This window comes from Pongo abelii, chromosome 7 (genome assembly GCF_028885655.2).
Source record: "Pongo abelii isolate AG06213 chromosome 7, NHGRI_mPonAbe1-v2.0_pri, whole genome shotgun sequence".
Classification (NCBI taxonomy): domain Eukaryota; kingdom Metazoa; phylum Chordata; class Mammalia; order Primates; family Hominidae; genus Pongo; species Pongo abelii.
The window spans coordinates 11,259,237-11,835,952 of NC_071992.2; the positions used below are offsets into that span (position 1 = coordinate 11,259,237).

Consider the following 576,716-nt stretch of genomic DNA (forward strand, 5'->3'; position numbering starts at 1 on the left):
TCCCTCATTATACCTTTAACTGCAACCGTCAGACACAAATGAGCCATCCAACTCAAACGCCTTTTGGCTGGGCTAGGAATAACAGTGAGAGTAGGAACGGGAGTTACTGGGCTTGCAACTTCCCTATACTGTTACCAACACTTTCCAAGGATTTTGTGGAAAGCTTGGATGACATTGCCCAAAGTATCATCACAACACAAACTCAAACAGACTCCTTGGCGGCAGTTGCTTTACAAAATAGAAGGGGACTGGATCTCCTAACTGCTGGAAAAGGTGGCTTATGTCTTTTTCTAGAGGAAGAATCCTGTTTTTATGTCAACCAATTAGAATTAGTAAGGGATGCCACCCGGAAATTAGCTGACCAGGCTTCTAAGATACGACAACAGCTGTCCAAGTCATGGTCCTCCTGTTCAAAAATGCTAATTAGGGGTTCATGGGTCCTTCCTCTGGCTGGCTCGTTATTAATGATTATACTTGCCTTGGTTTTTGGACCATATTTGTTAAATCCATTAACCAAATTAATTTCCTTTTGCCTAGAGACCATCAAGCTTCAGATGATCATGCAACAAGGTTTTCAGCCAGTTCCAGGTGAAGACACCACTCCTGGCTATCAAGAAGCTACCCTGTCTCCACTAGACAGAGCAGGGTGAGAGTTCCATGATCCCAAATAGGTAGGCACCGCAGCCCAATCAGCATGAAGCAGTTGCAGAAGAAAGACCATTGGTCCCTCTGCCTCCCATAAAGATTTATGGGGATCATGTCTGACAGTGGGGAAATGAGACAGGAGAATAGGGTCTGGAGGCAGGGAACCTAAGGCCAATTCTCACTGACTTCCTAGAACTGAATCAGAAGGGAAATCCCACCTCTCCACACCAATGTAACAAAAGGATCAGAGGCTACTCTGATCCTTTTGCACTGCACTGCACTGCACTGCACTGCACTGCACTGCACTGCACTGCACTGCACTGCACTGCACTGCACTGCACTGCAAATGAAAAATGGAAAGTACCTCTGATTGGTCCCGTCCCACAACCAATCAGACTGGTTGCAGGCCAAGTCTTCATGTGTAACTTTGTAACTTCCTTCACTTCAGCCTCTGATTGGTCACCTCCCATGCGGTCAGACTTGTGACGGGCCACTCCTTCATTTACATAGGGTGTAACCAAGTAACCAATGGGAAACCTCTAGAAGGTATTTAAACCCCATGCTGCACGATGGCTCACACCTGTAATCCCACCACTTTGGGAGACCGAGGACGGTGGATCACAATGTTAGGAGTTCCAGACTAGCCTGGCCAACCGACATGGTGAAACCCCATCTCTACTAAAATTACAAAAATTAGCCGGGTGTGGTGTGGGCCTGTAATCCCAGCTACTGGGGAGGCTGAAGCAGGAGAATTGCTTGAACCTGGGAGGTGGAGGTTGCAGTGAGCCAAGATTGTGCCACTGCACTCCAGCCTGGGTGACAGAACAAGACTCCGCCTCAAAAAAAAAATTAAACCCCAGAAAATTCTGTAACCAGCGCTCTTGAGCCACTTACTCGAGCTCGCTCCCACTCTGTGGAGTGTACTTTTGTTTCAATACATCTATGCTTTTGTTGCTTCACTTTTTCGTTGCTTTGTCTGTGTTTTGTCCAATTCTTTGTTCAAAATGCCAAGAACCTGGGTGATTTGTAGTCAATAACAATAATAACAATAATATTGTTACACCTGAGAGTCCGGTCTAAAAACAGGAACCAACAGAGTAGGGAAGATGAGGGGGATGATTTACAAAGCTATTTTTTTAAACTGGAGTTTTTTACTTTCTTCGTTTATGTGGATAAGTTATAACAATTACCAGTTGTGGGATGAAGAATTTAATTACAGAGTGAAGAATCAGGGAAGGTTTTATGGAGAAGGTGTCCTTTGAAAACAGGACCTTGAAGGATGAGGGCCACACTCTGAATGGAATGTGGCCGACAGAGATGTCCAATTTAGTGATATCTCCTAGAGGTGGGGATGCATTTTTCAGTAATTCCATTACCTTTTTCTCTTAGTTTGTTTATGTGGGGGGAGGCACATGAAAAGATCATGGTTTCATTAAGTTAAAAATGTTTACTTTTCTATAACACCATGAAATTTTTTTGCCCATGAAAGAAAGTTATCAATATCATGCTGGATTGTTGTTTAACAAAACTATTTAAAAATTACATCTACTTGTATTGAAGCTCAAAGCATAGAAAGCCCTTGAGATCTGAGGAAAACAAAAATTCAGTTGTAAGGAATAGAGCATAGAGGTGAGTTTCGGAGATTGAGAGCACAATTTGTTACTTTATTATACGAACAGTAGATGGCAGTGGAGTTTAACAGTAATGGTAGGCTTCCATTCTATTAAAATAATCAATGAAGCAATTAAAATAATTCAATAATTCTTATCCAAACTGCCTGGACATAAGGATCTGAGAGGATTCTGATAACCCAAAGAAGATAATGGCATTTATAATGCACGTAAAAGACTTACTCAACAACTTACAGATGTTATTATTATAATCAGTCTGTGAGATAACAAATGGCATTGATATGTAATCATCTAGATGTTATTCTCCCAAATAGTCAACCAGCTCTTAGTGCCTATTTGGTCATCAGCACTGTCGGGAATGGAAACAATAGGTTTGACATGGCCATTGCCCTCAAGGAGTAATAGCTGTTTTGGGAAGGCTAACACATGCCACACTAGGGGAGAAAATACAAAAATCACTGTTGAGTTTTGAAGTACAAATTTACTTTCCCGGTTTTGTGTTGCCCTACTAGGCGGTGAGTACTTAGTAGAAATTGAGGCCTTTTGAAGGTGGTTTGGACAAAGCAGGCTGACCATGTCCAAAATTAGCAGGAATATCTGAGACAGAGAAGACATGGCCTGTGTATGCTCCTAATGAACAGCCATTCTCCGTGTACTTAGTTGTTTTGTATTGACAGTCAGCAGCTGAAACCAACCCAATAACCTCATTCCAGGTCTTTCTTATGTCTTCCCTTCCCTTCATCTCCCCCAAGCAAACCAATCACAAAATGGATGATTCTGTCTTTTCATATCTCTTGAATTCCTCCACTTCTCCCCATGCCCAAGGCCACTATGTTAGATCAGACTACCATCATTTCTCATCTACTTAACAGGAAAAATATTTTAATTGGTTTTCTTTCTTCCAGTGGGGTTCTCCTTCAATCCATTTTTCCATTTGGAAGCTCTTTGGTTGTCTTTGGTGCTCTAAATTCTCTCTCTCTCTCTCTCTCTCTTTCTTTCTTTCTTTCCTTCTCTCTCTCTCTCTTTCTTTCTTTGCTTAACTTATAAGGCCCTTTGTGATTTAGCCTTTTAAGCAGAGACCAGCATCACAGGTCTCATCTCTGCTCTTCTTTCCCTGTCCAGCAGTCTCTAATCTCCACCCATATGCAATTTTCATGCCAGCTATATTCAAATAACTTGCCGTTTCCTCCTGAGATTTTGCGCCCAGTTATAACCTTGTTACTACATGGAGGTGTGGAACAGGGACCAGTATCACTGTCATTCCCTGGGATCTTTGTTAGAAATGTCTCACTCTGAACCTGCTGAATCAGAATCTGCATTTTTATAAGATTCTTAGATGATTTATACATACATTAAAGTTTAAGAAAGCAGAACTCTAAATAATTTTTGTGTTCTTTCTGCCTGGTGTATACTTACCTCACTCCCAGCAACTTGTCTCTCGACCTGCTAATGCTACCATCCTTCAGATCTCCTCTCAGAGGTCACTGCCTATGGGAAGCCTTCCCTGATTTTCCCTCACAAATATGAGTTTCACAATACATAGGCTTCATAGCACCGTATAATAATAACTCATACTAATTGAGTGTTTACTCTGTGTTCTAGACATTGGCTAAATGCCTTACATGTAGTCTCATGTACTCCTTCTACAGTGTTCTGAGGTTGATCTTGGGAAGAATTGTGTCTCTCCCTCCTCCAAATTCATGTGTTGATGTCCCAACCCTCAGCACCTCCATAGGCTATTTAGAGCTAGGATCTTTAAAGAGGTAAGTTAAATGAGATGATTAGGATGTCTGCAATCCAATATGACTGGTGTCATTATACTAAGAGGAAGTTTGGACACAGACACATATGAGAGGTGAGGAGAGAGGGTTCAAGAGAACTCAATTGTGCTAACGCTTTGATCTCAGATTTCTGGCTTCCAGAACTGTAAGAGAAATTTCTGTTGTTTAAACCACCCAGGCTTTGATACTTTATTATGGCAGCCCTGGCAAACTAATACGGTTGGTTGTTGTTCTCCTTTTATTGAGGCACAGAGAACTTAGGAACTTTTCCAAGGTCAGATGGGAGTAAATGGTCCAGATCTAGACTCAAGCAGTCAAGTGTAGACCCTATGATCCTTACCACCATGCTACGTTGCCAACCATGCACACTGAGTCCACCTTGGTTACTGATATGGTTTTGCTGTCTCCCCACCCAAATCTCATCTTGAACTGTAGTTGCCATAATCCCCATGTGTTGTGGGAGGGACCCAGTGGGAGGTAATTGAATCATGGGGGCCTTACCTCCATGCTGCTGTTCTTGTGATAGGGGGTGAGTTCTCATGAGACCTGATGGTTTTGTAAGGGGCTTTCCCCCTTTTGCTCAGCACTTCTACTTGCTGCCGCCATGTGAAGAAGGACGTGTTTGCTTCCCCTTCTGCCATGATTGTAAGTTCCCTGAGGACTCCCCAGCCATGCTGAACTGTGAGTCAATTAAACCTCTTCCTTTATAAATTACTCAGTCTCATGTGTGTCTTATTAGCAGCATGATAACAGACTAATACAGTGACTCTCTCTAATTTTACTGATGGTGGACAGGCAAGCCCCTAAATTGGGACTTAGCCCAGGATGGTTCTTGGCTTTGCCCATGAAAGAATTCAAGGGTGAGCTTGTGGTGTTAAACAGTAACTTTTATTGAAACAACAGTGCACAGCAACAGCAGAGGCACTGCTCTTTGCGGAGCAGGGCTACCCCATAGGCAGTGTGCCCAGAGTAGCAACTCAGAGGCAGTTCTGCAGTCATATTTATACCTACGCTTTTTTTTTTTTGAGACAGAGTCTCGCTCTGTCACCCAGACTGGAGTGCGGTGGTGCTGCCTCAGCTTACTGCAACCTCCCCCTCCAGGGTTCAAGCAATTCTCCTGCCTCAGCCTCCCGAGTAGCTGGAATTACAGGTGCACTAACCTGTAATACCAAAGGCTAATTTTGGCATTTTTAGTAGAGACTAAAGGCTAACTTTGGTATTTTTAATAGAGACAGGGTTTCACCATGTTGTCCAGGCTGGTCTCGAACTCCTGACCTCAGGTGATTCGCCCTCCTTGGCCTCCCAAAGTGCTGGGATTACAGGCGTGAGCCACCGTGCCTGGCATATACCTACTTTTAATTACATGCAAATTACGGGGCAGATCATGTAGAAATATCTAGGAAAGGTGGTAACTTCCAAGTTGTTGGGCTGTTGCTGTGAAAAGGGGCAGCAACTTCTGGGCATTGCCATGGCAACGGTAAACTGACATGGCACATTGGTAGGCATGTCTTATGGAAAGCTGCTTCCACTCACTGTTTTAGCTAGTCCTTAATTTGGTCCAGTGTCCGAGCCCAGCCCCTGGAGTTGAGTTCAGCCTCCTACTTCATTACTACTTAATAAACTGTATTACGAGAGCTTTCTGTGTCCATAATGTTCTACTAGACAGTAAGTTCCTCAATGGGAAGGGCCATTTATTGCTTTCAGTATGTCTACAACCTAACTTGGTGCCTGTACATAGTAGCCACTCAGTGTATGTTTGTTGAATAGATACCCATTATTTACTTAACATATTCCATCCTCCCTACACCCCAATCTGAGTGACTTTAGTTATTATTGCACATATTTATAGCAGTGTCTTGATGAGAATAGGGGAAAGGTCATATTATATTGTCCCCACCTTGCAGATGAGGGAATTAAAGCAGATAAATAACTTCTCAGTGACAATAATACTGATAATCTCTTGCGTTTGGTTAGTGTATTACAGCTTACAAAATGTTTTCAACTATGGTATCACATATGACTCTCTCAATACGACCTGGTGAAGTAGACAGGTGAGGTATTGTTCCCAGTTCAGACAGGAAGAATGAAAGCTCAAAGGGACGGTACCATCCTTTCAACGACAAAACCAAGCAGTGAGGCAGAAACCCAAAGGCAATACTTCTAAGTCCAAGGCCCAGGCCCTTGCTGTCACACTAATTTAAATTAGACTTATTTTGCACTGCTTTTGCCTGTTAAGATTCAGAACTGTGGATATTGGGAAAAGATAGTCTTTCTTAACTAGTCGAAGGGGGACTAAGGTTTCCTTGTACAGAGCAACAAAAGCAAAGTTCTGGTGACAATAATATAATCAATGGGTCTGCCTTCAGATATTGCAGTCTAACGATCATATTTCCTATGTCTGAGTTCTGTGTCTTCAATCCCTGAGCCACTTCATTTTTGAGACCAATCAGAAGAATAGGAATCTAGCATCTTACAAGAAAGTGGAGAAGTGAAAAGAGGAGGCCCTGTTGGTATGGCTACATTTAAAAATACCCCAAACAGAGTTGCTCAAAACAACACCCATCAGTGGTGGATGGGAACTGGAATAATGGGGGGCTGGTGGAGAGAGGCTGAAGCCACTAGGGCTGTCCAATCAACTCTCTCTCTCTCTTCCTGTCTCTCTGCAGGCTCAGGGCCTCTCTTCATGGTCTCCTGGGGAGCTGGTTTGGTATTCCTGCTAGCATGCTGACCTCAGGGCAGTGAGGCTGCCTACATAGCAGAATTTGAGGGCAAAGTGAAACCTGGGTCATTTTTTATGACTTAGATGCCACATAATGTCACTTCCACTGTGCTCTGCTGATCTAAACAGTCATGAACACCCACCCAATTTCAAGAAGACATAGGCCCCACTTCTCAATAGGAGCAGTGTCTAACGGCCCCTGTTGAGGGTGGGAAACATGTCTATACAAATTAACTTCCCCTATCCACATTGGCAACTGGAAAGAAGAGTAAAAAGAATATGTGGAAAGTCAGCACACTTTTCTGGCAAAGTGCTTTTCTGCTCGTAGCCATAATGAAATGAGTTAAGAATATGCAATTACATATAATTAGGTATAATTAAAATACAGAGACACATCTAAAATAAAGGCCTAATTAAGAAGTAGGATAACTAGGTGGGAATGTCAACAATGATAATTCAGTGATTACTGTTGGGGTTTATTTTGTTGTCATTGACCCTAAATCAGGGTCAGCGTCCAGTGAAATAGCGAAACAATCTCAGTCTGCTCTCAAGTCTTAGTCACACCTCCCTAGCTTCACATTTCTTATTTCTCCACACTATTTAAGTGAAGCTTTTTATTTTATTTTATTTTGAGACAAGGTCTCACTCTGTTGCCCAGGTTAGAGTGCAATGGCATAACCACGGCTCATTGCAGCTTCAACCTCCTGGGCTCAAGTGATTCTCCCACCTCAGCCCCCTGAGTAGCTGGGATGATGCCACTATGCTGAGCTAATTTTATTTTATTTTATTTATTTTAATTTTTATTTTTTTGTAGAGAGGAGTCTCACTATATTTCCCAAGCTGGGCTCGAACCCTGGGGCTCAAGTGAGCCTCCTGCCTCAGCCTCCCAAAGTGCTGGGATTATAAGTGCGAGCCACTGTGCCAGGCCTATATATAATTATAAATGTGATATATAGTTATATTTTCAATCTTTTTATTTTTTAAATGGACCATGACACACCTTCCACATGCCCTCCCTTACTTACTTTCTCCCCCTTTTGTGTTCTTTTCTTTTCCTCCTCTGCTTTTCTCAGAGATGATCACCTTAAGAGGACAGATCTGCAGCTACCACCCGATCTGTAACTCAGTGATTCCAAAGAGAAGAACATACTTTTCTAATGGAGATGTCTGGTGATCATCACCATAGCCAAGGGATAGCAGTGCAGCACCCGGACGTGCTGAGCTCCATATACAATGACAGTTGCACTTCCCTTGGGAGGCGGTCTTTCCCAGCACCCCTAACTCGAATCTAAGCATGAGGAAGCCATCAGTCAGGTCCACTGGGAGGTGTGTTGCGGGGATACTTTCTATAGGCTGGTGGCCTGGACTCTCCTAATAATCCAATGCCACGTAAAACAAAACAAAAGCAAGAAGGCAGGAGGACCACTCTAGACTAAAAGAGGCTAACGCAATGTAACCACCAAATGTGAGACATGAAACCTGATTAAATCTCCAATCAGGAATAACATGCCACAGAAGGTATTTGGGAGGAAGCATGAACATGGTTGTACAGGAGATGACATTATTGAGTTAAGTTGATATTCTTAGATAGGATAATGGTGACCTGGTTATGGAGGAACATGTCCTTTCTCTCCAGAGTCGTGTGCTGAAACATTTGAAGATTAACTGTTATAATAGCTGCAGGTTACTTTCAATTGTTTATGACAACATGGGTATACATATACATATACATACACACACAGTATGTATGCATGTGTTGTGTATGCATGTGTTGTGTATGTGTATGTATATACACACTGTACTGGTATGTTCTTGCATTGCTATAAATACCTGAGACTGTGGAATTTACAAAGAAAAGAGGTTTAATTGGCTCAGGGTTCTGCAGGCTTTACAGGAAGCATGGTGCTACCATCTCCTTGGTTCCTGGGGAGAATTCAGGAATCTTACAATCGTGATGGAAGGCAAAGGTGGGGACAGGCACATCACATAACAAAAGCAGGAGCAAGAGGGAAAAGGGAGGTGCTACACACTTTTATATGAGAACGAACTCACTATCACGAGCATCAGGGGGATGGTGCTAAACCATTCATGAGAAATCCACCTCTGTGGTCCAATCACCTTCCACCAGGCCCCACCTTCAACACTGGGGATTACAATTCAACATGAGATTTGGGTGGGGACACACATCCAAACCATATCACACACATACACACACACACACACACGAAGAAAAAAAATGTGGCAAATTGTTGACAATTAGTTCATCTGAGTGAAGGGTTTAAACATGTTTATTGTACTGTTGTTTCAACTTTTCTGTAGTCTGAAATCTTTTTCAAAAGTAAGATTTTAAAAAGTGAAATTAAGAAAAAACATATCAAATTTTGACCTGCTACAGTGTAACAGGCATTAATGTGGAGTTCTGGAATTTGACAGCTAAACACCCAATATGAGTGGAGGTTTAGCATCACACGTGGTCTGGAGTGGTGGGGTTGGTGGATCGATTTTAATGGGCCTGACACTGGGAAGCATAGTCATCTACCAGTTTTAGGATGATTGGATCCCTAAGGTCACCAAAAGACTTGGCAACAGCAACTGCTTGCTGTGGACTTGATTGTTCTGTTGTTAAGAGGTTACTTGTACGAGTTCAAATGAGAATTGTTGAATCACACATTCATAATTTAAAGTCTGTGCACTGTCATCTTGTCATCAAGAAGAACTTTTATGCATCTGAAATGTTCAAATCCTGAAATTCCACCTTTTGACTGCGGTTTCCTTTTCCTGAATTTCATTCAAGATAAATCTGCCCTTCTCAGGGAGCCTTCAAGTCTCCATGGTCCTTATTTAACATCACTTCCTTCCCTGCCCAGGCTCCATCTACGGGATAGTAATTTTCATTATGCTCTTTCAAGCACTCATAACTCCTTTACCCGTGTGAAGGCAGGGCTGGGGTTCATTTATCTTTGTAGCTGGTACATAATAAGCATTTGATAAATATACCTGCATGGAGTTGGAGTTGGATCTTCTGATTTAATCAGCTTGTTTTACAGGTGAGGAGACCGAGATTCAGAGATATGAAATGACTCAGCTAAGAGCACACAGCTAGTTAGTGGCAGGACAGAGACTAAAATCCTTTTTTAAAAAATTTAACCCCCAAGTCTTTTTTTACTCTTTTTTTTTTTTTTTTTTACTGCCACTGCGTCCTTCCCCTTTATTTGCTTAGTCTAGCTCAGTTTTTACTTTTCAGTTGGATTTGTGACAAAGATTCATTGCTTGGCGAAGCTTGAGTTAAAGTCTTGAAACTTCTTTTAGGCCCATCTGTGCACTTCCTTGTAAAATCTAGTTTTGGTAAAGAGCCCTGCTAAGTCTGTTTAGTGAGGACCCCCCCACCCCACCCGCATCTTCAATACCTAATCAGATTTCTCTTCCTCCACCATTTAGCAGGTGATGTGTGGTCACTCTTGCCTGCCTTCAGCAGGAATCCTCTTATGTTAGTTCAGCTGAAATCCCTCATATCCCTGATGGTTCCTCTTAGTAATTTTCACCCCACTAACCACTCCCACACCCCACCCACTTGCCCAGGCTCTGTCTGGAGTGGAGCTCAATCTCTCTCCGCCACTGCAAGATGCAACTGCAGCGGTCCTTTCATCTATCACAATGGTCTTGAATAAAGCCTTCCTTACTGTGCTTTAACAAGTGGCATTGCATGGCTTTTTCCTTAAACAGTGAGTGAGGAACAGGGGAAGAATGAAAAATCAGCAAACTGCCCAACACATGTACCCCACAGGCTGGCCTCTGGTCTCTGCTTTCTACAACTTCCCATCCCTGGGCAATGGAGGAGCATGTGACTAGACACCAGGAGAGGAGTTCTTGCTCTGCTGGCTTTCTGCTGCATTTTCAGTCAATTCTTCCCTGGTGAGAAGTCTTTAGTCACTGGAATCACTTTCACATTTTCTCCTTGGTTCAGACGTAACTGTGCATGTGTGTGTATCCGTGTGTACCTGTAGGTTTTCACTTTGAATGAACAATGACAGTCTGTTTCTCATAACTTTGAATTTAGAGCATCTCCTGGCCTAAGGCTTCAGCAGGCATTCTATGAGCATCAGTGTCAAAAACAAGCAAAGCCAGACACCAGTTAAATTGGTCCGGACAAGTCTTAATCAGTAATGTCTATTGCAATAGGCAAAAGAGTCCGGCATGAGCTGAACTCAACTTTGATTTGTACACAGGGAATTTGAAAGGGGGAATGGGGGAGTACCGAGGCCGGCTGGAGGAGGCTCAGTAGATTCCGGGAAGTGAACAATTGCAAAGGCTTAGTGTCAATGCGATTAGATCCTCCGTGTCTGCAGCAGGAGACGGGGCCCTGTCCTTCCTGATTGTTACATTTCTTTTATTTTTAATTTTTAATTTTTTTTGAGACAGAGTTTCGCTTTTGTTGCCCAGGCTGGAGTGCAATGGTACGGTCTTGGCTCACTGCAACCTCCACCTCCCAGGTTCAAGCGATTCTCCTGCCTCAGCCTCCCGAGTAGCTGGAATTACAGGCATGCACCACCATGCCCGGCTAATTTTTGTATTTTTAGTAGAGATGGGGTTTCACCATGTTGGCCAGGCTGGTCTCGAACTCCTGACCTCAGGTGATCGGCCTCCCAAAGTGCTGGGATTACAGGCATGAGCCACCGCGCCTGGCCGATTGTTACATTTCAAGGGAAGCACTTTCAGGTCCTTGAAACTCTTTTGAGTCATATCACACACCTATACCTCTCAAAGATGGAGGAAGATTCACAATTGTAAGCCCCTTTTGGTAAATGCTCTAAGAAAGGGAAGTAAGGGACCTATGTCAGATACTGGATAGAACAAACAGTAAACTCATTTGGCAGTCTTAAATTTTTGGGTGTTTTTTTTTTTTTTCAAGGAGGCACTTTAAGGGGAACTAGGGACATCCTAGGGTTGTGGCCTTGAGCTGTTAGAAGCTGTGTTAGTATTTGCTCAAGTCTTTTGATTTGCCTGTGTCTGAAATGCAGGAGGAAGGGCCTGCAGGTGCGAGGTTGCTTCCCACAGCCTGTTAGACTGCTTTGGCTCCAGAGCCTCCTGATCATCAGCATCCCCTTGGGGTTACCTCAGCAACGACAGCCAATCATTACTGACCCTAGGCAGTGTTTCTTAAACTATGGGGTGAAAGGCATTCACATGAGTATGTCCTGGGTAGGCATAGGGGAACATGCAAATTCCTGGACCCTGACCCCAACCAGCCAATCAGAACCTCTAGGAGCCAGCCGGGTGTGGTGGCTCACACCTGTAATCCTAGCACTTCAGGAGGCCGAGGCAGGCAGATCACTTGAGGTCAGGAGTTTGAGACCAGCCTGGCCAGCATGGTGAAACCCCACCTCTCCAAAAAAAAAAAAAAAGAAAAAACAAATTAACTGGGCATGGTGGTGCATGCCTGTAGTCCCAGCTACTCAGGAGGCTGAATTGGGAGGATTGATTGAGCCTGGGAGGCAGAGCTTGCAGTGAGCTTAGATCATGCCACTGCATTCCAGCCTGGGCAGCAGAGTGAGACCCTGTCTCAAAAAAACAAAGGAAGCTCTGCGAGCCTAAGCTTGTTCTACAAGCTCGCCAGTTGTTCCTGAAGCTGCAACAGTCACCACGCCTCTATACAGTGACAGCTCAACGAATAGTGCCCAGTTCTAAGACCTGCCATCTTTCCACTGCATGAGATTATACCATGGCAACTTTTAGAGAAGCCCCACTAGTCTCAGTCTGTGAGTCTTTCAGGTATCTGAGATGATCACTAAAATGTTTCCATTCCTTGTAATGCCATTCTCAGTTCCATTCCTAGATACAGGTGAGAAGTCTTCAGCTTCAGTTTTTGAGTGGTTTATTCGGAAAGCAAGTATAGACAGATAAGTTGATGTCAGCTCCCTACCAAATTCTTGGAACAGCTTGGGAAAACATAAAATGATTAGCAAACAGCTCTCCCACCCAGGCTGGAGTGTAGGAATGCAGTGGTGCAAACATAGCTCACTGTAGCCTTGAACTCCTAGGCTCAAGCAATACTCCTCCCTTAGCCTCCTGAGTAGCTGAAACTGCAGGCATGCATCACCATGCTCAGCTAATTTTAAAACTTTTTGTTGTAGAGTCAGAGTCTTGCTATGTTGTTCAGGCTGGTCTCAAACTCCTGGGCTCAAGTGATCCTCCTGCCTCAACCTCCCAATGTGCTGGGATTACAGATGCACATCACCACACCCAGCCCAAGCCCCGCCATTCTTCACATAAGAGCAACCATTTAATTAGAGGTTCTATTATGGTCTGACATTGTAAGTAAAAAAGATTATTTGGGGAAAACATCCAGGCATGGGTCTTGAAGACAGCCTCTAAAAGCCTTCTGCTTCTCGTTAGACAATGCCTCTGAAGCTGCTCTGATTCTGTACAGAATCAGGACACGAAGAGGGGGAGGAAATACTGTGATCACAACTGTAAAAGCAATCAGAAGTATACAGTCATTGGAAGGTCTACAAGTTAGGACTAGGGAACCCCCTCCTGAAAATGCTGTATAATTATCAGCAAGATGGCGAGAAATAAACGAGGGAGATTTCATAGGAGAGAAGCAGAATATCATAAAAGAATATCTAGGCTTTGCTGCAGGAAAAAGTAAAAATAGAATATTGGAACTTCTATCACATAGATATAAGTTATTTCTAATATTTGGATGGTAATAAAATACAGTGTCCTCAAAAAGTAGACAGAGCAAACTTTTCTGATCAAAAGGTAGGAAGGGATTAAAAAAAAAAAAGGCTAGCTATTTTAACCTTTAAACAGTGGATAGTTTTCATTTAATGTTCTGTCATTTCTAAAGCAGCTGTCTGGAGCCAGGCTTGGTGGTGCGAACACCTACGGTCCTAGCTACTCAGGAGGCTGAGACAAGAGGATTGTTTGACGTCAGGAGTTCAAGGCTGTACTGTTCTATGATCTCACCTGTGAATAGCCATTGCAGTGCAGCCTGGGCAACATAGCAAGACCCTGTCTCTGAAAGAAAATGTGTTATACTTTAAATCTCTCTATAACAAAGTAGGTTTTGAAATCCTAGCCAACTGCTTACTTATTTAACACATATTTGATACATCAAAGAATTAGGATAGTTCTTTGAAGCTGATTGCAATGGGATTTATCCTGGCATTCTAAGTTTCTTTCTTTAGATGGGATGAGATTTGCTGATCAACTACTCTACCCTTACTCTTATCAGCAGCCCTGGGTTACCTTTATGTGGACCCAGACTCAGTCCAAAATCCTTAAGTCTTCCCATCCTTCTGATCTTTCACTTTTTTTCAGGTCCCACCTTACCTAGAAGAACCGTGAAGATCAAACGGAAGGTCCTTGTGCATGAAGCTCAGCGGGAAAACGCTCGGGTATGAGGCAGGGGAAATGCAGCGAACAAAGCACTGGGAAGAACAGAATAAAAGTCGCTTTGCACCTTTTGTATCAAAAGGAAGCAGGTCTAGGGTGGATAGAAGACATTCATCAAAACTGTGAAAGCCAACTCTTTATTACTTGATCTTTGCTTTTGTGTGTCATTTTGCCCCTAAAGCTGAACTCATGAAAGTGCCTAACAGAACGCCCATTCAGGGCCCATTGTACCTTTCCTTGCACTGTTAGAATGTGCAGAAATGAAATTTAGCCCAACCTCAAACTAACCAGAAAAATAAGTTCCAGATGAGATAGAGCTCTCAGTATGAAAAATCATTATAGCCTTCCACTTTTAGCAATATGGCAGACTTAAGAATCATAATGAGACTTTTGATTTAAAAAAACCCTATAATAGTCTAAATATTTTTTAAACAACCAATTATTAAATATATAGCTGGCCTGGCAAAAAGTAAAAGAGAAATCCTTAAAGACCACAAATAATGGAACATATGAATTCAGAGAGGTAAGCAAGGACATTGAAACAGTTTTGCTTAAGGAATGTCTGCCAGTCTCTGGGGACCTGGAAATTCCCCTTACATGGTTTAGTTCAGGAGAAAAGGAGACAAAATCTGGTGCCCACACTTGACTGATTTTTCTTTACCGTTTGTATTCTCTATTTCATTAATTTCTCAGGTATTAATGAAGGTGGGAAGTCTGACTGTAGACCTTTTTATTTTACGTAAGGCTGAGACCCTGAAAGTCACTCACTGGGTAATATGAAAAAAAAATCTTGCCTTTCTGAAGGAGTTAGTAAGGAAACTTGTCTACCTTGATTTTGCCTCTGAGTGAAGGGGAGAAAAACATGTTTAAGAATTTGTATTTTACCATCACACAAGTTTAGGGACAGAATTTCTACTCTCCAAGAGTTCTGGAAACACCAAACTGATAACATAATTTAAAGACTTCCTGTAGTGGGTGCGGTGGTTCATGCCTGTAATCACAGCACTTTGGGAGGCTGAGGCAGGAGAGACACTTGAACCCAGGAGTTCAAGATCAGTCGGGGCAACCCCATCTCTATAAAAAAATTTTAAAAATTAGCTAGGTGTGGTGGTGTGCAGCTCTAGTCCCAGCTACTCAGGAGGCTGAGGTAGGAGGATTGCTTGAGCCCAGGAATCCATGGTTGCAGTGAGCTATGATTGTGCCACTGCATTCCAGCCTGGATGACAGAGCAAGACCCTGTCTTTAAAACAACAACAAGAACAAGAAAACAAAAACAAAAAAAGATATTCTGGATTGCTAATATATCCAGTACCTGCAAAAGCAACTGTCAATCTTCTCTTGAGGAATGTACCTCAAGTTAAAAAATTATTACCGATTTGTTCCACAGAACAGAATTTCACAACAGCAAGCTATAAGACACAAGAGGAAACCATCATTTGAGCGAGAGTTGGGAGGAAGAAGAAACAGTAGAAATGCATTCCAAAACACTGAGGATATTGGAATGGAAATTGAAATAAAAATTTAAATATGTCTAAAGAAATAAGAGGGACTGTTAGACTTTGGAACAAATATGAATTTTGCAAGCTTTACGAACAGTAACTACCATCTGCCATGATCTCTACTTAACCAATAGCACCCAAACAGAAAACTGTAGAGTACCTGATAACCCGACAACAAAGACACGCTAAGATCTGGCTTCAAAGTCATGCTTCGACAACTGCCAACCCAAATAACACGCAGAGAGGCTCTCTAATAGAAAATGATATTTATTTGGGAATGGACACTGCAATGGGAATATGTGTGTCATAATAAACTATGTGCATATTCAGGAGGTAAAAGAAGACAAAGGTTTTTTGAAGAAAAATGAGGAGGGCTGCATAATTGTTTTAAGATAATCATGTTTGGCTACAAGGAGCAATAATAAGGGTTGTGCCAGCCTGAGGTCAGATAGGCAGCTGCTGGGCAGATGTCCTTGCAGAAGTATATTTGTATGCAAGGTTGTGATTTTTGCAGACTTGTGTGATAATTCCTGTTATCAGGCATTTGCGCATGGGAACCCTCCCTTCATGCCCTTCCCTGGGTCTATTGTTTAGATTTTTAACACAAGCAACTCCGTTTTGATTCTGACAACTTTCGCACAGTGTAATATTATAAAATCATTTTGACAAACAACCTAATTCTGCACTAAAAATCCTTCCTCCAAGATCCTCAGACAATCTGGTATTTGATTGTCTACTATGCATACCATAAAATTTTGACAAGCCTCATGGATCAGTCCATTCTCGCACTGCTAGAAAGAAATGCCTGAGAGCCTGAGACTGCATAATTTATAAAGAAAAGAGTGGCTTCATTGGCTCATGGTTCCAGGCTATACAGGAAGCATAGTGGCTTCTGCTTCTGGGGAGGCCTCAGGAAGCTTTTAATCGTGGCAGAAGGCAAAGGGGGAGCAAGGTATCTCACATGGCCAGAGCAGGAAGAAGAGAGTGAGTGGGGAGGTGCTGCGCACTTTTAAACAACCAGATCTCACCAAAACGCACTCACTATCACAAGAACAGCACCGAGGGAATGGCGCTAACCCACTCGTGAGAACTGCACCCCCACGAGCCAGTCGCCTCCCATCCAGCCCCACCTCCAGCACTGGGGATTACAATTCCACATGAGATTTGGTAGGGACACAGAGCCAAACCATATCAGCTCAACTGTGTTGACTTTTTGTCTTTTACAGTTTTGGAAGTCCAATACTCAGAACTTGTTTTTCACCTCCTAACCAGAGAACACTGTGGCAGCATGCCAAAATGTCTTTTTGCCTTTAAACTTTCTCACCTGAGAGTCCATCGTTGACCAGAGGGTCCGTGTTGTTATAATGCCTGGGAGCCACTGAGCTCTGGCTTGTGGTGAAGATACAACTGGCTGAAAGGTCGTTGAATCTGAGTGCTGAGTACATAAGTGTTTTCCATAAACCGAGTGGCTTAAACAACATACATTTTTTTTTTTTTTTTGAGACTGAGTCTCGCTCTGTTGTTCAGGCTGGAGTGCAGTGGTGTGATCTCGGCTCACTGTAACCTCCGCCTCCCAGGTTCAAGTGATTCTCCTGCCTCAGCCTCCTGGGTAGCTGGGATTACAGGCACCTGCCACCAGGCCCGGCTAATTTTTGTATTTTTAGCAGAGACAGGGTTTTGCCGTGTTGGTCAGGCTGGTCTCAAACTCCTGACCTCAGGTGATCCATCCACCTCAGCCTCCCAAAGTGCTGGGATTACAGGCGAGAGTCACTGCACCTGGCCCAACAGAAATTTATTGTCTCACAGTTTTGGGAGCTGAAAATCTAAGATCAAGGTGTCAGCAGGATTGGTTCCTTCTAAGGGCCAAGAACCTGTTGCATGCCTGTCCCCTGGCTTCTGGTGGTTTGCCAGCAATCTTTGGCATTCGTTGCTTTGTAGATACATCTCCAAAATCTCCACCTTCATCTTCACATGGTGTTCTTCCTGTGTTCATGTCTGTCTGTGTCCAAATTTCTCCCATTTTAAATGACAGCCATCATATTGGATAGGGCCCACCCTACTACCTCATCCTAACTTAATCATGTGCCCCCTCCCCACAAAAACCCTTCGTTCACAGATACTGGGGGCTAGGAATTCAATATTTTGGAGGAGGAACACAATTCAACTCACAATTATTATATTATTATCTCTACTTCTGCAAACATTTGAGATTTTCCTGAGTGAGTTTCAAAAAATCTGCTATAGCTCTAGAACACTCCATCAAACAACAGCGAAATGTATGTTCTTTTCAAGTGAACATGGAATGTTCTCTAGGGTAGGCTTTATGCTAGGTCATAAAACAAACCTCAGTAAATTTAAAAGGATTGAAATGATACATAGTATGTTCTCCAACCACACTGGAATTAAATTAGAAATCAAAAACATAAAGTAATTTGGGGAACCCACAAATATGTGGAAATTGAACAACATACTCCTAAATAGCCAGTAGGTCAAAAGAAAAATCAAACTGAAAATTAGAAAATACTTTGAGCTGAATTAAAATGGAAACCACAACATTCCAAAACTTATGGAATTCAGCTAAAGAAGTGCCTAGGAAAAATTATAGCAGTAAATGCCTATATTAAAAAAGAAAAAAAACTCAAAACAATTACTTCCATCTTAAGACACTGGAAAGAGAAGAGCAAACTAAACCTAATTCAAAAAAGAAAGGAAATAGTAAATATTAGAATGGAAATTAATGAAATAGAGAATACAAAATGGTAAAGAAAAATCAATGAAACCAAAAGCTGGTTCTTTGGAAGGATAAACAAAAATGACAGAATTCAACCAAGACATAAGAAAGAAGACTTAAATTATTAGAATTATAGAATCAATATCAATTTTTCACAAACTTTTCCAAAAAACAGGAGAGAAGGGATGCTTCTCAACTCATTCTATGATGCCATTATTACCCTGATTCCAAAACCAAAGACATCACAAAAGAAGAAAACTACAGATCACTATCTCTTATTACTATGGATACAAAAATCCTCCACAAAATACTGGCAAATCAAATCCAGTGACATATAAAAAGAATCATACACTATGACCAAGTGGGATTTATCCCAGGAAGGCAAGGTTAGCTTAACACCTGTAAATTAATTATTGTAATACACCCTATCAATAGAATAAAAACCAAAAGCCACATGCTCATATTAATAGATGCAGAAAAAGCACTTGACAAAATCCGAAACTCCTTTTTTGATTAAAAACCACAATAAGATACCTCTTAGCACCTACCAGGATGGCTATAATCAAAAAGATAATAAGCTTTGGTGAGGATGTGGAGAAATTAGAACCCTCATACATTTCTGGCGAGAATGTAAAAACGATGCAGTCACTTGGGAAAACAGTGTGGCAGTTTCTCAAAAAAGCTAAACATAGAGTAACCATTTGACCTGCAATTCCACTACTAGGTATACACTCAAGAGAAATGAAAACATATGTCCATATGAAAACTTATACATGAATATTTATAGCAGCATTAGTCATAAAGCAAAAGATGGAAACCCAAATATTTATGAACTGTGAATGGACAAACAAAATGTGATATATCCATAAAATGAAATATTATTTGGCCACAAAAAGAAATGAAGTCCTGATACATGCTACAACATAGATGAAACTTGAAAACATCATAGGAGGTAAACAGTCACAAAAGACCACCCATGACACGATCCATTTACATGAAATGTCCAGAATAAGCAAAATAAAGGGACAGAAAATAGATTGGTAGTTGCTTAGAGCCAGGAGTATGGGGGAATTGGGGAGTGATGACTAAAGCATATGGGAGTCTCTTTTTGAGGTAATGAAAATGTTTACAGTGGATTATGGTGATGGTTGCACAGCTCTGTGAATATACTAAAAACCACTGAATTGTACATTTTACATTGATGAATTGTACAGTATGTAAACTATATCTCAATAAAACAGCCATAAAAAGAAGAGTGAGGAGGAGTGAAGCAGGATAAGGAAGGTTAGGAGGCCATACTGACTTACTGACTTTTCCCCTGGTGTAAAGCCCAGTGGGCTCTGCATCCCTTGCACCCTCTTACGTCAGCACCTGACTCTTTTGCAAGATTAAACAGTCCTGCAGGACACCAGCGACTGCCAGAGGGTTACAAGTTCCTAATAGCTAGTACAGCCCGGGAAAGAGACTTATTCATAATGTAGCTTCCCCAGTACCTAGCCAATCAGCATCCAAAACCCAAGAAGCTATTAGCTGCAAATTCCTGCCTTGGGGCGGGAGCACTGCGGATTTCTCCAGGGTCGCACCTGCGCAGCTAGGCTCAAGGTTTAGCTCACAGTAACCTTTTCTTCATTTTAATAGTAAAAAAACACGTCCCTAGGCGGAGATTTTATATGCTAATGATACATGCATTGCTTGTTAGAGCAGGCAGATGCTGAGCGCATGTGTCAACCGCAGGTCTGTCTTTGCCTACGTGACCTCACCAGTATTTTATGAATATATACGAACAGTTCCCGTAAAAGGAATTCCTCTTAAGGCACTAATTGCTGTCTCTCCCTTTGAGCAGCCCACTCAGCCTCTCAGAGGGTACTTTCGCTTTACAATAAGCTTCTTTGGCTACTCTTACTTTGGAGTCACTCTCAAATTATTTTGTGTGGTGAGATCAAGAACCTACACGTACCTACCGACCACAGGAGGAGGAGGCGGCGGCCTTCGTGGTAGCAAACAGCAGCAGCAGCTACTAAAGGCAGACATACACAGAATCACGGGGTGAATGCCTAACCTGTACTAAGCTGTGTTTCAGAGAGTACGGTCTAAACCAGCACTGCCCAGTAGATATTTCCATGATGTCAATATGGTCACCACTAGCTATACGTGGATCTTGAACACCTGAAATGTATCTAGAGAGCCTGAGGACCTCAATTTTCAAATCTTTTTTATGCGTTTGCATTATGAGTTGTTCTGGTTCTAAGGAAACAAATTTTTTCACCAAGAAATTCCTGGTTTTCACATGTTCATGCATTATAAGAAAGATTCTTAAACTCACTAGACTAGACTAGTGCACTAGTTAACCCAGACTTGCGATGGCTTTCACAGACAGAACTCGATATGATCAAAATTAGACATTTTCAAGAGGCTCTTGAATCTGAGGATGTAAAAATGCCCAATGTCCGATGCTTGCCTACGTCACATCAGGAACCACTGTTCCACCTGCATCGATTCCCATGCCCCTTTTCTACGCTGCTCGAAGGAAATTCCCCCCACCCACTACTGCAATCAGGACAGGAAGTCTGACTCTGATCCAACAACACCCTTTCTCAAATAACTCTTATGGAGATAGGTCTCTGTTGTCAAATCTCACTTCCCCACCTTTAGGAAGAGAACAAGTAGCAACATATAAAAGCTGGTTATAAGCAAGTTGATAGCTATTTTTAAACTAATTAAGAGCCCTTCAATTTCAAAAATAAAAAAGGTTCATATTAATTTGTGAAACCTTTAACACTAGCCAATCCACGCGATACAGATGTGTGAACTAATTACATCCCTAGCACAGCTAACATAATGGTGCAGAAATGCAAGTGGGAATAGTTGGGATAGTCTGTCTCCCAAGGGAATTAGCAAATACAGTTGGAAAGTCTTTCAAATTCAATACAGCTCCTATTTTGATGGTTTCTAGAAGTTAAAAAGAACATTAATGGATAAGATAAAGAATCTCAGACCCCCCAAAGTGAAAAAAAGTTTAAGAAATTATGCCAAAACACAAATACTTTAGACATGTGGCCCTTTAGGAAAGCCTTTCCAGCCAACAGAAATAAAGTGTGAAATTTGCCTTAATGCACCTAGCTGAAAATCTATATATTGTAATGACACGTATGGATATTTTAAATAGTTTAAAGAAATCTGCCTTCTGGAAACTGAAACATCTGATAGTTTCCTTCTTGGAAAAGGAGATTTTCAAATGAGAACAGATTTTTTCAAATTAATTTAATTATTAAGACATTCATCAAAAGTATATATCTTTCAAAACAATGTGAATATACTTAACATCTATAACTATAAACTTCATAATGGTTAAGATGATAAAAATAAAGGTATATATTGCCCTAATTAGCATAAAATTAAAAAAATTTAAACTATGTGTAAACAATTAAGTCATCAGTAGAACTATGAAAAGTGTTCCTGTTTTCTAATATTAAATTACATCTCTCTCTAAAAAGCTTTTGGATCAGAAAAAGGAAAAATGCAAATGTTAGTTTAATAACATGGAGTTCCTACTGTTGAATTACAAGAGAAGAAAGAAATGTAAATAATCATTAAGCCACCAATTAGTAGTCAGATGACGGCTTTACAAAACACGCTTCTGTGTTAAAAATTTAGGTAAAATGTAAAGGATTTCAATATTACTTACTAAAAATAAATACAGAAGAATTGTATAAAAATCCATCATGCATACCTAATGAATTATAGATTTTGGCAAAATAGATAGCTACATATTTTCTCTTTGATTTTATCACAGTGTAAAATATAATATAAATATAACTCTTTATGCATAATTTTGGAATTATCATCTTATCTCAAGCTTAACTAAATAGAATATCCTAAGTTCCTTCTACTTGTCAGATAGGTTATCAGTGCTAACACCATGTATTTAAGACTAGAAATGTAAACCTATGTATTTATTTAATGAGAGCTGTAACAATTGATGTCTTTATATAAAACACTGCTAATTAGGTAAGCCTATAGAATCACTTCACCTTTACTGTGTGGGTTTTAAAGAGTTTTATTTCTAATAATAACAGTGATTATATTTTCTTTAATGTCAAATTAAAATACATTTTCTAAGATGCCTAACTGACTTGAGACTTTTAGCTAATTATCAGCTGAAGTAATTAGAGAATAGTCTTTATGTATCTGGAAATTTTCCAAGGAAAATATTTTAAATTATAAACAAAGAGAAAGAAAGTACATGCTCATGGTTTTGGCTTATGTCTTTCTGCCCATAGAAACATATATATATTTTTGTAACACTCAAATGAAGATAGTACAAATAGATCTAATATGCCTGATAAGATTAGTTCTGTTTATAAAATTCAAATTTCAAAGAGCTGAGTAGTGTTGTCATTTTAACATTGTTTGGTGTGACACATGCCTACACTCACAGGTTTAAATGCACTTAAATGTATCTCTTCCCCTAAGCAGAGTCTGGGATGAAAACTCGCATTCAGGACTTTTTTTGGGAAGTGGTCCTAGGGAGCAGGCATGAGGGGTAGGAGGAGTGACTCAGAGGAAGGTAGAAAGCCAGCCCACAGCAGGGGTCATCAAGGCAGCCACAGCCAGTGCAGTTGCTGCTCAAACTTTCAGGACCTTTGGAAGAGATTCCTGAAATGCATTGCAGATGGCAGGGGAGGCATTTTCCGATCCACTTCACCCCAGTCACTCAGGGGTAACCGCAGTGGCCATCCTGGGCAAGGCATCAAGCAGTCCAAGGGTGTGGGACGTGGGGGTAGCCCATCAGAGCCTGCTGGCAGGGGTGGCCACTGAGGAGGCTCAGACCCTGCGCTGGCACTAGCTAGCAATGTATGGTGGCGCCACCAGGACCCTGACACAGGTGTGAGGTATGAATGAAGGAGAAGGACTGGGCAAAGCCATGCCCACTGTGTCTGGGCCAGCATCTTACATGATTCTCCTCCCTGAGGCATGATTTGTAATTTTTTAGGGTAATTTTGGGCTTAGAGAAGAGTTGATTGGAAAGTATAGAATTCCCACATATCTCTCCCTGCCCAGGCTCCCCCCTCACATTTCCCTATTATTTACATCTTGTATTAGTGTGGTATGTTTGTTATAACTGACAAACCAATTCTGATACCATCTAGTGTTCTATACGAATGATGATACTTAACAATAATATATTGTTTCAAATAGCTGAAGGAAAATATTGAACATTGCCAATGCAAAGAAGTGATGAAATGTTTCAGATGATGGATGCACTAATTACCGTAATCTGATCTCTACACATTATACTTATGAGAACATCACTATATACTCCTTAAATTATTTGTCATATTTGTATAATTATTATTTATCAATTGAAAAAATAGAATTAAATTATACTTCAAAAAGATTTTCACCAACACTATAAAGAAAAAAATTTACAAATTTAAAATTTAAAAAGTTACCAATAAATAAAATAAAAATACCAAAAAAAGATACAGCGTTATTATTAACTAAAGCCTGTACTTTTAGGCTTCACTCTCTGAGTTGTACATTTGGTGGGTTTTGACAAATATATTATGTGTGTCCATTATTATTGTAACATAGGAAATAATTTCACTGACCTAAAATTTCCCTTCTTCTGGATTTTAGTTTACTTTCTGATGCTGTTTCCAAGATCTAGCCCCAAATTCACAACCTGATAGATTTTTTTGAATCTCCACCATCTTTGATTTTTCTAAAACAGCCCCTTGGTGGTGCCTAGACCAACGCACGTGCCCGTTGCTGGGGAGACATGCACACGCTAGAAAGACAAGAATCGGGTCTGGCGCAGTGGCTCACACCTGTAATTCCAGCACTTTGGGAGGCCAAGGTGGGCAGATCACATGAGGCCAAGAGTTTGAGACCAGGCTGGCCAACATGGCAACATCCTGTCTCTACCAAAAATACAAAAATTAGTCGGGCATGATGGTGCACGTCTGCAATCCCAGCACTTTGGGAGGCCAAGAAGGACAAATTGCATGAGGCCAAGAGTTCAGGACTAGCCTGGTCAACATGGCGACACCCTGTCTCTACCAAAAATACAAAAATTAGCTGGGTGTGGTGGTGCAAGTCTGTAATCCCAGCTATTCAGGAGGTTGAGGCACAAGAAATGTTTGAACCAGGAGGCAGAGGTTGCAGTGAGCTGAGATGACACCACTGCACTCCAGCCTGGGTGACAGAGTGAGACTCCGTCTCAAAAAAATAAAATAAAATAAAAATAAAAAGAAGACAAGAATCAGCACCTGGGTACAAAAACACTGGAAAGAAATTTTATTTCATCTTTGTTTATATAACTAACTGTGTCACCTGCAAGCGGCATAACCCTAGAATATCTGTAAACGTGTGGCAAAGGCATCAGTGAGCATGCTGAGTCCAGATGAATTGGATTTCAGACACTTAAGGAATATGTCCTACTGTGTTTTCAGACTGGTGGAGCCCTCTTTTGTTGCAAAGCACCTCTTTATCTTCTTGCAAAGGCAGTCATACAGCTTTTCATTGGTTCCCACCTGGAGAATGCCTTCAACCCATGCCAAGCTCTTGTGGCTATCAGGGGCTACTGAGTCATTTAAAAATGTTACTATCTGTATCTATGTCTGCATTTCCCAAACCTGGAAAATGTAAAACAGATGGACAGAACTGTCAAAACCAAACTGGCTAATCTAGTGGGTGGAATTGGAATTTCTTGGTCCTTTCACTCATCTTTCATACTCATCAAAATTCATTCCCCTGCGCAAGAAAAACACCGAATCCTTATGAAACAGCTCCTGGCAGGCCTGTGCATCTCAACGCCATATCCCCATGAAGGGACTCCACTTGGGGTGACCATACGTCCTAGTTTTCTCAGGGCAGTCCTGTTTGTTTTGCTTTTCTTTTTTTTTTTTTTTAAGGCTTTTTTTTTTTTTATTTTAATGGCTGATCTATGTAATCATGGTGGCCGGGATGTACAGAAAAAGGGGAAGCTTTTTTTCTTGTCTCTTCCTCCTTGGACAAAGTCTTGATGATCTCCTTCTTCTTGGCCTGGAGGCGCTCTTCATGGAGCTTGCATGCTTCCTTGGTCTTAGAGCTGCGGGCGTCAGTCTCGTCAGCCAGGAGCTTCTTGTGGGCCTTGTCTGCCTTCAGCTTGTGGTTGTGTTCCATGAGAATCTGCTTGTTTGTGAACATATTCCCCTGCACCTTCAGGTACAGGCTGTGATACATGTGTCAATCAATCTTCTTAGATTCAGAGTATCTTCCAAGCAACCGGTGCAGAGTCCTCATTCTCCTCATCCAAGTGACCTTCTCTGGCATTTGGAAATTGGCTGTACCCTTGCACTAACCTGTGCCCATGTGCCTGCCCTTCTGGTGGACTAAGGTGTTTTCTGGCATCCAGCCTGGGAATGGACAGTCACAGACTTGTGGATGATCAGCCTAACTTTGATCAGCTTCCAGATCTGCTGATGGGAGTTGGCGTTGACGATATCACTGGTCTCACCAGGGTCCAGCCAGACCTTCTTGCTACAGTGGAGGCATTCGTGGCGAGCCTCTTCTGAAGTCTGAATATCCTCATGGCTTCAGCCACAGCAGTGACAAAGGACAGTGTTGGTTTATGCTTGTGGTCCCAGTGCACCTATTCATACTCATGCTCTCCCGCTTCCCTCACTCTCTAAGGTATTCCAATTGGGTGATAAATTATATGGTCACTCTAAGTTGTCACATTCTGATATTTCCACTTTTGTAAAAAAAAAAATCCAGACTGCATTGTCCACTGTTTTCATCAGCAAGTCACGACTTGCTTGTGCCTGACTCCACTGAAAGCTGGAGCCATTAAGGACAAACCCATGATGAGGAAACCCAGCATTTAAATCCCAGGGGAAGGACTCTTGTTCTGTGTTTTCCTCATCAGCCACTGCAGCGACTCCACTGTAGAACCTGGGGTGCCCCAATTTATACAAAATAATTTGTATTTGGGGATCCAAATTAATTTGGTATCCCAAAAGGAACACTATGGAAGGGTACCACCTACAGGGCTTTTTGTTTGTTTGTTTTTTCTTTTTGTTTTTTGTTTGGAGTCAAGTTCTCTCTCTGTCACCCAGGCTGGAGTGCAATGGTGAGACCATAGCTCACTACAGCCTCCAATTCCTAGGCTCATGTGATCCTCCAGCCTCAGCCTCCTGAGTAGCTCGGACTACAGGCATCCACAGCTATGCCCAGCTAATTTTTAATTTTTTTGTAGGATGGAGTCTTGCTATGGTGCTCAGGCTGGTCTCAAACTCCTGGCCTCAAGTGACCCTCCTGCCTTGGCCTCCCAAGTAGCTGGGACTACAGGCATAAGCCACCACTCCCAGCTTTCAGGTTCTTTAAAAACATTTTTCAAGATGATTTCAGTCATGATGCAAGCATATGATTTACCAAGATCATCCAGAACAGAACTGTTTTAAGTTATAAACAATCTAGCAGAAGAGACACAGGAGTTGTTATTCATTTAGGGCTGTTTCTATTCTAAATATTCTATCTGTTTCTACTATCATGATACTCCATCATTTATATTCACTGTTAGTTCTGATCATATATGTGGCGCCTCAAATTGAGATGCCCATCTATAGATAAACATTTATAAAAAGTGGGCATTAAGTTTCAGTGCTACATTTTGTACAAGATATTGGGACCCTGATAAAGTACATTTCAGTGGCAACTGCAGCAAAGACTATGGATATATATTTTTAAAGGATGACTCTTCAAATTTTCTACAGGGCACAGTACAAGCCTTTGTGTATAACTATAAAATCAAACAGTTATATTTTACCTTTTATGGCACTTGCCTTGACAGTCATACAACTAGAGACTATTAAGGTTAAGAATTCTGCCTGTGTCCTGCAGCTAATAAAAGGCAGAACCAGGATTTGATTCAGTTCTGTCTGGCTCTCAAATCTACTATCTATAGGCTAAACATTCCTTCTATTCTTTTTTTATAGAGTATGATTTTTAATTTTTAATTGTCAATAATTGTACATATTCATGGGATACATAGTGATGTTTCTATACATGTAATGTATAGTGATCAGGTCAGGGTAATTAGCATATCCATCATCTCAAACATTTATCATTTCTTTGTATTGCCAATGTTCAATATCCTCCTTTGTGCTATTTGAAACTATGTATTGTTGAGGATGTAATTTTGAATGCCTTTGCCATCCTGTTCCCTATGGTCAAGATGTATTTGAATAACCTCTGACTGCTTAAGTGCAAAGCTCAGGACTGACAGGGCTGCCCCATGGGGTGTCTCCTGCAGAGCACACCAGCCCCCTGCTCCACCCACCCCATGCAGCCTGAGATCACAGGGTGTTTCTGCAGGCCCATCTATCCCACTGCGAGCTTCCCACCATTTTGTAGCTTCCAAGTGTTTGCTAGTTGTGCAGCTGCTGTGAAGCAACTTCTTCCTCATCCTGTACTCAGTTGTGCTTTTGACCCAAGTGCAGTCTTAGCACCCCTGCTAAGCTTCATCTTAGTCATTTATCCCAGCATACCGACTCTCGAGATCTTGTGGGAGCTTCATTCCATCATCAGTCACCCTCATTTCTACCACCTCTGTCAATTTCACCAACACATCTGTTGCATGGCGTTATCCATTCATTCATTGTTGGACTCCTCTTTCCTGAACTCTGCTATGGGCCACCACTATTCTAGGCCCTGGGGAACACAGCAGTGAGCAAGGCAAAGGCCCTGCCTGCATGGAGCACACACTCCACTGCAGGAGACAAATAATGAACAGATAAATGAGTGGTTAAGATAATCCCAGGCACTGATGAAACTCATGAAGAAAAATAAGGTTTGCTATGGGGTTGGAGGGATGTGCTATTTTAATAGGGAGGCTAAAGGCAGTGAGGATTGAGCAGAGTCCTGAGTTAAATATGGGAATGAGCTGTGCAATGGCCAGAGAGAAGAGCCTGTGAAGGGAACACAGAATGACTGCAAGGGGCCTGGGGCAGAAACATGCTGGGCCAGTGAGAGAGGAGGGGCCGTGTGGCTAGAGAGTGAGGCCCGCTCCACTGAGGAAGGAATTTGGATCGTATCCTGAGTGAGAACTGAGAGCAGATACGTCACATAGTCTCACTGATTTTTCAGAGGTATATGGCAAACACACACATAACATAAAATTTGCGATTTAAACTATTTTTTCAGTGTATGTAGCATTAAGTACAACCACACTGCTGTGCAGCCGCCACTGCCATCATCTCCAGAACTTTTTCATCTTCCCAAACTAAAACTCTGTTTTCATTAAACGCCAACTCCCACTCACCTCTCCCCAGTCCCTGGCAACCCCTGTTCTACTTTCTGTCTCTATGGATTTGACTACTCTGGTGCTGAATGTTAGTGGAATTATACAGTGTTGTCCTTTGGTGTGTGGCTTATTCCACTTAACATAATGTCCTTGAGATTTATCCATGTTGTAGCTTTTGTCAGGATTTTCTTCCTTTTTAAGGCTGAATAATACTCCATTGTATGGACAGACCACATTTTGTACATCCATTCATCCATTGATGGACACCTGGGTTGCTTCCACCTTTTGGCTATTATGGATAATGCTGCTGTGAACACGGGTATGCAAATGTCTCTTTGAGACTCTGCTTTCAGTTCTTTGGGGCATCTCCCCAGTAGCGGAATTGCTGGATTATATGGTAATTCTGTGTTTAATTTTTTGAGGAACCACCATACTGCTTTTCACAGCAGCTGAACCATTCTGCATTCCCACTAACAATGCATAAGGGTTCCAATTTCTCCACATGCTCAACAACGCAAAATATTTCTGTGTTTGGGGTAGTAGGCATCATAATGATATGTGAAGGTGTGAGGTGATAACTGATTTTGATGTGCATTTCCATAATGATTAGTTATATTAAGCATCTTTTAATATGCTTGTCGGTCATTTGAATGTCTTCTTTGGCGAAATGTCTGTTCAAGTCCTTTGTCCATTTTTTAAATGGAATTGTTGGTTTTCTGTTTTTGAGTTGTAAGTATTCTTTATATACACTAAATATTTTTTTTTTTTATGGACATATATTTTTATTTCTCATAAGTAGATTCATTCCTAATAATGGAATTCAGGGGCATAATGTTTAATCTTTAAAACAATTGAGATAGAGCTCACATACCATAAAATTCACTTCAAAAGTATACACTAAATATTAACCCCTTATCAGGTATATGGTTTGCAAATGTGTTCTCCCATCCCATGAGTTGACTTGTTGAGTTTGCTCTGTTGATTGTGTACTTTGATGCAGAAAAGTTTTACATTTTGATGTAGTAAAATTTACTCATTTGGTCTTGTGTTGCTTGACTTTCAGTGTGATCTACCAGAAGTCATTGCCAAGCAATATCATAAAGATATTATTTTGCTGTATGTTTTCTTATAAAAGTTTTATCATTTTAGGTCTTATATTTTGGTCTTTGATCTATTTTGAATTAATTTTTATGTGTGGTATAAGATAACAGTTCAACTTCATTCTTTTCTATATGGATATCCAGTTTTCCCAGCACCATTTCTTGAAAAGACCATCCTTTCCCCATTGAATGGTCTTGGCACCCTTGTCAAATAGTATTTGACCATCTACACAAGTGTTCATTTCTGGGCACTCTATTTTATTCCGTTGGTCTATATGTTTGTCTTTATGCCAGTACCACATTGTTTTGATTGTTGTGGCTTTGTAATAAGCTTTGAAATGAGGAAATGTGAGACCTCCAACTTTGCTCCTCTTTTTTGAGATTGTTTTGGCTATTTAGGGTTCATTGAGATTCTATATGAATTTTAGAATAGATTTTTTTATTTCTGACAAAAACTATGTGGAATTTTGGTAGAGTTTGCATTAAGTCTGTAGGTTGTTGTGGGTAGTATGACATCTTAGCAATATTATGTCTTCCAATCCATGAACAACAAGATGTCTTTCCATTTTTGTGTGTATGCCTTTTCTATGTCTTTCAGCAATATTTTGTAGTTTTCAGTGTACAAGCCTTTTTAGGTTTTATTCCTAAATATTCTTTTCTTTTTGATACTATTACAAATAGGATTGTTGTCTTAATTTCCTTTTTGGATTGTTCACTGTTGGTGTATAGAAACGCACGGATTTTTGTGTGTTGATGTTGTATCATGCAATTTGCTAAATTCATTTACTTGTTCTTTTTTTTTTTTTGAGATGGAGTCTCACTCTGTCGCCCAGGCTGGAGTGCAGTGGTGCGATCTCAGCTCACTGCAAGCTCCGCCTCCCAAGTTCACGCCATTCTCCTGCCTCAGCCTCCCGAGTAGCTGTGACTACAGGTGCCTGCCACCATGCCCAGCTAATTTTTTGTATTTTTAGAGAGATGGGTTTTTACCGTGTTAGCCAGGATGGTCTCGATATCCTGACCTCATGATCTGTCAGCCTCGGCCTCCCAAACTGCTGGGATTACAGGCATGAGCCACCATGCCTGGCCTTCGTTTACTAGTTCTAACAGGTTTGTTGTTGTTGATTTAGGGTTTTTTACATGTAAGATCATATCACCTGTAAACAGGGATAAACTTACTTCCTTTTTTTTTTTTTTTTTTAGACAGAGTCTCACTCTCTCGCCCAGGCTGGAGTGCAGTGGCGTGATCTTGGCTCACTGCAAGCTCCGCCTCCCAGGTTCACGACATTCTCCTGCCTCAGCCTCCCCAGTAGCTGGGACTACAGGTGCCCACCACCACGCTCGGCTAATTTTTTGTATTTTTAGTAGAGACGGGGTTTCACCATGTTAGCCAGGATGGTCTCGATTTCCTGACCTCATGCTCCACCCGCCTCAGCCTCCCAAAGTGCTGGGATTACAGGCATGAGCCACCACGCCCGGCCACTTCCCTGTTTTTTTAATTTGGCTTCTTCTTTTTTTTTTTTTTTTTCTTGCCTAATTGCTGTGGCTACAATTTCCAGTACTGTGTTGAATAGAAGTGGCAAGAGTGGGCATCCTTGTCTCATTCCTGATCTTAGAGGATCTGGTTGACAGTTTATAGGCTGTTTCTGGCTGTCTGTGGAAAACAGTCTGGGAGGTAGCAGGGTTGAGGGGCCTGTACAGGTGAGGGACAGTGGGGCTTGGGCTAGGGTGCCGGTGGTGGAGTGGGCAGAGGTCAGTGGTGGAGTTTATTCTGGGTAAAATAAGGTGTGCTGATGAAATAGATGTAAAGTTTTAAAGTTCTTCCTCTTCTAGGTAGGCTTTCAAGCTTACATTGGTCAACTGGGGAAAAATTCTCTTCTTATTAAGTCCTCTCATAGTGAAGCTGCTCTTCCTCAGGGCTACTCATTTTAATGGCTGAAAATAGGACCAACATGCCAACATAAATAAATAAGGATCTGTTTATGGGGGAGGGGGTATGCCATCTCGCTAGCACCCCTTCTTTGAACACAGGTGCTAGGTAAGGGTCCAGCTCAGTCTCCCATTCAGTGTTTGATAGAAGCTGATGGAGGTGTGCAGGAGGGAGGCTTCCTGCCTTAGCAGCACTGGCCCAATGGGAGAAGAGGGGCTTCCTTAGCAGTGACAGGGAGCACAGGCTGTTCCAGCACAGACTGCATCCCCCCAGCTATGTGCAGCTGAGCAAGAACATCCCAGGTGGGCCTAGTCTGCTGTCCGCTGGCCAAAGTGCAGAGTTCACTTCTCTAGTCACAGGCAAGCTGGAACCCACAGACTGCAGTCGGGACTGAGGGGAGAGGACCAGAGCTGTTTTTGGATGTGGATGAGAGCAGAGGACGAGACCAAGGACAGGGTCACTGCTCTAATCTAAGGGGAGGTGCAGGCTAACCAGCCTGGGATCCAAGCGGTCTCAACACAGAGCCCCCTCGGCCCTTACAAGGAAGAATCTGCAATTTGCTTCAACTTTCTAGGCTACTGTTTCTTGATCTTCTAGATAGGCTCAACAGCAGAAGAGATAACACAGCTCAGTTCTGTGAGGTGTGCCTGAGGCCGCACAGTGATTGACGCCATGACTTCTGCAGCCTGACCACCTGGCTTTGAATCATAGCTGTGCCACCAACCAGCTGTGATCAGGGGAAGTTACTGAATCTCACGATGCCTCCATTCCCTCATCTGAAAAATAGGGATGGTGATAATAATACTATCTGCTTTATACTTAAGATTTGGGAAAGAAGAAGGAGGGAAAATTGGGAGTAATTGTTTAATGGGTACAAAGTTTTAGATTTGTAAGATGAAGAGTTCTGGAGATGGGTGGTGGTGACGGTTGTGCAACAGTGGGAATGTACTGAAGACCATGACACTGTACACTGAGAAATGGTTAAGATGGTAAATGTCACTTTATGTGTAGTTTACCACAATTTTAATTTGAAAATGTAGAACTTAAAAAAGGAGGCCCAGCACTTTGGGAGGCCGAGGCGGGTGGATCACAAGGTCAGGAGATCGAGACCATCCTGGCTAACACGGTGAAACCCCGTCTCTACTAAAAATACAAAAATTAGCCGGGCGTGGTGGTGGGCGCCTGTAGTCCCACCTATTTGGGAGGCTGAGGCAGAAGAATGGCATGAACCCGGGAAACAGAGCTTGCAGTGAGCCAAGATGGCACCACTGCACTCCAGTCTGGATGACAGAGCGAGACTCTATCTCTCCAAAAAAAAAAAAGGATTTAGGGGTTGGGGGAAGAATAAGCTGATTTCTTTCCTTTTCTTTCTTTCTTTTTTTTTTTTTTTAGCCAGAGTCTCACCCTGTTGCCAGGCTGGAGTGCAGTGGTGTGATCTCGGCTCACTGCAACCTCTGACTCCTTGGTTCAAGTGATTCTCCTGCCTCAGCTTCCAGAGTATCTGGGACTACAGGCATGCGCCACCATGCCCAGCTAATTTTTGTATTTTTAGTAGGGATGGGCTTTCACCATCTTGGCCAGGATGGTTCTTGATTTCCTGACCTCATGCTCCGCCCTCCTCGGCCTCCCAAAATGCTGGGATTACAGGCCTGAGCCACCGCGCCCAGCCAAATGAGCTCATTTCTATACATACCTGGAAGAATGCCTGGTGCTCCAAGATACAAAGAGGGCTGGCTCCTTGTATCATTAGCTGGGTGACGTTTTTGCAACTTGCTTGAAGTTACTGCAAGAACTAGAAATAAAGTAGACAGAACAGTGATTTGGTGTGTACTTCTACTCTTAATAAATGGTAAGAATTGTTACTAGCTTGGTAGCTATTGGGGGGATGGAGTTGGCTATGCTGCTAGAAACAAGGACTATGGATAGGAAAGAATGTTGTTGCTTTCTTTCACCCCTCTAACTTGGGGGTGGGAATGTAAAACCCTGCAACAATGCAAAGGAGAAAGGAATAGAAAAGTTGTCAGTTCATTTTGCTGGACAATAACTGACCAAGTTCCATGGGAGGGTAGCTCATGCATTCTTGAAGCATCGGTCTGGGTGTAATAACATGCATATATCATGGTGTGGTCATAGCCAGAACACACTCAAAGCAAGGCTTTCAATGGGGTTTCCCTTGCCTGAGCCTGTGCCTTCATCTAGGATACAGAGATTGAACCTTCCTCCAGCTTGCAGACCAAAGTTGGTATTTGTAAAGTGCTCCGAAATCTTCCCAAATAGGGCCTCCTTAAATGAAAGTTCTCCAAGGGTGCAGGAGTGGAAGAGACAGGACTTGGAGGGCTTAGAAGTCCAGGGGCAGTGTTTATGCTCAGGAGAGCAGCCAATCCCATCCGCCCACGACTAGGATTCTTCTCAGCGCATCACTGGGGGCTCTCCCAGGGCAGTCGGCCTTCCTTTCTTAGATGTGCAAAGCAACTTACTTGGGATTTAAGACAAAAGTAGACCTAGAACAGTTGACACCTGGAGTGGAGAGTTTTTAACACCCTCCCCATACAACAAAATTATTTTTATAATGATAATCATGCAATCAGTAGTAATCATTATTTTCTTGAGTCAGTCTGTAGTTTCTTCATTTTTAAAAAATTGACCAGTTGAACAATCTCTAGTTTCAAAACACAATTTAAAGAAAGAGTGCATTTTAATTTTAATATTATTCAAATTTAGGAACACATCACATATGAACTAAATTTGCACTTTGCCAGTAAAAAATTGACCTCATGATTCTCTGCCTGTTTCGGTTTTAAAGTTTAAACACAAATTTAAAAATTTTATCACATAAAATGACAAAAGTAAAATAACCCAAGGTCTACTCCTTTCATCATTACAATCACAGTTATTATGGTTTGTTTTGAATTTACTCTTTAGACGTAGGGGTTGGAGACAGTTGTGGCTCAAGGTGCAAACTCTGGGCTGGCACTGTGTGTGAACAGGTAAGAACAAAATGTACTTGGCTGAGTCTACTGGGAAGACGCTTCTGTACCACATGGAGTTCTCTGAATTAACTTCCAGATATATTAAAATTATTAATGGTAAGTAAGAAATGTATCAAATTGAAGCTTACATACATATTGCTAAAATGCCATCATATCTGCAGAAATTATTTGGAACTTTGAACAACAAAAGATTTTTTTTTTTTTTTGCAGAACAGAATTTTATCACTGACATTATTTAGAGTTGCTAGCACATGGTGATATCACAAGTGAACTGACTTTTAGTCAGCTGTGTTATTGTGTTTAAATTCTCTACAAACGACACATCCCTCGTTGCCTGCCCCAGGGGCAGGCGGCCCCTGCAGCTCTGTCTTGTGTATGCAGCTGATTTAAAGCCATGGCAACATCACAGTTAACACTGTCTATGCACCTGTAAGAAGTGTTTTAATTTAAACTAACAGTCTTGAAGTTGAGCATCTTTATTTTAGGTGTAGGACTTCTCGGGGTGAAGAGGAAAGCAAGTGGAAAGTCTGCTAAGTCTTTTCCCTGACATCAGTGCTTAGGATCTTGAGAGCATGTTTTACAAAGGGGATGTTTGGGGCGGGGGGAGTCTGGAAAACAGTTTTTCCAAGTTTCAGGCTAGTGTTTGGCACCGTGTAGTGGAAAATTTGAAAAGAGAACGATCCAATACTGTATAAAAAATGAATTGTTTATCATATAGCTTATTAATCCTTTATTAAGTACCATGCACTGAGCTAAGTCCTTTGTGTGCAATATCTAATCCTTACAACTACCTATACATTAGGAATATGAGGTCAGCGTTACTAATTATAGAATAAGCTCAGAGAGGTCAAGTAAATTGACCACAGCCACACAGCAAGGGGCGGAGCTGCTAGTCTTGCCTCTCTCCAGAGACATATGGAGTGAGCATACTTGGCATACGTAGCACAATATTTCAAGCTCCTGACCCCCATGGACACATTACCAGCTCCACACCTCAGAGCCTGGGGGCTTGAGGAGTGCCCACCCTGAACCATACTTCCAGAATTATAGTTACTCACAGAATTCTGATAGTAAGATCTAAAAGTAATTTTTTTTTATTCTTGCCTTAAAGCTTGTGATTTGCTGTCAAAAGTAAATGAGCTTGGCTTGGTTTGCCATATTTCCTTCTTAGATTCATGTCCCTTTGTGTCTTATGTTCTGGTCAGGTCACAGCAATGGCCTACAATAGTAACTCCCAGACTTTAAAGCTCATTGGCAATCTCCTTTATCTGTGACACCCCAGAGATCTTAGAATTGAAGTGAGCTCATTCTGGGAGTGCTTTGGGAGTTATCTGATTTAGTGGTTTGTCAACATGGATCTCTTGAAAATCTTTGAAGGAAGTTTTGGTTGCCATGATGATTGGAGGACACTAATGATGTTTAGTCGGGGGGACACTGGCTATCCTGCAATGCCCAGGAGAGGTCACACAAGGAGAAATTGACCCAGGACTGGTAAGACTTTCCATCATCCTGCCGGACATGCTGAGACAGAATGCAGTCCTCAACCTGTGGCGGGATTTCAAGTGCAGAGATGCATTTGCTGTGATGTGTCATTATTACTGCCACATCCCATGTCGTAACAGCAGCCCCTTTGGGGTAAGCAAGATGTGTTCATCTATTCTCACACTGCTGTAAAGAACTACCTGAGACTGGTAATTTATGAAGAAAACAGGTTTAATTGACTCACAGTTCTGCAGACTTAACAGGAAGCATGGGTAGGATGCCTCAGGAAACTTATAATCATGGTGGAAGGTGAAGGGGAAGCAAACAAGTCTTTTAAACCATCAGATCTCATTAGAACTCACTATCGTGAGAACAGCAAGGGGGAAACCCGCCCCCACGATCCAATCGCCTCCCACCAGGTTCCTACCCTGACATATGGGGATTACAATTTGACGTGAGACTTAGTGGGGATACAGAGCCAAACCGTATCACAAGGCCCAAGTGTCAAAGCGTCGGAATTCCGAAAGTAAAAGACATGGTTAATATACTGCCCAAGTATTCACATACCGAAATACATATTATTGTATTATAACTTACTTTTACTTCAACTTCTGATTTATTTGCATTTTTTTCTTTTAATTTTTGAGACAGGGTCTTGTTCTGTCACCCAGGCTGGAGTGCAGTGTTGCAATTTCAGCTCATTGCACCCTCGACCTCCTGGGTTCAAGTGATCCTCCCACCTCAGCCTCCTGATCTCTGCTTTTTCTATTTGCTGAAGATCCCAACTTCTCCATAAAGGCTTTCCTGATTAACTAGCAGTGAGATCGTCATTCTCTCCAATGTACTTCACCTGGGCCTGTAGATGCCCTCAGCCAGTGCTTCTCAAGTTTCCACAGGCTTGAGAATCCACTGGGGACTCTGTGAAGATGCGGGCTTGGTGTGTCTACAAGTCCCAGGGAGGTGCTGAAGCTACTGGGATGGAGACCATATTCAAAAAGCAAAACTCTCAGACTAAACCGATGGTTCCCAAACCAGGTTTCTCATCACAGGGTCCTGGGCAACTTTTGAAAAATAGCCTCCCGAGCCCCAGGCCAGACCCATCCTATGGGAATCTCTGAAAGCAGAGCCCTAGAATGGGATTTCTAGAAGCACTCCAGACAATTCTGCAGGCACTATCCCAAACACCAGCCTCTGACCTAATGCTTAGGTGCACTGCAAGGTGTTATAATAACTTAATAACTTAATTTGAAATTCGCCCCCAGAAGTAAGCACTTTGCAGACTGTTGCTAACCTAGCCTCATTGTGACATGTTTTCATGCTTAGGCCAGACTCCAGGAACGATGCCTTCTCAATTACAGAACCAAGGCAGATGGGCAAATGATCTACAACAATCTTGTGATGTTAACGTCTTATATATATGTACTTATACATTTCCTAAGATGATCGTAGTAGTTTCCAGAAACCCAAATTAAGACATTTTACTGCAACAAGATTTAAAAACTAGGGCTTCGACGTCTATTTTATGAGAAGTTCGTATTTGCATAATTAGGAGTGTCCTACACTTTCTTGGGCAGCGCGTGTCAGTCAACAGCTGCAAGTCATTCTGGCTCCTTGCCCAATCGAAGAGAGAGCATTGCTTAAAACAGTCTCTGCCCTACCTCCAGAGAATGTGATAGAAAGCGAGTGAGAGACTAACAGCAGAGGCGAATCCCCAAATTAGATGCCCTTCCAAGCTCCAAAAACACTTTAACAATTTTTCCAAAAGATCACAGCAGAGCATCACAGAGATGAGCTGAGCCACCTGCAGACACAGTTTCTCCAATGTGACCAAGAAACGACATCTGGGTCTTCCTGATGGAAGATGCACACAGGCTGCTGAGAAAACTCTCGAGATGCCTCTGATAGGAACAAGAAGTTCCAGAAGGCAGAGTCTTCCCTCCTCCCCAGCCTGCCTCGTGGGCAGAAATGTGCTGTGTCTTCAGGCCCACATGTTCCCCCAAAGAAATGCTCCCCTTATTTGAGAAGACAAGTGAATATTGCTCAGGTTGGGGGCAGGGGTTATGGGCTCAGCTTGACCCTAAGTGCCATCAGGCAGGGCCAGGTGTGTTTGGTTGCCCCCATCTCCCCAGCAGCCCCTACCATGCCTCACTCACAGCACCCACTCAGGGAACACTTGCTGACTGACTGACCAGCTATGTAGTGGGATGCTTTTAAACTCTGGAAGTGCCTTAGCTGATATGCTGCCCAGCTACCTTGGATTAACCAAGAGGGCAGAAGGCTGAGTGATGATGTCGGGCAAGGTGTTTGGTTAGTTTTCCACGTTCTTCTGGAGTTAGGTCTTCACAGTGAGGTGTAGTTTTGGTGTGATGTCATATTAAGCAAGCCTTTTTATTCTGACGCTTGGCCATATTGGGGACTTGCTGATGCTGGAGGGACTGCCCTACCCAGGGTTAGCCAATTCTTAGTGGAAGCAAAGAGCTCTTCTGTGAGCACACCCTTCACATGCGAACCAACCCACCCAGACCCCACCTCCCAACCACCTCCTTTGTGGGGCTTCTGCACTCTGGGCCACCGTCACTGCAGGGCTAGATTCCAGGCAACTAGGAACAGCCCTTATGCCCCAGAGCCCACTGAAAGGATTCACACTAGCCAATCCTGAGTCTGCTCACCTGCCTCATCTGTTCTTTCCTGCAGAAGTCACAGTAAAGGCTATTACCCACACTTCTCCTCTCTACCTTTGCCTCCTGGTCAATCCCAGTGCTTCTCCATGTGTCCCCCACTCCCACCACACGTGGTGTGGCATGCCTTGCCCCTTCTCTTGGGAACTGTGAGTAACAAACTATCTTTTCAATGGCAGTTGTCTTCTGAATCATGTTGAAACCTACATTTCACAATAGACATATTGTCAAGTTCCAGGATACCAGATATTTATGTTTAAGTGTAGGTCCCAGGACCATTTCCATTATCTAGAAGAAATGTTTCCTAGGGATAATAAATAGTGTAGCTTATTGAAATGGTTTAGGTGCCAGTGTCGATCAGAGTTCAATCGGAGAAGCAGAGGCACTAGCATACACATCACACTAAATACACCACCAGGGTACTTGTATGGCAAGCAGCCTTGTCAGAGAGCAATAGTGTTTCCATCAGCAGCAAAGGGTGGGCTTGTTTACTGTCTAAAATGATAAAGATATTGTCTCCCTCCAGAGCAGAGTTCATACAAGCTTACTGCCCAATATAAAAGACTTGGGCTTCCAAAGCTTGAGCTTCTTCTCCAGGAAAGTAACCCACTGCTTCTGCAGATAGCACCTGGCTCTTGTCACATTAGCCTGCAGGAACTGGGACTGGGGAGATGAACTCAAATGCTGACACTTGGTTACTGCTATTGCTATGAGTAATGAAGTCCTTTGTCTCTGCTTCTGTTGTGTATTCTGCCAGCAACCTTGAAAGTGTGGCAGGCTAACTTGTTAGACTGCAAGTAGGGTGAAATCTCAAACCTTTCCCAGCTCTTGATATTTCCTAACCAACACCAGTCTCAGGGGTCAGGAAGGAAAGGGGCTTGTTCCTCTCTCTGACACTGGTCAGTGATAATGGCCTCCTTAAGGGATCACTCTACATCCACCTCTGGAGGGACAGACATCAGGAGTCCAAGGGAGGATGCTCATACAAAGGAAGAGCTATTGATGAATGAGCCATGCAGGTCTCACTATCAGCAAAACCAGGCAAAACATGCAACTCCTTTTGGGAAAGCCCCTGTGTTCATCTGCTGAGGCTGCCATAACAAAATGCTATAGACTGCATAACTTAACAGAAATGTGTTTTCTCAGAGCTCTGGGGGCTGGAAGTTCCACATTAAGGTGCCAGCATATTTGGCTCCTGGTGAGGGCTCTCTTTCTGGCTTACAGACAGCCGCCTTCTTGCTCCATCCTCACATGGCCTTTCCTTTGTGGGTAAGTGGAGAGAGAGCTCTCTCGTATCTTTTACTCTTCTAGTAAGGCCTCCAGCCCCATCAGATTAGAGCCTCACTCTTTTTAAACCTTAAATCACTACTCTAAACCTCCTATCTCCAAACACAGTCACATTAGAGGTTAGAGTTTCAACATATGAATTTGGGAGGGGACACAATTCAGTCCATGGAAGCCCCTATCTGGGGAACTCACTCCCAATATTTCAATGTAGGTTATTTCTATTTTCCATAAGTGTTGGCCAGCTGAGAAATAAAGAGAAAGAGTACAAAGAGGAATTTTACAGCTGGGCCGCCAGGGGTGACATCACATATCGGTAGGACTGTGATGCCCGCCTGAGCCTCAAACCAGCAAGTTTTTCATTAAGGGTTTCAAAAGCGGAGGGGATGTAATAACAGAGAGTACGTACAAAGATCACATGCTTCAAAGGGCAAAAAGCAGAACAAAGATCACATGCTTCTGAGGGAAGAGGACAAAAGGGCAAAAGCAGGACTACTGATAAGAGTCCAACAAAGATCACAAGGCAAAGGGCAAAAGCAGAACCACTGATAAGGATCTATGTTCAGCGGTGCACATATTGTCTTGATAAACATCTTAAGCAACAGAAAACAGGGTTCAAGAGCAGAGAACCGGTCTGACCACAAATTTACCAGGGTGGAATTTTTCCCCACCCTAGTAAGCCTGAGGGTACTGCAGGAGACCAGCGCATATCTCAGTCCTTATCTCAACCGCATAAGACAGACATTCCCAGAGCGGCCATTTACAGACCTCCCCCCAGGAATGCATTCCTTCCCCAGGGTATTAATATTAATATTCCTTGCTAGGAAAAGAATTTAGCGATATCTCTCCTACTTGCACATCCATTTATAGGCTCTCTGCAAGAAGAAAAATATGGCTCTTTTTGCCTGACCCTGCAGGCAGTCAGACCTTATAGTTGTCTTCCGTTGTTCCCTAAAAATCGTGGTTATTCTGTTCTTTTTCAAGGTGCACTGATTTCATATTGTTCAAACACATATGTTTTACAATCAATTTGTACAGTTAACACAATTATCACAGTGGTCCTGAGGTGATGTACATCCTTAGTTAATGAAGATAACAGGATTAAGAGATTAAAGCAAAGACAGGCATAAGAAATTATAAAAGTACTATTTGGGAACTGATAAATGTCCATGAAATCTTCACAATTTATATTCCTCTGCCACGGCTCCAGCCGGTCCCTCCGTTTGGGGTCCCTGACTTCCCCCAAAGAGCTGTGAGTGACTTCAATCCCATTCACACTCAACTTAAAAATGTGATCAAATATCTTCAACCATCTGCTTGAGGGAGGAGGAGCAAAAGGCAAGTTCTGAGGAAGGAAAATGGAGAGAAGGACTTACAAATTGCAAACAGCCCTTTGGCTTCCCAGGCAGGTTTCTCACGATTTTCTCCATGGTCTTTTGCTGCTCAAGTCAACATCTCATGCCATGGTGTCTTCCTGCGGAAAGCCATTGCCCACTTTGTACCTTAGAGGAAGTGTGGGAAGAGCAGGTCATCTAAGCTCCGTTCACGTCATCATATGGAGAAGGTACATAGAGGAAGTGGCCAAGATGGGAGAAGAGCTCCGAGGCAGAGCTGGTGGGAGTCAGAGTTCCAGAAGAAGCTGCTTGGAGTGGAGTATGGGGGTCCTTGTTGACAAGCCAGGGAGTCACGAATGTTTGTGTGGGATGCTGAGCAGGAAAGCAGCATGCTCAGACTTGTGCTCGAGGAAGATTGTGGTAGAAGTACCATGCAGCTGGACCAGAGGGGTGAGGAAAAAGGCAGAGAGAGAAGTTAGGAGTCTAACACAATAGCTCATGTTATGGGCTGCATGGTGTCTCCCCAAATTCCTATGTTGAAGCCTTGACCCCCAGTACCTCAGAATGGGCCTGTATTTGGAAATAGGGGTTTTAAAGGGTAATTTAGTTTAAATGAGGTTATTGGGATGAGCTCTCATCTAATATGACTGGTGTCCTTATAAAAAGAGACTACGGGCTGGGCGCAGTGGCTCACACCTGTAATCCCAGCACTTTGGGAGGCCGAGGTGGGCAGATCACAAGGTCAGGAGATAGAGACCATCCTGGCTAACACAGTGAAACCCCATCTCTACTAAAAATACAAAAAAATTTAGCCGGGTGTGGTGGCAGGCACCTGTAGTCCCAGCTACTCGGGAGGCTGAGGCAGGAGAATGGCATGAACCCAGGAGGCAGAGCTTGCAGTGAGCCGAGATCGCGCCACTGCACTCCAGCCTGGGCGACAGAGCGAGACTCCGTCTCAAAAAAAAAAAAAAAAAAAAAAAAAAAAGAGATTACGATACAGCCTTGCACAGAGGGATGACTGTGTGGGGACACAGAAGAAGACAGCCATCTGCCATCTGCAAGCCAAGGAGAGAGGTCTCGGGAGAAACCAACTCTGCTGATGTCTTGAACTTGGACTTCCAGCCTCCACAACTGTGAGAAAGAAATTTCTCTTGTTGATAAGCTACCCAGACTGTGGTGTTTCATTATAGCAGCCCAAATGGACTAAGACATCATCCCTCTGCCAAAAGAGAAAGTGGAGTGGGTGGATTCCAGGACTGAGGAGAGTCAACTTGGAGAGGTGTCTAAGAGATGCCAGGCAGCCAAAAAAGTACACTGGGGCCTTGTCAGGAAGACTGGTGGACTAGACAGCAGTGGAGCCTGAGAGGCAACAGGTTAGTGCTCCAAAACTTGTGAGAGGGAGGCAGGTGAGAAAAGGAGGACTCGGGATGCAGCATTAACACCAGCAAACACAAGGCTCATGAGACTGGAGAGAACCTCAGACACCATACCGAAATCTTTGGTTAGCTGGCTCCAGTCTTGCTTGGAGATGGGGTCAGCAAGGTCCTTCAAAATTCCAGTGAACACAGGTCTCTAAGTAGCTCCCATCACGGGCTCCAAGTCCTGTAGAAGAGAAGTCAGCAAGGTCAATGCATGAAGCCCCTTGGTGCACATCTGAGATATTTTCTCTACTATGGTAGCAAGGAGGTAATGCATCTGTACTTTCCAGTATATATCTACGACTTTTGGTACATTCGACAGACATCTGTTCAGTGCTCTTAAGCACCTGCCAGCCATGGAGTTTCAGAAGCATTTCTTAGATAAGCGAGCTTCTTTCCCATTGCAAATCACAGAGTAACAAAAGCGCAGATCCTTGCTGGGGCTGCAGGCTGCTGGCAGTGTCACCCGAAGGCTGCTTTCTAAGGAAAACATTCTGCTGGGGTTTTTTTTTGGACAACACGGTTTCATGTGCTCATTTATTTCACACCCATGTTTTAAAAATTATTCTTTTCGGCTGGAAATATATCTTCACCCATGATAATAGATGGAAATTGTGAGCTGGTTACAGTTCCCAAGTGACATTAGCATATGTACTGAGTTTCCTCTTGAGTCCCACCCCTCCTCGCCTTTTTGCTTTTCCATCTTTTTCTGGTTCTTAGGAGGAAAATTTTAAAAGAACACACTGCCTGGATAATATATCTCATACTCACCTTCCTTCTTCCAACCTTCTTACTGGAGAAGGTGGAGAAGCTTCAGACTCCAGTCCTTCAACTTCATTTTCTGCCTGTAGGAGCATCGTATTCACACCTGTGCCCTCCTCCCCCTTTTCCTGACTTTGCCTAGCCAGCCCATATCTTCTCCTGCCTGGACAATTACAATGTCCTTACCTTCTCCAAGAGGCCCTGAAATCTGCAGTGTTTCCTTATAATCCATCATCCACGCTGCAAACAGAGGTATCTCTCTAAAATTGTAAACTGGGTTGTGTTAAATTCTACTTCATGCTTTGGTGATCCTGTTACCTACAGAATACATCCAACCTCCTTACCACCATATTCATCTCTCACCCTCCTGCCATTTTACTCCAATACTGCATGTGATTTCAAGTCATTCTGCTGAGGCACATGGTTCTTTTCTCTTCCCCAAATACTCATTTCTTCCTTATCCGGCTGGCACACCCCCAGTCACTCTTTGGGTCATGGCTCAAGCGTTGCTTACTCTTGGAAACATCTCAGCCCTCCCAAGCTGAACTGATCACTTCATCGGAGGCTCCTAGACAAACCCTGGCATGTGCCCCTGAGTGTCTCCAATGTTTGATGCCTTGATGTCCCCTGCTTGACCAAGTACCTGGCTACAAGGGCTGACATTCCTCTGCTTTGCAACTCCAGCATGAGCCCAGTGTTTGGCTCAAAGTAGATTCTTTTAAAATATATTGAGGCCAGGTGCAGTGGCTCTTATCTGTAATGTCAGCACTTTGGAAGGCTGAGGTGGGAGGATTGCTTGAGTCAAGGAGTTCAAGACAAGCCTGGGCAACATAGTGAAACTTTGTCTCTACAAAAAATAAAAAAAATTAGCCAAGCATGGTGGCACATGCCTGTAGTCCCAGCTACTCAGAAGGCTGAGATGAGATTATTGCGTGAGCCTAGAGTAGTTCATGATTACAGTGAACTATGACCATACCACTGTACTCCAGCCTGTACTCCTGGGTGCCAGAGTGAGACCCTGTCCCCCAAAAAATAAACAAATAAAAATAAAATAAACTATTTGAATGGAAAAGATACATTGAAATGGTTTAGGTGGCTGACGGCAGTGGTAGGTCCTACTCTCTGTGTTTATTGGAAGGGTCACTCCAATTAAACAAATATTGATGGACCACTCATTCTCTGCCAGGTTCTCTCTGAGTTCTGAAGGTACCCAGATGAACAAAACATCATTCCTTCACTGAGTGAGTACACACGTGAGCAGTGAAGACCCGCAAGGAATATCACTAGCACAAAACGATAGCTGCTATACTTATAGGAGCAGAATACCATGCCAAAGGCTCCCGACCATAGCTGCACATCCAAATCTAGGAGTTTTAAAAAAATGTATGTCTTGGTCTGTATTATTTATCTATTACTGCTTCACAAATTACTCCAACACTTAGCAGCTTGAATCACAAACCTTTATTATATCACATAAGTTGTTGTGGGTCTAGACTGTGGCAGCAGTTTTCCTAGGTGGTATTAGTATTGACGCTGGGATTTCTCATGAGATTGCAGTCAAGATGTCAGTAGGGGCTTCTGTTATCTGAAGGCTTGACTGAGGCTGGAGCCTCTCACATAGCTGGCGAGTTGGTGCTGGCTGTTGGCAGGAGACCTCAGTTCCTCAACATGTGCACCTTTCTATAAAGCTTCTTGTATGTCCCCATGATATGGTGGCTTTCCTCAGAGAGAGAGAAAGAGCAAGATAGAAGCCAAAATGCCATATATGGCCTAGATCCAGAAGTCACATTGCATTGTTTCCACAATATCCTACTGGTTACACAGGGCAGCTCTATTTGGTGAGTGAGATGGCTACACAAGATTGTGGATACTAGGAAGTAAAGATCAGAGGGAGCCATTGCAGGCCAGCTACAACCTGGCTCAAACCCCAGGGACTGAATTCAGTGTGCCTGGGTAGGGCCCAAGGTTCTGCTTATTTTGCCTTTTCTTTTCGTTATCTTGGCTTTTTAACTTTTTATTGAAATATAATATACCTATAGAAAAGTATACAAGTCACAAGTGTTATCACAAGGTGCATAATATTTTACAAAAGACACACCCATGGAATCTATACCCAGATCAAGAAACAGAGCATTGGTCAGGTGCAATGGCTCATGCCTGTAATCTCAGCACTTTGGGAGGCTGAGGTAGGAGGATCACTTGAGCCCAGGAGTTCAAGACCAGCCTGGGCAACAAAGTGAGACTGTCTCCACAATTTGTTTTTAAATTAGACAAGTCTGGTGATGTTTGTCTGTAGTCCCAGCTACTCAGCAGGCTGAGGTGGGAGGATTGCTTGTGTCCACGAGGTTGAGGCTGCAGTGAGCCGTGATCACACCATGCACTCCTGTGTGGATGACAGAGTGAGTCCCTGTCTTAAAAAAAGTAAAAGAAAAAGAACATTGCCAGCTACCACCTCTTCAGGAGCCTTCATTACACTCTCTTCCAATCACTAAACTCTCAAGAGTATGTCTTCATGACTTCTAACAACCTAGAATCATTTGTCTATTTCAAAACTTTATATACATGGAATCAAATAATATGTACTTATTTGTATCTGGCTTCTTTTCATTTGACATTATGCTCATAAGAGTTTTCTGTATTGTTATGTGTGGCTGTTTTTATTCATTGTCATTCCTACATAGTAGCCCCTAGCATTAAATACCTATTCTCCTGTGTACAAGTGTTTGGCTCCTATGACTAATGCAGCTACGAATAGTCATTTAAGTGTCTTCTGGTGAATATGTGTACCTTTTTATGTGGTGTATACACCTATGAATAGAAATGCCAGGTCATTATAGCAGGCATATGTTCAGCTTTATGGAGACTGTAGAACAGGTTTTCAAAGTAGTCCTACCAATATACACTCCTATCAACAGTCGATGAGAGTTCCAGATCTCCAATACTTAGTATTTTCTGTCTTTTTGATTTTAGTCATTCTGGCTGGCATAAGGTGATATCTCGTTTTGGTTTTAATTTGCATTTTCCTGATAACAAATGAAGTTAGCACATTTTCCTAGGTTTATTGGCCATTTGGATGTCCTCTTGAAGTGACAGTTCATGTATTTTGCCCATTTTTCTATGGAGTGGCATGTTTTTTTCTTATAGATGTGTAGGAGTTCTTTATATATTCTGCATAAGAGTTTTTGTTAAATATACATATTAAAAACATCTCCTCCCATTCTATGGGTCACCTCTGACTCTCTTAATGGTATGGCTACCACCTCGTGCACCTGGGAGGTGGAGCTTGCAGTGAGCTGAGATTGCACCACTGCACTCCAGCCTGGGCGACAGAGCAAGACTCCATCTCAAAAAAAAAAAAAAAAAAAAAAAATTTGCCAGGAGGCTGAGGTGGGTGGATCATGAGGTCAGGAGATCAAGACCATCCTGGCTAACATGGTGTAACCCTGTCTCTACTAAAAATAAAAATAAAAAAATTAGCCTGGCATGGTGGCAGGTGCCTGTAGTCCCAGCTACTCTGGAGACTGAGGCAGGAGAATGGCATGAACCTGGGAGGCAGATCTTGCAGCGAGCCAAGATCGTGCCACTGCACTCCAGCCTGGGTGACAGAGCAAGACTCCATCTCAAAAAAAAAAAAAAATCTTTGCCTACTTCTAGGTCATGAAAATGTTCTCCCTATTTTTTTTCTAAAATCTGTGTTGTTTTACTTTTGATATTTAGATACACAATCCATTCTGCAATAGTTGTTTTGTTTGGTGTGAGGTAAGGATCATGATTTTTTTTTTCCTTTATATGGAGATCTAATTAATACGAACCCATCTATTGAAAAGATGACTCTTCCCCACTGCACCTCCACATCACCAGTACTGTATTCAGGTGACTACATATGTGTGTGTCTGCTTCTGGGCTCTCCATTCTGTTCCGTTGGTCTACTTGTCTGTCCTTGCACCAGTACCATACTGTCTTAACTATTACAGATGTACATAGGTTTTTATACTGGTGTTATAAGTCCTCCAGTTTTCTTAGAAACCTTTCCCTCCAAATCAGGAATGGTAAGGTTATTCACTGTCATCCGTTCTACTCACCATTGTCCAGACAGTCCTAGGACATGCAGTAAGACAAAAGGAGAAGTGGTATAAGAATTGGAAAGGAAGGAAGAAAACTGTCCATATTTGCAGACAACATGGTTGGATAATAAGTAAATTTAGTGAGGCTATCAGATACAAGGCTAATATACAAAAAGCACATGTATTTCTATATATTAGCAAGACATGGAAAAACAGAAATTTCTAAGTAATACCATTTACAATGGCATCAAAAGCTACCAACTAGATGTGCAATGCCTCCCCTACATTGAATACTACAAAAATTTATTGAGAAATTGTATGGAGGGATATACTATGTTCTTGGACAGAAAGATGTAATATTTAATGTTGTCCTAATCAAAATCCCAGCAAAGTGGGGTGTGTGTGTGTGTGTGTGTGTGTGTGTGTGTATGTGTGTGTGTGTATGTGTGTATTTGAGTCCATCAGAGATAGGAACTCTCCAAGCAGTGGTTAGAATGGAAGCACATCCTTCCCCCTAAAAAAAAGAAAAGAAAAAAGAAAAGTAAGAGCTGGCTCTGGGAGGGCATTCCATAAAAGGGAAAGTGTTGGTGTAACATCATGGATGTTAGCATGTGCACAGCACATCCTAGGAACTTAAATAGCTTAGGCTGAGTGAGGGTGGTATAATGAGAGATGGGGTGGGGAATGCCAACCAACAGCCAGAATGTTAAAGATTTTAAGTGCCAGGGATAATTCAAATTAGAGTATGAGCTTTATCGCTGGTTCCTTGGATTGCCCACACAATCCTTTTAAGCAAGGTAATAACATGCTTTGCACATGTTAATTCATAATCTCCATGACTATCCTGACAGGAGGTGTTATTATTATCATCCCCATTTCACAGATGGAGAATCTAAGGCAAAGAGAGGTTAAGAACTTGCCCAACCCAAGGACACAGCTCATCAGAGGGGAGACTTAGAGTTTGATCTGAGGCAGTCTGGCTCTAGCATCTCTAAATATTTTAGTCCCCACACTTTGCTGCCTCTGACTCTTAAAACTTCATCAGACAGTGAACTTTGGCAACAGTATGAGGGTTGGTTTGAGGCTGTGATGAGAGAAAATATAGGCAGAGAGACTTCTTAGGAAGCAATCAGTGGCAAGTTTCTGAAATCGAGCAATGCCAATGGGAATGGAGAAGCAGAGATAGAGCTGACCAATGTCACTGAGCTGAGATGACAGATTTGCTAATTGGGGGTCAGGGGACAGGAGAAGGGGAAAAGGGAAGTCAATGAATAAACCCTGAATAAAGGTGGTAGTTGGCCGGGTGTCACCACATCTATAATCCCAGTACTTTGGGAGGCTGAGGCAGGCAGATCACTTGAGGCCAGGAGTTCAAGATCAGAATGGGCAACATGGCAAAACCCCATCTCTACTAAAAATACATAAATCAGCCAGGGATGGTGATGTGCGCCTGTAATCCCAGCTACTCGGGAGGCTGAGGCAGGGGAATTGCTTGAATGCAGGAGGCGCATGTTACAGTGAGCTGAGATTGCATCACTGCACTCCAGCCTGGGTGACAGACCAAGATACAGGCGTACTTACACTTAGCATTGTAGATATGGAGGCCCTTGCTGTGGGTGTGGGAAAACAGGGTTTTCTATGACAACAGTGCAATAGCTCAAGTGTATATAGTTCTGTTCCCAAAAAGTCCCTAAGTCGTTTCCAAACCATGGCTTCAGCCTCACTTTCTTTATTGCTCAGGGCTCCATTCCTTCTTTTCTTTGTCTCCGATTCATGTCCCATATAGAACAGTTCAGTAATTTATTTTTTGGTCTTAGCAAGGCTAATCCTTGCCCTCTGGATATCACTGTCCACACCAAGAGGCTTATCCAAGAAAGTTCATCTCCAAGAGGAACTATAGCACCAGGTGTTAGGATAATACATTTGCTGCTCCATTATAGCATGAAGGTCTTTCGTTACTTCCTACATTTAACTTCAAAGGGTCCGCCTTCCACCCTGAAGCCTCCCTCTGGTGTCTTCAACTGTGGGGTGTTATAGTCATGTGTTGACTCTGTGTTTTAATTTGTAAACTGAAACCTTAATACAGCTCTCTTAAATGTTAGAATGAGTGGAAAAATCACTTAGGGAGATTGTAGAAATGCAGGGTCCTGGACTTCCCTCCTAAAAATAGTCCTTTTTACTATGCCTGGAGTAGGATCAAGATAGCTCTCTTTTTGATGATTTTTAAACCCCAGCCTCTGTTCCAGATGGTTTTGCGGAAGGTGGTTCTCACACCACACTGAGAGGCATTGCTGTAGTGGGTGGTGGGGATGATTCCACCTCCTGTGCAGCAAGCCCTTTCCAACCCCCTGAGTAAGGACCTGGATAAGCACTTGACACAGTGGCTCATTCTGCCAGCAACTCTGTGAAATAGATGCTATTATTAGCCCATTTCACAGGGAGCAGAGAGTGGCTCAGAACGATCAACCTGCTCCAGGTTTCACTGCTAGTTCATTGATTCACTCACTCATTTATGCTCCATCATATGCTAGACCCTATCCTGGGGGCCAGTAGGTATCAGAGGAAAGGTATGAACTTAGAACTCCAAGCCTACATTCTTTACCACCATGGCATGTCTTCCTGAAGCATTGTGATGTGGAGGCCTTGTGTGACCGGGCAAAGGATGTAGGAAATAGGGAGGCCTCATCTGGCTGACCTATGCTGGCTCCCAGGGAGGTACTGTGGGGGCCTGTGGACCTGCAGAGGGCATCCAGGGCCAAGCATACACTCTGCAGGTGGAAGGTGTGGGGCCACTGGGACCAAGGAAGGCACCGCGACATCAGAAGAGGCAGAAACAGAATCCGCCCGAGCTGGGGGTGCTGAGATTGAAGGAGAGAGTGGAGGTAATGTTAGAGCCATCTACTTTCCCCCAAATTCCTCTTTCTCTTCCTTCTCTTCCTTCCCGAGTCCTCTCTGCCTCCCTCTATTCATCTTCCTTGTTCCTTCTTCAGCCTCGCCTTCTCACTCTTCCTTCTCTCTTGATCATCTCTTCTCTCACTCTCTGGCTACCTGTCCTGGGAGGTCTGAGTCGCTGTGGTAACAGCTGTATCTCCCAGCCCCTGCAGCTCTCCTGCAACTCCCCTCCCCACTGCTGGGGACATTTTAGGACTCTCTCAGGTCACCCCTGTGTCCCTGGACCAATCATGACAGATGACAATGCCAACCCTCACCTGAGCCCCACTTGTGTTTGAAGGACCAGGCAGGGAGCTAAGAAGTACAGAGGGAAATGAGGTCTGTGTCTCCAATACCCCGTGGACACAAAATGCAGAGGGTGGGGATGGGTCATGGTATAAAGTGGGAAAATGGTATGAGATAGGTACGAAGGATTCCACCCAAATATCCTCATATCCTGCCAGTTTTTCTACATCCTGACTGTCATTGCCTTGGTCCATTGTTCATCTGGACCCTTGTCCACCTGGATTCCTGCAGAGACCTCTTTTAGACCCAAGGTGTGCATCAGTATCCCTGGAGGGCTTATCAAACATAGATTTGCTGGTGCCACCCACAGCATTTCGGATCCAGTAGGTCTGGGGTGGGGCCTGAGAATTCATACTTCTAATAATTCCAGGTGCGGCTGCTGCCCCTGGCCCAAGCACCACACTTAGAGAATCCCTGTTCTAACTGATCTTAGCCCCAGCTGTCACCATCCTAGCCACTACATTATAAGCGGTATGAGTTATTATTATTTTTTACTTCTTTATTTTTTTTTAGACAGGGCCTTGCTCTGTCGCCCAGGCTGGAGTGCAGTGGTGCGATCTCATCTCACTGCAGCCTCGAACTCCTGGGCTCAAGCAATCCTCCCACCTCAGCCTCCTGAATAGGTAGGACAATGCCTGGCTAAGTTTTTAATTTTTTGTAGAGATGGGGTCTCGCTATGTTGCCCAGGATGGTATCGAACTCCTGGTCTCAAGCAATCTTCCTGCCTTGGCCTCTCAAAGTGCTGGGATTACAGGCGTGAGCCACCACATCCAACCAGAGTTATTATTATTTTTTAAATAGAAATCTGATCATCTTTCTCTCCTGCTTAAAACCAGTTAGTGTTTTTACCTTTGTTTGCAGGTTCACCTCAGGCCTTTGAGTCTATCCTGCCAAAAATTCTGGCCCTGTTCCCTGGAACCCACGCAAGCTGCTCACTGACAGGCTCTCCACAGCTGTGCTGCTTTGCTCATGCCGTTCCTTCTCCCTGGGATGCCCATCCCCCTCCTCTGCCTGCTAACTCCTAGCTGTCTTCAGGACCCCCTTGGCTCCTCACTCCTGGAAGCCTTTCTTGCTTTCCCCTTCTCTCCACGCCCCCATGTGTCCTGAGCACCCCTTTCCCACAGGTGTTTGTTTCTACCACACTGGTACATCCTCCTTGCCTTTCTGACCCCCTTCCTCCTCCACACACACACTGGGCGTTCAGCAGTTGATACCTGTGCCCGGATCTCCCGTTCTCTGTCTTATAGTCCCCTCCAGGCTCCCACGGTGCATGCATTCCTGTGTTCATTTGTTTATTCATGACACGGATCACTTACACAGCTGTACACCCACTTCCTTCTGAAGCACCAGCCTCGAGGCACTTCTGTTGGAGTCTCACCAAGACACAGGCTCTGGATCTGAGCCTCTTCCTTGGGGCTCATTTCCCTTCCAGCCTTCTGTCTACTGATCTGCCTTGACCACAGGCCCCTTCTAGGGGATGTGACAGCAGATGCTCTGGAATGTGTGCCTCCTCTTCCATGTTTTCAGCGTTGGTGGTGCCATCTCTAAAAGCAAATTTCCCAGCAGAGTGAGCCCCCGTTATTGGTCCAGGTAAACCCTGCTGGGCTCCCAGCCCTGTGACAGTGGGAATTTCAGCGAAAGCAGGGCAGAGCTATCTATGTAAAAAAGGCAAATATCTGTTCCTTAGCACTTTCAGCAGCACAATAGCAGTAGGCCCTATTTTAAACCCTTGGATAATTTGATCTTAATTATATGGTGTGCAGAGGCACTAATAAGTTTACAAATCTGCCAGCAACACTAAACACATATGTCTTAGAAAATGCTACCCCTTTCTTTGCTTATTGTAGGACTTGGAATGTGGGTAATTGTGAACAATTAAGAGGGAGTGACCAAACGGTGATTCAAGGGAAGCCTCTAGATAGGTTGGTGGAAGCAGCAAGTCTGCAGGGGGATGAAGGGCACCTGGAGGCTAGGGAAGTGGCCCGGAGCCTACAACTGCAGGAATCGCAGTTGAATGGGATCCAGAAAAGCTCGTCAAGAAGGCCAAGACATGTCTGTAATCCCAGCACTTTGGGAGGACAAGGCAGGTGGATCACTTGAGGTCAGGAGTTCGAGACCAGCTTGGCCAACATGGCAAACCCCTGTCTCTACTAAAAATACAAAAATTAGGTGGGCATGGTGGTGGGCACCTGTAATCCCAGCTACTCAGGAGCCTGGGGCAGGAGAACTGCTCGAACCTGGGAGGTGGAGGTTGCAATGAGCTGAGATCGCGCCACTTCACTCCAGCCTGAGCGAAAGAGCGAAAGTCCATCTCAAAAAAAAAAAAAAAAGGCAAACCAAGATATTGTTCTTTCTTACTTCAAATGGGTACCAAGAGGCCCAGTGATAGGTTTGAGGGTTTCAGAAGAAAAAGGCTGTGTAGCAAATCCAAGCTTCTGCTACCAGCCCCTTGTACCATGGTGGAGTAGAATCAGCGTGGGCCTTGGGATCCACAGTTTGCAAGACTCCCAGCTTGGCTCTGCTGCTCGGCAGCTAAATGCCATCGTGCTGGTTACCGTGGCTGTTTCTTGGCTTCTTCATCATAGAAAGGGGGAAATCCCTGCCTCCGGAGAGTCATGGTAGCACTAACAAGCACGTGTGAAGCCTTAAGCAGATGTCTCGGCGCACAGTAGGTACGTGAATCACATTCATTCATTTCATTCTCTGCCTCCTTTCTTTGCAAGCAGATAAAATGCTTTTATCAAGGTCTTCTATGACTGTTACATTTCCAGGCCCATAGGAGGTACTTGATCAATATTTACTCAAGGAAGGAACGAACAATCAATAAATACTGTTTGCTACTAAGTCAAGGAACTCAAGCACAGAGAGGTTAAGTAACTTGACTAAAGCACACAGCAAGTAGATGATAAGCTGGCCTTTAGTCATAGTGGGGGTCCGGATTCAGCACAATTCAAATTCAACATAGGGCAGAACCCAACTACAGCATGGGGCTGGGCTATATTCCCTGATCTTTATCCTGAAATGGCAATATTTTACAAGAACACTTATTTCACAGAGGAAAAAAGGAAACACCCCAAAAGCTGAGGGAGTGTGAACGCCTGATTACAGGCTTCTTTGGATAGAATACAAACTTTGCTTCTGTGATACGTGTGTTTAGGCAGATTAAACTCATGTTTGATTACAACCCCCAGGATAAAAGGAAAATAAATATGTTCATAAAGCCTAGGAATTCTCAAAGGGAGGAAGACAAAAAAATCATCAGTTAATACTCTGATGGCTGCCTCTAGAAGAGTCTAGCATAGATCCCACCGAGGCATCCCTGTGCTCAGAGCCCCCCTGTGTTCCCCATTTCCCCCACACTATTCACTCTTCCAAGCATGGTGTTCATGACCCTCTGGTTCTGTCTGAATCCAGCACATGTTCTGGCTTCATCTCTCCTACTTTCCCCTCCCACAGCAAGCCTAAGCCAAGCATCAGACTGCCTCCTGGGCCCTGAAAACCTGAGCTTTGCTGCCCAAAGGCCTCTGCCCCTCTTCTCCTTAACCTGTTGGGAAATACTAATCAGTCTTTAAAGCCCAATTGAAATGTATAAATTCCCTCAAAGTCCTCTCCTAGCTCCTTGACAGGAAACAATTGTTTCCTCTGCAGTGCTAAAGCACTTGGTAGTTTTCCTGTTCCATTCATCGAAATCTTCCTTTTATTAAAATATTAAATTTATCTGGGCATGTGTCTGATTTACCCCTGAATGTATAAACACACTCTTGTCCCCTACCTTCAGAATCCTGAACACTGAATAAGTGTTCGAAGAATGTGAGTGGATGGAAACCTCTTTAAATGAACAAAATAGAGGCCTAGGTGATTCAGGTATGTCATGCAGTGAGGTTTTATGCAGTCATTTGAAAAGTCATGTGCATATTTAAAGATACAGGCATATAGCTATTAGCCTTTAATTTCTACTGCTCTGGCATGGCCACAGCTACTCACTGACCATTCCATCTGCTTTTATTTTTCCTGTCCCCTTGCAGTGAGTTATGCAGGGTCATGTGAATATTCTAGCCAATGGAACATCAGCACGAACCATTTGCTAAGGCAATGAAAAGTCCTTGTGTGACTCTCTGGGTTTCCTTCTTTTGCTGCAGTGACTGAGACAGCCATAGGGTTCAGATAGTCCAGCTACAAAATGGCAACACCTCCATCACCTGGATACCTGAGTGACCACATGGAGCAGAGGGACATGTAGGCTAATGTGACAATCAAGTGATATTACACTATATACATACAGTGCCTAAAACAGCCCTTGGCTTATTGTAGGTACTTGACAAATGCTAGCTCCCATCTTCCCTTCCATTCTTCCATGTGGCAGACTTAAAACCGTCCATTTGTAAACCCAGTTATTTATCAGAGGGATCCCAGGATAAAGAAGTTGAGATGGAGGATTCAGAAGTCCACAGCATGAGGTATTGCTGTAAGAGTGGGCCAGATAAGCTGTGACGGTGGAAACTCTGGGAGGACCTGCGTGGATGAAGAGACGGGGAGCCTGAGGGTGCCCCTAACTCGGTAGTTTGACATTTGGCTTGCTTGTCCTCTCTTATGTAATGATAGCATTCAGTCCTCGCCCTGGTGGGGCAGAGGATAAGGGAGACAGACAGGAATCTCTGGATGTCCACCATGACAGCAGAAGAGAGATCTAGAGGGTGGTGTGTAGGGATAAAAGGTTATAAAAGGGGTGAGGTTTAGGAGCCTGCAGAGAAAGAAAAGCGTCCCACTTAATCCTGTTTGTCCTATGGGAGTTTTCTAAAGCCAGACAAAGGAAATCCTATCTAACGTCCGGTCTCCACACGCACACTGTCCAGGACAGTCTTTATGTTCTTTTTTAACTCAGCATACACTTGGCTGCACAGATTTTAAGAAGGACAAAAGTTGTTTTAATAGTGTTAATGGGGGGTGATGGGCGAATCATAATCTTATAACCAAAATGGCTCACTCATTTGTGCAGCTATTGAAAGCTAAGGCTCTTTGGTAGGGATAGAAGAAAAGGACTGGGAATAGCTTGCCGCCCACCTACTCTGCAGGAGTGCTGTGTGCATTTGCGAGGGGATACTTGGCGCTGTGAACTCCAGGGAAGGAAGTTGCTTTGCCAATCCCAAATATTATTGTGACTTGCTTAGGCAGAGATGAAGGAGCGATGGGGGTGGGAGCCTGGCTACTGAGTGGGGTGTTTTTCTTTTGGGGCTCCCAAGATACTTCAGAAGCAAAACTCCTGCTGAGAAAGACCCCAAGGAGAATGGAGTATATACTCTGGAATCTTATTCCTGTGAGCCCCTGGTCGAGAAACAGTGCCTTGTTGTAGCTTCATGGCTTCATCTATCCCAGCTGCTGACTTTAAACCTTATTGAAGGAAGGACACATACGGATCTTGCAAATAACTTAAAGATTGTTAGAAAAATGGAATGAAGTACATAACATTAGAGTAATAATGTAATGAAAGTAGAACATGAACATTTTATATCGTCATCCTTGCAAAATAGCTTAAAGTGCTTCTCAGGAAGGACTGCACTGGTATAAAGCTGTGCGTGGAACTACTGAAGTGCAGTTGGGTGGCAGAAAATAATCACAATAATTATCACTGTCTTGCATTTGGAAAGCAGTTTAGAACTTACAAAGCACATTCCATGTGCTTCATCTCCCATTAATCCTATAGCACAGCATTTAGGAGAACACTTGGGATGCTCTCCACTTCAGAGGCAGGAACCGTGAGGCCCACCCAGGTGAAGGGATTAGGCATCACAGCTACTAAAATCCTCCTGCGTCCAATCCATTTCGGTTCCACCAAACAAAAATTCAAAAACAAAATACACCAAGAAAAAGAACAAAGACACATATTCAGTGATTTTAAAAGCAGCTTGTAACATGGTAACGAAAGGCTTTACAGAGAGAGCCTTCCACAGTGATTTCTAAACACGTATTGTTTTGTTCTTTGCTTAAGGAAACCATGCTATGGTTTGGTGGAGGAGAGAGGAAAGTAGGCTTTTTTTTTTTAATATACGTAGAAAAATGGAATTTAGAGAGCTCGAGAGGCAGGAGGGAAGGTGGCATTGCACTGAGCTGAAGAGACAATAGACCCAGGAGGTGGGAAGACAGGGCTCTTAGATAAATTAGTGGAAACGTTAATTTAACTCAAGAAGTAATTAGGCCAGGTACGGTAGCTCACACCTGTAATTCCAGCACTTTGAGAGGCCCAGGCAGGAGGATCAACTGAGCCCAGGAGTCTGAGGCCAGCCTGGGCAACCTAGTGAAACCCCATCTTTACAAAAAAAATACAAAAATTAGCCAGGTGTGGTGGCACACATCTGTAATCCCAGCCACTTAGGAGGCTGAGGTGAGAGGATTGTGTGAGCCTGGGAAGTTGAGGCTGCAGTGAGCTGAGATCACACCACTGCAGTCCAGGCGTCTCAAAAAAAAAAAAAAAAAAAAGCCATTAGAAGCCCATGTAGGTTTCTGAGAAGGGGGACGACAGCAGCAAACCGCTTGAGAGATGATTCTTATGGCACCCCAAAACATGCAAAAGGGGAAATGGGTGTGCAATTGGAGAACATTATGGAGGAAGGAAGGACAGCCAGGACTTTGTGACAGAACCAACTCCAAGGGAGACAGGGAGGAGTCACACCTGACAGAGTCCAGAGCAGTAGGCTGGGGATGGGGCATGCTGGAAGCTGCCAATCAGAGTCACGTAGAAGCTCATCTGCACCACAAGAACTCATCCTCTTCACCCACCTGTGGTCGAACATACCCTTCCAATTCCACATAGACTCTCTGGAGGTTGGGTGTTGATATGGTTTGGGTCTCTGTCCTTGCACAAATCTCATGTTGAATTGTAATCCCCAAGGCTAAAGGAGGGGGCTGGTGGGAGGTGATTGGATCATGGGGGCAGATTCCCGCTTGTTGTTCTTGTGATGGTGAGTCAGTTCTCATGAGATCTGGTTGTTTAAAAGCGTGTAGCATTTCCTCCTTCTCCCTCGTCCTCCTGCTTCAGCCATGTAAGACGTGCCTGCTTCCCCTTCGCCTTCTACCATGATTGTAAGTTTCCTGAGGCCTCCCCAGCCATGCTACCTGTACAGCTTGCAGAACTGTGAACCAATTAAACCTCTTTTCTTTATAAATTACCCAGTCTCAGGCAGTTCTTTATAGCAGTGCAAGAATAAACTAATACAGGTGTATATTGGGAAGAACTCCCCGGGTAATTCTCCCTTGGGATACGAAGGCATGGGATAAAAGGATAAAAATTAAGACCCCAGGGCCAGAAGAGCTTAGGTCTAACACGAGTAGATAGGAAACATGAACTGCAACCGGCAGTGCTATGTGATAGGGTGGGGGTATGTAGGGAAGGCTCTAGGAACTCACGTGACAGGGATGGTTCACCCTACACAGAGAAAGGGAGAGTCAGGAAAAGAGACAGTTGAGCTGTTCTCAATCCTAGCTGACTATTTCAAATAACCAATTAAATCAGGCTGGAGGGCTCCGGGCGTGGGGTGGGGGTGGGGGGGATGGGGCAGGGTTGCCTGGGTAATGAGCTGTTTTAATGCACGTGGTTCTAATGGAACCAGGGTTGAGAACAGCTGTCAGATTTTTTTTGAACAGGGTCTCGCACTGTTACCAAGGCAGGAGTGTGGTGGCATGATCACGGCTCACTGCAGCCTCAACCTCCTGGGATCCAGTGATCCTCCCATCTCAGGCTCCTGAGTAGCTGGGACCACAGGTGCATGCCACAGCACCCAGCTAATTTTTGTATTGTATTTTTTCTTTTTCCTTTTTTTTTTTTTTTTTGAGGCAGAGTCTCACTCTGTTGCCCAGGCTGGAGTGCAGTGGCACGATCTCGGCTCACTGCAAGCTCCGCCTCCTGGGTTCACACCATTCCTCTAACTCAGCCTCCCAAGTAGCTGGGACTACAGGCGCCCGCCACCACGCCCCAGCTAACTTTTTGTGTATTTTTAGTAGAGATGGGGTTTCACCATGTTAGCCAGGATGGACTTGATCTCCTGACCTTGTGATCTGCCCGCCTTGGCCTCCCAAAGTGCTGGGATTACAGGCGTGAGCCGCGGCGCCCAGCCACTTTTTGTAATTTTTTCTAGAGATGAGGTTTCTGTTTTGCCATGTTGCTCAGAGTGGTCTCAAACTCCTAGGCTCAAGTGAACCACCCGCCTCAGCTTCTGAAAGTGTGGGGATTACAGGCGTGAGCCATTGTGCCTGACCCATAAACCATTTTTTAGAAGAGAGCTATGACACAGCTATGTTTTATAACAATTCTGGTGGGGGAGTGATCTGGGGCTTTGTGTTCCCATGTGTGGAGGGAAGGGAGTGATTGGATTATGAGGGTGGTTTCCCATGCTATTCTCACGATAGTGAGTGAATTCTCACGAGATCTGCTGGTTTTATAAATGGTAGTTTTTCCTGCTCTCTCAGACGCTCTTTCTCACCTGTCACCACGTAATACGTGCCTGCTTCACTTTCCACCATGGTTGTAAGTTTCCTGAGGACTCCCCAGCCATGTGGAAGAGTGAGCCAATTAAACCTCTTTCCTTTATGAATTACCTAGTCTCAGGTAGTATCTTTATAGTGATTTGAGAATGGACTAATACACAGAGGATGAGTAAAAAGAGATGCAAGAATTTCCAACATTTGGCTAAGTTTATTCGGGCTATGGGGCCCCCTTTTGCCTGCAGTGGTGATAAGGCAACGGCCAGTGAATCTTAGAAAAATGGTATGTTTGAAAGCCACAAAAATGATTGTCTTACTTCTCCATGAGATTTTTGTTTGTTTAAATAAAATGAAAGGTGATACAGTAGACTTCCCTTCCAAATTCCAACGTGTGGAGTTGCCTCGCCTCTAGCTAATTGAAGGTTATGAAAATAAGTGATTTCAAAAACACCTGTCCTTCCAATTCAGGACATAAAATCCGTCCCATCCTCAATTTTTGTAAGAGTTTCAGGCAGTGTAATCATATTTTAAGTATCAATCCAGGCACTTGGAAAAGCAGTTCTAGTAAATGAGGTAGGTCTTTGCCTTTGGACTAATGTGAGCATGGAGGGTGGCTATTTTCTTCCTTCTCCTGGCCCTGTTCCTGCCTTCCTTAAGAAATCTTTGTATTAAATTGAAGTTTATTTTCATTGTTTATAGTTTTTAATTGAACACCTTTAGTTCTGTTTTGACATTAAAATACGGGTGAATTAAAGTTTATATTTAACCCTTTTACACCTGTAATCCCAGCACTTTGACAGGAAGATCGCTTGATACCTGGGCAACATAGCAAGACCCTGTCTCTACAAAATTTTAAAATTAGCTGGGTGTGATGGCATGCACCTGTGGTCCCAGCTACTCAGGAGGCTGAGGCAGGAGGATTGAGTGAGCCCAGGAGATTGAGGTTACAGCAGCCATTTCTGTGCCACTGCACTCCAGCCTGGGCAACAGAGTGAGACCTTGTCTCAAAACAAACAAACAAACAAAAAAACAGAAAACAACAACAAAAAAACACCCTTTTAAAAACCATTAAATTAAGTTGATTTTTACCTGTATGTTCTTGGATTTTACCCTCCTCTTCTTCTTCTATGAATACAAGATACTCACAGATATCTCTTAGTACAAAGTACACAAACACAGACACTGTTTCCAGATGGTCGTACAAGTTTAATGGTGGGTAGGAGCACTGTAGACCCGAGTTTACAGATGCTTCATTTTATTTTTAGACTCCTCGGATGGATTTCCTTCCTCAGTGTAATCAAGCATTCATTAAATGCCCAGTAGACCAGGCCTGGGGGTGAGGGGCAGAGAGATGTATAAGCTAGGCTTTGCACACTCCTGATCTTCCTACTAAATTTAAGATATAAGTATGGGAATGAGATTATTTTTTCTATTTTAATGTAATGAAATTCACGGCATCGATTGAAGCTTATAGGAGTGCATCCAACAAGACCCTTCTGCCTTGGATCCCATCCAATTGTTCTGTTACATGATGTGTTTCAAGAATGCCTGAGTCAATGGGGAGGTGGCAGTAACTGATCATTTACTTTACTCTTACAGAAAAATTGGCATTTCCATTATGTACTGTTTTTCTGAGCTTTTTAAGCATGGACTGAAAAAAAATGATAGAACCTGCCTGGTAAAGTGCTTATTAAGTGTAGGGAATCAAATATTATACCCTTAACTGTTTCCCATTAGAAAAGACCAAAATGTTTTAATAAAACATTGTAATAAATGTTTTTTAAATGTTCAATATTTTACTTAACATCCTTTTATACTCATTACAGACCATTAAAAAGTATTAATTGAGCCAGGGACTATTAAATTCCATATGATTGGTACTTATGTTTGTAAAATTGTAAGTGTGAGCACTGACAACAGTGCTGACGATTTTACATTTTCACATAACTACCCTAAAACTTTGAAGTTCCTTAACTATTAAACAATAAAACACTAAAATCCTATAATAAATTCTGGCAAAACCCAAACCACTGTTTTATACCTTAAAAAATTCTCAACATATCCTAAAGGAATCCTATAATTGTTTCTTTTTTTTTTTTTTTTTGAGATGGAGTCTCGCTCTGTCACCCAGGCTGGAGTGCAGTGGCGCAATCTCGGCTCACTGCAACCTCTGCCTCCCGGGTTCAAGTGATTCTCCTGCCTCAACCTCCTGAGTAGCTGGGGATACAGGCACCCACCACCATACCTGGCTAATTATTTTTGCATTTTTAGTAGAGATAGGGTTTCGCCATGTTGGCCAGGCTGGTCTTGAACTCCTGATTTCAGGTGATCCACCCGCCTTGGCCTCCCAAAGTGCTGGGATTACAGGCATGAGCCACCGTGCCTGGCCAGAATCCTCTAATTCTTTACGTCTCAACTCACTCTTGAACTTCATTAAGAAAAAAAGGCAACCATAAGTTTCTGAGCTATTAGACACATAAATTGTCATATTGTCCCTTTTTACTTATTTCTTTGTTTTCTTCACGCATGCAATAAATCTTCCTTTTTCTGTTAGATAGTAGAAGTGACTCCTCAAACTTGCTTAAATTAATCTAAGTAAAGTGTAATTCATTAGCTTCATATTTTGTGTTTTCAAAGTTGAAATTTTAGCCACAGCAGTACCAAGGATTCCACCCTATTTCCTACCCCAACCTTGACAGTTTCTCTTATAATTCTACTTCAATTGCTGGGAATACTGGAAATAGCATGAACTTTATATTAAGGTGAGCCTGAATTAAAGTCCCAGCTTCACCACTTTTTGGCTGGGTAACTTGGGCAAATTACTTCTCTGGGTCATGGGCAGATTACTTTCTCTTTCCTCATGGGCAAAATGAGAATACTTTATCTTCAGGAGAGTGGTAAAAATTAAGTAATAATGAGTGTTGAACTCCTAGCCCAGTGCATGGCGCAAGTAAGTTCACTGAGGTGAGTTTTCTTGTCTTTTTCTGGTAAGCAAATAAAGAAACAGACAAACAAAAATGTTCTTACCTAGCACCTCTTTCTTCTAAGTCACAAATCACATTCATAGACTTTTCATCCCAAATCAGACATCTTCAAATGTGCACTCCACAAGAGCTGGCTCTTATCCCTATTCTCCAGAAAACGAGGAGCTTTGTTAACTCTCCTCTCCTTTGGGAAATGCTAGCTTTCACTTCAGAAAGCAGAATCTTAGGAGTTTGAAATAAACATTTTAAAAGCCAGTTTGGTTGCAATTTTAAGTACATTAACAGTATATTTTATTAATTTTCTTTTTTTTGAGAGACTGAGTCTCACTCTATCACCCAGGCTAGAGTGCAGTGGTCAATCTCAGCTCACTGCAACCTCCGCCTCCCAGGTTCAAGCAATTCTCATGCCTCAGCCTCCCAAGTAGTTGGGATTACAGGCATGCGGCACCATGCCCAGCTAAGTTTTGTATTTTTGGTAGAGACAGGATTTCACCGTGTTGGCCAGGCTGGTCTCAAACTCCTGACCTCAAGTGATTCACCCACCTTGGCCTCCCAAAGTGCTGGGATTACAGGCATGAGCCACTGTACCCAGCCAATTTTTTTTTTTTTAATAATAGTGAATATTGAAGATGGATGTTCTTATCAGTGGAGACCCACCAATGGGTGTAAATGGTAAATCTGTTTGTTCTGGATTTTTATGAAATTTCCTGCCCAGAATCCTCCTTCTCTTGGGGGCTGAACCTTCCTGGAGCCTTCCCTGAAATGTTCTGATGAAACTCATCCCCCACTACTCCAACCATAATTAATTGGCCCAAGAGAGGACACCTGGAAGCAGAGCCAATGAGTTCTTTCTCTACAATTTTTGACCTATGGGCAAAACAGGTCAATTAGCATCTGGTATTAAAAACTACAAGATGTGAAATTTGAGAACAATATGGACATACTTCCTACCACCTGGATAAATCTGGCGAAACAAGTAGAGATGAAAGATGGGGAGGGGGCCAGGCATGGTGGCTCGCAGCTGTAATCCCAGCACTTTGGGAGGCTGAGGTGGGCGGATCCCCTGAGGTCAGGAGTTCAAGGCCAGCCTGGCCAACATGGTGAAATCCCATCTTTACTAAAAATACAAAAATTAGCTGGGTGTGGTGGCGGGTGCCTGTAATCCCAGCTACTGGGGAAGCTGAGGCAGGAGAATTGCTTGAATGCAGGAGGTGGAGGTTATGGTGAGCTGAGATCACGCCACTGCACTCCAGCCTGGCCGACTGAATGAGACTCTGTCTCATAAGAAGGAAAGAAGGATGGTAAGTGAATCTTGGGAGTCTCAGTGCCAGTCGCCACATCCTCCCTCTCTCAAGTGAGCTTGTAATTCTCCAGTAGCTGCCAGCCTGGAGGGTTTGCTTTGAGACAGGGTCTCACTCTGTCACCCAGGCTGGAGTGCAGTGGTGCAATCATGGCTGGCTTCAACCTCAGCCTCCTGGGCTCAAGCAATCCTCCTGCCTCAGCTCCCTGAATAGCTGGGACTATAGGTATGTACCACCATGCCTGGCTAATTTTTGTATTTTTTGTAGATTCAGGGTTTTGCCAGGTTGCCCAGGCTGGTCTCAAGTTCCTGGGCTCAAGCGATCCACCCACCTTGGCCTCCCAAAGTGTTGTGATTACAGGCGTGAGCCACTACACCCAGCCAAGGGTTTGCTTTTCTTTCTTCCTGAGGTAAAGCATTTTGAGTGTGAAAGTGGGAGATGGGGAAAAAGAGGGAAACTAAGTTCTCTCTTCTTTAGGAAAATCTTCCAGAGAGGGAGATGGTTTTAAATCAGTCAATCTACCCATAACAGAATCTAGCATCACCACGAGTTACTGGAAAGTTTGCAGATTACAGCCTGCCTTAACTGATTTACTGGGTAATCTACCTTATATATTATTCATGGCTCCTCCTCTTTGCTCACTGGCTCATGACATTGACAGTGTACTCATTTGGGGCAAGGATCAGAAGACTAAAAGTATGTGTTTCAGGACATGTGTAGCACGATATTTCAAAATTAAGTAAAATTACAGCTAATACTTCTTGTGTGCCTGCGATGTTCTATGCACCCTTCCAAAGCTTTCTACATTTCAGCTCATTTCTCTTGTACAACCACCTATGTCTAGGTCATTGTTGTCATCCTTATTTTATGGTTGAAGAAACTGTGGCACAGAGGGGCTAAGTAGCTTGTCCAGGGTCACCTAGGTGATGTGGGGTAGAATCAGAATTCAAATCCAGGCAGCCTTGCTCTTACTGCCCATGGGATATGGTATATGTGGTTTTCCTTTAATGACCAGATACAGGATTTGGTGCTTTATGACAGTACTTCCTGAGCCCTGTGGGATCGCTGGATTCCTCCTGGGGAGAGAAGGTGGTTATAGACCTGCTGCCATTATCTGCCTATGGTGGTTCAAAAGCTCGGGGATTTGTCCAGCCACTGATGACTGAAGTTTGTTGGAATAACGTAAGCTGCGGCCCAAAGAGCATTATTCCAATTATTCTGTATGAAATTCTGTAGAATTCTATAAGAGTTTCCTTATACACAGTAAACATCTACTACCTAATCAATGAATTAAAAATGGAGCAACAACTAGTTATAAAGACTATCTAAATGTAAAATAGGGATTGGACATTGGCCATTGCTGGGTGGTAAGAATACTGATGATTTTTACTTTGTTTTACAAGTTTTTGTTTGTTTGTTTGTTTGAGATGGAGCCTCACTCTGTTGCCCAGGCTGGAGTGATGTGGTGTGATCTCCACTCACTGCAACCTCTGCCTCCTGGGTTCAAAGCAATTCTCCTGCCTCAGCCTCCTGAGTAGCTGGGATTACCGGTGACTGCCACCACGCCCAGCTAATTTTTGTATTTTTAGTAGAGATGTGGTTTCACCATGTTGGCCAGGCTGGTCTTGCATTCCTGACTTCAGGTGATCCACCCGCCTCAGCCTCCCAAAGTGCTGGGATTACAGGCGTGAGCCACCGCACCCAGCCTGTATTTCAAGTTTTTAACCAATTACATGTATCCTTATTTTCAAATCAGAAAAAAAGTAGGTTTTTAAAAGAAGACATTTACATGCAATAATTATCTTGTGTCAGTTTTTGTTTCATTTTTGTGTTTTATACTCCAAAATAAATGTTTTACTTTGCATGTTGCATGTCCTAAGTGTAAAGTTTTATGTAAATAGTCAATAAATACCTGTTGTCATATTTGTTAATATATTCCATTTTCATAAGACCCTGTCATTCTTGATTTTTAAAAAATCCTAAAATTTAAAAATACACTAATAGATGAAACTCTTAGAATAATGGAATTACATATACGCATTAATCATATGTAACTAGTAGTTTAAGACCCTAATTTTTCTTACATTTTTTGTTTCTTTAAATTCAAGCAAATGCTTCATCACCCCAGGGAAGCTTTCTGCAGGCAGGAAGCAGGAAGAGTCTACCAGCTTTCCAGGCCTTTGTTTAGAAATGGCTTCATTAAGAACTATAGGGTGTGAAGAGCAAGGGTCTTTCCGAAACAAAGAAGACCTTCGAATATGGATGACAGAAGTGAAGACTGGGGGTGTTAGAATAGCAGAGGCCTCTGTTACTCCCCTTGGGGTGCAGGGAGATGTGGTGGTATCTTGCATGGGGTGTGGTGTAATTGGAATGTGGGGCCCTGGGTACTAGAGGGTCCTGGTCTTATGAATGAGTCCTGATAGCCCAACACTGCTTAAAAACAGCAGAGAGCAGTAGGTCTGCAGGACCTGGCACCGGTGGTCAGAGATGAGGCTCTTATCTCTGTGTGGATGACTGGCTCATAGCCAGAAGGAGCAGCCCCGTACCAGCCTGTTATAGATTGAGATGTGTTAAAACCTGAGATGTGTTAAAACCTGAGATGTTATAGATTGAGATGTGTTAAAACGTGTTGAATGTGACTGTGTTTGGAGATCAGGTCTTTAAACAGACGTTTAAATTAAAAGGAGATCACATGAGTGGTCCTTCAGCCAATAAAATTGGTATCCCTATAAACAGAGGAGATTCAGACACAGAAGCACATAGAGGGATGACCAGATGAGGACACAGGGAGAAGACGACATCTACAAGCCAAGGAGAGAGACCTTAGGAGAAACCAACCCCACTGACACCCTGATCTTTGACTTCCAGCCTCTGGAACGGTGTGAAAATAAGTTTCTGTTACTTAAGTCACCCAATCTGTGCTAATCTGTTACGGCAGCCTTAGCAGACTAATGCACGGGCATTGGTCCTATGTGAGACCCCAGAACTCTCACATCCTCAGATGGACAACCCCAGGATGACTGAGGTGGAGAGCTTGCCACTCTTGTAGCATTAGGGCTGGTATAGCAACTCAATTGTTTAATTAAAAATAAAACAATGCCTTATTTCTTCCACATCTAAATTTTCACCCTATGATTCAAACTTATTACCCATGTTCTTTTGTTGCATGTTGATTTTGCTGTACTATATTTTGAGGAATCTGTTTTTATTTATACTATGTTATTTTTTTAATGTATCTCTCTTAGAACTCATTATTTTTTTACCCATTATAAGGTTATTCAAAATCACCTAATACATTTCTTACTTTTCTAGGAAGATTGGCTATACTGATTTTTGTCTTAAGTGTTCAAAACTGCATACACATACTCATATGCATGCACACACGTGCACACACACACACACATTTTCTTTTATAGGAAGTCTTCAGAGGGAAGTTTCACTATAGAGGAGAGACTTAGGAGAAAGAACTGGAAGCCAGATCTCCCAGTTTTCAGCTGATTCAGCTGATAGGAGGCAGAACAAACCAACAATAAACAGGAAAAGCATTGAAAAGGACTTTGAGACTTCTGTGATTTTTATCAGCAGATGGCAAGTGTAATTTAATCTAGACAAACTAATAATTAATTGGGGAACAAGAAGGTTGGTCCAGTGATGTGGGCAGAAAATAATCCTCCAGCACACAGATCAAGAAAAGGATTTAGGGATTATTCTTGAAAAATCATTAAAACTATCAGTCTAGAGCATAGTTCTGGGAACAAAGGCAAACAGCATTAGCAGAGAGAAAGCATAGAAAACTGGGGGTGGTACCGGTTATTTTGAAAAGAACTTGTTTGATCTAGTCAAGAATATCATCATGGTGGCAATTGTTATGTAAGAAAGTACTATAAGAATGACAAAACCCAAGAATCAAATGCATCCACTTACACAGGGGACTGCAAACTCCAGTGCCTTCAAGGACCAAGCACGTAGGTGAATGTGTGAAGTGACCATGGGAATGGTGACTTTTAGGAATGGTGGGAACTGAGTTAGAATGGAGGGTGCTTAAAGGTTTTCAGGTTTTTGCACACACACCCACACATGCATCCACCCACCCATCCACCCACACATTGTATTTGCCAAACAAAACCTGTCTGCCTGCTCAGTTCAGCTCTTGGCTGCCAGTGTAGATCTGGGACTAAGAGTTTTGTTTGGTGCCTCTCTTCTGCCTCCTCCCTACTTGGAGGGTCCCTGGAGGGCAAAGCTGTGTCTTAACCTTATATCCTGCCTGCACTGCATCTCCCTTGTTACTTTGCCCAATGAACACTGGTTGCAAGTGCTGAAATGAAGAAGGTGCTCCCTGCTACGTGTAGCAGAAAATGGCTGCTGACAATTGCTGTACCTGTTATTCAGTGGCCATGACCTCTGAAGTTGCACATCAAAAACAGCCCATGTGTGGGCCAAAAATGCCAATTCTGTGCTTGACTCAGCCTCCCTAAACCTACTTTGCATGTGATGTATAAATTATTTTTGTCTATATTCCATATAATGCTGCACTTTTTTTTTTCTCTTCAGTCTGTTCCTCCCACCAAGCTTGACCTTTCTTCATCCTGATCTTTCCCTTCCTGTCTTTAGCATTATAAAAGGGAATTTCTCTGTTGCTTTTTCCTTTTCTGCCCTCTCGTCTTGGTTCCTCTTGCTCTTTATCCTTTCTTTTTTCTCACATTTATGTTGCAACCTCAATGAATGGTATTGTCAGAGAGCATGATCTTCTGGTTAGTAGAGTTTGTGTTGTTTAACTGACATGCTACTCTTTCAAACAGTGCAACCTTTTTCTGGTGGGTAATGTTTCTGGAATAGATAGGTAGTGAAGAAGTACTTTAGGTTGATCTTTATTTATCTGTTTAAATTCTGTACTATGAGATCTACATAAAAGAATCTACATGGCATATATGTAATAAATATGTAAATGATATATATATATAAATTATAAAGCATAATAAAATGAATACCTCTGAACCCACCTTCCATCTTAAGAAGTAGAACTTTGAAAATCCTGTTGACATCTTGTATTTTACTCAGTGTTTCTTTGATGCCTGCCAATCCTGCCTTAGGGTCACCATTATAAGCATCAATTATGACTGTACAATATGATGGATGCAAAATGTAATGCTTTAGTCAAAATATAAAATAAGCCTCTGAGTTGCTTCTTGCATCTGCCACCTCTTCTCCTTCCCAGATGTCACTGTTGTGGCATGGGCCTTGAGGAGTTCATCTACACCATGACAAGAGCACCCTCATTTGTCTCTCGGTCTCCTTTTTCACCCAAGGTTGAACCAGGAGCTGGATACAGAGGCAGGCCTCTAGGGGGTATGAGTAGGGGAGGATTCAGTCCATACAGACAAGAAAATATGTGTATCAATTAGAAATATGCTATTAGTTCAGTTTTCATACAACTCCAAATAACTAGCAAAATATGAATTGATTCTATTTACATGCCACACTAGTTTCCAATTGTTCTGTGACAAATTACTACAAATTAAGCATCTTAAAACAATGCACATTTATTATCTCATAGTTTGTGTTGGGCAGGATTTCAAGGCAAAGCTTGGCTGCATCCTCTGCTCAGCCTCTCATATGGCTGCAGTAAAGGCATTGGCTGGGATTGCACTCTCATCTGGAGGCTCAACTGGGGAGGAATCCACTTCCAAGCTTATTCGGGTTGTTGGCAGAATTGATTTCCTTGTGGTTATATCACTGAGGGTCTCACTTTTTTTGCTGGCTAATGGCTGGAGGCTGATCCTGAGTTCTCGGGGTCACCTGCAGTTTTTCTTGCCACATGGGCTTCTCCAACATGGCTGCTTGCTTCATTGCTGCAGGGAGAGTCTCTGGCTTCTGTCTGCTAAGGTGAAGTCTTATGTGATGTAACATAATCCAGGAGAGTGACATCCCATCACCTTTGTCATATTCTGTGGGTCACAGGTCCTGCCTACACTCAAGGGGAGGGGATGACACAGTGGCATAAACACCAGAAGGGGAATCATTGGGGGTCATCTTAGCAGTCTATCTACTACATATACCTAAGTGGACAGTGCTTTGGAGCAGGAAAAAAAATCCTCATCAGGCAGATGTATTTTGTTGGGGTTTCTTCCCAAAGATTGTGTGATTATAATTAACTGAAAGTTGGCGTTCTACTGAAATTTTAAAACCAAATGATGCATTATGTAGTGCTGAGTATTTGGAAGGAGAGACTTATTTTATTATTTAAATTTTAAACCCTAAATATACTCCCCAAAGTGCTTTAGTTAAAAAAATTATAAAGTAGATCCGATGAGAGAAAAAGTATATAGTAGAGGGAACTATTTTTCCAATTTTAGAAAAGACAATTGATTCTGTTTGGGCTAGGAAAAATTAATCTGGTCCTGAATATGATTTTTTCAAAAGAAAATTCATTTCTCCCTGTTTACATTAAATAAGTGTTGAACCACAAAAATACTGGTTTATGGGGATACAAGTTAATTAGTCAGCCCAGCATACTTGTCAACTTTTGCCCTAACTTCCACACTGTCATTAAAGCTATCTGTCTAAAACATAAACTTGGTTTTGTCACCTTTCTGATAAAAGCCTCTGATAATTTCCCATTGCCCATAGGATCAACTTTGTCTTTTTTTTTGAGACAGAGTTGTGCTCTGGCACCCAGGCTGTAGTGCAGTTGGGCAATCATAGCTCACGGCAGCTTCAAACTCCTGGACTAAAGCAATCTTTCCACCTTCGCCTCCCAAAGCTCTGGGATTACAGGCAGGAGCTACTGAGCCTGGTCTTAAATCTTAAGCCTGATATTTATGAATCTTCAAAAATTGGCTCCCTTCTACACTTACCATCTTCCTCTCCTTTCATGCCCCTTGCTCCATCCAATGCTGTGAACAAACCACACAGTTTCATAAACCCCATTGCTCCTTTTTCTTGTCCCTGCCTCTGCACAGGTTATGCCCTCTACTTGGTGTGTATCTACTCACTCTTTGTGAGTTCCAGAGACTTTGCTTCTAGTCCCCAAGGAGAGATGTATCTATTTCTCTTACCAATAGATTCCTTGGGGATGGTGCCTGACACACAGTAAGTACTCAAGTATTGCCTGAATACGTAAATCTCAGATTTATCTTATTTAAAATGAGGGATTAGATGAAATGATGGTTCCTTATAGCTCTAAATTTTAAAAAATCATCACATGGATTAAGAGAATGTAAGACTGCATATAAATAAACTGTGTGGAACAGATTCTAAATGCTACAGGGTTTCAGAGGAAGAAAGTATTATTCTGTGCTGGAATAGTCAAGAACATTTTTTGCTAAAGGAGGTGGAATTTGAAATACATATTGAAAGATGAGAGGGAGTTTGAGCCCTTGCTAACATGACACCTTCTTTATAGTAGGCCCTCATTAAGTTTACTGATTTGAATTGAAATGTAGACAAAGAGGGAGGAGGAAAGACTTTGCAAATGAATTAAAGCAAGACCAGGAGCTCCAGTGCAGGAATGAGCACTGGTAAATGTGGACCAGGAGGACATTTTCCTGAGCAAAGTGTGTTCTGGCCAATAGTGAAAACTAATAGTGGCTCTGTAGGTTGAAGTGAGATTATGGAAGATCTGAAAATGGAGTGCAGTTTGGATTGGTATGGTAGGCAATAGTGAGCCATGACATCTCCTCTAAATAGGATGATATTATAGTATTTTAGGTTTATTAGTCCGATGCTGGTAAGCAGGCTAGATGAGCAAAGAAGAGGATAGTCAGGGAGATTAGGCAGGAGGCCTTAACTTGGATAAAAATAGTTCCTTATATTTTTACACCTCTATGATTTAGAAGATACCCACTAAGCCTACAAGAGAGGTTACCACAAGCCTTGTAGGAAGGTAGAGGAGATATTAATATTTTAGGAGATATTAATATTCTTATTTTACATGAGAACTGTGATTCAATCTGAATTAGCCCAAGGTCATATAGCTGGTAAATGGTATATGGTAAACGGTGTCACTGGAACTCATACCTACTTTTTTTCTTAACTTCTGTGGATGATTACTTTTATGTGTCAATCTGACTGGACTAAGGAATGCCCAGATGGCTGGTAAAATATTATTTCTGGATGTATCTGTGGGGATGTCTCTGCACAAGATTAACATTTGAATCTGTAGAGTGAGTAAAGAGGATCACCCTCATCAATACATGTGGGCATCACCCAATCTTCTGAGGGTCTGAATAGAACAAAAGGGCAGAGGAAGGGCAAATGTGCTTCTGTTTCAGCTGGGACATCCATCTTCTCCTGCCGCTGTGGTTCTCAAGCCTTCAGACTCAGACTGGGAGACTGGGATTTACATCACTGCCCGCCTTCCCTCAGTTCTCAAGAAAGAACAGATTAAACCACTGGCTTTCCTGCAGTGATAGGTCTCTCTTTCTCTCTCTCTCTCTCAAGAAAGAACTGATTAAACCACTGGCTTTCCTGCAGTGATAGGTCTCTCTCTCTCTCTGTCTCTCATTCTGTTTCTCGGAAGAACCCTAACTAATACAACTTCTAAGCCCAGTATTCCTGCCATTAAGAAAAAGAGATTTCGAACATTAAAACTGAGGAAGCTATGCAACTTTATAAGATATGTGAATCAGCATAATGTAGTAGAAAGAGCCCTGGCCCAGATATCAGGAATTTAAATCCTAGTCCCCAGGCTAAGGCAACCAGTGTGGCCTTCAATAGAAACATTTTTCTGTGGTCGCTTCCTTTTCCTCATCTGTCACAGGGCAGTTGTGCTCAAGTTCATTCTGGCTCACTCATCTTGGAATTTATGTGTCATCAGCTAGAAGGTTCAATGACCAGTGAAGCTGGCATCATGGCAGTACAAACAAAAAACAACAAAAAACTGGAGGAGATGGTTCATTTTAGGGCCAAGGGTGATGAGTTCAGGTTTGCACATTAGGAAAAAGCTAAAGGGCGTGATAGACAGAATCATGGCCCCTTAAAGATGACCACAACCTCGTCCCCCAAATCTGGGACTATGTCGCCTTAATGTGGCAAAAGAAACTTTGTAGATGTGGTTGATTTAAGGATTTTGAGATGGGGAGATTATCCTAAATTATATTATGGGTGGGTCCTCATAAGAAAAAATAGAAAGGCAAGTCAGAGTTAGAAAAGGAGATGCAGAGGCAGAAGCAGAGGTTGGGTGAAGTGATTCTCCTCTTTGAAGACGGAAGTGGGGCAGAAGCCAAGGAATGTGGACTATAAAACCTAGAAAAGACAGGAAAATGGATTTCTCTCCTAGAGCCTCCAGAAGGAACACAGCTCTGCTGGCACCTTGGTTTTATTTTATTTAGTTTTTGAGACATCTCACTCTGTCACCCAGGCTGGAGTGTAGTAGTGTGATCATAGCTCACTGCAGCCTTGAACTCCTGGGCTCAAGAGATCCTCCCACCTCAGCCTCCCTAGTAGCAGGGACTACCGTTTTTGTAGAGACAGGGTCTTGCTGTATTTGCCAGGGTTGGTCTCTAACTCCTGGGCTCAAGAGATCCTCCTGCCTCAGCCTCCCAAAGTGTTAGGAATATGGGCGTGAGCCACTGTGCCCAGCCAACACCTTGATTTTAGCTCCGTAAGACCCCTCTTGGAGTTCTGGTCCTCCAAGACCGTCAGATGAACTTGTAATGTTCTGAGCCACCAAGTTTGTGGTACTTCATTACAGCAGTCATAGAAAGCAAATAGCGGAAGTGACTAGGGAGGGGGGACGAATATTTTTTGAGCCCTTTGTGTGCATCAGGCATTGAAGTCACAATAAACTGGTGGGGGGAACGGTGTGCTCATCATTTCATATATTAGGAAAATAAACCTAAGAGCAGAAGTAACTTGCCCAAAGTGACATAGTCAGGAATTGAGACTGGGGGCTGTGTGCGTGCTTATGCATCATGCATATGCTGTGCTGAAAGGCAAAAGCCCACAAGAAGCCTACACAGCGACATCATCACACAATGCTGGAAAACCAGGAAAAAATGTGTATTTGTAAAAATCAATGGACCAGGGAGTTGGCAACGGGGAAGACCTTCAAGTGAATGGCCAAGACCAACTGTGTATCAGTAGCAGGTGATTTTTACACCTGCTATTTCATGAAACACTCACAAAACACCCTGCAAGGTAAATTTTATTCTCCTTATTCTTATGGTTAACAAAGGGAGGCTTCAATTAAGAAAGTACCTTGCCCCAAATACTATAGCTAGTTAATGCCAGAGCTAAGATTTAAATATAGAGCCTGCCTCCTGTGATTAAGAAAAACAAAACATTTTTATTTTAAAAAAGGAAGACCCAGAGAAGGGCATAATTTAACCATCACTTGGCTGTATATGACCCCACCACACAGAAAGGATCAAAGTTAGCTTCGTGGCATGAATGTTTATAAAATTATTTGTTCTCTAGGTGTTTAGCACAGTCCTGGGTGTATTATAGGCACCCAATGTATACTTGTGTAGTGAAATCTGACAGTGGGACAGAGGCGCTTCTGTGTAAGGTTAACTAAAAAGGCTGAAACCCTTAAAGTCTAGATGATGAAGGCTGAGATCTGATGGGGCTCAAGTATAACAAAGTCCATTCTCCCTTTGAAGCATTTCAGCAGGATGAATGAATCACCAGTCTCCTCCCTTTCTCCCCTTCCTGACTGCCCAAAGCACATACCCTTAACACCAAGCCCTTGGGCCCTTAGCACTTTACTTCACCCTGCTGTCTTGACTGTAGGGGCTCCCACTGCCTCCAGCATCAAGCCTAACTTTCTAGGGCACTCTAGCCTTCTCCCTACCTGCATCTTCCCTCTCTAGCCTCATCCCTTGTCCATGCAAATCCTTGTCTCTGGTCAGCCTGACACCCTGATGGGAGCCCATGGAATCCTTATCTCACACCCATCCCTCCCCTTACCTACATCTCTGTCCAGAGCTCCAGCATTTTGGTGAACTTGCCGCACACCCCGTAATGCCTTCTTTAACTCTTTCTGCTCCTCTCCCTAATTATTTTGTTACTATTGCCAGTGCCACTCCATTTGCACTTAGAATAAAATAAAAATTCCTTAGCACAATTGGAACGCTTCTTTCTTCCATTTCAGTCTCCCTTGGATCCCCTCTCCTTTTTGCCTATGACGTCACATACTGGCCTCCCTCAGGTCCAGGAACTCACAGCTCAGGCCCTGACACGGATATTTTTCTGCATTTGGACCCTGCCATCACCAAAAATAGTCCCTCCTGTTTCAATTACAGCTTAAATGTCACCTTAGAGTTGGCTTCCTGATTCCTCATGTTTCAGTAGATCCCATTTTGTTTAAACCTCTTGGTTTTTAAAAAACCTTTTATAAATGCTTTCTTGTTTTCATCTTTAAAATCATTCATTTGTATGTTTAGTTGATCACTACCTGCCACTTCCCCTAGAGTCAGCTCCATGTACAATGTGTTTTGTTTTCAGCACCTAGCATGATGCCTGACATGTAGTAGGTGCTTACATACTTGTTCACAAATGAATCTCTTATGTTAAACTCTCTAATCACTAATTGTCCTGTAAATCTGAGCATCACTTCATGACTTATCTATAATGCTATTTTGTTGACTCATGTTGGTGGGTGTCTATTTCCTGTCTTCAATAGGACTGTACATTGCAGAAATGATCTCTTATATTTCTTTGTACCAAAAGTTAGATGCAAAGAGTCAATGAAGTTAGACTTAATTTGGTGTCTGTCACATTCTGAAATACTATAACCAGGATACGTGTCTAAACTTGAAGGAGACATCACAGTGGGGTTTCACGTTACTTAGGGTCCTGGTAGTATTTGTTGGGATCTAAGGTCTGCACTGAGCCTAAGAACTGTGTATACCCCAAATTTTCTTTGCACTGGAGACATCATATCACTTGGCCAAAAGGCCAACTGAGCCAGCATCAGATACAATCTTGTATCTTTGGTTGAGGACCAGAGAAAAGACTTGGCTTGAATTGGGAGGGCATGTGGGAGGACAAACACAAGCCTTTAAGTCCTAGAATCCCACTTTGTCTGGGAAGACAATCATATTAGGAACTAAGGAACAGAGGTCTACAGTGTTCCATTTCCCATCTCACACTCAATCTGGGGACATGTGCTCTATGCTCATTCTCAGAAGTGGCCTGTATGATTTGATTTGTTATTGCTTGATCTTCATTTTCTTTCTTTCTTTTCTTTTTGAGACAAGGTTTCACTCTGTTGTCCAGGCTGGAGTGCAGTGGTGCAATCACAGATCACTAAAGCCTCGACCTCCTGGGCTCAAGTGATCCTCCCACCTCAGCCCCCCAAGTAGCTGGGACTATGAGTGCACACCACCACGCCAGGCTAATTTTAAAATTTGTTTTTTCAAAGACAGAGTCTTGCTATGTTGCCCAGGCTAGTTTCCAACTCCTGGTTTCAAGAGATCCTTCCGCCTTGGCCTCCCAAAGTGTTGGGATTACAGGCGTGAACCACTGCACCTGGCGATCCTTATTTTCTTTTGGTTGGGCATGATTAGTTGACCCACATACGGTTAAGTGTATGTATGATAAAGTTACACTGTACTCTGCTCTTTGGGGAGTAAATACATGAAGCTTGTTATCCTTACTTCGACAATACAGTGGATAAAAATATAAAGAAGCTCAAGAAGGGTTTAAATCAATTCACAGATGTCAGAGTTATAACTAGTACTTAAGAGACAAAAAACTTCACAAAATACTTCTCAGTGATGTTGCTGTTAGAGAATACAGATGTACCTACCCCCGCCGATTCTTACCGATCTCTGTGACGCTACATATGTGTGCATATTCCCTGCGACCTCCCCAAACTTCCCCCCAAACATTTATTATCTTTCTCCCATCCTTGTCCCTACTCACACCATTTCTCTTCACCATTACCACCATGCTACAGGTAATCACTTTGTTTCTTAGGTATCTTTCCAGAGTTGCTTTATGCAAATACAAACAAATAAGAAAAGATAATCTTATCTCTTCCCCTTTCTGACAGAAAATGCAGCATGTTCTATTGTTTTGCGCTTTGAGTTTTGTGTCACAAAGCATCCTGCAACTCTTTGTATATCATTAAAAAGAAAACTATCATTTTTCAACATCACTGCACCATATTCTGTTGTGTGGATGTACCATAATTTATTTAACTAGTTCCCCTTTGGGTGGACATATGGGTTTTTTCCTTCCATTCTTTCTCTCAATTGTAAGCAATGCTACACGAATAACCTTGTACACATGTACTTTCTGACATCTATGTACTTATCTATAAGATAAAGTCCCATAAAAGGGATGTCTGTCTCAAAGGGTACCTGCATTTGAAATTTTGGTAAGTAGTGCCAAATTCCCTTTCATAAAGATTGTACCGTTTTGTACCACCAGCAACAAAGTATGAGAGTGCTTGCTAACACTTCAATTCTTAACGTCGAATATAGAAATGTAGCTTCTAGGGATAATGGGTTCTATGAGCTTACTCCTCAGCACTCAAAGAAGTCCTATTTCTATAGAAGTCAATAAGATACAAGGCACAGAATTGATGAGGATGACATCCACCCACTCTTTTGAAGCTTTATGTAGGCTCAAACTAGGAAAATCTTATGAAAAATGTATAAGACAGCCTCTGTAATGTTTTTGCTGAGGCCTATCCCCATATTGGAATTGAGGTGTTCTGTTTCCTAGCTGCATACCAGCATTGTAATAGGGTCCCTACTCTGACTAACACAGTAACACTAATTTCATTTGGAAGTGCCAGTAGCTGCCTGGCCCAGGACAATGGCAGGGTAAGTAGCAGACTTTGGAATTACACCTGCCTGGATTCTGATCTATGGCTCCCCTCACCCATGTGACTCTGGGTAACTCATTTGGCAGACCCGAGTCTGTTTTCTAGACCATTAAAATGGGAATATTCATCCTCACGCCTTTTTGGACTGCCATATAATTAAAAGGAGTCACGTATGGGAGACTGTTTAGTACATAATAGCATCCAACACTAACTTTCCTTTGTGCCTTTCTGAAAATAGAGAATTGGGAAGAAAAACCCCAAAGGGCTTCTAAACATTTAAAATTTATGTCACAATTGCTGTATGTTAAAGCTTCTTTACTCATAGAAGAGGCTCTAAAAATCTATTTAGTATTATTTTACATGTAACTCCAACATGCTTTGTTGTTTGGCTTCTCTGTCTATATTAAAGTGTAAATACAGGGGCCAAAGTTGTTAATTGATTGAATAAATAAAAAAAGCAGAGATTAAAAAATATTGTTAGAAAAAACCACCACTGCTACCACCACCACCACCAACCTCAACAACAGTGGTGCTTAGCAGGCTGGCGCAGGCACATAAATAGTTAGAGCCTTTTAGCATAAGGCCACTTCAAGGTCAAGTTGTCAAGAAAAGGTCAACTTTCTGCCTGATGTGCAGAGAGCAAGCCAATGGGCAATGCATTGCTTTCACATTCCCCCCACTTTAAAATTTTGAGGTATCTCTGTAATGATTGAATTTTATGGAGATTTACATCATAAAATGTAAAATACAATTTTTTTGGCACTTAAAGGTGAAATTTCAGTTATCTGGAAAATTAATTTGCACTAATTTAATCAATACTTATTGAGTGCCCACTATGTGTTCAGCATTGTGCTAAGTGCTGGCTTACTTGGAACAAAAATCGCCCCCAAAATTCTAGGTAAAATTGTGCCATCCAAAGCACAGTCCAGATTTATGTTAACTTTTCAGTGAGTCTTCATGAGAGGTTTATTATCATTGTAACTGATTTTAATTTTAGAGCCTTCTGGGTTCCATAATGTATCCTTCTTCCAAAGAAAGTAGAAGGATAAAATTGTTGAAACAGCAAATGTAAAGTTGAAATCACTTGACAGTCTGAGAATCTTATATATCTACTTGAAACTTCAATTGTAATAAACACTTTTGACTCATACACTCATTTGTCAGCCTCATATAGTGAGTGTAATTTACTTAGCTAATTTCACTAGATTATGTTCTTTCAGGGCACAGAGAAATAGGAGTCATAAATATGCCATTACTGCCTGCTTTTGTATCTCATTTCACAGCCTCATAGCTTAAATAGAGAAAATATATTTGAAAGGACAAATTAATTGCACCTATTTTCTAGAAGTATTTCAAAATGCTTTCTTTTATTAGAGATACCAAATACACTCAGCAATAGAATTTAAGTAGAAACATGTCGGTATTATGCAAACATAATAATAACAACAGTAATAATAATAGCAGTTACTCTCTAGTGCTTAGCTGCCTATCAGGTATCATATTGAGATCCTTGAAAGGATTACCACCTTTACTCTGCCCAGCAACTTTTCAGAAAAGTCACTGTTGTTATTTCTATTATACAAAGGTGAAAACTGAGATTTGAAGAGGTAATCTTGCTCACATTATTCATGTTACTATTTTAGTGAAATTGGGGTTCATACCTGGGCAATCCTACTCTATATTTATGCCATGTAAGGTGTTATTCATTCAAATTCAGCAAAAAAACAGAAACCCATCTATATGCAGAAATAATCTTTACCTGCTGGCCTTAAGTTTTACTACCATAGGGAGTATGAGGCTTACCTATGAGTATGAGTTTTACATACCATAGGGAGTATGAGGCTTAAATCATAGCACGAAATACATGGATACAGTTATATGGCTTGTTTCTAAAAGTCGATTTTGGAATCACTCCCCTCTTCCCAATGTATGGGAGTAAAAATTCACTATTAGTACTTTTTCTAAAGTCTTCAGAGATTTCACACTGGCATATATACTCATGAAAAGCTGTGTCCTAAAATGTAGTATCCCCATCTACCCTGCCACTCCCAAAACTCATAGGTGCCATAGTATTCAATAGTATCAAAGTAACTATTGAAGTTGTCAAAGGCACCTTTCTTCCATAAAACCTCCAGCCATACAAATATTACCTAATTTGTACTCTTAACATTCTAAAGACAGTTATTGGCATTATTAGAAGACTTTATTGAAGGGAGAAGTAGACAGAATCACAAAAATGTGTTCAAAAATCTAGGGAGGTCAATGAGAAAATCCAGGGATTTTTTTTTCCCCCTCATTCTTTTTTTAACTTTAAAATGTTCATTTCATCTGATCAGGAACAACTGTAACCATGCAGCTTGCCCTATTTTGGCTATCTGGCTTCAAAAATACTTTCACTGGAAGATCATTGTAATTCAAATCCATTCAGCGCTGTTTCACTTTTGTAATTTGTTAGCTAAGTTTAAGTAGTGTATCCTGCACCTACTTTAATGATATAGCACATTGATAACATTTTTTCCTTATTTAAAGCAATGTTTACCCACAGCACCTTAGCACCAAAAAAATTCTAAAAGGCACTCCTTACACATTTAAATAACCTGAACAAATAACTGATACAGGTTAAGCCTTGGCTAGTCCTGCATTTTCCAAATTAAGATCACAGAATTTAAAAATTGCATATTAAAAAAAAGTTGGTAGAATATATTTCCATAGGGCAGAAAATTTATTCAAGGTCACAATATGCCCATTCATTCCTTGCTCCAACATGTAAGACCCAACCAGGCTGATTTCCAATTGAATTTTGCCTGAAGCTTTCTTAAGGGAATGATGGAAACTTTATTACAAAAGATGGTAAAGTTGTCAGTGACAGGAAAATCAGGAGGTCAACAGAGGTAAGAGGAGAGGTGTCTAAATGGAAGTGAGAATCAGTAGCTTGCTTGTGAAAATCTAACTGACTTATGTAATTTTTAAAGACCCTCAAAATAAGAATGAGAAATTTAAAAGAAAATAGAAACAACCAAAGAGGTGAGACATACACATTTTGATTGGGGAGGGGGGGTTGTCTAACTACACAATGAGGTCATCCCATCTCCCGGAAGTGACACGTAATCACCTGCTTTGCACTAGCTCCGCCCCTTCCCTCAGAGGTCCCGCCCCTCCACCAGCAGCCGGGAGGGTGTTAGGGGGCGTTTCTCCAGGAGGAAAGCTGTGAGCTGCGACGCTGAGGAAGGGGACCCCAAAACGTCTGGCACTGCCCCCTCCAGGGATCACTTTGGACCGCCTCACTCGGCCCAGCCGGATTCTGAAACGCCGAGGGGTCAACCTGATGGGTTTCGGGGTCAACGGAAGAGGGGAAGGGGAGCCCTGGCGGGGAGAACCCCCCGGTCCCCCGCCCAGCAGCTGAGGCACAGGAGGGCGGCCATCTTGGCCGGGAGGGTAGGGCTGGGGAGCTGCGGGCGCCGTGCGATTGGGGGGCTCGCCCGGAAGTGACGCCAACTACCCGGAAGCGGAGGGGGTTCCCTGGCCCACTCCCCCCTCGTTCGTTTGCTCCCCCGCTTCCTCCCCGCCCCCCTTCCTCTCCATTCGTTTCCCCCCCTCCCCGTTCCCTGCCTTCTTCCCCCCCCCGCCGTCCCTCCCCCCCAACCTCCGGAGCTGGGAAGAGAGTCAAGATGGCGGCGAAATCCGATGGCGGTGGCGTGGGGGTGGGCTTCGCTCAGCTGCACAACCTGGACGAGGCGGTGGGCAGCGGCGGCGAGGAGGACGGGGAGCCCGGGGGAGGCGGCTGCGGCGGCGGCGGCGACGGCAACGAGCCCGGCGAGAGCAGCTCGCTGCACATCTGCCACTGCTGCAACACCTCCTCGTGCTACTGGGGCTGCCGCTCCGCCTGCCTGCGCTCCCTCCTGGGCAGGAAGCCGCGCCGCAGCGCCGCCGCCGACGGGGGGGACCAGCCGCTGCAGCCTCCCGCGGCCCCCGGCGCCGGCCAACCCCCGACGCCCTCGGCCGCGCGGCCGGAGCCGCCGCCGCCGCAGGTGGAGCGGCCGTGGCTCGACTGCCTGTGGATCGTGCTGGCGCTGCTGGTGTTCTTCGGGGACGTGGGCACCGACCTGTGGCTGGCCCTCGACTACTACAGCAAGGGGGACTACGTCTACTTCGGGCTGACCCTCTTCTTCGTGCTGGTGCCGTCTCTGCTGGTGCAGAGCCTGAGCTTCCGCTGGTTCGTGCAGGACTACACGGGCGGCGGGCTGGGCGCCGTGGAGGGGCTCACCAGCCGGGGCCCCCCCATGATGGGGGCCGGCTACGGCTACGGCGCGGCCCGCGGTGCCCCAGGCGTGGGGGTCCCCGCCACGCCGGGGGCGCAGCGCCTGTGCCGCCTCTCCGTGTGGATCTGGCAGTCGGTCATCCACCTGCTGCAGATGGGGCAGGTGTGGAGGTAAGAGCACTGCGGGGTGGGGGCGGGCCGGCCCTGCGGAGGCCCCCTCCGCCCTCCCGGTGCTTCGCGGGGCGGCCCCTCGGACGGGCCCAGCGCGGGGGGCTCGAAGGAGGGACCGGCCGCGCGCCGCCCCTGGCGTTTCCAAAAGACCAGCGTTTGATCTGGATCCCTGGCCACGCCTTTGGCCCGGGGAGGCCGAGACCTGCCGTTGGCCCGTCCTCGTCCCCGCTTCGCACTCGGCGCGGTCCTTGCCCCAGCCCGCCCTCCCCGTCCCCTCTGCAGACCTCCGTTTCCAGGCGCCCCTTTCCCCTGCCTCCCGAGGTAACCAGCTGCGGGCGCCCTGGGCTGCACCCCAGCTCGCGGCCCGGGGGAGCCTTCCCTCCTCCAGCCGCTGCATTCGGGTTTGTTCCCAGGTGAGACATCCTCTTCTCTTCCCCCGTTCTCCCTCTGCAGTGGCCTGCGTGGGGCCCTGTGGAAAAACCCTTGCTGCCGCCTCCGAGCACTCCTGGATTCCACGCCCCTTCCCCCTCCTGCACTCCCAGCCCCTGTGAATGACTCCAAACCACTGCTCTCCCAGAAGGAAAAAAGACTTTTTTTTTTGGTTTGCTGGATTAGACGTGTCCTTTTCTTAGCGACAGGTAAAAATGGGATAAAATGTGATGGGCGCGAGCGTTTGGTGTTAACTCTCACCTCCAGAAAACCAATTAAAGCCACCTGGATACCTATTCTGGGGGAACGATGTTTTTGGTAGCCAGGCCAGTGTGTAAGTGATGTATATTTACCCAAGACCCAAGCTTGGCTTTGCGGCCCTTTCTTGTTTTGTAAATTTTCCGTGTGCCAGTTCAGTCCCTCACAAACCACTTCCAGGTGTTCTTTCTGCCGTGGCCTTCACTCAGTGCCTCACTGGCTAAACAGGAAATGAACCCATTCACACCTGGGTACATCTGTGCCCTCTTACTTAAATTAGCTTGTGTGTATTCTGGAAACAGTGAGTTGTAGGTGAGAATATTTGCAAGAGAAGAAAATCTTACTGAAGATGAATTACACAGGGACAAGCTCTTCAAGTGCATGGCTTCTGTGAGAAGACATTTTGCCTAGGCTGCCCTGACTCCAAGCTTAGTAGATTTTAGGCATTTAGTAGTTCAGGTAACAGATATACCCAGGTTAGCTGAAATAAAGTCTGCTGTCTTTTTAATGGTTTGTCCAGATCTCTATTCGGAATTTATTTAAGTAAAAACGTTTCAGAAAACATGGGATTGAATTAAGTCAAATCATGAGAGTAGATGCAAGAACTTTGTCTTGCTGGGTTTACGTGCAAATTCAGGCTAGGGGAAGTGAGGGTCGTTCCGTAGGCACTGCACCACCCAGAGTTGTTTACTGGCCTTTCTAGGCTGAACCAAACAGCTTTTTCTCTAGCTACATTTGTCTGCAGATAATTTGTTTCCTGCTGATAAGTTTGTAAGAAGTGAGAGAATAAAATAGGAAAAGTGCTGATTAACTTTTAGCTGTTATAAGCATAGCTTGGGGTCAAATAAAATTCTGAACTGTGTTCTAAATTTGAAATCTAAATTCCCAAGAACCCACACACTCAAAGTCATATCGAATCAAAGGTACTGTGTTTGGTATTGGAGATACCTTTTTTTTTGGGGGGGGGGCGGGGGCTGGGGGGTGTTTTCTGGTTAAGATGCCAGGCATGAAGCAGGGGAGGGACAAAAAGTATGGGGAAGAGAGATTTTAATATACCAGTAGAATTTAGCAGCATGTACTGGTAGGCTTCTGCTGAACAAGCCGAAGTCAGCTATCTCCATGTGGTAAACTTCTAAGTGTGGGCAATAAAAATGTTGGTGTCAGGTTAAAATTCCTGAGAGAACTGTTTCTGATGGAATCTGTCCTGGACACTTACTAGTAGTAAGCTTTGAGACAGAGTGAAATTGGAGTAGAATAAAATCCCACCTCCATTCACCTAAATGTTAATTGTTTCTGGGCAAAGTGGAAGTCCAGATTTTAGGACAAACTGAAAAGTACATTTAAAATGTCAATTTAGCTTTTGTAGTTGTATGTAGGGTAGTATTTTTTTTTTCTGATCTTAACTTTCCTCTGCAGTGATATAAAGTGCCTGTGACTTTACTGTCTAGTTTTTTTTACATCTTGTTTCAAGATTAGAATATATCTCTAAATATTTCCTAAAGTTAAGTTATTAAAAGACATGCTAATTTTGGTAAGTTATTTCTTCTAACATAGCTATACTTCAGAAGCAGTATTTACTGAGGAAGGATTTTATTTAAAAAAATTTTTTTCCCAGTTAGATGGTTTTGCTTGAAATACTGCAGGAACAAGGTCTGCTGTTTTAATACCTGCTAGCCATGTTGTTTGCGTTGAAATCATTCATATGTAAAAGCTTTAGAGGAATTCTTGTTTTAATCTTTTGGCAAACAATTGCTTGTCAATGTGTATGAACGTACATCATCTCGGTTTTTATTGAAGATCTTTTGGGGTTATAGTTGTTTCCTTAAACATATTTGCTGTGGAAACTTTGCTGTTTCTTATGGTCACATAACATAAAGGTTAAGATCTAATATTTCTATCATTTGGTTTGGGCCGCATCTCTAAGAAAAGATGTCAGTGAAGTTGTACATTGTCAAAACTGATTCTATTAAACCATGAATACTTGTCTCTTTACATTTTTTAATGTAAAATTATTTGATTATAGCTTGGACAAAGCACAACACCTATTTAATAAAACTTAGTTTCCCTTGATATTAAGGTGGGGCACTTCTGTGCATCTTGCCATTCCTGTGAAGATGGCAAATACTTGACGTCTTTTATCAAATAACTTTACAGAATGTAAGAAAATATTTTTGGCCGGGCTGAAATTGGAGCATGGAAGAATGGTTGTCTGTAGAATGATGTGGCCCCATGAACCTGCTTTGCAGAGCACTAGTGTGTGATTAAGGTCTTTTTCATGCATGCCTTACTCCCGCTAATGACTAAACATGTAACAGCCTCTGTACAGCTTGATGTGCTTTATTTTTCAGGTGCTTTTTGTGGGGATAACAGGCATGTGAATCACTTATTCCAGGAGCATGAGTCACATTGGGCTTCACTTTTGTACAATGTGTTGTTAATAAAGAGTGAGAGCATTTTCTTGGAGAGTTTGGCTTTAGGAACAGTGTGATTTAGTTTGCCTATTGCATTGATGTATGCAAGTTTTCCCTTCAGCTATTGTCCTTTCTCTGCTTTTGTGTTACTTTTAGAGGTTGCTTAGTGCATTGTCAGTTCTCTTCAGTCAAGAAGCAACAGTTCTTTGACCAAAATGTCATGGCCACATCATTAATCTCCCATTTAAAGAATGTAGTTTTATGTGTGTGTTTGCACCCTTCTATTTCAGAGTAAAAGGAATTTACTTAACTTCTTTATACGACTTTCCATATTTAAGAGGATGGTCAGTGATTCTTTATCTTGTGAGATGGAATGTGGTAGAGGGTTGTCTTCAGGAGAGTAAAAAGGAAAAGGCATTTTGCATTTTATAATGGCACCATCCAGCTGAGCAGTCTACAGTTCTGTTTTAGCATTGTTTTCTGATTTGAGACTGGTGGAATTTGGATATGCAGCTCTCTACACAATCAGCAGTGAATGTTGCTGGGCTGGTGAAGATGCTTTATTATTTTTTTAATCACTCCCTTGCCCTCCTGTCTGCTTCTCTGTGTAGGGATACTTAGTTTATTATGGGTCTTTGTTCATGTTGACTATTTTAGGATAGTGGTTCTTAGTTCTGGCTGAGAATAGAATCTGTTGCAGCCCTTAAATAGAAAGGCTGAGGCACTGCTGGACCTACTGAAGAAGACTCCCTGGGGAGGACACAAGAAGTTATAGTTTTAGAAGACCCACAGGTGATCACGTGGGAACCCCATGCTTGAGAACTGGATTTCAGGCTTATTCCACTTGGAGAGGAATATTAGATTTGTGTTCTTAATAAATATGATGGCAGAATTGGGAAAGGAATGATGTGGTACCTTGAAGTTTGGCCCCCAGATAATACTGTAACAAAACGACTTTACCTTGGAAGCATGAATGTCTAAAAGTACCTCAGGCTTACTCAAGGGTATGCACTAATGGTACTCCATGTTTTCTGTTTTGTTGTTGTTGTTTTTTTTTTTTTGAGCTCAGGTATTAATCTCATTCTGAAAGAATTTGCAAATTCAAAGCAGTCTTCAATAAATGTAGCCCACTTCTCTTTGCCTTTTATGGGATACAAATAATGTTTATGTTGCGTGTGAAAGGTATAATAATTCTGTTTAATTCTGAAATGATTCTATTAAATAGGCTTGAGGAAACATAACTGGGATTATGAGTGGTGTTGGGATAAGTGAACTGTAATGTCCCTCTAATGCTAAGATTTCGTGGTTTAAAAATGGTAATATTCAATATTTAGATACCTACAAATGAGGAGATTCATTTTTGTGGGGCCAGGGTACCATTGTAGACACATTAATAGATTGTATACTTGTATTTGTGGGGTGTGTGGGTGTGTGGGTAGGGAGAGAGTGTACTTTATATGCTTATTAATGGGTGCGAATCTTATTGTAAAAATAGCTTTTTTTTCTTTTTTCATTTTATCCATAAACTTAATGGAATTCTGGTTAAAAAGAAACTCAGTGGGTGGCCAAGGCAGGCGGATCATGAGGTCAGGAGATGGAGACCATCCTGGCTAACATGGTGAAACCCCGTCTGTACTAAAAAATACAAAAAAAAATTAGCCGGGCGTGATGGCGGGCACCTGTAGTCCCAGCTACTCAGGAGGCCGAGGCAGGAGAATGGTGTGAAACCGGGAGGTGGAGCTTGCAGTGAGCCAAGTTCGTGCCGCTGCACTCCAGCCTGGGCGACAGAGCGAGACTCCATCTCAAAAAAAAAAAAAAAAAAAAAAAGAAACTCAATGGGATTTTTCTGAGGGGAAAGTTGAGTAAAATTGATCTGAGAAAAGTATAAATGTGTTTGAGTAGTCAAAAAAACTTTGAAGAATGTTGAGGCTTAACCCGATCAGGAGGTGGATGTGCTATATAATGTGTCGGTAATTAGACCAATGTGTAGAGAAATTAAGCAGATAGTTTGCGAAGGAGAATAAAGAGTCTGTACGTATATTGATATGTTAGTGAGAATTTAGTACGTAGTAAAGGTGGCATTGCTAATCAGTGGATAGAAAAAGAATTATTTGACAAATGATATTAGCAGTTGACTATCCAGTTGGAAAAAAAAATGAATCTCTACCTTAGGTAAACAGAAATGCTAAAAGAATGAAAGGCGTAAACATAAAATGTTAAACTGTAAAGACACTAGGATGATTATTTTTTATAATGTTTCAGTGGGCAAGACCCTTTGGTACCATCAAGGAAAAGAAGGAGCAGATTTAACCACATGGAGTTGCCTCACCTGGTTTCTTCCCTTCTCCCACCTCCCATCTGAAAAATCCAGAAATACATGCTTAGCTGTGAGGGTAAGTGGGTTAAATTGAGACAGAGATACTTCCTCCAGGAGAATGAATAAGAAGAGAACATCTCTGAAGATTTATTTCTTGTTTTTGAGTGAACAGTAACCCTAAAAACTTGACATTTATGGTAAATTTTCAAGGGAAGGGGATGAAAAAATGGCATGCTTTGGAGCGAAATTGCAGCTGGTGATGCAGCATAGTATTTCCAGAAGGATCCAGAAACAAAATATCAAAATCTGTATTGTAAGAAGGCTGGTGCTCCTGAAATCTAGCAGGCAGATGCTTACTAGAAGTCACAAGTTGTTCATTTCTGTTTTCAACATCATTTGATACTATAGACTTATTCATAAGGTCAATTGCCTAGTCAGGCTTATGCAGTGGATAGATTCTGGAATGTTGGAAAGATTCTGTGGGATGCAAAAAGAAACTGTGTCTCTGATGTTGCCATTTTCACCCCAGGATGATTTGCTTTACAACATGCTGTCTGCAAATAAGTTGGTGGTTAAAGTTTTAGTTTACTCCCCATGATGTGCTGTTCATCTAGTTTCTTCTCATCAGAAATTCTGGATTTCTTATTTGCCTCTTAAAAAGTAAAACTTTAAAAAAAATTTATGAAAATATAGCCTCATTTAACAAGTTCATTGACTTTTGACTAATTGCCTAAAGACAATCCACTGCTTACCACTATTGGAGATATTTAAGAAAAGCACAGGACATAGCCTGGTATGAAGGGAATGACTGTTGGAATTAAGAAGTCAGGTTTATCACTCTGCAAGTTACAAACAACCACTGGCCTCAGTTTCCTCATATTTATCAAACAAGGAGTTAAATGGATTGATCTTTAATGTCCCTTCAATGTAAAAAAGTTCATTATGCTACAGGTATTTGTGCTTTGAAAATAGCTTTAAAGAGGGAATTTCAGATTCTGGTTTGATCAGTTAAACTATTTTTAAAGCAAGTGTATATGTCTCCTAGGTGCTGATTCGGAGTAGAGTTCTAAGTCCTGCCATGGATTGTTTTGACTTATTAAACAAATTCTCATTTTGAGTCACCTACCTATAGGGACATTTTGGAGATCTCATTAGTTAATGTTAAAATTTATGGCAGACTAAACCTACTGAGAAACTTGTGCTGACTTTATCAGCTAATTTTGTGAATTTGCAATTTCAGCTAAAATTAGACTATATTTTTCAGTAGTCTTTTTTTGTAATCTGTTTTAAATTTTTAGTGGTAGATTAAGCTAAAGCAATATATGCATATCTGTTTAAGCCATGTATTTTGGAGGTTTTTCTTAATTGTTTACCAAGGTTAATTTCTTTTGGGGGGGGGGTCAGAACCTTAAAATTACCTGCTATAATTTGTTGTTTGAGATGTGTTCTTTAACTTTGAAAAGTTAGTGTTTGTAAAAAAAAATTTTTTTTAGTGATACCATCATGTCACTTGAGCTCTTTTAGGAAATAATTCTGTTAAGTGAATTTTTTTGTTTGTTTAGATTAAGGTATAAGTTCTCTTTTGGCACTAGTCGAATTTTTAGGAAAGATGAAATTTGCTAAGAGAATTCAGTGGATATTGTTACAGTGACATTAATATAGTTCTACATAAAATTCAATATTAGATTTTTCATTTCCGTATTTCTAATGTGGGTAGATCTTGGTATATTGTATTATTTTAATATAGCTCAAAACATACTACAGCACAGATTTTATGGTGTGGTACAGATTGCTAACAAAAAATTTCTTCTCATTGATCTCTTTTACCTTGAAATATTAAACAAGTGGTTTAAAAAATTTTTGTTTTGAATGGAGTGTTTTTGTCTTCTTAGTTTAAATGAGGAAGCAATTTCTGTTTTATCTTGGTCACTGATTTAGAGCATGGACTGAGCTCATCATTCATTTCTAGGAAGAAATTAGAATATTCATTTCACAGAGAGCTACATATTGTTTTCTTCACAACCTTCTTGGAGGAAAGGTAGGGTTGATAATTATGGTTTGCCCTGGCCACATGCTTTCACTCATGGGTAGGTGAGCTGAAACATTCATATCACCATGATGCTTCCTTTTCTTTCCGTCTTAAATACACAGGACAAATGAAAGGCAGCAGATTTGAGGAAGGCGCCAAACCCATGGCTTGGGAAGCTTGCCAGAAAAGTTGAGCAGGCAGGGCAATCCAGAACTCAGGCCCCTCCAGAGGGCAGGTGCCTGACTTTCTTACTTCAGCTGTGTTTCTTCAAGTGTGGTAGAGACTCCTGTGTTAGGAGAGCCCACGGGGCCATTAACATGCGGATTCCAGGCCTTACTACAGACTCCAGGATCAGAGCCTCAGGGAGTTGGGCCAGGGAGTGTGTATTTTTGCTCAGTTTTTATTATTGAAGCTTTGAAGCACACAGGAAAATAGAGCAGTATAATGAACACCTGTTACCATTCACTTGGCTTCAGTAATTTTTTTTTTAAGAAACAGATTCTCACTGTCTTTCCCAGGCTGGAGTGCAGTGGCGTGAGCATAGCTCCCTGCAGCCTTGAACTTCTAGGCTCAAGCAGTTCCCTTGCCTCTGCCTCCTGAGTAGCTGGGGCTTAAGGTGTGTGCCACCACACCTTGCTCGGTCAGAAAGATTTTTGTAGGCCAGGCGCTGTGGCTCACGTCTGTAATCCCAGCACTTTGGGAGGCTGAGGTGGATGGATCATGAGGTCAGGAGATCGAGACCATCCTGGCTAGCATGGTGTCTCTATTAAAAATACAAAAATTAGCCAGGCGTGGTGGCACGCGCCTGTAGTCCCAGCTACTCAGGAGGCTGAGGCAGCAGAATCGCTTGAACCCGGGGGGCGGAGGTTGCAGTGAGCCCAGATCGTGCCACTGCACTGCAGCCTCAATGACAGAGCGAGACTCATCTCACAAAAAAAAAAAAATTTTTTTTTGTAGAGATGGGGTCTTGCTATATTGCCCAGGCTGGTTTTGAACTCTTGGCCTCGATCAGTCCTCCTGCCTTGTCCTCCCAAGGATTATAGGCGTGAGTCGCTGTGCCCGGCCAGTGGTTAATATAGATATATTTATCTGTACATGTGTGTATTTAACACATATCCTATCCTGATGTTGCACCTCTAAATACTTCACCTCAAATATGAAATGTTTAGAATAATTCTACAAAGCTACAATATCATCATTGCACCTAAGAAAATTAAGAGTATTTCCATAATTATCTTTAATTCTGTAAAGTCATCTAATAGCTGCTTTGTACTCAGATTTGCCTAGTTGTTGTCCCCAGCAAATTTGCTTGTGGGACTTAATAAAACAGGGACTTAATAAAAATTTATGAATTACATTGCTGTTTCTTTAGAATAGTCCCTCTCTGTTTTTTTTTTTTTTCTCATGACATTGACTTTTTTCCAGGGTCCAGTCCAGTTCTCTTGTCTGCTCATATTTTGCGTTGCCTGAGTGTTTCTTGCACGTGTTGTTTGCACTCTGTATTTCTAGTAAACTTGAAGTTGCATCTAGGGGCTTAATTACATTCAGGCACAAATTTTTGTCAGAAGTACTGCTTTCTTCATTTTGGCATCATATCAGTAGGCGCCCCATACCTGTTTTGTCCCACTATTAGTGATGCTAAGTTTTATCCCTTGGTTAAGGTTGCAACTGCCAGATTTCTTTATATAAAGGTAGTTTTTCCCTTTGCAATCGGTAGGTAACTTGTGGGGTCATATGTTAGCAAAGTGTCAGTGTCTTTTTTCCTAAATACCCTTTACCTTACGGTTTTAGCGTCTGTTGAGAATCCTTGCTGGAATCAATTATTAAGTAGTTATTGGTGGTGGGGATATGTGTTTTAAACAGGCTCCCTGGTAATTCTAACCTTTAAGGTTTGAGAGCCACTACTGTCCTTTTAATAGACTAGGAGCTGAGTTATCAGGTCTGTTGAGTGGGTTGCCAGTAAACAGTTAATGAGTTTACGCTTCGTGTTCATTTTAGAGAAACTAAGATAAATAAAGTGCCTCCTAAGGCCCCCTATGTCCTAGTTTAGTTGTTGGAAAGGACATGTGGGTGATACTTGCAGTAAACTTGAGGTGAGCCCTGCTAGTGTGTTACAATGTATGACAAAGATTCAAGGAGAGTGGCGGAGGCATAGGGAAATTACTAAGGACGAAAGGAAACTATATTGAATATTCTGTTTATATATATATATATTGTCTCACTTAATTTTCACAAGCATTTTGTGCCCATTTTACAGACGAAGAAGTGAGCTTAAAGTGATAAAGTAACCTGTGGCACTGGTGGAGGAAACTTTTGAAGCCAGAGCTCACCGAGCTGTGGGCAGGACAGAATTAGTTTGCTTTACTTCTGGGACGTTGTTGTCTGGCTTATTGAAGATGGAGGAATGATATTCTTCAACCCCTGGGGCCTCTTGGTATATAAGCTGAGGTTCTTTGAGACCTCTGATGTCTAGTCTAATGTATTAATATTAAACTCTGCAGAGCTTAGGGTAGGCTTGGAACTCTTGTAGTTGATTGTAACTGCTGATGAATCAAACAGCTGAGTAATATTAATACCTCTGGGTCTGTGTCTTAGGACATAGTGTTCAGTACCTCACTCCATTCTCTTTCTCAGGGTAGATGTACCTTACAACACCATGACTTCCACATTACAGAAAGGAATATGTAGGTTTGGCATACCCCACAGGTCCCATGTAAATACTGCACTCAAATATGTTGGTTCTCTGTTGACCTGTTGGAAACATTGAGAACAGCAGTTGTATCCCAAGGTTATAAAGAAGCTGTTTTCTTTTCTTTATTTTTTTCTTTCTTTCTTTTCTTTTCTTTTTTTTGGGGGGACAGTTTCACTCTTGTTGCCCAGGCTGGAGTGCAATGGCACGATCTCGGCTCACTGCAGCCTCTGCCTCCTGGGTTCAAGTGATTCTTCTGCCTCAGCCTCCCAAGTAGCTGGGATTACAGGCATGAGCCACCATACCTGGCTAATTTTTGTACTTTTAGTAGAGACAGGGTTTCACCATGTTGGTCAGGCTGGTCTCGAACTGCTGACCTCAGGTCATCTGCCCTCCTCGGCCTCCCAAAGTGCTGGGATTAGAGGCGTGAGCCACTGCACCTGTCCAAAGCAGCTATTTTCAAACCTTGGCTGTGCATCAGAATCACTTGAGGAGCCAAATATTTGGGATCTACCATAAGAGACTGTAATCCAAGAGATTTGGGATGGGCCTAAGAATCTATATATTTAAAAAATCTAGGTTTTCAGAAAGTTCCCTAAGCAGTACACAGACAGGGATAAGAAGCATAGTTATACAGGCTGATTTCTACCAATATCTACGAGTTAGTTATCAAGGAGAAGGAGCATACGTTAGAATCTCTTGGGAATTTTTTTTTTTTTTGCTTTTGTTAAACTTTTTAGCACTAGGCATCTTAGATTTAGAGGGGTGGAGTGGGTAAAAGAAGGTCCGCAGGTGGTTCTAATGTATTACCAGTATTTAAACAATCTGAATGGACCTTTTAGCTGGAGTGTCTTGGCAAAAAGTCTGTATTAACCAAAGAGTTGCTGTTGCCATATACTATGCCTGGATTTAGAATGCCATATACTATGCCTGGATTTAGAATGCAGGAAAGACATTTAACATTAAAATTATGACATATAATTGAGGATTCCTTTGATCCAAAAGCTTCCTTCTTTGGAAGTTTGAAGTATTTCAAGGTCATTATTATGAACACAGATGATCCCCATTGGTGCTCAGAAGTGCCAGGTTAGAGGCATTTTATTATGCTTGGAAATTGATATTTCAATCCAGTAAATTTTGTGTCTCAAATTTTCAGAAATGTTATATTTGTTGTAATCAGTGCCAAGGATAAGATTCCTAAAAAGAAACTGGTGAGTGAAAGAGGAGACATGACCTAATAGATATTGAGTGTCATTAGAGACAGGAAAGAAGGGAGCAGAGAAGAAAAATGACCTACCTGCATTTTGCTTGACAGATTCATGGGGAGAACAGCCAGGGGAGGGAATTAGGGGGAGTTGGATGGTGTTTGCTGGTAAGATACTAGTGCGGCACATTAGCAAGCATCCCTGCATCTATGCACACTCAAATACCTTCCCTTTGCACTCCACCTAGAAATGTACATGGGAATGGTGCGAAAATCCGAGAACCTTGTAATGGAGAAGCTCAGGGCCAGAAATCCTTAGAGAGGCTAGGCTGGCAGAGGTGGGGCCTGGAGTCTGTGGACTTGCACAGGGCAGGGAGGGTTAGATGCTCTGCTCTTTAGTGATTCCGCATCAAAATGAGCAGAACTCCAAATGTGTCATTTTGTTTGGTCATAAGGAAGACAGCTTTTGAGTAGTAAACTGAAGAGTTATAAATCACCCTACACTGTACATTTAAAAGATGCCACTTTGCCTTCAAAGCTGAAGAAAACTCTGAAGGAAAAGATGATGTCTTCCAAAAAGGATTTCTGTGTTCAAAGTTTAAGCAATCAAGTGGTTTTGGTTGGGCCTAGAGGGTGATGGTATATATGGCTGTGGGTTGGAAGGAAAGAGAAAGTACAATAAAGGACCCATTACTCAGTTTGCAGATGAAACAAAAGTTGTCAAAACGAAGCTGAAGTTAGAGACAATCACATGATGAGTTTGTAAAAACAGAATTTGCATGTGTTTGTAGCATTTGTGGACTGTGTTTGGGGCGTCCACTATTTGATAGGAACTGCATACTAATTTTTAGGTAGTTTCTGAGCTGTAATGTGGGAAAGGGTTGATGTGTACCCTAGCAGGCCTTTATGATTAAATGTGATATGTGTCAGGCTTGTTACCTGATTTTGGATGGGGCCTGATGAGGTTGGAGTGTATTTTTTTGCTTATTGCTTGGCATTTCAGCGCACTATCTCAATTAGTGATGGGCTCATATCTACTGTAATGTGATACACACATTCCTGAAAAACCTCTCATTCTGCAAAATCATACACTAAAAATAACAGGGCTGTAGAAAAAAAAATAGGATTAAGGCCAGACTACTTAAAACTATGTAACTTTGTAAGTGGAACTTTAACAAAAGCAACGACAGTTGAAGTAAAAATACAGGGAGGCTTAACTCTTCCTAGACACTTGCACTCAGCATTATACCCAGATGATTGTAGGCCTTATTTTATCCTGGGACATGTTTATCCTGGGTTATGTAGATTCATTCTTGGAGATGTTAGTTTATTCTGGAGGCCAGTTTCGCCAGAATTAAAGCTCTGCTTCAGAGTGTAGCCTTCATGTGCCCCCACACCATCATTGGGTGATGGAGAGCCCAGCAGATACTGAGGTACTAAACCAGCCACCCCCATGCCCACTGCTTGCACAAAAGGAAGATGCTTTGATATGATTGATTTTTCTTAGGGTTGTTTTCTTTTTTGTTTTTTTCTAAGTCTTTCTCATTATTTGTGAAAAAATCTTGGCCCTCAATAGCTTCAAAACATTAACATGCTGGGAAGAATCGCCCATGAACCAACACTCCTTCTCCATGATACTGTTGTCATTCTCATTTTGCCAGTCATGTGGGAAGGAATCCATGTCCCAGAGACATGTGTTGCGGCAGTTCCGACATGTTTTCGAATCAGCGATGGTGTCAAGATGCAGCTTTTGAGAATGTCAAGTTTCAGTTGCATTGGGAAGTTCTTGTTTGGGAGATATCCTATAGTGTTTCAAGGTTAAGTGACATTTCTTAACCTTTCTTATGCTTTGTTGGCCCTTGTCTACAATAAAGAACTGAAGTGGAGCTATTTTTGTCCACTTTTACATTCTGCCTCTAAAACCTAGCCATAGGCTGGGATGCTATAATTTCTCAATGCAGCATTGGTATTTGAACAACACACATGAAGCAGGAATGGTTTTACATTTTGATTCATTTGAAATGTGGTTATAGTGAGGTTTTAAATAAATCATCTGAGCTACAGTAAACAAAAAAAGAGCAACAGTAGCCAGTTGTCAAGGAAAAGACTGATGGGCAGAATAAACAGACTGCTTTCTGCAGTCTAAACAATCTGTTTTCATGATTTTTTTTTCTCTTTCTTTTTGAAGGGTGATTGGGAGAACTTCCAAATTAAGTAGAAGTTAGTTAAATATGAGAGGCAGTAAATCCACAATGCATATGTTAGTGATTATTACAGCGTGTTTTCTCAATAGCTCTAATAACAAAAATGTCAGTGACTGAACACAATAGAACAGTATTGTTTATCATGGGGTGGTATGGCTGGTGGTGGCTTCGACATCCTCAGGGCTCAACACCTCAGCATTCAGTCAGAGAAAGGAAAGAAACTATAGAGAAAGTACAACTGTTTCTTAAAAACTCTAGCTTGGGCCAGACGTGGTGTCTCATGCCTGTAATCTCACCACTTTGGAAGGCCAAGGTGGGAGGATCACTTGAGCCCAGGAGTTTGAGACCAACCTGGGCAATGTAGGCAGACCCTGTCTCTACAAAAATTAAAAATAGATAAGCTGGATGTGGTGTGGCACACCTGTGGTTCCCAGCTAGTTGGGAGGCTGAGATGGGAAGACTACTTGAGCCCAGGAGGTTGAGGCTGCAGGGGGCTGTGATTGTGCCACTGCAGTATGGATAACAGAGCAAGACTCTCTCTCTCTCTCTGTCTCTCAAAGCCCTGGTTTGAAGTGAAGTGGAACACATCACTTCCACTCACGTGCCATTGTGAAGAACTAGCCGTGGACCATACCTAGATCAAGGGCGGCTGGCCAACACCTTTACATCACAGGAGAGGGAGCCTGCATTTTGGTGGATAGAGACTCAAAGAATTCTGTGTAGATCAGGTGCCCTCCAGATTAAAGTGGGATGGGGATGGGGGGGCATGAATGTGTCTATGTGTGTATATATATAAAAAAATGCTATTGATTGCAGAGTACAAGAGACAATTTCCCTTTAAAACTTTGATTTCTGTTTTGATCTGGGAGTTGGCAAGCTTCCTCTGTAGAGAAGTATTTTAAGATGTGTAGCCACAGAAGGCCTCTGATGCACAGTCCCCTTGAAAAATATAAAAAGCATTCTTAGTCTGAGGGTCGTACAGAAATAGCCTGAGCCCTGTTTCATTGATCAGCTCAAACAGGTGACTATTTAAATTAGCTTTTAAAAATACTTGTGAAGTTTAATGAAGAGTGAGTCATACTAACTACACTAAACTGTCTTGAAACTATACAACTGGAGTTTTAAATAATTTTTCTTTAGATGAGATTTCCTTCAGGTAAAAATGGCCTTCATGGACTCAATGAAAAGTATTGTAGCCCTGTGCCCAAGACTCATCAATGTTTCAGGTCTTAAGGAAAAGTTCATCTGGTTGAGGAAAGATTGGATCTTGGTTTGTGAGCACAGCTTACGTACTCTTACAAAATCATGTCCCATCGTTGGAGACTTTATTGGGTGCCATCTCCCAGGAAACTATCCCCAAAAGTGACTACTTGTTGTCATCTGTTGAATATATAGACCACCATATAGATACCTAAAAAATGTGCAAAATTGTACCTACATTTAGAAATTTACTCTAAAACCCTATACAGTAAATCTTCAGCGTCATCAATGAGTTCTTAGAAACTGCAATTTTAAGCGAAACTACGTATATGGAAACCAGTTTTCCCATAGGCTAATTGATAAAAACAAGATTAAGTTTCTGTGGCATATTTCTGTTGACAAAAACACCACCAAACTTTTAAGTAAAGACCAAAACACTTCTAGCATTAAACATTGAAATAAATGTGAGCCATACCTATATTTAGGAAAGATTAATATGATGTGAGATAATTCTTACCCACTTATGCCACCTGGTCACAGGTGGTCAGAGCCTATCCCAGGAGCTCAGGGCACAAAGCGGGCACCAGCCCTGGATAGGGTGCCATCCCATCACAGGGCACACTCACACTCACACCCCCACCCATGTCCTTAGACTGGGACCAGGTAAATGCATTAATAAACCTAATGTGCCCAGCTTTGTCTGGGAGGAAACCGGAGTACCCAGAGAGAAAAGCCACCAGACAGTGGCCCGGGTTGGGAATGGATTTTTCTTATCAACTGTGTAACTAAATGATGGTCAATGAAACGATGTTATTTGAGGATGTGCTGTATACTAAAATATATGGAATTCTGTTTGGTTTGTGCGTTAGTAACCCCTGGGGATGGATTCAGACGATCTAAAAATTCCTTATTGAGGCTGTGCATGGTGGCGCACGCCTGTGTTCCCAGCACTTTGGGAGGCTGAGGCGGGTTGATTGCGTGAGCCCAGGAGTTTGAGACCAGCCTGGACAACATGGTGAATTCCCGTATCTACAAAAGTGAAAAAAATATATAAAAATTCCTTATAAAGGTGTTAAATATCTAAATATGACTTAAATGTAAAACCAAACCGGAAATGTTTTCATCAAAACAGGTCAGTATGTTTTGTAAGTTCTTATAGAAAACCATAAAATATGTAAAAAACAGAAATCTACCATTCCAGCATTGAAGTTTCTAACAGTCAGCTGTCTTAAAATACCTGTTCAGTTAGTTCCAAGTGTTAAGTTACATTTTCTGACATTCTTAATGGGCTTTTAAAAATTAGGTTACTAATAAATGTAATATAAGTGTGTGTGTGTGTGTGTATATATATATAAAATATGTATTTATTTAGAGGCTATTTAATAATTTAAAAGTTCCTTTCCATAGTATCTCCACCAGTTGAGACTGTACCAGGGGTCTGCATGAGGGCTCTTGTTTCTCCTTAAAAAGCCGAAATCTGTGACCTGTGTGGCTAATAAGTAATTATTATCTTCTCAGACTATTGTACTTGAGAGATTAAACTGCAAATTATAATTAGAATAAAACTATACTCTGAAACCTTTAACAGACTCTGGTGGTAGAGGTCAAACATACACTATGTATGAGATGATTTTTTTGTCTAGCTGATCTTATTAATAGAGTTTTAACACTTCTCATTATATTTGCTTATATTATCTGGTGCCGGCTCAGTCTTGCCCTTACACTGGAATCATCTGTTATAGCCAGGGGATATTATTGCCCAGACTACAGACAGTCCTGACTTGTTGTCATTGTATAAAGCCGTGTCTGAGCATGCTCCAGATAGACACTATTATGTACATTGCTTCCAAAAGTTCATACTACTGCAAATGTTATAACCCTTATCCTGTGTTTAGACCCTTATTCCTGAGCCTTTCCACTTCATGAGCCCACTTGGGCAGACTTTCCAAAAACCGTACTTAGGGGCCTTATAGTAATATTAATCAACACAGATCTTAGGACCTCTTTTCAAGATCAAATAAAAAATGAATTGGTTAACCTCACATTGTAGTTTATTTTGACTAGCATAGGTGTAATCTTAAATAATTTTTAAAAATCCAGAAAATAAGCCAGGTGTGCTGGCTCATACCTGTAATCCTGGCACTTTGGGATGCTGAGGTGGGAGGATCACTTGAGGCCGGGAGTTGAAGACCAGCTTGAGCCCAGCGTGGCGGGACCCTATGTCTTCAAAAAGTTTAAAAAAAAAACAAAACTAGCCAGGTGTGGTGGCACATGCCTTTAGTCCCATCTACTTGAGAGGCTAAGGAAGAGAATCACTTGAGCCCAGGACTTTGAGGCTGCAGTGAGCTACACAAGACAATAAGTGCTAACAGGTATGTGGAGAAATTGGAACCCCTGTGCACTGATGATAGGAATATGGAATGGGGCAGCTGCTGTGGAAAGCAATATAATGATTCCTCAAAAAATTAAACATGGAATTACCACATGATCCAGCAATTTCAATTCTGGCTATATATCCAAAAGAAAGGAGGGTCTCAAGGAGATATTTGTACAGCCACGTTCATAGCAGCACTATTCACAGTAACCAAAAGCGGAAGCAACCTAAGCCTTCATCAACACGAGTGAATAAACAAAATGGATACAAGACACATATAAAGGAATATTTCAGCCTCAAAAAAAAGGCAATTCTAACACATGCTGCAGCATGGATGAACCTGGAGGACATTCTGCAAAGTGAAATAAGGCCACCACAAAAGGACAAGCACTATGTGATTCCACTTACAAAAGGGCCCTAGAGGAGTCAAGTTCATAGAGACAGAGAGTAGAAAGGGGGCTGCCAGGGGCTGGGGCGAGGGGAGATGTGGAGTTACTGTTAATATGGCACAGAGTTCCAGTTTTACAAGATAAAAAATTGCAGAAATGACTGATGATGCATTGTGAATATATTTAATGCCACTGAACTGTACGCTTGAAAATGGCTAAGATGGTAAATTTTGTTGTATATACTTTGCCACAATTAAACAAATTTTTACAAATACTCTAGATGTTTTTATTTCTTTCTAGCTCTACTACAACTTGAAACACACAAATGAACGAACAAACAAAATCTTTTTCTCTTCCTCACTTAGGACTGTTGCCCAACTTAAAAAACAAAACCACTGCTAGTGTATCCACACAACCGACCCATCTGAGCTCAAGGTATGCCTCTTATCAGTGTCCTGGCCACACTGACCAGCTGAGGACCAGTCTCAGATGTCACCTAAAAATACTTTAAAACTGATTACTTGCACTTCTACAGCACAGTGTGACCATGAGCAGGTAAAAAGTCCTGGTGTTAATGCACCACAGTGATACCTGTAATAACAGGGTTTAAAAAGACAACCCCAGTCTCATTAAGGCTGAAATTATTCCAATAAAGGACCTGTGTGGTATATTAAGTCAGAAGAGTGCTCTTTCAAATTCCCCGTCCTATGACTTCACCTGTGGTCGTGGGGCTCACCACCACCTTATAGCAAGGTCAACAGCCTGATCCTCACTTTTGGAGCCCAAGTCCCTAGCCCTGCCGTGGACCAGTTAACTTGGGCAAGGTATTTACTCTAAAACCCTATACTGTAAATAGTGTTTATTTTGGTTAGAAAGATTAGGAACAAACTGGGCGCGGTGGCTCATGCCTGTAATCCCAGCACTTTGGGAAGTGGGCGGATCGCTTGAGTCTGGGAGTTCAAGACCAGACTGGGCAACATGGTGAGACAGATTGAGATGGGAGTGTGGCTTGAGCTTGGAAGGCGGAGATTGCAGGGAGCTGAGATCTCGCCACTGCACTCCAACCTGGGCAACAGAGCCAGACCCTGTCTCCAAGAAGAAAAAAAAAAAATCAGGAACAGCTTTGTGGAAGAAGATACTATATCATGGGGTTGTTTTGAGTTAAGAATTAATACATGCCAAGTCTCAGAATAGTGCTTGATGCATATAGTTAAGTACGTACTGAATGTTAGATATTAACAGCTTTTTCTACCTGGCTCACTACCTGGCCCACAGTGTTGAAGATTTGACTTGGCATTGATGAGGTTCTTCCTCACCAAATTTTCCTCCTTTATATACCTTATCTATTCCTCTTTCCACATATATAAATATACAAAACAAACCTTGCTTATGTGTTCAAAATATTAATAAATTATCCAAATAAAGGTCTAACAATGTTAAAGCAAGTTACAAATATGTCCCTGTTAAATGTTCTCATTGTGAGTGGAATCAGGAGAAAACTATAGTCACTTTGTAATCTAGTTATAGGTTGATATATGCTTGTGTAAAAAGGCTATCCATATTCAAGAATAAAATTAGGCAAGCATGTCATCTGAAATACAGTCTGTCTAAAAGTCAAAACATTGTCTAGCACCAAAGAAATCTAAAAATGCTTATATAAGTTTTTAAGAAAAAATTTCATTATGAAATGTCATACATATGTAAGCTTTTGACTGAAAAATGTTCACCACTCTTCCGTTGATGAAGAAAATATTGAGTATAAATTGTTTATACAACAACCCTTTAAAATCCCCTCACCAAAGACGGACATTAACCAGCCATTTCTCATCTTTTCCAAACAACATTACCAACAAGTCTTAGTGCACTTGTTACTACTGTCAGGTCAAAGACCTTTTTTGGTTCCTCTTCATTCATAGAATACATCCCAAACTTTTAAACAAAAAGTATGAAGCCATGTGGTTCCAGAAGACTTCTAACCCTGTATGTCATTACTGTATTGTGTTTTAGCCCTGACTTTCATAATGAATTGTTACAGCATTTTATTATTTTTATATTTTAGAGACAAGGTCTTGCTCAGTTGCTCAGGCTGTATTGCAGTAACACGATCATAACGCACTGCAGCCTTGAACTCCTGGGCTGATGTGCTCCTCCTCCTTCAGCCTCCCGAGAAGCTGGGACTACAGGTGCAGGCCACCACACCTGGCTAATTTTTGCATTTTTTTTTTTTTGTGGAGATGGGGTCTCGCTGTGTTGCCCAGGCTGGGCTTGAACTCCTGGGCCCAAGCATTCCTCCCACCTGGGCTTTGCAAAGCGCTGGGATTGCAGGTATGAGCCACTGTGCTGGCCAGTCGTGACACCTTTGTATTTCAACCAAATCCTTCTCCTGCCCTGTACTGTTTGTCTCCCTGCTTTTGCACATGCTGTTTCCTTTACTTGTTCTCAACCAGGGATGATTTTGCTTCCTCCACCCTTGCAGGGTATGTGGCATGTCTAGAGACTGGTTGTCACAGCTGGAGGGGTGCTACTGGCATCTAGTTGGTAGAGGCCAAGGGTGGTACTAAACTTACTGTGATACAAGGAGAGGCCCTCACCACAAAGAATTTTTTAGTCCAAACATTCCTTGTGTCATGGTTAAGAAACCTGACCTGGACAGTCCTTTCCCCTGTTCTTTGTTCTGGTTCCAGCCATTCTTTATGCTCTCTTGTTACCTCTTCTGTGAAAGCTGGTTCTGATCATTCCATCCAGATAGTCACTTTTGACTTTGAATTTTCCCAGACAAAGCACTTTTGTTACTTAATACCTTTTATTATTTTTATTTTTATTTTTTTTCGAGACAGGGTCTCACTCTGTCGCCCATGCTGGAGTGCAGTGGTGCTTATCATAGCTCACTGCAACCTCAACCTCCCAGGCTCAAACAATTCTCCCACCTCAGCCTCCCAAGTAGCTGGGACTACAGGTGTGTGCCACCATGCCCAGCTGTTTTTTATTTTTTTATTTTTTGTGAAGATGGGGTCTCGCCATGCTGCCTAGGCTGGTCTTGAACTCCTGGGCTTGAGCAATTCCCCTACCTCGGCCTCCCAAAGTGCTGAGATTACTGGCATGAGCCAGTGTGCTGGGCTACTTTTTAAAAAATCCTGTTTATAATCTGTTTTCTCCCTTGGTAAACTCCTTTAAGGTAGGCTCCGTATTGATTCATCTTTGTCTCCTGCACAGTAATTAATTTGTATATAGTGGAGAGCATTATCTTTCTGGATGAACAAACACAGCATGAAAGTCCTGCAGTGTTGACACCGGGCAGTTGGGCCAAGAGCAACTGAATGATGGTTGGTGAGGACATTGGAAGGTGGAGGAGTCCCCTGATGAAACCTGAGTTGGGCTTCCGATGAGGGGTGGGACTGAAACACTAGTGTTTTGAGGGAGGAGAAACAAGGCTATGTTATGTAACTATAAAGAAATGTACATGTGCACACACACACACGCATATCAGGGAAGTATTTAATTCTGATAGTACCTTGAGAATAGTCTCAGCCAACCTGGAGGGATTGGTGGCTCAGATGGTGGTTTTAATCTCTTGACTTTGAAATGTTAGGTGGACTGAAAGTATGTAGAGGTTTATTTTAATCTGTCTTTTCTGTATGGTGGCTAAAGTCTAGTATTACCCACTAGAAAATGGTCAGTTGACAGTTACCTAAAGGAAGCTACGTGTATGACAGCTGTCCACCTTGCAATGGGTCTTCTAGCTAGATGCTTGTTCTTTTTGGGTGACTATACTCCTTTAGTGCTCAGACAGAACCAAAACCAATCAGAAAATGGATTGAAAGAAGAGGGCTTGGTGCCATGACTCACACTTGTAATACCAGCACTTTGGGAGGCTGATGCGGGAGGATTGCTTGAGGCTGAGAGTTTGAGACCAGCCTGGTAACATGGGAGACCCTAGCTCTCCAAAAAAAAAAAAAAAAAAAAAAAGGAAAATTAGCCAGGTGTGGTGGTATATGCCTGTAGTCCTAGCTACTCGGGAGACTGAGGCGGGAAGATTATTTGAGCTTGGGAGACCGAGGCTGCAGTGAGCTGTGATTGTGCCATTGCACTCTACCCTCCAGCCTGGGGGCCTGAATGAGACCCTGTCTCTAAAAAAAAAAGAAAAAAGGGAAGAAGAGTTCACTTGATATTTTAGCAGCTAAGTCCTTTGTCATTGCTGTTGTGAGTTGTATATAGAGCCACCATTACCTACCATATGTAAAATTAGAAACTTCCTGTTTGATCCAAGCTTTCTTCCATCCCCCCGACGTACATATATATGTGTGTGTGTGTATATATATATATTTGTGTGTGTATATATATATATTTGTGTGTGTGTGTGTGTGTGTGTGTATATATATATATATTTACCTCTCAGATATTTGGACTTAAAAATTTGGTGTGGTTTTATTAGTGATTTCTCCATGGTTAGGACATTTGGTATCCTTTATTTTGAACCTTGATGTGCATGTACAAAAAGTTCTTTCTGGTTGGAATTCAGGTGGTGCTCTTTCATAGCTGCTTGATGACCAAAGTCACATAAGACTAATGAGATAATTCATTTTTTATACCTTATGTTTTTTGGCCCATTTGTAGTTTTTAAAGTTTCTTACTATTATTGATCCTTGAGGTTGCTACAGGTCCATCCGGAGCTGATTGTCTAGAGTAGACAGATTTGTTGTTGAGAGTGCAAAATGACCAGTTTGACCAGAATGCATATTTGCAGCCAGTTTTCAGTAATTTTACCCTTAGTAGTTTTCATTAAGATAAGCTGTTTCTCCATGGTATGGTTTCTTGCCTCTTCTGCCTGGAGTTTGGAAGTCCTGGCTCCCACCTGGTCACTAGGCCCTGCACTCTTGCTTTCTGTGCTGCGGCAATCTCCTGCCTCTAGTTAGTAAACCAGGCGCGATGGGATCCGTTTTTTTGGTTGCAGTGGAGAAGGACCTCAGACTTCAGGCTTTCCATCTCAGAAAGGGGCTCAGGTGGAGCAGGACATTAGCTCACTGTGTGAGTTTTCTCCTGGGACTACCATCACAAAGTAATCGCAGGAACTGGGTGGCGTTAAACAACAGAAATGTATTCTCTCAGAGCCTGAGGCTAGAAGTCTGCAGTCAAGGTGTGAGCAGGGCAGTGCTCCCCTGAGATTCTGAGCAGGACCCTTCCATGCCCCTTCCTAGCTTCTGGGGTGGCAGTCAACCCTTGCCATTCCTGGCTTGCAGCCGTCTAACCTCAGTATCTACCTCTGCAGTCACTGGTGTTTTCCCTCTGCGTGTATGTCCAAATTTTCCTATCCTTATAAGGAAACCAGTCATGTTGGATTAAGGGCCTTGCCTATTCCATTATGACCTCACCTAAAGTTATTACATCTGCAGTGACCCTATTTCCAAATTCGGTCATGTTCTGAATTTTTGGAGGAGGGGGTTAGGACTTCCATCTATCTTTTTGGGAGGGAGAATTGAGCCCATAACACTCATGGTCTTTTCTTAGCATAATGGGTTTTGAAACTCTTTTGTAGTTGACCCAGTGTCAGTATGACTAATAAAAAATGAAGGCAGTTTGTTTCCTTGAAGTTTGAGTATAGGTAACCCTTAAGATAAGGACATTTTGTGTTTATGAAAATATACTGTAATGCAGGTCATAACATTGGCAAATCTACAGCTTCGCTATAGGAGAGCAGGAAAGAGTCTTTGTAGCTGTGGGAGGTTACACAGCCTATTGCACCTACCTGCGTGCCAAAGCCCGTAGAAGTGTGGTGTGCCCTCATTTTCCATCACTTCAACCTGGCACATGGTGCTTTTCCTCCATTTCCATAGTGCCATGGTCCCAGGCTTTGGAACAAGTTCTCAGATCCTTAGCTTCTCTATCTTTAGAGTGGACACTCTACCTCCCTAGCACAAGGTTTGGATGAGATGACATTGGCGTCCTGTCACCGGTGCATGCATGTTTGCCCCCTCCTCCCCACCTTCTCTTAGCGTTGGCCACGCTGAAAGTGGTTGTCAGTGGCACTGCTGGATTCTGTTGTTCTGCTAGCAGGGGCATCTTGATGCCAGGGTGCCAGACTTTGCCCAGCGTCCAACTACCTAAAAATCACCAGGAAGACAGCCAGAGGAGGTCTCCTGCTTGGATTTGGTGGCTTTGCGGGGTGGGGGTTTTCTTTGAGGAAGATACTGCAGATCTAGGGAGATGTCCTAACTGCTGATGGGGCCTAAGAGTCCTCGAGGCTGTGGCACCATGACACCCAGAGTGGCTGGGGCCGACTTCATCTGCCTCCCACCCTGTGCTTGAGTAGTCTTAAAATTTTGGGGGATGAGGAATGCTGTGGAGCAGTATCTTAATATTTAGGAAAAGAATTTGATGTAAAATCTGGCTTGACATGATTTCTTTAAAAATGTATACATACACTGCATAAAGGAATATTTTAATAAAAACACCAGTTAACTAGTATATTTGAAACCATTTTTTCCCAAGTATTGGTGTCATGCTTAAGTTTTCTTTTAGGTGACTTTATTTTTGACATAGTACACGTAACAGATCTTCATTTACCATTTATTATATGAGACATGTCACTTTACTCAGCTAAACCTCAGTTTCTGATTCTATAAATTGGAAATAAGAGTAACCATTTTATTAATCTTAGAAATGGTTATAAAGATCAAAACAAAGGATTTATGCATATGTTGGCCAATTGGAGGAAATAATTTCCTAGGGTTATTTCAGTTGTGAGATTTTTCAGGTTTCAAAATGGGATAATTTGTACAGGTGTTTTAAAGATGCTAAGCACAGGTCAGTGATGATCATGTCAGTTTGGAAACATTCATTATACAAGGTGGGAACCTTGTAAAATGAGTTTCACAAGGTCATTTGCTTTACATCCACAGAGTAGTGTGTATTGCAGCTGATCACATTCTTAGGGGTCAGAAATTAATATTAATTTGTCAGGCTTTAAATGTAAATCAGCGTTTCCCTGTTTTTCTTTTGAGAAGACCAAAGTTGCTAACCTGTATTCTTGTTCTTGGGTTATGCTGTTTGTACAATAAAAAAGATGGATCATGACGAATGCTGATTAGCACCTTGGGGACTGTTGACGGACGGATGTGTAGTGTATTTTGGAAGGTATGGTGACCACGTTGAGGTATCATTGGGCTAGTGGGAGAAGGAAGCATAGTGTATAGGGTTTAAAAATCATATACTGCCTTCAAAGTGAAGTAATTATCTTCAAGTAAATAATCAGAAATTAATTTTTTTTTGAGGATTTACAGCAGAGAGACCTGAGGAGTAGATTTTGCAAACAGATTCTTTACTTTTCTTAACTTTTGATTGCATTTATTTTATGCTGAATTTTTTCCTGTGCCATAAGTTTTTATTTCTTCAGTTTCTTCTCAGATATCTTTTTCTTCGGTGCAACCTCTTCTTCTGATTTAGGAACAATTTGTTCCTTTTCAGTAAGGATCATCTCGATGTGGCTGGGAGAGCCCATGTATGGGTTAGTCCAGCCATGAGCTCTGTAAGTCCGATGGTGCGTCTTAGGTGCTTTATTTACCTCAAAATGCTCAATGGCCAGAGAATCTACATGGAAACCCTTAAATTCAGCGTGACTTTCACCATTTTTAAGCATGTGCAGCAAAAATTCACCTGTGTCCAGCCCCCCTGTTTGGCCTGGGCACACCTACCGACTCTACCATTGTAACATCAGAATGATACCATTTCTGTAAAGTGACATCTTTCAGTTACCTGGTGGCTTTTCATATATGCAACCTTGATGGCCTGGGTAATTTCACAAGTGTTTGTAGAGTGAACGTGAAGATTTAAACCCCTTGATTTCATGATTGTGCAGGGTTTTCTGGGTCAGGTGAGTAGTGAACCATTTTCACAGGTCACCTCAGGCCACTTAGGGGAAGAGCAACAAATTCTTTCAGTTTCCTCTCCCCTGTAATTTTATAAAGTAAATTTTCGTGTATCGGTCCTAGAAAGAGGAAAAGGGAACCTAGTAATTCTAAATTACTGTGGAACTTTGATTAAATACTGTCTTGTCCAGAAGGCAGACTTGGAGCATTTGAGAAGGTGAAGGGGTCCGTTGATCATCTGTTCTCTTGTGCTTCTCTGGTGCGTGGGTGAGATATTAAGAAGCCCTCTACTGTGTGCTCCAGAGACTCCAGGTGAGAGCTGGACTTGGAAAGTGCAAAGGGCAGGGCCTCTGTCCTGTAACTGAGCGTGACCTCTGGATGGTTAGTAAGTAACCAGAGGAAGACACTTGGTGCTCTTCGTAATAGTCACAGCCACTTTGTTCCTTGCCTCACAGGAAAGAACAGAATGTCTAATTATAATAATCTTCTAATAATTACAATATTTTGCATTCATTTTCTTTTACAAATCTATTTGAGTAACTACTAGCCTTCAGAAGATGCTGGAAAATAGTATTTAGGCAGCAGCTGGCAGCTCCCAGTGTTGGAGTCGATGTGGTGCTCGGCTCGTAAAGATTTCATTAGCCGGACATACGCTCTGATTTCCTTCTTGCTGCACAAGTACATTCTCTTGAGCAGCTGTTTTGGAAAGGGATGTACAATAAACACTTCTGCACTTGTTTTAAATACGTGGGTTTTGTTGCAGTGTCGCTTGCCATCTGGAAGAGAGAGGAATGAGTGACTTACTCCTTGAGAGGAAGGGTTTGGAATCTCCACGTGTATTCCTAGTGCAGTTTGAGGTTCCCTCTCATTTTCATTGCAGCTGTAGTCATTTTGTTTTGTCAGAGCCTTAGCCAGTGCATTGCATGGATTAATAGGATTAATAGAAATTAATCGAGTTGGACCTGATCAGTGGTGGTTTTATTTTTTAAAGCAAATGTACAAATGAAGTACACGATGTTGTCAACGAGTCAGAGAAAAATACAGATATGCATAGAATAAATTGTGAAAGTCCTCCCCTCATCCCAGAGCACCCGAGGGTAACCCCATCAGCAGTAAGTTGTCATGTTCTTCCCTCTTTTTTTTCCGCTGTGTCCCGTCTAATAACTAGCTGTCTAAGTGATCTGTGAGCACAATTCTTTATTCTAGTAGTGACTTGTGGGTGGGTACATACTGGCAGTCACACACTGGTTCTCTTGAGGCGGCAGTGGCATCAGGGAACTGATGGGTGGGGTTTGAGCAGAAGAAAACCCTTCTTAAACAGGACAACTGGCCAAAAAGGCTCGCTGTCCAGGTGTAATTGGAATCACAGTAACAACTGCTCCCTCACAGTGGGAGTTTCCCATGTACAGGACACTCAATGCTGTGCATGTGTGTCACTCACTGAACTCTCATGGTAACCCTGGGAGGTACGCACTGTGACCCCCATCTTACAGATGTGGAAACCCAAGCCCACAGAAGTCAGCAGCTTGTCCAGCATCCTGCAGCGTAATAAAGAGATTCCAGTTTAGTCAGTCTGGCTCTAGAATCATGTTCTGACAATGCTGTGCCATCTTGTAGGAGCACAACTCTGTTCTCTGGGAGCTGTTTTATAAATATATATAATATATGTATTTTTTTTTTTAAGAGAGAGTCTCGCTCTGTTGCCCAGGCTGGAGTGCAGTGGCACGATCTCAGCTCACTGCAAGCTCTGCCTCCTGGGTTCACACGTTCTCCTGCCTCAGCCTCCTGAGTAGCTGGGACTACAGGCGCCTGCCACCACGCCTGGCTAATTTTTTTTTTTTTTTTTTTTTTGTATTTTATAGTGGAGACGGGGTTTCACCGTGTTAGCCAGGATGGTCTCGATCTCCTGACCTCGTGATCCACCCGCCTCAGCCTCCCAAAGTGCTGGGATTACAGGCATGAGCCACCGCGCCCGGCCGGAAGCTGTTATATTTTTAAGTCATACCTTTTTGGCCCCCAAATCAGGTAAATGGAAATTATAGATCTGTTAATGGCTTAAATACCAGATAATAGATTTTGTACAATTGACTGAATGTATAACTTGAAACAGTGTCGCCGCTGCCAGCCTGCCTGCAAGAATCCTTCTTGTGGTTTTGCTTTGTAAAAGTAAATGTTTTCCCCGTGAATCTTCTGTAGTGTTTTATTCTTGGTGTCTTTCTTTGGGGCCTGCATGCTTTCTGGCTTTTGCTCCTGCTGAGTAGGCAGACATATCTGGAGAAAGCCACGGAGTAAAGGAAAAGCTTTGGAATTTAAAATTGATTTGTGTGGAAGCTTTTTCTGTGGTTGAAGAAAAGTAAAGAAAAGCCCTGCTTTCTACATTACCAATTCCCGGCAACAGTAAGCCAAACCTGTTGTATTTGGGAGCAGGCCTGGGTGCATGGAAACTGCTCAGAACAGGGAGGTTAATGCCATTATGATAATCCAGTGACTTCCATGGGAAGCCATCTTTGAGAAAGGGTACTTGTGCAGATCTAAAATTTGGAACAAAACACCCTGAAGATGGCCAAACTGATAAAACGTATGTACCTTGGTGGAGTGTCTTGGTCTGTTTGTGTTGCTTTAAAGAAATACTAGAGACTGGGTAATTTTGTTTATTTATTTTTGAGACAGGGTCTGTCGCCCAGGCTGAAGTGCTGTGGCTTGATCACGGCTTGCTGCAGCCTCGACCTCCCAGGCTCAGGTGATCCTTCTACCTCAGCCTCCCGAGTAGCTGGGATTACAGGCATGCACAATAACGCCACGCTAATTTTTGTATTTTTTGTAGAGATGGGTGTTCGCCATGTTCCCCAGGCTAGTCTCAAACTCTTGGGCTCAAGCAATCTGCTGGCCTCAGGCTCCCAAAGTGCTGGGATTATAGGTGTGAGCCACTGTATCTGGTCTGAGACTGGGCAACTTTTTTTTTTTTTCCTTATTTTTTGACGTGGGATCTTGCTCTGTCACCCAGTCTGGAGTGGAATGGCATGATGTTGGCTCACTGCAACCTGTGCCTCCCGGGTTCAAGGGATTCTTTTGCCTCAGCCTCCTGAGTAGCAGGGATTACAGGCACCTGCCACCACGGCTGGCTAAGTTTTGTATTTTTGGTAGAGATGGGATTTCACCATGTTGGCCACGCTGGTGTTGAACTCCTGACCTCAAATGATCCGCCTGCCTCGGCCTCCCAAAGTGCTGGGATTACAGGCGCGAGTCACGGTAACTGGCCTAAGACTGGGTAACTTTTAAAGGAGAAAAGTTCATTTGGTTCATGATTTTGCAGGCTGTACAAGAAGCACGGCATTGGCATCTGTTTCCAGTGAGGGCCTCAGGCTGCTTCCACTCATGGCAGAAAGCTAAGAGGACTTGTGTGTGCAGAGATCACACGGCAAGAAGGAAAGCAGGAGAGAGCCAGAAGGGCCAGCCTCCTTTTAACAACCAGCTCCCGTGGGGACTAAGAGTGAGAATTCACTCCCTATCCCCAAGGGAATGAATCTATTCATGAGGGATCTGCCCCCATGACCCAAACACCTCCCGTCAGGCCCCAGTACTGGAGATGAAATTTCAACATGAGATTTGGAGGGGAAAAATATCCAAACTCTATAGCATGGAGTAATGGCATTTTGAGAGCTGCAGCTCTCAATCTCTGGTAATTAGTGGTTAAATAGACGATAAGATATTTTTCCTTGGGCATCTTTTGAACTCTGTGTGTGTGTGTGCACTCACACATGCATGGGTGTGCACTTAATGATAAAACCGGCAACATTTGTAATGGCAGTTCATGTTACAGAGTGCCTCATATACAGGTCGGCTGTGTGGTTGACCACACTTTAGCAGATCCTTTCTTTCTTAGCGGTTCTGTCCTCCTACCCAACCAGGCAGTTGACATTTGTGAAAACACAGACTTTAGGATTTCAAGAACAAAGTATATAAAGATGGTGAAACATTTTCTCAGTTCTTTTTCATGATTTCTAAACTAGGAAGAGTCAAGAATTCAAGATTGCTAATCTAAATTCTTATGTTGAAGTAGTCATTTGTGAAGGGTGATAGAGCAGAGTATCATTCTTAGTTACAACAGCAAAGGTTAATTACCTAGTTACCTAGTTCCTCTGTAAATTATTTAAATCTCAGAATATTCTCCAACATTACAAAGACTTAAAAAGCAAAGGAGAATTTTGAGAATGTACTCCATGCACAGATGCTATTGTTGCGCCCCCTGAGATTTTGCTTCAGCACTTGAGATGTGTATCAGAATGTTGAAGGGCAGCAATGATGTGTAACAGTTTTATTAAGATATAATTAACGTACTACAAAATTTACCCACTTAGATTGTGCGATTCTGTGTTTTTTGTATCTTCACAGAGTTGTGCAACGATTGCCACAAATGTGCTAATTTTAGCACATTTTTAATCCTACAAAAAAGAAACCCTGCATCCATTGTAGTCACTTCTCATTTTCCCTTTCCCAGCCACTGGGAACTGCTAACCTATAGTCTGTGTCTGTAGAGTTGCCTAGTCTGGACATTTCATTAATGAGTTATAGAATGTGGTCTTTTGTGATTAACTTCTTTTACTTTCACATAATGTTACCAGGTTCATCCATGGTATAGCCTGAATCAATACTTCATTCTTTTTTATGACTGACTAATATTCCATTGGATGGATCTACCACATTTTGTTCATCCTTTTAGTATTTGAGGAACATTGGGTTGTTCCCACTATTTGACTTTTATGAATATAATAAGGCTGCTAGAATTCCTGTAACAAGGCTTTGTGTGGATGTGAGTCTTAATTTTTGTTGGATATATACCTAGGAGTGGAGCTGCTGGGTCTTATGATAATTCTGTGTTTAACTTTTTGAGGAGCTGCAAAGGGCAGCAATTTAGCGCTCTAATTTATTCTTTTTTTCACTACAAGACATTATCTAATAACCAGAAACTTGTTCAACTTAGATCTAATGTCAGATCCAGCTAGAAGTTGCAGACTTCCATTTTCAAGTCTCTCCAAGAGAAATTTTGTTATGTATGTCTATGAGATTACAATGACTGTCCCATCTCTCTCTCTTTTCCCCACTTTTTTATATTAAAAATTTATTGTAAAATATACTAACACAAAATATACCATTTTAATCATTTAAATTTTTATTGTGATAAAATATATATAGCATAAAATTTATCATTTTTACCATTTTTGCACTTGATCTTAGCCAAAAGGCAAAGAAACAGTTTAATCATTTTAAAGTGTACAGTTCACTGGCATGAGGTAGATTGACAGTGTTGTGCAGTTATCAGCACTGTCCATTTCCAGAACTTTTTCATCATCCCAAGCAGAAACTCTGTACCCATTAAATACTAACTTCCCATTTTCTCCTTTCTCCAGCCTCTGATAAACTGTGTGCTAATTTCTCTCTGACTTTGCCTGTTTTAAGTGCCTCATGTAAGTGGAATTGTATGATGTTTGTCTTTCTGTATCTGGCTTATTTAACTTAGCATAATGTTTTCAAGGTATCCATGGTCTAACATATATCAGAGTTTTGTTCCCTTTTTTTAAGACCAAATAATATTCCATCCTATAGATATATACTACATTTTGTTTGTTGATTTCTAGCTTCAGTGCATCATGGTGGCAAAATATACTGTTAGAGTCTCACCAATGCACCACAATGTAGCAGTCTCTCATTGTGAGGTAGCACCTGAAGTTCTTTGTCTCATGACTAAGAAAATTAAGGAGCATGGACACAAAGGGTGAGCTTGGAACAAAAGTTTAAAAGTTTAATAAGCAGAAGAAGAAAGCTCTCTGCCTCAGAGAGGGTGCCTGGAAGAGGGTTGCCAACTATGAGGCTGGATTTGGGGTTTTTATAGACTGGGCAGGGAAGGAATGTGCTGACTGGTCTTGGAGAAAGCCTACTCAGCTTGGCCTGGGACCACTCAGCAGCTGAAGTGAAAGTTTGGCCCAGGACCTTGGCCTGGGACCTTGTCCTGGGACCAGTCAGAGGCTGAAGCGATGATTCATAGAGGCTCGTCTAACAGTCCAAATCATGTCCAAAAAAGGAAAGCAAAGTACCCACAGGAACCCAACAGAGCCCACTGCGTACATGCCCACAGAAGGAAAAGAGACTATTTCCTGGAAGCCCACTGGTTATACAAAGAACAAAGGCATTTCTGGGTTGGGCCTTGTTCCTGTATCTGAGTGGGCTGGAGGTTTGTGCAAGTTTTCTTATCTGTGCCTGCAGCCTGATTTTTCAGGCTGTTTCTCTGTTTAAAGGAGTTTTGCCAAGGACCTACCCTAACTACTTAACTTCCTCTATCAATACTTTGTATGATTTCAGTCTTTTTAAATTCATTGAGACTTGCTTTGTGGACAAACATAGTCTCTTCTGGAGAGTATTCCATGTACACTTTAGAAGAATGTGTGTTCTGCTTTGTTTGAAAAAATGTTCTTTATATGTCTGTTAGATCTAGTTGGTTTATGTGTTGTACAAATTCTCTGTTTCCTTATTTATCTTCTGTCAAGTTCTTCTATCTGTTATTGATTAGGATGTATTGAAGTCTATTATTCTAGAGCTTTCTACTTCTCACTTCAGTTGTGTCAGTGCTTGCTTCCTATATTTTGGGACTCTATGTTTGGTGCATTTATGTTTATAATTATTATATCTCTGATTGAATTTATTCTTTAATCAAATATAGTATCCTTCTTCTCAACTTCAACAACATATTGATATTAAGCATATTTTAGAAAGTTGCTTTGTAAAGTCTGTATAGTAAGTACAATGTCTGGCCTTCTCAGGGACATGTTCTGTCAGTGAATTTCGTTCCTTTGAATGGGCTATACTTTTTCCTTATATGCCTTAGGATTTTGTTGCTGTTGAAAATGGGGTGTTTGAAAATTACAGTGTTGTGTCTCTGGAAATCAGAGTCTCCTCTTTCACCGAGATTTGCTTTTTTTGTTGTTTTTGGTTTTATGTATCTCTTTTTTTGGTCAAGTGACTTTTCCCAACTATTTTTGTAGGGATTATATTCCTTGTCTTGTGTGGTCACTGAAGTCTCTGTTTCTTACTTAATGTTCTGGTACTGTTTTTTCTTTGTGTGTGTGTTTTTTTTTTTTTTTTTTTTTTTTTAAGAAATGGGGTCTTACTCTGTCAGCCAGGCTTGGCAGGAGCCACTGTGCCTAGCCTGGTAGTGTTTTGACAGAGATTTCCTTGAATGCCAGGAGCTAAAACAAATGAACAAAAATACTTTTTCCAGTTTTTGCAGATTGGCTCTTTGCTGGGGCCCTCCTTCAATAGTTAGCCAGACTTGTGTCTAGGCTAGTATTTAGCCTAAGGTGAAAAAGCTTAAGGTCTTCTTGGGTTTTATTCTGAGCATGTGTGTGGCTTTCTAATTTCACCCATATATATGGATGCTTTTGATTGCCCTAATTTCCTAAAGTAACTTTCTTCACATCTTTTCTTCCCAGACTTCAGGTGATCTATTGCATGTCTCATTTGTACTCTTTGACCCCAGGTGTCTGGATTGTTTTTGAGCAATGCCAACCACTTTTCCAGCCTGGATGAGTTTTGAGTTTTAAGCATGAACCTTGTGTCAGTTCTTCAAGTATCCCTGACAGGTTGGAATGGAGTTACTATAAATTTATGAATATGTTCTACTTGTTCCTTTTGGAACCAGGGACCAGGGTCCCATTCTTGGAATATGGGCTGCCATCACACTGGGAGGAGGTAGGGCAAAGGCAAATAAGAATGCCATAAAGCTTTCCTATGCTTTGAAGTTCTTGATTCAGTGTTCAGTTGGTTGCTGTAAGCATTTGACTGTTTTCCAGAGTTCTGACAAAGTTAGTTCTGACAGTTGGTGCTTGTTTTTTGATGTTTTAGGTGCAGGGCGGTGTATGGGCACTTGGAATTGCCTACTCTGACATTTTTTCGACATCTCCCAGTCAGTCTTGTTCTCTTGCAGTAGTCCGTTTAAAAACCCACAGAAGCCTTTCCTTCTACCACCACCACACACGCTGCAGACAAGAGATGCCACCTTACTTGTCAGACCCTCTTCCTGTATCTCCCTGGCAATCACCTCAATTTCTGTTGTATTTTTGGTATAGTTATTAGCTGAATACTAGTGTTAATATTTTCCCTATTAAATGTTAGGTTAAGCCGGGTGCGGTGGCTCACGCCTGTAATCTCAGCAATTTTTGAGAGGTCGAGGCGGGTGGATCACCTGAGGTCACGAGTTCCAGACCAGCCTGGCCAAGAGGGTGAAACCCCGTCTCTGCTAAAAACACAAAAATTAGCTTGGTGTGGTGGTGGGCACCTGTAATCCCAGCTACTTGGGAGGCTGAGGCAGGAGAATCGCTTGAACCTAGGAGGCAGAGGTTGCAGTGAGCCAAGATCACGCCATTGCACTCCAGCCTGAGCGACAAGAGTGAAACTCCGTCTCAAAAATAAATAAATAAATAAATATTAGGTTAAATAAACATTAAATTAAGTACACTAAATATTAGATTTCTAAAGAAGCTTTTGTGATGTCTTAGTCCATCGGGGCTGCTATAACAAAATCCCACCATAGACTAGGTTGTCTATAAGCAATGGCCCTTTATCTCTCACAGTTCTTGGGGGTTTGGTTTTAATGCAAGAATTTAGCCAGGAAACAAACTTTCAGACCATAGCAGATGCCTTGTGATCTTCATGACACCTTGAGGCCACATTTTAGGATTTTTCCCCCACTGTGAACACGCACTCCTGAAATGACCCAAAGCAGTGATAAATATGATTTGGTTTATATACAACTTTATAGTAACATCTTCACTGGAAAACTGAAGGATAGTTCAATGGTCTTTTTCCTCTTCGGTGAATAGTATGGCTGGCCAGCATGGCGAAACTCCATCTCTGCCACAAACACAAAAATTAGCTGGGCATGGTGGCACGCGCCTGTAAATCCCAGCTACTCGGGAGGCTGAGGCAGGAGATTTGCTTGAACCCAGGAGGTGGAGGTTGCAGTGAGCTGAAGATCACACGACTGCACTCCAGTCTGGGTGACAGAGTGAGACTCCATCTCAAAAAAAAAAAAAAAAACCCCAAAAAACTATATATATATACATATATATATCTCAGTGTATCCATCAAACAGTGGTCATTGCACGTGGCTTTTTCAGAACTTACAGTTCCTTCATGTAACATGAGATGTAGTATAAGACACAGTATATCCAGGAGAAGACAAGTTCTACCATTGTACATGAGCTAGAAATGATCATCTCAACAAGAGTTTCAGGTTCTTTGATGCAAGAACGTATGGTGTCTTTCTGGTGTTCCTTGGCCACTTCTGTCTTTGATGAATCATTTTGATACTGGATTGGGATTCACTGTTAATTTTTCAGGAGTACAAACTAAGAGTTAATACACTGCATTTATTTTGAAGACTGAGTAGGGGAAAACTAGAAAAAGAGTTGCTAGTAAATTATAATTATGGTTTCTGCTAATCAAATAAGGATGCCGATGCCCAAGAGAGCATGCCATCTTCTTCATCATCCCTCATTGCCCTCACCTTGTGTGTCCAGATTTAAACTGGAAATATCATTTGGTTAAAATTCTCCCTAAAACTAAAGAAAGTACACCTGCAGTTCTTTGCTTAAAATAGCGATAGCCAGCTGGGCACTGTGGCTCATGCCCGTAATCCTAGCACTTTGGGAAGCTGAGGTGGGCAGATCATGAGGTCAGGAGTTCAAGACCAGCCTGGCCAACATGGTGAAACCCCATCTCTATTAAAAATACAAAAATTAGCTAGGTGTGGTGGTGCACACTTGTAATTCCAGCTACATGGGAGGCTGAGGCAGGAGAATCATTTGAACCTGGGAGGCGGAGGTTGCAGTGAGCCAAGATCGTGCCATTGCACTCCAGCCTGGGTGACAAAGTGAGACTCTGTCTCAAAAAAAAAAAAAAAAGTGATAGCCAAGGGAATTGTTGTGTTACTTGGTATTGACATGCTGCTTCAGGGGATTTTCTTGGATTCAAGGCGTATCTTAACCCTGTTGGTACCTCTGGTTCTTTGGTGTACTTAAGCACATATCTCCTTTGAACCTCCTATTAGTAAGGTGAAGCGGGAAGGTAGGCAGGTGGATGACCTTTGTTTCACAGATTTGTAAGCAAAGCTTTAGTGCCATTGTTTCTTAATTGAGTGATGGTGTTGGTATGGGAGACAGGTCTCAGGTATACAAGGCTAGGAGTGGTCTTGAGAATATTTCACATGTGACAAATGGATATTGAGAAATAGTTACATGGTTAGAGAAGAACAGTGTAGTTAGGAATTAATGGATGGAAAAGAAAAGGGGGATCCTGAGAATCAAAGACCCTCTCTATTTGTGGCATGTACGTTTGTGTGTATTTAGTTGTATCTGTCTGCGTGTGTTCGTTTATTGATTGTGTTTTGGCCACATACCTTATAATGTAATGCTTGGTTTTTGAAAGTGACAAAACCATATATCTTTTAAAATAGGGACTTAAGAACCTCTTGAATTTTTACTTTATCTCATTCTTTTCTGCTTTTTTCCCTTTCAGATCTTTTATTTTCCCCACAGGAACCCATAGGGGAGAAGACTTAGAATAACATAAATGCAGGGGCAATGAAACTGAGGGGAAAGGGCTAATGACAGCCCTGAGTAAGTGCTGGGAAAAGAGCCTGGATCCCAGGGGTGGAGAAAAGGAAAAAGTCTAGCGAGTACCTAAGTAATTGACCTCGTTCCTAGCATGGCTGCTATGCCACACAATTACAGAGTGTGATGTTGTAAAGGATCAGAGAACTGTGGGCTCTGCTTGAGGCACTTTCAAACCTCACTGCTCTACCTGAATTGAAGCTGAAGCCTGTGGGTTGATTGACTTCTGACTTTCTGGCAGTGAATAGGCAGACCCAGAAGGGAAGTGGGTAGGAAGTAGTGCTGGCCTGGCCCTGTTTATCTTCCCCACTGTAGGCAGGGGTATTGTATGCTTGAAATCAGCATAAAAGTGGCCCCCCAAAACATGCTCACATTACTATTTGGAAGCATGTGTCTGGAAGTTAGCTACATAGCTGGGTTTGAGGGATGGTTGTCTTTGTGATGTCTCTTTCTACTTTTGGCCTGCGTGTATTTTCCAATGAGGGCTGGGGCAGGGACCACAGAGAAGATTTAGAACAAAGTTAAGTTCCAGCCCTTCATTTAGCCCTGTGACCTAGGTAGGACAAGCTACTCTACTCTGTTTGCCACAGTTCCTCAACTGTAAAATGTGATAACAATGATACATTTACCTCAGAGGAAGAATAAATGAGTTTATGTGCTGAGGCAGTGCCTAGCGCAGTCAGTGCGGTAGAAATGTGGTCTGGGGTAGCAGACCACGCAAACAACAAAGCGATGCATTCTATTCCTCCTGAGTGCCTCGACCACATTCAGTGCATATTTTGTTACTCATTATTAGTTTTCTAAATTTTTGCCCTTAGACTTTGTTGTAGGACTTCATTTTGTCATAGTTACCTATCTCCAGCAGATGCAGGGAAATAGTTACAGATGTGACCAAAGAAAGACATGGTATATGCAGATTTGGGTGGATTTTGTGAGCTTTTTAATTCTAGGTGAGGACTTGGGAAATGATAATGGTGACAAGAGATAAAGTCTCTGATGTGCCAGTCACATTTTCCCTGCAACAGTAATCATTTGTTAGAACGCAATGCAAATAGAAATATACTTGATAATACATTCTTCTGGGTAATATAAGCTGTGCAATGCTTATACTTTATACAAAACTATATGTTTAAAATCTGCTTGTTTAAAATAATGGTGATTATGACGACTGGCCCTCACAGAGCATGGTTTAATATTTTCTAACAATTTTTATTATTAAATTTGTTGATTTTGTGATCATTTTAAATGGCACTTATTTTATTCAAAAATAATTTTAGGTTTAATATGGTATTATTTTATTAAAGGGTTCTAGTTTCCTTGTTTTCCTGTACAAGCGGAACCAATTGGATAAAATAACCTGTTTCTCTTTAAAGAAGAGCTGTTTTCTTTTTCTGTAAGTGACATTTTTGCAGGCTCATGGTCCAAAATGATTAGCTAGACTGAGAATAAGGTAAGTGATGAATTTGCAAAAATTTCTGTGAACTCCTAAAACACTCTCACCTTGTAGCTATGCTAGGATAGGAATATTGGAGGTGACATCACTGTTAGTGGTAATGGATTAAATTGAAACACTTCGGCTTCTTACAAAGTTCTTTTTCTGGCTCCCAAGTGTCAGCCTGACAGACCATCTTAAAACCTGGAGGTTCAGTGCCTTACTGGGTTAACCAATAGGCCTTTTGTAAGAATGTTTAAAAATTTTTAGAAAGTCAGAAGTTGGACTGTTTTAAATAATCAAAATAACTAGTGAAGTTTCTCCTTTGTAATTTATGGAGAAGGAAATATGTTTTGTAATTTTCACCTGCCATATTATTGAAATTTTCACTTTGCAATTTAGCTGCTTTTAAATGAAATTTGAAACAAAACTACCTGGTACTTGATTATAATAAAAAAAGAGGGTTTTTTGTTTGTTTTGTTTTGTTTTCCCTTCCACAATTGATCACGATTACTCTACTTTAGGTTGTGACCTTGGTGAATCTGATATCACCATTTGGAAAATTAAGGCCCTAAAGCTGGAGTGAGTTTGGGAGGCTGGAGTGTAGCTCTTCAGGGCCACGGGGGAGAAGGCGGCTTTTCCTGGGTTTACTCTGTGGTGAGCAGATGAGTCCTCATTTCATTTAAACAGCCCACGGGCAGCAGCCACTTCTCCTCAACTTTCCCAGCTTTCTCTACTCTGTAACTCTTGGATTATAGTTTCTTTGCTAATTCTTTTTAAAACATTTGGCTTCCTTTTACAATTAGGTGGGTCCCTGTGTAAGCAAATAAAAAGCTTTTTATCTTGGGCATATGACTTTATTTCTCTGGGTCACTTTTTTTACATATAAAATATGATGAAGTTGGATTGCTTTCTAGATATAGAACTCTGTGAAGTGGGATAAGATGAGAAAAGGTCCTCTGGTGGGCCTTCCTCTTGTTTTCTTTTTCTTTTTCATTTTGCTCAGTTCCTTGTATTCACTACAACCTGGGTAAGTAAGTAAAATTTATCTTTAGAAAGGCAAGCTGACCCTTCTTTTGTTTCCGTCTTTTTCAGTGAAGCCAACCAGAATTTTGAGTTGCAGGTACCTGATGATATACCTCAGTAAATATTTTATAATTTTACAAATATATTAAATATTAAAGTACCAATAATGAGAAAGTTTCTGTGATAGCTTCCAAAGTGATTGACTGACTAATCAGTAAGATTTACTAAGGACTTAAAATGCTCCCAACATAGTAAAGAACTATAGGAGCCACTGAAAGTGTTTACAGTATATAAGAAAGATGAAAACATCTGAAAGAAAGAACTGCCAGGCACTAAATCATGCTCTGCTGAGTGAATGTGCCCCAGCATGGGGATGATGTGTGCATTATGGTCATTGTTAGCACCTACTGAGTTTAGTTGTAGTTCAGTTGTAGTTTGTGAGATGCAAGTTATGGGTGAGTGAAAAGAGTTAAAGACAATCTAGGTTTTTAGGGACATCATGAGCAAAGGCACTAGACAGGAATTAGGCTGGTTCAGGTGAGGAGAGGAGAGGAATGAGGGGAGGGTATGGATAGCTTTGTGATATGGACACTGAGTAGGCACTTAAGGAGTAGAAGACTTACCAAGGTAGGTACTGGTGGTGGCAAGATAACTCTAGACCCCAGTCAGAGGAGTTTAGATTGGAGGGAGGGAGGTACTCGGAAGCGTTTGTGAGGTTCCTTGAATTGCATCCTGTATCTTTGATTTCTTGAATTTAATTTCCACCAGGTACTCTGCCTAGATCAGTTCCTGTTGGCAGTTTTGATTTGATTGGATGTTTTAACAAGTCCTCTTAACTTTGCTTTATTCTAATCTGGTTATAATATTATGGAATCTTAAAAATCTTAAGGTTAGAAGGGCCCGTCTTCACAACCAGTACAGGAGCCACACCCTTAATTTTTGAAGTAGTTATTCTGAGTGTGTGAACCTTTTTTTTTTTCTTTTTTTTGAGATGGAGTCTCGTTCTGTCGCCCAGGCTGGAGTGCAGTGGTGTGATCTCGGCTCACTGCAGCCTCCGCCTCCTGGGTTCAAGGGATTCTCCTGGCTTAGCCTCCCGAGTAGCTGGGACTACAGGCAAGTGCCACCATGCCCAGCTAATTTTTGTATTTTTAGTAGAGATGGAGTTTCAGCATGTTGGCCAGGCTGGTCTCGATCTCTTGACCTCGTGATCCACCCGCCTCGGCCTTGCAAAGTGCTGGGTTTACAGACGTGAGCCACCATGCCCAGCCTGTGAACCATTTTTTAAGGCATCACTACATTGGTAGATTTCGTTCAGAGGTTAAAGTCTGCCTTTCCTCACTTTAGCTGGAGCTATACAAAGTCTGCCTTTTCAGTATTGGAGTCCCTCAGATAGTGGAGGACAGTTATGATGCCTCCTTCTAAACTTTATTTATTTTCTTTGTCTTAATATTTCACTGTCTCTTCCTTTTATTTCAGAATTCCCCACCATTATTCCTTTTTTTTCCCCGTAAAGGCCATCTCAGCTTCAGACTCACCGTTATTCCTGTCCATCATCTGTATATGCTGCATCTTATTGAGTACTCAGAATTGAACATAATATCCTTTTAAAAAAATAAATTGTGATGTTTTTAGCAGCAAACAACAGAAAACCCTACTCATCTGGCTGAAACAATAAGGAATTTACTTTTTTTTGTTTCTGACATGTACGTTTTCTTCATAGGTGATTATTTCTGAAATTGAGACACGTGGTCCATTTAAATGCATGGTGTGTCAATTTGTTTGACAACATTTTTTCCTCATGACGATTAACAAAATAATGATGCATCTTAACCACTGATGAGTCTTACATTTGATGAAACGTGATAATATCTCACATATCAGGAGCTCCTATAGGTAGTGCTGATTCCTGGTTGGTTATTTTATCGGCTTGATTCCATTAAGGACCCAGCATGGTGGATCTGCTTTTGGCTTGCCCTTGGGGTCATGAGATAGCTGCAGCGGGTCTAAGCATCAAATCTCTAATCAACAACATTCTAAAGGCCAGAAGAGATAAGGTCCGTCCTTTGTGTTCATTTTTAAGAGTAAGCAAAATTTCTAGAAGTTGCCCCTCCTTGGCTAGAATTGTTGTATACCCCATTTCTAAACTTAGAGATACGGAGTTGCCATTATTAGTTCAGTGGTTCATGGTCAGTGGTTTTCAAACTGGTCTGCATCAGAATGACTTGGAGAACTTATCAAAACACAGATTGCCGGGCCCCACCTGAAGAGTTTCTGCTCTAGGTTGGATTGGGGACTGACAATTTGTGTTTTTCACAAGTTCCTGGTTGAAGCTGATGCTGCTGATGTAGGGAATGGGGATGGGTCCAGCCTGCCTGAAAGCACATGGCAAACTGAAGGCCAAACAGAAGCAGGGTCTGTCAGCAGGAAGTGAGGTGGGGCAGCTGTGAGGACAGCAGCTGTCCTTTTCTCTCGCGATCTAGGTCAGTATTTGCCATAGCTGTTGTAACAGACTGCATTGTGGTCATTACTTGGGGGTTGTACAGACTGTGTTATTAGTAAATTAAGTTTTGAGAATGACTTACTTAAATTATATGCAGCAGTGGATCAAGTAGATTGAAGATAATGTTTGTTATTCTCTGATGACCTGCTTTCTAGAGGGTGAAGGAAAAGGTGGCTTGTCATTGAGACGCCAGAGAATTGGGTACCCCTGTGGGAATAGATAGTGGATGTTAGTAACAGCTGATGTGTATTAACTCATTGAAACAGCCAACTAAATTCATGAGCTAGTACTGTTAATGACCACGTGTTGCAAGGAGGAAACTGTGGCTTAAAGAAGGTAAGTAATTTGCCTAATGTCGTACAGCTTGTAAATGGTAGAACCAGGTTTCAGAACCATGCAGTTTGGCCTCACAAGCCACACTTTTAATCACGTGTCCTACTGAGTGCCGGCCAGCGGGTCCTCTATTGCAGGAAGGGTAAGACTGAGAGGTTCATTTTATGTTTTTGGCTTATATGCAGTATGGTGGGATTAGTGTTCTGGTAGTTATTCCCTTTCTCCTAGGCTTATCTCTGCCTATATTTGTGCATTTGATGTACTTGAACCTAAGTGGAGAACTTAAAAAATTGTCTTAGCTGTGTCTGTCCGTTTCGTCATCTTTGCATTTAGAAGCCCGCCATTCCTGTCTGTGCACACGCTGGAGGGAAATACGATTGTATAAATAGAATTGAGCACAGAGACCTGTGTTTAAACATTTTGTTTTGTTTTGTTTTTTGCTGTTGATGGAGGTGGATTCTTTTCATAAGAGGGATTGTGTTGGTCAGGGTCTTAATGGCGACTAATGAATTAAACACAAAGGTTTTTAGTTGCTCCAGAATTGTTGGGAAAGCTAAAGAAACTCAAGGCCAAGTTTCTAGGCACAGTTCCTGAAACAGACTGAAAATCTGGTTGTCTGATATCTTGCCAGGCCCTGCCTAGCACTTTCAGCTGTAGCCATCCTGAACAACTGGTCATGTTCTCTCGCTTGTAGTCTTTGTGGATGCTGTTTTCTTTCTCTGGTACACTCAGTCTTCCTCTTTTCTTGGCTAATGCTTCTCATTACCTAAAGCAAGGCATCATATTAATGCAAAGCTGTATCTCATCCTTCAGGCCCTATTCTAAGTGTTACTTTTAAATTTTTCCTGGTCCTTCCATCATAATCTCGCTCAGACCGTTAGATGCTTCTGCTCTCTGCTTCCATTGCACCCTGTATTTCCCCTGTCATTATGGCTAACAATTGATTATTGCCTTTCCCCACTCCTCACTGCGTCCCAGTGCCTGGCACAACACCATGTTTGAATGTAGCAAGTTGGGTGGTTCAGAATTGAAAAGTCACTGATTACACATTTGAAGCTTCGTCATCAAGAAATAGATACCAATCACCAACTTTTAAGTTGTAATTTATAATTTTCATAATTGCAATTGACTCAACAGATTTTTGCTTTGGTTTGAGTGTAACACCCTTTATAACATATCTAATGCTGCTTAATGGAGATTGGATAACTGGCCTGTTTGCTAATAATTCTTTGAAGTTTGGAAACTGGGAATCTGAGAGATTTGTAACTAGATAAAAGAGACTCTAAAAGATAAACCCTTTGGCCAGGCATGGTGGCTCACGCCTGTAATCCCAGCACTTTGGGAGGTCAAGATGGGAGGATTGCTTGAGACCAGGAGATTGAGCCCAGCAACATGGTGAGACCTTCATCTCTACCAAAAAAACTCCAAAGAATTAGCTATGTATGGTGGCATGCACCTATAGCCCTAGCTAATCGAGAGTCTGAGGTGGGAGGATCCCTTGGGTCCAGGAGTTGGAGGCTGCAGTGAGCTATGATCATGCCACTGCACACCAGCCTGGGCAACAGAGAGAGACTGCATCTCTAAAAATAATACATGCATGCATGCATACATACATACATACATACCTTTTATTTAAAAATAATTTTAGGTTTTTTGTGTTTACAGGAAAGCTTAAAGATAGCACAGAGTATCCATATACACCTCACCAGCTTCCCCCACTGTTAAAATTGTTTGTGACCATGGTACATTTGTCCAAACTAAGAAACCATCATTGGTATGTTAGTGTTATACCCCAGGCTTTATTTGGTTTTCTCCAGTTTTTCCATTTGTGTCTTCCTTCAGTTCCAAGGTTCAGCCTAGTGGACCATCTTGCGTTTTGTTGTCATGTCTCCGTCTCCTCTGGGCTGCAACAATTTCTTGGTCTTTCCTTGCTTTTCATCACCCTGACAGTTTGGAGGAGTGCTGGTCAGGCATTTTGTAGGATGTTCATCAATTTGGGTTAGTCTGACATTTTTCTTATTAGACTGGGCTATGGATTTTTGGAAACAATACCCCAGAGGTGAAGTGCCCTCTCATGACCTCATATTAGAGTGTGTATGATAGTCACATGACATCATGGCTGAGGTTCATCTCCGTCACTTAGTTAAAATCCTGTTTGCCAGGTTTCCTACTGTAAAGTTACTCTCTTCGCCTTTGCCCCCATCTTCCTTGGAAGCAAGTTCCTAAGTGTAGCCTACCCTGAAGGACTCTGTGTGTGTGTGCATGTGTGTGTGTGTGCATCTGTGTCTGTGGTGGGTGGGGTGTTAGGCTTCACCTCCTGGATTGGGGAGTATTTACCTGTGTCATTTAGAATTCTTCTATAAGCAAGATTTTGTCTTTCCCTTTCCCACCCCGAAATAGATATTTTGATTTACCACTGTGTAGTCACTTTGTAGTATTTTGATGACAATTGAATAGATAGTTGGTGGGTGTCTACTATATGTTAGATACTGTGCTAATTTTGGGGGCAATAATTTTTAACTTCTTTGGGGTCACATGCATCTTTGACAAACTGATATTTGCTATAGACTTTTTCTCCAAAAACATTAAGATGCACAAAATACTGCCTGCAATTTTAGGGGTTTCACAGATCTTTGAAACTCTTATGATTTCAGTTAATGTAATGTCTGCCCTCCAGGAATTCAGCCCAGCTGAAGAGGCAGGCAGGTGGGGAGATAGAATAGGATGTGCTGCATGCTCTCAGGCATAGTTTTACATTGGATGAGATGGTAGGGAAAGCTGCAGAGAGGAGATATTATTTGAATTTCGCCTTCAAGAATGAGGAAGAGTTAAATCAACAAAGGTTGGAAAAGCATTCAGAACAGAGGGAGAAAGACCGACAAAGGCCTATGCAAAGAAGCATGATGCACTTCGGAACTGGTGCAGATTCTGACCTTGTCACAGTAAAAGGTGAAGAGGGAAGGGAAGGGGCTGGAAGTAAAATTAGAGAGGCAGGAGAAGGCATAGCGTGGAAAGAGAATTGGATAAGTTTCTCAATTTATGAATTTTAAGATGTTTAAATGACTGTTTATAATTTTGTATGTAAATTCTTTTCATCTTGAGTTTTATGGCTTAGCGATTTACTGCTTCACTTGCATAGTGCCTGTATGAGTTCAGGAGTGAGTAGGAGGTGAAGAGATGTGGGCTGCTATTTGAAGAAGTTTGGGTGTGAAGGGCTTGGGCAGTGAGAGAGGTAGTTGAGGGGCTCAAAGAAGTGTTTTGTTGTAAGTTGGGAGAGACTTGAATGTGTTTAAATGGAAGGAAAACACTAGTAGAGAAGGAAAGCAGGTAATTGAAATAGCTCCTGCAAAGGTGGAAGGGTTGAGTTCACACAGAATAGGCGCTTCCTTCATTGCATCAGGAGAGAAGGAGGACATGATCTCATTTGCACTACATTGCTTGTGTGGATTGTATTTAGAATGATCAGCTTACACAAAACTTACGGTTGGCTTATGGGTAAGTTCAGCTCTGGCCTGAACTTCCATCTTGCTGTTATATATTCAGTGTGCTTATTTAATTCCCTCTTAGTGTATTTAAGGTCTTTGCTAAGTTCTGGTGATAGAGGTGTCAGAGCATCCATGTCCTTGATAAACTTAGTTGAGATGATTAAGGTTACAGAATAGGTATATAAAAGGATAAAAAAAATATGTAATGAAAGAAATTCGGCAGCTCTTTCTCATGCTTTGGGCTGCAGGCTTTGACCAGAGCAGCCCTTCTGCTTCCTGCTTTTCTTAGGGTGCTGAGGGAAATGAAGCTAGGGTCTGTGGTAGTTTATTTTGTCCTAGATAGTTTATTATTTAAAAATGAATTCAGTTGGTTCTTTACAGTGTGATTTGTTAATTTCTAATCTGATAGATACTATTTATAAAGAAATTGAACGTTTTATAAGGAAATTGTTCCTGAATAAAACATTAAAATTTTGCTCATATTTGAACATAGGGTGGACGCTATGCTTAACAAAAAGAGGTTTTTGTTTGTTGTAAAGCCCTTTGGGCATGATATTAATTGACTTTGGAAATTAATTTAAAACAGAACTTCATTAGGCAGCCATTACTTTTGCATTTATATTCTTTCTGCTCTAAATTCCTGGTGAAGACATATGTGCTTCACTCCAGACACTCAAGAACTGATACTGAAGTTTTATTGTTGAAAAACTGTGTAGTATCATAATTACAAACAACCCACTTCAAAGAAAGATGTTCCTTTTGCAATGGATTTTTGCAAAGAACTGTTAATAAAATTATGTGATTTGAACTAGTAATAGACTCAAAACCTTTAGAGTCAGTACATTTTCTGCTTCTGGACTCATTCATTCAACAAATCTGTGCAAAGCATTATGGGTGTAGCAGGAAGAAAGACATGGTTTCTGCTCTTGAGCTTCTGGTCTAGTGAGAAGACATATTGGACTAGAGTGGTTCATGTTGGAAAGGGAAGCTGTCAGAGGGAGTAGACGTGGGAGTGACCTTGTTTGTGAGAAGCTATCATCCTTTCTAGTATGGTGGGATCTGCACCTTGAGGGGTAAGGAGGACCTGGAGGAACATGGGGGAAGAATTTTTGAGGCCGAGGGGACAGTGTGAGAGATTGCTGGGTGAGGGGAGAGAGATACCTTGTGATGAGGGCAACGTGGTGCGAGGTCTTGTAAAGATTTTGACTTTATCCTGAAAATGCAGGAGAGCCATTGATGACAGTAGATCATGTTTGCATTTCGAGTAAGATCACTTTGACTGCAGTGGAATGGAGTGGGACAAAGTGGAGAAATAGATGAGTGGGAGGTTTGAGTAAGGTAGGGAGGCCAGTGAGACTTCTGTAGTGCCAGTGTCTCTGCAAGTGATGAGGATGGTGCTTTGTAAGGACCTGTTAAACTCTGTGTGCTGAGATACTGCTGAAATTGTCCAGAGAAAACTGTGTCTGTATATAAAACAAACAGCAGTTGCCTCTTGTAGGAAGAGTAAAGCTATATTTGTGTGCATATAGTTCTTGAATCCCATGTCAGGATCTTGAATTCCATTAAGGCTCCTTATCCTGAAGATAATGCACAACTATTGTGAAGTCTTTATTAATTTTTTTCTCTTGAGAGGGGTCCCTTGTTTACTTTATAAAATGAGATTTTAAAATATTCACATTATAAAGTCTTTGGTCATACTGGTTTAAAAACAAATTTTTCCCTTCAGTTTTAAACATATCAGACTACCAGTTTGGAATACTTGACCCCTAATTAACTAATAAGGCAAGGAATCCAATCTGCCCAAATGTTAAATAGTGCCATTTAAAATTTGGAAGCCTGAAGCAAGACAATAAGGCTTTGGTAACCATGGCCAAGCCAACTGGAATCTTTCTGAGTGATAAAATGAGCTTGTAAAATGAGCACAATTGTGGGAATATGCAGTATCAAGACTGGTGAAGCAGGTGCCAGTGGTTGGGGGCCTCAGGATGAAACCATGGTTCTGGCCAAAATATTGCTGTTTGTTTTAATCTCTAATGCAGCTCAGATAATATGAAGCTGTGCTGCTTGAAAACATTTTATATTTCTTGATTTGTCTTTCCCTTCCAGGAGGAGTAGACATGTTATCAGCAGATTTATGAGAATATGATAGAATTTTAGAATTAAAATTTGAGTCCCTTAAGAAGTGTAGACTACTGGGAAGATTTGAAGAGGGTAGAGGCAGTCAATGGAAAGAAAAGAGGACAGAAGACAAGGTACTTTTGTTTTCTCTTAAAAAAGTTGAAGGGTAGACCCTATTTATAGGCAGAGAAGGAACCAACAGAAAAGGAGGATTACATGTATTCTAGAAACTCTTACCTAATTTTCAAGAAAACTGTAAAAAATACACTGACTGATACCTTCCCAGCATTAGCCAAACTGTGAGTTTGGAGGTGTGATTTCCAAGACTACTCTCACTTCTCACACCAACTGCAAGTTTGGGGTGTTTCCAAAACCACCTTCAGGTCTGACAATTTGCTGGAAGGACTCATAGAACTCACTGAAAGCTGTTACACTTATTGTTATGGTTTATTAAAGGGAAAAGATACAGATCGAAGTAAGCCAAAGGAAGCCATGGGGCAGAGTCTGGGAAGGTTCTAATGTGAATCTTCCGTTCTCCTCTCCCATGGAGACTGGGCAGTGTTACCCTCCTGGTGCTGATGTGTGACCGTACACATGGAGTGTTGCCAACCAAGGAATCTCTTCTGATTTTCGGTGTCTAGAGTTTTATTAGAGCTTCCTGAGATAGCATGTTTGATTGATTGATTGCCCACAAAGTTGAACTCCATCACCATGTCTACTGATATCGTGTGAGCCAGAGCTCCCACCCTAAATCACATGATTGGTCCTTCTCATATGGCCAACCCTACCCTAAGATCCAGTGTGGCCAACCCCCACCCTAAACAAGGACACTTCTATTAGATATGACACAGATTACCTCCCACTAGCCGAGGGCAAAGGCCAGATGTCTCTTTTGGGCAAGGCCAGCTTCTTTCCTACCCACCTAGGCTTTTAAAAGGATTGCCTTGAGTTTTATGTTGGGAATGGTCTTGAAGGGCAGGGGTGGAAACGGAGAGACCAATTAGGAAGAATACTTGCAGTAGTCCAGAGGGAATATTCATTTGCTTCACCCCTGGTAATGGTGGTAGGGATGATAAGTAGTTGGAGTCTGGAAATATTTGGGAGGAAAGGAGCATGAGGATCTGTTGATGGGTTGGATGCAAATATGCAAGAGAGAGGAAGGAGTCCAAGATACCTCTTAAGCCTTTTGGCTTGAGCAGATAAAAGAATGGAGATCTCATTACTGAGATATTCAAAAGTCAGTTGTCCATCCTAAGAATTAGATGGTTAGCACTGCTACCACCAATTAAGAGGAAATCACAGAAACCAGCCCTATACTGGTGGGTATGTTGCAACTCATTTAAAGAAAATTATTCCTTGTATTTCAGATATTTGAAAAAAGAAATCTGTTGTGGCTTATAATCCCCATGTCAGGAGTTCAGATGAGCAAAAGACCAGTTTATATGATATTAGTACTTTTATATTGACTTTATCAAAGTTTCTAAACTGTATTGAGATATTTTTAATTATTTCCAAAAAGCAGTAGTAGTAGTTTTTGGGGCTAAAGTTATGCAACCTATTGAAACTGGTCACATTTTCAGAAATGCTTGTTCTGTATGTTATACATGCTACATGCACAAGTAATTCCGTATTTCCTCATTTCTAACAGAGGCCTTAGTTCCTTCATGCTCTCTCTTGACCCAGTAAATTGGTTTATTTGGGTCAATTGAGAGTGGTTATCTGAAGGAACCGTTAAGATTGAGTTCAGTTGTTCATGTAGCTTTTCTTCTGCTTCGGTGGCGGTTATTTTTATATAGGCTCAGTTTCTTCATTGGATTAAACTGTGAATGTTGGCACCTATAATAATTCACTGGGTAATGTGGAATAATCTAATTGTATTCTAATTGTAGTTCAAAAATTAATAATTCTTTCAAATAGCAAGGTTTTGTTAGTATTACTCTGTGATCATAGTCAGAAGCAAACCAAACCGTGGCATTCTGTGAGCTAGTGCAGATCTGTGGGCTACAGCTTGGGCCATTTTAAAGCCCTAGTAATCCAGTAATATTTTTGCTGAACTATGGAAAGTAAAACTAGTATGCTTAGGACTGCATAGGAAACTTCTCATCATTCGGAATTTTGATTGGATAATTATATTTGTTTATATCAGTGGCTGAAAGGAATGACCAGAAAAGAAACACTTTGTCCACAAGCTAGTTGAGGATCAACATGTCATTTCTTGGCATGGCACTTTAGTTCTCTGGGTTACTTAGTTCTGTTCGCTTGTTTTACAAAAACAAACAGATGAGTGAAATAAAGCAAACTAGGTGTTATCGAAGTTACAATGAGAGTCTTCGTTCAAAATTTGTATTTATTAGGACAAATGTTCAGGGAAAGTTCTTCAGGGGCAAGACATCTCATCCTGATAGGAACAGATTACACTTATGTGGTGAGGTGATTTACTTTTCCTTTCTCCCTTCCTTCTTCTTTCCTTCCTTCAGACTCTTCCTCTATCTTACCCATGATTTATTATGTATCTAGATTTTTAAAAATCCCACTAAATATATTCGCTTAGCTTTAAAAATGCGTTCAACCTTGACTGGCGTAGATAAGGCCAGCAACATGCCCAGATGTTTTCTGGAATCAGAGGCCTGAGGGCCTTCTGAGTGTTTCAAGAAGGACAACTGTAGAGAAGCAAAGAGCCCTTAAATGCTTCAGAGAAGTTTGGGTCATAAACTTCCCCACAGCCTGTATCTCACAGCTGATAGCACTAAAGTCCTTAGCATTCAGGCCCTAAGATTCCCAAGAGTGTCACTTTTTACTGCTGGGAAAATTTTCTTAAGATTCTTATTTGAATTCTGTATACTTTAGCAAGATCCTGGGTACCTTAATGTAAATTGAGAAAAAAGGGACCACTTTGTTTTTATAGTAATTTGTTAGTAAGTTTGGGGATTACTATTGTTTGCCTTTTTCTTATGCTCTTCTTGACTCTAAGTAGTATTCAGTCTTCAGTTTAATACCCTTTTGAACGAGAATTGTTTTTTTCCTTCCCAACAAGTACTAAGAATGATCCCATTTGCTTTTACATAGCCAAAATTGTAGTGTTAGTACAGGTTTATTAATTGTTCTTCCCCTTGCTGATGGGAGCTACTGGGAACATGTAAAGGCTGATTTGTAATGGCATTTTAAGAGGCGGGGTGGGGGGATGTAAGGCAGAAGGGAATGTGGATGGATATATTGAACAAGCTTGAGAAAATTAAAAAAAAAAAAAACTTGTTGAAAGATTGACAAATGGATCATGGGTCTGAATTTTCTGAACTGAGACTCTAGGTTCATCTGATCTGAATCCACGGTGCTTCCAGACTGTGCCATTGCTTCTGCTGTCAGTGCTGCGTGGTTTAGCATGAGCTTTTAGGGAAATGTCACATCTTGTTCACATGGGTAGGATTATATTACATCTGCTCTTACTGAGCATGAACCAAGATTAAAATCTTGCCATTCTCAACAGAACAAATAATAGAAAATTACAGCAAATGATGTGCGTGTTCTTTGCTCTTAATCAGTTTTCTGCAGTCCTACAAAATACTTTTGCAAAGTAAATGTAAATATTTTCTTTATATACACCTAGCAAATGCACAGTGTATGATTATATTTTTATTAGTATACATGAACTTGGGTTAAAGTTCAATAAATACGGTTTAAAATTGGGAAGGAAAAATTAAATAATTTCAAGGTTGCATACTTTCACTAATAGAAGTTCTCTACTTTTGGGACAAAAATTATTATTTTCCAAATATCCAATGAATATGTCACTTGTGGGGGAGAAAGAGGAACTGGAAGAATATCCTGAAGAGGTTAGGGAATGTGGTAAAAGGGGCACATTTTAAGGGCTACTCACAAAAGAGTCTTATATGAAGCATATAAGTTTGGGTTTATTTTTTCTTGGGAGGAATTCTAACATAATTTTAAGTTAAGGAAAGATAGCACAAATTGCATTCAGTGAATAAAGTGAACAACACACATCTTTATTATGGTTGGAGGAGATAGAAGAAAAGAGGAGAAAAAAATAACTGATCTCAAGATTGGAAGGAATTTTTTTTTTTTTTTGGAGATGGAGCCTCGCTCTGTCACCCAGGCTGGAGTGCAGTGGCTTGATCTTGGTTCACTGTGACTTCTGCCTCCTGGCCTCACGTGGCTCTTCTGCCTCAGCCTCCTGAGTAGCTGGGATTATAGGCACCTGCCACCACACCCAGCTAATTTTTGTATTTTTAGTAGAGACGGGGTTTCACCATGTTGGCCAGGCTGCTCTCAAACTCCTGACCTCAGGTGATCCACCCGCCTTGGCCTCCGAAAGTGCTGGGATTACAAGTATGAGCCACCATGCCCAGCCTGGAAGGAATTTTAAGAGATCATTCTGTCCAGCTCCTCTTTTCCAGATAGTTAGATATTCCAGTTTAAGAAATGGGATGGAATCAGAGAAGTTTCCAGAACCTTGGGGGGAAGGGGACTTACATAATCAAATTTACTTTCACTTTGTTTTCTACAAATGGCTTATGCATAAAGGATAAAACAACAGTGGGTTTTAAAAATTGATACATGATATTTTACATATTCATGGGGTCCATGTGGTATTTTGTTACATGGATAGAATGTATAATGATCTAGTTGGGTTATTTGGGGTATCCATGACATTGAGTACTTATCATTTCTGTGTTTGGGGAACATTTTCAGTTCTCTTGTAGCTACTTTGAAATACACAAAACATTGTTGTTAACTATAGTCCTCCCACTCTGCTATCAAACATTGGAACTTACGCCTTCTAACTGTGTGTTTGTATCCATAAGCCATGCTGTATTCATCCATTGAGCAGCCCTCTCCCCCACCCAACTCTTCCCAGCCTCTGGTATCTCTCATTCTACTCTCTACCTCCATGAGATCATTTTTTTAGCTCCCACATGTGAGTACATGCAATATTTGTCTTTCTTTGCCTGGCTTATTTCACTTAACATAATAACCTTCAGTTTCATCCATGGCACTGCAAACGACATGATTTTATTCTTTTCTATGACTGAATAGTATTTCATCATGTATATATACCACACTTTCTTTTTCCATTTGTCTGTTGGCAGACACTTAGGCTGAGTCCACATCTTTGCTATTGTGAATAGTCTGCGAGATTTCTTTTTGATGTGCCGATTTCTTTTCCTTTGGGCAAGTACCCAGTAATGGGATTGCTGGATCATATACAGAGGTTCTGTTTTTGGTTTTGTGAGAAATCTTCATACTGTTTTCTGTAGTGGCTGTACTAATTGCCATTCTCAGCAACAGTAACAGTGGTCTTTTTTTTTTTTAACGTGAAGCATATGCATTCTTGAAATATTTTCATCTCATTAACTTTTAATTTTTTTTCATATTACAAAAGTATGATGCAGTATGATTTTAAATATGGAACCATTCTGAACATGAGATGTAGAGAACATGTAAAGTATCAAATCTGATGTTTTGAATTAGAGTCATGTGCATAATGACATTTTGGCGTACAGCAGAACACATATACGACGGTGGTCACATAAAATTATAATACTGTATTTTTACTGTACTTTTTTTCTATGTGTAAACAAATACTCATTTGTTTATACTATATTGGTACTTATACAAATATACATTTTGTTATAGTTGCCTACAGTATTCAGTATGGTAGCCTGCCATGCAGGTTTATAGCCTAGGAGCAATAGGCTGTATATAGAGTCGAGGTGTGTCGTAGGCAATGCCATCTAGGCGTGTGTAAGTGCGCTGTAATGATGCATTTCTCAGAATGTTTTCCCATCTTAAGTGACACATGACTGTACCTCCCAAGGGCTCCTGATTCCATCACATTAGGGGTTAGGCTTTCAACATCTGAATTTTGGGGGTACACAAACATTCAGGTCCTGAGACCCCCACAGTTTCCTCATGTGCCTTTGTAATCCCCTCCCTGTCATCCCTCATTTCCAGGCAACCACTGATACTTCTTTCATCATACATTAGTTTGCCATTTGTGGAATCTTACGTTGATGGAATTACACACTGTCTTCTTTTCTGTTTAGCTTCTTTTACTCAGCATAATTATTTTCAGATTCATTCATGCTGTTGTGTGGTATTAATAGTTCATTCCTTTTTATTGGTCAGAAGTATTGCATCGTATGGAAACACCAGTTTGTCCATTCATCTGCTAATGGATACTTGGGTTGTCTGCAGTTTAGGGCCATTACAAATAAACATGATATGAACATTTGTGTACAAGTCTTTGCATGGACATGTTTTTATTTCTCCTCGATAAATACCTAGGAGTGGAATAGCTGGATCATATGATAGGTATATGTTTAAGGTTTTAAAAAACTGCCAAACTGTTTTCCAGAGTAGTTGAACCATTTTACATTCCCATCAGCAGTCTGAGAATTGCAGTTGCTTCATATCCTTTCTGTGTTTGTTTGCTAGCACGACCATAACAAACAACCACAAACTGGGGGGCTTAAACAATAGAATGTATTTCTTCAGAGTTCTGGAGTCTCGAAGTCCAAGATCAAGGTGCCAGGAGTGTTGGTTTCCTCTGAGGCCCCTCTTCTTGGCCTACAGACGGCTGCCCTCCACCTGCCTTGTTACACGGGCTTTGCTCTGAGCATGCACATCTGGTGTCACTTTCTGTGTCCAAATTTCCTATTATTATAAGGACACTAGTCAGATCGGATTAGGGTCTACCATGATAGCCTCAGTTTAGTTTTTTTTTGTTTGTTTGTCTGTTTGTTTTTGAGACAGGGTCTTTCTCTGTCACCCAGGCTGGAGTACAGTGGTGCGATCTTGACTCACTGCAACCTCAGCCTCCTGAGTTCAAGCGATTCTCCTGCCTCAGCTTCCCAAGTAGCTGGGACTACAGGTGTGCGCCACCACGCCCAGCTAATTTTTGTATTTTTAGTAGAGATAGGGTTTCACCATGTTGGTCAGGCTGATCTCCAACTCCTGACCTCAAGTGATCCGCCTGCCTTGGCCTCCCAAAGTGCTGGGATTACAGGTGTAAGCCACTGCACCCGGCCCTCATTTTAGCTTAATCACCTCTTTAAAGACCTCCTCTCCAAATACAGCCACATTCTGAGATACTGGGAGTTAGGCCTTCCTATGAATTTTAGGAGGGGTCAGTTCGGCCTGTAATACTTGCCAGCACTTAGTAAGATCAACTGTTGTGATTCCAGCCTTTCTATTAGGTGTGTAATGGCATCTCTTTAATTTGCTTCTCCCTAATGGCTTGTGATGTTGAGCACATTTTCATATGCTTATTTGCCATCCATATATCTTGTTTTTTTTTTTTTTTTTTTGAGACAGAGTCTTGCTCTGTCACAAGGCTGGAGTGCAGTGGCACAATCTTGGCTCACTGCAACCTCCGCCTCCCAGGTTCAAGTGATTCTCCTGTCTCACCCTCCTGAGTAGCTGGGACTATAGGCGCGTGCCACTACGCCCAGCTAATTTTTGTATTTTTAGTAGAGACGGGGTTTCACCATGTTGGCCAGGATGGTCTTGATCTCTTGACCTTATGATCTGCCCGCCTCAGCCTCCCAAAGTGCTGGGATTACAGGCATGAGCCACCGTGCCCGGCCGCCATCCATGTATCTTCTTTAGTGAAATGTCTGTTGAGATTTCATGCCCATGTTTTGAGTTGTTTGGTTTCTTATTATTGATTTTTGAGGAATCTTTATTCTAGGTACAAGTTCTTTTTTAAATGATTGACACATAAAAAGCTGTACATATTTAATTTATACAACTTGATAAGTTTGGGGATAAGTTCATGCCCTTGGAACCAGTAACACCATCAAGGGCATAAACATATCCATTACCACCCCAAGTTTCCTTTCACCCCCTTTATTTTTTATTATCATTATTATTAATTTTGTGGTAAGAACACCTAACATGAGATCTACCTTCTTAGCAGATTTTAAGTATACCACACAGTATTGTTAGCTTCAGGCTGTATTTTTTCCCTTTGACAATCACCTCCCCATTTTCCTCTTCCCCAGCTTGTGGCAACTACCATTCTACTCTCTGTTTCTATGAGTCTGACTATTTTAGATTCCACATATAAGTGAGATTATGTGGTATTTGTTTTTCTGTGTCTGGCTTACTTCATTTAACATAATGCCCTCCAGGTCCATCTATGTAGTCACAAATGGCAGGATTTCCTTCCTTTTTAAGAACAAATGTTTTTTCATTGTGTGTGTTTACCACACTTTCTTTATTTGTTCATCTGACTGACAATGGACATTGAGATTATTTCCATATCATCCTCTTAATAATATCTTGTCATGAGTGGAAGTTTTCCATTTTGATGAAGCCCATTTTGTTAGGTTTTTTTTTTGTTTGTTTTTTTGTTTTTTTTTTTTTTTTTGACAGGGTCTCACTCTACACAGGCAGGAGTGCAGTGGCATGATATTGACTCACTGCAACCTCTGCCTCCTAGGCTTAGGTAATTCCCCCAACTCAGCTTTCCACATAGCTGGGACTACAGGCACATGCCACCATGCTCATCTAATTTTTTAAAATCTTTCTGTAGAGATGGGGTTTCGCCACGTTGCCCAGGCTGGTATTGAACTCCTGGCTTCATGCAGACCGACTGCCCCAGCCTCCCAAAGTGTTGGGATTACAGGCATGAGCCACCACACTTGGCCAGTTTTTTCTTTAACAGGTTGTGCTTTTTGGTATCATATTTTAGAAATCTTTGTCAAGCCCAAGGGCACAAAGATTTTCTCCTATAATATTTTTCTAGCAGTTTTATAAAGTTTAATATCTAGTTCTGTGATCCATTTTACATTACTTTTTGTATATGGTATGAAGTGTGGATCAGAGTGCTGGTTTTGCTTTATTTTGTTTTCTAAACAATATGAATATTCAGTTGTTCTATTACTATTTGTTGAAAGCCTATTCTTTCTTTACTGAATTGCCCTTGCCCCTTTATCAAAAGTCAGTTGACCATAAATATGTATTTCCGAGCTTGATTCTGTTCCAGTGATCTTTTTGTGTATCTCGATGCCCACACCACACTGTCTTTATTACTAGGTTTTTAATTATAGAGTCTTGAAGTCCTGTAAGTCCTCAAACATTATTCTTCCTTTCCAAAATCATTTTGACTATTGTGGGTCCTTTGCATTTTTATGTGAATTTGGAATTAGTTTGTTAATTTCTACAAAAACAGTATGCTAGGATTTTGATCGTGTTGAGTTAGTAGATCAGTTTTGGAAGAATTGAAATCATGACAATATTAAACCTTCTGACCCAAGAATATGGTATGTCTCTCCATTTATTTAGATCTTCTTTAATTTCTCTTAGCAATTATGTAGTTCTTAGTGTAAAGTTTCTGTGTACCTTTTGTCAGATTTATCTCTGTTTCCTTGTTGATGCTATTAATGTCATTGTCCTATTAATTTCTATTTTTGATAGTTTATTTTTATAGAAATACAATTGATGTTTTTATCTTCGCGTATCCTGCAATCTTGCTAAGTCTTAGTTCCAGAAACTTTTTTTTGGTAGCGGCTATGGGAATTTCTGTGTAGATGATCATGTCATCTACAAATAAGTTTTATAACAATGTACTTTGATGTGGATCTCTTCACTTTTTGTTCTGGTTCTTGGCCTTTTCAGCAAAGAAAATTATTATCTTTAGTTGTGGGACACTTGGAGACTTTTCTGGTGCAGACTGAGTATTCCTTATCTGAAACATTTGGAACCAGAAGTGTTTTGGATTTTGGATTTTTTGGATTTTGGGAGTATTTGCATCATGCTTACCAGTTGAGCATGATGCAGATATCTGAAAATCTAATCCAAAAATCTGAAATCCAAAATGCTCCAGTGAGCATTTCCTTTGAGTATCATGTTGTTGCTCAAAATGTTTTGGATTTTGGAGCATTTTAGGTTTTGGATTTTCAGATTTAGAGATACTCAGGTTGTTTCCTTCCTTCCTTCCTTCCTTCCTTCCTTCCTTCCTTCCTTCCTTCCTTCCTCCCTCCCTCCTTCCCTCCCTACCTTCCTCCCTCCCTCCCTCCCTTCTCTCCCTTCCTCCCTCCCTCCCTCCTCCCCCTTCCTCCCTCCCTCCCTTCTCTCCCTTCCTCCCTTCCTCCCTTCTCTCCCTCCTTCCCTCCCTACCTTCCTCCCTCCCTCCCTCCCTTCTCTCCCTTCCTTCCTCCCTCCCTCCCTCCCTTCTCTCCCTTCCTTCCTCCCTCCCTCCCTCCCTTCTCTCCCTTCCTTCCTCCTCTCCCTTCCTTCCTCCCTTCTCTCCCCCTTTCCCTTCTCTCCCTTCCCCTTCCCCTCCCTTCCCCTTCCCTCCCCTCCCTTCCCCTCCCTACCCCTCCCTTCCCTTCTCTTCCTCCAGATTGAGCTGTCTTTGTTTAGGATGTGAACAAGGCAGGGCTCTGGAAATGAGGACTTTTATTTAATTATCTTATGGAGTCAAAATGGAAGGTAGTTTTTGAATGTTTCAGGCAGGGCTTTGAGGAAAGAAGGAAGGAGCTTGGCGGCTTGCTACTTTGCCCTCACCCTATACTTGGGTCTATACCTGGAGAGGAGATATCGAGGTATCTGCCTGAGAGAGGACAGTTACCCACAGGTAACTGCTGCAGGAAAGCATCTGGGACTCAAACTGCTCATTAGTCAAAATCATTACCAGCCGAGCTCTAGCGCCATCCTGTGCCCTGGTCTCCAGATTACCTGGACCTTTCATTTCCTGAACTTCCTAGGGTTCTGAGTTTTGGGTCTACTTCCTGTTTCTCGACTTTGCTCCAGCAGACCCCTCTGTCTCCTTTCCACTTTCTCAAATGTGACCATCTCTTATCTAGTGTCATCACTTCTCACTTCTGTCTTTCCTTCTGGGGTTATACCCACTTGTTCCTTTATTTCAGGAGAGTTTCAGGAGCGAGCAGAGAAGACCTGTAAAGCCTGCTTTAGATACACACACACACACATACACATTTTTATTGTAAAACAAAACTACATCAAATAAATATTTACAGTGTTTATGGACTGAATTGTGCATCCCTCAAGTCCCCTCAGCAAATTCATATGTGAAGCCCTAACCCCCAGCGTGACTATTTTTGGACCTTGAAAGAGGTAACTAGGGTTAAACGAGGTCACTAGCGGGGGGTCTTAATCCAGTCTGGCTGGCAACTTCTTAAAAGAAGAGGAAGAGACCCCAGGGATACACATGCACAGAGGAAAGGCCCTGTGAGGACACAGGGAGAAGGTAGCTGTTTGTGAGCCAAGGAAAGAGACTTCAGGAGAAAACAACCCATTTGAGACCTAGGTCTTGCACTTCCAGCCTCCAGAACTGTGGGAAAATCAATTTCTGTTGTTGAAGTCACCCAGTCTGCAGTACTTTGTTATGGTAGCCCTCAGAGTCGAATGAAGTAGCTTAGCAGATTATTGTAAAGTGAATCCCCTTTAGCCACCATCCAGGACTGCAGCAGGAAATTAGAAACTCCTGTATGTGTCCCATCCTAATCACAATCCTTTCCCTTCCTCCAAAGTAACCACTCTTCTGATCTTCCTAGTAGTTGCTTCTTTACGTTTCTTTATAGTTCCTTCACCCCATCATACATTTCTAGACACTAAATAATTTAGTTTTGGTAATGTTTTTAGACTGTGTCTTTTAAGTCTCCTAATCTGTAGGTATCTCTCCAGCTATTTAATGTCGTTTCTCAGTCTGCGCTCTGCTGGTGTAATACAACATGTTCCTCTGTCCTCTTGTGTTTTCTGCAGATTGGCAGCAGAATGCAATTACCTTGTTGGATTAGGATTTAATCCCTTCAGCAAAATTATATGTTGTAGTGTGTTTTTCTTTTTTGTGTGTTTTAAATAAGAGACTTGGTCTTGCCATGTCACCCAGGCTGGACTGCAGAGGCTATTCACAGGCACAGTCCTACTGCTGATCTTCATGAGAGTTTTGAGTAGTGTTTGTTTTTTATCAGAATGTGTATAGTCTGGTTTTCACTTTCTTTCTTTCTTTCTCTTTCTTTCTTTATGTTAGCTATTGATGCTCAGTGCCTAGATTTATTAATTTATTAAGGATTGTAAAATGGTGGTATTTGATTTTGTCATTCTGTTTTCATTTATTAACTGGAATAATTGTATAAGAAGATGCTTCTCCTCATCTATTTGGTTGTTGAGTTTATTTAGGAAAGTCAAGATGAATATTTGATTCTTTCCTTTTATTTACACAGCTTTCAAAATAACGAATTGATTTCCTGTCATCCTTAGAAGGTGACCAGTTCATTTCTTTTCTTTTCTAAAAAAATCATTGTGATCTCAGAGCTTTCAGCATAGTCAACAAGTTACAATTCATTGTCATTCTCATCCTCATTGAAGCTCACATTGTTCCATCATTGATGTATTAGGCTGCTCTTGTGTTGCTATAAAGGAATACCTGAGATGGGGTATTTATAAAGAAAAGAGGTTTAATTGGCTCATGGTTCTGCAGGCTGTATAAGAAGCATGGCACCAGCATCTGCTTCTGGTGAGGGCCTCAGGAATCTTCCAGTCATAGTGGAAGGCGAAGGGGGAGAAGGCATCTCACATGGCAAGAGCTGGAGCAAGGAGCAGGGGTGCCACACACTTGTAAGCAATCAGATCTCGTGTGAACTCAGAGCAATAACTCACTCATCACCAAGGAGATGGTGCTAAGCCATTCATGAGGGATCTGCTCCCATGATCCAAACACCTCCCGCCAGGCTGCACCTCCAACACTGGTGATTACATTTCAACATGAGATTTTGAGGGTTAAACATCCAAACTGTATCAGTTGGCCAAAGGGAGCCTCCTTAAATTGACTCCTGAGTCCTTTTGATCAGCCCTTACAAGCCGTTATAGCTTTCTTGCTGTCTGGTATGTCAAGATGTTTCAGGTTCATTGTCTACATTTCTTGCCTAGGCCTAGAATCAGCCATTTTCAAAGAAGTCCTAGTTTTATTTAATTGGAAATGATGCTTCAAGACCTCAGTATAGATGCTGGATGCAGATTGTTACTGGGTTTATCATTGCTTCTGTGCCTTCCCAGTAGACAGGGCTGAAATGTATGTGTGTGTATAAAAATAAAACATCTTGAGTTCATACTGATATTTTTACTTCAAATTCAGAACAGCTTGTCTTGGTGTCTCCTTTTTTCCTTTTTTTTTTTTGGAATATAGTATATAAACAGAAAAAAATGCACAAATCTTATGTGTCCAGCTTGGAGAATTTTCAGAGTGACAATTTGGTGACATCCCTATAACCAGTTACCAGATCAAGAAACAAAACATCACCAGCACCCTAGACCCGTCCCCACTCACTCCCCACTCCACCAAAGATAATTACTGTCCTGCCTTCTAGTAGCATAGATTGGTTATGCTCCTGGACCTTTTCCCTCTCAGTTGTCATCCTTTTGAGAGTGTGGCTAGGGTCACCTGTCAAGGGCTAAGGAGAGAGGTAGGCCCCCATCAGGAGCTGCCGTTCCACTCCTGATACTGGGCACACGATCACTCGTATTGGGGGAGAGCTGTGGAGCCGTCAGTGACGTAACCAGCTGGAGCCTGGTTGCTGAGCCAAGAGCACCGGTCTGGGAGTCCTCAGAGCTGGGGTCCACATCAATAGTACGCGTCTGACTTGTTTCTCTTTGCAAGCCACCTATCCTCTAAGGACTGCAGGTCGTTTGCATCATCTCTTATGTATTACAGCTCTATTTTCTTTTGTCTACACTGAGAATCCTGGCTTCCGGCTTCACATGGTGCCTTAGTTAAGGCTGCTTGTGAAGCCATGAATCCTATCATGGGGGGTCTACCCTCATGACCTCATCTAAACCTAATTACTTCCCAAGGATCCTGCCTCCCAGTGCGATGGTGTTGGGGATTAGTGTTTCAACATAGGAATTTTGGAGTGCATAACACGTGATGATAGACTATTACAGAATTACTTATTTGCTTTGTCCCACAACACACGTAGGAAGTCTCTGAATAACAGTACTAGTACTAACAACTTCCGTTATGACTACTGAATACAGTTAAAGTCTTTTGCATCTGTTCTCCCCATTCTCCTATGTGTCTAATTGTTGTACTATGTTGACTTACCATTTAGCCATTACGTGTTATAATCTCTGCCTCTTAACTCTCATTTTAACTTGGTTCTGCAAGTAACTGTGTAATCAGTTTATACTCATAGCAGTCTTTCATATATGTCTTTGGAGTGATGTTGATTTTCTGAAGCTTATTGTCTAGGAGGTTTCTCAGGAAGGGTTTTTTTTTTTTTTTTTTTTTTTTTGAGATGGGGTCTCGCTCTGTCGCCCAGGCTGGAGTCCAATGGTGTGATCTTGGCTCACTGCAAGTTCTTCCTCCCGGGTTCATGCCATTCTCCTGCCTCAGCCTCCCAAGTAGCTGGGACTACAGGCGCCCGCCACCACACCCGGCTTATTTTTTTGTATTTTTAGTAGAGACCGAGTTTCACCGTGTTAGCCAGGATGGTCTTTATCTCCTGACCTTGTGACCTGCCCGCCTCGGCTTCCCAAAGTGCTGGGATTACAGGCGTGAGCCACCATGCCTGGCCAGGAAGGGTTCTTAAGAACAACATATCTTGAATCCTTGTATAGTGATAACTGTCCCCTTGATACTTCAAGGTCACTTTACTTAGAGATAAAATTATTGCCTTGCATTTTCTTTCCTTAAGTATCTTAAATCAGTTTCTCTGTTTCCTTCTGGCATAAACTGTTGCTGGAAATGTGCAGTGATATTTCCCTCTGTAAGTCATGTGGTCTTTTTGCCTCGACACCCAAAGGACTTTTTCTTAATCTGGAGTTAGCCATTTGTGGTTGATAGTCTTAGATAGGTGGTATGTTCTCTCAGTGTATAGCTTCAGATCGTTTTTCATTCGGAAAATGTTTCTTGGATTGTAGTCTTCAGTATTTGTCCTGTTCCATTGCTTCATTGTTGCTTTTATAGTCAGAGACTCCTATTATCTGTTTCAGGTCTTCTTTGCCTGTCTTTAGTATTCATTTCTTCTCTTGCATTCTTTTTATCTCTTCTTTTTTTTAATTAAAAAATTTTCTTCTTTGAGCCGCCTGTTTCTCTTAAAGCATTTTTGTGTTTACGTGTTCTTGTCTTCCATATAATCTTTATGTATAAAATGAGTTTCTCCTTTATTTGTACTTGCTAGAGATTTGCCTGCTTTTTGAACTTTAAAAAGGAAATCATTCTGGCTTACCTTTGTTCGTGGCTTGTATCATTTTCACATGCTGTAGCTCAGTTTGAATTGTGTTTTCTTCAGTGTGCTTTCTTTGTCTGTGGGGATTTTGCTGCTTAAATCTTTCTCTTGTAGGTTTGTGTGGGGTCTGACCTCAGTGCTTTTGGTGCTTGTTTGTATGTGATGCTAGTTTTCCTCAACTCATGGAAGGAGGCTTGAGAGATACGCTGCCCTGTTAGAGCCCCTTCGGCTGTGGCTTTTGTGCAGGTTTCCTGCTTCCCCTCTCCCAATTTTACTTGCCTTTTCTTTGTCCATGTCCCTGTTTTGCTCCTTTTTGAATCCACTCCCAGCACTTTCTCCTCAGTGTGAGGCGTTGGCTTGGAGCGGGAGCCCTGGAGCATCTGTTTTCCGAGTTCTGGGAGGTGAGGCTTATCTAGTCCCTCGGGCCGCACTCCTTGTCTCTGTGGAGTGGCCAGATCCCTCCTAGTAGCAGCTGCTGGTGAGAAATCGGTCTTTGTGCTTTTCAGTGAGTGCCCCAGGCTGTTGGGGTGTTCTCCCTTCCCGAGAGCCCATGCCTCCTCTAGTGGCTGCTGCAGGGGCAGTGACTGCTGGGGCCTGGTCACTGCCTCCCTACCTGCCTGTGCCTTGGAGTTGACAGGATTCTTTATGTCAGAAAGGATTTCTATGAGTTTGGGTTTTGCTACTTATTCTGCTTTTATATTTCATTTAGAGAAAATTATAATTTTGTACAGAAAAGTGAAGAATTTTATCTTATTTCATGGAGGAAAGAATCTTTTATAAAATAACACCCTTGTCATGGAGGCCAAGAGAGTAAAATTGCCTGTTAAAGCTTTGTAATTTGCATTTACTATTAAAGGTTAATGGTTTTATTGTGAAATTGCCATAGAGTGGGTTAGAGAACTAATTGCTTTTATTAATCATTAACAAGTAACTGAAAATTATCCAGAATGTGGCAACTAGCTAACTATATATTAGTGAAATGAATGTTATTGAAAATTTCATCTTGAGGTCAGGTTTTTTTTTTTTTTTAATCTGCTAATGAAATGGCCCAAATACTTCATCGTAAAAATATTCTGGCTTTGGAACATAAGTTATTTGTTTTATATAGTTTGCCTGTTTAGAGAATATAGAACATTTCAAATAAAATTAGTCATTTTGTGAAAATTCAGAGGACTGGGGATTTAACTGTCCTTCTGGCTGTAGGAATCATAATCTCCCCATTTTCATCAACCTGAAGACAACTTGGTTGTAAGAATATTTGGGTTTTTTGATGTTTTAAAAAACTGATTATTTTAAAAAACTGATGCAACCTTTGTTGCATGGAGTTGAGGAAGGCCCAGGAGGGAGGATTAAAATTAAATAAGAGACAGTTTTGCTTCTTAACACTTTCTCCACTTAATTATTTTAGTAAGAATCTGAAATCAAATATAGAATGGAAAACTAATGTAGCCAAACCATCTGAGAGCCAATAGTAGAGAGAGACATCAAATCACAGCACTTGTTCACTAGCAGTTTGGGTACCTACAGTATGCTATATTGAATGATAATTGTTAACAGCTAGAAACTTGCTCATAAAATGTGGTGATGTTTCTTTATGTTAGATGCCTGACCAGTGTCCTCTTCCCTCAGTAAGATGGTTCTAACTCATAGTTGTTCATACTAATGGGAGAAGATGGTGGGAGAGTCTTATCATCTGCTAACATTTCAACATGAGACACCACACATGTGTGTCCTAAGTAGGTGATGCATTGTTGAAGTACCTGCAGGATTTTCATATGATCTTTGCATTTATACTGTCTTTCTGGAATGGGTCTTAAAGTCAGGTTTGAGCAGGTGCTTATGGCATGTAGTCAGATTCCATGGTAGAGGCAAGCATTCTTCCTAAGGATGTTGTTTACATTGAAGACAGCAATGGAGGAGCCCACCCTTCTGCTCTGATGTCTTCAGAGGTAGAAGGGGTTGCTGACAGCTTCATCAGGGCATCAGGGAGAATGAGCCTGGCGGGTTTACTGTGGTCACGGTCGAGTTGTGTCACAAAATAGGATTTTGGACTCAAGTCTTATTCTTTAGTTTATTTAATATATCAGTCTTCTTCCATTATTTCCTCATTTGCCTTAATTGAAGATCCTAGAATTATGGTGCAGTTTAGAAAGCCTGAAGTTTAAGGGGAAATGGTAAAGAGAAAAAGGACCGGAGCAGGATTCGATTCAGAGCCAACTGGTTTTCTTCTTTCCTATTTCAGGGGAGTAGCTTCTTCAGCAGACTCTCCGCTGCTTGTGCTCCACATTGCATCGCTCACACCATGGAATGGTGTTTCCATTCATTGTTCTTGAGTTCATTTGGTGTAGAAGAGCTGGTTCTAAAGAGAACTTCTCCCTGCTGTCTTTTTCTTCCAGAACACTGGGGTGATGGGTATACCGCAACAGTTGCCTGGCGCTCTCCTAGGTTAGTGTAGCAGAGATTCTTTTCTCAGATAAGACTTCCATAAAGGCTCAAGATGTGAGGGACTGTCCACGTTTGAGAGAGAAGTTCTTCTCACTATTCTAGCTAGAATATGTGAACGAAGAAAGATTTCTATTATCCTGGACTCCTTTGTATTCTTTACAATTGCTTTCTTTTTCTCACTTATGCTCTGATATGTATTGGTTTCTTGAAGGAATTAAAACTTGAAGCACTGCTTTAGTAGACATTTCTGGAATTCTTGTCTCCCACTTTCCTCACCACATACAGCTCCTCTCCACTGCCTACAGCTGTTATGTTTTAGCATGATGATGGATGGATGGACTGGAGCTAGAGCAAGGTTAACCACATATGCTGTGGTTTCAGAAACGTCAGAGAGGAAGGTGGTGACATTTATAAGTATTCATCTTTTATTTACAAATTTCACGCACATTTGTAGCCTACTGTAAGCAACATGGTGTCTTCTACCATCTTTTTCCTCTTACGGGTCAACACTACTATTCTATTTCATATTTACCATGTTTTTCTTTTAACCCAATGTGATGGTACTTAGAGGTAGGGCCTTTAGAAGGTTATTAATTAGGTCATGTGGATGGAGCCCTCGTGAGTAGGATTAGTACCCTATCAGTAGAGACAAGAGAGATGATCTCTTTACCAAGTGAAGACAGCAAGAACGCATTCCCTCTGCCAACCAGGAAGAGGTCTTCACCAGGACCAACTCGGATGGCACCTGAATCCTGGACTTCCCAGACTTCAGAACTATAAGGAATACATTTACATTGTTTAAGCCACCCAGGCCATGATATTTCTGTTATAAAAGCCCAAACTAAGATACCCACACCAAGACACCTACACAGTGTGGTTACAGGCTGCATCATTTCTTTTTCTTTTTGCATATTTGCATATTGTCTAAATTTTATACAATGACCCACCACATGGATTCTTTTAACGTAGGAATTTTTTTTTTTTTTTTTTTTTTTGAGACAGAGTTTCGCTTTTGTTGCCCAGGCTGGAGTGCAATGGGGCGATCTTGGCTCACCACAACCTCTGCCCCCCAGGTTCAAGTGATTTTCCTGCCTCAACCTTCCGAGTAGCTGGGATTACGGGCACCCGCCACCACACCCAGCTAATTTTTGTATTTTTAGTAGAGACAGGGTCTTGCCATGTTGGTCAGGCTGGTCTTGAACTGACCTCAAATGATCTGCCCACCTCAGCCTCCCAGAGTGCTGGGATCACAGGCGTGAGCCACCACGCCAGGCCAGGAATTTTTGAAAGACATAAACATTCAGTCCATAGTAATGGAGGAAACCAGCATGTAAGTCCCATACATAAAGTCCCATAAAGCTTTTCATCCTCTTTTATTGGCTCGCAGATATTTCCAGTGGTGGGATGCACTAGTTTTTATGTTCTAAGAAAGAAAAAAAATGGCAATAATTTATAAGGTGCCATCTATTGTAAGAAATATCTCAATTCCATAGATAAAAGAATGCCTCTTAGAATTGTTGAAACACTGGTAACTTTGAGTTATATAAACAATGTATTAATCTTTTCCTTTAAAATGTTATCAGCCTTTTTAAGTGGTTTTTGCATTTTGGGAGAAATATTTTCTGCTTTTAAAAATGTACTTTTCTGTATTTTTATCTTGTTTAGTCTTCTTTCCTTCCTTCCTTCCTTTTATTCTTTTTTAAGTATTTAGATCTTGAATTCATATGAAATTTTTTTCTGTATGGTGGTTTTTTCGCTTTTTTCTCCTTTTCCTCCTTTAATTTTTTTCTCCTTTTATTTGAAATTCTACCTCAGAAATTACACATGTACATGTTTTCAGACATTTTTTCATGAATTCACCCATTTTCTGTTCCTCTGTTCATACCACACTATTTTAGTTAATGTAATTTTAGAATATAGTTTGATATCTGATAACAGCAAGAATTAGAAAAGGCCTACATGACCGATAATAGGTCAACTATTTAAACTATAGTAAAAGTCATCCTTCTTTGGATCTTTCAGTCCTAATTGTTACAATGATATTTAAAGATAGCAATATTAAACTGTAAATAAATCATGATTAACTTTTGGTAACTTTATGCTATCTATCATGGGGGAGATTCTAAATTACAGGATGGCAGAAACTCGATATTTTTGTCAATTAAAAAATTTAGTGCTTTTTGGCTGGGCGCGGTGGCTCACGCCTGTAATCCTAGCACTTTGGGAGGCTGAGACGGGCGGATCACGAGGTCAGGAGATCAAGACCATCCTGGCTAACACGGTGAAACCCCATCTCTACTAAAAATACAAAAAATTAGCCAGGCATGTTGGTGGGCGCCTGTAGTCCCAGCTACTGGGGAGGCTGAGGCAGAATGGCGTGAACCCGGGAGGCGGAGCTTGCAGTGAGCCGAGATCATGCCACTGCACTTCAGCCTGGGTGACAGAGACTCTGCCTCACTTCAGCCTGGGAGACTCCGCCTCAAAAAAAAAAAAAAAAATAGTGCTTTTTCTATGCATTTTTGACATATATATACTTAAACAAACAAATACAATCAAAATTTGTAGCCAGCCTTTTTACTTTAGCAGAGTGTAATGGAAATATCTTTCTGTATTATTAAATCTCATTCTATGACATAATTTTGTATGGTTGTATAGCATTTTATTGTGGTTGTACTATAGTTTGATTAGTTGATCTATTATTGGTCATTTAGGCCTTTTCTAATTCTTGCTGTTATATATAACACCACAGAATACATTTTTGTGAATATAGTATTGTCCATGATTATTTCGCTGGTAGGTTAATTTGTGTTGGGGCTGTGTGTGTGTGTGTGTGCGTGTGTGTGTGTTTGTGTATTCAAATAGCCTTCATAAATGGTTGTACCAGTTTACATTCCCACTCACAGTAAAAAGGACCATCCAATCTTTTTTCGAAAAAAATAAAAATGTACGAAATGCAAGTCTTCTGTGTTTCAGTTCCCTAAAAATCTAACAAATGCCACACATTCATATGGCACCCATTGAATGCCTGCCATTGTGCCTAGGAGACAGAAATTAGTGCATAGAATTGTAACTTGTACAGTGTTTCCACTTGGAGTAGTCAGTGCCAAGTTGTCCAACAGTGTACGATGCTACCCTTTTCTCTGTATCCTTGCTAACACTTATTAGTTTCAGATACTTTAATTTTTGCTAATCTTGGCCAAAGATACATAAGACAGAAGTGTTTGTTTTCCACGCCCTTAAGGCATTGGGATAGGGTATGGAAAGGGAGGTAATCCAGATGGACAGCAGTAACGCACGCCATGATCAGTGCTGTGAAAGAGGTGGGAGAGGGTTACTTGGGGACATAGAGGAGAAGGTAAGGGTGGGCAAGGACGGTGTCATGAAGGAAGGGAAGCTTGGCTGTTTTCAATGTAGAGTGTGAGAGTTCTCCAAATGAACCAGGAACCAGGTTGTGGTGATGAAAGCCATTTATATAGAACAGCAGCACGTTCTGAGGCTCAGGGCTGTGGACCTGAAGGATGCTTTAGGGGAAGTGCAAGTAATTGCAGGATGAGGCTATTTGATAGAAGATCAGGTCAAAAAAGATAAGAGACCAGCTCATGAATAGCACCATAGACAAAGTCGTGGGGTTTAGACTTTATTCCATAAATGAGAGGAAGTCTTGCTGGGTTGTAGTAGGAGATGACATGATCTGAATAGGTCTATGATATAATGGAAAGCATAGAGTTAATTATGTTTTGGGTGTGGGGTGGTTGTAAGACCTGACATTTCTTAGGGAAGTAACATTGGTCTTAAAAGGAATCAGGCTATTGAGGACATGGAGGATTTTCGACATAGGGTATTTCAGCCACCTCCCTATTTCCAAAGGAGGAGGTATCGCCCTGCCAGCATGCTTTTCCCAGCAAAGGTTAGTCTATTCTTAGACACACAATTCTTTGCTGAGTCCTAGCCTGTACTGTGTTAGCATTTATTCCTTTTTCAGTCTCCCCGGAGAGTGTGTACTCCGAGAGAAACACCATTCCCGCCAGTTCAAGGTCCATACTCCGAAAGGTCTTGGACATTCCTAAGGAGAGCTTGGTCTTCTCCTAGTTTTTGCCCTCTCTCCAGGAGGCACATCTTAAGGGTGTTGTTCACATGCTGTGCCCCAGGGTCCTCTGAGTTAGGTCCAGCTCAGAGGCCCTAATCATTACAGAGGAATGATTATCGCCACAGTGCACTTCCACTTTGCCTCTCACAAAGGAGGGCCTGATGTGAAGCTGACGCCATATTTTTGTAGATCTGTCAACCTGTGATTCTAGCTGGTTACAAACAGAGCAATGATCATATTTTGATACCTTACTTCTGATGACTGAAAGCAATAAGCTTTTCATAAATGTGCGTTTAAATTTCAATTCCTAGTACCCACACCCTCTCCCTTGTACACTTGTATTTAAAGCCAACTGTATTCATATGTTTGCTTTGCAGTACAACTTGAAACTCACTGTCTCCTCACTATAACATTAGATGTCAAATGAATTACTTTTTGCCATTTTTCTTACAAGGTTTTTGATCTCAAAAATATGTAAATTTATTTTTAACTCTTCTTTTTTACTTGTATCTTTTTAGTCTAAATTGAAAAGCAACTTTTGTCCTTAGAGCATTTATTTCTGGCGTCTCCATTGGAAGTTTTTTTTTTTTTTTTTTTTGCACATCATACAAAGCATTACAGGTGAAAAGAAACATAACTAATAAAATAAAGTCTTCCAAGAAAAAAAATGTGTGTGTGTGTGTGTGTGTGTGTGTTTGTGTGTGTGTGTGTGTGTGAATGAAGGGACAAAGCCAGTATGAAGAAAGTAAAAGTTGAAGATTAGGCCATTACCGGGTATGACAGAGAACTTTAAGAAAGTTGACCAGACGTGGTGGCTCATGCCTGTCATCCCAGCACTGTGGGAGATCGAGGTGGGTGGATCACTTGAGGCCAGGAGTTCAAGACCAGCCTGGCCAATGTAGTGAAACCCCATCTCTACTAAAAATACAAAAATTAGCCTGGCGTGGTGGTGGGCACCTGTAATCCCAGCTGCTCGGGAGGCTGAGCAGGAGAATCGCTTGAGCCTGGGAGGCGGAGGTTGCAGTGAAGCGAGCCGAGTTTGTGCCACCACACTCCAGCCTGGGTGACAGAGCAAGATTCCGTCTGAAAAAAAAAAAAAAAGAAAAAGAAAAAGAAAGAAAGTAAGTTATTTAGAGTAAGTTAAGAGGAAACTAGTACAGACTGCAGAGTAGTGTTGTTTAGACAGTAGCTCTGTAAGTACGATCTGTGACTGTGATGCATTCACTTTGATCTTGAGGATAACTTGTCTCAAAGACAATTGATGACTTGATTTTATTAGATCAGGCTTTTCAAAGTATGGGCCTGGCATACCTGGGAGCTTGTTAGGAATGCAAATTTTAGGGCACTACACCGGACCTACTGCATCAGAATCTCGGGACAGTGGAGTGCAGCAGTGCTGAAGTTTGAGACCCACTGTATCAGAGCACAGAATGCAGAGAAGATATGGCTCTTTGGGCCAGCAGCACTAGGGGAAAAACATACACAGTCATGTATCACTTAACAATAATGTTCTGAGAAATGCATAGGCAGTCGTGCCAACATCATGGAGTGACCACAAACCTAGATGGTGTAGTCTACTGCAAACCTACACTGTCTGGTATAGCCTGTTGCTCTGAGGCTTCAAGCCTGTACAGCACGTTACTATACTGAATAGTGTAGGCAGTTGTAATGCAAAGGTAAGTATTTGTGTATCTACCCTGTCTAAACATAGAAAAGGTATAGTAAAAATACGGTGTGAATAATCATCTGGGACCACCATTAGATATGTGGTCCATCATTGACCAGAATGTTGTGAATGTGTTGCATGACTGTAAAAGGAGAGCTAGACAACACTGACTACTTCAGGGGAAGAGAACTGGCGGCTAATGGCAAGGATGAAAGGAAAACTTTTTATTGTGTATCTTTGTTTACTTTTTGAGTTTTATGCTTTTAAGCCATTCAGAAATATTTTTTTAAAAATTAGCTTTATTTACATCATGAAGTTTAAGTATGTTTCTCAGGAATTTTCTTCTTTAACATCATAAATAAAGAAAAACTCAAAAAAAAATGATTTCATCGTGCCTTCTATGTTAATTACTCTTTCTTTATCTTACATCTTTCCAGTAAATTTCAGTTCCTAAATTCACACACATTTCCACATAGGAAGCTAAAGAAGCATAATCCAGATTAAGAACCAAAAAAGAAACAGAAATAGGATACAGTTGAATCATCTGTGTAACAAATAAAGAAAAAGCTTGGGAACTATAAAGCTATGGAAAATGAAAGAGGCTCACTGAGATGAACCAGAGTGTACAAATGCTGAATTCAATACAATGCCAAGTATTTAGAGTGTTTTTTTTCATTGAGGTTATTACAGCTGTGAACAAGGACTACCATCCACAGCTAGAAGAGAAATCCCCCTGGGACAGAATCTCTAAAACAGGGTCCTCAGTTACATAACTAGCGATTTATGAAATGTGCTTATATTGTATGTGATGTCATGACATCATTTCTTGGTCTTCTGCTCAGAATTAGGTAGTTTGACTATAAAATCTACTATTTGGGGACACATTTGCTGCTCTACAAGGTTACTGTTACCATTGCTGCAGTCAAGTGGCATATACTTAAGGGACTGGGGTCCTGAAGGTCTGTGTTGATTCTGGGAGGCGTGCACATATGTGGGTCCAGTGTTCTTTACAAAGGCCCCCTGTGCGGCATCTGTGGTACTTCTTATTTGGTCAGCATATCCCTTGGCTTGTGATGGAAGATCCACAATCTGTACCTTTGTCTGAAGGAGATACCAGCTCCTGAGTGGCCTTTTACATCATCCTTAGGTAGGGATAGTTACTTAAAAAAAAACCAAAAAAACAAAAACAAAAACAAAAAAACAGGCGAGGGAGAAAAGGCCAAGTCTTAGCCATAGTAGGCAGCCCCTAGCCCTTTAGCCTAAGGAAGTCTACAGAGACCACAGCACTTGGGTGCAGACTTTTAATGAACCCTTCTTTTGTTGTTTTTGTCCATTGCACTGTCTGTGTGTAACATACATGTCCCAGTTCTCGCCCCTGATCCTGATGGTTCCAAGGAGAGTGGATGGATACTTTAAAGACCAACCACACTACTATGTGGCTTAGTGTAGATATGGTGATAAAACACTTGTGCTTTGGAAAACGTAAAAATCCTGAACTTAGATCTTGACCAGTAAGTGCAGAGGAACTGAATTTTAACTATTTGCTGAAAAATCTATCATTCTGGAAGCATTAAAAAAAATTAAACTGTAAACTGAGTGCACACATCTTAATAACCCTAAATACATACACACATACACACAACCAGCCACAAAATAGTGTTACTTCCTTAAATGCTAAACACTGTCTAGTTCTAGAAGTGAAAAGGACCTACTTGTCTTTTCAGAAGTGTGTGTTTTGAATATGTAATGAGATTACCTTTCTGTGGCTTTGGAGAATTAATTTCAGTGCTTTATTGTCAGATCTTTTCTGTAAGAAATGTAGGGATTTCCCATTCAATCTGGAACTAAGAATTCAGATTGACACTTGAGCTTTGTACCTCAGATATTGTTTTTCCTCATCTCCTGTTATATATCAAGCAGCTGAGATTGGTTTTTTAAAAAGTGAAGATTGAATTGTCTTCACACATTTATTGTGAACTTGCAGAAAATGGAAAGGATTATGCTTTAAAGAGAGTTGGCTTGGCTGGATAGAAAAGATCCCTCTGTCCTGTTTCCCTGTCCTCCTTCCCACATTGATTTGAAAAATTAGATGCAAATGCAAAATCCTTAAATTATAGATTTATGATGAATTTAAATTCTGGTAGAATCAAGGTTTTATAACGTATAAAGTGTCTGACACTAAGTGTATATAATCTTTTAAGAAACGTCTTCTTAACAGCGCATGGTATTCTGTGACTGTTCGTGTGCCATGAATATTCTCATTGGGTTCTAGAGTTAGTTACTGACTCTTGAAGATGTGCATCTAGTGGTCCTCCTGTGGAAGTGGAGAGCAGCTCTCCACTGTTTGATAACATTTAAAGCCAAGGGTGAACCACTCAAGAAACATGTGGTGGTTATAATATTTTTTTGTTGTTGTTAAGTACCATCAGTAAAACTGAAAAATCACTTAAGTACCTGACTCCTGCAATGATACAACTGCAGTGATAAACCTCTTAGCTTTTTACATCAGGGGTATTTTCTCACAGAAATAGAGAGCCTTTTGAGGTGAAATTCACATAACATACAATTAACCGTTGTAAAATGAACAATTCCGTGGCATGTAAGAGTATGTTTACAATGTTGAGCAACCATCACCTCTGTCTAGTTGCAAAATGTTTTCATCACTCTGAAAGAAACTCCTTTATTCATCATAGACCAAAGTTGGAAGTATTTTCTTGATTGGGCTCTTGATTACATGGATGCATCTGAGTCATTAAATTGAAGCCTAAGATCTGCTTAATTTCACTGTATGTAAGTTTCATCTCAGTTAACAAGAGAGAACAGAACAAACCAAAAATCTTAATTCTTTTGAAAAAAAGACTTTCTGGCTGCTGTATTAAACAAGCCAGGGGAACAAGGGTAAAAGGAAATCAGTTAGCAGTGACCAAGGCAAGAGATGATGGTGGCTTGGCTGAAGATGGTAACCGTGGAGGTGGTAAGGTGATCAGATTCTGGATATATTTTGAAGGTTGAGCTAATTTGGTCAGCTGATGGGCATAGTGGATATGAGGGAAAGAAAGTTGGAAACGATGATGCGAAGATTTTTAATGGGATGGAATAGCTATTTAATGAATAGCCATTTAACGACATCAGGGTAATTTCATCTTGTGTATCATTCTCTACAACAGGGTTATACTCTAGGACAGTAGAGTACTAAGGGTACTCTAGGTGGTACTTGGATAAACATCATTAAAACTGCCTCACTTTCATGACTAAACAACTCCTTTCCTGCAGTCCCACTTAATGAGGTGTACTACTAGAACTGGTCATTCGGAAGATCAGGAATTTGGTTTTGAATATGCAGATACCTGTGTAACATCTGAGATGGGCTATCAAGTAGGCAGTTGTGATGAAGGAGACGGGAGTTCAGAGGTCTGATTGAGACCTATAAAATCTGGAGCGTCAGCACAGATAGTAAAGCCCTGAGATTGAATGACTTTTCCGCAGGAGTGAGTGTAGACAGGAAGGCCTGGGAACTGAACCTGGGAGCACTGGGGCTTTAGAGGTCAGGGAGAGGAGAAGAATCCAGCAAAGGGGAGTGCGAAGGTCTGGCCAGTGGGGTAAGGTGAAAACCAGAGCAGTGTGGTTTCCTGTTTCTAATAGGAAAAGCTCAACCAAACATTCAGATTGTCCTTTACATATTAACTTCATTCTAGCTAATTTGTTGTTTAATTAGTCCCATATTAATTGGTAAAGCCGTAAAGACTTTGATGGCTTAACTCTTCTATTTTTTCCCCTCCACTGATAAATCAAATGCGTGTCGTTTTATGTGAAAACTGAAATAGAAAAATGCAGTCTAATTTTAGTGTGAACTATGCATTGAAATAGCCATGTCCTCCTTAGGTAACAGTATTCAAAATTTTAAGATAAAATTATATTGCTTCATTAAATTTCAACTGGTTAACATCAAATCAGTGTTAAAACTATACTGTAATAGCCCTGGGGTAGACACATTAATGGCGCCCCCCGCAGTGTCCACATTCCAATCCCCAGACCTATAAATATGTAACCGCACATTGGAAAGGAGACTTTACAGAGGTGATTAAGGATTTGGGGATGAAGCAGTTATCCAGGATTATCTGGGTAAGGTGGGCCTGATGTAGCCACAAGGGGCCTCCTAAGTAAAAGAGAGAGGCAGGGTGGTCAGAACTAGAAGAGAGATATGAAGATGTTACACCACTAGCTTTTGAAGGCAGAGGAAGGGGCCACAAGCCAATGAATATATGTGGTTCCTAGAAGGTGGAAAAGGCCAGGGAGTGGATTCTCCTCTAGAGTCTCCAGAAGAAATGTGGCCCTTCCGACACATTCATTTAGTCCACAGAACTATAATTTATGTTAGTATAAGCCACTGATAATTGTAATTTGTTACATCTGCTATAGTGAAACTAATACTGAAATTTAGAAAAGATGGGTAACTTATTATGTGTTGAAGTTTAAAAAAGATAAGTAACTCGTTGAAGATCACATAATTAGAAAAGAAAGCAGTAGAGCTTGGCTAGCTGAATCTGACCACAGCCTGGTGGAATTCTAGTACATCTTGTTAAGAAGTGGGATTGCAGGAGGGGAGTTGGTTAGTCATGAAAGTGACGCAATTTTCAATGATGTTTATCCAAGTACCACCTAGAGTACCCTCAGTACTCTGCTGTCCTAGAGTGTAACCCTGTTGTAAAGAATGATACACAAGACAAACTTACCCTGATGTTGTTAAATATATGTTAGATGACCAATTGCTTTGCTTTCTTTGCTCACTAAACATTGGATTACAGCTTGGTTTCCTGTGTGGCGTGCCTACATAGAGGGAACACACTGAGCCAATGATTTCGTCATCTGGGTCCCTTTGGTTTATATCAGTTTCCAGCATGACTTGTTTGTGGGGCTTGTGGGAGGGGCACATACATTGGCCCCAGGATTCTAACATCTCCTGGTCTCTGCGGTTATAATTTTCACTTAACATTGTCGAGTCGGCATTTTGGTTTTAGTCCAATGGTTCAGTTCTTTGAAAGTGACTCCAGAGGTGGCTCTGTTCATTAATAGATTGTTTTGTTGACCCTGTGAGGATTAGTCTCTGGATCTTGGAAATTTGGCAGGTGACTACAATTCTAGAAGGCCTCTTGTGAGATATAAGGTGTTTTCCTTAAGTGACATGGCCCTGCGTTGCAAAGCTGAGAAGTAATATGAAGGAGCGTTTTGTAAGTTTGAATCTCTATAATCGAAAACCAGACGAATGACACATTGGCTTTTAGAACTAAAAAAAAAAATTCAAGAACTGAGTAGTAGGCCAAAAACAAGATAAAATGTAGCATAACAAAATGTAGAGTTTTGTACTTTATCAGTTAAAAAACACCAAAGTAGGCCGGGCACGGTGGCTCACGCCTGTAATCCCAGCATTTTGGGAGGCCAAGGTGGGCGGATCACGAGGTCAGGAGTTCAAGACCAGCCTGACCAATATGGTGAAACCCCGTCTTTACTAAAAATACAAAAATTAGCCGGGCGTGGTGGTGCACGCCTGTAATCCTAGCTACTCAGGAGGCTGAGGCAGGAGAATCACTTGAACCTGGGAGGCGGAGGTTGCAGTGAGCCGAGATCATGCCACTGCACTTCAGTCTGAGCGACAGAGCGAGACTCTGTCTCAAAAACAACAACAACAACAACAACAAAAACTGCCAAAGTATAGGTCGTAGAAGAGCAGACCTACTTGGTATTTGCGAGAAAGACAAAGAGATTTAGAGCTTCCATCAAGTTTGTTGTGAGTTACTAGGAGGTAGTGCCAGAGAAGCAACATGGCATTAGGCTGCATGGGTAGAAGTATAGTACTCAGAACACGGGAGAGCATCGGTTTTGTTGTTCTTGGTACTAAACGTTCTAAGAGGGTCCTGGACGTTTTATGAGAGGCTTTGGTAAACTGAAGAGTGATGTAGGTACAGATGCATAGATGTAGAACAGTGGACAGAAATGGAAACATTTAACCTGGCGAGGAATTTAGGATGGAGGAAGGGAGCACAGTTATTTTTAGTTTTTTGCAGGTATGGAATTTGTACTGCAATTAAGGAACAGGGAAAAGTCCTCTCTGTCCTTCGCACGGCTCTTCATTAGGTATTTCAGTTAGAGTGTATAGGTCTCAGGAAGCCATGAGGATCTTCCCTGGGTGGTGACAGGCTTCAGATCATCTCCGTTATGGCCCTGCAACAAAACTTCACAATTCTGTATGTTTCCTGCCTAGTAAGCTCCCACTTGTTCTGTGGTAATTAATCTCATACTCAACCATGGAGTTGTGTTTCTAGATCTTGGTGTGTTGTCCTCCCTCCCCTTTGCCTAAAAACAATAACCTGAGCATGCCTAAAGGCGTCTTTGGGCCTCGATGTGCCCTGTAAATTGTGCGGGGTGCTAGGGTCTCTGTACCTAAGGAGATGGTGTGCATTTGCCTGGCCCCTCTTGCAGGAAGAGCAGCAGCGGTTGCCTCGCCTCCGGTCCTCAGCTTGGTCCTTAGCAGGGTGAGCAGGGCCAGAGTCATGGGCACATGACCTGTGCACTCCCTCATGGTCCCACGCTTGCTTTCACATTTACTACTGGCATCAGTACTTTTTTTTTCTTTCTTTTTTTTTTTTTGAGACGGAGTCTTGCTCTGTTGCCCAGGCTGGAGTGCAGTGGTGTGATTTCGGCTCACTGCAAGCTCCGCCTCCTGGGTTTTCTCCTGCCTCAGCCTCCCGAGTAGCTGGGACTATAGGTGCCCGCCACCACGCCTGGCTAATTTTTTTTTTTTTTTAGTAGTGACAGGGTTTCACTGTGTTAGCCAGGATGGTCTCAATCTCCTGACCTCATGATTCACCCGCCTCGGCCTCCCAAAGTTGATGCCCGGCCCAGCATCAATACTTTTTTTAAAAAGTGCCCTGTATTTTCATCATGCCCTGGAAATAATGGAGCCATCTTTTACTCACTGCCCACTTCTCATCTCTGTCTGCTCCTGCTTCCTCTTGTGGGCTTCCTATGCCTCCCCCCAAACTTCTCCTACCCCCCTGCAGTGTTTTAAACTCTCTTTTCTTCTTCTTAATTTCTGTTCACCTCAACCAACCCTAAAGTGCTCCTGTACTCACAGTTAGGCTTTTATAATTGCTTGATCAGTTTACCAGTCAATTTCAGTATTTTGTTGAGCTTTGACAAAGATTTTTATTCTAATTCTATGGAGCCCATGTAATAATTGTTTTTTCAGCTTCTGCCTGTGACTTCTCTACTTCAAAAAATGTATGTGCTTGTTTCTGCCAGTTACATCCCGTGTTTCACTGGATGTGTGTCCTGTGTTCACATCGAGTTGGCCCCACAGCTGAGTGAGTTATTGATGATCTCAAGAGTCCATTAGAAATGAAGGGTAGAAACTTAGCCACATCCTGGTTTGTGTTTTGCCAAACAGAGGGGTTTCACTTTCCTCTTCGGTAAGATGAATATGCTTGATAATAGAATAGCATTACGGTTGGCTTTTTTCTCCCTTGAATGATTAAACTATAGTTTCATATGTAAATGCCAGTAAATTAGAATCATTCTAGTAGGGAAGATAAAGTAAATAAGTAAAAATATAGTATGTTAGTAGGAAATCGTGCTAGAAAGAGAGCTCAAGCAGGACAGGAGGGGGCTAGAGATTGCTTGAGATGGGATGAAGAGACAGGACTGTTTTAGGGAGGCTGCTCAGTGCGGTCCCTCTGAGCAGGTAGCACTGGAGCCAGTCCTCTGCTGAGATGAGGTGGCAAGCTAAGAACATCATGAGGGAGGGAAGGGCAGTCCCAGAAGAGAGAGCACAGTGCAGGTGCCAGGTGGGGAGCACGGGACTCTGGAACTGCCTTGGTGTGTTTATTTCCAAATAGTGTCTGGCATTACACTGAGATGAGGAGACTTTTTTGTTTTTCGTTTTTTTTTTTTTTTTCCCGGGGTGGGGGTGCGTATTGGATTTCTTCAGGAGATCCAACCTCTTGAAAAATGTGAAATACAGACATATATATACATAAAGATATATTTGAGTATTTTAAACTTTATATAGTCAAGTATCTTAAACTCTGCACACTTGAATTTTTAATCCTCATGTATGTCCATTATGATTATTTCTATTAGTTCCGGTTTGAGGTTGGTGATGATATTGTCATAGAAGCTTTGTCAGGCTTCACATTGTAGCAGATTATCTTGAAGGTGGGGCATATCCTTGTGCAATGTGACTACTTGTGCAATGTGACTACTTTAGTTGCCTGTCCAATATGAAGTAGAAAAGCAGATTTCTGGATTACAGTATTTGTCAACAAAGAATTCGCTGATTTAAAAAAAAAAAAACAGAAAACCTTTAGTTTTATGTTTATAATGACAAGGTCCATAATCAGATTGTTGTTGGCAACTTAAAGCAAGTTGTCAAGAGAAATATTGTAAATGGTTTTGTTTGTGTGTAGGGCATGGGCTTTTTTTTTTCTTCTAGACAGAGTCGCTCTGCCACCCAGGCTGGAGTGCAGTGGCGCAGTCTCGGCTCACTGCGACTTCCACCTCCCAGGTTCAAGCCATTCTCCTGCCTCAGCCTCCCGAGTAGCTGGGATTGCAGGTGTGTGCCACCACACCTGGCTATTTTTTGTATTTTTAGTAGAGACGAGGTTTCACCATGTTGGCCGGGCCGGCCTGGAACTCCTGACTTCAGGTGATCCACCCGCCTCGGCCTCCCAAAGTGCTCGGATTACAGGCATGAGCCACCGTGCCCAGCAGAGGCATGGGCTTTTTAATCACTTAAATTTTAACTTATTGTGTTAGTGAGCTTGTTTATTCCATTGCTAGATAATGAATTGTGTGTTACTTTTTCCTGCCTAGTTTTCCCCTGGAAAACAGAATCAACCATACCAAATATTAGTGAGGGTCCAAGTCAGATTAAATAGTGTGAGTCAATCTGCACTCAAAATAAATATGAACTAAAATGAGATGCTAACAGATTGACAGTGATTACCAATGGTAAACAGACCATTAGGAGAGGTTTAAGCTGTCACTAACTTTTTGAAGAACAATTACATTATTTACCAGTTATAGTGGCCTGATATCTAAAGAATTGGCCTGATATCTAAAGAATATCATTTTCTAAATAAGAGTGCCAATGGAAAAATGTCAAAGTCTTATACCTGCCACTGCTTACGCACCCATTGGCTAGTAGTCAGCAGTGAAACTAATTGTGAGACTCCTGTCATTTTGGGCGGGTGGAGGGGCCTGTGAGGGCCAATAGCTAGTCATGCTGGCGTGATTATGCCTCCTATCGTCCTGCTGAATGGTTCAGCTATATAACTAAAGAATTCTGTCTCTGGTTAGTGTTGATTTGGGGCAAATATGACATTTGTAAAGTAAAATGGACAAATAATAGTTTCATAGCACATTCTGCTTTGCCTCCTGCCTAGAGACTGATCTTCAGTGATGTTTTACCAGGCAGCCTGACTGGTTTCATGTGTTCTGTCTGTAATAGTGGGTGTCCCATAAAAAGGCAAGACCGTATTTTCAAAGGAGCTGGGTTTGGAGTCTGAAGATCACTGAAAGAGTTTGTGGCAACAGCAGTTCACCTTGATTGGCCTTGTCTCTGGGATGGAAGACATGAAAAACAATTGATTATCACTCACTTTGTGGCACACTCTGTGCTATTGAATATTGAATATCCCATTAAGTCCTTAAGAGCAAACACCAGACCTTGAGGCTTGCCCCTCATTTATAGGAGTCAGGAGTGAACATGCACTTTGCATGCAAGTATACTTTGCAAGACGGTATGCAGATAAGCAAGCCTTGGAGAGGTAAGCAGTGGCCATGTGAGAGAAACACAGAGCTCACACCGACTGGCAGTTACCACCCAGTGGGCTATCCCAGCACCTCTGCTTCTGGCCACAAATGAATTCCAGCGTTCACAAAGTGACTCCTGATAGGCCTGATTCATGGCTCTCAATCTCTTTCCATTTTGAGAAATTCAATCCATAGAATTTTGAAATGCTGAAATAGCAGAGCATCCTTGAAAAACATTTTTGTTATCAAAAGAGTAATTGTTCATGTTAGAGAAATTATGTAGACAGATAAAGTGACAAGCAAAAAGCTCTTTCCCCCATTCTTCTGTGCCTAGCAGGCTCTTGGGTAACCCTCCTGTGTTCCCTCACTCCTCTCTCTTGCTCTTGTCTCTTAAACTCGTTTTTAAGAAATAGTACTTTTGAAATGAATGGCATTGTATATCTGTTCAGCAGCATCATTTATGCACTTAATAATATATCTAGGACACTTTTCCCTGGCTACGTGAAAGGTAACAATTTTTTTTTTAATTTTATTATTATACTTTAAGTTTTAGGGTACATGTGCACAACGTGCAGGTTTGTTACATATGTATACATGTGCCATGTTGGTGTGCTGCACCCATTAACTTGTCATTTAGCATTACGTATATCTCCTAATGATGTCCCTCCCCTCTACCCCCGCCCCATAACAGGTCCTGGTGTGTGATGTTCCCCTTCCTGTATCCAAGTGTTCTTATTGTTCAATTCCAACCTATGAGTGAGAACATGTGGTGTTTGGTTTTTTGTCCTTGCAACAGTTTGCTGAGAATGATGGTTTCCCGCTTCATCCATGTCCCTACAAAGGACACGAACTCATCCTTTTTTATGGCTGCATAGTATTCCATGGTGTATATGTGCCACATTTTCTTAATCCAGTCTATCATTGTTGGACATTCGGGTTGGTTCCAAGTCTTTGCTATTGTGAATAGTGCTGCAATAAACATACGTGTGCATGTGTATTTATAGCAGCATGATTTATAATCCTTTGGGTATATACCCAGTAATGGGATGGCAGGGTCAAATGGTATTTCTAGTTCTAGATCCCTGAAGAATCGCCACACTGACTTTCACAATGGTTGAAGTAGTTTGCAGTCCCACCAGCGGTGTAAAAGTGTCCCTATTTCTCCACATCCTCTCCAGCACCTGTTGTTTCCTGACATTTTAATGATCGCCATTCTAACTGGTGTGAGATGGTATCTCATTGTGGTTTTGGTTTGCATTTCTCTGATGGCCAGTGATGATGAGCATTTTTTCATGTGTTTTTTGGCTGCATAAATGTCTTCTTTTGAGAAGTGTCTGTTCATATCCTTCACCCACTTTTTGATGGGGTTGTTTGTTTTTTTCTTGTAAATTTGTTTGAGTTCATTGTAGATTCTGGATATCAGCCCTTTGTCAGATGAGTAGGTTGCAAAAATTTTCTCCCATTCTGTAGGTTGCCTGTTCACTCTGATGGTAGTTTCTTTTGCTGTGCAGAAGCTCTTTAGTTTAATTAGATCCCATTTGTCAATTTTGGCTTTTGTTGCCATTGCTTTTGGTGTTTTAGACATGAAGTCCTTGCCCATCCTATGTCCTGAATGGTATTGTCTAGGTTTTCTTCTAGGGTTTTTATGGTGTTATGTCTAACATTTAAGTCTTTAATCCATCTTGAATTAATTTTTGTATAAGGTGTGAGGAAGGGATCCAGTTTCAGCTTTCTCCATATGGCTAGCCAGTTTTCCCAGCACCATTTATTAAACAGGGAATCCTTTCCCCATTGCTTGTTTTTGTCAGGTTTGTCCAAGATCAGATGGTTGTAGATATGCGGCATTATTTCTGAGGGCTCTGATCTGTTCCATTGGTCTATATCTCTGTTTTGGTACCAGTACCATGCTGTTTTGGTTGCTGTAGCCTTGTAGTATAGTTTGAAGTCAGGTAGCGTGATGCCTCCAGCTTTGTTCTTTTTGCTTAGGATTGACTTGGCAATGTGGGCTCTTTTTTGGTTCCATATGAACTTTAAAGTAGTTTTTTCCAATTCTGTGAAGAAAGTCATTGGTAGCTTGATGAGGATGGCATTGAATCTGTAAATTACCTTGGGAAATATGGCCATTTTCATGATATTGATTCTTCCTAGCCATGAGCATGGAATGTTCTTCCATTTGTTTGTATCCTCTTTTATTTCATTGGGCAGTGGTTTGTAGTTCTCCTTGAAGAGCTCCTTCACATCTCTTGTAAGTTGGATTGCTAGGCATTTTGTTCTCTTTGAAGCAATTGTGAATGGGAGTTCACTCATGATTTGGCTCTCTGTTTGTCTGTTATTGGTGTATAAGAATGCTTGTGATTTTTGTACATTGATTGTGTATCCTGAGACTTTGCTGAAGTTGCTTATCAGCTTAAGGAGATTTTGGGCTGAGATGATGGGGTTTTCTAGATATACAATCATGTCATCTGCAAACAGGGACAATTTGACTTCCTCTTTTCCTAATTGAATGCCCTTTATTTCCTTCTCCTGCCTGATTGCCCTGGCCAGAACTTCCAACACTATGTTGAATTGGAGTGGTGAGAGAGGGCATCCCTGTCTTGTGCCCGTTTTCAAAGGGAATGCTTCCAGTTTTTGTCCATTCAGTATGATATTGGCTGTGGGTTTGTCATAGATAGCTCTTATTATGTTGAGATACGTCCCATGAATACCTAATTTATTGAGAGTTTTTAGCATGAAGGGTTGTTGAATTTTGTCAAAGGCCTTTTCTGCATCTATTGAGATAATCATGTGGTTTTTGTCTTTGGTTCTGTTTATATGCTGGATTACATTTATTGGTTTTCATATGTTGAACCAGCCTTGCATCCCAGGGATGAAGCCCACTTTATCATGGTGGATAAGCTTTTTGATGTGTTGCTGGATTCGGTTTGCCAGTATTTTATTGAGGATTTTTGCATCAATGTTCATCAAGGATATTGGTCTAAAATTCTCAGTATGGTGTATTCAGGAAACCCATCTCATGTGCAGAGAAACACATAGGCTCAAAATAAAGGGATGGAGGAAGATCTACCCAGCAAATGGAAAACAAAAAAAGGCAGGGGTTGCAATCCTAGTCTTGGATAAAACAGACTTTAAACCAACAAAGATCAAAAGAGACAAAGAAGGCCATTACATAATGGTAAAGGGATCAGTTCAACAAGAAGAGCTAAGTATCCTAAATATATATGCACCCAATATAGGAGCACCCAGATTCATAAAGGAAGTCCTTAGTGACCTACAAAGAGACTTAGACTCCCACACAATAATAATGGGAGACTTTAACACCCTACTGTCAACATTAGACCGATCAACGAGACAGAAAGTTAACAAGGATATCCAGGAATTGAACTCAACTCTGCACCAAGTGGACCTAATAGACATCTACAGAACTCTCCACCCCAAATCAACAGAATATACATTCTTTTCAGCACCACACCATACCTATTCCAAAACTGACCACATAGTTGGAAGTAAAGCACTCCTCAGCAAATATAAAAGAAGAGAAATTATAACAAATTGTCTCTCAGACCACAGTGCCATCAAACTAGAACTCAGGATTAAGAAACTCACTCAAAACCGCTCAACTACATGGAAACTGAACAACCTGCTCCTGAATGACTACTGGGTACTTAACGAAATGAAGGCAGAAATAAAGATGTTCTTTGAAACCAACGAGAACAAAGACACAACATACCAGAATCTCTGGGACACATTCAAAGCAGTGTGTAGAGGGAAATTTATAGCACTAAATGCCCACAAGAGAAAGCAGGAAAGATCTAAAATTGACACCCTAACATCACAATTAAAAGATCTAGAGAAGCAAGAGCAAACACATTCAAAAGCTAGCAGAAGGCAAGAAATAACTAAGATCAGAGCAGAACTGAAGGAGCTAGAGACACAAAAAACCCTTCAAAAAATCAATGAATCCAGGAGCTGGTTTTTTGAAAAGATCAACAAAATTGATAGACTGCTAGGAAGACTAATAAAGAAGAAAAGAGAGAAGAATCAAATAGACACAATAAAAAATGATAAAGGGGATATCACCACTGATCCCACAGAAATACAAACTACCATCAGAGAATACTATAAACACCTCTATGCAAATAAAGTAGAAAATCTAGAAGAAATGGATAAATTCCTCGACACTTACACCCTCCCAAGACTAAACCAGGAAGACGTTGAATTTCTGAATAGACCAATAACAGGCTCTGAAATTGAGGCAAAAATTAATAGCTTACCAACCAAAAAAAGTCCAGGACCAGATGGATTCACAGCCGAATTCTACCAGAGATACAAGGAGGAGCTGGTACCATTCCTTCTGAAATTATTCCAATCAATAGAAAAAGAGGGAATCCTCCCTAACTCATTTTATAAGGCCAGCGTCACCCTGATACCAAAGCCAGGCAGAGACACAACAAAAAAAAAGAAAGGTAACATTTTTTTAAACCAGCTTCATTGACAGACATTGGGCTTGTTTTGCAGATTTTTTCTTGCATTTTTTATATATTAAGAGTACTACTGTATTGTAGTTATAAACAGTCTCCTCGTACAAATATTTTTGCTTACATGTGAGAAGAAATAAGAATCTGGTCCCAGAAGTTAAATTTCTGGTTCAAAAGCATGCAGATTTTAACATTTTGGTAAATAACGTCATTATTCTTCAAAAAGTTAGTGCTGGTGTGTACCTCTCCTAATGGTCTGTTTGGATGCCTGGTCCCCCACACTCTTGGTATTCCCTGTCATTCTGTTAGCATCTCATTTGGGTTTATATTGCTTTTGAGTGGGTTTGAAGGTATTTTTCTGTATTTATTGGTCTTGTTTTCCTTGATGAATTGTCTGTAATTGTTGCACAGTTTTCATTTTCTTGGGAATTTATAAGAACTTTATTCATATTAATACTTACTTGAATTTTTTCTCAGTTTATGTTGTTTGTTTATAAGTGGTTTTTTGGCCACTTTTTAATCAGTTGTGTTCTTTTTTGGCTCCTAGGGTTTATGTCATAATTAAAGTTCTTCGTGTGCCTTAAAATGTATTTTTAAAAATTTCAGCTATATTTTCTTTGAACATTTTTATGGTTTCACATTTTTATGGTTTCACATTTTCATTTTAAATGTGACATTTCTGGAATTTATTTTGGCTTAAGGAATGAAGATAGAGATGCAGCCTTAAGTTTCCCAAATGGCCAGCCGCTGTCTCCATGCTGTCATTCAGACATTCTGTTTTCTTCCTGTGGAATCCTTCAGTTTGGGATTTTCTGACTGATAAATGTATTGTGTTTAGGGTACAAGCTGCATATGTGAAGTTGCAGGACTCCCACAGAAATTAAGAATGCTGTTGGTTTTTGCTGGGTTAGGAGACAAGAGGCGTATGTGTCAGACAGGAAATCTTAGAATCTGTCAAGTGCTGGGAGCAGAAAGAAAACTTCTAAGAGGGGACTACAGTGTTCAGGTTGCAGATTCACCCCTCGTGTATCATGGGGCTTAACCCTTTCTGCAAAAAAGATTCAGTCTAAAGTAAAGAAACAGTTGTTCATGAAAATATCTTTGACGTTGAATGTTCTTAAATAAATAGCATTTGTTTTTATAGAAGTTTGACTCTATAGTTTGTCTGAATTTGTAACTAACTCACTAGAATTCATCAATCCTATTAAATGGGAGACAGTGTAATATTACTGAAGTGGTGAATGGAGTTTTATGAGTAGTAAAACTTAAGACTGAGTGTATAGTTAGTAAGCTGAAATATACCTCTGAGGATTCAGCCTCCTTATTTTATCATCAAAGGCCTAAAGTGGAGGTAGTGAAAGTTGTCGACTGTAACCTGCATTACAAAACATCAAGTGGTTGAAGCAAAAAGGGGGAAATGGCAGCTGTGACTGTGGCATGGATGAGGTTGTGAGATGTAAGGGGGACATCTGAGTTCGGGAGGTGAATTAATCCTCTCAGCTGCTTTTAGTTCCTGCCAAAGAATGGTAGCAGATAGGCCTGGTGTCGTGGCTCACGCCTGTCATCCCAGCACTTTGGGAGGCTGAGACAGGTGGATCACCTGAGGTCAGGAGTGCGAGACCAGCCTGGCCAACATGGAGAAACCCCGTCTCTACTAAAAATACAAAAATTAGCCAGGTGTGGTGATGGGCCCCTATAATCCCAGCTACTTGGGAGGCTGAGGCGGGAGAATCGCTTGAACTCAGGAGGTGGAGGTTGCAGTGAGCCAAGATTGTGTCACTGCACTCCAGCCTGGGTAACAGAGGAAGACTTTGTCTCAAAAAAAGAGAGAAAAATCAAGTAAAAGTTGAGCTGTGGGTAGCCGACAGGTTCTCTCTGTTGACACAGGACAAATTTGGGATGCATAGGTGAGCATGTTTAAGACTTAGAGTAGAAAAGGGGTATCTATGAATTAGTTATGTTTTCTCTGAAGCTTCCTATGAACTGAAAAGAACAGGGCCCTCTGACATACATGGGAAAGGAGGAAGGGTTTCACTGCTTGCACATAAGACCAGCATACAGTTTTCCATGTTTAAAATTTGAATGCAGCAAAATCTAAAACTTAAGAATCATCTTACGAACATCCGTGGGAAATGTACTTTCAAAGCTTATTGATTTGCTTAAAACCCAGATATGACTCCCAATAGTTCTTGTCTTCTTTTTTCTAAGTATTTAAGCATAAACTGCAGTATATTACTTTAAAGTATTTTCTGAGGCCTATGAACTTCAGAGTTAGAACATTTCACTTGGTAGTATTTGTCAAGATATTAAATTTAGTTGGACTCCATGAAAAATTATAGAAGATAAGCCAACTCAGAAATGTATTTATTCTTCTGGTTTTAACCCATTTATGCTGGAGGTTGCAAATTTTTTTTGTGAAAAATCAGGCCTTGGTGATGATCTTGAGCAGTAGGATACAAATAACTCCCACAAGCTTAGCATTGCAGTAATGGAACAGTAGGCATAAATGGGTTAAGATGAACATGGAGCTTAATTTGAATCAGGTGCATATATTTTGACATTTTTTTTGGTAACGTATCATATTCCCACACAATTAAAAAATGTCATTGGTATATGTAGAACGATCAGAGAAATGCAAAACATTGAACGATAATGTTAGTGTAGACTATATGTGATAATTTATGAATAATATTTAATGGGCATAGATGAATGGTGTAAAACATTCTGTAACATATTTGTCTTCATTACAGTATAGCTAGTATACAGTATAGAATTGAATTCTCAATTCTTTAAGTATAACTTTAACAGCAGAATTTCTGAATTTTAAATTATGGCTTCAGTTGAATGAAGTACTCTTAAAATAAATGGTTTTTGAAGGTACTTGGCAGATTTAACCTTTCAAAATAGCCTGAGGCATTATGTTTGGGACCAAAACCACCAGCATTCTCCAAATGAGAGAGAATTAATTTCCAGGATTAAAGTAGGATTTTGAAAACATAAGCTTCACACTGAAGAGACAGACACATGATGAGTTGAGGTCATTGACAGCGACAGCAGAGAGATTCAGGGTTCTCAGTGGATTTTGTTTCAAATCCTGCAGCCTCATTCTGTTGTCACTTAATACATACTGCCCTCCTACCTCTTGTGAATCTCCTTAGCATCATAGCCCACACTTGAGACCCCAAATTAGGAAATATTTGGCTATTTCCTAATATTTGGCTAATAGATGACTGAGGACTCCAGACTCGCTGATGAGGTTTAGAACTCGTTCTGTCATACCAAGTGCTTAATTTCGGTGCTTAGAAACATTCGGTATTTGTTGAATGAGTGAGTGCCTTATTTTGGTTAGAGAAACAGTTTAGTTTTCATGTTCTACGAGTACTGCTATTGGAACCGAGAGTTGTGAATACACAAAAATATATTTCTGAGGGCCAGGCTATTGTTACGGTTTAGCATTACACTGACCTTTCTTGCCCTGGCACATATATATATATATATGTGACCTCAGTGGCTGACTTCATTAAAATATTGTTAAATTTAACTCTATAAAAAATAAATGTTTGGCCGGGTGCGGTGGCTCACTCCCGTAATCCCAGCACTTTGGGAGGCCGAGGTGGGTGGATCACCTGAGGTCAGGAGTTCAAGACCAGCCCAGCCAACATGGTGAAACCCTGTCTCTACTAAAAATACAAAAATTAGCAGACATGGTGGTGGGCGCCTGTAATCTCAGCTACTTGGGAGGCTGAGGCAGGAGAATTGCTTGAACCCGGGAAGCAGAGGCTGCAGTGAGCTGAGATCCACGCTGCTGCACTCCAGCCTGGGTGATAGAGTGAGACTCTGTCTCAAATAAATAAATAAGTAAATAAATCAATGTTTTATAATCTCAGGAAATGAATCGAATATGACTTTAGCTTTGTAGAACCAACTTGGATTTCAATTGTTACGATACCCAGCGGCTAACAGGATAAGACGGGCACCACTCCATTCAAAATAGGATTGTGATTCTCTGTGTAGAAATGTGTACATTTTCATTTTTCTGTGATAAAAATGGCTTCTAATATTTTATATTTTAGTGTCATGTTAGAGATTTCATTCCATGCTCATTTGTTCATTCACATGTATTTTTATTTTTAGCTCTAAGCGAAAGACATGAGGCCTCAGCCTGAAATGAGGTTGTTTTGAGGTCATCTGATTTCTGACTAGAAGGTGAGCGATCGCCTCGTCCTGAAACCACTTCAGCCCGAATGGTAAATGGCAAAGCCAGCGAGAGGGAGGCCTTCATGTGTTTCCGTGTCTGTGCTGCCCCAGTTCCTTCCTCTTCAAGATTAAAAACATTTTAAAGTTGTAAACCAAAGGTATTAAACAACATACTGACATATCTTACCTAAATTAGCTCAAATGTTTTACAAAAGGGCTTACATCGTAAATGCTAATTAAACCTTTTAGAGCTGTTTTAACATGGCTTTTTAAAGTGAGCTCTTGTGAGCTACCTAATCAGCAACAAAATATTTATTATATGAAAAAACCTGAGCCATTAGGAGTTGGAGATTGAAATATTTTTTTTAAAACAATAGGGTTTGCTCTTAAACAAAAGGGAATCCAGACTTACAGTTTTTAGACTAGAAAGTAAGGATTCTTGCCACAACATTTTTTTCTATGTTAAAGAATTTTAATGTTTTATGTATATGTGTGTGTTTGTTTATTTTACTTTTTAAAATATGAAGTGCCTATGGAGAATGTTAGTTGCATCAGTTAGCTTTAAGCTATTACATGTTCAAATATATTTTTTAGTTGAAGATAATACAGTGGCTTCTTTTTACATTTTAGTAAAACTTTTTTGGGTGGAGGGGAGTGTTACTTAATTATTAAATGTATTCTGATGGACCATGTCCTTTTAAATATGTTGAGGTAGTGGTGCTTATAAGGCAGTTACTATGTTTAACTCTCCTAAAAATAGAATTCCAATAAGGTTTTTGCTTGGAGTTCAGATTCACACTAAGCCATTATTTCAAATAAGTGGTTCTTTATGCTACTTCATTTCTTTTACTACAGGTAACAGCATTAATAACAAATATAGTATCACAGATTTACTTATGTTTAGCCTAAATTGTGCAGTCATTTAATTGATGAGATGGTGAGAAAATTAAATTTCATCTCATTCTGGAGGGTGCTACAGAAGGCAAATTGTAAGGAACTGAAAACATCATCGTTTTTTAAAAGTCATCTTTATTTTCATGTTCCTCTTCTAGAGGCTCAGTTGTCATGTAATTCTGTGTTACTTAATTTCCCTACAAACAGTATTTTCTTACTGCTTAATCTCAGATGTTGAGAGTGATTTAACATTTATAAAATGTGTTCTTTTTCTTCATGTATGTGGCTTTCTGTAATGATAGGGAGAATTATTCACATACACTAAGAAAACATTACTCACAAGCTGGCCATGGAAATCTGGGCCCCGTTAGGTTGACTGGGAGAGCAGTGATTTTATGTGTGTGGGCTCTTAATAATTTCTGCTTCCCCAGGCCAGCTTCGCCTTGTTCTTAAAGAAAAACCAGTGTGCACTCCGTGGTTCTTTGTTTTACCATATCTCCTGATGTGTTGTTTTATGCTTTTGGAAATATGAACTGAACTCTTGATTTTCTACGGAATAATTAAATAAGCTGGTCTAAGTAGCATGGTCTTTAAGCCTATAGTAAACGTTTTGTTTATACAGCTCACTTTTGTATATTAATATTTTTAATGAGAGATAATACTGATGTTTTTATTTTTGGAAATTTTGATGTCTTTTGCCAAAAAAATTGTTTTTTTTTTCTTTTTCAAAAAAGGCCTACCTCTTTGTGGTTAGAACAGCTTTGAAGAGCCTCTTTCTTAGTTCATGTGCTAAAAGTTAATGTAATAGAAGCACAAAGACTTTAACCACTATTACTCGACTAAAAAAATAGTTTCTAAAAGTATGAGTTGCATAAGCACAAAATCTATAATTTTATTTATGCATCTGAATGTCTGTCACCACGATGACAACTTTTAAAAGAAAATAAAGACAGAACTAATGCCACTTTAAAGGCTCAAATTATAAATGGGGAGATATCTTGACCCAGTAAATACTCTACAATTAAACAGGTGGTGTGGATGAGTATTGTGTAATATTTATTTTGCTTTATGAAAACTGCCTTGTTTTTAAATAAAACTTTAATATTAGACTTAAGAGCTTATAACGGTAAGATGATAAAAAGTATTAACTTAAAGTGTTTTGAAAATTATAAAAGTAATTATTGACCATTTCTAAGAAAGTCTTTCCTTTGACATTGTTTAATTTGTTTCCTTTTTGTTTTTTAGGTTTGCAATTTTTTTTGGTGATGGCATGTTCAGAATCTTGGATCCCTAAGTTCAATATATTGGACATATTTAGGAACTCTGGAAATTATGTTGTTTTCACATATCTAGTAACTTACTAGATGAATCAGTAGATTTCATTAAAGTATATCTAATAACAGATAATTATGATGTTGTACTTCTGGGTTGACATGCATGTCTCACATTATCAGCTATCAGTATTAGTGTCATGCTTTGGAGACAGTTATCTTTTGAAGGTTTTGGGGTTCTTTTTTTTTTTAATGAACCTCAGTTTTCCCAGGCAATTTATGTGATTCCTCCTGTGCCTATTCTTGTCTTTTCTATCTACTTGCAGTGTAAGTTACTTAGATCAGAGGCAGTTATTTTTCAGGAAGAAAGAAATCATCAAGTGACAGTCCTAAAGGCAGTAATGACAAAATTTCAATCTGGAACCGGTCTCAGAATGGCCTGTATTCGAATATGCAAAGTCCACCCAAATTATATCCGAATATACTTGTGGCACAGTGCTACCAGTTTTCAAAATGAGACGTTATTATGTAGGGCAGAAGTGCCAATGAGGAGAGAGAAGGAGTTGTTCAGTTTGCCCTCTAACCACCACCTCCTTCTATTATTGGCTGAATGAATTAGAGCAAAATTAGTAGCCAAAAGGCAGACAGTGTGAATGAAAGGGAGGAGAAGGAAAGAAACTTTAATCTCCGGGAAAGATTATTTATCCTTTAAAAAATGGAAAGTTGGCCGGGTGCAGTGGCTCACGCCTGTAATCCCAGCACTTTGGGAGGCCGAGGCGGGCAGATCACGAGGTCAGGAGATCGAGACCATCCTGGCTAACACAGTGAAACCCTGTCTCTACTAAAAAAAAAAAAAAAAAAAAAAAAAAATACAAAAAATTAGCCGGGCGTGGTGGCAGGCGCCTGTAGTCCCAGCTACTCGGGAGGCTGAGGCAGGAGAATGGCGTGAACATGGGAGGCGGAGCTTGCAGTGAGCCCAGATCGTGCCACTGCACTCCAGCCTGGGCAACAGAGCCAGACTCCATCTCAAAAAAGAAAAAAAAAAGGAAAGTTGAGTGTATTCCGTGTACCTGAACATACTATTTAAAACTGTGGGCTACTTTCAGAATGTAGACTAATGTGTTTTCGACCATTGGAATGAATGAGAATTTGTATTTGATAGGAGAGTCAGAAAGTCCTTGAGCGGTTACCTTTCTCTCTTACCTGTTCCTGGGATTAAGAAACTTGAGAAACATTCTGGGGCAGATACGTATGATGGTCGAGTAATTGACCAAAACAGGGGAAGACTGACTTTTAAGATGACATTCAGAGCAACTTGGAAATGGATCAAGGGGAAAGGATGAAGAGAATGCACGGAACTATAGAGACTGAGTAGAAGCTCAGTGGAATGTTCATGTATTGGTTTATTGAAAGTTTCATTGTTGGTGGATTATCCAGTATTTCTGAAACTAGTGTATAGCAGTTTTCATAACGTTTCTATTAGATGGCTTTTGGAAGCTGAATAGTCTACCCCAATACCCCTGGCTCCTTTTTGCTTTGCTTGTTTGAAGAGAAATTGGCTGGTAATGTATTTAATATAAAGCACAGTGAAAACATTAGGTAGGTTTTAAGGCCAGGCACAGTGGCTCACGCCTATAATCTCAGCACTTTGGGAGGCCAAGGTGGGCTGAGCACTTGAGGTCAGGAGTTCAAGACCAGCTTGGCCAACATGGTAAAACCCCGTCTCTACTAAACATACAAAAATTAGCTGGATGTGGTGGCGGGCACCTGTAATCCCAGCTACTCAGGAGGCTAAGGCAGGAAAATTGCTTGAACCTGGGAGGTGGAGGCTGCAGTAAGCCGAGATCGTGTCACTGCACTCCAGCCTGGGAGACAGAGTAAGACTCCATCTCAAAGACAAACAAAAACAAAAAAGCCACATTAAGTGGGTTTTTAAAAGTCATGTTAAATTTTAATCTGAACCTCTATTGGCTGTTTAGCCACTTTCTTATTACGACAGGCTTTTAGAAACTTTTATTTTGTGATACTTTCGTCAATAGAGGTGTTTCCTCTTAGCCAATTCTAGCCACAATATTGACTGGGCCCAGGCATTTGGTACACTCAGAAGGAATTAACCAGGCATGAGAAAACTTGGTCCCTACTGGAATGAATAGTTTAAAGACCATCTTAGATTCTGAAAACTGTGAGCACAAATGAAAGATACCCAAACGGGAAAAACTTCAGAGCCTAAGAATAAAAAATGGTGGTGGGGTTGGGGGATAAACTCGCCCAGAGCTGACTTAAAGTGCTGTCAGGGAAGGAAGTGCCTTTACTGGGGAGGATGAGATGGTGCGTGCAGGGTCTGGAGCTGTGGGCGTTCTGATGTTGGATAGCTCACACTAGCGGGCTGCAGTGTCTTAAGGGTAGTGGCATGAGATCTTTGGAAGTATTGATACATTTCCTAACAGTGAGTTTGATTTTGTTCTGGTACGTTCTGAATGGATATGTGGCTCAAAGATTAACTTAGCTAAAAATAAGTATATTAGATATTAGGGAAATATTGTTAATAAAGGTCTTCTGTCCCTGTTGGATAACTTTAGAAAATAATGTAGACAACTGAACGTAGTGGAGATGATGGCATGAATACAGTCAGGGTTTGATGCTTGCTTCCTAGAAACTTCCTAGAAATAGAACAGATCTAGACATAGGGAAATAAGGTTCCAAATAAAACCTTACACTTTTATTCAGATTTTGTGTTGGCCTCAGTTGTACTAGAAGAGCATTTCAGTATGTGTCTCTTGGGGAGTCTGCACTTTCTGGGTCACTGCACTTCACAGCCCGGCATATCACTGAGAATTCAGAAATCTGACTCTTTCCCCAGGGACGAACACATCGTTATGAGTTCAGGTGCACTAAATACATAGGAACACCCAGAGAAAATGAGCCCAAAACAATGGTTCTTTTTATTTTGGAAGTTTCAGACAAACTCTTTGGAAAATTGAAGAAATCTATGGATCCTTTTCCTGGGGAGACTGTACAGACATACGTATTCGTGTGGTTTCTGTGGGTGTAGGGACTGGCCCTGGTCCCGTGTCAGGAAGCCCCAGTCCAGAAGATCGTCTTCATTTTACCTTGGCCAGTGATCTGACTCTGTTCTCGCGCCCATCCGTGATTGATTCTCTGTCGCCTTGGAATGGAGCGTCAGATCTTGAAGGTCGCTTACTGCTTTTCCACGCATAAAACTGAGCCACACGGCAAGAGCTTCCTAATGAAATGGATGGAAACTATCTGCAAAGGGCTGCCCCAGAAGCACAGGTGATAGAAATAGAGTCCAAGGCACTAAGGCTGCTGAGCCACCGTCCTCCTAGGCGATGCCTCCTGCTGGCTTAGTGGGTTTATTTCGTAAGTTGAGTACTAATGTCCTGTTTTTTAAATGAACATATTTCTTCTAACATTTCTAACAATTATGAAGGTTTTCTCCCTAAGTGTGACTTTTTCTTGTGTCTTGGGGTACCAGATTTACAGCATAACATGTGTACTTCAAATTATAGTAGTGACTGGAAATTTAGGATTCTGTTGTTTCATAACACTTAAATCTGCAGCACATTTTCAGGAAAATGGTCAAGATTCACAGATAATTCCTTCCTTATTCCTTTCAGATTTTACAATTGTATGGTTATTTTTGAATTTGGTTGATTTGTTTATAAGTGTAGTGGACATTTAACAGAACAGATGCACCTGATTATCTGATTAGAAACGTGTTTCAACACAGGGATCCCTTTGCGTGGTTGCAATCTCTGTTTTGGGATCTGGGATTCTCCACCTGTTACATCGTTCACTGGAACTTTCCTGCAAAATACAGACTCGCTGAGAGGCCCATCGTGGAAGAACGAAGCAGTCTGAAGAAACTCTAATATTGGGACCGAGTGGAGAGATGGAAGAGCACCATCAGAGTGGTGCCGCCACACATGCGGGAGGCATCCCAGGCAGCGTTGCTCTTTGTACATGAGACAGGATACCACTGTCTTTTATGCATTGGACCGGTGACCAGATAAAATAGCGTTGTAAAACAGATCTTTTATGTAAGAAAAATACAACTCACCGCGCAAACATTCCTGTCTGTTGCGGATGAACCCAGCAGCAGGAGAGGAGCCAGGGTCAGTCCACTTGGCCTGAAACTTAACGTCATATATTCAGATGTCAAAGGGTTTCTGTGCATGCTTTTGAAGTATTGTGTTTGGGCTTTTACAACATGTGCCTCACTGTTTCGCATCTACAGAGAGTGCTGCTGAGAGAGGAGCCCGAGTGGATTCGTGCCCAGATCTGCATTCTCTGTCCTCACTACTTCTCCCTGCTGGTTGATATAAATGTGGGGATAATGTCGAGCACAAAGGAGTCTAAAATTGATCAGGGCTGGGTGTGGTGGCTCACGCCTATAATCCTAGCACTTTGGGAGGCCGAGGCAGGAGGACTGCCCAAGGCCAGGGGCTAAAGACTAGCCTGGTCAACATAGCAAGACCCCGTCTCTACAAAAAATAAAAAAATCAGCTGGGCATGGTGGTGTGCACTTGTAGTCTCAGCTGTATGAGAGGCTGAGGCAGGAGGATCTCTTGAGCCCAGGAGTTTGAGCATGCAGTGAGCTGTGATCATGCCACTGCACTTCACCCCAGGCGAAGGAGTGAGACCCCATCTCTTACTTAAAAAAAAAAAAAATCGAATCCTGTTTATCCGTGTTGCTTTTCTTTGCCAAATAATCATAGTACAATTCCTGTCTAGCCCTTTGAAATGTTGCCCATTTTTAGCCCTTTTGTCATCAGTCAAGATAGATAAGACAGTTTGTTCCATCTTCTTTCCTCCCATTGTCATGTTTCACTCTGGGGATGGGAGGTTTTCAGTTGCCTTAAAGAGTTCACTTTCTGCCCTTGATTTCTGTCTCCCTTCCTGCAGGTTCTTGTGGGGAAGTAGAATAGACGTGGGCTTAAGGGTCTGAGTTGTCTAAGGTTTGCCTGTAAACATTTTGTAACGTTGTATCTTTTTTATTCTTTTTTTTTTGAGATGAGGTCTCACTCTCTCGCCCAGGCTGGAGTACAAGTGGCATGATCTCAGCTCACTGCAACCTCCATCTCCTGGGTTCAAGTGATTCTCCTGCCTCAACCTCCTGAGTAGCTGGGACCACAGGTGCCCACCACCATGCCCAGCTAATTTTTTGTATTTTTAGTAGAGACAGGGTTTCACCATGTTGGCCAGGCTGGTCTTGAACTCCTGACCTCAAGTGATCCGCCCACCTCAGCCTCCCAAAGTGCTGGGATTACAGGCATGAGCCACCGCGCCCGGCCAGCATTGTATCTTAAAGGTAGCCTTTTAGTTGTGTGGATGACAGTTGTCTCCACTGGACATCTGCTTCATGCCAGGCCCTCTGCTGGGTGTTGGTGTGTCCACTCTTCCCTCCAACCACCATATTCCCTTGAGGCCAGGAATGGACCTCAGGGTGCTTCAGGTATGGGAAGACCCGACACCGACCTCTCTGGAGCTCGCTGGCTTCTGGAGTTCTGAGTTAAGGAGGTAGTTGAAGAGACCCATGTATGACCCCCAGATGCCAGTAAAACCAATCATGTGCAGAGAAAGTGGTCACGTCAATAAGATTTTGAAAGCAAGATTCATCAAAAAATAGGCCAGATTTGCAGTCCCACATGAACCTGCATTGAACCCTCATTGACTATCCAGGTAAGTATTACTTTAAAAAAATAAAAACTAACATAATCTTAAAACATATTAGCAAATTACCATGACATACTGAAAATAGGATATTATTCTAAAATTTTTCTTTTATGTATGTGGCTTTTTAGAAACCCTACAAATGTGTTTTGTGTAAAAGGATGTAGTCTGCAATCATTTTCTGACTCTTGCTGTAATAAAAATTAAGTGGCCTAATTATTTAAAAGCTGGTCGTTTGAAATTATTTTTTGAGAAACATTTTAAAGCATGATACTATTTTTGCTTTTCATGTAATGTTCAAGTATTCTCAGAAGCTGCTTGTATATGTTTGTGTTCCACGTATGAAAATGTTGTAAACAGGGTCCATGTATTTCTCCAGTGAGAGTTTCTGATCTTTTGGCTGTAATTACCAAGTGCTTGAGGTTGGGGTGGCTGGAAATGAATATCAAGCTTTTCGGTGCCTGGAGCCAACTTTGTCCAAATAAAATAGCTTTGTACTGTGAAGGAATTTTACTAAGTAAATTTTGTTTTAAAAATTTACTTAATTAAATTAAATGAATTAAAGGAAAGGAAATGAAGAAGAAGATCGTATAAATACGATGGTCTAAATCAGTGTTCTGCAACTTTTCTACCCAGTTACCAGTGGGAGTGAGTCAGTAGGAATGTGGGGAAGGGAGTGAGGGGAGACCCCCATCTTGACTCAGCAGTGGTGACGGTCAGTGTGTCCTGCAGACCTGAAGCCAAGGTCAAGGGAGCTTGAGCACCAGGAGGCCCCACAGTTCCTGAATGACCAGCGGAGGGCAGGTGCCAGCCTGTGGCAAAATAGGAAAGAAAAGGACAGGATGGGGACTTCACCATTTTTTTCAGCCTTAAATTGTTCCTTAAACCGTCACATCCTTCTCTCTAATGTATGTTCTTATTTGGTAAAATAAAAAAGTTTGTAACCCTGAGTTCTCTAAAGATACACATTTTTTTTTATTGGTTTGTGAAGTCAGAAGGATGAGAGCTGCTATTTCTTGGAACTGTGCAATAAATATTAGCATATTCCGTCTCAGTTCTGCCTAGAGGACCTATTTGCTTTTCTTTATCTCATAACCCATAACTCACAGGACATTAACCAGGGTGTCCAAGAACAGTCTGGGAAAGTTTAGATAATTACTTCAGCATTGCTGAGTGATGGGAGACATTGTTTTAAAAACTGAATGTGGTAGAGGTTAAAAGGACAGCTGTTATCATCCTGTTTCAACCAATGCTTGACCGAGAATTCTTTCTGGAAATCTCTTGAACAGACTTCCAAAAGTTGTATGTGAAAAAGCACTGAAACCTCACATAACGCAAAGATCCACTGCAATACAGGCATTTAGGAAATCATTTACACTACCTTGCTGATCACTTTTCACACTTGATCTTAGCCAAAAGGCCAAGAAGCGATGTGGATAACTTTTCAACCTGTCAAATAGCCACCAATCTGCAAAAAAACTAATTGAACACTAATAAATGACCAAAATTGATGCAATGGTTATAACTTGTATTTTTATTTCTGATCATCTACAATATCAAGTTTAAGACTGACTGTATATGTCATAGTTTTGTGTGATTAGACTACTTTTATTAATTGTCTTTAAAGAACTGGACAAAAGGGCCCTGAAGGAAGAGAAACCAAGGATGAATCCATGAGGTATTCCGGCTGTGTGGCGATTGCCTTCATTTTCCCAGTGGAAGGACATTTTCCAGAAAAATTTAGGCTGAATACCCATTTTTATATCTCGCCCAATTGAGTGCCAACCACAGTGCCAAGTGCTGTATATATACTGTGTGAAGGAGAAAATTTCCAAGAAAGATACTGAGATTTCTTCCTTGGCCTGTTTAAAATTGGGGTTGATACCCTTCCTCAATGGATGCCGGCAGGCAGGAAGTTCAGAAGAAGTCAGTGATCTCCAGTCAGATTCACAATTCTCCAAAGTGTGTCCTTTTATCTCCCAGGATCTTGCAAAACTCGTGCTGAATTGCTCATTAGGGAAAGCTTGCCATACGCTACATGAAGTGTTTCCCTTAGAGACTTTTTCTTAGGAGGCCCAACATTGAATTATTAAACCCTGGGCTATGATTAGTGAGGCAGACACCTGCTTTCTGTATTCTGTGGGACTTGAAAGCAAGAATGAAATTACTGAATAAAATGAAATTGGTACGAGGGATATTTTGGACTTCATTTGCAGTATTACTCCGCATCTCCTCCCGTGGGTACGACAGCTGTCAGCAAGGGCTTTTAAATTCCACAACAGTGGAAGGCATTACTTTGCCATTAAAATTTTGAATTGAATTTATTTTGAACATTCCTAATTTTGCAGCAGAGAAAAGATGCTAAATCAATACTTATTGAAATGATTTTGCCTAAAATATGACATGACCAAAAATTGTGTAGATTTGCAGTTTTGTATTTTGAAGAGAAAGCACAAGTTTTTGACTGGGTCCCTTGATGACACAGAAGCAGGGAGTTTATCTCAGTCTCCCTCCAAAGCAAGCTCCATTTTTAGTTAAATAATATCTCAGAAGTTCTCCCTTAGGAATTAGGATTTTCTTTACCTCTTGAATGGTTCTCAGTGACCCTTTACAGCCCCATTTTGACCTTAGAAACCCATATCACAGAATGGATTAGCATGCCATTTTAAAAGCCCCATTTGTGGAATCTAGAAAATATTGAGATCATTGTCAGGTAGTTTTCCCACTTTCAGAAATAAAGAATTACCTTTCCAAATGCGAGCAACTGTGTGGCTCTGGGACAGCTCAGACTGTCTCCCTGAGTTCTTGTGGGGCCTGATTCAGCTGGTCTCTGGCTGGGTGGCTTGATTGAACTCCTGAATGTTTGGATCTCTTGATAATTTTAGGAAGTTTAAGGCAGGTGTTGGAGCATTGCTTTTCACATGACCAGCATAAGCAATTCCTGTGTTGTTTTTGTTCATCTCTCTAGGAAGTCATTGTAACAAATTGTAGTTTCTGTCTTCTCCCTGGATTTTATTTTTTAGATTTATCTATTTAAATTGAGATTAAGTAGGATTAATTCAGTAGCTGCCATTTCTTCTAAAATTAAAAAAAAAACTGCCATCAGCAGCTGATCTAAAACTCCATCTTACACTAGTGTTATATATAATATATCAATCCTAAATTCTGGCAAAAAAAATGAGAATTTGGTGTGAGTGGAGTAAAAGACTCCATAAAAGCCGTTTCTCTAATCTTTGTGTGCCTGGTGTTTGCCTCCAACCTTCCTGGCTGTCTTTCGTCATGAGGTTGATGATCACCTTATAGGTTTGAAACTCAGAGCTAAGAAGGCAGTGATGGAAGGGAAGTGCCCAGGGATGGGGTGAAAATCCTCCAAGTGCAGCCAATTCTGAGCTAGGGACAGGCAGTGTTGGTTTCTCTCTAGGTTTTCATGAGTGCTGAGCACTGCACATTAACTCTTCCCTTGTCAGCTCTGTCCCTCCTCATCTTCCTCTTGCCTGATGGAAACTTTGAGTGCTAAAGTAGGCTTTCAGTGGCACAAAATAACTGTTTTAGCACACTTACACTGGTGCCTCGGTGGACTTCCGGTTGTGAGTGGGCAGAATTTTCCATAGACTTAGGTTCTGCTGAATTATTGAAAAGATCACATTTCTCAACAATTGGAGTTTGTCCCTTTCCATTCTTGCTTCCTGTCTCTCCCCACCTTTTTCAGAATGAGAGTACAGCAGAATTGTCTTCTCAGAGAGCTGTTCGGTAGGGGAACTTGAGAAGCACAGTGCAGCTGGACATAATGTTGAAGTAAATTCTTTATTTTTGCACATTGATGATGCTTACTAGACTTCAGGCACTGTTCTGGGCTCTTGGGAAGCAAAAGACACAAAGCATGGAGTTGCCATTCTAGCAGCGGTAAACTAACGGCATGGGTGAATTCGAATATGGGAGAGCTCGTGGGAAAGAGCAGGCAAGTCCTTGGGATGCTGGGCTGGGATGGAGGGCAGGTCTCAGTATTCCAAGACGAACTCACAGGGAAAAAGATGTGAAAAAGACGATGTTTATGTCAGTTGGGATTGACCTACAGGTTTGTCTTAAGGAAGAAAAGAACTGTTGAAATTTCTCCAGCCAGTGACTGCTTTTCCAGCCACTCCTGGACCCATCTAGAAGCCCTCGCTGTTTCTAAATGCTGCTGGGCACATCCTCCTTGTTTCTCCTGCTGTCATTCCTCTTACCCAGATTTTTTTTTCCCCAGAGCCTAGCCCAGATGGCATCTCATTGACATTATTTATGGAGGTGGGCATGATTGTAACAAACTAGACTGCAAGACACAACACTAAAATTGTGGCGGTTCTGCTAAGGGAAGGAGAGCGTTTCTAGATGGGGCCTTAAAGGGTGAGCCACATCCCTAAAGGGCCTAGGAGGACACTCCAGGCCAAGATAAACCCACAAACTAAACAGCATGAGGAATGGTGAGCAGGGTCAAATCCAAGGGTGCTTAAAATGCAGATCAGGGAGGGCTGCAGACTTGATGCTAAGGAGTGGGAGTTGCACAGGAGAGGCCACTTCCATCTTCCAGGACTTCTCTTCTGTGAGAGTTTCCACCAAGGAGGGGGAAAATTCATTGCCTCTTGTGGATTCCCAGTTTTTAATCTCTGGCAGGTGAGGAACAGAAGAGAAGGTGGTTAGTAAAAATTTCCTGTCTTCTATCTCTCCATCCTTGTTTTTCCAAAATTCAGATAATTTTTTAATCATAAAAATGACATAATTTGTAAATAATTTTAAGTAGTGCATAAAAATAAACAGAACAAAATTCACTAGGTCACTACTGCTAATACTCCATTCATTGTCATTTCAGATTCCTTTGTTCTCAGCCATGTGCAGTGTACTTTATCTAATCACGGCATCTTTTTCAAGGCCGCTCTGCATGAATGTAACCAACTCCCTTTTGCTGGAAATCAAGCAGTTTACAATTCTTGTTATTCAGGTTCTTTCCAATTTTTGACTCTTATAAACTCAGTTTCAATGACTCTCCTGTATAATTTCTGCACTTACCCAAATATGTCTTGCTATAAATTATGGACACTTTCAAAAATTGGGATATCTGTAGCTCAGGTGCACAGTACTAGAATTCTGTACTGCAAATACTACCTGTGAGCATTGTGTGTGTGCACGCGTGGGTGATTGCATGCATGCGTGCATGCTTTTCAAAGCGTTTTAGTGACAGCCTCTTTCCTCAGATGTGCATGGTACCACTGCAGGGTGGGTAAGGGAGATGGAGGTCTCTTCAGCAGGTGGGTGAGGAAACTGTCTCCTAACCACTTCCCCAGTGCATGCTGCCGGCACCACCTGCCCATAAAGCACATTTGCAGCCAGCTTTCAAAGCACTGACTCGGAGGCCAACGCCAATAAAAGCTTTTGTAGTATAAAATGATTGGGACAAATCATAGCCAAACTAAAAACAGAACTTTCTACCTTCCTCCCCAGAAACTGCTTTGATTCCTAGTTCAATTAGCCCAATTAGGCAGATCAAAGAGAGAACACATTTTTCTGAGAAGTTGAAAATCATACCGCAAAATTCTGTTGTGTTTCTCAATGTAGGAAGTTGTTACAAGGGTTAAGTGTGAATGCTGTCTTAGTTGTAGGGGAAAGCACCTTCTGGAAGTGGTCTGATTGGACTTGCACACTTACAGTTGCTCAGTGGTGGCCTTCTATCTGTGCCATCCTCCTGGCCACTTTGTGGTCATAAGATATCGCGATAGTTAGTAGACTAAATGTTGTGTACTAAACACAATGAGTGGAACACAAAGTCTTAATTAAGGACTCCGTGTCCCATTAGGTGGAAGGCTTGGATTAGGTGGAAATCATGAATTCTATTCTTTTTTAAAAATGAGGCCAAGTGGAGTGGCTCACACTTGTAATCCCAGCACTTTGGGAGGCCGAAGTGGGTAGATTGCTTGAGCCCAAGAATTTCGAGACCAGCCTGGGCAACGTGGCAAGACCTCTGTCTCTACAAAAAATACAGAAAATTAGCTGGGCATGACGGCTTATGTCTGTAGTCCCAGCTACTTGGGAGGCTGAAGTGGAAGGATCGCCTGAGTCTGGGGAGGTCGAGACTGCAGTGAGCTGAGATTGTGCTACTGCACTCCACCCTGGGCGACAGAGTTAGACCCTGCCTCAAAACAAAACAAAATGAAAAGAAAAAAAGTGAGCCCAACTTAAACTGGCTGCACCCCCTCTCCCTCCCAGCGCCCAACCCGCTAGGGTGCCCTACTCCCCTGTGCCTCAGGGCCCTTGCACTTGCTGCTCGCTTTGTCTAGGATGCTCCTCCCCATGTGCTTATGGCTCCATCTCTGCTAAATTGTCTCCTCCGCAGAGAGGGCTCTGCCCAGCCTGTCTAGAGTGGCACCTCTGCCATGGTCTCCCTTACTTCCTCATCACCTCCATTGTGACCTCACATTATAGTTTTGTCTCCTTTGCTAAATATAAGCTCAGGGAGGGCAGGGGCTTTGTTCTTTTGGTGGCTGTTTTTTCAAGACCTAGAACAATGCCTGAGATACATTAGAAATTCAATAACTATATAATATTTGAGCAAGTGAATGAGTAAAATCCTTCATTGCCCTTGCCTAAGGAGTTGCAAGGAAACTTGGAGATTTTAAAGAATCTGGATTTAGAAGTAAAGAAAGTAAAGGAGTTACGAAAAAAATCCAGTGACTGCAAGAGAGGAGCTAATCTCAGAGCTTGCTCTCCAGGCAGGGCTGCCCTGCCCAGCAGTGCCATTCCTGCCTCCAGCCCCTTCTCTCCCAGAGTTTTCGCTTGAAGCCAGAGCCTAAAATTCCCCCAGTTGGAGGTTGACTTGTGCTAATGATAAGCATCATCTTTTAAAAATGTTTTAGTAGATTCATCCATTTAACAGGTATTTATTGGGCAGGAGCAATGGTGCGGCTATTGTGTTAGAGGCCAGGGTGACAAAAGTCAGCTGGACAGCCTTGCCAAGCTTACAGATTTTCGGTGTGACTTTGGTTGGACGATTGCCCTCCTGCTGTACCCAGCTAAGAGAAGAGCTCTGAAGAGAGGAAATGTGGTTCAGTGGAGCGGGAGCTGTAATAGGGTGCTTGGCTCTTCCCAGGGAGGCAGCAGCTGCTGCTCTTTGGACAGAGGAGGGCGAAAATGGACAGCATGCCTACCTGGTGGGGCGTGGAGGGTGCCCAGGGGCTAGGGAAGGGGGAAGAAGCTCGTTATTCTCCTAGACTATATCAGTAAAGAAAATTCTTATTAATACCTCTTTCTATGTTACACCTACATGAGCTCAATTCAGAATCTAATAATCATTTTTTTCCCCATGGGGGAATATTCCAGAAGTTTCCAAGACTCAAAGTCTATTTAAAACCAACTTTTGAAACAGAACAATTTGTATTTCTCCCTCCTATCCCCACTTAAGATTCAAAAGAAAGTAAAGCTTTTTATTCCTCCAAGAATGTGAATAGACTAATAGTTAAGGGAGCAAGATTTCTAAGAGGTTCTTATCACTTGTGCAAGAAATAAATAAATTATTCAAAAATAAACTTTTCACATACTCTAAAAGAGGTACCTTGAACCTTTCTGTAAGGGATATTTAATTGGAAACAGGAACATAATTCAAACATGCATGACCACGTAGTCATCCTAGCCTATGGAGAAAGCTTTTCGGCATAGCTCTGATGAGACAAGAGTTCCTGTCCCAGCTGTGAAATTACCAAGATACAGTTCCAAATTGTGCTTTCTGACACCTCGTATTCCGTGAGAGAGAAGTACACACAGCATTAGTAGCATCAGGAAAAACTAAAGACTGCTAAAAATAGGACCTCAAGTTCACCTGGTCCACTGGGTCCTCTTGCTCACGTACCAGCTCTTAGACATAATGCTACCAGGATTGACAGGCCTCCAGCTCAGTCCTCAAACTGAGTGTGTGTGTGTGTGTGTGTGTGTGTGTGTGTGTGTGTGTGCGCGCGCACGCGCGCGCACGCATCCATGTGCACGCATGTGCGTGTGTGCCTGTGTGTCGTGCATGTGTGTGTGCATGTGTGTGTGTTGTGCGTGTATGAGTGCGTGTGTGTGTGTGTGTGTGTCACCTGGGGATCTAGTTCAATTGCAGATTCCAATTCAGTATTTCTGGAGTGGGTCTTGGAATTCTGTCTTCCTAACAAGCTGAAAGGTGAAGCCAGTGCTGCTGGTGTGTAAACTGCAGAGCCTAGCAAGGCTCTAGCTTGCCAAGAACTTTCACAACAGTGTATGCTGGGGGAGCCCCATGCAAAATTGCACCGGTTCCCAGAAATCACCAATCTCACCAGTTGATGTTATGTATTTGATGGGCACATGATTATTTTTTACTTCCATGTGAATTCTCATCTTGCCTTAGATGTTACTAACACTATAGCAAATAGCTTTTTTTTAAAAAAAAAAAAATAAACTGTAGAATTTATGATGTATTTAGTAATACTTTATATTTGTATAATTTTTTTTTTTTGAGATGGAGTCTCGCTCTTGTCCCCCAGGCTGGAGTGCAGTGGCATGATCTTGGCTCACTGCAGCCTCCGCCTCCTGGATTCAAGTGATTCTCCTGCCTCAGCCTCCCAAGTAGCTGGGACCACAGGTGTGCACCACCACGCCTGGCTAATTTTGTATTTTTAGTAGAGATGGGGTTTCACCATGTTGACCAGGCTAGTCTTGAACTCCTGACCTTGGTTGATACGCCTACCTCGGCCTCCCAAAGTGCTGGGATTACAGGTGTGAGACACCGCACCTGGCCTGTATAATTTTTTTAACCAAGATTTATTGCCTTTTTTTTTTTTAAAAAAAATATTGCCCTGTGTGTTCAGCAGTGCTGGTATTATCTACTTTTACACATAAGAAAATACGTTCAAAGTGGCATATTGCTCAAGTTTATGCTGGAACCCAAGTTTTCTAACTTCTCATGGAATGTTTGCATTGTACCAACTCTGGCTGCGGTATTGCATCCTGAATGTAGAAGTGGTGAGTGGGAGGGTGTGACGAAAATGACATTTCTGGAAACCCAATAGGGAAAATACACAAATACTTTTATTATCACGGTGTGTCTCTTGAGGGCTTATGAGTGGGACTGAGTGGGCTAAGGAGACAGAAAGTCTATATGAGAGTTCTCAGCCTTGCCATGTCAGATGGCAAGTGTCCTGTTGCTGATGACAAACTTACTTGACTGTCTCTGAGGAAATCGGATTTAACTTGACTCTAGGCAACCTTCCATCTTCTGGATGGAACTGAAACTTGAGAACTCAGTGGCATTGATTGATGGAGCACACCGTTCTCATCAGATGGTATAAAGGATGTGCAAATCATATGCAAGTGGGCGAAATATCTCAGAATCTGCCATCCGGAAACCAAATGTCTTCATTCCAGCTAGATTTTCATTTGGTGTTTGGGTGACATTCAGTGAGGTCTTGAGTATGCATATTCTTCATATGGTATTTGTTGAAAAACAGCTAAAAACTGCAAAACAGAGATAAGACACCAGCATGGAAGTCAGTTGTAGGCTTTGTCGGCTGGAGCCCCAGGACCCAGCTGTTGGCAGGAGGCCTGCCTGTCCTAGGTTGATGGGATGTGGGGCAAAGTGAACCTCATGGGGGCCTTTGACTCTCATGGTTACTTTTTCCAGGAAAAGGCTGCTTGACTAACGTCGGTCCATCTTCCTTTTCCAAGCATTTGCCACTGAGGAGTGCAATGGTAGCATGGAAAGCTTTGATCCGTTTGATACCTTATTCAGTTCAGATACACCAATGCCTTCCTTCTGCAGTGTTCTAATGGTGTTTTGTTAAAAACATAATACATGTTCACTGCAAAAAATTGGAAATTAAAGGAAAGTGTAAAATTCTTTTTATTATTAAAGTTTTGTAACCTACTCTTCTATGTAAAACTATTTGAATGTTTCACCAAATTTTGAAATATGATTTAAAAGTATTTGTTGGCTAGTTGGCATTCCATCAGATGGATGCATGCCAGCTTATCCAGTCATCTGTTATTGATGAACATTTAGGCTGTTTCTTATTATGTAATAGGTTATGCTGCAAGGAAGTATCCTTGTACTGAATCTTTGTATACATCTCTGCTTATTCCCTTGGGGTAAATACTGAGAAGTGGAATTACCAATTCAAAAGATATTTTAAAAATATTTGTTGGATGAATTATTAACTTTTGTCACTGGTACACGTATTTTCCCTCATTTATTGTTTAGCTTTGTTGATAGCATTTTTGACATTCAGAAAAGTTTACTTTTATCTAGTCAACTTTGTCAAGTTTTTATTTTATGCTTTCTTCTGCTCTTGTGGTTAAAAATGTCTTCCCAATCCAAAAATAAAATGACAATTGAAGTTAGTTTTAATCATAGACTTAATTGGAAAACAGTGGAATTACTAATTGCCAGCAAGTGTTTTGAGGAACATACAACCATGAATTAAATATGGTCTAGTCTTAACCAGATGTATGCATCAGAATCACCTGTTTGAGCTTTTAAATGTTACCAGTGCCTGGGTCATATCCCAGATCCACTGAATCAGAAAATGTTTTTGAAAAAGACCTTCCATAAGCCCACAAACTTACAAAGGAGGAGAGCCAAGTTGCACATGATATATACATATATATTTTGGCTTGAGTTACTTATTAGATTTATTGGCATGGCGGGTGCGTTTTGTCACAGTCAGTACATCTGTTCACTAGGAGAATCAGGCTGCCATTCTAGCTTCCAAAAGAAACGAGATTCAGAACAGTGTGTGCTGGGGGAGCCCCTGCAAAGTTGCACTGGGGCCCGAAAGCACCAATCTCACAAGTCAGTGTTACCTATTTGACTGGCATGTGATCATTTCTGACTTCCATGCCAATTCTCATGCTTGCCTTAGGTGTTACTAACACTACAGCAAGTAGCTTTTTTAAAAAAAAAAAAAACTTAGAAGATACAATATATTTAATAATACCTTACATTCATATAATTCTTAAAAGCAAGATTCATTGCTGTTTGATGTATAGCAGAATCTCATTTGAGTTGGAGGGTTGACCTTACAGATAATATTTGCAGTTTGGGGAAAGAAAGTCAACCAAAAATGGCCACTTATGTATTTGCACAAACTTGAACTCTACTCATGAGTTAATATTGAAAATGCATCCCTGTTTCTCTAGCCTGGAGCTGCAGCCTTTCTCGTTAAAGATTTTATAAGGAAATTTGCCTATGTATCAGCCTACTTTTTTTCTTTCCAACTTTTACTTTAAGTTCAGAGGTACATGTGCAGGATGTGCAGGTTTCTTACATAGGTAAGCATGTGCCATGGTGGTTTGCTTCACAGACCATCCCATCACTCAGGTATTAAGCCCAGCACCCACTAGCTACTCTTCCTGATGCTCTCTCCCTCCTTCAACCTATTTTTTGTGGCATTCTGTGTTTTAAAGAAGCAGCAGTCAGCCTGCAGGAGGGGAGAGGGAAGGTGCAGGCAGGCCTGGGCTTTGGGCAAGTAACTTGGGAGTCTCGGAGCCTCAGAAATGATGATGCTGATGATGACATTGACAGTGCTGACGTTGATGCCACCCCAGAGGGCTGTGAGGATGAGTAGGTGTGGTCATCTGCCTAGTGTCTGGCTGCTAGTAACCACTCCATTGATGTCGGTCCCACCAGCCCCCACTCTGTGTGCTGCAGTGGATGATTTGAAGTGGGGTATTTGGGAGACAGAGGGCTCCCAGGAGAGGTCCCTTTCTGTTTTTGAGGTCCTCTGATCCATTTGAGAGGGAAATTACAAATGCCCCAAAATAAAAAGTAGATAATGGCCGGGTGTGGTGGCTCCAGCCTGTAATCCCAGCACTTTGGGAGGTTGAAGGGGGAGGATCACTTGAGGCCAGGAGTTTCAGACCAGCCTGGTCAACATACTGAAATCACGTATCTACCAAAAATACAAAACATTGGCTGGGCATGGTGGTGCACACCTGTAATCCTTGGTACTCATGAGGCTGCAGCAGGAGAATCGCTTGAACCCTGGAGACAGAGGTTGCAGTGAGCTGAGATACATACATATATATGTATATATCATGTGCAACTTGGTTCTGCTCCTTTGTAAGTTTGTGGGCTTATGGAAGGTCTTTTTCAAAAACATTTTCTGGTTCAGTGAATCTGGGATATGACCATAGCACTCCAGCCTGGGCGACACAGCAAGACTGTCAAAAAAAAAAAAAAAAAAAAAAGGCCGGGCACGGTGGCTCACGCCTGTAATCCCAGCACTTTGGGAGGCCGAGGCATGTGGATCATGAGGTCAGGAGATCGAGACCATCCTGGCTAACACGGTGAAACCCCCATCTCTACTAAAAATACAAAAAATTAGCCGGGCGTGGTGGCGGGCACCTGTAGTCCTAGCTACTTGGGAGGCTGAGGCAGGAGAATGGCGTGAACCCGGGAGGTGGAACTTGCAGTGAGCCGAGATCGTGCCACTGCACTCCAGCCTGGGCGACAGAGCGAGACTCCATCTCAAAAAAAAAAAGTACATAACGTAAAGACCCTGAAGTATAAAGTGTAAATTTTGAATTATAGAGAGTACATTTATTTCTTATAAGAAATGAAAAAAGGGAAAGATAGGCGTGACTTGAAGTAGTTATTACACTATTTTTTATGTCCTTTCCCAATATTTAAGTATAAAATACTTAAACTAAATTTGAAGGCATTTTAGAGAATTTCAAGAAGAAGAAAAGGACCATATTGCCAAAAACATCTGACTGTTACAACTAAGAGACTAAGGATGTGGCCGGGCACTAAGTGCTGCTGGCACAAGAGGCCACCCACAGTGGAGTGCAGGGAGCGGGGAGGCACCAGAACTGCTTGCAGAGAAGTTTTTCTTGCATAACCGTCTTTGTGCTAAGAGCAGTGGGTGAGGCTTTGACTTGAGATAAAAGCTGGACTAGAAAGCTGGGGAGGATCTGGGTGTGGTGGCTCACACCTGAAATCCCAGCACTTTGGGAGGCCGAGGCGGGCGGATCACCCGAAGTCAGGAGTTGGAGACTAGCCTGGTCAACATGGTGAAACCCTGTCTCTACTAAAAATACAAAATCAGCCGGGCATGGTGGCACACGCCTGTAATCCCAGCTAATTGAGAGGCTGAGGCAGGAGAATCGCTTGAACCTGGGAGGTGGAGGTTGCAGTGAGCCGAGATCACACCATTGCACTCCAGCCTGATTGACAAGAGTGAAACTCCATCTAAAGGAAAGAAAGAAAAGAAAAAGAAAGGAAAGAAAGAAAGAGAAAGAAAGAAAGGAAAGAAAGAAAAGAAAGAAAGAAAAAAGAAAAAAGAAAGAAAAGCAAGCAAGCTGGGGAGGGAGGGAAGAGCAGCAGGGTTGACGACTGTGGGTAGTCAAGGGCTGCATGGTGGGCAGGAGGCCCTCAGCAGGGGTCCTGGGCCAGTTGCTCCAGGTCTCCTTGGCCCTCATGGCCTCCTGTAAGATGAGGCGGACTGACTGGTTGGGTGGTTTGGTCTGTCAGGCCCCTTTCTGCTCCAATCTTCCATGGCGAGAAACCTATTTATTGGTTATTGCAGGCCAGAAAAATTGAAAGAGGTTGAAAGGGATTCTGAGTTCTTTTCTGGCCAAGGTTCCTCCAGAAGCCGGCCAGAATGAGCTTCTTGATCATCATCCAGGGGGAAGAGTTTCTCTTTGGGCTTTACTCAGCCTTTCTTGCAGTCTCCCGGCTCTTGTTTGCAGGGCAGGACCATGGCCAGCTCCCTACGAACGTGAGATCAGCAGTTTCTCTTTCTAACTTTTATCACCCAGGATACCCCCTGTCCCCACTGCAGAGCTTTCACATCATGGCTTCCAGAGCATCAGATCTTTCCAGCCAGGATCCTCACCTACCCCCCTAAACCTAGAGGGGAGTCTCAGGTCAAAGTGTTCCATTTGGGCTGCAAACTCCATATAATGGGTTGCAACCAGAATTCTGAAACTGAGTAAAATAAAACGTACCAAAGTGCTTCCAAGGTTGTAAGGATATGTATTATTTGCTAAAACATTTGCTAACTTTTACATTCATAAGTGCGTGTGTGTGTGTGCGTGCACAATGAGTTGCAGTGAAAAATACATTTCTTACTCTTGAGTTGTCAGAAGAATTTTAAAAGCAATGAGTTCACAGTCCCTTATCGCAAACCTGAAAGTTTTATCTTATGTTTGGCATGAGGTCATTTGGCAGCAAAACACAACCTCATGTGATTTAAGATTATTTATACTCTTCGTTTATCTCACTTGCTATGAATATTTGTATGCTTAACTGCAGAATGGAGTTGTACCTTTGACCCCTGTGGGTGTGTTACACTTGATTACTTTTCTAAGGGCCAAAAAATTCTAAACCACAGGGTTTTTACATAAGAGATTGTGGTGGATCTGTATAAGAAATATAACGCTTTTCATTCATTCAGCAAATATTTATTGAATGCTTATGATGACCTTGGCATTGTGCTGGGTGTCAGATAAAGGAGGAAAAGTGAGTGTGAGAGCAGGTCTTGGGGGACTTGAACAGTCCTATGGGCGGGATGGATTTGGGGCCACCAGAGCTGGACTTCAGTTTCTTCAGTTTCACATGCAGGTAACTCACCCAGCCCCGCAGCTGCAGGGCATCACTGCAAATGGCTTCCAAATGTCCTGCTCCACATTTCTAACTCCTCTGTAAGACTTAACACCGGCACATCAGGGCAGCACATGTAAAACCAACTCCCACTGCCTCCTCCCCTATTCCTGCATCTTTAATGGTACCATTGGACCCCCTAGCCTGGACACAGCCTTATCTTTGTCCTTGCTACTGGCATCCAGTCATCAGTCAATTCCTCTTGATTTTTCTTTTCTTTTTTCTTTATCTTTTTATTTATTTTTATTTTTTTTTTTGAGTCAGGGTCTCATTCTGTTGCCCAGACTGGAGTGCAGGGTGCAATCTTGGCTCACTGCAGCCTCCACCTCCCAGGCTCAAGTGATCCTCGTACCTCAGCCTTCCAAGTAGCTGGGACTGTGGGCATGCACCACCACACCTGGCTAATTTATAAATAATTTGTTTTTTGTAGAGATGGGGTCTCTGTGTTAGCCAGGCTTGTCTCAAACTTCTGGGCTCAAGCGATCCTCCCACCTTGGCCTCTCCCAAGTGCTGGGATTACAGGTATGAACCACCACTCCAGGCCTTTGTCTTGCTTTTTCTCTAGCAATAGCCCTTGCTTGGTTCCTTTCATGCCATTCCTGGTGCTACCTGCTGGTACAGACGTGCATTCCTACCTCTCACCTAAGAGATAGGATGGCCTAGAAGAGAACTTGGAGGAAGCAAAGGTTATAGAGACCTGGGCTTGAGTTGTGCCTCTTTTCCATTATAGCTGGGTTAACGTAGCACACAGGATCAGTTTTCTTATCTATCAAATGGGGTTGATTGCAAGTATTTCATGAGTTATAGTTAGGAATAAAACTATATCCAGGACACACGAACACGAAAAACAATCTTAAAAGATAAGCCCCAGATGGTGGGCAGGTATTTGCAGGACATAGAACAAACAAAAGATTGGTGTTCAGAATTTATAAAGAACCTCCTTCAACCCAATAAGGAAAAAAAGACCCAATTTATAAAAGTGGGCAAAAAATATGAACAGGCAATTTCTGAAGAGGAAATCAAAAGATTGATATATATAAAAAGATGTTCAGCCTTATTAGCAATCCAGAAAAATGCAATTAAAACAATAACATACGTTTCATATCTATCATATGGCGTAAAATGCAGGCAAGTGTGTCAAGCACTAATAATGCATACTGCTGCTGAATGTGTAAACTGGTTTACTCTCTTTGAGACACCTACCATCGCTGGTGTCATTGCCAGGACTATCCATTGCAACATTGCTTTTAGTGGCAAAAATGCTGGAAATAAAAAAAAATCCATTAAAAAGAGACAGGAGGTGGGTGCAGTGGCTCACGCCTGTAATCCCAACACTTTGGGAGGCTGAGAGGGGAGGATCACTTGAGTCCAGGAATCTGAGACCAGCCTGGACAACATAGTGAGACCTCATGTCTACAAAAAATAAACTTAAAACTCAGCAGGGCCTGGTGGTGCACACCTCTAGTCTCAGCTACGTGAGAGGCTGAGGTGGGAGGATCGCTTGAGCCCAGGAGTTTGAGACTGCAGTGAGCTATAATTTGCACCACTGCACTCCAGCCTGGGTGACTGAGCAAGACTCTGTGTGGGAAAATAAAAAGGAGACTGGATAAATTGCAAATATTCATTTAATAGAATACTATAATACTGTACAACTGTTAAAGCCACATTTCTATCGTCATGGATAAATGTGAAAAAAAAGTTGAGTGAACAAAACAACATAGAACATCTACAGTACAAAACCATTTAAATAAAATTTTAAAACAAACTATTATATGTGTGTATGTGTGTGCATATGAATAAGTATCTAGTAAGAATAGTAGAATATGCATGGGATTGATTAACAAAAAATTCAGTATAGCGGTTCCTCCAGAAAGGGGAAGATGATGGAGAAGACAGGTTTTAGCTGCACATTAAGTGATTTATTTCTTGAAAATGGAACTAGGCAAAATGCTAAATTTTGACAAAGCTGAGTGGGTATACATGTGCTCCTTGTAATATTATTACCTTTTACTTATATTCTTGAAATATTTCATTTTTATTTTATTTAGAGACAGGATCTCACTCTGTCACCTAGGCAAAAGTGCAGTAGAATAGTCATAGCTCACTGCAGCCTCGAGCTCCTAGATTTAAGAAATCCTCCTGCCTCAACCTCCCTAGTAGCTGGGACTGTAAGCATGCATCAATACACCCTGCTATTTTTTTAAAAAAGTTTTTTTGTAGAGGTGGGGTCTTGCTGTATTGTCCAGCCTGGTCTCAAACTCCTAGGCTCAAGCAATACTCCCATTTCGGCCTACTAAAACACTAGGATTACAGGCGTGAGCCACTGGCCCAGCCTACTTCATTTTTAAAAAGCACTCAACCCCAGCCTGGCGTGAGTGTGTGATAAATATTGCTTTCATCCCATGCAGTAGGTTTCTAAGGTTTCCTTTTAGCTGACTTGTCGAGTTGCAGTCCCTACATCTGGCACTCTAGATCAGACAAGGTCTGGACACACTGGTGGGCCACTTGTGGCCCTCCACTCCCTGGTTTCATTCTAGCTTTATGCTCCAGTGGACCTGATGTTCCAGCCATAGGGTCCCAGGTCACATCCTATGCTTTCCTGCCCCTTTGCTTTGGGTTGTGTGGTTTTGTTGGCTGGAATCTCCTGTCCCTTACTCTGACTATATGACACCCCTTTCAAAGCCTACAAAATGTCACCCCATCAATCCATCCATCATGCATTTATTGGGCATCTTCTATGTGCAAGGCACATACAGCCTACCCTGATTTACCCTGCCACAAGTAATCACATCTTTCACAAAATCACATATTGCCTTATACCTATAACATGGAATTGATCACATTAAAGTTCACTTAATCTTGCTAGGCTAGGCACTGTAGGGCAGATACCATTCTATTCTATTTTAATGCCTTGCACTTACAGGAGCTCATTAAATATTGGCTGAAGAAATAAATGAGTCTCAGATTGTATGTCTAGAACGTTGAAATCAGTGTTAAGATTACAGTTTAATCCTCATCACTTGAATCTAAATATTTAGTGTCTTTAGCTCATTGATTTTAATAGGAGTACCATGCACTCCCTCCTGTCTTTGTCACCTAAGGAAGGAAGGAAAGATGTTAGGTCCTACTCTGGCCATTCAGCCCTTTGATTTACTGAGAGCCTAGATTCCAGCGTGTACTTCAGGTATGACTTTGCCTCTCTAGGGACATTGCGCTTAGTTGGAGAGGGAAGACAGTGCCACAAAAAATGAGGAACATGACAAAGCAGTGTGAGATGTGGACCAAATAAATAATGCTGGCATCATGATCTGAAATTGTCCGTAATGAAACAGTTTGCTTTATGCTTGACTGTGTAAGACCATAAGGGGATCTGGGTCAGAATTATCATTTTATGTCAGATTGGGTTTCTGTGAAATCCTTTTTTTGGGAAGGGCTCAGGTAGATATTTAACAATATCTCTTTTACATGTAAGCTGATACACAGGTGTGGATTTGAAGATGTCTTCTGATATTACAGTGTTACAAGGTGTGAGCCTGAAATATCTTTCTGACCTGACACTGAATAGAATTTTCTTAGCATTTTTTCAAACAGCCATCTGAATTCTTAAAGCTACTAATCTTGTTTGCATCCCTTTCTTCCTACTACATTCCTGGAAAACAATTTTCAATCTGACAGTGGCAATACTTTATGTTTTCAACAAATCAGTTGCAAATTGTTTGTTTTAATGGTTTTTCCTTATCCAGGTAGGCTCTTTGGAAACTTTGGGTGGATGAGGTCTTTATGCAGACTTCACCCTTTTCAGGACAGAAGTCTCTGCTCTCTGCCTCCTCCCTCTGCTCGAGCATTTCTAGTGATGGAAACTCACTCCTTATCATTGGAGATGACCTTTGCGTGTGAGATCAGATGTTCACAGACTGTCTGAAGAATGAGTTGGGCTCTCCCCAGGAGGTTGTTGGATATGTGACTCTAGGATTAGCTAATTCAGTAGCTCAGAGATGACATTGGAAGTCCAGGTTCCCTCCATCTTTTTGCTCTGCCGTCTTCAGAATGTTAGGCTGGTTCCCTTGGTGGTTGCAAGATGCTTTCATTGTTCCTGGTCATCATTTTGAGACCTGACCATGTCCAGAGGAAGGAGAGGAGGTCTCTTCCTGTATCTCTAAGAAGGAGGAAACCTTGTCCATAAGCCTCCCAGCCTTCCCCATGTCTCCTTGGCCAAACTTCATCACGTTGCTGTGCTGAAAGTTAATCCCTGGCCAGAGGAATGGGACTGTTGAGATTGACATGAGCAAATTGGAATTCATCCTGAGCCTGAGGTCAGTGCCCTTCCCCGAGGGGAGGAAAAGAATCAGGATCAGGGTCCTGTTAGCAAGGAAGAAAGGGAGAAGAGCATGTGGACAGTTCACCAACAGTGGAGGTCAAGTGGGATCTTTGCTGGGACAATGGGTGAATGCCTCCTCCAAGGGCAGACTTAGCGATATTTTAACACCAAAGTCTCACACTATGGTGTTACAGGATTGGAGAGGAGGAAAAGAGGTGAGCTATAGAGGAAGACTTGTAGAGTGTACAAGCGTTTAGACCCAGAAACAGAGTAGAGTGAGGGCAGGACCAGGGAGCGAGTGCAGAGGGGAGCTCGGGGTTAATTGGTTCTACTTGCCCACACGTCAGCCCTGGAAGTAAAGGCAGAGTTCTCTGGGGCCCATCTCAGCTTCTGAGAGACCATGGAGCGGCTGCCTGGAGATCGCTAAGAAGGCGGGACTGATCCCTGCGGGACAGGACTGGCCGGGTGACCTCCGACGCCTCTGTTCTGTTTCGAATATTTCTAGTGTTAAATCTTTTCAGAGGATGCTGGCAGCAGCCGTGCCACTGCCTCTATTAGCAGCAGAACAAGCTACTGTGCTTACTTTTCATTTGAAGTCTCCCCTTTCACTGGAGAGGCAGCGGGATCTAGAAAAGAGATAGGATCAGAGTGGGACACTGGAGACTTGGATTATATTCCTCCCACTGTTGGGGGTTTACTTTGTAGCTGAGGTAAGTCACTTAACCTCACCGCATCTTTCTAGTGTGTGCAACTAGACTTATTGTCATTGAAAGCTTTTTATTCTATCTGACGTTTTACACTTGTCGGTCTAGGGTTGCCTTCATGTGGGCTGGGCAGGGTGTAGCGTGTTCCTCCCATTAGGAATGACTTTCCATGACTGTGATGATAAAATGACAAGGTGTGAGGCTGATGAGCGTCTCCGTGTTGAAAGCCCACCTCTGCTGAAGGCTGCCATTTATGGATAACAGCGAATAGCACCCACTGTGTGCCGGGCACATCCTCAGCCTGGGCTTTGGGCTGGTTCTCATGAGTCCTTTAATATCCAGAACGTTCTGCAGGTCAGGCCAAGTACAAGCTCTGTGTTTGCCTGTAATGTGATTTTCTTTCTCAAATAACTAATTTACATTTAAGCAACTGTTCCTAAACCAGTGAGTTGATGCATTAGCAAGAGTCTGGATCAGAATTATGAATTATACTTGTTTTTTTTTAAAAAAAAATATATAATATATATATATATTTTTAAAAACTCAGTAGACTTCTGGTCCTATTCTTCCATGAGGGAAAGTGGGCAGCTGGCGGGACCGTGAGAGTGTCCTCCGGGGCACTCGGGCTCCCTGCCAAGGAGGAGACTTTGATTAAGAAGCTTAGAGCTTAAGTGAGTGATTCTCAAATTCTAGTGAGCACAACAGTCATCTGGGAAGTTGGTGGAAATGCAGATTCCTGGGTCCCACCTGCAGACATTCTGACCCAGTAGATTTTCAGCGTTCTCAGACTCCCTGAGTGATGCGAGGTAGGGCATCTGCAGGCCCTTCCTCCGGCAACAGTGGCTTCGAGTAGGGTATGAGGAGGACGGGGAGAGACTGGCGGAACCAGACCGTTGCTGTCCCAGGGCCATGCTGACGGTCTGAAATTGGACACCTCAGAGGAGAGGACTGTGGGAAGCCTGCCCGATGCTGACCAAGGCAGGGCAGAAGGGAAGCCTCATGGGAGACCATCCTATGGCAGGCATTTTTTCCTGGGCACCCCAATGAATAATCTCCTGCTCTGGTGCCCTCCTCGTCCACCAGTGCCCACTCCCCATTCTCCTGCCTCTGAACAAGATCACTTAGGAGATTGGTATGAGGATTAATGCAGCCCACGCACGCACACACACAGACATGCACACACACATGCACATACACACACACACGCACATACACCCACACACACATACACCTCTTTCACCTCTGACAAGCATACACTTGGCACTCTCCATGGGCTAGGTCCCCTGCAGGGGTATGTGGGCTCCTTGAGAGCAGCAACTGCACCCCACAGCATGTGGCAACCAGAGCAGGCACTCCAAGGACCTTGTGAGTGAGAGCACGTGCTTCGCCTGTTGCCACAGTTAGACAATGAGGTTCCCACCTAGCATGGGGGCTGCAGAGGTGGACCCAAGAGGGTGATGGGAGGAGGTCTGTGTGATGCCCACAGAGATCTGTGCCAACTGCTCTTGGGTGACAAGAAGGGGAGGTAGTGCCTGGGAGGCCAGGGAGTGCTGTAAAGGAGACCCTGGAAGGAGGAGGCGGAGGAGGAAGCCAAGGAGACGAAGGAAGGCTGGCAAAGGCTGGATGGAGGGATGAGCTGGCAGATGGGAAACTGTGCAGGTGCACCTGGATGCAGGTGGTTGTAGGGCATTTACCCTGGAGATGGTGGTGCGCCTTGGATGCTGTTCTTTAGTAGATTTCTTTTTGTAGGAATAAGCCACTGTTTTCATAGGAGCTGACCAACTGCAAATATGTGAGGAAGACCATGGACAGTAGAGCTCTTTCCTATCGAGTGTGAGTAACCTTTCCCTTCCCTCCAAGCTGGCAGCAGTCCCACCTCCGACATAGAAAAGTATGGAGAACCTTCTCTGAGCCTTGGGAAATAGCTAAAATGTTACTGGCAAGTGCTTCTTTCTAGAAGGGAAAAAATAGCTCCCACACATTAACTCTGAAAGCTGAAGTCTGGTAACTTATCTCAAACAGACTTGGACTGAATAAGAAATACACCAGGCTGGTGGGTGGAGCTCTAAATTTACACCTTAATCTCATCATTAAGATCGGATAAGATGTTTCATTAGCGGTAGGTGCTATGTAAATATGAAGTGCTTTCTGAATAAATATTTTCCTTTTTTTTCCTTCCAAAATTAGGAAATGCTCTATGGTAAATAGTGCAATTCTTAGACACAGGAGAGTTTTATTTTAAAATGACGGTATAAATCATATCTGAATTCTGGGAAGTGCTAAGTGATTCAGCCTTAAAGCAATATAGTAGTTTCTATTTGTGCCCTGGAAAGTCAAGCATGGCTGAAGTCGTATGTGGCAAATTGCTCAGAATTACCGGGAGCAGTGTATGCAGATGGCGTTCTGACCAGATTTCCAACTCTCTTGGTTTGGTAAATATCAGTGGTTGAAGTCATAGCCTAATTAGGTCAGTAAGCACTGTTTGTGGATGAACCAAACTGTGGGAAGTCCGATCTGGAAGATACCCAGGCAATCACACAGTGGAACTTAGTGTATCATTGTGGAAACTGAGGCTTAGAGGAAAGTATCCAAAGCTGTGTGGTTGTGGATGGGGCAGAGACAGGGCTGGAAGCCAGGACTTAGGGATTCCCATTTAGGGTTCCTTTTTCTCCAGATTCCTAATGTTTTTCTTTTAATGTTAATTATTATAAAAATAATATAGTATTAAAGGAGTTTTTTCTTAATGAAACAGCAAACTCACAATCTATCTCAAGAACTTTATTCATTTCTGCATTTCCTTGCAAAAATTTAAAACGTAATCATAGTGGGCATACAGTTCCATGTTCTCTTTCTTAATATATTCAAATCACTTCCTGGTATGGTGGTGTGCTTTTCACAGTTACTTTTACAGCAGCTTTCCAGAGCTCTTATTGATACTAAGCATTCCCTTCCTATTGGACACTTAGATCGCTTTCAGATTTTTTTACTTTTACGTATAATTCTGAGATAAATATCTTTATGCATTTGGCTTTTTCTCTATGAACTCGTTCCTGTCCTCTCTCCTCACTGAAGCATCCCCAGGCCCCCAAGGGGAAACCCAGCCCAGCGCTGAAGTTTTGCATTCTGGAAATGCAAAACTTGAAGCCAGGGAATAGCTCAATGGGGGGTGTAATAAAAAGAGAACCCGGTCCCACATGAGGATGCAGCCACCTGTCAAGTCCCAGGGGCGATCGGCGCGAGGGCGCAGTGGTGACATTCCCTGACAGGTGGCTCCCAGCTGCCTTTCAGGTTGTGTGTCCCCAGAGCTTTCCTTGTAATCTGGGGAAAATTGCACCGTGGGTCGGTGTATGGGGAGGTAGGGGGAACAGGAGGCATTCCCATTCCTTCCTGACTCCTGTAAGGCACTTCCAGGGAGTCACTGAACTCCAAGTGGTGCGACTGGGCGAATGTGCTAAGCCATGCGTGTGGTGGATAATGGCAGTGTGCAGAGGAGCCCCACGGGCACTTTGAAGTGCTGGGCTCCCGCTGGCTGCTGAGACTTGGAGAGGGAGGCTTGGAGAGTGGCCTAGTTCTGCAGCAGCCCCCGAGTTCCAGGGGAGACTCACAGGATCAGAAACCTCAGGGCAGGAGGATTCTAAAGCACACGGAGTCCTGCCTGCTGCCTGTGCAGAAAGGGCTGGGAGGTGAGGCAGGGAGGAAGCTACCTGGCCGCAGCAGCTATAAAGACGAGAAATAAATACAGAAATAGAAATAATAGAAATACTTGAGGCCACTGCCTGGGACTTCACTTTCCTGCTCTTGGGCTCGTCTTCAGTTCTGGAACCATGAGACATCAGAGCTTTAACATCACTCAGTCTCCTGTTCAGGAAAGTGTTCAAGGAAGGTCCAAAGGCCCAGCCCAGTGGCCAGGCTCTGTCAAACCTGAGCTGTGTCCCAGTCAAAAGGAACTGAGGAAAGCCAGGGTCCTAAGGCAGAAGGGTGACTTTGGGGACTGCTGTTGGGACAGAGGACTCTCGTTTGACTTTCTCCCAGGCTGCAGGTTGAATCCCCCATTATTTCAGCTCTGAGGTTTACCAGATGTCTTAGCTAAGCCCTTCCAAAATTGACCAACTCTTGCTCCCACATTCGTAACGGGGTGCAAAGTGATTGCACATGATATTGAGCCCCACATAGACTTTGGGAGATGTTCCAGACTCCTGGTTCTTAGCAAGATGGCAGAGAGTGGAGCTGGGCTTCAGAGATGCCCCCTGAACAAGCAGGAGAGGACCACCTTTTCTATATACAGAGCAGAAATTTGCTCCTTGAATTTCCTCTGCTCAGGTCACGGCTCCTCACCCGACGGCGGCATATTCTTGCAGTGGAAGGAGGTGAGTCTCTGTCTGCAAAGGCTACGCCGCCCTGGTCTGACTGCTAGCTCCCCTCCAACTGGCACCCTTGGCCATGCACTTCCTTCCAGGTCTTAGGTGAGAGGGTAGGCAGACAAGAGCATCCTCCAGTGGGAACAGAACCGTGAACCACCCACTGCCTCTCGGGCTGGTTGGCATCCAGTGCCACCTCGAGGGGCAAGGACCATTTTCCTTTGTTGTCTTTGACACAGGCCAAGAGGCAGCAGCCCAAGTGACACCAGGGAAACAGTGGAAATTCCACTGATTCCTAATGAACACTTGCAGAATAAGCCCCTGACTGACTAGTGCACATTAAAGCTTCTCTCTCTTTCTCCTCTGAACTGACAGAGACTATTCTTGTTTACATCTCCTTTGATTGTAAGTTTCCCTTTCAACTTGATGATCAGAACTTGGAGTCAGAGCCGTGGGGAAAGGAGGAAGAATTCAGGCTGAGTGAAGTTACTGCCGAGGACTTGTCCAGACCTGCTGGTGTGGGAATTTCCTGAGATGGAAGAGCCCCAGGAGAGGAAGCCAGGCAGATGCATTTAATTTCTTGATTAAAATGAATTAAATGTCCACATTTTGATGTGTGATCAAATCACATTTGAAACACACTGGGCCAAATATATTTGTGATGAACTGCTGTGCAGATAATGAAAATCATTTCAATAAAATTCTCATCCGTTGCTAAGACCTTAATCAAGGGATAACCTATTTGACATTGGATAACAGATAACTGTGTGATTCTACCCCTGCAGGAACAGATTCATTCCATTTGAGTGATTAATGCATTAAGAAGCCGAGGTCAAGCTAAAGTCCATCTGCTGGATTTTCCTGGTACCTTCTAGTTTTCTGTGGAAGCAACAGTTTTCAGAGCGGGATTTTAATGCTTTTCTTAAGTATTCTTTTCTCAGAATCTGGCTTTAGCAAAATCATGCAATTTTGAGGTAGACTGCTTCTTGCAGTCCCTAGAACAGTGTGTTGCTGCTACCTAAAGTTAATGGTTTCACCTTTATTGAAAGTTTTGCAGTGGAGGTCTTTGTCCCAAATAACTACAGACCTTTGAGTTTTCTTCTTGATTATTTGCCATTGATATGTCCTGTGAATTTTCTCTCCTTGTCATACAGATCTTCTTTTGTGATCCACAGTTTTCACATGTGTACAGTGGAGGTGATAATAACTCTATTCTCCTCTCCAAAGAGGTTGACAGCTTCTACGGGCAAACAGTGCCCAGAGAGGCCTGCATAAGCCACAGAGTGGCTAGACCCAGCTTGTCTCTGGTGTTCTTGCATTGTCTCTGAGGGTAGTGTCCTTCTGACTAGGTTACATGCTTCTTTGAGGTGGGGGACCACCTGGCTCCTCCTCCTCCAAATTATTTCCTAGCATAATAAGCCAGTGCTCAACAAAGATTTCTTGGCCTACTGGCTAGACAGAAGTAGGCTGTGAAGGTGGCTTTGGAGACCACCTGGGGGGCCTGCCTAGACCGTCACTGTGATGATGAACTGGGGGCAGACTCACAGCAGTGGCAAGTGAGTCTTTGGAGTGACTTTACATCTCCAAAGTTTTGATTATCACTGTCTGCTGTTCAGAGAACAAGAAATAGGTAAATAATTAAATTTCTAAAATGAGCCCAATAATCAGGTCAGAGGAATTGCAGAAGATATCTCTTTTGACGTGTACTGGTCTCTTTTTTTTTCTCCTTCCCCACCCTGTTTCTAAAGCCTGTCCTTTCTCATAAAAAGACACCTCCCTGATTTGGCATAGGCTGTAGCTTGGACAAATTGTGTGAGAAGAGATCTCTCTGTGTTCATTTGCTTGAAGCTCTCTGATTATGGGGACTTAATGACTGGGGGAGCCCAGGGTTTTCTATTAAGGCAAAGGACCAAAAAGTCTGTGTCATCTAAGAAAATTCAAGTGGGCGTTTTTTTTTTCTTGCTTTCTGAGGTGGGTCTCTGCAAAGAGTTTAGGGAATTGCTCACTCGAAAAATGGACTGCTCTCAAGCATGCACCCTTGTTTAGAGGTGTTTGGGGACCTTTTATGATTATTTTATTTTTCAACATTATTTCATTTATTTATTTATTTATTTTTTGAGATGAGGTCTCACTCTGTTGCCCAAGTTGGAGTGCAGTGGTACAATCATGGCTTACTTGCAGCCTCGAACTCCTGGGCTCAAGTGATCCCCCTGCCTCAGCCTTCTGAGTGGCTGGGTCTACAGGTGCACGCCACCATGCCCAGCTAATTTTTTAAAACTTTTTTGTAGAGATGACATGGGGTCTCTTTATATTGCCCAGTCTGGTCTCAAACTCCTGGCCTTAAGCAATCTTGCCACATTGGCCTCCCAAAGTGCTAGAATAAGAGGCATGAGCCACCATGCCTGGTCCCTTATTGGTTTATCGCAACAATGTTACCTGGTCTTTCTAACACAATTTCAAGAGGTATATAAAGTAAAACCAATATTCTTCCTTCCTTGCCCCTTTTTCTGATTCCATTTCCTTCTTCCCCTTCCAGAGGCGACAGCTACTAACAATTGGTGCAGTGTAGACTTCCAGACGATCTTATATGGATGCTTCATCAAAACCATATGCAGATAGACAGATTTTCTTTTACAAAAATGGAATAATAGTCACTATATTGTTCTGCAACTTGCTTTATCCACTGTGGACAGTTCTTAAGTCAGAAATAGAATTCTGCTTCTTTATTTTTAAAAGCTGCACTTACTCTATTGTTCAGCATACTTTAATGCGCCAAAATGTGTTCATTTATTCCCCAATTGATACAGTTAGGTCATCCCTCATTCCCTGCCTCTGACACACACACTTTCTCTTGCCATTGCAGACAAGCCAGGAGACACACACACAGAGCTGTGCCCTCTGATATCTTCTGCCCAGAGGGATTTTTTCATGGGAAGAAGGAGGTGTTTCCTCCCTGGGAGCAGATGGCTAGGGATCTGCACTGTGTCCTCCCGCACAGCCTTCTGCCTAGGAGGGGCAGAATTCAGGCTGCAGAAGGGTTGGGGTTCTTATGGCCCTGCAGCGCCCTGTTCCTCTGGTCTTGCTCCTTCTTCCTCACCCCAGAGTGGTCCTGATGTGACCCAGGTCCCCTTTGCCTTGGCCATTGGAAGTTGTATTTGGCCATCAGCCTAAGTTGGCTGAAATTGACAGCTCATGAGGAGGGGGCCTCCAGCCCCCCTTGGGAGGCCTTGCTTGCCATGGGAGGGGATGTCCACTCTGCTCCTACGGTGCTGAGACTGGAGGCCTGTGGGGCTGGATGGGTTGGCATCACTGTCCTCTCTCGTCATTCTGGGCCTACCCAGAATTTCCTAATGGGCCCTCAAGGCCAACTGCTAGCACCTTCCTGGACTGCTGCTGAGCCTAGCCTTCGTGCTGTCATGAGGGGCCTCCATCAAGCACCCTCTTGAGACTCGCAGGAAGGGAGCCACAACCCTCAGGTCCTGTCAAGGCTGCCACTCTCACACCCCATTGCACTTCCTTCCCCAAATCCTCCCTTCCTTAGGACTCAAGGATTCACCAGTGACCTCAAGGTTCCTGGCAGATGGGAAGAAGCCTTCCCTCACGTGGGGTCAGCAGCACGTGGAATAGTGGGGAACACACAGGCAGAATGGCAGAAGGCACCTGGTGGATCCCAGCACCAGTATTTAAAAGCTGTGTTTCAGCATGAATATTTAAAAGCTGTGTGTTCTTGGACAAGTGGCAGGAGCTCTCTGGGTCTCATTTCTCTGTAAGACAACATCCCTTAGACTCATGGTGCCGATTGAAGTTGACGATGTCGATAAAGTCTCGGGGCACACAGTGAGAAATTCAATAAGTGTCAGTTCTTCTTTCCCTCTGGAGTTCCTTCCCCTACTTTATCCTTCCAAATGAAATCTTAAAAATAGGTTTGTCTTCTCAGTAGACTCCATGAGACTGAATAAATCCTAGAGTCAGGCACCAAGAGAGGCTGCAGAGTATGTTTTCCCAGAGGGCTTTAACAGCGCCACTGTCTGAAGTGGTTTGGGGTCAGGCTCAAGGTCAGCATTGAGGTCCTTCCACAGAGGGTCAGTGCTTGTCAGGTCTGCCCACCCAGAACCTCCCCTGCCCAGCAAGGCCAGCCCGGCAGCCAGTGCAGGTAGATACCGGAAGGCTGCTCCCAGATTGAGCCTCTCTTCTGTGGATCCCCTGGGTCCCCGGTCTGATGAGCGTGCCAGGGTCCCCCTCTTGTGACTGCAGCAGCAGCAGACTCCATTTGTGCTGACACAGATTGGAGCGGTTGCCATGGGGACCAGAATCTGTGCCCAGATGCATTCTTGCAGCTGGGAAAACAGGATGGGACTCCTCCCGGAGAGGCTGGAGGGTTCCCACTTAATAAGAGGGAGCTGGGTGGGGAAACAGCCACAGGCTCCTTCCTCAGCTGTTCAGCAGCTTCAGCCAAAGGAGACCAAAGGGAGTCCAGGCCTCGAGGGTCACCTCCTCCTGGAGATTTACAGGGCCCAGTCTGGTGCACAGTGAAGCATCAGGCCTTTGCCTGACCCTGAGCCACCAGCTTTCTCCCACGCCCTCCTCCTTGAGTGAGCTGCATGTAGAGAGGAACTGTTCACTGAGGGCCACAGTCTCATACTCAAAGCGCTTGAGACTCCACGTAAGGGAGATGACCTCACAGAGTGCCCCAGTGTGCAGGCCCTGGGAGCCCAGGACCCCCTGTGACCCTGCAGCCACTCCCAGGAGGGGCCATGAGTGTCCACACTTCCTGGATGGTGCTTGAAGAAATGAAATGAGTCTCCCAAGGCCATACAGGGAAAGAGGCCACGCTGAGGCTTTGGACCCCAAAGCCACTGCACGCTGCTGCTTGGGCTTCCCGGCAGCTGGACACAATGCTCTATGCTTGTGGGTTTTCTTAGAGACGGGATCTTGCTCTGTTGCCCAGGCTAGAGGGCAGTGGTGTGATCATAGCTCACTGTAGCCTCAAACTCCTGAGGCTCAAGTGATCCTCCTGCCTCAGCCTCTTGAGTAGTTGGGACTACAGGCATGTGTCACCATGCCCAGCTAATTTTAATTTTTTTGTAGAGATGGGGTCTCACTGTGTTTCCTAGGCTTATCTCAAACACCTGGGCTCAAGCAATCCTCATGCCTCAGCCCCCAAAGTGCTGGGATTACACGCATGAGCCACCGCGCTCAGCCAGCTCTCCATGCTTTGAATGGACGAAGGAATCAAACTATTACTTGTAAAGGCCCAAACTTTCTTGTCCTTGGGATTCAAGGTAGCAGTGGGCACGGGACTGCCTGTCCTCTGCGGGCCCAGAGTTGGCCAGGCCACGCCAAGGAGGCTGCCATCGCTGCCTGTGCTGGCTGAGGCCCCGGATCCTGGCTGGTCTTGGCTGGACCCTTCCTTACTGTCTCCTGTGGCTTTCTTCGGGGCCTGCCCTGTGCTGGGGGCCCTTTGCTGTTGTGTCATGATTAGGTATTGGCATCAATTTATAGGTTAGAAAATTGAAATTTAGAGAGATGAAGGAGGCTGAGGTTGCACAGCTCCCGAGACTCTCACCTAGTCCCTGGCCTGACTCCAGGCCGTGGGTTCTTCTAGTGTCTCATGGCGTCACTGCTCCTCTGCTGATGGGGTAAGGGGCAGGCTGGGACCCAATAGGCAGGAAATATGGATTCAAGTCATGATCGTAAAATATGGTAAAATATGCATAATATAAAATCCACAAGCCTAACCAATTTTAAGTGTATGGTTGAGTCGTGTTAAGAACATTCACTTTGTTGCGCAACCATCACCACCGTCCATCTCCAGAACTTTATCATTGTGTAAAACTAAAAATCCACACCCATTAAACAGCACCTCCCCATTCCCCTTTCCCTCAGCCCCTGGCGACCCCCATTCTACTTTCTGCCTCTATGAATCCGACTCCTCTAGGGATCTCATATAAGAAGAATCATATAGTATTTGTCATTTTGCGATGGGCTCGTTTCTTTTAGCGTAATATCATCAAGGTTCGCCCGTGTTGTAGTGTGTGCCAGAATTTCCTTCCTTTTTGTGGCTGAATAATATTCCAGTGTATGGATGGACCATGTTGGGTTTCTCCATTCACGTGTCAAGTGACACTGGGGCTGCTTCCATCTTTTGGCTATTGAGAATCATGCTGCTGTGAGCACAGAGTACAAATATCTCCTCAAGATCAAATTACTTTTTTTGGGTGGGGGGGACAGAGTCTCACTATGTTGTCCAGGCTGGAGTGCAATGGTGTGATCTCAGCTCACTGCAACCTCTGCCCCCCAGGTTCAAGTGATTCTCCTGCCTCAGCTTCACGAGTAGCTGGGCCTACAGGTGTTCACCACCACACCCAGCTAATTTTTGTATTTTTAGTAGAGGCGGGGTTGACCAGGCTGGTCTCAAACTCCTGACCTCATGATCTACCCACCTCAGCCTCCCAAAGTGCTGGGATTACAGATGTGAGCCACTGAGCCTGGCCAAGTTACTTTTTTGAGTCAGTAAATTGAGAACAGTAGTACCTACTCCATCCACCTGCCAGACTGCTGTGAGGATTGAGTTGGGAATGTGGCTGGAGGTGCTTTGTGCTTAGGGTAGGGGTCATGACAGTCTTTCCTGTCATCAACCTGGGCTGGGAAGAGTCAGCTTTTGCCAAGAGGAATCAAGCACCTACTGGGTGTTTCTGGGAACACTTTCCTCAACCCCCAACCCTGGAAGGAGCTTCACTGGCAGAAGAGAAACTGACTTGGACATAGTAAAGGGATTGCTTGGAGGGCAGAGTGAGCAAAGCCCAGGCTCTTTGTCGGTGCCCCATCTGCTTACTTCCTGAGTAGGACCAATCAAGGGGACTAGGCTCAGATTTCTCACTGAGGGACTGTGGCACCTTGTAGACAACCACCCTTTTTCTCCCCAGAGTTCAAGCCATAGTAGGGTTCCTGTGCTCCCCACATGATGGGCTACTTATGGGAGCCCCAAACATGATGGGCTCCTTATGGGAGCCTCTGCAGGGCGGGGGCAGCATCCTCTTCCCTCCCCACCTGTACTAGTGCCCTAGCCTCCAGGGAGGGTGCCACCAGCCAAGTCCTGTGGGCCATTCAGAGCCTCTCCTCTCCCCAGGCTCTGCTCTGAGTCCTGAGCTGGTATGCTGCCCCTTGGGGACACTGCAGAGGTTTCCACTGCCCTAGAGAAGCTTTTCCCAGGGCTCTGCCACTCTGCTTCCCTCGTCCTGGGTCTCAGTGCTGTTTTGCTCATCCTGCTCCCAGAGGGCAGCTGCCCACAGATGCTCCAGCATGAGAACTTCATTCAGCGACAGTTTGTGATCCTGTCACAGAGGTCTGGTGTGTAGCCTCTACTTTGGAACCTCAAAGCACTTGGGCCCACCTCACTGGTAGCACATTCCACTTCGCCATCTCTCTGCCTGTCTCCCACCCTGGACTGTGTGCTTCCTGGGGCAGGGATGATGTCTCCAGTGCCTGGCTTTGCTCTGGTACATACCAAGTGCTCAGAGAATGTTGATGGAATGAAGGACTCCCCTAGTAGACATATGCTCGAGGGATGGACCTCCATAATCACCTTCATTTCTTTCTTCATCGCCACATCCGGCATAGTGTCTGGTGTCTGGCCAGTGCCCAGGAAATGATTGATTGAATAAATGAATGAAACATGAGGCCAGAGCCTCCATCAGCTCTGGGCAGGGCTGAGCAGTCTTGCAGGGCGGATCTTGCTGGTGCATCGTCAGTGTCACTAACTCAACTCTTACCACAGTGACCTGGCAGTGGCCATGGGGCCATGAGGGGGCTCCCAAGACAGAGGAGACCCAAGGCCAGGAAACGGCATACAAGACAGAGGGAGCGCAGCTTCTGCAGTTCCCTGTGGCCTGGCTCCTTCCTTTCTGCTCCTGCTGGAGCAGACAGAGCAGCCCCACCGCTGGGGCCATGAACTTCGGAGAAATACTCAGATTCCCTGTTGCTCTAAGAATAGGCTCAAAGCTGCTTCTTTGAAGATCTTAGCTTTCTGCTCAAAAGCGTTCAGCAACTAAAAGTCTCCAATTCCTAGTCTTCCGTGATGTCTCCCAAATCTCTCTCTGTGCTTTTTTTTCTTTTTTCAATTCTCTTCTTCAAACCAGCCGAACAGACTGCTGGGTGTGCTCTGTGTGTCTGGCTCATTTCCTGGCAGCATTCTGGATTCCACTGCCTGGACTCCCAGCCCACTGAGTGGGTAGGGAAGCCCTGGGTCACCTGCCCAGATTGAATAGTCGGCCTCAAGGGCTTTCATTTTATTCTGGAATGGGTCCCTGTCTGTCTGTTTGTTTTTCGCTGGCCCCTCTCTGTCTGCCAAAGGCCAGCAGAACAAGCTTCTTGGCAAGGCTTCCTACTTCTTAATCCATTTTCACAACCTGTGATTGAACTATGTGCAGTGCAGGTATCAGAATTTAGTGACATCTTTTAATTCTCTATTATTGATGAAAAGTTTTGGTCTGGAAAGGAAAACTGGCTTTGGGATTGATTTTCATCAGTTTAATTCATCTTCAGTATTGATCAGTGCATATGTTACAGTGAAAGACTAAATCTGGGCTGTTTCAGAGGAACAGGGAATGTTATTACCAGAGTGTCCAGGTTTGGGGCATTGTCCCAGGACAGTTGGCACCTTAGGCATGTCTCACTCTGCCTTGTATGCCAGTCCTTCATATACAGGTCTTCTCCTCCAAAGACTGTGAGGTCTTTGGAGGCAGGATGCATCTCTGAAATAAACTAACCCCCAAAGACCCAATGCAGTTCCTAGCACATAGGGGATGCTCTGCCAGTGTTTGCTTAAGCGTGGTCTCCAGAGTTCATTACAGCCCTTAATTATTGTGCATCAGGAGGGATCCCAATACTCAAATCATACAAGGACACATGGATTCCACAGGGACTTGGATTTTGGGAAAGGTGACAATATCAATCAGACAAGCTAATGAATGATTGCCTTTCTCAGGAAAATATAGACAGGACCCTAAGTCTGGAATGTGCTAATCACAGGGTCCTTTAGCATGTGGGGGCAACTTTTTGTTTGTTTTCGAGATGGAGTCTCGCTCTGTTGCTGAGGCTAGAGTACAGAGGCGCGATCTTGGCTCACTGCACCCTGCGCCTCCCAGGTTCAAGCAATTCTCCTGCCTCAGCCTCGTGAGTAGCTGGGATTACAGGGGCCCGCCACCATGCCTAGCTAATTTTTGTATTTTTAGTAGAGATGGGGTTTCACCATGTTGGCCAGGCTCGTCTCAAACCCCTGACCTTAAGTGATCCACCCGCCTTGGTCTCCCAAGTGCTGCGATTATAGGCTTGAGCTACCTTGCCTGGCCTAGCATGTGGGGGCAACTTTGGCAGGCAGCCTCAGGCACAGTTCAGACACTCTGGCCACATCTGTTTTGCCTTCTGACCACCAGTGTACCCCCACTCTGACACATATGTTGTTGCCTGGTAGGGGGGATGGCCCCCACCTTCTCTACCCAGAGTCCCAGGAGCATGGAGTTCTCTCCCTTCTCTCTCCACTCAACATGAGACCTGTGGACTTGTGGCTTCACCAGTGCAAGATGTGTGACCTTGGGCAAGTCTCATAACCTTCTGTAAGCCTGCACATCCCCTTGTGCAATGTGGATGTTGAGAGAAGCTCTGCTGCCTCTCCAACAGACCTTACCAAAACAGAGTGGGGGTGGAGCCCTGCTGTCTCTCCAGCAGACCTTACCAAAACAGAGAGGGGGTGGAGCCCTGCTGTCTCTCCAGCAGACCTTACCAAAACAGAGAGGGGGTGGAGCCCTGCTGCCTCTCCAGCAGACCTTACCAAAACAGAGTGGGGGTGGAGCCCTGCTGTCTCTCCAGCAGACCTTACCAAAACAGAGAGGGGGTGGAGCCCTGCTGTCTCTCCAGCAGACCTTACCAAAACAGAGAGGGGGTGGAGCCCTGCTGCCTCTCCAACAGACCTTACCAAAACAGAGAGGGGGTGGAGCCCTGCTGCCTCTCCAACAGACCTTACCAAAACAGAGAGGGGGTGGAGGTGAGAGGACGGTATTGGCTGTACAGGTGATTTCTCATCACTGATGTGGGTTGACTGTTGGGTGCCAGAGGGTTAGCTAGAGATGCAGTCACCACAGAGAGCTTGCTCCTTTGGGAAACAGTCAACCCACACACTGGCTTTTGGACACATTGTGTTAAAAAAATTGGGCGTTTTCTATGTATTTATCTTGACTGTGTGTTTGTATATTATTCTGGACTTCTAGCTCTTCGGAGGTCTATATATGATCTGATTTTCTTGGTGTAGTGCATATATTCAGAGGACACCGTGTTAGGAAAGGAAGGGTGAATGCCCTGTGATGTGAACAGAGAGGACTTTCACTTGGTTTATTGCCCAGTGGGGAGAGGGTGCTGGGCCACCTTAAATCACCTTCTTGGGTCCCAGCCTGACCTTGGGCCTCGTATTCATTTGCTAAGACCATCATAACAAACATCATAGACTGGGAGCTCATAGACTCGGGGCTCATGGACTTGAGGCTCATAGACTCGGGGCTCATAGACTCGGGGCTCATAGACTCAAGGCTCATAGACTCGGGGCTCATAGACTGGGGGCTCATAGACTCGGGGCTCATAGACTCGAGGCTCATAGACTCGGGGCTCATAGACTCAAGGCTCATAGACTCGGGGCTCATAGACTAGGGGCTCATAGACTCGGGGTTCATAGACTCGGGGCTCATAGACTGGGGGCTCATAGACTCAAGGCTCATAGACTCGGGGCTCATACACTCGGGGTTCATAGACTCGGGGCTCATAGACTCAAGGCTCATAGACTCGGGGCTCATAGACTCGGGGTTCATAGACTCGGGGCTCATAGACTCAAGGCTCATAGACTCGGGGCTCATAGACTCGGGGCTCATAGGCTGGGGGCTCATAGACTGAAGGCTCATAGACTCGGAGCTCATAGACTCAGGGTTCATAGACTCGGGGCTCATAGACTCAAGACTTATAGACTCGGGGCTCATAAACTTGGGGTTCATAGACTCGGGGCTCATTGACTCTCGGCTTCCACAGCAGACATTTACTGTCTCACAGTTCCCAAGAGTGGAAGTCCTAAGTCCAGGTGCCAGCAGGTTTCCTCGAAGCTTCTCTACTTGGCTTGCAGACACCTGCCTTCTCCCCATGTCCTCACATAAGTCATCCCTCTGTGAGTCTGTGTCCTAATCTCCTCTCCAAGAGAACACTAGTTATATTGGATCAGGGCCCACCCATATGACCTCATTTTACACCTTTAAGGCCCCATCTCCAAATACAGTCACATTCTCGGGTACTGGGAGTAAGACTTCCACTCTGAATTCAGGGAGGACCAAATTCTGCTCACAACAGGCCTCATCCTCATCATATTAATATTTCTTCAGTGGCCGGGTGCAGTGGCTCACATCTGTAATCCCAGCACTTTGGGAGGCCGAGACAGGTGGGTCACTTGAGGTCAGGAGTTGGAGAGCAGCCTGGCCAATATGGTGAAACCCCATCTCTACTGAAAGTACAAAAAACTAGACAGGCATGGTGGCACGTGCCTGTAGTCCTAGCTACTTGGGAGGCTGAGGCACGAGAATCGCTTGAACCCGGGAGGTGGAGGTTGCAGTGAGCCGAGATCATGCCATTGCACTCCAGCCTGGGCAACAATAGCGAAACTTCATCTCAAAAAAGTCTTCGGTACCTCCAGGGCCCTAAATGCTGAGCAATGACCACACGCCCATGAGGAAGCTGCGCCTAGGCTCTGAGACCTCACACCACCTCGCTGCTTTGCCCACCCAGGGCCCAGCTTTGAGAATGTGATATGAGTATCCATTAACAAACATTTGCTTTGTTCATGACCCTGTTCCAGTGAATGAGATGAACTGGCCAGGAGGAGATGGCCAGCCCTCTGTGTCACCACAGCCATACCCCCTGTGTGCCAGTGACTATGTAACTTCTTGGGATAGTGCCCCAATGATGGTTGGTTGATTTGTTCATTCATTCCTTGATATTCTTACCTACCATGTACTCTTGGTCTGGTGGGTTCAGCAGGAGGAATGAGGGGCAGCAGGCAGGAAGGCAGAAGGCCTCCGTCTTGATCCTTGGTTTTCCAATAAGCTGGGAGATCTTGGGCAAGTCACCTAATTATTGATTCACGATCTCTAAATTAGGAAGCCTTTTCTACTTTGCCTCCTATGTAAGGATTTTATGAAGCTCAAATGGAATCATGTGTATAAAAGTGTTTTATAAACTGTGAAGTGCTATGTAAATGTGAGGAATCGTTACATTCACATTTTTATCCCATTTGACCTCCTGCTGTTTTGCCCATTGGGATCTACTAGTGAGGCACTGGCATATTTCAGGATGGAACCAGCCTAAAGACTAGCTTTGGGGAGAGCCTGCTCACTCATTACCTGGTTTTCTGTTTCTTTATTTTGCTTTGCTTTTTAACCACCACCACCCCAACTTGCCCCTCTCTGATCTTCTCCTCCTACCCAAAAATAGGTCCTAAACCCTCAAAGTTTCTGGTTCTTGACTACATATGTGAAATCTAGCAAAAATGTTCCTTTAGAGTCACTAAGGAAATATTTTTTTCAGTGAAGTGTACTGGTACAAACCCAGCCTCCCTCTTTTACCTAAACCTCTCAGCAGGGATTGATGAGGCGTGGATGAATAACATCCCATGTTCTACAAAAACATAAACCAAGACGCAGGGCGAATACATGAGTGGTGACAGTCCTGGAGACTACGGGGACCCCAGACTAAAGACTCTTGTCCTCCAGCACTGCCCTGAGGGTCTTCTTTCTATTTCTCCCACATCTGTGTTGCCAGGACTCCCATGTCCAGAACCCGGAAGCCAAAGCTGTGGGACCAGGGGAAGGAAGAGTTCTGCTTAATTCATGGCTCAACTTCAGAAGATCCCTTTAGGAAACACCGCTTGGGAAACACCTGCAGAAGGGCGGAAGTCATGAAGCAGCCTGGCCTCTATTGACTAATCCTTGGGTCAATATCAAGGCCCTCCTGAGAACATTAAAATACCCAAGGTTGAATTAGATAGTTTTTCCCTGATGTGTTCCTAGAAGCTTTCCTGTCACAAAGCTTAGCCTACCAGTGAGTCTGGGCCACACCGCATACTACATCCCCTTCTTGGAAATTCAGTTGCACAATAGTGCATTGAAGCCTCTGGAGGCTCTGCAGTAAAGAAATCTTGAGCCCTGAACTCTCTTGCACCTATGTTCCCCTCTCCCCCTTTATTCTGTTTGCTTATTGATCCTCTGTGGAGTCCTCTTCTGGAAATGTTAGTGGGCTGATGGCACTCTAGGGCGCTTTCTTTTATGCTCAGCTTGGGGGCAGGGGAAGATGGCACTTGGGGTTAGGGGTATGGCTCTTAGATGACCCATCATGAGGGTCATCAGAGGAAGTGGAGGAGGAGAGCAGACAGGGGGTACAGCCGTGTGAGCTGAAGCCTGTATGACCCCGAAGTCTGGCAACACCAGCCCTGGCCAGGCTCCAGGGAGGGCCTTGCAGGAGAGATACTGCGGGTGGAGTCAGGGGAGACTGGGAGAGCTGGCATCCTCTGGTGGGGGATGGACTGGGGGGCTGCTTCTGCTTCAGACTGAGAAAGAACCCCAGGGCTCCTGGGAGGCAGAGGGCCAGAGTGGGTCCCTCCAAATGTAGATTTTTTTTTTTTTTGGCATATCCTTTCAGGTCAGAGAGTGGAACCTGCCTGCCTCATCAAAGACAGTGGGGCCTCTACTCTTTATCCCATTAAGGAGGATCTTAGGGCCATGTTTCCGGGCTGAGCTGCCCCACTTGGTGGCAGTGATTGTGGTGTTGGTCTCAGCTCTGCTGATGGGGCAAGACTGGGGGAAGGGAAAACATGGAAGGCCCGGTAATCACTCTTGTAAGTTAGCCACAATCAGGACCCTGAGGTTGGGCTGGCCATGGAGCAGTGGGAAAACTGCCCCATAGAAAAGGAGCAGCCTGGGGAGGGGCAGATGGGGGAATGTAGGTACAGGAGTGGAGTTGGATCAAGGGAGGAGATTCTGCCTGACAGGTGCCTTTCTGAAGGAAGAAATCAGTTATGACCAGTTTAGCAGGCACCGAGGGGGCAGGGCCCACATTGGCCAGGGGTGGGCTGTTTGCTGGTGGGAGCCCATGTGGGTGTCACACCATCGGTATCCAGCTGGCTGGGTTGGCTGCAGCTCCTGTAGGAGCCTGTGTTCCTGGGAAGCCTCACTCTGGGGAAAGGCAGGGTGGGCAGGCTGTGTGCAGAGGAGAAGCCCACGCTGCCCATGTCCACACAGCTGTGTGGGCACCAGGACCTGCAGAGATGCCATCCCAGGCTGCCTGAAGCAGCAGCTTTCTGCAGAAGAGACAGGGAGGAGAAAGCATTGTGCAGGCAGGGAGCAGGCAGGGAAAAGAAGGGATTTTAGTAGATGGCAGGGCAAAGAGGGCAAGAAAAAAAATGGGAAATGGCTCAGGAAGTGTCAGGGTCCCAAACATCTGTGTCAGGACACTAATGGCATTTGGGCAGGACAGTTCTTCATTGAGGGGACCATTGCTCACTGAGAGATGTTCAGCCTGCCCAGCCCCCACCCACTGTATCCCAGGGATGCCCTTACTCAGTCATCAAGATGACCATAGCCGCCCCCAGGCTGCCTCTAGAGGAGGTAGTCACCAAGGCCCCCTTATCTCTGACGGTCTGAGATGATGGAGCTGGGAGGGGCCCTGGGAGGGTGAGGACAACCACTGGGCACTCAGCCTCCAACTCTAGGGCCACAAAGAGCAGATGGGCTGGGAGAGGCTGTTGAAGGTGCGTTTTTCCCTTAATCCACAAACCACTATTGCGTCAGGTGCTGAGGCCGGCCCTGGAGACAGGAGGAAAAGTCATATGTGACCCTGAACCCCAGGGAGCTCAGAATCCAGCAGGAGAGGTGGACGAGCAACAGCAACCACCCCACGTTCACTCACTATGCAGACTGATGAGGGCATCCTGTCACTGCATTACCCAGTGAGCATGGGTGCGGCTGCAGTCATGGGGAGACCCCCAGGCTCAGTGGTGCAACCCCAGAGGAGTCCTGTGTTCCAATTGGCAGATGGGGCAAAAAGTGGGAGGCACATCCACCTCTGAAATGCCTGCTCTTGGAAGTGTGGAGACTCCTCTCCCCATTCTCTGGACCTGCCATGTGGCCACATCCAGCTTCAGGGAGTTTGGGGAGGGGAACCGGAAAGAAGAGGAAACTGGCTGTGGGCACACACCAACCACCTGTCTCGACTCCCCTCAGCTGGTAACAGGAAGAGAAGCAGCACGGTGGGTGGATTTTTCACCTGGAGAGTCTTTACCTTTCAAGAAATGTCTATTATCGTTTGGCCCATGTCTAAGATAAATAATGTTTCACTGTCAGACATAGTCAATAACCACCAAAATATTTTACTAATTTAGAATCCTAGAAGGTTAAGGCTCAAAAAGACCTCAGGGATGGTCCAGTTCAACCCTTTTGATGTTCAAATGGGACTCTGATGCTCAGAGGAGAAGTGCCTGGGTCGAGATCACCCAGGTGGTTGGCTCTGCCCAGGCTGCCACAGTGGCTGCTCCAGGTGTCCGGGAGGCAAGGGAATGCACAGAGGATGCAAGCTCAAGCCAAATGTGCAGGTTTATTTTAGGACGTCAAGCTGCCGCCCCAGGCTCTTGCCCTTGCCCCTGCTGGGAGACTCAGAGCCGCCTCCTCCTCCTCAGTCAGAATGACTCAGATGCCCGCGTCAGACATTCTCCCCTCCCTGCCAGCCTGGGTGACGTCTCTCCGAAACTGTCTGCTCCCTAAGCCACAGCTTACAGGCAAGATGAAGCAGTGTCGCACAGCCCTGTCGCCTCACTCATCCTGCCCTCAGGTCTTGTTTCTGCCTCTTCACAGCACCACCCCAATGAAGCTTCCACATGCACCTCTGCAGACCCAACTCGCACTATGCAGTGGGAGCGAGCCCTTGTGATGAGGTGACAATGGCCCACTTATCCCTCAGTGTGGGGGGATGGGAGTGTGGGTTCTGGGGACCACTGTGCAGACACCTGTAGCTCAGGTGGGCCTCTTGAGTGTTCCCCCAGCCTGTTGCAGGTGGGGAGTATAAGATCTGGTTTTTGAGGACTTGGATGCACGTCCTGGGTGAGCTGCTTGAGCCTCAGCTGCCTCATCTAGAAAATGGCCACAATGATTGTAATGCCTCAAAGAACAGTGTATGAGAATGTGATTTGTAAACTCTAAAGTGCTGTCAACGTGCTTTGGAGGAAAAGCTTTCCTCAGGACTGGCCTCATGAGCTCGTCAAGCAGACCGTGGGATTGGGGCTGTCTTGATTGATTGCTAACTTTGAGTCAGCCGTCTCTGTTGGATAACTTTGGGTGCCGTCTCTATTGGATAAATGTGAAAACCAAGGCTCAGAGTGGTTAAGCCACGTCCACAAAGGTGCAGAGCCTGCCAGGAGGCAGAACCACAACTAGAATGGAGCAGCTTTGTCATTGTACAGTCCAGGACTTGGTGGCTTATGTCCAAAATCAAGAACAGACTAAATGTTTCACCAGGGACAGAAACGTCAGTGTATTCCTGAAGATGCAATAGAAATGGTGGGAGGCAGAAAAATTGAGCAGACAGAAATGAAGGCTAAAAATAGTCTGTTTCGAACAGGCAGAGACCAGATCAGTTTGACAGGAGAGAGGGGGTGAGAAGGTTGTCCAGGACTCTGGGATGTGCCTGCCTTGGGCAGAGGCAAGGCACAGGGAGGGCTGTCTTAGAGATAAGAAGGGCTGCTGATTGCTAAAGAACCCATGGGTGCAATTCCCTGGAAGGAAAACTGAAGCAACAGAAAACGCCAAAGTCAGGGTGCATTTGGGGGACACCAAAGAAGGTGGGACTTCGAGATGGCAGGGACTTCAGAGAATACAGAGCCCCCTCTTCCCCAACCCCTTTGCCATTTTATGGCTGGCTAAACTGAAGCTTGAAGAGTGACTTACCCAGGAACCCAGGTACTGTGGGCACACATCCATTCCTTAGCCCTGCCACATTGCCATGTTTATGGGGCACCTACGATGTGCTCAGTTGCTAGGGAAAAATGTCACTGCCTGTTTGAGGACAGCTGCTGTGTAGTAGGAAGGCAGGAGCCAGCCCTGGGCTCAGCGGAGGATATCCCACCTCCCAGGCTGAGTTATCAGGAAAGGCTCCACGGAAGAGACAGGACTTTAGCCGGGCTTGGAGGGAAAGATGGAGTTCACGTGGAATGCGAGGAAGGAGTAAGTTGTTCACAAGCCAAGAAATAATACAAACGTTCTTGAGGCTGTCTCCCAAAGCAGGGATTTCCCAGGATAAAAAAAAACTTATTAAGTAAAAATGCAAATAGAGTGAAAGAAAAAAAATAAGTAGATGAGACTGCAGTTGGTGTGGCTGATATGACGCTCATCATGGCCACAGAACCTAAATGCCTGGGAAACGTTGCATCCAAGGATAAAGTAATGTCCTCAGTGCAGGCAGACAGCTGGGTCATATGATGAAGCCACTGAATGGTGGAGCTGGCCAAGGATTTTGAAGATTACATGATAGAACCCCTGGAGAGTTTTTCTAAAGAATAAGGGAACTGACAAGACCCATAAGACAACTTCCTCTCATAGTTCATAGTTATGAAGTGACTGTCTTGTAACTGTGGTTAGAAAAAATTCAGCTCTATAATCTTGTGTTTCCTTCTTTGCCATGGGTGCTGGGGAGCTCAGAGCTAAAGTCTGTACTCAATTGTGTTCGTTACCATGAGTCTAGCCTTTTAAAAGAAAGTTATAATCAGTCTTCCTTCCACACACATATCCCATTTAGCATGTCCTGTCTTTATTTTTACAATAATGATTTTTTAAATTTTATGCTTTATGTGTCATATCCTTTTAGCAAATAGGCAGGATGTAAAGAAATATTTTTAAAGTAGTTCAAAGACTTTCTACAAGAGTAACAAAGAGTACAGACATGTACAGTATGCTTTCTAGTTTTAACCATTGAGGTCTTTGTCACTTCTTCTGTTTTCCTTTTTGCTTGTCTTTAACACTATTTGCACTTAGCTCAGGGTTCAATTTTGTGCCCAGTGACAATAAGTATCCTTAACCTGGGATACATAGATTCATGGACCTTGCCATTTCCTACAGTGGCTCACATTCTTTCACGTTACAAATTATTTTTATTATTTGTGTGCCTTCTGTTGTGAACGATCACAATTCTTTTTGGAAGTGGAAGAATTATAAATGCCTGGAGGGAAAAGAGAATGAAAGAATAGAGTATGCAAGTATTTGAAATGTCTAAGGAAACTTGACAGAAGTTGATTTATATTTGACAGATGGCAGAAAGTGAAAAGTTTAATGAGGGAAAAGCTGAGAACAAGTCAGTGACAATTCTTGCGGTATGCTTTTGACTAAGCACTTTATTTCTTTCTATAAATTATTCTGCTTCCTTTCTTTTAAGATGTTGGGGGCTTTCTTCCCTCTTGGCATGATAACAGATTAGGAACTATGTGATCAGATGATGGCCCATGACCACGAGGGGTAGAAGAGTCAGGATGAAACAGCTAGTTAAACAGTTTTAGTTTGTTATTCACAAGGCTCTAATTAACTAAGGCAGAGATGGACAGGAATGGAAAGGAAAGCTTTAGCCTCTCTTTCCTAGCTGAAAGATTAATGGGGAGGGAGTGTGTCTCAGAAAATAAGTGGGGTTGTGGTTGGAGCACTGGGAAGGGAGGAAATGCATGAAAGATGAAGGAAACCATTTATTCGAAAAGAAACAGGAAATGGGGCAGAGCAGAGTGAGACTGGTGGACGCAGGAAAGCAACACGGGGAAGTGAGGCATAAAAGAGAACCCAAACGCCGTAGAAAGGTAAGGATTGATGGATGTTGATATAGAAGAGAACTTCAGAAGGTTGTATGAAATAGAGGTGGAACAAGGCACTCAATGAGCTTTTTGTCAGACCCGATGGCAAGTTCAGAAGATTAAGGGAAATTATTAGCTTGAGGAAAAAGTTCAAAGAGAAAGAGATGCATTCTGGGGCCATCAGTTAAATCCCAGTGTCGAGTAGCCACTATGGGGAGACTTGATGAACAGCAAATGGAGAGTACCTGTGGCCAGGTGCAAGTTGCAGGTGGGAAAGAGAATGGGGGGATTCCAAAAAATTTTACTGAGCCAAGCATATCAGGAATTCTCAGAACTCCTCATCTCCGTGGATGTTCCTGGCATCGGCCTCTCCCCATATATTAAAATTTAACCCTTACCGGTACCTGCCCTACCCAAGCCAGGCTTGCCAGCCATGTTATGCATATAAGTGTTTCTGCTGGACCAATGCTGGGTGCTGTAATAATAGATCGATGCCATAACATAATCTCAGTAGCATAATAGGACTTCTTTTTTTTTTTTTGTGACAGGGCCTTGCTCTGTCACCTGGGGAGCTGGGGAGGAATAATGCAGAGGTGAGACGGTGAGATCGTAGCTCAGTGCAGCCTCCAACTCCTGGATGCAAGCAATCCTCTCACCTCAGCCTCCCAAGTAGCTAGGACTACAGTTTCACACCGCCACACCTGGCTAATTTTGTTTTGTGGGATTTTTTTTTTAACTTTCCTTTTTGTTCTTTCTTTGCATTTTTTTAACTTTGATTTATTTTTCTTTATTAGTTCTGTCCCTCTGAAGACCAGATAATCTTATTTTATGTTTATTTATTTATTTAGGTAGAGATGGGGTCTCACTTATGTTGTCCAGGCTGGTTTTGAACTTCTGGCCTCAAGTGATCTTCCTGCTTTGGTCTCCTATGGCACTAGGATTACAGCCATGAGCCACTGCACCCAGCCTTAATAGGATTTAAATTTATTCCTTGTCCATATAGGAGTCCAAATGCCAATTTGTGGCTGGCATTCCATGTGAGGATTCAAGAATCCAGGCTCCTCCATCCTCCATCTCCAGGGTCTCTGGAGTCCTTCACTTCTAGCCAATGCATGAGGAAAGAGAATAGAGAATTACCTGTGGGAGAATTTCAGTATGAGGTCTGGAAGGGACACCCACTTCCACTCACTTCCCATTGGCTAGAACTCAGGCGCACGGCCACGCTGATTGCCAAGGAGGCTGGGAGGTGGGGCTGGCTCTGTGCCCAGGGAAAAGAGAGAACAGTTTCCCTAAGTATGTAGCTGTTTATGTCAAAGTATTTAAAAAAGAGTTTGTTCCATAAAATAGATGAAACTCCAACTAAAAACCAGATCACATTAAAGAGTAATTATGTTTACTATTGTGGGATTCTTTGCTTTTAAAAGATCTAGATAAATTGTTTTAACTAGAAGCTCTCCCTCGCTAGTGCATTTAATCAGCCAATCAGCCCCCATTTTGCCTGGGTCTTTGCTGGACCAGGCACATAGAGGAGAGATGGTGTTAATGAAATACCTCCTGGCCTCATGGAGCTGGATGTATTGGTGTGTGTGCATTTGATTTATAAGATCTTACTAGGGGGTAAGGACAGTTGGGGCTAAATGAAGGAACATACAAATAAAGGCATCAACCTAGGAAGAGATCTGATTCCATTTATAAATATTCGGCTTACAGATCATATGTCACAGTTGGCCCCCTGGGTCTTTTGAGAAGCCTGCAGCTCCTCCCCACCCTCTGGCCTTGGCTCCCAGGCCTCCTGGCACGTGATAGTTTGTGTTGCTCTCCATGGTCCACTTCCCCCAGTGCCTGGGCACGGACTAGCCCGGGGCAGGATGGGCCGATGTGTGCAGCTTCTCCTCTTGTCCTGTCATACTTCCGGAGAGGATATTATTTGCTGTCTGCTGTCAGGTCTGGTTTCTCCGAGCATCCTGGTTTTCCCGTCCTGTCTGTCCCATGGAATGCGGTGCTTTCAGATCATTTTCCCCTGGATGTATGAGCCAGTCACTGTCCTGGTTTCACCCTGTTAGAATTCTTGCCTTCTTTTTGGAGGGAGGAGCAGGGCCAGCCGAGGGACACAGGCAGGGAAGCTAAGAGCAGCAGCAGCTGATGCTGGCCGCGTCCTTGCCTGACCCAAGCACACAGACTCATTTTAACAGCTTCCAGTGATGTCCTCGCACCATCACCGATGGCTGCCCTCCTGCCTCTTCTTCTGCCCAGCCCCCTTCCTTCTTCTCCTTCTTTGGGCCAAGTAGGTTTAATGGGCTGGCCTCGCCCTGGGCTTCTGCTCCTGGAAGAGGGGAATGGATGTTTAATTCTCTTTCCTCTGTACTTCCACAGCCCCCAGGACATACCCTCCCACCAGGCCAGGGCAGTCTTTCAGGGCATGTTGAATGAATGAATGAATTAACGGATGTGCATGAGGGAGACTCACCCAGACAGGCCTGTGCTTCTGCCAAATGGGATTGTCAGATGGTGGCTCCTTGTCACAGTGTCTGTTCCCATTTTTACTGGTTGAGAAATTTTTTTTTTTTTTTTTTTTTTTTGAGACAGGGTCTCACTCCGTCACCCTGACTGGCATGCAGTGGTATGATCACAACTCACTGCATCCTCAGCGTCCCCAGGTTCAGGTGATCCTCCCACCTCAGCCTCCACAGTAGCTGGGACTACAGGTGCACACCATCACGCCTGGCTAATTTTTGTATCTTTTCGTAGAGATGGGGTTTTGCCATGTTGCCCAGGCTGGTCTCAAACTCCTGGGGCTCAAGAAATCCTCTCACCTGGGCCTCCTAACGTGCCAAGATTACAGGTGTGAGCCACCACGCCCAGCTGATTCAGAATTTTGAAAACAGCACTCTCCAAGTGGACATCTATTCTGCTTTAGCCCCAGCAAGGAACCTTTGCCATTCATGGTGCTGTGTCCCAGCTGTTTCATCCAGAGCTGGCAGATGGGCCATCTCCAACCCTCATCCCTAGGTGGATGTTGCCTTCAGAATACAGGCTTTAGACCTGGCTCCAAACCCTGCCTTGGAGATCTTGGGCAAGTTGTTTCTCCTTGTTGAGCCATTATCTGTAAAATGGGGATAAGAATATTTACCCTTCATCAGGGTTTGTATCAGGATTAAAAGAGGTATTTCCCGTATGGCACACATGCTGTCACTGGAATTATTTTGTCTCTCCTCATCTGCGAGACTTGTTCTCTGCTGCATCCACAGAGCCCAGTGCAGGGCAGGATGTAATAAGTATTTATTGGATGAATTGCCAGAGAAACACCAAACTCAGCACTTGGCGCATAGTAGGCAGGCATTGAATAGCGGTGATTCCTGTCCACTTTCTCTTCCCTGTCTTCCCCTTCTAGATTGCGAGCTCCTTTGTGTGCGGGAAGTGTAACCTCCTCTTTGTCAGAACTTTGTAACCTCTTAGTCCCTTGTATGCAGGAGAAAAACCCAAACAGACCAATAATCATGTAGAAACGAGTCCCTGGGCATCCGAGGATCAGGTCAGAGTCTCCCACAACTGTCCCTCTGGGAGTACAGGGAGCACCCCTAGTTCCTGGCAGGTGGCACCATCAAGGCACTGCGCGGCTGTGGAGGAGGCAGGGGCTCTAGGTTTAGCATGGTCTAGGGAAGGTCTGCAGTGCAGACTGGAGGCGGGGAGGCCTGGAGAGGTGGAGGCATGGAGGCAGGGAGGCGGGAGGAGGGGAAAGCCCTGCTGCTGGCTGTCTCCTCCCCACACTAGCTGTCTCACCAAAGTCTGGCTATTAGTTACTGTCCAGATGTCACTTCCCTTTACCTGCTAGCACCCCTAAGCCCAGAACTTGGGGTTCTCTTTATCTCCGCCTGCCACCCTCCCCAAGCTCTGATCCAACCCTGAGCTTGTGGCTGCTGTGGGGAGTGGCGGTAAAAATGGTAACACCACAAGTGCACTTAAATCAGAATGCTTTTAAAAAATGGAATTATTATTCCCTGGAATGAATTTTAAACCAGACCTTATTGCCTGTATCTGGCCACTGTCAAAAAGGGGAATCCCCTGAGTTGGGCGAGCTATTGGACTTAGAGATTTTGTGAAATGCCTAACACCCATCCTGTCACCTTCAGGGACACTGCAGGAGCGTTGTTTTTTAGGTGCCACCCTGCGCGCCACCTCCCTTCATCCTGAACACTCCTGGATCCTGGAAATGCTCTTGTCCCCGTGGACCGCGCTCCAGCGGGGACGCGCAGAGGGTTAGAGGGGGTGAGAGGGCGCCGCGGGGCGGGGTCCGGGGGGCGCGGGCCGGGGAGCCGGGGAACAGAGCCACGCCTGTCCCGCCCCGCGTCCCCCGCGCCTGTCCCGCCCCGCGCCCCCCGCGCCCCCAGCGCCCCGCTCCTCCTCCACTGGCACCGCCGCGCGCCTGGAAGAGGAGCCGAGCTCTTGTCGCTCGCCGGGCCGGGTTGTAAACAAACACTGGAGCGGCGCCGCCCGCGCAGCAGATGGCTCCGCAGCTGCCTGTCGGGCGGGGCCTCCCTCTCGGCGCCGGCGAGGGGACGCGGAGCTGCGCGGTGCCCTCGGCCGGGGACTCCCTTCGGGCGCCAGCCCGGCTCCGGTTCGCTGGGGGCTGGAGAGGGAAAACGCGAGCCAGAGCCTCCGGGGCGCTCATTCCGTTTACTGCCGTCATTCGTTCCATCATTCATTCGCTCAACAAAGATTTCTGAGGCGCCAGGACCGCGCTGGGCCCGGCCTACACGACGCTGGCCCGCGCGGGGGGTCGCAGCTTGGGGAGCGCAGGGGCAGAGCGCCCAAACCGCGGGAGCCCTCGAAACCCTGGCCGCCACGCCGTGGATCCAGGCTCTGGGATGCTGGGCCTGAAAAGCTCTTGGTCTGGATAGGAGGGCTTGGGCTTGGATTCAGGCACAGCTGGGTGAGAGCCTGGTCCTGCCCCGCTTACTGGCCCAAGGGCTTGGGACGCTACTTCAGCTCTCTGAGCTTCAGTTTCCTCTTCTGTAAAGCGGGGATAATTCCACCCCCCTGGCCGCGAAGTTGTACAGATTAAGAACAATGTGCATTTGTGTTTTCTTCCGTACACCTTCGCGTTTTCTAAATATGCCACAGTGACTATACATTCCCTTCTTTTTAAAAAAATTTTACTTTAAGTTCTGGGATATATGTGCAGAACATGCAGGTTTGTTACACAGGTATACATGTGCCGCGGTGGTTTGCTGCACCTATCAACCCACCATCTAGGTTTCAAGCCCCGCATGCATTAGGTATTTGTCCTAATGCTCTACCTCGCCTTGCCCCCCAGCCCACGACAGGCTCCGGTGTGTGATGTTCCCCTCCCGGTGTCCATGTGTTCTCATTGTTCAGCTCCCACTTATGAGTGAGAACAGGCGGTGTTTGGTTTTCTGTTCCTGTGTTAGTTTGCTGAGAATGATGGCTTCCGGCTTCACCCATGTCCCTGCAAAGAACATGAACTCATTCTTTTTTATGGCTGCATAGTATTCCATGGTATATATGTGCCACATTTTCTTTATCCAGTCTATCACTGATGGGCATTTGGGTTGGTTCATTTACATAGCAAATAGCCTTTGCTATTGTAAATAGTGCTGCAATAAACATATGTGTGCATGTGTCTTTATAGTAGAATGATCTATAATCCTTTGGGTACATACCCAGTAATGGGATTGCTGGGTCAAATGGTATTTCTGGTACTAGATCCTTGAGGAATCGCCACACTGTCTTCCACAATTACATTCCTTTCAAAATGAGAAAAAATGTTGCAGGAGATTCACTCTCCCTCCCTACTTAAAAATTCACCCATTCCGACTTAAAGATACCGCCCCCTCCCACATGGGTCACGCTGGGTGCTGGCAGAACACAACTCAAATGGGGGAGACACAGTCCGATATTTACTCCTCGAATATTCTAGAATAGTTCCTGGGAATAAAATAAGTCGGGGATGAAGGCGGTCATTTAGAGTTAAAGGCAACACATGTGCCACAGACATATGACAAGACACAGACACAATGATTTTCAAGCTATTTTCTTTCTCTTCCTTCATTTAACAAGCACTCATTACATCTTCAATGTTTGTAAGATGCGGCAGGTGCTCAGCACTGTGATTCATGTCTGTGCATTGTGTCCTCAGGAACTCTTCATTTAGTAGTAGGAGGTAGGTGTGAATGTAATAAAAGGTTAAAAAAAAAAGCCCAAGGCCCCACTGAAGGGGTCAGGAAGAGCACTGTGGAGGAGGTGAGCTTTGACAGGTGGGCATTGAAGGTGAGGACAGGAACAGACGGTGATGTCAGACCAAGCTTGGACACAGTCGCCAATGGAGCCTGGGTCCTTCCTTCATTCCAGCTAACGCAGGGACTCCTGCTGAACAAAAACTACACCTGCCCAGCCTCTGTGACCTCGGGAATTCATGGGACTTCCTCACATGTGTGAAACGAGGGCAGAGCACTTACCTCAGGGTGTTGTCGTGAGGATGAGCCAAGATGATGCATGTGACGAGGGCAGAACACTGGAACCACTGGACAAATGTCACTTCTCGTCCATTTGTTCATTCATTCATTCGAAAGGTGGTTTTTGAGCCTTTCCTTTGTGCCAGGCCCTGTTTGTTTCAGAGCAGTGAACAAAACAGACAAAAAGCCCTCTCATACAAGCTCACATTCTAGCAGGGGAGGGAGACAGAGAATACCGGAAATAAATAAGGTATCTAGTGAGTTAGACAGTGACAAGTGTGACAAAGACAAATAAAGCAGGCAGTGTGGAGTAGGGGGGCTCCTTATAGAGTAATCGATGTTATTCCTTGTTCTTTAGTTTGGGTGACAAATAAGATCCATGAAGAGAGGGAGAGAAATAGGAAAATGTTTTGTGCTTAGATTGGGTCTAGGGGTGTCAAGAATGGCTTTTGAGTAAGGATGTGATTTGGGCTGTGCTTCAAGATGGTGACATGGCTGCAGGTTGTACGCAGATTGGAGGGAGTGCAGCCAGGCAGGAGGGAGCACCCTGGCAGTGAGAAAGGGCACAGTGGGCTCCAGGCAGCCAAGGACAAGGCGTCAGACCCGGGCTGGTGGGCACCAACTTGGGAGTAGAATCCACCTTGCCTGCAGGTTTCTTAGCCTGGACTGGGGGAAGTGAGACTAGAGGCCTGAAAGGGGCAAAGAGAGTTGCATCCTCCCAGCTGATCCCCTGGCTGGAGCCTGAGAAGACGGGAGGGGCTGGAAGGCAGATGCACCCAAGACTGCAAGACATGGAAAAGGGTTCATGGCTCCCTCTCCCATTGAAGAAAAGGTGGTGGGGTCGCAAAGAGTACGAGCACCCTTCAGACTTCACGTAAATCAATGGCGACATTAATTGCTGCACTTGTGTGGCTGCCTCCGTAGACCACTCAGGTTCCAGAACACAGTGGCCCCAGTGACCTGCCCTTCCCCAGTTCCAGGGAAGCTGGGGTCAGACAGCCAGAGGTGCCTTTATGGGGATGGTGCTCTTCCAGGAGTTGCGTTTGGGGTAGCTGAACATCTCCAAACCAAGTGCCAAGAGCCTGCTGTGTGCACAGAAATGTCTGCCCACCCTTTCGACACTTTCCGGGTGAACACAGGGGATGTTTACCCAGGAGTCCTCAGAAGAGCCTGTGCGCTGCCGGCATTCGGGAGCAACTGGGGAACCCACGTTTAGCAATGTGGAGAAGGGAAGGAGATGGGAAAGGAAGGCACTTGTGGGAAATGTAAATTACAGCAATGTAAATAAAGAGCTTCCCAGTAAACGCATAAATAAAAAGCAGGCAGCAATCCCCTGGGAATAGTAATCAGGCTCAGCTTGCTTCTACCTCCCAGAGTCTGAGGAGCACGGCAGGACGCCTCCAGAAGGCTCTCTTCTAGCGCTCCTAGAGGAGGAAGCTCCCCAGCCCCAGCAGCAATGGGTCCAGGAGGAGTTGGGACGTCATCCACGGCCTCATATGGGGCATCCAGCAGGGGGCGCCGGTGAGAAGTGGGGTGGGAGAGGAATCCTGAGTCGGGACCCAAGGGCTGCACAGGCCCGGAAGCAGGGGGAGGGGGCCTTCAGACAGGCTTCCTGTTGTTGCTACTTGAGGTTAGTTTGCCTGGAATACAAAGTGTATGGAGCGGGGGTATGAAGGAAATCAGGTTTTACGAGGAGGTTGTATGACCAGAACTGTGATCCAGGGTCCCCAGGCCAGGGCTTCTTGCCCACACCCCACTCCATGGCTTTCCTTCCTGCACAGTGGACTTCAGGGCCCGCTGTGCTGCCTCTACCAGGGGAGGTCACCATAAAGCTCTGCAGGTCATTCTGGAAAGTCCCATGTGTGCTGTGCAAGCAAAGCCCTAGGTGAATCCAAGAGGCCCCTGTCCATGCAGTCGCCTCCAGCTCCAAACCTGTTATTTGTCAGACAGAGCTGTCCAGGGACGTGGATTGGGGGGCAGCGGCCAGACTCCCCAGAGGGGCTGCTGTGCTGTGAGGTAGGGCGGGTGGAACCCAATGCCTCTCCCTGCAGGGCTGAGGGAGGCCTGCGGCTCTCCTAGACCCAGGAGCCTCCTCAAAGACACCCCTTGACCTGCCTCTAGGCAGGCTCCCCTGAGCCCTCAAGGCCCCGACCTTGGGCTCTGGCCTTGGCCTGCTTACTCCAGTTTTAGCAAGAATCCTGCTGGGTCAGGATTTTAGTGAAAATCCCCCACCCTCGATATCTGATCAGATGCCTCCTCCCCCACCCTAGGGATCTTATTGCCTTGGCCTGCCTGCAGCAAGGGCCCCCCAGCCTCCACGTTTCCTCTTAGTGATATCCCTCCATCCACCCCACGCTGCTTCTGGGCTGTGAATCTCTACTTGTCTTTGTTGTCGTCAGAGTTGAGCCCAATCTCTCTTACTTCGTGGAAAACCCCAGGGTAGTAGTCCCTATACCTGGGTGGCAGTCCCTCTGAATAAAGTCAGCCTTACCATTTTAATAAGTGTCAGGAATAATTTTTTCTTTAATACCTTCTCCCACAAACATCCAAGCAAAGCCTCTGGGTGTGGCCATCTGCTTGTCTACAGCCCCCTCTGGCTGTGTTTTGACATTCCCCTTCTACAGAGAAGAGAGGATTGGCCCCAGCCCAGGCCTCCACTAGCCCACAGGGCCTTTGCATGAATTAGGAAAGGGCCTCTTCCTTGGGTGGCTCACCTTAGTGTGACCTGGACACCTGTATGAGGTGGGCTGGCCCTCCTCCTCCCGGGAGCTCCCAGGGCCCCAGTGAGCACCACCCTGGCAGCCCCCACCCTCGGACCCTCACACACACCAGTGATATCACACCCCGTCCACCCACACTTCCTTGCTCCTTCCCACCCACCACCAAGGATAGGCAACTGTTCTGGGTTGTTCCCTCAATGGGGGCAGGAACTGGGTTTCCTAAAGGGCTGGCAGGAAGAAGTGACTGCAGGTCCCTCCCAGAGCATGGCTGGGATAGGGCCCCATGAGGCAGGCATGCGTGTGTGCTTATAACATTGCCAGGTGGATTTATGTAGCTCTTCACTGCTACTGCAGGACTCTGTACCCACCCATGCACTCTCAGATAAGTTGATCTACAATGTAAACGGCACGCCTCCCCAGGACATTGCATATTTGGGCAGTGTGCAACTTGAACAACGGTACATGGGCGGATTTCTTGTCCAGGGCACATAGTCTGTGAGTCAGGCTTCAGGCCTTGCAGCTTCTAGTGGTCATCAGAGGAGGGTTAGTAGTTAGGACAAATTTACTGTGTGCTCTCTCCTTCCGCCTCTGGTCCTGCTCAGCACTTGCTGCCCAGACGTGGCTTGCTTTGGAACAATGGCCATGTCCAGAAGAGGGAGGGGGATATGGCTCCCCTTGCATGCAGTTCTCTCAAACCTCTAACTTCATTTAACAACCCGCAATGACACCTGCCAGCAACCATGACAGTGCATGCTTGGAACTTTCACCCTTTGATTCCCCCCCCAGCATTCCTACCATATTTTATTTCGCACAAAACAGTGTTATCACATAATGTTAGAGGAAATATAAAGAAGGAAAACATCCACTCCAGTTCTGTCTTTGTAGCACATTGGTTCAGCAGTTCTTTGCATTTTCCCATGTTCCCTCCAGAAAGCATGTTTGTGCATGGCTGAAAACTCCGTATACACATGTTAAAATCATTAAATTCTAGAGTGCGGAAAGACCTAGGTAATATCTCCCCCTCTCTTCCCTGCTTAGGTGGCATGGGGGGATGTTTGCTGGAGAGAAGGAATGGCAAAAAGTGAAGTCGTGTGGACTGGGGATGTTTTTATTTTTATCCACAAGACAGCACAAGTGAATCTTGGTCCCTGTGGGAATTCTCAGGAACAGAGGGCTAGAAACAGATTTGATCAATGAAAGCTGGTTCCGGAGAGAACAAGCCATTGATAAATTCCAGCACTGCCAGTCAATCAGAGCTCATCTGTTTCTGGGAGCCTGAGTCAGGAAGGGGGTGCAGGAGGGGCAGCACCTGCTGGAAGCCAGTGACCAAGACCTGCAGGAACGCTGCCCACCCTCCTGCCATGAATCATTCATTATCTCCTCTGTCTGGGAATGGGGAAGAGATGCAGCTCCCTGGGAGCCAGCTTTCTTTCTAATTAGCACCAGGAGGACCTGGGATTGATCTCTGCTGTGGTTGATGGGTTTACCCTGGTGGCAGGGGAGTCAGGCCACTCATGGGAGAGGGTTAAGCGTGCTGGGCCGGAGACCTTGGGGTTGCTTAATGCAGAGACTTTAGAGACGTTGGAAATAAAATAAGCCTTTTGCCCCTAGCCCTTGCCGTCTGTGTTTTTTAAGTAGCAAGATGCCTGAGGCCTGGATGAGAAAGTGATTCCTCCACGATGGCACATGGCAGCCTAGTAGCGGATCCCAGGCTGCTGTTGCTGTGCAGTGTCTGCAGGGGCTCAGAAGGAAGCCTGCGGTCCCTTGGGAGGCATTGGCTCCACCCTAGGTGCACAGTGTGGCTCGTGGGGGGGTCAGCTGGGCTTCAGCCCCTCCCGCCTAGGCTGGGCCCTGTGCAGTGCCCTCTGGCACCCCTGACTGAGCCCCTCAGCACTGTGACCAAACACCCCAGACGCGCAGCACAGGCTGGGGCTTCAGCGATGCAGGTGCCCGACAGCCCAGAAGCCTTTCTGCAGGTGGCCAGGAAGCCTAGGAGAGTTTAGCCCCTGCTAGGGGTGCGGGAGTGAGAGGAGGGTGGGCAGCAGAGGAATCCTGATGAGCCCTCCAGAGGTCCCCAAGTTTTCCCGGAGTGTGCTGCTCTGGGCTCACTCCCGGTGGGCAAGGCCATTCCAACCAGAAACAGGGGTCGGGGCGGGGGTGGGGAAGAGAGGAGAGGACACCAGCTTTAACTCAAGGTGCGGGCAATGGGGAGAGAAAACCAGTGGGAGAGAGAACTGGGCTCTGGGCTCCCCCACAGGCCAGACAGCCAGAGTCTCAGGTCCAGGAATGGGGCTGAAGGAGATGCCCCCACCCTCAGCACAACCATCCCTTCATCAACTCACCCATTCAACAGAGCCTTACCTCGCGTCATCTGCATGCCAGATGCCAGCCAGTGTCAGTCCTGGAGACTCCACAGGGAACTGGACACAGAAATTTCCTATCTTCGAGTTTGCATTTTCATGGGGAAGGCCATAAACAAACGAAAGAGACATTTTCATTTCAGATGACAAGTGCTCTGGGAAACAAGAGCTGGGGGACAGATAGTGCCTTATGGGATGGGGGTGTTGTTTTAGATTCGGGAGTCAAGAGAGGCCACTCTGAGCTGCTATCCTTGAGAGACCTTGGTAGTGGGAAGGAGCACATCAGATCCAAGAAGCCTTCCAGGCAGGAGACCGCAAGCGCAGCTCGCCAGGGGTGGGAACCTGCTTGGAGAGTGGAAGGAGCAGCAGGGAAGCCAGTTTGGTTGGAGCAGAGTGGGTGAGGGGTCTGGGGAAGGGGACAGAGAGGCAGGCGGTGGAAAGAACATTGGATTGTATGCTGAAGTATAAGACTAAGCTGTTGAAGGGAGGGAACTTAGAGGACAAATCAACAGGTGCAGCAAACGACCATGGCACACGCGTACCCGTGCAACACACCACCGTGGCAGACACATACCCATGCAACACACCACCGTGGCACATGCGTACCCGTGCAACACACCACCGTGGCACACGTACACCTATGTAACACACCACCGTGGCACACACATACCCGTGCAACACACCACCGTGGCACACGCCTACCCGTGCAACACACCACCGTGGCACACGCATACCTGTGCAACACACCACCGTGGCACATGTATACCTATGTAACAAACCTGCACGTTCTGCACATGTATCCCGTTTGTTTGTTTGTTTTTAGAAGAAACAAAGAAAAAAAGGCTAAGCTATTGGAGGGCTTTCAGCACTGGAGGGCTGCAGTCTTATTTCAACCTCAAATCCTTCATTCTGGCTGCTGTGTAGGGTGGAGGCAGTGGGGAAAAGCTGCTCGTGAATTGAGACAGGTAGTAGCAGCCAAGGAGATGAGAAGGGAGAAGTTGGGGGGTGCAGACATACGTTCTGCAGGTGGGGCAAGAAGGATCAGGCATGGGGCGTGAGGAAAAGAGGAGCCAAAGATTTGCCTTATTTTTTTGGCTTGAGCAACCAGATAATGTGATGGTGTCCTTTACTCCGCTGGGGAAGCCCGAAGGAAGAACAGGCATGGAGGGGAAAACTTAGGAGTTCAATTTTGAATTTGGATAGTTGGAGGTGCCTGCAAAACACCCTTGGGGAAGTGTAGGGCTTGGAGATGTCAGTTTGGGAGTCATGTGTCTAGATAATGTTAAAAGCCATGGTTGGGAGGAGAGGACCGAGGGGGAGACTGGAGAGACAGGCAGCTGCAGAGGTCTGAGCTTGCCGCACCTGGAGGACAGGAGATGGGGGAGCCAGCAGGGTGATCGGGGGACAGTGAGCTAGAAGCAAACCAGGAAGAAGAAGTGTCTGGAACCCAAGGGAAGAAAAGAGTCCAGCACAGGGGGGGTGATCCACTGAATTAAATGCTACAACAAGGCCAAGGGAGAGGGCTGCTGAGAGCTGGACATCAGACTTGGGAGGACTAAGGGCTTTGGTGACTTTTTGGCAAGAGTGAGAGACTGGCAGGGGCTGCTGGTGAATACTGGTAGTTTCTTTGAGACATTCTGCTCCAAGGAGAAACAGAGAATTAAGGGCCATAGCTGGAGGAGATGGGAGGTCAGAGGATGTTTTCATTTTTGAAATATCTGGGCTGTTATTCTGAGGATGACGGTGACCAGCAGAGAGAATAGTGGGTGGTGCAAGGAGGAGTGGGGAGCAGCATTGGGGAATGGGGGATAGGTGTTGAGGAATGGGGCCAGTGGTTCTAGGGACATGGTCATCCGTCTGTGGGGACATGAGGGAAGAACAGGCAGGGGGTATGTGAGCAAGTGGCTGGTGGATGTGGTGGTAGAAAAGGGAAGCCATTCTCTACCAAACAGCTCTTCTCTTTGAAAGAAAAATATCCACAAGCGTTCTTTTCCTCCCCAGGAGCTTCTTTTCTCTTTCTTCATAGCTTTTCTGGGATATCAAGTCAGGTTCCCTTTTTTTTTTTTTTTTTTTTAATAAAATGAAAGCTCTTTCTCTCTTCTGTTTCCCTCTTTTTTCTCCCTTTTCTGTCCCTTGGATTTGGCTGGGGACCTAAAAATGTTTCCGTCAACAAACTTGTCTTTTTCTCATTGTTCTTCGTAGAGTTGTAGACTGTCGGAGCTGGAAGGGATCTCCGAGACCATCATCCAGGCCCACCCCCTTATTTTACACTGATGAGGAGATCGTGGCTTGGAGGGACGAAGTGACTCGCCCCAACCAGGACTTAATGTGGACGCCACGATTGCTGAGATCAGCCGCGATCTCAACGATAGCTGATGTTGGCCATATTTTTGAATCCTGTCACAGTTACATCGCCCTTCCCTGTATCTGGCACGCTTCGCTGAATCTGCCTGTCTCATAGAGTACATGGTAGACGTGTGCTAGCCACAAAAGCACCAGCCCTGGGAGTAGGAGGGGAATCCATTCCTGATATTCCCTTGTAAATGTTTCTGTTTTGCAAGTGAAAACCCCGAGGACCGGAGCGTGTTGCTCAAGGCCAGGGAGCAGCTCCTAGTGGAAATGCGAGATCTCTGTGGTTGCAGCAATAGGATTTCCTCACGAGGGGCCCAGGAAAGGCAATGGACGCTATATTTTGCAATGGTAAATTGAGGCACAGAAGGGGGAAATGTCCTTCTAGCCTCTCTGTAGCAGACACAGGCTTTCTCTCCTGGCCGTGTGTATGTGCTGTTTGCCCCTCGGTGACTCTTGAAGGCCTTTTAAAGCTAAGTAGGAAAAGACTAGAAAAATTCTGCCCAATGGATTTGGTTAACTTTTTTTTCTTCTTCTTTCTCACCCATCATTGAGAGAATGTTTTTGGTTTTTATCAACCAGGTGTTTCCAGTGTTAACACTGGCGCCTCTCCTGCCAGCCCATGGGGAGGTGGGCACCTCAGCCGGCCTTGGCAGCCCTCCTTGCAGGATGGGTCTCGCTGCCAAGCCTGCTCCAGGGCCTTGATCCATTTCCGTCTCTCTGGCTCCCCAGTAAAGAATCCCTCGTGGTGGTGTCGGTAGGGTCTTCAGGTCTTAGTAGGTCTTCACGTACAGCCGCCCCTGGAGGAGGCTAATTCCCGCAGCCCCCTGCAGAGAGGCACAGGGAGCAGCCAGTCCCGGGTCAGGGGCTGTGTTCCATCAGGCATCCACCTGTTCTCAAACAGACTCAAATAAAGTCCCAGCCTGGAAGGGCTCTGAACCCTCCTGCCGGGTCATGTCCTGAGAAAAGGGGGAACAGATAGAGGTTTTGGCTACTCTCCAAACAAGAATTAAAAGAGGCAGCAGAGATGCCAAGAGCAGGTTTCATTAAGCCAGTGGGTGCCTTCCAGCCATTAGAACCCCAGGTGTCTTTTCCAAGAATAAGCTGCTCTGCAATGCAAAGGCAAACAAAGCATCCATTCCAGTGGGCTCCTGAGCAACCCAGAACCCAGAGCCCTTTCCTCCCCAGAAAAGCTTCTTGCCACCAAGGCCAGCCACTTCAGCAGGGTGACCTCTGGAATACCGGCTAGGGCATAGTCACGGGATCTTGTCCCGACTCGTCTTCAGCAGACATCCTGTTGATCTCATTGTTAAGAGCCTGCAGCCACCTCGGCCACTGTGCACCTGGGCAGCCAGCCAAGCCTGCTTCATTCACAGACAGGCGGGGCTGGCTGGAGTGAGTGGGCAGGACAGTGCCATGGGGCAGGGGTAAGGAGGGGGAGGCCAGCGAGAGGACAGAGCAGAGTCTGTATGCCTGGCCCGGAACCACACAGAGCTGGGGCAGCACCAGGCATCAGCCAACGGGAGGTCTAGGGCTTCATGGGACAGGGGGTAGCACAAACGCTGCAGTCCAGAGGCCTGCAGAATCCAGAGTCACTCAGGAAGGGGACTCAGCCTCTAGGGCTCCCTTCATTTGTAGAGACCCCTGGGCTAGCTCTTCTCCAACCTCACTGCTCATCCGAATCCTCAGGGGGCTTTAAAAATACAGATCTCCAGGTTTCGCTGAGACAGACACGTAGGAGTTGGTCCCAGGAACCTGTATTTTTAACACATGCTCAGGTGTCCTTGCTGTCTGGCATTGCTATACATATTAAGAGACCCCAATATGGGTTTCTGCAAGTCTGAAACCATTTCATCAAAGGAGCACAGGGACTCTGGTGGGCGGGGCGGGGAGAGAAGGCAAGGCCTCCAGAAAGCAGTAGTTTCCCTCCCCGTGCAGAGAAGACCTAAACTTCCTTCCTGAGTCATCTGCCCTAAACAGCCTGATGTTTCAGAACTGCAGGCAAAGAATGTTGAGAAACAAGCGCTGAATTCCACTTGCTAATGGTGTGAGGTGACCTGCCAGTGAGATACGGAAGTTCAGCCCCATAGTGTCTAGGCGCTAGGCTTCCCCAGGGCTGAGTGTTACCAGCTCAACAGGTGGCTTTCTGGCTGCTGCAATGACTGAGCGTGGGGGGTGTGTGATCGAGGGATACAGAGAGTCCCCTTGTCATCACTCTGGGCTGCCAAAGAGGTGGAGCTATTCAGGGTTGCAGTCAGGAGAACACAGGCGCTGGAGTCTGACATGTCTGTGTTTGAGAATTTTCTTGGCAAAGCAGGTAACTCCTCTAAGTTTAGCGTCCCCATCTGTAAAACTGGGACTTTCAACACCAATCAGAAGGTTGTAAAGATTAACTGAAAGAAGTGTCATCCACTGAGCCCGTTCCTGGGATCATGTAGTGAGATTCAGTAATCGCATGTTCACTGTTGTTAAGGCCAACTTTTTGTGGTAAAATACATATATTAAATTTACCATTTTAGCTGTTTGTAAACATATCGTTCGGTGGCATTAAGTACACTCACACTGTTGTGCAACCATCACCACTATCCATCTCCAGAACTCTTGCATCTTCCATGCTCGCTTTTCCCAGCCCCTGGCAACCCTCATTCTACTTTCCGTCTCTGTGAATCTGGCTCCTCTAGGGACCTCACAGATGTGGAATCATGTGGAATTGTCTTTTTGTGACTGGTTTCTTTTTCATGGAAAATGGGCCAATGACGTATTTGAAATGTAGTTCTATATTTGCATTAAAGCAAAAAATGTACACAGTAGTGGAATCACCATCCTACTCCTGAAACCCATGAAAGCCATGTGGTGTCCATGATGAAAAATCGAAAAATAAAATATTCTTAACATATCTTTTGTGTTACAACCGGTTTGATGAACTCTGCTTCCCCTCCCAGCTTTACTGAGGTATAGTTGACAAAGAGAAACTATGTATTAATGGTGTACTGTGTGATGTTTTGATGCACTGTGTATACATTGTGAAATGATTACTGCAAGTAAGCTAATTAATGTAGCTTCCCCTTGCATAGTTATTTTTTTCTTGCTGTGAGAATATTTAAGATCTATTCTCTTAGTAAATTTCAAGTAGACAATATGTTATTAACTGTAGTCACCATGCTATGCGTTAGAGCTCCAGAACTCTTTCATCCTGCCGAATTGAAACTTTGTACCCTTTGACCAACACCCGCCCCCCATTTCCCTTCTCCCCAGCCCCTGGCACTCACTGTCCTCCTCTCTGCTTCTATGAGTTTGAGTAGTTTAGATTCCACACATAAGCGAGATCATGCAGTATTTGTCTTTCTGTGCCTGGTTTATTTCACTTAGCATAATGTCCTCCAGGTTCATCCATGTTGTTGCAAATCACAGGATTTAAATATCTTTTAAGGATGAATAAGACTCTATTAAACATTTATCTGTGTATCTATATCTTTATCTGTCTCAGATTTTCTTTTGTCTATTCATCCATGGATGGCCACTTAAGTTGATTCCTTATCTTGGCTATTGTTAATAAACAGCTGGCTTATTTCACTTAGCACAACATCTTCAAGGTTTATCATGTTGTAGCATGTGTCAGAATTTCCTTATTTTTTATAACTGAAAAATATTCTGCTCTATGTAATAACCACATTTTCTCTATCCATTCATCCACCGGTGAACACTTGAGTTACTTTTACCTTTTGGCTACTGTGAATAATGTTGCTAGGAACATTATAATGTTCATATAAAGGGTACAAATACCTCTTTGGGTCCCTGCTTTCTTCTTTTCTTTTCCTCTCTTTCCTTTTCTTTTTCTTCTTTTGAGACAGAGTCCCACTGTGTTGCCCAGGCTGGGGTGCAGTGGTACAACCTCGGCTTATTGCAACCTCTGTCTCCCAGATTCAGGTGATTCTCCTGCCTCAGCTTCCTGAGTAGCTGGGATTACAGGCACGTGCCACCATGCCCAGCTAATTTTTGTATTTTTAGTAGAGATGGGGGGTTCACCATATTGATCAGGCTGGTCTCAAACTCCTGGCCCCAAGCAATCTGCCCACCTCGACCTCCCAAAGTGCTGGGATTACAGGTGTGAGCCACCGTGACCAGCCTGAATCCCTGCTTTAAATTCTTTTGGGTATATACCCGGAAGTGGGATTGGATTATATGGTAATTCTCTGTGTAACTTTTTTGAGGGACTGCATACTGTTTTCTACAGCAGCTGCACCATTTTACGTTCTCTCAACAACAGCGCACAAGGGTTCCAGTTTCTCTGCATCCTTGACAACACTTGAGATTTTCTGTTATTTTGATAACAGCCATCCTACTATGGCTGTGGCTATTGTTTCTTTTCTTTTTCTTCTTCTTTTTTTTTTTAACTTACAAGTGTTGAGACACGGTAAACGTTTACTTTCTTCCATTTTCCTTGTGGTAACCCCCAAGTCACACCAGTGCACTGCCTCTGTGGTGGAGACTGTGGAAATTCAATAAGGAAGGGAGCAGGAAAAAGATAGGAACAGGAGAAAGACCTGATGTGCTTGGTGTTGTGGAGTTTTCATGATGATGGCTAGACTCAAGCATCTTCTCTGAGCTGTCCACAACACTAAGCACTACACACACATTATTTAATTTAACCCTTCCGACAATTCTAGGAAGTCAGTAGTAGTATTATCTCTGTTTTATAGAAGAGGAAATGGAACATTAAAAGAGAAAATAGTTTTATAACTAGTCACCCAGACCCTAAGAAGTAGGAGCCAGGATGGTGATAGCTGCTCATCCTCCCCTTTGGCATTATTGGGACAATCAAAATCAGATTGATATATTTAATATATTTAAGAGTGATTTGAGGCCATGCACAGTGGCTCACACCTATAATCCCAGCACTCTGGGAGGCCGAGGTGGGTAGGTCACTTGAGGTTAGGAGTTTGAGATTAGCCTGGTCAACATGGTGAAACCCTGTCTCCACCAAAAAATACAAAAATTAGCCAGGTCTGGTGGCGTGCACCTGTGGTCTCCAGCTACTCAGGAGGCTGAGGCAGGAGAATCACTTGAACCCACAGGCAGAGGTTGTAATGAGCGGAGATCATGCCACTGCACTCTGGCCTGGGCAACAGAGTGACACTTCCTCTAAAAAAAAAAAAAGAATGATCTGAGGGTGGAAATGGTAACACAAAGAGCAAATAAGGGAATGTTACAAGTAAGCAAAGATCACTGGAGTTGAGCTTAGAAAGATAATGTTGTCTTTCAGCCTGCTACCTATCTTCTCTAAGCCTTCATTTTCTCATCTGTAAAATGAGAAAATTGGCGGGGTGCAGTGGCTCACGCCTGTAATCCCAGCACTTTGGGAGGCCAAGTTGGGTGGATCACAAGGTCAGGAGTTCAAGACCAGCCTACTCAACATGGTGAAACCCCGTCTCTACTAAAAATACAAAAAATTAGCCCAGAGTGGTGGCATGCACCTGTAATCCCAGCTACTTGGGAGGCTGAGGCAGGAGAATCACTTGAACCCGGGAGGCAGAGGTTGCAGTGAGCCGAGATCGTGCTATTGCACTCCAGCCTGGGCGACAGAGCAAGAAAAAAAAATGAGAAAATCATCACCCTGCCTGCTTATAAGACAGGGTTTTTGGGAGGATGATCTGAGGGAACATTTGTAGATGTGTTTGCCATAAAGTACACTTCAGGCTATGCTCACCTTGGCGATGGAAGGGGCCACAGGTGTGTCAGCTGAAAAATCACACAATTGATGAATTTAGAAAGGAGAGCTTTATTTCTTAAGAAGGAGATCGCAAACTGCAGGCGGGAAATGCAACCACTGGTTGAAAACCAAAAGCAAGCACCACTTTTTTGCTGAAGGAGTTGGCTGAGAATACATATTCAACAGGTTCTGGGAGGAGCTATGAATATTCATGAAGGGAGAATGCATGCACGCATAGTAAGCAAACATGCACATTATGTTCAATGTTCATTTTAGGGTGGAGACTTAACATTTAAATGCATTACAGTTATGTCCTGTATATTAAAACGTGAGGCAAGGACATGAAGGCACTCAGTGCTCAGCCTCTGTAAACCAGCCAGAACCAGTCCACGGTCAGTGGTCTTATCAGGAGAAAGTTACTGAAATCAGTCTCTTGTCCAATCAAAGCTGTAGTTATGGCTGGTGGAACAGGGGTTTGGTTAGTCACTGTCTGGTGGAGCTGCAAGTGTTTTAGTATTGCTTATCTTGAGGCCGGTGTTGTTTAGCTGCTGGAGAAAAAGAAAAGCCTTGTGGCAGTTAGAGCTTAGTTGATTCTTTAAGTGTAGGGGTGCCTGACTTCACCATTGTCTGCACGGCCTTAGGTCCTGTTTATAATTGGGTATCTTATCACCACAGAGTCTGTTCTGTCAGTCTTATGATCTCTACTTTAGCATTAATGCTGGTCAGTTGTGTCTACTGTTTAAATGGAAAAGGGAGTATGTATAATGAGATGCAACCGACCTCCTGTCCTGTCATGGGCGGGAACTTAGTTTTTAAGGTTTCTCTGGGGTTCCCTTGGCCAAGAGGTGGGTGGGTCCATTCAGTGGTTTCGGAGGCTTAGGATTTTATTTTTAGTTCTCAGGTGGGAACACTCATTCATTCAGTAGAGACTTCCTGGACTGACTCTGCCCAGGAGAAGTGCAAGACCCAGTGCCTGCCCTCCAGGGGCTCTGCAGCTGCTGGGGCAGAGACTGAGGCACAGGGGACCTAAAACAAATTCCTCAAGGCCAAACGTGAAGGAGGGACTTCCAGAGAGTCCTGGTTAGGTAAAGGAGGAAGAGATCAGGGTCGGCTCCCTGAAAGAGCAGGAAGAGGAGGCTGGGTGGCCCAGGAGGAGATGGACTATTTCCTAGACTTGCAGGCATCCAGCCACTTAGGTCCAAGCATGTGAGCTGAGTTCCTGCTGTAGGGGAGACTCGCTCACAACACCCCACCTTGCATCCTCGCCGATGCTCGAGTACTCATGCTAAGAGTGCTCATCTTTTTTTTTTCCTCCTCTTCAGTAAAGACGCAATGGGCATATATTATTTATGATAATTAAGTTAATATTTTATATTGTATAGGTTTAAATATTTTATCCTCCCATAATGCATGGAGTTTCTAGGGAGCCCTGCGTGCTCTGAGTACTCCATGGAGGCCTCCAACCAGGACCCCTCTGGGTGGGCCCCAGCCCCCCAGGGCTGGCAAGAGCACTACAGCAGGACAAACCTGGGCACCACCACTGCCCTGGGCTGGTGGGGCTGGCCAATCTCAAGTCTCCTGCACCCTGCCTCACTGAGTTCCAGAGGCCTGGCAGGAAGAGGAGTGCAGGGAAGCCTCTTCTGGGCCTAAGTGCTAGGGAGGCCCAGGGAGCTGCCTCCCCCATTTCTGCCAAGGAGGGGCCATGGAAGGGCCCACTGCTGGGATCCAAGTGTTAGTCCAGGTGGCACATCTCAGATCTGGGAAAATCCGAAATCCAAATGCTCCAAAATCCGAAACTTTTTGAGCACCCACATGATGCTCAAAGGATATGTTTATTGGAACATTTCAGATTTCAGATTTGGGATTTTTGGATTTGGGATATTGTACTAATCCATTTTCATATTGCCGTGAAGAAATACCCAAGACTGGGTAATTTATAAGGAAAAAGAGGTTTAATGGACTCACAGTTCCACCTGGCTGGGAAGCTTCACAATCATGGCAGAAGGCAAAGAAGAAGCAAAGTCATGTCTTACATGGCGGCAGACAAGAGAGTGTGTGCAGGGGAACTGCCCTTTATAAAACCAGCAGATCTCATGAGAACTCAATCACTATCTCAAGAACAGCACGGGAAAAATCTGCCCCCATGGTTCAGTTACCTCCCACCGGTTCCCTCCCACGACATGTGAGGATTATGGGAGCTACAATTCAAGATGAGATTTGGGTGGGGACACAGTCAAACTGTATCAGATACTCAGCCAGTATAATGCAAATATTTCAAAATAAAAAAAAAATAGCAATCCCAAACACTTCTGGTCCCAAGCATTTTGGATAAGGGAGACTCAACCTGTGATAAACTGCCACAGTCCTGCTGTGATGTGAAGAATGAAGAAGGCAGAACAGTATGTTTAGAATGCCTCCTATTGGTAAAAACCGGGAAAATCAGACAGGTGCATGTGTACTTGCTTATTTAATCATAAAGGACCACTGCAAAATTACAGTATGGTGTTTACCTTTGGGAGGCCAAGTGGGGTGGGAAGAGGACTTTATACACACACTTATATATATACAGTACAATGAGTGTGGGTGTGTATACATGTGTGTGGTTTACATTTGCATTTGTGTGTGTTGTGTTTATATATGTATGTGTGTGTGTATATGTGTTGGTGCAGAGAGAAAACTTCCTGAACTATATCAATGTATTAGACCATTTTTAATGTCTTATTCCACCAGTAGTGTAAGGTCCCAGGATCTTCCCTATCCTGGCCTGGGCCAGATGGCAGAGGGGTTTCTTTCAAGCCTCTTTGAGTCCCCAGTGCCCTGGGCACCTCTCCTCTTCTCCCTCCAGTCCCATCTAAGATGACCCACACCCCCACTACCCATGTACCAGCAGTTGTTAACTTTTTTGGCTCCTCCCTTTGCATCTGCATCATCGACATCATTCCCAAAACCTGTTGATTTTTTTAAATTTTTTTTTGAGACGAAGTCTTGCTCTGTCACCAAGGCTGGAGAGCAGTGGCAAGATCTCGACTCACTGCAACCCCTGCCTCCCATGTTCAAGCAATTCTCCTGCCTCAGCCTCCCGAGTAGCTGGGATTACAGGCACGCGCCACCACGCCCAGCTAGTTTTTGTATTTTTAGTAGAGATGGGGTTTCACCATGTTGGCCAGACTGATCTCAAACTCCTGACCTTGTGATCCATCCACCTTGGTCTCCCAAAGTGCTGGGATTACAGGCGTGAGCCACTGCGCCAGGCCTGATGTCATGCTCTTTGCACAATGTTTTGTTCTGCTTGTTTTCCCTTAATGCTCTGTTAAAAGCATCCTCCAAGTTTTTATAAACTCCTCATGAATAACATTTCTAAAATGCGTTTCAGGGATGTGCAGTACACTGAGCTGTCCCTAATGTCTCAGTGGCATCTCTCCTCTGATCCTGGTGGGGGTGGCAGCCACTTCCACCAATGCTGGTTGAGAGGCTGGAATGGGCCATTGTCCATAAGGTCCACGATGCCCCTAGGTCCCCGCAGCCCCCACCTAGCACGGAGGAGATGCTCAAAGCATTTGCTTCAGCACCTGCCCGATGTACATAGATACCTGCTTCTGGGAGTCTTCTTCAGGCCCCCAAACTGAGATTTGGTTTTCCCTGAGTTGTCCCTGTGAGAGAGACGCTACAAGCAATGATTCTATTTTACAGGAGGCCATTAGCTACAGCCAGAGTGTTCATGTCCCCCAAATGCATGTGTTGACATCCTAACCCCATGTGCTGGTCTTAGGAGGTGGGGGCTTGGGGGGCAGTTAGTCATGAGGGTGCAGCCCAGTGATGGGGTTAGTGCCCTGATGAGGAGGGCTTGTTCACAGTGAGAAGGCATCATCTACAAATCAGGAGAGCCCTCACCAGACACCAAGTCTGCCTTTATCTTGGACTCCCAAGCCTTCAGAACTGAGAAATGAATTTCTGTTGTTTGTAAGCCTCCCAGGCTGTGGTAGGTTTTGTTTTGTTTTCTTGAGACAGGATTTCACAGTCATCCAGGCTGGAGTACAGTGGTGCAATCATGGCTCACTGCAGCCTCGACCCCCTGGGCTCAAGTGATCCGCCTGCTTCAGCCTCCTGAGTAGCTGGGTCTACAGGTGGGTGCCACCATGTTTGGCTAATTTTTTTGGTGTTTTTAGCAGAGATGAGGTCTCCTTATGTTGCCCAGGCTGGTCTCAAATTCCTGGGCTCAAGCAATCCTCCTGCTTCGGCCTCTCGAAGTGCTGGGATTCCAGGCATGAGGCTGTGGTAGTTTTGAGGGACTGAGGCAGGGCTGGAGCCCTGGGCAGGAAGGGGCCTGTTCCTGCAGGAGTGGAAAGTAGGGCATCATGGACCTTATGGACAAGGGAGTGGAAAGTAGGTCCCTCCGGCCTGGGTCCTTACTGCAAGGTCTCACCCTTCCCAATGAACTGCCTGGGCCTCCGTTTTCTTCTTGCTTCCTCACCTCCCAACAGTGAGGGAGGCAGAGGGTGACGGGATGGGGATAGGAAAGTGAGCAGTTGCTGGAAGGTGGGAAACCCCAGCCGAGTGGCATAAATAATTCAGCACCTCAGCAGTTAACGAGTTATGCTTTTAAGGCATGGACAGGAAGCTTGTTCCGCTAACAGGCTGATGTCCTTTTGCTCTTTGGAGAGCAGCTGTCCCCGGCGTTCGCAGAGCTGTGCTTGGGCTGCCTCCCTGTGCTTGTCAGGTGGGGGCTGTATGCCCAGGTAGGGCCTGGATATGCACTTATTCATTCGCAGGTGCGTATTCAAGGCCGTGTGGTCTCAGCTGCCATCCTTGGGAAGGGGCGAGTACAGATGGGAATTGGTGGGAGTCCTTGTGGAGGGCGTGGGCCACCGGGCTGGGACTGTTACTGCTGGGCTCTCCCCTCTTGCACTGGAAGGTCTTGTTTGATTCATCCTGGACGTTGGGGCCAGCGCGTGTTGTGTCTGTTCCAAAATCTTTGGTGGCCCCAGCCATGAGTCCATCAAGGCCCACTGTCCTCATCTTGGAAGAGAAAAGGCACACAGAAGTTACTTATGGGCAGTGCATGTCCCTCATGCACACACAGCATGTCCAGTAAGCAGGGAGAGGCTGGCCTTGGCCTAACCACGGCTGTTGCAGGCCCGTCCGAGGCTGCAGAGCCTTCTGTTCCAGGGCTTCATTGCCCAGCCACTCTTTGTAGCTTTCCCAGGCCCTCAATCCCCCCTCTGGTGTTGCTTCCTCCTGCCTTTTGGATCTGCACTCTCCCTCTTCTGTTTCACACCATGAGTGAGATCTGGAATAGATTTTATGACTTCAGTACATTGGCTGGTGGCCTCCCCTTAGCTTTGCGTTTCTAGGGCAGCTGAGTGGGGCGGCATGTGCGTCCCTTCTTGTCCTCGGCAGTGTGATGACACTACAGGCTTCTTCCTGCCAAAGTCCCCTGAGGTCTCCCTGGTTCTCACTGGGCCTGCGCCACTCTCTGGAGACCATGAGCTCTGAGTGGCAGGGTCTCAGTGCCCACCCTCTCTGCAGCTGGGGGTGGCATCGACAACTGAGTTGGGCGGTAAGCAGCCCTAGTGGGAAATGAGTGCGTGTAAGCAGGTAGCTAAAGCCGCAGAAGCCCACCTAGCTGCCTCTGGCCAAACTGAGCCAATCTAAATCACTTAAGTTTATTACATGCCTAAAGTCAGCCAGGCGCAGTGGCTCATGCCTGTAATCCCAGCACTTTGGGAGGCTGAGGTGGAAGGATCACTTGAGCCTAGAAGTCCTTGACCAGCCTGGACAACATAGGGAGGCATCGGCTCTACAAAAATAAAAAATAAAAAAATTAGCCAGGCGTGGTGGTGAGCACTTGTGGTCCCAACTACTCAGGAGGCTGAGGCAGGAGGATCACCTGAGCCTGGTAGTTTGAGGCTGCAGTGAGCTGTGATCATATAACTACACTCCAGCCTGGGCGACAGAGCGAGACCCTGCCTCAAACACACACACACACACACACACACACACACACACACACACACAATGACTACAATTACCTCTCTGAGTCCATGAAATGTACTCTTCCCTTTTCCCCACAATTAGTGCCCCTTCACACAATGTGTCCCTGCTGTCTGATTTAATTATACTTAAAACACCTGCGTGACCTCAAGTGACTCACATGACGTCATAAGGACTCAGACTTCTTAACTATAAAACGAGAGGGGTGTCCTAAATTAGTAATTTTCTAACATTTAAAAAGCAGAGACACTTTTTTCTAAAATTAAATCCTACACAAGCTCCCTGCTAAACAAGTTAGATACAAGTAACATTTTTCATATAAAGGTTCCCACAGGTTAAAACTTAGAATGTCACTTGCTATTAAACTTGCAAATGAGAAAAACAGGCCGCTTTCGATGACACACAAATTTGAAATCAGGGATCAGGGGTGGTAGTTAATAGTTTGTCTTAGACATTAGTCTTAGCATTCAATCTTTTTTTTTTTTTTTGAGACAGATCTGACTCTGTTGCCCAGGCTGGACTGCAGTGGCATGATCTCGGCTCACTACAACCTCTGCCTCCTGGGTTCAAGCGATTCTCCTGCCTCAGCCTCCCGAGTAGCTGGGACTGTAGGTGTGTGCCACCACACCCGGCTAATTTTTTTTTTTTTTCTTTTGTGAAACTGAGTCTCGCTCTGTCATCCAGGCTGGAGTGCAGTGGCATGATCTCGGTTCACTGCAAGCTCTGCCTTCTGGGTTCAAACGAATCTCCTGCCTCAGCCTCCCAAGTAGCTGGGATTACAGGCGCATGCCACCACGCCCAGCTAATTTTTGTATTTTTAGTAGAGACAGGGTTTCACCATGTTGGCCAGGATGGTCTCGATTTCTTGATCTCGTGATCCACCCGCCTCAGCCTCCCAAAGTGCTGGGATTACAGACATGAGCCACTGTGCCCGGCCCATTTAATCATTTTTACATGTGTGTAACACAGTATTGAGAAATACAGCATTGAGGCTGGGTGCAGTGGCTCATGCCTGTAATCCCAATACTTTTGGAGCCTGAGGTGGGTGGATCAATAGATCCCAGGAATTGGAGACCAGCTTGGGCAACATGGCACAGCCAAGTCTCTACAAAAATACAAAGATTAGCCAGTGGTGGTGGTGTGCACCTGTAGTCTCAGCTACTCAGAAGGCCGAGGCAGGAGGATGGCTTGAGCCTGGGAGGTGAAGGTTGCAGTGAGCCGAGATTGTACCACTGCACTCCAGCCTAGGTGACAGAGTGAGACCCTGTCTTAACAAAAAGAAAAAAAGTATTAAAATTCTTGATCAACTCATATAATCACGTAAGTGGTGGTTGTGGATGGTTAAAAATGTTTTTTTAACAGCTCAACTTATAATTGTTGGGTGAAACAGATGCAGAAATTTGACAAGTGTTGTGTTATTTCTGTGTCACGTAGAATCACTAAATGATATCCACGCCTCGTCATAAGTATAAGTAGGATCATAATAAATACAAAAACCTGCAGAAGGCACCGACATTTTCAGCTGGCTTTCATACCCAATCTAGGGGGCATCTCAAGCAGGGGAGAGCTAACTAAGAGAGCTCGCCAGAGCGGTTCTAGCTCAAGCCAGTGTGCACTGCCCAGGATGGGGCACGCCCCACCCTGTGCTCACAGAATAACACACACAGCCACCTTCCAGGGAGTTCAGACATGAAAATGTGACCTAAGTCTGTGGCCCAAGGTGGCCTCCCAGTTGTTAAAATTTGGTATATAACTTAGGATTTAAGGGCGTTTTTAAATTGTGGTTTAAAAACCCAGTTACGTCAACATAGTGAAAATGTGCCTTAAACTTCTGTTGAACCCTCCAAAGAACCCTCACCCCCAAATCTTGAGAGCAGTGTTTTTCAGATTTTAGCATGCATCAGACTAAGCATGCTAAATTCTCAAAATTTACTGTGCAGCCACCTGGCTAATTTGTTAAAATGCAGATTCCTGGACCCCACCCAGAGATGCTGATGTAGCAAGTCTGGGGTGGGGGCTGAGAATGTGCATTCCTAACAAGCTCCCATTGATGCTGATGCTGCTGGTAGCAAGATTCGCATTCAACAGTCTGGAAACTCTTTGACCAGAGAAGATCTCTTTGGGGTTATTCTTACTTTAAATAGGGGCACAGTGGCTTCCTCTAGGTCTCCGTCCTCTCATCTGAGACATGAAGAGATTGGATTAGAAACTTTCCTAGAATCCTATAAGCTTGGAAGTGCTTCTCTCTCTGCCTGGTAAGAAGGAACTTCCAGGCTGGGTGTGATGGCTCATGCCTGTGATCTTAGCACTTTGGGAAACTGAGGCAGGAGGATCACTTGAGCCCAGGAGTTAGAGACCAACCTAGGCAACATAGTGAGACCCCATCTCCACAAAAAATAAGAATAACAATTAGCCTGGTATGGTGGTGGGTGCCTGTGGTCCCAGTTACTCAAGAGGCTGAGGCAGGAGGATTGCTTGAGCCCAGGAGGTCAGGGCTGCAGTAAGTTGTGACTGCACCACTGCACTCCTGCCTAGGTGACGGAGCAAGATCCTGTCTCAAAAAAAAAAAAAAAACTTCCACAGGTAACTCAACTCAGACTTCTCACATGCATCTGGTCAGATACACAAAGAGGAGCCCTAGATGTAGGCAGAATCAGACCTGCCTTTTTCAGGGAAAAAAATCAGACCTGTGGCATTTCAGGGAAACCACTTACCTCCCTCTCCTCAGTTTCCCCATCTATCACATCAACTCACTAATCTCCTCCCCGCCTCCTCACAGGGATGATGGATCTGAAAATGTTTGAGAAATGACACACCACTCTCTGTACACATGTAAGGAGCTGTTGTAATCAATATCTTTGAAATGCTTATTCATGCAGAACAGGATATTTCAGGTCTTCAAATTCTTCAGCGAGAACTTCAAGATGCAGCTGGGTTCTTGAAGTTCAGGTGCAGAGCAGAACTTGCTCTTAGGCCACTGGGGTTCCTCCCCACACCCTGGGGCTTCCTCCTCCCTTTATATAGATCTGATGAGTCCCAGATTACCCCACTTCTTGGATCCTGTTCGGGTGCAGAGATTTGGCCTTAATCTTCTCTCTTTCCTGGAGCTGCACTTTGCCTGAAGTGCAAAGAGCCCCATTCATGATTTGATCTCCTGGCTCCTGCATAGCCAACGGGGGCCTGAGCTGCCACAACACAGAAGATGGCTTGATGATGCTGCTGATGCTGGCGGTGATCCCGATGGTGTGAGCTGGAAATGGGGTGCTACGTCATCGTTGTCATCGTCATCATCATCATCCGAGCAGCCACCAGATAGCTTGCACCCACGCTGGGCTGGGCATGAGACAGGCTGTTTGTCATAGTTTGTCTTTCGACCTCATGGCAGCCCTTTAAGGTAAGTATCATCATCCCCATTTTACAGGTGAGGAAACCGAAGCTCAGAAAGAATCAGTAACTGGCCCAGGGTCACACTACTACTAAATGTGTATGCATATGAAACGCAGAGTCTTCAGGGCACTGGCTGGCGGTCTGCCGGTCCCACATCCCTCACCCACCATATGTGGCCTCTCAGGATTTGGCTAGTACATTAGCATCACACCGCAGGAGAAGCCCAGCTTATGCATCACTGTGAGGGAACAGGCAAGGCTGGCCGGTATGGGTGGAGATGGGTGTGCTGGGTGGGGACGGAGCACAGAGCATCCCTGGCCATGGTAAGTGTTGCACACACCCACTTCCAACCCATCGCCCCTTCCACATCAGAGGCAGGAGGGAGGTAAGAGGTTGGGCCGGCCTAGGGAAGGGCAGCTGTCCCAGCAGGGACCTGACAGTCATGTGCTGGTATCTTCAGGGGACTGAGCTTAGGGACAAAGTTGTCTCCCATTCCATCTAGTTTTAAGCTGCTGTCAGGCTGACCTGTCTAAGATGCATGTCACTCCCTTCCTGGAAAGCCTGCCATGGCTCTCTGTTGCCCATAGAGTAAAAGCCAATCTTACCTGCCTAGCATCAGGTACCCATGTTCTCTGGCTCCCTCATCCTTGTGCTTCATGTGGTGCATTTCGCCTGGAGCTCTAGACACATGCAGCTTCTTCCCCTTCCCCATAAATGTCCTGGACATTTTGACTTGTACCTTTACTCATGATGCTGTCTCGGCCTGTAGCACCCTTCTTGTTATTTTGTTTGGCTAAACTGTGCTCGTCCTTCAAAGCTGCAGCTGAAGTGCTGGCGCCTCTATGCTGTCTTCCTGGATCTTTGAGATCCTCCAGCCTCTCATTTCCCACACTGTGCAGCTTTTCCTGTTGAACTCCCTCAGCCTCTCTCTCTTCCCCTTGTCTGGCACTTACCATTCCCCATTATTCTTTTATCTCCTACACAGGCCATGTCTCCTTGAGGCGTGCATTTTATGTGATTTGTTTTTTTTCTGATTTAGTTTGGTCATGGACTGTGCTTTGCAGACAGTTGGCACTTAACACATAACTGTTGACTAAACAGGCCATGCCAGAGCAACAAGGGACTGCTCTTGAAATTTGAGGATGTGGTTATAGTCCTGGCTCTGCCATTCCTGGCTGGCCAACCTGCTTCTCTACAGGTCTCTGTTTCCTCATTTGTAAAATGAGAGAGCTGGATTCTATGGGTGGCTCTCCATGTCTAGTATACGGAAGAACTACTTGGGGAGCTTGTTTAAAATGTGTATTTCTGGACCCCTAGGAGTCATAATCTGAAGGTATGAGTGGACCTGGGTATCTGCATAATTCACACCCACCCAGAGGCTTTCTCATTCAGTTGGTTCTCAGACTACCCTTTGAGCGACTCTGTTTCAGGTCGACTTTGGGGAAAGGCCTTTCTAATTCTAAGGGGCTGGTAGAGCAATGAAGGGAAGCAGAGGTTATGGGGCAGTGCTCATAATGAGTGGGGCAGGGGCCATTAACAGTATCATCACCATCACCGTAATCATCATTGTCATCGTGATCATCTTCTTCATTTAGTTTTTCTTCATTGTCATCATCATCATCATTACCATAATCATTACCACCATCATCATCATCACCATCATTACCATCATCATCATTACCACCATCATCATCACCATCATCACCATCACTATCGTCATCATCACCATCATCATCATCATTAGCATCACCACCGTCACCACCACCATCACCATCATAACCATCCTTACCACCACCATCCTCATCACCATCATCCTCACCACCGTTACCATCATCATCAACCCCATCATCATCATTACCATCATGATAATCTTCATCATCCTCTTCATCATCGTCATTATCACCATTACCATCGTCACCACATTACCATCATCATCATCTTCATCATTACGATCATCATCCTTATATTCCTGATCATCATTTTCATCATCATAACCATCACCATTATCACCACTACAATCACCATGGGTACCATCATCATCGTTGTCATCTTTTTATCTTCATGGTCACAATCACTGTCACCATCTCCACCACCAGCAAATCCACTACTGCTCCTCAGTGCTCATGAGGGGAGGGCCAGTGCCAACACCTTTGTGGGCATTACCTCCTTTAGTCTTCTCAGGAGCCTTGTGAGGTACGTCCTGAGAGGGCAGGAGGCAGGGCTTGGAGGGGTGCCTGACCGTGCCCTGGAGCAGACCCCTAGCTGCAGTCTGCAATGGCCCCAGCTCCCAAGCCATCCTGCTGTTGGAGTGAGCCTGTACCTTCTCTGGCGAGCCTGGGGAGGGCAAACAGTCTTGCCCTCAACTTCCCTCCCTTCATTCAACACATCTCTATTACAGCCCTGCCTTGTGCCAGACACCAGGTTTGAATTTGATCCAGGCAAACATTTTTTTTCATGTTCACAAAACAAAGATTTTATTTTTTCTTATCCCCAACCTCTTCCTCCCTAATCTAAACTCATGTGAAAATAGCATGCGTAGCTGAGCCTCGGGCCAATTTGTGTCTTTGTACTCAGCACACACACTCTATCTTTCACACCACAAACAGCTTTGCTCAGGAAAATATGTTTTCTCTCTGCAAAACTGCCATTTTCGGGCAACACATAGAAGGCAAAAAGAAACTATTTCACTTTTTCTTCCCCTGGAAAAACCCACCAAGATGTTGTTTTCCTTTGCTTTTTCTGGAGGGGAGATATTTTTGACAGCTTTCTTCCCTAATCTGGCGCTCAGCCCTGCGTCTGGTGCCAATTTGTAAAAGAAGCAGAAGAAAAACTAGATGAGCAAAGGCAAGATTCTCTCAGAGAGGCAGTAGCACCCTAGAATTCAGGAGTAGTAAGGGACCTCTGTGGCAAACCTGTTGCCTGACCCACTGGGGAGCCCTGTCTCAGAAGCCCTGAATGGGGACACGCACACTTGCTTGGAAACAGCTGTCGCTAGGCAGAGGCTGCTTGCTGGGGGGATCTCCCTGTGCACTCATTCAACAGGCATCCTTCCACACTTCCTTAGGATAGGCTGGGGACTGGGCTGGGTGCTTTGGGGTGCAAAAATAAATCAGACATGGATTCTGCATCAGTACTTTCCATTCCAGTATAGGAATGAAGATATGGGCAGGGCCATGTGAATAAAGTCCTAGTTTCACTGTGACGTTTATTTTAGCTGGAGTTAGGAGAGGTTTGGAGGAGGTGGTGACACTTGTGCTTCCTAGCAAATGTCTTCTTCTAGAATGCTGCAATCAGGCCTCATGTGAAATCTGCATGAAACCCATTTGCTCTCCATTCCTTCCCTAGCCCAGCTCAGAGAACAGCCCCTTCTCAGCAGCACAGTCCTGGGATGCTGGCAGATCCCTGCTGAGTGTCCCTGACTCTCCAGCCTTACTGTTCTATTCCCATGGCCTGTCTCCTGGAGTGGTTCTTTCTGCTCTGGGTCCCAAATTCCTGCAGCCAGGAACCCCTGTGGGCTACACTTGTCTTTGCACCTCCAGTGCCTTACTCAGACCTGCCTCAGACCTTATTGCTTTCTCTCCTAGTTGAAGAGAACCCACTGGGCTGGCATAAGCCCCAAGGAGGGATCTCAGGAGACCCAAGGCAAGGGTGCAGCTGAGCCACTGGGTCATTGTGGATGAGGAGATGGAAGTCTAAAATATCCCTCGTGCTCTCGCGTTCTTGCACACACTCTCTCTCTTTCTCTATCGCTCTTGCTCTTTCTCTGTCACGGCATTTTCTCTCCCAATACCAAATTCTGATTGGCCCAGCGTGGATCAGGAGCCCACCTCTGGTTTAATCAGTAGCAGCCAGTGAACAGGGTCGTCTCAAACAAGACCACCATGGTTCACCTCTGTGAGTGAAGGGAGCAGTTAGATGGAATGGGCTTGCCGTGAGCCAGGAGAGAGCCAGTAGGTGTGCACTCTACCAACTCTGCCTTATCCTAGCTGTGCCACTTCTCAGAGCCTCAGTTTTCTAATATTTAAAATGGTCATAAGAGTACCTACTTCATAGGACACTTGTAACAAATACCACATTTATTGAATGGTAGTGACATAGGTGGTCAATGAGGAGCCTGAGAGGGCATTTCCCTCCTCATTTTGGGGCTTTCAGATGAGGGCATTGGAGTAGGGAGGTTTCACTTCATACCATTCCCACCCTCCATGCCTAGGAGAGACTGGCTGGCTGGCTGGCAGAGGCGAGGAACTACCACCCATTAGGGGGATGCGGTCCTAGGGGAACCTGCTGCTGTCTACAGGGGATTAACTGAGTCCCTCCCCTCATATCACCCCCAGGAATGTCCCTCTCACCTGTGGGACCTGAGGTGGTAAGGGACCCTTGCAGGGATCATTGCTGGTGGGTTGGCACTCGGGCACATGCTAGATTTCTCAAGAGGGAGACTGTTTTGCTGGGGGTTGTCACTAGGCTTACTTTTTACTTTGACATTGATCAAGGATCAAGGGTATGCAATCTGAGGATTGCTGGGCACCTCCTCACTGGAGGGCATCCTGTTGGTGAGCAAGAGACACCAGCTACCAAGAGAGGCCTGTTGTTTGATGGCATCTGCAGAGAAACAATGGCAGCATGTACATTCTCAATCTGGGCAGTTTAGAATGACCCACAAATTCTGTGGCTGGCCTTGGGACCATTCTGGAAGGCCTGTTGTCACCCAGATGGAAAGGGAAAGAGGATGAGGGCAGTCCAGGCCAGGGGACTGTATGTGGAGCCACTCAGAGGTGGAAATGAGCCCAACTCGGGCAGGCAACAGAGAGGGGGTGGACTGAGCCAAAGCAGGGATCTGTGCAGAGTGAGCTGGGACAGCTGCAGCTAGGGGTGAGACTCCTGCAGACTGGCAATACTAGAACAGAGTGCACTTTATCCAAGCAGCAGTAGGGAGCCATAGCAGGTTGTGGAGTGATCTACACGGTTTGGGTGGTATTGCTGTTGCAGATTTGTGTGTATGATGAAGGGAGATTGGAGGTATGGACACCACATAGACTGTTAGAGTTCTTCTGTTATGGATGGAAAATGGCTTGAGCCAAGATCGTGGAGCAGGGATGGAAAGGAAAGAACCCAAGACAGATTTTGAAGGGGAAATTAAGAATTGAAAATTAGAGTAAGAGAGAAAAGTTAGAGTGTCCTGGGTTCCAGGGGACTGGCTAAAGGGCAAGTGGAAATGGCACTGAGGTGAGGAAATGCGGGGACTGGTAAGGAGGGACAATGAGGTCCTCTTCTGTGATTGCAAATGTCAGTCAACTGGGCTGCTGTGAAGAAAGCCAGAGACTGGTGGCTCACACAGCAGACACTGATTTCTCTTGGTTCTGGAGGCTGAAGTTTGGGACCAGTGTGCCAACCGTGGCCAAGTTCTTGGTGAGGACGGGAGGGCACCACCTCTTCCTGGTGGTATGCTCACATGTCCTTCATTGGTTCGTGCACTTCTGTTTATAAGGACACAAATCCCATCATGGGGGCTACATCCTCATGACCTCATCTAAACCTAATCACCCCCAAAGACCCCATTTCCTAATATCATCACATTAAGGGTTGGAGATTTAACATATGGATCTGGGGAAACACAGTCAGTCCCTACCGGTGAATATGAGGGGTCTGTAAGGGTCTCCTAAAGGGACAACTGATGACAGCATTCAGAGACAAAAGGAAATGGAGATCTTTGCACAAGACCAGGTTGGGTGTGGGATTTGGGGGTCAACAGCCCAGAAGGAAAATTGGGGCTATGAGAGTGAAGGGGCCTGGGAGGGATGATAGAGACAGGGCTGGGTTCTTGGAGACAGCTCACATGAAAGAGCAGAGCCTACGACACAGGACTGGGAGGGTCGTTGAGGACTCAGCCAGCATCACTGGTGTCCTAACAGGTGAGGCACCAGGCACAGGGTGGGGGTGACTTCCAGGCGAATGAGGTATTGTCCTGGTCCTTAAAGAGCTCATAGCTAAGTAAGATGGAGAGACAGGTACCAGGGAGCAGCCTAGTCCAGGGGGCCACCTGCAGAGAGTTCAAATCCCACCCTGCCACCTGCCAGCAGTGTGACCTTGAACAAGCCACTGAGCACATCTGAGACCAGTTGTCCTGTGTGTAAATGTGGACTGTCATAGCGCCTGGCCCACAGGGTTGCTGTGAGGGTCAATGGGACAAGATATGGAAAGACCTCTGCCCAGTTCCCAGCTCATATTAAGTGCTTGCCATGAGCCGTAATTATTAGTAAGCGGCAAAGGTACAGCCACCAAGTGCCAAATGCTACCTGTAGGAACACCAGTGAGATTGGATGGCTGGGGTCTGGCCAGAAAGGTAGAGCTCCTACAAACAAGAATAACATGGCAATGAGCTCATCAAAGTAGCATGCCTCTCATTCATTGCTGGTGGGAGCTCAAAATAGTACAGCTATTGGTGGTTTTGTACAAAACTAAGCATACTCTTATACAATCAAGCATCGTGTTCCTTGGCGTTTACCCAAAGGAACTGAAAATTATGTCCACAAAAATCTGCATACAGATGCATATAGCAGCTTTATTCATACTTACTGAAACTTGGAAACAAGCAAGGTGTCCGTTAGCAGGTGAATGGGTAAACTGTGATCCATGCCAACGATGGGATATCACTCCGTGCTAAAAAAGAAATGAGCTACCAAGCTATGAAAAAACATGGAAGAACCTATTCCTAAGTGAAGGACGCCACCCTGAAAAGGCTACTTCATGTATGATTCCAACTAGACAACATCCTGGAAAGGCAAAACTATAGAGAGAGTAAAAAGCTCAGTGGTTGCCGGGATTGGAGGGAGGCAGGGATGAACAGGCCAAGCACAGAGGATTTTTAGGGTGGTGAAACTGCTCTGTATGATAATAATGTAATGGTGGGTACAGATCATTATACGTTCGCCAAAACTCACAGAATGTTCAACACCAAGTATGAACCCTGATGTAACCTATGGACTCTGGGTGATGACGATGTGTCAATGTAGATTCATCGATTGCAACAAATGCACCACTCTGGCGGGGTGGGAAGTTGATAATGGGGGAGGAAAGGGGCTTCTAGCCCGGCCTCAAAGGCTGTAACTGTGGGCCTTGTAGGTAGGAGGTGCCAGGTGGAGCGGATATTTTTAAGATGTGTGATACAATGATGACCGCCATCACTTGTTGAACACACGGAGTACCTACTCTCCTTCTGTTCTTACCCACAAGTAATGGAGCAAATAACTGGCCCCAGGCCACACCGCCAGTAGACGTGGTTGTCTTGGCCTTCATCTTGCTGCAAGGCCTTGAGCCACTGGCCCAAGATAGTTATCAGCTCAAGTGAGTTGCTGAAGCCTAATGTGATGTGACTTGGAGTAATTTACTACTTCTCTGAGCCTCAATTAGCTTGACTGTAAAATGGGGGTGAATGCCTACTTTGTAGCATGGTGGTGAGAATTAAATGATGAAATGAATATGAATGCTCTAGGTCTGCACTGGCCAATAGGAATATAAGGTGGACCATAAATGTGAATCACATTTGGGGTTTTAAATTTTCCAGTGGCTACAATAAAACAAAAAAAAGTAAAAAGAAGTACGATGAAATTAATTTTAATTCTATAACATATTTTATTTAACCCAATATACATAGTCACATGCCACATAATAACACTTCAGTCAATGGTGGACTGCATATATGAGGATGGTCCGATAAGATGATAATACCATATTTTATTGTACCTTTTCTATGTTTAAATATGTTTAGATTCACAAATACTTACCACTGTGTTACAACTGCCTACTGTATTCAGTACAGTAATGTACTGTGCAGGTTTGTAGCCTAGGAGCAACAGGCTATGCCGTATAGCCTAGGTGTGTGGTAGGCAACTCCATCTACGTGTGTAGTAGGCCAGACCATTTAGGTGTGTAGTAGGCAACACTATCTAAATATGTAGTAGGCTAGACCATCTAGGTGTGTAGTAGGCAACACCATCTAAGTGTGTAGTAGGCTAGACTATCTAGGTGTGTAGTAGGCTAGACCATCTAGGTGTGTAGTAGGCAACGCCATCTAAGTGTGTAGTAGGCTAGACCATCTAGGTGTGTAGTAGGCTAGACCATCTAAGTGTGTAGCGGGCTAGACCATCTAGGTGTGTAGTAGGCTAGACCATCTAGGTGTGTGGTAGGTGTGTAGTAGGCGACACCATCTAGGCATGTGTAACTCACTCTGTGATGCTCGCACAATGATGAAATCGCCTAACGACACATTTCTCAGAATGTATCCCTGTTGTTAATTGGTGCATGACAGTATAAGATATTATTGTTTAAACATGTAATCAGTATAAAATGTATTCATGAGCTGTTTTAATCTCTTGTACTGATTCTTTGATATCTGGTCTTTGATATCTCATGTGTATTTAACAGCAAATTTCAGTTTGGACCGGCCACATTTCAAGTGCTCAGTAGCCACGTGTGCCTGGTGGCTGCCATACTGGAGGCATGGCTGTATATAAACATAGGCAGTTCTCTGCCTCCCTCCACAAGCGGGGCTAATGTCACACCCCAGAGCTTCACTAATTACTCTTCCAGCTCACGCTCTATCTGGCGTGTATTAGTATTATTAGATCAAGAGCTTTATTTCATGCACCATGATGTATATTAACAAATCCTAACTCATGAATTTGCAAACCTGAAATCAGAGGCCCGTGCAAACACAGGAATTAGGCTTTTGTTCCTGAAGCAATTTGTGTTCACTTCTTTCCATGTACTTACCAAGCCTGGCATTAGTTGTGTGAATTTCCATCTCCCCCAGGCCGCCCCCTCTCTAAGCTTCTTGGAGGGAAAGGATGTGTCTCCGGCTTCCTCTATCCCATTGGCAACCCCTCCCTGCATCCCAAGTGTCTGGCTTTCAGCAGGCCCTAGCAGGTATTCAATAGGTATTTTTTGAATAGACTCCATTAACCAAAGGCATCGGCTCCTCTTAGAAAGGAAGCATATTATAAAGAAAAGGCTCTAAAGTCAGATTATGTAAAAATGTGTTGAAAGGCACAGGGACATCAAAGGTAACCACTGAATTGAAGTTTTTATTCGAGTAGACATGAATCTGGTGGAGGTGAGTACAGGGTTCCTGCAGATGGGTGTGTGTTTGGGAGAAGAGGCAGGAACAGAAGTGTCTGGAAATCTGTCACAGGCATTTGAACCTATGATGAAATAAGTCCTGCTCACCTCTCTGTGACATGCTCCAGTCGGCCCCAAGGCCTCGTAGAAAGATGGGGGGACCCCTTGTTCCCATCACTGCTCACTTCCTGGAGTGATCTGACTGCACCACCCTCCTGTGGACCCCTTGTTCCCATCACTGCTCACTTCCTGGAGTGATCTGACTGCACCACCCTCCTGTGGACCCCTTGTTCCCATCACTGCTCACTTCCTGGAGTGATCTGACTGCACCACCCTCCTGTGGACCCCTTGTTCCCATCACTGCTCACTTCCTGGAGTGATCTGACTGCACCACCCTCCTGTGGACCCCTTGTTCCCATCACTGCTCACTTCCTGGAGTGATCTGACTGCACCACCCTCCTGTGGACCCCTTGTTCCCATCACTGCTCACTTCCTGGAGTGATCTGACTGCACCACCCTCCTGTGGACCCCTTGTTCCCATCACTGCTCACTTCCTGGAGTGATCTGACTGCACCACCCTCCTGTGGACCCCTTGTTCCCATCACTGCTCACTTCCTGGAGTGATCTGACTGCACCACCCTCCTGTGGACTTTGGTTACTGGGAACCACAGGGCCTGAGGCAGCCACTGTAGAGAGCAGGTCTTGACCACCTAGTGGTGAGTGTGCGGCCAGGCCAGTCACAGGTGCTGCCTCAACTTGGGATGTGTGTGTAACTCTGGGAGGAGGAGGGATGGATGGTCCACTTCTGGAAGTTCCCAGGGCCCCAACACCCAGGTTTTGCAGCCGTTTGCTAGTCTGCACTGTCTTTAAGAGGGATCAGTTCTAGATTCTCTTCCCCATCCCATCTGTGACTTGGCCCTCTTGGGCCTCCCTGGGGGTCAATAGAGGAAATACCTTCAACAGATGGTGGAAATGTGGGAGCAAGGTTGCCTCAAAATAGTCAGGGTGATTTGGCCTCATGGGCATAGTTCTGACAGTGCCAGCATAGGACAGATGAAGTCTTGGAGAGGCCAAGCCCTGAGGACAGTCAGACACTTGGTAGTTTGCAATATTTGAGTTTATTAATAAGAAAGTAATGGCTACCACTGACTGAATGCTTATTAGGTGCCAGACAATTGACTAGGCGTTTTACCTGGATTACTTTATTTGAATCTTAGAGCATCCCTACATCATGGGTTCTGTCATAGCTCCATTTCACTAATAAGGAGACAGATGTGGAGGTTGGGGAGTTGGTCCCAGGTCGCCCAACTGGGGAGGGCAGAGGTTGGGGAGGGATGGGAGTCAACAACCCAAAGTCATGAAATGAGAAAGGGGGTAAACACTTGGATGGAGAATCACACACACACACACACACACACACCCCTCCTAACAGGTATGTTGTCTGCAACAAGGCAAAAATAATTCATTAATATCTCATTTAAACTTGAGGGCGAGGGAATTCCTGAACCACCTCTCTGGAGCAAAGAATGGAAATTGGGAATTGATTGTCGATTACCTTTGATGAAGACTTCGGGATGTGCGCCATGTCTTTGGTATAGGGCTACGTGTTGTTGTAATGCATGTGAAGAATACATCTAAGGACTTTCCTAAGCTCATCTGCAGCCACAATTCCCCCACCCTATTCTTCTCATAGGGTTTTAAGTTTGCTGTCTGCAAATGTTCCTTATTCCGGAGTCTTTGGGAACCAATCCACCTAGCTGGAGAAGGACATTGTACCCTGGTAATGAAGACAGGCATAGAGAGGCACAGAGTTCAGGAGGGGACAGTCAGCAGCGCAGGTAGCTCCGAGGCAGGGGAGAAATGATCTGCAGGAGGTCTTCATGGAGCCAGTGGAAAGAATCTTCTCCCAGACATGCTGAAGGCAGAGTTAGCAGTCCCTTGCTGTGGGGTTCCTCAACCCTAAATAAAGGGGGACAGGCCAGACCCTTATGCCACCTCTCACCAGCCCCTCCTCAAGTGGCCACCACAGATTCTAAGACAGAAAATCTCTTTAGAAAGCAGTCCCAGGTGGCATTACAGGTGGCTCACACCTGTAATGCCAGCACTTTGGGAAGCTGAGGAAGGAGGATCGCTTGAGCCCCGGAGTTTGAGACCAGCCTGGGCAACGCAGCCAGACTCCATCTCTACAAAAAATAAAATTAGTCGGGTGTGGTGGCGCTGCCTAGAGTTCCAGCTACTCAGAAGGCTGAGGTCGGAGGATTTCTTGCTGTGATCATGCCACTGCACTCCAGCCCCCAGCCTCAGATGACTTCGGGGGCCTGTGAGGTGCCTCACTGCTTCCAGGGCAGAGCAGGGTCTGGGATCTGCAGAGGGTTCTACTGCCTGCTCTGGGAGCAGCCCTGGGTGCAGAAAATGCAGGGGCCAGCACAGTCTAGGAAATGGGGACATGGAGGGAGGGCCCTCCCCAGCTTTCCACCTGCGCATTTTCTCACCGCCAGCTGACTCAGTGATTGAGACGAGTTCCTGTCTCTGGTTTTGTTCGGCACATCAGAGTCTGAGACTGAGCCTTTGGTCTGGAGTTTGAGCAAATTGGAGCTGAAATTGCCTCGGCGGGTACCTTAGAGCGCTGACACCGCAGCACCAGCCCTGCTGCGGCCGGGAAGGGAGGGAGGGAACTGCCTTTCCTGTGTGTCTGTGGGTCACGGCCTTGAGTTAGAGCCCCGGGCCTCCTGCCCTGGGACATGCAGGACTTTACACAGGTGCCTGAGGAACTAAATATTGATCAATGAAATATTTATAACAAAAAAGTGGAAAAGATGTCTCTGCTTTTGTAGTCTGAATGGTATAGTTGAAAAGACCCAGCTTTAAAAATAAAAAGCTTGGGTCTTGGTTCTACCACTTACTAATTGCGGGGCCTTGGGCAAGATAACCTCTCTGAGCCTCAGTGTTTGCATCTGTAAAAGGGGAATAATGTCACCCTTCTGTGGGTTGTAAGGATGGAAAAAGATGACACTGGAGGAAGCGCATGCATTCTCCTCTGCTCCTGCCGCCCGCTTCACCCATTGACTGGTGACTGAGTTTGGGATTTTGACACTTAGTCTTTGTCCCATTCATGTGTCTAAGACCTAATTTCTGGTGTTTATGTAAGGTCATTTTGTGGTCTCCCACTTGGAGTGGGCCCTCTGCCTTGGACCCAGGGGGACTGCTTGGACATGTTTGAACAGCAAGAGAGTTTTAGGTCGCTGCAGGCAGAGCATAAGTATCTGTGTCCACATGTAGATTTGCTCTCCCCTAGCAATGGCCGTGATCACCCAGGTGGAACAACGGGGCTTGGTTACAGCCCATGCATCTTTCCCAGGGATGCTAAGGCAACACCACTCTGCAGCATCTTTCTCTGAACTGTTTGTGCTACTGGCACCTACTGTTTTGTGCCATAGTTACATGAATGAGAAGGGTTGGACCTCTTTAAGAGAGGGCCCCTTTCTATCTAGGATGCACTGTCTGTGGACTGAAAGCTCTCCAGGGCAGGGGCTTCTTTGGTTATATTTCTGAAAAAGCTCCCCAGTGGGCCATGAACTCCTTCAGGCCAGTGCCTTTGTTTCTTCCTCTTTGTTTTCTGCAGTGTGCAGTCCAGTGCTCAGCTGGAGACAGAGGCTAAGGAAATGCAACTAGAAACACAGAATTCAGCAGCTGGTACCAGCCAGCAATGATGGTGGGAGGAAGGTAGGCAGGAGGAAAAAGGTTTATATGGAACAAGGCCAAGTTCAAGAAGCCAAGGTCAGAGAGACAGGCTTATCCTGAAGTTCCGAGGGCAGGGATTGTGTCTTATCACGTTAGTATTTCAGGAGGCTAAGTCAGTCTTAGCATAGTTGAATGAAGCAGGAAAGTGAAGAGAGAGCATTTGAGACTCTGAATGGATGAAAAGAAGCACCAAGAATATATAGCAGTCATGATCTCTGATGTGCTTGACAACAAAGTCTCTATGGACTCTGGAGCTTTTGGGATCCCGTGTGCTTTGGGCTCCTGGGTCCTGAGCAGACCCAGCCACTGCTCTCTGAGCTGGGTCTGTTTTCTGCTTGAAAGGGACAAAAGGCTAGAAGCTACTAATGAATTGTGCTGGGCCCTGAAGAAAGAAATGACTATCCGTTTATATTTGTCTTATGAATGTAAACCATTACTTAAACAAGGCAGTGTCTCTGTCCATGGGTTTATACATTATACACTAAGCTCATCCGTAATCCGATGGAACTTAATGGAATCCAGCAGCAGCTAGAAACTCTCCGCAGTCCATCACTTTAGCTGTACCCCTTGTTCTACTCCAAGTGCAAGAAAAATCTAAGCTTTTTACCCACATGGGTGTAGGAAGAGGGAAGACAGGGTTCTGTATAACTCTTCCTCTCCCTGTGAGACCTTGTAGGAAGGTCTCACAGGGAAAGGTAGGAAGGAAGACCTTGTAGAAATGATTGTAGGAAGAGGGAAGACAGGGTTCTGTATAACTCTTCCTCTCCCTGTGAGACCTGCAGTGCCTTCCTATAAGAGGCTGCAGTGTCTTAGGACACAGAGTTTCTGGTCTGAGACTCTGAGAGAAGCCCAAGATTCCTTCCTAGGACAGCTGTTGTATGGAGATGGTTTAAAATCTGAGGAGACTAAGGCTTGCTGTATCTTAAAGCCAGAAGCATTTGTCTCATAGGACCCCCTAGGGTCCCTTTGTAAAAGCTGAGCCTGAACCCCCATTTTCCAGGGGCAGATTGCATCATCTCCACAAGTAGCTCACCCTTAGATAGTATGTACTCTGTGCCAGCCACTATGCTAAGCAATTCACATATATTGACTCTCTGATCATCACAACAGCCCTAAGAGATAGTTACTCATGTCATTGCCATTTTACAGTGGAGGAAACTGTTGCACAGAGAGGTCACCTGGCCTGCCCAAGTGCACACAGCAAGTTTAGAGGGAAGCATACTTCAGTAAGGATCTCAAAAATTACATTCTAGACCTCATATTAGGAAAAAGGCATAAGAGTTCAAAGCTGACCTGAAAAGCCATAGCTCATGAATGCCAATCAAGGGCTCCTTGGCTGAGATTTTGAGGACCAAAGGAGGGCAAGGAAGCTTTCTTAGGGGCTGGGGTGTTCCCTTCTTGGAAGCACCCAAAGGCTTCTCTCTGTCAAAGCCACAACTCACCGATACATGTGTGACACTTCCCAGGCTGCAAGCACATTTCCTTCCTCGATGGATTCTCACAAGCACCCTATGAAGGACGGGGAGAAGCAGCACCGTTTACAGGTGAGGTCACAAGGAACTTAGCACAGGGCTTGCCACATCATTGGGACTCAGTTCTTATTTGTCAAATGAATTACTGAATGACTAGATATTTGGATGGATGGATGGATGCGTTTCTGGAGGGATGGCTGAGTGACAGGAGAGTGGACTTGTGCTTCCACGTCGGGGTGCACAGACGGTGTCGTCTTCCTACATTGAAATCATATGAACTCTGGCCAAGCCCTGGCTCCATCGAGAGCCTGAACTCAACTCCCAAGACCTTTATTTGAAGTCCCCTCATCCTGTACCTGCCCTGTAAGTCCCCATGCTTCACGGAGTCAGGGCAGAGGCAAACCCTTTGCAGACAGGGAAACGGGACTGGGCCTTGGGTGGGTGGGGATGAGGCCACCATCTCCTGTCCTCTGCTCTGACAGGCCCTGCTGTTCCTTGGAGAGGCCTGCCATTCCTGCCTGGGGGAAGAGGGCCCTATCCCTCCTCTCCAGTGGATTATCAGTGGCGGTTCCTCCACTATTTATAGCCCGCTGCCTCTCTGCTGCACTCTGGCCCGGCTGGGAAGTGAGCACCACAACCTCTGATCGGATTTCTCTTTTCTGGGTTTGAGCTTACACGGAAATACAGCATCCTCAGAGGCCACAGGTTCTGAGCCTCACGGGTGCCTGATCAATGCTCCTACTTTTAGCTGAAGGTTGGAACCAATTAACCGTGTTAGCCTCTGCCTCTGAGGGCTGTGTCTGCAGGTGTGGCTGGGGCCTGCCAGGGTTACGGCCCTGCAGCTTCGGCTCACCATGTCTTGGCAGCCAGAGCCAGCTGCCACACTGCTCACACCACCTCTAGGTGGAAACTGGGGCCCACACCTTGGCCTGGGTACAGCTGGAATGTCACCTGCACATTCTAGCAGCCTGTTCCTGAGTCCTGTCTCCCATGCCTGTAGCCAGGCTGCCCTGTCTGCATCCCCAGAGGAGGCAGCCCAGCAGCCCACCTCCCTCCAGCCAGTCACAGCTCTGAAGAGCTGGGATGGAGGAAGAATAGTTACAATGGGTGGTCCCGAAGTCCAGAGGCAAAGGGTTCAGCTCCCCTGTTCTTGTGTCTTTACCAGGGGATGGAGGCTTCCCTAGGTGAATGTGAAGTGTCTGCCCATTCACAGTCTCCTCCCTCATCTTTGGTGAAGATCTTAGAAAGCAAGTCAGAGAGGAGAGGGAGGGTGGGTCAGTGCCAAGCAATTCACATTGGCTTTTGGCCCCATGCTAGATCCTCTGAGGGGTGAAGGGATAGGAAAGTGAGTGAAACATGTTGGTCTTTTAGGGTCCCCGGGCCATGGAGATGACAGACACATTTAGGTCTCAGTGGTGAATGGCAGACTCTATTCTCTAACAGGACTCCAAAAGTGCCACCAGGAAGAAGGAGTGAAATTTTAACTGAGGGGTGGGAGTGGGTGAGGGGGCCTGAGGATTGAGGCTGAGCTTGAGGAAGTGAACACGGAGCTAGGGTGCCCCAGGCAGAGGGTCAGCTCCAGACGAGCATGGTGGCAGGAGAGACAGAGCGCCTTTGGGAAGCAGGAAGTGGTCTGCTGAGGGTATGGCATGCAGAGTGGGACAGGAGTTCTTAGGGGCAGCAAGGCAGGTCGCTAGGTAGAAAGGAGGCTGAGGCCAGGGAAAGGAGTTTGGGTCTTCTTTTTTGGCAATGGGGAGCTATTGATGGTTTGGGGCAGGAGCTTAATGGACCATGTTTCAGGAAGAATCTTTTGGTGTTCTGAGTGTTCATGTGTGTGTGTAGAACTTTGTTGAGAAAGACAACATTTCACAAATAAGGATCCATCCCTCCCAAGTGCATTCTCAAAGATGGCCTAGAAGAATGGAAAATCTTGGTATTACCTGTAGTTTCTCCTGGGGACACCAAACTTCTTTGGCAGTTTTCAGCTCTTGCCTTCATGTCCCTTGTCCCCCTCTCCCTGGGGACCCCCATATTATGGAGGGAAGTGCTAGCCTGGAGGCCTGGTGGTGGAGGTATCTGTCATCTGGCCTCCCTCTCTTGCCATCGCTCCCTTCCTGAGTTTGTGCAGGGGAGGAAGGCGCTGGGATGCTGCCTGTCAAATATCCCTGCAGGTGAGGAGCTGTGCACAGCGTTCATCTCAGGAGCAATTTAGACATCCAGTTCTCATCAGGAAGGAGGGGTATGAACCGGGCTTCTTGAGGTTGCTATGGTAACCAGTTACAGTCTTAGCTGATGGCAGGGAGGGAGTTGGGAGCCAGGGGCTGAGTCACCCTGAGGGGGAGGCTGTCCCTGGGTGGGTGGGGGGATTCAGGTCAGACAGAGGGAGGGGCTGCTGACAGCAGCGTAACCCTTTGACATCCAGAGCTGCTCCTGAAGGAGGGCTGTCTAACTCGGGGATTGTCACGTGTATAGGTTTGAAGTCCGGGCCCAGAGGACTGGGGCGGGGGGGGGGGGGTGCACCTTTGTCATTTCAGGTGCCTGGGGACAGGTATAACAGAGGAGATGGGAACAGGAGAAATAGATGGGCTCTCAGAACCCCTCTCAACCTGGCCTCAGCCAGCTTTCCTCCTCTCTGAGCACAAGCTACACCCCAGCACCCACTGTCATCTCAGGATCTGGGGATCCAGCCCCACCAAACTGCTTCCTGGCCCAGGAGGAACCAGGCCTTCTATTCCTATGGGAGCCTACTGGTGCCTGGTTTTTCTTCTTCTGAGAACCTCAGCCCGTCCTCAGGACCCAGGTCAAATGCCTGCCCCTCTTGTGTTTCCCAGCACCCCTCCCTGCCCTCTCCCAGGGCTGCCACATGGATCAAGTGAGGCTCTGTGTGGGTGTCTCTGATGCCCACCATAATGTCAGCCCCTCTCGAGCAGGCCCAGGGTCTCTGAGTGCCAGAACCCAGCCACAGGCAGCTGCAACAGGCTCAGCAGATGCTTGAAAGAATGAACAAATGTCTGGTGTTACTTGCAGGCAAGGCTGCAGCCCTGCAGCCGCGCTCAAACTGCCTGCAGCCAGCACTTGAGTTTCCAGGCTAAGCTGCCGTTGTGGTTAGTTCCAGGGATTTAAAGCACTTTACAGTTTGCCCGGCGTAAGCAGCTGAAAACCTGCAGCTTCATGTCTATTGAGGAAGTTGCCAAAGCCTGGGTACTGTCCTGGCCAGCCTGGGGTCCGGGTTGTCCCTTCAGGACATATACCTATATCTATATGCATATCCATCCATCTACCTCCTATCTACCTACTGCCTACCTATCTGTGGCCTATCTATACGTGTTACAATGTTATATATCATCTCTATCTATCTCTGTCATCTATATGTATCTATCATCTATGCCTTTTTATCATCTATAACTATCGTCCTTATCCAACCATCTATCATCCACATCGTATCAATCTATCATCCATCTATCTATGATCTATCCATATGTATCTATCCATATGTATGCAAATCTCTACCATCTACATCTTTCATCTTATCAGTCTATCTAATCTATCCATCTAATCTCTAATCTCTCTAATCTATCTCTATCCTGTCTATCTAAAGGAAAGGTGACTTGGCTCGCTGAAGATCTGGGTGGTGGAGGGTCTCCGAGGAGGTGAAATTGAGGAGGGAACTGGAAAAACAGAAGAAGAGGAGAGGCCTTTTGGGCTCGGCTGGCCCGAGAGAGAAGAGTGGTGGGAGAGCAAGGACGCGCCGGCTTAGAGCGGGACAAGGAGTTGGTGAGCAAGCGCAGGCCAGGACGCTCCCCAATGCTGGCCGCTGAGGCAGAGGCGAGGGCGGGGCCGGGGGCCGGGGGCCGGGGGCCTGGGGTGACGTCATCCGTGGCAGTGACGAGGAGGCGGGACCTTGGAACGCCCCCTACCGAGGGCCCGGGCTGCAGCCGGCCGGAGAGCGGCGCTGTCGGGGCGCGGACGGGGACTTCCGGGTGGCAGCCAGGCAGGGATGGCGGGAGGGAAGGCGTGGGCGAAGGCGCTTACCGCTTAGAAGCAGGGGGCTCAGGAGCGAGCTTGTTGTCGGCGCCTCGAGAGACCCCGCCCCCAGACCTGCGCTACTCCCCCTGCGTCCGGTGGCACTAGGACCCCGAGTGCCGGGCGTCCCAGCGCACACTCCCTCAGGGTCCTCAGCACCGCACGCCAAGTCGCCCGCAGCCGTAGCGCTGTCTCGCGGCGCAGCGCCCAGACCCTCCTCATCCAGGGCGCGGGGCAGAGGGACGCAGGGGCCCCCGGCAAACCGCCGCGTCAGGGTGCGGGGAGGAAGGTCCCGCCCGGGGACGGGGCTTTTAGTCCAGCTGGCCGCCCTCTCCCACCGTCGGGCTGTGCCAGGGGAGCTGCACCCCCACGGTGGGATGCGAGGGGGCCACAGAGCGGAGCGCCGGGGGGAAGGACGGGGGAGCTCGGGGCTTGTGGGGGCGCAGTGGAAGAGGGCAGGGAGCGCCGACGGTGCGGGGCGTTACCGGGGGGTCTGCTGACCAAACCAAGCCGGATCGTCTGAGCCCTGCTGCCCAACCTCATGGACCCCGCCCTGCAGCCGCGTCCGCAGGAGTCGGGACTTGGAGAGAGGCGTGGGTCTGAGCTGGCACCGCCGCCCACCGTTGGGGCGTCCGGCGAGCCTCAGCGTCCTCCGCGGACTGCTCTAGATACGCCGAGCCCACCCTCAATTCCTCTCGGTTTCCTTCCTCCTCCCACTTCTCACCTTCATCTCACTCCCTTCCTCTCTTACCCCGAGCCCGCCCACGGCTTTCTCTGCTCCCTCGCTCCTTCTGGTTCTGAGCTCAACCAGTCTTTGGAGGGCCTGGGGGGCGCTGGGTCCCGACCGCAGCCAGCCTCGCTGCTTGCCTGAGGCCGGAGAAGCCCAGAGGCCCCTGGCTTCAGACACTCATCCCCTTGGTCAGACCCGGCCGACTTTCTCTGCCAGCGTCCCCCTCTCCTCCCTCTTCCCCTAACTCTCTTCAGGGTCCCTCCCCGTGGTGGGGGTGGGGGGGGGTGGTTTCTAGCAGATGTGGGAGTTCCGGGCAAAGAAGCCTCCAGTGCGTTTAGACACGTCCTTGTTTCTATAAATATTCTCCTTCCCCTAAACCTTTCCTAAATAATCTCAAAAATCTGGACCGAAAAAAAAATTAATCCCTCTTTCCAGAGAGTTGGGCATCCCGGATGTGCTCAGAAGAGTAAAAATAAAAGTGCAGCATGAGAGGATTTCAGAGCAATGCTAAGGAAGTTGAAATTGGAACTAAAAGAATTTGGGTTACTTAAAAAAAAAAAAAAAAGTGCAGCTCACAGCATTTCCCGAGAGAACACGGCCAGATGCAGGGCACCCATATCACGCGATCAGAGGCGCCCCCAAGCGCCTCCTCCCAAGCCAGGCCCCGGCTTCCCTGGTGGTAGATGAGTTTTGTCTGTTCTGGGGATCTGAGGGAACAGAATCATCAGTCCCTGCCCTCTCACGGCTGCTGCTTCGGCTCAACATCGTGTTGGCAAGGACCATCTGCGTTTTGCCTGTGGCTGAAGATGGTTTGGAATTTGGATAACCTTCTGATGAAGACATAGCTTTTCTCTCTGAGACAGTGGAGGGGCAGCAGTGTGGGTCCATCTTGTCTTGGATTCATGTTTTTCATTATTAATTTTGGATTCAGGGGTTACGCGTGCAGGTTTGTTACATGGGTATGTTGTGGGAGGCTGAGGTTTGGGGTCCCGGAGGTCCCAAAAGGGCTTTTTCTCACGGTCTTCTGGGTCTTATGACTACGAGAGGATCCACGCTGTTACCCATGAGGCAAAGGCTTTGCCCCATATCAGTGCTGAGTGATCCTCAATCATGGGACCTACATTTTGTTAGCAAATTGCCTTTCCTTTCCCCCAGGGAAGACTTTGAGCTGAGACTAAACCTGGGAAGGTGCTGCTGAAAAGCTCTTGGGGGAATCTGCCTGCACCTCCTGGGCTCCAGGAGGGAACCCATAGGAGAGGGGAGGCTCCAACCTTACTGGAAGTGTTTGCAGGGCCTGTTGTGTAATTAGTGTCCTTGGGAGCCCACAGGGGGTTTTCTTGCCTTTACAGAAAGATGATTCATAGGCCTGCACAGGTTAATAGTTTTCATTTAGATACTTTCCTTTTGTGGTTGGTCCTGTGCCTGCTTTTGAAAATGTGGTCATTTTTAAAACAGTTTTTCCAGAAGGGGAGCGAAGGGCCACTACACTCCTTTGGAGTATTTTCTTCCTCACACATAATAAAGATTGAGATTACATAGGGAGGACGAATGCTTAGGGGCTCTGAAAATATGGATTATGCAAATGAGCTATTTAAGGACCTTTAAAAATGCTGACCCAGTACCAGAGTATTTACTGGCTGTTAGAAAATGTGGATTGTCTAAATGAGCATTTGGGGACCTTTAAACACAGATTATGATGGATCTAGAGAGCCTAACAAATCCCTTCTGGCCCGTTAGGCCTGTCTGCCATGCGAGTAAAGGCACGTTTGGACAAAGCTGACTTTTTAACGCAGTGACTGGGAATGGATTTGGGTCTGTCCTGCAGGCCTGGATGTTGGTAGCTTCACAGGACTCTCCCATGAGTGGTTCGGGTACAGGTGGGCTGGAAGGCAGGGCCATGGTCATGACGACTCAAGAGGTCCCAGGACTTCAGATAGCAAATTCCTTCTGTGTAAGGAACCCTGCTGAAGTAGGTTTTGACTTTTGTTTAATTCATTCTGCAAAGCATGGGTGGGGAACTGGTATAAACGTGAAGGTGCTGGTTTCCATACCAGTTGAGGGAGGCCCTCCCATCCCTGCTAATTCTAGGAGCACTCGATTAATGGATGGGGACATTCCCACCAGCAACACAGATCCAGGGCCAGATCTAGGCGCTGCAATTTTAAAAAAGGGGGCGTATTATATTATGTGTCTTAATGAATCTGTGGCAACAAATTGCTGGTACAAAGACAGTTAAGTCCTTTGCCATCTGGAACCCACTGCTGCCAGGCTGACCCAGAAAGAGCCCCTAGAGGCAGCTGGGGAAACCTAACATGTATCTCAAATAAACACGAGAGCCGGCTTCCGGAAGCTTCACATCTGTGGCCCTCAGGGTACATGTTCTTAGATCTCACTTTGTGATGGGCTAAAGTAAACCTTCCTCCTTTCTCTCCTCTCCTGTTCTTGATGGAGAAACCTTTAGAAAACCACATGGTGGTTAAGGTCAGCCTCCTCAGCCTCATCTTAGAGACCATGGGCAAGTCCTTTAAGCTCTCCAAGCCATGGTGCCCTTATCTGTAAAATGAAGGTATAGATGGTATCTGCTGTTAGGGTCAGTATGAGGATTCAATGCCTCATGGTGTTAAGGGCTTAATACATGTTAGCTTGGAAACTCCTGTTCTCATTTGAGCTTGGCACCCAACCTGCTGTGTGACCTTGGGAAATTCACTTCCCCTCCCTGGGCCTCGTTTCATCTTCAAGCTGAGGGATAAGGCATGTCTACAGACAAATATCTTGTTAGAGCTCTCATGGCTCTTACATGCTAAGATACTACAACTTGGCAAGATACCACCTTTTCCTAGGGGTATCTGGGATGTCAGCAAGGCGTTGGATGAAAGGTGTCCTGAAAGTGCAGAAGCTTGTTACAATGGAGTTGCATTTATTATGGCCATTGATTAGACATGGCCTGACATGGGATAAAATGTGTTAGTTTGTGGCAGTTAATGAGCTGTTAATGTACCTCTGGATGTGTTACATCGGGGCCAGGATGAATCCAAAGAAAAGATTAAAACAAGATTAACCTAGAAAAAAGGAGGGGATGCAGATTGGAGGAAAAGGAGAGGGCAGTGGAGGGGGCCTGCAAGCTAGGGGGAGATGTGGGGGGCGCTTTTTCTATAGTTTACATTTCCCAGCTCTTTTTCCTCCCCCATGGTACTGGAAGTCTCTGGGTAGACTAAGGATGTAGGTAGGGACTGCTGTCGATGGTGATGGTGATGATAATAGCAGCAGTAACAACTACACTCATAATGATAGATACTAACAGTTATTGAACTCCTGCTACATGCAAATGGTGTTATGAACACTTTACGTGTATTAACTCATTCAGTTTTTCTTAACATATAGGTGCTATCATTATCCCCACTTTACAGATAAGAAATGGAGAACCAGAAAGGTTAGGTAACTTGCCAGGTTAAATTTATCTGCATAGCAGTTCCCTAGCAGCTGAGGTCCCAAAGGGGCTTGGGGGTTCATTACTGTCCCTTCTGTCCCCATGCTGGCTGTCAGGGCTGGGGAGTGGGGTGGGGTCCTGTGGCCTGAATGACAGATCAGTGGTAGCTTCTGCAGTGCCAGCCATGGGCACAGTTGAGGTAGGCGGACTCTTCCATCTGCTTTGATGGGGACTGCAAGGCCCTGCCTGCTGTGTCCCAAATTCTCCTCTTCAGAGTCCTTAGTGGGGCTGAGAATAGCTCAGGGCTCCTGTCACAGACATGTGGACATCCCACCTGTGGAAGCATTTTGGCTCATTTGTTCCCTGCCGCCTCCTGCACCATCCCCAAGCTTGTGGCTTCCAGCAAGTGCACACCTGAGCTGCCACACTGCACTGGCCTCCCTCCCTCATGCTACCCTCCTAGTGCCATGTGCTGCCCTGCAGTGGACCCAGAAGCAAGTCCCAGCTCTTATCTCAGTGTCTTCTGCCTGGAATATTCTTCTCCTGTCACTCCCACAACCGGTTCCCTTCCTCCTTCAGCTCTTTACTCAAACATCTTTTGAGGCCTTCTTGCATCGCAGCCTCTGTCCCCAGGCGTTCTCTGTCCCTTTCCCTGCTCTATCCTTCTCTGCAACACTTACTGCCATCTCTATTACTTACCTATTTGTTTACTGTCTCTTTCATGTTAGATTTAGTTCCACATAGCCAGAGGTTTTTGTCCTGTTTCTTCTCTGCTATTTTCTTAGTGCCTGGAATAGACCTGGCACTTAGAAGAAACTCTGTAAATATTTGTTGAATGAATGAATGAACAAATAAAAGAATGAAGGAAAATGTTCAGGACCCTCCTCAGCCTGGTGCTCACCTGTTTTCCAGCTTCATCCGCTGTGTACCTGTGCCCTTCTGGTGACAGCCTATCCACTGTGTGGCTGCAGAGCAGGATGCCACCTCCCCCAGGAAGCCTTGCTGGCCACCCCAAGAAGGGCTTCCTTTCTGGTGGTTCCTGTGCCTCTCCTGTGTGCTGTGTGATGGCACTGATGTCACAGTATTGTTGAAATGCTTGTTTCTGTGCTAGTCCATTCCTGTAGGTGGGGACTCCTTGAAGCAGGGACAGTGGTGTAGGGAAAGGAGCATGAGTTTGGAGCCAAGTTCAAATCCCAGCTCTGCTGATGACTGCTGTAGGACTTCAGGCAAGTTACTGAGGTGGCCCAAGCCTCAGTTTTCTCATCTGTTAAACAGGGATAATAATAATCTTGACTGATTGGGTTGCTGAGAGATGTGGAGACAATGTATACAGTGTGTTCAGCAAAATGCCTGGCATAGGGAAGGTGGTCCTGGCCCTGGGCACAGTTGACATAACCAGCGATCACATGAGTGAAAAGGGGACACGTCACTCAAGCCAGTCTTCAGCCCCACTTGTACCACAGCTGTGGTGGGGAGCTGTGTTCTTTGCCTCTTGTGACTACCTGGTTTAACTTTGTGTCAATGTCATGACAGGAAAAAAAAAGGTGGGGAGGGGGCATTGTTTTAGAAAAAAAGACAATAAAGAAGCGTGACAATGAAATGGAAAGCAGGAATCTTGGAATTGGGGGAAAAATTGTTTTAAAGCTATAAAAATCATTTTGGGGAAAATTAAGAAATTTTGAATATTGACTGGTTGTTATTTGTTATTATAATAAATCAAAGATACATTTCTTGGTTGGGATTTTAAAAACAAATGTCTGGTGAGTGTCAGTTGTGTGCTAGGCATTGTGCTAGGGCATTTTGCATGTGTTGCATTATTCAGTAGTCACACCACCGCATGAGGCAGATACTGTTGTCTCATTTTATAAACAAGAAACTGAGGCTTAGAGAAGGGAAGTCATTTGCCCAAAGTCATACCACTAATAAGTGCCTGGGACCAGTTTTTACTATTACTATTATTATTGGTATGGTTTGGATTTGTGTTCCTGCCCAATTCTCATGTCAAATTGTAATTCCCAATGTTGGAAGAGGGGCCTGGTGGGAGGTTATTGGATCATGGGGGCGGACTTCCCCCTTGCCAGTCTTGTGATAGCAAGTGAGTTCTCATGAGATCTGGTTGTTTGAAAGTGTGCAGCACCTCCTGCTTCTCTCTCTTCTTCCTGTTATGGCCATATAAGAGATGACTCCTTCCTTTCACCTTTCACCTTCCACCATGATTGTAAGTTTCGTGAGGGGTCCTCAGCCTTGCTTCCTGTGCAGTCTGCAGAACCAAGAGCCAATTAAACCTCTCTTCTTTGTAAATTACCCAGTCTCAGGTAGTTCTTTATAGCAATTTGAGAGCAGACTAATACAATTATTTTATTTTTGATAAACACTTTAATTTAGAACAGTTTTAGATTTATAGAATTGTTACAAAGGTGTTACAGAGAATTCCTCTACACTCCATACCATTTCCACTCTTAACACCTTACATTAGTGGGGAACATTTGTCAATGATTAATGAAGTAATATTGATACATTAGTGTTAATTAAAGTCCATGCTTTATTCAGATTTCCTTAGTTTTCCCTCATGTCATTTCTTCTGTGCCAGAACACCTTCCAGGATGCCACATTGCATTTAGCCATCATGTCTCCACAGACTCCTCTAGACTCTGGTAATTTCTCAGACTTTTCTTGTTTTTGATAACCTTGATAGTTTTGAGTGCTGGTTAGACATTTTATAGAAGGTCTGGGACCAGTTTTGAACCCAAATTTGTCTTAGTTCTAATCTCATGCTATCACCATCAAACCTATAACTATTTTTTGTTTGTGTTTTGCCTTTTTTTTGAGGCAGGATCTCACTCTCTCACCAAGGCTGGAGTACAATGGTATGATCTCTTCTCTCTGCAGCCTCAACTTCCCCAGGCTCAGGTGATCCTCCCACCTCAGCCTCCCAAGTACCTGGGACTACAGGCACACAGCACCATGTCTGACTAATTTTTGTATTTTTTGTAGAGACAGGGTCTCTCCATGTTACCCAGGCTGGTCTTGAACTCCTGGACTCAAGCAATCTGCTCAACTTGGCCTCCAAAATTGCTGGGATTACAGGTGTGAGTCACCATGCCTGGCCAAACCCTATACCTTTTCAATGAGAGGGTGAAAGAGACGTACACCACTTACACACACGGAACTTGATTGATTGATTGATTGACTATGGAATGATTAGCTAAAGATCAAGAAGCTCCAGAACAGGACCTTCCACCCCCAACACACACCGCTGCTGACTACCCAGGAGAGGTGTAATTTGGGGCCTGGCTTTTTGTCTGTGGTAACAACACCCCTATATGCCACTTTAGACAACAATCTAAAAGGAAAGGATCCTTCAGGTCCCTGCTCTTTCTGAGTTGGAAGACCTTTGTGCATGTCAAGAGATTTCCCTCAGCCTTGGTAGAGACTGATGGGACCCAGGCTGTTAGAGCCCTAGCAAGCTACAGTGGTTGCAGGGCCTCATGCTCCCTGGGCGGTGCCTGCAACCAATGGCATTCAGTGATATGAGCGCTTGGCCCTGGCTCCATCAGGGCTCCTGGAAGCACTCAGCCCAGACATGTGTCCACCGGTGAACTCTTTGGAAAGTCTGGGGAGGCCGGGGTGATGGTTCACACCTGTAATCCCAGCACTTTGGGAGGGCGAGGCAGGTGGATCATTTGAACCCAGGAGTTTGAGACCAACCTGGGTAATGGGATCATCTCTACTAAAAAAAGAAAAAATTACCCAGGCATGGTGGCATGCACCTGTGGTCCCAGCTACTTAGGAGCCTGAAGTGGGAGGATGGCTTAAGCCCAGGAGTTGCAGGTTGCAGTGAGCAAAGATTGTGCCACTGCATTCCAGGCTGGGTGACAAAGCGAGACCCTGTCAAAAAAAAAAAAAAAAAAAAAAGCCTGGGGAGCCCCCTTTAGGGGATGTGTCCAGCCTGAGGAAGAGGGGAACAAAGAAGGAAAGAAGGCCTGGCTGTAGTTTGTGGACTTTTCGTGGACTGCCTGCCTGCCTCAGTGTCCGGGTGCTCAGGCCACCCTTGGGCCTTTTTGCATCATGTTGGAGCCAAGTGGCCAGTGAGGCTGGTGGGGTGGGATGGATTGTGGAAGACAAGCTAGAGAGATTGGGCTTCATTCTGTAGACAGCAGAAGCCACCGAGGGTATTTGAGCAGGACAGGGCATCATGAGTGTAAAAGGAAAGAGTAAACGTGGCAGCCTTCCCCCAGGTGCACAGGTGAGGTCCTTCACTGCCCTGCCCCTGTGTGAACGCCTGAATGCTACAGTCAGAAAAAAGCAAACGCCTGCTTCCCTATCTTCTCTCCCAGGGAGCACCCACACATCCAGGGCTTGCCCCACGCTGCTTTGCTCTGCTCTGCCCTGCCCTCCCCCCACCCCGCCCCTGCCATCTGCTTCCAGGGGCTCAAGCTCCCTGCCTGCTGGTTGTGCACTCCCGAATTTTACCTCTCCTACTGCTAGGAAAAGGTACAAGCCCAGAGAGGAGAAGGGGAGCTGCAGGAAGCCAGGGGACACCAGAGATAGACTGCAGGCACCTTGCCCTGCTGCCTCTGTTCCCCCCGCCCCCATCCCTTACAGCAACCAGGAGTAGGTAAAATCTGGGTAGATTCCGTTTTGCTTTTTTTGTTTGTTTGTTTCCTGCCTCTTCCACTGAGTGTGCTTTGTTTTGAGAGGGAAAAGCTGACTCCACCAGTCTGTCTTCCTCTGTGGGTCAGGCATAATCTGTGCTGCACCTGACTCATCAGTATTGATGGCGATGATGAGGAGAGCTGAATGGAAACGACATTACTGGCTGTGTTTCTTCGTCCATGCGAGAGGCCGCAGCAGAGGTCTGTTGCTGTAGGCATGATTTTGGCTTTTAGATATCAGATGATCCTTGAGACCCGGATTTTGCTGCTGAGCGACAGAAGCTTGCACATTAGCCCCTAGTCTTGAGGCAGGGATGTTGCTTAAGATGCACTTGGCTGCAAGGAACTGAATACTGAAGAGAGGCTCAAAAACAAAGGCATTTAACTATCATACATGACAAGACACTGGAGATGGGCAATGCCAAGAATGGTCTAGCCGTTCCAAAGTGTTTGGATGTTGAATCCCTATCTCTATGACTGTCCTGGCCTGTCCCTCATGGTCATACATTGGCTGCCACAGCTCCAAGCATCAGAACAGCATCCCAGGCTGGAGGCAAGAAGATAGATAAAACAAGCCTTTTTTGTAGTAGCTCTTTCCTCTTATTCAGGCATTAAATCCTCGTCAGAAGCCAACTAGTAGGGTTCCTCTTAGGGTCCATTACCCAGAATTTGGTCTTATGTCTGTCCGTACACTAATCGTTAGTAAAAGGAAACAGGATGAACTGCTTGACTTGGACCAATCATATTCATGTCCTGAGGCTAGGGAAAGAGTCTACACTCTGTTGCAGCTAGAATAGAGATGGGCTTCTATAAACGAAGAGAGAGGAGGCAGCTGGTAGCTGGGAGGGTAACCTGCAGCGGCAGCCACAAGGAACTCCATATCCAGCTAGAGAGAGCCATCTGGCTTGGTCTGTAAGGTCTCCAAGGACAGAAGTCCTGCAAATTCTGTTTGTAATGGCCCACTAAGCTCTCTGGGTCCTCTGAGCCTTTGCACATGCTATTCCCTCTGCTTGGAACACCAAGCCTCACTGTCCTGGGCCCAGCCTGCATGTCTGCAGACACCAGCAGTGCAGGGACATTGTCTTCACTCTGTGTGTACCCACAACCCTGTTCATCCACAGATGCGTTACTCCATTCCACTTGGTGGTTTACTTTTCTGTCTCTCATCAATAGAATATACATCCTCACAGGACAGAAAAAGTATGTTGGTCATTGGTGTCTCCAATGACTGGCATGTCTCAGACATGCAACATACGGTAAGGGATGGATAATGACAATTGTGACCATAGGGGCAGCACACTCTTCCCTCCACCCTAATAATACCCAGGGAGAAGGCCTCCTCTCAGTGCCACATTGTCCACAGTAGGCGCTGAATGAAGGAATCAGTGTCCTACTCAGAGGCCACTAACTGGCTCTTCTGCTTCCATTTGTTCTCTCCCCAGCCCATTTCTCACCCTACTCTCTAGTGAATCAATCACCAATTAATCTCTTATTTTTCTTTCTCTCCTCTTTAATTGAAAAATTTTTAGTCAGTCACAGTGGCTCACGCCTGTAATCCCAGCACTTTGGGAGGCCGAGGCGGGCGGATCACTTGAGGTCAGGAGTTCGAGACCAGCCTGGCCACCGTGGTGAAACCCCATCTCTACTAAAAGTACAAAAATTATCCAGGCGTGGTAGCGGGCACCTGTAATCCCAGCTACTCGGGAGGCTGAGGCACGAGAATTGTTTGCACCCAGAAGGCAGACTGTGCAGTGAGCCGAGAATGTGCCACTACGCACTAGCCTGGGCAACAGAGGGAGACTCCATCTCAAAAAAAAAAAAAGAAAAAAAAGGAAAGAAAGAAAATATTTTTATTATATATGTCTATCATACAAACCTTGAAAACTGTGATATGAAAAAGAGGGAAATAAAATATAATCTCAGAATTCAGAAATAGCCACTGTTTAAATTTGATTCCTGTCTTATAATATTTTTGCTAGCAAATTCATATATAAAATGGGATTACAATATAATGTATTGTATTTTTCCTTAATGAACACATCGTACCATATTTCCATGTTAATACACACTCGTATCATCATATTTCATTGTGGGAAAATATAAATAACAGAAAACTTACCATTTTAACAATTTTTAAGTGTACAGTTCAGTGGCATTGAGTACATCCATGTTGTTGTACAACCATTACCACCGTCCATCTCCAGAACATTTTCATCTTCCCAAATGGAAACTGTATGCCCATTAAATAACTCCTCCCCATCCCACTTCCCTCCAGCCCCTCCATTGGAGATATGTATATATATATGTATATATCTACTGCAGTCACTTCTTATCCAAGATTTCACCTTATATGGTTTTAGTTATCCAAGGTCAACCATAGTCCAAAAATATTAAATGGGAAATTCTGAAAATAAACAATACATGAGTTTTGAGTTGTGTACCATGTTGAGCAGCATGATGAAATCTCGCATCATTCTGCTTGGGATGTGAATCATCCCTTTGTTCCATGTATCTGTGCTGGACATACTACCTGCCCTATACAATGTGACTGTATGAGAAAAAAACTTAGTATATATAGAGTTCTGTACCATCTGTGGTTTCAGGCATCCACTGGGGTCTTGAAACGTATCTCCCATGGATAAGGTTGCAGGGGGACTGTACCACATTCTGTTCTACTTTCTGTTCCTATGAATTTGACTACTCTTGGTACGTCATTTAAGTGGAATCATACAATTTCTGTCTTTATGTGATTGGCTTATTTCATTTAGCATAAGGTGTGCAAGGTTCATCCATGTTGTAGCATGGGCCAGAATTTCTTTCCTTTTTAAGGCTGAATAATGTTTCATCCTGTGTGTAAACTACATGCTTATCCATTCATTGTTTGATGGACACTTGTGTTGTCTCCACCTTTTGGCTATTGTGAATAATGTTGTTGTGTATACAATTATCTGTTTGAGTCCCTGCTTTTAATTATTTGGGATAGATCTTCAGAAGAGGAATTGCTGGCCCATAGATATCATTTTTAATAACTGCAGAGGGTTCCACTGTGGATGAGCAACAAGTTTTGTTTAACCAGCTCCCTATTGCTGGCCTGGTAGGCAGTTGCTACTTTTTGTAAACATCAGGATAATAAACCACCTGGTCAATATATCTTTGTCCCACAGGAGTGTTTTTTGTTTGTTTGTTTGTTTGTTTGTTTGTTTGAGATGGACTCTTGCTCTGTCGCCTAGGCTGAAGTGCAGTGGTGTCATGATCTTGGCTCACTGCAACCTCTGCAGTGATTCTTCTGCCTCAGCCTCTTAAGTAGCTGGGATTGCACGTGTGCGCCAACCCGCCTGGTTAATTTTTGTATTTTTAGTAGAGACGAGGTTTCACCATGTTTGTCAGGCTGGTCTTGAACTCCTGACCTCATGATCCACCTGCCTCAGCCTCCCAAAGTGCTGGGATCACAGGCTTGAGCCACCACGCCTGGCCCCACAGGGGCTTTTTAACATAGGCTTAAGCATTTCACTGCCCCAGCCCAAGACTCCCAGGGCTCCTCATAACTCCGAGACTTCACTCCATCTCTGCAGCTCAGGGCTCAGTGGATAAGGTCCTCATGTTCTGGTCCTGCTGTCTTGCTCTGCTCACTCACTCTTGTGATGCCCTAGGACCCGCTACTCCCCAGCCACCCGCCCTTCCTTCCCCACTCTCTGCTTTTGCACCTGCTGTCTCTTCTCCTTGAAGTATATGGCCATCCCTCTTCCCACCAGGAGAACTTGAAAACCCTCTGGAGGGTTCACCTGGACTATTTTCTCCCGTGTGAACCTTTTGCTGACATCACAGGCAGAATTAACCACACCCTTCTCTGTCCTCCATACTTATGCCTGTTAGAGCATTTATTATGTGTTAGCATAATTATTTGTTGATGGAGACAGCTTGGAATGACAGAAAGAGGGCAGAGTTTGTACTCCAAAAGACCTGCTCCAGAATCCCAGTTCTTACAGTATGACTTTGGGCAGGCTTCGTGGCTTCTCTGAGCCTCACTTTGCATTTGTAAAATGAAGATAATAATTCCTACTTTAAAAGGATTATTTGAGGATTAAAGACAATGTATTCCCCAGTACTTACACAGATTAGGTATAATAGTATTAGTATCAGTCTGGTAGCTATGACAGTGATGACACTGGTGAAGATGGTGATGGTGGTGATTGATGGTGATGATAGTGACTATGATTGTGGTGATGGTGATGATGATAATTATGATAATGGTAATGATGATGATGATATTGTTAGTGATGTAATGACAATGGTAGTGATGATGGTGAGAATGGCTGTGATGATAATGATGGTAGTGGTGGTGAGGGTGGTGGGGGTAATGGTGGTGATGATGAGGTGGTGGTGATGGTGATGGTGTTGACAATGATGTTGTACTTGTTCCTCTGTTAGAACCTGATCACTACAATACCAGGTGGTGTGCAGCTTCATCTGTGCTTCCTTGGTGTCTGACATAGAGTACGTACTCTATTATTTCAAGGCTCACCTGCTTTGGCAGGTGGTGGGTTGATGCCTCCTGAATTAACCTGGTTGGCTGAACCTTCCTTCTGAGTCCTCCCCAGTTATGAATTTTGTGAGCTGAAGCAGGGAGTGTCCCTGACTTGGAATTGTTAGATTGGAGTTTGTTTTTTTTTTCAGTGGTCCCCTTAGCCAGTCACCCCCCTTCTCTGGGCTTTGGTGCCCCAACAAGGGCCTCCTACCCAACCTCTGATTCAACATCATGATTTTCATTCAGAAGTGCCTTGCTCTGTAACCATACCCAGATTATTTCCACCGGTGAGTTTTATATCCCAGCTGGAATGGGCACCAGCACCTGAGGAGGGAGACTGTGTTTCATTTCCCTTCTATCTCCTTTCTGCAGTATCACGCTTAGCACTGAGCCCACACCTTGGCTATGATGGTGGTGGGACTGGGTGGAAGAATACAATGCTTGGGGCCATTGAACTCGCACCACCCCCTGTGCCTGGGCCATCCCGTGGTCAGAGTGGTGAGAATGATTACTTGTCACGTCTGTGTCTCCCATCAGGCATGTTACCAAAGGCCTTGTGCTGGCTGGGAGGGTGACCAGATGGCAAAGCCCCGCCCAGCCACAGGGCTCTGGGTATGCACCACACCTTCCCCCTTCCTGCTTGCTCAGTTTATCGGTTGGCTTTGATTCTTGAGTCTCTTTCTCCTGCCATCTCCTGGAGGTGAAGAGAACTGCAAACACTGTGTACTGCTGCACGCGGGCCTCCCCCAGACCAACAGAACTGCTGGGTGAGTGCTGGCTGAGCCTTCCCCTGCAAAGGCCATGGTCCAGCCTTTCCAGGTTATGCATCTTACTTCCATTCCAGCCCTTCACATCTGATTAAAGATGGACACAGTCTTTACAATACAAGGAAAGTGTGCCACGGGATGCTTTTGGAAGTCAGAGGGGAGGGGCTTTGTGGAGGAATGGTGCTGGCCTTCTCAGGATTGGGGAGGATGAGGCATTCACAGCAGGGTGATGCCTTTGACAAAGTGCACACAGGCGGAAGCATTTGCACTTTCTTGGCAGGGACCTGGAAGGAGGTTCTTTTTTTTTTTTTTTTTTAACTCACATGGTAACGACATGGATTTGTCTTCTTAGGGCATTTCCTAAAGGAGAAGAGAAGACTTATCTCTATAATCCCATTGGCCTGGTTAGAAAACTGAGGTCTGCTGGAAGGAAGTGCTGTGGGGAGCAACGGGTATGGTGGGGCTGGAGAGGCTGAACAGCAGAGGGACCAGGGCTCTCCAAGGTCTCTCCAGGCCACGGTGAGACCAGACCCACAGCACAATGCCGCTTGCCCCTGACCAGCAGTGAGCTGCCGCCCTGGGCTGCTCTGCCCACTGGGAGGCTGGTAGGTTCTGAGGGAGCCAGGCAGGAAGTCCTTCTGGACTTCAGCTAGCTTCTCATTAACACATGGGGCTCTCTCTGCCCCTCTGTTCTAACTCTGCCTGAGCTTCTGCAGTGCAGCAACGGCTACAGCCCTCATCTCCAGGAATGGGGGGCCCTGCTGACTCTTGAGTAGTCCAGAGGCAGGGTAAGGGGAGGCCTGCCTGGCCCAGAATTGGGATCCAAGGACCGGCTCTAGGGGTAGAGAGGAGTTTTTCTTTACATGTTAGACATGTTTCTGCTCAATTGGGATAAACTCCTATCTTTGCAGAGGTAATAGTTTGAATATTCGAGAGTCTAGCTGTGGTCCCTTCCTCATTGTCAACTTCAGCTTCTATTTGAGGGTGCCTCAGAGCAGTGCATTATAAAGAGGCCATTTCTTCACTAGCTGGCCCTAAACAACTTTAAGAAGAGGCCATTTCTTCACTAGCTGGCCCTAAACAACATTATGAAGAGGCCATTTCTTCACTAGCTGGCCCTAAACAAGTTAGTTTTTAGCTTTCTGAGCCTCTGTTTCTCCATCAGAAGGGGAGTTTTTCCTTCACTGAGTTGTGGTTGAGTAGGAGGAGAAAATTTGTATATGGCATCTAACACATAGCACGTGTTCAACCAATTTTAGGATTCGCTTTCTCACTCCCCGTGTGCAAAGTCATCCAATGAGGCCAGCAATTGTTCTGCATTTTCCCTTCTAAATCCAGAGTTCATATTTGAGGTTTGTTTCATTTGGGGTGGTGTCCACCTTCTGAATCAGAGGAAGGGGGCAGGGGACACTTGGCTGCCAGAAAAGCAAAGGCTGAGCCAAGGAAGGGGTGTAGGCATTGGTTGATGGCTGGAGGGATATGCTTTCTGGACCACGTGTCCAGGAAGGGTTCGTGGAATCTCATCTCGGAATTTCCTTTCCCGGCTATGCATCTTAGTTCCATTCCAGCCCTTCACATCCCGTTAAAAACAGCCTTCTCCACCATGAGAAGATGAACTAGCAGAGAGAGCTCTAGTGTAGAATCATGAGACCCCAAAACATGTAATATGTGCCTTTATTTTTATTTATTTTTTTTTTGAGATGGAGTCTGGCTCTGTTGCCCAGACTGGAGTGCAGTGGTGGGATCTTGGCTCACTGCAATCTCTGCCTCCTGGGTTCAAGTAATTCTCCCACCTCAGCCTCCCGAGTAGCTGGGACTACAGGCGTGTGCCACTGTGCCCGGCTAATTTTTGTATTTTTAGTAGACGGGGGTTTCACCATGCTGGCTAGGCTGGTTTCGAACCCTTGACCTCAAGTGATGCATCCACCTCAGTTTCCCAAAGAGCTTGGATTTCAGGCGTGAGCTACCATACCAGGCCTAATATGTGTCTGTTGAAGTGGAATTATGTGCTCCATGAGGAAGAAAACAATATATTATGATGCATTGCTACTTGTTTCTCCTTTGCACACCATTTCAGCCTTGCAAACTGTTTCCTCACTAGAGGACAGCAGTAAGGAGATCTTTGGCCCTCCTGTTCTGTTGCCTTCTAGCTTCGAAGGAGCTTCTAGCTTCACCACCTAGAAGGAGTAGAAGGAAGACAGGACCAGGGGTTAGGAAGGCTTGGTTCTTATTCAGTATTTCTTTAATAGTCTTGGTGTCTCTGAGAGAATTCATCCCATGGGTCTGTTTCTTTGTCTTTAACATGAGTATGTTGGCTTAGGTGTTCTTCAGTGCTCCTCAAAGTGGAGTTTTGAAGTTTTCCTCACAGATGGAATGCCATTAGCCAAACCCACAGTCTGGGAAGACATATGGAGACCGTGAAATCAAATACCTTCCTTGCCCATATTTCTCTTAATCCTTTGTTAGTTTATAAGAAACACTGGTACTCTCCTAGTTGGTCTTAACTCTTGGGATGTGGGGAGATGCCTTCTTGACCCTGCCCCATGACTTGCATCATGGCCTGGAGATGGGCATCACATGCTGTCCCGAGTCACCTGCACCAACCCAACAGGATACAGAATAAGGCTCATTTCCTTATTCTCTTTATGCTACTTCCTTGTTTGGTCACATCTGCAGAACATCCTTTGTTAGAACTTTTATTTTGGTAGCTTGGTCACATCTGCAGAACATCCTTTTTTAGAACTTTTATTTTGGTTCTATAAAACCAATATATAGGAGGAGAGGATACTCCCCTCACCATAGCATTGACCAAACCCTTCTTTTCTGAAGCTAGAATCTGGTGACCAGTGATTTATTTCTTGAAAAAATTTCTTCTGAAAATAAAGAAGTACATATAAAAAGAAAATTCTCACTAGTAAATCCACTATCCAGAAACCGTCTTTCAACATTTTGCCTCATTTTATTGTAGTATTTTCATTCACATTAATGAGAACATTTTCTAAATACAATTTGTATCCTGAATTTTTCTTTTAACACCATATTATGCGCATCTCCTTAGCCAATAGAGTAGAATTGGAATGCCTGTGTAGTATTTTCATGCAAGAGGTGAATCATAACAGTCATTTCCTTAATGTTGGATATACAACTTGCTGCCACTTTCTCAATGGGCGTAAATAATTCCACGATTGAGCCCTTCACACACATAGTGGGTCCTTAGGACTGAAATCTCTGTCCTGATATTAATGCATGCTTGATGGATTTGAAAGAGTAAGGCAGCTAGACCTAGGAGGGAGAAGAAAACGAACATTTATGTAAGAGTTTCTGTTTTCTTCCAAGCATTGAGAGGAGGGTACTTGGTCCTTTATGTTGACCCTCAGAACAATCACTGGAGCTAGGTTTTCCCGATGGGAATCCGAGGCTTGGAGAGATTCAGGGGTTTGATTCTCAGGCTACACAGCTGGTCGACAGCTGCTTCAGGATTCCGTCCTGGGTATACTGGGCTGCATAATTGGCTTCTCCCTTGCTGCCATGCTGCTTGGAGGCAGAAGGAACAGAAGCTGTGGGGTCTGGGACTGGTTGTAGAGAGCTAGTGAGTCCACCACCAAAAGGGGATGGTCAGCTTGCAGGGGTAGGGGTGCTTCTCTGCAGACAGCCCAGCGGAAATGGAGCCGGCTGGGGGAAGTGGAGGCAGTGAGTGTCCTAGCTGGGTGACCTGGAGAGAGCCAATCCCCTGGGGCTCAAGGCTGTCAGCCAAGGTTTGCAGCCTGCTCTTCCGGAGACAGAGCCCAGGTCTCTGCCTCATCAGCTGCTGCTCTTGTCCATGCTTTGCTCTACCACTCCTAATAAATCTGAATCAAATTTTCTTGACATTATACTCATAAATTTGAAGTGGAGTTCTTACCAGTCCTGTCAGTCCTGTCAGTAAGATGGAGAAGGGAGAGTGAGAAGGAGAGGTGAATTCTAGGAATTTGGGCTATTTTTAAACACAGACTCCTTATTCTAGGACTTGCAGGTCACTAGTACCAGAGAAGAATTCTGCAGACGTGACAGCTGGTGTTAAAACAATTAGGCTCAAAATGACAACTAAGAGGTGTGTGTGTGTGTGTGTGTGTGTGTGTGTGTGTGTGTGTAGCCACTCCTTCTCTTTCTTCTCCTTATATTGTTGGGGAGCTTGCTTGGGAATGCCTTGTGCAAGGCTAGCTGTGTCAGTGGGAGAAGGGGTGATCTTAGAAGTGAGTGCTGGACCCTCTCTGGCGGGGGCAGCTGGCAAATCTTAGAAGTGAGTGCTGGACCCTCTCTGGGGGGAGCTGGTGACCCCCAATCCCTGTCGTCCTGCTGCATGCATAAGTGTCTCTTCAGACCTGTTGCCTCTCCTCTGTGGCTTCAGCCTTCTCTTCTGTAAAATACAGGGTGGGATTAGAATCTTTGTAAATTCCTCTTCAGCTATGGGAAGCATCCTGTGATTGAGACTGCAGGTGCCTCTCAGCGTGCTATTTTATGAACAAGTTGCTTTCTTGCCTTCCCCCTCTGGCCCCAATTGTGCCTGACATTCTAGTCCAGAGTTCCAGGCGGCGCTGCTTGTGAACGTGGAGTCTCTGGGAGGGATGGGAGACAGCTTTGTTTAGCTCCTGCTCCTTCCTTGTCTTCATCATTCTTCATTATCTGGACGCAATCCCCCTAGTAGTTTCACTTGCCAGCACCTCCCACTTTACCCTCATTGCATTTCCACACCCTCACTGCATTTCCACACCCCTCCTGCAGAGGCTCATGACTCTAGGCTGTGCCCTGTCCATTCTCTCCCCTGGAATGGCCTCCTCTCCATAACCCTCATCCCTCATCTCATTTGTAAGGAGAAACTCTATACATGCATCTTAATCATTTTTTCCTATGGCCATCTCACCAGCTAGAATAAGGCAGGGTCTGTGGAATACTCTGAGGGGGCTGAGCTCAGAACATGACCCCTGGCCTCTGGGTTTACATCCTGGCTGCCCTCCTTGTTGGCTATGTATCCTTGGACAGCATTTGTACCCCATCTCCCCAATCTGTACAATGGAAATAGTAACAGTGCTCACCTCAAGAGGTTGTTCTGAGGATTAAATGAGTTAAAACAGGTCAGGTTCTTGGAGCACAGAAAAAAGCAGATACTTATAAGGTGTGTTGTTGGGCTGAGCATGGTGGCTGGCATGAACTCGATGCTCTGTGTGTCTTTGCTGGGTGGAGTCATTTATAATAAAGCATACATAAAAGCTTTGAAGGTTGTACTGATGATGGGGTTTAAGAAAAGAAATATGAGGACACTGAATGCCCTTCCTGGAAAGAAGGTGCAGACGATGAGAAAGGTTGTGGTGTACGTATGTGTGTGTGTTTGTTGATGGGGGAGGGGGCAGAGTTAAAAGCAGACATTTGTTTTTATTTTATTTTATTTTTTAAATAAATGCAGGGTCTCTCTCTATTGCCCAGGCTGGAGTGTAGTGGTGCCATCATAGCACACTGCAGCCCTAGACTCCTGGGCTCAAGCCATCCTCCTGCCTCACCCTCCTGAGCTGCTTAGCCTCCAGTGATCCTGCCATCTTGGCCCCTCAAATGCTAGGATTACAGGCATGAGCCACCATGCTGAGCCCAGACTTTTCTTGTTAGTCTCTTCTTTCCCTAAGGCCAGCCCCTTTCTTTTTATTATTATTATTATTATTATTATTATTATTATTATTATTATACTTTATGGACCAGAACAGTCTTCACCCAACACACCCATCCCTTACCCCTGCCCCTCGCATATATTTCCATTTACACCACTTGTAGATACAGAAGACAAAAACCTAAGAGAGTGGAGTTGGGGGTGTATGGTGTTCTGTTCTTCAAAGAGGAAAATTGCAGAGAAAACCTGTAATTGGGAAAATTTTCTTTCTTGCTCTTAGCAGTATAGAGATGTGCTCTAGTCCTTCTCACTTAACTTCTGCTGCATCCAAAGAAGGTAAGAAAAAAAGCAGAGCATATAAAAAGCAAATCAAAGCTTTCCCTCAAATTAGCTGGGAGCAGTAACAAAATATTGTCAGCAGTGGCAGAAATTACTGACGAAGGAGGAGAGGGCCCGCCAGAGCTTTTGACACCAGCTCACATGCAGCTGAGGGGGCCCACTGTTCCGCACACCCCCAGGAGCACCTCTTAGTAGAAGTAAAAAATCACAGTGGGTTACAGTGGAATAGTTTAGTCAATTTCTATGAGAAAGATTATTGACCTGAGAAGCTGGTAACAGATAATGATTACTGAAGAAAAGCGTTTCATTTTCTAAGCATTGCTGCCTTTAAAATCCCTCTCTCCATTTATATCTATATGAATCTGTAGTGTAGAATTCCAGATCCTTGGTTGTGAAAGGCGTTATAGAGAGGATCTATTTAAATCCCTTTTTATCATATAAACAAGGAAATGGAGGCCCAAGAAGAGTTGGCTTGCCTAAGGTCACGGGCCAGTATAAGTTGCAAGCCATTCGTTTGATTCAACTGCAGGTGCTTGGGCCTCATCTCACCATGATGGTGTTCACCAAAGAGGAAGGATTGCCCTCTCACATTTGTAGCCTCTGGCCTGGAAGAGTCTCCTCTTCCTCCATTTACTTCACCCTGTGGCCAGGTGCAGCCTTCATCCTAGGCAGCTTTCCTGATTTCTAGTTCAGCCTTGAAAATTAACACCCTCAATTTGTTTGGTTTTTTTTTTTTTTTTTTTTTTTTTTTTTTTTTTTTTTTTTTTTTTTGGGATAGGGTCTCACTCTGTCACCCAGACTGGAGTGCAGTGGCATGATCACAGTTTACTGCAGCCTCAAACTCCCAGGCTCAAGTGATCCTCCTACCTCAGCCTCCCAAGTAGCTGGGACCACAGGCACATGCCACCATGCCTGGCCAATTTATATATATATGTGTGTGTGTGTGTTTGTGTGTGTATATATATATGATATAGGGTTATATATATTATATATAATATATATTAGATATAGGGTTATAGTAGATATAGTAAATATAGTAGATATATATATATATATATATCTACTGTATATATCATATATATATATGATATAGGGTTTCATCATGCTGTCCAGGCTGGTCCTGAACTCCTGGGTTCAAGTGATCCACCTGCTTCAGTCTCCTAAAGCACTGGGATTATAGGTGTGAGCCACCATGCCCAGCCGACACCCCAAATTTAATAGCTCACAAATGGATTTTCCTATCTCCTGCCTCTTACCAACATACACTGATAGTAGAGGCAAAAATGCTCTCGTCTACACATCCTGTGTGATCATGAATCATTGAGGCTTTTTGCAATGTTGACCTAGCCTGAGTCTCTCTGGCTGCAGGGCCTTCTCAGACAATGCTGTTCATACAAGGAGGCCCCACCATAGACAGGCGAATGTAACACAGGGCTTGAGCTCAACTCTCTTTGAGTGGCCTTGGCTAAGATGTGACTTGTGACACAGGAAGTGTGTTTTCTGTGTATCCCCGTCTTCTCTTCCCCCATCCACGTATTTTTGCTGTCCCACCCACTGCTGTCCTTTTCCTGGGCTGAAATTTAGGGGGAGGCCTCATGAGCTTTGGAATTTGATTTTTATTTGCATTCTGGCTCTATTGTTAATTAGTTCCGTAACTCAGACAAGTTGCTAAAGTCCTGAGTTAGTTTCCTCCTCGGTAAAATGGGTATGTTTTTTTCTTCCATTGCTGTTCTGCTGATCAAATGGAGTAAGAAACAGATAAGTGGAGAGTAGACATTCAATGCACATTAGTTTCTTAAGGCTCGGAGGCACCTGAGTGTGGAAATAACACACAGGTTACTCCCAACTCTGATCATGGACTCTGGTTCCCAGATTGGATTCTTAGAGCAGATGTGACCGTGTGGGGACCAGGCATGAGGACAGGCACCTTGCAGAGCCCACCTCTGCCGTTCCTCTGGCAAAGAATCTTGCTGCTGGTAGCTCTCAAAATGCCACTCACCCTGCATTTTGAGAAGCTAGAACTTCACAGACCCAAGCCCAAGCCCTCCAGCGCTGCATGGGGGTGTGTCACATCCAGAGGATGCAGCTGAGTGCCATCCCCAGGAGAGGGGCCTGGAGCCAGGCTGGGGTACCTGGCTTAGCCAAGGCTGCCTCTGAAGACAGTGCAACAACTCAAAATGAGAGGGTCTGAAGGTGCATGAAAAGTTCAGGCTAGATTCAGATTGGTGGCAGTTTCTCCAGGGTTTAGTTCTTAGGAGCCCCCTGGCAGGATGACAGTGGGAAACCAAATTGCATGGTGGGTTCTTTGCAGGGAGGACTTCAGCTATCAGTTAGAGGTTGGGGAGCCATGTCCAGGGGGTGGCAGGACTTTCAGGGGTCCAGCCTTGGGGACTGCAGTTTCTAGTGGGTCCCAGCTACTGAAGGTAAGTGAAACACTGAACAGGATCTAGGCCTCATGATAGGGCAGACCAAGGCTTGGTGGGCACAGAGGTTTGCTGAGTTCAGGTCTACAGCTGCAGAATTCACTCCAGGCCCTACCCTGATTGCCATGGGGTGGGCTGAGGCTGCAGGTGTAGGGCTATATAGCTAAGGCTGAGTGAGATAGGGAGCCCCAGCCCCTCTTTGAATAACTGGGCTTTGGGGGCGACTGAAGCCACAACAGAAATATTCTAAAGGACCACAAAGGAGGAGCAGGAGTGGCATGAGTGGGTCAGAAGTCAAGTGGGCTGGGGGCAGGTTGCTGGAAGACAAAGGGGCTCCCAGCGTAGGGTGAGCTAGGAGCAGAGCAGAGGGGAGATTCAAGGGACAGCCCCCAGCCTCTCCCCTGCTTAGCACCGCCTCCTCTGCACCCTGCCTCAGTAGCCGCAGGTGCAGGACCACCTGCTTCTGGAACTGCTGAGCACTGCAGCGTGTCCACCCTGAAGACATAGGCCCTGGGCCCGCTCAGTGTTCAGCCTGCCACCTGGCTGAGAGCATCATCCAGATGAAGGAGGCATGCAGAGGTGTGGGACAGCTGGGTCCCCGCCTCCTCCCTCCTCACCAGCTCTTCCCACCCCCTTTCTTTCCTTTCTTCCTTCTATGATGTCACCTCTCGCCACTGCCCTCACACCCCCGTCCCCTCGGCTTCCTGACTGCAGGGCCGCTGCTGCAAGTGGTAGGTGCTGATTAAGATGGATGGATTGGTAAGAGGCATTCAATGTGACTTGAATAAAAAGCATCCCAGCCTCGCCTGGGCGCGAGAGCTACCAGCCAAAAAGTGGCGTCACTCAGAAGATTACTTTACTACTGGAGCTTGTCCTTAAAATAGTAAGAGCCCTCCGTGTTCCATTCTGGTTGCTATTTATATAAATGTAGATACACACACATATACACTTTTAAAAATAATCTTGCCTCTCTTTCCCACCTCCCACTTCTCTTTCTCCATGTTGTTTGCTACAGACCAGACACTCATTTTTAAAAGACATGTGAAGAATCCAGTCATTGGGAAAGGTGACATTCTATGACCTTCGCAGGTAGTTTGCCACCTCAGGTTGGTGTGGGGGTTGGTTAGCACCATTCGGGAACTTCTTGAGATCATGGAGACATCCATTTGGTGGCGTTGTCCCAGGGGCTGTGGACGTGCCTCAAGGACCATCTCCTCTTCCCATCTCCTGCGTCAGTTGCAGCATCACATGTCTCTTGGAGACTTTCTCTCAGGATGCAGAATTGACTTGGTGCACAGTCACTGCTTGCCTAACAGGAGGGAGGAGGTCAGGGAACTTGAACTTGTTCAAGGTCAATGGTGAGAGGGGGATCTGCTCTAGGTTCTTTCTCTTGATGTGCAATCTAGGTCTTCCTTCATGATAAGAACAAGAGGGATTAGAGTTCCCTTTAACAAGTGGATCTGTCTGCAAGGTTTGCAGGCTGCTGCTCATTCAAGGTTGAGCCCTGAGTTTCTCACTATCTGAAGGAATAGAGACCTTGTTTAGAAGCAGTGCCAGTGAGCTGATGAAAGAAGCACATCTGCCCCTCCACATGGAGAGGGAATTAGGGAACAGTTAGACACAGAGATCCGGCACAGTCAGAGGGATGGGCTTTCAGATAGATGGAGTCTTCATTTTAATAAGCAGCCACTAAGATCTGTTGGTCTCTGGTGTGTGAATGTGTGTGTGTGTGTGTGTGTGTGTGTGTGTGAGTGAGAGAGAGAGAGAGACAGAGAGAGAGAGAGTTAGTTTATGGTTAATGGGACTATAGAACTTGCCACCATCTATTAATTTGTTGTAACCTCCTTTAAAAACATTTGACGGCTGTACAGCAACAGGCAGGGTGATGATGATATCATCAGGCTGCTATTTATAGATTTCCATCCCCTGAATAGTGCAGACCTTGGTATTTAGACTGTGGAGGCCTGGCGGCAGGACTCACGGCCAGGTCTGTTTCCTGCTGTACTATCACGTGGCTGTCTCATGACATCTGTTGTTGGCCACCTGTTTATAGACAGGAAGTTAGAATGTGGATACAGAATCTAAGTGGGGAATAGAATTATCCAGGTTTATTTTTCTACTTTTGTTTTTATAGTAGGCTTCACCCGTTTCCTGTATTTGGAAGCAAAAACAGGTAAGAACAGTGTTTGAGCCAATTCCAATTTAGATACATGGTCAGGTGTAAAAAGAAAAATGCTGTTTTACACAGAATGGGGCAAGAAAATTGAGAGGCAATGGGAGGAAAACATTGAAGGAATTCTGCCACTCTACCTTTAAATAAATTTAGAAATCATGATTCTGGTCTGGTTTGGATCCAGAGGTTAACCACTGATGGCCCACTCAAGTCCACGGAGAACCCTGCTTAAACCTGGGTTACACTTTGCCTGAAAGATTCCATAGAGTATGCTTTTATATTGATTTGAGCTGTTGTTTTGCCTCAAGTTAAGACCTATGGCAACCCCGGGGACCCAGAAAAGATAGACTCATCGTGTTCAGGCCTTAACATTCAAATTAATCTTGAAATAGAACCTATTTCTTTGGATAGCTTCTGAATCATAACTATCCCCAGGCCAGTCAGTTAACCAAGTAAGCAAGGAAGAGCTAACTGGAATCCAAAGTGATAGAGGCAGTTGCAACTACAGGAAAGCTTTGAACACTGAGAACTGGGCTGAGTCACAGTGGATTGTGACCATGGACAGCTCCCATCAGCACCAGAGCAGACTTTTCTGCACCATGACCAGCATTTCCCCCAACTCCCACCTACTGCAGATGTGAAAATAACAGTAAGACATTCCCAGCTGGGGTGGCTCACGCCTGTAATCCCAGCACTTTGGGAGGCCGAGGCAGGTGGATCACCTGAGGTCAGGAGTTCGAGACTAGCCTGACCAACATGGTGAAACCCCATCTCTACTAAAAATTAGCTGGGCATGGTGGTGGGTGCCTGTAATCCCAGCTACTCAGGAGGCTGAGGCAGGAGAATCGCTTGAACTCCAGAAGGTGGAGGTGGCTGTGAGCTGAGATCGTGCCATTGCACTCCAGCCTGGGTGGCCAAGTGAGACTCTGTCTCAAAAAAAAAAAAAAAAAAAAAACAAAAAAAAAAAAAACAACATTACCCAGTGGCTGGGCATGGTGATGCACACCTGTAATCCTACCACTTTGGGAGGCTGAGGGAGGTGGATCGCTTGAGCCCAGAAGTTGGAGACCAGCCTGGGAAGCAGGACAAAACCTCATCTCTACAAAAAAAAATTTAAATATTAACTGGGCATGGTGGTGCATGCCTGTGGTCCCAGCTACTCTGCAGGCTTAGGTGGGAGGATTGCTTGAACCTGAGAAGTTGAGGCTACAGTAAGCCATGATTGCACAATTGGGTGATAGAGTGAGACCCTGTCTCAGCAACAACAGCAACATCAACAACAACAACAACAACAAACATTCCCCAGCAGCTCCACACTCTTAGTATCTTCCAGCCACAGTGTGTTGTGTCTATGGACAGCTCCCACCAGGGCCAGAACAGGCTTTTCAGCACCATGGGCAGTGTTTCTTCTCCCACTACTGCCGGTGTGGAAATAACAGACATGCTCCCCAGCAGTTCCACAGTCTTAAAATCTCCCAGCCACGATGGGTTGTGACCATGGACAGCTTCCTTTGGGACCGGAGCAGGCTTTTCAGCACCACGGCCAGTACCCCAGCCCCAACTTCCCACCTGCTGGTGTAAGAATAACAGTAAGACCTCCACAGCAGCCTCCTTCTCTAAAAGCCCCTGGATAGAGACGCGTTTGTAATAGAGCACGTCTTTGCTGCCACTGCACTGAAAATCACATGCAAGTATAAACCTCTACTCATTCAAATACCTGACTGTCACAAAACTTTTTGTTTGCTTGTTTTAATATAGTGGTGGGGACACTGCAGTCTCAATCAGCATTTACAAGGTGCACCACTGCTGTCTGGGAGATAATGACCACCTATTGTAGATCACACACAGAAGCAGCATCCATGACCCGATTCCCAGTTTGGGATCTGCTCTGCAGACCTCTGATTCCCTAGATACAGGTTGAACCATGACACACTTCGTCTGATCCTGTTACAGGTAGCAAACAGAGCTCAGTCAAAAGATACCAGAAGTGACAGATTAGTCTGGCTAGATCATTTTTACATGACATCTGTGAGACTACTTCCCATTCATAAGGTGGCACTTCTTCCTAATAGTCTGTGACCCAGAGAGAATATTTGCCTCCCGTGTCACCAAAATGTTATTAATAATGCTTCTGAACAGTGCTATGTGATAGGCACTATACTAAATGCTTTGCATGTATTGTTTAACATTCATAACTTCTGTGAGGTAGATACTGATATTGGTCCAGTGTTATTGATATATCTGAAATTAAAAGAGGCTAAGGAACTTACAGAATGTTACCTATTCATCAGTTGAAACCCAGATTTAAACCTCTTCTTTCAACCACCCTGATATATGGTGAAAGCCATCATTTTAACCTTTTCTCTTCTTCCCTGGGACTTCTTTCAATTCCTGAAATGGATTTGCTTTTTTAAATTAAATATAATGTAGATGTCAATCATCTCGGGTCTCATATGGTTTGTGATTTCGGGCTAGTTAAGTTTTAGTTAACTATGATGTCCTATGGTAAATCACCATGGAATGGCCCTTCTGGCTGTCTTGTTTTCTTACAGACAATTCAACGAAAAGAATTATAAGAAAAGTATTAGCCCATGTAGAATTCTGTCAGCCTTGATGGTATCTCACTACTCATTTCTGTTAATCCAAGCAAATAGGTCTTTTATTCAACCACTGGGCTCTGACTAGACTTACCTGAATATTGCCCCTGTGAGGCATCACCCAGCTCCCTGTATAACCTCCACAGAGCTCATGCCCTGCCTAAGCTGCAGACATCACTCCACTGTCTCCTTCTTGGCCCCTAACCCAGGTGGTCATGGTGAGTCAACATAAGGATGTAGCTTGCCTATGGGCATATTCAGTGATTGTTGGGATGGACTCTTTTGCTCGTATCAAGCAAGTATTTAATGTATCCAGGGTACTGTCCTCTGTCTTTTGCTGTGAGTTGCCTAAGACATTGTGACTTTGGGTCATCAAGAAACATTCCACAAGCCACCGGACAGCAAAGGGAATCTGCACCTTAACTCCACAGCAGGCCTCTGACAGATTCCAGATGTTGACTTCGTGGAATCATGGTTCACATGTTTTGAGGGTATGTTCTGTGACAAATTGGGACCAGTAACTCTCTTTGACCTCTTTTCTTCCTTTGGTGCCCCAAGTTGGTGCCAATTTCTATGACTGTGATACCTTCATTCTCCTTGGCTCTGAGCAGCTGACATGTCCCAGACAGGCCCAGGGCTGTGCCGTTGTCAGCAGTAGATCATGGACTCAGTCCTGGTCCTCAATAGCTCTCGTTTCTGTGTGGACCTTGCATGGAATGGAACTGTGCCTAGCATTCCTTCCCTTTCTGATCTTCAGTTGCATCTACATGACAGTGGGGGTTCTCAGTTCTCCTGGAGATGGAGGTAGTGTCTGTGTGTGCTCTGTAAGGCATGCCAGGGATTTGCACAGAACAAAAAACAAAAGGTTGCAAAGGAGACCAGGATATATGAAACAAAATGACTGAGTATTTCAGAGAGAGCGACTGAGTTAATTCACCCACTCATTCATTGAAGAAAATTAATGGAACACCTACTTTGTGCCACATGCTGTGCTAGGTGCAGGGGAAACAGTAAGAAACAAAACAGACTAAGAATCCATAACCCCATGGAGCTTACATTCTAGAAGGGAGTCAGATAATAGATAAAATCAATAAGGAAAATGTTAGGTGGGGATAAGGGGCAAAAAACAAAGCAGGGGATGGGGATATGAAGTTGGCAGGTGGTTGAAGGGGAGGGTGAAACTTTAGAGGGGATGGCCAGGGAATAGCCCACTAAGTTGATTTAAATAATGTGTTTTTTTTTTCAGTGGAAAACAAGGGGACAGCCCTGGGCCTGTCCAAAGTAGGAAGGACAGCATCATTAACCCCTGGGTACTCTCAAAAAAGTGGTTCTTGAGTAAAGACCTGAGAGAGGTGAAGAGTGAGCCATGCAGGTGCTGATGAGACAGTAGCCCAGGATTCTGCTAGGAGCCATGGCAGGAGCTTGCCCGAAACGTTGGAGGTCCAGAAAGGAGACCATTTGGGAAAGACAAGAGATGACAGAAGTGGTAGACAGAATGTCCTGGAGAAAACTGGGCCCATATTATGGAAATCTTGGGGCCATCGTAAATGCTTGGGGTCTTAATCTAGGTGAAGTGGGAAGTCATGGTAGGGTTTTGAGCAGAGAAGAGACAGGGTATGATTACACTTTAACATGGTCCCTCTCACTGTGTACAGAATACACTGTGGGAATGCGGGGAGGAATGGAGGCCAGTTAGTGTCCACTGCACAGCAGTAATCCAGGTGAGAGATAGGGGTTGGGTTTTGTACAGTCATACAAGGGATGATGAGAAGTGGCTGGAATCTAAACATATTTGTGGCCAACAGTATCTAATAATACATTGGATATGGGGTGTGTGAGAGAGAATTCAAAGTTGACTCTGTGGTTTGGCACCTGAACAGCAGAAAGAATGGCTTCCCATTTTTCTCAACTGTAAATTGATAATGATTCTGCTTTTATCCAGTGGACTGTTGAGAGGTTTTGAGTGAATTGATCAACTAGTAGTACCACTTTACATTTCCAGGACTGTAAGTGCCTCTTCAGGACAAAGAATTGTGGGATCCAATTGTTCAACCCACACATAGATGCATCTGTTAACCATGTTCTGTAGTTTCTTTAAGACTTGAAGCTGCTTAAACATTACTTTCTTAATACATGGGTAATATTTATAGATTACTACATATCATGCGCTTGGCTAAGCTGTTACATGCCCTTTAATCCTTAAACAAACTTATGACTTGGGAGGCTGAAGTGGGAGGATCACTTGAGTCTAAGAGTTCAAGACCAGCCTGGGCAACATAGTGAGACCCCCATCTCTAAGAGAAAACTATTTAAATGTTAAAAAAAATTGGCCAGGCATGGTAGTGCACACCCATAGTCCCATTTACTTAGGAGGCTGAGGCAGAAGGCTTGAGCCCTGGAGTTCTATGCTGCAGTGAGCTATGTTTGCACTCCAGCCTGGGTGGCAGTGTCAACCCTATCTCTTAAAAAAAAAAAAAAAAGAAACAAACAACAACAATGAAAACCTATGAAAAAGATCTTAATATTTTTACTTCATAGATAAGGAAACTGAAGTTGAGTGAGATTAAAAGGAATATTGTCTAGATCATTCAGCTGATGTATTTGATAGAGCAACAATTTAAACCCAGGTATGTATAATTCTAAAGCTTGTTCCCTCAACTATGACATTCTACTGCCTCCCACACACTTTTTTCTTGCTCAAAAACTACCAAAATCTACTATTGCTGATCACAGAATTCCACCATCTTTTGTAAGAAAAAATTCTCATAAAACTTTTCCACAGCCTTGAGATCGCGAGGTATAAAGATAATGGTGGCCCTTTTATCTTTCATAGTTGTTACAAATTTTAAAAACTATATTTGTAGATCCTTTTATTCTGGGCATCATGTTATATTTAGAAAGGCTGTCTAAATGATGAGATTATAAAAATATTCTATTGATTTTCTAATTCTGTCATTTCATTTTATGTTTACATAATTGATCCATCTGAAATTTATTTAGCACACATACGTTGTGAAGTTGGTATCCTCTTTTATTTTCTCCAGATGTCTGATCATCTGGGCCACCATCACTTATTAAATAATCTACTCCTCTGATTTGAAACACCACCTTTGTCATTTATCCTATTCCAGTGTGATCTTCAGTCGGTTTCTGGTCTTTGTAATCTCTCCAGTAGATCTGTCTACATCTTTTATGCGAGTACTATATTGTTTCCACTATTCTGTATCTTTGTAATATTTTTATCATCTGCTAGTAGTCTCCTTCTCTCCTATATTTTTCAGAAATTTTCTAAATATTCTTGCTTGTTCATTTTCCCATGTGAATTTGAGAATCAGCTTATCTAGTTAAAAATCCATTGGTTCTGGCCAGGTGCAGTGGCTACTGCCTGTAATCCCAGCACTCTGGGAGTCCAAGGCAGGTGGATCACTTGAGCTTGGGAGTTCAGGACCAGCCTGAGCAACATGACAAAGCCCCGTGTATTAGTCTGTTCTTATGCTGCTAATAAAGACATACCGGAGACTGGGTAATTTATAAAGGAAAAAAGGAAAGATGTTTAGTGGTTACACTTCATGATCTCAAGGCTGTGGGAAAGTTTTATGAGAAGTTTTTTTGTTTTTTTGTTTTTTTGTTTTTTTTTAACCAAAAGATGGTAGAATTCTGTCATCAGCAAGAGTAGGTTTTGGTAATTTTTGAGCAAGAAAGAAGTGTGTGGGAGGCAGTTGAGTGTCACGGTTAAGGGAAAAAGCTTTAGAATTAGACACACCTAGATTTAAATTGTTATTCTATCAAATATATCAGCTGAGTGATCTAGACAATATTCCTTTTAATCTTACAATCATGGCAGAAGACAAGGAAGAAAGAGCAAAGGGGTGTCTTACATGGTGGCCTGCTGGCAAGAAAGTGTGTGCAGGGGAACTCCCCTTTATAAAACCATCAGATCTCGTGATACTTATTTGCAATCATGAGAACCGCACAGGAAAGACCCGCCCCCATGATTCAATTACCTCCCACCAGGTCCCTCCCATGACATGTAGGAATTATGGGAGCTACAATTCAAGATGAGATTTGGGTGGGGAGACAGCAAAACTGTATCACCCCCTCTCCACAAAAAATAGAAAAAGAAATTTAGCCTGGCATGGTGATGTGTGCCTGTAATCCCAGCTACTCTGGAGGCTGAAGTGGGAGGATTGCTTGAGCCTGGGAGGTGGAGGTTACTGTGAGCTGAGATTGCACCACTGCACTGCAGCCTGGGCTACAGAGCAGGACCCCGTTTCAAAAAAAACAAAAAACAACAAAAACCCACAATCCATTGGTTTTTATTGGGATCATATTAAATTTATGAATTACATTAAGAAGAATCAACAACTTTACAATGTTGGGACTTCCTAAGAACATCAGATGTCTTTCCATTCTTGAAGTCTGTTATTTGCATAGTAGAGTTTTAATGTTTTCTTCATACACATTTCTTCATATATATATATAAAATATATATATATAATATATATGTAGCCATGTATTTTATCTTTTGTGTTACTTTTAAAAAATGTTGTTTGCATTTGGAAAGCTGATGGATTTTTGCTTATTAATTCTGTACTCTGCAATCTAGTCATATTCCTTTACTATTTTAGTCATCTATCAGCTGAGTTTCTGGACTCTTTCACCTGAAAACAATGATCATTTTGCCTCTTCCTTCCTAATTTTTATAATTCTTTCTTTCTTTTTCCTACCACCTGCTGCCTATAGATCTGTCTTTCTAATTAACTTGAATAGTGCCCTCAGGCCAATGCTAAAAATCTCTATTGATAATAGACGTTCCTAGGAAACTTGTAGTGTTTCCCAAATAAGCATGGTATGGCCTTTTGAGTTGAGGGGTGTATTTGATTGTGTATCCATGTAAGAATTTTATTATGTTTTAAAATAAAGAGCTTTATTTTGATTGAGAATGGATGTTGAATTTTAGAAAATGCTTTTTCAGTATCTATGGAGACAGTTGTATAATTTTCTCTTTTGATCTATTACTATCTAAAGTTATGGTAACAGGTTTTCTAATACATCCCTGTATTTGTGCAATACATGACTTGTTTGTCTAAGGTATGTCATTCTCGTGCTGTGCTGGTAGATTTTGTTTGCTAATGTTTTATTTAAGAGTTTTGCAATAATATTCCAAGTAAGATTGGCCCATAGTTTTATTTATGTTTTATTTTGGGAAGTTTGATGTCAATGTGATGCTAGTTTTATAAAAAGAATATGTAAGGCCAGGCGCGGTGGCTCACACCTGTAATCCCAGCACTTTGGGAGGCCAAGGCAGGCGAATCACGAGGTCAGGAGATCAAGACCATCCTGGCTAACACGGTGAAACCCCAACTCTACTAAAAATACAAAAAATGAGCTGGGCGTGGTGGCGGGCGCCTGTAGTCCCAGCTACTTGGGAGGCTGAGGCAGGAGAATGGCGTGAACCTGGGAGGCGGAGCTTGCAGTGAGCTGAGATCGGGCCACTGCACTCCAGCCTGGGCGACAGAGCGAGACTCCATCTCAAAAAAAAAAAAAAAAAAAAAGTAAGCTTTTCTTTTTTTACACTCTTGAACAGTTTAAATAGTGTTGCTGTTGTCTGTTCTTAAGGATTAGGTAGAATTTTTCTGTAAAACCTAGTGGGCCCAGTTCTTTCAGTGTGTTCTGCTCTGTGATGACTTTTTTTTTCTGTGATAATTGTTCTCTTTACCTTGTCTGTCTTTCCAGACAAGGTAAAATATAAAGATAATTTATATTTTTCTATAAGATAATTCATTTCATTCAGGTTTACAAATTGATCTTTACAGAATGGAGCAAATAGGCCTTGCACGATTCCTTTAAGGTCTTCCCGGTCTGTGGTTGTTTCCCTATCACTGTTTCTTAATTTGTATGTTTGTCCTTTCTTCCTTTTTTTCTTGATGATGTTAACTAATGATTTATTTTATTTTTTCCCAAAAAAAGCAGGTCTTGAATTTATCACTTCTACATTTAAAACAATTTTGATTCATTACTTTTTAATTTTATTAATTTTAAAATAATTTTAATTTTGCCCTTTTACTTTCCTTGAGTTATCTTATTGCATTATTTTTTCTCAAGATCCACTCTGAGCATATTTTTGTTCAGCATTATTTACAAATTGCAAGATGTTTTCATATATTCTTTCATCTGATGCTTACAACCCTGTAAGTTAATTGGTATGGGCCTTCGTTTCACAAATAAGAAAATAGGCTTAGAGAAGTTAAATGGCTTGCCCAAGGCCATATAGCTAGGAAGGAGCAGAAATGGGGTCCCACTGGAGCCAGCTGTCCCTGGGGCCCTTGGCTCAGCCTATCCTCAGACCCCAAGCCATGCCTCCCTGGGGCTGTGCTCTCTGAATACCTTCTTGTCCTTGTACCAAACTCCACCTTCCTTTGGTCACTTCAACACCTACAACCACAGCAGGTTAAGGTCTCAGCATCTAGAATCTTAGAGAAATGCCAGGGCCTCTAATGCTGGCCACAAATCAGTTTCATATTCTTTTGTAGACTTGCACCCACATCACTTTCTCACAAAACGATCTGACTCCAGGAAGATATCTCCCAGACTTTTCACCAATACTAAACTTGACAGCAAACAGAACATTTCTCCCATTTTCCCTTAGTCACAATAGGGCTACTAATGTTCCTTCTCAGCCTGGGAGGTGGGTTAAACATACATCGAGGGCCCAGGTACAGACTGTAGAGAAGCACTCATGTTGGAGGAAGCTGCTCTTAAAGAGCATTGTGCTTTCTCATTTTTAGAGGTGGGACTTGAAGCCCAGAGAGTTGATGCGCCTGTCATTTTTGAATGAGTTATCCTATGACATCTTAGACAGAAAAAACAGGATACATAGGAAATCTCCTCGGACTTCCTTCTTTCTTGAGAAACCATAACTTTCATTTGCTTTCTTGGAAATGATTTTCAACTGGGAGAAATCAAAGAGAAAGTGCAGTTCTCACTTATCTTTTATTTTGTTTTACTTTGCTGCCACATATTATGCCACCTACCATTTGCCTTTGAAACAGAGCTGATTGGAAAGACATCAGACAAGGGTTGAGTTGATGTGTGTAGACTTCATTGATGGCATTTTCTACCTTTAAAGCCCTTACCCTAGTAGCTGCCTCAAGTTGGGGTAGGAACTAAGGCTTCTGCAGTGATCACAGCCTTTTTTTTTTTAATTATACTTTAAGTTTTACGGTACATGTGCACAACATGCAGGTTTGTTACATATGTATACATGTGCCATGTTGGTGTACTGCACCCATTAACTCGTCATTTAGCATTAGATATATCTCCTAATGCTATCCCTCCCCCCTCCCCCCACCCCACAACAGTCCCCGGAGTGTGATGTTCCCCTTCCTGTGTCCATGTGTTCTTGTTGTTCAATTCCCACCTATGAGTGAGAACATGCGGTGTTTGGTTTTTTGTCCTTGCAACAGTTTGCTGAGAATGATGATTTCCAGTTTCATCCATGTCCCTACAAAGGACATGAACTCATCATTTTTTATAGCTGCATAGTATTCCATGGTGTATATGTGCCACATTTTCTTAATCCAGTCTATGCCTTTAGTGCATGAAAGTTGATTTTAATGGCATGAGCCTTGTTTTATATAGGCAGCTAGCCACTGGAATTCTGAATAGCCTTAATCCAAGCCATGAGCTTTTCCTAAACAATTAGCCTTTGGAATGAAAGTGCAATTCATGGATTTGCCCATCTTTCTATTTATCAGCCATCACTTTGACATCTCTACTTAACCACAGAATGGTGGCACTTCCACTGGAGAAAGAAGGAATAATTGGCAAAAGACTGAAGCTATAATATGAAAGATTAAACTTAGCTAGAAGGAAGAAATTGCTTGAGTCATTAGACCAAGTTTTCAGGGGAAGCTGGGCAATGACACTGCCTGGGCATCTTTAATAGAAGTTCTGTTATATTTTTCACCTGGAAGTGCAGTCAGTGCTAAATTTGGGAGGTTTATTCTAGATCCCTGGGTCTACACGTTTATTAATTTTTAGATTTAGAAAATGGTAGAATATCTTTTGCTTTTAAACTACTTCTTTCCAATGTCTTTATTAGTGGAATTCAGAGAGATCTGGCAACTTCCTGGAAACTCTTCATCTCTTTCCAAAGCTCGTCCTCCTCATCCGCAATCTGATCATCACCAAGCCTTGTTGACCAAGCCTTGGAAATATCTCCTCTACTTGGCCTCTCCTTCTGGTTCTTTGCTATATCTTGGCTCCAGGCCTCCATGGGCCTCACCTGGAATATGCAGTGGATCTGAAAACACATGGACTATTGCTAGAGTTAATCCTGCCATGGGAGCAATTCATAACTTCACTCTCAAAAATCTATTTACCCCCTCGTATGCACTGGGGGCAAGCACATATTTTTCCATGGAAAAGTGTCCACAGCTGCCCATTTCTCAGTGTTGCAAGAGCTGTTCCTTTGCTCACTAGCATTAATCTGTTGTCTGGGCCTGGTTGATAGTGGGAGAGTAGAAGACAACAAAGGCTTTGGGAGATAGTGGGGGTAGGAATTTAAAATGGGAAAAAGCATCTACAGCTACCTGGTATTTTGACCCTTCAAACACATGAAAGAACAATGTTGGGCTCTTCTATTTTTTTTCTGAAACAGCTTATGGAGTTCTGCTGCCACCTCCAGTGTCCCTGTCTCTAGTCCCTCCAGCCTGCAGCCCATCAGTCATGATCTATACAACTTGGGTAGGTCAATAGATACAGAAATAGACAGACAGACAGAGATCATAATCCATTATTCATGATCCATGCAACATGAATAGATATCGTTATCCATCAGTCATAATCCGTGGTAGATAGATAGATGATAGATAGGTGATAGATGATAGATAGGTATCATGATCCCAAGTCCTAATCCATATAACTTGGGTAGGTCAATAGATAGAGAGATAGACAGACAGATAGACAGAGATCATAATCCATAATCATGATGCATATAACATGGATAGATATCATTATCCATCAGTCCTAATCCATGGTAGATAGATGATAGATAGGTATCAAAATCCATCAGTCATAATCCATACAACATGCTAGGAGTGTGCTAGGCATGTTCCTGCTGTTAAGGAAACAGCAGTGAACACAATGAATGAGCATCCCTGTCCTCATGGAACTGACATTCCTGAGTGGCCTTTCCTACTTATAAGCTAGGTTAGATGAATCCCCTGTTTAATATCTGTTGATAGCTCCCTGTCACCCATGGGGTCTGGTGTGGACATCTCTGCCTTGTATTCAGAGCCCTCCTCAGTCTGAACACAGGGAGCTTTTCTAACCCATCTGGCTCCTTCCCCTGCAGCCCCGCAAGCTGCAGCCCTCCCCAGACCTCCTGGGCACTCCAGAACCTGGGCTGCCCCCTCTGCCTGGAATGCCCCTCTCAGTGGGGAACTGCAGCCTCATCCTTAGCACCAAGATCAGACGTTCCCCCCTCTTGAAGCTCCCTCTGAGGCCACTCCCTCTCTGTGCTCCAGGCCTGCATAGAGCATCTCATTCCAAGCTCCCCTGTCTGTTGGTCTCAGATGGGGTTTTCCTTGGGACAGAGATGTCTGCCTCTGAGTTTGATTAGCCAGGATGGGGCAGCAGCAGGGTTGCATTGTGGTGTGTGAACCCGAAGAAACCTTCCCTGCCTGTTGACCCTTCCATTGGGGTCACAATAGAGGTCCTTATAAGTCCCCCAGACACCAAGAGGACCAGAGGCCCCTCTGCCCTTGGAAAGACCTCAGCCTGGAAGTCTGTGCGTGACGGCACAGCCCTGGATCTCCTCTCCCCGCAGCACAGGGTCCTCACTCAGAGCTGAGAGAAAACCCATACGGAGGTTCCAAGTAGCCACAGGGACCAGAGGGTCAGGAGCTGCTGTGGCCATTGTCCGTTTCAGACAGCCTGACTTGTCCACAAGGGACCTGCAGACATATGATTTCGTGTGTCCCCCAAGGAGGAGCCAGGGTGCACTCAACCCACTTTATGGAGAAGGAAATGGCTCAGGCAGGTGAAGTGGCTTGATCACCTGTCTTGGCTGCTTCAGGGGCTAAAGGGTCGGGGGTCTTTCTAAAGGACCAGACTGGAGGAGAGACTGTCAAAGGGACTGGCTGTGGTGTGGAGGTCCTGCTGCCTTATCCCCTTGGGAGATGGCCTGGGTTCTCGGCAGGTCCCCCAGGAACCAGGAACATGCTGGCTGCCTGGGGCCACTGGGACCCCTGCAGCTGCTGACCCAAGGCTTCTGCTTGCTTCCTCATTTTTCTGCAAACACAAAGGAACATTATTCGGTTAACTTATGTGTTCTTTCAACAAATTCATATTGAGCTCACTGGGCCCTTGGGGGTTGGGGGACTAGGCTAGCGGGCCTGGCCCTTCCAGGAGCCCTTCCTAGTGGGAGGAAACAGGGAGGGGCGGAGTAGGATGTGCCATGAGACCCCCAGAACCTCCCAGGGACAGTGAGCTCTTTCTCATTCGGGGATGCAGGGAAGACTGCAAGGAGGAGGTGACATTGAAGATGGGATTGGGTCCCTAAAGTCAAGCAGGCTTTGATAGGAAAAATGAGATGATCAGGACTCATTCCAGGCAGGGGGTGGACAGATGGGTCTGGGCATGGCAGCGGAGTAATTTGCCTGAAGGCATCGTCTCTGTGAGGTGACACAGGGCTGAGGCTGGGCCAGTGGCAGGATGACATCTGGGAGGCCTGGAACGTCCAGCTAAGCAGTGTGGCCCTGCCCACAGGCCGCGGCGGCCACTGAAGTTTCCAAGGGAGAAGAATGACATGGGACAAGGCAATGCGTCAGCACTGGGGGAGGAGTTGTCTGGCTGCCCCGGCCAGGGAGGGAGACTGGGGTCTATGGCTGAAGCAGAGGGTAGGCGTCTTTGTCAAAGCAAAGAACCAAGGCAAAGAAGTGAAGAGGGTCAAGCAAGGCTGGAGGAAGCTCATTTCCATCTACGTTAGGGGCAGAGAATGATCTGCATCTGGCTTAACTACCTTGGGCCGAGTGTCTTGGGGTGCCTGTTTCTTTCTCTGGAAGAGAATGCGCGAGACCCTAATAAAAAGCCCAAGTGATAAAATACGCCTGTTTCCCATCAAATCAGCCTTCAACAAATTGTCTTCCCCCTCCACCATCACATCATCACATGCATTATTTAATTTGTTTGAGATGGAGTGCATTTCACAGGATATATAAATCCATGGAAATTTATTAAGCCTTGACAAGAGTTATTGAATATTATATTAAGTTTCTCAAATTGGCCATTGTTGGATGGCTTAAAAATTATTCATTAATGCATAACATTAAATACCAATAAATTGCATGGTATAGTTATGAACTATCCTTGAAAGTCATTAAATATGCATATCAGGCAATAAATCTATTCTCTGCTATGAATCTGTTCTGAATCATGGCGAGTTAGGGCTTCGGTGGTGGTGGTAATGGGGGTGGGGCTAGGCCCTCACTGAGTGTCACCAGGACCTCAGCAGGTGCATGGGAAATAGAGGCCAGTTCCTTTCCATTTCCATCATTCCTGCTGATGAAATGGGAAGGAGGCTAAATAAGGCAGACCCACTAGGTTTATAATGTTAATCAAAAGAGCAAAAATCTGAAAGCTGGAGAGATGTAGGTGACAGTTTCTGCTCCAAAATGGTACGTTCTGGAGTGATTGCCTGTATCACAACCAGTTGCCAAGATAACAGCTGCCATTTATTGAGGGTCCACACTTTTTCAAAAATTAGCTTTTCAAAAATTTGCTCACTGGATCCTTCCACACACTTGGAAGGTAAGTGCTATTATTCCTGTCACAGTGGTCAAGTAACCTTCCCACGTTACTGCCTGATTCCAAAGCTTCTCCTCGTTCTATGACCCCGCACTGTCTCTATCCCCGAACTCGCCTCCGTGATAGACCTTTCGAGGCAGAGGGACATTAGCACTCATCTCGCTCTGAGAGTGGTCACAGCAACAACAATTAGTTGGGGTGCCCAGCCTCAGCTGTCCTGGCTGTTGAAGATGGCTCATGCTGATGGTCTGGGGCTTGGATAGTTCTGTTGTTACATATTTTGGGTCGCATCCAGGGTTGTAATTTAGTCTCATCCCAGATTCCTCCAGTGGTGGGGCACTTACCGCCTCCCTAGACCCACTGGCTGACTGCTTGTCTTATTAGAGAGTCTCATCTCTTAACCTGTGCAGGGGGTTAGGGAATTTGTCATTCTCCGCATGTATTCTCCAGTTGGCCACCAGAGGGCAGGGTGTCCCTGGGATGGGGGTAGACAAATGGACCCCTGAGGCATGGGTTCTAGAGCTTTCTTTGCTGCTGAAAATCTCCATGGTTGCAGGCAGGCCACACCTCCTGGATTCCATCTTAGTAAAATGAAGGTGCTGGCCTGGACAACCTCTGAAGTGAACCCCAACCTGGGGAGGTCCTGAGGCTGCGTCTAAAGCGAGTGCCTATGAGACGAGGTCTCTTGGGGATGTAAAGTCAGAAAACCTCACCAGCTGTGTGATCTCGGGCATGTCGCCAGGCCTTTTTTGGACCTGCTTAGCCCCTGGCAGCTGTTCATCCTTTTCTGGTCCTGGCCTCGGTGTTGGGGTGGGATGGGCAGGGGAAGACGACCTGCATCCATGGCATGCACGCTCAGCAGGGACCAACTCCTGCATCCACACAGACGGCTTTGGTTCAGTGTAGCCCCCCAGCCCATTGGGGCTCAGGCAGCCAGCTGTTTCTGCTTTCAGGGAGGCCACATCGATATTGGAGGATTGCAAGTAAAATCCTAGGTAACCTGCTCTGGGAGAGAGAGAGAGAGACAGACAGAGAGAGAGAAAGAGACAGAGAGAGAGAGAGAGACAGAGAGAGAGAGGTGAGGTAGCCTAGTGATATGGAAGCCACAGAACCACTTCCATGGCTTTGTGACATTCATTCATCCAGAAATGAGACACGGTGGCTGCCTCGTTGTCTTCCTGGATCACGGACTTTGTACTCTTGAACGTGGAGACTGTCTTTCTCACCCTCCTGTGACCATTGTTGGGCACATAGCAGACACCTGGTAACCATGTGTTCAAATGATTGCAGGCTTCCATGCACGGGGAGCCCTAACACCACCCGGGGGGCGCAGAGGGATGGGCACCTGCAGGCATGTCTGGTTCTCAGGTCCTGTCCTGCAAATGGGGACTGGATGAGCTGCTGTCTGCGTCCCTCTGGGTCTCTGGGAACTGGTCTGCCCGGCGGCAGCTTTCCCTTCATTGAGCTTCCACCATGACATGGGGTCAGAGGCCCATGGCAGGGGAAGGAAGGAGGACCCTGCTGGGGTCTTGGGTGGGCTTGTTTACAATCAGTCACTCACTCAACAGATAGACTTTTCTGCTCATGACCCCACTAAACCCTCCCACAACATGGTGGCGGGGTTGGGGGGGGCGGGCACTTTTCACACCCAGGCTGGAGTGCAGTGGTGCGATCTCGGCTCACTGCAAGCTCCACCTCCCGGGTTCACGCCATTCTCCTGCCTCAGCCTCCTGAGTAGCTGGGACTACAGGCGCCCGCCACTGCGCCCGGCTAATTTTTTTTTTTGTTGTATTTTTAATAGAGACGGGGTTTCACCTTGTTAGCCAGGATGGTCTCAATCTCCTGACCTTGTGATCCGCCCATCTCGGCCTCCCAAAGTGCTGGGATTACAGGCATGAGCCACCACGTAGTGGGTGCTTTTGATACCTCCGTGTTCCCATGAGGGAGGCTCGGAGATTGAGTGAATTGTCCAAGTGGCAGAGCAGAATCGGAACCCAAGTCTCCCTACAGAATGTGGTGGAGGTGGCCAGGCCTAAGCAGACACAGTGTGACTCGGCCTTGCCATCAGCTGGGCTGGGCTGGGATTTGAATTCTGGCCTCCCAGCCCCCTGCCAGTGCTACTGTAATGGGGCTTTGTTTCCCCTTTAATTGAAAACCTCACTGGGACAGATGTCTCCATTTCCTCCAGCCCACAGAGGAGTCACACAGATTCGTGAGACCACACGCATTGTGCAGTGGCGTGGGCCCCAGCAGAGGTGTAATTTTCCTTCTTTCAGCCGCGTGCCCAGAGCAGGCGGTGGGCGAGGGCATGGAAACTCTCTCGCAGTGGGCAAGCACATGGCTCTGGCTAGCTCAGAGGACCAAAGGTGGCTCTTGGCTGTTGTTTGCTTTGTAGGGCAGTGCACCTGCACCTGCCTTTAGGCGCGCTGGGGAGGACACTGGACTTGCTTTCATTGGTGGGCAGCAGCTGGCCTCAATGCACTGTGTTCTTTGCTGGGAGAAGCCGCTCGAAGCCTCCTCAAGGCTGAGTGATGGGGGAGCAGCCTGGGATGGTGCCACCCACACTCCCCCTGCCTGGGTAGCCAAGGGATCGTTGGCTGCAGGAGGGTGCTAGTTCCTTTCAGGTCCCGCATTGCATCAGCACAACTGCCAGGGCTTTGTCTGGGTCCTGCAGTACTGGGAGCATCAGGGCAGCAAGGGCTGTGTTCCGGAGAGAGGAACTGAGGCCTCTAGGAGAGATAGGCAACTCCCAAAGGTCGCCTGCCAGCAAGGGGCAGAGCTGGGATTTGAACACAGGTGTTCTTTTTAAAAAAAAGCTGGGTAAACTATACATCACACAAGATTTATCATTTTAACCATTTGTAAGTGTACAATTCAATGGCATTACGCAGATTCATGTTGTCATGCAAGCATCATCACCATCCATCTCCAGAACCTTTTCACCCTCCCCGGCTGAACTCTGCACCTGCTGAACACCAACTCCCATCCCCCAGGAGCCCAGGAGTTCCCACCTTCAGCTCTGTGCGCTTCCTTCACTACTTGCCACAATGGCTTCTTTTTCTGTGGAAGCACCTCCTGGAGATGAAAGAGAACCTCACTGGGGTAACGTCTTGGCAGGAGGGAGAGGGTGAAAATGAAGACAAATATGAGAGAGTTTTCCAGGTAGCCTGAGTGTTTGTTAATCCAGCCCCTCACTGTCACCTCTTCCCCACCAAGCTGGGAGTGTGGACGAAATAAAAAATTACTTTTCCTGCAAAAAGATACGGCTCAGTATGTGGCTGAGCTGCCTGGGAACTAGAGTCTGGCAGGGTCCGTGGTCCAGGCTTAGGATTGTTCAGGGAGACTGTAGCCTTTCCGGGGAGCATCTGCCTCCCTCTGAGCGGGTGGTTTCAACTCTGTTGCCCTCACCTGGTTTGGAAGGAAACTCAGGAGAGAATTAGCTGGCGCTGGTCTCACTGTGACTGTGCCCAAGGTGCTCTTCACCTGTCTTCCCATCAGGCACAGGCCCTCTCAGGTGCAGCATATTTTACTGTAATTCCTGGCTTATCCACTAAAGCCAGAAATGCCCAGCAACCTGTTTGCTTACAACTAACATGTGGGAGCCCACCAGCATCTGCTGAGCCCAGCAACCTGCCAAGTACTTCCTGGGGTACTTACTCTTCCACCCCCGCCACCTCCTCACAGAGCCAACTGAGAGAGAATGACAAGAGATCACTGGACCAATGGAAAAATAAGTATTTGAATCTAGCTTTATCATTCATTTCCTGTGTGATCTTAAGCAAATGGCTTAGCCTCTCTGGACTTTAATTTCCCACCTGTAAAAAAAAAAAAAAACTGGAATGATAATAACATCCAGAAAAATGAAGTCATTTAGAAAGTATCTATGCACTGGGCTAACAAGAAGCAGACACTCAAGAAATAGCAATAGTGGACAGGTGCGGTGGCTCACACCTGTAATTCCAGCACTTTGAGAGGCTGAGGTGGGTGGATTGCTTGAGCTCAGGAGTTCAAGACCAGCCTGGGCAACAGGCCGCTTCTACAACAAAAAACACAAAAAATTAGCTGGGCGTGGTGGCATGCGCCTGTAGTCCCAGCTACTTGGGAGGCTGAGGTGGAGGATCATTTGAGCCCCGGAGGTGGAGGTTGTGCAGTGAGCTGAGATAGTGCCACTGGACTCCAGCCTGGCCAACAGAGACTTTGAAAAAAAAAAAAAAGGAAAAGAAAGAGAGAAAGAAAGAAAGATCAGTAGCCTTATGCTTTCCCTGAGCATCAGTTTTCTTATGTATAAAATGGGGATAAAATAGGTTTCAGAGAGTGGTTGGGAAGATTGAATGAAAGAATGTATGGGAAAGACTGGCTGGTGCACACTGAGCTCTCAGGTAATATCAATCTCGCCTTACTTCTCAGGTTGGGGTCCAGGGGCCAGGGAACCCATGGAACCCACTTGGGGAACCCCTTGCAGGTTTTCAGGGCAGTGGGCATTTTGATGACTGACCTTGGAGGAATGGCCAGTGTGGCATTTTCTCTCTGTCCAACTAAGATACTGGGACATATATGACCCATTAGTGATGGGTTATTTTAAATTCTCAGCTCACAACATGGGCCAAGCTCATTCTTTCAAAGTAGATGTTTCATCAATTCCTGTTAATTAAAACTCTAGTCCTATAATGCGTGTTCTCAGGGAACATTCTGAATCATCTTCAGTAATACTCCACTCTTGAAGAGGCTAATCGTAAGCCTCGTCTATCAAGAAGCCAGAAACAGCAAACTCCTACTGAATGGGCAAACTAAATGTCCCAAACTCCATGAACAGTTCGTGAATGGTCCTCCCAGAGGCAGGCCAGGTTTTCCCTTACAACCTGTGCACGGGACTCTTGGTATAGCTCTTTAAAAAAATGTTTTCATTGTGGTAAAATATACATAGTATAAAATTGATCATTTTAACCAATTTTAAGTGTGTGGTTCTGTGGCATTAAGTTCATCCACACTGTTGTGTAATCATCACAACCGTCCATCTCCAGATATCTTATTACCTTGCAAAATTGAAATTCTGTACCCACTAAACAATGACTCCCCAGTCCCCACTTTTCCCCAGACCCTGGCAAGCCTGTTCTACTTTGTCTCTGAATGTGACTCCTCTGAATAACTCACATAAGTGGGATCATACAGTATTCGTCCTTTTGTGACTGGCTTATTTCACTCAGCATGATGTCCTCAAGGTCTACTCATGTTGTAGCTCATGTCAGAAATCCCTCCTTTTAAGGTGGAATACGATTCCATGATAAGGATTTTGCTCAGCCATCCTTTCTTCAGTTGGGAGTACCCATTAGCAAGCTTGTTCGTTCCTGGTTTGCTGACTCATCCCAAGACCATACAATGATAACCAGCAGCCTTTGGAGTTTACAGAATGCTTGCACATATCTGTCCTTTCCATCTTGAATCAGCTCAGCAGGAAAGAATGGGTTATTGCCAATGGTCAGTAATTGGCAAAGCAGACACTCAAACACTGGTCTGACATCAAACCCTGAATTTCATATTGTTTTTTTCCTAGAAAGCTCTGTTCTGTTTAGCTGGGCTGATAATCAAAATAGAACCTAGAGTCAAATCAAAAACGAGGTCACCCCGAGGCCCCAGCTGGGCCTGTATGAACCCCCAAGCAGTCAGGGTCGGAAGGCCCTCAGGGTGTTCCAGCCAGAGGCGATTGGCACTTGGAACAGAAATATTTAACAACAGGTCCGAGATACTGATGCATTCAACTGAATGTCACTTCTGGGGTTAGGGTCCAGTGGGATTGATCAGAGGTGGAGGGAAAGAGCTGTGGCAAGGAGATGAAGGTGAAAAATCCATTTTTGGAAATCAACAATAAATTTGGCCCCGAGAAAAATTTCCTTTATTGTTCATGACACCTACTGCAACAAGCAACACACATTATTTGAATGGGTGAGTTCCTCATTCCCACAGTGGGCTCCATGGTGGCCCAAGATCCGAGCAAGAGGACAAGGTGGTGGGTGGCCAGTGTCCCCTGCCTCCTTTGTGTGCAGAGCCCACATCCCTCCTCTCTTTGGGACTTTAGTGTCCCCGTTGGCAAGAGGGGATATTTCCATGGTCCTGAGAAAATGGTACAAAAAGTGAAGGTAGTTAGGACCACTGGGCAGGGCCAAACCACTGATTGGCCTCAGGTAAGTTGCTCACCTTCTCTGGGCATAAGTTTCTTCCCCTAGAGGAAGGGATGGTCTCCTTTGGTTTTCACATTCTGTGATTCCTCTGGAATATTGATCCCTACTCAACTCCAAAGTGTATGGAGGCCGCTCATAATTTTATTTTTTTTATTTTTAATTAAATTAAATTAAATTTATTTATTTATTTATTTTTGAGATGTAGTCTCGCTCTGTCGCCCAGGCTGGAGCGCAGTGGTGCGATCTTGGCTCACTGCAAGCTCCGCCTCCCGGGTTCACACCATTCTCCTGCCTCAGCCTCCCGAGTAGCTGGGACTACAGTTGCCCACCACCACACCTGGCTAATGTTTTGTATTTTTAGTAGAGACGGGGTTTCGCCATGTTAGCCAGGATGGTCTCGATCTACTCACCTCGTGATCCACCCACATCGGCCTCCCAAAGTGCTGGGATTACAGGCGTGAGCCACCGTGCCCGGTGCCGCTCATAATTTTAAAACACACAAGAGCAGGAAACTTAAAAGAATACAGAATTTTTTAAAACCCCAAGCAGACAAGGTCAAAGAATAGACACGCCAGGTTCCTAAGTTGAATGTGACTGCAGTTGAACATTCAGTTTATTTCTGAGCTTCCTGGCAGCTGAGACAAAAAGGGAAACATGTTATATTTTCTGATAAAAGGGTGCTTCAGATTCTCCTTAGGAGAGAGACCTCTTCCTGGCACTGGAATCTATTAGAGTCTTCATATCAAAGGCGGAAAAAACAATGTCTGGCTGAAATTTTGTTAATGATACAGAGCTTTTTTTTTTTTTTTTTTTAAGGATCCTTTTCATTTTGCTCCTTTATAAAATCTAAGGGCAAAAATATTACATTTTGTCCCAGTAAAGGTAGTTCTCTAGTTAAAATAATTTAATCTACGTATGTTACAGACAAAACTGAGGCCCAATAAATGCTTAATGAATTAACAATCCACCCTGATGAGGAAAAACATTGAGAATCACAGGAATGAACAGATGAGACACCGTGTCTTGCAAACATGAGACATCTCAATGGGGCTGTGGCATTTCTGGGCTGTGACAGTTTCATGTGGAGATCCTCCAAGGAGAGCTTGTTGTGTTATTGAGACTTTGTGTCTTGGTGCTTAGGACAGTGCCAGTCACATGGTGGAGAATAAATATTCACAGTATCATATGTTAGGTTCCAGACACAGAGAATTCAGGTCAGAAAGGATCCAACAAAATGTTTGGTCCAGTGCCCTCATTGGACAGATGAAGATGCAGAGGGCTGTCGCGACCTCAGTCCCCATTCCCTAGGCCACCACTCTGCCAAGACCTGGTCCCCTGTCCTCTTGGATGGCAGATATGTCTGTACAGTTGAAGAACTGGGTCTGTCTTCCCTCGCCTCCAGAGAACGCATGCAAAGGTGTGGTGATGCACTGAGTTATGGGGTCCCGGAGCACAGAGAGCAGCCAGGGGTGTCTGATCAGAGCCCAACAGCCCACTCCCGCGTGAGGTGACAGCCCAGTGAAATCGTTCACAAGTGCCACCCATCTGTGGCGAGCATTTGGGGCTCCGACTTATCACCTGAGCAGGGTGAATTCGGCAGGGTCTGTGGGCCTCTGGGGTCAGCATGGGGTTTCGGTAGAGACCCCACATGGGAGCTTAGAGGAGCATTTGCCTGTTCCTCACATGGGTGACAGGCGGGACAGCGGCATATCCCATCTTTGGGCTGCACTGCAAATAAACCACCCCAGGCAGGTGAGCGTCAGGCTTGGCAGTAAGCTCTCTTGGGACATCGGCTTCTTCCGTACTGTGGCCTCCTGGCTAGGGGCAAGGCTGCAGCCTCGAGCTCAGCCCCAGTGGGTGGGGGGCTCCTGTTTACATCTTTCACATTCAGTCCTTGTTAAAGAATGTTACTCAGTGTTTGTCTCTAGGCTGTGCTCCAACAGTTCCTCCGGCCTTTCAAGATGACTGTCCCGCCAGCCTGTGATTCTGTTTTAGGTCTTCCTTTGGGCTTACTCCACACTCTCTTGATTTCCCCTTAAGCTGTGTGTTCTGGCCAGGGATGCCTGCATAGGACACATACCTACATTTCCCATGTCCTGTTGGCTCACAGGGAGATCTTGTATCTACTAATGTATAGAATCAAATCCATCATCTTTAATTAAATGTATTCCTAGACAGTCCTTTTCCCGGAGTTCCTTTGGATACCACTGGGTGACATCCTCAACCAGATCTAACTTGATCTGAGACCATTGGAGCATAATTTCTAAGAGTCTGGACAGCCTCCAAAAGCAACACAGTGGGTGGCAACCTGGCAGTTTATGGGTGTGATGGAGACTTTCAGGAACCACGCATCTAAGTTGGAGTTTCTCAAAGTGGCAGCTAAGATCACCTGCTTCAGGATCCCTGCAGTGCTTGTAAAAAATACCGGTTCTCAGGCTCAACCTCTGACCCAGGAAATAAGAATTTCTAGGGGTGGTTTTTGAGAATCAGGAATTTTGTCACACAAGACTGTGATTCTGGCGCACTCAAATTTAGGACCCTCTGCTCTAGTATCCTAAGGAAATTTCTAACAATTTTAGTTCTTATTTTGCCCCTTCTTGAACTTCAACTTCTAGGTGGAAAATAGGCCTTCATTTAACATACTAAATTGGAAGTTAGGAGTAAAAGGATAGCCACTCCTGTTACTGAGAGGACAGACTGCTGGAGCGGCTGTCAGCTGTTCAGAGTGGGCAGGTGGCTCCCCAGTCCCAGAGCCCCTGGACTGCCCAAGCCCTGTGCCCAGAAATCTTTCTCATTTTCTTCCTTCTATTTTCCTCTTTCTTCTCTGTTCTTCCTCACAGTCCCCTATTTTCTTTTCCTTATACTCTACCATATCTTTCTCTTTCTCTTTCTCCTCCTGGTGGTTTTATCAGATGGGGTCAGGCAGGAGAGAGGGAATGCTCTTGAGCTGGCAACTGGGGAGAAGGTAATACAGTGGTGAGCGGAGTGTGGGCAAACACCAAGGTCTGGTGTCGTACCTGGAGCTAGGAACAAACACCCTAGGCCTGGAGGACAGGAGGAGGGAGGGTCACTGCAATCCAGAATGAGTTCTGCAGAGGAGCCCATGACACGGTCTCAACTCAACCGAAGGGGGTCATAGGCCAGCCCTGAGGGCACAAAGCTGGGGAGAGCACCTGGAGGGAAACGGAAGATGCCAGCCCCACAGGGAAGGAAAAGAGACACACATTCTATTGATTCATTTAACTTATTGATTAAGATGCTAAGTTCTCTGTTCTCTAATTTTTTAAATGGATGAGCTGAGTCCAATCTGCAGAGGCACTTTTCTCTTTGGCAGAGAGAGAAGTGGGGGCAGCTGACGGAGGACAGAGGGGAACCTGGGAGGCCTAGGAGCGGTGGGAGATCTGGTTCAAACACCAGCACAGACCGGATGCCAGGCTGGGAATGGAGAGGCGACTCCCACCTGCCCAAGCTCTAGGATCCAGGGGGACAGACCCTAGGCGCCAGGGGGAGCAGCAACAGGCCCCTTGCTCACAGGAGAGGCTGGGGGGTGCTGCGGGGCCTCTGCTTGTCCACAGGTGGCCCCTGAGCCCGGAGGGCGCCGAGTGAGGGCTGAGGGGCCGAGGTCTCCATCTGGGCTCTGATGGAATCTCCTAGGGCTCTGGGGTTCTGTCTAGCGCAGAGCCGAGGCAGCCTCGAAACTGTCCTCCTGCTCTCTAGCGCATCCTCAGGGTGAGCTCTCTGACTTCAGTGGGCATGTCCCACCTGCACCCATCACCTAAGGCCTCACCCCACCTGCCAGGAGCAGGAGCCTCTTGGAAAACAAATGCAGAGACCGGCTCCGGCACGTCGCTGTAGGTCCTCTGCCCTGCTTTCTTGCTGCTGAATGCAGAGGCTGGCACTGGCAAGTTGCTGCAGACCCTCTGCCCTGCTTCCTTACTGCTCCAGGACAACCCTCCCCACCTCTTGTTACCTTGCCCACTTCCTGTGGTCAGAGCCTGGCCTCCAGCTCCAGGGCTGGGCACTCTGGTGTCAGTCCATTGCCCCAGGCCAGGCACCCCATGCCCCCCCGACCTCTGCCTCAGTGCTGCCTGCACTGTCCACCTGGTCTTGGCTCCTGTACAGCCTCTATGGGCAGCCCCAGCCTTTCCAGCTCCCACCTCCTGGCATAGCCCCCAAGAAACATCAGACCCAGGGGCCAGGCAGTTAAGAAGGGCTAGAGAGAGGGCACTGAGGCTGTCTGGGAGGTGTGCGAGTTTCCCACAGCAGCTTATCACGCCCCTACAGTGAAGGGTATAGCCCCAAGAAATATCAGACCCAGGGGCTGGGTGGTTAAGAAGGTTTAGAGAGAGGCACTGAGGCTTTCTGGGAGGTGTGGGAGTTTCCCACAGCAGCTTATCACGCCCCTACAGTGAAGCAACTCAGGTGTCCTCTCACTGGATCTCACAATTGCCATAGGAGGGTTGTGTTGTTTCCTAGTTTACATAGTGAACCTGTTTCAGAGATGAGTAAACTGAGGCCCAGAGAAGATGAATGCTTTTCTCATAGATTGCACTGCCAGTGAGTATGGCAGGAGGGGTCTCTATATCAGAGGATCACGCACTGTCATGCAGACCCATTACGCAGGGATCTTGTTGAAATGCGGGCTGACTCAGCAGATGCAGGGGTGGAGCCTCTGCGTTGCTAACCAGCTGCCGGAAGATGCTGGTATCTCTGCTTCCGAGACCACAATTTGAGTAGTGAGGCTCTAGACCCATGGTTCTCAAGCTTCGTAATTGCCTGAGGAGATTGAAAGATGACTGAGGCTGAGACCTATCCCCAGAGATCAGAGTGCCACCTGTTCACTGGAAGTGCTCTTCAGGTGATTCTCACAGGTGGCCAAAGTTTAGACCACTGCTTCTCAGATGTCAGTGTGCCCCAGGATCCCCTGGAGGGTTTGTTAAAATCTAGTTTCCTGGGCCCCATCCCCAGAGATCCTATTCTGGAGGTCTGAGGGCAGGGCCTGAGAACTTGCATTTTTATTTATATTTATTTATTTATTTATTTATTTATTTTTGAGACGGAGTCTCACTCTGTGGTCCAGGCTGGAGTGTAGTGGCGCGATCTCAGCTCACTGCAAGCTCCACCTCCTGGGTTCACACCATTCTCCTGCCTCAGCCTCCCGAGTAGCTGGGACTACAGGTGCCCGCCACCATGCCAGGCTAATTTTTTTGTATTTTTAGTAGAGACGGGGGTTTCACCATGTTAGCTAGGATGGTCTCGATCTCCTGACCTCGTGATCCGCCCGCCTCGGCCTCCCAAAGTGCTGGGATTACAGGCATGAGCCACCATGCCCGGCCTAACTTGCATTTTTAATACATTTCTCGGTGATGCTGATGGTGATGGTACAGGCACTGTGTTCTGAGTAGGAAGGCTGTATACACCAGTGGCTCCCAAGGGTGGTCCATGGACCAGCGGCATCAGCATCACTTGGGAACTTGTTAGAAATGCAAATTCCTGGGCCCTACCCTCGACATACTGAATCAGAAACTCTGTGTTTCTTAGTCAGTGTTTCAGCAGTCCTCCCACTCAAGTAGTCCGGATGTACCCGAGGTTTGAGAACCGCTGCTGTGCACCTGGCACGGTTGCTGTGTTTTAGCAGTCCTCCTCCCCACCCAAGTTATCCGGATGTACCCGAGGTTTGAGAACCGCTGCTCTAGGCCTGGCATGGTTGCACCTCGGAAGGATCCCAGCTCAGCCTCCTCAGCCCAGGCTGGAAGGTGAGCTTGGTGCCCTTGAGGAATCCTAGCGTTTGGGAGGTTGAAGGCAGTTCTTTGGTTCCCAGGGGACCAGGTGGCCCACACCTGCTGGGTGTGAGACAGGAATGATGTGGACTCGGCCCGGGCCAGATGAATCATGAGCTCCTCTCCGTTGCGTGAACGGTCGGAAGCAAGAACATCTGTTCAATCGTTCTCACTTTCGTATTTTGTGCGGAATACGAGTTAAACTGCCAAATCCCGTCAGACAGCCGTCTGTTGCCCCGGTAACACCCTGCAGCTGCCGGAAAGAGAGAGATGGCGCTTCCGGGCACCATGCCTTCATTCTCCCAAGTCTCAAGCGAGCTGTTTGGTGCCTTGGTTTTCTGTCTGGAAAGAGGGGAATCGGGAACCCGTCCCACAGGCCCCCTGCGTGCCTTAGCAGCTCATGTACGATGAGTATGTACTGGGAATGTTCTTGTGTTCCTCCTCCCTGCATTTATGCAGCAAAACGTTCTCAGTGCACGAGGTGCCATGCTAGGTGCAGCGGTCAGCAGCAAACCAGGCAGACAGCTGCCTCTAGGCTGTGTCTTGAGTGGGAAAGTCTGTGGGGCCCCCAGATCCCTGGGGGACCGTGGTGCTCGGCGGAGCCTTCCACGGTTGCTCCCGCATCTCTGTAGTGAGAGGATCGAGGGCACGTGCCCTGCTTGCATCCATGCCCACAGGGCTGATGTGCTTGTCAGAGCTCAGATGAGCCGAACTGGGAAGGAAGTGGGCTTTCTCAGAACTGGCAAGGAAGGACTTAAGATGGACGCGTGTCCACAGGACCCAAGGGACCCGCCACCCACGAGGCCAGAGCTTGCTGGTGTTCTGGTTCTGGGGCCTTGGCAATATGGTTTCCTAAGCTGAGAGCCCAACAAGCAGGCTTGTGGTCCAATCCAGTTGGTGGCCCTTGGCCAGTCCCTTTAAGGGAGAGGGAAGGGAAGGCGATGTAAAGAGGAGGGTTGGACCCCTAGTGGAGGAGGGCTGTAAACACACGTGCACGGGGTTGTGGACTCTGGATTTAACAGGGCCCTGGAGTGCTGGCCGGGGAAACTAAGTCCGAATGCAGTTCCCACAGACGTGAGCTATGTCAGGGGAAAGCACTTTAGAGAATGCTGCAGGTTTAAGCCCAGGACTCCTTCCCTGTGCAATGAGAGCAGGTCTGGCAGCGAGAGTGGGCCCAGCTACAGCTGCTGGGGAAATCAAGGGATGAGGGGCCCCTGCCCTGACCAGGTGACTCCAGGGTGGGCAGGCAAGAGCCTGCGGGTGAGGTCATGTGACTCTGCCGGGAGCGGCTGGGACAGGCAGGTGCTGATTGTTGGGAGGACTTCAGGGGGCAGCTTCATTTTTATTTTCAAGATCAGGATGTTGTCCAAATGCCCCGTGAAAGTTGAGATGCCATTTTTGCTGATTGAAGTGACCCCAACATGCTCTAGGTGAATTAGGCTCCCCTTGGAGAATGATGTGTGTCATGGTTGTTTCAGACCCTGAATGTGGGAAATCCGGGTTCCTGCCACAGAGGAACGTCACTCATGAGTGGTTCGGAGCCTCCAGGTCTAAGCTCCGGCCCAAAGAAGGCTCCATGTCATCAGGACAGCCCCGAGGGGTTCAACCTGGTTCTGTTTTGCGCAACTGAGCAGACAGATGTCCTAGAAGGTGTCCTAGAAGTCCCAGGGAAGCGTGGGGGTGTTGGGTTTTTAGAACCAACCTTTCATTTCTCCCACAACCATAGTCCAATCAAGGTGTTCCCCCAGGATACAGGAGAAGCTCAGGCAGCCCCTGCCCTGGGGAGGTAGGTCAGGGAGTAAATGCAAGACAGGACCCCAGGAGAAGATTCTCAGAGCTGAACAGCCCATTGAGGCACAAGATCTTGCGTGGTAGGTACCCTGTGTTGGTGGCCCAGGGCTGAGAGGCTGATGTGCAGTCCCTGCCACCACCCTCTGCGGTAGCGATTATGTTGCCCATTTTATAGACATGGAAATGAAGGCTCAGGGTGGTGAATTAACTTCCCTAGTGGCACTCAGCTGTGAGCTGGGATTTGAATCCAGGACTGACCCCGGTTCATGCAGTGTTCACGTCATTCATTAATTCATTCAGCAACTACTTAGGAAGGGCCTTCTTGTCTGGGTACCTGGAATCTCAGCAATTTGGGAGGCTGAGGTGGGGGGATTGCTTGAATCCAGGAGTTCAACACCAGCCTGAGAAACATAGGAAGAGCCTGTCTCTACAAAATAATTAAAATTAGCCAGGCATGATGGCATTTGCCTGTGGTCCCAGCTACAGGTTGGGAGGCTGAGGTGGGAGGATTGCTTGAGCCTGGGAGGTCGAGGCTGCAGTGCTCCATGATCATACCATGGCACTCCAGCCTGGGTGACAGAGTGAGACTCAACCTCAAAAAAAAAAAAAGGAAGGGTCTTCTTTGTGTCAGGCCCTGTTTGAGGCACTGTGGATTCGCACTGAGCAAAAATTCCTGCCCATATTGTCTGGTCATCCCAGCGACAGCAGGAAGACTGGAGGCAGGTATCGAAGCAAAGCCGTGTCTAGGGATATCTGTGGAAATGGCTATGGAAAAAAGTACAGCAGATAAGGGGAGGTGGAACATTTGGGGCAGGGCTGCTCTTTTAAACAGGGTGGTCGAGAAAGGCCTCGCTGATACAGTGACGTTTGAACAGAGGGGATTGCCAGTGCAAAGGCCCTGAGGTAGAGCAGGTCAGAGCCGACAGCTGCTGGTGTGGCTGCAGCCACATGAGCAGGAGTTTGTGGTGGAGAAGGCCAGCGGGGAAGTGGGGCCTGTGTCAAGACTGTGGCTTGGACTCTGAACTGGCTGCCCCTGGAAGGGCTGAGAGAGGAGAAGCGGGACGTGCTCGGTCTGGCGCTGTTGGGCGTTCAGTCTGCTGACTGCAGGGGTGCTGGGCAGGAGCCAGGAAACCAGAAATGATCGAAGGACAGGCTCAAAAGCTAGTCACTACTTAGAGATTCAAACAGGGGCCACAACTGGGATCCTATCCGGCTTCAAAAACAGATGAACCAGGCCAGGTGCGGTGGCTCATGCCTGTAATCTCAGCGCTTTGGGAGGCCGAGGCGGGTGGATTACCTGAGGTCAGGAGTTCGAGACCAGCCTGACCAATATGGTGAGACCCCCATCTCTACTAAAAATAAAATTAGCCAGGTGTGGTGGCGGGGGCCTGTAATCCCAGCTACTCAGGAGGCTGAGGCAGGAGAATTGCTTGAACCCGGGAGACAGAGGTTGCAATGAGTTGAGATCATGCCATTGTACTCCAGCCTGGATGACAGAGTGAGACTCTGTCTCAAAAACAAAACAAAACAAAACAAAAACCAGATGAACCAGAATATCAACCTAAACATGAAACAGAGAAGATAAGCAACATTGAACCAAGTTCCAAAAGTTGGAACTTCCTTACAAGTTCCAAAAGATGTAAGACATCGTAAATAAACAAGAATACATTTGAGCCTTCTAGCGGAAATCCTCCCTGGGCTGCAGCCCCGGGAAGAAGGAAGTCAAGTCCTACCTCTCAGAGCACCAGGGGACCTCTCTCTTGGGGTTCACTGCAGCCTGACTCCCAGCCCAGCATGGCAAATGGGGACTACAAGTCGGGGGCTTCAGAAATGTGGCACTATGGTGTCCCCCAAAGCTGGTTAGGGAACAGAGTTGTACTGTGTGACTTGATAGCACCTCTATTGTATGATAATATTATGTTTTGGGGTTTTAGGGGAAGCATTTAAACCTACTTATGGTTTGCATTTTCTTACTTCTTTAAAAAGATTGAAAATAAATCCCCTCTGTGCTTCTAGGAGGGGCCATTTCCTCCCACTCTGTTGCCCCCGCGGAAAGTCATGATTAGGCTAAGACATTTTTCATTGTACTTCAAAGAATAATGCACAGTAAGATCAGCATTTTAAGTGGAGAAGGTGCTTTCATGCCCTTCCCCCAAATAAAAGGGATAGCTTTTACTCTCAGAAAGGTGGTGTATAATAGCCATGCATTTGTGTTGGGTGAATACTAAATGCCCCGTGTTACTGTCAATGAAACAATGATTCTTGGGCCTCTCAGGTGGTAGAAAAACCAGCCACTCTCACTGGGCTCCCTTCCTCCTGGCAGCGTTCCCGTCGGAAGGCAGGTTCACTCCTACTTGGCATAAGAACTGGACAACTGTGGGCAAATGAAGCGATGGAGGCTGCGTGTTAAAAAGCTAAAAGGAGCAAACCAGAGTTCAGAATCTCATTTTTCCAGCTCGCTGGGCTGTGGTTGCCTGCCTCTCAGACCGTGCACAGTGTTGCCAGGAAGCTGGAGGTGTGCTGGGTCTGTGTGTGCCACCCATGTGGGTGGGACCACATGAAGGAGGTTCTGCCCAAAAAGATAGTCCTGAATTTCTCTTTGGGTTTCTTCATTTACTCATCAAGTGTGGACTGTGTGTTCACTCTGAGCCAAGGCTGGGCCTGGGTTCTGGCTTTCAGTGATTCCACCCTGACTCCTATTTCCCCAGCCGCCCCTAGCCAGCCTCTGAGGATGCCAGGCCCAAGCTCTGCCCAAAAGGCATTCTGCAGCATTGTCAATGTCTCTGGACTCACAGCTCCCACTGTCACTCAAGCTGCCACCTCCTCTTGCCTGGAATGTTGCCAGTCAGCAATTGGCTGCCACGTGGCCTCCAGCATCCCGGCTGGTGGGCACACCAGAGCCGGCGTGATCTTCTTAATTGGTAAATTGGATCTTGCAGCTTCACTGTTTAAATCTTTTCAGTGGCTTCCCTTTGTACTTAGAAAAAAATGCAACTTCTTCTGCTGGGCTTCATCTGCTCACAGCCTTCCCCTCCACCCTCACTCTGCGTCATGCTCTGTCCCTGCCTGCGGTGCCTCCGATACTCACCTTTTGTACCCCAGCACCCATGCCCTCTGCCCCTCGATCTTTGCCTGGCTGGTTCCTCCTCACTCAGTGTTCAGGACAAATGCCCCTGGCCCGACCCCATCTAGCCAGTCTAGCCCAGTCTTCCCTGTGTCCCATGTTTCATTTATGGCTCTTATTGTTTACTTGTTTGCTGTTGACTTTTAACTCTCTCAGTCCCCAGTGGAACGCAAGCGATCTCCCAAGCTCCTAGAATTGTTCCTGCCTCTTCACAGCCCCTTACACTGTGTGTGCTGCAGGAGTGAAAGGGTGATTAGATGAGGGAGTGAGAGGGAATGATACCTCCTGCCTTGGGACTGTGAGGCGCTGGCCTTGGTCTCAGATCTGAGGTTCTGATTCTCAGATTCTCCATGATCCTGGACAAATGTCCCAAAGCCTCAGTTTCCTTATCTGTAAATTCAGAATGATGTCCCTGTGACTGGGCTGTGTTGAGGATCAAATAAGATAACTATGTGGAAGTGGCAGACAGCGGACCTAGAGTGGAAATTTGATGAGTTTTCATTTCTTCCTTTCTTGTGGAGGTGTGCGAATATTCCCTGATCAAAGGAAAGGCCTCCCTCTCTCTTACTTTAATCATTTTCCTCCCCCGGCCTTCAGAGTAAGCATGCCGGGAGACTGGGGCAGTCATCTGCCAGGGTAACGCTATGACCGTGCCTGATATTTATGGGTTAACGGGCTTGAGAGTTCCCTTGACATCCTGAAGTAGACTGTACCTCTGCTGTTCCTGACCCGCCTGCTATACCTGCACCCACCTGCTATCCTGCACCCATCTGCTGTACCTGCACCCGCCTGCTGTACCTGCACCCGCCTGCTGTACCTGCACTTGCCTGCTATACCTGCATGCACCTGCTATACCTGCACGCACCTGCTATACCTGCACGCACCTGCTGTACCTGCACCCGCCTGCTGTACCTGCACCCACCTGCTGTACCTGCACCCGCCTGCTATACCTGCTCTCACCTGCTATACCTGCACCCACCTGCTATACCTGCACCCACCTGCTATACCTGCACGCACCTGCTATACCTGCACCCACCTGCTGTACCTGCACCTGCCTGCTATACATGCACTCACCTGCTGTGTCTGAACTAACTGCCTAGGAAAAGACCTCTATATATTTTCCTGATTGGAAGAGAGCTTTAATGGGGCAGGTTGAAGACTGAGTCATGGACAGGGCCAGGACTAGGGTGAGACACACAAGGTGCCAGGGTGCAAATTTTAAGGAGGCCCCCCTCACCTTCAGGCTTTTGCAATCCCAGGAGCAACCCCTCAGCGTGAGTGCTGCCTTAAATCCTGTACTCCGAGCATTTCATTGCCTCACCGTGGTTCCAGCCCTGGTCACAGAAACTCATGTTTGGAAGGAGAACCACTTCCCACCCATTCTCAGACTCCTCCCAGAGGGTTCCTGCCATTGGAACACCAGAGAAAAGGGCGCAAGGTGGTGTCTGTTCTGAAAGGATTGTTCCCCTGTCTTTTCCAATACTGGATGCCCTGGACAGAATGTGTCCTGTGAAATTCATATATTGAAGGGTAACCCACAGTGGGATGGTATTAGGTGGGGCCTTTGGGAAATCAAGGGTTTAGATGAGGTCATGAAGGTGGAGCCTTAGCAATGGATTAGTGTCCTTATAAGAAGACGAGGAGACACCAGCAAGCTTGTTCCCTCTCCCCACCATGTGAGGACACAGCAAGAAGGGGGCTGTCCGCAAGTAGGAAGAGAGCCCTCACCAGGAACCAAATCCACTGGCACCTTCATCTCAGACTTCCCAGACTCCAGAATTGTTAGCAGTAAATATCCAGTGTTTAAGCCACCCAGGGGTATTTTGTTATAGCAACCAGAGCTGATTAAGATAATGGCCAAAAGCAGTCTCCCTGTAACATCTACCCATTTCTCCTATGCCCAGAGGTTGTCTCTGTGACCAACTGTGGGTCACAGAGAACCAGTGTCCCTTTCTACACGGCAAGCAGAGGGGACCCAGTTCCTGTCCCACTTCTGTGGTCTCCAGGCCAGGCCTCACCACAGAGTGGGGAGGGACGGACACTTGAGAGATCCGGTGACCAGGAGAAGCTGTTCAGGGAAAGCCGCGTGAACTGTCATTATCTACGCATGAACTCAGTCCAGGGACCCCCAAAGCGAGCCAACACCCACAGTGACCCAGGAGAGGTGGTCGCAACTCAGAGTGTCAGTGTCACACTCTGGTTACAGAAGCCCTGCAGGGTTTCCCCCAGTCTTTGGGCAGGTTAGGCCTTGTTCTCAGGCTTGATGCCTTCCTGTTGAAATGCAGATGTAGCTTTTGCACAAAAGGTGAGACCTGCTGTCACCATAAAGCATCCCGGCCTTGCTGCTGCTCCCTCAGAGCTGGATAATGACTGTGATGACAATAATAGTTCCTAAGGCTTCTGTTCTGTTTCCTCTCTGCAGAAGCTCTGGAAGCTAAGTTGTTCTTTCTCATCCAGTGATGAGCCCATCGTTCCTCTGTAGGACAGAGAGGGAGGAGTGAGTTGCTCCATTTTACAGCTGAGAAACTGCAGGCAAAAATGGCCACTGCCTCCATCAGCGGGTGGCCCAGGCTGAGTCCAGGCTCCTGCCTGTGTCTTCCTCTGTAAAAGGGGAATATTGGCTCCCGTGGCGATCACACCCATTTCTACCCTGTCTTTTCTGACTTCTCTCCTTCATGGGTGCCGGCATGCCATCTCCCAGGTGATGAAAGCCTCCTAAACCACCAGCCTTGCCAGTGATATCCAGCTCTCAGGATGACCCCTGCCCTGAGTAGCTGGATGTGGGCCCTCCTGGGAGAATGGCAGCACCCCCCGAGTAGCCCATTGTCACTTTTGATTTCACCAAATGAAGCACAGTGAAAATGAAGGTGAACATTCTAATCCCATAATCGCATTAGTGCCGGCTCTAAAGAGTCACAGGCCCCCCAAGCCCCAGCACTTGGGCCTCTGTTTCCCAGGCTCTTCACAGATGGCACACAGAGAATGTTCCTCCTCCAGATGACTTGGCTTGGTTGCCGTCCAAACGGGAACTTGCACCTCATGGAAGGGCTGGCAGAGTCCATTTGAAGACTATTTTGAGATTCAGGGATTAGGTAAACAGCAATGAGAATTGTTCAGATTTTCCAGTCTGACACAAGTGAGGGAAACTGAGGCCCAGAGAGGGCAAGTGACTTACTCAAGATCACACAACACAAAAGTAGGCCAACCCCCCTTCCAAATCACATGGGTTTCTTTTTCCTTTCAGTTCAGTAGATTTAGAAAGCACCAAAGTTTAATTACAAATCTAACTATAGTACACCAAGTTTTTTTTTTAACACTTTGATTCAGTTTTTAAAAAATCACATTGGGGATGATTTTTAGATTCGATATCGTTGTTGGATCCTAATTTGGTTTAGTTCAAGTTTCTGGACCCAAACCAACATGATCTGTGTGGATTTCCCCACTCCCCAGTTTCGCTTGTTCTGAGGAGGGATGGAGAGGCCCATCCTGGGATGAGGAGAGGCCCCCCATTGGCGAGCCCCATTCCCCACTCCTGGATGACCGGGAGGGACAGGGCCATGCTGCCCAGAGTGAGACTGGGCATCAGCGGCTCTTGGTAGGCGGAAGCTCCATCTGCCCTGCAGTCTTCTCTCATTTTCCTTCCTGTTGGTGACTGCGCCATCAGCATCCCAGGGTCTGCCTGTCTGTGTCCTGGGAGCCTGCAAGACATTGATATATCATCCCCAGTCGCTGCAGCCTGTCATTGCTGAGGGAGCAGGTCAGGAGAGGGGCACATCATGGGCCACAAGAGGCTCTGTGGACCCCAGGGAGTAGAAGGGCCTGAAGGAAGAGAATGGGGTGTTCCAATGGGGACACGCCTGGAGTAGACTGTACCTGCACCCACCTGCTGTGCCTGAATCCATTGCCTAGGAAAAGGCCTCTCTGTGCTTTCCTGATTGGAACACAGCTTGGATGGGGCAGGTTGAAGACTGAGTTATGGCTGGGCAAGGTGGCTCCCACCTGGAATCCCAGCATTTCAGGAGGCCGAAGCTGGTGGATCATCTGAGGTCAGGAGTTCAAAACCAGCCTGGCCCACATGGTGAAAACCAATCTGTACTAAAAATAACAAAAATTAGACGGGCGTGGTGGCACATGCCTATAATCCCAGCTACTCAGGAGGCTGAAGCCTGAGAATTGATTGAACCCAGGAGGCAGATGTTGCAGCAAGCCAAGTTCGCACCACTGCACTCAAGCCTGGGTGACACAGCAAGACTCCATCTCAAAAAAAAGAAAAAAATACTGAGTTATGGACAAGGCCAGGACTAGGGTAAGAAAAGCAAGATGCCAGGGTACACATTTTAAGGAAGCTGTCACCTTCGGGCTTTTGCAAGCCCAGAAGAGGAGGGAGGTCTTACCTGCATCTGAGAAGCTGAAGACAGATTAATCCCAGTTGCCAGTTCAATCCCATCTGTCCCCACTGGCCACAGGAGAGGTGCAAAGGGGCAGCCAGTCACTGTGCTGTGATTATTGGCTCCAGCCCTTTGAAACTATTGGCGTGATGCTTCCCTTTGACATCTGCTGTTCTCCTAAAGGCGATGATGATGCTGGCGCTCTCGGAAAGCCCCATGAGGGCTGTAGACTTCTGACTCCTGGAGCTGGCCCTGAGCTGTCTTTCCAGTGGTATCTGAGTGCCATGCTTAGCGCTGTCCTCTCTGTCGATAATTGGCTGAGCTCCCAAGTTGAGGCATGGTCCCTTCATCCTCTCCAGCCTCAGGGAAACTCTTGGCCTTCTTGGGGAACCTCTGTAAGGCGTAGGTGTGGTGCCTGCTTTGTATGGGGTGTTGGGCAGATCCTGAAGATGGGTCTCCAGGGCCCAGGGATAGACGCCTGGCAAGCCACTAGTGTCCACCCCCACCATCCATCCCGGGCCGCCTTTCAGATGGGCAGAAAGTAAAGGAAATGAAATGACCGTGATGACAACTGGAGTGAGGGAGGCCACAGACGAAGGCTCTGCACATTCACTTTTGAGGATCAACCCTAGAAAACTGTCAGAGGAAGAGAGGGTCCCAGCTCCTTTCTGCCTACTTCCTCCTGGCAGCACTGGCCCCCAGGAGAGGACCTGTGAGGGGGAGCAGCAAGGTGGCAGGAGAAACGCAGGCCAGGGAGCCAGGAGCACTGGGCAGGCACATCCCTCTCAGGGCTCAGCCTTCTTCCTTCGTAAAGGGAAGAGCTGGGTTCCCGCCTATTCTTCTCCATCTTTCTGTTGTCGTGCCCTCACCCTCTCACCCAGCAGCCACTCAGGGCCCTGCAGCCCAGGGCAACAAGGATCATCCCATGGCCACAGCTTCCCTCTCAGCATTTTGTCAAGGCAACATGACATTGAAATAAATACCCAGGGCTGCATGGGAAGAGGAAGTGTCCAGTGTGGGCCTGGATCTCATCCTACCTCTGTTACAGTGAGCCTCAGACAAGTTTCTCTACACCCCAACTTCTCTAGAAAGGGGAGACTCAGGCTAGCTCATTCCCATGTTTCTGGCATCTCTATGGGTGTCTGGCAGGGGAAACAGAACCACATAGCTTGGGTTCACCTCCCAGCTCTGCTGTCTACTACTTGTGTGACCTTAGGCAAACTACTTGCCTCAGTTTCTTCATCTGTAAAATGGGACTATGAAGAATAATGTTACATGAGTTAATACATACGACACACTTAGACCCATATCTGACTTAGAGTCCTTACTGCAGAAATTTTACCTTGAAAAGGCAGAGAGGCTGGACGTGGTGGTGAGCGCCTGTAATTCTAGCACTTCGGGAGGCCTACGTGGGGTGATCACAAGAGCCCAAAAGTTCAAGGCTAGCCTGGATAACATAGTGACACTTTATCTCTACAAAAAATAAAAAAATAAGAAAATTAGCTGGGCATGTCGGCACACACCTGTAATCCCAGTTATTCAGGAGGCTGAGGTGGGAGGATTGCTTGAGCCTGGGAGGTCAAGACTGCAGTGAGCAGCAATCATTGTAGGCTGTTCTTGCATTGCCATAATCACAAGTAGATATCCACATGCAAAAGAATGAAGCCGGGGGCCGGGTGCAGTGGCTCACACCTGTAATCCCAGCACTTTGGGAGGCCAAGGCTGGCAGATCACTTGAGGTCAGGAGTTCAAGACCAACCTGGCCAACATGGTGAAACCCCATCTCTACTAAAAATACAAAAATTAGCCAGGCATGGTGGCGTATGCCTGTAATCCTAGCTACTCGGGAGGCTGAGGCTGGAGAATCACTTGAACCCAGGAGGCAAAGATTGCAGTGAGCCGAGATTGCACCACTGCACTTCAGCCTAGGAGAAAAGAGTGAAACTCTGTCTCAAAAAAAAAAAAAAAAAAAAAAAGAGAATGAAGTTAGACCCTTACCTTACATCACACAAAAAAACCAAGTCAAAATCATAAACCTAAATGTTAAAGCTAAAACTATACAACTCTTAGAAGAAAACTTAGGCGTAAACCTTCATGACTTTGGATTAGGCAAAGCCTTCCTAGATATGACACCAAAAGCACAAATGACAAAAGAAAACATGGACAGATAAGACTTCCTCAAAATTAAAAATTTCTGTGCTTCAAAGGACACCATCAGGAAAGTGAAAAGACAACCCATAGAATGAGAGAAAATATTTGTAAATCATGTGTTTGATTAGGGACTTGTATCCAGAATAAACAGAGAATTCCTACTCAATAAGAAAGAGAAAACCCAATTAATAAATGGACAAAAGATTTCAATAGACATTTCTTCAAAGAAGATATATAAATGGCCACTAAGCACATGAAAAGACAGTGAACATCATTAGTCTTTAGGGAAATACAAATCAAAATCACACTTTGATACCACGTCACGCCCACTTGGATGGCTAAAAACAAAAAGACAATAACAAGTGTTGACAAGGATGTGCAGAAATTGGAACGCTCACTCGCATTGTTTGTGGGAATACAAAACGGTGCAGCCATGATGGAAAACAGCTTGCTGGTTCCTCCAAAAAGTTAAACATAAAGTTACCATGTGACCCAGCAGTTCCACTACCATGTATATACCCAAGAGAATTGAAAACATACGTCCATATGAAAATTCGTAGATGAATGTTTATAGCAGCATTACTCACAATAGCCAAAAAGTGGAAACAACTCAAATGTCTATCGCCTGATGAATGTGATAAACAAAATGTGGTATATACATATAATGGAACATTACTCAACAATAGGAAGGAATGAAGTACTGATGCATGCTACACTGTGGCTGAAACTTGAAACATGCTAAGTGAAAGAAGCCAGGCACAAAAGGCCATATGTTGCATGATTCCATTTGTATGAAATGTCCAGAATATGCTAATCCATAGAGACAGAAAGTAGACTACCACTTGCCAGAGGCTGTGGTGAAATAGAAGAACAGGCAGCAGCTGCTTGTGAGTTCAGGATTTCTTTTTGGGGTAATGCAAATGTTCTGGGACTAGATGGTGGCAATGGTTGCACAACTCTGTGGAAGTACTGAAACCGGTGAATTATACATCTTAAAGGGGTAAATAAATACAGCTATTATCTAGATTCTTCCCACACTTGTAAAATAGGATGAATAGTGCCAGACGCACTGAATTGTTGCAGATTCAAATATAATAATGTAGAGCTGGGCAACATAGCAAGACCCCATCTGTGTTAGGTCATTCTTGCATTGCTCTGATGAAATACCTGAGACTAGGTAATTTATTAAGAAGAGAGATTTAATTGGCTCACAGTTCTACAGGCTGTACAGGAGGCATAACATGGGCATTTGCTTCTGGGGAGGCCTCAGGAAGCTTACAATCATGGTGGAAGGCCAAGGGGGAGCAGGCATCTCAGATGCTGGGAGCAGAAGCAAGAGAAAGAAGGTGCCACACACTTTTAAACAACCAGATATCCAGAGAATTCACTCACTCTCTCGAGGACAGCACCAAGGAAGATGGTGCTAAACCAGCAATCCCCAACCTTTTTGGCACCAGGGACCAGTTTTGTGGAAGACAATTTTTCCACAGACTAGGAGGGAGGATGGTTTCAGGATGAGTATTACATTGATTGTACACTTTATTTCTACTATTATTACATTGTAATGTATGATGAAATAATCATACAACTCACCACAATGCAGAATCAGTGGGCACCCTGGGCTTATTTTCCTACAACTAGATGGTCCCATCTGGAGACAGTGACAGATCATCAGGCATTAGATTCTCATAAGGAGCGTGCAACCTAGATCCCTCACAGGCACAGTTCACAATAGGGTTCACACTCCTATGGGAATCTAATGCTGCCACTGATCTGGCAGGAGGCAGAGCTCAGGTGGTAATGCTTGCTCGCCTGCCACTCACCTCCCGCTGTGCAGCTGGGTTCCTAACAGGCCACAGACCAGTACCTGTCCATGGCCCAGGGGTTGGGAGCCCTGTGCTAAGAGGAGGCTCAGGTTCATTCGTGAAGGATCTGCCCCCATGATCCAAACACGTCCCACCAGGCCCCACCTCCAGCACTGGGGACTACATTCCAACCTGAGATTTGGGCAAGGATACACATTCAAACTATATAACCATCTGTACAAAAAATAAAGAAAATTAGCCAGGCATGGTGGCATGTGTCTGTGGTCCCAGCTACGGGGGAGGCTGAGGTGGGAGGATTGCTTGAGCTGAAGAGTTCAAGGCTGCAGTGAGCTGTAATCTTGCCCCTGCACTTCAGCCAGGGCAACAGAATGAGACCCTGTCTCAAACAAAAGAAAAGAAAAAACAAATATAATAATGCAAGGAAATATCAGTTCAGCACATCACAGGATGCTAAAAATATGAGAGGTTCTGACGTACTGACTGTATTAGTGTTTGTTGGGGATTTATGGACTGTGTATACAATGAGCAAGCTCATGGATGATGTGGGTGGTAAGTGGGCCTCTTTCTACCCTGACTGGCTGCCTCCCAGGTCACTACCCCATTACCCAGTCACTTCAGAGCGGGAACGTCACAGGGAGCCCTGTGGGTGAGCTTGGGTCCCCTTCCTGGGCAGGGGCTTTGAGGCAGCCACTGAGGCAGGTTGGCTGAGGCCTGGGATGGGGATGGGGGCTTTGAAAAAGCCTGAAGAGAGGCAGGAGGGCTGCAGGAGGTCATGCTGTGGACGTGTGCTGCACGTGCCCTTTATAGCCGGCCCTTCTCCTTCCCACTCCCCCACCCACTGGCTCACGATTTCCCCTGCTGATACTGGCTTTTTCTCAGCCAGCTAGAGGGCAGGGGGCTGGCTGTGGCCTCTTGGTTCTCCTGTTGTCACCACTCAGCCCAGCCCTTCTGCAGGGGCCTCTTCCCGATCTGGCATCCCCATAACAGCTCCCGCCCCTGCCGCCTCCCGGGCCCGGGCTCCCCACTCCCGGCTTAGGCCAGATCAGGAGGAAAACCTCGTTTCTCCCTCTCCCAAGGCCACTGACACGCAGCTGAGGTGGCTTCTGCCTGCCCCGCTTCACACCTGCTGTGCTGCAGCTTACTCGGAAAAGGCAGCGCCTCCCAGATCCCCACTCCCAGGGGAAGATGAGACTCTGCAGCAGAATAGAACGATGGGCCGTTAGGTCATGGACCAGCCTTCCCATTCTGCAGGTGAAGACCCTGAGGTCCAGGGAAGTGCAGGGCTTGTGTAAGACGGCAAGATCAGAAAGAAGCCATACAGTGTGAAACGGACCGGTAGCCACTCCTGCTATTTGGGACTAAAACCAAGTTCCTCCCGATGCAGCTGCGGTGATTCTGTCTTCACTCACACCTCCCCAGCCTTCTCGCTGCTCCACTGCAAGCCCATTCCCCTCTCTGAGCTGCAGCCTTGCTGTTACCGATGCGTCGCTCAGCACCTTGTCCCATTCTGGTGTGCGTTCCCCCGTCACCACTGTGGAGGCCACACACACACACACACACACACACACACACTTCTCTATCCCTCTGTTTTATTTTCCCCACAGCCCTTGTCCTCTCAGCATGATTTTCCATCACTGCTCATTTGAACACTGTCTGCCTCTGCCTGGAAACTGAGTTCCAAGGGCAGGGACCTGGGATGCTGTGGCCTCCAGACTTCCTGGGCACCTGCTGCAAGGGACTGGCCCAGAACAGCAGCCCTGGGGTCGTGGATGGATGGGTAACTCCGTTTGGCGCTTGACAATTTGGAAAGCACAGGAAGATGTCAGGGCATGCTGCTGAGGTTCTGGGGCTCACAGTCAGTCCTGGATGGAAATCCCCACTCCCCATCCTTGCTGTGTGGCCTTGGGCAAGTAACTCGCCATCTCTGCACCTCAGAGTTCTCATGTGTAGAAACATGTAGTGACAGTACCTGTGCAATGGGCAATTGTGAGGCTTTGATAGAACGGCATCTGAGAAACTTCTAGCAAGCTGCCTGCCCTGGAAAGTGTTCGACAATTACTCCTGGATGACCTTGGGAGGCGATGGTTTGGCCAGCAAGCCAAGGGCCTTTGGTGCTTGCCAACTGGATTGTATGTTCTCGCCATCTCAAGTTCTTTTCGGAATGTGCTGAGGTATGAACGAATGAATTATTAAGCATTCTCTGTCTAGGAGACTAGGTTTTCTGTTCTTGTCAGGGGTTTTCAGACTAAAACTGTTGTGGGGACACATCCCTTTCTTCATTTGCACCTGCTGGAAGTCAAGAGAGAATCCAAAAAGAGACCCTTGTTCCCACTTTATGAATGAGGTGACTGAGGCTCAAGATGCTGATGTGGTTCTTGCCATCTTGGGGCTGGTCAGTGGGAATGACAGGAAAGGCCTGGACCCGTGATCTCTGCCACAGTCACCCTCCCCCAGCCCTGGCACAGGGTGGGCGTGCTCTGCTTCTAGCAGGCTCTACAAGGAGCTTGTGCTCCCTGGGAAGATGAGGCCCTTCTGAGCTTGGGCCTGCACCACACTGGCTTCAGCAGGGACCTAGAGGAGGCCGGGGGCTGGGAGCACAGAGGAGCCCCCTGCACTATCCATTGGCCAGGCGGTGGTGGCAGCAGGAGGTGAGGGCTGCTGGCCTGCGACAGGGTGGAGTCCCACCCGCACCTGTTGGGAAGCTGTCCCTCCCTCTCTGCGGTGACCTTCTCTGGTCTCAGCCACCCCTGCTTCCATGCATCCTGCCGTGTGTCACACATGCGTGCATTCCTGGGCCAGGAAGGGTGGAGGGGCAAGGATGCTCAGTTTCTGACCTCAGAAAGCTTCAGCTACAGCCCTGTGGGTTCTTTTTCGTGCAGAGGAGCCAGGAGAGGGCCATGTTGGAGGAGCTGTGAGCACAGCCTGCAGACCCCTGAGTCAAGACAGGCTGTGCTGGGAAAGGGACTCCTGGCCTGTGGAAGTGGGCTCTTGCTCCAACTCAGAGATGCTGCTCAGACTTCACCTCCTCCTGGAATCTTCCTCGCAGCTCCCCCCCCACCCAGCTTGGGCTAGGAGTTCCCTCCTCTGCCCTCAGAGCTCCCCATGCTTTGGGCACAGCATAGTCTATAGGCACCGGTCCTTGACTTTGTGTCCTTGGATGAGTTACTTAATGGTGCTCACCTCAGTTTTCCCATTATAAAATGGGGATAACAATAGACATACTGCCTTCAGTCACATTCCCCTATCAGAGCACTAACGGTGTCCCCCACTAGCCTTGAGTGCCTGGCTCCATGCCTGGCACATGGGAGGCCTGTCTGCCCTCTTTTCAGGTGACTGTTCTAGGAACAGGTGTGCCTTCCTGGCTATAGAGTGAGAGCTCAGAGCCTTGGGGATCTCCAGCCCTGGCACTGTGGTGCAGCTGGCCCCTGCTCTCCATCCTGCCCAAGTCTTTAAGGGGCTTCCCTGCCTCTCAGAACCTCATCCACGGTGCTGCTGCACCCCAGGTGAAGGGGGCCCATGCTGGGTCACCAAGGGCAGGCCGCCTCCCTGTAGGGCAGTTACGGAGAGTCCGCTAAGCTGGCCCGTAAGACTCAAGACATGGAAGGGACTTAGAAACGATTGTTCCGCTCTTTATCTTATGGAGGGAGAGGCTGGAAGCGGGAGTACGGGGGTGATTTGCTCCAGGCCCTAGAGCCGGCCCCTGCAGAGGCAGCCCCAGGACCCAGGCTCCTCCAGCCAGCGCTCACCCTGGACTCCCTGCGTGTCTCCAGCAGCATGTGGAGTCGTTGCCAGGAGAGGGCAGTGTGAGTGTGAGGCTCACTCAGTGGAGACGTGGCCTTTGCTGCCCTGCCCCGGGTCTGACTTTGAGGAGCCTCCTGAGAGGCTGCACTGCCCAGGGCAGGGCTGGGAATTGACGATCACCTGAAGATTTGGGCTCTAAGATGTGGAAATGTCACTGGCCACCCTGGGTGGTGCTGTGCAAGCTCCACTAAATGCCATCTTCTATTTTGAACCTGTTTCCCAGGGAGGCTCCAGGAAGCAACACAGATGAGCACGTCTTCCCAGAATGGGGCTGGTGGACATGGATACAAGGAGGGCTTGATGAGCCACAGCTACACGCCGGGGTGGGAGGTGCTGGGCCTTCCCCATGGGAAAGCAGCCAGCTGGCAGGGGGTGCTATAGGAGGGGACAGACCAGGTCCTGTGGGGTGGGAGGTGCTAGAGGATGGGACAGACCAAGTCCTGCAAGGATAGACCATGTCCTGTAGGGTAGCTACTGAGCTGGAAAGATTTCTGGGCAGCCGACCAGGCCCTACAAGATCTGCAGAGTCAGAGTAGTGCCAGGGCCTGAGAGCTCACCTGGTCTTCACCGCTCATCTCACTCATAAGGAAACACAGGGGAAGAGCTTCCTGAGGCCACTCAGCCAGGGCAGGGGGCAGCAGAACATAGCAGCCTTCTCAGCTGGCAGAGGTTTCAAGAGCCTAAGTCTCAGCACACACAGCAGATGCAGTGCTGGGCATCTTCCACAGGACCGACAGCTGCATGGGACGAGGGACAGCAGGACGCTGAGGGAGAGGGTCCATCTGCTGGATGGGGACGGACCTGAACCCAAATCCCAGTGCTCTAGTTATTTTGCTGTGTGACTTTGGGAAAGCTTCCAAACCTCTCTGAAGCCCAGCCTCTTCACCCATAGCTGGGATACTGGTTTTACCTCATAGGGTTGTTACGAGCAACCAGTGAGATATTTTGGTGGTGGCTGGCATACAAATGGCAGCCGCTGTTATATCCTGAGTCCCCTTCTCTGAGGGAAAGGTGGCTGTTCTGCAGTCACCCTCTCCCTAACCCACCCTGCACCCTGGACTTGGCTACATGACTTTGAAAGGTATTGCTTACCCAACCCCAGGCCTGACAGCCACTTCATCCTGGAAGGTAGGGAGCATTTGAGCCCAGAGCTGAAAAGATCGCCCAGGAATGCTCTTCCCTTGGCTCTTGGGTCCCTACACCTGTGTGATCACATCCCCAAAGCCCTCCTGGCTCCCAGAATGAGGGCAGAACTGAGCAGAGCCCAGAACAAAGGGATCCACAGTTCCCCTGGCGATGGGCTATTCTCAAGGGACTGGATGAAAAGACTGGGACTTTTCAGCCTCAAAAACTGAAGGTTGGGAGAAGATGCAGGCAAAACATCTTAGACGGTGAGTGAAAGATCACCTTTGCCAATACTTGGATTCAAGCCCGGTCCAGGGCCCCGGGGGCTACACTGTGCTGTCTTTCTCATCCTTCTTTGGGTGTGGGTAAGTGGTGCTTCTCTTCCCTGATCACCAGGGCCCTCTCGGTCCTTTCTGACCTTCCTCTTCCATGGAAGCTAAGCGATGGCGTTTTCAGGGCTCCATCCTGGGCTGCTCTCCCTCGATCCCCCAGGGTGACCCCAACCATGCCCCCAGATTTGCCATCTGTGCTTCCTCAACTCCACTGTCTGCATCTCCAGCCTGGATCGTCATCTTGTGCTTCATAGAGACACCCACATAGGCTCCTGGGCTGAACGTTCCCCAGGTATCTCACTCCCAGACCTTATCTCTCCTTTTTGGTTCATCCTGGTGAATGGCAACACCATTCTTCTGGTCAACCAAACCAAACCTCAGATGTGTCTTCATTTCCTCCCTTTTCCTCTGCCATTGAGAGCTATGATTTCCCCCTTGCCAGCATTACCACTGTGGAGCAAGCTCTCCTCACTCGTAGTCACTGGGACTACTGTGTCTTCCGCTCCAACCCGTCTCCTTACTGCAGCCAGAGTGAGCCTCCTGATATGTCATCCCATCCCCACCATGCCTGCCTCCTGCATGCATCTGTGCTCCCAAGGCCCTCTCTGTCCAGCCTGACCTCCTCTTATTCCCTCCTCTCTCTCCTCACGCAAACCTGGGGGATTTTGACCCTCTGGAGCTGTCTACCTGGAGCACCCTCTTTCCCTTAGCTGCTTGGTGAACTCTCCCCCATCCTTGAGCACTCAGCTCCAATGCCTCTGATAGAATTATCTCATGCCTAGCAATGGAATTAGAAGCCTCTCCTGCTGTTCCAACCTTGTTGCCAGCTCCTGATGCGTGTCTCCTCCATTGGTCTGTGAACAGCATGAGGACAGGGACCATGTTGGGTCCCCTGTGCCTACCCCAGGGCCTGGCATGCAGTAGGAGCTCAATTATGTCTGCTGAGTGCTTAAATATGACAGAGGGGTTTAGATCACTGCAGTAGAGTGCTCAGGAATGTCATAAAGGGGCATGTTTAGGGCAGATTGAGGGACAGCATAGTCCATGGGGAGGGAAAACCGCAGGACACACCACCCCCAGGGGTGGGAGAGGCGGATGAAAAACCTCCTTAGTGTTTTAGATAAATTAATTAATGATAGGCCCACTATGGGCGGAAAAAAGACACTAGAGTGTTTCAGCCACACCCTGCACCCGAGGCTTACACAAAGGTACAAACATGTCCACTGCCCCGGGTGGGCTCTGCAGCCTGCACCCGAGGCTTACACAAAGGTACAAGCACGTCCACTGCCCCAGGTGGGCTCTACAGCCTGCTCAAGTGCACGTGTCCATTACACGATTCAAAGCCCCCAGTGTAGTGTGGGTGACTTCACTTTGGGTCGGGGGTCCTTTCTCATAGCTGTGAAGGGCTTGGATCAGCTATTCGTGTTTCCCTCCTGTGGGCAGAGCCGGTCTCACCCCCATTCCCCATGGGCAACCTGTGGGCAGATAGGCTACTTGGGTTCCGGCAGATTCATCTGAGCAAGCTGCAGGCAGAGTGACACCAGGAGGCGCATGTGGTCAGGAGGTCTTTAGCTCTAATTTGAGTGAGATCAAAGTGGCCTTTTCCATCATGGGCATGGCAGCGGTCACAACTCCACGCCGAAAATCACGGAGCGCCACCAGCAAGGGGCTTGTCTTGCTTGGTTGGAAAGAGTGCATGGGGGCTAGAGAGGAATCAAATGCAGTCCCCATATTCACTCTGGGCTGGGGACTTAAGCTGGGCTGGAGAGTGAGGCTTGGGGACAGGAGAGGGAAGGGAGGAGCAGAGCTGGGAGTTCCCATGAGCTGCTCTGCACACCGCCCAGCTCTCACGTTCCTCAGCAGAGACGCGGCGCTAGGCCAGAGCCTGGAGAAGGGAAGGGCTATGCGTACCCTTGCCCTGGGGGCTTGGAATAGAGACATATGAACTTTCCAGAGTTCAAGGATTTTATTAAGAAGTTTGCCCAATGTGTTCATTCATTCATTAGAGAAAATCAAATGCCCGTAAGTACCAGGTCGTGTGCCTCATATCAGAGATACAAAGATAAAAAACCAAAACCTTGGTCTCTGTCCTTCTGGGAGCTTAGATGGGGAAACAAAGGGAAACCCACATTTCTCCAATACATGGGTTTACCAAGGCATTTTGGTCTTTTCATTTTTATTTATTTATTTAGAGATGGTGTCTCACTGTGTTGTCCAGGCTGGAGTGCAGTGGTGCCATCTCGGCTCATTGCAACTTCCACCTCCCGAGTTCAAGCAATTCTCCTGCCTCAACCACCAGTTAGCTGGGATTATAAGTGTGCACCACCACGCCCAGCTAATTTTTGTATTTTTAGTAGAGACAGGGTTTCACCATGTTGACCAGGCTGGTGTCAAACTCCCGACCTCAGGTGATCCGCCTGCCTTGGCCTCCCAAAGTGCTGGGATTGCAGGTGTGAGCCACCATGCCTGACAGCATTTTGGCCTTTTTAATCAAGTTTTTTGCAACGTCTTGGAGAAGGCCCTAGGGGCCTGAGCCCTACTGTGCTGGTGGGGAAATGAGGCTGGGTGGCGTGGGGTGGAGCCAATTTCACCCAGGCGATGGTCTCCTGAGCCCTGGGATGTTTAGAGAAGTCACCCGCGAGCTTGACCCCACATCCAGAAAGACTGCATGGCGACATCTACCGCATTCTGCCTCTGTTCCCAGAAGCCTCAGGGTGCTTTCCCCTGCCATGTCCCCTGGGTCCCTGGAAAGAAATGCCATTTCATCCCTGCGTTCTCAGACACGGGCCCTGAGCCCACCACCATTGTTCAGCTGATGTCAGAGATGCTGGAAAGAAGGGCTAAAAATAGCTCTGATTTGATGTGCTCTCAGGGGCTGGGTTGGCAGCTGGGCCCCCCACCTTTTCCTTGTACAGAAGGCATCTCTGCTCTAGAGTATGTTGGGGGGCGGGGTGTGTGCAGGGTGGAGGGGAGCATAGAAGTTTCTCAGAGCCAGCCAGGCTGTGGAAGGTTCTAGAGTCTGTTCTCATACTCAGAGCCTGTGAACCAGAGGTCTGTGACCCCGGTCATGGCTACATGGGTGCATTATTTTTGCAGGCCCTTTGCGCTACCAGACCTTGCCTTTGAGTGGTTCTGAGGGAGTATGAAAGTGGGATTTGTGTGTGGGTGTGGGGCACCCTGCCCTGGCGTGTGGTGAATGGCTGGAGTGGAGAGGATTTTTGAGAGGTCAGTGGTCCAACCCTTGCCTTCTGTGTGCTGTGAGCATCTGACAGGTTTGTTTCTGTTTTCTTAAACTGTCCAGGGAGGGGCAGGAAACCTGTCTCATTGCAGGTTCAGCCAGCTGTGCTGGTCACTAAGTTGTCTCCTGTGTTCAACCCAAATCTTTCCTGCCTGAATTTAGCTGCTGCTCCTGGTCATCTACCTTTGGGAACATCTATTTCATGTATTTGAAGCAAGGGTTACAGGCAGCTCTTGGTCGAAGGAGACCAGCTTCCATCAGAGTCATCAGAGCCAGGGCCAAACTCACTTTAGTGCACTCTGATTGGATGTTACCGTGGTGGGCTGGGGGGTGCTGGGTATACGGATGCCCCTCCTGGGGGTTAAAATCTAGCTGGAGAGGCTTCTCTCTTCCTAAGGGACTGGGTGCAGGGTGGGGGTAAGGAGAGTTCAGATATTGGAGGAGAGAGGCCTCCAGGGGTGGGAAACAGAGGAAAGCACAACATCCAGGCAGGGGGAGACTTCCGCCTGGCTTTCTAGCATGGGTGGTCCATTGAACTCCCTGAGCCTCAGTGTCCCCATCTGTAAAATGGGGCTCGCAGATGATCTCATTCATAGTGGTGTGGACAGGAGTGAATGAGAAGGGGAGGGAATGAGAGAAAGAGAGCAGGAGAGCATAGTGCCCTGGCGTAAAAGCACTCCCTCTCAAGTCAACCGCCTGGGTATGAACTCCGGCAGCCACATGCTCTTGCTTTGGTCTCTTCATCTGAGGACGATCCTAAGGCTTTCTGGAGGCTTAGATGAGTTGATAGGTGCAGAGCGCTTCCATTGTGCCTGGCATAGAAGCGGTAGCTACGGGAGGACGAGCGAGGGGAGGAATTTCACCAGGTCAAGGAGGAGGCATGGGGCGGGGAGCTTGGCCCTGCCCAGGGATGGATCTCCAGGCAGAGGGGACAGCAGGAGCAGACACGGAGAGGGGCACCCCTAGGAAGGTCTGGGGACGGAGAGCCATGGATGTGGCTGGAGAGCAGGAGCAGGCGTGGGGGATAGGCGAGAAGGCAGGTCGGAGTCAACCACGGGAGACTGAACTCCAGGATGCAGAGGCAATGGGGGCCACCCAGGTTACTTAATCTAGCTTAGCCTCAGCTTCCTCATCTATCAAATGGGACTGGCCATCATAGTAACTGCCTGTTTGCCTGGCAAAGGCTTAGAGGCTGTACCCTGTCCTGTCTGTGACAACTCAGACAGTGATGCTCCTGAGATCTGCGAATGGTATGGAAGGGCGCTAAGGCCTTTTGCTCTGTCCTGCAGCCTGCTCCTGAGCCATGATCCCAGGAAGCAGCCACTAAGACTCTGACCTGGGCAGAGTGAACGGCAGGCAGGTAGGAGAAGAGCCCCAGATGGGTACGGTGCCTACCTGGGCCATGCAGCCTATGGTCCTGAAGCCTTCTTGGCCCCTCCTTTGAGCCATTTTCTCCTGCAGCCACTGCATGTGGCCACCTGGCCCTAGATCCTTGCGGCCCTGGGATGTGGTCAGACATGGAAAGGACACACAAGGAGGCAACTGTTCCACCCTCAGAAGGATGCGTCAGGCAAGAATGCAATCTTTCAATGTCTCAAAAGCTTTGCCGTGGCTGCAAGTCAGGACTCCAAAATAAGCTAGGCACGGGATAAGGGAAGGGGTTGTAGTGTGAACAGGGCGGAGGGAAGACAGGGGTGAATTGGCAAGTTGGGGTATCAGTGAGCTCGGGAGTGCTTTGGCGGCAACTAGCTTAGCCCTGTTCTCAATAATGGGGGCAGCGTGGTGCTGAATTTGGAACACCTGGATCTGCTCACATCGTGCTTACTTAGTAATTTGAGGGCTCCTGCTGTCCTGTCTGAGGTGAGTCCAACAGCTGAATGTGAGTTTGGCTTTTTGCTCTGTGTGCCCGGTCTCCCTGCCTCCCTGTGGAGGCCACAGTGATGGTGAGTGACTGGGAGCAGGCAGTCCTGGGAGCAGGAAGTCCTGGGAGCAGGAGGGGAAGCACAGGCAGGAGACCTTGCCCGCAGCAATCCAGGCTGGCTGTGGCCTCAGGGCCATGGCGGATGTGACTGTGTGTCCACAGGTATCTGTACAGATGGAAGCTGAGCTGTGTGTTGCATGTATGGATATTTGGTAGTTTGCATGTGTGTGTGCTCTGTCAGATACAATGCATCCGTGTGGAGTGTGACCATGTGGGTGGATGTACTTTGTGTTGAGTACCCTGTGTGTAAAGTGTATGCATATTGTGAATGCAGTGTGTGTGCAACTGTGTGTGGTATGTTCCAGTGTGTGTGTTCATGTGGGAGGTGTGTGTATGGGTACGGTTGTGTGTATGTGTGAGATAGTGCACCTGCATCCTCCCAGGATAAGGGTAAAGATGGTTTGAGTAAAAATCCCTCAGAGGGGATAACTGTGTCATTATCAGCTTCAGAGAAAAGCTGTGCTCTGCCTTTGAGGTCGGCTTTCTGAGTCTTTTTGGAAAGAACTTGAACAGTTCTTGGCCACGAAGGGGTCGGAGTACAGCCCACAGGCCTGGCTGCTGGGGCAGAGGCAGCCGTGGAGGGGCCGTTGGGGTTCTATGTGCTGCTGTGACCTTGGGCCTGAAGCCTCCAGGGCTCCCTTGGTGAGCCCAAGGGTTGCAATTGACATGTTCTAAGGCCCTGCTGGTCGAGGGTGGGGGGTCTCAGCTCCCCAGCCTCCTCACAACCTCCACAGCACTCAGCACCCATGAGCACCCAGGCCACGTAGCCACACAGTCTGTAGGCTCTGAGGTCAGGAGGCTGGGGCTGAAGCCCAGCCCTACCACACAGTCACTCAGCACATGCCCTGTGGGTCTTCTCAGGAGCAGGCCTCTGGTAGGGGCTGGGGACCCAGTGCAGGGCAAAATCAGGCTCAGAGACTGCCTGCAGGGCTGAAGGTCCTGCAGGAGTGGCCGCGCTTAACCTCAGCTCACACAGGTGCTTGGCAACAGCCCAGTGCATGGGGTCAGCAGACCCAGCTGGGTGACATTGGCCAGTTCCTTCGCCTCAGTTTCCCCATCTCCACAGGGCCCATGGTGCCCATCCTGGGGTCAGGGCAGAAGCAGGAGGCCTCACACATGCTGAGTGCTCCTAAGCAGTATCACTTTGTGTGGTTGTGGTTGTGACACTGTCCCCTCTGTTCCTGCCCCCAAGGAACCAACCTGCAGACAGTCTAGGGCTGAAGGATTGCCTGGGGAGAGGGGCACAGGTGGAGGGTGTTGGTGGGAAGAGGCTGTGAACCCAGAGGAAGGACAGGAGAGAGGGTAGAAGGAGCCTGTTGGACAGGGCCTGGAGGGGTCTCCATGTCATGAGGCAGTGGGAAAGGTAGCCTCCTCAGACTCTTCTCCACTGAGTCCCCTCTAGGAGTCATCGAGGAGCCCCCTCACCTCCTCCCTGGGTGTCTGAGAAGCCTGGCCTGGTGGCGGAGTCACTGTGGCTGCAGGGACCAGAGCTATGTCCCTGCGTGACCCCAGCCTCGGCATCCTGTTCATAACCAAGCCTGGAGCTGATGGAACGGAGCAGCTGAAGGGAAGGGGCTGCCCTTCTGATCGATTTCTGGTGGAAAGCATCAGTGGGTCACAGCACCCACCACATATGGAACAAAGCAGTTTGCTGGTGATGGGCCCGCCGGCCTATTGCAAAGGGGATGTGTGTGGCATCTCGGGGTACTGCTGGTTGTCGCGTACAAGTTATTTGTGTCCTGAATATGTGACACTGCTGCTGGCCAAGGCAGCTCCTGGGATAGTGGGGACAAGCCACTGGTGAGATCTTGGGAGCCCCAGGAGGAGGGTGGGACCTGTGTTGCGTGGCTCTGAACCAGCTCTGCTCCCGGACCAGCCGTCTGCAGGTGCCGACAAAGAGATCAAACAGGGATCTCCCCTGAGGAACTCAGCCTCCTGCCAGGGCCTGCTGTGCCACTTGGGGGTCACAGGTGAAAATCGGGGCCTACTATGGCCTCTGCCCAGCCCAGTTTCCCAGGGCTTCCTGGGGCTGCAGCCCTCCTGGTTTGGCACATGGGCTCTGGAGGGAACGCTGTAGGTTGTCCACAGTGACTACTGCGGGCCCTGAACCCGGACCCCTGAAGGCATGAGCTATGTGGCATTCTCAAATGTTGACCAAGGAGGAAGGCTAAGTAACTTGCAGGGAGAGTCCTGTGAGTGTGGTGCCCAGACCTGCTTTGTTCCTGCTCATGATGCCACCTCTCAGCTTAGGCACTTCCCTCCCTCCCTCCCTCCCTCCCTCCCTATCTCTCCCTCTCCCTTCCTCCATTTCTTCCTTTCACTAATGTGGGTCCAGGGCACCCCATGTGCCAGGCGCTCTGCTATATGAGGGGCCATGCCAGTGACCAGCGCAGACACGGTCCTGCCCACTAGGCCCTCCCTGGAAAGGTGCATATTGCATTACACATCGATGCAGGATTTCTCGCAAACACTCCAGGTGCTCCTCAGGTGCAGCCAGGATTGAGACCCCTTGTGCTACGACGTGCACAGTCAGGGGACACACCTGGGGGAGGGGGAAGCTGGCTGCTATGGACCCCTGAAGCCCAGGGAGAAGCTGGAGATGCACAATGAAGAGCGGTTCTCCCAAGGATGCCTGACAACCTCCTAGGCAGCAGGGCCCAGCCCCTGGCCTTGGGAATGTCTTCTGAGGACAGCTCTGCATTGCTCACCGTTCCCAGGAGGCCTGAAGGTGGGCGAGGCCCCTGGCCTCTGGTCGAAAGCAGAGCTCTGCATTAGGGCAGGAATTTCAAGAACCCGGAGACTTAGGGGAAGCTTTACGAACCAGCCTGGAGTCTTAGGCCCCTTCTGCATGACCACCACTCCCAGGTGGGATACAAGCGCTCATAGAATCAGGTTTCTGAATAAGCCACTTGAGGGGTGAGAGCTAGAGATTGCTAAGGCCACTGGGTGCAGGTCAGCTGCCCAAGTAGGCAGTGAGGTCACCCCTCTCAGGAGCTGGCTTGTCCCCAGGGGCCTGGGTATCTAGGATAGGACTGTGGGAGCAGCTGTCCCTTAAATCCTGGTGATCCCCACCCATTTGTTCCTTGAGCAGGTCAGGGTAGCCTTGGGAAGTCATCAGTAGAGTGTTCTTCTCAGTCACCGGTCCTTGGGGCCAGGCCCAAAGAGACATTTGTCAGGAGGGAGAGAAGCAGGAAGTGTGGTGGGTGGGCCTGGATTCTTCTCTGCCAGGGCTCTTCCTGCCCTTCCTTCCTTCCTTCTTGCCTGGTTGGGCCGGTCAGCTGTTTACTGGGGAGCAGAAGTTCTGAAGCCCTCATACTTGCTTGTGCTGGGAGTGAAGTTTCCTTTGGGCCTTTCCATCCGGGGTTTGTGAGCTCATTCCTTCCAGAAGGCTGCAGAAGCAGTTCCTGGGAGAAGCAGGAAAAGGCCCTCGCAGATGGTGTTCAGGGACAGATGGATTTCTTGCAGCCCCACTGAAGCTTAAGCTTTAGGGCCCCTCACTTTTATGGGCCTCTAATGGGACCCTGTACTCAATTTTGAATATGTAATTTTGTATTCTTTTTCTTTACATTTTTTAAAAATTTAAGATTCTTTTTTGGACAATTTTGTAAATTAACATTTACATAGAGTAAAATTGACTTGTATGTGTGTGTGTAGAGGTCTTTGAGTTTCAGTGCATATGCAGATTCACATAGTCACCACCATAATCAGCTCACAGGACAGTTCCATCACCCCAGAACACTCTCCCATGTGCCCACTTTAAAGCAAATCATCCCTTAATTTCAGCCCCTGGGAACTACCAATCTGTTCTCCATCCCTCTGCCTTTGCAGAATACCATATAAGTGGAATCACACTGTATATAACTGTCTAGACAGACTTCACTCATTTAGGATAATGCCTTGGAGATCATCCAGGTTGTTGTGTGTGTCAGTGGTTTGTTCCTTTTTATTCCTGAGTAGTATTCCACAGTATTCATTACTGTAGTTGTTTATATATTCACCTGCTGAAGGATAGTTGGCAAGTATGAAAAGAACTGCTAAAACATTTGTGCACACATTTTTGTGTGGACATAAGTCTTCATTTCTAGAATACCTAGAAAGGGAACTATGGGTCATATGGGGAGAGTATGTTTAACTTTATGAGAGACTGTCCACTGTTTTCCAGAGTGTCAGTAGCATTTGCATTCCCACTGCAATATATAAGCATTCTAGTTGCTCTGTATTCTTGACAGCACTTGATAGTGTCAGGGTTTTTATTTAGCCATTTTAACAGATATGAAGTACTATCTCTTTGTGGGGTTTTTTCACTGTGATTTTAATATACATTTCCCTATTTACTTGTAACGTTGAGCTCCCTTCTCCCCATGTTTATTTGCTATGGTGTATCCTCTTTGGTAAAATATCTGTTCAAATCTTGTGCCCATTTTAAAAATTGGATTGTTTGTTTTCTTACTAGTGAGCTTTAAGAGTTCTTTGTTTATTCTAGCTACAAGTTCTTTGTCTGATATGTGATTTGCAAATATTTTCTCCCAATCTGTAGCTTGTCTTTTCATTCTCTTAACAATGTCATTCACAGAGCAAAAGCTTTTAATTTTGGTAAAGTTTATCTTTTTTTTTTTTTTTTACGGATCATGCCTTTGCTGTCATTTAAGAACTCTTTGTCTGATACAAGGTACAGAACCACTTCTGCAGTTTCTTCTTAAAGTTTTATGGTTTTACATGTTAACCTATGATACATTTTAAGTTAGTTGTTGCATATGAATGACCTATTATTACTACATCATTTGTTGAAAAGACTGTCAACATCGAATTGTCTTTATACCTTTGTAAAAAACCAATTGGCCGTAATTATGTGGGTCTTCTTCTGGACTCTTCTGTTCTGCTGATCTATGTTTCTCTCTTGGCCAATGCTACACTGTACTGTAGCTTTATAGTAAATCCTAAAATCAGGTAGTGTGAGTTCTTCAAATTTATTCTCTTTTAGAATTGTTTTGACTATTCTAGTTTTATATAAATTTTAGAATTGGCTTGTCTGTATTTAAAAAAAAAATCCCTCTTGGGTTTTTATTGGAATTGTGTTACATCTATAGATTAATTTGAGGGCAATTGTCATCTTACTATAGTGCATCTTCCAATCCATGAACATGGTATGTCTCTGTGTCATTTAGGTTTTCTTTGATTTCTTTTATTAGCATCTTGCAGCTATGGCATACAAATCCTGCATGTGTTATTAGATTTGTCTCTAAGAATTTCATTTTTGGAGCTAATTTAAGTGGTATATATTTTTAATTTTTAAATTTTCAATTATTCATTAATCATTTATAGAAATGCAATTGACTTTTATAGGCTGACCCTGTGTTGTGAGACCTTGCTAAATTAACTATTTATTTATATGAGCTTTTTAATGGATTGCTTAGGATTTTCAATCTAGACAATCATGTCATTTACAAATGGGGACAGTTTTACCTCTTCCTTTGCAATCTGCATATACTTTCTGTATTTATTTCTTTTTCTTGACTTATTGCACTGAACAGGACTTCTAGTATGATGTTGAATAGGAGTGGTATGTGTAGACATCATAACCCTGTTCTTGATCTTAAGACAAAAGCATTCAGTCTTTTATCATTAAGGAAGATAACTGGGAGTTTCCATAAATGCCCTTTATCTACATAAGGTTAAGGAAGTTCCCTTCTATTTCTAGTTTGCTGAGAAAATTAATGGATGTTGAATTGTGTTACCTTTTACTTCTGCATCAATTGTTATGATGTGTGGTTATTAATGTCATAGATTACATTGATTTTGATTGATTTTTGAATATTGGATCAGCCTTTCATTCCCAGGATAAACCCCAGTTGGCTCTGGTACATTGTTCTTTCCATATATTACTGGATTTAATTTGCTAATATTTTGTTGAGGATTTTTGCATCTATGTTTATGGGAGATGTCTGTAGTTTTATTTTCTTGTACTGTGTTTGACTGGCTTTTGTATCAGAGTAATGCTGGCCTCATAAAATGAATAGGGAAGTGTTTCTTCCTTTTTTATTTTCTGGAAAAGAGTATGTACAGTTGGTGCAATGTCTACTTTGTTTGGTAGAATTTACTGTTTTCCTTAAAGAAGGGTTCTCTAAGCCTCAGACCCCACAAAACTTGAGTTCACCCCTGTTTGGGGCTTTGAAGGTGGGTTGTTATCCACAATCAGAGATTTCAATGCTGTTTATGACAGTGTCATAAGAAGCAGCTGGAGACTGTGGGCCCAGATAGGCGAATCTGTTCAGCCCCCTGCCCCTTGTAGAAATCACTTCTTTTCTACCCCAGCCAGTCTTGGGCAGAGCCATAGCCAACCTCAGAGGGGCAACATAGTTTGGACAAGACCTTCTCTGACTTTCCTGAACCATGACTGACGGTGTGGCTTCAGGGAAGTCACTTAGTCTCTCTGAGCCTTAGATGAGCCAGCAGGAGAAAGAAGATGACAACTGTGTCTCCCTCAAAAAGCTGTGCTCAGAGGACTAGATACTTCTGCTGGAGGGAACAGGAGCTTTAAACAATTCCATGGCTTACAAAGTAAGGGAAGGAGATAGAACCGGAAGGATATAAGCAGAGTGGGCTGGAGGGAACACAGGAACAGGGCATCTCAGGGAGCAGTAATGGCTGCCATCTGCATGGCGACTTCTAACCTCCTGTCTGTGCTTGCAGGCATGGTCTTATTTAAGGAGCCTGTGACCCTCTGAGGGGGCACTATGGTATGCATTCATTCGTCCATCATGTCCTGAGTTCTACTCTGGACTAGGCATTTTATACATGAGGAAACTAAGGCTCAGAGAAGTTAGGAGATGTCCCTCAAGGTAACACAGCCAGGTGGCAGAGCTGGAAGGGAGCCCAGGTGTTTTGGGCAAACTCCTTTCTTCCCCACTGTCAGGCAAGTTGGACTGAGTTCAGAAGTAAGGAGACACATGGTCTACCTCTGGGAGGTGCGTGGGCAGGAGCAGTCAACAGCACTGGCCCTGAAGCCAGACTGCCTGGGCTTGAAGCCCTGCTCAGCTACTTACTTAGCTGGGAAGAGCAAGGCGAATGTTTTAACCTCAGTGCTTCAGTTTGCTGTCTGTAAAATGAATATTGGTAGGTAATATTGCACCCATAATATTGCACCTGTAAAATGAATATTGGTAGGTAATATTGCACCCGTAAAATGAATAATTAGTAGGTAATATTGCAGCTACCTCATAGGGGTGTTGTGAAGATTAAATGAGGTAATATGTGCCAAATGCCCATAATAGAGCCTGGTGCAAGTGAATGTCACACAAACATGAGGCATTATTTGTAAAGATGCTAGGCCATCCTTTGTGCTCTGTGAGGTGACTCACTTGAAGAAAGACAAAGTTATAAGATGTTGACAGAGGCTTGGAGATCCCTCCTACCTGCCCCTCCTGTGATGGGAATAGCGGGGCCCAGCCATGGGAGGTGACTTGCTCAAGGTGGGCCATTCCTGCAGACCATAGACCAGGCCCAGCTTTCTTGAGCCCGTGCTCCACGAGGACACGTGGCATTGCTGCCTTCACCCCCGTGTATTTCATGATTCGAGGCTCCTAGGGGAGATATGGCGTGACAGGAGGTGACACCGACTTTGGGAGCAAATCCGGGAGAAGAGTTGGTGTCTTCTCTCCCAAGCTACCTTACTGGAGAAGGGTGCGGTAAGCTTTCTGGAACCCGCCAGGAAGGTGGAGAAGGAGGGGGCTTGAAGGAATGGCAGCCAATCCTGAGTCTCCTGCCTTGCCTCCCCCATCGGAGCGCACCTCTGGGCTTGCACCCCGAGCGGTGGCAGAAGAGGGCGCGGGCCTGTGGGATGAGATCACTTGCCTGGAGCCGCCTTTCCGCGACGCTTAGGGTCTGGCGCCACCGTGTGGCTGCGGGTCGAGGCCGCTTCTGCAGAGGGGATGGGAGGCCCTGCAGGAGGCGGCTGGCAGCGCCGCCTCAGAGGTCACCCAGGAGCTCTGGATTTTACACACAGGAAACTGAGATCCCGAGGGAGAGCAGCGCTGGCCCAGGGGTTTGGGGGGACATGGCTTATGCCTTCCTCCCACCCCACCCATCTGCCTCGTTGTTTCTTGGCAGCTCCTTAGATCTTGAGGGAGACAGACCCCAGGTAAAGCTAGGAGGAGGAAAAATCCTAGAGCCTCGAGGACAGCAGCAGCCGCGTGATCGCAGGAGCTGCCAGGATCGTCCTGCATGAGAGGCAGGGGCTTTGCACGTGTTGTGGGGGACAAGCAAGGTCATGGGGTCAGGCCTGGGTTCTGGTCCCGTCCGGGCCCCACAGCACTGAGTGACTGAGGCGGCAGTGGCTTGCGTTCTGGCACCGGGGCCCTCCACTATAAAGTGGGGGTTGGACTAGACCAGTGTCCAGACCTAATTATATTGCAAACCAGTACCCCTCGGTTGTCTACTGTGGACCCAAGGACTTAAGAGTAGCAGAGGAGGGACCAAGCCGGGAGCAGTTGGAAAGGATGAGCATTTGCGTTGAGGCCTGGCTGTCAGGAACTCCTGGGCAGGGCTGTGATCAGTCCCTACTACAGTCCCGGAGGTGCCTGTGCGGGTGACCCAGGAGGCACCATCCTGTCCAAACGGTTTTGCCTGGACCCTGGTGCCCTCTAGGCCCCAGTGTCTGCTTGCTAATTGGCTCAGGGAGGAGTGGCACCCTCTTTGCCTACATCCACCCTGGCTCTTCCCACACCCTGGGGTGCTCACACCCAGGAGAGCATCAAGATTGGCTCCTCCTGGCAGGCATCCCAGTTGAATTGGCGTATTCTGGACTCGTTTTCCCTTGCCCTGGCCTTGGTGGGCAGAGGGGCCTGTGGCTTTGGGAGAATGTGGCGTGGAGGGGTAGAAGTGGTGCTCCCTTTGCCTGGTAGGGCAAACCTGGGTGAACCTGAGCACTGGCGTCACTGACCTGGGACCCAGATGGATAGTGTTAGTGCTGCCATATAACCATTCCTCCAGCTGCTGGACCACCTGTGAGGCTAGAAGAAGCAGAGTCTGTAGTCTGAGTACCCCTGAGACCATTAGGTTTGTGGTCTGGGGCCTGGAGTGATCTATGGCTCATGGCTTGTGTGCTGCAGGTGCCACCTGTTGAGAGAGCCGGGTTTGGGTCACAGGGAGCAGCTCTGATCTGGGAGACCCACAGCACCAAGGCTCCACTCAGCACAAGGCTCTCCTAGACATGGGTGCCAAAGCTCTGGGCACACAGCCCTGCCTCGGTGCCTCAGCTGGAGCATTCGTGTCCCCTGATGCCCTGCCTCCCCACGCTGCCATCACGGCTGATCAGCCTGGCCTTCTATCACCCTCCATCAGGAGCTCACCGTCAGCCCTTCCCAAACTACCGATGATGACATCTGCTTCCGGGAACCTCCCTGCACACATTTCTTGCTGCCGTCACCTCTTCCAGGCAGTCCTCTCCTTCAGACCCCCAAATTTGACCCTGCTCCCCTCGCCTTTGCTTTCTCCTTCAGCTCCCTCCTACTTCTCTCTCTGTCTCTCTGTGTGTGTCTGTCTCACTGTCTATCTCTACGTCTCTGCCTCTATCTCTCTGGGTCTCTCCCTCCCTCCTCTCTTAGTGACTGTGAGCTCTGAGACTAGGTGCAACCTCCCCCTTCCTCTTCCTGAGCCTCTTCCCTGGTTCCTTGATTTTGTGAACTCACGGGCAGGGGCCCAGGGCAAAGCAACGCCTTGTGGAAATGCCACAGTCGGCAGGTGGCAGAACCTGGAACAGAACCAGAACTTGGTGGTTTATTTCATGCTAGAGCCTCAGTTTCCCCATGTGTTGAGTGGTGATAACCAGACCTGACCCGCAAGGTGGGCCAGAGACCCCAAGAGACTGTATACCTGGAAGGACCTGGCCCCGGGGGCCTGGTGCACCAACCTTCCTCCCATGTCCCTCCCTGATGGGGCCGTCATTGCAATGCCAGCCTCACTCTGGTTCTCAGTAAGATTGCATCTCTGCTCACCACAGAGGGTGGGTCTGGAGAGAAATGAGGTATACATTGCAGCTTCCCTGGCTGGGTCCCTTCAGGATCCAGGCCCCCAAATGTCCTTAGGAATCTACAGAGAAGCTGGGCACCCCTCATCAGATGGTGAGCGGGGCTTACTGCACCTGGCATGTGTGTTTGAGGTCACCCTTGTGGCTGAGTAGCGGCATGAAGAATGGGTTGTTCTGGGGTAAAAGTAGACAGTGGAGGACCAATAAGGAGACTCCGGCATCCCTCCAGGCAAGAGGGGCAGTGGCCGGGAGCCGACTGGCGGTGTGGCAGTGACAGAGCAGACCATCCAGCAGCTCTGAGTGTGTTCTTGGTAATATCCGAGGCCAGCTGGGCCTGGATAGGGTGTCAGCCATGCACTGCATCTGTACGAGTCAGGCTCGGCATTTCAAAGGGCACAGTAGTGGGTCCTAGAATGTCCATCCCACAGGACAGTCAAGGACAGGCATGTGGTTCTCTCCCACTGCCAATGGCACGCAGTTTATGGTTCCTGTTTTTGATCCTGACTGGGCCCACAGAGCTGTGCACTGTGGCCCTTGCTTTTGGGTGAGCCCTGTCCACACCCTCTACCCTGGCCCAGACTTGGAGCCTGTTGGCTGCGTTCGGATGGTGCCTTAAGTCCTTCTCTTGCCTTGGAGACACAGTTCCAGAGAGTTCTGGTGAAAATCAGGCTGGGGTTATTATACGACCTGGGGGGATGCCCACTGTGCATATCATCTCACTAATCTTCCCATACACCCTGCGATGCTCTCATTCTATCACCATATGAAAGATGAGCGACAAGGACACAGAGCTGGAATAACTAGTTCAAGATCCCCCACTTAGCAAGTGATGAGTCAGGCCTCCTTGACCTGTGAGCCTTGCTCTTCCCCCTACCTGCTTCCTTGGCCCCTCAGCCCTCCCACACAGAGCCTGGGAGTGGTCCTGAGAGGGTGGGCAGCGGATCTGCACCTGTGTCCTGGGCCCTGCTGAGACGGAGACTCCATGGCAGGCCCTGGGTCCCCCTGATGTCCAGGGAGGGTGTCCAGTGGCCTGGGTGTGGTCCCTACTTGTTCAACTATCCAGCGACAGGAGCCTGTGCAGTGGGGGCAACCTTTCTGAGTCCACGCTGTTTCCTGTCTGTAACATGTGAGAACCATACCCTCCTACTTACCACCTGGGCATGGCCAGCCAGTGAATGGCACGTAGTAGGAGCTTCACAAATGTTCACCCGCTTCCCTTCCTTTCCTTCTCCAGAACAACAGAGGTGATAACCTTGCTGGATTGCTTCCCCCCGGGGGTCCTGAACCTGAAAGCCCACCCCTGTCCCGGAGCTCACCTGAGATGCCTACCTGCAGGCCCTGGGAGGGCATCTGGCCCCACAGTCTCATCTTCCAGATGAGCAAATGGGAGACCAGAAGGAGGACCTGCCTAGGGGCCCACAAGTGGTCAAATCCTTTCCTGACCTGCCCCTCCCCTCCCCCATGCCTCAGCATCATGTCCTTTTGCCAGGAGCCCCCCCAAAGCCGTGTCCAAGCCTCTAGGAACTTCAGAGCACAGGGTGTGGTGGGGGGATGCTGAGTCTCTTGGTTTTAGGTGGATGGCAAGGGTCTTCTGGAGCCCCTGCACCCACCCATGCTCTCTGTGTTCTCCCCATCTCTCTGGGCAGGTATATCCGCACCATGTACCTGGGGATTCAGAGCCAGCGGCGGAAGGAACACCAGCGACGCTTCTACTGGGCTATGATGTATGAATATGCAGACGTCAACATGCTGCGCCTCCTGGAGACCTTCCTGGAGAGCGCGCCCCAACTGGTGCTACAGCTCTGCATCATGATCCAGAAGAACAGCGCCGAGACCCTGCCCTGTGAGTGCCCGCCGGCCGCGCCCCGCCACCCCGGCCTGCCCTCCACCTGGGGACCACGGCCGCCTCCCACACACTTCGTGCCTGGCACGCTCTGTGGGCATTGCCCATCCTGCCCTGAGTCCCCAGGACGCCCGGCCCCCAGTGCAGTGCTGACGGGGCCCACGCCATGCTCAAGAGCGGCACAGGCATGTCCTGAATGTATGTGCGCTGGCTTGGCACCTCCAGGCCGCTTCGTTCATGTGAGCAGAGCAGAGCCAGCCGGGTAGAGGGCTCTGGGTCTCCCCATCAGGGGCAGTGGCCCCTGTCCTTGGTGCTGACCTGAGCCAGGCATTTGCACCTCTATGGGAGGGGAAGCCGCAGACCAGAGATAGCGCGGGACCACAAGGGGCCGTCATGTTGGGCAGCACTAATGGTTTCAGACCCCTTAAACTGTGGTGCTCTTGCTTCAAACCAAGCTTATGTGTAAGCCCCATTTGTAAAGCAGCTTAAGTAGCTCTGTTCAAGTTCCAGCAGGGGAGAGGGCCCAGGAGGAGGAGGGGCTGGAAGCGACAACACATGGGGTGACATTTGAAGGGATGTCATGGGCAAGAAGGATCATCCCAAAGTGTAGCAGTTGCAGGGAGACGCTTATCCATTCAACAAATGAGAGACAGTCCATGGAGCCATGCGTGAACTGTCTTGGGAGGTACTGAGTTTATCATCACTAGGAGTATTCAAGGCAAGAAGTTGCTGAAGAGACTCAGCCCAGAAGTTCCTGACTGCAGAGCGCTCAGTGAGCATGTGTAATCTGGGTAGCCAGGCAGCCATGAGGAGGGGTCTGCTGTCCGTACCCCAGCTCTCCCTGGCCAGCAGGACCTCCCGGTCTCCTGGATTCTCACCTCCAGACCCCGCAGGTCCTCTTGGTGCCCCAGCAGGCCCTCCGTGTCACCATGTTCAAGGACACCCACAGGGACCTCCTCACCAATGTGTTCTGGCAAGAAGAGCCACGCTACCCCAGGCCTTTCTCTGAACAGATGTGCCTCCTTACTTTTTCCAAGCTGGCCCTCTGTAGGCTCCAATCCCCTTAGGTACTTAGGCAAAAAGGGGATTTAATCTTCAAAAGCCAGTGGAAGACTGAGCTGTTCAGGCTGGTAGCTTGCTGGTGGCATTCAAAGCCTGGGGACCTGGTTATGAACCCGGCTGTGCTGCTGATAGGCTCTCCTGTCCTATACAAACTCGGCTCAGGTGAAGCCTCATGTCCCATCTGCTGAACCAGAACAGCCCTCAATGGAGGCTACCTGGTGGAAAAAGGGGCCCCAGGGTATCTGTCCATCCCACAAAGTGCTGGCTGCAGTCCTGCTGGTCCATCACAGAAGCAAGGAAAATGGGCCATGTGACCCTTGGAATGGACACAGGGGACGCCAGGCCTGAGACCCACACTGAGCTGAGGGCCCAGTTCCGCCCTTTGACAAGGCTTCAGGAAGCATAAGCTGCATGCTCAAGGCAGCCACAGCCTCTATCTTCTGGGCACCCACAGAAGCAGGAGGGGTATGGAGATCTTCAGCAGCTACTGCCAGTGGGGTGACACCAGCCAACATCTGCCCTTGGGCATCTGCAGTCCTCACTTGTCAGGAAGAGGCCCCAGGTGGCCCAGGGGCTCCAGCTTCTTGGAGTGACAGCCCAGCTGGTGCCTACTTGACCAGCAACCATGGCCTGGAGAGGAGAGCTGGAAGGAGCCAACTCGATGTCCGGCTCCAGCTGGGACATGTGGAAGCTAAGCAGGAGGCCTCATGGAGAATGGCAGGGCTGACCGCTCATCTGATCCCTCCCTTTTTCTTGGACACACCCACATGCACACATACTCTCCTGGGCACTGAGAAGAGCTTGGGAACACAAGGAAACCTTGCTGATGCTCCATCTTCAGGATGCCTGAGGACCCAGGCTGTATGCTTGGCAACGAACTGTTGTGATTGGCTGCCCACAGCTGCGGCCATGGGAGTCCCTGCCTCACAGGATCGCTGAGAAAACACATGGTGTGAGCATGGACAACATGCAGCAGTTTGAACAACATCATTTGTTCTCAGCACCAAGAGACTCATGTGATGATTGATTTTGGAGCAAGACCAGCATCACAGGGATGTCTTTGAAATGCACATTCTTGCTCTACAAACCTAACCATAAAGGAGCTCTGCGGAAGTCAGCACTGACCCTCGGTAGCAGCTCCTGGTGCCAGGATGTGCTGCCAACTGGGAGGGCAATGTCTGGTTCCCTGCTGAGGCCTCCATATCCAACCTGCCCTCAGATCCCAGGGCTGCTGCCCCACAGCCCAGGGCAACAATGCTCTCACGGGCAGATTTGCTGGCACTGGAGAGGGACACCTTTCTCTCCCATATCAGTCCTTCTATTTCTCAAAATGAACTCAGCTGCTGTCTGAGACTTCTGCTTAGCCTGTTTGTGCTGCTATAACAAAATTCCTGAGAGTGAATAATTTATAAAGAGCAGAGATTTATTATTTCCCAGTTCCGGAGGCTAGGAAGTCCAAGATCAAGGTGCCTGCAGGTTCAGCTGCCTAATGAGGGCTGCATCCCCTGGAAGGGAAGAACACTGTGTTCTTACATGGCGGAGGGCAGAAGGACAAGCTAGCTGCATGCTGTATGAAGCCTCTTTTATAAGGCCCTCAATCCCATTCACTAGAGAGGAGTCCTTATGGCCTGATCACCTCTCAAAGGTCCCACCTCCTAATCCTATCACACTGGCAACATCTGAACTTTGGAGGGGACACCTTCAAACGATAGCAGACTCTGCTTATTTAAACTGCCTTTTGCTATTTCAATTTCAAATCTTCCCCACTCTGTACCACCGGGGCTGCCAAGTTATGCCTCCTCTCATCTTTTCCTCTTCCAACCTTTGGCCAGATCTTGACACCCCAAACAGATAGGGCAGGTAGCAGGGTGGTGCACAGGTGGGCTCCCGATGGGGCATTTGAAATCCAAGGAGCTGGTCACCACTTATAACCTCTTGTGATTTTGGACCTTCATCTTTTCACAATCCCGTTTTCTCTTTCGTATACTGGAAGAAAGAAGAATAATACCTAATTTTCAGTGGGGATGCAATGATATAATGCACAAGAGAGCACTTTGTAATCTTTCAAACTCCATGGGCACATAAGGGGCTGTGTTTATCATTTCCAGGGCCAGGTGGAGTCATCCTTTTATAGGGCTCTGACAGCCACCTCCCCATCGTCATGATACCACCCACCATGGGCCAGACCTGCTGGGGATGGGTTTGCAAAGATGCCTATCCTTCAATGGTTTATGGGCTGGCATGGGCCACATCCTAGGGAGATTTCTCTCCCTTTCTGGCCTTCTGGATCATCTGTGTCCCAGCCTCCTTGTTATGCCTGTCCTTTGTATAATAGTTTCTCAGATTATAAACAGAAAGGGCTGGGCACCAAATCTCTGGAGAGGAAAGCCAGTGGGGATTCCCAAGGGACAATGGATGTTGCTTCCTAAATGTCCTCTCATGTGGGAGCCCACTGGGGCCAGGGTCTGTGCAAGGACAGGGGCCACTTGGGCATGCTGCCAAGAGCAGACCCCTTGGAAAAGGAGCCGGGAGCGACTCAGTGTCATGCTGCTGTTGGGCCTTCACCCCAGGGAAGCCCCTCCTGGCTCCTCCTCCCTGTGATCCCCTCTTTTTGTGCTGGAAACTGGGAGGTCCAGTGAGCATTTCCCCAAGTTTGTTTGGAATGTGGAATGGGTGTTTCTCAATACAGCCTTTTGTGGTTAAATATATTTGGGACCTGTTGGACTAAACAAAGGCCAGTGGCCATCCTTGTCATTGGGTTGTGGATCTCTAAGCCAAGGATGAGGCTATAGCATTAGCTGGGTTTATGGGAAGGAAGGACACTAGCCATCACTGAGCACAGGCTGCCTGTAAGGAGCTTGGCATTTCTGTCTTACTTAACTTCTAAAGTTGTGTCCTCATCACCAGACAATTTTATTACACTAGTAGATGCCATTCCCACCTTTTTAAGCTGCAGGAAACGTGCAAGCTTTAAAGAAAATAAGTTTAATCATCAGAAATTGGAAGAGGGGAGAGAAAATTTGTGGACTTGTAACAGACCTGTTGGTGGCATGGCCTCTCCCAGTCACATGGCTGCCTGGAGGGTCGCAGTGTGGAAAGCTGGGGGTGACTCCCACCCCAGCTTGACAGCTGTTTGACATTAGGCAAGTTACTGAGCATGTCTGTTCCTCATTTTTCTCATTTCTAAAATGGGGATAATGCTAGTGCCTATCATAGAGAGTTGTTATGAGCATGAAACATCATGACAAATGTGAAGTGCCTTGTAGGATGTCTGGCTATTTTCTTGGTGGTGGTAGTGGTGCTTTTATTGTAGATGTACCTTCTGAATTCGCCTTCAGGCTTTACTGGTGAGACCTGTGGCTCACTGACCTTGCTTTGGTGGGCTTTATAATGACTTCTGTCCACTGTATACCATTAGGGCTAGTAGATGGTTGGAAAGATCACTATGACTACCACTTTAATAGGTGAGTTTTGCGCGGATTTGCCAATGCCAGTCTCTCCCTCCCTTGCTATCTCTCCACCCTCTGTTTCTCTCTAATCACTGGGCTAAGAGAACAATATTCAGCCTGAAAGACACACTTATATCCAGTTTCCCCATAAATACAGACTCAAGGGAAATAATAGTAATAGATCATACAATTATTATGCTGGAATCATTTGGACATTTCTGCAGGGTCTTCCTTAAGCCTGATGTCTTGAAAGTTTAAGTAAACAGAAGAACAAAGAAATGACGGGAGCACATAATTCTGACATGTCACATTTATGCTGGTGGTGAGTCTTGTGTCTGCTAAGGCTCCACTCCTGTTCTGGGTTGTGACAGGGTTGGAAAAGCAGTCCAGTGCAGCAGGAAAAGTCAGACAGGGCTGCATGCAGATTCCAGCTCTGCCATGTATTGACTTTATGGCACTGGGCAAGTTAATTTCCTGTTTCCTCATCTGTAAATTAGGAGTAACAAGTACGTTTTGGGTTGTTGCAAAGGTCTAATGAGCTCCACATCCACCTCCACAGTGCGTCACCTGGCATATTCTGGGTACATGATACACTCTGCCACTCAACAAAGATGTGTTATCCAGGAGCCATGCTATGTGTGGAGGAACAATGGGGAGCATAACAGGCATAATCCATGCTGTCATGAATTTCCCATTCTGTCTGGGGACACAGCACAAAAACAATTAGATAACACGTGATGGTAAGTGTATTGAAGCAGACAACTCGGTGGGGCTGGAGAAAGCCTACTTTAGGCAGGGGGTCAGGAAAAGCCCCTCCAGAGAGCTGCCAGTTAAGCTGAGTACAAATGATGAGCAGGAACCAAGTTCGGAAGAAAAGAGTCAGCCTTCTGGGCAATGGGAGTAGCTTGCACAAAGGCCCTGAGGGAAGGAAAGCCTGACTTGTTCCAAAAAGTGAAAGGACTCAGCATGACTGGAGCTTGGCAGTTGGGGTGAGAGGATGGAGAGAAAGGCAGGGCCCCAATTGGGAAGAGCCTAGGGGACCCTAGGAGCTTGGATTTATTCCAAGGGCAGTGGGAGGGGCTGCAGAGGAAAAGCACACAGCCAGGCTTGCTTTTGAAGAAGGTCCCTTTTCTGTTACACAGGGAGGGAAGCAAGGGATGAGCAGGGAGCACCTGTTGGAGGCTGTGGTTGGCCAGTTGCGAGGTTATGGGATGGAGAGTGTTTGGGGAAGGATGCAATGGACAGATCTGAGGTCTGTTCTGGAGCATGAGCCAACAGGATGCAATAGGGCTACTGGGGGTGGTAATAGAAAGAGAGGTGGTGGTTTCTCACTGGGTGTGTTGGGAGGAAGATCTATGGGGAAGCAGCGATTGGGGGATGGATGAAGAGTGATGGCTCTGTCCTCCTCCCTCCTTTGGGGATTCTCCAGTGGTTCTGCATAAACATAGGTACCATACACAACACCTCAAGCTTGGAAGCGGTAGAGCTGGGATCTCTACCTGGAGAGTCCTGCTCCAAAGCCTGTGCCCATAAGCAAGGACGGCTATGGCTGAGTCTGGAGGAGACAGATAAATTTGTGTGGATTCTGCAGGAACCAGCCACTGCTGCCGGGATGGAGTGGAGGGTGGCGTGTGTCATGGCCAAGCTGGGCATGGATGTGGACTGTCAGCTCCAGCACACACATGTGTGCATGCCCCAGATGCCATCACACTGACATGGTCAGAAAGCGATGTTTCTGCCTCTTGCCCCCAAAGTCTCTGCCCAGAGCTTGGCTTTTTGCAAATGTTCTGAGTCTTCCAGAGCCTCTTAGGTGTGCCTCTTCCAAGCACTCAGGGGGAAGCTTCACTGTCTTACTAGGGAGCTAAGCTTGGCCTGGCGAGGAGGCAAGGGGATGGGTCTGGGACAAGGACCCTCCAGCTCCCCAGGACCCTGATAGTGAGAAAGACACATATGGGCTCACCGCCCTTTGCCTAGCCTTTCCTTGGAGATCATTTCTATCCTGACCCAGAGGTCAAAAGAGCTTATCCAGACAGAGACTTTAGGACAGGATGGGTGGCTCTGGAGGAGACGGATGTGAGATGATACTATTATCATTTTGGCCCCAAAACCTTGGAAGACCCCGAGATTCTTGATAGATAACAAGATTCTGGCATCTTCTAAGGCTGCCTGTCTACTTGTCTCCCCGCACATAAAAGCACAGAATCTTTGTGCTGGAAACAAGCATTTGAGAAAACGTGTAGTTCAACCCTTTTCTTTTACCGATGAGGAAGTTGAAGCCCAGAGAGATCAAGGGACTAGTCCAAGGTGACAGACTCAGTTAGTGAGAGGTTCACAATGAAAACCCAGTGCCCTACATTTCCAATATGGTGCATGTTTCTCTGGTCTCCTTCGATCTCTCTGGCCCTGAAAAATCAGGGCACCCCAGGAACCCTCAGAGGAAACCCCAGGTGCCCTCAGATATCCTCTGAGCCATTGTGTGCCCCTCAGACTCTAACTCAGCAGGGGGCAAGACTGGGCATCCCCAGGTGGGATCAGACTTGTGCTGGGGCTGGAACCTAGAGTGACCTCTGACCCCAGAACGTGGCCAGCTGGCGCCATGTAGACCATTCCTGCTCACGGGACACACATTGGGAAGATACTTCTTCCTAGAGCAAGGAATTCTCTCAGAGATGATCAAAAGCAGACCTCGACATGTTGCATAAAGTCGCACAGTCCCACTCCACCATGCAGCACTTGGCAGGAGCTCCTGGGAGTGGAGGTGGGGGAGACGCTGCCCGTCAGGCCATCCAGCCCCGCTCCCCGTTTAACACAGGGAAGCCGAAGCACAGAGAGGGAAGGAAGTTGTCCAAGTCACACAGCAAGGAGGGTAATTAGAAAAGCCTCCGATACTCCTTGCCACCCTGGGCCTGCAGTTAAGCAGGTCACACAGCACCTAGAAAATGTGGTCCAAATGCCATGCCTCTCCCAGAGGGTTCCCTGCTCCCCACCTAGACATCCATAACCACAGATACCAGCACCAAATTTGTGCCAAAAAAAAAAAAAAAAAAAAAAAAGCATCTTTGCTAAGACAGGGAAGCATGAGAAAATTATAAACCCTGCATATAAACACTGATTTTCCATTAAACAAACCTGGAGCTCTGAGATACAATTAGGGATCTTTGTGTCTCTTCAGTGCTAACTTCCTTGCTAGTTTTCTTCTTTCTCAACTTCACTTGCAGGCTCCTTTTATATCAGAAGCCCTTCTAGAGGCCTGTGTTTGAGCTTCACGTTCACCTCTTTTTCCAGCGAGAATTCGGACTGACTGCGTCCAAACAACTCAGAAGGACGATTCGCTTTTCTCTGCTCCCATTAAGCAGAAATGTCTGTGTCTTTCTTTTCGGCTCCAACCCAGTAAGCACTTACTTCTTTTTTTCCCTGGTGAGGATGAAAAGCATCCCACAGGAAGCATCAGCTCCACTGCTCTGTCTCCCTGGCCAAGTATCCGTTCTATGGGTAAAGCCTGCTTCTGTCCCCAGGTGGAGGGAGGGCCGAGGGGCCCGACTCTTAGCAGTTGGATCAGTTGGATCAGTTGATCAGTTGAATGGCCTCCTCTCTTTCCTCTCCCCACAGTGAAAGACATCCACGACTCTCTTTGTGGGAGATTTCTTTTTTCTTATATGAAAGTACTTTCTTGTCTCTTTCCAGTCCTGTTCATATGGGACATTAGCTGTCACTGTCTCTAAATCAAGGACACAAAAGGTGATTACTTCAGACTTTGGGATCTTGGTTAAAATAGGGTGAAGCTGCCTCCCAGAAAAGGGTGGTGATTTGGTTGTGTGAGGTGAAGGTATTGGATCTGAGCTCAGCACCAGGGCCATGAATTTTCCATTCCATTTCCTTAGGAATGAGAAGTAAAATTTGTTCCCAAAACAACCAATCCACTACGTCAAATGACATTGCATAATGAATCACCTGGTCTAGAGTTCCCATGTCCTGGCCTCTTGCCAGTGCTCCACGCTGCCTGGTGGACCCCAAATTGAGCAGAGCCCCTCCTTCTCCATGGCTCGCGGTGCTGATCTTGGGGTTGGGCGTCTCCAAGGAACACTCTGGGGTTTCAGCCCCAGCGGCACATACATCTGCCAGCACACGAGCTCCACTTCCGGGCGCTCATGGCATTGCTGTGCCTTGGCCTTGAGCAGTTTAATCAAGGGAAAGATGCCCAACTCCCTGTTGACCCCCTTCTCCGGCTGGCTCGCATCTTCACCCACAGTTGAGATGGAGAGAGACGCAGCACAGACCTGCCTGCCTCCTCCCACCAGAACATGGGCTTGGCCTCTCCTCCTTCGCCAGGGATGGCCTTTCTCTAGCTCTATGTTTCTCTTCTCATTTTGAGGAGATGCCATTTGGAATCTGCTTGGCGTCTATAGCAAGTCTTGCTCTAGCTCCAAACGGCTTCTTGTTAAACAATACATTAAACCATTACCCTGTTAAATGGAGTTTGCAAGAATTTTAAACAGAGACTTGAATGCTCACACTGCACCACTCTGGCTTGAACCTGCATGCCATTCTGAGGCCCTGCACTGAGGTCACCCTACCAACCAATGGCGAGAGGGAGGGTTCTTAAAGCAGCAGAAAAAAAAAAGAAACAGGAGAAAGGCAAACTCAATGGGTTTCATGACAGTGAATGCAGACGAAGCAGCAGCTCGGGACTTGGAAATGTTTCCACATGAAATGCTGGAACAGAGAGACATGAGAGCAGGCTTCCTCAGCCAGTGCAAGTGAGCGAGGTAGCTTCGTGGGGGTGGCTGTGACACTGGCAAGTTCAGAAGCCTGAGCATTTACTGCAGGTGGAACATTGATTCACTTATTCAATAACTTCCCTAATCACCTACTATGTGCCTAGCACGGTTCCAGGAGCTGGGGACAGATACAGCAATGAACAAAACAGAAAACCCTGCCCTCATGGAGCTTCTGCTTCGTGTAGAGAGATGGGCAATAAACAAAGCAAATATTTTCTCTATTAGAAAATGGAGTGCACAGAGAGCAAGAAAGCTGGGAAGAGAGAAGGGAAGGGAGGCAGAGCTGTGTGCAGTGAATAGCGATTATGCGGCTCTCTATTGGTCTTCAATAGGGAGACCAGGAAGGCGCCACTGAGGTGAGGGTGAGGCCGAGATGTGCAGGAGGGGAGGTGGCCAGGCTGATAGACACCTGGAGGACAGCATCCTGAGAAAGAGGAGTGGCCCAGACAAAGGCCTTGAGCAAAGGGAGAGCTCCCAGTGTCTGAGGGCAGCCAGTGGGGAGAGAGGAGGGGGACCTCTGTACTGGGCACCAGGGGCTCCCCAGGAGGCCAGCAGGGAGCCCTCTGCTTCCACAGCCCAGCCTGCCCCAGGGTCTTGCCCAGGGAGCTGCTCTTCTGTGAGATTTCCCCCACTTTCCCACATGGGGAATCTGGGTTAAAGAGCCCCACTCACAAGTCAACTGAGCTAGGATGCTGCAAGGGAGACTGCTCAGATCTCTCCAATCTCATCTTCTCTGGGTCTCAGAAACATGCGAGGAGACAGAAGAGCCTCTTGAAGCCCATTTCAGCTCTGGCCTAAGGAAGAGGAGCATTGGGGGAGTCACCGTAAGTTGTAGGCAGCAGGAGTACTTAATTATTAGACAGTCACGTCACAGGCCATCAAGAACCTGAGACCTCGTGGGAGCTTCCAGCTGCAGGAAAGACTACGGCTAAATGATCTCCAAAAGATCTTTCCCATCCTTTACAAATCTCAGCAAGGAAAGCCCAGGAGTGTCACGAATACTGTCTTCTTGTTTATGTCCCTCTCACTTCTGGGGATGCACTACTCATCCCCAGTATATACTATATATACTCAGGAAGAGGCTCCGAAAGGGACACCGGAGTGACTCCCAGTGAGCTGTCCCACCCCCTGCCTTGCTAAGACAGGGAAGCATGATTACAGCGGTTACGGTGATTACAGTGGTGGGCTGGGTGGGGGGCACTCTCTGAGCCTCACCTTTTTCATCTGGGAAGCTCACTCCCATAGACCCATTCAATCCTGAACCAGTCTGAGGTGTTAGGTTGGTCAGAACGCCAAGAGGAGTTCCAGGGGTCTGGAATTTGCCCAAGGGCCATCCCGAGGCAAGATTTGGGCCCGGACCTGACCAAAGGAGAGTCCTGACTGCATTCCTGGCCTCTTGCACCCCAGGCTGCCAGGCCCTGGTGCGAGTGCTGCTGGCTTCTGAAACCTGTTATCTGCAACATAATCATGGGGCCTCCGTCGCAGGTCCTCCTGCCTCGTGCTGCTGCTGGGACCCCATCCTTTTCCTCACCCCTCACCCTCACTAGCAGTCACCAAGGACTTTGGGTCCTTCTCTGCTTATCGGGAACCTCTGTAGCCTTCCTGTCACCTTGGAGAAAAGGTGCCTCCCTTGAACACCACGTGAAGCCCCTAGTGGGGGCCAAAGGGGCCTGGCTTTGCACACCTGCTCTGCATCGATGGCTGAGTGCACTGGGGCAGGTCCCTCCCCATCCCTGAGCTTCAGTGATCGTGTTTGTAAACACTGGTGATCTCTTCTATCGCAGAGGGGTGTTAGGAGGCAGAAGTGATGACATTTGCTCTTGGCAGAAAGGAAGCGCCCAACAGCGATGGCTGAGGTGTGCACATGGCCTCCATCCTTATCAAGGCTTTGGCTGAGTGAAGTGCTTTTACCCGGCAGGCTGTGTCTCCCGGGGCACTCACGGCTGAGTACCTGGCTAAGGGGCAGGGCAACGGTTAACCTCTGTGAGCCTCATTTTCACCTTATAAATTGAAATAACCCTACCTGCCTAATCTCCTCACAGAGGATGCTGGGGACCCTGGCCAGTCTCTGGGGGTACAGAGATGAAAAAGGCAGACAGATCTCTGTCCTGGGGCTTACATTTTAGTGGAGGCAGGGAATGAACAAGTATATGAACAATGTAATTTCAAATATATATTGAGTATAAATACAGAGACTATATATATATACACACACACACACACACATATACATACACAGAAAAGATTACATACATACACACCCTCTATATATATACTCTCTCTCTATATATAGATATACTCACCCTCTCTATATAGATATATAATCTCTCTATATATATACAGGCACACACACCCTCTTTCTCTCTTCTCTCTCTGTATATATATATATGTATATGTATATACACTCATCTTCTCTCTATAGATATACTCGCCCTCTATAGATACATACACTCTATATATATAGATATACTTGCCCTCTATATATAAACACACACACCCACTTTCTCTCTGTATATACACACACCCTCTCTCTTTCTCTCTCTCTCTCTATATGTATATGTATATATACTCGCCCTCTCTCTATATATGTATGCACACATACACACCTTCTTTATATATACTCACTCTCTCTATATATATGTATATACACTCATCCTCTCTATAGATATATACTCTCTCTCTATATATATATATACTCACCCTCTTTATATATATATACAGACACACACACCCTCTTTCTCTCTTTACATATATATTCTCACACACCCTCTTTCTCTCTCTATGTATATATATGCACACACACATATATACATACACACACACCCTCTCTCTTTCTCTGTATATACTCACCCTCTCTATGTATATACACACACATACACACCCTCTCTGTCTCTCTCTCTCTTTCCCTCTCTCTCTCTCTCTATATATATATACTCACCTATCCTCTCTCTCATATATATATGCTCACTCTCTCTCTATATATATGTATACTCACCCTCTGTCTATATATAATCACCCTCTCTCTATATATAATCACCCTCTCTCTCTCTCTATATATATATATATCTACATATACACCATCTCTTTATATATGTATATACACACCGTCTCTCTCTGTATATACACACACACACACACCCTCTCTCTCTCCCTCTCTTTCTATATATATATATACACACACACACCATCCCTCTCTATATATACACATACCCTCTCTATATATACATATACTCTCTCTATATATACACCTCTCTCTAGCGCTCTCTCTCTCTCTATATATATATATACACACACACACAGATATATATACTTACCCTCTCTATGTATACACATCCTTTCTGTTTATACATATGTGTGTATATATACTCACCCTGTCTTGCTCTCTCTCTATATATATATATACTTTCTCTTTCTCCATATATATGTGTAAACTCACCCTGTCTCTCTACATATATGTATACAATCTCACCCTCCCTCTCTATATATACCTATTCTCTCTCTATATATACACACCTTCTATATATACACACACATATACACACACCCTCCCTTTCTATATATACATATACTCACCCTCTGTATATATACATGCATTGTCTCTATATATACACACCTCTCTTTTATATATATATATATACACTTACCCTCTCTATATACACACACCCTCTCACTCTTTCTCTCTCTATGTGTATATATATACTCACCCTCTCTTTTTCTCTTTATATATACATATATATATATTATATATATATGTATACACTCACCCCCTCTGTCTACATATATATGTACAATCTCATCCTCTCTCTCTATATATATAGATAGATAGATATTCTCTCTCTATATATATATACTCACCCCCTCTCTTTCTACATATATATGTACAATCTCACCCTCTCTCTCCATATATATATACATATTCTCTCTCTATATATATATACTTACCCTCTCTCTATATATACATATTTTTATACAATCTCACTCTCTGTATTTATATACATATTCTCTCTCTTTCTGTCTATATATATATATACATATATATATATATACTCACCCTCTCTGTCTCTACACATATATATACAATCTCACCCTGTCTATATATATACACATATTCTCTCTCTCTCTCTATGTATGTGTGTGTATATATACATATATATATACACACACATACACACATATGCACACCCTCTCTCTATATGTATATATACTCAAAATCCATGTTTTTACCCACGGCTCACAAACAGTAAACTGAGGCTTGGAGAGAGTCAGTGCATTTGCCCAGGTCCACATGGCTGGACCCAAGCCAGCTGTTTGTACGGAACCCGTGTCCTTTCCGGAGCATCTCCCTGCCTCTGTCAAAACACAGCCACTTCTGGGAGCAGCAGGGCATTGTGCCTGGTCAGCTGTTGCTCCTCAATGAGAATGGATTTCCTGGCATTCTCCAGGGGCAGCAGACAGCCATCTCCATAGTTTGCTCCAGGCCAACCGGGATCCAGGCACCCTTGAGCCTTGTACCATGCCAGCTGGGTGACTGACATTTGTTCTAGAACCTCTAAAGTTTGCCTTTATGCAGCTGGCTGTGAAGCTGGTATTTTGAGATCCCTGACAGAATCTTAAAAAGAAGAGACAAGTGAAGCAGGGGGCTGGATTTAGCATTCCTCCTCCTGGGCCCTTTAAACCCTGGTGTTTGACCTTGAAACTCCTTGAGGGGAGGTCTGGTACCTCCCTGTTGTCCACCATATTCCCAGAGTGGCCGCCAGCCCCCAGCCAGCTGCTCAGAAAAGCCCAGGGTCCAGGAGAGCCACAGTAGCATTTCTCACATGTCTGCTTTCCTGCAGCTGTAGAAGAAATGCATTTGGGACCAGTGCTGAAGATTGCGGTGGTGGCTTTTTCTTTAGGAACTATAGGTTCTTTAGGAACCAGTCATCCACTCTTTATCAGAGCTGGAGAGATGCTGTCCTCATGGCCTTCCCAAGGTCCCTGCATCTGTACCTCCGGGCCTGTTAGGATACCCACCACTTCTCAGGGGGAATTCTTTGGAAGGTCTAAATCTTCAGTTATTAGGCACAGCCAAGTTCACTGTCGGTTTTTTAATTGATATAGAACATTGAGGAAATGCCCTATCACAGTTTCAACCTCAGCGCGATTATATTTGGGGCCAAGTCATTCTTTGTTGTGAGGGGCTTTCCAGAGCATTGCAGTATTTAGCAGTATCCCTGGCCTCTACCTGCCAGATGCCAGCAGCACCTGCACCCCGAGTTGTGACAATCAAAAATGTCTCCAGACGTGGACAAATGTCCCCTAGGGGCCAAAATCACCCTGGTTAAGAATCATTGCATTGCTGTTAAATGGGTGATTCTGGGTGTTGTAAACTGAACAAGGTCCCCCCGGCCCCCTGAGATGTGAAAGCCTCAGAATAAAAAGACTTGCTTAATACTGTAACCTTAGGCAAATTCTTTTACCTCCCTGAGCCTCAATTCCTTCCTCTGAAAAATAGGGACACTGACAGGCATTCTCTTGGGATTATTGTCCCATTAAATTCAATGAAATAACATATGCACAGAGTCTGGCATACATAATGTCTGACGCACTGAAACATTCAGTAAATGCGAATTCCTTTTCTTCCCTGTCTTTAACCCCAAGGTTTTCTTCCTAAATGACAAAGGCATAAATGAATGCTCCCAGGGAACTCCCTTTCCCGTGTTTGGAGAGCATTGTGGGAGATCATGGCGGCTAGCAACGGGGGTTATGATCCCTTCCCTTGTTTGCCTACTTAAGAATCCAAGAATAGCTGTGGACTCATTCATGAGAAAAATACCCACACAGTTTTGCATGTAATTCCAGAAGTGCCAAACCAAATCCCTGCTCTGCCCTTAGGGAGCTAGCATTCACCATGGAACATAGTAGAAATAAAAAACCAAAAGCAAGAGAAAAGTTGATCAAGATGGTGCAAAATGCTATGGTGGAAAAAAAGCAAGAAGGCAGGAGGGAGTCTTGAGGGGTATCTTAGTCCATTTTCTGCTGCTATAATACAACAGACTGGGTAATTTATAAAGAATAGAAGCATATTTGGCTCATGGTTTTGGAAGCCGAGAAGCTGAAGATTGAGAAGCTGCATCTGGTGAGAGCCTCTTTGCTGTGTCTTAACATAGCAAGAGTGGGGAGAGAGAGAGAGACAGAGCTCAGGCCAAACTATTTTTTTTTTTTTTTTGAGACAAGAGTCTCACTCTGTCATCCAGGCTGGAGTGCAGTGGCTCAATCTCAGCTCACTGCAACCTCCACCTCCCCAGTTCAAACAATTCTCCTGCCTCAGCCTCCCAAGTAGCTGGGACTACAGGTGCGTGCCACCACACCCGGCTAAATTTTTGTATTTTTAGTAGAGATGGGGTTTCTCCATGTTGGCTAGGCTAGTCTCAAACTCCTGACCTCAAGTGATCTACTCACCTCAGGCTCCCAAATTTCTGGGATTACAGGCATGAGCCACCGTACCCAGTCCAAACTACCTTTTAAGTCAGGAACCCACTCCCTGGATAACCAACCCACTTCTGTGTTAACTGCACCAATCCATTCAGGAGGCAGAGCCCTCATGGCCTAACCACCTCTTGAAGGCCCCACCTCTTAACACAATGCTGTAATGGTGATTAAGTTCCCACCATATGAATTTTTGGGGGACACATTCAAACCATGGTAGGGAGTTGCAGTTTTAAGTGTGGTGGTCGGGGAGGGCCCGGCTGAGAAGCTGATCATTGCATAAAGGTCTTGGTGAGAAGGTGACATTTGTGTAACAACGCAGGGATGCTGGGGGAAGAGCATTCCAGGCAGAGGAACTAGTCAGCTGTGTGCAGCTCCCCAGATCCCAGCTTCCTGACTCTTTCCTTCCCAGCTCCTTCTTCCTGGCTTGTTCCCATCAGCAGGTAGCCAGGGTCAAGTTTCTCCCATTTACACAGCACAGGCCCTGGACCCTGCATCCTCTCCTGAAGCTGTCCCTCCTCTCCTTGTCTCATCTTCTCCAAGCTTCCCGAAGGCAGGCCACTTGCTCTCCTCACTCTCCCACCACCTGCTTTCCTCCCAAATCAGCCCCAGCGTTGAAACATATATATATGTTTATGGCAGGGCAGCCCTGCCAGCCCTTCCAAGGACTGTAGCTTTTACCCAGGGTGACTTAGCACATCAATGAGGACAGGCTGGCCATGCTGCAGTTTAAAATACCTACACAGTTCCAGTGGCCCTAAGCATTTTCGATTTACTTCATGCTCGTTGCTTGTGAGTCAAGGGTCCCTGTGGAGCAGCCTCTTCCTGGAGCATGAGTGAGCACAGTCTTCCGCCCGGCAGGGCCACACAGCCCTTCTGCTCACGTGCCTGGCCAGAGCAAGTCTCAGCCACACCTCAGTGAAGCAGGGTGGGCGTGTACATCCTCCCACGCAAAAGGCGTTGAAAATCAGTGACCCTTGATGGTCCACCAGGCACTGGAAGCCACGTGGAGGGAAACATTGTAGCTTAATCATGTTGGCTGCTGCAGTGTGGATAGAGTGTTGGGAGGAGGGCAGACGCAGAGAGGCCAGTTAGGAGGCCATTCCAGCAATTCAGGCAAGAGAGATGGAACAGAAGTGTCGTCAGCTTTGCAGTGGCTTGAACACTCAGGCAGGGCCTCCCCAGGGTGGGTCCTCGGCTGTGTAGACCCACAAATTTGACTTTGTCAGTGCTCACAGAGATGATCAGAGGGCTGACATGTGATAACCAAATTAATAAGAAACTGATGTATAAGCCTCAATGATAATGATTTAATTTGTGTTTGAGGATGGAGAGAGATCTTTCCCAGTGGTTCAAAAAATAATCTGAGTTTTGGATTCAGACAAGCCTGTGTTCAAATTCTAGTTCTACAACTTTTTAACTGCTTCATGTGGAAAAGTTACTTAATTAGCCTGTAAGCCTCAGTCTCTTCATCTTGAAATCAGTCTGCTGCTGCTGCATGGTAAGGAAGAGCAATTGAGTTAATGTAACAATTGAGTTATGTGCAGTGCCTAGCATAGAGTCTGGGTCAAGGTGGCTGTTCAGTAGATGGAAGATATCACTGTTATTGAACTTACTAGAAACTAGCAGATGACATGATATGCATGAAGTCAAAGGCAAAAAAAGAGATCTTTCATAGAAACCATGCTAAGACCTGATATTCTTTCTCCCTTGGCCCACTCACTTACGTTAAAGAGCTTTTTGTCCAGCCAGAGGATGGTGTGATTGCTCAGATTGTGGCTTTCCTGAGATATCCAAATCCTCCTTTCTTATGTTTACACCAGATCACTTCGATCAGTCTTGGGTTTTTCTTGATCTCCTCAGCCACATGTATGTCAGTCCTGAGGGCTAGGGCCACAAATGTGATTGCCATCTCTTCTCTTTGACCCTTCTTCTTCTTCTTCTTCTTTTTCTTTTTTTTTTTTTTTCTGAGATGGAGTCTTGCTCTGTTGCCAGGCTGGAGTGCAGTGGCATGATCTTGGCTCACTGCAACCTCCACCTCCCAGGTTCAAGCGATTCCCCTGTCTCAGCCTCCAGAGTAGCTGGGACTACAGGCACGTGCCACCACACTCAGCTAATTGTGTTTTTGTATTTTAGTAGAGACAGGGTTTCAGCATGTTGGCCAGTATAGGATGGTCTCAATCTCCTGACCTTGTGATCCACCTGCCTCGGCCTCCCAAAGTGCTGGGATTACAGGCGTGAGCCACTGCGCCCGGCCTCTTTGACCCTTCTTAAGTGTCCATCTGGAGATGTCAGAGGTGCATTAAAGTGACCCCTTGTGGAAACCTCACATCTGGATCACACCCTCTTCAAGTACAGAAATGTAATGAAAATGAGTATGTCAGTGCTTATGAAAGACTATGCACAAAGCAACCCGTTAGACCTGAAATTATTTGCCATTAAAATGGCAAAACCACGATTACTTTTCACCAGTGTAATATTTCCTGTGTACATATTTTCAGCAAAAGTTTTAAAAGAAGATTGCTTTTTTTGTTGCTTTCTCATTAGCACTAAGGAATTTAATTCTGACTGATAACCAGGTAGTGCCCTGCATGTGAAGACCACATCTAGAAGTACAGCACTGAATGTAGAGTAGGCATTGAATTTGGAGACAGGCCCTTCTAATTTGCATAGACACCCACCAAGCTTTTCAAGAAGGATGGCTGATCCTGACCGGTGGTGTGCTGGTAAATGTTTAACAACCAACATTTAGCAGGATTTGGTGGAGCTCTGGTTTGTACCATTTGCCAACTGCTGTGGTGTAAACACTCCCACCAGGCCTGTTTGAAGCCCGCAACATGACATCAGCCAGCTGCAGTTTAACAATTGGCCAGCTCCAGCACGTGCAGATCCAGATTCTGGGGAGTGAAATAGTCTCAGGTTTCAGTATGAGCTCTCTTGCTTACTAGCTGTGTGGCCTTGGGCAGGTTATTTAACGGCTTTGAGCCTGGCTCATAGAAGGCATCAGGATTCTTGTTTTCTTCCTTCTTCATTGCCCAAATAGGAAAGTACCTTTGTCACATCACTCCCTTGCCATGTCTCCTGTGGGAAGGCGAGGACGGGAGACAGTGGGTTATGCTTAGAGAGGCGGTGGACACAGCTGCCTTATCCTTTTCTGGGAACATTTCCAAGAAGAGACTGGACTTTTTTAAAATGTGGGAAGACAGAGGGAAGTTTGACAGATGGAAGGGGAAGAATTGCTGTCTAAAAGGAACTCATTGTGGGAAAAATACAAAATAGGAATTTGAAGAGCAGATGGTGGAGATCCCCCAAATGTTAGCTTCCCCAGGAGGGAGGGAGGGAGGGGGCCAGGGTTGAAAGAGGGAGATGTTGTCCTTGATGTGCAGACCGACAGATAACCAGCTAAGCCTGTGTCCTGTTTGGGGCATCTCTAGAGGCCCAGCCCACTGGGGTATAATGCCATAGAAGTTAGGTGAGCATGCAAATGTCAGGATATGGCTGTGGCCACATCCACATCTCTTCACTGCTGTTTCGGTTTCCTCATCTATAATATGGGGATAAGAAACCTGGCAGGAAAAGGCTGCCATAAAGAGCTCAAGAAATGGCAGGAAGAGAACTGGGGAACAGCTAAAGGTGGGGTGTGAAGAAGGACAGAGCAGATCCCAATCCCGACTATCACACAGAGCCAGGAGGAGAAGCACAAAAGCAGTCCTCCGAATGCTGCACGACCTGAGTGACAGCTCTCCACTGGGACTGATTTGGGAGGAAAGCAGGTGGTGGGAGAGTGAGGAGAGCAAGTGGCCTGCCTTCGGGAAGCTTGGAGAAGATGAGACAAGGAGAGGAGGGACAGCTTCAGGAGAGGATGCAGGGTCTAGGGCCTATGCTGTGTAAATGGGAGAAACTTGACCCTGGCTACCTGCTGATGGGAACAAGCCATGAAGAAGGAGCTGGGGAGGAAAGTCAGGAAGCTGGGATCTGGGGAGCTGTGCACAGCTGACTCTTTCCACTTCTGTCCTGCCTCATGCTTAGGTCCCTCTTCATCAAGTGTGTTTCCGACACCTGACTTAGCGGTGGGGCTGAGCTGACACTCTCGGGCAGAGGGCGGGTGAGGCAGGGCTGGGCCTGCACCTCCCATTCTGCAAAACACATTCCTGCAGTTGAGCCCAGCTCTGGCTCAAGGGCAGTTGGTGACCATCTCTAGGCACTCCTGCGGCTTTCTGGAGTATGCCTTCCCCCAGGTGCTGTGTTCAGCCTACGGGGAGCTTTGGACATTGTTTCCTCCTTCAGGTTCCCTTATTGGAGATGTGTCGGGGCTCCCATATGCTGGCCCCCTGATGCAGCTCCACCCTGGCCCATCCCGGTCACAGCCTTCCTGCCTGGCCTGACCCCTTCCGCGGCACCTCCTTGCTCTCCTGCCTCACCTGCTCCCTCCAGGTTCTAGGATCTCATCCTTTGCAAGACGCCCTGTCACTGTGCCTCTCATTCGGTAGGGCACCCATATTCACACGTTTTGCTTTGTTCCCCAACTGGCTATGACCCCTGGGAATTGAAACCACAAAACAGGACGTTCCCTGATGACTGCCTTTCTGGCTCTGTGTCATCGGTCATAAGGTGTGGCCATTCCATTTCTGGAACCTGAGACCCCAGGGCTGGTGATCAGAGCCCAAAGGCCTTTTCTCCAAGCCTTTATCTGGGGAGTTGCCCTTCCCCAGCCCCCCAGCACCAGGGAGCTCTGGCCCAGTGACTTCCCAGCCAGCTGCACTGCACTAAGGTCAGCTCAGTGGGCATGCTGCCAGCCCTGCCTCCTGGTCTGCACCAGGGAAAGGGAGCTGTGAAAGTCACTGCTCAGAGCTTGTCACAGCCAAACGTGGAGCGTGTAACAATTTCTAGTCTGATCTTCGGAATGCAGACAGTGATGGAACTGGAAGCGGAAGGGAACCATGGAGGCTCCCAGGCCTGTCCAGGAATTTCACTGGGGGCTTCCACAGCTGGTTCCTGTGTGCTTGGGTCTTACCTAGGAGAATGCATTGACTTTTGAGTTGACTTCAGACAAGACGGAAATTTTCCAAGTGAACCACTGCAGAGAAGGAAGAACCTGTACTCCCTCCTTCTGTAACAGAACACACAGCAAGCTTTGAAGATGAATCACTTGGCGGTGGTTGTGCACAGTTCTGTCCACATGTTATGCGTCTGCTCAGGCTGCGGTCACAGAGCCCTGCAGATCAAGGTGCTACTGGTCTGGAAAGTCTCTCCTGAGGCATCTCTTCTTGGCTTGTAGATGCCTGTCTTCTTGCTGTGTCCTCATGTGGTCATCCCCCTGTGTGTGTACCTGTGTCCTAATTTCCACTCCTTAGAAGGACCCAGTCACACAGGATTAGGGCCCACCCTAATGGCCTCGTTTTACCTTAATCACCTCTTTAAAGGCCCTGTCTTTAAAGGATAGGGCCATGGATTTTGTGGGGGGACACAAGTTAGCACCTACCTCCCCAGGCCCTTCTCAATAAGAAAATGCATGTAGATGCTCAGTGAATCCTGCCAGGTTCTCCAGGACAACCAGGTGCACAGTTGGGGAGGGTTCAGAGCAAGAAGTGCATCTTCTGTCCTGGCTTCCCATCTCCCGCCCCAGTTGAGTCCCCAGAATTCACAGGCTGTCCTCAAGTCACCCTTCGCTGATGGCCCTCTGAGGAAGAATTGCAGTGACAGTCCTGTGGGGGCTGCAGGATTTGTTCAGGGAAAAGAAGCAGAAGTGGCTGAGCCATGAACATTTGGTCCCTTGGCCAAACATAATGATGTAGACAATGTCACAGACGGTCCAGATGAGTTCCTGGGGGGCAGGCTGAAGACACGTTCACCGATGCACTCCATCACAGGTTTTTGAGTCCCACCAGGGCAAGGGCTACCCTCTGTTGAGCATCCACTAGAAACCTGTTCCCAAATGGGATCCTGAAGTGGGCCTGGCTTTCCTGGTCTCTTCTCAGGGATTGACTCAGCCCACCAGCTGCACCAACTCTGGTCCCAAAAAATGTGCCCAGAGCCTTGGATAGAATGGGGAATACTTTGGTGATGAGGTGGATTAGAAAGTGATGGGGGTAAGAGTTTTGACCTCCCCCAGGCAAGTCCCCTCCTTACAGGATCACTCTCGCCCCTGTTGCTGGCAGAGAGAGAGGGGCAGGCACATCAGGGGCCCGAGGCCTGTACACCCACTCCCCATTGCTCTGTGTGGCCAGAGGTGTTCTTCTTGGTCTTGGGCAGGTGGTGGAAGTTCACCTTCTCCTTTCACTATTTGGAGCATTTCACAGTGTCAAGGATATGGCCTGGCGTTCGAACCCTGAAGAGCCAATGGCTGGACACCAGAACAGGCTCCCACCATTGGAGATGGCTGATGACCTTTAGTACAAAGGATCTTGAGAAAGGTGTTGCCTGCTGGATATCTGGAAAGCTGAACTGACAGAGGGACCAGACGGAGAAAGGATGGAGAGTGGGAGCAGCGTGACATGGCAGGAAGCATGCTGTCCTCATAGAGATGGCCAGTGGTTCTCAGGACAGTCTTAAGCCAGCCACCCAAGCACCTGCACCTCTGCTTCCTGCGGAATGGGTGGGTGAAGTGGATGGTCTGGGAAGCTCCCCTGGATAGAAGGTTTTGGCCATTCATAACTTGACCAAGTCAGGAACAGATGAAGCAGAGACTTAAAACTGGGCTGGCCATTAGCTCACCAGCAGACTCCCCAGTCAGATGCCTGGAATCACAGTCTTCCATGGGACCATTTCCCAAGCCCTCCTTGTAAGTTAGCAGTGTTGTCTTGCAACACTGAGGAATGTCTGTGCAGTACCCTTGGGCGAAATTCTAGAAGCCCCAACTGCAGTGCCTGGTCGGCTGAAACAAGAGTAGCTTCAGCACCACCGCCATGAAGGGAGTGGCAGGAACAGAACACCAGCCTTCAAAACCGCAGCGACACTCCTGGAAATGGGGTAGGTAACTCTGAAGGTGGAAGAATGGAGAAGAATTCTATTTGGCTTTGCAACTTGTGGCTGATGAGCATTTGAATTCCCGTTTATTCATTATTGGTGTGAACGGGGCCAATGCCACAGCACAGAGAACAGCAAAATCAGAACAGCGAAGTCTGAGGGTGATCCTAACTCTGCACCCCAAGTCTGTTCAAAGCATGCTCAGAGCTGGACTGGATCTGACCAGGCCCCAGCAGAAGCTGAGCTGCTCCTTCTTGCTTTATGAACTCAGCACTCATGCTTTTCTGAGTAGAAGGTATAGAGTTTGCTTTATTAGAAGGAACACAACAATCAAGCCTTCTTCCCACCCAGCTCCCATAGAACTCCCATCTGATTACTATGGGTTGGCAGGACCTACCAGATGTTCATGATTAACATCAAGCAATGAATTCAGCTGGAGAGCAAGGATGTCATAGGATGTTTAATGGCATTTTTTGAGGGTGCTTCAGTGCTGGGAATAGCCTGGTCCAGACTATGAAGATGTGATTTCAGCCAGGCATGGTGACTCATGCCTGTAATCCCAGCACTTTGGGAGGACAAAGTGGGAGGATTGTTTGAGCCAAGAGTTCGAGATCAGCCTGGGCAATGTGTTGAAACTCTGTCTCTAGGCCGGGTGCAGTGGCTCATGTCTATAATCCCAGCACATTGGGAGGCCAAGGTGGGCAGATCACTTGAGGTCAGGAGTTCAAGACCAGCCTGGCCAACATGGTGAAATCCTGTCTCTACTAAAAATACAAAAATTAGCCAGGCTTGGTGGTGTGCACCTGTAGTCCCAGCTACTCCAGAGGCTGAGGCAGGAGAATCACTTGAACCTGGCAAGTGGAGGTCGCAGTGAGTGGAGATCACGTCACTGCACTCCAGCCTGGGTGACAGAGTGGGACTCCATCTCAAAAAAAAAAAAAAAAAAAAAAGAATAACTCTGTCTCTACAAAAAATAAAAATAAAAATGTTAGCTGGGCTCACTGGCGCATGCCTGCAGTCCCAGGTATGGGAGATGGGAGGATCACTTGAGCACAGGAGGTTGAGGCTTCAGTGAGCAATGATTATGCCTCTGCACTCCAGCCTGGGCGACAGGGTAAAACCCTGTCTCAAAAAAAAAAAAAAAAAATGTAATTGCACATCCTCTGCCCTCCAGAAATCTGCAACCTACATCACGTTACTCCTAAGGGGAGTTCTCCCTGCTGCACCCTAACAGACAATGTGAGCACTAAAAGGTTCCCTGACCAACCATGTGCAGCCACTGCAGACACACATGAGATGTCCTGTGCGTGCCACAAGTGAGGCAGGACATGTGTCATGTTCAGAACTTTCTGGAAAAGAAAAGGAAAATTGCCATGAATGCTCTTTGGATGTTTTCCGGATAGATTCCATGGAGAACTTGGGATCGTGTTGCCCCTGTTTGTTTCAAATCTCCATGGTTGTTATTACTATGAAAGAGACACACATGCCCATTGTAACAGTTAACAGGTTTTTTTATTGCACCATACTGTTGTGCAAGCTAGGACTCTGAGCATCATTTGAGATGATGGAAGGAGGGGACCTTTGTGAGACGGGTGAGGCAGAGCCAGTTCTGGGAGAGTGTCAAGTGGCAGAGAACTTGGATTCTTCATCGGGCTTTGGAGAGTTGTGGGGAGTTGGGCAGTTCCCGGGGAGAGACAAGCAGAAGCCTGGTGGTTTAGGGAAGTTTAACTGGTGTCTTGATGAATGGGGCTTCTGGATCTGATCTTTGAGCTTAAGGGAGAAAATGACTGGGTAACTTTTATTTCAACCTGGAAGAATGTCGTGGAGGAATTGTGCTCCGTGGGAGGGTAAGGCTTTACCCTCCTTACCCACGTGGGTGGGTAAGGAGGTCATTGCCAGTGGGACAGCATTCGGCCTCCTGTTGCATTTACTTACATTTAGTTGTGAAATTTTGGGAGAAAAGACCAACAAAAGAGGCCCCAGATGGACTGTGGAACTGATGCACGGGGAGTTGGGGGTTGGTGATGGGGGAAATCTTGCTTAAACGGAGATTGTATGACAGCACTCGAATAATGACTGGTTGTTCTTGGGTGGATTTGGGGAGACTTCAGTAACAATGGATTGTGTTTCATGTGGTTTAGTTGCAAATATCAAGTAGTCAGAGTTGGATATAAAATTGCTCTATGGCAATATGAGTATGACTTGGGATTAGGCACACTCAGACTCTCTGAATATTTGCCCGTTGTGGGAGGAAATGCAGGGAGTAAAGTGCAGAGGCCTTGGAAGCCTCAGAAAACCAGTAAGGGGAAGAGGCACCCCCAAAGCCCAAGTGACACTATGTTGAACCCAGAGGGCAACCAGAGAAGGACAGAGCTTCACAAGTCAAGGCTTAAGAGCACTTTGAGCAGCAGTCGGTTGAAAAAAGCAACAGGGATTGTGGAGAGGCCGAAAAGACCAGAGTGGGTGAGAGAGGAAGTCTGTGAAACGGGCGGGATATCCCAGTGTCCTGGATCTTGGTGGCCTTGGGTGGCAGGTCAGGGAGAAGCTAACTGGAAGAAGGTTCAGGAAAGGGCCTTTTGGGACTTTGAGTGAGGTGAGGAAAAGGCAGAAGCATGATTCCAGCACCTCAGAGGAGAACAGTGTGGAACTCAGGGCAGTGGGTAAACCCTTGGTCTTCACAATTGGCGATTCCTCCTGTGGGCTCCTCTGAGAGCACAGGCTGCTGGTGACATGGACACCAATGCCAGCCGCACATCTGTGTGCCACAAGAATCGCATGATTCCTTAAGATGGAACCCACAAAGGCCTGCCCACGGCAGACGTGGCCCCACCTCTCCGCCCCCTAGCAAAACACACTGGCTCAGTATCACCCTTGAGCTACTGAGCTCCCAAAATGGCAAATGGGGTTGTTGAAACAAAAGCTCCATCTCCCAAGTTGTCAGCGTAGGGAGCAGCTGTGACCTCCAAGTTCGGTTCCTGATGCTGTGTTTCTTTCTCCCTCCTCCTTTAGATCGTGGTGTATGTGGGCGTCTCCTCAGCCGGCAGCTTCGCTGTGCCCTGCGGTTGATGTCCCAGGTTTTGACTGTGTGGGTTTGTGTCTTTCCGGCAGGTGTCTCCTCTGTGACTTCCCTGATGTCCCTGGCTTGGGTGCTAGCCTCCTATCACAAGCTTCTGCGGGACTCCAGGGACGACAAGAAGAGCATGAGCTACAGAGGGGCCATCATCCAGGTCTTCTGGCGCCTCTTCACCATCTCATCCCGAGTGATATCTTTTGCCCTCTTTGCTTCCATCTTCCAGCTCTATTTTGGGATCTTCGTGGTGGTTCACTGGTGCGCCATGGCCTTCTGGATCATCCATGGCGGAACAGACTTCTGCATGTCCAAGTGGGAGGAGATCCTCTTCAACATGGTGGTAGGGATTGTGTACATTTTCTGCTGGTTTAACGTCAAGGAAGGGCGGACTCGATATCGAATGTTTGCATATTATACGATAGTCTTGACCGAGAATGCTGCCTTGACGTTCCTTTGGTATTTTTACAGAAACCCGGAGACCACTGACTTCTATGCGGTGCCAGCACTGTGTTGTGTCTTTATTAGCTTTGTGGCTGGGATCGCACTGATGTTCTTATACTATGGCGTGCTGCATCCCACGGGGCCACGAGCTAAGGTCCTTGCCAGCTCCTGTTGTGCCGAGCTGCTCTGGGGCATCCCTTTGCCCCCCGATGTTGAGCCCATGGCGCCTGAGACCCCTGGGTACCGGGGGACCCAGGTTACGCCCACCAGAGCCGTAACGGAACAACAGGAGGATCTCACGGCTGACACTTGCTTGCCCGTTTTCCAAGTGAGACCCATGGGGCCCCCTACCCCGTTGGGGCGTCCTTACCTCCCAGAAGGGCCCCTCATTAAGATTGACATGCCAAGAAAGCGATACCCAGCTTGGGATGCTCATTTCGTAGACAGGAGGCTGAGAAGGACTATTAACATTCTACAGTATGTCACCCCCACCGCAGTAGGCATTCGATATCGAGACGGACCACTCCTCTATGAGTTGCTACAGTATGAGTCTTCACTCTAAGAGCATCTTGACCAAGTTGAGAAGGGGACCTTAAGTTTGGTTTGCGGCAAACACCACTTGCAAGAAATATAACCCTCCCTTCCCCCAATACACAGAACCACCGCCGCCACCACCAACACCGCCACACCAACACCACCACTACAAAAAAAAAAAAAATTAATAAGTCACAACCCCTTCAAATAAGCTTTCTTTCCAGTCGCTGTATGTATACAAAGATATTCTCTATGTTTTGTAAGTAAAAACAAAAAGAAAACCTTTCTTTTGTTTTTTACACATAAGAAACAGTATTGAAAAATCCCACGCTATGGTTCATAGGGTGGAGAAGGAGGAGTTATCTCCACTCCAAAAGAAAAAAAAAGTTTTTTACCTTACACCAAGTGTAGATCATTTATGGGATTGGTGCTGATTGAAAGAACAAAACAAAACAAAACAAACACAAACAAACAAAAAACCTTCAACTGCCTTATGCCCTTAGGTGCTGAGTTTCATTAAGTACTGTCACGTTTTCTCATGCAAGACTCTCTGGTGATTTTTGCACCAGAAGAGGGAAAATTAAACAATTAAAGGAAACAAATCTAAAAGTGAAACGAAAACCAACCAACAAATACAACACAAAGCAATTATTCTTCCTATCTGATTATTTGTATTGAAGAAAACAAATTTACCAAAAGCAAAAGCATAAAACCCCTCCCTCTTTTCAGTTTCTCCCCTCCTCTCCTGACCTTCTCCCCACTTTGCAGAGCCTTCTAGGAGCTCAAGGGCTGTTTGAAACTCAAATGGCTGGAGAAGCTACTTGAAGGCTGACTATGTGCCATTTTAGCATTTGCCTAGCAAGAATCACATTCGTTTCCCAGTGAAAAGCAAACCAGAACAAAACAAAAAGCCACCCCAATAATTCGGTAAGGACAGGATATTCTAAAGCAAATTAAAGGAGATTTCTGTACACATAATCAGTAATAATAAAACTCAGCATAGTAGCAAAAAGAACGACATCAATTTAAAGGCACAATACTTAATCAGTGACTGGCAACAACGATTAGTTCCATCATTTTAAGGCTGTGAATGGTAGACATTTATCACATGTGATATTGTGTAAAGCCTCTTCTGTTTCCATTTGGTGGGAAGCCTTAAATTGATCTGGAAAGAATTCTTCATTTTTCATTTGTGCTTTTTTTAAAAAAATAACACAAAGAGGAAAACTAGAATATATATATATATATACATATATATAAAAAGTCAAAATTGTAATAACTGACCCATTTCAAAGACTGTTTGGTGCTTCTGTCTTTCACCATTGTGGTTGGCTGAAAATCATTCAGCTCACCTGGTGCATCTGGGTTGAATGGGAAATTTTGTGTGTGTAGTATGTGTGTGTTTGTGTGTGTATGTGTGTGTGTGCCCATAGCACACGTATATATGTGTGTGTCCCTGCTGCAAAGTCTTGCCAGAGATATACAAAACTGATGTAAGACAGACTTGGATCACGGCTTGGTTCAGCAGAGCATGGGGGCGGGGGCTCTGGAGTGGCGGGGAAGGGATGCTGCCTGCCCACGAGCCCTGGTTTGGGTGGCAAGACTCACACCAGCAGCGGACTCCAGGCCTTAAAGGCCATGCCATTTGGGTGAGGATTTGATTCCGCTGTTTATTTTCTCATTGTATCAAGTTGAATTTCTGCAGGTGTTGCAAGTATGTTCAACCATTTAAAAATTTTTTATTTTTCAAAGTATTGTTCCTTTAAAGAATATTTCTGTTCTAGGGCATCGTTTCAATCCCATCGTATCTCTACTTGGGCACAAAAAAAAAAAAGGAAAAGAAAAACATCAAAAAAAAGAGATATATATAAGTATATATATATATATATATAGACACACACAATATTTTTAAGTAAATACTGTTAGTCTTTGCTGTGTGTAGCTGCAATTTTTTTTCCAAATATATACCTGTTTAGGGTGCAAGACCTCACATTGAACTATTCTCAACAGAAGTTCAATAACTGAGGGATTTTTTAATGTTTGTGGAGTTTTGTTTTTTTTAAAAAAAAAAACAATTATTATTCAGCGAGGCTTCTCCTTCCCACCCCCTCATTGTTTATCTAAAACCTTTTTTTTTAAAGAACAAGTTTCAAATATCAGTTGTGAAACTGTATGCTCTCTTCTTTGTCTGGACTTCCTGGACTTCATGCATCCTTACTAAGCATCGTGGTGCTGTCCTCTCCTCGTCCCTGACTCTGGGGTCCCCTCGGGCCTCACTGGTGGGCAGGTGGAGGAGGAGCCCCCAACTCTAGGAAGCAGGACGAACAGAGCACACGCAGGCAGCAGTGAAAACCAGCCAGGAGGGCTCGGCGCGCCCATCAAAGGAACCCGCCCGTGGGCCCCTGGAGAGTCACCTGGGAGTTGGAATCTAGTCAGAGGCACTTTTCTGAACCGCACCAGCGTGCTGCCTTGCAAGAGCTTCACACCTGAGCTCCACGGTGTACTCTGCTAGGCTGGGAAGGTGAGGCCATTGGAGGGTGGGGCATCCGCTTTAGCTGGTGGGGTCCCACCTCTTGTCTGCCTCAGGTCTGGGGCTCTGTGCACCTGGAGCTGGCCCATGTCTGTCCTTAGCGCGTCTTCCTTGAAATGCCCTCATGCATCCCCTCGGGACTTCTGCCACTTCTGCTTGTGTGTCTGTTCTTGGATTTCTTTCTTTCTTCTTTCTTTTTGTTTCAGCGCAGTCACGGGTTTTAATTCGCCACCTCTATTTCACTCTTGCACACTTAGTGTGTGTGTGTCCGTGTGTGTGCATCCTGCCATGTTTACATGAAACTTACAAAGAGAATGGTGGATGCTGAGCTGACCGGGAGCGCCAGGAGTTGGGACGGCAACTTCCAAATCAGGGAGGGCCTCCAGGGTCTTAGCCACTAGGAACAAATGAGGAGATCACGGGACATTTCAGCAACCTTTAATTTCACACTTCTCACTTGAAAAGGCATCCTCGCCCCTCTCTGGAACCCCTCCATCATGCCAGTACTTTCTTCACAAAGAAAATGAAAATATGCATCTGTGAGCAGCAGCAGGGAAAGCTGGTTTTGCAGAGATGCAGGAAAAGGAAGAAAAGCAAGGAAAGAAGTAGAGAGCAAGGCAGGGAAGGGGCAGGGGAGACTTGATGGCAAGGACCAGGCCAGCGCTGTCCTCAGTGTCCTCTTGTCATCGGCCTCTAGCAGCTCCCCACACTCCCAGCCACCGTGAAACTCTCTGGCCTCATCTCTCCTGGGGTCTTCTCTTCCCCCAGGCCCTTCCCCTTCCAGTGACTGGTCCTGGGCGTCAAGGCAGGATTCCATACACACTCAGCGCTGAGACCACCTGGGGACTGTGTCTCCAGACCCAGATGACTTTGGTCCTGAAAGCCGGAATCCTTAAGGTTGCCCCGTGACAGGGTCACTCTTTGTCCCACATTAAGTCTTTGTCCCACATTGGACATTAAATGCCCAATGTCCCACATTTTTCATTTGCCTGGTTGCTGCTTCAGCTGCTTCCCAGAGGAATGCCCGTGATGTTTTTAGGTTTTTTAAAAATTTTAAGTCTCTGGGCCCATTTCTTTCCCAGGACCCCCTGATGAAAAATAATCCATTTCCAGTATTTAGGCCTGGTAAGCACGTTGGTGCCCAGAGATAGAGAATACAAAAACTATCTCCTTTTCATTCCCTAATGACCCCCCCATCAAGTATGCCCACTAAGCCCCGTATTTTATTCCTCTAACCACATAGAACATTTGGCTCTACTTTTTCTTCTCAGAAATTTGGTAGTATCGCCAAACTATAACTAATGGTGTTACAGTTGTTCCTGGAAACTCTGCTTCTCCCTTGCTCAGCAGGTCTGCCTCTTCTCCCAGCCTCTGTGTAAAAGGAAACTTCAGTCCCCTCAGATGACATTAGGATAATGTCCGCTGAGTTCACTGCCTGAAGCCTGTGACATCCGGAATGGGAGCTCCCTGTCTCTTAAGGCCATGATGAGGGGTGCTAGGGAGGCTTCAGTCCATCAGATCAACCCCCTCTGGCCTCACTCACGCTAAAGCTTCCCGTGTCTCTAACACTCTCCTGCACTCTGCCTCTGGAAGGTGTCACCTGGTTCTGCAGGGTCAGGCTTGTCCCAGCAACATGGGTACCAGGATACTGGTAGGACACTCACCCAAGCAGATCTGCGGCCAGAATGAAAGAATGAAAGAGGCGCCATCTCCCTTGCCCAGACATGCCGCCATCACAACACAGCCTTGGGCAGGAAAGACGACATTTCCCCATGGCCTGGGGATCCCCCACACCACACCTCCCCAGGCACAGAATCATTCAAGACCCGATGGTTCCCATGGCTCTAACCCAGTCCCTCCCCAGCCGTGGCCCCTCTGAGTCCCATGATTCTGTCTGGCCCATGGTCATGAAGGTGATTCCCCTGGCTCGGGGGCGTCTCATGCCACAGATGTCTGACCCTGTCCAGATACGAGCCTGATTCTCAGAAAGAATTTACAGGTTTTAGAAAAGCACCAAATTACATCATTTTCTCCATTCTTCCTCCAGTTTTATTCCCTCCCACTGCACAGTCATAGGGGCAGAAAAGAAGGTCTCTGATGTGGATCTGGTTTGAAGCCGCATTGGGTGGGCCACAGCCTTGCTTCTTCTTGTACATCTAAACCCCTTTGCAGTCTTCGCAAGCTAGATAGAGGAAACACCACCTTCCTTCTCTCCATCTGGTCTGCTCCTTGCTCATGGGAGGGCTAGAACCAACCCCAAGCTTTGATGCCCCCAGACCTTAGCACAGGGTCCTCTCTCCATGATCCAGGGACAGAGCAAGAAAAGCATGACAGTGTGCAGGCTCAGAGCCTTTGGCTTGGAGCAAAGGATATCAGCTCCTAGAAGAGAATGAGGCAGGCCATAGTCTCATGCTCCTGGCTCGCTTGGATGAGCTGTGTTGGGGACTGTCACCTAGCATTCGTTTGGCACAGGTAGTAGCATTTTCTTTGCCAAGAAAAGTGGCTCCTTACTCAAAATGAGCCTTTCCAGGCCTTGTATGTGTGATGACAGCTGCTCTGGATGGTGGCTTCATGATTGAAGGAGGGGAATCTCCTTGTGTACCTTTAATTTGATTTTCTTACCAAGAAGCTAAAATCTATTTTTTCTTTGCCAAACTGAAAAATATTAACACAATCAGATTTGATTGGGGAGGTTGAGATTTAAATTTGGATAGTGTAAAAGGAAGAGAGCTTATTGCAATTAATTTCACCAAGATCCATGTGATACTCTCAGTGTTGACTAGGAAACTGTCAGGGAAATCTGGAGGAGCTTAAAGGAGACCTGGGGAAGACCCTGCAGGAGTGAAATGGAAGGACCCAGAGGGGTGGGCTCACCCCAGGGGCTGGACCAGCCTTACAGGGAGCAGTTCTATTCATTTCTCTCTCAAACATTTATTGGTAACTAGACCCTGTTGGGCAGCCCCCTCATCAAGCACAACACGGTTACCCCTTAGGAAGTGAATGTAAATCAATGTTGGTTCCTCTTATCAAGATCCAGCTGAGAACGAGATGAGCGCAATGGGAACCTCCTTAAGCTTCTGTCCCTTTCTCCTCAGCCCAAACTGGCCATTGTCATAGAAGCAACATTCCATTCTCACTCACAGTTCAACCTCCAGAACATGGAAATGGCAGGGGCCAGCCAATCACAGGTTACAAACCCATGAGCTTGCAAGAGGACTTCCCCCAGCATCCTCAATCAATGTGTGTCTGTTCCAATTTCAAAACATGTGAAAAGGTAAAAAGGCAACTGTACCCTCCCAGAGATTTTTTTTCTATCCCTCTTCACTGGGGAAAAAAAAGATGATGCTTAATCTGAATTCTTGCAGTGGCAACACAAGCCCCTTTCTCACCCATCCTTAGCTATTCTAACCATTTCACTTCTTGCTGAAACGCTGCATCTCGCGCTGTTGGCCAAATATCAAAAGACAAAGGTGCTGCCTTGATCCTGCTGCAGACTCCTTCCTTGGCTCGCCTGGTCCTGTCTGCCTTGTTCAGCTCTCCCTGGCACCATCTGCTCCTTACTCCTGTGGCTTTCCTTGCACTGGCTGGCAGGCCATGGCTGATATATCCTGGAGACAAAGGTCATGAGTGCTATTAATGACAACTCCCGAGGGCAGCAGACGGACCACTGTGGGAGTTCCCCCTACTCTTGGCCAACACCTTGTGTCAAGGGCTAAGAATAGACCACATCGGAAATGAGCAGGCAGGACCTAGGGACACCTGCCCCAGGCTGCCCCATCACATGCAGACCAGTGCACAGGTCCCAGGAGGAGATGCTGCCCTTGTGAATCCCTAACACAAATCCTAGGACCCCAACTACTGCTAAAAATCATTCTCAAACCAATGAGGACAAAGAAATAATTTCCCTTTAGTATAGTGCCAATTGGTAACCCAGTGCACATCCCTCTATAAGCAACATTTGGCCATCTGTCACGGCAGATATAGACAACCCATCATCTGTTAGATGAGCTCCCCTGGTCTGTTTGTCCATCTTCAACATAGCTCTGGGATCCTCGGGCTAGGGTGGGCTCGGGAGATTCGTTTTAGCTACAGACTTCCTAGGGGCTTTCCTTTAGACCCAGAAAGATCAGGAAATGTCACAGGCTGATTCAGGGTCCCCACTGTGATCGTGGATAACTCACTTCACCTCTCGGTGCCTTGGTTTCTCCATCTGTAAAGTGGAGAGAAAGAAGGCCAACCTCTTTCTTCTCTCCTGCTCAGGGATGCTTGGAGGATTCGTCATTGTTGCCTGTAGCAAAGCCGTCATATGAGAAAAAGTGGTGACCTCATTTCTTGAGAAATGGAACCACAGGAGGAGAGAGTGTTTTCCAGGTGCGGTGGCACCTGGAAGCCACAGGATGAACAGGGAGCACAGCGGGACAGGGAGGAGTCTCACATACCTGTAGTTCTTAGAGACTTCATAGCACTGTGAACCCAGGTCAGTGGTACCCTGGTCAGGTGACCCTTGGTCACCTATCTTGAGCCAGCCACTTGTAATTCTAACACCAAATCTCCTGATGTTAATTCTTCCTAAGGTATCAGAGAATATGTGGAAAGATGCATTTGAACACTGATATTCATTGCGCTTTGGGCAGACAAGAGGAGTGAATGGAGAGTATTTAGAGACTGTTTTTAAAGTGGTTGCAAGCTCTTCAGGAAATCTCTCTCACCTTTGTTCTTCCTTACAATCTTTTTCAATCTTGATGCTCACCTCATCAAATGGACTCACCTTCTCTTTCCCTCTCTGCAGAGTACAGAAAAAGAAAAACACCGAATCTTTTTCTTTTTAAACAATTGTTCCATCTGCCAAAATGTGGGTCCCAATGGTGGGTTTTCTTCCCTCCCTTGTGTGCTTTGAGCAGAACCTGCAGGCAAGGATTCAGAGACAAACAGGGCTGGAGAATAGCACTAATTTTTTTTTCTAAAACAAGGTATTTTTTTCTTATAATTCGAATTGGAAATGTCACATTGAATTTCTTTTTCTTTCCTTTTTTTTTTCTTTTGACTATGGTTTGACTGTTATCAATTCAAATACCAAGATACACTCTGAGCAAGAACACAGACCTGTCCTGAGAGACTCTGCTTTTCTTAGGACCTAACCTGGAGTGAGGGCAGGTGGGAGCCCAGGAGGCACTGGGGTTCCAGGAGGGCCAGCCGTGAGGCTGATTTTCTATCAGCTCCGAGAACCTTCTTGGAAAGAAAAATTCCAGAAGCTTCAACTGTTCTGCATCAGTCAACCTGGCTCTGGCCTTTTCCTTGGAGTTCAGGTGTATTTTGATATAGAAATTCTCACCAAGAAAAAAATGCCCCTCCTGGAACTGTCCCTAAACGAGATGGAGCTCGCACAAGCAGGTCTTGGTGGCTGCTGCCAATGCCTCCTGCTCATTCCCAGCAGAGCCCTGACCAGAACTCCTTTCCCTCCTGCTCTGACCCTGCTCTCTGAGGTTAATATTATTGTTTTGACAGCACAAGGGACGAGATCATAGTCTGGAATTCAGGAATGACTTGTGCTTGACCGTGCATCTGACTGTTCTGTGAATAGGTCAAGTCCTGCTTGGATGGTTTATTTCCACAAGGTATTTCTGATAGTAACAAAAGGAGAGAATACATGAGACCTCATACCTGATTCTCCGTTCTCATCAGCACCCGCTTTTGACTGGGATGGATGGTGAATGTACTGTCCCAAATTTGAGAACAAGAACTTTGAAGATGGACACATGGAGCCACAGGGAACAACAGGACTCAGTAGATGGGTAGGAAGAATGGTGACGAAGAGGAAGGCTTCCAGAAGTATGCGGGAGGAGAACATTAGTGGCCATCTAGGCATTCCTTCCTATACTCTCTGGGGCAGAAATAGAAAAACGTATTCTTTTCAAACAGAGGAAATTGATTTTACGGAGTGACGTGCTTAAGCATTTTTTTAAAACAAAAGACTCAGAGAAAATATCTAAAGAAAGGAGAGGCACATTCTCAAGAACAGATCATGTTATTGGAAGTAAAAAATCCAGGACTATCCTTCTACAGACCTAAGTCAAGTCACTCTTAGGGCCAATTTCTCTTTCTGTAAAATGGGAAGAATATCGTTTACCTACCTCACAGGGGTGTTGTGAGGATTAAGTAATCATGGCTGGTAAAGCGCTTTGGAGATAAAAGTATTATGGTGATCAGGCTTGCTTCCTGTTTAGAAATCTAAACACCAATTGAGCATCTACTGTGTGCAAGGTGCAGTGGAGGAAGGGAACATGATCCAGTTCCTCCACTCTCTTTTGATTAATGGATATATTTTAAAAGATTCCAAGAGGACAGAATAACAGAGTTGTCTCAATGTGGGTCAAGAAAGGAGTTCTCTTTCTGCCCCAGAAAAGCTACTCTCCTTTCCTTCTCAAATATTTAGACAAGAAGGAAGGGCTTTAAATTCTTTGGCTTCCATCAGAAAATGCTCCTGTGGGAAGCAAACAAATACTGGTTGTTCTGCTTCCTTTGTGGGAAACTGAAGGCAAATAGCAGTGAAAGTTCCTTGTGACCAGCACATATGGTTCTATTATTTCAGTTATTCCTTCTAGGCTCAGCTTCAGTTTTGCCATAGCCTTTTTCTTCTGTCTTCAGACCCAGAGAACAATTCACTTATGCTGTCCTGGAATAGCTGGGGATTTGGGGTTGGTTGGTTTCCTTGGAGAGTCTGGTATACTGTTGTTTGCTGGAAAGTCTTGGCTTCCAAAGATGAGGGTCTTTACTCGAAAACAAATCAAAACATGCGACTGCCATTTTTTTTATTTTTTTGGTGGGAGGAGTTTTCAATTTCTTAGCTGCCTCACATAAAGCAAAGCCTTTTAAAATTTCTCATTCATTTTTCCATGTGCAAAAAGTTCTTCCCTTCCCAAACATACTCAGTGAACCAAGTCTGGATTCTAAACTGTAGCACATGTCAAAGGATTCAGATGATGTGTACAGTGCCGTGCTGGAGGTTCACAAATTTCTACAAAGAGCCAAACCACCTACTGCGCTAAGCAGGTTGGAATTCCAGCCCCAAATCGAAGCTTTCTGGAAATGCTCCCAGAGCCTTTTAGCTTTAGGAATGCCCTTTCGGTATTGCTAGGGCAGTCTCCCTGAATCCTCAGAAATCTTCCTGCCACAGAAGAACATCCTCAGAAGCCAGTGGGGGCTTCCTCTGTGTATTCGAACCAGAGAGAAGCTACTTGTTATTTTGAAAATCATTATATGATGCCAGCCTTTAAGGAAAGAAGAGAGTTATTTTCTTTTCCCTTCAGAGGGAAGAAAGGACCAAGAGAAAGGGAAGGTGATTTGATTTGCTCTTTGGTTGCTAGAAGAGACGTGAGACTCAGAGGTCCATGGTGGCCTGTACCTTGGACATGGGACTGCAGAGGCCCGTGGTGAGTTTCCTTAGGCAGCTGAGGTAGTGCTGAGGCGCTACGCTCCTTTCCTTTCAACCAACTCCGGGCTCAAGGAAAGGGAGGCCTCAGTTTGGTGCTGCCAACTTGCCCAGATCATCCTGAGCGTCTCAGCCACGTCTCTGCCCCTCTCCAGCCTGTGTTCATGAGTGGCCCCCAACGTTGATTCCAAAAGGCCTGCCTTCTTCGAGGCCCATGCTTCCACGCACATTGCTTCAGGTCAGAGCTGTCTGTCCAAATGCAACCGCTGCAGCCTTTTCACTTGCCTTGACACCACTGTTGCTGCATGCTTCCACCAAATACGCCCCCACCCCTGCAGGAGCTGTCATTTCACCCCCACTGGGAGGGCCTCCAGCATTGCCCTGGGCCTCCAGCATTACCCTGGGCCTAGCCTGCCTAAAGCCCAGGACAGGCTCTGCTTCTTCCTTTTTTTAAATCTATGTGCCTTTAAAAGGCGTGGCCCTGGGTCCTAGTTGAGCCTTTGCAGAAGTGGAGGGCTGGAGAGAGGGACAGGTGATGTTACTTAGGCATTTGGGCCACTCACTGATAACCTGTGAAGCCAATGTGGGCCAGTAACTGAGAATGCTGTTTTCCCAGCGGCTGGGCTGTCTAGGGCATTCGCTCTTCAAAATAACAACAATCCCTGTGATGTGGTTGCTCACATCTCCCCCTGCTGACCGCTAACCTCATGGCACCTGCTCATTATTGATGGCTTTGTGTTTGAAATTACATTGATTTTTAAATGCCAGAGAGAGAGAGAGAGCTGAAAGCCACACGAACTCTGAGATGATCTGAGATTATGAAATTGCTGTGAGTTATACAGAACAGAGGAGTGCATGACCATATAACTACATCCAAAGCTTATTGATCCATCGAGATACATAAATGTGCCGGTCTTGGGCATATTATTTGTATATATGCCTATATATCTTTTTCTTAAAGGGCTGAAATGGTTTGATGAAACAGAGTATTCTGGTGTTTAGGGCTCTTGCCGGGCTTGAAATTGACCTAGTCTAGATGGCTTTTTCGTTTCTCCCAGGCACAGAGTCATGAAGAACCCCCTGAGCTGGTATATGCCTTCATTTCCTCCGTAAGTGACAGAAAGCCAATAGCAGGGTTCTACGGGGTCTTGAGAGATTCTCTAGTTGCTACCAGTATTCTCAGCAGATTCACAGAACAACCTGGGATCCCCAGGAAGCAGCTTTCTAAACAACTCCCTGGAAGTTCTGGAATTTGAATCACACTGAGTACATCTGATCCATTAGTGCAGCAGTCGCCCCAGTAGGGAAAGAGAGGGGAGTGTGCTGTGGACAAGTAAGCTTGGATGTTACCACTCTGAGACCGGCCAGTGGTAGATGATCTTTGGCTGCCAGGATCTCTGGCCAGTGACAACCAAACCTGCTCTGTCCAGCTCCCCTGCACCACCAATCTCTGCAGGCGAGTTGGAGGCTGGCCCTTTGAAGCCCTGAGGACTTGGGGAAAGTGTCTCCTCTGCCTAAATGTGAAGTCCTCCTGGCATCTCTAGTAGACAGGGAACACTGCAGGGAGTCCTGCTTTGCGGGAGGCAGAATGCATTTTTCAGCAGCTTTGGGTACCTCCCCACAGCAGCGGCAGCGTTGACAACTCTGGAGTCCTCCAGACAGACTTCAGCAGAAACCCAGGTGCCCACAGCATGAAAAGCCACCCAGAGCCCCTTCTGCCCTCGGACAGAATTGGCATGACCTGGAGCAACACGATACTTGGTTATGTGGGAAAAGAGCGTTACAGGTGAGCTGGAGGAAGCAGGTGCTCATGCAGCAGGGCACGCTGAACCCTATGTTTCTTTCTGGAGCAGCGTCTGGTTCTGAGCCTCTTCTTCTGGCTGGAAGAGCAAGGGAGGCCACCTGCAGTGTTGGGATCCATGGTCTCTGGATGTTTCCGATCCAGGCAGGGGCTTCATAAGAGTCCACCTGGAAGACCTGGTGTCAGGTGTGAGGCAATCACAGGGTCTGTCCAAGCCTGAAGAAACCCTTTCAAGCCCAGATCCCCAGAGGTAGCTTTGGATCCCCTCCTCTAAACTGTCACACGTGCACAGCCTGTGTTTCCTGGCACTCAGGGTGTGGCATGCGGCCAGTGGCTCCAGACGGTCATGCCAGCACAATTCGTCCCGTCTCCTCCCCTCCATCTCTTCTCCCTTCCCCAGGCATGGTAGCCCCAGTAGTGAGGGCAGCAAATTGACTCTCTGCCTTCCCTACGATGGCCAAGTATATTCCAGCTTCCACAACCCCTTATCTCCAGCCCTGATCCTCGTTGTACACAGTTTTCATTTTCTTTTTCCTTACATGGACGCTTTTGTGACAAGACATGTTTTTAAGGAAACTTTTTGTTTTGTTTTTCTGGTGTAACTGAAAATTGGCTTCTTGGGGTAGGAAGAAAGAAATATGAAAAGGACATGGGAAGATGACAGTGCCATGCTGGAAGGGTTGATGATGCCACCCTGCCTTCTGCATGGTGGTTTTCTTTTACTTTAAAAAAATTAGACATCTGTTGCAGAAAAAAAGTTGGGGGCTTGGGGAGTAGGGAAAGAAGGCAAGAAGGAAGCGAGGAAAGAGAGAGAGAAGGGGAAGAAAGAAAGGAGCCCCCTTGGGTGTCACTGTCATCTCCTGATGTCTGGGGCTGCCACGGTGGTTTGTTCTTTAAAGGAAATCCATTTTTCTCCCTGCAGCTGGGCTGAACTTTCCAGCATTTTCCTGCTCTGTGTGTGCCTGAGAACAGGCCACGAGGTCCTGGCTCTAGCCTCACTGACTTCACCCCACAGGGTCATTTTGGGCTTCTCTTGTGCCTGGTCACGGGCTCTCTCAACCCCTCCACCTGCTGCAGGGAGGCAGTCAGCAGAGGCCAGGAGACTGGAATCCAATCTCTCTTCTCATAACGATGGTGATTTTCATGGGCATTTTTTTGGGATTTGCTTAGCTTTTCTTGTATAGTTTTCTCCCAAGAAGCTTTTCCATGTTCACTCCGTAAGGCTGAAGATGCTGCTAACCGATGCTATCTAAAGCAAAACTAGTTGAACTTCTCAGGTAATTCAAAGCCTTGAGTACATACAATTTGTAATTTTCCCTAAAGAGCTAACAAAATAGTCTCACTGCTCCTGTCCACCCTGAGCATTGGCTGTCTGACAAACAGGTTTGTGTATGTATTTGCGGGTTTTCAGGAAGCAGAGGCATAAACATCATTACTTTTGAGATTCCAAATATTCCCCCCCACCACCACCACGGAACCTGTGCTTGAGCAAGCATGCATCTATACAAGGAAAGGTTGAGAACTTGGCATCTCCAAGCTAAGGGCGGGTGCACCTTTTCCTCTTCCAGTTTCACTAGGACAGGAAGTTTGCTCACTGTGTGAAGTTTTAGTCACCGTATGAAACTCACCTTTTCCAGCTGGGATTCCTTCCTTCTTCCCTTTGCCTCCATGTATCTAATCCTCATGGTTAGTTCTTATATCCTGAGAAGAGCCGAGTAGAATACAGCTTCCAAAGCTCATACCATGTTTTCCTTTATTCTGGAGTTTGCTGGTGTTAAAAATAGTCTATAGTAAACTATAGGGGAGTAAACTATATAGTAAAGTATAGGGGAGTAGGGAAAGAAGGCAAGAAGGAAGCGAGGAAAGAGAGAGAGAAGGGGAAGAAAGAAAGGAGCCCCCTTGGGTGTCACTGTCATCTCCTGATGTCTGGGGCTGCCACGGTGGTTTGTTCTTTAAAGGAAATCCATTTTTCTCCCTGCAGCTGGGCTGAACTTTCCAGCATTTTCCTGCTCTGTGTGTGCCTGAGAACAGGCCACGAGGTCCTGGCTCTGGCCTCACTATACTATAGACTATTAAAAATAGTCTATAGTAAACTACAGGCTAAGGAGAAAGCCTGTGAGCTGGACCTTCCTAGATGCAGGTTCATGACCACCTCCTGTTAACCAAAGTCTCAACTTAAAGGAATAGAAATGACCTGATTTCTAGCCCCCATCTCTCTGAGGAAGATCTCTGTGGAAGTGACTTAGCCAAAGTTTTGGGGGAGGGCTAGAAAGTACCTTGCCCTTGATCACCCTCAAACTACACAGGTATTGCTTATTGACACCCTGTGTGACAGGTCAGGGAGAGCCCTTATGCGTGTAATTGATGACACGCTATGTAATTAATGCACCCTTTGGATGGGGGAAGAAGCCCTTATTCTTAATTAATTTAACTAAGCACCTCATACATGCAAAACATCGTCTTTGCCCACAGATAAAGCTGAGAGGGGAGGGAAGTACTGAATGAAAATTCCCAAGGTGTAAAGGCTAAGAGCAAAATCTTCACTTCCCATTCCTAGCAGCTCAGAATGCATGTTGCCATTTCGACTTCACCTAGTACAGTTGCTGGACTGGTTCTTGGAGCACATTGGTTCTTAGATCAATGGAAAGGCAGAGGCATGGAAGCCAGCAAAATGGGCAGAGACCACTGTCCTAGAACCACAGGAAAAGACTCCCAGACACTCCAGTGTGTTATTGTAGGTGTGTGGTGGAAAATAGCCTAAGAGGAGATCCAGGGGAAGGGAGGTGGTGGTGAGGTGGCTTTTCTGTTCCCATGAAGGGGCTAGGGAAGCCTCCTTGCAAGTGGAGAACTCTTCTGGCAGAAGTCTTTTGTTTGGCCCTGTTTTCCACACAGCAAAAGTAGACTTGGGTAAATAATTCAGATTGTTGGAAGGTGATAGGAATCATTTATTTTCCTTATACTGAACTTGGGAGCATCACTTTTGGTATAGACAAGCATCAGAATTTGAAAACCTATTTTAGCTAAAACCTCCACTCAAGGAAATAAGTATATCACAGAGGCTGTTGGGTGGGACCCCACCCCACCCAATAAGCAGCCTCTTGTCATTGAGAGAAGCATTGGTCCAGGTTTGGAAAGAAAGGTCCCAGCACAGGGAGCCATTTTGATCCTGGCCCCAGGTCTCCCTGTCTTGTCACCGTCAGCTTGGACAGTGGAAAGTCAGTCTTGGGAGCCTGAAGTTCACACCAGCATGGCCAGTTGACCTCCCTTGTCCAGCCCAGACCTAGAGTCAGGAAGGACAATGGCTGGAGAGAACGCTGTGCCCCTGTATCCCCCACACCATGTTCAGATCTTCCTGCCACAGATACAGGTTCCCCATTCCCACATGGGACGTGGCTCCGTGCCTGGAAGGAGAAACCTAGGAAGGAGTATTTCAAGGCCGGCAAGTATGCTAATAAAAATTAAAACACCATTTAATATCCACTCTGCAGTCCTCCACTGCCTCCTCTCCTTTTCTGGTTCGTCAGTGGCACATTTAACTCTTGGTGCTCCAGATGGCCAATGACTTCCATTTTCTTGGCCAGACTATGAGGATTGGAGTAATGTTGACTCACAGTCAACACCCATGGTTCTCAGCTATGTGGACAGATGTGGACATCTGTCTGTCCTCATTAATCTAGACCTGGTGCTATTTGTGGCAAACTGTGCCTATGGATGTAATTTCCTTCATTTTCTTTCTTTCTTTCTTTTTTTTTTTTTTCCTAATGCATTGCAACTGAGTAATTATGCTATAGAAAGACAGATTTCCATGTAGGACTTTTCTTAGCACAAGACTTCTGTCCTTCTTTTTTTTTTTTTTTTTTTTTTTACTGTTTTAGGAGAGCTGGGTTTTCGGTGTGAGACCCCTTATTTTTAAAAGAAAAAAAAAGGACTGTTTTTTCTTTTCTATTAGCCAAGAAGAAAATCGCATTAAAAAGAACAACGTCATGCTCTTTCTTCCCTCTCCCCCTGCTGAGTTGGAAGGGACAGATGCACATGGGCTGGGAGCTTTTGAATCAATGGCTCAAAAGACTTTTCTGTTCCCCCACCATGGCGAGGTCAGGGCAGTGACAACAAACAATTTAACTTCTCGAACCTTGTGGTGCCTTTTCTCGTGGTGCTTCTCTGTTGTGTAACTCCACTCAAGGCGGCCACTTGCAGCAAACAGCAATGCCAGCAAATGGTATTATGTGCCAGTGCAGTAAAAGACTTTAATGTATAAATATATACATAGATATAGTTATAGATATATCACTATAGTTATATAACTATATAATTGAGGTTCTGATGCAGCTTTGGTGGGAGTTGATCATTCCTCTGCAAAAATATATACTACTCAACTGGAACTAATGGCTCTCTTGAGGGTATTGACATTTGGGAAAGGCACAACAGATGAGATGGGTTACTCTCCTGCGACAAGTTTTCTTCTTCTTTCTTGTGAAAGTTGCTGTCTCCGTAACACAGAATATTTGATAAGGGAGCAAAGTGCAGCTTCTTTTGAACTTCCTTTGGTGCTGATATATATTTCTTTTAATTCTTTGTTTGTTTTGCTTCCCCATTAGTGGCCAATAAGCTGCTTTCCCCAAAATCTTGACTCACCAATCAAAGGTGGCAAGGGACAATTTGGGAATAAGAGGCTGGAAGTTGGGCATCCCTCACTTCGTGTCCTGACTCAGTTTCCCCTGTGACCTGCATACGTCCCACACATGGGTTCTCCATCTACAATGAGTATCATAATATTCACTTACCTCATGGGGAAGAGTAACTTAAAAGGATTAATTGATGATACTGAATCACTAGATCATTATTAATTTGGAGACAGCAACTTGACATGTTTTTAAGATTTTGTTTATATGTTGCTAAGACTTAAATCTTGGGGTTTTGTTTTGTTCGCCTCTCGTTTCTCCATCTCTGCTATGTTTTCTGTCCTGCCTTTGGCAATACCTTAAATATTCTGTAACTGATGGAGATTCACCTAGGGCGTTGGGTAGTGCTAATTTCTCCCAAGGGAACAACATCACTAATACTGTATAAGGTGCTAGAATCAAACCTCATTTTATATACTTTGGTTCTTAGAGAAAAACAAAACATGCAGAATTCTTTCTGTGAAGCCTTACTATAGATTGCTATAGCCAATTGTTTATCCAAAAAGTGAGACAGAGAGAATAGAAAATAAAGATAAGATGCAGAGATTCTGTATAAAGTGTAACGAAAAGACCTTTGCTATTTCTTATTTTAAGGTAAACTATCATATATATATATTTATATACATATATATATATGCTTGAGGCAGATAGAATGGAAAAATGTACAGTATGGTCATCTTTATTTTGTCAGTTAATTCACAACTTTTAGTATGTGTGCAAGAGAGGTTTACAGTGGGGATGGGATAAGGGATGCCCAGTGTGATACGGGAAATCATTCGTCTTTCTGTTCTGTTCCACATGTTAGTAGAAGGAGTAGGCTGAATGAAAGGAAAGGGGAATAAATCAAGACATAGATGTGCTTTTTAAACGTTCTGAGCATTGACGTTATGCTTTTGTGTTGTTTCTTCTTTATTCCAAGGTTTCTCTACAGTGCTGTAAAAATGTCCCCTGCCTAGGGCGTTGACCAATAACGTTTACCTCAAGAAAGCTTAAAAAAAAAAAGGCAGTTTTTTTCCCATCTCTTAAAAAATAGTGTCCCTCTAACCAAAAGGTGAGGCATTTCCACAGAAGTTCAGCAACAGAAGAGAACCACTTCTGAGGTTTTCCTTCATGTCCCCATCCTTTTCCACCGCATCCCACCCCCTTTAGTTACTAATGAAAGAATCCAAGAGATGAGTTTTGACCAGAAGTGGGTTAGGATGTGATTAAAGTGTATTATTGGTGAATATAAACTTTGCCAGAACTAGCGGTGTGGGGTCCTTTCAAAGGATGGCTGTGTACTTCAGATGTTTCATGCTAGCATGCATGTGTGTGTGTGTGTGTGTGTGTGTGTGCGTGTGTGTACTGTATATATGTTCCAGTGTATGAAATGTCTGGTGGACAGAGAACAAAATACCGCAAACAGAAATGAACAGGAAAAGATATATATCAAATGCTATTTTATCAGATGATGCATTTGTTCACCTTGATGAGAAGCCACTGTTACACAACTATGCAATCTTCCAGTTTTTCTCCCCACCCCTTCACCTTAGATTTCCAAACTGTTTTCCATAACCCTCACAGATTTTTTCCTTTGTACAAGAACCACAATATCTAATCCCTGGTTCAAGGTGAGCATGCTACAGTGATTCTTTTCCTAAATTTAAGAGCTAAAGAAAAAAAATTTTCCTTTTATTTAATTGGAAATGATTCAATGTAACCTCGTTTGGTTCTGTAAGTGAACTGATGTGTATTTTCTGTTTCAGTTACATGTTTACAACTTGTTTTCATCCTCTTCTTGGTTCAAAATGTTTATTTTATTTTCTTTATAGATTCTACTTTTTATATATGTTTTGGGGATGTGTTAACTTAAGGCAAGAAGAAAAATTTGGCTTAAGTGGAAAAATGAACATGTGACCTCTGGGGCTGGAGGTAGGGAGATCATGTGTACCTGCAGCTGAATTAGTACCTACATCATGGTCCTGAGTCAAGACCATGGCAGGAAATCTGGTGGATTCTGGGGAGGACCTGACCTGGGTGTTTTTCTTTCCTTATTTGTGGTCATCTCTATGGAGTAACCTATCCCCAGAGGATGGACTAGTATTTTCTGCCTTAGCTTTAGGCCAACTGTGTCCTTCCTAGCTACTCCACCCAGTGCCAAATCCCATGTCCCTTCTGTTGCACCGCGGACTCCTAATACCTCTCCTCCCCTGCCAGCCACTGATGGCAACTTGCCCAAGTGGGGTTAATGCATCTGCTTTCATTTCAAAAGTTAGATATAAAGGGAATCTTTGAGAGCCCAGTGTCAAAAGTGCTCAGGAAATTGGCCCTAGACTGTGTGCCATTTGGAAGCATTTGAAACACACTCATAACTGCAGAGGAGGGCAGCGGGTTCTAGCACATTTACAAACTACCATCAAGCCAGTTCGGCTGAGCAAGACTTTGAGAGGTTTTTAAAAAATAGTTGAGAGAAAATAGAGAGGTCACAGGGTTACACAAAGCACAAACTCGGCAGAGGAAACCCTGTATTCAGAAGGCAGCTTTGCAACTTCTTTGGTTGTCTGCACAAGTCTGAGTTTCGCACGTGGTTTACAAATCTTGCACAAGGTGGCCAAGCCATCCAAGACAGTTTTTAAAAGAGAAATCCAGACACTGCCTAACAGCTCCAGCACAACATGCTTCCACTCAGCGGCGGGTGGGAGCTTAGATGAAATTCCGTTGGAATGAAGAAGGAAGTCGGTCCTTTGATGAGGTGCTTTGTCTCTAGTGGCCTCATTCCTTGCCTTCCCCAATCCTGCACATTCTCTTAGCTACTCAGGGGATCTGAACAAAGAGCTATTCATTTACTTTTGTCTTGTTCCATAGATCACATCTGCTGAGACCCATCCTGGGAATTTCTCACTCATTCTTTGGTTTTCTTCCTTATATATAATAGGAATAAAGGGTTCCTCTTCTCCTTCAAGTGAGTATTTTGGAGACTTTCAGAGCTGTCCTGGGACCTGGCCCTGCATAACCAGACCCCAAGAAGCTTCCCCAAAGCCGACTTGTCTTTAAGGCTCAGAAAGTCCACAGGGGATCTGTTCCAGGACATCATGAAATTTCCCAACTCCTGGCCCTCTCTAAAAATCAGCTGTAGATTTGGAGGAACCTCTTGGAGGTTGCCAAGGTCTGGGCCTGTGACCCCAGTCCCCTCTAGCCTGCCCCATCGTCACTCAGGCCTCTGGGTCTTCACTCACCTTGGGCAGAGTGAAGAGTGGCCAAAGGTTGAAAGTGGTGGAGATCCCTCACTCCTTGCTTACCCAGGGCCAAATCAGAGTGTCCAATACCCATTTGGGGGCTGTGACAACCTGCCTCTCTGGGAAGGGTCATGCCCACCTCTGCAGTCTGTGGCATTGTTGAGTTTCTGCCCAAATCTAGACCCAGGAAACCTGCCTGTTCGGAAGCCTGACAATTCATTCCCAGTGTAAACAGAGCCTTTGCTGGAAAAATCTTCCCTATCAGAGTGGATGAGTCCGACCCTGTGCTATGTGGGTTCTTGCCATCCACTGGACCCTGAGATCCTCTGTGGCCCATGGATGTACAGTCCTGAATGCCAGGCCAGAGAGGTCAGGGGCGGCCAAGAGCCCTGCAGGGCTGGCTGCTTCTGAAGAAGGAATCTGGTCAGAGATGTGCTTCCCCTGATGGGAGTAGGAGACAGTTCCATTAGAGGAAAGAAGCATTTAGAATTACTGGGGTCTCAGGAATGTCACGTGTCAGAACCAGTCCAGTGTGGTCTGAGCAGGTGACATCAGTGATGCAGAGCAGAGCCCTTTTGGGGAGGATGAGAGGACCCAGATTCTGCTGACAGTAACCAAGGGCCACAGATGTGTCAGGCTCTGTGCCCGATGCCTCCATACAAATCATCTCCTCTAAATCCTGAGGATCACCTGGTGAGGTGAGAAATCCCACCCCGTTTTACAAATGGGGAAACTGAGGCTCAGGGAGTCCTCACATTTGCACAGGGTCCCATGGTCAGTTGGTGGTTCAGCTGGGGGCAGACCTCGGTATCTCGGTTCTGCTTCATCCCTAGTGGTCCTGCTCCTCTTCCAGGTGGACTCCACCTCATCCCCCTCCTCACGGCTCACAAACACCAGGAAGCTCACAGTTCCTGGTGTGGAATGTTTGGGACTAAATCCAGGAAGCCTGAGCATTTTTGTTTGCACTCAGTTGGCCCGAGAAGCTAGGATAAGAGTGGGAAAAATTCAGTGACGATTAATGAAATACAGCGTCACATGGAAAATGATGCCTGTTTTCCAGAGGTCACCCTGAGCCTTACCCCTTCAGTTATGTTCTGGAAGAGCTCTGTGGAACTAGAGCCCTCCCAGGTGCACTTTGAGTTGTCTGTTTGGGTTGTCCTGAGAACTTTAGTGTCTCCTATCTGTCTTGTTTTATTTTTGTTCTCCATGACCTTGAGAGATGACTTACAGATAAATGGATTATTTCCCTAAGGATATAGAGGGGATGAGAAGTTGGAGTTAGAACAAATTAAGAAATTTAAGCTTCACAGGGTCAGTTCTGAGGCGGTTTTTGCAGACAGTGGCTGTGACTCAGCAGCGAGAAGGAGCAGTCCCGAAAGGACCCTGTGCTGGGCTGGGGAGAAGGCAGGCTGAGGTTGGGGGTGACCATGCCAGGGCCTGGGAACTGGCATCTGCTCCTGTCCTCACTGCTCTTGGGCTGGCCATCACCTTCCATGAGCTCCAGTGTCCCAATCTCTGAAATGCAGGCATGAACTTGGTAACCTCTGTGATTGATCCAAGCCAGAAAGGTATGAAAAAAGTGAGCCAGGCAAATACATTTGATAGAATGTCTTGAATGATGAATAGATACCTTCAGATTTGGGAACAGAAACCACTCTAGGACCCTAAGTCAACAAATGCAAATACCAACATCAAACTAGCAGGCTGAAGACAGTGATTTTCACTTCCGTGTGAACTGATTAAAAACAATAGAAATGAGAGAAGAGGCCGTGTGCAGTGGCTCACGCCTGTAATCCCAGCACTTTGGGATGCCAAGGCGGGCGGATCACCTGAGGTCAGAAGTTTGAGACCAGCCTGGTCAACATGGTGAAACCCTGTCTCTACTAAAAATAGAAAAATTATCCAGGTGTGGTTACACGCACCTGTAATCCCAGCTACTAGGGAAGCTGAGGCAGGAGAATCGCTTGAACCTGGAAGGTGGAGGTTGCAGAGAGCAGAGATCGCACCACTGCACTCCAGCCTGGGTGACAGAGCAAGACTCCATCTCAAAAACAAAAACAAAAGAGAGAAATGAGAGAAGAGCATAAGGGAGAGGGTGATGGGGAGAAGAGCAGAAATGGACGGGAAGAAAGAGGTTAGAGAGATTGGTGGGAGGGGAATGATAAGACTGCCATGCTCTTCCTCCACCAGCAGTCTTGTGTTTTATAAGTTTGTTTACAACAATTATATCAGCTTAATGGCTGCCGAGCACCCTCTGAGTGAGGACGTGCACACACACACGCGCACACACACACACACACACACACACACAAGTTATTCTAATCCTGCCAATGTCCAGTGGTTACCCATGGGGAAAATCCCTCAGTCCTTGAGCATAGCTGGGGCTTCTTCAGAGCACAAGGAACAGTGGAATCTCAGGGTTTAAAGGAGACTCGGACATGACCTAATTTTTGCTCATCCACACAGTCACTGACAAAAGGCTATCATACTTATTGTCACAGGCCTCCAAGGACAGAAGCGCCTTGCCTCCATTCATGATTGAGTACCACGTAGTTGGATAGTCTTCCCTTAGAACTGGCCTACTGCTGCCTGTTGTGATCCAGACTGGTTTCTTTTGCTTTGGGCTTCCAAGGGGACAAAGCCCCTGCCTCTAGATGAATGATCTCTGGGACACTTGGAAATGCCCTTGGCCTTGTCTTGCCCAGAACCTTCTGAAGGCAAGAGTAGAAATTGTACCTCACCTTGTCTTTGCCTCCTGAAGTTCATTGCTTAAGACAGACAGCAATCCTCCCACCAACCTCACAGCCCATCCACGCTGGAAGCAGCTGCTCATCTTTGTTGTGTCCTGTTATTATACAGACTCAGATGAACTGTTTCTCATTCCTTTCCATTCCTCAGGTCCAATGTTTTATGTTCAAAATTCAAATGTAAGTCTTCACTTGAAATGGATCGAGGAAGGCAGGAGGAGGCCCCTGGGTATTGCCTCCAAGGGGAATATGTATTTATAGGGTCTTCAAAGCCCTCAGAGCACTACTGATACCTTCCCCTCTTCCCCAAACCAATCCTCTTGTTGCATTTCCCAAAAACCCAATTCAACCTGGATCATGGCCTCCACGCAGCAGGAGCTCTGCTCGACATTGGGAAGACAAAGAGGAAAGACTGTCTCTTAAGGCACTCACAGTCCAGCAGGGAGACAAAGCACAAATCTATGGGCGCTACAATCCAGCTTCTGGGAGGACAGGGTGGTCCTGCCCAGCAGAGCTGACTTCATGCCTCCCAAAGTTCACACAGCTTCTCATCAAGGGCCTCTCTCATCAGTTCCCTCTCCCAACCTACCATCATCCCCAAATGAAGCAGGCATTACACTAGGACCCCCTCAGTCTTCCCCCTAACCCGGGCTGCAACTGTTCCCAGCTACTTCTCAACAGAGCAAATCCTGCCAAAAGTAGGATCATGTCCAGAGTAAAAATAACCACTAAACAATACAATGAGCTTGATTCAGTTCAGCATTTAGCCCAACAGATGCCTCTGAGCCCTGTATTTTCCACATTTTCTCTAGAGTCTCTAGAGCCTTCTAGCCACATCCAACCAACCCAAAAGTTACTCCTTGGTTTTCTTGCCCAAGTCCCTTAGGTCCCTTTTGGCTGCCTGTACTGATCTGAGCTGACCCTTCTTTGGTTGGTGATTTCATGGCTCTGTTCTCCAAGTCACTGCCTCAGCCAACTGATGTCCATGTCTGCTTTCTACTCACCCCATCTTCCTTCCATCCAGGACAGAAATATGAGGACAAAGAGGTCTCTGCAGTAGTTATCACTGCCTGACAGAGCATTTTATAGTAAAAATGCATTCACAGTTAAGATCAAGGCTGATGGAAGCCTTCTTGGTGACCTGTTGAGCTCTCCATTGGAAGGGTTGTTCTTGGAAATGAGAAGGAGAAAGGGACCATCTCAATGTCCCCATCTGGTAGATCTTGCTTCAACCACTATGAGTGCAGATGACCCAAGAGAGGAAAAGCTTGCCCAGATCCATTACAGCCGAATTTATTTCCAGCCAGCAGGTGCCAAGGGTGCTCAAAGTGGTCTCTGACACAGTGGCTGTAGAAGTGGGTTCTAACTCTAGGGAAGATGAAGAAATCCTGACTCCCTTACCATCGATGTTGGGCTGCTGAGCTCACAAGGTGCTCCAACCCCACCTGGCAAGAATACATAGAACAACCCTATGGGATGGGTTACTCCTAATTACATAAATTAAAATTACTTCTTTTTTTTCTGGGCACAAAAAGCAAAAACAAAGACTTTCTTAATTTCACCAGGGTTTGCAGTTGAACACATCTGATTCCCTGACTTAAAGAAATATATATGTATATTTTTCATTTTGGAGCAGGTATTTTTTTAATGGGGCTTATTTTTGGATTTGAGATCACTGGGCTTCTTGCCTTGTGAATCAATGCTTGCTGCTGTATTGCAAATGCATACATTGGTGACCGCAGTATTAAGCCAAATTTAAAATCTTAGTCTCCTCCATCTGTAAGTGTTATGTATCTACCTCATTATGATTTTTTTGGTTTCCTGTGCTTTCGTGTTGTGTACAATGTCAGAGGTGAAATGTAGATAAAAATATATATATATATAAATATATATTTTTTGCTTTGCAATAAAGTTCAAAGCTATAACACAGAATATTCCTGAAATATCATAGCCTTTTATTGTGCTCTATCTCCTTAGTTGTGAATTGTCTCGGGAACCTTTTTGCCTATTCACGAGAGTCAATATTGTTGTGTTTGTCATTTGATGAATTATTCTAATTATTTTAACTGTACTTTTTTGACACATTGAATAAGACACTAGGATTCTTGAACAACTCTTGGTTTCAAAGGTGCTTTATTTCTGTGGACTCAAGTGATCAAATGGAAGGGAAGTATCTCTGCAGACTTGAATCTTCCAGAAAAAATTATGGATCTCAATGCCATTGGGCTTTGAGTTTAGAACAAAAGGTTTGTGCGTAGGGGGAAAAAGGAAACATTGGTTTGGCTCTGACTTCTTGATGCTTTTGGTATTTATTTATGTCCAACTTTATTTCTTTTTAAAATTTCAATTTCTTGGCATGAAATTCGGTATTCATTGACTCCCTGGCATTCTTGTGTGACGTGGCTGCTTTTGACTTTTTGACTCTGCCATTTTCCCTAGGTTGATTTTATGTGTTGTGCTATTTGGTGGTGAACTATCCTGTGCCCAGCCCCCACCTCTTCTCTAAACCTTCTGGAACTCTCTTTCATACCACATGTTAAGAGGAACGGTGATTTGGAAACTTTTGTAGTCTACAAGCCAGCGATGCCATAAAGACTCAAGGTTTTCAGAAGAATCCTGACCAGTTACAGTACAGGTTCAAGGGACTGTGAATAGAAGGTGGATTGTTTGCAATGGATTCCCTTTATTTATGTGCTTGAACAGAATTGCTATCCTTTAGCTAAGCACATGTAGGTTGTGAACCCTAAATAATTTGTATGGTTCAACCACCCTTGTTTTTCCGTGTCTTTGGCCAAAATGTAAGGCTTTTCTTAAATTCATTCAATATATTTTAAACGGTATAAAGAAAAGTCTGTAAGTTAGAATAAAAGATCCTTAAAAATGATACTTCAACAAAACCCTTGAAGTATTTTATTATTCCCCAGTTCTAGGGAGCTAGGGAAAAGTGGTCATTGAAAGGGGGAATTATTTCCACAAATGGTGACATTTCCCATAAAATACATGCAATGCTATAGAAAAATGAATATTTCATAATATGTTTGTTTTTCTTTTTTTGATTATCATAAATAATTGCTGGTATGTATTAGTAATGGACATTTTAACTTGTATTTGGGGAGGTTTGCTTTGTTCTTTAATGATGCTGAGTCAGCATTTAAAACAACCTGGCTAGGTTAGACTTTGCCTGTTCTTGACTATTTCTCTCTTTTTATGATATAAAGGTCTGTCTATGAATTGAAATGCAGATAAAACATGTACTGAAGGTAGAACACACTGATGTTGATTTGAAGGGAAAAATATAATGATAAATATATATATTTATATATATATACACACACATAAGTAAGTGAGTGGGAATATATGATATATTCACACACATGCAAACACACACATGGGCACAATGACAGTATGCTTTCAAAGTTGGTTTTTTGATTCTGAGGAATTTGCCACCTCACTGAGCTTCCCAAGATTCCAAGATTTCCTTTGAAATAATTAAATATTTAAGAAAGAAATGTTTTGCTTGTTTTCTGTAGGTACTGGAAAACACAGTTCTTATGATTCCCTATTCTTTCATATCCATTGTGACATATCCATTGTGCACTCAGAGGAGCCTGTTTTTAGGGAGACTTTGGGAGGATCCTTTCTTGTATTACCACCTTTCACCCCACCCAATGTTTTGAGAAAATTAGCTACAGAGCTACCTACACCTGCTCATCTTGACTCTTGTCTTTCTGCTCATCTCAGTTCCCCAGTTTTTCCACAGGGGATGCCTTGTTTGCTGGAGACCCTTCTGAAGTTTGACTACTGGAGTGAACTCTCTTTCCATGCTGGTTCTGGGCCCTCTCCACACCTGGTGCCACCCTCCCTGGACTCCCAGGCCCATTGCTCCCCAGGGCACAGATAATGGGAATTTCAGAGTTAGTAGAAGGAATTTTTTGCTTCATCTGTGATCAAGGCATTTTAGATATGCATGTTGGTAGCCCTAAGCATGAGGTTTAATCTATGTCTTATAGAGGAAGGGTTCACAATGGACCAAACTCTAAGGGTAACCCAAGGAGATGGCATAACAGGACTTCTGACCCAGACCAGCTAGTTTTGTTCTCATAGTGACCTTCTGCTCACTCATGAGCAAAACTCCCTTAGTTGATAGGGAATCCCTGATATGTCAGAGCCAGTATGGGAATAGGGAAAAGGAATTGAACTTCAATTCACTGTAAAAAGCATTTTCTTCTTTCTCTTTCCTTTTCTGTTTGTAGACCATATTTCTGCAGAGTGGACTGTTCCTTGGGCATGACCATTGTTGGGTTATTGTGGAGAGTTTTCTGTACTGCTGGGAGGATGCTGTCATTTTGTTTGTTTGTTTTAAATCTCATTATTACACGTCTTTGTTGCCTGGAAAGGGAGAAGATGCTGTCCCCAGGATGTAATCATTCTAGATAGAGATGCTTTCAGTTCTGTTTATGGTTGCCAGTTGCTATTGAACTTCCAAGGAAATCTCCAATTTGGAAACCATTTCTGACTGCCTATTTGGGTTCTTGGTTTTCTGCTTCTGGACAAGAACAGCTTCTATGCTTTAGGAGCTTTGAAATCACTGGACCAGAGGAAGCAGATGTATTACGATGGAATGTGGCAGATTATGCAAGAATTTCTTTTACCCTAAACTCAAGGTGTTGTACAGCTCTGGTAGAGGATATTTGACATTTTGTATGTTCTCAGGCCACTGGGTCTTCCCAGTGACCTTCCCTGCGAGGACAATGTGACAGATAATGAATCTATTTTACCCCAGTTGAGTTTCCTTGCCAGAACAGTATTCCCACTTCAAATTCAATTAATCATTTGATTATCAAATATGTATTGAAAACTTTACCAAGCAAAGGGCTAGAACCATAGGGATATAAAGATGAAATAAACCTCAAGGCATGTAATACAAGAGATGAGAAATGTACTTTAAAAACCATACTGCAATGGAAAATGGAACCTAAGGAGAAGTGCAAGATGCTATGGACATGCAGAACAGGAAGAGATGCTTCCAAGTGAAGGTAGAAGGGAAGGCTTCGAAACGATGGCATTTGAGTTGAGTTTTGAGGGATTCATAGCCTGCATGCAAATGGGTGAATCTGGCTGGCCATGCCCATAGTCTTGATGAATCATTCATTGGCTTACCATATTGATTTCTTTCTGATGAGAAAGCAACAGAATTTTCAGCAGACATATTCAAGCCATGTGATGTCTTCCACTGTCTGTTAACATTCACCCAACCTTATTGAAAGAATAGCCCTTCAGCTGAAGCTAAGTTAAACCTTGGTTTTGAAATGTGATTCGGGGAATGGCTCTTCTTTGTGGATAACCACACTTCTTCTTCAAAGACTTCATGGACACCCCAAGAGTTGGACTTGCAGTTGCTCAGATGTACCCATGTGTATGCCTTGGCTCAAAGCTAAGACCCTACAGCTTTGGTGTATCTAAAACCCACTCCTCTAGTCCTCCACATGTGGTGGAAGACAGGAGGAATGAGGCTTCAAGTGGTGATTTGCATGTCTCCATCTGCAAGGCACATCAGAAGAGTGGAAGGTGTCAGTGGACCACTTTACATGTGATTTCTGGAACCACTGATTTTTTGAGGCCAAAGGGAAGGAACTTGAATGAAAAATGGAATTTCTTAAAGCCCAAAGCTGCCCAAGACACAGAAGATTCCAGTCTCTGATTCTTAATAGGGTTTTAGTTCAACCCTGGTCAGGCAAGCTTCTGGATACTTGAGGCCAGTGCAATCTCCCAGAATTGGTTGAGCCATGCAGACCTTGGCTGGCCCCAGGCCCTCACTGTAGCAACCGAGGAGCTGGTTACTGTGGTCACAGCATTTCCTAATGAGGACTTGAGTCTTCAGGATGTGGGGTAAGTCCCAGTTTCTCCTATAGTTTGTGTAGTGGTTCTAGGTCTTTCCAGATACCATGAGAAGAGTATATAGAAAAGGAAGCCAAGACAGTTTTTTTTTTCTGACCCTTTCCTCAATGGTCCCCAGTTCTCTCAGCACTACACACAGATTCTTTGACAGTTTGTGCACCTTATTTCATCTTCTGAGACTTTAAGAAACACAGAAACAAAACCATGCAGACATTGAGACGAGAGATGCAAAGGCACAGAGAATTGGGATAAGCGTGAGGGCCTCCCCACAGACAGATCTGCTCCTGAAACTGGTACTTAGCATTTAAAGTGTGGCCTGGCCTTTGACCTCAGATTTTCAGCATGTCTAAGTGGAAATGCAGGGGATGGCAGTTCTGAACCTTAGAACTTATTAATAGGACAAGCAGGCTTGGGATCCCAATTGGGACCCCCCAACTTCCTTCAGTCTTGTTCCTTATAATTATTCTCTCTTTAACTTCCATAAAATAACTCTACTGTTGCTGGTCCATGGCCTGGAATCTTTTCATAATGGGTGGGATGGTGACCACCTGCATCCCTGGGGCTGATAGACAAACCATGTCAGCCAAGCATACATTCAGAAAAGTTGGACTTCTATTTTACACAAATCATTTTTAACTCCAAGCTTCAAGATATTAAATTTTAATCATTCCCTTTACCACCCATCATCTGGGGCTTTACCGAGCCTGACCACCATGGGCCACAGGCTGAGGGTGACCCCAGAGTCTCACTGGACCCCATGTTCCCCACACCCTTGATGTCTGCTCAAGGGTGTGTTGCCCAAACCATCATTCATCTCAGATTTAACTCATATTTACTGAGCACTTGTTTCATGCCAATTTGCTAAGTGCTTCTCTATATATTTTCTTAGTTTATTTTACTTATTCCTTGTAATGACCTTTTTCAACTAGAGAAATATAACACATTAGTTTAATTGCCATGTGAGAAAAATGTGACCTAGGCACTTGAATGATTTGCTCAACCGATTCATAAGAAATAAAACTACAATGTGGGATCAAGTGTCTTGGCTGAAAGTCTTCTGGCTTTTCCCCCACACCTCTGCCTACACACTCCCTTGCTTGAGTGATGGGACATTCTACCTTTCTTTTCTTCCTGCTGCCTCACTGAGCTTTGAGAGGCCACCTCCCTGTGTGGTACATTTTATCTCAGCCTGAAGCAGCCAAGGCTGGTTTGACCTATGTCTAAACAACCCATCTTGAGATTGCCTAAGAGCAGGAGCCCTTGAGGCATCAGCCTGAGACTGACATATGGAAAAGACATCCTTTTTTTCTCCGTTTCCAAAGATTTTCGCTGAAGATAATACATAAAATAGATCCTGTGAGAACCTACTTTTAAAGCCAATTGGTGTTCTTCTGATCTTTCCCAGGAAGATCTTTTGGCAGAATCTCTCTATGTTGTAGAGAAGAAATCAGGGCATTGGGTGGCATCATTATATTTTGAAGCCCAAACTGCTCAAAAGGAACTGAACAGCAAATCTCTGCCTCTAGCTAAAATTGCTGCCTCCAATACCACTGACCTGAAGTACTGGGCTCTAGCTTGGCTTCAGAAAGCTTGCAAAGACCTCGGTGTTGCCCCATGTCAGCTGTCAAAACTGGCAGCCACCTCCCTGAGGTTAACGGAAGAGATTTCCTCCCTTGAGAACTAAGGGCTCAGTGAGATTCCTGGACTCACGCACAGTCAATTCATTCTGTTCATTAGTCTTCTAACTTACGCACTCATTATTCATCTAGCAAAGATCCCAGACATGTGACTAGACCCTGTCCATAAGTGATTCACAGTCTGGTAGGGAGCTAACCTCTGTACATCCAGGGCTGAAAAGCAAGATGAAATTAATGAATGCAGATAAAGCTGTCTCAAGTTCAAAGGAAAGGAAGGCATCTTAGCACCACCAAGCTCAAAGAAAGAGGAGATGACGTGGGCATTAAGGACTGTTGAGCGTTCCTCATGAATGGCACATCCTGCGTTAAGGACATTAGGGAAGATTACAAGGAAACAATTAACACATGTGCCCCCTTCTTTCCCTAAAAGTAACTCCCAGTGTGCACCAATATATTGGCTCCTTTGACAGCCATCATTAGAGGATGCTTCCTGCGATCATCTGCCTTCTTAATCAGTCACTGGGCGTCCTTCTCAAACAGGAAAAAATGGCTTAACCACAGCAAGAAGAGACAAGGGGAGGGGAGAGTAAGGAAAAGTTTCCTCTACTTTTGAGACAGATTGCTTTAGAAAGAAAGCAAAACATAATCATGTTTTCCTTGGCCTGGAAACTGAAGAAAGGGCCCCGTTACTGCCTCACCCCAAGGAAAGAAGAAGGACCTGAAACTCAACATCCGTATGCCTTTCTAGCTATCATTCCTAGCCATTGTTTCTACATGTCCACAGACCCCATGCCTCCATCCTGAGCCTTTTGGACTTATAGAGTTTAGGTTAAGCAATATACTATGAATAGGCACATGGGTTACAGAGAACAAGAGAGAAGGATATTCTCTTAGGAAGCGCCAAGAGAGAAATGGGACACAACAGCATGACACAGCAGTCAACACAGGCCTTGGATCAGTTGACTAACCTTGAAAGGTTCCCTGTGAGATAAGAAGCTCCAGGTTAATACCACATTGCCCCTTTAGGCCAATAATGAATTCTTATCAATTCCACTTAAGAATCGTTCATTCTTTCTTTGTCACTGTTCTAACCTCATGGCAAATGCTGAGATATGTCTTGAGGTGATTTATCACAAGGGTTTCTGAATCAGGACATATCACATTCATTGCATCCATCACTTACCAGGCACCCATTTCCAAAATATTACATATTTATCTCCAAGTAAGTCCATTTTTAACACTACAGATTAGGTCAATGGTGAGTGCCTTTTTTAAGTCCCCACTAATTAGCGGTGACGAGAAATAGTGTTGTTTATTTTTTAACCTCCAAGACATAGCTATCGTTTCTTCCTCAATTTCCTAGTTCAATTTGGCAAACTGGACCACTAAAAGTCCACTAGGACTTTATCTAGTGTTTTCTCTAAGCGTGGCTGGGTGAGAGCAAGTTGAAAATGAGAGCAAGTTGAAAATGACGTCTGTCAGCAGAAATTAAGAGTTAGGAAGCTATGCTGTTGCATCCCAGGACCACAGAGAAATGTCATCCAGCCCTACCTCCCCTCCAAGCAGGGTCACCTGTTTCTACATTCCAGTGCAGCAGCTGGAGTCCTGGATTTGCCACTAACACACTCCACATGCCCAGGCACAGTTTCCTCTTCCGCAAAATGGTGACACTCCTTAAAGTTCCTTCCCATCCTAAAGTTCTGTTATCAATACCCACTCATCCAACAAATGGGAAGAAAATTTAACTTCTCCTTAAACCCATGCTAATGTTTATGAGCATAAGAACCCAAGGAGATCCTCCTTACATAGAAGGCAAACATCTAAATCAATTCAACTGTATTTTTCTCTTGCATTAAAAGATGAAGCCAACACAAAAATTAGCTGGGTGTGGTGTTGCACGCCTATAATCCCGGCTACTCAGGAGGCAGGAGAATCACTTGAACCCAGGAGGCAGAGTTTGGAGTGAGCTGAAATCGTGCCACTGCACTCCAGCCTGGGCAATAGAGAGAGACTCCATCTCAAAAAAAAATAAATAAATAAAAAGATGAAGCCAACTGCTCACCCTAATAAATATACTCACAACATATATCTTGAAGGTTAAAAACAAAAACAAAAACCACATTGCTTCCTCTAATCCCCTTTTTGTTATTGATGTCAAGCAGTTGAAATGTACTGGGGTGCAGACCAGAGCATTAGCTTGTCAGGAGATAAGAATCAGCCTACAGGATATACAGAGATTATTGACCAAACAAAACAAAGCCAAGCAAAACACTGCAAATTCTACTGTCCTTAGAATGCCACTTAGCAAATGACCGCTGCTCTAAGAAAATGCTTTGGGTATGGAAAAGTATCGAACTTTGAAGTTGTCCGGGGAAGGCTGTGATGCTTTTATCAGAGGTGAATAAGGTTTTCCAGCACAGTTCCTAAACACCTGTGGGGTGCTTTCCCATGCAGTATCTCATTTGATCTTCTCAACAACGCTGTAATAAAGTCACACCCAACATGCAAATGAGAACACTAAAGTTCAGAAAGGTTAGCCCACCTGAGGTCACACTACTATAAAGGGGTTAGGGTCCAATTTCAAATCCGATGCTGCTGTCTGTGATGTCCAAACCCCCTTCTTTTGAGAGTTGGAGGAGCAGCAGACCACCTACCTCCCCACCAAGGCCCCGGACTGACAATGCCTGTTCTCCACCATGCCTAGGAATCTTTCAGCCAGGGTGGCTCCTAACAAATGGTAAATAGAACCAGATGGTCCTAGGTACCAAGAGTAGGACATCACAGCCTTGTCCTGGGGTATTTTCGGGATTCTTTAAGCATATCTTTACCCTTAAAGCCACACTACACATCATCTCATTTCCTAATTTTATTCTGTCCACTTCGTTATATAGATACATCTATGATCACAAATCCTCAAACATGGTTTCATCTACAAACTGCCAGGCCAGAGAAACACCATTTGGAAAGAGCTGATCTAGTAAAGCAGAGTTCTGGGGAATGATGTCAGAAGAACATCACGGTGTTTGCTAAGGCCATTCAGCCAAAGCAACTTGCACCTCTTAAAAATCCTCCATTTGAGGGAAGACCCATGGTCAGCGGCTCCTTAGTTGGCTTTGCAGAACCACTCACTTAGGGGGGCTCAGAGCAATGAGCAGAGGGTACCACCTCTGAACCGCAGAGGACCAAGTGGTGGCTGTGTTTTGAGTCAGGGCTGGGTGAGGAGTACAGAGGTTTCCAGGACAATTGCTTTACTATGATAGGTCATGGGTGGAAACTGATGTCTGGGAAAGCTTAGTAAGAGATGGGATTCAGAAGGCAAGTAAGGTGGGATCTCCTCTGGCCCGAGAAATGAATAAGTGTGAGCACCTTATGCAAAAAGCAAAGGACAGGGGCACTGGTTCTGCCTGATTCTGTCACTCCTAAAACAAACCCCAATGTGCATGCTGGAGGAGGCCATGTGCTGGACTGAGCACAGCTGTCCACTTCTACCCATGAGAGTAGGAACCAGACTGGTGTGGATGCTGTTGAACACTGAGCCTGTAGGGACAGGGGGATCATTTTTTTCTCACTGAGGAGTGTAGCAAAATTTTTAGAGGAAGTCCAGACTTCCTGCTATGGCCAGATTTTAACCAAATGATCGAGTGCTTCCTGGCCTCACACTAACATCTCACAGTCTATTTCAAAGTTAGAAAAACTTCCTAATGTGGCAGAGGAGTTTGCATTTCTTCCCTTTCTTGGGCCATGGGTGTGAGCAAAGGGTTCTCTTACCTGAATGCAGGTCACTAGTAGGAGGTAGGTGGATCAAACCACAGGCTACATCCCAGGGGAGACGATAGAGGGTGCTGCCCACACCCTACACAGGGCTGGCCAGTCCCACTCCCCTACTGCCTCAACAGCAGCCTCTTTCTGTCTAAAACTGCCTCCTTTCCAAGTCACTTAACCTAGGAAGAGTTGCCCTGTGCAATTAGGAAGGACTTAGAAGGGGTAGAAGGGGCCAATCCAAATGGCTCAAAGAGCGGCTTTCTTGGGTTTAGGCCCCAGGATAAGGCTAGAGAGGGGCCACATGAGGAAGGCCAAAGACCAACAGGGATGATGTGTGACTTCTGTGGGCTTCTAGCCCACAGTCCGTGCCAAAGGGCCATCATCCGCCCTCCTCTTGGGCATGCAGGGGTGGTTCCTGGAGGCATTCTGATGCATCCTGCCTTTCCCAACCTGTGCCAGATTAGTTCTTGCTACAAATTTCAGAAGAGGATTCTCCCTCAGTCCCCCTTGCCTCTCCTCCTGTCCTTTGGCATGAATGTGAAGACCATTGCCTGATCACTTCCTTTAGCCTCTCGCTGTCTGCCAGACACTTGCCCAAAGGTGAGACTCTCGGTGAACAGCAACTCTTGTTCCCAGATGGCCTTTTGCGTTCTTGACTTTCCCTTTCTTCCTGTGCTGACCGTGAGACTCTGAGGCACAATGGGCTTGACAAGGGTCACTCGTTTATCAGCTGAAGGCTCCTCCCCAGCCTGGCCTCCCAGCTCTCATTTTATTCCATTTTTCTTTCCTCGAGGTGACCCCATTATGTTTTCCTTTCATTCCATGAGGTGGTGCCTCTTCCTCTCGCAACAGCCTGAGATGGTGTGGGTGATTGGTGTTGAAGCACAAAGCAACATTGCCCAAAGAGGCTTATGGTAGGAAAAAATAATAATAATAAGTATAATGGGAAAAGCTCAGTGACATGGGAAACTCCCTTCAGATCCTCCACTGGTCAGCCCCGGTTTTCCAGTCCTTTTCTTGTGGAATTTTAATACCATCTATTTGCTACGATGGTTTTTAATGGAAGAAGAACATCATGCTAGTGAGTTGTGCAAAGGACATCATTCTTTTGTTACTATAATGTAAAGGGGTAAAGACTACAATGAACCGTGTTTATGTTCAGATATCCATTTATTGTGCTTGGTTGATTTCAGACTGGTGCATTCTCACTTATCAGGGACCTCTGATTCTAGCAGAACAAAATCAGCTATTTACTCTAGTTACTGTAAGCAGACACATAACTTTTACTGTAATTTGAAAAACCTTGCACTGTAATGGTTTAAAAAAAAAGCAAATCTTATTGAAACTGATTTTGTATTTTTGATTACATCTGAATTTTCACATTTTTGTATCTAACCGTGACCACGGTAGTGCTTCCATAGCTTGTGTTCAAGGTCTCGTTTTCTTTCCAGGTTGAATTCCTAAGATTGTGTTGATGCCAGATGTTTAAGGGGCAGGACTGGGGCCTGGCTAGCAGAACCTGTCATGGGGGTTGTGTCTTCGGGCAGATCATGAGCTGGCAACAGGAAATCTTACCTAGACGGAGCAAGCTGATGTCGCGTTTCATTGCGTGAATTCCCACAGACAGTTCATATCTCCAACTAATTTAAGGCCAACAGTTTTGGCCAAACCTTTGCCAAGGACTCTCTCAACTGAGCTGCCCCCCACCCCTGCATTACCCAGCTTCCTGGGTAATAAGGGAGGACATTTTTGAAAACAAAACTTGTGAAATTAATTTGTGCTTATAATTTTTTTCTTCTTGCTGGAAACGTGCTGGGAAGCAGACAGCATGATGTTATCGCTCTTTCTGCTTTTCCAAACCAATACACCTGTTGTACTCTTTTGTTTCTTAGTGAAGAAAATTCTAGACACAGACCTAAATATGAACTCTTTTCCTCCTGTATTTCGGATTAGCAATTCTCCCTACGTATTCCTAACTTGTTGAAATGTTTTCCTTCTTAGCATTGCTTCTCACACTTTACTTTATTTTTTTACTGAACAACAACAACAAACCCACAAAGGAACAAATAATCTCTTTCTCTTTTTCTCTCTTTCTCTCTCTGATGTGTAATGTTGTGTTGTCCAGATTCTGTATAAAAATATGTATATGATGTATCTGATATTTGGCAGCCACTGGCTGTTACTTTAACCAATATAATTAACAAAATGCATAATGTTGGTGTTTGATTTTTTTTTACAAAACAAAAAAACAACCTAGTTAAGATGTTTGTGTATTTTTGCATGGTTAAAATGTACTTAGTGCATTGAGAAATGTTGTGGAGGCACTCAGTGAAAAGGCTGGTTTACTTTTTGATCTTAATGGTAATTGGTTGTTGACCAGACTAATCCCTATGACGTATGTCTTCTTTAAGTTAGCATATTTCTATTTATAACTTGTTTTAGTACTCAAGATTCAGCATAGCATATCTATCTATCTCTATTGTATTTACTGTTCCTTAAAACCAGGTTGTGGAAGTTCACTTCGTCTGGCTCAAATGTCTCCATTGCCGATTTCTGTTGAAATGTGTTCCATTTAATTTGCTGTACAGTCCAGATCTGAAGCACCCCAGGGGCCCATGGACAAGGGCTGTCATCTCTCCTTCCGGAGGTCTATTCCTTTGAGCAGTACTGTGGTTTTTCCCTTGTCATGGAACATCTTTTTTTTTTTTTTTTTTTTTTTAACCTAGTTATATAAAGGAGGATAAAAGACAGGAAATTAAGCAGAAATATAAGAAGTATTTATATTTTATACAAATAGCACATATAATATATTATAGAGAGATAGACAGGCAGACTTTAAATGTGAATTAAGCAAAAAGGCAATGAAGGATATTGAAGGACTCAGACAGAGAGATCTTGGGTTTTCCTCCCAGGAGTGGCACCATTTCAATAGGAGAGCTGCAGAAAAATGGGCTGGCCTTCCTTGTGCCTCAGTTTCACTCTAGGTAAGATTAGGAAGGGCAGTGTTAGGTAAGGGAGGCATCTACCTTTTCTTGGGCCTTCAGTGTATTTAAAGCAAAAGTGGATCTTCAACTGCTTAAGAGATTGGATCACTGTATGTTTAGAGACAGTGCTCGCAGCATCCCCTCTCCCCCCTTGGACATCTGGACTTGCTCAGAGGAAATGCATGTCTTAAAAGGCGCAAACTATTCTGGTTCAAGTTTACCCTGATTTTCTTCTTGCTGGGATCTCAAGTCATCTCTTCAGCCAGGTACTTCTGCACAGCTTTTGAAAGGAGGCAGATTTGGAAAGCAATATCTCTGGGAAACAGAGGTGAATCTCTGGCACAGAGTTTGTTGGTTCTCCCTAAAGGAGTCAGAATCATGGACTTTTTTTCCCCTGGGCACACAGGAGTTTGCCATTCTATATTTTTCCAACCCAAACTCTGAGAGACACATCTCTCCCACTCCCAATGCTAGGAACCAGCATACACAGAAGGTATTAGAACCACCTAGATAGATTTTTCCAGTGTCTGTGTTTTGGCAGACATTTGTCTTTTGGCAGAATAGTGTACCTCTCCACAGTAAGCCATTCCCCCCTCCGCAAATCTGGAGACACAGCCAGTCCTCTGAAGTCTTGGGCTTATTGGCTGTGCAGTGAAACGTTAATCCTGATGGCCAGCCAAGTGGAAATCAGGACTGTGATGCCTCTGCCTGTCTGACTCTTCACAGTTAAGAGCTCAGAGTGCTATACAAACATCTTGTTTCTCATGGCCACTGCACGCCTCCATGACGTGCCTGGCCATGGGTACTGATCATGTCACTGTCCACTGCTGGTGGGCATCTTTCAAGATCTTTTGAAATTTTCATTAGATTCTAATGCACTTTTTACTTTCCCTGAGTTGAGGTTGACCGCAAAAGGGCAGGATTCCACAAAGATGTGGCAGACACTACTGCTCTCCTGTTTGGCTCTTTCAAGGGCAGAATCTAGATGGGGCATTGTGGACATGCTGACATTGGTCAGGAGTCCCAAGGAACCTGCTAGAAAATGTACTCACCATTCTCCCAGAACAAGGTTGGCCCTCTTTGGATGAAAGGCTGGTGGAGCCCTTCCTGATCCTAGAATTCAGTCCCTACCTCACGTCTTTTCCAGACTGATATCAGTTCTCCAGGACCATAGACTACAAATGTCAGAAAGGTCTCAGAGCATGTGGAGTCCCATCTCCTCCCTGTACAGATGAGGACACTGAAGCCCAGAGAGAGATGAAGTGATTTACCCAAAGAAACCCAGCTCAAAAGGAGCAGAGACCCCCTCAGACCCTGCTTCCCGATGCTCTTTTGTCCCCCACCTGACTTATAACCAGCAGCTCAGAATCCTTTTAATTTGTGAAATTCAGATATCATTCCCAAACTCTCATGTTTGATAGAAGTCCCTAAGTTTCTTTTCTCAATGATTATGGTCAATGATGTTCACATTCCCCTTTCCCAACCCAGCCCCATGTTAGCCAAGGGAAGAGGGTTCGGATTTAGGACGTGAAATGAGCTAATGTCTCATTAACCTATATTTTTGAGGGATGAGGAAGAACAATGAAAATAAGGAACAGCAGAATCTAAACCTATAAACTGCCCTTACTAAATCTCGTGTGAGAACAGCTTTTTTCTAAAAAATCTCAGTGGTCCATCCATCCACCCAGCGACCCCACCTGTTGTTCAGCCATCCCAATTTTCCTGGACATCTTCCATTCCAGAGGCATCTGATTTCTCCAGGAAGTCCCTTTTAGCAGAGCCCGTTTCAGGAAACCCTCAACTTTTTAATCCAAGCAGGTGTTCATGTTTGTTATAAATTCCTTTTATTGTACCTGTCTCCGCTTTTATCTCAATTGAGCCACCAGAAGCCAAAGCGTGTTTTCCTCATGCAAAATGGTAGACCAGGAACGTCTTGCAGTGTCATTCTTCTAAAAAATGGCTGTTGGCCTCCTGGCCTCGCCTTCCCCCTTATATGAGCCTGGAGGCACCTGGCTTAGCTGGTGCATTTTCCTTTGGGAGGACTCTTTGAGGTTGGTCCCCCAAAGCTTACAAAGATATAGTCTAGAATGTGTTTTTATTTGAATTTTTGTGGTTTTATTTGAATTTTCAAAATAAAGTCTGTAATTTGCTACTGAGGCCCTTGATTCTTTGTTATCCCTGAGAAGGGCCCAGTGAGTCCCTACTCCTTTCCCCAGCTTCCAGTTCCTAAGAGTCTCTTTCTAATTAAATAGATACTTTTTTTATTCCTATTAGATTATGGTGCTGTTCCTCAAAGAGACCAAGTCCCTGAGTTGAAGATCTTTAAAGGGCTTTATTCCTTTAAAAAGGTGCCATTCCAGCCCTTTCCAGCCCCCACCTCCCCACTCCCTTATAAGTGAAAGACACCCCCTTTCCCCACCAGGCCCTGACTCAGGCTCCAGAGAAGAGTGACCATGACCCTGTGCCATGCCAGGGGCCCAGGCAGGACCTTTAATGACCTTTCCTGGTGGTGGGTGCTCCGTGAAGAGGTGAGCAGCTATAATAAGTGCTTTGTCTTGCTAGAAGTTAGGGTGGGTTTGGGTTCTTCCTTTGCAACATTGGGGCTGAAGAGCACTCTCTGGTGTCTTTATGGGAGAAGAGAGCGTCCAGAATTGGCCAACACTGGGGGCAGTTATCTGCGTAGCCAGCCAACTCTGCAAGAAAGGGGACTGCAGCCGTGACCCCTAAGTTAGGGCCATAGGTCCCAAAGCTAATTTGTTTGATGTTATTAAAAATTATAATTATTATCTATTTTAAAATAGAGTGATAGAGTTGGAAACACGGTATTTCATGATCACACTGTCCTAACAACTCTTTCTCACATGGTTCTGGAATTCCCTCCAACCGTGTAGCCACTCTGGTAGTGCACACATGTGCACCTGCTCTATGTCCTTGCAGTCCATATCAAACCTTCCTTTTTGTATGTTACTATTTGTTTTCTAAACCTAGTCCATGTAATTCCTGTATTCCCCAATGTTGTTAAACATACCAACACAGGCACGGCCCATGGCTGCTGCCTGCAGACCAGCTCATGGCTCAAAGCAACACACAGATCTGAGACTGCTGTCTTTACTGAGCTCTGTTCACTCATACCCTACAAGGGTGTCTGCAGCTCAGCGAAGCAATAAAGGGTGCTTGCCGTTATTATTATGTTCCTAAGGCTAATAGGCAGGGTGTTTAAAAATAGCTGCCTGCCTTTCAATATGTAAGAGCAGAGCTGGAGAACATACATTGATGTAAGAATGCAAATCCAACCAAAATATCCAAATCCCTGCAGAAAGAGCGCAGGGTTCCAGTACTGATTCTGCAGTAACTCCCTGTGTGACTCTAGACCCTTAACCAGTGGCTCTGTCTGTAACGGGGGGGATTCCTCTAGATTACCTCTAAGGGGTCCTGTTTTGGGTTGTTGATAACTTAGAAAATATATTTAAACACGTATCAAAGTTGAATTGTATGATATAGTTCCACAGCCCTACCGATTGATTTTGACAATGATCATTAAATCTTATGTTGTTCGTACCCTCACATTTTGATTATCACATTCCCTTTATTAATTTATTATTATAATTCTTAAATTCCTGGATAAAATGACACCGATTTTTCTTAGGATCAAAATAAGATGGCTTCCACCAGAGAAAGAAAGGCCAGGCAGGGAACTGGTCCCCAGATGGCTGGCCATTACAACTGCTGTTTCTCCCTGCTCCCATCTCATCCCCACGAATGTCCCACTCACGGGTGGCCCTGAGTCATCATAGCACAGCGTGTCCATGCCTCTGCCTCCTCAGGCCCCAGGCATCTCATGGAGAGTCCTTTCTAGACTGCCATCTCATGCCAGAGGGTGGAGGGATTTCCGCCTGGCTTACCACAGTTGTGTGTGGTTTGTTTGCTGGCATTCTTTAGCAGCAACTTCTTGAGAGCCAGTTCTTCAATTCCAGGCAGTTGATTCACCCAGCATCTTGCCAGAAGTTGGCTCAGAATAACAGGCAGCTCTCCATGCTCATCCTTCCCCTAGCATTTCAAGGTAACTGTCCATCTCCTTCACTCTAAAGCAAGAAGAAAGGAGAAGCTTCTTCTATCCATTCTGTTCTGTCTCCTGCACTTTGTCCTGTGAGTGGAGTCAAGTTAAAGGAGCTTCTTTCACTTCCCCAGAGACTCAACCAGGACCTCACATTCCCAAGGGCATTGTAGCTGCCATTCCATCTGTTCTAGGGGGAACATTCCTGAACCCTGAAAGGCTGTCCTCTTCTCTAGCTGAGCATAGGTCTCGCTCGGGCATACAGGCAGCAGACCTGGTTTTCCAGGACACGTGCCATTCAAGGCCATTGGAATGGGCTGAAAGGTTGATAGCAAAGGTCTTGATCTATCTTTTGCAGGAACTTTGGTGCTTCCATCTTCCACTTGCCAGTCGGGTGACCACAGAAAAAAGATTCTGAGAGTAGAAACTTCAGTCAAGTTGCCCCAAGTCAGGGATGAGCCTTCTTCCCATGGAGCCTTCCAAAGGGCAAGCTGTCTGCTACTGTGTACTGTAAATTCAGAGCTTCAGGAGCTGAGGCCTCCTGTGCTTGGGGGAAAGGTAGCTGAGGAGAAAGGGACTCCTTCTCACCTTTTGTTTACCTTTGATCTGGCTGAACTTAGCTGCCCTTAACTTCTAGTTTGCTTAAGTCCTTATTGCCTTAATAACCACCTAATAAGCAGTCAGAACCAGGAGAGAAGCCCCTCCCGTGGAATCCATTGCAAGCCTGTCCCCAGTCTCCCCACTGCTGCTATGCCTGAAAAGAGCCCCAGCCCCGTCTCCAAAGCCCAGGGTTCGCCTCTTGCTGAAAGAGCGACGTTCCCAGGCTGAGGACAAACCCAGCACTGCTCAGGCGGAGAGATCCCTGCACCCACGTTCACCACTGACAACCCAACTCTATCCTCAGTCTCCATGGCTTCAGATCTGGACTCCGCACCCTCCTCCACCTCCACCTCTCGTCCCAGAGACCCTCCCCACATCATGCTCAGTGCTGTTCCTGAAGACCATCTAGACTTTTTTGTTCTCTGGAACATTCTACTCACCTTCAGCTGCAGCACATTTCTTCAGCCTCTCCACCAAGCTCTTTAAAATGAAAGGCAGTGACTGTCTTCCCTTGGACACTAATGAATGTATCTGCTGTATGTGCAGACCATGTCGAGAAGTGGCTGGGTTAAGAAAAAAGAGGGTTTTTGTAAAGCCTGTTTATTTTTTTAAGTCAGTTTTGAGCATTTCTATTTCACCACCCTTCACATGGTTTTGGGGAACCCAAATTGTATCAAGGTCTCATGCCAAAACAAGCCAAAAGTTGTTTTCTTTACCTTTTTCCTCCATGCACCATGATTTCAATGATTGTTTCAGTGTCATTTTAAATGTTTTCTTGTGACATGTACTGACGATAAAAGTCATCTTGACAAAAAAAAAAAAAAGATTTATACATGAATCAGAAAGTATTTATTTCAATTTTGTACCTTTCCATTTTAATACATTATAATGTATTGACTCAACGGAGATAATATAAACAGTTCATTTTAATAACACGCGTGTGTGTGGCTTTTCCTTTATGCATGGTGGGGGAGGGGCAAATGATCGTGGAGTGGAAAATTCTGGCAGCTGAGGGGCATCCATTGTGAGCAGAGGGTGGCCTCTGGCTGCACCAAATGCTTCCTGGACCTGGAAGTTAGAAGCAGCTGGCACCAAGAGAAGAAGAGGTGTTAAAGGGAAATTGAGAAGGTAAGTGGGTGGTGACGTCTCCAGGCACCAGCCGCCTCTCCGACTGACACACACCTTCCACCAGGTAGGAAAAGCCATGAACAGAGCAGAGCTACCCACTCCCAGAGCCTAAATGCAGGCTGGCAATTGGAGGTTCAGAGAAGGGCCAGGTAGGGGAAACCCCAAAGAAGCTAAGACAAGAAGAAGCTGGAGAGAAAACTCAGTGCTGAAAATGAGGGTCTGGAGGTGAGGAGAGGCAGAAAAGTCCCGGGTTGTATTTTCTCAATGTAACATTTTCCCCCCTAATGCCTTTGCTAGAAATTCTGCAAATAAATCCTTGGGGCAAACTGGCTTCAGACCAAGCCCCATGGACATCCAGCAGAGGTTTCTTATTGCCGCATTAGGAGGATTTCCCACTGCTCAATTGGGAGGAACACAGCATCGAATACAAGCGTACTCATTCTGGACTCTCCCGGATGGTGTGTGGCAGGTGGGGATGGGGTGAGGCTGTGGCTGGTGCAGGGAAGAGCAGGGAGAGTCAGGAGGGAGGGAGGGCATGTCAAAAGCGACTGTATCCAGAGGGCTTGATTTAAACATTTTTCAAAACATACGTGGCAAACAGCGTGGTGAGTGCATCTCACGACATTATTCTCTCCTCTTCTCTGCATGCTTGGACCTGTTCCACTTTCAAAATGTGTCATTTTGGAAGGAAAGGGAGGAACAACTACTTGAGAGGAACCCACGTCAGTATGAACCCTTTCTCCTCAGCAGAAGGTTGCCCCAAAGTACCTCCTCTGAGGAGAGAGAAAGGAGAGAGGAGGAGAGACAGCTTTCATCAAATGGGGCACCCAGGACTCTGAAGGAGAGAAGGCATGTTCTCAACAATTGGCCCTTTGATCCATCTCCGTCAACGTCCCTGTTCTCTCCATTCCCTTTTCTCCTTCCCAACGTTTTCAATTCTGAATCTTGTATACCTGCCTCCTGGGTATGTCCCCTTCAGGGCAGGCACCTAGAGCTCAGGCTTGTCTTTGTCAGAAAAAGAGAATGCCATGGAGGATAGAAACACTGAGGGGCAAGTAAGGGGGCCTCTTTCGCTTCCTCCATCACCCGCATCCCACCTTCAGTCTCTCCTGAGAACATGCGTGACTCCTGGGCAGGGGACTGTGACTAGATTATTTCAAGTCCTAATCCAAGATGTTAGAAAGGAATCAGTCACCAATTATACCAAATAAATGCCTCTTTGGGCCTAAGAAGGGGCCAATTTGGGGACACGTCTATCAGGAAAGAAAAAGAAAGCCCCCTCCCATCCACTCGTTTCCAAATCTCTTTTCCAAACCTCTTATTAAACTGATGAGGAATCTTCAGCTTGCAGAAGGTTCAGCTGTTTAGAGAGAATTTGGGTTCTGCGGAGAAGATATGGGAAGCTCCTACTGGTTAGTTTAAACTATTAATAGAATCCTTCCTAAATTGAATTCTCATCAAAGGCAATTAGAGAGGACTCTTTTGAATTCTGGCTCTTGGGGAATTTAGGTCTGGGATTTAAGATTCTGCTTCTGTGGCAGCATATAATTGTGCTTGTGAATCTGGACCCTGTCTTAGCCTGTCTGGGCTGCTGTAACAAAATACCAGAGACTGGGGGGCTTATAAACAACAGAAATGTGTTTCTGACAGTTCCGGATGTGGGGAGGTCCAAGATCAAAGTGCTGCTGGATTCAGCCTCCGGTGAGGGCTTTCAAGTCATAGACAGTGCCCTCCAGCTGTGAAGAGGCTCCCTTGGGCCTTTTTCTAAGGGCACTAAGAAAAAGGGGACTGTTGTGAGCAAACCCTGTCACTGAGTGAACTGCTGTCCAGTTTGCACTTGCTGGCGCACGTGCGTGCACACACACACACACACACACTCACACACACACATCCACAGGGCTCCCTACTCCCAGATGGCCCACCCATCAGCCCATGGGCCCTTGGCTCCAGCCATCTAATCATGCACTATGGAGGCCCATTTGGACACACTTCTAAAGCCAAGGCAAATGGAAGTTGAGCCACCCCTTCCTTTGTGCCCTCTGTTCTTTCCCATCCTGCTTTCTGTTTCCTGCCGGCTCTCTCTCCCGCTTACTCTCTCCCAGGCCTGGCCTGATCTCCTCTGCACCCAGGTGGAAGCCCATTGATTTGAATGATGGTCCCTTCTCAGAACCTCAACGCCACAGGCAGATTGCGATTGCCCCTGGGCACCAGGGGTGGTTCACCTCATCATCCCTGCCCTAAACTCAGGGAGAGGGGCAAAGAATTCCATGTGGCCTGGGGCCTGCCTGACACCCCCTTGGCTGCTAAAACTCTTAAGATTAAGGCTCCCGTTGCTTCGTTGTCTAGTGGCTGTCTTCATTCTCAAAAGATGTCTTCCATCTGGTGCAGTGAGCTGGCATTTTTTTTTTTCTCAGAGTGGTGCTGGGGGCGCATGCACCCGTAAGTTCAAATTCTTTTCCTAGCTCCTCAGCCCCTCACTTTACATCCATCAAGGCCTTTACCTACACTGCTTCAGTGAAAGACCCTCCTTCCCTGCCCTCTTACACACGGGCACCATGATTGCAAAACTGTGAGGCAAGAATGGTTGTAGGAGAGAGGCAGGGAGGGCAAGGGAAGCCCCGGAGCCTTGGGCCACTATCACCTGGCTACAGGAGACACCCTGTCCTTCAGAGCTGCTGCTCAGATCCCCTCCACACCCCTCCACCAATGCTGGAGAGAGAGCACCGATCTAGCCCAATGTTGAGTTTCCAGAAGAGGCTGCAGCGTGCACGGGTCACGGAAAGTGGGAGCTGGTCTCACAAATGAAGAAGGGAAGAGGCTTCAGGGGTTTCTTCGACATGACGTCATACTTAGGAAAAATATATAGCAAAAAGCAATATTTAAGGATTTTTATGTACATTGAAAAAAACCCAACTCTACCTGAATTATACTCCCATCTCCTTATGCAAACTCTCCCCATCCACCTCCTCCTGCACCGGGAATGTGGTCTCGGCATCTGGGGAGGAGCCTTCAAAACTGGCCTAGGAATGTGGAAAATCGGATGGATCCTGCCCTCTGCCTGGAAATAACACAGAGACAGAAGCCAAGAGGAGGAAAGAGAACACTCGGAAAATGTTCTCTTTTCTGTTCATTTTCTGGGAGTAGCTGGTCCTGTACAGGCCCCAGCCAAGGGGCTTTTGGGAAATCAGGTCCAATTACAGCCTAGACTCCCTTATTCTCCTACTTGGTGAGGGATGGTTTTATTCTCTCCCTTATTCTCCTACTTGGTGAGGGATGGTCCTGGATTTGCTGTTAATGTTTAGGTCTAATTATGGCTCCTCCCAGCAGAAAACATTCTCACTGTTAGCTGGGTTTCGGCTGGAGAGTGAATCTCCATGTGGGGCGAGCATTGCCCCTCCAAGGGTCACCTTCCTTGGAACCTCCGAGACCACCAATGTGGTCTTCCCTTCCGCGCGCTGTCCGTCCCCTCCCCGCGATCGGCTTCCCTTCCCCGCGCTCTCCTTCTCTTCCCCGCCCTCCCCTTCCCTTCCCCGCCCTCCCCTTCCCTTTCCCGCGCTGACCCTTCCCTTCCCCGCGCTCCCCTTCCCTTCCCCGTGATCTCCTTCCCTTCCTCGCGCTTCCTTTCCCTTCCCCGCCCTCCCCTTCCCTTCCCTGCGCTCCCCTTCCCTTCCCCGCGCTAACTCTTCCCTTCCCCGCCCTCCCCTTCCCTTCCCCGCCCTCCCCTTCCCTTCCCCGCCCTCCCCTTCCCTTTCCCGCCCTCCCCTTCCCTTTCCCGCGCTGACCCTTCCCTTCCCCGCCCTCCCCTTCCCTTCCCCACGCTCCCTTTCCCTTCCCCTTCCCTGCGTTCTCCTTCCCTTCCTCGCGCTGCTGTCTTTTAACCCTACAAGCACACGTGAGGTGAGCTGGATCTTCCCAAGTGCCCTCACTGAGCATCAGGCAAGAGTCACAGGTGACAAGTAACCACTAGACAAGGAAATACAAACAGCCGAGCCTCCAGGGCCCTTCTCCCTGCCAGCCTTCCCCCTGCCCGCCTTCTCCCGCGTGTTCTGAGCTATTTCCGCCCTGGGCCCAGTGGGTCGGCGCAGCCGCCAGACACCGTGCCCAAATCCTCCATTTCTCAGCCCCTTCCCTCAATAGCTTGTAGGCTTTTCCAACTAGGCCAAGAGAGACGAATCCCACCAGGCCGTTTCCCTGCCCCTTTCTGTTGCCTCCCAGAACCCTAATTCTTCTTCCCCTGGTGACCGATGCCACCAATAGCCTCGCCTTTTAGGGGAGACCACAACTCCACAGGGGCAGCCATATACTTGTTGTACCAAAATAATCAGTTATTCAAAGAGTTCCAGCTCTGGGATCAGAATGCCTGATTATTATTATTATTATTATTATTGGCTCTTACTATCTGTAAACTTGTTAATATCTCCATGCTTCAGTGTTCTCATCTTTAAAATGGGGACAATAGTACCATCCGCCTCACAGGGATTTTGTGAAGAATAAATAAAATTATATATATATATATAAAACATGTCAAAAACGGTTAAATAAAACTCCATAAGGTTAAATAACTGATAACTTAGCAATACCCACAGCCCCATCCCACCCTGGGGCCAGCCCACCTGGGTTTCCTAATCTGCCTGGCACCTCTCCCTACCCACTGACTCCCGCCTCAGCCTTTACTCTGAAAACATCAGAGGAGAGTGCTCAGAATTATGCCAAAGGCAGCTCTTGTCCAAACAGAAAGCTCTCACGTGGCTTCTTGTTTGAAAGCTCAGCATTCATCTGGGCTTTGTTATATGGACAGGGGTCCTAGGCCCAGGGAGAAGGAAAGCTTAGGATGGAAACTATTTGGAATGTGGCCACGGTGCTCTGGGGGCTGACTCGGTTAAACACAGACTCATCATCACAACTGCCTGCTCCTTCCTTATCACTTACAATCCACTTTTGTACGTTGTTCCCCGCGGCCCCGCCCACCGCCTCCTCTCCATATTCTCTTTCTCTCCATATTACAGATACAGAAACGAAGCCTCACAGAGGCCGGCTGACCTCCTTCCCTGGGGAGTGACAGAGTTGTGCCTGGCCTGCTGTGGGCCCCAGACTCATGCTCTTCCCGCCACAGCCCCTGGCCAGCCTGCTGCCTCCCTCTCCCAAACTCAACACGCCCCCTCCTGGAAAGCAAAACAGGTACTCACTGACTGCAGTCAGCCCTACATGGAGAACTACATGGAGCCCTGTGGGGTCTAGTTAACGGTGGATGGATGTGCCAGTTCCTAGGAACAGCAAAGCAGGAGGAAGAGCTCCTGAGACAGAGAAGGCACTGAAGTTAGTGCTAATGGCAAGGCAGACAGTGCAGCGTGCACGAAAGCTGGAAGGAAGGTCCCTGCCCAGAAACCTATGGGGAGACATCAGAAAGGCAGGGTGGCTGAAATCATGAAAAAGCATGGGCCCTCGAGGGAAATGAGACTATAAGGAAAAGAGAACTTGTTTGGAAGAAGACCAAACAAGTTCAGGTGATAGCTAAGGCTACACATCTGGAAGAGAAATAATAGCAAACGGAGGGAAAAGAAAATGCAGGAAATTACCAGGCATGGTGGCTCACGCCTGTAATCTCAGTACTCTGGAAAGCCGAGGCGGGCAGATCACCTGAAGTCAGGAGTTCGAGACCAGCCTGGCCAACATGATGAAACCCCGTCTCTACTAAAAATACAACAATTAGCCGGGCATGGTGGTGGGCGCCTGTAATCCCAGCTACTCTGGAGGCTGAGACAGGAGAATCATTTGAACCCAAGAGGTGGAGGTTGCAGTGAGCCAAGATCGCACCATGGCACTCTAGCCTGGGTGACAGAGTGAGACTGTCTAAAAAAAAAAAAGAAAAGAAAAATGCATGGAACGGCTGGGTGCAGTGGCTCACACCTGTAATCCCAGCACTTTAGGAGGCAGAGGCAGGAGGATTGCTTGAACCCAGGAATTCAAGATCAGCCAGGGCAATATAGTGAGACCATCTCTACAAAAAATAATTTTTTAAAAATTAGCCGGGTGTGGTGGTGGTAGCCTGTAGTCTCTGCTGCTCAGGAAGTTGAGGTGAGAGGATCACTTGAACCCAGGAGTTCAAGGCTGCAGTAAGCTATGATCACACCACTGCAGTCCAGCCTGGGTGACCGAGTGAGATGCTGTCTTAAAAATTTTTTTTTAAATAAAAGAAAATGTAAGGCAAGCAGAATATGGCAACGAAAGGATTCAGGAAGGTCAGGAAGGTCATTCAGAGAATGAGTGCCATGAGGCTGGGAGAGATCTTTGGGATTGGAAGGGACCACTGCACTTTGGAAGGTGCCTATGTCATGACGTCTTCACTCTGTGAAGACTATGGAAAAGTGAGGACTTTCCCACCCTCAGTCGCAAAAAAACAGCGTTTTGTAAATCTCATCCTCCACTAGAAGTCAAATTTTGGAGTCAGGAGGCATCCCCGTCATCACTGGCTTTGGGTGCGCCACATACAGTTGGGCTTCAAAGAATCATTTGTTCTGTGAAAAAGGAAGTGGCCCCAAGCAAGAGTTGACATCAGTGAATGAAGCTCTTCCCTTCACTGTACGTCACTGTTACCTGGACATGTGGTGTTTACCCTGATGTACGGTTTCTGGTAAACCAAACTGGAGTCCATGACCAGGCTCCGGGCCTAAGTGAGGCTGCTTCTCTGCCTTGAGTCTAGCTCCTTCCCCAGCTGGCTGATCTATAAGCCTGCCACACTCGTACTCACAGAGAGGGAGAGAGGTGGAAAGCAAGATGGGCAAGGCTTCCCAGAGAGACAACTCTGGCTCAGCCCATTCCTTTTGCCATCAGAGAGAAAGCCACATCTAAGTGTGTGGCTTGTGACTTTTGCCACCCACAGTGACTCTGACCACTAGAAAATGTGGTCCAATTGGTGTCTTGGAATCTGACCCCATCAGTTCAGTACAGTGTTAATTGTCTAATGGAGGAGTAAGCTGGAGGGTAGCCCACAGAATATGTCTTCTTAACCCCACCCCAGCTTCTCCCAAGCTACTAACAAATATAAAATGTGGAGTCATGGCAGAGCAGAGCTGCTGCAGACACACTATGTGCACCAGAAGCCAGGGCATCTACAGAGGACCCAACTGTGGCCAACTGAGTGACACTTTCAACAGCTCCGCATTCACATAGGCATCCTATAGGGGTCAAGTGGTTTCCAAAATGTTGAGATTTCTGTCATCCATGCCTCTAATGGGTTTCCAGCATGCCTTGGACTGAGTAGATGAGATGGAGTTAAATTTCCAGGCAAGACACTTATGTCTATTCCATGTGTGGAGCACACTTTCCACAGTTGCATGCCCCTTTTCTTAAATTAATGAATAGAAGTATTTAAACTATTCTGATATAATAAAGAAGTAACATGTATTTTTATTGTTTATAAGTTCTGACAATATAGAAATGCATACTATGGAAAATAAAAGTCTTCTGTAATGTCTTTCCCTCCTCTGCTGAAAATATCAGTATTAACAATTTGGAATAGAGTCTCCCCCAATTTTTGCATGCATATACTAACCATATATGTATGTATATATAGACTATTATATAAACGTTTTTGCATTTAAAAGTGGGATTTTAAAAAATGGGGTGCTACAGTTTTGCAAATGGTTTTGACTTACTATCTCTTGCAACAAAGTTTTTTTAAAGGGACTATGTATAAATTAACACTGTATTAATAAAAGTGTCCTAAAAGACTTACAGATATTTCCTTAAAGTAGTGCCTGATGCAAGTATTTGTACTGTATGGTCATGGCCTCCTCTTTATCACCCCCCTCAACCAGCAATAACCCCCGGCTAGTGATGTAACAGGTCACGATTCTGAAGGGTTCTATGTCCAAAGAAACTCCCCCCTACCACCCAGGAGTCTCTCATTTGTTACCTGCATGGGCATCAGTTGTGGACAGATCAAGACAGTGGCCTTGGTGTATAGTTAAAAACAAAACAAAACTGTCTGCACTCAAAACAGGCAAATCACGTACTGAGTTCCTTCTCCGTGCCAGCTGCTGTCCTGAGTGGTCTATATCACTTCATTGAATAGCAATGCATGTATTGTCTTAGTCAGTTCAGGATGCTATAACAAAATAGCAGAGACTGGGTAACACAGTCTTATAAGCAATAGAAATTTCTTTCTCACAGTTCTAGAGGCTGGGAAGTCCAAGATCAAGGTGCTGGCAGAATTGGTGTCTGGTGAGGGACCACTTCTCACCGTGTCCTCACAGGGTGGAAGGGACAAGACTCTCTAGGATCTGTTTTATAAGGGCATTAATTCCATTCATGTGGGCTCCACCCTCGTGAACTAATCACCTCTCAAGGTCCCACCTGCAAATACTCTCACAATGGGGGTTAAGATTTCAATATGTAAATGTTAAGGAGGAAACCAATGTTCCATCTATAGCATCTACAGTAACTTTGAGGTAGGTATCATTGCCATTCTTACATAAGCGGGGAAAAGAAAGCATAGGAAATTTAGTAACCTGCCCAAGGTCAACAGCTGGTAAGTGGCAGAGGAAGACATACATAGAATATGAAGAATAAGAGATGGAGCAGATTAGGCACCAAGAGCTGCTTGTAATTCTCAGGGAAACTGGCAGTGGCCACTTGCAGTATCATGAGGCATCCCATGTGCTCACAGCAACCCCATGGATTAGCAGGTGAGGAATCAGAGAGGGGACATAATTGCCGGTGTCACAGCCAGATTTGAACCCTTAACTTTTGAGCTCATTCTGTTAATTACTGCACCAAGGCAAATCATTATGGGAAGGACAGACTATACCCACAGAGCTCCACAGGCTGTGGAGTGCTTACCTGGAGGGCAGCAGAAGCTAGAAAGAAAGCTTTAGAAGGGGTCAGGGAGAGCCAACAGTGAGGCTCGGGAAGCCTCCTTAGATGACTCCAGAATGTCCACCCATAACCACCAGGGTAGAGTCCCTGCCTGACATGATGCTTTCTCACTTAGGATAGGGGTCCTTAGCTAGCAGTGCAAGTCTGGAGATCCTCTCAAATGGATGACTAAATCAGTCACCATCCCTCTCTCCTTTCATCATCTTGACTCCTCCCTCGTCCCTATACCTTCCTTGTGCAGGTATCTGTCTCCCTGCCCTAACCCCACTGCCCTCTCCTCTGCCACCAGCTGCCCCTGAAAACATTTTAGAATATAAGAAAGTAAAGTGTCACTATCTCACTCAAAGGTTAGGGAACGCTGGTTTAGGACAATAAAGAAAGCAGTTATAAGACAGTGATGAAATCAGGTTTTTCTTTTGACATAATAATGCTAATTTGGATTCCTGGGTGTGATTTTTGATGGTTGGGATTTACAGCTGTTCACAGTCCTTTTGTGATAGCTACAGCTTGACATCACACAATGTTGACAGGAAGTAGGAACAGAGAAGGAATCTCGGGCCGGAATTGCTGCCAGGAAGCCAGAAGGCATCCCTGGACTGCGATTAATATAGACTCTTCTTTTCTTCACACTGCTCTTGGCTAGAGTTTGTCTTCTTTGAACTTCTATAACATACAGAAACTGCAAGAGAAGACAAGAAAAATGATTACAGGAGCCCTAGGGGATGAGAGCCCTGAGTTGGCATTAACTGGGCATAAGACTTTAACAAAAACATTATCACTGACAAATTCTTCTGACCCAGAGACACAAGCATCAGAAAGCTGAGTTTAAAGCAGATTGCAGGGGCAACAACCTCACAAAATCTGAGACTTTCCCCCCAGGGGATGGGTAAATAAACCTGTTGTCAATCATCCATTTCCAGTGTGTTGGACTAAGTGGGCAGGCCTTTTACGACATGATGATAGGACTGTCAGAGAAAGTGAGAAAGTCTCAGGTAGGGGCTGCAGGAAAAACCCTCCATGGAGTGATGAGCCTTCTGTTCTTTGGGCAATAGCAACTGGATTGATAAGTTTGGGGAGTGTATGCATAAGCATAGGAGAGGTCTTCCAAAACTTCGTGGAAAAGTCATATTATGCATGGATTTCAATTTTTTTGTACCAAAATACACTTGTAATAACTTGTTATAACATGTTTGAACATGATCTAGTTTGAGGCACTAAGACATCAATTTGAAAGAGCCCCCTTTCAGAACAACATGAATTCTGCTAAAATTGAAGCAAGAACAAACACCAAATTTATGGTGAAGCTTGGGTGGAATGGTGAAATCACTGATGCTTTATAAAAAGTTTATGGGGACAATGTCCCAAAGAAATAAGCAGTTTACAAGTGGATAACTTACTTTAAGAAGGAACAAGATGATATTAAAGATTACACCTATAGTGGTAGATCATCCACATTAATTTGCAAGGAAAAAACTAAGCTTGTTCATGCACTAATTGAAGAGGGCTAATGATTTACAGGAGAAACAATAGCCAAACCATAGACATTAGAATTGGTTCAGTGTATACAACTCTGACCGAAAAATTAGAGTTGAGCAATCTTTCCATTCAATGGGTGCCAGAACTATTGCACCCAGATCAGCTGCAGACAAGAGCAGAGCTTTCAGTGGAAATTCTAGACAAGTGGAATCAAGATCCTGAAGCACTTCTTCAAAGAATTGAAACAGGAAATAAACCACAGCTTTGCCAGTACAATCCTGAAGACAAAGCACAACCAAAGCAATGGCTACCAATAAATGGAAATGGTCCAGTCAAAGAAAAAGTGGACTGGTCAAAAGCCAAGGTCACGGTGACAGTTTTTTGGGATGCTCACACACAAAAAGATGCCACAGGCTGCATCAGTTGTCTTTAGGCAAATTAGAGAAATAACCCAAAATGTTGGTGACGGAAGGGTGCAGGAGAGACCTACAGCAAATACCAATGGCAGAATTAGCTTGAAATATATGAAAAAAAAATCTCTTCTTCCTTTACCCTGCCTCCCCCAACGTCTACAATATACACAAATCTACTAAAATTTAAGATGCTCTTTCAAATGTTTAGTTTTTTTTTTTTCAACAGCAGTTGTTCAGAGCACACAATATTTTATTTTTCTGCATCATGTCATTTCAGGTTTATCTGTCATCACTAAAGAAAAAAAAAACATTGATTCTGTAACTGCCTGATGGGTTTCTCTTGCAGGCTACCCAGGTAGTCCTGGTTTATCAAGACAGGGGAATTGCAATAGAAGGTTTAATACACATAGAGCCAGCTAAATGGGAGACTGGAGTTTTATTATTACTCAAATAAGCTGTCCCGAAAATTCAGAAACTGAAATTTTTATACAATAGTTTGGCAGGCAGGAGGCTAGGGAATGGGGAGTGCTGATTGGTTGGGTTGAAGATGAAATCATAGGTAGTCAAAGCTCTCCTCTTGCATGAGCCATTTCTTGGGTAGGGGCCACAAGACCAGAGGAGCCAGTTTACTGACCTGGGTGGCTCCAGCGGATCCATCAGAATGCAGAATGTTGTGGTCTATTATAAAACACCAATCTTAGGTTTTATAATAGTAATGTCATCTATAGGAGCAAATAGGGAGGTTAGTAGTCTTGTGGCCTCTGGCTGTATTATACCTGAGCCATGGTGGGGCTGTTTCAGGGAGGGGCTGTTATCATCCTTGTTTTAAAATTAAACTATAAACTAAATTCCTCCCAAAGTTAGTTCAGCCTACACCCAGGAACGAACAAGGGCAGCTTGGAGGTTAAAGGCAAGATGGAGTTGGTTAGGTCAGGTCTCTTTCATTGTCATAATTTTCTCACTGTTAACAATTTTTGCAAAGGTGGTTTCAATTCAAAGGCAAAATTTGGTTTGTTGGCTTAAAACCTTTACAGTTCTAATTTTCCAGTTACAGATAGAATGATTCTACTTTTTAAATACTTGACTTTTGTAAGTACTCACAGCTAGTATACAAATTGTAGATCATTTGAAATAGTCAAGAGTATTAGGAATTTGTGCTTCCGGCCATGATGGAGTAAAGAAACTGGATTTACCCTTCCATCTTCACTACAAAGCTGGGAAAAATAGACAAAACAATGGTTTTGAGACATTGGGCAACAGGCAGTGAAGAACTGCCATCCTAACAATTTGGTAATAAAGGAGGTGAGCCCTTCGATAGCCCTCATTTCTGGCCTGAAGAGTTTCCAGGCTGCAGCACAGGGAGAAGGAACTCACACAAAATCTGGAGGTCTCACTGAGCTAAGGGGACAAACATCAAGGAAGCTAGGATTCTTGGGGCCAAGTGTCAGAGAGAAGAGAACTATACCAAGGGAAACTCCAGATATTTGCAGAAGGGTCCCCTCAAGTCTTCAAATGAAGATTGAGCAGCACTTGCACTGGAGGAAACTACTTGGAAAGAACCACCAGAGATAAGCAGGCAGAAAAATCCCCAGAGCTCACACAGGGCCAAAAGCAACTTGCGTTTCCCCAGTGGAAATAATTTCTAAACACATGGAGCATCAAGCACAGTCCTTGACAGGGTGCTGCTTTAACAGTGGGACCAGATTATAACTAAACTTAAAGACTATTGTGGGCCCATCTAGCAAAGCTTACACAAAAGGCTTGCAAAGGCCACATTTTCCCCAAGGGACTTAACTGTATCCCAGAACAAAATATTTGAAGGAATGCAAAAGCCTTCAACCCCCAATAAAGTAAGACTCACAATGTCAGATGTAAAATAAAAAGGTTACCAGGTGTGAAAGACACAGGAAAATATGACTCACATCTAGAAGAAAAATGTACCAAAAAAAAAAAAAGCATTAGGAAGATCAAACAACAACCCATAACCTTACCAACTAGAAATGGTTTTCAGTTAAGAATTAGAGTACTACCTTTTAGACTTTAATTTAATATGTATTTTTTAATTACTGATATTAAATGAACTATGAATGATCAAACCATTGGTATAACTTGGTGTCCTAGAGATTTTTTCCTCTTTACGTATCTTAAGCACTTTCTCGTGTGTATTTCACTTTTCTGCTTGTAAGAACCAACATTCACTTGGCTTACCTTATGTAATTGGAGGTATATTAGAAGTGTGAAAAGGAAATATGACTCTCAGCCAAATGAACCAAGGGAGGAAAAAAGACAAATAATTGGACCTCACATGGAGTGAAGGACCAAGAGTGCAGCCAGGCTCTGCAAGCAAGTTCGCTGGGGCCCCAGGGCCTCTCCAGCACCTCAGCAGAAGCTGTTAGTGAATGAGTGTTCCCTCTGATGCTCTGCCTTAGGGAGACCTACCCCTTATTATTTCAGTCTTCCTTCTTCTCATACATCTTTTGGCTTCTTCTGTTATACAGAATGGTCCTGGCCTGGATCACTCAAATCTGTCCTACATGCCTGATTAATGTTGCCTATTCTAGAATTTCACATAAATGGAATCATATACCATGTACTTCTTCCACTGAGCATCATGTTTTCGAAATTGATTCAGGGGCCAGCATTAAAGGATCAGACAGTAAATATATTAGGTTTGGGGGGCCACACAGTCTCTCCTAACTACTTAGTTCTGCTGGTGTGGCCAGAAAGCAGCCAAACAATAGATAAATTAATCAGTGTTTATCTATTGTTTAGCTGCTTTCTGGCCACACCAGCAGAACTAAGTACTTGGGAGAGCCAACTACCTGTGTAGAAAAAAAAAAAGAGAACCTACTTTACCCTTGAGCCATTTATACCTTTGCTCATGTCATGGACCATTATGCAAAGAAAGGTCTGTGGATCATTGGTATCTACATTTTTAGACCTTGTTAGAAATGCAGAATCTGGCTCATGCCTATAATCCTGAAACTTTGGGAGCTGAGGTGGGAGGATCACTTTAGCCCAGCAATTTGAGACCAGCCTGGGAAACATAGGGAGATCCTGTCTCTACAAAAAATAAAAATAAAAAAATTTACTGGATGTTGTGGCACATGCCCGTAGTCATAGCTACTCAGGACACTCAGGTGGGAGGACTGCTTAAGTCAGAGAGGCAGAGGCTGCAGTGAGCCATGGCCACACAATTACACTCCAGCATGGGCAACGTAGTGAGGCCCTGTCTCAAAAAAAAAAAAAAAGGCAGAATCTCAGACTCGCTCTAGGCCTGCTGAACAAGATGTGCATTTTAACATGATCTCTGGGTGACTGGCATGCACAGTCATGTTTGTGAAGCATTGCCCAAGGGAGTCTGCTAAGAGACTGAAGGACAAGATGGAATGGGTTACATTGGATCACCTTCTTTTAACAAGTGCAATTTCCACTCCCAGCTGGCCATTTAAAATGCAAACAAGATTCTGTAATTTTTTAAAACCCCAAACTTAATAATATTCTTTTTTAGTAGATGATCTCCATTAATATTTCATAGCCATACAGAATGCTGGGGTTGAAACAAAATTTGGAAACCATCCTGCATTCACCAAAAGGCAGAGTCCTTTCTACAATATTCCTCTGTGGCCTCTAACTGAGCATTTCCAGGAGATACCTCATTGTAACACAAGATCCAATGATAACTCAATCATTTACCACCCGAACCACGGCAACAGGCCATAAATGTCTGCTTCCATCTTCCTCACCATCTTAGAGACAAAATGACCTTTCTGAAATCATATACCAACACAGGAGGTGCTTGAAAAACACTGATTTCCCGACTAATGCAGTATTCTCCATTCTATATAACTACCTTCCACTCTCTTTGGCATAATCAAATAGATCTGCTAATTATCCTAAGATTTTTGTGATCCTGCCTTCCTGAGTCCAACGCCCTACTTTTAACCTTGTTCCCTTTGTCACAATGCCACAGCTTCCCTGCCTTGGCTGGGAAAATTCCATTCACTTGCCTCCCCTCACCCCCCGACTATTCACTGATAGCTATAAGCATCCTTTTGTGTTTCTTCTAACTTTTATGAAACTAGAGTTTACCTTTTTGGTCCAGATTCCTAGTTAAAGGGAGAATTTCATTGTACACAGGAATCTAGTCCTTCAATTGCTTTTCTTGGCACCTGAGTGGTGCTCTTTTTACCTTCCTTTTATGTAGGAAAGGCTTCTGTGTGCACTGTCACCTGAAGTTTACTGGAGAGTCACTCATCCAAAAACATGTCTTTACCATACTTAAAAGTGTTATAGCTAGGAGCTTATTAGAACTCCCCTGGAGACAGGGACACTTTAATTAAATTTTGCAAACATCTATGGAGCCTTACCATACTCACATTATTTTGCGAGGTGTTGGTACGAATACAGAAATGGATATAATAAAGGCAACCTTACAGTATGTGCACTGTGGTGGAGAAAATAAATAAAACCTTTGCCTTGTTGAAGGCATCCCATTAAAGAGATAACATTTTCCCCAGAACTATTTTGTGTGGGATCCCATACAAAAACCGATAGATAGCATACCTATCTTCTGATATCTATCTACTATCTATCTATCATCTATCTACCTACCTATCATCTATCTATCTATTTATCTATCTCTCATCCATTTGTTTATCTATCTCAGAAAGCAGAGGTAGGGTACGAGGAAGAGATGGGACGTTACAATGCAAAGTCCTCCCCTCCAGCCAAGTTTTTCAAACTCCTTGTCCATACAACATCCATGACCCTAAGTTCAACTCTTTACACATTTCTTTCCCCCGTGAGGCTGAGCTGCTTCAGGGCAGGTAACGTCTTTCCACTACCCTCCTTGCCGGCACCTGGGGCTTCCTGATGGAGACCCTACAGGTAACCCACGTGAGCGCCTGCTCCGCGGCAGACACGCCCGGCGGGCTTTACTCACATCAATCACTTAGTGCGCTCACTCCCTCTAGCCAATGAGCGAATACGTACTCCTTTCTCCACCTCCCGCAGGGAGGCCACCGCCCCCTCAGTCCCTGTTTGTCCCGTCACCGCCCCAGGTTGCTCCGCCCTGCTCCGCCCCCTCGCCGCCACGTGTTCGAGGAGCGAGTCGCGCGCCACTGACGTCACCAGCACGCGCCCCGTTCGCTGCAGTCCGCCGGCAAGGGAGTTACGCACGTCCTGATTCTCCTGGAGTCTCCTGCCCGCCCAGTGGCCGCAGTCACCCAGGTCCAGAGGCCGCGGTATCACAGGCTCTCAGACATGTCTATGCTGGCTGAGCGTGAGTGTCGGGAGCGGAGGCCCGACCGGGGCGCGTCGGTGAAGATGCCGGGTGACGCGCACGGCAGCCCGGAGTGGCTGGGAGCTCGGGTTCCCTGCGCGCCTGGCGCATGGGATCGGGGGACCGGGGAGCCGAGCCCGGCTCTGATTGTCCTGCTCGCCGCAGAGCTCCCCGAAAGTTGGCCGCAGGTCTGCTAGTGAGAGAGACCGCGAGTGTCTCCCGGAGACGCCGTCCTCAGAATCACCCTGGGGCGCGCGCGGAGTGGGTCAGAACACCGGATCCCGGGACTGGCCACGCCGCCGCCCTTTATGGGGACCCGGACTGGTTGCTTCACTCCCCCGGACCTCAGCTTCCTCAGGTTAAAAAGAGAAGGTTGAGCAGAAGAATCACTTCAAACTGTAATCACATTGTCCAAGATGTCTTGAACCCAGAAAAAGAAAAAGCAAAGGAGTTAGAAGTCTCAAATATGGGACGTCAGCCACTTAGCGGGGGAGTGCAGGGCTAATAAGTAATTGTAAGTGAGACTGGCGTTTTTGACCTTGTTAGTTGGCCACAGCGCCCCGTCCTGCCTGTTTACCTTTGACATTTACCTTCACTTTATGGAGTCGGTGAAACCCCTGTCTCTGGAGAGGCTGCTGAACTTCCGAATTGTACCTGTAGCTAAGGTCGCTTGCCGCCAGATGGCAGTCATGTTTTGATCCTGAAAAGCGGGTCCTGCTTGGCGAGTTGTATAGAGAGCAAAGGACAGAAACAGCTTATTTAACAGATCAAGCAGACCAGCACAGGGATTTTGTGAAATAAATGCTGTTAGCACTCTCTTTTCTAAGAGGATGGAGGACTAGGAGCACAAAACGAAATGGGTCAGGCACCATCCCGATTTTACAGGGGCAGAAATTGACGTTCAAAGGAAAATAATTTGCCCCTAGTCATTGAGCTAGAAAATGGCAAATTTGATCCAGTTATCTCTGTATCTTTATGTTCTTGCCAGTAAGACCAGCGGAGACTCATAGAAATGAGTATGTTTTAGACTGAACCCGTAGGTTCTATTTTTTCACCAGTAAAAAATGAGGAGTCAGGGTTAGAGCCTAGATAGCTAAGATCTCTTCTGGTTTTCGTATTCTTTGATGTTTGCTTAATTCAGCATGCACTTGGCGACTTTGGCCCTAGTTCTGCTATTCTTTTATGTCTGTTCCTTTGATCAGTGTTTGTGAGGCCACAAAATCTTCTCTTACTATTTTTATCCCTAGGTGGCCTTAAATCAGTGAGATGGTGAACAGAACATAGTTTGAAAAGTCTGAAGTATAGAGGTGTAAAGTGCTATTTGTAGACATCAGTAATTCAGATTACATGATTTCAAGAGACGGTTTTCAGTTCTCTTCCCAACGTTATTCCAAATTGTCAAATCCTTGTCATTATAATACGTAATATTTTTGTGTTTTCTTTTTCATAATTTGCTAAATGGGTATAGCATCTTCTGTAATTAGATACTTAGGACTGGTGTTGTTAAGAAGAAAAACCTTTGACAAATTATGCAGAGTTTGATTGAGCAAAGAATGATTCAAGAATTGGGCAGCCTTCAGAACTAGAACGGGTTCTAAGAACTCCAACCTGCTATGCGGTCAGGCAGTATTTATGGACAGTGAACGGAAAGGAGGTACAGAGGCAACTTGGTTAGGGTTACCGCTCTGATTTGCCTTATTTGAATCAGCTGGCTGCCTGTGATTGAAGCCCAGCTGCTGTAATGGATTGAGACTCATATGTTATAAGAGTATACTCCTACGATAGGCTTTCGCTTCCTTTGAGTTCTAACGTACGTTGTAGTTCCTTATGTAAGGACTCAAGTACGGAGGCCTCCTCAGGCCAAATTTAATTTAGTGTAACAATTGTCTCCTGATCAACCTCTGAATTTTGAGAGATTGTTTAAAACTTCTGCCCCTGGCTCTTGGGACTCAACACGCCCTTTAGAGTAAATGGGATCTTAGCATAAGTCATGTGGTATTGAGCTGTTGTGTGAATGGTTTTTATTGGATTTGCCCCAAAAGTATCCCGACAGGCCCATTTACAGTTAGATCTCCACATAGGAGTACCTGCTAGAGGATGGTTAAATACATCCCAAATAGTGATTCTGCAGATTCAGGGCATTCTACCTGAGGCCCAGCGCCATGCTGTAAACACTGCTGTTCCAGATCGTGTCAAGGGTCCCCAAGATCATCCCCAGATTCAGGGATGTGCTGGGGGATTCAGGCACAGGACTCAGCATATAGTCGCACTCACTGCTAAGATTTATTACAGCAGAAGGATGTAGAGCAAAGCCGGCAGAAGGAAAAGATGCATGGGGCAAAGTCCAGGCTAAGCCAGGCGTCAAGCTTCCAGAGCCCTCCCCCAGGGAGTCACACATGACACGCTTAATTCCTCCAGTAGTGAGTTCTAGCAGCAAATGTGGAATGTTGCCCACCAGGGAAGCTAGTGAGAGACTCGGTGCCAGGGATTTCCTGGGGGCTGGTCACATGGACACCCTCTACCTGGGAGGCACCAGAATTCCAGGCTCCCAGAAGGAAAGCAGGCGCTCAGCATAAACCGTATCATTTGCATAAACAGGCACAATGAGCCGCTCTTACCAGTTCTGCGAATGGTGGGAACCCTTGGGTTCCCTGTTATAAACAGGCCTTTCAAAGAATAGCAGTCAAGCCTTCTGTGTTAGTGAACAAAGCTGAGATCTGAGCTCAGAACAGACTGTGGCATGAGAATTACAAAGGACATGTAAAAGGTGATCCAATTGGAACAGCTCAGAGGCAGTCTTTTCCTTACCATGTTTTTCCACACCTGGAAACTTGGGTGACATTAGAGCCAGAAAATGTTCCAGGGAAGCAGCGTTCTGGTCAAGTAAGTCTGGGAAGCATGGCAGGCCTGCTCTGGCCTCCTCTAAGAGGATCTGCACATTTGCATAGTAAAGTTTCTGGGAGATTCTTCAATATTAAATTTAATTTAACCCAGTGTTACTCATTTTCAATGGGGAACTGCCACCACCCCCCCCCCCGCCAACATCCTTGTTTGGAAACAGTGGTGTGATCCCATTGATTGAAGCTAACTGCCATTTCCCCAGGGGAGAGAAACTGACCTCGAATAGCTAATCTCTTGTGTAGGCGTTATAGTTTGTTTTATATAAGTATGTAATATAAAGCGTGTGCAATTCTTATTGCAGAGTGTGAGCTTATTCTCAAAACTGTTTCCTTCGTACAAGCCCTAGTCAAAGACCCCTGGCAAGCACTGCATAGACACATGAACTCTGACACACTGATGCCAGCTTGCATATAGAATACTGGCTAACAGGCTTCCCTCTGGTGTGTTTTTCATTAGCAGAGGCAGTGTTATGCTGAGTATTTGCCAAGATAAGTAAAGGGGTAATTTAGATGGAACATTTTTGGGTCACCTTTTTTTTTCTGCAAAACACTACAAATTCGAGCCCAACTTGTTTTGCTTTGTTAAGGGCCTTTTTTTCTGCCCGTGTATTTGTAAAGGGTTTCGTATTTTTGCTGGAGTGTGCATAGTTATGGGCCTCTATTGATTTTATGTGTGCCACAGTGAGCCCCTTTGACAGGGGGTCCTGTTATTTTTTAATTATGTGATGAGATGGGCAAGGTAGGAGGGGTTGTGTTGATGGTGAGACAATGTGCTTATATTGATGTGGCAGATAATGACACCTCCAAATTTCTCATTTGGCCACAGTCTACTTTTGGGTTTCATATTCTTGTTCTTTGAACCTTTGGAGTTCTTTATTTTTGTCATAATTTTCCTTAAAACTACAGTGATAAGCTTGAGTTCATAATGATCAGTAATTTATATGCATTAAAAAAAGTTGCTTTGATGAGATTCAAAGCAGTTCCCTTAATTCAGTTATACTCCTTCCTTTTTTCCTCTCCCTCTTCTTTCCTCCTTTCTTCCTCTTTCCGTTCTTCATTTTTATCATTTATTCCATTCACATATTTATTGAGTGCCTGCTGTGGGCACAGTGATTTTTTTACTTCTTGCAACGAAGCCTCAGAAAAAAGACATGAATATGAGCCCTAAGGAGATGATGGTCTAATGGGAAACCGGAAAGGTGGTTATAAATAGCCCTAATACAGCGGATGTTAAGAAACAGATAAGTTATTCTAGAAGTTCAAAGAGGGGTCAGAGGGCTTCAGGGCATCTCAGTGAGAGGGATGGGATTGTTATTATCTGTAGGTCACACGTGTGGAGGGTACAGTTGACTCTCCCCAAGAGCATAATGACTATTGTATGTTGTGGATCAAGAATATAAGCTTTGAAGTCAGTAGGACCAAGGTTGGTTTAAAGGGTCTGGATTTTGCTTGGGGATGTTGGGCAAATTTCTTTCTCTAAGCCTCAGATTTTCATATCTGCCAGTGACAATGGTACTATCCACACTCGTTGGGTTACTGTGAAAATTGAATCTTTATTATGTACAGCATTTGGAGCAGGTCTCAGGTTGGATAATTGGCATTTACTATTTTAAGTGCATCCTTGGTATTGCATATTCTTTTGTATGTAGTAACGCATGGCAGTGGAAGCTGTAATGCTGCTGCTACTATTGCTGATGGTGATGAGGACACTGGTGTCCACAGGTGCTTTCAGTTGTGCTGATGGTGGAGTATGGAAGGCCCAGCTCTAGTATATTGAGCATTTGCTTTGCCACATTATGAGGGAACATTTCAATTTTAATCTTAAGAGGTCAACTTATATGTCTAGAATATACATTTATTAGGGAAATCAGGATAAATGATCCAGTCTGTTAACATTCTGTTGAGTGTTGAATTAATTTCTGTATTGTAATGTATGTCATATTTTACATACATACATAAAATACACAAAGTTATGCATGTGTATGTTTGTGTGGTATTTTCCAGGTCTGAAAGGTAGTGGTGCGTTGCTGATGATAATGCTTTTTCATTTACAGGTCGGCGGAAGCAGAAGTGGGCTGTGGATCCTCAGAACACTGCCTGGAGTAATGACGATTCCAAGTTTGGCCAGCGGATGCTAGAGAAGATGGGGTGGTCTAAAGGAAAGGTATTTTGGAGAAAAGCAGAAAAAATCTGAGCTATGAAAAGAGATTAGAAATTAGGGGAAAACTTCCTTCTTAGGAGACTGGAAGAAACTTATGCTTTGGATCAGTAAGTGATTTTGATCCCAAATCAAAAATTGTTGTGACCTTATGATGATAAATTAGGATTGGACGTAAGTGTCAACTCTCTATCATTTAAGCTGCCATGCTTAGCATCTTTCATAGACATTGCAACTAGGCTACACGCTTTTTCCCCTTCCATTTGTTCTTGACTCCAGTAGAGCTTCTGCTGATACCTCTACACTTAAATGGTTCTTGTTGAGGTCTTTAGCGATCTCTAAGTGCCAAATCAGTGGGCCCTTGTTTTGTTCTCACATTACTTAACTCCTCAGCAGTGCTGGATGTAATTGACTACTCTCTCCTTGAAATACTTCTGTCTTGGCCTCCACAGTACTATTGTCTCTTCTGCTCTTCTTTTAACCTCACTTGCCACTCCTAAATTTGTTGCTGTCTCTTCTTTCTGTAGACTTTTGATTATTAGAGCTCCTTGAGGCTCAACCTCAGGCCCCTTTTTTGCACTCTGCTGCGGTCATCTCATTCATTCCCTTGCCACACTTCGAGTTAGCTAAAGTTTGGGAACTGTCATTTTTCTATATCGAGTCCAGTTCTGTCCTCTGAGCTCTAGATTTGTAAATTCAATAGCCTACTTGATATTTCCACTTGAGTAAGCATTTCAAGGGTATCATTTCTATTATAAAACTCTTGATTCCCCCAAATATATTTTTCCCAGGTTTCCCCCATTTTTCATACATGGTACCGTCTGCCACTTACACAGGCCAGAAACCTGAGAGTCATGCTTGATTCCTCCACCCTCTTGCCTTCCGCGGCCCCAGTCGTCATTCTCCAGCCTCCCGCAGCCCCAGTCGTCATTCTTCTCCAGCCTCCCGCAGCCCGAGTCGTCATTCTTCTCCAGCCTCCCGCAGCCCGAGTCGTCATTCTTCTCCAGCCTCCCGCAGCCCCAGTCGTCATTCTTCTCCAGCCTCCCGCAGCCCCAGTCGTCATTCTTCTCCAGCCTCCCGCAGCCCCAGTCGTCATTCTTCTCCAGCCTCCCGCAGCCCGAGTCGTCATTCTTCTCAAGCCTCGCGCACCCGCAGTCATCTCTTCTCCAGCCTCCCGCAGCCCCAGTCGTCTCTTCTCCAGCCTCCCGCACCACAGTCGTCATTCTTCTCCAGCCTCCCGCAGCCCCAGTCGTCGTTCTTCTCCAGCCTCCCGCTGCCCCAGTCGTCGTTCTTCTCCAGCCTCCCGCAGCCCCAGTCGTCGTTCTTCTCCAGCCTCCCGCAGCCCGAGTCGTCATTCTTCTCCAGCCTCGCGCACCCCCAGTCATCTCTTCTCCAGCCTCCCGCAGCCCCAGTCGTCTCTTCTCCAGCCTCCCGCACCACAGTCGTCATTCTTCTCCAGCCTCCCGCAGCCCCAGTCGTCGTTCTTCTCCAGCCTCCCGCTGCCCCAGTCGTCATTCTTCTCCAGCCTCCCGCAGCCCCAGTCGTCATTCTTCTCCAGCCTCCCGCACCCCCAGTCATCTCTTCTCCAGCCTCCTGCACCCCAGTCGTCATTCTTCTCCAGCCTCCCGCACCACAGTCGTCATTCTTCTCCAGCCTCCCGCACCCCCAGTCATCTCTTCTCCAGCCTCCTGCACCCCAGTCGTCATTCTTCTCCAGCCTCCCGCACCCCCAGTCATCTCTTCTCCAGCCTCCCGCACCCGTCGTCTCTTCAGCCTCCCGCACCCCCAGTCGTCATTCTTCTCCAGCCTCCCGCACCCCAGTCGTCCCTTCTCCAGCCTCCCGCAGCCCCAGTTGTCATTCTTCTCCAGCCTCCCGCACCCCCCGTCATCTCTTCTCCAGCCTCCCGCACCCCAGTCGTCATTCTCCAGCCTCCCGCACCCCAGTCTTCATTCTTCTTCAGCCTCCCGCAGCCCCAGTCGTCATTCTTCTCCAGCCTCCCGCACCCCCAGTCATCTCTTCTCCAGCCTCCCGCAGCCCCAGTCGTCATTCTTCTCCAGCCTCCCGCAGCCCCAGTCGTCATTTTTCTCCAGCCTCCCGCACCCCAGTCGTCTCTTCTCCAGCCTCCCGCAGCCCCAGTCGTTATTCTTCTCCAGCCTCCCGCAGCCCCAGTCGTCATTCTTCTCCAGCCTCCCGCAGCCCCAGTCGTCATTTTTCTCCAGCCTCCCGCAGCCCCAGTCGTCATTCTTCTCCAGCCTCCCGCAGCCCCAGTCGTCATTTTTCTCCAGCCTCCCGCACCCCAGTCATCTCTTCTCCATGCAGGGCAGAGCCCTGCTTCAGCCACTGTCATCACTTGCGCTCACTGACTCGTCAGACTCTCAGCTGCCTCCCTTCCTCCCTCCTTTTTCTCCTCTGGCCCATTTGCTATACAGCAGTCAGAATGATCTTTTAAAATATGGAAATTAGATCATGTCATTCTTAAAAGACCAGTGGTTTTCCATTGTCTTTAAAATAAAATCCAAATTCCTCCCGTAGGTTATGTGAGATCTAGCCCCTCTGTCATCCTATTTCCTTCATTCCTTCATTTGCAGAAGCCACCCTGGGTGCCTCTGAGGTTTCCCAGTACACTGAGTTTTTTCCCACCTTCGGGTCTTTGCACTTGATCTTCCCTTACCTGGAAAATCTTACAGATGAGTGCTAATTGATGCAGAGGACTTAGAGTCCTCCCCCATGTTGCTTCGTGAAAGTATTTAATGGAGAGAATCATCAACTCAGAACACCTGCCATAGGCATCTGTGAGTTTTGTAGCAGTGCTCTGCTTCTGAGTGTCAGTGAGAGGCATGTTCTAACTCTCTGTGTTTAATCTCCACAGGGTTTAGGGGCTCAGGAGCAAGGAGCCACAGATCACATTAAAGTTCAAGTGAAAAATAACCACCTGGGACTCGGAGCTACCATCAGTAATGAAGTGAGCAGCAGTCTGTGCCTCCTGGGTGTCTTTGCATAATTGGCTTCAGTCTTGTAAATCTGAAAGTTGATTGGTTTGTCTGCTTCTGACAATTGGTGCAGCACTTCTTTTCATTCACGTTTCCTCTTGAACACTGACGCTTTGAATGCATGGCACTGTAATTCAGAGTCAGTGGCCTATCGCGCTTTTCATTTTAAGTATCATTGTTCCCTTTTGGAAAGGATCTAAACTGAAAAGTTTTGTTTCTAAGTTTTTGCAGCCAACAGAATCTGGTAGGAAATCTGGGGAATTACTTTAGGTAAATTGAATTACTTTGGTTAGTTCAGTATCTCTGAGTAGTGGATTGGTGGAGCTAAAATTTTTAGCCACTAAAGAAAGAGTTTAAGTTTGATTTCAAATGTAGTTGTTGAGAGATAGATAACACAGATAAACTTATTTTCTTAGAAGAAGTATTGCCCAGTAAACCTATTCCATATTCCTTTACCTTAAGCATTCTTAAAAATGCGTAAGAATGTGAGTACGGCAGAGTCCTACATTGAAACCCTGCTTCCCACTTGTTTGGGAGATCTTCATTCTCTTATAAAAGCCAAGTTCATTTTTTTATAATAAACTTATTAGGTAACCACCTTGCAAATGGGAACTCATTGATTCAGGGGACTTAAGGTCCTCCCTCCTCCCCTTCCTCAGAGTTTTGTAAAATTGGAGTTGATTCGAGTCATTAGAAGATTTTAATTTCTACTGAGCAAAGGAGCATTTCTGTGTCCCTCATGGTTCTTGTCCTTTGAACTATGGAATTTCCCCTAGTGAGAAAAAAATAGTAATTTCATTATGTTTTACTTTAACATTTAGCATACAGGTTGCCTGTTGATTATTTACTATAAATTGACTTGATCGATAAGTCATTCACATGTGAAATCAGGCCTTAAGCTTCTAGGAAACCCCTTTTTAATATTGACCTGGATAAAGAGCGTTTTAACTTTATATTATTTCTTGAATCCACTTAAATTTATCAAATAGTATTTTGATGGAACATTTAAAATTTCTTAATTAACCACTGGATTTCCTTGATTCCAAAATGTATCATCTCAGTCAGTGTAAGTAAACTACAGGCTTACCTCTCATTCATTTCTTTGATGTTTTCAGGACAACTGGATTGCCCATCAGGATGATTTTAACCAGCTTCTGGCCGAACTGAACACTTGCCATGGGCAGGAAACCGCAGGTAGGGAAATCAGATGACATAAGTTCTCAGTGAAAATATGTTTATCTACTTTTTGTTTTTTGCTTTTATTATTTTTAATTGACACATAATTATACATATTTATTGAGTACAGTGTGATATGTCAATACCTGTGCACAGTTTGTAATGTACACATGTGTTGTGTTCATCAACTTAATTAGCATATACATCACTTCAGACATTTATTATTTCTTTGTGTTGGGAGCATTTAAAATCTGTTCTTCTAGCTATTTGAAAATATACAATAAAATATTATTTACTATAGTCACCCTACAGTGCTATAGAACACTAGAGCTTTTTCCTCTTATCTAGTGGGACTTTTATTTCCATTAGCCAATCTTTAGCTGTTCCCACCTAGCTATTCTCCTTACCCAGCTCTAATAACCACTGTTCTGCTATCTAGTTTTATGAGCTCAACTCTTTTAGCTTTTCCATATGAACGAGAATATGCGATATTTATCTGTGCCTGGCTTATTTCACTTAATGTTCTCCAAGCTCACCCATATTGCCTCAAATGAAAAACTCTCATTCTTTCGTAAGGGTAAATAGTATTCCGTGGTGTGTATGCACCACATGTTTCCCCGTTCATGTGTTGGTGGACACTTGGGTTGATTGCATGTCTTGGCTGTTATGAATAGTGCTGGGGTGAACGTGGGTTTGCAGGTACCTCTGCAACATGCTGATTTCCTTTCCTTTGGGTAATGCCCGGGAGTGGATTGCTGGATCATATAGTAGTTCTATTTTTAACTTTTTGAGGAGCTGCCATACTGTTTTTCTATAGTGGCTACATCAACAGTGCATAAGAGTTCCAATTTCGCCATATCCTCGCCAATAATTATCTTTTATATTTTTCATAGTAGCCATCCAAATGGGTGTGAGATGATGTCTCATTGTGATTTGGATTTCCATTTCCCTAATCACTGAGTTAAGCATCTTTTCATCCCTTATTGGCCATTTTTATATTTTCTTTGAAGAAATGTCTAAGTACTTTGCCCATTTTTTAATTGGATTTTGTTGTAATCTGCAAGCATTTTTATAAACATTCTAGTTTATAAAGTCTATTCCTTGTGTATCATGTGTGAATAATCAAAAGATATTTGGTAGATTGAAAGAGAATTTTGTGGAGTGAAATAATGAATTAGACTGGAGTTCAGCAAACATTTATTGAGCTGTGTGCTGGGTATTAGTTTAGGTGTGAGGATCTGCAGAGGTATAAGACAGTCCTGCTTGGAGGTAGCTAGCAGAATATGCTGGTAATTACCTGGTAAAATCACAGCACACATCTAACCATAGGAAGGTTTATTGCAGTGCTGTGTGTGGAAGTGAGCCCAACAGCATGAAGGGAAAGGTGCTTTGTTGGTATTTTTGCTAACCAGATTGGACTTTTTGTTGGAATGTATAACTTGGACAGTTTTCCTTATCCATAGGATCATGATTTTGAAATATCCTAACAGTTCTGTGTGTTGTCCTAACATGAAGGGCAATAATTTATTAAAAGAAGAAAAAGATAAGGAAAATGTTTTCTGAAAATACTGAGTGACTCATATTAGGAAATGCAGGATCTGTGAAGTAGTAAAGTTCAAGGACACTATTCCTTACTAATTATACACAGAAAACATCTTGATATTTACGATCACAGTTGAACTCAGTAGAAATACAGATAAGAATGTAAGCTTGGCTGGGCACGGTGTAATCCCAGCACTTTGGGAGGCTGAGGCGGTCGGATCACCTGAGGTCGGGAGTTTGAGACCAGCCTGACCAACATGGAGAAACCCTGTCTCTACTAAAAATACAAAATTAGCTGGGCGCGGTGGCGCATGCCTGTAGTCCCAGCTACTTGGAGGCTGAGGCAGGAGAATCGCTTGAACCCGGGAGACAGAGGTTGTGGTGAGGCGAGATCACGCCACTGCACTCCAGCCTGGGCAACAAGAGTGAAACTCCATCTCCAAAAAAAAAAAAAGAATGTAAGAATGTAAGCATGACCATATAAGACTTGGAGATTAAGTAGAATGCAGTGGTTTAGAGACAAACACCAGAGTCAGACTGCCTGGATTTTAATCCTGGTCTGACTTTTCATTTATATGACCTTCGGTAAATTGCTGAACATGGCTGTACCTCGATTTCCTCTTTGGTCAAATGGAAGCAGTAGTATCGTCCTTGGAAGGTGGTTGTGAGGACTGAATGCGTTACAACATCTAAGAAAAGCAAGCGGAGATACTCAGCACTGTAAGCCTCCTGATAGTGTGGCTGGCAAATCTAGAGCCATAAACCACGATTAAGGCCAGAAAATTTACTTTACTCTGAAGGATTTCATAAGGAATCTAGGGTTTTATTTTCTCTCTCTTTTTTTTGTTTTTTTTTTTTGAGATGGAGTCTCGCTCTGTAGCCCAGGCTGGAGGGCAGTGGCACAATCTTGGCTCACTGCAACCTCCGCCTCCCGGGTTCAAGCGATTCTCCTGCCTCAGCCTCCTGAGTAGCTGGGATTACAGGTGCACGCCACCACGCCTGGCTAATTTTTGTATTTTTAGTAGAGACGGGGTTTCACCATGTTGGTCAGGCTGGTCTCCAACTCCTGACCTTGTGATCCACCCACCTCAGCCTCTCAAGGTGCTGGGGTTACAGGCGTGAGCCACTGTACCCACCCTCATGATTAGTAGATTACAGTTAATAAAATTGGCAGATCTGTTATAAATTTTAATGAATGTTTATTAAACACATCTCTTTGGCAGTGTACCTCCTGATGAACTGGGTTGGCGTAGGGGTGTGGGGGCTGGGCCAGCTGCTTTGATTGCTGCTTTGACAACAGTATTTTCCCTTGTCCCTCATTGATCCCGGTAAGAGGAAAGTTGTGCCTTTCCTTTGTAAAGTAGGAGGCGGCACCCAGGAAAGGACGGCCAGATTGGTGCATAAATCAGTCTCCGAGCAGTTTCAGGCATGAGTGCACGTGAAGAAATAGATAGAAAGTGATTCCTCAAGGCCTGGCGGTGCTCACGCATCCTTCTTGTTACCTGCGTACTGAGAAGGTAGAGATGCTCCCCAGGTGATTCTTCTGTCCTGTCAAGGCTGAGAGCTGCTCTGTGAGGGCACGGTGTGGTGGTTCAGGATGTGGCCTCTCAGTCATGTCTGCCTGGGCTTCGGTCCCATCGCGGTGGCTTCCTGGGTGTGTCTCATCAGTGTCGTCCTCTCTAGTGAGTTCAGGCATCACAGCAGCTCTCTTATGGAGTGGCTGTGGGAAGGAAATCCAAGAATTCATGGAAAGCCTCCAGTCCAGCGCCTCGTCCCTCATACACTTGCAGTCAGTAGGAGCCACTTTAAGCTGATAACTTCCTCTGTGATTTGTGATTGGAACATCAGCATTGAAAATGTCATGTGCCACATGAAGTGCAAAAGGGAGGAATTTACTAGTAGGATGTCCTTGCAAAAAAATCCAAGGTGTCCCTGGGAAGTGGCTGCAGAAGAGAATGTTTCAGCTTGTGGAAATAATGAACCCGTGCTGGGCTTTGCCTCAATTGTGAACATCTGCCTTCACGTTCTTCCGAGCCTGCTGTATAGTTCCCAATTTGCCTTTGAAATAAGTGACTCCTGGGAGGGACTGCAGTGCAGTCACATGCTGTTGAATGGACATGTGCTTGTTTGGCTCCACTATTAGGGTGAGAGTTTCTTTTTTTTCAATTTCTCTTATATCCTCTGAAGAAGGTTGGTTTGTTGGAATTTTTTTTTTTTTTGAGATGGAGTCTCGCTCTGTCACCCAGGCAGTGGCGCGATCTCGGTTCACTGCAAGCTCCGCCTCCCAGGTTCACGCCATTCTCCTGCCTCAGCCTCCCGAGTAGCTGGGACTACAGGCGCACGCCACCACACCCGGCTAATTTTTTTTGTATTTTTAGTAGAGTTGGGGTTTCACCATGTTAGCCAGGATGGTCTCTATCTCCTGACCTCATGATCTGCCTGCCTTGGCCTCCCGAAGTGCTGGGATTACAGGCATGAGCCACCACGCCCGGCCACTTTTTTTCCAATTTCTCTAGCCTCATATCTGAATGTTCTTAAAACTGTAGGAAAATTTAGTCTCTCTTCTACCTATGATCTGTTTCTGTGGCACTTTTCTGTCTGAACCTGACAAGCAGATACAGGTGAGAGAATGCAGGCGGCTAGCTAATTTATAATTGACTCTAACCTCAGATCAACCTGCTCTGGTATTTCAGCAAGGGACTACTTTCTGGCTCACATTTTCCCTTCTGTCAAAGGCGTTCCCACTCGGATGTCTTCCTCAATGGTGTGTTCCTGCTCCTTTTGCCCTGCCAGTTGTCCTTCCCAAAACCCTGAAGAGGTGGCTCAGAGCCAGTGCTGCTCCGTCACGCGTCACCTAATCGTCATCTCTGATCTGTATTTAGATGATCATTTAACCTGTCTTACCTTTATTCACTTTTTAAAGGAACTTTTTATTTTGAAATAATTACAGGCTTGTAGGAATTTGCAAAATAATACAGAGTCCTGAACGTCTTTCCCCCTGTTCTCCCAGGATGGAGAGACATTACATTGCTGTGGCTTTTCGAAACTGAGAAGTCGACACTTGGTGTTACTGTTAACTGCACCACAAACCTTAGCCAGTTTTCATCATTTTTTTTTTTTTTTGGTCTCCATTCATTTGTACACGGGCATATGGTTCTGTGCAATTTTATCACAAGTGTAGATTCATGCAGCAACCACGACAGCGAAGATACAGGATTGGCTACCACGGCACAGCAACCTCATGCCTCATCTTTGTATTTGTACCCACTGTACCTTCATCCTTGTCCCCTGGAAACCATTCATCTGTCCTCTCTCTCTATAGTTTTGTCATGTCGAGAATGTTCTGTAGATGGAGTCATATGTTTGTAGATGGACCTCTTTGACTAAGCACAATGTCCTGGAGTTTGTCTTGGCCGTTGCGGTGGCAGCGGCCGCCCCTCTTCACTGTGGAGTGGTATTCCACTGTAAGGATGGCCCAGGGGTTGGTCAGCTGCACACGTTGAAGGACTTGAGGGTGATTTTTGGTATTTTGCTATGATGAATAAGGCTAATATGAACATTTGTGTCTAGATTTTTGTGTGAACACAAGTTTTTATTTCTTCCTCAAGGATTTTCTAAATTTCTGGAGGGCAGCCTGGCCTGATCCATAGTATGCAAATTAAAGAAATATTTCTAATCATTTGACCCGTAGAAAGAAAACAGAGATCCAGCAGAAGGGTGCTGTTGCAGAGCAAATGAATGAAAGAGTTCAATCATAAATGATAGGGCTCCTAAAATTTTCTTTCAAGACTATCCACTGTTAGGAGAATAAATGAGATTGGATTACAAAGACTTTAATGTTTTTATTTTTCATCTTTTTTAAAGATTCCTCAGACAAGAAAGAAAAGAAATCTTTTAGCCTTGAGGAAAAGTCCAAAATCTCCAAAAACCGTGTTCACTATATGAAATTCACAAAAGGTAAGATTAAGCGTTTCTTTACTTGTTGTTGAAATCTATGTGTTTGTCCTGAGTTGCTTGAAGCATTTTAGCTCTTGGCCAATAGTGGCTTCATGCGTTATGGACAGCTCCCACTGCATTGCTGTGAAACAGTGCTGGAGTCCTCGCATTGACTGTGGTGTGCCTGAGGATCTTGTTAGAATTCAGATCTAGGAGATCTGAGATGGGACCCAGATTAGACTTTAGACTGTGAACAAGTCCTGTGGCTGAGCTAAAACATGGAATCAGCTTATATTTAGAGGAAAAAGGGACTTTATGTAGCTAGGTCAGAAAATAATTTTAATTTCTTGCCCAACATTTTTAGCTGCATGGTGTTTTTTCACAGCTGAATGTTGGTGTTAAATAGCTCTTAATATGCCAGGTTAGAGAATTATGTTCTATATTGAGACCTCCAGTGTGATAAAGCCCACTCCCTGGTTGACCCTTTATTCCATGTAATTTCTCCATTTCACAGCGTAGGCATTCCATAGTCGTTGCCAAGTCGGGTAGAAAGCCCTTTGAGAACTGGGTGAGAATTCGTGTTCCTTCATCACCACCTCCCCAGCCCCTTCCCAGTATGTGAAATCATTTGTGCATGTGGTTGTCCTCTTCAGCCACTAGGTGGCGATCTTGCATTGGAAAGAAACAATTTAACTTAATAGAACCAACTCCCCAGTTGTTTGCCTGTAGAACAGTATCATGAATTAGAAACCTACTTGTTACATAGTTTACATAAGAAGCGTGATGCTGCTGCTGATGCTTTGATATGTAGTCTCTATTGATGGTTCTTCTCTGGGAGGTTGGATGTGTTTCTACCTTGATATGTCAGGAAAAGCACATCTCTTTGCTTTGGTCTTCTAGGAATGTCATGCGTATCAGGGCATTGCTGGGAAGCTCTTAACTTGTACAACCAGCCTGGATAGCAGTGGGAGCTGGAATTCCCACTACTCTGAAGTATTGATGATGCTTTTCATTTAGGGCCAGGAGCCCAAAAGTTAGGGCTGGGTTTGGTTGAGGTGAGAGGCCATGGCAGAGCTGAGTGGATTGGGGATTGTGTGCAGGGAGAGGCTGGGCCTCTCTTGCCTCTCCAGCAGCCATGGCTCTTCTGCTTCATCCCTTATTTCTCTCACGTGGAACTTTCTTGGCTGTCACCCGTATCCCTTCTGACTGGGGTTCTTCCCCACCCCAGCCTGCTACGGAACAGAATACAGGCTTCCTTGGCCCTCAGTCCTTTTGAAGAGAGGGTACATGCTCACTTCATGCCCAATCCCTGAAATAGCACTTCTTTTTTCATTAGACTGTAGAAAAAAACTAGAGATCACAGAAGGTGCTGTTGCAGAGCAAACTAATAAAACTCAGTGACCTGTAACTTTCGGATGATGTGGCAGCCTTTTATGCTTTCACTTTTACAGGTAGAATCTTCTAATTTTCCTTTGGTGCCAGACTGCATGCATGATTTCATCTGAAGCATTTGCTGAGGCTGGGATAAGCCTCTGTAATCTGCTTTAATCTAATGGATGCCGGGAGCATCTGCTTTCTATTTCTAGTTAAGCCTCTCCTTTGCTGGGTGACCCTGTCAGACCGCTGGGTACCTCGTGCCTTCGTTTTCTGTCTTCCAGCGAGGGTTCTGTATCTATTAGCTTTGCCTGGGGAGAAGAGGGAGTTAGTATGCAGAACAGAAAGAGTCTCGGACCAGAGAAGAGCTGGAGTGGAGACGGGAAGGACATGCAGACTGGACCTGTGTAGGAAAGAGAGAAGGAAGCAAAAGTCCAGGGAGTGAAGAAAAGAATGGTTTACCATCTAGCTTTCCAATCACGGTGCAAACTTATTTTAAAGTTTCCTCTAGGGTGGACTATCTTAGATCACAGAAAATCTCACTCTGGCCATTACTCGCTCAGACAAGTCACCTACCCATTTCCCTTCAGACTCAGTTTCCTCTTTTGTAAAATGTGGATACATTTGTAAGTGACTATTAAGTTCTAAGGTAGGTTCTGTTTTATGATTTATTAGAAATGACCCATTTTATGGAACTTTTGCTTTTTCAGCATTATAGATAATAAAGATTTTAACTAGTGGGTATGCTGATAATGACAATAACTCATTCACTTAGTTGATGAGGATGATTCATATTGTAACTGATGTATGGTCCAGGAAATCAAACAGGAAGATGGAATTGTACATAGCTTGGTAAGAATGAAGATAAAAATTTTACTCTAGTAAGATTACAGTAGCAAATAGTGTTGTAAAAGTTGCTACTGCCTGAATATCGGCTATATCATTATTTTTATTTTTATTTTGAGACAGGATCTCACTCTGTTGCCCAGGCTGGAGCACAGAGGAACAATCTCAGCTCACTGCAGACTTGACTTTCTGGGCTCAAGTGATCCTCCTGCCTTAGCCTCCCAACGTGCTGGGACTACAGGTGTGAGCCACTGCGCCTGGTTGGTTATATCATTTTAGTTCTGATATATAATTATTCCTTTCCCTGGTCCTGAGTTTATAATTCTAACTTGAGCTAATTTATTGTATAATTTTAAAATTCAGTTTTATCCATACTTATTTAAAGGCTCAACTCCAGCTTGGTTTGTGGTTTTTTTTTTTTTTTAATGCAAAAGATCTCTGCAGATAGAGGCTATATCTGCAGAGGGGAAAATGTCAATCGATACAAAGCCATTTTTGAGGTTTTCTGACTGGATGGTGAGACGTTGGCAGGAGAGCAGGAGAGCAGTGCTTCCTCCCCTCAGTTATGCAGTCGTTGGATGAAAGTTGCATAAACTGTAATTGTGCAGCTTTATCCTGGGAATCTTGCAGACTTCTTAATCCTTTGAGAGTTTGGGCTACTTTATGTGCTTCTGAAACAAGGAAACTACATGCCTAACGCATGTTCAGGTGCTCGACTTCCTGGTCGGGAAATACAGAATTGGTATTCACAGCGCAGTCAGCCCCGCCCCTCAGTCGCACACTGATAGTGAGGAGCATTCAATTTCCTCTTCTGATTCTTTTGACATTTAAATAAATATCAGGTAGCACCTTGTAGGCTTTTTGAAAATTCTGACTCTTACTATTGGTTATTAGGGTCTGACCTGTGTCACCCACACTGACTCTTTCCACTTTCCTGGTTTATGGTGTCTTTTAGTGGAGTTACCCTTATCTTCTGCCTTCAGTTGACTGCCAGTTCTGTGTGTTTGCCATTTAAAAAAATAAAAATAAAAGTATGTCATTTTATTTGTCCTTCTTGATTGAATAATGCAAATGAATTTTCTAAACTATTGAAGCTACCTACATAAACCGTAAGTGTTTTTTTATTTTAGCAAACATATTCCTTGCCCTTTGCTTCTTTACTCTTGGCAGCTCAACTCTGCTTTTCCGTAGAGTTGGTTTTTTGAGCCTCAGTTCTAATACAGCTTGTTGGGTTATTGCTAAACTGTTTCCAAATCATCTTGATTCCTAAGTTCTCGTGTCTATGAAAGTTTTAGTTGCCTCCCATGTGGATTTCTTGATATTGTAAATGTGTCTGACTATAGCAGTAACGTTCCTCCCTTCCCAGTAGCTACTCTGATAGACTGAGAAGCTGATAATCATGATTATTAGACAAACAGCTAAAACGATCCTGAATAGAGTGTTCTTCCGAGAAAGCACCTGCTCATCCTTGCAGGTGCCTTTCTTACTGGTACTGGAAATGTTACGCATTGAAGACTAATAGATGAACCAAATCCAGATAGATCTGTTTCCTATTCAGTTTTCTTAATTGTCCTTTTCTCTAAGTTTATCAACAGTATTTTGTATGATTTGACCATAATTCAGAACTGAAACAAATAAGCTTTTTAAATGCTTTTTAAATTTGTGGTATTTATTCAAAAGTGGTCATAATTTCCTGGTGTTTATAAGCTTTCCATCAGGACCATTAATTAGTAACTATCTCAAGGTCACTTCCATCTTCACCTTTTTGTCCACCTTTTATGTTCCTTTCCACTGGTCTCTGACTCTTTCTTCTCTGTGTTCTTGTTTTCCAGATCAAATCCAGAGCAAGGCCTGTAACAATCCTGGTTTCTACATTTACTTAAGTGAACTTTGCTAAAGGATAAAAATTTCTGATACAAGAATCCATCATCAAAACTTTAGACACAGTTGCACCTTCATTGGTATAGCTTAGTGTCTCTGCCAGCTTGACAGTTTTGCCTTTGACTTTCAGATCTGTTTTGAATCTCTGTGTGTTCATATTTTGACATCGTGTTTTAGAACTGTGATCTCGCATGTCCCCTCTCTTCTTAATCCCTCCAGCATTCCTTTTAGTCGAATTGCTGTAAAAGAGATCCTAATTTGCATTTTCTAGAGTGTCCGTATTCCAGAGGATAGGTTAGGGATAGATGGCCAGTACACATTTTGAATTAAGTACAGCTGCCTTTTCTGAAGTACAAATTGTGCTTTGCATTGGAAAATGGGTTGTGCTGGCAGCAAAGCTGTGAGGACATCTCTACACCGCCGATGAGTTTGTCCACCTCTTCCTGCTACAACCAGTTTTCTTCTCCACTTTCCCGGTTCATTTTCTGCCCTATCTGTGATGTGCATCGTCTATTCTTAAATAGGTTTTCTTTTGGGTCTTTTTGTGTAGGTCCTATTTAATCATAAATGAGAAGCAGGAGGGCTTAGTGTCAAGCTCAGGTAGGAAGGAGAGCAGCAGGCAGAGCCCAGAAGAGCCTGCCCTCCTGGCAGGAACAGGTCATACCGCCTGGGCCACTTCATCTGGTACTGCTGCCTAGGAAACTGGTTTTGGCACCTGGTTTTGCATTAAATTGAAGGGTGTTTTGTTTTTTTAATTTCACGGAGTCACTGAGCAATAGCATATTTAAGTGCCCCAGTGATAGTCAGTGAACTAGAACCTTCTGGGTCATGACATTACTTTGCCAAGTCAATGTGCTACAGGAAACCAAGAAGACAAGTGAGTCTGTGACGGTGGAACTCGGCTTCCAGCATGAGACTCACATTCCTGTGTCTGACCCAGAACCTCCCTCGCCCAGAGCCTCAAGCCTTTACATGGAGTAGTTATGTTTTAAAATGCATTTACCATGCCATTGACAAATGGGAATAGATTTGGCCGACTGCTCACAGAGGATTACTGGGTAGAAGGAGAAATTCCGAAGAAGTGAATTTTAAATTAGTTGGTTTGTGGGTTTGAAATTAAAGAGTTTAGTGTTTTAAATAAGAACCATAGAGCCATTTAATTTCCTGCTCTCCCTATGTAGCCTTTTATTTAGAGACAATATAGCTAGAGCAGTAAAGAACATTTTAAGAAGAAAAATCTGAAACCCTGTCACCCTTATACAGTATTTTTTATTTACATATATTCTTTTAAAATTTGTATTTGTTGAGTTAATTATTAAGGTCCTGTGTGTTGAATATGATACGTTCTCATTCATGTGCATATGTAGAGTTTGGAGCTGTGTATCTAGTAGTATTTTTTCATCCGTATTTCATAATCTTCTAAGTAAGTAGCTCATGTCTCTGTAGCAAATGAGATCTATTTTTAAATGAGGAACCCAGAGACCCAGGAATTGCACCTTGAGGGCATAGCGGGAGTAGGGTGAGCTGTAGAATTTAGCTTTCCTTGCAGTCAGTATGATCTAGGTTGTTTCTACAGTTAAGAGAATGTCAAGAGTTCTGGTTCTAAAACATTTACTTGGTTTTAAAATTTAATTAATTTTGTTTACTAATGAAAGAGTTGTAATGAAAAAGTGGGTAGAAAGTCAGTAGTTACAAAATTGTTTCTTTCCCAAAAGCCATTTTCCTTTGAGGTGCTGCATAGTTCATGTCTGCGCTCCTTCTTTTAGGAAGAACGGTCTTACTGAAAAGCATCACGTTGTTTTTCTAGGGAAGGATCTATCATCTCGGAGCAAAACAGATCTGGACTGCATTTTTGGGAAAAGACAGAGTAAGAAGACTCCTGAGGTATAAAGCCACGTACAGGTTCCGTGTTCCGCTTTAATACTGTCTGATTTTCACCTGTGTATAGGACTGTTTCTATCTATGACTAGTACTTTTCTGACAAAGTTTCCAAAACACTTTGGAGGCTTCATACACAGCCTAGATATGATCCTTTTAATAATATTAGTGGGTAGATAATATGTTTTATAAGGAATCTTAAAAAGAATAAGTGTTTTCTGGTGTTTGGCTTTTGTTCTTTTTGTTTTGGTGTGAGGACTAGATTAAACTTGGGGAAGAATACCCATTGCCGATATAATCAGAGGGGAAAATCTCTCTTCCATGGCCGAGAAGGGGAGGGATTTTGTCCGTTCTGCTCAAACTGCATTACTCCATTTGGAATGGAGGTGGGAGGAAGCATGTCACCTTCATTCTCTAGAACCAGCCTGTCCCATTCTAACAGCATTTGAGACAGCGCTAGATCAGCACCATCTATAAGGGGGTTTGATGGGGGGTTTCCTCTGTTATACAATATTATTTGCCTTACAACTAGAAGAAAAGAATGGGGTGACTACACCCTCAATGGAATGATCTCCATAATTTATTCTAATTATTAAATTGGGCTATATAATATTGCAAAGAATTTTTTGTGCCATTCTTAAGTGTAAGAGACAGCCCTGGATATAGTTTGAGATATATTAGGATTATGGATTTCTAAAGATAACAGGCTAAAAATATTTAGAACTGGCATTGTCTGAGAAAATCTGGAATATATGGTTGTGACCACTGTTACTCAGCTAATCTGGTATGTTGTACTGATGTTCTTTTCTTGGATTGTAGCCAGGGCCCTTGGTGACCATAGAACAAAAAAGACTTGGTTTATTGATTCCTGGCATTTTTCCAGACTGACAGAAATCTTTATTTCTAGGGTGGTAGATATTTGTTTTTTAATAGTAATAATTTTTAGAGAGTCCAGAATTACCAGTGGTTAGAAGTCTCGTTTGGTGATTCCCTGTGCGGACTGGGACTAAATTCCCGTGTCTTTTAGCCCTTGTCTGCCCCTGCACCCTCAGCAGATGGAAGCAGCAGGCTGGGAAAGGATACCTGGCTTTGGTGCCTGCGTGGACTATGCTGAGCCACTAGATAGGCAGTGGTCACTAGGGAGGAGCCACTCTGACATCAGGCCATGCTGGCTGCTCCTTCACAAGGGGCTGCTGGAAAGAGCCATGGTCAGACAGGCTGGCTTCTGGTTGCACCTCTGCCCTCAGTGCTCACCGTGAGACCTGGACTAGGCCACTCTTCCTTATTCACCAAGGACGTGGCCTCTGGCTTATCCCAGCCTCCTCTCCAACCCCACTTCCTTGACTCTCTCAGTCGTCTCCTTGTCCTCAGGAAGAACTAGAATTCCAGTCCTGCGCCTCTTGCACTCCATCTCCTTTGCTCTGCCCAACAGCTGCCCCCACCCCACGATCACACCCTGAGCCTTTGTATCAACTCCACGTCCCTCCAATAGCTTGAGATAACCCCCATCTCCCCAGCCCCGTGGGGCTCACGTGCCTTCTGTACTGGCGTTTCCATATCCCTGCACATTGATCCTCTCTCTTCTGCCTGCCGCTCACCCACCACCCCCAGCCTTTGCCTTCCCGGACACCCTCTTTGAAAATGTACAGTTGAACAGATCAGGGAGGGAAATATTACTTGTGGGCTTTTGTAGAACTTTAAGAGAATTTATGTGTTTGGTGCAGAAAGCTCTTAGTTGTAAGAGATCAGAGGTTTCTGATCCTCTGGCAGATTTCTGTTTGAGAATTTATTGGTGTTGGGTACCTTGAGGTTTTCAACACTGTGTGGGGTTACTTGACTCTTTGGTAGCTAAGTCATATTAAAGTGAGACACCCACCTGTGTTTGAGGAGCTTCAAAAGCAGTTCCCTAATGCTAGCCCCAGGAAAATCTCTTTTGGTCCAGTGTGTGTAGAGATGATCAACCCTGATGCAACATGGTGTTTTGTGTGAGATTTCCATTAGTCACATCTTTCTCTCTCTCTTCCAGTTCAGTGTTTTCTTCCAGTGATAAATTTATGTCCTACCTGTTGGTGAGGCGGTCTTCTACCAGGCCCTGCTCTCCGTCTGTAGCCATAGTTCTCAACAAGGTCTTCCTGGCATTGCCTAATGAGCTTTAAACAAACGCTAATGCCAGGGTTCTGCCCAAGACCGATTAAATTAAATCTTGGGTCAGGGTCAGTTATCTGTGTTACAAAAGGAGAAAAATTTAAAAAAATTTTTTTTCAATACCTCCCCAACTGTTGCAGCAGTTATTCTGACGTTTAGTAAGGGGCAAGGGTTGAGAACACGGGGAAAGCCTGCCATGCAGCTGTACTGAGAGCTTCTGGCTTCCAGGTCGTGAGTAACCCTGAGGACAGAGCTCCTCAAGTCCTGCCGTGTGTACAGGTCTTCCTTGTCAAACTGCAGATTCCAACTCAGGAAGCCTGGGTGGGGGCTGAGGGCCTGTACATCCCCATCCGAGGAGCTCCCAGGTGATGCTGCTGCTGGCCTGTGTGCCACACCGAGGAGGTCGCATCTAGGCAGTATTTTCCATTTGACATATGCCCGCATGTGTGCAGAAAACAGAATCTATTTAAATGTAATCACATTTAAGACAAACAGAATATCTTTCTATAAAGCAAAATGACCTTTTCATTTATCTTTGACATCCATGTGGATTTTCATATGTTAAGTTTGCTTTTATTGAGGTATACCAGTACCTTCCTTGAGTAGACTATTGCTAAGAAACCTTACCTTGTTAGTTACAACAGCCTTTATAGTCAAAGGCAGGAGGCCTTTGATCAGATTTGTTTGAAAATACAACCTCTTTCGGCTCCCATCCTCAGTTGGCGGGATTGTTGCATGTTGTTGCTTCGCTTGACTCTCATAGCCGCGTCGACCTGGGTTTATATTTGGCATTGCAGAGGGCAAGGTGTTACTGGAGGTCACCTACCTCCAGAGTCCTGGAAACCATGGTAGTGCGGGCCATTAAGGTAGCAGTAGCTCTGTGGGTGCTCTAGTTAGGTGCCGATGCTGATCTGTCTTCAGCATCCAGAGTTCCAGAACCTTGGCGTTAACCACGTTCTTGGCTTGGGTAACAGCATCACCCTTGCATTAAGGGAAGCCTACTGATTTTAATTTCTACAGCTCCTGACTGCCATCGTAGAATTCCCATTTTATTAAGCACCTGTGTGCCAAATCCTGTGCTGGATTTTTCTCATTTCATCCTCACAGCAATCCTGTCATGTAAACATCAGTATCCCCTCTGTAGCAGTGAGGAAACTGAGGCACAGAGAGAATTGTTAGAACGCTCCAAAATGGCACACGTGGGCTTTAAATCTGTGTCCCTCCAATTCCAAAATCAGCCTTCTTTCTCCTATACAGCAGTCCTGCTGAAGTCAATGAACTCTTTCTCATTTAACAAAAAATCTACATCGAAGGGGGTTAGTTAGGCCTTAGCAGCTTCTGTTGAGCTTCACCAGAGACACCAGTGGTTGATGCTGTATCGTAACTTTGTGGGAAAATGATTGGCTGTTGCTATTTTGTGGAAAATAATGGTTTAAATTTCAAAACTTCTTTACCTTACCTCTAGTCAGAGGTGAGCTGTTAGGGGTTGACAAGCATGTGACCAGGTGTCCGGGCCAGCCTGAGGAACGACTTGACTTCCTTGTTGGCTGGAGGCTGAATTAAGAAAGAGCTTGAGCATCTGGAGCATAGATGTTGTGTTGCTTGTGTATTTTTTCGTCTCTCTATTGAACTGGATGATCTGAATATATTTATATCTAAGAAACATCTGCAGCCCTTGATTAATAGTCATGAGGGTTTTTTCCTCAACTTTTTATAGATGAACAGGATGTTGCAAAGATAGTACAGGGGTTCTGTGTACCCTTCATCTGGTTTTCCCCAGTGGTTACATCTTACGTAACTACAGTACAGGATGATGAAACCAGGAAATCGGCATTGGTACCATCTGCTCATATAGCTCTGTGCCCCTTTATCACATTTGTGGATTGTGTAACCATTATTATCTCAGTGAAGATCCTGAACTATTTCATTACCACCAAGGCCTCCCTCATGCTAAGCCCAATCATGGTTGCATACCTCTCCAACACCGCCCGTGACCCTGGCAACCACAGCTGCTGACAGAATTGTCTGATTAGTAGTGGAATATCGTGTGTACAGACCACATGGTCTCTCCGTTTGATGCTGAGGCTGCTCAGATCTGCAGGGGTCACTACCCAGTGCTAAAGGCCGGTTGTCGTTTCCATGCTCTCCTTCCTGCACTTGGCCATGGTCAGTGTTATTTTCTATTTTATGAGTCTTTAGAGAACTCCTTGTAGAGATCAAATCATCTGATGTCTTTAAAGCTCACTCCAATTGGTTAAATCATTTACTTAATAACTTCAGGGGTATGTTAAACTGTGAAGTGATGTGTAAGTACAAAGTGGTATCGTGACAAGTTTTGTCATCTGTAGCGTGCTGGTATTGGTGAGCTCATGGTGTTGGGCAGTATCTCAGGGTACACTCACTGTAGTGAGTTTGTGACCTCCTTTAAATTGCATGCAAAACGTGTGTGGGCCCACGTGCAGAGCTTTCATTGGATTTTCGAAGGTGTCCTTGGTCCAAAAAGAAGCTTTAAAATCTAAGACTATGCATTTAAAAGTCTTCATTCAAAAAAAAAATTACTTAAAATGTAAATTTTCTTTGTGAGCATAGTAGGAATGAACTTTTTGTTGTGTAGTGGAACAAACTATACCAAGTAAAGAATGTGCTCTCTTAATTATTTTGAATATAATGTATAGAAATTAAAAGAAAATTATATCAAAGCGAAACAACAGTCCAAGCTAAATGCAAGATTTCTAGGACATGTTTATGAAACTTAAATCATGCTTTCTGTTCTCTCTCTGACCTTTTTGCGTCTAATGAAGAAATTGCTAGCTGGGCACAGTGGCTCGTGCCTATAATCCCAACATTTTGGGAGACTGAGGCAGGAGGATTGCCTGAGCTCACGAGTTTGAAACCAGCCTGGGCAACATAGTGAGACATCGTCTCTACCAAAAATTTAAAAAATTAGCCAGGCTCAGTGGCATCCACCTATAGTCTCAGCTACTCAGAAGGCTGGAGATGGGAGGATTGCTTGAGTCCAGGAGATTGAGGCTGCAGTGAGCTATCATCACGCCACCGCACTCCAGCCTGGGTGACAGAGCGAGACCCTGTCTCAAAAAAACAAAGAAGAAAAAGAAGAAATTGCTTCACTGTGTTTTACCTGTGGACTTTTTCATTTGTGGCATACGCTGGTCAGCAAACACCTTAGAGAGGATTTGTGTTCTCATTCCTGGGTCCCCAGCATGTGACTGGCTCTAGTGCTTGGCACGTGGTAGGGATTCAGTCAGTTGAAGCCTCATCATTCTTCTCTTTTTAAAAAATGGACTTTGTTACCATAAAAATCATGGTTTGTATAGCGTCATGGTTGATAGTTGAAATGTCTTTTCCTTTTGAAATGTTCTAATCGATAAGTATTTCTTCTCTGAGAGTAGGAAGTACTCATAATCTACATTCTACGCCATGCACAATCTACTTGTGGATTCTTGAGAAAGGATTATTGAATAAATGTTTGCTCACACCATTTTATGTTTTTAAAAATCAATCCAATTTGCCAGAAACTGGCTTTCAGACCTTGCATTTCACTCTAGAATAGTTTTCACAGCTCTGGCTGTTTTTCATTGCTCAGAAGATAAAGCATTCCTATTGCTTGAAGGACTCTCCTCTGACTTTATTGGTGCTTCGTATTTCCTCCAGACACAGCAGCTGTCAGGAGGCACTGTTTCCCTGCTGAATCCGGCTATTCAGAAGTACTTGCTTCAACGGTGAAAGATCATCACGAACTGCCAGTTGCTCAGAAAACTTCTCATAAACTGTTCTGTGTGGGGACGGCTGGTTGCACATTTCTAATTTCCAAGTTCTTCCTTTTCCCACCATCTTTGTTGTATATTGATTTGGAAGATAATAACTGGTTTGGAGTGCACCTAAATTGGAGATGTATGCACTTTCTGTGGAGACAAAGAAATGATCGAAGATAATGAATTGAGATTCCCAGGGCCCCTTGAGACCTGCGGCAGGTACTTGTGCTGGCCGGTGCCTGCTGGGGCCTGTGTACATAAGCGTGTGTCTTCTCTCACTTGGTTTGCAATCTGAAGTTGGAGACACTGAAAAACAAATTCCATCAGTTCCTATCTGGTTGAACTTCCTGCTACTCTTTTTTTTTTTTTTTTCCTCTCTCATTTTTTTCCCTCCCCCACCTTCCCAGTTTCCTTCCTCTCCCCAGCTTGTTTCCGGATTGAGCCTTATCACTAGAGAAAATACTCTGAAACCGGAGTGAGGATGGAGAATGTGTTACCAGCATTCTCACTTCGTTTCTCTGTTTAGCATGCTTCTGGCATGGGCTCCTGGCAAAATAATTGTCCGTTTCTTCACCTCTCTAACCTGATTGAATTAGGACCCTCATGAGAGTTTCACTGTCCCAGGATACCAAATCAATAATCATTTTCCTTGAAATTCTTCTGCTGACTTTTGCTTTTTGAGGCAAAGCATGACTTCTTTGCAGTTTGTGTTCCTTTCTCATGTCTCTTTGTCAATCTCCTTTTTTTCCCCATTGCTTGCTGATTATCCAGTCTGAAAACGAATTCCAAGCAGACGCTTCTGCTTTACTTGGTGGAATTCATGAAGTATTCTGGACCATTCATTTTTCTGGTTGGATTCAATGCCTTAAGTTCCTCATGGAGAAGATCACTGAGAAGAGTCTCTTTATTGCCTTAATTTTTCAAGTGCCTTTTAATTCAAGGGTGTTTCTCCTTTTCTGAATTTTCACAATGATACCCGACATTTATGGTTAGGTGAGTTTCAAGAGGGGTTTATAGGAGGTGGACCCCACTTCCTGCACCCATCGCTCCACCCTCCCCCCACTCCACATCTGGACACCGAAGTAATCTTCTAATTAAGAACCTTGTAGTTAGGGAGAACTATAAGCCCACAAACAAGCAAATTAATACACTTGAGTTCCAAAATTCATTTTTTCCCAACAGTGATGACTTCAGTAATTCTTGTCATCATTTTGACCATTGATAACAGAATCCTGATTCAAAATGATCTCTGTGAGCTGGGACAGTTGGCCAAAACATTGTCACTGCTTTAAGGTGAAAGTTTATGAAGATACGTACAGTCTCATGTAGTTCTAGAAAGATCTAATTTGCTAGCAGCTAGATGAAAATTAGTTAGAAGGTAGGACGTGTATCCTGACCACAAGTTTAACCTAAGCCAAATTATGTCTGGTGGCACCTGTCCTGAGCGCAGGTTGGGCGGTGTCAGGGAGGCTGTGCCCACTTAATGAAAGCAACAGACTTGTAGCTTGTGTTCCTCACAGGTGACTGTGCTTGAATGGCTCTGTGCGGACCTGGGTGTCATGGGTGTCATGGGTGTCATGTTTTCAAGGAGTACATTCAGGGAATTGCCTTCAGGGACAGTGGCGTCTGGAAAGCATGTTATGCACAGAAACAGATGGAAGAAATGGGTGTGGTTATCAGGGTGACAATTTGGACAAAGGAAGAACTAACACTGACCAATGAAATTCGTAGAAAGGTAACAACTCAGGAAAAGGAAGCAGCCTGCATGGGCTGGCAGAGCTGCTGGCCACAGCGCACGCCTCCTGGGGAGCGCCCTGTGCAGGTTCTGGTACCAGGCAAGAGTCCCAGCTAAACGCATTCAAGCCTTTCCAGCTCTGACTTTGTCTCATTCTGGAGTAAAGAGAACACGTGAAATGATCACATTTGAAACGGTGCTGGCAGGTTTAAGTCTTGACTTGAAGTTTTGCGTTTTCCTCGACCACAAAGAAGAGGACATTACTTGGATTCTTCTTGATTCTTACATACTTGAGCAATTTTGGCTTTATCTACTTATGTGCTTTATTCAGTAGATGAATGTGAAAGGCTCTTGATGTGTCCAAACAAGAGATCAAATAGACTTCAGGTAAAATAGCAAGTCATCTGTCTTAGCAGATTCAAGACTTAAAGAGTAACTGGAACTGTTGAGTGTCAAGGTGAAGTTACCTTCACCTTGGGTAGGGTGTTCCTATTTTATCTGTAAAGTCAGTTATCTATAAATGGGTCTTGAGTTACATGTTTGTGTAGCAGCTTCTGTTTTCCAAAGATGGCCTCAGTGATACCTCCCATTCCACATGCTCTTCTAAGTGGGCCCTTACCACCTCCACACCAGGAGGTGGAGTCTGGCCCCCTCCCCTCTACCCGGGTGGGCCTGGAACTTGCTTGTAGCCAAGACAGTCTAGCAGTAGGGTTCCAGGTGACTTCTGAGGCCTCGTTGGCTGGAACATTTGCTCTTGAAGCTTTCATGTAAATAGTCCAGCTGCCCCGAGCCCCAAACTGTGAGGAGGCCTAGTGCCCAGGCAAGCCCCCGTGGAGAGACCATGATCAGTGAGTTATGCAGGCACCCCGAGCTTGCCTGGGGAGCGGGTGCCTGACCAGCTCCCCGCTTTGCTAGTTCTCCCCACCTTTTGACAATATCCGCGTGAGAGACCCTGAGCCAGGACTGCCCAGCCCAGCCCTTCCTCGAATTGCTAACCCCCAGAAATACGGTGAACAGGGAAATGGCTGATATGTTTGAAGCCACTGAGTGTCAGGATGGTTTGTTGTGTAGATAACTGAAATGGCTGTCTTAGGATTTGTCTTCCTGTGGTTCTGTGATTAGATATTGATACCTGGTATCAAATATATATAACTGGTAGAACCATCTGAGCCAGTAGAATGAGGAAATCAGGTCATCTAATGAATGTTCTACTCTGGTTTCTTCTAAAGGGCAACTCATTCAGGGCCATATAGTGTTGTGAATAGGCACTTGAGATCTCGTTTCATATGCCTGCATTTGAGCCCAAGAGTAGTTTGAAGACTGTGTGATTTGGGGCAAGTTATTTAACCTCTCTGAGCCCCAGCTTCTTCATTTGTAAATGGGGATAATAAAAGATCCAGGGAGGATTAAATAATAAGCCACGTAAAACTCTTAGCGAAGTGCCCAGCACATAGTAAATGCCCAGTGCAACTTTGCTGCTGCTGCTGTTGAGAACCACTGTCATCACAGTCAGCACCAACACTCTCACAGTTTAAAATGGCCAATAATAACTTCTATGAAACATCCTTTAGAGCTGAGAAAATTATATCTATGTGTGCGTAGTCACAATATTTAATATAAACCTACTGAGTAAACAGGGTCATTGCTGAGAAGCACGTCCTTCTCAAAGTCCTCTAGTGAAGTGACACTTGTCTGCCATTTTGCCATTACAGCAGTGGTAGAGGACCTCCTAACACGTCAGTTTTGTTTAATTGATGTTGAAGATAAGTAATGACTAAGGCAATAACCTTCTAATACCATGTTCTCTGCAGTTTTGGGTGGAAGTACAGACATTTGGTTACTTGTTTTCCTTCACAGTAGTGAGCACCTGCTGACATGCTCGGTAGTTCCCTTGTTGACTGCCTGCCTTCCCTTAGGAGACTTGGGATCCCTGTGAGGGCAGGAATTTTTCTATTTCCTCATATCTAGAACTATGCCTGGCATGGAGTGGGTTCTCAGTAAGGTTCTTGCTGAATTGAATTCATTTGTTGAAATATGCCTTAAACAATGTGGGGACATTGTTTAATGTGAGCTGCTAATGCTCACTGAGTCTGTCAGGAGGCACAGACACACAGAAGAATTGGAAATTGAGCTAGGCCTGAAGGGTGGGAGTTCTCTGGCTGGACAAGGCATCGAAAGGCAAAAGCAGCATGAGCCACGACTCGTCCCGGCCTCAAACACAAATGCCAGTGGGGTCCAGGAATATAACTAGCAATGTGGAAGTCATCGTTAAATCAGTTGGGAAGGAAGGAAACAGTAGTGTCTTGGCTGAAGGCTTCTGATATGGTTTGGACGTGTGTCCCCTCCAAACCCCATGTTGAATTGTAATCCCCAGTGTCGGAGGTGTGGCCTGGTGGGAGGTGTTTGGGTTTTTGGGGCGGATCCCTTATGCATGACTTGATATCCTCATGATAATGAATGAGTTCTCACTCTGAGTTCACACGAGATCTGGTTGTTTAAGAGCCTGGCACCTCCTCCTGCCATCTCACCATGTGATGGGCCGGCTCTCCCTTCTCCTTCCACCATGATTGGAAGCTTTCTGAGGCCTCACCAGGAGCAGATGCCAGCGGCACACCTCCTGTGCAACCTGCAGAACTGTGAGCCAAAATCAAACCTCTTTACTTTACAAATTACCCAGCCTCACGTATTTCTTTGTAGCACTACAAAAACAGACTAACACGGCTTCCAAGATTCTTAAAATTAGAATGATGAACGAGGATGGTGATGACAAAGTGTGTGATTGCATAGCAAAGACCAGCTCCTTAGACCCGCCTTGATGAGTGTGCTGGCAGTGGACATGTTGAAGATGTGCTTCTTGTCCTGGATATGTGAATATTCCCATCTGTCCTCCTCTTGAACTTCACTTCTTTGTGTTTTCAGTGCCCTCACAGCATAGGGACAGGTAAGAAGCTTAGAGAACCCACAGTGCAGTGAGATACTGGCTGGCTGGAGTGACTTTGGTATGAATAGTGCTTGAGATGGGTTACTCACAGCCTCTTCTAATTCAGAGTGCAGGGAAAATCAGCCCCATGAGTAAGAAGCATTACAGAGCTAGATTTTCTATTGAGCACAGCTTTTGATAAAAGGAAGAAGAGCTAAATATTGACTTTTGGGGGCCTGTTCTATCAGTGGTCTGTAAATCAACAGATAAATTATTGCTCTTCAGAAGCAGGAAGGCTACTCTTTCGCTTGAAGACATGTGTGCCTTTCTTTTATTTGTTCTTTCTCTTTATTGGTAGAGGATCTTCCCTCCAGCCACTTGCTCCTTAGGGGTTTTGTTAAGGACTGAAGGGGAACTGAAGGGAGCTCTTTTGATTTATCTTCTGTTCTTTCCTTTTGGTCACTCCACAGGGCTAAAATAGCCGAGTTGGCTTTAATGTGTTGCCATTAGAGACCAAACATTAGCTGAAATAAACCATCATACCTCACAATGAAAAATGTCCCCTGATTGGCTAATTAATCAGTCAAAGGGGAATGACATGGCTCTCAGCTTGAGGGACTCTGCTAGAGAGAAATAGGCTGTTGATAAATGGTTTTCCAACAAATTCATATATCAAGGAAACTTAGTCATTTTTTAACTACAGTTTGTGTGACTGCAGTTTTTTCCCAACTTTTCCTTTTCTGCTGCTCTTGCTTTTTAGGCTGTGTTTTTGTGTTGTTGATAGAAAAATACAGGATTTTAGATATGAGAAAATAAATGCTTCCTACTTATACATGTCAGATAGGCTGATTGGTTTTGACTGTCTAGGTTTACCAATAGGTGAAAATCAGATTGTTTTTCCTAAGATGAAATTATCTTTTCCTGGCTTCCTTCTGAGTTAAGGTCTCCAGATTCTGGTCCACATGCGTGAGTTAAAATCTTGGCTCTATCAGTTGCTAGCACTGCGCTACTGGACACGCTATGTAACCTCTCTGTACTTTAATTTTCATATTTTGAAACAGGGATAATAGTAACATCATCTATTAGGACTGTTGTCAGAATTAAATGAGATCACATGAAGCATTTGAACAATGACTCATACAAAGAGAGTATGTGTTAAATGCTTGTTATTTTTTAATCAAAGTAATATATGCACCTAGATGTAAAAAAATTAAGCGCCACCAAACAGCTTTTAAAGAGAGAGCATTCTGTAGTCGTCCTTGCCACTTCACCTCACAAGCCTCCTCCCTACAGCACTTTCAATTCTTCTTCAGTTATTTGGCATTTACCTTCATATTTTACAATAATAACTTGCACTGACATTTTTCCTTGTCATAATTTTTAAAATGTGGACTTCTGTTTTGGTAGATTAAGATCTGGGCCTTTACACCACTCAAACTACTGATCGTATTGTATAATAATTAGTGAATTTGTTATTTGGGGTTTATATTTTTATTGCTATGTAAATATCATACCCTGCTAAGCCAAATAGTGTACAATAATAACATTTCCTGTAACAATTTTTGGTTGTTTTCTGATGGGAAACAAAAGCATTCTATATATCTGTGTGATTTTGTTTTTTCCCTCTAGACCCTTTGGTAATAATATAAAACTTTCAGAGTGTCAGCTGCATCAGATTATCTGTCAGCTGGATCTGTCTCCCAGGAGACCTCTCTCTTAAGATTTCCACCTCCCGGCTCCCTCAGGAAGTGGCTGGCTCGGCCACTTCCCTGGCCTCCTGGACTTTTCCCGAGCCTTGCTCCTTTTACTCCTCTGTCTCCTCACTCAACTTCTGCAGCTTTCTGAAAAGGGCACAGGTCTGAAAATCTCTATTAATACCATGGCAGATGGTCTGGGTATAGAATTCTGAGGTGAAAATAATTTTCCTTCAGCATTTTGAAGGTATTACTCTAGTGTCTTCTGATAGCCATTGTTGCAGTTCTTATTTTAGTCCTTTGCACAGACCTGTTTATCTCATTTTCAGGAGGTTTTAGAATCTTAACATGCTCAGATTCTAAAACTCATGGGAATATGAGTTGGTTGGGCGTTTTTATTCACCAGGCACTTGGTAGAACTTTCAGTATGAAAATTCATATCCTTTCATGAGTTCCGGAAAATTAGCTCTTTCATAATTTTTTCCCCTCTGTTTTGTCAGGAAGCCAGTAGTTGCACTGACATCTTGAATTCCTCCTCAGATTTTTCTTTTGTCTCCAATTTTTCTGTATCTTTGTTCTACTTTGGTGGGGGGAGGGGTGGGGGGATTTTCTTCATTTTTATTTTCCGACCTTCTTATTATAAGGTAAGTTTTGCTGTCATATTTTTAATTTTCAAGAGCTATGTCTTACTATCTCATTGTTTGTTATTTTTTAATAATGTCCTGTTCTTGTCTCATGGATACAACCGTATGTTCCTCGGCCTCTGGAGGCATTGTATTTTTCACAGATTCGCAGATTGTTTTCCTGTCTTTGTCCTCTGAGTTCCTCTTTTCTTTTGGTTTTGGTTTGCTCCCTTCGTGACAGAGGATTTCTCCCACATAGTCCGATGATCCTTTGCTGTCCGCTCTAATTTCGCAGTCAATTAATGAAGAGCCATTTGGAAGCTGTTTGCAGAGGCAGCCTTCTCAGATGGGGAGTTCGCCATTTCCTTAGGGAAACCCCAGATGTCAGAGTCGGCGGGTCTTTCTGTCAGAGGGGCTTGGCTTCTCTAGAGAAGCCCTCTGGCTGGGGCCATGGACCTGGGCTCTGGTGGACGAGTGGGGAGGTCCTCCTACATGCCCTGGCCTCCCTCCTTTCAGGAGCGCCTCCCCTGCCCTCCGCTGCATCCTAGGTCCTGCCGGCAGAGCCTCTGGGGGTCAGTTTTTCCAGGGGTTATACCTTCTGTTGCCTCACATGTTTCTCTTGTAGAGGAAACACTGGCTGCTGTTGCCCACTCTGGAAAGTGGTTGGGCCATTAGGCTCAGGGTATTCAGCAAATCATTATTGAAGGAAAGGAGTGGAGAAAGACTAAGAGAAAACCCTTTCAATTCAAAAGTGTAACAACCCTTTTTCGCATCCATCAGTTCCACAGTGTTATAAACTGTTTCCTCTCAATACGTGTGGGAGGGGTGGGAGTGGTTGCTCTTTTCAAATCCTAGCCCTGGCATCATTCCCATTTTAAAACATAAACAGAAAACACAAAAACTTACTCTGTTTGCTCCTCAGATTGACTTCCTTATGAGTTGTATTTAAGTAGGGCCGTGGTCTCATGGAGACCTCTGCCCCACACGTGCGTCCACGAGCTCCCACTGCAGCCTGTTGGATCCAAGCCTGAAGAAGGCTGAGAAAGCCCCCGCTGTGCAGTGAAGGAGATGGTGCTCTGCCTCCTCCTCTCAGCACTAGTGTGGCCTCTTCCTGTGCTCTGCCTCCTCTCAGCACTAGTGTGGCCTCTTCCTGTGCTCCGCCTCCTCCCTCAGCACTAGTGTGGCCTCTTCCTGTGCTCCGCCTCCTCCCTCAGCACTAGTGTGGCCTCTTCCTGTGCTCCGCCTCCTCCCTCAGCACTAGTGTGGCCTCTTCCTGTGCTCCGCCTCCTCCCTCAGCACTAGTGTGGCCTCTTCCTGTGCTCCGCCTCCTCCTCTCAGCACTAGTGTGGCCTCTTCCTGTGCTCCGCCTCCTCCTCTCAGCACTAGTGTGGCCTCTTCCTGTGCTCCGCCTCCTCCTCTCAGCACTAGTGTGGCCTCTTCCTGTGCTCCGCCTCCTCCCTCAGCACTAGTGTGGCCTCTTCCTGTGCTCCGCCTCCTCCCTCAGCACTAGTGTGGCCTCTTCCTGTGCTCCGCCTCCTCCCTCAGCACTAGTGTGGCCTCTTCCTGTGCTCTGCCTCCTCCTCTCAGCACTAGTGTGGCCTCTTCCTGTGCTCTGCCTCCTCCTCTCAGCACTAGTGTGGCCTCTTCCTGTGCTCTGCCTCCTCCCTCAGCACTAGTGTGGCCTCTTCCTGTGCTCTGCCTCCTCCCTCAGCACTAGTGTGGCCTCTTCCTGTGCTCTGCCTCCTCCCTCAGCACTAGTGTGGCCTCTTCCTGTGCTCTGCCTCCTCCTCTCAGCACTAGTGTGGCCTCTTCCTGTGCTCTGCCTCCTCTCAGCACTAGTGTGGCCTCTTCCTGTGCTCTGCCTCCTCCCTCAGCACTAGTGTGGCCTCTTCCTGTGCTCTGCCTCCTCTCAGCACTAGTGTGGCCTCTTCCTGTGCTCTGCCTCCTCCCTCAGCACTAGTGTGGCCTCTTCCTGTGCTCTGCCTCCTCCCTCAGCACTAGTGTGGCCTCTTCCTGTGCTCTGCCTCCTCCCTCAGCACTAGTGTGGCCTCTTCCTGTGCTCTGCCTCCTCCTCTCAGCACTAGTGTGGCCTCTTCCTGTGCTCTGCCTCCTCCCTCAGCACTAGTGTGGCCTCTTCCTGTGCTCTGCCTCCCGCTCAGCACTAGTGTGGCCTCTTCCTGTGCTCTGCCTCCTCCCTCAGCACTAGTGTGGCCTCTTCCTGTGCTCCGCCTCCTCCCTCAGCACTAGTGTGGCCTCTTCCTGTGCTCTGCCTCCTCCCTCAGCACTAGTGTGGCTTCTTCCTGTGCTCTGCCTCCTCCCTCAGCACTAGTGTGGCTTCTTCCTGCAAGTTAAGCATGAATCTTCCAAGTACTCTGGTTGTCTAAAGTATATCATGGAAATATGCCATTCCTAACTTATCTTACTGAAACATTGGGTGGGTTGCAGAAAGTGCTCTGAGCCTCCATAAATACATGCTGGTTGTTATTACCCTGACGTGGATGTCTTTTGCGTGTGCCTCCTGTAGCCAGCAGGCTGTCTGTGCTGGATGGTTCCTCCAAGCACACCCTGCAGGAGGTCGCACCAGGTCAGATAACTTGCCCCTGGCTCCATTTTCCTTTCCCACAGAAAGAATGTGAGGTGTTCTGCCAGGAGAGACAGGCCTCACCTATTGCAGGCTTGCCTTTCTTAGTAATAATAATTGCCCTATTGGGAAAGATTAGTGGAAACTATAGTTGTGATGTGGAAGAGAAAACAGGAATGAGCTGAGTGCCACCAGTCTTCACTTCAGTCCGAGGTCTGAACTCCCTTTGTAGCATCAAACCAAGTCTTCTCGGATCCTTCTTGAGTTTTTGATTAAAGCATAGGCAGGGTCACTTCATATGAGAATGATGTTGAGTGGATTAAACCCATACCCAACGTTGTGGGGGAAAAAGTACAAGCACTAAGCACATTTTTAATAACTGGATATCTTACTTAGCTAGAGTTGCTGGATCTTGAGTGTGATCTGTGATTTTTTTTTTTTTTTTTGACATTACCAGGGCCTGCTGATTTTGTATTTTTAATCCTCCAGCATTCATCCTGCTTTTTCATTCCTTCTGATGAAACCAGTCCTAATCATTATGACCCCTAAATTATAATCCTAAGTAGCCTCCCCGGCCCCAATGTTTCCTACTTGCAGGGCATCCTTTCAGAGCATTTTGAGAGCTTATTCTCAAAATCGGCTCTTCTCCAGTACTGCTGTCCCATGTTAGCAGTGCCCAGCGTATGACAGATGCAGCTCCCTTAACGCACACACCAGACCCTTGCCCAGCTCATGCTAATCTGCTTCCCTGATGCTGATGCTTGCTGGCTCCTGGTACAGACTTCCCGGGACTCTTCTCACCCAGCTCTGTATCACCCACTCTGCTGCCGCCTCTTTCAGGACCCTGAGCACGTTCTGGCTCATTATTTTATTTGGCAGGTTTTTATTAAATTCTTCTGTGCTAGGTGCTGTTCTAGGCTCTGGTGATGCGAGTCACTGCCCCTGGCGGCTAACACCGCAGTGACATCTTCATGGAAAGTTTCCTCATCTCCATCCTGCCTGTCACTGCACTCTGCGTTGGTCTGAATTTGCTGATTACTGTCTGCTGCCTGGCACGCTGTCCTTTCAACAGTGTATGTCTTCCTCTTCTGCCCATACGACAGAGGCCGTGGCTTTGTCCCTTCATAGGCCCTGGCTCAGGGTCGTTAGTCGTTGCTCACTAGGTAACTAGGTAACTATGAGTTCGTTGGTATAGTTAAAATGATAGCTAGTTTGAACTTCTTTAATACTCATGGGAATCAAGGGTAGTTTTACACTGCAGGTTGATTTCCTCGCTTCTTCATTGATAGCCCTATGAAAGAATTATTAAGTTTCTCCTTCCTACTAAAATCCAGACACATTATCCACTATACCAAGAGTTATACAAAATTCACTTTCATAGTAAATCTGTTTTCAACAGAAAAAGAGTATTTTTCAGTCTAATAAAGAACCTACTATTTATGGTTCAGCCTTAGTACCACAGAAGTAGAACAATCAGACCTTGTGTGCTCCTGACATAATGCAGTATAAATCTGAACTCTTCCTGCCAAAAAGCTGAACCTAAATCTAATCAAATCTCTAGAAGTATTTTTCATTCGCAGAATATACAAGTTATAGAGATGCACTCTTAGAAGGAAACAAACAAAAATCCAAAATGTGGGACAGAGCTCAAGACAATTGACCCAATTTCTACAATAAGTCAGTGGAATGAAAAAAAAATATGGGATTGTGGGAAAGAATAGGGTGTGGTAACTAGAAAAACCCTAAAAGATACTAGTATCATGAGCTAGTGTAGGCTTTATTTGTGAGCTTATTTGAACCATAAGAAGACATCCATGAGCTGGTGAGGAATCTGATTATAGATCGTATTAGATGCCAAGAAATTACTGTCTGTTTGATTAGATGTGCTAATGGCACTGTGATTGTGTAAGGAAATTTCCGTACTTTTTAGTGGTTTTTACTGCAGCATTCAGGTTGAAATGACTTGATGTCTGGGATTCACCTTAAAATACTTTAGCAAAGAACAAAGCAATGATGTAACAGTGTGGCAAACTTTGTTAATTGTTGATAGGAATATTAGGGTTCACTAATTTTTTTTGTACATCTGAAATTTTTTGCACAATAAAGAAGTTTTTTTAATCTACTAATAATATGTTCTTTAACATTTATTTAGTCCCACCACAGAATGGTTTAATTTTGTGTGACATTGAAGTTCACAATGTCATGGTCATCCTGCAAGTGTGAAGTTGTTAGTGTCCAATTTATTTTTGCCCTCATATGTCCTAGTTTATTTCTTCCTTAAATCCTTTCAATAAGTCTTCTTGCTGTGTGTACTAATATTAGTAGAAGTCAGAGCTGGAAGCAAACAAAGAGAAGAAAGATAGTTGTCCCAGGAGAATCCATATCTTGGTTCTTTCCTGGAATATAATTCCCCAGTCCTCTGAGCAGAGCATCCCATCCCCCACCCTGGAGGTCTGGTACATTCCCTTCACAGAGATCTTCACCCAGATCCCATGGGACAGAAGTGAGGTGTAGAAGCGGTAGAGTGCCTAGTTCCTCCGGGCCCCTGCCCTTGTGTACTCCTGGCTAGTGGGGAAATCAAGGTTGGGAGTAGCAAGCAGTTAGGAAGATTTAGGAATGCAGAGTAACCAATAGGTTTTTGTTGATACTGGGTTCTGGCAAAGAGAGAGGAGTTCCAGAATGGGAGCACGCCCAAAAAGCAATTTTTAAATCATAAGATGATGGAGTGGAGTGCAAAGCTATTCCAGGCCTGGGATATCCAAATTTGAGTGATGTCTCCAGAGTGCAGGTTGTCTTCATACACGTCAACCTTGTTCTTGTCTGTGGGGTGAAGTGCTCTGAGGGAATGTCACGAGTGTATCAGTGTATGAGTGACCTGCTGTGTGTAAGTCACAGAAGTTTGTCTCCTTGGCAATGGTTCCCCAGGTGCGGTCAGCATCGTGAGCTTCCCCCTAAAGCAATTCTCTGTTCCAGGGCAGGAAGGTCCCTGGCATTGAATGCTGCAGGCTTTTCGACTTGTTCCAAAGAAGTTCTTCATTATGCTAAACTTTTTTATTTTTTTTTCCTCTGCTCTTCCGTCCCCCAAACTACCTTTTTAACTTGTTCATTTCTTTGAAGCATTTGGGCCCTTTGCTTTTTCTTCTTTGTACGTCTTCCAGTTTGTCAGTAGGATGCAGCTGGCACTTGTACGGCACACAGCGCATCTTCTGCTTCTCCGTTGCAGGGATGGGGCAGTACTGTGAGATTGCTGCATTCCAGTGGTGCTTGTGCATTTGATGTTTTCCTTGACACTTCCTGTGACAAGGTCTCTCATGGGGCCAGGATGATACCCGTGGTCAGCGATGGAGGTTCCTTTATCTTTTAGGCAAATCTGTTCTCCTAGCATTCTGGATTCTTGAGATATTGCTCACAGGTTTAAGGCATCCAGGAGCCAGGTTAGAATGATACCAGAAATTCTTTTTCATTAGAGGTGGTTTGGTGTAGTTCTGTAAGGACTGATTGTTTTAAAAGTCAGAAACTTAGGCTCAACTCCCAGCTCTGTCACTGAACCCTCAGTGTGACTTTAGGCAAGTGGCAGAATTTTATAACTGGAAAAGACCATCTAGGTCTTCCCTGGACTTCCAGAAAAGGAAACTGAGGTTTATAGAGGTTAAGCTTGCCCACTTTAGAGCTGGGCAGAGAGAATTCCAGCTTTTTGCTTCTAGGTGAGGGGACCACACCACACCTGCTCTGATATTCTGCCTCCTCACTTGGGAAATGTGGATGACAGCCTATACTCACTTTACCAATTGATGAAATTGTATAGATGGAAAGTACTTGGAGACTCTTTAAGGCATAAAGCAAATGTGCAGTCATCATTGTCTTGGAGGAAGTAAGTCTAAGCAGATAGCTGGGGCACCATCATCCTCTCCTCCTTTAGCGTATGGGAGGGGAGTTGGAAGCATGCTTTCATAAGCCATCAGTGGAGATCCATCACTTTCCTCTATTCACTTCCCCCTTCCTTCCCTTTCTGCAGGATAGGCGTGATTAATCTGTGGTACTGGGAAGAAGAGTTCACTGAGGTTTTTGTGTTCTGGAATTCGGTTTTCTACTGGCAGTGTCTTCCTAAAATATATTTCTCTTTATCTTGCTGAGATCATGATAAAATATAGAGCTTCTACTCCATTATCCATCTATTAAGAAAATAGAGACAGCTGAAGAGACCGATGCCAGGGACTCCCCCGGGGGCCACCATCTCACACTGACTCAGTGTCCGTCTTGCAGAAAGGAGAGTTGGGACAGATTTGTCATCTGCATGCTTCAATATTTGGGTCCTGTAAGCTGAGCGCCTGGATCAAGTGGTATGGTCTGAGGTGGGAAAGCAAAGGAAGAGAGTGCCGTCCTTTTTCATTTGAGGCTAGTGTAACATTAAGAATTTTTACTTTATTCTTGGCCGGGCATAGTGACTCACACCAGTAATCCCAGCTCTTTGGGTGGCTGAGGCAGGCGGATCACTTGAGGTCAGGAGATCGAGACCAGCCTGGCCAATGTGGTGAAACCCATCTCTACTAAAAATACAAAAATTAGCTGGGTGTGGTGGTGTGCACCTGTAATCCCAGCTACTCAGGAGGCTGAGGTAGGAGAATTGGTTGAACCCAGAAGGCAGAGGCTGCAGTAAGCCGAGATCACACCACTGCACTCTAGCCTGGGCAACAGACTGAGACTTGCTCTCAAAAAAAGAAAAAAAAAAAAAAAAGAAGTTTTACTTTATTCTCAGTCAGATCATGTAAATAAACTCCATTCTTTTGTTTTAGAATGACCATGACCAAGAAAAACCCAAGTTACTTCTAACAGCTCTTTCAGTAAAAGAACCACAAAATAATTATCATTGACATTGTTTAAAACCCTGCGGTAACATCTGATTGCATCAGTGTGGTTTAGCCAACAGGTTGACTCTTAAGTCGGACAAGTTCATTTATACATACGCAGTGTTCTTGTTCATGAATCCTTAAGAATAATACCAGATGCTGTACATCAGACTCTTGTTAGGTAATATTCCTGCACCCAAGGTCTCAGTTTGTGGAAGTGACAGTGGAGATAGAAAAAGTGTTACTTCCATCAAAACTGAGAAGGAAAACAATCCTAAAGACTAGCAATAACAGACGCAAGAATGGTGTAGCAGAAAGAGTCCAGGCTGTGTCATCACGCAGACCTGGATTGCAGTCTCGGCTCTGCCCTGGTGAGTCATATGACCTTAGGCAGGAATTTAACCTTTCTGAGCCTTAGTAGTCAGCTAGTGGAATGACAGATAGCCCAGTAAGGACTAACTCAGACCCTGGTTGAGAACATGTTCCCAGTTCAGCTTTGTTGCAAGTGGCCCTAACTTGGAAAAAACCTACTTTGCCCAGTAAAATTCCCAGCATCCATGTTCTATCCTGTAGTCCTTGGACATTGTCCTCCCTTGATCCCCTGCCAGCAGCTCCTCTTTTTTAATGGCCCTGTGTCATGTCCCTTCACTCAGACATGCAGGGGTTGTGGTTTTGTCTACTGCACCCCAGTTTAGAGAGGGACAATAAGTGGGATTAGACAGCTGTGGGGTGGTCACCAGTGTGGTCTGAGTGGCTCCGCTTTTCCCTGAATGCTTTCTCCCAGTCAGGCCGCTCACCTGTCCATTTCAAACCGTATTGAAGATGGACTTCCATAAGCCAAGCAGGTGTGTTGGGGGATGAACTGAAATCTTTGGTGGCAGGTCTAGAATGCAGAGTAAGAGAAATGGCAGAGCCAGGCAGAAGAAGGATGGAAACAGGAGCAGGCACATCTGTCCCATCATTTCCCCAGCAACTGTCAGGCCTCTGGGGGCCTCAAGGAGAACTGTTCCCTTGTAAAAGCAACAGCAAACACGTGAAGCATGAACACACCCTTTAAAGTCTCATGAGTTCTGTTGAGACCATCTTAAATTGACAATTGTATTCAAGTATAGTTAACAGCATAAAACATAAGTTTAGGTTTATAATAAAATTATGTAAGGGAATCTGTTACTTTTTGCAGTTACTCTGTCCAGATATAGATTCCAAATGCACTGAAAAAAAAAATTGACAAACTAGAAAATCTTTTTTTAAATACTGTGTTTTATTGAAATAAAATTTAAATATTATGATACAGATGATCAGTTTCCCAAGAAAGTAGGAAGGGTTCTTACCTCTAATTTCCTTGCTGTGAAAGTATATGTGAGTACAAACTCATTTTCTTACAAATCATGTGATGGAAGGGACAATCTTTCTCATAGAGAAAGGGCAGAAAATGATGTGCAGACAAAATATGTAATTTGAGAGTCATAAATAGTCTACATAAATAAGAAAAGGGAGAAGGATTTTTCTCTCAGAGGGCAAGCAAATGGCCTTTTCTGTGATCACTCTTACTGATGATTTGGATAATGATTCTTCTAATATCAAATCATTGCTGCTTGTGCACAATTTGGGAAAACTGATTATTTTCTGAAAAGCTAACACCAGGAGGAGCTACTAAGCAGTAATTGATTCACCGCCTCCAGTTCTAAGCTGGCAGAATCACCCGGTGGACTTATTAGAAATGCATATTATAGGCTCTGGCTGGACACTAGAAATCAGCATTCTTAACAAGCTCCCAGGTAATATGGTATGTAATTTCAGAAACACTGACCAGGCCATTAGACTGAAAATAATTCACCTTTTCTGAATTTAGAAAAGGTGTCTCTACCCTTTGAGAGAGTTGCAAAAGTAATTGAGGAGGAGATGGAAAGAGTTTAGTTTTACCTGGCTTACTGCCAAGAGACTTTCCTAAACGGCCATTGGTGCAGCTTTTGAATTGCCTGGTTGGCTTTTTTTCCCCAGGAGTCCTGGCTACATGTTTGACTGATAAAAAGAAGTTATTTTTCTCTTCTTCAGTAATTTCCACTGTTATATTTTCTTTTATATATATCAAGTGGAAGTGTAACTTCATATTGACTTTTTAAATCATGTGCTAGTTAAAAACTGGTAAAAATAACACGTTGCCACAGTCTCATTCTAATTTGTTTCCAATTATGTTTGAGGGAAATGGATTTGGGAGGGGCTGGACGTCAACTTGAAGTAATAATTTCTCAAGGCTGGAGCCTGTGCTGCTCTCATTATTTCAACAGCACACATGTGAGCATGCACACACGCACACTTCAGTGGGCATTTAATAAGCATTACCGAGGCCACATGGACTCTAAAAGAAATTCGGTTAAGTTTTCAAAAATGTTGGCTGACCAGTTTATTCAAAGGCAGCCTACCCGTGTCACAAACATCCCAGAAACGCGTGTGTGGATGGGGCAGTTCCAGGATGGAATCTGTCTCCCTGTCTATTCCTCACTTCTAGTGTAGCTGTTACTCCTGAAAAGTCAGTTCAGTACTTCATTATTTTCTTCACTTTAAGAACACTTGCTTTATTTCTGATAGAGTGAAGTAGTAAGCACTGTTTAGCTCATCACTTGGAATGTCCCACCTGCATGCCTTGGTAGATGGCTGAGATTCTCCTGACGTGGTTGTGTTAGTGTAGATTTCTTCTCTCCATCACACAGCGGAGAGGTCACTAGTTCCTGCTGTACCATTTCCTAATTCAGATTTTTGAATAAATTATTATGAATTATGAGTTAATACATTTCTGTGACTGAAAATATGCTGTTTTCTTTCTCTTGAAATTATATGAAGATATGAAAAGGTGGTTTGAGGCATCTTTTGCTGTGATGATGAAGCGCTAGAAATAGAGTGAATTTCAGGCGCCCCTGGTGGTCCTCAATGCTTAGGTTTCTTCTGAATCTGATTCAGGGGTCCTCTTTTTATTTTGAATAAAATAGTGGCTTACACATATTCCTGAAGCTGCAGTAATCTACATGACTTAAGCCCTGTTTGTTTTTAGAAAGTTGTTTCTGTTTTTTTGTTTTAAAAAACAATATTGTCTCCTATAACCATGTGTTCAAAACTTTGAGATCAGGAGAGGCCACTGTTGACTGTTTCAGGCTCTGCTAGCGGCTTGAGCTAAGTGCAGTAGAAGTGTCTTCCAGCACACCCTTTCTATCACACAGTCAGTGGCTTACTAACAACAGTAATGCCTTGTATTTGAGGGAGCTTTTGGTTTTTAGAGTGCGGTTGAAACACTGTTTCCTTCTAGGTCCCTGAAACACCAACCCTTGAGAGGTAGGAACTACTCATGAGGAAGCTGACAAAGGTTAAAGTAACCTGGCTGAAGACTCAGACTAGTGAGCGTGAAGACCCCTGCCGAAAAACCAGGCCCTTCTCCCTCCACGGCAGCAACACTCTCTGTCATACTGCAGGTTCACATGTGTTGCAGGGTACGGGAGACAGAGAGTGGATCAGCTTCCATTCAAGCTGTGGGGCTGTTTCTTCTGCATGGTTCTTACTGTCAGCATTGCTGTAGGGCAGTTTCCCAAAACATGTTCCTTGGAACCATCAGTGTTGCTGGTAAATGTTTGGGTTGGGAGGAGGAGAGTGCTGATAGTTGTCATTGTCACATGCTCAGATACATTTGGGAAACACAGATTAAACATGTAGATATTTAACAACTTTTTTCATTGCATCCTTCTTAGAGCCTTTTATATGGTAATGAACATGGTTCATCTCGAAAACTTAATGTTACTTTTTTGACTGGAACCCTCTTTTTTTTTTTTAACAGCTCTTAGTATAAGTTGAGGAAAGCTACACAAGGTTAGTAAGGGAAAAAAATCACAGATAAAAAATGTAGGCAGAGTAATGGATTCTTATCACCTGTCTGGAGTGAACAAGTTTGTTTTCTAGGACTTCCCATATTTTAAACATTGTATCTTTTAAAGGAAATCTATTATCAGAATAGAACTAAACAAAGAGAACAGCAGCCCTGAAGGCATGCCTGGCCAGCTGAGTTGTCATCTCACAGAGAGTTCTTCATTCCCTTTCCCAAGCTGCTCTCTGGAAGTGGGGCTGATAGCTGAGTGACTCTTAATGGTAAAGGCTGGATACGAGAGGTAGAAATGGAACTCATCGGATTCTTGCGGATGTCTCTACTCTGGCTGAAATTAAACAAATCGCACCTCTTTTACTGTCCATTTCCTCCCAGGGGATCCTGTGCCTTTCACATGCCTGGAGTCTTTGACTTCAGATGGAAGTTCTTTTCCCCCAGGCTGCCCTGTTTCTTGCGTTTTGCTCACAGTCCCTTGGAAGCCTCTCTTATCTGAGCAAACAAGCTCCTTCCCTGCACTCAGCAGATGTTCTCTGTGCTCTTCTAAGTCATTATCTGTTCTTTTCAGAATCTCCCATCCTGTTATCATTTGAACTGACTGGTTCTCCAAATCTCTAAGCTCTTTCACCACTTGGCCTGCAAAGTCGTCAGCCAGTTCGCTTTTTGAAACACCTGTACCTTTCTTCTGTGACGATAATAGTTTGTCTTAAACCACCTTTAGGCAACTAAAGCAATGACTCTCTTTTATTCATCCATATAGATCTTTGTTCAGTTGAATGGGACAGAAGCTTGGGCATCATGAAAAGAAAAAATCAAATGGGATTTGTGAATAGGGCCTTTTTGTTGTTTTTTGCTAACTGTCATAATATTTGGCATTCCGTAACAGATTTTGGTTTAAAAAGTGAGATCACTTTACTTTTAACTTTACCTATTTAAGTAATACAGTATGCTTTGAGAGTCTTGGGATTTTTTCTTACAAGCAGTGACTATAAAAATAAGTCATAAAGTCACAAGTTAAAGACTTTTATTGGGCCAAGGCAGGCGGATCACGAGGTCAAGAGTTCGAGACCAGCCTGGCCAACATGGTGAAACCCCATCTCTACTAAGAATACAAAAATTAGCCAGGCATGGTAGTGTGTGCCTGTGGTCCCAGCTACTTGGGATGCTGAGGCAGGAGAATCACTTGAACCCAGGAGGCGGAGGTTGCACTGAGCCGAGATCGCGCCACAGCACTCCAGCCTGGGCGACAGAGCAACACTCCATCTTGGTGTGGGGGAGAGAGACTTTTAATTTTTACTTAAGGTGATGTTGATTGTTAAAAATTTTGCCGGCATCTTTAGAAAGGACCCTTTCTGCTTCGTTGATTAGAGCAGCTAAGAAAGACAGCCTGGGAGCAAGCCAAGCCCTCTGTAGCCAGGTCAAAGACATTGCTATGAACTGAACTTGGCAGAGGCAGAGGTTTGATAATCCTTAGCCATGGAGATTTGGTGAATTTTCTTACTTTGATATTAGGATTTTCACCCAACCAAGTGATTTTTTTTTTTAATGAATTAATCTTAGAATTTTGCATTTATAAAGTCAAGAAGCTTTTGGATTTTATCTTCTGATTCTCTGAATGCATACCCACTTTCTAGATGAGTATAATATTTGTCCTTTTATTTAAAAGTATTTGGAAACATGTAAGGTGTTCATTTCTAGCGTCACCCTGCTTTATCACCACCTGCGTTCTTCAGCAATGTTAAATCTCTCAGTCTGACACAGACAGGAAGCTTGCCCTGAATAAATACAGTAGATAAATGGTCTTTCTGTTCCTGGGAGGACTTCAGAGCACTTGTTACACTGATGTCACTAAAAACAAAATGCAATCTTAAAAACATACATGCACTCAGATTTTAGTTTTAAAACCCTAAAAGTCTAATTTGAATGCATCTTCCCACTCATTTAAAAGTAGTAACAGCAGCTGAGCTCAGTGGCTAATGCCTGTAATCCCAGCACTTTGGGAAGCCGAGGCGGGCGGATCACGAGGTCAGGAGTTCGAGACCAGCCTGGCCAACGTGGTGAAACCCCGTCTCTACTAAAAATACAAAAATTAGCCAGACGTGGTGGCAGGCGCCTGTAATCCCAGCTACTTGGCGGGAGAATCACTTGAAACCGGAAGGCGGAGGTGTTGCAGTGAGCCGAGATTGCGCTAGTGCACTCCAGCCTGGGCAAGAAGAACGAAACTCCTTCTCAAAAAAAAAAAGATAGCAACAGGCGAAGGGTTTGCTCCTTTTTACTTTGTAATACTGTTCAGATATTTTAAGTCAATACATGATGAAGCTACTTTTTGTGAATAAACAAAAGTTACTTTTCTGTGTAAGTTAAAGGAGATATTTGAAATTTTAAGATCTGTATGTTTTAAAATGTAATTTAAAATTTTATCTTTAAAAAATTGTAATTTAAAATTTTAATCGTGATAGATTACCAATGATTGAGCATTAATATTTTGGTTCATCTGAGCCCATTTCTAAAAATACCCCTTCATTGCACTTCATAACGTTCTCACTTTTGAAGAGAAAAATTAATGAAGAGAGTTATTCTGGTGTTGACAACTGCTTAGCAACTAGCAAGTCCATTTTTTAAAACATTTTACATTTGTTCAAATTTAAAAACATTCCAGATCTTTGAATGTAGTTATCTTCTTAACACAAAAGCTATGTTGAGCAGCGTGCTTTTACACACCCCAGTGGAATTATTTTGCCGCCTCTTTGAATCTGTTACTAGATACCCATTGCAATATTTGTTTGAAGTTTATCTTAAGTTAAATCTGTACAGGTCATAAGGAATATACTAAAAGGCTCCTCAGTGACTCATGTTGTCATGATTTGTTACAACAGCATTAAGTGTATTCATGTTGCTGCTTTGACAGAGATCTCTGAGGCAAAACGGTTTGTAAATTCACTCTACTTTTATTTTTCAAGTAAGGTCTTTTATTTATTTTTTCTGGCTATTGAAATTAATGACCTTTCATAATTAAAATTAAAACAAATGCCCCCGTTCCAGTGGACGTCTATGTCCTTTCTTTAGCATTAATTCCTTAGAAGCTTTTTGGTAGAAAGGTAATGGTCTAGGTCAAGTTTGTCCAGCCCATGGCCGGTGGGCTGCATGCTGCCCAGGGCGGCTTTGAATGTGGCCCAACACAAATTCGTAAAGTCTCTTAAAATGTTGTGAGATATTTTTGCAATTTTTTTTTTAATAGCACATCAGCTGTCATTAGTGTTAGTGTATTTTATGGATGGCCCAAGACAATTCTTCTTCTTCCAGCGTGGCCTAGGGAAGCCAAAAGATTGGACACCCCTGGTCTAGGTGAAAACATTTGGGCAAACTAAGCTCAGGAGCATAACTCTTGGCTAGAAGAACTTGTCAATAATAATTTGGTTTGTAGACCAGTTAATTGAGCATCATGTAGATAATATGCTTGTTAAAATAGTTTAGAGGGTGCAGACACTAGGAGTTACAGACTTGGGGACAGGAGCTCTTCAAGCTTACACTTCTTGAAGCACCTCAAGGGGAAGATCATGCTTTCGTTATTATGTGTCTCTGCCCCTAGCAGAGCGTTCGCGCATAGTAGGCACTCAGCAGATGTTAGCAAGGGTCAAAATGGCATGCCAGGAAACACGTTCATGGGGAGCAGGATCTAGCAAATCCATGGAAGTGGAGCAAGAAAGTCTGGACAAGGGCTGAGGTGCAGTGTGCGGTCACCTTCCACCTGGAAATGAAAGCTGCTTGTCTGGGAGAGGTAAGGGGGAATCTCAGATAATGAGATGGTGTATTGTGTGTACTCACACTAACTAACATAGTAAACATTATGAGCTGAGTAATTCATACAAGTGACAGCTATCCCATGAGGAATACAATGTAGACTGCTGTTTATCACATCACAGCAATTAATCTTGTCCCTGAAGTAATTCTTTTTTCCCTATTACAGTCACCTGTAGATACAACCATTTAATCTCCAGATGCTAAAAATACCTTTGCCAGAGTACCGGCGGCGTGTATGTGGTGTGCCACCTGCAAATCTTTCAGGAATTCCGTCCCTGAGAGTGTTTCTGTTTGTTGTAAATCTGCTTTACTTCATCCATTTCTCCCAGAACCACTCTTGAGAGGTGCCAGGTGCCAGGCGCTGTTAACCATGGTCTGTGAAGAAGAGGCACAGTCTGTCCCTTCAGGGAGCACACAGCGTCATGGGGGAGGGGCGGTCAATGATTTTGATGCAGTTTGGTAACTGTTGAGCTGGAGGCAAGGCATGAATGTGGCCCCCGGGGCATCTCCCTCTCATGTGGGTTCCTGCCCTCCTGGCGGAGGTGTTGTCCTTGCTAATCCATAAAGGACAAAAGGGTCAGTAAGAGAAGATGCAGGAGGATTTTCAAGCAGAAGTAGCAGCGGGATGTGGACGTGAAGTGGAAAGAGGTTGGAGAGGAACCTGCAGCTGCAGGCCCATCCAGCGCGGAGAGTGCGGGGAGAGCGAGGCCAGCACATCTTCGGGGCCTGCTGTCATCCAATGAGAGGATAATTCTGTAGGTCTCTAAATAGCTGGACCTTTATCCAGAGACTCAGACTCCAATAGCTGATCATAATACAGACAAGCTCCAGCGCTACCCTTGCTGGTCCTGAGCCGGAGAGAGGGGGCGCTCCTGGCCAGCACAGAGAGTTAAGAGTCTCATCACTCCCAGGTGTAACTGGCACCTCTGTGGAGAGACTGAGATGGGGCATGTTGTCCTGGGGGTCTCAGGGCCTTCAAAAGCTACACGCTTCTGGTCAGCCTGGAAGAGGTAGGCTGTCTCCCTGCTCCCAGGCAGGAACCGCGGCAGCACCACAGGCCAAATGCGAGTCCTTTGGTGCTGGAGAGAGGTCGCCGCCACCACCCTGGCATCTCTTCCAGGGTTTACAGTTTGTAGTCAGACTCTCTCTAGAAAGCCAGGGGGCCAGCAGATCCCCCAAGCACATGAGCAGCAGCCACAAAGATGGGGGCTGGAACTCCCCAAACCAAAATAACCCACCAGTCCTTTTAAAAGAATATAGCTATGTTTCCAACTTTGCACTGAAGCCTAAATTCTAACTGTAGCTTCACAAGCAGGTTTCAACGGTCCCCTTTATTCTTAGGCGGAGTTTACCAGCTGGCATGCCACAAGAGGATTGTTGGTGATCTGAGGGGTTGATCCCCTCAGCCCTTGTCACGGCCAGGAGCCTGGAGCAGCTGCCGTCCCTAAGCTGGTCACTTCATACTGTACCTGCAGTGACCCAAGGATGCTGTGTGCAGAGCATTTGCAATGTGTGCTTCCACCGAGGAGGGACGGGAGTCACTGGAGGCTTCAGATGCTTTAGCTGCAGCTGGATGTTGTAAAAAAGAGTCTTGTTATGAATTAATTTTGACTTTTCAGGTGGGTGTTGAAAAATAAGCTGAGGATCTAAAAAGGGGGGATTTTGGCTGGGCGTGGTGGCTCATGCCTGTCATCCCAGCACTTTGGGAGGCCGAGGCAGGCAGATCACGAGGTAGGCAGATCACGAGGTCAGGAATTCGAGACCAGACTGGCCAACATAGTGAAACCCCATCTCTACTAAAAATACAAAAAATTAGCCAGGTGTGGTGGTGCGCACCTGTAATCCCAGTTACTCGGGAGGCTGAGGCAGGAGAATCACATGAACCTGGGAAGCGGAGGTTGCAGTGAGCCAAGATCGCACCTTTGTACTCCAGCCCAGGCAACAGTGGGATACTCTGTCTCAAGAAAAAGTGGGGGAGGGAGGGGGATTTTTTTCCCCGGAGAGCCCCCATTAGACATCTGCAGGGAGCATAGACTGTATGTTTTGCGTGTACTTGAGAGCTCCTGGGGCTTTGAAGTATGGGACGGGGCTGGTTGCTTTTGCATTTTAGAAAGATCCATTTTAGCAGCAGAGATAAGGCACTAAGAATGAAGAGGGCAAGGAGGGGCCAGACTGAGGCAGGCAGGTAGAGGTTGCTGTTCCAGAGGATGCCAGAGCCCGAGCCTGAGCCTCAGCCTGAGCTGCTCAGTGGTGGCAAGACCCAAAGAGAAAGGGGCAGCTTGGTGGAGGCATGCTGGCAGGTCGAGGCCCCAGGATTGGGGGCCGACAGTATGGACGAGTTGAGGCTCCAACAGCTTGGATGGATGGTGACACGGCTCCCGGGAGAGGAACGCACGGCAGGGCAGACGTGCAGATGGGAGCAGCTCTGGATGTGAAGCCTTTGCTGGCTCACCTTTGCTTCCTCCCCCTCGCTTGCCTGTCATCTCATTGCTCGTGCTGTTAACTTTTCCTCCACATCTGACCTGATGCTGTGAGGTCCTTCACTTCTTTCATGCACTCATCAATGCGTGTCAGAGCCCTCTCTGCCATCGAGTTGTGACTTCCTGAAAAGCCTCCTTCGCTCTCACTTTTTCCTGTAATTTGCTGTGCTAGAAGACTTCTTTATTCAGCCCCATTAGATCCCTTACAGACACAAGCCAGTGGGGTGTAGTGGGGGAGGAACCTTGAGAGAAGCATGGGGACCTTCTGGAAGGGAAAGAGATGAGGGAACCTGAGTCCTGAGAGTGAGTGCAGACGGCGCCTCCACCTGTGTCTTGTCGACCTGAGGGTCAGCACCTGCCGCTTGGCTGTGACAGCATCCTGGCCTCCTGAATGCAGTTGTCCTCACAGAGAGAGCACTCTGCCCTAGGCTTGTGGGGTTTTTTCGGTGTGAGTTTTAATTTCAAATATTTTTAAATTATAAAAGCAGTACCTGTCCACTCTAGAAAAACCATGACCTATACATAGTACATTAGGAAGAAGGGGGAAAAATCTGTGATCCAAACAGCCAGAGATAACCGCAGTGAAAAGCTGGGCACATGGAGGTGTGTGCGTGTGGTCTCAGTGGTGTGTACCCTTCCTGTCTGTCTCAAAAGCAGGGTCATCGGATACGGACAATATTGAACTTGAAAAACAATTGAACACGTTTTGTCTCTTTAGCAGCTTGCGTTTTTGGCTCTGCCACTGGGCCTGTGACATGTGTTGTTTATGGTCCCTGTGCTATTTGAGGACATTCCTAAAATGCTACTCTTTTGACCACTGCCATCTCTACATTGCAAAGGGAGCTCCCCTCTGGACAGAGGCTAAGATGAGTAAGTTCTGGAGACCTAACATACAGTATGTTGACCACAGTTAATAAGAACACACTGTGTACTCGAAATTTGGTAAGAAAGTAGATCTTAGGTGTCCTCACCACTCCCAAAGGTAACTGTGAGAAGTGATGCATGTGTTAATTAGCTTGACTGTGGGGATCATTTCACTATGTATATGTAGGTCAAAACATCACATGACACACCTTAAACATAGAGTTTTCCTCGGTCACTTATACCTTATTACATCTGGAAAAAAAGGATGCTCATCCAGCATGGCTCCTCATCTCGCTGGCCTATCTTCTGTCTATGCAGGGTCCCCTCAGTTGCACTGTAGTTACGTGGTCAGTTACCATCAGCCTTGGAGAAGGTGGGATTCTTTTATTCCTGCTCCATGTTCTGTCTGCCTATGAGATGCCTGCTCATCCCGGGAGGGAAGGCGCTGCAGGAGGGAAGGGGAGGCTGGCAGGACGCCGGTACTGGGCTTGTCCCTTTTACGCTCCCACAGAGGGCTCTGCTCTTCCACCCCCACCCCCACCCTCATCCTGCTTTTCCTGAGCTCCTCAGTTCTGGTATTACATAATATTCCTGTTAGGACCAGTTCCTGTTTTGCCAGGGAGAGGAATTGTGACTCTTTCAGGGAAAAACCCTGTTCTAACATTAGTAGCGTTTGCTGGCGGCCAATCCATGATCTCATAAGGGAAACCCACCGCTTTGCTGTCTGAGTCAGCGCACAGATGGGGTCACCTTTCTGCCTTGGTTGGCTTCCTCTCAGCCTTGTTTTTCTGCGAGAGTCCACGATGATTTCTCCTAGGATAATGGAACTGCCAGGCTTCAGGTAGGCCACTTTCTGTGACCACTTTCACTTAGACACAGATGCCTTGGGTTACTTACTGCACTCCAGGAAAAACTCTAATGATATTATACCAACAGATATACATTCACTTTTTTTTCCTTTTTTTTTTTTTTGAGACAGGGTCTTGCTCTGTCTTCCAAGGTAGAGTGCAGTGGCACGATCTTCGCTCACTGCAACCTCTGCCTCCCGGTTTCAAGCGATTCTCTTGCCTCAGCCTCCTGAGCAGCTGGGATTGCAGGCACACACCACCACGCCCAGCTGATTTTTTTGTATTTTTAATAGAGACAGGGTTTCACCATGTCTCCAACTGCTGGTCTCCAACTCGTGGTCTCATGTGATCCGCCCGCCTTGGCCTCCCAAAGTGATGTGAGCCACTGTGACTAGGCCTACGTTCACTTTTTCAAACTGTTGCTTATGGAGAATTTTACATGTGTGTAAAAGTAGAGAGAATAATAAAGGAATCTGTCTGTGCCCGGTGCCCAGCTTAACAATGATCAATTCGTGGCCAGCCTCATTCCAGCTGTACTCCTACCCCTCTTTCCCATTACTGAAGCAATTCCTACACATCACATCATTCTACCTGTGCGTATTATATATCTAAAAAATAAGGACTCCATAACACACAATCACAGTATTGTTATCACACCTAAAAAAATTAACCACAGTTTCTCAGTATCATCAAATCCAGTCAGTGTTCAAGTTTCCCCAGCTGTCTAATAACTTTTTACTTTGAATATGTATTTGAATCTAACAAGATCTGTATATTATAGATTAATTGATAATGTCTTTCAGACTCTCTTAACCAATAGGTTTTCATTCCTTCTCTCTTTTTTCTTTGCAGTTTATTGTTGAAGTCACTTTGGGTTCCTTTTCTTACAGAATTTCCCATGTCCTGAATTTTGTTGATTTCACCTTCCCAGTGGGCTTTAATGTATTCATTTCATAAAGAGACCCTACACTGACTCATTTTACCACATAGATTACCATCCCTGCTGAATCCACATTTATCCTTAATTTCCCTTGTGTGGCTCTTTACCAAAAGGTAAATGGTTCTTGCCGTCACATAGCTTACAGTGTAATCTGAAAGATAATAATATTGTAAACTCTTTCAAAATGCTAATGTCAAATAGAAGATATGTCAGTCAAGCATGGTAGCTCACGCCTGTAATCTGAGCACTTTGGGAGGCTGAGGCGGGATTGCTTGAGCCCAGGAGTTGGAGACCAGCCCGGGCAACCTAGCAAGATCCCATTTCTACAAAAAATTTAAAAATTAGCTGAGTGTGGTGGTGCACGCGCTTATAGTCCCAGCTCCTCGTGGGGCTGTGGTGGGAGGATTGCTTGAGCCCAGGAATTCGAGGCTACAGTGAGCTGTGTTTGCGCCACTGCTCTCCAGCCTGGTGATAGAGCAAAACTCTGTCTCTTGAAAAAAAAAAAAAAAAGTGTGTGTGTGTGTGTGTGTGCGCATAAAATATGTGTATGTGTATATATATAAATACATTTATATATATAATATGTCAAATATAGACATTTCTGCTATTTATGCATTCGTGAAAAATATTTTACAAAAATATAAAAATAACAGCTCATGGGAAAAATTGGGTAAGAGTCAAACTGTTAAAATGTATGTCGTTTTGCAACCAGAATACTTGTTGCCTACCCTTCCACACGCACAGTAATTGTTCCCTCATGAGATAATTTAGTGAGATCGGGGGGGCTACTTGGGAGTCTTAAAAATGTTCAAAGACAGTCGAATAGACATGCTCCCCATTAGGGGTCCACAGTGGGGTGCAATCTGCCACTAGCTGAGGGCTGTCTGGGGAGAGGCACTGGGTGCAAGTGCAGTTGCAGGTTGGTTCCTGGGAGTTGGCCTGCAGAAAGTTCCTAGGGGTGCTTTCAGGACTGCTTTCTGGGGGAGCAAGAGGGAGGAAGCAAGATTACACAGGGAGAGGATTTGGCCTGCGGTATACACTGAAGTTTTCAGCTGACTCCACAGGGAGCTCTTCCCAACTGCCCCAGATCTTTGGAGGGGGCAGTCTTTGTGCCCCTGCATTGACCAGTCACAGGGTCCAACCCTGTGGGGTGAGCCCTTCTGGGGCATAGCTCATGCTTAATTTTCCTAAAGTAGGCTGGAGGGGTCCTGCCTATGCTGCAGCCACTCTGAGACTTGGGACTTTTTCTTTCTTTCTCAGGGTTATAGTTCTGCTCACACTGTCTTGGCTCCCCTGGCTTAGGAAATGTCATGTTTGAGCCGTGCAACTCCCCACTTTTACTGGCACCATTCCCCTGTTTTCCAAGACAGCCACACTACTTGGTGTTGTAGAGAGAGCCAACCATGCAAGAGAATAAGAAGGCCTCTTCACTTTTGTATTGGCTTCAGGAAGGTATTGATGCCATTTATAGACCTAACTCTGATGTTCAATTATCAGGTTTATCAGTCCCAAGAAATTCACCTAAAATGTAACATCTCTTTAAATATATTGGCAAGGAAGTGAACAAATGATTAAGAATAATTTTTTAAGATAACAAGGCATTTTGAATCGATGAAAATGTGAAAAATGAAGGATTATAAACCAAAGGCACTAGTGGATCCACATACAACCTGGATGTCCTCAGTGAGGAAAGTGACTGCCTCCCTTTTACTCACCGTGGCCTAGCTCTGCACTTGCCACATAATAAACTCCCTTAATCTGGTAGTGATATACCCAGTCCAGAATCTTTTCAGGTAGCTAATCCTTCCATCTTTAATTTGATTTTCATGGTAACAAACCTAAACACTTGTCTAGCTAAAGAGAAAAGAACTATTCTCAGTACACTATTTGTGTTCCGTTAGAGTATGTAGTGTTTTTTCCTTACATGGAGTGGGGTGCTGTACACACGTATATGTAGGTATACATACACAAGCAACAGACCTCCACACACTGGGTACTTAAAAATCGGTCTTTCAACATGAGTTAGTTCAGTGTTGTGAAAAGCATTTGTATTTAAGATCTTTCTTATTTGAGTTTGGGGTTTAAGAACTTTCGTTCTAGAGGAAAAAACAGCTTCAACCCCAGCGTATTGTTCAAACTGTCCCAGTGGGATTGCTATAATAAGAACTAATTGTAATTAGTACAGCAAATGTTTGTATAAGTGAGTGTTATCCTATTGCTTGAAGCTACCTGAAAGTGTTTTTTTATAGTAATTTAAATAAACATTTTCCTGTGCCTTAGGAGTTCTTTGTAATTCAAACTGTTTGTAATTAAGTCATTTGGATAATTTATCACTGAAGCATTATTGGATGGAGTCTAAGAATCTTGTCTTTTCGTAGACTGGTTCTAAAGTAAAGTATTAAAATAAGATTCTGATGGGTTAACTTGCTAGGCCAATCCTTCCATAGAATAATGCAAGAAGCAGCTTAAACTTAGCCTGAAGTTAGTAGGATTTCCTTAATAGCTGTAAGTGTAGTTTAGAATATCTCTTGATGCTTATCTGTCATTAAATTGTAATCTTATATAATTCCATTGGAACTACTTTGTAACAACAAGAAATTTCTGTTTAAAACACAATCTTGAACTAGCTTAGAACTTTATGGGAATTTTCTAAAAAGAAGTTTTTTTCCTTGGTAAGATTTAAATGATATGCTCTTTATGTTTATTAGGGATCAGAGTGCTGGTAGGTTTTTCTGTTTCTCAAGGTTCTGTTAATTCTTATCTGAAGCCACCTGAGCCTCTAGGAAGTTCACTCAGAGTTTGTATTTCTTCGAACAGCGGGCAGTCTCTGCCAAAGAGCACAAGGCTGAAATGTTTTAGTCTCTGATTTGTCATCTGTTGTTCTTTGACAAGTTTATCTTTTCTGCATCAAAAAGGCTTGCTTTAAGCAAAGTAGTAGCAGTAATGACATCCCCCCTCCTGTCACCTCTGTCCCCTAACTTTAGTCCAGGCTCCTGTAATTCACATTCTGACTCTTGAAACCACATGGAGGTTTTAAATTTTACCTGACTGGTTTTGAAGTATTCTGTGGGCCTGAACTCCAAATAGCTTTTTAACAAGTGCTTAAACTTACTTTATGCCTTTCGGTAAACTACGTTTTGTGAGGTTTATTTTTCTGCAAGCAGAAAAGCTGACCTGAGAAAGCTACTTTACCTAAGTAAATCTGAACATTTTGTGTCAGCACCCTTTCTAAAAGGAACATAGCTTTTATAGGAAATTGTTGAGGAGACTTGGGGAATCAGTGCAGTTAGTTTTCTTTTATTTCTAGGTAGCACTGAAACTTGTAAGTAGATTATCAGCTTTAAAATAATTTATCCAATTCTGATTCCCAAATTGTTAAAGTTTCAGATTGGATTTGTGTGCCTGCTTACTTTGTGATCCTAAGGAAAGCCACTTATAAGTCTTCTAAAATGTATGATGTGCTTTATAAAGTAAAACAGTGACATTATTCATTTAGTTAAATCAGTCATTTCATTTTAGATCAGCCTCCTCACTCTCATCCCCTGTGTCCTCCCTGCTCTGGAGATCTGTGTGTTATTATATAGGCAGAAGCATGACTTTCACATTATTTTGTTTTTTAATGGACCTCAGGTACTCTAAATTGGATTAATCGTGATATATGACACATTATCATCATTGGTCAGAGTTTATTTTAGACTCCTTATAGAGATTCTTACAAGGCTTTAACCACTGTTAGGCTCACACTGTGGAGGCACCTTCTTAACATTAGTGAATAAAATCAGCTGTCTTTGAGTTGAAGTTACAAGTGATCCATAAACAGAGCCTACTTTCTAGTCATCTATGTCTTAAAATGTTAGGATCAGGCTTGAATTGACTCAGTGTCTTTACACAAGGCTATAGTCTTAGAATGACTCCCTTCAGGGTAATATCTCATTATTTCATAGTTCTGAGTAATAATACTTTAATCATTTTCTTCCTATCTGGTTCCCTCTCCCCTCCAATTCCTTTTCCTACTTAACTCAGATGTTTTTCTTGCTACCCAGTAGCATTATTGCATGACAGATGATTAAATGGGTGAGGTGTAATCCCTGTTCCCAACCTCGTCAGGAAGTCTGGGACATTCACAGTCAACTGGAGCAAAGGCCTTGAGTGCTGTGCCAGAGGACTGGGGGCATATGTGATGCAGCACTGGATTCAGCTTGCAGAGATCAAGGAAAATAACCTTTGTATGTGTCTTGAAGGAGCAGCAACTGGCAGGTTCAGAGGCTTTCCAGAGAGAAAAAAAGACCATATCTGCAAAGACACGGGTTCTTGAAAGCACAGGTCCTTTTGGGGAACAACAAACATACTGATGGCTAGTCTGTAAGTGCTCCAGACACTTCTCCTTTCTGTGTTACTTTGAAACAAATCCATCACAGAAATCAATATTTCATCCACAGGTATTTTAGTACTTGAGTATTTATCTCTAAAGGTTAAGAGGTTCTTTTTTAAAATGTATAACTCCAATGCCATTATACTCTATAAAAATTTATAGTAATTGCATATTATTAATAAGTGTTCAAAGTTCAGTGTTCATAAATGTCATAAATTTGAGTTTTCTTTACATTTTCATTGAATTAAGATTCAAATAAGGGTCACACTTAACAATTGGTTGATAATATCTTTTAAATTTCTTTCAATCTATGGAGTCTCCCTCCATATTTCTTTCTGTTCCTCTTTCATTTTTAGAATGAAATTTGGAATGTGTATTTCCCCTTATTAGTAGATTACTCTGAGGAACAGTGCATATAGGAAAGACAGAATAAATATTTATATCCTTTATTTAGCAATTTCCAAATGAGGAGGTGCTCTAGCATTCTCCAAAGATGACTGGAGGGTTTTCCTTTTTTTATTGCTCGTGAATTGAAATGTTTGATGTTTCAGTGCATTGCAGCTATTATCTTTATTGGTGATCAGATTTTCCATTTCTACCCAATGGGAGCCTGGCTCGTGAGTACTTTTTTTTTTTCTGGACAGATCTCGCTCTGTCACCCAGGCTGAAGGGCAGTGGCACCATCTCGGCTCACCGCAACCTCCTCCACCTCCTGGATTCAAGTGATTCTCCTGCCTCAGCCTCCTGAGTGGCTGGGATTACAGGCGTGAGCCACTGCGCCCAGCTAAGTTTTGTATTTTTAGTAGAGACGGGGTTTCACCATATTGGCCACGTTGGTCTTGAACTCCCGACCTCAGATGATCCACCTGCCTTGGCCTCCCAAAGTGCTAGGATTACAGGCCTGAGCCACTGCGCCTGGCCTCTAAGTACTTAAAAAAAATTTTTTTTTTTTATCGACTATATTTAAAGCTGTACATGTTATGAGTTACATATATGTAGTGACATAGCTACCCATTTTCCCTTCATGGTAAGAGCAGGTGTAATCTCATTTAGTGAAACTCCTGACAGAGTACACTCTTAGTAGCCACAGTCCCCACACCGTACCTTAGATCTGAAGTGCAGAGATCTAAGGTACAGCATGGGGACCTATACACCTGCTACTTTGCATCCTTTGACCTACATCTCCCCATTTCCATCCCCCACCCTGCTCCAGTAACCACGTTTTATCTTACTCTCTATTTCTGTCCCATCTTATCAGTGAGATCATGCAATATTTTTCTTTCCTGTCTGGTTTATTTCACTTAGCATAGTGTCCTCTAGGTTCATCCATGTCTTGGCAAATGGCAGGATCTCCTCCTTTTTAAAGGCTGAGTAATATTCCGCTGTATACATACATACACACCACAGTTTCTTTATCCATTCACCTGTGGACAGACACTTAGGATGTTTCCACGTCTTGGCTATTATGCAAACTGCTGCGGTGAACATGGGAGTGCAGCCATCTTCACAAGGTGATTAGATTTGCTTTGGGTATATTTCCAGAAGAAGGGTTGCTGGGCCATACAGTAGTTGTATTTTTAATTCCTTTGGGAACCTCCACACTGTTTTCTATGAGGGTATGCCAATCTGCATTCCCACCAGCAGTGTACAGGGTTCCTGTTTCTCCACACTCTTGCCAACACTTATTATCTCTTATCTTTTTGATAATAACTCTCCTAATGGGTGTGGGGTGATACCTCATGGTGGTTCTGATTTACATTTCCTTGATAGTTAGTGATGTTGAGCATCTTTTGGTCATGTGTATGTCATCTTTTGAGAAATGCCTGTCCAGCTCCTTTGCCCATTTTTAAATCAGGTTATGTATTTTCTTGCTATTGAGTTGCATGAGTTCTTTTTAAGTTTTAGATACTAACTTTATATCAGATACATGGTCTGCAAGTATTTTTCCCTAATTCATAGGTTGCCTTTTCATTGTGTTGATTGTTTTCCTCTGCTGTGCAGAAGCTTTTTAGTTAGATGTAGTCCCATTTACATATTTTTGCTTTTGTAGCCTGAGCTTTTGGTGTGATATCCACAACATTATTGCCAAAAGCAGTGTCAAGGAACTTTTCTTCTGTGTTTTCTTCTGGGAGTTTTATGGTTTTAGGTCTTACGTTTAGGTCTTTAATCCATTTTGAGTTGATTTTTGTATATGTTGTAAGATAAGGTCCAATTTCATTCTTTTATGTGAGAAACCCAGTTTTTCCAGCACCATTTATTGAAGAGGCTATCCTTTCCCCATTGTGTCTTCTTCATGCTCTTGTCAAAAATTAGTTGACTGTAAATGTTTAGATTTATTTCAGTTCTCTATCCTGTTCCATTGGTCTGTGTGTCTGTTTTTTGTGCCAGTACCATACTGTTTTAATTACTATGGCTTGTAGTATAATTTTAGATCAGGAAGTGTGGTGTCTCCAGCTTTGTTTTTCTCTCTCTCAGAATTACTTCAGTTATTCGAGGTCTTTTGTGGTTCCATGTGGATTTTAGGATTGTTTTTTCTATTTCTATTAAGAATGCCACTGGGATTTTGGCAGATTACATTGAATCTGTATATTGCTTTGGGTAATATGGACATTTTAATAATGTTCTTTTAATTCATAAGCATGGAATATATTTCCATTTATCTGTGTCCTTTTTCATTCATCAGTGTTTTATAGTTTTCAGTGTACAGGTCTTTTACCTCCTATGTTAAATTTATCCCTAAGTATTTTGATTTTTTTTTTTTTTTTGATGCTACCATAAATGGGATTGTTTTCTTGATTTCTTTTTCAGCTAGGTTTTCATTTGTTTGGGATTTATCCTTGGCGTGCAAGTCTGGTTTAACTGTGTAAGTCAGTCAATGTAATGCATCATATTAACAGATGGAAACACAAAACCACATGATCATCTCAGTCAACACAGAAAAAGCATTCAGCATCCTTTATTGGTAAAAACTCTCAACAGTGTAGGTACAGAAAGAAAATTTCTCAACAAAATAAAGGCCGTTTATGAAAAACCCATAGTTAGTGTCATAACTGATGGGGGGAAAGGTGAAAACTTTCCCTCTAAGATCTGGTACAAGACAGGGATGTCCATTCTTGCCATTTCTGTTCAACATAGTACTGGAAGTACTATCAAGAACAGTTAGATGAGAAAAAGAAATAAAAGATCTCTGAATTGGAAAGGAAAAATTAAAATTATCTCTTGTTTGCAGATGACCTGATCCTATATGTAGAAAACCCCAAAGACTACCAGAAAACTGTTAGAACTAAATGAATGCAGTAAAGTTGCAGGATACACGATCAACATACAAAAATCTGTGGTATTTCTATACACAGATAATGACCTGAGTACTGTTGACATGACCATAAGTGGTATTTAATAGCTTCCTTCCAATCTAGTGTAAGAGTTTCCAGGACCGCTGTGTACATTTTCTGCCCCATACTTGGAGTCGTCCCTTTCTCCCTGATTCCTTTCTTTGTGGTAAGTGATATTTAGCGACACAGTCTAGGCATTGGGGTTGTTCATTTATTCCTAGATTGGTCTTCTTTTGTAGGCCTTGTTACATGTATAAAACTATAATTTCTTTATGATAAAATATATCCTGAGTTTATAGTCATATTGCCAGATTAGATTTAGTACCACAAGTACTTAACCCCACTCATCTTTTATCTTTACTTACCCACGGTAAGATTCCTGGAATCAACAGGTTCCAGAAATAAAAGCATTAAAATATCACAGTACTCATTTGCTTATTTCCCATTATACACACAATAGTTACAGAATAATGCCAATAACTTGATCATTTTAAAAAAAGAGAGAGGGAGATTCAGAGGGTTTGTTTTGGTTGTGTGGCAGTTCTTTTTGTCTTTATGTATTTCCTATTCAGTCTATACAGTTAAATTATTATGTTTTAAGTCATTTGGAATTTCTTTTTGTGTGGCTTTTCACCAGCTAGTTGCAGAATCAAGTTTGTTTCATTTCACTTTTAGAAATTGCTTTTTTGAATTTGATTTTGTTGTATGTCCATTGACTTCTGTATTCCATATTTTATTCACTTGATTATTTTATACATTTATTCTTGGTTCTGTGGTTTGAACTTTGCACAGCCTTTAAGTGGAACCTGACGCCCAGGATCTTTCTTCTTCACAGTTGTCATCTCACTGTCAGACTCTGCAGGGCTTGCTGCTTACACGTAATCCTTTAAAAAATACAGCTAGATTGTAGGCAGTCTTAAAAGTAAACAAAGAAAATACATCCATACTTGGCATCATTTAGGATATGTTATTTCTCCGCTACCCTCCATTTCAAAATGGAAGCGTAATTTTTCTAAACCTAGGAACAGACATTCCCATTTCAATCATGTGATAACTAGAAAAGAGCTAACCTCTCCTCCCAGAGGTGCTCTGCAAGCTAGCGTCTATAGTGGGATGCTTGCCAGGCCCTCTTTTCACTTTCCTGCTATGCTTTTGTCATTTTTGCAAAAACTTACATTGGTAAAAGCCCACACTCTTGGACAATCTGGGAAAAACAAAGATTTAACTGTAAGATTTAACAAGAGAACTACTCATTTTATCCAGATAATGGAACTATCTGTTTAAATAGCCCTTTCAAAGTGAGTTCAGCAGAGCACTAATTTCATGGGATGCCAGTGGGTGTTTACCAAACAGGGTTCCAGGATCAAATAAATGTGGGCCATTCTGAAGTTTAACAGTGGCCACGTGTCTCAGGTGGTGATATGCATTATGAATCAAAGGGAGGAATAGCACAGGCTTGTTTCCCAAACTTACTTAGACCATGAATCCAGCCCAGTTTTTCATAAAACAACCTGCTGGCATTGGAAAAGTGCTCCGTTAGAAAGTAAGGCGGCCTCTCACTTGAACCCTACAGGAGATACATGAGACAGAGAAATGTGTTAACCTATACCACGGGGATACATTCAGCAAAAATCTGATTATGAGAGAACTTTACAGGACAAATGGTTTGGTTTCATCAACAACAATTTGCAAAAACGAGAGGGATGTTCAACCTGGAATATCAATTTAGCATATTTATATTGATATTCCAGGTTGAATATACCTAAATCAAAAATCCAAAACTCTTCTGGTCCCAAGCATTTCAAATAAGGGGTACTCAACCTGAACTTTCATGAGTTCATTATCAATAACTGAGTCCATAAATAAGTTAAAATTTCCCTGCTTAGTCTAGGTTTTTTTCCAAGAGTTATATTCACCCCCTCCCTAACCCAGCCCCCAAAGACCAGGGTTTCTAAAGAGTGTAATCCTTGGATTCACAGATGTTATTTGTTGCAGAACAAAGCAGCTCATCGATGCCATTCGTCTGTATTTGGAGGAGTGTCCCGTAGCCTCCCTTGTTCCTTTGCACTGTGAGGCAGATTGTCCCGTGTGAGCAAGTGTGTCCTGGCTCCAGGAGATTGCTGGGTGTGCAGATGAGGCTTGCGTGCCAGTGGAAGGCAACTGCTCTGCAACCTGGGCCCCGCAGTCTTTCCACGGAGCATCTGATAGCAGATTCATCCTGTGCTACGTGCCCAGGAGCCAGTCGCACAAGGCAGTGACGGGCAGGGCACGAAGCAATGAAAGTGGTGGTTCATTCTAACCAGAACGGAAGTCCTTATAAAAACATCTCTCCTAGTTGCTGCAGTTCCAACAGAGATGCAAAATCCATGTGTTTAAAAAAAAAAAAAGGCAATTTTGGGGGGACCAAACCATTTTAAGATACATGAAGAACCTCTTCTCCTTCCTTTTCTCATTCTACACCCTGCCTACCTCGCTCCCTGCAGTCCCCAAGCCACTCGCACGCCCAGCCCCCCTTCAGCTAGCTTCGTTCGTTGCCCGCCATGGTGCTGTCTGCTCTGGAAAGTGGCAGGAAAAGCTGATAAGGTGCTGAGGACAGAATCTCTGGTCTTATCTCACTCTAGCACATGGTGCCGAGAGTGCATCCTTTTCCTGTCCTAGGACAAGAGACATAAACTGGCCATCTCCCGGCAGCAAGGACTTCAAACGGGGCTTGGGCCTGCCTCTACTTTCTAGAGGAGCCAGAAAGGAGAAAGTGGGTCATGACTTTTTGAAAGTTGTTTTAGTACCAGTAAAAATTTATGTCGTCTTGTAGATCAGCAAACATAACTTCATAATAAGACACTCATAAAGAAGAAATGAGAAAGCAGTGAGGATGAGGGCAGGGCCTGCCAACACACCGAAGGATTGGAAGTCGCTGGGCTGTTTTGTTTGGTTAGAGCTTCACCAGGACATAGGTTTGGCCTGAAAGGATTAGATTTGGCTTTTTGTTTGTTGACAGATGAAGCAAGTGGTTTTAAGAGCTTTTGTGGTAGTAAGAAACTGACATACGTATGGTCTAGTGCAGGAGAAGAGGAGGGAAACCCTGGCTCATTTTTCCTTCTGTCCTTCTCTCTTGCCAGGAAAGCAGAAATAACATTCCTCCCCAGATTTTCCTTCTGTGACGTCATGAAAACAGGAAGAAGGGGGACTTTTCTTTGGGTTGCAGTGTGGGGGAAGGGTTGGCGGAGAAGGCAAAGCTCTGCATCTCCAACCATAGTCTGAAGGGAGCAGGGTGGCAACTCTGGTGACAGGCCTGGGCAGCACCATCCCGACCCTTGCTTCCCCTTCCTCGTGGTCCCTTCCTGACCTCACGAGGCAGAGCCGGAAGAGTGGGCAGCCTGAGGTCATCATCAGCCGTTGTGAGCCTCAGGAGGACCCAGCTAGCAACTTGAGGTGGGAGTTCAGTCTTGATTCTGTGTTACCATTTTTGGAAGAAATTGGTTGGCTGTGCAATTCTGACAGCCAATTGTTGACATTCCAAAGGTTAATGACAGAGTTAAGAATTATATATGTTATATAATGTTAAAGACCAATTTATTTTTATTTATTTATGTATTTATTTTTTGAGAGGAGTCTCACTCTGTTACCCAGGCTGGAGTGCAGTGGCACGACTTCGGCTCACTGCAACCTCCGATTCTCAGGTTCAGGAGATTCTCCTGTGTCAGCCTCCCAAGTAGCTGGGATTACAGGCCGCACCACCACGCCCGGCTAATTTTTGTATTTTTAGTAGAGATGGGGTTTTGCCATGTTGGCCAGGCTGGTCTCGAACTCCTGACCTTAGGTGATCCACCTGCCTTGGCCTCCCAAAGTGCTGGGATTACAGGTGTGAGCCAGCGTCCCCAGCCCAAGACCAATTTTATTCTCAAAAGCTTTCGCCTTCTCCTTTTGCTGAGTGCTATGGACTTACTTAGGCTATAATGAATGCTAGAATTGTAATGGACCTTAAAAATGTAGCTGTTGATTTTCAAACTGGATTCCATAGAGTTCTGGCATCCCCAGGGGCTTTTCCAAGGGGATTCGAGGGGAGGGTTGGGACATGAGCTTTGGGTTGCCTCTAGCCCGCTGCAGCCAAAGCTTCCTGAGATGTTGTATAGATTGGCCTTGTGTTTAAGATTGTGTTTAAAGAAAGGCATGTGAAAAAACTATGTGGAAAAAAGTTACTGAGGAGCCCTATTTCCCTGTCTTGCAAATGATTGCATTTGAGGCCTGGAAAGGCCTGTGACTTGTCCTAGATCACACGTTCTATCAGTTGTGCTTCCAATCTTCTGACAGCCAGGTCATTGCCACTTCTACTATCTTAAATTGACTACCTGTTTTCTGTCCTTTGCTAGCTGATATTTTATAGCAGTGCCACTCAAAGTATGGTCCATAGACAAGATCAAGACAGAAATTAAGAGTAAGCATTTAGAAGCTCTTCCAGTAGTTTGACAATAATTTAGGACTTGGGTTTTAGTGTCTTTTTAAACTTCATTTTTCTGTTAACTTTTTTAACTTTATAAAAATCCTGCCCTGTAATCCTGTAATGGATTCAAAATTTTTAAAGGCCAAAAAAAAAAAAAAAAACCCACAAAACGACAAAACTAATCCTTTACCCCTGATAGTTTGAGAAGCAGTATGCTGGAGGGCATTGAATTTCTGGTGGTTGGGTTGGTTCAGGACTGCAAGCAATGCTTTGTTGCCAACGAGGCAGGTCTTGCTGCAAGAACCTTTTTGGATTCTGAGCATGCAGGGAGACAGTCTTTCTGGTACTTTTACACTTAAGCTTTCAATATATTTTTTGTCTATAAAATAAAAAATTATAGCTTGTGTAAAACTAAGAGAAGAGGTTATAGGATTATATATTTAATAGCAGTAACAATTTTTATTTTTTATGAGCTCCTTGGAATTACAGTCTCAGTGTAACTGGTTAGGGTTTTTCTTGAGTAGAATTGGCTTTGTAGTTGGTTTGTTGTTGTTTAGTTTTTGTCTATGCTAAAAATAAGTTGTGCCGGTATATTGTCTTTTTTTATTGTGATAAGAACACTGGTGTATTATTTTATGTCATTTACTTTTTTAACATGACTAAGTTCGGAATTTTATTTATTCATACTAATTTCGGTATCTTTTAAAGATAGAATGACTTTGCTTTGCCAAATTTATTCCTAAAAATATTTCTCAAATATTTTTATTTGCTACATTGATTTCTGGTGAAAGAAAGAGTATGTGAAAATATTAGCCTTATGTAGTTTACAAGAATTGAAAGAGGAGACTTTTTTTGTTAGTCAGCTATATTCACCTAATTTACCTTTCTTTTATAAACAATCGTGACTACTTAATTATTCCATATAACTATGCATACCCTATTCCTAGTTTCAAAATAAATATTTTATTCTCTAAAAAGACCTTATTTGGCCAGGCACAGTGGCTCACGCCTGTAATTCCAGCACTTTGGGTGGCTGAGGTGGGTGGATCACCTGAGGTCGGGAGTTCGAGACCAGCCTGACCAACATGGAGAAACCCTGTCTCTACTAAAAATACAAAATTAGCTGGGCATGGTGGCACTTGCCTGTAATCCCAGCTACTCGGGAGGCTAAAGCAAGAGAATCACTTGAACCCGGGAGGCGGAGGTTGCGGTGAGCCGAGATTGTGCCATTGCATTCCAGCCTGGGCAACAAGAGTGAAACTCCATCTCAAAAAAAAAAAAAAAAGACCTTATTCTTTTTAGAAATTAGAAGATTTTAGATTTAATAGAATCTTTAAGAACTGCTGTGCTTTCTATAGTAAGGAGCCTGCATTTGAGTTGTCATGGTTCTTCAGCAATTTTCACCTCTTCCTGCGGAATAAAGATGGAAGAGACAGAACCCTCTGGAAGCTTCTGCTCTGTTCTGTGAGAGGCCAGTGCTGGGTCTCAGCTGTTTATCAAAGCTGTTTGTCCTGCCTCTGGAGAGCAGGGGAGAGAACCATTTGACCTGGAATTATAAAATGCAGTCAATTTGGATTATTTTTAGACATCATTCACAGAAGTTGGGGCCTATGTCACATTGATCATCTCCAGCTCTGGAGGAGCCTCGTTTATCTTCCATGGCCAGTGTGTCGGGAAAGGTTGTCACTGCAGCTTTCCGAGCCTGAGGACCTTTCAGGGAGGCAGGAAGCCTGCTCCTCTTTCTCTTTCCTCTTTTTCCACAGAGGCTGGATGACTCTTGTCAGTGATCCTGATGTTGGTTACTTGAGAAGCTGTTGCCATAGAGAACCATCCTTTTAAAACATGTTTATGTCGGCTTTTCCTAATAAGTGGCAATTGGAATAGCTGGTTAGGCATATGGGAAAAAATAAAAATAAAAAGACATAAAATTAACAGCTCTGTTACCATTGGCCTTCATATGAGGAATTTGGCATTCTGTGTATTTCTCTACTAAAGTCCAGCCAAGCTATTCTGTCCCTTCTGGTTCGTATTATCTTCTCCAATGTCCGGTGTGTCTGAGTTTGTAAATTCCAAGCGGAGTTCTGATGCCTGATTATTAGAAAGGTATCTCTGCATACTTACTGGGTTGCTGAGAGTTCTCTTTGACGTCACATCACTTTTTAAACAAATTTTTTCTTTGTCTGCTATCTTTTGCAACTCAAAAGCAGGCAGCAGTTAGCAGCCTCTCTGCTGCTTGCTGACACAGTTCAGAAAGGTAGGCATTCTGTCACTGGCGGGAGACAGAGCTTGAGGACTTTGTCAAAGCCCAGTGTCCTCCAGTTCCACACGTGTATATATGTACATGTGTGTATATAAAGGTATATTGTGTGTGTGCACTTGAAAAGCACCTGCCACTTCCAAAAGTCAGCAGTATTGTATTCATAGTCGCAGAGCCGATTTTATAATACATTTATTCAGTAAATATTTACTTAGCAGCTATTGTATGTACTTGTATAATGAGAAAGAAAACAAATCTTCACAAGATTTTTACCGAGGAAATTCAGAACTTTAAGGACACTGGTATTTGAAATTCGTGTAATTTTTTCATGTCATAAAATAGTTTTTTGTTTCCTCCTAACCATTTAGAAATGATTAAAAAAAAATCATTAAAAACTAGGCCCACGGCCGTAGTTCACCAGTCTCTGTTCTAGAGAGAACCCTCTGGAACCCCTGCAGAGTGGGCTTCTAATACATGCCACAGGTTCTTACACCTGTTTCACATGTGCACGCACACACAATTTCTGTGTTTTCCAATTGAGTTCCTGCATAATTCTCATTATTCTGTTATTATATCTTTGCTTTTTAATACCACTTCGAATCACAGCTCTCTTCGGTCAATGGGGTTTTATATTTGTTTTTGACTCTTTTGATACTTGCTAATGTTGAAACTAATTGCATCTCCCAGGCAAATTCCCCGAGGCTGCTCATTGCCAAGACTTGGTGTGTTTAGCCTAATTCCAGATGTGAGCGATGAATGTCTTGAAAAATGTACAAGATTTCACACTTGAAAAGCTTTTTGTGAGTGTAAAAATAGCTGTTCATCAATAAAACACTGGATGTTTTCAGTTACGTGGAAACCACGAAGGAAAAGCATGAAACCACAGAGGTTCTATAGAGAGAAGAGCAGGGCCGCCCGCCATAGTGGCTCAGGGCAGGCTTTCCAACGAACGACTGTGAATCACTGCCTAGCTCAGCCTTCAGTGGCAAACCCATTTCAATGACTCCCGAGAATCAACTTGCCCAGGTTGTGTTTTCAGCTAAGATATAATGTAGGCTGTGCCTTCACAGCTTGCTACCAGAGGCTGCTGGTGGAACTTCCATCCCACTGCTGTTCTCCAAATGAGCTGCTTACCTTTGTATGTGATATGCAGGAGAACTCTCTTCTCTTTACCAAGAACAGTTCTCTTCTTTAGCAAGAACAGTTCAGTCTCTACCGGTATTGCTTGTGTTCAACTAATCCCACAAAAAGAACGTGGCAGTTCCCATACCACACAGTACCTTGCTTTTTTCTAATTGACTTATCCCCTCCAAGGCAACTATGGTAACATGTAGAATGATAGAGCAGAAGGAGAAATGGATGGATCACTGGACTGAGTTTCTATTTATTGCTAAGGGCCAGGAAGGAACTGGCTGACAGCAGACGACACTCAGATGTACCCTGCAGTAGTTAGAGAAGCAGTTTGCATCATGAGGCAAGGGAAGGTGCTATCTGATGAGAAGGGGGTGGTTTCATGTGGATAGGAGGAATCTGCACTCAAAATGCTGATTCTCTTCTTACCCTCCCACGCCCCTTCTGGACATTAGACCTGCCTGATGTGCAGACAAGTTCGTGCTGACAAACACAAAGCATTTGGGGCCAGTGGATGGTGGTGGGAGCTCTTCACAACCTTGGTCCAGCTGGGTTTGGTGTCTTTGTGCCTTTGTTGAGCACTTACTGTACCTTGTTCCTCATTAGGGAGGTTGTGGATTGTATGAATACAAATGAAATATAAATGGCCCCTGTCCTCAAGAAACTTGTTTCCTTGGGAAGATGCTAGCAAAGCAAATTAAACAAATACAGAAAATAGAAGCAACAAGTTGCTATTATGGGGAATAAACAAGAAAGGATGTTCACATGGGATTGGACTTGTGGAAAGAAGCAGTCTCACACCTGATCTTCAAGAAGGTGATGCACGGTACTGTGTACAGGGGATGTGGAAGAACATCGTAGGCCAGCATAGGGAGTGACTGGGTCAGTTCATCCTGTCCCTTCTGTTGGAGGAGTTTAAAGTACACACACAGCTGACAGTGGGGTCTCCACAATCCCTTTGTTTTGAGGAGTCACACAGAGGCACTTCATACCTGAAGGGATACATTAAGACATAATTTGTGTTTGTCAGAACTGCCCCACTGAAAAGTTTGGAAAAGGTACAGAATGTTCTGTCAAACCACTCACTTGCCCAGCTTTCTTAACTTTTCACAGACTAACCCAGCACAGGCTGATGACAGACAGGCTGTGGTGGCAGTGAGTGTTTGTTCATCACAGGCAGTAGCCATCAGGGCTCACAACCCCAGTTGCTAAATACATTACCCTTGAGCTCTGGGTGTCTACTTTGTTAACAAAGTTCATTGAAGGATTACTGTTGCAGCATGACCTCCGTGTCTTAATGTGGAAATCAGCAAGCTTCCATCATCCTGTCACTTAAGATCAGTAGTGATGTATGAGCAAGGCAGGCGAGCTGAAAGACTTGCCTTTGAAGCCCATTCCCTGGACTGGCGTGTTGATCATAAGTAGGGGGATTCTATAGTAAGGTGCATCTGCTCCAGGCACTTCACTAAGGTCTCTGTGCAAACTGCCTCATTTCCTTGCCCCAAAAGATTCTTTTGAGAATAATGGAGAATCCTCTCTATTTGGGCATTTTACTAATAATCCATCTTAGTATACATGCTTGAGTGACACAAGAGCAAAGTCCTCCGTGAGCCCAGAGGAGCTTGCGCAGATACTCATGGAGCTACAGAGTCTCCAGATGGAGGATCCTAAAAGAAGCAGAACAGACTCTAATTTTGTAGACATCTGAGAAGAGTTGATACATGTAGCTTCAGGCATCTTTCAGGGACCGGAGAGGACTGTGGTGTATTATAATTGATACCTGCAGGGACTCTCTGCAGGGTCAGCTTTCCTTTGTGCCCACTCTTTGTTTTTTCCTCAGTGGTAATTCGGAATTGCCAGAGATGGTGTTAAGATTCTCCAGCTCTAATCATGACACACAGTGTACGCCCATGAACCACCTGAATTTAGCTGTTGCTGATGAGGAAACTGAGTCAGAGAACCAGAGCAGCCACCTTTCCATATTGGCAGTGTCCAGGTGGAAGCTGTCCAGCATCTGCCCGAGAGGGCTTCTTGCCTGGGTGGAAGGTTTGGACTTGGGTTTTACTCTCTGCTTTAGAACAGTCACACTTTTTCAAGTGAATGTACATGCTAGTTTGATAAATTATAAAACTCTTTTAAGCCTGGCTTCAGGCTGTTTTTTATTTATATGAATTGCAAACCAAAATGATGTAGTTTTTTTCTCTTTTGAAAGTATTATTTCTGTGGATATTTTTTCTGCATCACTCAACTTAGGTGAGTGTAGACCTTAGTCTCTGGATTATGTGGTCACTTGATACATACTTTAGTTTTGGGATGGCTTCTGAAGAGAGAGGAAAGGTGACAAGGCAGTCCATGAGATGGGAGCTAGGAGTCGGGGTCCTGTGGTACAGGGAGCAAGGGCTTTGCACCCGGCAGCCTTAGGGCTCTCTCTCTCCTGCCGTGTTCCGGCTGTGAGACCTTCTGCGGATTAAGTGCTAGGAGTCTCACTCTCTGCCTGTGTCATATGGAGAGGATGCCTCTCCTCAGGTGGCTGCAAGAGTCGGCTGAGATGCCACTTGATGTCAAGTGCCTGGCACAGTGGTGATAGCTGCCTTCCTCAGGACACCCAGGCCTGATCACTTTGGGTGAAGCTTCCTCACATGATTGAGCAGGGTGATCCCATGGGCCTGGCTTTAAACTCTCAGGACTCTGTGAACTGGGGAACAGGTGCTCCAGAGTCATCTCAGTTCAAAGCCACAAGTACTTATTGATTGGGTAGAAATTAAGGCCCACTTACCATTTGGGAAAGTCAGTCACCAAATGTTTTTGACACATGCGATGCACTCATTAGCACTGAAGGAAAGGAAAGGACTGTGAGGCTTGCTGTGAACAGACAAGGCCAGTGCTGCTTATTTTATTAGGTTGGTGCAAAAGTATTCGCGGTTTTTGCCATTAGTGGCAAAAACCTCCTTTAGCTGAACAGCAAGCGTTGGAATTTAAAAAAGAGAGAGAGACGTTTCCTGAATCCCTGGGCTTAAATCACATTTGGCAAGATGATTAACCATATTTCTTGGTAGTATTTTATATGGAACCAGAAGTTTTCAAGTTACTCTTAAATTTGTTTCATTAGTTTTTGGAACACAGTTAGCAAACAGACATTCTCAACGTTTATGAAGCAGTGAATGTCGCATTTAAATATTACAGATTTTATTTTTTGAGGTTGTATTGTGTGTTTAATGGAAATGTGGGAAAATGCAAGTTATTGTCATTTCAAAATACTTAAAAGTAACTTGTTTTTCTCAATACTTGCTTACTTTGATAGAGACCAGATGTAAAAGCATTAGTTTTCTTGAAAAGGTGTATATATGTGCATGTGATGCCAATGGTCAAGAATGCAGAAGCAGGATTAGAATCTCTGCAGTGAAACTGAGTTTCTGACTTTGGTGTATAAAAGATGAGTCCTGGCCATTGCTCCTGCAGGAGTCAGATTTTCAACGTATTTTTCCTTTGAGTCCATGGTCTTGTAAAATAGGCACGTTTCTGTGATGTGGGAGGGTGGCTACCCCCGCGTTAAGCAGCTCTCTCTAGCCAGTCATTGTGTGGCCAGCACTTTGCTGGGAAGAAGTAGGACTTGGGTGCTGGCCCCTCGCTAGCCTGTCTCCATGCCCTGCCAAGCCTGTGCAGTGGCCCATGCCTATTAAACTTACATCCCAGGAGTTGATTATGAGCATACTTACTTTCTGGAGTTAGGAAGACCCACTGAATTCAACAAGTGACTCAAAAATGGTCTTGTATTTCCTGATAATAAAAAATGTGATTAATACCAGCAATTAGTTCCTGTGATTAAAATCAGGAATTCACAAGGTAATAAATAGATGAGCAAGGTAAGGAGTCATAGGATTCGACTCAGATGTGAGTTCCAACCTCACAAATACATTCCAAAAGAGTGGCCCACAGACTGCAGGCTCCTGTAGTGCTGCGAAACTGTCAGTGAGACTTCTGTTGCGTAAATGAGCCAGCTATCGTCACCGAGTCTGTCTCTGTGTGGCTGTGAGGGTGGCTGGTCACCGAGCCTGTCCCCGTGTGGCTGTGAGGGTGGCTGGTCACCGAGCCTGTCCCCGTGTGGCTGTGAGGGTGCCCGTCTGTGGGAGGCAGGATCTTTCTCGTTCATGAGCTTGGGATTGGCTCGTGCCAGGAGAGCCTTGAGAAGATCCTTCATTCTGCTGTGTAGCATTTCAGTTCTTTTTCAACATTTGAAGAACAAAAAGGCAAATCTCCTGGGGCAGATATTTTTTTATTTTTCTCAAAATCACCCCGTGGAATTCCAGCACAAATTGAATGGTAATAGATAAAATTAAAACTTCTTCCCAAAACTCAGTTGATTTATTCTTCATGTTCTGCCTATTTTGAAATTCCAGAATTGACCACATGATTTTTTTTTTTTTTTTAATATACCCTTTGGTGAAAGCTGTCTGAGGCACTTGTCACTGAAGGCCCAATTGTCCATTGATATATAATAATATCAATTCTGCTGGAACTGCAAATGGGACATTGTCTTGGATTCCACTGAGCTGATTTTTGAGGACCACTGTGTCGAGACAATACAGGGTCTGTTTATAGGTGGTTTGTAATTCAGTTACCTGCACAAGCAGAACCTTGCCAGCCAAGTTTAGGATCATTAGTAGAATCCTGATTTGGAGATTTCTTTATTCAGGAGCCCTTTCCCACCCTCCCAACATGAAAGCGTGGAACACCCAGCCTCTTCTTGTGAGATAAATGAGTATGAAGGAAGAAGCTGGGTGACTATGAAAACCTAAGTTTAGCATGATTGCTTAATGACTTATTTCCAGAGTCTCTGTGGGCAGAGTTGCTGCAGACATTGATTTGACTCCGAGCATATTCCTTATAGTCTTCAACCCGAAGGCGCTTCCTGCCTCACAGGCACGCCTCCTCACCTTACTGCCAGCCTCAACCCAAATGGCGATTCCAGCATTTCATTCTTTATCCTAGCCTCTCCCCTTAGGAATTTTCTCTTGCTTCTCAAGCTTTACAGCAAAATGTACTTTTAGATACATACATTTTTCACATTTTTTCTTATAGCAGATATTACCTGACAATGCGATATACTCATTTAAAATTAAAATCCTAATCCCAGCTGTTATGTGTGAGTAACTCACATTTAAAAACAGCCCAAACACAGTCCTGAGTATCTAGTTTTTGTTAGGGAAGGAGGGGGCATTTCCCTACGCCCCACCGCCAGCTAAGGGAAAGAAGCCCCCAAGCTGGCCTGTTCGTTCAGGGAGGAGGCTGAGACACGCGGAGTCTCCACTCTGTCCTCCCTTCAGGAGCAGCTGCCAGAGCGGCCACGCTCCACCTTTGGGGGAGAAAGGGTGCCCCAGGCAAGCCAGGTTCCAGGGTGGAATGTGGCTCCTGTCCTCATGGAAGGTTAACCTATCCAGGTGGCGTCTAAGTTTCTAGATCAACACAGAGGCCCATGTAACCCATAATGAAGGTGAAATCAGTGTCTAACGAAATCACCAAGCTCTGGAACACCAGTGTCCCTGTTTCTGATGGGAGATTCTGGGAGCTTAGTCACCACAACACTTGTTTCTAGGGAGATGTTTACTCAGAATTCCATCGAGGCGGCTTGCCTGCTCCCTTCTGACATTAGCTTCTGCCTGTCATCTACCACCCCACCTAGTACTCAGCCGGAGTGTGTGGCCACTTTGCTGCGGGCCTGCAGTTCAGGCCGACCAGAAGAGAGAGAGGCCAAAGGGAGCCTGGCCCTCAGCCTTGTCTCCTAAGTGCCAGGTGTGCGTGCCAGGTGTGAGTGCTGGGTGTGAGCGCCGGGTGTGAGTGCCGGGTGTGTGTGCCGGGTGTGCGTGCCGGGTGTGGGTGCCAGGTGTGAGCGCCGGGTGTGAGCACCGGGTGTGGGTGCCAGGTGTGAGCGCCAGGTGTGGGTGCTGGGTGTGGGCGCCGGGTGTGAGTGCCGGGTGTGAGTGCCTCCTGGGTGCGGTGAGGGATGAACAGTTGATGCTTACCTGCCTTTTAACTCTTCTGCCCACCATAGGGCGTTGCCAGTCCTTCCACTCCAGATGAGAATGAAACCACGACAACCAGCGCCTTCACCATCCAGGAGTACTTTGCCAAGCGGATGGCAGCACTGAAGAACAAGCCCCAGGTTCCAGTTCCAGGGTCTGACATTTCCGAGACGCAGGTGGAACGTAAAAGGGGGAAGAAAAGAAACAAAGAGGCCACAGGTAAAGATGTGGAAAGTTACCTCCAGCCTAAGGCCAAGAGGCACACGGAGGGAAAGCCCGAGAGGGCCAAGGCCCAGGAGCGAGTGGCCAGGAAGAAGAGCGCGCCCGCAGAAGAGCAGCTCAGAGGCCCCTGCTGGGACCAGAGTTCCGAGGCCTCTGCTCAGGATGCAGGGGACCATGTGCAGCCGCCTGAGGGCCAGGACTTCACCCTGAAGCCCAAAAAGAGGAGAGGGAAGAAAAAGCTGCAAAACCCAGTAGATATAGCAGAGGACGCTACGCTAGAAGAAACGCTAGTGAAAAAGAAGAAGAAGAAGAAAGATTCCAAATGAATCCTTCCCAGCCGGGGCGTTCCGACCACTCAGCTGTCAGGGCGCTGCGGAGGGCAGACACCTCTGGCCTGAAGTCAGAGCAGAGTTCACCCCAGAGTGCCTGGGTGCATCTTGTGACATGTCCGTGGGCTGCCGAGTCCTGCCCTCTCGCCACATTTCCCCCAAGTTACATTCCCAGGAGGACCTTTTTAATGTTCTAAATCGTGGCTCTCAGACACAAATAAATTGTTTTGTAAACTCTGAGCCCTTCAGCAAGAGAGTTTAATTATAATCATTACAAATACATGCATTCATGTAAGTGTACACACGTGTGTGTGCATGCGCGCATCTGTGTGTGTGTGTGTGTGTGTGTGTGTGTCACTATCTCCGTTTGCTCTCGGTTCCCTTCAGTAACAATGAATGGTGCTTTCTTCTGAAAGACTCAGCCTAATTAAAGGATTAAGAGGCAATAGCTTGGATTCAGATTGTTCTTTTTGTTCTATAGCCAACCAACATTTTTGCCAAGTAGAAATTATATGATTACATTCCCAAATCAGAGAAGTTTTTTGTTGTGTTTTGGTTTTGATGGAGAAACGTGTTAACGCCCTCCCCTCCACTAAGCCGTGGCAGCCGACTGTTGTGAGCGCTTTCCCCACCGCTGCCAAGCTTCAGCAGTGGACAGACTCAGGACCAATGTCATCTCTCAGCTCTCACAGGAGGTCTCTTGCCGTTCCTGTGCCGAGTGTGGGTACTCTCATATGTTTCCTTTTGGGGGTCCTTCAGAACAAATCTGAAGGATTTATCTGTCACATGGCTGTAAATAGTGACTTATTTGTCATGATCAGGAGGTCCTCAGAAGGCTTAAGAAACTGAGAGGCTAAGGCCATGCAACTAAAGTCAGTCTTTGGATTGGGACTGCCTTATGAAAGTCCTTAGAGTAAAAGACACCTTTCAGCCCTGCTCCCAGCAGTGGTGTCGCAGCACCATGCTTGTGCCGCCCTCACCTGCCGCGCCTTGGCCCGTCTCCCTGTGTGCCAGCCGAACTCTCCCTGTGGGTTCACTCGGATGCCTGCAGACACTTCACACCATCCCTGGGACACAGGAGAAGAAAACGCTCAGCTGAGGTTCTGGAGTCCAGCCCTGCCACCTTCCCAGCCCTGTGTCTGCCGTTCTGCCCTCTGCGCCGCCTTCATCTCCTCCTGCTATTCCTCTTCATCCGTGTACGCGTTTATTCCCTCTTTCTCACGCTTCCCTCCTAGTTCCCAGTTTCCCTGCACCCCCTTTCCCCACATCCCCATGTCCCCAGCCTACCATGGAGGCCTTGAGGCTGCCTGGCCCTGCTTCCGGCAAACCTGGCCAAGGCCCAGGCGGTGTGTTGTCCTCCATTTGATATAGAGATTGTGGCTGGTGACGGGAACTTAAACTTGCCCCCAATTCGGTGACCTTTTCCCCTTGATTTTAACTCTCAAGGTCACACATTAGATAGGAAGCATGGTCCCGAGATTCTTGAAATGTAGAGAAAATACATGAAGGACATTTGGCTGTAGTCTCTAAGGATACTGCACAGTGCTATTTGTTTGAAAAGACACACACACACACACACAGAGAGAAGAGTCTTATGAATATAGAGCCTGATGACTTGTCTCTGAGTTTTTCATGTCCCCCCCGAGTTTAGAATCCCAGGCTAATAAAGCCTCAGAGGTTTCTGAAGTCACTTTCTCCACAGAGGGCACATGCCCAAGTTCTCTCTGCTTGTCCCATCTTGCCTGTGAAACCAGAGATCCAGAAAGAAGTGGAATGCATGGAACCTAAGGGGAGCTAACTTTCAAAAATAAATAGATGCTGATTTTTTTTTTTTTTTTGGCCTTTTGTTTTAACTTCCTTTACCAGTAAAAATTAGAGCCGGGAGAATATACCAAAATGTGTGCAGGCGTATTTAGGAGGCAGGTGGAATGCATTTAGGTCAGACATGGGTGCAGGGGCTGGGTGGGAAGACCAGAGGAGGGAGGTGCAGAAGGGAGCTGGTAGTTCCTGGAGTTAGGAATTCCAAGGCAGCTGGACTGCAAGATTGTTCACGTGCAACTGTTTTTGTTTTTTTTTTTTCTTTTTTTTCAGAGATAGGGTCTCTTTCTGTTGCCTAGGCTGGAATGCAGAGGCCTGATCAAAGCTCACTGCAGCTTCGAACTCCTGGGCTCAAGCAGTTGTCCTGCCTCAGCCTCCCCAGAAGCTGGGACTGCAGGCATGTGCCACCACACCTGGCTAATGTTTTTATTTTTTCTAGAGACACGGTCTTGCTGTGTTGCCCAGGCTGATCTTGAACTCCTGGCCTCAAGTGATCCTCCCACCTTGGCTTCCCTAAGTGCTGGGATTACAGGTGTGAGCTACTACACCTGGCCCACATGCAACTTTTACTGAGAGAATGTAGAATGTGGTGATGACTGTTTTCATAGGCTAGAGAAAGGCCTCCTGAATATTTTGTTTGGTTTTTTTGTTTTTGTTTTTGTTTTTGTTTTTAGGAGAGGGAGTGTCGTTCAGTCACCCAGGAAGGAGTGCAGTGGTGCGATCTCAGCTCACTGCAACCTCCGCCTCCTGGATTCAAGTGATTCTCCTGCCTCAGCCTCCTGAGTAGCTGGGATTATAGGCACGGGCCACCATGCCTGGCTAATTTTTGTATTCTTAGTAGAGATGGGGTTTTGCCATGTTGCCCAGGCTGGTCTCAAACTCCTGAGCTCAAAGTGATCTGCCCACCTCAGGCTCCCGAAGTCCTGGGATTACAGGTGTGAGCCACTGCTCCTGGACCCTTCTGAATTATTTTAATAATTGAGTGGGCAGCCTGAGAATAAGTCACATGCTCAGCAAAGAGCAGATTTGTTCCAAAGGAGGTGGAGACTCTCTTTTCTCTAGATACCCTCAGCTTTCATTTTTCTGTGTCTGTTTTTCAGTCCACTTGGTTTTCTGGATCTAAGTGGAAATTAGAACAAGACAAATACTCTGCATTTTATGCTTGATACTTTAAAAATGAGTAGCATATGAACCCTGTTTTTGCCTTGAATTATTTCACCGGGTAAAAATACATTAATTTTGGTATTATTCAGTGCTTTCCTTGGTTCTTTTAGTTTAAAGAGGAAAAGTAGGCTCCCAAGAAAATATTTGTCCACTGAAGAGACTCTTCTGTGTTGTCCTGCAGCAACCTTCTTTTCTGTTAATTTTAATGGATTATTATTATTATTGTATGAGGTCTTGGATGCCTGGCCTTATTCCAAATACTTCAAATAAGCCAACTCATTTAGTCCTCAAACAACCCAGGAGGTAACCATTATCGTCATCCCCTTTTACAGAAGGGCCTCGCAGCCTTTTATTTATTTTTTATTATTATCATTATTTTTTTTGGAGACGGAGTCTCGCCCTGTCACCCAGGCTGGAGTGAAGTGGCACGATCTTGGCTCACTGCAACCTCCTCCTCCCAGGTTCAAGTGATTCTCCTGCCTCAGCCTCCCAAGTATCTGGGACTACAGGCGTGCACCACCACGCCCAGCTAATTTTTGTATTTTTAATAGAGGCAGGGTTTCACCACGTTGGCCAAGCTGGTCTCAAACTCCTGACCTCAGATGACCTGCCCACCTTGGCCTCACAAAGTGCTGGGATTACAGGCGTGAGCCACTGCGGCCGGCTCTCAGCCTTTTTATAACTAGACTGATGCTGTTCCCAGAGGCCCCGCAATGCCCCAGCCCACTATCTACCGTAGTCACAAACCCGCACCCATTTTCCTCCATCCTTGCCACAACCAGTTCCACCTGCAAGGCTCCCTATTGCAGATGCTCTTCACGTGTCATTGTTACTCTTAACTGGGAATGGATTTGAAAGCAGCAGGCAAACTGCAGAGAGTTTCACAATTAATTTGAGTTAGTATGATTTGGATGAGCTATAGAAAATACTTTGAGGTGTGCTGCACATTAGACATTCTCAATGGATTTTCTTTTCCGACTTGGTCAAGAGGTGGGTGGGAAATTGGGTGAGTTGGTTTCTTAAACCCCGTTTGCAAGTCTGAAAAAGAATGTTTTCAACTTGTAGAAAATACTGATGCTTTTGAGAGGAAATCCCATTGAGCATCTCTTTCCTAGTGGAGGCCATCCCTCTGCCTCCCTCCTCCACCTGTTCACTGACTGACAGGCACACGCTGAGACCTGTTTATTGAGAAACAGCATCAGAGAAGGCTTTCGGCACAGTCTGTCCGAGTAATCTCAGCCCTTGGATCAGCAGGCAGCAGCTGTACGTTGATTGGAATAAGAACCTCCTCGTCACCGCCCTGTTTACCTCGCTGGTTCTGCAGCTGCTGCATTTCGGGGCCTGTTGTGCCGGCGGGCAGAGCAGGAGGTCAGGTCGAGTGCTCGGTGTGTGATTTTATAGTGCTTGGTTATTAATGAGCAAATTAGTACCGTGTCCTAGTAAAGTCGATGACTAAACTCCTTGCATAAAAGTGTCCGATCTATTTAGGAAATACTGAATATACTGCAATGACATACACAAAGCCTTCATGGAACCAGTAAAAGGGAGGAATAAGCCAGAGAAAGATGGCAGGTAAAGAAGGGTGGGTGGGGCCGGGCCTCGCCTGCTGTGGACGGGTGGGTCGGGCTGGTGCAGGCTGCGTGAGGCGCACTTCCTGCCACCTCAGCTGCCTGTTGTGCAGGCATTAGCAGTGAACTTTTAAGGAAAGCAGCAGTGAAGTCTTTAGCTAGCGGGGAGAATTTTGTAATCAGTTATAGCTGAAATTTTCTGTTTGTATGTTCTGTGTTGAGTTTCCATAGAAAAAGGTGCATGGGTGCTGAAAGCAGTTATTTGTTCTGAAAACATTTATTGAACACCGACTCCGGGCTCCAGGCCAGTTGACAACGGAGTGACTGACGCATTACAGAGCCTACCCACTTTCAAGTTCTACGAATGTGTGTCATTTAGAAGGTACTGCCGTGTCCTGGATTAATCTCAATACATTCATGCCCGGGACACAGCCTTCTCCACCGTGGCTAGCAAGTGTCCTCTCCCCTTTGGCATTTATGCATGAGCTGTGAGAAGCTCTTTGCCAGCTCATTTGACTTGAACCTGAGGAGGAACTGTCTACACTTAATAACATTTCTAACTCTGTGATAAATTCGGCAAATTATAGTATGTGCCTTCCTCCACATAGAATGCATTAGAAATGTGTTTTGCCTATGTGGAATGGCTCTTAACAGGTCAGTCTGAAGATAAAGCCCAGCTTCCTCCCGCCTCTCCTGTCTCCAGAGGATCTACTGAGTGTGAGATGGGGTGCACAGAGATGGGAGAGGAGAGGTGGCCTCCAGGTAGCCTCCACCCACTAACTGGGGATGCCCCTCGAACCTGGATGGAACAAAAACAGGTATCAACACACATTTGTTACATGGAAAACTGCTGAAGGCAAACTCCGACTCCGGCCTTCAAACCTTAGAGAATCAAGGTCTTGAGCAATCTAAAGTGACCCCAGCACCTTGACGGAAGGAAGCACCCTCATCTTCACCTTTGTGAGGTACGTGGCTGCCCCGGTGAGTAACTGCATCTCAGACCATTTAGTCTCCTTCTCCAGCTATGTCGACTCCATGCAACTCCTAAGCCTCCGCCTTTTCTGAATACTCCTTGGCTCTTCCTCCTCCTGCGGTCAGCTAAGTGTGGAAGATGGGACACCCTTGAGTGTTTCTGCCATGGGTTCTGTCCTCTCACTATCCATTTTCTGTATACATCTGCATGGCCGGCGTTTCTGCTGCTTTCTGTGTGATTCTCAGGTCAGCATCTCTGTCCCCACTAGTCTCAAGCTTTCATCCTGCGTCTCCAGCCGACCGTCCAGAGGGCCTATCAGATTCAGTGGGTCTAAGAGGAACCCATCCTCTCCAGGCTGCCTCCTGCCCCCCGTTATTATTATGGGCACCCCATGCTCTCGTTCAGTCTCACCCCAACATCAAGAGGCGTTATCAGCAGTCCAACCTAATCAAGTGTCTGCCACCACTGTACACTAGGTAGGTCCTCACCTTCAGGAAGCTCCCAGCTCGACACCCCTCTGTCTGACACCTGTCTGGACAGTGCTGCCCTGCACCTCCCATCGTTCCCTCAGTAATGCCGCTCCCCTGGACCTGCACTCCCGGCTCTGCCTCCTGTCCGCAGTCCCTCCCCTGGTGCATATCTGTGGCTCCGACCGGGCTTCCCTTCTCCACCCACTGGCTTCAAGACCCGCCACAGGTGCCATCCACTTCTCCAGCCTGTCCTGATCTGGCCCCCAGAAGCAATCTCTCCATTTTCTGAATTTTCATAGCACTCTCTGTGCTCATCAAAGTCTACTTGTGTTTTGGGGTATGTCACTTTCCCCATTCAACCCTAGAATCTCTGAAGGCAACTTTCATCTTTGTATTCCTATAGCACCAGGACAGTGCCAGGCACAAGGAAGGTACAGCTTGCTCTCTCTCTCTCTCTCTCTCTATCTCTATCCCCCTCTTTCTCTCTCTCCTCTTTTTAAAGTAGAGACAGGGTCTTGCTTTGTCACCCAGGATGGAGTACAGTGGCACAATGAAAGCTCACTGCAGCCTTGACCTCCTGAGCTGAAGTGATCCTCCTGCCTCAGACGCCTGAGTAGCTAGGACTGCAGGTCCATATCACCATGCTCAGCTAACAGGATTCTTAAATGAATACAAATTAACAGACCACACCCAGGCAAGAACCCATGTTCTGAAGGCCTCAGGTATATCCCGGGACGAAGGTGTCTGAACAGGGATGCTCTCCTGTGGCTACACCCCGCCCCCCGCACTTGTGGTTCCCTTGACTCCCAGCACTGCATTCAGTAGATGAGACCTCATCACCTACCTTGCTTGAAAGCTTGATTCTGAATTCGTCTGCATGTCTCCCTAGGTCTTCCTTGTAACTGTCCCCTGGCCACTGGGATCTCAGCAGACTCATTCCCAGGGCCTTGTTTTCGAGTCTTCCTTGCCCAAAGGGTGGTTGTAGGATTAAATGAAATGTAGCTCAGCAAAATACCTGACAGCAGGCGTGCAATGCATTTTTCTTCTCTCCCTCCACACATACAAGAGGAGAAAATGAAAAGGAAGTGCTGTGGAGGATTTTTAGGGCAAGGAAATTACGATCCTAGAATGCTGGACACATGGCGTCGTATATCCGTCCAAACCCATAGAATGTGCATGTGAACCGTAACATAACTGTGGCTGTGGGGGATGATAATGTGGCGATGTAGCTTGATCCATTGTCACAAATGTACCCCTCTGGTGGGGGGTGTTGATAGTGGAGGAGGCTGTGCCTGAGTGTAGGGGAGGTGGCATATGGGAATTCTCTGTACCTTTTAATTTTGCTGTGAACCTAAAGTGGCTCTAAGAAAATAAAGTCAATGCTGGATGCATTGGCTCACAACTGTAATCCCAGCTGTATTCATTTTCACACTGCTGATGAAGACATATCCGAGACTGGGCAATTTACTAGAGAAATTTAATTGGACTTATAGTTCCACGTGGTTGGGGAAGCCTCACAATCATGGTGGAAGGCAAGGAGGAGCAAGTACTGTCTTACATGGATGGCAGCAGGTAAAAAGAGAGCTTGTGCAGGGGAACTCCCCTTTTTAAAACCATCAGATCTTGTGAGATCCGTTCACCATCACAAGAACAGCACAGGAAAGACCCGACCCCATGATTCAATCACCTCCCACCTGGCCCCACCACAACACGTGGGAATTGTGAGAGTTACAAGATGAGATTTGGGTGGGGACACAGAACCAAACTATATCATCAGCACTTTGGGAGACCAAGGCAGGAGGATAGCTTGAGGCCAGGAGTTCAAGAGTGGCCTGGGCAATAAAGTGTGACCTCCAACCTGGGCAATGTGGTGAGACCCCCCTCTGTTACAAAAAATAAAAATTAGCTAGGCGTGGTGGCACATGCCTGTGGTCTCAGCTACTTGGGAGGCTGAGGTGGGGGGATCACTTGAGCCCAGGAGGTCGAGACTGCAGTGAGCCATGTTTGTGCCATTGCACTCCAGCCTGGGTGACAGAGCAAGACCCTGCTTCAGAAAAAAGAAAGTCTTTTTCAAAAATGCCAGGTGCTCCTCACATGATACTAGGGAATCCAGTCCTGGTCAGGAGGGTAGCTTCCATCCTCTGTCCGATGAGGGACTGGCACCAGTGGGCCCCGTCCTCTGCAGAGCCATCCCTAAGGCTCCTGAGCCACTTTTTACCTGCTCCTGTGACTGTCACCCAGGACCAACAGGCTCCAGGATGTGCCACAGGAAGGTGTGTCCAGGTCATCCTGGAGACAGCAGAGTCCCAGGGAGGTTCAGGGCTTGCCACTGGAGGTGGTAACCTGTGCAGGCCCTGGGGCAGGACTGAGGCGTGGGCACAGTGACTCAGACTGCTCAGGTGACAGGCTTCAGGTCCTGCCCTTGCCCAAGACTCCTAGGCAGCCCCAATAGAGCAAGTTAATTGCAATTTAGCCTGGAGGGATTACAAAATCCTGCTGCGATGGGCAAGGCCCTTGCAATCTGCGATGAACAACTGATGTTAACTGAACTGAAAGAGGGACAATCGGAGTGTATTAGGGACACATGAGCCAATAGGTCTTCCAAATCAGGGGACCCTTCCCAGCATTCATCCCTGAAACAAGCAGTCCTGCTCAGCACAGCCCCGTAAGACCCGCATTCTTACACTCCTCATTTTGTAGGTGGAGGAACAGACTCAGAGTCAATAAGTACCTTGGCCAGGCTCGCCAGTTCATAAAGGGGTGGCAGAAGGGTGTGACGTCCATCACCCCAGGCTGTCCTCGCCCCCAGGACTAACCCCTTTTTCATCCTAAAGATGTGATGGGGACTATGTTTGATTTTTGTTTTTAATAATTGAATTTCTTCTGTGTGTTATTTAGTCCATTTTGGCGTGTACTGTACCTTTGTGCCAACTGCAGTGGAATTCATGAGTTAGAGGAGAGATATAGAAAATGCTGTGGGAAAACACTATCAGATGTGTTCATTCAGCCATTCGTTCCACAAGCTACAGTGGTGAAGGCTCTGTGCTAGGGGCTGGGAATGCAGGTGTGAAAAGACATGGCCCCAGCCCTCAAGAGCTCACCGTTTAGCTAACTGTGTCACTAAAGTTGGAAAAACAAAGCCATGTGCCTCCTTTGGATGGTCACAATTTTATGTATCCAAATTCAAAAGGACACTGTCAGCCTTAAGAGAGTTTTCAAGCCAAGGAATGCTCATTTGGTGTCCAAGGGCAGCGAAACCCCTGTGCGTGGATGCACGGGTGCGAAAGCTCAGAGTTAGAAGAAGCTTGTGCCCGAGGACATTTTTATCTTCACAGTGAAGTTCAGGAATGATGACTTTGAACCCCTTTGCTGGGGTGTGACTTTTGTGTTTTGTGTTTTGAGTTTTGCTTCATGGACCTTGGATTTTAGAACTGAAAGGAAGCTTAGAAATTTCACCAGAGAGGTGCAAAACAAGGCAATGATTTGATGCAGAACAACCTCAGACAGAAGAAAAGGGATGGGTGGCGTCTTGTGACTTCTCCCTGGGCTGGGGTCTTCTTCTGGCTCATTCCTGAGGGGTGCCAGGCAGCAAAGACCACTTAGCTGCAACTCTACTGACTGTGACACTATGTGAGTCTTGAGTTTCAGGAACCCCAATCCCTGCATTTTTCATTCCTAGTGTTTGACCAGGATGGTGGGAAGAGGTTATGGTAACCAAAGAGGCTACCTGATATGTATGTCTTGTTATCATTACTAATCCTTTATTGAGCTAGATGTTTTAGAAGTATTTTCTAGGCCTGGTGCAGTGGCTCACGCCTGTAATCCCAGCACTTTGGGAGGCTGAGGTGGGCGGATTACGAGGTCAAGAGATCAAGACCATCCTGGCCAACATGGTGAAACCCCATCTCTACTAAAAATACAAAAATTAGCTGGGCATGGTGGTGCATGCCTGTAATCCCACTTACTCAGGAGGCAGGAGAATCGTGTGAACCCAGGAGGTGGAGGTTGGAGTGAGCTGAGATCACACCACTGCACTCCAGCCTGGTGACAGAGCAACACTCCATCTCAAAAGAAAAAAAAGAGAAATATTTTCTAATTTATTTTCAGAGCAATGTATAGGTAATTATGATTACTCACATTCTGGGTATGAAAAAATGGCACTCTGGTTGATTGACATTTTCTCAAGGTTACACAGCTGGCAAACAGCCAGGTCAGGACTGGAGCCCACACCTGCGTGACTCTAAAGTGCTCACTCTTCTGTGCTACAAGAGCCTCCCAGCTATTCCTTAGGGTCATTATGTGAACATGTTGTGGGGGAAAGCACAACGTATTCATCATTCAGGGCTTAGTTCAGCAGCCACCCGCTTCCCTGACACCCTGGTCTGGGCTGGATGTCCCTCTTCTGCACTCATGGAGTGCTGGGTGCATGCTTATCACAGGAGCAGCTTTCCCCGCTCTGTATCCCAACACCTGGTACTGTCTGTCCCCTAATTCATGTTTAAGAAATACTTTTAATAAATAAATTTAACAAATAAATGATGAATAAGTGAGTAGATGAAATTATTTCCTCTTATTTCTCTATTTTTAGGCAAGTGGGGCCTTTCAGGGTGGTAAGTGGGCACCTGCAGGCCATAGAAATCTGTCTACTGCTCAAGATTGCATTTATAAAATCAGACTTATTAAAGTATAATTTACAAACAATAAAATGCACCACTATTAAGTGCGCAATTTGATCACTTTTGAGAGGCATATGCAGGTGTGTAATGACCACAACTACTGCGATATAGAACATTTCTATCCACCAGTATGTTTCCTCAAGCCCCTTTATAGTCAGTCCTCTCTCCCCCATGCCCTTGCCCCTTGCAACCACTGATCTGCTCTTTACTATTATAACTTTATTGTGTCTAGAATCTCATATACATAGAATCACTCCCACTTAGCGTAATGCTTTTGAGATTCAACAATGTCCATAGTTTTTATTGCTAGCTAGTTTCCATTGTATGGATAGATGACAGTTTATTTACCAGTTGATGAACTTCTGGATTTTTTTGCAGTTTTGGACTCTTGTGCATAAAACTTCTATGAACATTGAAATACAAGTCCTTCTTTGGGCATACACTTTCATTTCCCCTGGAAAATGCCTAGGAGTGAACAGGTTGGGTCATATGATAAACGTTTGTTTAATTTAGAAACTGTCAAACAGTTTTCTAAAAGGTACCACTTTCCATCCCTGCAAGAAGTTCATGAAAGTTCTGTGTGCTCTGCAACCTCCCCAGCATTCGATACTCTCAATCTTTGAAGTTTTAGTCATTCTAAAGCATAGCAGTATCTCATTTTGCTTTTGGTTTGTATTTTCTTCTGGATAGCTAATAATGCTGAACACTTTTTTAATATGCTTATTGGCTATTGTTATATCTTCTTTTGTAAAGTGTCCAAATCTTTTGCCCACATTTCATTGCATTTTTCTCTTATTATTGAGTTTTAAGATGATTGTTCTATATAGAAACCTCTAGAAATCTACCTAAACCACCTCCTTGAACTAACAATGGATTTAGCATGCTTACAAGATACAAGAACAACACACAATTTTTTATACTTTAGTGAACTGTTGAAAATAAAAATTAAAAGCACAATATTTGCCTGGCAAGGTAGCTCACTCCTGTAATCCCAGCAGTTTGGGAGGCCAAAGCAGAAGGATCACTTTGAGGCCATGAGTTTGAGACCAGCCTGAGCAACATAGTAACACGCCATCTCTACAAAAAAGTTTTAAAAATAGCCAGGAAAAGTGGCGTGCACCTGTAGTCCTAGCTGCTCAGGAAGCTGAGGCAGGAGCATCACTTGTGTCCAGAAATTTGGGGTTACAATGAGCTGATGGCACCACTGCACTCCAATGTAGACAACAGAAAGAGACCCTGTCTCAAAAAAACAACAACAACAACAAAAAAAAATACCATGTACAATCACTTTTTAAAAGATTAAAATACTGAGGACATCAACAAAATGGCAGACCAGGAAGCTCCAGGCCTTTATTCACCCATAAAACATCAAATAAACAACTACAGACTGACTAAAATCACTTTATAGGAGCTCTAGAAACCAACCAAAGTTCTGTAGCAACCAAGCAAATGCCAATCAGAAAAAAGCCACACTCAGAATAGTAGGAAATTCAGTGTTGTTTTTACTTGCCCATGCCTTACCCATGCAATGAAGGCCAGAGGAACAGGACCAATTTTTGACTCTGTCCCTTGGGCCAGAAAAAACAGAGTAGAAATTGTTTGTATAATTCTCGCCTATCTGTGGGATGTCCAAGAAACCAGTATCTGTCTCTCCTGCCTCAGATGGAAGGGTAGCATAGTTTGGAGCTTAGGCTGGAAGCCTCAGAAGGAAGTGGGGTGCACCATGATGTGTGAAAACTGTAGGGGGACTGTAGATCTGAGGACAACTGTGAGCAAGAGGTGATGGGCAGAGGAATACAGTAGGCCATCTAAGGCTCTGAGAAGAAGCTGAGGTGGGACGCTTTGGAAAATTAAGACATTTGAAAGCAGCCAGAAGAAATGGGGAAATACACACACATAGGCCCAGATAGGATGCATGCCCAGAAGACCTGAGCAGCCCTTAAGCCCTTACCCTGGGCTGATCTCTAGGTTCAGGGGCTTGATAATAAATAACTCTAGTCTTCAAAAATTGGAAGAGGTGTTCTTCAAACATCCATCTGATTACAAGGCATACAGAGACACAGGCAAACATGGTCTATTCAAAGGAACAAAATAAACCTCCAGAAATAGTCACTGAGGAAACACACAGAGTACTTACTAGAAATAGGCTTTAAATGACCATCTTAAATGTGCTGAAAGAGTTAAAGCATGGGCAAAAAACTAAAGGAAATCAGGAAAACTATATATACAGTTTATATATATATAGTTATATATATAGTTATATATATTATATATAGTTTATATATAGTTATATATATTATATATAGTTATATATAGTTATATATTATATATAGTTATATATTATATATAGTTATATATATTATAGTTATATATATTATATATAGTTATATATATAGTTTTATATATATTATATATAGTTATATATATATTATATATATAGTGGTGAAAATAAAAATTAAAAAGCACAATACTTGCCAGGCAAGGTAGTGTATATATATATATATATATATATAGAGAGAGAGAGAGAGAGAGAGAGACAGAGAGAGAGAGAGAGAGAATATATACATATATACACACACACACACTATATATAGAGAGAATATATATATACACTATATAGAGAGAGAATATATATATACTATATATATAAACAAAATTAGAATATAAACAGAGAGATAGAAATTATATATTTAAAAAAGAACTAAACAAATTCAGGAGCTGAAAAATACTTAAGGGAATTCAAAAATTCACCAAAGAGGCTTAATTGTAGCCTAGAACAGAGGGGAAAAAAAGCAAACATTGAATTTGAACACCAGTCATTTGAAATTATCAAGTCTGAGAACAAAAAGGAAAGAAAAAAGATGATAAAAAATCAAAAAATGAGCCTAAGGGACTTACGGGACCTGAAGAAGTAGACCAATATACACATTATAGGAATTCAAAATGGAGAAGAGAGAAGGGGATAGATTATTTGAAGAAATAATGGCTGAAAACTTCCCAATTTTAAGGTAATACATGGAGATACAAATCCAAGAAGCTCAAAGATTTTCAAGTAGGATAAACCCAAAGAGACCCACACCAGAATACATTATAATCAAACTATTAAAAGTCAACAAATTTTGAAAGCAGCAAGAGAGCAAACTTATAATGTACAAGGGATCCTTAATAAGACTACCTGTGGACTTCTTAGCAAAAAAAACCTTACAAGCCAAAAGGCAGTGGGATTATATATTTTAAGTTATGAAGTGGTGGGGGGAACTTATCAACTAAGAATTTAATCTCTGGCAAAACTATCCTTCAAAAATGCAGGTGAAATTAAGACATTTCTTGATAAAGAAAAACTGAGGGAGTTTATTACCACTAGACCTACCCTACAATAAACACTAAAGGGAGTCCTACAAGTTGAAATATAAGGATGCTAGACAGTAACTTGAAGCCATATGAAATATAAAGTATAAGGGTAATACATGGAAAAATATAAAAAACAGTTTAAATTATTTTAATTTTGGGTTTTAATTCTTTTTATTTTCTACAGGATTTGTAAGGCAAATTTATTAAAATAAATACAAATCTATAATAATGGATATAGACTGGCCACAGTGGCTCACACCTGTAATCCCAGCACTTTGGAAGGCCGAGGCAGGTGGATCACCTGAGGTCAGGAGTTTGAGACCAGCCTGAACAATATGGTGAAACCCCATCTCTACTAAAAATACAGAAATTAGCTGAGCATGGTGGTGTGCACCTGTAATCCCAGCTACTCAGGAAGCTGAGACAAGAGAATTGCTTGAACCCAGAAGGTGCAAGTTGCAGTAGGCTAAGATCGTGCCACTGCACTCCAGCCTGAGTGACAGAGTGAGACTCTGTCTCAAAAAAAAAAACAAAAGGATATATAGTATATACAAATGTAAGTTGTGACACCAGTAACACAAAGGGGGGAGTGGAGGGAGGATCTATAAAGGAGTAGAGTTTTTTAATGTTACTGAAGTCAAGTTGGTATCAATTTAAGGTGCCATAACTCTAAATGTTATATTTAATGTCCACAATAACCACAAAGAAAATATCTAAGCTAGGTGCAGTAGTTCATTCCTGTAATTCCAACACTTAGGGAGGCTGAGGCAGGAGGATTGCTTGAGCCCAGAGTTCAAGATCAGTCTGTAGAAAAAAAAAATTAGCCATGCATAGTGGTACATGCCTGTAGTCCCAGCTACTTAGGAGGCTAAGGTGGGAGGATTGCTTGAGCCCAGGAGGTTGAGGCTGCAGTGAGACATGACTGCACCACTGCACTGTAGTCTGGGCAAAGAGTGAGACTCTGTATATGCAAAAACAGAAAATGAGAAGGGAATCAATATGTGCCACTACAAAAAGTCAACTAAACACAAAGTAAAGCAGTAATGGAAAAGTGAGGGGCAAGAAAGCTGTAAGACATACAGAAAACAACAAAATGGCAAAAGTAGTGCTTTCTTATCAGAAATTGCTTTAAATGTAAATGGATTAAATTCTCTAATCAAAAGACATAGAATGGCAGAATGGATTTTAAAAAAATAGAATCCAACTATATGCTGTCCTCAAGAGGCACACTTTAGATCTCATGACAGAGACTGAACATAAAAGGATGGAAAATGGTATTCCGTGCAAATAGCCAAAAGAGGGGAAAAGTTGGCTATAATTTTAAATACAATAGACCTTAAGTCAAGACACTGTTACATGAGACAAATAAGGACATTAAATAATAAAAGGGTCAGTTCACTAAAAAGATAGCAAAAACATAAAAAGTTAAATTATGTTTTTGGATTATGTTCTTAGATTATGTTCAGTTAGAACATAGGAAGTTCTAATGTTTGTACACAAACATTAGACCTCCAAATATATATGAAGCAAACATTGACAGAATTGAATGGAGAAATGGCCCTACAGTAATAGTAGGAAAATTCAGTACCCACTTTCAATAATGTATAGAATAACCAGACAGAAGATCAATAAGGAAACAGATGACTTGAACAACAGTATAGACCAATTAGACATGAAAGACATATACAGATCACTCCATCCAACAACAGCAAACAGATTTTCCTCAAGTATATATGGAACATTCTCCAGGAAAGACCGTATTTTAAGCCACATAACAAGCCTTAATGAATTTTCAAAGGTTGAAATTATACAAAGTATTTTTTCTGAACACAATGGAGTGAAACTAGGCAACAACTGCAAAAGGAAAACTGAAAAATTCACAAATTTGGGGAAATTAAACAACACATTCTTAAATGACTATTGGGTCAAAGAAGGAACACAAGGGAAACTATGAAAGATCTTAAGACAAATAAAGATGAAAATACAACAACAAAAACTTACACAGTAAAAACAGTATTAAGAGGGAAATTTATGGTATAAATGCTTACACTAAAAAAGAAGAAAGGTCTCAGATCAGCAACTTAATTCTACACCTTACAGATCTAGAAAAAGGAGAGCAAACAAAACCCAAAATAAGAAGAAGAAAATAAAAAAGACTGGAACAGATACAAATAAAATAGAGAATAGAAAAGCAATAGATAAAATCAACAAAACCAGGTGTTGGTTCTTAGAAAAGGTCAATAAAATTGACAAACCTTTAGGTAGATTGACTAAGGAAAAAGAGAAAATGCAAATCAGAAATGAAAGCAGGGACGTTCCACCAATTTTACAGAAATAAAAAAGGTTTATAAGAGAATACTATGAACAAATGTATGGCAACAAAATGAATAACCAAGATGAAAAGGCCCAATTCCTAGAAATACACAGCCTACCAATACTGAATATGAAGAAATAGGAAATTTGAATAGAGCTACAACTAGTAAGGAGATTGATTTCATAACCAAACACCTCCCAACAAAGCCTGGGATCAGATGGCTTTGTTGGGAGATGTTTTCTTTGTTGGGAGATGAATTCTGCAAGGTATTTAAAGAAGAATTAACACCAATTCTTCTCAAACTCCTTTGAAGGTTGAAAAGGGGGAAACGCTTCCAAATTCATTCTATGAGTTTGGCGTTGCCTGATAGCCAAGCCAGATTAGAACACAAAAAACTACACAATTGCATCCCTTTTGAATATAGATTTTAAAATGCTCAACTAGCAAACAAAATTCACCAGAGTTTAAAATACTGCTGGGTATGATGTCACATGTCTGTAGTCCCGAGCTACTTGAGTGGCTGAGATGGGAGGATTCCTTGAGTCTAGGAATTTGAGACTGTAGTGTGCTATGATCGCACCTGTGAGTAGCCACCGTACCCCAGCTTGGGCAACAACATAGTGAGACCTCATCTCTAAAAAATAAAAAATAAAATATTAGCAGACTGAATTCAACAGGCTATTAAAAGGATTCTACACCATAATCAAGTATGATTTATTCCTGAAATACAAAGAATGTTCAACATGTAAAAATCAAGGTAATTCACACATTAAAAGAATTAAGGAGGCCGGGCGCGGTGGCTCACGCCTGTAATCCCAGCACTTTGGGAGGCCAAGGTGGGCGGATCACGAGGTCAGGAGATGAAGACCATCCTGGCTAACACGGTGAAACCCCCTCTCTACTAAAAATACAAAAATTTAGCCGGGCGTAGTGGCGGGCGCCTGTAGTCCCAGCTACTCAGGAGGCTGAGGCAGGAGATTGGCATGAACCCGGGAGGCGGAGCTTGCAGTGAACCGAGATCGCGCCACTGCACTCCAGCCTGGGCGACAGAGCGAGACTCCGTCTCAAAAACAAAAAAAACAAAACAAACAAAAAAAAAAATTTAAGGAGAAAAATATAATCATCTCAATTGATGCAGAAAAACACCTGATACAAATCAACATTCTTGATTTAAAAACAATTAACTAGGAATAAAAGGAAACTACCTCAAACTAGGAATAAAAGGAAACTACCTTAATATACTAAAAGCCAAATATTTATATAAGCCCCATAGCCAACATCATACTCAGTGGTAAGAGACTAAAAGCTTTTTCTCTAAAATCAGGAGCAAGACAAGGATGGCCACTCTCACCTCTTCTATTCAACATAGTACTATTAGTTGTACCCAGAGCAATTAGGCAAGAATTGGGGGAATAAAAGTCATTCAAATAGGAAAGGAAGACATAAAGCTATCTCTATTCACAGGTGACATGGTCTTATGGTGTAGAAACCCCTAAAGATTAAACACACACACAATAAGAAATCTGCAACTAAGAATTCAGCAAAGTTGTAGGACACAAAATCGACATGCAAAAATCAGTTGCATTTCTATTCACTAACAAGCAACAACCTGGAGAAGAAATTTAAAAAATTTCCCTTTACAGTAGTATCAAAGGGGTAAAATACTTAGGAATAAACGTAACCATGTAGATGAAAGACTTGCACAATGGAATCTACAAAATGTTACTGGAAAAAATTAAACACACAAATACATGGAAAGACATCCCACATTCATGGCCTGGAAGACGATATTGTTAAGATGTCACTACTACCCAAAGCAATCTACAGATTCAATGCAGTCCCTATCAAAATCCCAGTGTCAGTTTTTTATAGAGATAGAAAAATCCATCCTGAAATTTTTATGGGACGTCAACAGTCCTTGAATAGCTAAAACAATCTTGAAAAAGGAGAACAAAATTAGAGGTCTTACACGTTCTTTTCAAAATGTACTACAAGCTATGGTGATCAAAACAATGTGGAAATGGCTTGAAGAGAGACATAGGGCCCAATGGAATAGGAAGAGTCCATAAAGAAATCCTTACATTTATGGTCAAATGATTTTCAACAAGGGTGCCAAGATGGTTCTTTTTAACAAATGTTGGGAAAACTGGTGCTATGGTTTAAATGTGTCCCCAGAAGTTTATTTGTTGAGATCGTAATTGCCAATGTAACAATATTAAAAGGTAGGACCTTTAAGAGGTGGTTGGGTTGTGAGGGTGGAGCCCTCAAGAATGAATGAATTCTTATGAGAGCAGGTTCTTATAAAAGTAAGCTTAGCTTGATCTTGTGATCTTTCTTGTGCTTGTTTTTGCCCTCTGCCTTTCTGCCATAAGATAACCCTCACCAGATGCCAGTGCCATGCTCTTGGATTTCCCAGCCTCTAGAACTGTAAGGAATAAATTTGTCTTTAAAAGTACCCAACATATGGTATTCTTTTATAGCAACAAAAAAATGAACTAAAACCACTGGATATCCACACGCAAAAAAATAAATTTGGACCTTTGCCTTACACCATATACAAAAGTTAACTCAAAATGGATGAAAGATCTAAATGTAAGAGCTAAAACTACAACACTCTTAGAAGAAAACAAAGGGGGAAAATTTATGACATTGGATCTGGCAATGTTTTATTGGACAGGACACCAAAAGCATGGGCCAAAAAAGAGAAAATACATAATAAGTTGGAGTTGTCAAAATTAAGGATTTTTTTTTTTTTTGAGACAAGGTCTCACTCTGTTGCCCAGACTGGAGTGCAGTGGCACAATCTCAACCTCCTGAGCTCAAGCAGTCCTCTCACCTCAGCCTCTGGAGTAGCTGGGACTGCAAGCACATGCCATCACACCCAGCTAGTTAAAATTAACCTTTGTGTATCAAAGGGCATTGTCAACAGAGAGAAAAGACAACCCCTGGGATGGGGGGAACTATTTGTAAATCATATATTCAATAAGGGATTGATATTGAGAATATATAAAGAAGTCCTACACGTCAACAACAACAAAAAAAATGATTTAAAAATGGGCAAAGGACTTTAATAGACATTTCCCTAAAGAAGTTACACAAATGTCCAATAAGCATGTGAAAAAGATGTTCTACATCACTAGTCATTAAATGCAAATCAGAAGATACCATTTCACACCTACTAGAATGGTTACTATCAATAAAAGTGTTGCCAAGGATGTGGACAAATTAGAACCCTTGTGTATTACTGGTGGGAATGTAACATGGTGCAGCCACTATGAAAAACAGTATGACAATTCCTCCCAAATTAATTACCATATGATTCCACTTTTAGGTATATGCACAAAAGAAGTGAATGCGGGGACTTGAATAGATATTTGTATGCCTATGTTCCATAGCAACATTTTTGACAATAGCCAAAAGGAGGAAGCAACGTATGCGTCTATGGACTGTTGAATAAATTAACAGTGTGGCATATACATAAAATAGAATGTTATTCAGCCTTCAAAAGGAAGGAAATTCTAACAAGTCACACAAGAATGAGTCTTGAAGACACTATGTTAAATAAATAAACCAATAAAAAAAGACAAATCCTGTGTGACTCCACATATATACGTTCCCTAGAGTGGTCAAATTCATAGAGGCAGAAAGAATGGTAGTTGCCAGGGCCTGGGAGGACAGAGAATTGAAGAATTGTTGAATGGGTGCAGAGTTTCAGTTTGAGAAGATGAAAGTTCTGGAGGTAGATGGTGGTGATGGTTGCACAACAGTGTGATTGTACTTGATGCCACTGAACTGTACATTTTTAAATTGTTAAAATGATAAATTTTGTTTTGTGTATTTTGCCACAATAAAAAAATTAAATACTTAAGTTTACACCTAACACGACATGAATAGGATATGTATGTGGAAAACTAAACAATGCCTTTCACATGCTTACCTGCCATCTATATATCTTCTTTGGTGAGATGGCTTTTGACCATTTTAAAATCAGTGGTTTATTTTCTTATTGGATTTTAAGAGTTGAGTTTTAAGAGTTCTTTGTTTATTTTGGATAACAGTCCTTTATCAGCCATGTCTTTTGCAAATATTTCCTCCCAGTCTGCGGTTTGTCTTCTCGTGCTCTTGATGCTATTTTTCTCAGAACAGAAGTTTTTAATTTTAACGAAGCCCAGCTTATCAATTTGTTCATTTATGGATCATGCTTTTGGTGTTGTATCTAAAATGTCATTGCCAAACCCAAAGTCATCTAGATTGTCTCCCATGTTATCTTCTACAAGTTTTATAATTTTGTGTTTTACATTTATGGTGGATCTTAGCTCACTGTAACCTCCACCTGCCAGACTCAAGCGATCCTCCCACCTCAGCCTCCAAGTAGCTGGGACTACAAGCACAAGCCACCACACCCAGCTAATTTTTTGTAGAGACAGAGTTTCACCATGCTTGTGTTTTACATTTAGATCTATGATACATTTTGTGTTAATTTTTGTGAAGGGTATAAGTGTCTGTGTCTGGATTCATTTTTTGATTGTTTGTTTTGCATGAGGAGGTTCACCTGTTTTAGAATTGTTGAAAAATCTCTTCTTTCTCCATTAAATTGTCTTTACTTCTTTGTCAAAGATCAGTTGACTATATTTCCATAGGTCTGTTTCTGGGTTTCCTATTCCATTCCACTGATACATGTGTCTATTCTTTTACCAATACCACACTGTCCTGATTACTATAGCTATAAAGTTAGTAAGTCTTGAAGTTGGATAGTATCAGGCCTTCACTTTGTTCTTCTTCAATATTTTGTTGGCTATTCTAGATCTCTTGCCTCTTCAAATAAACTTTAGAATTAGTTTGTCAATATCCACAAAATAACTTACTAAGATTTTGATTGAGATTGCAGTGAATCTAAAGAACAAGTTGGAAGAAACTGACATCTTAATAATATTATCTTCCTATCCATGAAATGAGAATAGCTCTCTATTTGCTGAGTTCTTCTTCGATTTCTTTCATTACAATGTTGTAATTTTCCTCATATAAATCTTGTATAATTTATTTTGTTAGATTTATAATTAAGTATTATGGTGGGTTTTTTGGTGCTGATGTAAATAGTGTTGTGTTTTTAATATCAAATGCAAATTGTTTATTGCTGCATATGAGAATACAATGGAATTTTGTATATTAACCTTGTATCTTGCAATCTTGCTATAATTGCTTGCGAGTTCCAGGAGGTTTTTTTGTCAGTTCTTTGGGATTTTCTACATAGGCAGTCATGTCATGTATGAACAAAGACAATTTTATCTTTTACTTCTCAATCTGTATATCTTTTATTTTATTTTCTTGTTTTGTTGCATTAGCCATCTTCTAACACAATGTTGAAAATAGTAGTGAAAAAGATTACCCTTGCCTTGTTTCTGATATTAACAGGAAGGCATCTAGGTTTTCGCCATTAAGTGTAATGTTAGCTGTATCATTTTTGTAGATGTTCTTTGTCAAATTGTGAGTGTTCTTCTCTGTTTCTTGTTTCCTGAGATTTGTTATCATGAATGGGTACTGGATTTTGTCAAATGCTTTCTCTGTATCTATTGGTTCAGTTTATATAGGTTATCAAATTTAGGGACATAGAGTTGTTGATAATTTTTTTATTATGTTTTAATGTCTATGGAGTCAATAGCTATTTCTTCTTTTATTTCTGATATTAGCAATTTGTGTCTTCTCTCCCTCTTTCTTAGTTAGCCTGGGTAGAAATTTAGCAATTTTATTGATCTTTTCAAAGAACCAGCTTTTCGTTTCAATGATTTTTTTTCTATTGATATTTTGTGTTTAATTTTATTGACTTATGATCTAGTTTTTATTATTTTATTTTATTTTGCTTACTTTGAGTTTAATTCACTCCTCCTTTTTTCGTTTCCTAAGGTGTAGGCTTACACTATTGACTTTAGTTATTTCTTCTTTTCTAAAGTACGCATTTAATATTATAAATTTCCCTCTATGTACTATTTTCTGTACTTTCCATGAACCTTGATAAGTTGCATTTTCATTTTTGTTTAGTACAAAATATTTTAAAATTTTTCTTGAGATTTATTTTTTTGACCCATGTGTTATTTAGAAGCATGGTGTTTAATATCCAAGTGTTTGGGGATTTTCCAGCTATCTTTCTGTTATTGGTTTCTAGTTTTACTCCATTGTAGTCTGAGCGCATACATTGCATGGCTTCTCTTCTCCTAAATTTGTTTAAGTGTATTTTATGGCCCAGAATGTAGTCTATCTTGATGAATGTTCCATGTGAACTTGAGAAAAATGTGTATTCTTCTGTTTTTAGGTGAAGTAATAGATAGATGCCAACTATAGCTAGTTGATTGAAGGTGCTATTGAGTTCAGCTATGTCCTTACTGATTTTCTGCCTGCTGAGTCTGTCCATTACGGAGAGAGAATGTTGAGGTCTTCAACAATAATCCTGGATTCATCTATTTCTCCTGGACATCTATCAGTTCACTGCATGTAGTTTGATACTTTGTTGTTAGGTACATATACATTAAGGATTGTTATGTCTATTTGGTGAAATGACCCATTTATTATTATGTAATGCTTGTCTTTATAGCTGGTAATTTTGCTTGCTCTGAAGTCCATCTAAAATTAATATAGCTACTCTAGATTTCTTTTGCTTAGTGTTAGCATAGTATATCTTTCTCTTTTTACTCTATCTGTGTCTATATATTTAAAGTGGGTTTTTTTGTAGACAAGTTATAGTTAGGTCTTGTTTTGTTTTGTGACAAGTCTCTTACAGTCTCTGTCTTCTAGTTGGTGTATTATATAGTTTGGATATTTATACCCACCCAAATCTCACATTGAAATGTAATCCCTAATGTTGGAGGTAGTGCCTGGTGGAAGGTGATTGGATCATGGGGGTAGATTTCTTGTGAATGGTTTAGCACCATCCACTTGGTGCTGTCCTCGTAATAGTGAGTGAAGTTTCCTGAGACCTGGTTGTTTAAAAGTACGTGGCACTTCCCCTCCTTCTCTCTCTCTCTTGCTCCTGCTTTTGCCACGTAATGTGCCTACACCACTTTGCCTTCCACCATGATTGGAAGCTTCTTGAGGCCTCCTGAGAAGCTGATGCTGCTGTGCTTTCTGTACAGCCTGTAGAACCATGAACCAAATGAACTTATTTTCTTATTAATTACCCAGTCTCAGGTATTTCTTTACAGCAATGTGAAAATGGCCTAATACAGTGTATTTGGAACATTGACACTTAACATGATTATTAATATCGGTGAATTAATATGTACTATATTTGTTACTGTTTTCCATTCGTTGCCCCTATTCTTTGTTTCTATGTTTGTCTTTCACTCTTTATATGCCTTTTGGGGTTTTAATTAAGCGTTTTTTAGATTTCATTTTTCCTCCATCCTTTAATTACCTTTTTTTTTTTTACTTTCTTAATGGTTGCCGTAGAGTTTGCAATATACATTTTACAATTAATTCAAGTCTACCTTCAAGTAACACTATACTGCTTCACAGATAGTGTAAGTACTTTATAATAAAGTATTTCTGACTTCTCCCTCCTGTCTATCATTGCTGTCATTCATTTCACTTATCCATAAGCTATAATAATCACTGCACATACATTGTTATTTTCATTACTTTGAACGGACTGATTATCTGTTGGCCAGGTGTGATGGCTCTTGCCTGTAATCGCAGCACATTGGGAGGCTGAGATGGGAGGATCACTTGAGCCTAGCAATTTAAGACCAGCCTGGGCAACATAATGAGACCTTATCTTTGCAAAAAATAAAAAAATTAACCAGGTGTGGTATTGCACACCTGTGGCCCCAGCTACTTGGGCAGCTCAGGTAGGAAGATCACTTGAGCCCAAGAGATTGAGGCTGCAGTAAGTCATGAATGCACCACTGCACTCCAGACTGGGTGACAGAGTGAGACCCTGTCTCAAGGAAAAAAAAAAAAAAAAAAAGAAGAAGAAGAAAAATATGTTTTAATTTTGCCTTCACTTATTCCTTCTTTAATTGTCTTTCTCCATGCAGATCTGAGTTTCTAACCTATATAATTTTCCTTCACTTTGAAGAACTTCTTTTAACATTTCTTGCAGGGCATGTCTACTAGTGACAAATTCCCTCAATTTTTTATTGATCTGAGAAAATATTTATCCTCTACTTTTAAAGAATAATTTTGCTAGATACAGAATTCTAGGTTGGTGGGGTTTTCTTTGGATGCTTAAATTATTTCATTCCACTCTCTTCTTGTTTGTATGGCTTTGAAGAGATCCAATGTAATGATTATCCTTGTCATTCTATTGGGAAGATGATTTTTTCCTCTGGCTCCTTTCCAGATTTTTTTCTCTGTCTTTATTTTCCATGACTTGGATACAATATGCCTATGTGTCATTTTTGGCTTTTATGCTACTTGATGTTTTCTGACTTTCCTGAATATGTGGTTTGGGAAGTTCTCCGTCATTATTGCATCAAATATTTCTTCTGTTCCTTTTGCTCTTTGGTCTCCTTCTGGTATTCCCATTGTGTGTATGTTATATGTAATTATCCCACAGTAGGTGGATATTCTGTTCCATTTTTTCTCAGTCTTCTTTGTTTTTCAGTTTGGAAAGTTTCTACTGGCATATTTTAAAGATCATTGATTCTTTCTCAGCCATGTCTAGACTACTAATAAGCCCATCAATGGCATTCTTCATTTCTGTTACAGTGCTTTCTATTTCTAGCACATGTTTTGGATCCTTTCTTAGAATTCTCGTCTCTCTACTTGCATTACCAATATGTTACTACATATTGTCTACCTTTCCATTAGAACCCTTAGCATGTTAATCATAGTTATTTTAAATTTCCAGTCTAATAATTCCAACATCCCTGACATATCTGAGTTTGATTCTCATTCTCTGTTTCTCTAAACTGTGCTGTTAGCCATTTAATATGCCTTGTCATTTTTTTGTCATAAGAGGAACCTGGTACTGACTCCTGTGGAGGTTTCTGCTCGTGGGTGTCTGCCCTGGTAAGTTGTGATTCTCAGTATCCACCTTTTTGTTTCTTCAATCATAGGGCGGTGGCTTGCTTTATGACCTGAATTATTTGACGGAGCTAAGAAGAGTTGTCAATTTTCAGTTTGTTCAGCTTTTTCTCTTGTTGTTAGGATGGGATTAATGATTTCCAATCTCCGTACATGCTGGACTGGGTATAAAAAAATCTCATCATTTTACCTTTAGCTAATCTGTGTCTTGTGTTTAAAATGGATTTCTTTAAACCATCATATAACCATATAGTTCTATCTTGCTTTTTCTTAAAATCCAATCTGACAATCCCTGCTTTTAAATGGAATATTTAGGCCATAAACATTTAGTGTGATCATAATTATGGTTGTGTTTTAATCCAACATCTTACTATTTGTTTTTTATTTGTCTCATCTATTCTTTGCTTCCTTTTCATCTTTTTCTGTCTTGGATAGATTTGATTAATTGAGAATTTTATTATTCCATTGTGTATACCTCAATGGCATATTAGCTCTTTTTAAAAAGTGGTTGCTCTAACATTTACAGTATACATCTTAAATGGTCAATCCATCATCAAATTATGTTATACCACTTCACATATATATATACAAGAATGTAACAAAAATATATATTCATTTCCCTTCTCCTGATCTTTGTGCTATTATTGTCATAAAATTTTACTTCTACATATGCTATAAATTCAATAATATATTATTTTTTCTTTAACAATCAATTATATTTTTAACAGATTTTAAAAATAGAAAAAAAGTATTTTATGTTCACCAATTCCCTTGTGTATATCCAAATTTCCATCTATATCACTATCCTTTGCCTCAAGGACTTCCTTCAACATTTTCCATGATGTTGGTCTGCTAATGAATTCACTCAGCTTTTGTGTGTTTGAAAAGTCCTATTTGGCTTTTATTTTATAAAATAATTTTGCTAGGTATAGAATTCTAAGCTGAGTGGTTTTTAAAATTTTTTTCTTTCAGTACTTTAAAAAATGTTATTCCATTGTCTTCTGGATTGCATAGTTTCAAGCACAAAGTCTGATTTAGTTTTTATTTTTTCCTTCTGTATGTAATGTGTCCTTTTCCCTCTAGTTGCTTTCAAGATTTTCAGCAATTTCATTATGATGTGCCTTAGAATGGTTTCCTTTTTTTTTTTTTTTGGTGGGGAATTGTTGGGCTTTTTGAATCTGTGAATTTATAGTTTCCATTAAATTTAAAAAACATTAAGCCATTATTTTCCCAGATATGTTTTTCTAATCTCTCCCTTTTCTTCTGAGCCTAACTACTTTTATGTTAGGCTACTTAATATTGTCTCACAAGTTGTTACTTCTGTGTTAATTTTCAGTCTTTTTTCTGTTTTTTCCTTTTGGATCGTTTATATTGGCATGTTTCTTGTTTACTAATGTTTTATTTTGCAATGTCTAATCTACTATTAATCCTCTATAGGGTATTTTGTATCTCAAATATTCTACCTTTCAAATGTTGATTTGGCTGTTTTTTTTAGATCTTTTACATCTTGTTTTCAAGAACTGTGATCTTGTTTTCCTCTACCTTCTTGAACACAAGAAGTATATTTAAAATAACTTTTTTAACATCCATATCTGCCAATTCATCATCTTTGTCATTTCTGGTGCTGTTTCTATGGACTGATTTTCATCCTGGTTGTGGATTGTATTTTCCTATTTCTTTTTCCATCAGACAGTAGTCTTCTGAGGATACTACCTGATGTCCCATGTATTAAGAGGTCTTTCCACCCTATCTTGTGGGAACAGAAACTCTTTCTGTCCCGGTATGAGCTCAGGAGATTATTCCACCTAATTTTTTTCCAGTGATTCTTTCCATAGCCTTAGGATTTTTTTTTCACATACATGTGCAGATCATTGTCAGGCAAAAATTCAAGGAGACCTCTCTTCAGATCTCTGAAGCCCTCTGTCTATGCAGACTCTTCTCTGCTTCATCCTCTCTCAGCTCAGAACTTTGACTTTTCAACTCAGCAACACCCTGGTTTCTGTTTTAGTTCCCCTTCCCTGCATCATGGCCTGGAGACCTTCTCCAGACAGTGATCAGGGGCACGTATTGGGTTCACCTCATTTGTTTCTCTTTTCCAGAATTACTGTGTGCACTGTCTGTTGTGCAGTGTCTGAAAACTCAGACATTGTTTAGTTTTGTATTTGTTTAAGGTGGGGGGTTAATCTGATCCCTGTTACTCCATCATAAGCAGAAGCGGAAGTTTTTATAATTTAAAACTTACTTTCTTATATGTGATGTTGTTTGTTTGGATCCAACTTCATTTCAATCAAGCCCTAAATCCCATGGAGAATTAAGCAATGAATGATATTTTGGAGAGAGCCTTGAATGGAGTCATTTTGCCAGGTCTGTCACTTGCCACCTGTCATTTCATTTCTATGAGCCTCAGTTTCTCATCTACACAATTAGGGTGATAATCAAATGCCTTCCCAGCTTACCTTATAAGGTATTTGAAAATGAAATGAGATGGTATGTGTAAGAGCACCTTAAAAATTGTATTTACACAGGTAAACATGACTGTGATTAGTACTGCTCCACATAATATGTGAACTAGATCCAGTGTCAGAAACGTAGGGGATGATGGCTATTAAGAAGCCAGTTGAAGAAGGGCTTAGAACCCATTTTCTCTACCTGCACTGAAATTCTTTTCAAAATATCCTTGACAACTCCCTCTGATCAAACCCTACAAATTCGAGTTCCTAATATAGACCCATAACTCATTAAGCTTTTTTTCAAATACAACTTCAATGCCCAGCTCCAGCTGTATCCTTTAAATTGCTTTATACTTCTAAGTACATCTTGTGCCTCAGCATTCTCTGTCTCAAAAATGAAATTACTATAGTCCTATTTCTATTAGTTTCTTTTGAGGAACTTTGCAAAACCTTTAAAGGAACGGCATTGTGTAAGGGTTCGTTTAAGTGTGTGGAAAAAGAAGGTGCACTTCTTTGCCCTGACATTGGCCTTGGGGTGGGAAACTGTGTTATGAGTTACAAAGGTAGCTACTTTGTCTGTTATAAACCTCTGGTGTTCTCACTTCCACCATCCCACACATACACATACCTCACGGTTTTAAAACACGGCCACAATTCTGTGACGCTCCCCACTTTAAGAGGTGGAGGTCTGGTTAAATCTAGACATGCTTGTGACTGCTTTGACCGACAAATATCGGTTAGAGGTGATGTTATGTGACTTCTGAGCCTATGTCTTAGAAGGCCATATAGGCTTTGGCTTGTTTATGGGGACACTCATTCTTGGCGTCACCAGTTGACATGTAAGATTTACTCTGAGGCCACTGTGCTAAAAAGGAAGCCAAAAACATATGAAGAAGCCATGTGTAGACATGCCAGTCAGCAGCCACAGCTTAGCCCAACCTTTGAGTCACCCCTCCTCTGGTGCAAGACTTGTGGGTGAAGAAGCCTCCAGATAATTCTAGCTTCTGGCCATTCAGGTGACTTCTAGTTGTTCACGTCTTTCCAGACTCAGACACAGTGAAGCAGACACAAGCCATACTCAAATTTTCCATTAATGTACTATATTTTAAACCAGAATTGTACTCAGTCCCTGCTCTTAGGGAGCTTACAACTTAGTGGTAGGGAGCCTTAAAAATATCAGGGCTCGCAAAACCTGTTACTTGATCTGAGTGCTGCTTATGCGGTGCGTTCACTTGGTGAAAATTCCACGCACTTCTCTGTAGATACACATTTTATCTTACAAAGAAAACCTCTCTTCAACACACGTTTTATCTTACAAACAAAACATAGTAGTTTGAAATCCACACATTAAAGCAATCTCATAATCTAAACAAATACAAAGTATCTTCAACTTCTCACACTAGAATTGTTGGCTGATGACAGAATTCTCTGTGATGAGATCTTTTTCTAGGCTGTCTCATCATTAGCCTGATCCTATTTACCCAGAAGTCAGATGTGTGTACAGATGTCCTAAGAAAAAGCTTATTTTCCATGTTGAATTATTATGGGTGGTTTCTAATGTTTCACTTCTTCATCTTAGACATTTGGAAAAGAAGAAGCAATAGGATAAAAAGAAATAAATATCCCCTTAAACCAACTGCTAATTTATCTTGTAGTTTGTTAATTTTTCTATTGAAATTTGTCTGAAAGTCTAGCTTCTGACCAATTAAATAAAGATCATTTCTGTGCAGTAATCTGACACACCTGCCCCCTTAAAAGAAACCTGATAATTGTTCAGAGTGGAGTGGAAGAAAATTAGTGTAGAAAAAGGGTGTTCTTGGCTTGGGACTCATGTCCCTCAGTGCTAGGGAGAAGCAAACACAAATCACAGACTGAGCATTAGATTATCTCGGTACTATCCAAGTGGACAAAACGTGACAAGTTCTTCATCTCTCGGGGCCTCACTGAGGCTCCGGAGCCTGTGAGTTAACCAGTGAAGTGACTTGCTAAAATGTGCACAGAGAGTAGTGGCAGGTTGGACTGGCCTTGTGGCTTCTGGCTCCAAGTCAGTGTTCTTCCCACCACGGAAGTTTTAGGTATTATCCACTGGAAATATGATTCATCAGAGACAATTGGTGGGTTAGGGGTGCTCACAAGCATGCGTGTACAGGGGGGCCTCTGTAGTAACCAGGAATGCCTGACCCGGGGAAACTGTACCTTAGTATTTTAAGCAACTACAAAAAAGTTTTGATGTTATAAGGGGTCTACACTACCCACATTCAGGAGCAGTCTAGTCTGAAAACAATATTCCTTTTTCCCTAGGTTCATGTGGAAAAGCTACTGGACCTCAGATTCTGTGAAACTGACCTAATGTCCTTGTGTTCTGCCTGCTTCAGTCAGCGCAGTGAAACTGCAGGTGTACATCTTAAATACCTGCTCGGTTTGCGTGTGTGTGTGTGTGTGTGTGTGTGTGTGACAGAGTTTTGCTCTTGTTGCCTAGGCTGGAGTGCAGTGACACGATCTTGGCTCACTGAAACCTCCGCCTCCCGGGTTCAAGCAATTCTCCTCCTCAGCCTCCTGAGTAGCTGGGATTACATGCGCGCGCCACCACGCCTGGCTAATTTTTTTATTTTTAGTAGAGACGGGGTTTTACCGTGTTGGCCAGGCTTGTTTCGGACTCCTGACCTCGGGTGATCCGACTGCCTTGGCCTCCCAAAGTGCTGGGATTACAGGCGTGAGCCACCGTGCCCGGCCAATCCCTGCTGTTTTAATCACAGACAGTTATTCTGAATTAGGAACTTGATGGGTTTCTCTTCGATGACTATGGAGAGATTTCCGTGGGTTGAACAAGGAACTCCACTACAGCGTCTTGTAGAAAACCCGAGTTGCAGATTCCTGGACCCCTCACGGCACGGGAGGCGGGGCTGGCAGGCCTGGCCGGGTCTCCCCTCTCTCCAGCCCGCACCTCGGCCATGGCCAGCAGGGTTTGGCCCCTTGCTTTTCACCTTGTTACCTTGTTCAGGACATGCCTTAAACTGAAGGCACCCTTTGGATGAGGAAAGGTGCAGTGGAACTTCCAGAGACCAGGCTAGAGGGGGCACAAAGCCAGGAGGCGTCGCAGCGGCTGGTTAGAAGCACTTCCCTCGAGGTGGGGCACTACCTGGGCGCACAGGAACCTGGTAGTCCAGGCGTGAGGTCAGGAGCCGCGCGCTGGGGTCTGTGCTCTGGCATTTGTAGCCGCAGCCTCACCCGCCTTGTCTGGGAAGTGGCTCAGTCCTAAAACTCTGGGCCTTCTGCTTCGAGGGTTGTGTGGAGGCGGGGATGAGCCAGTGAATGGGAACCTGCTTTGCAAAGACTGCCAATCAAGTACAGACAAATCAGCGTGATCAAAGATGGTGATGATAATGACCTCAACCTCTAGCCTGGTGTGAGGAACTAAAAGCAACCACAGGACACTTGCACCCAACGCCTACGGGCGCTGCCGGGGGGCCTCCGGAGCATGCGCGGTGGCCCCGCCCAAGGCAGGCCGTGAGTGAGCCCGGGACGCGCCTGGTCCGGCTCAGAGCTCCGGGTTCGCGGCGGGTTCGGAGCAAGTGCCAGGGGTACTGTGGGCGGGATTCCCCTCCCCCTTCCCCTCCTCCTCCCCCTCCCCCTCCCCCTCCCCCTTCCCCTCTTCCTGCCCCTTCTCCTCCCCCTCCCTCTCCCCTTCCCCCCACAGCAGCTGAAATTCTTCTGGAATAGAATAAGAAAAGCTCCTGGAGAGGAAAGTTGTGGAGGCCCGACTTTTTTTTGTTTGTTTGTTTTTTTGTTTTCGCCCACTCACGATTTCATATTTCACAACTCAGAAAAGTCTACAAGGAGCTTTTACAAACACTGTGTCAGCCACCTTGTATTATCCCCATTTTACCAGTGAAGAAACTGAGGCCGAGATTAGTTAAGTGAGTTATCACAATACAAGTGAATTGCAGAAAATTGGAATTGGGGATTTCTGGCTTCAGGCCCTGTGTCCTTGGAAACCAGTGTTCACAGAACTACCGAGCTAAATGGACAGAGAAGCGGGTCGGGGAGAAAGGAGGGAGGGAGGGAGAAGGGAGGGAAGGAAAAGAAAGAAGAGGGAAGAAAGAAAACATCTTTTAAGAGAGTGCAGTTCAGGTGACTCACGCGGGAGGAGTGAGCTCCGATGGTGCCGCCAGGCCGGCTGCGTGGAGCACGCGCTGTGCCCAGTGTGCCCCGCGTCATCACACCTGGCCCTGCCTCTCCGCCTCTGCTTGGTGGCCCCTGCAGGAACCCCCAACCGGTCCTGCTGCGGGTCAGAGCCCCGCAAGATCCGGCCTGGTAGCCCTGGGCCTCGACCTTTCTCCGCCAGGTCTTCCAGGGTCCGCGCCGTGACGATTCGCTGCACCTAGCCTCGACCCAAGAGCTGCTGGACCCACAGCTGGCCGCGGCCCTGAACCCAGCGCTGGCGACAGCAAGTGTCGGGATGCCAGGGCTGGCGCCCTCCCCTTCTAGCTCAGCCCTCCGAACTCCAGGCTTTGGGGTCGCGTAGGGTCGGCGCGGAGCTCTGGAAGGACTGAAGCTCGCAGTGACCAGAGAATCGGCGAGGTTATGGAGACCCCGCGTCCCTTGGCGTCGCCTGCACCAGGGCGCGCTCGCGTACAGTTGCCAAGGTGCATAAATGCGTCGACGCAAGGGAATGAAGGAATGGAGCGAGCGAGCCCGGCTACCGCGGTGCAGACAATTTCCAAGCTCCGGGCGGCGCCCGCGTCAGCGCTGGGAAGGTTAATGCTCACCTCCTGGACAGCCCAGGCTTGCAAGCTCGCTGCAGAGGAAAAGCAAGAAACTAAACAAGTGCAGACAACAATCACAACACGTATTCTCTGGCCCCGTCCCCGTTGTTTTCTCTCTTGTTGCCATCGGTGTTTGGGATCTAACTTGACCGTTTCGTGTTCCCTGGGGAGGACGCATCTTCCTAACCTGGTGCCCGGGCGCGTCCCCACAGCTTGCGCGCTCTGCTCTGGGGCCATGCAGGGAGGGCGCTACGGGCTGGGGCCGGGAGTGGGGACGCCCGTCGTCGGGAAGGGGGCGCTGTCCCCTCGTGGCCTCCGACCCTGCAGAGCACTGCCACCGCCCTGGAGCTCAGTAGGGTCAGAAAGGGTCGGGGACGAGCTCTTCCCAGGATCCTCCGCCGCAGCTCAAGCTCCCCCGTGGGACCCTCTTTCTCTCCTTTCTCAAATAGCTCCCTTCTCCTGGCCGACCGCGGCCCTGGATCCCACGGGGCGCACTCTGGCCTAGGGGTTTTGCTGGAGGCACATGCGGGAAAGGGGTTGGCCACTGGAAATGGCCTGGGCTTTGCAGGGTTGGGAAGTCCGCCTAGATGGAGGACGCACTCTCTGCAAACGGCCCCAGCTGGATCCCCCGCCGCTCCGCCTCTGGTTCCAGGATGCTGCCCCAGCGGTGGGCACCCTGTTCTTTGCCCGCGCTGCGCAGCGCGCGCCCCGCCCCACACCCTTAAATTCCCGGCCCACCAGTGCAGCGGTTGGGGCGCACCGGCCTAGGGTGCTGCTACTGAATCCTGGCTGGAAAAGAGGGGCAAACCCAGCTATCTCTTTTGTGCGGAAAGCTAATTCTCGGATGAAAATTGTCCCGGGCTCTAGAGGTAAAAATTAGGACGTGAACACAGAGACGCTGCAGTTCACCTTACACTTGCCGGGTCTTAGCCCTGGGGCCCTTTGCATGTTGCATGCAAGGCAGCGGTCGCTGCGCGCGGGGACGTTGAAATCCGGACTCAGGCTCACAGGCTTCATGCCTAGAGTTATATTAACAACAAGCATCACAGGGAGGGTTGGAGCTTTCTCTGCATTTATCTCAACGAATCTTCACAACAGCCCTGGAAGGTCAGTCTTATCACCGTCCCGTGTTAGGATTAGGAAAGGAGATCCAGAGAGATGACTTGTCCAGAGTCGCGCGTTCAGTCACCTGAACACTAAGTCACGTTCTGACTCCGGACCCCACGGCACCCCCCTACCTCCACAACGCTGCCTCCTTCCAGGATCACCTCTGTGGAGCCCCGCACATGGGTGGCGCTCAGTAAATATTAAATTCCAGGATCTAGTCAAACCTGCCGACTTTCATTCAGTAGGTGTCTGAGCCATATTTGCTCACTCATTCTGCAGGCCTTGAGCGCCTACTGTGTGCCGGCGCTTATATGAGAGCGCGGGAACAGCGCTCCTCACAGGGGGCCGGGTGACAGGGGAGCTGCGGTGAGCGCGGGCGAGAGACGACCGTGAGCTCCCAGCCTGCAGTCCCCAGGCTGCACGTGGGCCCGGCACGCACCGTCGGTCTGCACCAGGGTGTGCAGATGAGGGAAACTGGGGGAGTTCGCAGGTCGCAGCGCAGCCAGGGGAGACGCGAGAGGGCGGGAGCGACTCCACTCGGAGAAGCGGGACTGCCAATCGGAGGAAGAAAGACAAAATATAAGGAGAAAATTCAGGGTGACAAGAGCCAGAAGTGAGGGAGCTGGAGGCCTGGACCCGGAGACTGGGTGCGGGTAGAGTGAGAGGAGAAATCAATCAGGTGGCTGAGAACCAGAACAACGGCCTCGCCCTCCTGAGAGCCAGGGGCGGCGGGGGCGTCGAGGGGCCTTGGGTGAGCACTGCACAGAACCCGAGGCGGGATGCAGCCCCCAGCGCCGGCTCCGGCCGGCCTCTGTGGCGGCCCAAGTTGGCTGGGGCTGCGGTGGCCGAAGCCCGGTCGTTTTCGAAAGGAATGGCAGTCAGAATGTTAAGAACGGCTGCTCTGAGGGGTTCATGGTCAACGTCTCTCACACCCAGGCGGGCTCGGCGAAACCTGGTTGGGTTGGATTTTCCGAGGCTCCACGCGCAGGAGGGGCGGTGGAGTCTGGCCGGGGCAGGCAGGGGCTGGAGCGGGCCTCCAGCGCCTGCCTTGCGGCTCTGCGGCACCTGCGGGTCCAAGGCAGGGGGCGGGAGGCGGCCCGGGGCAGCCGGGCGCAGATCCCCGGGCGGGCCCTGGCGGCGGAGGGGCGGGCCGGGGGCAGGCTCGGGGAGGAGGCCCTCCCTCACTCCCTCCCTCCCTCCTCCTCCCGGCAGGTCGGAGCGGGGACCCGGCGGCGGCCCGGGACGCAGGGAGGGGACCTGCGCCGACACCGAGGGAGGGGCCGCGCCGACTTGGAGAGTCATTGGAGGACGCGGCCGCCCGAAGCTGATAAATCAGGGGCCAGGTCGCGGCTGCGGGCCAAGTTAGACGCCCCGACCCGTGCGAGGGCCAGGTCCGCGCCTGCCCCGCCAGGCGAAGCGAGGCGACCCGCGTGCGGCCATGGCCTCGCTGCTGGGAGCCTACCCTTGGCCCGAGGGTCTCGAGTGCCCGGCCCTGGACGCCGAGCTGTCGGATGGACAGTCGCCGCCGGCCGCCCCCCGGCCCCCGGGGGACAAGGGCTCCGAGAGCCGTATCCGGCGGCCCATGAACGCCTTCATGGTTTGGGCCAAGGACGAGAGGAAACGGCTGGCGGTGCAGAACCCGGACCTGCATAACGCCGAGCTCAGCAAGATGCTGGGTGAGTGAGCGCGCGGCCGAGCGGGCTAGGGGCCGGGGGCGGGCGGCGGGCGGCAGGAGGCTGGCGGCCGGGCAGGGCGGGTGGGAGCGCGGAGCCTGGGGACTGCCCGGCACGCGGGACGAGGGCCCTCTTAGTGCCCGCGTGGCTGGCCATCTGCGCGAGCGTGGGTGCTCGCGATGCCCAGGATTCAGAGCGGGGGCACTTGGCGCGGTCCAAAGTGAAACCGCGCGGTGGGCAGGGAGGCTCCTTTGCTGGGACAGGAGCGGAGGTCGGCGCCCCAGGGGGCGGGGAGACGGGGCAGCGGCCAGGCCGGGACGCCTGGCGACAGGGACCGGCGCGCATGGACAGGGCAGGGACGGAAACGTTGAGGCTGGGTGGAACCGGAGTTTACTAGGCATACCGAAGCGGGAAAAGCCAGCATTCCCTGGACCTTACAATTGGGCGATCTCAGAGGAAGGCTGTCACCGATGAAATTATAATTAACGAATATTCCTGAAGAGAGACCCTGTGGAAGGAATCCTTGCTTTAACTAAACAATTAAGAGAAAAACAAAACAAAACGAAAAGCTTACCGAAATAGACTCGATTCGTTCATCTATTGCTCAGTCTCGGGGGTGTAGATAACTTGATTCGGATGCTTGGGCTGTCCTGGAACCTGGCCTCTTCCTGGGCTGTCCCCGCAGGGACTGGGGACGCGGACCTACCAGGTCCAAGAGGTCCAGAGTGAGGCTGTTAGGACACACCCGAACAACCGGAGTTCTTGTGGGGGTTTCTTTTTTCTCCGGTGTCCAGCTGAGTACTTTTCAACCCTGCCTAACCTCTAACTTCTTTGCCTTTCGACGCGGTTTTTATTCGTTTTAATCGGCGAAAACCTTTCAACGCACTTGGTGCACGCAGCGGGAGAAAGGCCCTGTAAGAAGGGACGCGTGGGCACCCGAGGCCGGCTCTACCCTTCCCAAACCCCACCCGGTCCGGAACAGAGCCCTTCCTTTTTTCGTGGGAGTTCAGAGCTCAGGGCTCTTTCCCGAGGCGGAACTTTGAGGATAGGACTGACGCCCCTCTTTCTGCTGGTTAAAGCCGCAGGCCTGCAGAGGGGGTCCCAGGCCGAGCCCTCCTGCAGTTTAGCTGCTGTGCAAAGCAGTTGACGGAGTGCTGGTTGCAAAGGGCCCAGCCTGGTGGCCGGCTGCACCAACTCGCCTTAGTGGTCTGGGGCCTTCTGGGGCCTTTTCCCTCATCAAAAATAGTAACATTTATATTTTACACAGTGTTGGCACAAAGACAAATGTATTAATATGTACAATAATAAAACATTTTATTTAACCTATAAGTTTATATTTTTCTTCAGATTTTAAAAGAAATGAAAATATGTTTGTTGTGGATCCCCAAACGTTTTTTTCCACGGACCCTGGGCACTGTGCCTGTTGACCGTGCCGGCCGGGGGAAGCAATCCCCTGCTATGACCGTCATAGAGGAGGAATTCTGTGCAGGCCTGGGCCAGGGATTGGGGAGGAGGGAGGGGTGAGGAGCATGGCTCTGCAGAGTTGGGGAAGCCTGCTCCCAGGAAAGGGGCAGGGACAGGGACACAGGAGACAGATGCTTCCTGCGAGTTGGTCCCCGTCGGGGCCTGCACTTCAGCTTCAGGAGGTTACAGTTCATTCTGCAGAAAAGACGCGGATTCCTTCCTGCTGAGCCATGTAGCTCCTGGCACTGGGTGAGGGAAACTGCAACACTGGTGCTTTTCACAGTATGGACTTTGTGCACCTGTTAGCAGGGGGCAGCAGGATGATCCCCTCCACCTGTGTGACATTTCCTTCTCAGCTCTTTCCTTTCTGACCTGAGAGGAAAAGGCTGGATATAAGAGTCTCAACTTTTTCCACTATAAACCTTCCAAACCTTAACATTAAAAATGTGACCTAGTCACACTGGTATTTAAAATATATTATGAATGAGAAAGTGCATAAAGAGAAGTAGACATTTGGTAACATTTTAAAATGAACACGTATTTTATTAATTATATAACATCCAGGTACATTTAGAAGCTACGGCCACATTTTATATTGAGACCACAGACAGGGTATGGGGTGCACCTGGATCTTGGGCCGCTTGCAACAGCTTTGTAGCCTCAGCCGCAGGCTGGGGGGAACTGATGACCAGCCCTGAATCTGCAGCTCCTAACACTTTCAAGTCACCCTTTTAAGTGACAACTAATGATGTTAATTGAAAGCTCCATGGAATTTCTGTAAACTTTCACCCAAGTGGTACAATGCCCTTAATTGTTGCCCTCCCCTGGCTCTGAGCCCCTGGCCCAAGGAGCCAGTCTACAGAGGCACTGAGGGCTGCTGTGTGCACGGCTCTGCACCTGGCCCTGTGCAGAATGTGCTGAGTGGAACACAGGGCCCTTTCCTTAGGCCTTAACCTCTGGGCTAGCGGGTCTCAAACTTCAGGACACATTAGCATCATGGGAGAACATGTTAAAGTTGTAGAATCCTGAGCCCGCTTTAGGAGGTAGCAAAGCAACCCAAGGGGTCCAGAAGCCCCCACCCCTAGAAAACACCGCAGGAGGGTGTGCAGTGCACACTGAGAGATGAGGGAAGATGCTCCAGGGACTTGAAAAGCAACAGACAAGCAAGCAATGGTGAATAGAAGATCAAGCGCAGCCAGCATATTAGCACCAGTGGGTTGCAAGCATGGAATAATTTTTAAAGAGAGAGTTTGGAGCTGGAGAGTGTCACAATATCTTTATTTTATACTGAAGAAAATAGAGACTCAGGAAAGTGCAGGGAATGGCTTCTGCATGGAGATCTGTGGCTAAGCAGGTGCCCTGGCACCATCAAGGGTCCGCAAAAGATGGCTGGCTGGAAGTGATGGTTTGCATGTATATGTGTGTGCATGCATGTGTCTGGGTGTGCATACATGTGTTGCAAGCAGATGCTAGCATTCTGGCCTCGGTCATCCAGCAGGTTCCTATTCGACCTTCAGAGGTAAGGAATAGGTATTTGTTAAGCTAAGTGAGAATCTCTGATTTACTGACATCTGTGAAACTATTGACTGAGCCTGGGTTCCCTCCCAGAAAGGGCTGTGAGATTTATGCCATAGGTAAATATGATAGTATCTCTTTAGCCTGCACTAATCAACGAAGGCAGAGATTTTCATGAGAATGCACAAATGTTTAGAATGGACCCTCGAAGGGTAAAAAGAGCCCCAATCAATATCGTGATCATTAGATATTTTCTTCCTGTAGCTGACATATGGTCAGGTGGGCTTTTCACTGGGGACCCCGCATTGTAGCGTGGGCATGCTCTGGCGGCTTTTATATGAGAGGTGATGTTTTCTGTGTGCGCCGTGCACGATCTGGCTTTGTGGTTGCAAGCAGAGGGGTTGATTTCGCTTCACTGTGCCTGCAGGATCTGGGCTGGGAAGAGGGTGCAAGAGGTGCCCGTGTCCTCTGTGGCTGAGAGGGGGAAGGGAGGTGTGTGTGCATGTGCACGTGTGTGGGCACGCGTGTGCATGTGCGATGCCTGAGGGGCACAACACTGAGCATGGCCTCCTCTGCCTTGTGTGAGCAGGAAAGTCGTGGAAGGCGCTGACGCTGTCCCAGAAGAGGCCGTACGTGGATGAGGCGGAGCGGCTGCGCTTGCAGCACATGCAGGACTACCCCAACTACAAGTACCGGCCGCGCAGGAAGAAGCAGGCCAAGCGGCTGTGCAAGCGCGTGGACCCGGGCTTCCTCCTGAGCTCCCTCTCTCGGGACCAGAACGCCCTGCCGGAGAAGAGAAGCAGCAGCCGGGGGGCGCTGGGGGAGAAGGAGGACAGGGGTGAGTACTCCCCTGGCACTGCCCTGCCCAGCCTCCGGGGCTGCTACCACGAGGGGCCGGCTAGTGGTGGCGGCGGCGGCACCCCGAGCAGTGTGGACACGTACCCGTACGGGCTGCCCACACCTCCTGAAATGTCTCCCCTGGACGTGCTGGAGCCGGAGCAGACCTTCTTCTCCTCCCCCTGCCAGGAGGAGCATGGCCATCCCCGCCGCATCCCCCACCTGCCAGGGCACCCGTACTCACCGGAGTACGCCCCCAGCCCTCTCCACTGTAGCCACCCCCTGGGCTCCCTGGCCCTTGGCCAGTCCCCCGGCGTCTCCATGATGTCCCCTGTACCCGGCTGTCCCCCATCTCCTGCCTATTACTCCCCGGCCACCTACCACCCTCTCCACTCCAACCTCCAAGCCCACCTGGGCCAGCTCTCCCCGCCTCCTGAGCACCCTGGCTTCGACGCTCTGGATCAACTGAGCCAGGTGGAACTCCTGGGGGACATGGATCGCAATGAATTCGACCAGTATTTGAACACTCCTGGCCACCCAGACTCCGCCCCAGGGGCCATGGCCCTCAGTGGGCATGTTCCGGTTTCCCAGGTGACACCAACGGGTCCCACAGAGACCAGCCTCATCTCCGTCCTGGCTGATGCCACGGCCACGTACTACAACAGCTACAGTGTGTCATAGAGCTGGAGGCGCCCCGTCTAGCCAGCCCTCGCACCCTCTCCTTCCTGTGCCCTGAGTGGCGGAGGAGCCGTCCAGCCACACCAGCTTTCCTCCCGCTGCTCAGGGCAGGGAGGTCTGAACTGCGGCCCCAGAGCCTTTGGCCTAAGCTGGACTCTGCTTATCCGAGTGCCGCCTCTATCCCCTTCCCCGTGTTCCAGCCCCTGCAGCCCGCATTTTAAGTACATTCCTTCAAGTGAGTTTTCCTCCAGCCCCTGAGAGTTGCTGTCTCCCAGTAGAATGTTCACTGACCTCTTTTCTTTGTAGCCATTATCGAAACTAATGGGGGGACAGACTTGATAGCCAAGGTCCCTTCTGGTCCAGTTTTCTGATTTAGGGTTCTCTCAAGATTAATAAAGGAAGATGGGGAAATTTGACTCATTAATGAGCTCGCTGACCTACGATCTGGTGATAATTTTGTGTGCACAGCCCAAGGACCACGAGGCTTTCTGCACTTTCTGCACTCCCTTCCAAAATGACCGCAAAATTCCAAAGGGACTCATACAATTTGAGAAAAAACAGTCAATCTGACTTGAGAAATTAACCAGTATGGCTAACTATATCACAGAAAATGGGATTGAGTTAAAACTATTTTATTTTAAATATACATTTTAAAGCAGTTCTCTTTTTTTAAAAAAAGTTTTTATTATACACATACTTCAAGAGAATATGCACAGTCTAGGCTGGGCACAGTGGCTCATGCCTGTAATCCCAGCATTTTGGGAGGCCGAGGCATGTGGATCACCTGAGGTCAGGAGTTTGAGACCAGCCTAGACAATGTGGTGAAACCCTGTCTCTACGAAAAATACAAAATTAGCTGGGAGTGGTGGTGCATGCCTGTAATCCCAGCTACTTGGGAGGCTGAGGCAGGAGAATGTCTTGAACCCGGGAGGTGGAGGTTGCAGTGACCCAAGATTGCACCATTGCACTCCAGCCTGCGCAACAAGAGTGAAACTCCTTTTCAAGGAAAAAAAAAAAAAGAATATGCACAGTCTGAATGTATACAAGGAGTGTGAGAGACACATGCCCACTTCATGCAACTCCTAAACTCAAAGTCTAAATCAGATATTTTTATTAACAATGACAACTTCTTGCCAACTCCCTGTTTCTAATGACCCAAAGAGCCAGGGTACCTAAAAGGACTTTGCAACCAAGCAAAGTCACTGTCTTCAAATCTGGATACACACTTTCCCCTCTGTAGATTCAAAAGGTGCTTCCTTCCCGGCTGTCTCCAGCTTCCTTACACTCTTTTCTGGGATTTCTTTTTCTCTTCTTTCTGCTCTTCCTCCACTGTTGAACTCGTCCCTAACTCAAACAGCCCCTGACTTAGCCCAAGCATGCTTCCTCTAGCTGCTGTGAGAAATTGTCTTCGTCACCAGCCAGGTCCTCAGGCAAAGTCCTCAGCCAGTGCTTTACAGCAACTTCCTGCAAATCAGAAACTCACTGTGATTCCAAAAATGTTTCTGAGCCCTGGACCCCTGCCCCCAAAATATTTTATCTTTCCCCCAAACCTCCTTTGAAGGAGCATGCATAACAGTGTGCTGAAAAACAGTTGTTGGTTTTTTGATTTTAGCATATTATTTCCTGTATGAAATATGTTTTATATAATCTCCTATTATTTTTATCTTATGTTTTGTATTGTTGATAAATCCTTTTTGTCCTTCTAAGATGTCCTATTGTAAAATCACTTATAAGATATGATTACTCTTTATGCTATTACTTTATATGCCATTTGGTAATAAATAGTAAATTGTTGATGATATGATTGACTGGTGCGCAGTCCAGAGCATGTATGAATAATCTCATAAAACAGTATCACAGACATTAAGCTAAACTGTTTCATTTTTTTGAAAGAACGACTCATACTTTGGAACAGTTGTCAATATTAATTTGTTGAAAATATTTAATTTAAATAAACATTTTTGTACCATGACTGTTCTATCTTTTGAAATATAGTTTTGCAAAAAGAAAAAGTTTCCAAGCAAGACATAAATATTACATCGAGTGCTACTTGTGGTATTAATCAAAATGTTTTCTACATCGACTTTTTTATTTTAAAAAGTTGTTATCTGATAGGGATGGTTTATTTTATTTTATGAGTTTTGCTAAAGAGATAAATCCAAATTTTACGCATTGGAACCTGCTGTTTTTATTGACAATGAAAGAAAATGTCAACTCATGACCTACATGTAGAACAATTTTCTCCTTGTGATGACTTTACACTCGTAAAGTGGAATGAGGTGACTATCAGGCTGTTTGAAGAATGAAAGTAAGTTTTGTCTACTTGTTTGCTTACTTAAGACTGTCACAGCTAATTTTTTTTTTTTTTTTTTTTTTTTTGTATTTTTAGTAGAGATGGGGTTTCGCCATGTTGGCCAGCCTGGTCTCGAACTCCTGACCTCAGGTAATCCACCCACCTCGGCCTCCCAAAGTGCTGGGATTATAGGCGTGAGTGTGGTTGCAGGTGCCTTTAATCTCAGCTACTTGGGAGGCTGAGGCAGGAGAATTGCTTGAACTCAGGAGGCAGAGATTGCAGTGAGCTGAGATGGCGCCACTGCACTCCAGCCTGGGCGATGGAGTAAGACTGTCAAAAAAAAAAAAAAATACTGTCACATTTTTTTCTTCTTTTTAAAATAATCTCAAAACACACCTGTGTTTGTGGATGTGCTGTGGAAATATATCACAGGCTCTCAGAACTCACTGGGACATTGTGGAGAAGGCAGGAGAGCACACAGAGTAATAATGAAAGGATGCAAATCTAGTGAGGGTTAGGAGCAACATACCAGCCAAAAATCACTGGAAGAAACTGAGGATGACTCAGTCCCTGTGCAGGTCGCCTCTGTCTGGCTGTTGTGCATGGGGAAGCAGTTGGGACTTGCTGGAGTTAAGGGCAGCTGTGTGTTTTCCCAGGCCCTCTGGGCCAAGGAGTGGGTCTTGGGAGAGTCCAAATGGGCATGCGTGTTCCCTTCAGTTTTGATCCTAATCTATAGTCATTACTTTAATAGCACTTTATAGGTGTGCAGAGCTTTACGGAAAGTTTTATGGGCTGTTTCTCATCCACAGCCCCAGGTGGGGCCCGTCATCCACCCACCACATTGTGCAGCAGGGGACACAGAGGCCCAGGGTGGGCGTTGACGAGGGGTGGCTGGCTCGTGTGCCATGTTACCTGGGTTTTAGCATCGTCAGATGTGTGTTGGCAGCATTCGTCGGTCTCACTGCTGGAGTTGGTGCTGCCTGATTTCTCCCACTTTCCTATGGCATGGAGTCATATGAGGTCCAGTTCATACCCATCATGGCCCAGGGAAAGAAAGAAAGAGGAGAGGAAATCATAGGCCGGAGTTAGATGATGCTGAAGACCTTGCTATCCAGGCCGGTGGCGGCGGCCACGGCCCGTGCCAGTCTGCAGTGTCACCGGCTGCCTGGAGCTCCTGTCTACCAGTGCCTGCCCCGCACATCAGCCCACCACTGCCTCAGGGACATGTTTCATTCCAGGACACACTGTGCAGGCATGGTTTCTGTCTCTGGGAGGGCAGGAAGCAGGCTGACAACCAGGCCGCTCTTCCACTGTGTTCAGCTACGGGTGAGACAGTCGTGCCCAGGAGCCAGGGGCATCTGTGAGTTTTAGTTGCCCATTCTGGGCACATCGCTGCCTCTGGTGCAAAGAACATGTCTTGCTTTAGCCAATGGGAATCAATGGCAATACACAGTTAGAAGTTCCTTTTCTGAATCCTATGTGCTGCAGTTCCACCCTTTTCCCTAAGGTCCCTCAGCGCCGGCTTGTTGCCCAGGGCACACAGGTAGCACCAGGGTAGGTTCACTGTGGCTCCCACTCTGGGCCCTTCACTGTGCAGGGTCCTGGGAGGGGCCTAGTCATGTGTTCACATGGCCGCAGGTTTGTAAAAACTTTGCAAAAAGGAAAATGCTTTTGTATTCTTTAAGAGTTCCCCACCCCCTGCCCCAATTGTGCAAGCCGTAAGCCTCATAACACCGGGCTCAGCCCCCATGTGAGCACCACTGTGATTGACCCTGTTCTTTCCAGAAGCCTCTCATGCAACCCTTGCCTGTTGCAGTGTACCCTACCACAGGGAAGCCTATGGGGCCAGGGAAATTCTCGCCTTCTCTCTGTTCCTGTGTTTTCACCGATGCTAATCCTTGATTCCCTGACCTGGGCGACCCTCACTTCTGTCACCATCTGGTGACATCACACTCACTGTCCTAGTCCAGCTCAGACATGCCCAACCTCGCTCAGCAGAGGGGCCAGTCACTCTCCTCCCCAGGCGTCCACAGGACTCGGGCAGACCTTGGTTACTGTGCTCACTGCTGGCCCTGGAACCATCTGCCCTGTGCACTCTCTCCCGCAGGTGACCCACAGAGGCTGCTGGACAAACAAATGAATAAACATATAAATTAAAAAATCACCTGGGATGCCTGTAGGTATGTCAGTTAATCTTGGTGGTAAAGACCTGAATGAACCCTTCTGCGTCCCTAACTTTAACTCCCATTTCCTTGGAAACCAAGACCTTGGGGCCTTTGTGTGTGTCCTTCTTGGGGCTCTGAGGATGGGTCTGATGTGGCCATGACTATTCTCCTGCACCTGCTGGAGTGTAGCCTGGCAGAATTGGGGTGGGAGATGGGCATGGAGACATAGTGAGAGCACTCCTCTTCTGCCCCAGCGTGGAGCAGCAGAAGAGGGCCGAGTGCAGAAGATTGCTGTCATCCATCTCATCTGCCTTTCCTTTTGAGGAGGCTGTGCTCCTGGTTTTATCCCAGTGAAAGGAATTTGGAAGGGACAGTGGGGCAGGCGGTTGGAGGGGGAGGGGTTGGGTGTGCGGGGAGGGAGGAAGGAGGAAGGAAGGAAAAGAAGAGAGAGACATCTATATGAATCTACTTAGCTGTCTGTCTATATATCTATCATCTATCCATCTGTCCATTCACCCCATCCCTGTCTCTGTCTTTCCTTCTTTAATTATCCTTCCATCCACTCCTTAATCCATACACACCTATCCATCAATCCAGCCAGCCATTCAGCCATTCATCCTACCTTTTTCTTTCTCTTTATTTCTTCCTTTCTCTCTTTTCTTTTTTCTTTTCCTTTCTCTTTTTTCTTTTTCTTTCTCTTTCTTCTTTTCCTTTCTTTTTCTTTTTTCTTTTCCTTTTTTCTTTTTTCCTTTCTTTCTCTCCTTTCTTCCTTCCTCCCTCCCTCTTTCCCTCCCTTCCTTCCTTTCTTTCTTTTCTTTCTTTCTCTCTCTCTTTCTTTTTCTTTCTTTCTCTCTTCTCTATTCATCCATCAACCTACCCACTCATATATCTGTACATCCAGCCAGCCAGCCATACATCCTCCTACCCATCCACACCTCCATTCATCCATCCCATACCTTACCTGCCTTTTCACCCACCCATCTATTATCTATCCATCCATCCACTCTCCATCCATCCATCCATCCATTTATTCACTGATATTTCAGTTCTCAAAAGGGACATATAATGTTTGCCAGAAGTATAGAAAAAAAATAACATCATAAAGAAAAAAGTAAGTCATCTATTGTCCACAACTTAGAGACATTAATGGTAATACTATGGGTATATAGCTATCAAGCCCCTCTTTCTTTTTTTGATGTAGATATAATGCATATATACATATCTTTTGTAATAGACATTTTATCCATTAATATTCAATGAACTTTTTTCTATGCCATTAAATTTCATTTTTCTGCAAAAGATGTCTCTTCCTAGTTGAAAGATTAATATAAAAAAAGGGGGGTGGGGTAGAAAGAAAAACCACCCACTCCATGACCTTTTTTCAACACACTCATGTTTGTACACTGAATTCCCTAGTCCCACATCCATGCACATGTAATTGTACATGGTGTGAACATTGTGTAGCTATAGATGCCACTTGCATTTGGCTTTCTCCATTCAACATTCTGTTGTAGAAATTTTACCACATTCATATCCATCTTCATATTTATCATTGTTGATGACGCAAAATACCGCAGTGAATACAGGGATCTTATTTTGCTCGACCATCCCTTTGCTATCAGGTCACTAAATTGTTCCTTTTTTGCCGTTATCAACAGCACCGCAGTGAACATCTATTTGTTTGTACCCACAGCTGGATTCCCAGCAGGGGGTCACTGGGTCTAAGCACATGAGCATATTTGCAGGCTTTGCTTCAAATGGTTCGTTGGTTTCCCAGAGTCTCAATTGATCGTCGAAGGAAAAATGACTCCATTCCATTCCCAAAATGAATTCACTTTTTCTTAACGGGAAGAATTAAAGTCTGAAGACTATTTATAAGACTGCCTTCAATCTGACTGGGCTCCGTTGCGTCACTTGTCCTGGCACCTCTGCCTTCTCCTGTGCTTCCTGACGGCTTCCAATAGCAAATTGGGAACGTCCGTTTCCCCAGACACCACCGTGAATGACACACTCTTCCTTGGCTTCTGACCCATTTCTACTGCTCTCAGCCCAAGACATGTGAAAGTGGTTTTTATCCTGAGTTTAAGCGTCAACCTCCTATATGGGGCAAAGGATTGCTCTATGAGTTACCAAGGCGACTGGATTGGTCCTCCCAGGTTTCCCAGGTGCATGCACCCATGCTGCTGGCAGCATCCGCAGGTTGCTCGGAGTTCCTGATACAGGGGGAGGATGCCCAAAAACAGTCGAGACCGGGGGACACGGTCTGGCCCTACCCATCGCTGGATTTTAATTGGGACTTGGGTAAATCCCTGGACCGGTTCTGTCATCTAAGGAGGTAGTGAGTGGATTCATATGCATTTTAGAAATGGCAGAGCTTTATGTGAATGCATAGGAGGGCTATTGCCTGTTTTGGAGTTCTTGAGACCATTTGGACGTTTTTAGGCCTGGAGGCGGATACTAGCTTGAAAAATCCAGAGCCACGTGTTCAGCGATTGTCACATGGTAAGGATTGTGAGGGAGAAATGAGGGGAGAGGACCCCCTGAGTAAACTTAATGTGGACTATAGAGGAACTCTGTCAGTTTCCTTCTTTGGGCAGGAAACCGGGATTGAAAGAGACCATTTGGGTCCTTGTTTAGCCCATTCTCCTTCCTCTAGTGAGGATGGCCTCTTTGCCATTCTTGGCAGATGGGCTTCTATTTGGTTGGAGAATCGTGAAAAGAAAGAGGAATTGCTTTCTATAAGCTAGTCTAACAAGTTCCATCATCCAAAAGTCCTTCCTTCCGTCTCACCTAAGTTCCTCCTGCTGCAGTCCAGGTCCATGCCTGCTGACGTCATCTGCAGAGGTTGGAGCAATCCTGGTCCCTGCAGGCTGGCAGTCACCCTTCTTTCCCCTGGGGACTGTGTTTGAGGCTCGGGTAGGGCCTGTGGTTTCCTCCAGACCCCCTCTCTGGTGCGCATTACCCTTACTTAGAGGCCGAGTGTCGCGTGGATGTAGGGGTGGAGGGAGGAGATAAGGCTCATTATACAAAGACTGGGAGAGGAAAGTGGGGTTTCAGCAGGGGGTGAGAGGGGGGTGCTCTGCGGGCGCTTCTGGAATGTTCTGCACGTAGGTATAGGGTGTAGTCATTTCTCAGAGGCTCAGGCTCATTCCTGGCTCAAATGGTGGTTGGTTCCCCATCCCTGGCCACTGTCCTTTCTTATGGTCACTCATCTCCATCTGTCTGAGGGGCTGTGGGATGGCGTGGGTCTGGGACAAAGTTGGAGGGGGGACAATAAAACATGGACAATATTCCACCCAGAAAAGTCACTGGCTTCTGATGAATGAAAGGTCTGCAGCCTCCAGGGACCTCAGGGAGGCTGGTCATTGGGTTTTAGATGTTCCGATGTTGACACCTGCGAGGTAAGGCTGTGACTTCCAGGCCTGAGAGGTCGTGCAAAGTGGGTGGGTGGCCAGAGGCATCCCTGGGTTCCTGCTATCTCAGCACAGTAGCTGGTGTTCCCATCCTATCAGAGAACCCAAGAGGGCATCGTAGCTCCTCCATCCCCATCCCTGGGAGCCACAGAACTTTCTTTTTCTTTATTCCTTTCCCTGATAAACAGCAGCACCGGCTCCCACAGCTCAGGGCACCGTGAAAATCACGGAAAGCATGAAACATCATAAGATCTGCGGGAGACAGGAGACTGTAAGGGATCCATCCTGTCCTCCCATCAGGCCATTCGGAGGCATCCTGAGGTAAACAGCAGAGTTGCATTGGTGCCAAAAAGAACCGAGGCTTGAAATTAGAAGATTGTAATCCTTAATCAAGCTCTGTAAGCTTGAAAAATAAAATCATTGACTGTTTAGGCTGGCGGGAGTCACTGTCAAGCCCAGATTTGATGAAAGAGGAAGTGGAGGCCCAGAGAGGGAATGGTGTCCTCCCCAGGGCACGAAGCGGAGAGAAGTCGGTGAAGGATTGTGGGAGGAGCGTGGGTGGTAGGGGGAGAGCTGGGGAGGGGGGATCCCCCGGAGCCAGGGTGAGGGGCACAGGGCTGCGGAGAGAAGCCCCCAAGCCTGAGCTTCTGGAAGGGCTCAGCTGCATCAGGGTCTCAGCAGGGGGCAGGGGCTGGCAGAACACTCCAGAGGTGTAGGGTGAAGCGAGGAAGGGGCCGGGGAGTGCAGGCGGGAGGGGATATTGAGGCTTAGGGCTTCCAGGTATCTAGGAGACTTCCCAAGGCCTTTGCTCTCATGCTGCTTGTCTCCATGGGTGCTGGCCCAGGACAGCAGGGCTGAGAACAGGCTCCAGAGGAGGGGGCGTCCCAGTGTGCACCTGCGGGCCCACCGTGGGAGGGAACAGGTGGTGGCTTCCGACAGCCCGGGCTGGTATAGACGGGTTCAAGGAGCCCACCCCGACATCCCCAGCACCCTAGGCCCTTCTGTCAGGTTTCTGCCATACTGTGACCAGGCTGCAGGGCCCTGGTAGGCGGCAGGTGGTCCAGGGCGCCTGGCCTGGCAGGCAGAGATAGGGGCAGCAGACCCAGCACACAGCACTCCAGTCTCCAAGGAGGAGGAAGACTCACAGGAGGGGCCGGAGAAGGCCGAGGAGCAGTGGCTGCTGAGTGTTTTCCTGCCCATGGGAGCTGCTGTGAGCAGGAGCAGGAGGATGTGGCCGGAGCCCAGTGTTTCCTGCCTGATAAGCCAGCCCCTCCCTGCAGAGCCCTGGCCGCCCTACCTTTGCGCCTGCTGAGAGCCCTGCCCAGGGAAGGGCTGGCCCAGGAGGAAAATCACTTCTCCAGATTAGCTCGCTCTGGCCGGCCTTCCTTCCCCGCCCTGTCCCAGCAGCCGCAGGAAGTCGGCGGGGGCCCAGCAGCCCAGAGGTCCCTGCCTCGGAGCACTCGGCCTCTCTGAGGGCCCCACCACCCCAGTCCCCCCAGAATGGATGCCTTCTTGCTCCAAAGTCAACCATTTTCAAGGATAGCAGTGACTGCCCATCATTTGTCTTTATCAGACCCCCTGCCTAGCATTTGGGCTTAGAAAATTGGTCACTTTATTCATGAAGAGTCCACGGACCAGCCTCCTTCCACCCGGTCAGTTGCTGTCTCTGTAGCCACCTTGGAAGGACATCCTCTGAGCTGAGGGCTGTGGGCTTTGGAGGCAGACTGGCACAGATAAAAGGCAGGGGCTGGCATCCCAGGACCCCAACGCCACCCCGGCTCTGCCCTGAGCTGTGTGGCCTGGATAAGTTCCCACCCCCTCCCTGAGCCTCGCTGCCCGTCTGTTACTGGAAGGGCTGAGTCACATGGGAGCTCAGGGTCTCCCTGCCTTCCAGAAGCATCAGGAATGACGAGGGGTGCTGGCCACTCCCAAGGGCAGCCCAGAGTCCCGGTTCCCGCTGAGGAAGAGGGCGGCGGCTGGATGGAGAGCTCCCCCTTTTTAGTGTCATCTTGGGCTGACCCTCTGGTTTTTCCACTCTCTGTCCTGCCCTTCTGGGGCCAGTCTCCTGCCCTGGGGGATTGGGATGTGTGGCTCCAGCTTGGGGGTGGGAGGTGCACAAGATGGAGGGACAAGAGAGGGCCTGGTCAGGAGGCCTGTGTCCGGGAGAGACGCCTGCAGCATCTGCCAAGTGCCCTAGCTGTGAAATAAGGACTGAGGTCCTGGGAGACTAGAAGCCCGCTCAGAGGCACAGTCGCAGATGTGAGCTTCCCCAGGCCCGCGCCAGCTCTCAGACAAGCCTCCTGCCACAGCACAGCCTCTGATGGGCCCTGGGCCCAAGGGACTCCCCTCAACCTGTAGGTGGGCCCCACCTTCCCTACAGACCTGCCTCCCGAGCCCCACTGACATAGGCACTCCTGCCTTCCTCAGGGAGCTGGCTGTTGGTAACAAAATGTTCATGAAGGGGGTGTTTACTGGCCAGAAAAGATGAACCTATGCTTGCCTTGGGGACAACACTGGCACGCATGTCCCCGAGAGCTGACTGCACAGGCATGTTGGAGAACAGGCGGCAGCTCTGCCCTTCGAATCTGTGAGGTGCGGCATCACTTCAGGATTTCATGAGACCCTCACGGCAATCCTGACGCAGACAGGCTTCTGTCCTTTCACAGGTGGCAAAGCTGATGCTGAGGCCGGGTGAAGGGCCGAGGGAGGCCACACGGCTGGGTGGGCCGGGTCTCCACTGATGGAGCAGCACACACACGGCTGGGGAGTGGGAGCCTGGCCCCCAGCTCCCCTCCCCTCCCCCACTCTCCTGCCCCGGTTCATGCCCAGGAGGGGCGGCCATCACTCGGGCTGCTCCTGGGCTGTTTCAGGACCCCATCCGCAGCTAAGCCTGGGGTCCTGAAACAGCTGGTGGGTGGCCCAGAGGCAGGCGGGGAGTTCTCTGTGCAGTGAGACCATCTGCACCCAGGCATCTGGCACTGGGCTGCCCCCGCTGCCTGTGTCTCCCGCGCATGGAGGGGTGGGTGAAGGAAGGTTGGGGTCTATTTAGGCCTTTTCATCTAATGCTCTGTGGGTCTGCCCACTGTGTGACCTTGGGCAAGTTGCTTCCCCTCTCGGGCTCAGTAAATTAAAAGGCAGGACTCGACAGTTCCCAAGAGCTGGAATATTCCTGGTTCTCTGAGTCTGTGAAAAGGGAGCAAGGAAAAGGGGACAGTCCCCTCCTCTCTCACCCTGGCCTGGAATGGGGTGGTGTCTAGGGAGGTGGCAGCGGAGGAGTGACCCTGGTTGGGGGTCCCACTGTGCACAGCTGTGGCAGGGTGAGCCTCAGGTGCTGTGCACGGCTGGGCTGGAGCCACAGTTACTGCATCCAGGCAGGGAACACCTCCCACGACACCATCTCCATCCTGCCTCAGCTGCCCTGGGCTGCCGCCACACCTTCTGTCACCAGGCCATGGCAAGGGGCCCCCAGACACCTGGCCTGGCCTTGTTCCCATGCATAACCGGCCCTGGCCCCACCTCCTGGGAACTCTGCCCTGCCTTGCCCACATCACCCGATCCCTCCACCCCCCCATCCCTCCACCTTGGGTGTTGGGCTGGAAGGGATGGGGCAAGAGGCCGCTGTCATCTGAGCCCAACCTTGTGGATCCTCATGTAACCCTGGCACTCAGGAGCACCCTCCCTGCCAGGCAGGGCCCGGTGTGAGGCTGCTACTGGTCTCCTGCGGGAGGCAGGGGCTCCGTGCCCCATGGACTCCCACATTCCATGCTTTGAATCCTAACATGACTGTCCACCCCAGACTGTCACCCCGTCACTCACTGGCTATGACCCTGAGTCTCCCCTGTCCCATCCAGCTAGAGAGATGATGCTTCCAGAGGATCTAACGACGTTTCCTTTTTACTTAAAAAGTTGTATCTGTCCAGTCCTGCCAATAAGGTAAAGCTTAAACTTCACAGGGGGACATTCAAGGCCTTTTATAATCCAGTCCCAACTTACCTGGCCCTCGTCACCTTACGCAGTCCCCATGGCACACTGTGTGTTCCGGGCATGGCCAATTTCCAAACAGGATATGTTGCCTCATACCCCAGTGCTTTTGCATAAGCTGTTCCCTCTGGAATACCTTTCCCCACACCTTTTCTCAGTGGGTTCCTGCTCCTGTCTCAGGACCCAGCACAGTGTTCCCCCTCTCAAATAGCCTTTGCAACAGCCCTCCACCCACTCAAGCCTACCCACGCCCAGTCCCCAGCCATGCAGTTTGCAGGCCCATTTTCCGTACATTCTCACAAGCCTCTCACATAGCTCTCACAGCGTCATGATGCAAGCTCTGTCTCCTCCCACTAGTCTGGAAATGTATTTATCTGGGAAAGGCATTTTATATATCTTTCACGCCATGGGGCCTGCTTCATGCCAGGCACATAGTAGGTGTCCAATCAATGCTTGTTGGAGGGTTGAATAGCTACCCAGGGTGCAAACACTGACTGGTCCACCCTCTGCTCAGCCTGTGATCTTAGACCATTTGTTGCACTTCTCCGTGGCTCAGTTTTTCTGTCTGTAAATTGGTCCTGCTTTCGGCCAAGAGGTTTCGGATTACGGTGATAGAAGCAACAGGAATGGCTTAGGAGAGGGCCGAGGGTGAGATGTTAATTCCTAATACAATCGACTCTCGATGATCCCTGGAAAAGTTTAATTCTTCACTGGATCCCTGCCACTTCCTGGGCTGTGTCCGTACCCCACCCTTTCCATCAGTCAGGAATGCTATTTGTAACACTGTCCTCACCAAAGTGTGCGATTAGGAAGAAAATATGTGACACATATGGACACACACACACTTCACAAAATCTGGCTCTCCTGTTGACCCCATTGGGACAGATCCTGGAGGGGCTGACACTGATGATTCATGTTAGGATTTACCTCAGTAAGGAGTAGGCTGCTCACTCTATAGTAATAAGGGTGCTAAGTTCTCTCCGGAAGTAAAGTGGCCCTTCGGTCAGTTATTCTTCCAAGCCCAATTACAAATATTTTATTGTTAAACATGTCGTGGAGGTACACGTAGGAGACTTGGAAGTGCAGAGACACAACGAAGAGAGAGCGTGCAGCGGGAGATTCCCCTATCGTCTCACCATGCAAAGCCATCTTTTGTTAGTATCTTGTTGTACTGCTTCTAGACTTTTTTTTTTCCAGATGTGTGTGCTCATGTAAATATCTTAACTTTCTTTTAGAATGTTGGGTTTGCATTGTTTTGGAAACTTACTTGCTTTTTTTTTTTTTTGAGGTGAGAGGGTGTGATGGTTAATACTGAATGTCAACTTGATTGGATTGAAGGATACAAAGTATTGTTCCTGGATGTGTCTGTGAGGGTGCTGCCTAAGGAGATGAACATTTGAGTCAGTGGGCTAGGGAAGACAGAGCCATCCTTAATCTGGTGGGCACAATCTAATCACCTGTCAGCAAATATAAATCAGGCAGAGAAATGTGAAAAGGAGAGACGGGCCTAGCCTCCCAGCCTACATCTTTCTCCCGTGCTGGATGCTTCCTGCCCTCAAACATCGGACTCCAAGTTCTTCAGTTTTGGGACTCGGACTGGCTCTCCTTACTCCTCAGCCTGCAGACAGCCTGTTGGGGACCTTGTGATTGTGTGAGTTAAAACTTAATAAACTCGTATATATACATATAGAGAGAGAGAGAGAAAGAGAGAGAGAGGAGAGAGAGAGAACCCTGACTAATACAGAGGGTCTCGCTCTGTCACCCAGGCTAGAGTGCAGTGGCACCATCTTGGCTCACTGCAGCCTCGACCTCTCAGGCTCAAGCGATCCTCCTACCTCAGCCTCTTGAGTAGCTGGGACTACAGGTGTGTGCCACCATGCCTGGCTAATTTTTTAATTTTTTGTAGAGACGGAGTCTTGCTATGTTGCTCAGGCCCAGGCTGGTCTTGAACTCCTGGGCTCAAGCGGCCTCCCAAAGTACTGGGATTACAGGCTTGAGCCACTGTGTTCTCACTTTCTAAATGTGAAGTTCTGTTATTCCATTGAATATCCATTTCCAAAGAACATGTTTCCCACTCTGCTCACAATCATCCGATCCCCGCCCCACCCAGCCAGTCAGCCCTGGTTGGAAAGGCCTCTCTGGCAGCCTGGGACATAGGGATGCCCACTTTCAATTCCATGCTGGGTACCCAGGAGGGAAGTGACTTGTCTGAGGGTTACAGGGTGAGTCAGCAGCTTGGCCCCAGCTACCCCGAGTGCTGGGAACTGGCCCCGGGTTGGCCTCAGCCCCTGACGTGTGCCGTCTTGCTCAGGGTGGAAACCTCTCTTCCTGGGGAGGAGGGGCAAAGGCTCCGGGGTGCCCCTGGCCTGGAGATGCCTCCCTTTGCTAGAAACTGCACAGGAGGCTTGTGGTGGGCATTTTCCTAAGTGTCGTCTCTCCTGTCCAGCTGGATTGTGGCCCTGCAGGATGTGGTCTTCCTGGTTCCTGTGCCCCAAGGTGGAGCCCCATCCAGCTCACTGTTGAGGGGAAGGGAAGTGCGGTTCAAAGGGGAGCGACCTAGGCCCAGTGCGCAGCTCCTCCACCTGCTAGCTGAGACCCGCATGAGTCACTGCATTCCCCTGAGCCCCGGCTTCCTCACTTGGAGGAATTGGGATCCTGAGACCCCCTCACCCAGTGGAGAGGTGCAATGCTTTCACACTGTGGTCAAATGACTCAAAGCAACTGCTTGCTCCATAAATGGGCACTTTTCCTCCTGCTTTGTCCTGTCATTGCCCGTCTTGGAATCTCAGAGGCTTCCTACCAACAGGACCAGAGCTCAGAGTCTCAGCCTCACATTCAGGGCCCTTGGCCACATTCCCCCATTAATGATTGTTGGCACCAAGATAGGCTTGGTAGAGGGCATGTGGCACCTTAAAAAGCACGTGGTGAAAAGACAGTAAGGTGCACTGTGCAAAGGCAGCTTTGAGACAGGTCTCTGAGTTCCTATTTTGAACTTGGTGCACAGGAGCTCCCCAAATGCCCCCTTACACAGAAGTTCTGGAACCCATGGCTCCCCCTGGCTCCCCCAGGCAACCTGTCTCTGACCACTGCCTTTAACTACCTTCCAGTCTCCTTCTGTAGTCAGCCTCTGCTTAGTTCAGGGTTGGCCCTGCCCAGCCTCCCTCCCAGGCCTCCTGTGCCCAAGTCCTGACTCTTCTGTGATGGAGTTCTGCCTCTGTGTTGGGGGGGAGATGATCTCCTTATGGATTGAGTGTGGGATATTTTGGCCTCTGGACTTGATCAAACTCCTAGAAGAGTAGAACGTTGATCAGTGTGCAGGGTGATTTAGGGAAAGGAGTGGACAGTTAAGTCTGCCGGGCCTGGGGTAAACTCCAACCAGTTACTTAGTAGCTAGGGAACAACAGAAATTACCCAGTTCTTATCCATAAAATGAGGATAATGAAATGAAATGCCTGGCCCGTGGTACATACTCAATATCAAGAGAGAGACTACTTTCATTATATTATTTTTATATCCTCCTCTGTGCCTCATGCATTCCAGGGCTTCCACAAATGCTCATGAAATGTGGAAGCTGCCCACTATCAATGTGGCAGCTAATGTGACCAACTGGGTCACTATGAATGGCTGGACCATTGAAAATGACTGGATCAGTGTGAATGACCAGGTCAGTGTGATCGACTAGATCAGTGTGATCAACTGGGTCAGTGTGATTGAATGGAACTGTGTGATTGACCAGGGCTGCATGATCGACTGGATTAATGTGAATGACAAAGTCAGTGTGATCAACTGGATCAGTGTGATCGACTGGGTCTGCATGATCAACTGGAAGAGCGTGATCAATTGGATCCGTGTGATCAACTGGATCTGTGTGATTAGCCAGGTCTGTGTGATTGACTGGATCAGTGTGAATGACGGGGCCAGTGTGATCAACTGCGCCAGTGTAATCGACTAGATCAGTGTGATTGACTGGGTTAGTGTGATTGACTAGATCAATGTGATTGACTGGATCAGTGTGAATGACTGGATCAGTGTGATTGACTATATCAATGTGATTGACTGGATCAGTGTGAATGACTGGATCAGTGCAATTGACCAGATCAGTGTGATCAGCTGCATCAGTAAGATCGACTGGGTCAATGTGTTTGACTGTTAGTGTGATTGACTAGGTCAGTGTGATCGACTGGATCAGTGTGATTGACTGGGTCAGTGTGTTTGACTGAATGAGTGTGCTTGACTGGGTCAGTGTGATCACCTGGATCAATATGATTCACCAGGTCAGTGTGATTTACTAGATCAGTGTGATCGACTGGATTAGTGTGATCGACCAGGTCAGTGTGATTGACTGGGTCAGTGTGATTGACTGGATTAGTGTGATTGACCAGGTCAGTGTGGTCGACTGGCCCGTGACTGGCACCAAAGCAGGCCAGCCTTTGGCCTGCATGAAGTGGGCAGTGCCACCCAGCGGCATTTTTGGACCCGAGTCTGAGCTCCTTTTCCACGTTGACAGCCTCAACCTGTTTATAGGGTCCCTTCTGTGCCCAGTTTCTGAAAAGTTTTCAAAAACTGCTTACAACAGTTTGGAGTGTGGCATTTTGGGGGATGAAGATTCACGAGGAACCCAGGAGGTGGAGTTCCCTATGGGAAAGGCCGCAGTCTTCACATCCCTTAAGCTTGCATTGAGGTGTGACATGGGGGACCTGGGTGGGAATCCAGGCCCTGTGTTGCAACCTGCACTGCCAATAACCAAGACAGTGACTTTGGACAAATCCCCTTCTTCCCATTTTCCTTTTCCTCAGCCAGAGGTGGCTGAGGTGGGTTACCCCTAGGATTCCAAAGCTCTAATATTTTAGGACCCCGAGGTCACAAAACCTTCTAGTCTCAAATAAGTTATCAAATTAATTCTTTATTCTAAAATTTCAGGAAGAGTAGTAGTGACTATGTGGGTTGAGGGAAGGTTACCATTGAGTAATGGCTGGTTGCATTAATTAATTGATTTCTCTACTTAGTTGCTTATTCAAGTCTTCATTAATGTAGTGTTCTGTGCCAGTGTGGCAGGTTAAGAATGGCTGAAAATGGCTTGTCACTCCCTAAGCTAACAGATGTGTCTTATTTTCCTACCTCTTTCCTCTGGGCCAGGCCTTAGACTGCTTTGAAGTGATGCTCTGCCTGTTCTGACCCTTTTCAGGAAACTGTCAGCTTCTGTTTCCTCCTTCTTAGAACCCAACTGCCATGTTGTGAGGAAGCCCCAGGCAGCCACATGGAGAGGCCCATGTGGAAGGGAATCAAGGCTCCCCATCAACAGTCGCTGTCAACAACCAGCATCAACTTGCCACCACAGAGGGCGCCTATCTTGGAAGTGGATCTTTCAGCCCCCATTGGGCTGCCCTAGCTGATGGCATGTAGAGCAGAAATGAGCTGTTCATATGAACCCTGCCCAAATTGCAAAATTGTGATTGTTGTTTTATTTATTATTATTATTTTTTGACACGGAGTTTCACTCTTGTTGCCCAGGCTGGAGTGCAGTAGCACCATCTTGCTCACTGCAACCTCTGCCTCCTGGGTTCAAGTGATTCTCCTGCCTCAGGCTCCTGAGTAGCTGGGATTACAGGCACATACCACCACGCCCAGCAAATTTTTATATTTTTAGTAGAGACAGAGTTTCATCATGTTGACCAGGCTGGTCTTGAACTTCTGACCTCAGGTGGTCCACCTGCCTTGGCCTCCCAAAGTGCTGGGATTGCAGAAATGAGCCACTGTGCCTGGCTGTGATTGTTGTTTTAAACCATCGAGTTCTAGGATAGTTTGGTATGCAGCAATAAGTAACTAACACAGACAGAGCTCATGCTGGCATATGGGAACACAAAGATGAAGTCCCGTGTCTTAGCCTAGGTTCCTCCTCAAAAACAGAACCCAAGAACAGGTTTACTTATAGTGTAGAGTTTCTTTGGGAAGTGATCCAGCAGTAGCAGGGATGAGGACCAAAGACAGAAAGACAGAGAAGAAGGAAAAGCTAATATAAGGTGTAGTATCCCTGAGAGGTCCACCACTGTGATTGACTGGGACTTGGTCCCTGTGGGACTTTTGAGGAACATAGAGCTATAGCTCAGAATTGTCCTCCTAGTTGGGTGTGGTAGCTCACACTTGTAATCCCAGCACTCTGGAAGGCTGAGGCGGGAGGATCACTTGAGCCCAGGAACTTGAGACCAGCCTGGGCAACAAAGTGAGACCCTGTATTTACAAAAAAAAAATGCAAAAAATTAGCTGGGAGGTGGGAACTCACTGTCCAGAAGGAACCCCTGCCCTCAGACACAGTTCCCCTTTTCAGAGAACTGTCAGCTTTTGTTTCCTCCTTCTTAGAACCCAACTGCCATGTTGTAAGGAAGCCCAAGCAGCCACATGGAGAGGCACATATGGAGGAAAATCAAGGCTGTAGTCCCAGCTACTTGGGAGGCTGAGCTGGGAGGATAGCTTAAGTCCTGGGAGGTCGAGGCTGCAGTGAGCTATGATCGCACCAGTGCACTCCAGCCTGGGCAATAGAGCAACACTTTGTATTAAAAGAAAAGAAAGTCCCCCTGAGGGAAAAATGGAGGAGCAGTTGGTCACGGGCTCCCACCTTCCATTGGCTGGGTGATTCTGTGAAATGCTAAGCTCCCTGCACCCCCAGGATGTGCAGGAGAAGACACCATGTTAGCTCCTGAAGTTGCCCCATGCTATGACATCAAAGAAGTCACAGGAGAGGAAGCAGCAGACATTTGGCATAGACTTGAGATGAGTGCTGGCCATATGCAGTGGGAGGAACATATGTGGAACAGTTTTCTCTGACCTTGGCTGGAATCAGAGGTAAGGCGAAGAAGGTAGGAGGTGGCTCACAGAGGGGTTGGGGGTAACAGGGACCTTTGAAAAGCTTGCAGACTCAGGTTTCTGCTCTGCGCATGAAGCCACCTGGCTATAACTTGCTGAGTCTGAAGGCAGGTGTTCCTTCTGGGCAGTGAGTTCCCACTACCACATTCAGAGTCTGAATGTAAGTATCCCCAGGACGCCCATGACGCCTGGCTGGTACTGTCCTGGAGGCAGTTGCCACTGGCCGGTTAGTGCTTCCTGCAGAGTCCTGGGCAGCGCCAGCCAACTTTTACCTAGAGCTCTGTTCTTTTGCCAGAAAAGTTCCAAAGCCTTCGTCTACCTGTCTAGTCTAAACCCATTCACATAAACATCTGAGGCATTTGGAGTCCTCAGGAAAAATATGCTCAGGCCGGTTGACTTGAGAAGCCCTGGGAAGTGCCACTTCCTCCACTTTGTGGGTCAAGAGAGGTGAATTTCCAGATTCTGTTGGAAACCTGAAACCCACAGCAAGGCCAGCATCCTGAGAAACACTTCTGAATTTATGGGGCCTGGATAACATAGCCTCATGGTATTGGAGGTTCAGATTAGGTTTAGAAACCTATGTTTCAGTTCCCAGGTGCTGGGAGCCATGTTCCTAGAACATTAAGCAGGAAGGACACACGGTTACCTTGGTTCTCATTTCAAAAATCTGGGCCCTGGAAAAAACCTGTGTTCTCTCAGCCTTTTGAGTAGGTAGAAAAGCACTTAACAGGAAGCGCCAGAAAGCCGTCTGAGTTCTTTGGGGGACACATGTTAAGCAACACCATGAGGCGCGCTGATGATGAAATGTTCATGGGTGAGATTCGGACTCAGTGCATTTTAGTAAGGCCGATGCCCTCCTGAGCCAAGTCAGAGGACATTGCTGTTGGGGCAGGCATTTTCTGAAGAGGGCACTATGAAGATGGTTAACTTCTGTTTCGTTTTGCTCAAATTCCTCATTTGGCTTTTCGTGTGCAAGTTCTCAGAGAAGAAGTTCTGTTTCTGAGTCTGGAATAGCTTTCCATCCAAGAGTGGACACTGTGGTCTCCCTCGGAGTCCAGAACAAAAGGGTAGCTCATACCCAGGAGCCATTACACAGGTGGGCAGGGTGACGGACTTGCCCAGGGGCTGTGTCCTTGGAGGCAGTGGATGGGGCAAGAGCCCTGGTCTGTGGGGTAAAAGACGTGCTTCTGTCTGGGGTTCTCCCACTATTAGTCACGTGACCTTGAGCAATCCTTCCACCTGTCTGAGCCTCAGTTTCCTTGTCTGTCATGGTTGAAGCATTCTCTGCCCTGCCTGTGTCACTGACCTCAGTCAAATACTGGGTGTGTGCGCATCGGCTCCCGCAACCAAACGCTGGATGACGGGTGGAGCTGCCTCCAGGGCCACTGGATTAAGGAAGCAATCTCTCAATCAATCTCTCCTCTCTTTTGCTTCCCTTTGCC

General features: G+C 45.2%; 3 protein-coding genes, 1 long non-coding RNA gene and 1 pseudogene across 6 annotated transcripts; 4 read left to right on the forward strand and 1 right to left on the reverse strand.

The window, feature by feature from the left end:
* Positions 1-13,765: 13,765 nt before the first annotated feature.
* LOC129060776 (uncharacterized) lies at positions 13,766-14,255 on the forward strand. The gene is made up of 2 exons (XR_008527679.1): positions 13,766-13,838; positions 14,100-14,255. It is a non-coding gene; the product is annotated as an uncharacterized LOC129060776 (long non-coding RNA).
* An 11,079-nt stretch (positions 14,256-25,334) lies between these two features.
* LOC100448919 (large ribosomal subunit protein eL19-like) lies at positions 25,335-25,980 on the reverse strand (annotated as a pseudogene).
* Positions 25,981-79,697: 53,717 nt separating this feature from the next.
* XKR6 (XK related 6) lies at positions 79,698-391,025 on the forward strand. The gene is made up of 3 exons (XM_002818809.5): positions 79,698-81,934; positions 355,337-355,533; positions 381,365-391,025. Exons 1-3 carry the CDS (start codon positions 81,174-81,176, stop codon positions 382,327-382,329), a joined length of 1,923 nt encoding a protein of 640 aa, XP_002818855.1. The 5' UTR covers positions 79,698-81,173; the 3' UTR covers positions 382,330-391,025.
* Positions 391,026-440,637: 49,612 nt separating this feature from the next.
* Positions 440,638-516,959, forward strand: PINX1 (PIN2 (TERF1) interacting telomerase inhibitor 1). Of its 3 annotated transcripts, none has more exons than XM_002818810.5 (7): positions 440,638-440,818; positions 445,773-445,882; positions 448,746-448,838; positions 449,982-450,060; positions 455,449-455,541; positions 461,429-461,505; positions 516,198-516,959. In XM_002818810.5, exons 1-7 carry the CDS (start codon positions 440,800-440,802, stop codon positions 516,714-516,716), a joined length of 990 nt encoding a protein of 329 aa, XP_002818856.2. In that variant the 5' UTR covers positions 440,638-440,799; the 3' UTR covers positions 516,717-516,959. The 3 variants fall into 3 exon arrangements, with proteins under 3 accessions (XP_002818856.2, XP_054417148.1, XP_063582578.1); XM_063726508.1 differs by having other exon boundaries at positions 440,688-440,780; XM_054561173.2 differs by lacking the exon at positions 461,429-461,505 and having other exon boundaries at positions 440,667-440,818.
* A 34,693-nt stretch (positions 516,960-551,652) lies between these two features.
* Positions 551,653-558,533, forward strand: SOX7 (SRY-box transcription factor 7). Its single transcript, XM_024251402.3, has 2 exons — positions 551,653-552,070; positions 555,636-558,533. Exons 1-2 carry the CDS (start codon positions 551,833-551,835, stop codon positions 556,562-556,564), a joined length of 1,167 nt encoding a protein of 388 aa, XP_024107170.2. The 5' UTR covers positions 551,653-551,832; the 3' UTR covers positions 556,565-558,533.
* The last annotated feature ends 18,183 nt before the right edge of the window (positions 558,534-576,716 follow it).

Excerpts from the sequence above, each read along its gene's own strand:
- PINX1 (XM_002818810.5), top strand. Across the intron at positions 448,839-449,981 it reads GAGCTACCATCAGTAATGAA|GACAACTGGATTGCCCATCA; the intron begins GTGAGCAGCAGT and ends TGATGTTTTCAG. Across the intron at positions 461,506-516,197 it reads AGAGTAAGAAGACTCCTGAG|GGCGTTGCCAGTCCTTCCAC; the intron begins GTATAAAGCCAC and ends TGCCCACCATAG.
- SOX7 (XM_024251402.3), top strand. The coding sequence starts at position 551,833 with ATGGCCTCGCTGCTGGGAGCCTACCCTTGGCCCGAGGGTCTCGAGTGC. Across the intron at positions 552,071-555,635 it reads CGAGCTCAGCAAGATGCTGG|GAAAGTCGTGGAAGGCGCTG; the intron begins GTGAGTGAGCGC and ends TTGTGTGAGCAG.
- XKR6 (XM_002818809.5), top strand. The coding sequence starts at position 81,174 with ATGGCGGCGAAATCCGATGGCGGTGGCGTGGGGGTGGGCTTCGCTCAG. Across the intron at positions 81,935-355,336 it reads CAGATGGGGCAGGTGTGGAG|GTATATCCGCACCATGTACC; the intron begins GTAAGAGCACTG and ends CTCTCTGGGCAG. Across the intron at positions 355,534-381,364 it reads CAGCGCCGAGACCCTGCCCT|GTGTCTCCTCTGTGACTTCC; the intron begins GTGAGTGCCCGC and ends TCTTTCCGGCAG.